Source organism: Ochlerotatus camptorhynchus, unplaced genomic scaffold (genome assembly GCF_037179485.1).
Source record: "Ochlerotatus camptorhynchus isolate MF236.1 unplaced genomic scaffold, CSIRO-AGI_Acam_v1.1 ptg000743l, whole genome shotgun sequence".
NCBI lineage: Eukaryota > Metazoa > Arthropoda > Insecta > Diptera > Culicidae > Ochlerotatus > Ochlerotatus camptorhynchus.
This window is the reverse complement of record NW_027041212.1, coordinates 339,278-915,993: the sequence shown is the minus strand read 5'-3', so window position 1 is coordinate 915,993 and position 576,716 is coordinate 339,278. Positions and strand designations below refer to the sequence as shown.

At 39.1% G+C, this 576,716-nt stretch overlaps 5 protein-coding genes and 1 pseudogene across 9 annotated transcripts in view; 3 read left to right on the top strand and 3 right to left on the bottom strand.

Annotated features, from left to right (window-relative positions):
* The first annotated feature begins 153,643 nt into the window (after nucleotides 1–153,643).
* rn (rotund) lies at nucleotides 153,644–430,460 on the top strand. 3 transcript variants are annotated; one of them, XM_065238270.1, is made up of 6 exons: nucleotides 153,644–155,277; nucleotides 313,672–314,118; nucleotides 371,186–371,272; nucleotides 373,059–373,110; nucleotides 373,293–373,525; nucleotides 429,216–430,460. In XM_065238270.1, the coding sequence occupies exons 1-6, from the start codon at nucleotides 155,140–155,142 to the stop codon at nucleotides 430,449–430,451; spliced, it is 2,193 nt and encodes a 730-aa protein (XP_065094342.1). In that variant the 5' UTR covers nucleotides 153,644–155,139; the 3' UTR covers nucleotides 430,452–430,460. The 3 variants fall into 3 exon arrangements, with proteins under 3 accessions (XP_065094342.1, XP_065094339.1, XP_065094340.1); XM_065238267.1 differs by lacking the exon at nucleotides 153,644–155,277 and adding an exon at nucleotides 306,801–307,858; XM_065238268.1 differs by lacking the exons at nucleotides 153,644–155,277; nucleotides 371,186–371,272 and adding an exon at nucleotides 306,801–307,858.
* Nucleotides 246,248–246,359, bottom strand: LOC135714867 (U4 spliceosomal RNA; annotated as a pseudogene).
* Nucleotides 430,461–448,471: 18,011 nt separating the features above from the next.
* Dtwd2 (DTW domain containing 2) lies at nucleotides 448,472–462,574 on the top strand. The gene is made up of 3 exons (XM_065238275.1): nucleotides 448,472–448,598; nucleotides 448,668–448,831; nucleotides 456,431–462,574. The coding sequence occupies exons 1-3, from the start codon at nucleotides 448,504–448,506 to the stop codon at nucleotides 456,952–456,954; spliced, it is 783 nt and encodes a 260-aa protein (XP_065094347.1). The 5' UTR covers nucleotides 448,472–448,503; the 3' UTR covers nucleotides 456,955–462,574.
* Nucleotides 462,575–467,440: 4,866 nt separating this feature from the next.
* Nucleotides 467,441–478,749, top strand: LOC135714851 (uncharacterized). The gene is made up of 3 exons (XM_065238229.1): nucleotides 467,441–467,734; nucleotides 467,795–473,546; nucleotides 475,880–478,749. Exons 2-3 carry the CDS (start codon nucleotides 468,802–468,804, stop codon nucleotides 475,938–475,940), a joined length of 4,806 nt encoding a protein of 1,601 aa, XP_065094301.1. The 5' UTR covers nucleotides 467,441–467,734; nucleotides 467,795–468,801; the 3' UTR covers nucleotides 475,941–478,749.
* A 2,688-nt stretch (nucleotides 478,750–481,437) lies between these two features.
* Nucleotides 481,438–550,151, bottom strand: Syt4 (Synaptotagmin 4). Of its 2 annotated transcripts, none has more exons than XM_065238272.1 (3): nucleotides 549,674–550,151; nucleotides 496,460–497,126; nucleotides 481,438–482,471 (listed from the first exon to the last, which is right to left on the bottom strand). In XM_065238272.1, exons 1-3 carry the CDS (start codon nucleotides 549,711–549,713, stop codon nucleotides 481,793–481,795), a joined length of 1,386 nt encoding a protein of 461 aa, XP_065094344.1. In that variant the 5' UTR covers nucleotides 549,714–550,151; the 3' UTR covers nucleotides 481,438–481,792. The 2 variants fall into 2 exon arrangements, with proteins under 2 accessions (XP_065094344.1, XP_065094345.1); XM_065238273.1 differs by having other exon boundaries at nucleotides 496,460–497,105.
* Nucleotides 550,152–566,787: 16,636 nt separating this feature from the next.
* Nucleotides 566,788–576,716, bottom strand: part of Tm2 (tropomyosin 2) — a 13,912-nt gene continuing 3,983 nt past the window's right edge. The window contains exons 2-6 of one of the 2 annotated variants that reach the window (XR_010518897.1): nucleotides 570,550–570,985; nucleotides 570,256–570,475; nucleotides 570,011–570,188; nucleotides 568,941–569,361; nucleotides 567,430–567,592 (exon numbers count right to left, since the gene is read on the bottom strand). Coding sequence is in view for 1 of the 2 variants with exons in the window: in XM_065238274.1 (XP_065094346.1) it covers nucleotides 567,510–567,592; nucleotides 570,011–570,188; nucleotides 570,256–570,475; nucleotides 570,550–570,923 (855 nt within the window). In the remaining variant the exon portion in view is untranslated. Of the gene's footprint in view, nucleotides 567,593–568,940; nucleotides 569,362–570,010; nucleotides 570,189–570,255; nucleotides 570,476–570,549; nucleotides 570,986–576,716 lie in introns of both variants that reach the window. The other variant, XM_065238274.1, reaches the window with a different exon arrangement.

Below are 576,716 nucleotides of genomic sequence, written 5' to 3'. Positions count from 1 at the left end.
ATTTCATATGTAAGATCAATATTTGAATATTGCAGCATAGTTTGGTCACCTTTTTCATTCACGCATGAGGAACGATTAGAATCAGTGCAAAAGCAATTCTTACTATTTTCTCTTCGAAAATTAGGTTGGACAAGATTTCCTCTTCCATCTTATGAAGCACGCTGCATGCTCATCAACATTCAAACATTGAAAGCGCGTCGTGAATTTGCAATGGTTTCGTTTGTGAACGATATAGTATCGCATCGAATTGACTCAGTAGAACTGTTATCAAAGCTTAATTTTTACATACCTTCTCGGCAACTGCGAACTCGAAATATATCTACTACAAATCACTATCGCACAAAATATGCCAAATTTGGTCCACTAAATCAAATTATGACTGCTTACAATAAACATAGTGAAGCTATTGATTTTATAATGACAAAAACCAGATAAAAGCAGTACTTTAATTCTCTTCGTAATTTTAACACATGACTTGTAACTTGTAAGAAATGGTGTACATCTGATTGACGACAAATAAATAAATAAATAAATAAAAGCGTTCGACAATGTCTGGCATGATGGCCTGGTGTTCAAATTGCAGCAGTACTGCTTCCAATCTTCCTAGTGAAGATCATAAACAACTATCTATCAGACAGGACGTTCCGAGTCTCTCTGAATGGCATCTCATCGGATGCTTCCAACATCGGTGCCGGGGTTCCACAAGGAAGCATTCTTGACCCCATCCTATTCAACCTGTTCACCTCCGATATGCCGGCTCTCCCTGATGGTGGATCGTTGTTTCTGTTCGCAGATGACACATCCATCGTCTACAAGGGTAGGGTCATCGGAGCTCTGACTGCCAAACTTCAGAGAGGCCTGGTCGTCCTGTCTGAATACTTCAACAGCTGGAAGATCCGTATCAACGCGGCAAAGACCCAGGTCATTATCTTTCCACACTCTAAATCTCCCAGACTTGTTCCGCCGGAAAATAACAAGATCTGCCTGAACGGCTCAGTGGTGGAATGGTCCAAAGAGGTCGTGTACCTCGGGCTAACACTAGACAGCAAGCTTCTTTTCAGGGAGCACGTTGACAAAACAAAAACCAAGTGCAACATCTTGATAAGATCGTTGTATCCACTTATCAACAGGAAGTCAACCCTGTCCCTGAAAAATAAGCTTGTTGTCTACAAACAAATCATCCTTCCTGTAATCGAGTACGGTATGCCAATATGGGAGAGTTGTGCAAAATGCCATCACCTTAAACTCCAAAGGATCCAGAACAAGATCCTTAGGATGGTCCTTAACAGTCCCCCGCGGACTAGAAATTCTGAGATCCACTTCCTGGCTGGAATTCAAATATTAGAAGAACGGAGAGTATTTATCCTGGAAAGGTTCAGAGTCACCTGTCTGAGATCAAATCATCAGATCATACGTGATCTAGCACGTTAGGTTAAGTTATACTCGTAGTTAGGTAGGTTATAGTACCCCAAAGGGGTATTCTGTAAACTATTTGAATAACGCAAATATTAAATTTAACAAAGATGAAGAGCCAGATAGGCTAATCAATTCAGTGTTCACTCGGCTGTCGACAAAAGCAGGCCACTCTCGATGTGTGCCACGCGATCGTCTGTTTTCTCGGCATTGTTCTTCATCAGCAGTTGTTTCGGTCGATGCGTCGTCGACTTTGGAAAGCAACCGTTTCGTGATGAGTGTTTGAGTGTTGACCACGGTTTGCGTCCATTGCTGCAATGGAAGCGCTCTGACCCCCGTTGGCGTAACAGCCATACAATGAAACCACTGGAAGCAGCTCCAGTTCTGATGGAGGAGGCTTTTTGGATAGCTGAAGATAAAGTGTTTATTGTGTTGTACCTTTTGAGTACCTTTTGAGTTTTAAGATGTATTGTACAGTAACCAAGATTCCTCGGCTCTGTAAAGTTAATTCGGTTGAGCCTTATCAAATAAACTAATGAACATAAAATAAAAGGCTAATCAATTAATATGATAAATAAATGTATACTACCATAATCAACAGAAATAACTATAATTTTACTACTACTACTACTACGCCTTCGCATTAGTTGCGATTCACCGGTTCAACGGTAAACAACCAGGAAACATAGCTGGTCGTGGAAAGGGTGGCAAAGGATTTGGTAAAAGAGTCGCCAAGTCATCGTGTGATAACATCCAGGGTCTGCCCTTCGTCGTCTGGCTCGACGTGGTGGTGTCAAGCTCATCTCCGGTCTGATGTACGAGGAAACCCGAAGTGTGCCGAGAAAATGTGATCCGTGATGCCGTCACTGAATACGCAGCTGCCTACACGTCATCATCATCTTCCAAAGCATGTAGTACCATCGGTCCTTTTCAGGGCCACCAGCATTTTCCAAAAGAGTTAATTTTCTGAACATATCAAAAGGGCAATCATAGTCATACTAAAGAGTACAAACAGAGAGAACCCCGCTAAAATTCCTATTCCTACACAAAACACAAGCTCCTGCTGCAGTTAACAAAAATATTTATTATATCATACCACAAAGTCCTACGTCATCATTGCGTACAACCCCATTGGGCTGTCCCTTGTAGTTTTTATTTAATTCTAGCTTATTTTACAAAAATTTCCAGGAAAAAAACTGAAAGACAAAGTCCATAAACGATTTCTTCAGGTTGTCGTCAACTTTTTTTGGAAAGCTATTCACATGTGAAGAAAGTAAAATTCACATGGATTTCATGCATTACATATGTGAAATTTTTTTTGAGTGTATCCCCTGTTTCCAAGTTTGTTTATAAGATTACATCTCTGGAGAGCATTTTGTGTGGTCGTTGGGACCGTGCGGTTCTGAATATGGCGATGAGTGTGCTAAATATTACGCAATCCCATCCTCCCTATTCGCACCCGCCCGAGGATCGGAGGCGAATGCCACTTTGACTTGTTTCGTCTACTTACTACTCTCTGACGACTGTGCTGGGGAAGCAGCATGTAGGTAATTAGTGGATTTGTTAGTTAATTCGACGCTTTTGAACAATGCTGGACATTTACCAGTTTTTCAATAGTTTCTTGTTGAAAATCAACACTCGGAAGCATTGTTTTCGATGCGTAGCCATATTTCTAATCGGTTGGTGATCAAATTATTGAAATTGGACGAGGGGCAGCTGAGTTATTAACGTTCAAAATCTTTCTTAATTTGTTACATGTTTCATTTTCGGTTTTCACAAAGTGTACCCCCATATAGAAATCAAAGACGTAGTGCTACGTCAAAATACTACAAATTTGGTACGCCTACAAATCAAAAACGGAAAGACTTAAGATAATAGATGATCGATCAATTAAAAGAACTAAATTTTCTTCACATTTGTTCCGTGCCCTAGCGGTCCTACGTCAAGCGCCCGTTCGTGCCCCTAGGCACAGACCCTTCTACTTTTTTACCATTTATTAATCCATGATGACAAATGCTCATAGATGCCACTTTCTTAATGCCTTCCAATGTTGTAGACCAACTGGATGTTGCGTTCAGGGTTGCTTCCACTCACTTGCTATAAAAAAAATTGTTTTTCGGAATTATGATATCATTAGAAGTTATAATGGTTATTATTACTTGAAGGTTAAAAGAAAAGGTCGTGAAGTAAGTATTTGACACATAAAGCCTGTCAATATTGCTTTCAGTGCGTCACAATAAGCGATTTTACGATTCGTGAGCGCTCACTCTGAGTGATTCACACGAATCATAAGATCGCTGATTGTGACGCTCTGAAAGCGAAATTGGCAGGTTTTATGAGTCAAACACACATTTTTCACCCTCTTCTTGTTACTTGCAAGTACAACATATCATTATATCATCTAATGGTTTCATTATCCCGAAAAACATTTTTTTATAGCAAGTGAGTGGAAGCAACCCTGGTTGCGTTTGTGTCGCCGAAGGTTCAGCTGAGTTTCTTCAAGCTCAGAACTCGGAGAATGATTTTCCTTAATGTGCCATTTCAGGGATCTACGCATATGCTTATAGCGCATTTGGCTCCTTGGGTATGTGCATTTAAAAAAACTCGAAATTTTCTTTAAAATCACCCTCTTCAATGTGCCAATTCGCATGGCGTTCGAGCCCCTCTATATATCCCGAAATCGGCTGACCGCAGAAAAAAAAACAAGAAGATCGGAACTATCAACTCTCACACTTAGAAGTAATTACCGACTGTGGTAATTTTTACCAAACTTTCAACAACTGGCATTTTGTTTCATTAGTTTCAAAGCTTCAAAACTAGGAAAACTACACCGCAATGGTGAGATTAGATTATTTAAACACGGCTGACAGTGCTTTGAAATTAAAATTTTGTAAATCAGCTTTTGAAATGACGGTCAAAGTTTAACTGAACGTTCAACTGTTGAAAGTTCATTAAAAAATTACCGAAGTCGGTAATAATTTCTAAGTTCTAAGTTCTTTCATCTCCTCATCTATCGTATACAAATTACCACTTTAGTCTGTTATTTGAAATTAGCATCTTCACCTAAACAATACCATGTCAAGATTTGTCGGCCATGCATCCACCGGGTCCACCTGATCCAAGCTGCATCAGCAGCAGTCATAAAATTAATGCCTTATCATTGACGTGACTTCCTTTTCACGCTGCTGCAGCAGCATCCATTTCGCTTTACGTTGTTCTACTGTTCGGTAATCACCAGTGGTGCCGACTAAAGTGCTACCGTGCTGCTTGTTGTTGAGACGAGGCAGTATTCCCCATCCGTCAAGAAGGGGAGAACGAAGCCAACAGCGATTTGTATGATGGATTTGTATGACGTTGATTTTTATTCTCCGAGCGGATTTACTCAAGCTTTCGCTAGATGCCGCAGTCGATGACGTTTACCGAGCAAATGGAATGAAATGAAATGAAATTACTTAAGTGTAAGAAGGGCCTTCGTCTGGTGAGGAGGGTTCGGCGGGATAAGCCGTGAAAAATGAGATAAGAGAGATAAATGATGGCAATCAGCGTTAGCCGGGATGTGAGTTTTGTTTCGTTTCAAAATCGTTGGCAAATATTGCCCAACGACCGGTCGCGTCGTCGGCCCTTTGATGCTGTACCGGCACGAACCAAGAATGGGTACTGGTTTCATTCATAATCCGGTGTACGTGGTTGCACTTTTATAACTCAAGCACACGTCGCTTACAAATCGAAAAAATTTTCCGAATTCCATCAGCCAACCGTCAGATGTCCAATTTGACCATTAATTAACCTCAGCTGCTGATGAGCCCCCGCGCGCAGCCACCACCTTCTGCACTACAAGGCAGCCCATCTTAATCTCACCAACAACGTAGTAAAGCAATTAGCAGCAAAGTAATCATTAGCATCCCCATGCTGCCGGTCGGATAGATTATCTGCCGCAGGGAAAGTGATGAGAGTCACAGAAGGACACGGAAGCGAAATGCAACATGGCCCTACTAAGACTGTACTGGAGGTGGTTCGAGAAGAGGTAGTCATTTATCATTGCGAAAATTCGTCGATTAGATAGGTCTTGTATTTTCCCGAATAAAGTCTTGAATAAACTTCATTTGTCAATTGTGCTTCCCTATCCTTCAAAGAAAGTATATGGATGGAAGGTCCATGAGCAAACAATGCATCTTTAAGTGGCTGTTATCTAAAATATTCGTTTCTTTGTTCGTAATACGGGTAGAGCATCTCCAAGGAATGCATTAATTGTTAAGATGTATTAGCTTCAACCATTTACACACTTAAAACTACAATGATACTTGCTAATGAACAATGGATTTCGCGATAAGTCCTAATTAACGGGTAATGTAGAAAGAACATACACGACAGTCAGCTTTGTGCAACGGTCAAGATCACTATTAATTGCGGTAGGTGTCAAATACTTGTCAACATGCATAATATTGAGAATTTCTCTGGAGGCTACGACCCAGAGAGTAAAATATGGGCGCAACTGGATTACGCACATTATATCACATCGTGCTATTGCCTTGGACATACCGACAAACAATTCTAGCTGCTGAACAGCTACAGGCAAGCATAGGCTTATGATGCTAACTTAATAGGCGTAGCTACAAAGCAAGACCATGCTGGAGGTGGCTGGGTTCGATTCCCGGTCCGGTCTAGGAATTTTTCGGGTTGGAAAATTTCTCGACTTCCCTGGGCATAGAAGTATGATTGGACTTGCCACACAATTATACCAATGCAAAAATGGTACAGGCATCGAAAGCTCTCAATTAATAACTGTGGAAGTGTCTCTAGAACACTTAGTTGAGAGCACGCAATAAGCTAATATGCGATATGCAATAAGCTTGAAATGCGAAGAAGAAGAAGATGCATCTAAAATTGTTTGTTGGCATGTAGGTATAAAACTCCTGTCCCGGAAGCTGCGTGTAGTCGGCTTTGACGTAGGTTTCGTCGTCCATTACCACGCAGTCAAACTTCGTCAGCATCGTCGTGTACAGCCTCCGGGATCGCGCTTTGGCCGTCGTATTTTGTTTATCATCGCGATTTGGAGTCACTACCTTCTTGTAAGTCGATAGTCCGGCTCGTTTTTTGGCTCGATGCACGGTTGTAGACGATACACCCAGCTTATTTGCGGCATCTCGGAGAGAGAGGTTAGGGTTTCGCTTGAAACTACCGGCAACTCTCTTTGTCGTCTCAGCGGCTTCCGGTTTTCGATTTCCCCCCGATCCAGACTTCCTGGCTGTCGACAAACGTTCCCCAAACACTTTAATTCCATTTGTAACGGTTGATTTGGCAATTTTTAGCGATTTTGCCAACTTTGCGTGCGAGTAGCTCGGATTTTCGCGATGCGCGAGCAAAATTTTGATACGCTGCTCTTCTTGCTTGGACGGCATTTTGACAACTGAAGAGTGAATTTCAAAATCAAAATAGGAGCAACATTCTACACACACACACCTTCAAAATGAGGGGTGTTCAGGTTTTTTAAATGCAAAATTGAAAGAAATACGTCAAGTTGATATTGACCAAATTTTTACCGTATCACCCTTTATACCATGAAAAAGCAGCCTGTTTGTGAGTTTTTGCCTGTTTTCAAGTAAGGAGTTATCATAAAAAACAAATCGCCAGCTCGTATTTTCTGGCGACTTTACAAATAAATAAAATCAAACAAAATTATCATGCAGAACTAGCTAGGATTTGTTTTACTTCATTTTTCCCCAAATTGCTTTTGACTGTTAAGACATCGTCTCCCGCAAAGTTTACATTTTTCCCTCTACCAACACATACATCAGGGCTAGATAGATCTCTACAGAATCTATAGAATCCACGTAATTTCAAAAAACCAAAATGCACAGCATTACGCAGAGAGGTCAGGTTTCGACCAATATCAGATAGATTTTAATTCTAAACAAGCCAAACGATTGGAAATTTATCTACCAATTTGCTAAAATGAACACTTAGTTAATTTTCAATAGGTCACTCTAGGTCTCTGAGATCAGCGCATTCCCTAACACATACTTAAAAATCGAATTCGATGCGGTCCCACTGAACGGATACGAACGGATGAGCATCATTCAATCACCGTAAGTGGTAGCAGCAGCAGCAGCAGCAGGTGTTAAAAATCCATATAGAATTTGATAATTCGTTCGCTTTGGGTGTATATTCAGTCCCCAGAAAGCCAATAAAATCAAATTTTTAAGAAAATTAGCTCCTACGAGTTCAATCTCTCGAAGTCCCTCCTTTTTTACATATTCTGATCAAACGATACTTTCCGCCCCGCCCCATTCATTTAATTTGGATGGAAATCCCGTGAGGGGTGAATTGAATACACTTTAATACCAAAATGCACAAAACTTATAAATTCATAAGTAACAAAAAATATCAAAATACATCTTTTAAAGTCGGGTAGATGAATCGAAAATACTTAAGTTGACAGTCCCTTGGATTCTCTTCATCAACTTTCTCTTTGAAATAAATACTACAAATTTGATACGCTTACAAATAAAAAATAAAAAACGGAAAGAGTTAAGATAATTGATGATTGATCAATTAAAAGAACTAAATGTTCAAATTTGTTCCGTCCACTAGCGGTCCTACGTCAAGTTTCCGTTCGTGCCCCTAGGCACAAACCCTTCTACTTTTTCTATTTCAATGTCATCTTGAAATTTTGGAAAGTCTTGGACTTTTTTGAGTCATTTTCGGCGGTTTTAGGACTATTTGGACGTTTCATGATACTTATAAAAATTTTCGTTTTCAGTTTAAGAGTTAAAAGGAGTTTCTAATGGTTAAAGTGAAGTTTTGGCGTTTTAAAATCTATTCATGGCCATTTTAATATTATACATCCATTTTGAAAATTATAGGCTGTGAGGTTGTTTTTGGTGTTTTGTCTAATGTTGCTGATTGATGACTAAAGCCACGATTTGAAACCGACCATAATCTCCACGGGAGAGAACTACAAATCAAAACTGTCTCTGTTAATCAGTCACCTACCGCTTCAAGAGAATAGCGAAAGAGTGCTCTTTACGTTTACGCCTTTATCCGTTCATTCTATGAAAAGAACAAATCCAAGCCGGTACCGAGGAAACTCGTTCACTGAGTGAGTGCCGCTCGAGTTTCAGGTGGCTTAAATCATTGAGTGACTGAGTCAATGGTTGAGCAAGATTTTACTGGTTATTCTGTACAGTTACGGAGGAGACACGACAAAGAGAGGAGAAGAGAGTTTTTTCTCTCTCTGCCTGCCGCAGTCAGCGTTCTGTTTCATTGGTGAAGCTTATTGTTGTTATTCTTACTGATGCAGATTTGCTGTCTTCACCTCGGTCTTCACCCACTGAGCAATGCTCACCTAAATTTCTGCAGCGGAGAGGCGAAACGGTTTGCAACAAATGGATGGTTTTGCGCTAACGAGGCATCTTGAGGGCAGTAAAGGAAAGATCGACACTTTCTGTTTTAATCCAAAAAATAGTGTCGCATAAAATTAGATGTACTAAATTTAATGCGTTAGCTCACGAAGTGCTTTGTTTTTAATTAGTACTGAGGCACCGCTATAATTGATTGATTCGAACATCAAAATCAAACAATAGTTGCATACTTTAGTTAACTGGTTTAAAATCCCCTTCTTGAAATTCAACCGTACATAGAACCGAGGGGGGTGACACATCTAAATCTCAAGTTTAGATGGTCAACAAATCTCACACTAGCGAATCAATCTTCGAACAATCTTCTTTCATTTGTCGCATCTACTTGCATCGCTCATCAATTTTTTGCAGGAAATCTTCAGAATCGTCATCAATCTTCTTTCTATCTACTCAGCGTGCGCGCAGCTAGCCACAGCAAAACACAATCTTTTTTGCATCGTAGATAGAGTTGTCCCACTTGCATAGAACAAAAATACCACTCCTACATTTATAAACAAGTTTTTACAAAAATGTCGAAGAACTGGCATTTCAATCACCAAAAGTTTATTCATATTTCTTTTGACGTAGGACTACGTCTGTAATTTCTATATGGGGGTACACTTTATGAAAACCGAAAATGGAACATATAACAAAATTTTAACCGTAATAACTCAGCTGCCCCTGGACCAATTTCAATCACCAATCGATCAGAAATATTCCTACACTGCTTATTTTAAGATTTTATTTTTTTTCAAAATGTCACTATTGAAAATTGCACGAATGTGCAACTGTTGCTATGATAATTAAAATTATCACCGATAGCCTGCTAAAAGCAATTTCCCTAACAAAGATTTCAAAAGTTGAATTCCTTTCGGTTTCACCGCGTGGTGAGTGGTGGTGTTTTTCAGTACACAACGGAAGGCTCCCCGCAAGCAGCTATTAAAGAGACGTTAATAAACTTATAGTACGTTCAGACTACAGAGTTATAACATGTTATAGCGCTATCTTGATGGTGGATTCTGTGTTGCAATTATTTGACAACCGTTATAACATGTTATAACTCTCCAGTCTGGACAGCGTTTTAGCCACAGCCCGCAAGCAGCTAGTTATCAAGGCTGCCCTCAACTGCTGATCGGGTTCAGTTCCAATCACCGTGTGTGTCAGTTGACCCTTTCCCAACCAGGCTTGAAATATAAGCTCTTGTAAAGGGTACCTCGGCTGCCGGGTATAGTGGTTTAAGAAGAGTTTTGGCACCATTCCAGTCCGGGAATCTTTGTGGTTTTTATGTCCGTGCTTCACCGGACGGCAATCACTTGGTGGACCGAGAGTAGACCGATTTCGCTGGGTTGATCGGGGACAGTTTCCACTAGGAGGACTGATTTCACTAGGCGGACTTCTTCGGATGCTAACGGAGTATAAAATAGACTTGTTTTAGACTTCCAAAGTCAACTGAACTGGTTCTATATATTTCTGACAAATTTATCCTGGCATCAGTGTTGCTGCAGTGTAGCACAGGCATTTTACATCGCACCGTCATTTGACGAATCGCTTGCTACACGGTAAGAAAAAAGTTGTCAACGGCCAGTTCACTTTTAACTAGTTTCTCCTTTTCTCCTTCTAATGTTGTCAAAAACGGAGGAGCAAAATCACCCAACAGGGGTAGTAAAGTGTGTATAAGTTGAGTATAAATATATGGATTCCTGCACTATAGTGCCAAGATGAGTGAAAAGAACTTACTTTTCGGTACTTTTATCTTACCGTGTACAAGCTGCAACGTTCCCAGAATAACGTTTGTTTTGTTGGTGTCAACCAATAGTTTTACACTCGCGCTCACATGGGATTTCTTCGTGGATGGTCCTTCTCCAACGTCTTCACTTTCGCAAAACCCCAAGCTTTTGACCATCACAGCGTGGTGTTACACCATTTGCCGCTTGAAGTTCCCCGCTATAAATTTTTGTTTGCTCATTATGTGCACTTGGCGTCGAGATCAGCATTGCACCAAAAAAACTGATCCTACCTCCGCCAGTGCTTCCTTCACGACACTCAACACTGGCTCTTTTGGCGTCTTACGTTTTGCCATCATCACCCGCGCACGAATACAGTTGAAGATAAAAAAACGCACTCAGACACAACAGGTAGACTCATTCTTACCCAATTTGTCTCAATCAGTACACTCTGACTCAGAACTCGAGTTAGATTCATGGTGAATCAGAACGACTTAGCTCAATGACTGAGAGAGAAAGAGTCTGGTTAGATGAACACATTCTCAGCATTTGTCTGTTCCCCTTCTTCTTCTTTCCTTTATTTAACGTAGCTCTCTGTTCCGCAATCTAGTGCCAATCACCGATGGACATCGTTTGCCATCCATTGACGGCAATCGAAAAGAACTCCACGGCAATCGAATTGTGCAGGAAGGCAGCTTCCATACCTACGTAAAATATCGCACCCATTCAAACACACATGGGTCGGGACCACGGCTTTACTTCTCTTCCGAAGGAAGACGTGACCAGAGATTTTTCTGCCTCAGAAAAATCCCGCCAACCTCGGCTGCAATTGAACCCAGACACATTGGGGTGAGAAAGCAGTCACGCTTACCACTACACCACCAGCGCACAGTGGTCCAGATCTGTAAAAACCCGGTCAAAAGTGATTATCTCACGAACGATGCATTTTAGACATGTGGTGTCTTGAGGAAAGTTTCTGAATATGAAAAGGCCCTTCTTATGACATTGAAAGATCAATGATTAATCCCCCTAGAAGTGAGATCGAAAATTTATTTTTGTCAAAGTTTCATATTTTGGATCGGTGTCTTCGGCAAAGTTTTAGAAAATATCATAACAAGAAACTTTGCTGAAGACACTAGGTGTCCATTTCTTTACCCCATTGAAATATGGAACGTTTTTTATAGAAACCCCCTTAATTTAAGTTTTTGCTCTATAACAATTTTCATTTAACTGCTACTGGTTTGAAATGTTCTACAAAATTTTTCAAAACATCAAAACACACAAAATTTCTGATCATTATAGGATACTAAATTGCATAATAGGTCAGTTATTATTGATTTTTCCGAAAAAATAATAATTTTTGGCCACTTAATTATGATTTACTACCATTCTCCACGAAATCCCACGATGAAATCAATTGCAAAATAATCGTTTAGGTGTGTTTTTATCAAAACATTCGACATTTCATGCAGAAACATGAGTTAGAGGTAACATAATGCGTAATATGCGATGTTTTTTTATGGAAAACACCTTAATATTGAGTTTTTCGTACATATAATATTCTTTGAACCTCTACTGCTTCAAAGTAGGGCCACATATTTTCAAAATATTCCACCGTACTGTATTCTCAAATAGAAGTAATTCTTTATTTTTATTGAAAAATATATGTTTTTGCAGTTTGATGGCGATTTGCTGCCGCAAAACAAAATTAAGCTTTCTTTATTTTTTCAAAGCCTAACTTCTTTTTCAGTATTGCTAATACTTTATTGTTAGCTTGGCACAATCATGGTTTGGTAAACGTACATATTAAGTAACAGATATTAATATTATATAAAAACTTGGCTAATTTCAAACAGTCTTCATTCGTGCATTATAATTTCAACAAATTTTGCACAGCATCAGGTAATGTTTGGGATAACTTGGATTTCATTGGTCTGGTCATTGACAAAAGTATATCGCCTGTAATAAACCAAGAGATATGTTATTTCTTATTTTTCCTGTTTTTAAAAGAATTTTCTTACCCGTTAAAATTAATCTTTGCAACAGATCCGTCATTGTGGCTTGGCGAGAGGTCTTCGCGTCCGATGCTCTCGAAATGACCTTACATTTTTATTCCGAGCTTCTAACGCTTCTTCCGAGTAAAGACCCATCGGAAGCTCCATCGACTCCATTATATCAGCACCATGAATTAGTATAAAGTGCACTGATGATGGCCTGTAGTACCAAGGATACTTTTTCTCAAATAAACGGGCTGTCTCCAGTGCGAATATTCTGAACTTCTCGGTATCAATTTCGCGACCACAGGCTAGAGTAGTTAAAATCACCGAGAATCGCTCCATAACTTCTCTGTCGAACCCAGTGATATCTGCCACAATGGAAATATTATCAAAAAATTTGCGAGCCGTATTGCCATCATTGGTAGTTCGGCTTCCTGGCTTGACAACATCGACGAGCAATCCCAGTTCTTCCTTTAATCGTTTCTGGATCATCTCTTTCCTTTCTTTATACAATTGCTGGTTTACGCTCCATTTTGTAGGAAACATGCAACTCTAGCTCCAGAAAGCGAATCCGTGCATGAAGAACTGCAATTCCGTATTTAAAAGTTGAAGCGTTTACTGGTCGCAATAACACTTGATCCACAGCCATTGCGGATGGAGTTGCTCCACAGGCATAGCAGGTAGCCATCGATGACGTATCCGTCAGGATGGTTCGAGCATTTCCGTCAATCATGGTCATACTGAGACCAAATCCTGGAGCTTAACTTCTGCACTTGTTTCAGATACTGTGATAGCTTCTGCTGGGGGGTACGCTTTTTTCTTGGCCTCTAGTACCACATTATATGCAGGGAAAATGTCAGCATGGTGCGCTTTTCCAACAGACCTAAGCAAATTATATTGATTTTTACTTAGATCAGCTTCAATGATCAATGAAACACCTTCCTCAGGAGTCAGTTTGACAGGCAATGAATGCATCTCTGTATTCTTGTACGCATCAAGAAAATCACTGGCTTTTTGAGGATTTTCAGCAACAAATTGAAGCAGCTTTGCTGCAGACTCATTCCCAACGGTTTTGAACTGCATGGCAGCTGCATGCAGCAACTCTGCACCACTATGCTGCTCTCTGAGTGTCTCTGTTTTCCGCCGCTTACTGCGAGCTGACGAATTCTCGAAAGCCATAGATGGCCGACCTTTATTCGCCTCCTTTTCCTTCATTTCCACAGAAGTATCCTCGATATAAAACAAAACATCCTCATCAAGCCACTTACTATACCTAGCTTCAAAAGCAGAAAATTTTCTGTGACATTTGTCCCATCGCTCATAAAGCTTGTCTATTTCAGATATATTGAATGGGTCTTAAGCTATTGGTAGTTAGTATTAATAATCAAAACATACCACAAAATGATGAAATTATGCTTCGAACATGTTGAATGATGAGATCCGTTGGATTTGTCGCACTCAATGAACAAACGCAATTCAACACATAAGAAGTGACGTGGTTTTTCTGCTCATCTCTACTAAAAGCTGATTTCTCACGGATAATTTCTAGCAGCTTCCGTCGCGTTGAAGAAAATGGCTTCATTCTATGAAAAACGTAATTAATTCACTATTCAAATGATAAGAAGGAATAAACAAACCTGCTAAATTTCGGCTTCAAGCACACGATTTGGATACTGGAATTTTAATCTCTCGAAAAACACGTGTGGACTCACAACCATGTGATTTTGAAAGACCGAAGGGTACACAAAAAAGCAACGCATGCTATGTACGTTGCACCAAAAACGTTATGCAGATTTCGTGGAGAATGGTAGTAAATCATAATTAAGTGGCCAAAAATTATTATTTTTTCGGAAAAATCAATAATAACTGACCTATTATGCAATTTAGTATCCTATAATGTTCAGAAATTTTGTGTGTTTTGATGTTTTGAAAAATTTTGTAGAACATTTTAAGCCTGTAGCAGTTGAATGAACATTGTTATAGAGCAAAAACTTAAATTAAGGGGGTTTCTATAAAAAACGTTCCAAATTTCAATAGGGTAAAGAAATGGACACCTAGTGCCTTTAGCAAAGTTTCTTGTTATGATATTTTCTAAAACTTTGCCGAAGACACCGATCCAAAATATGAAACTTTGACAAAAATAAATTTTCGATCTCACTTCTAGGGGGATTAATCATTGATCTGTCAATGTCATAAGAAGGGCCTTTTCATATTCAGAAACTTTCCTGAAGACACCACATATCTAAAATGCATCGTTCGTGAGATAATCACTTTTGACCGGGTTTTTACAGATCTGGACCACTGTGGCAGCGCCGGCTATGTTTGTTCTCCCGCTGAGTTTAGTCGGAATATTTTTGTTATTGCCTCTGTCCTATTCGTAGTGAGAGCCTGATAGGAAAATGAACATTGTGAGTTGTATATCTCAAATACTGGACTCAGCACCGAATCTGCCATACAAGTAAACCATTGAAAGCGGCTCCCGTTCTGGTAGAGGAGGCTTATTAGATAGCGGAAGATAAAATGTTTATTGTGTTGTACCTTTTGACTATAGTTTTGATATGTATTGTATAGTGAACAAGAGTACTCGGCTCTGTAAAGTTAATTTGTTTGAGCCTTATGAAATAAATTAATAATAATAATAAAATTAAAAAAACGTGTTCAAAAGTCATTTCAGCGTTTTTGAAATATGGCGTCATTTTTTTTTTTCATTTTTAAGTACAAATTGACTCTGCAAGTCTCAAAAAAAAGGCCTTAGAAAGTTGGTTTACAAATGCTTTTGTGCCGTTATCAAATGTTATGCCTGATTTTATCGTTTTTATTTGCTTTCCCAATTAGTTTTAATACTACTCACGCATTTCGAATACCCTAAGTGTTTTCTGATCATCGCACAATTAAAGTCGTTTTTTGACTGATTTGGCGATTTAGTGAAATTTTATCGTTTCATCTTTTTTGGCCTTTTCTGGGCCTGTTTTGAAATGTTTAAACCTTATCAATTCCATTCTGATTTTGGGTTGCATGCAATCGTGCAATCATTAGTGTTTTAAGTCGTGTTTTGAGTTTTAAGCTAATTTTGATTTTACGACATCTGTGTTCAATATTGGTGGGTCACGAACTTATGGAATATCTCAAACAGAGTCGTAATTGACAAAAACTTAAGAACCGCTGCTTTAATGTAAAACTAATGTTTTATAGCTATGCGTTTCAACTAATGTAAGAACGTAAGAAATAAATCAATGTGCCACATGTAAATTTAAAAATTTAAAAAGGCAAGGTAAGTATGTCTCGTTTCTGAAACCACTTATACACTTTATTAATCGGAGTGGTGGATGTACCAGCATGTGGAAGACCAACGCATTCAAACCTTTGTAGGGGTAACAGATGGGACCAGCATCATCATCATCTGCCTTCGCCATATGAAATCGTAATCTGGCAAAAATTGCACTCTGTTGGTTTTGGACAAACCCAGTTTGACTGCAATCTTTCCTCCCACACAGAAAAAAAATCTGAATTTTAACTATCGCGTAAAATCTCCCTTTGTTTAATTTTGAGCTATACTTGGCATAAACAGCAAAATCGTTTACAAATTTGCATGCAATATTGCTAATTTATGAGATATTACGCTTAAATGTACACGAAATATCGCGTAAATTTATGCCAAATCTAGCGTTAATTTTATGTGCACTATAACTCGCAGAAATTTTCATGAATTTTTCGAACGGTGCACCTTAAAGAAGCAACTTAAGTAACCTGAATTTACTTGCTTTCAATGTTTATGAACCACGAACTGAAAACATATTTTTACATGCCGTGGCGTGAATTTCAGTTACTTCATACATTTTTACTGATTCTGATTATTTTTCAAAACCTGTAATTTAACAACCTATTAGAAATAAATTTCTGTAAAAAGGTAGTAAGTCTAATGCGAATACTCAAAGACACCATGAGCTCTCTACAGTTTTTCAACATTTCCAACAAATTAATTAATTAATTAATTATGTCATTCATTCACTGCAGAAAAAAAAACTCTACGCAAGAAATCAGTATTTCTTCCATCTATATCAATCCCCACGGACAGAAATAGCATCAATACTCAAAAGTATTGACAATCATATTAATGCAAATATTGACGACGGATCATGTTCATCCAAAATAAAAAAAAGTTTGATTTTGATTTATCAACACTATCGGCACCCGAACAACTGTGTTTGGTCGACGACAACAGCGCTATCCCGACAACATGTAACGATAGCAATGTTCTCGCAGAACAACTTTCTTCTAACGCTAACGAGCCTAGGGATGATGTGTTCACCGTTTATTATCAGAACGTTGGTGGTTTAAATTCGTGTTATGACGATTACTTGACCGCCAGTTCAGATTGCTGTTATGATATTCTTGCACTAACTGAAACGTGGCTCAATCAGAACACTATTTCGAGTCAAGTTCTAGACCGTCAATATGAAGTATTCCGTTGCGATCGTGGTCCGCTTAATAGTAATAAAGTTCTAGGTGGTGGTGTCCTCCTAGCTGTTCGTCGAGGCATAAAGGTACACTTAATTGAGAACGATGCATGGACTGCGGTGGAACAATTGTGGTTAGCGATTGGACTCGTAAATCGTACTCTGTACTTGTGTGTTGTCTACTTTCTTCCTGACAACGCGTGACGAATCATTGATTGAAGTCCACACGGACGGACAAGCAACGGACTCCTCTACCCCGATGCTACACACTCGATGTTTCACAGGTGCACGACAAGGATCCTCGACAGCTACAGCACTGCTACACTCCAGCAGATTAATCATGCTGTAAGCGAGAACAACAGAAGCCTTGATGTATGTTTTGTTAGCTCCTGTGATAATGCCCCATTGACAACGTTGGCCCCAGCGCCGCTGGTGAAGTTCGTACCTCATCATCCACCGTTGCATCTCAATCAGGGCCCCATAAAGTCACTTTCAATCGAAAGTCGTCTAGTGACGATGAAGCTGTCAAGCATCACTTTCAATTGAAAGTCATTCTGTCTTCTCTTCGAGCAGATCCCCGTCAACATCAACAGAACCACTTTCGGTCGGTTTTCATGCTGTTTGTTTTTGCTTGACTCGTCTTCATTTCTTCTTTCATTGTCAAATGAACTTACTTTTGCATTGAAGCGAAGTTGTTCGATCCAAATTCGCGCAGTTTTGATGACTTTTGATTGTTAACTCGGTTCATTAAAGCGTATGCGCATAAATCTGTGCTTGTGGATGTCAAATTTATCATTGTCGGGTGGTTTGTTTACCCATCAATATGGGTATTTTTTTAATCGGAGTGACGTCTAGAGATCGAAAATTGATATGCAACGCCATTTTGAAATCCAAGATGGCGGCTTCCAGTTTAAGTCGTATTTTGAAATCGAAGATGGCGGCTTCCGATTTATGAAAAAGTGGAAATACAGTCAAATACACATCAATGTTGGTAGTTTTGTAATCGGTAAGAAGTCTACAGATCGAAAATTGATATGCGACGCAAATTCTAAATCCAAGATGGTGGCTTCCGATTTCAGAACAAGTGGGAAATGTTGTCAAATACCCATCAATACAGGTATTTTTGGAATCGCGATGGCGTCTAGAGGCCGGAAATCGGTATCCGACGCCATTTTAAAATCCAATATGGCGACTTCCTATTTCAGAAAAAAAATGGGAAATACTGATGCCGTCCCATCCGACGTCATTTTGTAATTCAAGGCGGTGGCTTCCGATTTGCGGAAAAGTGTCAAATACCCCAAAATATGGGTATTTTCAGGATAAGAATGAGACGTAGAGGCCGAAAATTGATGTCACGTCGTCTTTAAATCCTAGATGGCGACTTTGGTTCAGAAAAACTGTGAAATACTGTCAAATACCGATCAATGTGGGCCAGACATAAATGTGCAACGCCATCTTGAAATTCAAGATGGTAACTTCAAATTTCAGAAGAAGTGTCAAATAGCCTACAAATGGCATCGAATATCGACTTTCAGCATCCAGATCTTAGGATATTTGACACGTTGTCCCCATTCCGAAAATACCCATATTGTAGGATATTTGACACTTTCTGAGCCCTGATGGCCGCCATATTGGATTCCAAAGTGGTACCTGATATCGATTTTTGGCATCTACGCGTTTTCCCTGTTCTGAAAATACCCATATTGCAGGGTACTTCACACCCTATGGCCGCCATATTGGAGTCCATCATAGCATAGGATATCGATTTTCGGCAGCCAGGCGTTGTCTCCGTTCCGAAAATACCCATATCTTAGGGTATTTGACACGTTTTATGAAACTTGATGGCCACCATCTTGGATTCCAACATAGCTTCGGATATCGATTTTTGGCATCTACGCGGCATCCCCGTTCCGAAAATACCCTATTGTAGGGTAATTGACACTTATACTGAAACCCTATAGCCGCCATTTTGGATTCCAAAATAACGTCGAATATCGATTTTCAACACCTTTGTGTCGTCCCCGTTCCGAAAATACCCATATTGTGGTGTATTTGAGACTTTCTCTGACCCCGATTGCCGACATCTTGGAGTCCAGAATGGCATCGTTAATTTAATTTTCGTTTAATATAAAATAATATGTTATTTCTACATATAATCCGGATGCCATCCCTATCGGCAACCTATATTCTGCGGACACTATAGTTTGATGCCTGCGTCGTCAGGTCGTGACAAGTCGAATGAGTCCCGAATTGAAGTGAAAGTGGAAAAAACGAAGAAAGCAGTTTTCGAGTCATTCATTGCGTCAATTGAAACAAGCCTTTGCTTCAAATGAAATGGACTGAAGCACTCAACGAACGAAACAAGTGATATTCCAGTCATGTTTGAAAAGAGGAATGTTCATCGTGACTCTATAACAAGAAACACGATGACTTACACGAAAATAATATTGCTCGAAATGAAGCGATTCTGGGGAGAGTTCATTTTCTTTTCTTTGTTTCGAAAATGCAGAACCCTGATCTCAATATCGAGAGAAGAAATGTAAAGGAAGACACTGTCAATCCATCTCCTGTCATTTACAATTTCAGGAATGCAGACTATCACAGCATCATTCTTCTTCTTGAGACGCTAGATTGCACCGTTTGAAAAATTCATGTAAATTTCTGCGAGATATAGCGCACATAAAATTAACGCTAGATTGGCATAAATTTAGGCGATATTTCGTGTAAATTTAAGCAAAATATCGCCTAAATTTTCAATATTGTATGGAAGCTTGTAAACGATGTCGCTGTTTATGCCTGGTATAGCTCAAAATTAACCGAAGGGAGATTTTACGCGATATTTAAAATTCAGAAATTTTTTCTGTGTGGGAGAACATACATGACAGAACCAATGTGAACAATTAATTAATTTATCTTTATTAGGGAGGCTTTCAGCCTTGGGCTGGTTCGCCTCCAACAATGTGAACATAGCTGCACAGACATTCTGTCATATTCTCTCATATGCGATCGACCGACATGTTCCCAAGAAGACGGTAGCCGTTGGTCGTACCCCATGGCTCACTCCCGAACTCCGAAGGCTGAAAAGGCAAAACAGAGCCGCCCTAAGAAGATTTTTGAAAAACAAAAGTGTATCGCTGCGTGACCACTACATGAAGCTGAACATAATCTATAAACGCGTTAGCAAGAGATGTTATATTCGATATCAGACGGGCTTACAACGACGACTCCAATCCCACCCACAATCTTTCTGGGATTATGTCAAACAGCAACGTAACGAATGTGACCTGCCTTCTTCAATGAAGTGGAATGGGACCCTAGCCTCTGAACCACAAGCCATATGTGACGTGTTTGCCTCGAAGTTTTCTAGGATTTTCTCCAACGAATTGGTATCCGATAGACAGATATCATCAGCATCTAATAACACACAGCCATCAGGGCTAGCTTTGCCTGAAGTCACTGTCAACAATGATGCGATTATGGCAGTTGCACGTAAACTAAAAGTGTCAACGTGCTTGGGTCCCAATGAAATTCCGACGGTGTTTTTGAAGAACTGCATTGACACCTTGCTCGAGCCACTTCAAGTGATCTTCAACTTGTCGCTTTCATCCGGAGTGTTTCCGTCCTGCTGGAAACGTGCATACATGTTTCCTGTAGGGTAGGATGGTGCAAAACGCACCCTTTAAGCAAAATCGTCAATGGCTGGCGAATGGAAGCTAAAATCAAGAAGAAAGTAATGGCGTTTGGTTCATCACCATGTTTTCTACAAAGATCGAGTGATTTAGAACTACAAAAGGATGATTTTCCATGACTTTCAAGGTATTTTTTAAATTGCTTCCAAAATGATAGCGGGGCAAAACGCCTGATTCATGATGCAATATGCACCACAACATTGGGACAAGACGCACGACAACAATGGCCAAAACGCACCACAACATTGGGGTAAAATGCACCCCATGGTAAACAAACCATAACCCCTGCAAGTAGATAATGCAAAGGGATGCGGTATTTCAAATGATTATTTCTTTATGTTACATCAGAAATAAGGTCTCAAAATCTCAATAGAATGTTAAACTGTGATTCATCAAGTAAAATATCTAAAAAATATACGAAACGGAATATCCTCGTTATGTGCTGTTTCCAAACTCTTTGAGATTGTTGTGATGGACCAATTATTCTTTCATTGCAAGCAATTTTTAAGCTCAGACCAGCATGGTTTCATTCCCGGTCGTTCAACCGCGTCAAACCTTTTATGTCTCACTTCTTACGTAACCGACAGTATGCTTGAACTAGCACAAACGAATGTACTATATTTGGACTTATCCGCAGCATTCGATAAGGTCAACCATTAAATTGCTGTAGCAAAGCTTGAAAAGCTTGGAATTCATGGAACTCTTTTGGATTGGATCTAGTCCTACCTGAACGGTCGTCGCTCGCAAGTAGTCGTCGGCGAATCCACTTCAGCTTCATTTCCAATCACGTCAGGAATTCCGCAGGGAAATCATCTTGGACCACTCATCTTCCTTTTATACTTCAACGATGTCAATGCAGTGCTGGATAGACCAAGGCTTTCGTTTGCTGATGACTTCAAGCTATATTTCAAGATTCGTTCTGAGGCTGACGCTCAGTTTCTATAACAACAACTTGATGCATTCGCTCATTGGTGCCAGATGAATCGTATGACCGTAAATCCTTCAAAATGCTCAGTTATTATGTTTTCTCGACTGAAAGATCCAAAACTTCCCGATTATTCATTTTCTGGAGTACCACTGGTAAGAGTGAACGTAATCAAGGCCTTGGAAATTTTCCTCGACTCCCAGTTGACCTTCCAGCAGCACGTGTCGTTCGTAGTGAATAAAGCTTCAAAATCTCTAGGCTTTATCTTCCGGTTAACAAAAGAGTTCACGGACAATTACTGTCTAAAGGCGCTCTACTGTGCATTAGTTCGGTCGACATTGGAGTACTGTTCGACTGTTTGGAGACCTCACTACCAAAATGGAATTAAGATAATAGAATCAGTGCAACGGCGGTTTGTTCGATTCACACTTCGTCGACTACCATGGCAGGATCCATTTCGTCTCCAAAACTACGAGCACCGATGTCAGCTAATTCGTCTGGATACACTTAGTACACGAAGAGACGTTGCTAAGGCTATGCTGGCCTCTTGCTAGGTCGAGTTGATTGTCTTGAAATCCTACAATGAATCAACTTGTATGTGCGACCAAGATCTATACGGGTCAATGCGATGCTACGACCTCAAATTCACCGCACCAATTACGAAATGAACAGTGTTATTACTGGGATACAGAGAGTTTTCAACCGGGTTGCCAGTCAATTTGATTTTAACGTTTCGCGTGACTTGCTACCTGCTAGATTTCTTAATGTTTTTAGATAATTTGAAACATATGTGTAATTTTAATGTATATTAATTTAGTTCATTGCCAACAACTTATCCATCATTGGGGCCAAGAAGCCTGTTGATGAAGAAATAAATAAATAAATAAATAAAATATTGAATTGCTTTGTGTCGTAGCATCTAAGAGAAGACAATATATCATTGTAATAAGTTAAGTGTTCGTACTATTTACCATTAAACAAATGCACAACGTAGGGAAAGACATCTTGGCCAAAACAGGACCTTTCAATTAGAGTCGGATTCTTGCGATAAAATTGTACACAGCAAAAAAAATAATAATATTAATATCTCATCAAAGTGGATGCACTTCAATCGTGTCAAAAAAAATGGTCAAAATTATCATTAATACAGTACTTGAACTGACATTACGCTGCTTTTACTGCATTTGTTTATTTTTGTGGCCATACAAATAACATGAGATTTTCGACATGATTGAAGTGGATATTAAAATTTAGGTTTGCTGTGTAAACTTCATCATTTTTCAATAGTGATGGAGTATTAAGACATGCACTAAACTAAGTCAGTCAGTGAATCCAAACACATAAAGCAACCAACGATACAGACAAAACGGTTGCTACGTCTACCATGACAAACTCGCTCTGTAACATAGCTCGATCGGAGTGGTAGAAAGATAATGATATATTGCTTGCTTGCTTTGTTGCAATATGCACGGATTAGGACATACCAAGCTTGATCTGAAAAGAGAAAAGACATAATAAAAAAAAATCCCATTAACACACGTGTATCATCTTCGGCTTTACTTCGTGAAGCAGCTTGCCAACAATTTGCTCGTTTCCTTTTACCGCCCCCAGGTAGTTGTGTCGCACGGGCTGATTGTCATGAAAAAAAGGTGGGGTTGTGTACAAGACACGACCGCATGGTTGACGTAGACTACGTTGAGCTGTTTAGTGAACTTCTCGTGCATTTTTCTTGATATTGATTTAAAATACAGTAGAAGCAACCTTTTATTTCGGTACTATGTAGGGTAAATGTCGGCTTCGGCACCCATTGACTGTTTTCGGCAACCAAAATTTAAACGTTAATTTCACTATGTTTTACCATCAACACACTTCCCTGAATGTATCCAAACGATTCTTTAGTCTTTCAGCTTCAATTTGATTATATTTGTAGGACCGAGCAATCCTGTTATGCCAGATTTTTCTTCAAATAAAGCATACGTACTACAAAATGGGGCTGATTTCGAGTTGCCGATAATAGAACAGCTGGTTAACACGCAGTTCTAATGGGAAGGTTGCCGAAGAAAAAAAGGTTGACGACAATAGTCACACTCACCTGAGAAGTTTAGAGCGTTGTAAAATCGTTTTCAAACAGTTTTGAAGAATCCTGTCGATTGGAATGGATGGAGAAGCAAGCAGCAGATGAATTGAAACAAACAGACACGTCATATATGTGCGTGACGCTGTGAAAATGCTAATAGAAGTGCGGACGCTGCTTAGATTGACGAGAATACGTAAATTCCCCTATATATTTTAGAATTCATATTTTGTTAAACTTGGACCTCTTACAAATTCGAATTTATTTATAACATTTGGTTCCTAAATTGCAATCAGATATGAAAATTAAATTTCGGATTGAGGACTTAAGGGATGAGTATTTAATAAACCCTGATAAAAATGCCAATGATAACCCAAATGATTGAACTATTCCACAAATGGTTTGGATACCCCGAACACGTCGTTAAGCAAAATAACCACACAAATTGTATTAGAGCAGTGTCAGTAAACAAATTCATGCTATTTTGACGTAGGACTACGTCTGTGATGATTATATGGTGGTACACTTTGTAAAACCCGAAAATGGAACATATAACAGAATTATGAAAGATTTTGAACGTTAATAACTCAGCTGCCCCTGGACCAATTTCAATAATTTTTATCACCTTTCGATAAGAAATATTTCTACGCATCTGTTGATTTTAAGACTTAATCATTTTTCAAAATGTCACTATTGAAAGTTGCACGAATGTGCAACTGTTGCTATGATAATTAAAATTATCACCTATTGCCTGCGAAAAGCGATTTCCCTAACACAGATTTCAAAGTTGAATTCCATCCTGTCTCACCAAAGGGTGTTTATTCAATCACCGCGTGGTGAGCGGTGGTGTTCTCCAGTACACCACGAAAGGATGTCTGCAAGCAGCGAGCTACAGCCCACATGAGCATCCATAGAAGGAGGAAGAAGCCGCACCGCTATTGATCGAAATCAGTAGCTCTTCGTGAGTCGCTGTGGGCCATCTACGCCAAGTGCGTCATACTAAAGAATATGTACAAAGAGAACCCCGTTCAAATTCCTATTCCTACACAAAACACAAGCTCCTGCTGCAGTTAACAAATAAAATTGACTATATTAGACCACGTAGTCCTACTTTACCATTGCGTACAACCCCATAGGGCTGTCCCTTGTAGTGTTTTAACAATTGGTGGCCCTGAAAAGGGCCGATGGTAGTGTTGGTTTGCAGCCATTTGTGGACGGTGTTGCTATCCGGATGTGTATTCCTTTGTTGACTCTGTGTAGAAATTGGAAGAACGATATAAATAATATCAGATAATCGGGTACAATGCATGAGTTTCGAACCAATGGCGTGCGGATGACTGCTGTGTAACGACGAGGATGATGAAACGAACAAACATAACAAACAACAACGAACAAACAACAACGAACAAACGAGGGTTTAAACGAACAACGAAGGCGAAGATGGCGACGAAGCTCAAGGCGGTCCTTCCTCTTGCAAGACTATGTATGACTCTGGTTCTAAGGTTGGTTATCAGAAAACATAATTGCTGAGGATACATATATTTGCTTGCATAGTATTACAACCTTACCGCAAGGCACCTTGAGAACCGAGAGTATGGGCCGGTGGTGAGAAAAGTACGAACAATATCTTCTACAATCCGCTCGGATTTTACGTGTGAAAACCAAATCTAGGCATGTTCCACCGACAGTGGTCGCTTGAGTAGGATCGGAAGCTAAATCGAAGAGCAAATACTGCTTCATGAAATCGATGAATTCAGTGTTCTCCATCTTTGACATATCGATATTGAAGTCACCGGTAACGACAATAGGCATGCTCATTTTTATGTACAGCATGAGATTCCGTTCAAAGAATTTTTTTCTCTGTTTGTTGTTGGTGCCTAATGAAAATAAGAAAACATAAGAAAATAAAGAGAAACATTTGGACATTCTTCTGTTATTCTTTCTTTTCCTGACGATATATAAAGTACAATCAACAGCGTCAGTGTACCCATAACCTGGACCTGAACAGCACAAATGTCATCGAATTCATCCGCCAGTTGAAACTGCTCGGGGAGGCAGCTCTGTTTTGATAGATGGCCACGCCCGCTGCTCTCGTACTGGATCGCTTCGACTGGGATATGCAAGTATATTGCACCCGTTGACGGCACCTCGATATTCGTTGTGATCATATAGGGCATTCCAATGGTAAGACGCAACAAATAGGGCAAGCCACCAGCTTCAACGACGCTCATTTTGTGTTGCTTGTTTCTGGCACTTGCAAGTTGTTCGTTGCTCCTATACCCACTGAACACATCTTCAGCTGGACAGTCTACTCTTTCGGTTTCCATCAGTACTTTGTTGTCGTATTGGTTCACGTCAATGTTACGGTGGAAGAGACGTATAGCATTGGACACATTTTCCTTGCACCATTGTGTCGTACATAAGCGTCTTTATATGAGCTTTGTTTGTTCATCTGAAATTCAAATAATTGGTACTAATTCAATTATTTTTTGACGTTGGATAACGTCTTTCGGCAACATACAGGGGTACAAAATTGAAAACAGTCATTTTGGATGCGTTACGAAAAATTAAAAGATTTTGAACGATAATAACTCAATTGTCTCTCGATAGATTTACGAGATAATGGCATCAATCGATTGGAAATATTTCTAGCAATTTGCTGAATGTTTCAAAACTATTGATTTCATTCTGTAAACTATTGAAAAATTGTTAAAAGTAAACCATTGTCTAAAGATGGTGAAAATCGATTGATTTTTTTATATTCTTATACTTTCTCCAACCGAGACATCAGATGCGAGTATCTGACACCTCTGATATTTTCTGTTCTACTATACAGGGTGTTTGGTTCCGGGTTTTACATATTTTTAGGGTAGATAGGGCTCTTAAAGTTATGAAAAAATCCCCATGAAACATAGGGTCGGAAATGACTGCTAAGTGAGTTATTCAACATTTTATATTTTTTTGTATTGCCAACTTTGGTTAGCTATATTTTTTTAATCTTAATGTGGTTTTCTGATTTCAACATACCAAATGAAAGATTAAAGTCTTAGCTATCAATGTTCTTTGAAAAAGAACTCGATTAAAGTTAATTATCATACATTAAAATTGAAAAGTATGTTGAAAGTACCGAAAAAATTGGTGAAATTTCATACATTTTAGTGTTTTTAAGTTGAATATTTTCATTTCTGTTTAATTAGTTGTTCTACAAAACATTTTCCATGCAGTTCTCTAGATTTGTGCCTTTGGTAGTAACATTGTAGGCTTTATGGTTTCTTCGTAATTATTGATTTAAAACAGCCATAAAAACTTGTGACGTTTTCATAAAATGCGCTATAGTCACCCTATTCGTTCGTACGTTCGACTGTTGCAGTGGACTACGCACATGACAATTTGGTAGAATGTTATTGTAAATGTTTAGCTACATTCTTAACTTTTGATTACCGCACATCTCCTGCGCCGAAAGAAAACATAACTGCGGAGATGTTTCGCGGTATCGAATATTGCTCAGTCTCAGCAGAAAACACAACGAGAGACACCGAATCGGCGAATTCTGAGAGCGGAAGGAAGAGAAGAAGTAGGTAGTGGTAATAAGTCGATGTCCCTTTTATTTCATAGCACTCTCAGCTCAGCTGCGGTGCTGTTTTGATGGAGGAGTGTGGAGCTCCGCTGCTTCTGTATACACACTTAGATTTTTTTACAGGAGTTAGTATTTTTACTGGTTTTTGGATTACTGACTCGGTTAAAATTCAAATGACTGTTATTCGTAAAGATTGGATAAAATCAAAAAAAAAAAATATTTTTCATAATTACACGGGGTTAACAGAAGTTAGTCTCTAAATTTTCGTAACACATTTTCTCAACTTTGAATTTTTTACAGATTTTTTTAAATTTTACCGAAGAGTTCCGGAATTCAAAAATCCTGTAAAAATTATTGACTCGATAAGTGTGTGCTGATGTATGGTTGGTGAAGAGGCTAGCATGTGGAGGGTATTCTCGGGCTAGTGAATGCCACCCATCCCCACTTATAATTCAGTAATACACTATTTATTCATTTCTGTTTGATATGTTTACAAAGTTTGCAAACAGAAATGAGCATTGCAGTGTAGTTACCAATTTTCCAAGTCATAGACTTCAGATAACTGTTCAAAGTCTCAGATTTTTTATAACGGAATCATGAACAAAAAACCAATGACCACTATGACAAACGTGATTGGTCTGAAGGGATCTTTACATAGAAATTGTTTTAAGGTGATACGATCCAGAACCTCGGGCTCTGATTCCACTTCGCTTTTTCCAGGAGGCCATTATCTGCTACCGGAAAACATACAATAACAAAACAGTGATGACAATTTAGTGCCTCAAATCACAATAGTGCCCGAGATTAACTCCCTAGAAAACTCTAAGTGGCAGTGAAAGTGCCTATTATTTGTGGATACTTAACCATACCACCTTAAGAACTCAGTATGCCTTAAGAACTCAGTCACAGTAATTAATTGAAAGCTTTCTTTGCCAACCAATGTATAAATCTGTATTATTACAAGCACAGTGATACTCTATGCCCAGGGAAGTTGAGAAAATTTCCAACCTGGGAATGGAACATACTGAGTTCTTAAGGTGATACGATCCAGCGTCCACAGGCACTTTCACTGCCACTTCGAGTTTTCTAGGGAGTTAATCTCGGGCACTATTGCGATTTGAGGCACTAAATTATCATCACAGTTTTGTTATTGTATGTTTTCCGGTAGCAGATAATGGCCTCCTGGAAAAAGCGAAGTGGAATCAGAGCCCGAGGTTCTGGATCGTATCACCTTAAAACAATTTCTATGTAAAGATCCCTTCAGACCGATCGCGTTTGTCATAGTGGTATTTGGTTTTTTGTTCATGATTCCGTTATAAAAAATCTGGGACTTTGAACAGTTATCTGAAGTCTATGACTTGGAAAATTGGTAACTACACTGCAATGCTCATTTCTGTTTGCAAACTTTGTAAACATATCAAACAGAAATGAATAAATAGTGTATTACTGAATTATAAGTGGGGATGGGTGGCATTCATGGGGCCTCCCTTAGCCCGGTGGTTAAAGGCGCAGCTGCAAAGCAAGACCATGCTAGAGGTGGCTGGGTTCAATTCCCGGTCCGGTCTAGGAATTTTTCGGGTTGTAAAATTTCTCGACTTCTCTGGGCATAGAAGTATGCTTGGACTTGCCACACAATTATACCAATGCAAAAATGGTACAGGCATCGAAAGCTCTCAATTAATAACTGTGGAAGTGCATCTAGAACACTAAGTTGAGAGCACGCTATAAGCCAATATGCGATATGCAATAAGCTTGAAATGCGAAGAAGAAGAAAGAAAGAAGGGTGGCATTCACTAGCCCGAGAATACCCTCCACATGCTAGCCACTTCACCAACCATACATCAGTACACACTTATCGAGTCAGTAATTTTTACCGAGTTTTTAATTGCGGAACTCTTCGGTAAAATTTAAAAAATTCAAAGTTGAGAAAATGTGTTACGAAAATTTACAGATTAACTTCTGTTAACCCCGTGTAATGATGAAAAATATAAAAAAATCGATTTTATCCAATCTTTACGAATAACAGTCATTTGAATTTTAACCGAGTCAGTAATCCAAAAATCCAGTAAAAATACTAACTCCTGTAAAAAAAGTCTAAGTGTGCATTCAGAAGCAGCGGAGCTCCACACTCCTCCATCAAAACAGCACCGCAGCTGGGCTGCGAGTGCTATGAAATAAAAAGGACACCGACTTATTACCACTACCTACTTCTCTCCCTTCTGCTCAAAGAATTCGCTGATTCGGTGTCTCTCGTTGTGTTTTCTGCTGAGACTGAGCAATATTCGATACCGCGAAACATCTCCGCAGTTATGTTTTCTTTCGGCGCAGGAGATGTGCGGTAATCAAAAGTTAAGAATGTAGCTAAACATTTACAATAACATTCTACCAAATTTTCATGTGCGTAGTCCACTGCAACAGCCGAACGTACGAATGAATAGGGTGACTATAGCGCATTTTAAGAAAACGTCACAAGTTTTTATGGCTGTTTTAAATCAATAATTACGAAGAAACCATAAAGCCTACAAGGTTACTACCAAAGGCACAAATCTAGAGAACTGCATGGAAAATGTTTTGTAGAACAACTAAATAAACAGAAATGAAAATTTTCAACTTAAAAACACTAAAATGTATGAAATTTCACCAGTTTTTTTGGTACTTTCAACATACTTTTCAATTTTAATGTATGATAATTAACTTAATCAAGTTCTTTTTCAAAGAGCACTGATAGCTTAGACTTTAATCTTTCATTTGGTATGTTGAAATCAGAAAACCACATTAAGATTAAAAAAATATAGCTAACCAAAGTTGGCAATACAAAAAAACATAAAATGTTGAATAACTCACTTAGCAGTCATTTCCGACCCTATGTTTCATGGGGATTTTTTCATAACTTTAGGAGCCCTATCTACCCTGAAAATATGTAAAACCCGGAACCAAACACCCTGTATAAGCATCCAACAAGGTCACCCGTTCCATCATTGTCAACAACATCAGCCCAACAAAACGGCCCTTTTCAGGGCCACCAAACTTTCGCAAAAGAGTTATTAAGGAATATTCCTAAAATATAATATACACAATTAAGTACAACACATAACAGACGTTATCCAACGCCAACCCTGCGGTCGTATCTAGTATACAACCCTTCCAACTTTTTTTAAATTTATTACCTGATAATCGATCACCATTCCCAATCCTTGTCAGTACAGTGGAAAACTGTTCGTCACTCTGCCTCATCACTCTAACAAGGGGATAGATCCGAAGGGATTGCCAGATCACTGCACCATGCATGGAATTTTCAGTTGGTTTGCAAACAAATCTTGCATTTACTGGTGGAAGCTGCCGAAAGTCCCACCGAAGGCATCCCCGAGCAAAGTTAGAGATCAAATTGAAATCAGAATTTGCTGTTATGATGTAACTTACTTTGAATACTCCATTTGATCTCATTTTGGTTGACTTAACGGTTAACACATCAAAAATGAGAGCAAAATTTTACACTGTTGAAGCAAACGGAAAACTAATCCTGCTTTCAATGAAATCAATTTGATTACTGATTTTGCATTCATAATGTTTGACTGAATACGGGCCTGGTGTAAATGGTTAGCATCCAAGCTTCTCACGCTGAAAGACTTGAGCTCAAATGTCACCTCGGGTTGGTTGCGAATGACCTAAAATGTGTTAAACAAAACAATTAAACAATAATCGTTAGTTCAACGACCGATAAGCTTAACTTAAATCTTAAACAAGACGTTAACAGCAGAACTTCAAGTTAAGTTGCTTTCATTTAAAATGTCTTGACTGCATAATGAAAGCACAATATGATATCAGACTAATGTCGTGACAATTGAAATCAAAATGAGTATTCATTATGATAGGAACTGCAATCTTTAATATCGATTTGCTTTCATTTTGTTAACCGACTTTGCTCGGGTCGTCATATTCCCCTTTGATGTCTTGCAGCCGCGCGTGGATTGTGTCCAGCACATTGGCACCAATCATGCTCACTTCATCGATAATGATAGCCCGAACGTGCGTAAATGCATTCCGATACAGTTGAAGGGTTTCGAAACTTAGTTTGGAATTGTTTCGGTGTGACATGATCAAGCGGAATGCAGAATGGACCGTTATGCCACCACTCACAACGGCTGCCTTTCCAGTAGAAGCACAGGCAACGTACGCGTTGCTTTGTGCATTGTGCGCTTGACTGAATCGATTGAACGTTTCCATCCTTTTTTTTCTTCTTTGGTTTGTTTTTTCCGTCGATCTTGTTTTCCGTGCTGAGCACCAATGCTACCGACGTGCCAGGAAGGCAGCTCCCACACCTGGACCCTACCTATCGACGCATCAACTCATGAACCGGGGACCAACGGCTTTACTTCCCATCCGAAGGAAGGCGATAACAGAGATGTTATGGCTCAGAACATCCTGGCGGCGTCGACTGGGATTGAGAGGTTATCACGCTTACCACTACACCACCGGCGCCGTTAGTTTCCATCCTTAACGTGAAAGTTTTGCCGCTTCCAGTAAAGAAGATCTGCATTGGTTTCTGACTGTCATCGATACTGTGTATTGTGTGGATAGCGTGTAGTGTCAAGGCTCGCTGTTCGCGATTCGTAACTCGTACCATTTTGCAGTAATCTTATTTGCTCATGACGTTGGATCGCTGTTTAACTACCGCTGTCAATGCATGAGTCGGCAAATTCTGAATGTCATCGTCATTTGGCTCCATGTTGATCGTTCGCACACATTCGTTGTGCTTGTTTGTAGCAACATCCTGTTCCTGATCCGTATTGGTACCACACATACGCAGAAACTCATCAACCGTATGTTCTAGATTCAATTCGCAATCGTATTCTTTCCGCTTCAGCAACAGGACACTTTCATGCTCCTCATATAACTGTAAAAATTTGTTGCAATCGAGCGCGTCACACATCTCACTACGAAACGGAAGAAACAACAGAACCATCTCACGTTTATAGTCCTGGAGCTCAGTCATGGCGTAAACACACCAACGCAATACGCCTGCACTAGACCGACAATTGTAGGTGTTTGCAGATTTTTGTATTTTCGTATAGTAGGCAGCAAAATCAGCTAGGCAGACATCATCTAGTCCCTCGTGTGCTTCGTACTTATGAATAATATTGGACGTCCATATATCGACAGAATCATCCGGAAAACCCTCTTCGTCCAACTGCTGTGTACGCTTCCTTGTTTTGGTCCTCTCGTGTTTCCATATGGTGGGAATAAAATATACTTTTCTACTAGCCTCGGATATCGGCTAGCGAAGAAAGTACTAGACGGCCTCTTGTGCAGACATCTCAACTGAATTTAGCATCTTTATGCTTACTTTTTCAGCAATGACTGGTAGTTCTGACTCGGAAACTCTTCTTGCAGCTTTACTAGATCCCGGTGCAGGCTACTAATACCACGATTCGTCTTGTTCACATACTCGACGACGTAGGCAGCGCACGAAAACTCTTCGAGGATAAACTGGAGATCCATATTCGAACGAAGGACATTGGCGATGCACGGGTTGAACGGATTTGTCCATAGCTCCGTCATTGTCCGTTTCACCAGATCGGTGGGTCGATTTATCGACGCCCAGATAATCTCAAGATAGTATTCGTAGGTGCAGTTGCACTCGTTGAGAAATTGCACAAGCGTGTCGAAGGTTTTAGTTTCCAAAACATCGTGAATCTCGGTGGAACGTTTTGACGTAGGACTACGTCTGTGATTTCTATATGGGGGTACACTTTGTGAAAACCGAAAATGGAACATGTAACAAAATTATGAAAGATTTTGAACGTAAATAACTCAGCTGCCCCAGAACCAATATCAATAAATTTATCACCAATCGATCAGAAATATTTCTACGCAACTGTTAAATTTAAGACTTTATCATTTTTCAAAATTTCACTATTGTAAATTCCACGAAGGTGCAACTGTTGCTATGAAAAGTGATTTCCCTAACACAGATTTCAAAGTTGAGTTTCATCCGGTCTCACAACGAAAGGCCCCCTGCAAGCAGCGAGCTGCAGCCCACATGAGCATCCATAGAAGGAGGAAGAAGCCGCACCGCTATTGATCGGAGTCAGTAGCTCTGCGTGAGTCGCTGTGGGCCATCTATGTTAAGCACGTCATACTAAAGAGTACAAACAAAGAGAACCCTGCTCAAATTCCTATTCCTACACAAAACACAAGCTCCTGCTGAAGTTATAAAATAAGATTTATTATATAAAACTACGTAGTCCTACGTCACCATTGTGTACAACCCCATAGGGCTGTCCCTTGTAGTTTTATAAGCTGACCGCGGCGTCCATCATCAGCCGAGAGTGGCAACAATACTCTTGTTCGGTCCATGGGCCAGTAAGGTATGTTAAAACGGCAAAGTTTCTCACCCCGTTTGTAAAGGGTGATACGGTCAAAATTTGGTCAAGGGAAAACGCGTGTAAATCGGTGAAATCGTTTATTTAAAAAATCAAATTAAATTTCTTTTTCAAGTTCAATTAGTCAGCCACCTTGTCCACCTTCTTCGCCGCAGAAAGCCAGTTTGCCTTGAACTGCTGCTCGCCCTTAGCAGTTTTTTTGGTCTTCTTTAGGTTCCGCTTGACAATAGCCCAGTATTTCTCAATTGGGCGGAGCTCTGGCGTGTTGGGAGGGTTCTTGTCCTTGGGAACCACCTGCACGTTGTTGGCGGCGTACCACTCCATGGCCTTTTTACCGTAATGGCAAGATGCCAAATCCGGCCAAAACAGTACGGAACAACCGTGTTTCTTCAGGAAAGGCAGCAGACGTTTATTCAAACACTCTTTCACGTAAATTTCTTTGTTGACAGTCCCGGAAGCTATGAAAATGCTGCTTTTCAAGCCACAGGTACAGATGGCTTGCCAAACCAGATATTTCTTTGCAAACTTTGACAGTTTCATGTGCTTGAAAACATCTGCTACCTTTCCCCTTCCTTTTGCCGTATAAAACTCCTGTCCCGGAAGCTGCTTGTAGTCGGCTTTGACGTAGGTTTCGTCGTCCATTACCACGCAGTCAAACTTCGTCAGCATCGTCGTGTACAGCCTCCGGGATCGCGCTTTGGCCGTCGTATTTTGTTTATCATCGCGATTTGGAGTCACTACCTTCTTGTAAGTCGATAGTCCGGCTCGTTTTTTGGCTCGATGCACGGTTGTAGACGATACACCCAGCTTATTTGCGGCATCTCGGAGAGAGAGGTTAGGGTTTCGCTTGAAACTACCGGCAACTCTCTTTGTCGTCTCAGTGGCTTCCGGTTTTCGATTTCCCCCCGATCCAGACTTTCTGGCTGTCGACAAACGTTCCCCAAACACTTTAATTACATTTGTAACGGTTGATTTGGCAACTTTTAGCGATTTTGCCAACTTTGCGTGCGAGTAGCTCGGATTTTCGCGATGCGCGAGCAAAATTTTGATACGCTGCTCTTCTTGCTTGGACGGCATTTTGACAACTGAAGAGTGAATTCCAAAATCAAAATAGGAGCAACATTCTACACACACACACCTTCAAAATGAGGGGTGTTCAGGTTTTTTAAATGCAAAATTGAAAGAAATACGTCAAGTTGATATTGACCAAATTTTGACCGTATAACCCTTTAGCATGTAAATGTATGCTTGTTCACCTGGTTTCCGTAGCTCTCTGGCAAGTCAACTGCATCAACGGAACATAGGCTGTCGATCAGATGAGCTGTTGTGGACATATTCTCCAAGACCACCTCACTAGGATCACTATCCAGCCAAAGTAGTAGGGGAAATGTCTCTAATGTTGGCCTATGGATCTAATATTGTGCCCATCGCTAAAAATCTGCTATTTATCAATTTTATCTAGATGAACGCGTTATTGGGCCGTTACTAATGGATATTTTTGGTTGCTATTGAAAATTTAGTCGATTGCTGAATTTATGTATGGGCCCAAGTTAGGGACACTTAGGCCGACATTACCTGCATTTCCCCTATATGAGCGTGGGGACTGCCATGGTGTTGAAACTCGATACGCTTAAAGTAGTCTATCACGCGGTACTGTCCGAACGGGCTATATCTGGACGATGCAACTGCATGATTACATCCACAAGCTTGTTGAAATATACACAGCAAGTCACTGGATTCTCGTTCACGAAATTTGCTCGCTGTAGTGCCGATAACTGCTGCATGCTATCACGATGATTACTGCTGACTCCACCTGACAACTTCTGCAACGTTTGCAATAAATAAGGCCATTTCGTCTCACTGGCGCTCAAAGTGAGAAACATGGTCGATTTCCCTAATTGTCGGATCATAGCAAACAGATCACGTTTGCGCTGCTGCCAATACTGCACAGAGTTTGGAATAGATTTTAGGAACGATAAATAGTACATTGAGCTCCAGAAACTCCTTATCGTTCAACATGGCCCGAGTGATGTTAGCCGTTGCCATGCACTTGAAGGTACACTGTAGTCTCTCTGAAATGCCCAAGCGAAGTATTTTCATAGCCACGTACAACACATGTTTAGGTTTGGCAGCTCGGCGATCACGGCGCCGCAATTCACTGGTCGCCATCATAAAAGGCGTCACTCGCACTTCTGGATTGAACGTTCTCGGGTGCCCCAAATAAATGTCCGGAATGAGAGCTCCTCAGCGTGCTCATCGTATATGATAGATAATGGCACTTTGTTCTGAGCCGGAGTAATCTCCAGACACTTGTCTTCGTTCCTATCAGCAATTCAACGTCGTTATTGTTGTCAAAGATGTCAATTTCTACGATGGCATCTTCTGTACGCTATGTGTTAGCTCGAGGTTCGGAACCGATGGTACACAGTTGGTCTTCGCTGAAGGCTATACCGTGCCGGCGGTACAGTGGCGTTGTCTGCAGATACTGTAACCAGGTCTTCATGGTTTTTTTCTTTTTGACAAATCCAGATAGGTAACTGGATTTGTGGATGATATGGTTCTTTATAGAAACATTGAAAGTCCTATCATCGTCTAGCTGACTTGGAAGTTCTTTCACCATCTGTTCCACATCTACAGACATGTTTATTACCTGACCGATAATACCATAACTACCTACAATGTTGACTTAAGTTTAGTTTAATCTGAATGAATTAAACAAAATTCAAACAATATACCTGCCGCGAAACGCATTCGCCGAATTTGCATGAAAGGTAACCGTGGCGAAATCAAACGTTCAGTGATCGGATCCAGTAGTGGAAGAGGTGGATTAGATGGGAAAGGTGGATAGCTAAAACCATTAGGTACGTACAACGTTGGAACTTTTCCTTTTTTCAAGCAATTGCGGCAAGTTGAACAGACATACAAACCTCCAGCTTCAATGTTGCATTGTAATCGCGTTCATTAGTTAACGACTGAATAATGGTGACATATAGTAGTGATTAGAATCTGATGATGTTTGGAGAGTATTACCAATGGTTTTCAGATAGTAGGCAAGCATGAGTTTTGAAATAATTTATCAGTTTTGAGAAATATTTTGACAACAGCAGACACGATCCTTTAAATTCCGAAATTAAATCGGCCAAATCCGATTATTCCGCCAGGACAATTCCGATCGAGGATCGTTCTGTCCGTCACGACAGATATTATAGCCTTTCAGTACATCTCGGTTACCCATATTAGTTGAAGTACTCAGAAACTGGTTGATTTACTGGAAGCCGATGTAAGTCTTACAGTAATCTCTGCATTTAAGTGGTGAGTGGTGGGTGTATCTTCAACCAGTTGAGCTGATTTTTTGTAGATAGCTAGTTTATAGTTGAAACTTATCACATACAAAAAATCAGCGTAATTGGTTGAAAAACAGCCGAGAAACAGCTGTAGGTGGACGGTAATAATGGAAGAAATGTACAGATAGATTCTTGGCGAGGGCTGTACTTGCGCGGAAGATGGATTTGCATTGTGTGCCATCGATGCTACTAACACGTGCAAATACAGGCAGATATCTGAAAAATATGTCGATGGAAATTTTATCAGATACCTTCGGACAGAGCACACTAGGCCAAGTCACGCGATTATTGAAGGATGAGGTGGAAGTACCATCCAAGAAGGTGTTCAAAAAAACGATTGCCCTTGACAGGCAAACATTTATCAAAGCTATTTTGAAACTGGTGATCCTGCTTCATGTTCCGCTGCACTGCGTGGAATCGGAGGGATTTCAACTTTTATTGAAACCCATTGGTGATGTACTTAACATGTGCACGAATCCGGCGATTCTTTTAAACCACCTGACAGTTGCTGCTGGGAAGATTAAAGGGTAGGCTGATCTAGAGCTGCTGGAAATTGTGATTATGACAATCGGTAAGAAACTGCATCTTTTACATGTACAGTGGTGGCGTCTAAATAAGCACAATAGGCCGATTTTCATACAAACTAGCCAACTTTGGTATGTTGCAACTATGTTTTGTTATGATCGATTGAGCTGAAATTTTGACACAGAACTACAAGTATGCTGCATTTTGCGTGTACGTAATATCAAACTATTGGAAACGCTGTCAAGATCGGACATTCTTGTATTGAAGGGATGATCAAGAACCATCCTCAACACTATATTCTGAGCGACGTGGATTTTGTTCCTATGAGTCTGTGCACATGATTCGCACACCGGAGCAGCGAAGAGGATCGCAGCTGCTATAATTTGTTTGTAGACTGCCAGTTTGTTCACTCTTGAGAGGCGGGATCTGTGGCAAATCCCCAGACATCTAACCAAGGCGGAACACTTGACTACGGTTTTCTCTACAATAGGAGCTTTTCGTCAAACAACATCCCGAAATAGGTTACTTCGGCGGACCACCAAACCGATATAACGTGTGCATGTTCATGCTTACCGATGAAAGTCAGAAGGATTTTAAGCTTGCTTATACCTACCTTAAATTGGATGAAAGTGAATTACAACAGCTACATTTGGAAGGCATGTTCAAACATTGATAAACAATATAATGTTCAGTACATGCACAGCCCTTTCTATAACGACGCAGCTCAAATTCTTGAAAGAGCTCAACAAAAAATAATATGTCCATCTGTTTAGTATGAGTCCAGGAAAACATTTTTAAGCAAATTTTTGAAGAGATATGTGTATCTTTTTCCTTTATGATTACCTATTTTAAGGGACTCTGTAGAGTAACGCTGCTGTTGTAGGTAAATTTTCAGAGATGAAGCAATATTTCGAGGCTATGCGCCTATCAATGGGTCACGGTGCAAGAAAAAAACATTATTTGAGTGATCAACCTCTGGCTTACGAAAAAGGCAGTCTACGAATTCTGTCAAATTAAATAATCCTCAAAGTTTAACGTCTAAAAAGGTCAGCTTAGGTAGTAGGAAACGGAAGTTGGTATTTTATCTAAATAATTCTGACGAAGAGATTGTCAAAGTCAATGACTTAATAACCCTTATAAACGGGTACCATACACAAAGAATATCATAGATGGTGCGACCATACCGCATTTAGTTAGGATGATATCCTGAATTGGTGGTTAGGCGCTTCTTATGGTTATTGTTTAAGCGGGAAGACATATTTAAGCATCGACGGAAATCGGCATATTCCGTTATTCAAGAAGGTAAGCGAAAGTCAACACAAACAACATTATTTGATGGGCATTTTCCCAAAAGTCCACCAAAACTGAGAAAAACTGAACATAGTTCTCCTGCAGATAACTTTCTTCTAAATAACACTATTCCACTAAAGCTTAATACAACTGAATCCAAATATCCTCCAGATAATATCCACCTTGCAAGCATTTCGGATACAACAAATGTTTCAGAATATAAGGAATACGAAATCTCTGCTATTAGAGATATTTCAATGGATGGAGTAACTTTGAGAAGAGAGAATTTAATGTTTGCAAACAGAGCCATAAAAGACCCTGCATATTATTTTAATTTAAATGATTCTACTACTAGGAGAGCTAAAACCAGGAAGTTCGATCGATCTTTCAATGAAGGATTTTAAAACGTTGATGGCTACAAACTTTTTATCAGACTTTAGAACCAGCATTAAAACTAGTAATAAAGCAATTCAATAACTTGAATGTAATTGCACTTGCTACCGATGTAAATTATTCATGGATGGTGTGACTTATATAAATTTATTGAACGAATTCTTACTTATGATACTGTTATTGCACCTTTATTCAAGGATGATCACCATTATTTAGCACTAATTGACTTAAATTAAATATTGTTTGATTTCTGTGACTTCTTCTTTACAATTGAAACTAGCAAATTAAGAGGTTATTTAAATAGCTTTAAACAATATTTGCCGAACAATTGACATCTGCAGAATGGAAGATTGAGCAAATTGTAACATAGAGACAAAGTGATAACCATAGCTGTGGGGATTTCGTAGTTCATTATGCAGAACAATTTTAAAAGTCATAAGGTCAGACGCTTTAAACCCAGTTGACCAAGACGCGTTCAGATTCAGAAAAAAAAACTACAGGACAACAGGGACGAAAATGGTGTTGAAATGCATTATTGCGAATTATGACAACGATGGATTCATTACTTATGCGATGGTCGTGAAGAAATAACAAATGCTTTACCGAAGACATGTGATTACATTTGTAGAACATGCAGTTTGTTTTTTAAAGGTCACAAATTTGGTATAAAACATTCAAAATGTTGAAAAGGTTATACCATTTAACGACTATTGACAAAATAAGTAGATTATTTCGCTGTCGGTTTTTTAAGACGTTTAATATTATTTTAAATGCAAGAAAATAAGCTGTTGCGGCGCCGATGGTGTAGTGGTAAGCGTGATGACCTGTCACTCCAGCAGGCCTGGGTTCAATCCCAGTCGGCGCCGCCGGGATGGATAACATCTCTGATCACGCCAGGAAAGTTAAGCCTTTCGTCCCCGGTTCATGAGTTGATGGGTCGATAGGTAGGGTCCAGGTGTGGGTGGCGTCGGTAGCATTGGTGTTCTCAGCACGGAAAACAAGATCGACGGAAAACAAATCAAAGGAAAAAAAATGACAAAAAATTTGTTATATTAGCAAATTCTTTCACTCTTGATCGGTGAATATAATGCCGAACAATAAATTGTGGCGGATTGGCTGACTGTAGAACAGAGATGCTATAAATGACAAGCAAAGCATTAATAGGAGTATTTTGTAGAGTACTAGAGAACACCGGATGTATTTCAATTTTGAAATCTGTGTTAGGAAAAGCGCTTTTCGCAGGCAATCGGTGATAATTTTGATCACCATTGCAACAATTGGACATGTATGTAATTTTCAATAGAGATTCAATAGAATCATCAGAGAGTTCAATTTAGCAGATTTGTAGCAAAATTTCTAATCGATTGGTTTGTTGAGAATTAAAATCCATCCGCTATTGACAGAGTTATATGTGGTGAAAACCTGACCACTTTTCGTAATGCGGTCAATTTTGGTTTTTTTTAATTGCACCCCCAATATGTTGCCGAAAGACAAGGTCTCATACCTACCGTCCTTCCTCGTGCATCCAGATGGTGCGCTTAGTGCAGCAACTCTTTCAGTGGTCCTGTTAGAGCAAACACCACACTGGCAAAAATATTGTCAGTACTTAGGTGAAAGTGGATCGGTTTAGAATGACTCACTTCATCGATTTTTTACAAAATAACGCATCGCTCAATCGAAAAAAAAACTTTTCTGTGCAAAATTAAAGAACTAAAATTGCTATCTCGAGCAATTTTTACCAGGTTGATTTAATGTTTAAATTTTCTGAAAACCATTTTCTATGTTCAATTTTAGGACCACAATCATAGTGGTCGCTAAGTTTGCTCATCAATTACACAAGTATTTCGTATGAAAGGTCAAGGTTTCACTCCCATAGATCGTTTCAAAATATTGTTAGTTAAATCTTCTCCGGAGACAAAATACCTGTAAAATGCATTATGTCAATGCAAACCATTTTTGTAACGCATTTCCAAGCATTAGATTTCGTTTAATCAACTGGCTTTGCATGGATCTGTGCGTAAGCATGCTCCAGGTTGATGAACAATGTGATTTGAAACGCTCGCACAAAACAGAAAAAGCCACACGACGGAGCGATCCATGAATGAATTAGCAAGAAGAACTATCAGCCCCGTCAGCAGGATCAAGCTCGTACGTGACGTTTTGACGTAGGACTACGTCTTTGATTTCTATATGGGGGTACACTTTGTGAAAACCGAAATGGAACACGTAAAAAATTAAGAAAGATTTTGAACGTTAATAACTCAGCTGCCCCTGGTCCAATTTCAATAATTTTATCACCAATCGATCAGAAATATGGCTACGCATCGATAACAATGCTTCCGAATGTTGATTTTTTACAAGAAACTATTGAAAAATTGGTAAATGTCCAGTATTGTTCAAAAGCGTTGAATTAACTAACAAATCCACCAATTACCTACATGCATATGCTGCTTCCCCAGCACAGTCGTCAGAGAATAGTAAGTAGACGAAACAATTCGAAGTGGCATTCGCCTCAGATCCTCGGGCGCGTGCGAATAGGGAGGATGGAATTGCGTAATATTTTGCACACTCATCGCCATATTCAGAACCAAACGCAAATTCTTCGAGATAACCACCATCCGTCGTCTGGCTCGCCGTGGCGGTGTCTGACGTATCTTCGGTCTGATTTACGAGGTGTGCTGAAGGTGTTCCTGATGCTGTCACCTACACTAAACACGTGAAGCGTAAGTGGCCATGGATGTCATCTACGTTTTAAAGTGACAGAGACGCACTCTGCTTGGTTTCGGAGGTTAAATCATCACCAACTTTGGCAACAAAACGGATCTTTTCAGGGCCACCAAGCTTATTACAGTAAAGAGCAGGGATAGAATTCATCTGCCTGTTTGTCCATATTTAGAACCAACGATCACACAAAATGCTCATGTAATCAAACTGGAAGCAGGGGTACAAATTAATTGATCAACCTTGATCAACTTTGAATCGCCACGGCCGGATATTTTCAATGGAAGAAGCAAAAATCTATCATCTAATTCGACGAAGACGGCAGGAAACATTTGTGAAGCCGAGTTATTAACGAAAGAGAGTGTCGACGAAGAGATTCGATCAATGTAGATAGGACCTATTGAAAAGTAATGCGAGATTTGTTTTCCGTACTGAGCTCCAATGCTAACGACGCTAGGGAGGCAGCTCCCACATCTGGACCCTACCAATCGACCCATCAACTCAACCGGGGACCAACGGTTTTCCTTCCCGAAGGAAGGCGTGATCAGAGATGTTATGCTTTAGAACATGCCGGTGGCACCGACTGAGATGTCTGGCATATAGAATCACGTTGGAAGATTAGGCTTCGGTGCAATTTTTTAATACCTTCCACTGAATCATCAACTTTAACTACCTGTTGTTGATGAATTTGTATCGGAAGCTCTTGGAGCGTTTGTTTTTTCAAACGCTCCATGGTCAATCCTTTGCAAGGTTGAGATATTTTTGACGTAGGACTACGTCTTTCGGGAAGATGGGGGTACAATTTATGAAAAACGAAAAATGAAATTATGAAAGATTTTGAACGTTAATAACTTAGCTGCCCCTGGACCAATTTCAATTATTTTATCACCAATCGATCAGAAACATTTCTACGCATCGATAACAATGCTCTTGACTGTTGATTTTCAAATTGAAACTATTGAAAAAGTGGTATATGTCAAACATTGTCCAAAAGCGTCGAAATAACTAACAAATCCACCATTTACGTACATGCATGTGCTGCTTCCCCAACACAGTCATCAGAGAATGGTTCCTAGATGAAACAAGTCGAAGTGACATTCGCCTCCGATCTTCGAGTGTGTACGAATAGGGAGGATACAATTGCGGAACATTTTGTTGCCAATTCAGAACCACACGCCCGCAACGACCACACAAAATGCTGTTTTTTCCTAGGATTTGTTTTCCGTGCATATATTCTCACTTCCCATTGGCTATATTATATAGCCAATTGGAAGCGAGAAAATATGGTACCGGCAGAGCTGGCTGTCTATATAACAGGTTGCTATCTACGCTTTAGGCTCAGTTTCGATTCACCCGTTCAACGAGAAACAAGTGTTAAGTGCTCGGTAAAGGAGGCACCAAGCGTCATCGGAAGGTTCTAGGTGGAAATCAAGGGTACTGCCAAGCCCGCCATTCGTCGTCTGGCTCGACTTAGTTATGTCAAGCATCTCCGGCTGATCTTTGAGGAAACCCGAAATGTGCTGAAAATATGCGTGATGCGTCACCTACACTGAACACGCCAAGCGCAAAACCGGCCATGGATGTCGTCAACGGTTTCGGAGGTTAAAACTTATCACCAACGTAACAAAACGGCCCTTTTCAGGGCCACCAAGTTCATTTCAGTAAAGAGTTAGAATATAATATATATAGAGTAACCCATAATTCACCCATTCAATTGGGTTCTTTAAGGGTATTGAGGAAATGCATATTCGTAATCTGCATTAAAATCATCATTTCATCAAATTTGGTACACTGTAACTATTTTAAATAAGAACGATTACATTTGCAAAAATCACCTTATTAGCGCCCCTCGGTGTCACTTTGTATGGGAGCGAGCTGTCAGTTTCAAACAGTGAAGTTATTATTTTGCTTTAAATCTTGATTTAAAAATCGAGATGAAAGTGTGGGGGTTCGAACAAATATCGCTGTGCTCAGAAAACGGAGCTTTTTCAGATGATATATAAAAACCGATAAATTTTTCAAAATTTAAGAACCCAATTGTCACTAAATACATCAAAATGATTCAAAAATCAAATAATTTGTTCGGGAAATAAATTATGTTCATATGTCTTATCGGTGCATTAAATTTTTTTTCCGTTTCACTTTCATCAACTGAGAAATTCTCATAGTATGCATTTTCCTGCTGCGCGACATCTTCGATAACGTCCGAACCGTAAATAACTACAGATTACAGTGAGTACAAAAGGAGAGGAGCCAGTGTCGCTAATTGATAGCAAACTACTCATGATGGGAGGAGTCTGTGTACTTTATCGGCGTGTTCAAAAAGAAGGTAATCAAAATTTCATTTTTTAATTGTTTCCCTAACACAGACATCATAATCAAAGAGCATCTTGATTATTTACTGCTGTATCATTGATGCCATCCACCATGCCTAAGGTGAATCATTAATCCAACATCGTGTCATGCTCTCGACCGTATTGCAGGGCCTCCATATTGCCCAAGGCCTAACACTCCGAGGACAACATCAATCTCGGAAGGCACTTCATCAACCATCAACTGGTTATACAAAACCACCCAAAAACAATCGGCCCTTTTCAGGGCCACCACAACTTTCTACAAAAGAGTTGAGCCTATTAAATTCTCTTAATTCCAAAACAATATCCGAAGCAACAAACTAGAAAATCGAACAAAAATTTCGTAGTCCTACGTCAACAATGCGGTTGTGTCATGTACACCACCCTCCAACTTATTTTTATGATTAATTTGGTTCTGACATCAAAAGTAAGGCCAGTGGCGACTTGCGGAAGAGTGGCAACAAACAGTCTGCATGGCTTTATTGGCATATGATGCTTGCAGTAGCCATAAATTATGATCGAGCCTTTACTGTGGGATTGATTTGCCACACAGTAAATGCAGTTCCTCTCGAATCCGTTCATTTAATCTCTCAACAGAACTGAGTATATCAGTTTATCAAAAAGATCACCTCTTTGAGGCTTATTCTTTTTGATGGTGTGCGCATGTTGATCAATATAAATATTGTTTGCCCTTCCTGGCCTCCGCACGGCACTTCTTGGCTTCCACAAGGCCCTTCTTGATCTTCGCACGGCCCTTCATGGCCTCCGCTTGGCCCTTCATGGCCTCCTTATCGCCCTTTTGGGCCTCCTCGTCACCATTCCTTGCCTCCGCTTGGCCCTTTCTGGTCTCCACGCGACCCTTCATGACCTTTTTGGGCCTCCTCGTCACCCTTCATGGCCTGCTGGGCATCTTCGGCATCCTCGCCCTGTTGGTCCTTCGCGTCACTTTCCTGGGCTTCCTCGTAGCCCTTTCGATCCTCCTCACCCTGATGGCCCTTCTTGGCTTTAAGGATCTTCCCTGCTCTCCTGACGAACGTTCTCATCAGACTACTTAGACACTTTTTATTGCGTCTAAAAACATCGTCCCTGGTCGACATTCCGGCAACATCGTACGCATCGTCATCCTGAAGCACATCCGGATTATGCATCCAGTCTTTTCCGTACTTGGATGAGCTGTACAGCTGCACGCTTGCGATCTCGTCGGGCTTGACCTGATGCTTTACCATTGTGCAATTGTCATAGATATATTTTTTTTTTTCAAAGAAATGAAAAATTAATTCAAAGTGTTTTTTATGTTACTTCATACGCGAAGTTAACGATTTTCAGAGTTGGTTGGAAATGCTAACATGAAGCTTTAGTGTGATGATTTATTAGCTAGATAATGATCTTTAGAAGAGGGTAGGTGGATAGTTCCGTTAGAGTACGGCAGTATGAAAATTGAATAGAAGTTGAAAATGAGCGAAGGGCCATTAAAGCGACAGTTTACAAGATAGACGCACATTTTTGCCTAGCCCGTACGATGTACGCGGGGACTTGAAGTATGTCTCCAAGTCCACAGGCAAAAATGTGCGTCCCTCTTGTTGCTCATAAACTGACTGCGGCTGTGGAATATAACACACCATCGACTGGAAATGCTCTCCCAACGTGGGGCTTTAGGTAGTGATGAAAACGTCGCTAGAACTATTCCACAGCCGCAGTCAGTTTATGAGCAACAAGAAGGACGCACATTTTTGCCTGTGGACTTGGAGACATACTTCAAGTCCCCGCGTACATCGTACGGGCTAGGCAAAAATGTGCGTCTATCTTGTAAACTGTCGCTTTAATGGCCCTTCGCTCATTTTCAACTTCTATTCAATTTTCATACTGCCGTACTCTAACGGAACTATCCACCTACCCTCTTCTAAAGATCATTCTCTAGCTAATAAATCATCACACTAAAGCTTCATGTTAGCATTTCCAACCAACTCCGAAAAATTAATGCTATTACAAAAATGTAGAGCGTTTAGAAAAAAACTACTAGGGACAGCCTTATGGGTTTGTACGCAATGGTGACGTAGGACTACGTGGTCTTATATAATAAATGTTATTTTTTAACTGCAGCAGGAGCTGAAATTGCATACAATTTGAGCTAGAAAATCATGCCCCAACCATTTTGGGTATTTTATCATACACTTCATCTGCTGTGCCTTTCTACACTAAATTATGCGTTGTATAGAAACAACCGGTAGAATATCAGTGTCCACCCAGCTAAAGCTCCTCTCCTTTTCAGTTTTTCTCGTTAAACGCCTTCTCTCAACAAGTTGGTATATCTTAGCCTTTAACAGAAAGACGCTTAGCAGCGCCGGTAGTGTAGTGGTAAGCGTGATTGCCTCTCACTCCAGCAGGCCTGGGTCCAATCTCAGTAGGCGCCACCGGCATGTTCTAAGGCATAACATCTCTGATCACGCCTTCCTTCGTGAAGTAAAGCCGTTGGTCCCCGGTTGAGTTGATGGTTCGATTGGTAGGGTCCAGGTGTGGGAACTGCCTCCCTGGCGTCGGTAGCATTGGAGCTCAGTACGGAAAACAAATCTTGCGTTACTTTTCAATAGGTCCTATCTACATTGATCGATTCTCTTCATCAACACTCTCTTTCGTAAATAACTCGGTTATTCAAAAATTTCCTGCCGTCTTCGTCGAATTAGATGCTAGATTGTTGCTTCTTCCATCGAAAATATCCGGCCGTGGCGATTCAAAGTTGATCAAAATAATGTGTACCCTGCTTCCAGTTTGATTACATGAGCATTTTGTGTGATCGTTGGTTCTGAATATGGACAAACAGGCAGATGAATTCTATTCCTACTCTTTACTGTAATAAGCTTGGTGGCCCTGAAAAGAGCCGTTTTGTTGCCAAAGTTGGTGATGATTTAACCTCCGAAACCAAACAGAGTGCGTCGCGATGTAATCAGCGTTAGATAAGGATCCTCTTCTGATTTATTTGATTTATTTGGCTTGGAGGGGCATAAGAAGTAATAGGCCATTTTAGGCCTATCGAGCAGAGATCTTCAAATAAATCCATGATATCAGAGTTAACAAGTCAATTATGCGTTTGGTACGATACTTTAGTTAATAAGCTACCGAACGAAGTCAAGTAGAACGCGTGATATGAAGGTTTGCGCCCATTATTCCCAAAAACAAAAGAAGCGCTCCGACCGAATCCATTTTTATCTTCATCCGTTAGGCCGAAGTGAATTCACTGGCGTTTCAATTGCGTTTCAATGCGATAGGAGGAGTTTAGAATCCGTAGACCGAGTTTGGCGTCAAGAAGCAGTGTTAGACTTTTGACAATATCTCAACGATTGGTTTCTCTTTATCAAATCTTACGGTACGTACGAAAAGGTAAATAAATTTGGAAGCCATCAGTAATAATAACATTCCGTTTGGTGCTAAACTGCGTTAAATTAAAAAAGAGTAAATGCGGGTTGTGCTCAATAGCTCGGAAATGGGGTAGTTAACCCTAGTTAATCGTATTTTTTATTTCAACAAAGTGCATCAAGCAAGCTTAGATTGTTTCATATTCCGCGTAGCCAAACATGAAATTACCTTGCAATGAGTCAGCTCAAAAAACCCACTATCACCACTTTACTGTATTTGAAAATGCGAAAAAGGGTAAGAATCAGCTTTTAATTTACAAAAGGCACAAGGACCTTCTAAAGTGGATTGAAATCAAGTTTATCCCCCACTCTCGAATCCCACACGACATAGGTCAACAACTCAGCTCAGAGCACTCACACGTACCGCAACTCCTTCCAGCAAGTTAATTGATTACTCCACTTTTGCCATCGTCACCTAGGTCCCATTGCCCAAAAAACCCGGTGAACATCCTCGTCCTGCCCAACACTTGTTATTATCAATAAATTACTTCCAAATTAGATTTTCGATAATTTCCAGAGCGCACCCAAGATCCGCGTGCGGTCATCATAATTCATGCGATCCATTTTGCAAACCTGAAGCTGAAATTTGCTCGGTCATTTATGGGTTTGGGGATCCTTTTGTTTCAAGAGCAGCTGCCCGAATCGCCTCGACCCGACCGGACTGGATTGGACTGGCGATGGATGACCGGTGGCCGAGCTGCAGTCTTTCGCCCGGGATGAAAAACCACCTATCATATATCTTAATCTTGACCCGAATGAGACGGAGAAATCGGGCGACGACGACAACGGCGCGTTCGGTGTATTCTTTGTTTTTATTTATTGCTCTAGTGAATGTTGTGTGTATGGTGCGAATGTGCTTCGAATATGGGACTAATGATGATGGCTTTCTGGTGGTTGACGACATTGTTCAATTTTGCGAAAAGGATTTATCCTAGCTCTTGAACCATATCCAACAGCAAAGGGCCAGGCTTCGTGTGAAGAATATCTAAATGGGGATCAATTTCCAAATGCGGTGGTAAAAAGTGTTTGGTAGGAAGGAGCTTGTACCTTTCGTTTTAATTAAATATAATGAAATTAGCTATTCATGGTGTGTGCCCGTTTTCCGGGAACGAAGGAACATGCTTCTTTAAAAAGGATGAATGATAAGTTAACCACAGACTTGCTGTAGGTAAACGAATGACACTTTTTGTTGGTAACACTGTAAATGGAAAAGGATACCTTCTAGTAGTAGCTTAACGTGTATTTTCAGCCAGCTCGGTAGTTGCAACGTGATATAGCAAACATGTTCAGTAGGAGTGGAATTAGCTCTCTCATGACCGCAGAAATTACAATAGCCATTTTGATGTTTGATGAATCTCTAGAGCTTTGTGTACGTGAAATCTAACTATCATTGATACAAAGCTTGAATATGGGAGTCGGCACGTGATTGCTCCAAAGGCTCATTTCAAGAATGCATAGTTTCGAATCTTATTACATCAATTAGCACTGCTTAAATGCATTATCAATATATCAAACTAATATACCAAAGATAAAACTACTAGATCAGCAATAGTGCACTGAAACATTCAATCAAGCAATAGTGTTATATAAAGGTTCATTCGATTGAATTTGGCATCAATAATCTTATTCCAGTTTTCTACGCTAGTCTACTATGAAAAATTGAATCACCCCCATTTGTCTACTGTTGCTTATGCCGCGGGTACATTTGTATGATAAACTATGAGTGATCGCGAACGGGTTGGATCCCTACGTTGTGTTGTGTTACGGATAAGTACGGAGACAAATAAATGAAATAAAACAGCGTATGAGCCTTATTTGCATAATAAAACTCATGCTCATACATGGTCGCACTTGTATAATTTTTGTAAAGTTGTTGTAGGTATATACACTTAGAAAAATTCATGTACATTTAGGTGCTCTGAGACTGACATTTACGAGCGTCAATTTTGACATAAAATAGAGTCATAGCAGACACGAAGTTCAGCTCAATCAAATGTAATTTTTGTCGAGTAACGAACATTTCAGTCTCGGACCTCTGAATTTTACATAACATGTTTGTTTATGGCTCTTCCTTTATGTCAAAGATGGATTCCGTCACTTGTAAAATTATTTATTTCTAAGTGTGTAGTGCCCGTAATTATTATACAGATAATGCTCATGCTCTTAATTTACCATACAAGTTTATTCGCGGCATTACCGTTATAGTACATTATGGCAGCTTCGTAGCAAACCTTGATATCATAAAAATTAGACTTTCATAACCGAGTTGTCAATTTCTTCTGGAGCACTGAATACGAGTGCTAATTTTCCATCATTGGGAACTCCTTCGGCCAATTTTTGATTTTAAATTTCTCTTCAAAGGCATGAAGGCACTCTTTGGTAAATTAAACGTGAAATCTACATTGAACATACAATTTCGTGTTCTTCGAATTTATTCGTTATTTTCTGCAACGAAATAGATTTGCACATTTTATGAAGCTAGTTTCGTTAGAACTGTCACACTCGCTATCGCTACACCCAACCAGCGGGCCACAAGTGTTGGTTGTGGAGACCGAAAAATGTGGAATGTGTTAGTGAGGATGGGCAAAAATAACTTCATCATGGGAAGGAATAAAAATGACTAAAAAATTATAAATGGCTTCAGACCGGACTCGAATCATGAACCTGGGCTGTTTGGATATTGAATAGTAAAATATCTTGCGGAACAATCATCAAACAGAATATTACCATTGGAATTGCATTGAGCATTATTCCATGAGCGGTGTTTTGCATTAAAATCACCAATAATGAAAAATTTAGACCTATGACGGGTAAGTTTCTGAAGGTCACCCTTGAGAACATTATTTTGCTGGCCTACGCATTGGAATGGCAAGTAGGCAGCTATAAACGTAAGTTGTCCAAATTTTGTTTCAACAGAAACTCCCAAAGTTTCAAAAACTTTGGTTTCAAATGAAGAAAGAATTTTATGTTTGATTCGTCTATGAACAATGATGGCAACGCCACCACAGGGTCCATCAAGACGATCATTTTTATAAATGAAATGATTTACGACCCTCTTAACCTTATGGTCAGGTTTATGGAACGTTTCAGTTATAAAGGCAATATGCACGTTATGAACTCTCAAAAAGTTAAATAGCTCGTCTTCATTATCTTGAAGCGATCGAGCATTCCAATTTTATAATATTTAATGCTTTAAAATCCATTACTGAATTTCAAAGTCATGACAATATTGTTTGCAAAGTTTACTCCAGTTTAAATAGCATCAAACATGGAGTTAGTTTTAAGCATATCAGTAATCATGCCAATTTTAGGAGCAGTAATGCTTCAAGTCAAAATTTTCAAAATTTCCGTTAGAATTACGTTGGATAGTATTTTGATTTCTACACCTTGCAATAGCAGCATAGGTAGCTCCATTTACTCGCTGAACATTGTTAGCAGCGAGGGGAGCAGGTATAGATGAAGAATTTTAAGCAGGGGTGATATTTGTACTTACGGGTACGAATGTAGAATTTAGAACGAGATTGTAGGATCGCTTTGCGAGTCTTACATTCCCAAAAAGTGGATTTGTGGTTTTCACCACAATTTGAACATTTAAATTTCTTAGGATCTTCCTTCACAGAACAGTCGTCCTTTGCGAGAGAGGAATCACCACAATTCATGCATTTAGCTGGCATGTAGCAATTTTTAGTTCCGTGACCCCATCCCTGGCACTTACGGCACTGAGTGAGGTTTTGGAAATTTCCTCCAGTCTTCCTGAAGTGTTCCCACTTCACTCGGACATGGAGCATAAGGCTAGCTTTTTCTAAGGCCTTAAGGTTGTTTAGTTCACTAGACTTGAAGTGAACTAAATAAAAATCATTAGAAATCCCGTTGCGCGAATCGCCAGAGCGGGATTTCATTTCTATTTTTATTACTTGGACTGGCTCAACTCCAAGTAATTTTCTCAATTCATTTTTGATCTGATGGGATTCACCACTGGGCAGTCCTTTCATGACAACCTTGACACACGTTCAGTTTTGGTGTCGTTAGTAAAAATATATATGCTGCTTCACAGTAAGGAAGACATTTGAATCCGTTCAAGGTTTCAGCCAATACACGGCATTCACCCCGACGGTCAATTTGCAGTGAAAACTTGAATTTCAAAAGTTCCGTGCGAAGAGCATGGAAATCGTAAGTGGTTATCACATTAGGGGGTATATTTTCCTTCTTGGCATTAAGCCGGGAAAGTTTACTAGAATTTTTCCTGGGCCATAGATCATTCTCATCATCCGTGAGCAAATCAAATTGATTGCTCAAATTAAAGTCATCAGAAGGGGGATAAAAAGATTGCCCTTTGCTTTCGCGCTTAGGCGCCATGGCGCGGCAGTAAAACTTTTATCCAAATCGACTTCCAAGCAGATTACTATAAGAATCTGAAAGATCGAAGAGTAATTTTCCAAATCGATATCCAAGCAGCCCAAGCCACAATTTTGGTTTTATGAAGGTTCTGTACACTATGATTTGGACTTGTAGAATGATTTAAAACCTCGAAAAAACTTGCAATGCTACTTGGGAGAATTACCTCGGGTAGGGTTCAAACATGGAGCGAAGAGGAATAAGAATCGATCATAGTTAAAAATTTACAGGTATATTGAGCACTAAAAAGTGCTGTTTAAATTGGTTGCAGCAGTAACACCTCCTTGAGCAAAAAGCAAATACACTGAAAATAAAATTTCGTTTATACAACGAAATCGCTCGTTTGTTCTATGAATTTATTCGTTGTTTTCTGCAACGAAATGGATTTGTACATTGTATGAAGCTAGTTTCGTTAGAACTGCCACAATCGCTATCGCTACACCCAACCAGCGGTCCACAAGTGTTGGTTGTGGAAACAGAAAAATGTGGAGTGTGTTAGTGAGGATGGTTAAAATAACTTCATCATTGGAAGGAATAAATGACAAAAAAATAAAATTAGACTTCAGACAGGACTCGACTCATGCACCTTGGGATCGTTAGATCTGTGCTTTATCCATCGCTCTATCTGTGCTATGAGAAGAGGTAAAGCTAAAGGCAAATAAGAAGCACTCATGGAGCGGTACTTCGATTTCTCTTGCTTTTTCTGCTGCTTGCATGTATTTTTTTTTCTCTAACATAAAACCACCGCGATGATTTATTGTGGTAGCTTGCATGTATTGGTCAAACCGACAATATTTCTAAAAAAAATATCCCATCTCCAACACACAATCAGCACTTTAGGAGACAATAAGCGGAGTTGTTGGTTTGATTGTACGAAGATGTATTTGTATATTATACGAATAAGGCGTAATATTGACATTGCGCCAGATGACAGGAAAAACGAATGTTTCGTACCATTTATGAAAGATGTGTTGTATGCACGATATTCATTTTTACGAAACGGTTTTCAGAGAAATAACGAAAATACATTTTCAGTGTAGATACGCACAGCAAGAGAGCAACACGATGCGGACTCTTATTGCACGCTTTGTATCTATCTAATTATTGCACACCCATAAAACATGAATAAATGCATATTTGAACGACATTATTCAGCAAGAATAATCATTGAGTGATTATGTAAGATGATTAAACGTAAGTTTTCGTTGTGTTTACTTACGATATCAGCTATTATTGATCGATCAACCAATTAAATGCGATCAATAATCAAAGTAAAATATACTCAGAAGCAGTTTTATAAGAACCGTTGCATACCTTCAGGCGTTATCGCAATACACAATAATCCAGGTGTCCAAATGTGATCCAATTATTGACCATTAATATTTTTCTGAAATTGTGGCGCCAGTGGTATAGTGGTAAGGGTGATTACCTCTCACCCCAGCAGGCCTGAGTTCAATCCCAGTCGGCGTCGCCGGGATGTTCTGAGGTTATTTTGATAATGTTGACATAGGAAGCTCCTAAAATGGAATTTTTACAGAAATCATTGATTGACATGATTATTGATATGCTTAAATCTAACTTCATGTTTGATGCTATTCAAACGGGAGTAAAATTTGCGAACAATATAGTTATCGCTCAGCCTCTGAGACGTGTAGAGGTTTTGACGTAGGACTACGTCTTTCGGGAAGATGGGGGTACACTTTATGAAAACCGAAAAATGAAATTATGAAAGATTTTGAACGTTAATAACATAGCTGCCCCTGGACCAATTTCAAAAATTTTATCACCAATTGATCAGAAACATTTCTACGCATCGATAACATTGCTTTTGACTGTTGATTGAAACTATTGAAAAAGTGGTATATTTCAAGCATTGTCCAAAAGCTTCAAAATAACTAACAAATCCACCAATTACGTACATGCACATGCTGCTTCCCCAACACAGTCATCAGAGAATGGTTCCTAGATGAAACAAGGTCATCTGAACACGCCAAGCGCAAAATCGTCACGGCCATGGATGTCGTCTACGCTCTGAAGCGACAGGGACGCACTCTGTATGGTTTCGGAGGTTAAAACTTATCACCAACGTAACATTGGTGGCCCTGAAAAGTTAGAAGTCATTTCAGAAAAGAGTTATAATAGAATTTATATAGAGTAACCCATGATTCACCCATTTAATTTGTCACTAAATACATCAAAATGATACAAAAATCAAATAATTTGTTAGGAAATTAAATTATGTTCTGTTTGTAGTCTTATCGGTGGGTTAAATTTATTCCGTTTCACTTTCATAAACTGACATAACTCATCGTTGCATTCTCCTGCTGCGCGACATCTTCGAAATCGTCCGAACCGTTAAATAATACAGAGTACATAGAGTATAGACTTAAAGTACAGAGAGTACAAAAGGAGAGGAGCCAGTGTCGCTATTTGATAGCAAACTACTCATGATGGGAGGAGTCTGTGTACTTTACCGGCGTGTTCAAAAGGAAAGGCAATCAAAATTTCATTTGCTACATGCATGAGGCATGTAAAAAAAATGTGTTGGTGAGTTGTTTGGCGTGAATGATCCCGAAAAGTTCAGTATTTTGCTATAAGCAAATGCAAAACAAACAAATTTATTGACAGATTTGGGCAAATGATGACCGGTTTCATGCTACTGGAAGGTATGCTGGTCACAAATGCCGTGCCAAACTGATTTCCTGCGCAAGTGATATGAATAAACGCGAATAACCACGAGGTCCAGTGATTATAGCAAAGCTTGCCATTAAGAAACCATCACAGTTCAGGGCCACCATAACTTTCTACAAAAGAGTTGAGTTATGAAATTCACTTAATTCCAAAATATCCGAGACAAAAAACTAGAAAATCGAACAGAAATTTCGTAGTCCTACGTCAACAATGCGGTCGTGTCTTGTACACCACCCTCCAACGTTTTTTTTTATTATCAACTGCGCTTATCAGAGAGTCAGGTATTTTTGACTATTTTCCGTGGTGTCGTCGAGCCAAGTCACGTGCAGTTTTCCGCGATGAGGCGTGAAAACACCTTTCGAATCGATTATTCGAACCTCCCTCTGAAGCCATCGTACGAAAAAACCTATGTTTTTTGCCTACAGTTCTCGGTCTAAAGACGGAAGATGTGAAAAGACTACAGTGCCACAGAGGTGAATCATGCGCGTTCGTGAAGGTCGCTGACCTAGGTTTGGCCCAAAAAGTGGTCGATGAACACGACGAAAAGCACGAAGTGGAGTGCGGTGGTAAAAAGTATAGGCTCCGTATTACTATGGAAGATGGAAGTGTTGAAGTGTGTGTGTGGGATCTTCCCGAAGGTGTGTTTGGTTTGGCGAAGTGCTTTCGATCCGGGAGCTAATGTTTGGCGAAGGGCACGAGTACGGAAGCGTGCCGCTTGGCATCTGGTCTGCTCGCATGGTGTTAATACGATATATCGAATCGTGGGCCACCATCGACGGAGTGAAGGTATTCATTGCCTATAAGGGACAACTGCAGTCGTGCCGTCACTGTCACGAGCAGACACACACGGGTATCTCGTGTGTACAAAATAAAAACTACAATGGACGCAATGGTGACGAAGGACTACGTGGTCTTATATAATAAATCTTATTTGTTAACTGCAGTAGAAGCTTGTGTTTTGTGTAGGAATAGGAATTTGAGCGGAGTTCTCTCTGTTTCTACTCTTTGGTATACGCGCTTGACATAGATGGCCTACAGCGACTCACCAAGAGCTGCTGATTCCAATCAATAGTGGTGCGGCTTCTTCCTCATTCTATGGATGCTCATGTGGGCTGCAGCTCACTGCTTGATTGAATGAACATCGTTTGGTGAGACCGGATGGAATTCAACTTTTAAATCTGTGTTGAGGAAATCGCTTTTCACAGGCAATCAGGTGACCATTTTAATTATCATAGCAACAGTTGCACATACGTGCAATTTTCAATAGTGACATTTTGAAAAATGATAAAATCTTAATTTTAACAGATTCGTAGAAAATAATCCTATTGATTGACGTATTAAGAATTAAAATCCATCATCTCTGGATCAAAATCAAACCACTTTCATGCCGCGACCGACTTTGGTTTTAGAAATTGCACCCACATGCCTTAAAGTACACAAGTATGTTAGATTTAAACATATCTAGATAGAGCTGGAATTAGGCGTAACAGCTTTTGTAAACAATGACATCTCTCGATGATTTTTAGGAAGTCAAGGCACGCTCACGCAAATCAACATTACCGTCGGGTAGAGGAAGTCTTAGCCTACCTGCTGATCACTCGATTGATGGCCTTGACCACCACACACGGTGATTGGAACTGAATCCGATCAACAGTGGAGGCAAGCCTTGATAGCTAGCTGCTTGGGGGCTTCCCTAATAAAATTTGTATAATTGTTTTGCTAAACGGCGTGTTTGGGGTATCATCCAAACCATTTGTGGATTAATTTAATCATGTGGGTTATCATTCGGGTATGGTTTTTTATGGGTTTCATTGTGCGTTGGAGAACACCACCACTCACCAACACGGTGATTGAATAAACATCGTTTGGTGAGACCGGATGGATTTCAACTTTGAAATCTGTGTTAGGGAAATCGCGTTTCGCAGGCAATCGGTGATAATTTTAGCTATCATAGCAATAGTTGTACATTCGTGCAATTTTCAATAGTGACATTTTGGAAAATGATAAAGTCTTAACTTTAACAGATGCGTAGGAATATTTCAGATCGATTGGTGATAAAATTATTGCAATTGGTCCAGGGGCAGCTGAGTTATAAACGTTCAAAATCAATCATAATTTTGTTACATGTTCCATTTTCGGTTTTCACAAAGTGTACCCCCATATAGAAATCACAGACGTAGTCCTACATCAAAAGTTGCTAGTCTAAAAGAGCTACGCTAATGTGGCAAAGCAAACGGGACCACAGCACCACCAACCACCAACCCAAGCAACACAATTTGTCATAAACGGGTTTACATAACTTATTTATGACAAAATCAGCGGTAAACATTTACGTCTAGTCACTTATATACAACTTATTTATACCGAAAAAAAAGCGCAAGAGATAGGATCTATATATAACATATGCTTGACTTGCGCAACTGATTTATGACTTTAACGCAACCTACTGTTTTGGACATGCTGTAAATTAATTTCATCCTTCCTACAAATAGAATTTGTTTATCATCAATTTACACAACTTATTCTTCGGAGGAATTTTATCGTGCGAATAAATTGCCTAAACTGAGATTCCGTACTGCAAACATTTATGCGGATGCAAATTTATGATAAATCTTTACATTCTACTTCTAAAAAACTCATTGGCTCTTAGAAAAAGCTTGATATAATAAATTGAATTGCATAAAATATCCTGGATAAAATTCCCCAACTTCGCAAAAAAAAAAAACAAAACAAATAGAATATCAACTTTCTTTTTATATTATCTTGCTTTCTCTTTCACAAAACGTACATGTGATGTTGAAAGTACAAATTAAATGTTTTTTTTTTACTCTTTATTTGTTCCAAATTCAAAATAAATTATATTTCATTTTTAACCTAGGTGCTCCAGTTACTACAGTAACTTACCAGCCTTAATTGTAATGATTATATCTAAGTGTTTTTACATTGTTCCTGTCTTGGCAATTCAGTATTTTAAACAGGTTTTTTTTAAACCTGCATGTCAGTATAACAATTGAAATCTTAAAACTAAAAACTAAAACTAAATATTATCTAAGGATAAAGGGAATAAATCGTTGCAATTGAGGATTGCAACGATTTTTGCCGGAAATTATTAATTATTTTGTTGGACATTTATGCTAAAGTCTCAACATTCGAAATTCTATGTACTTCGGTTGTACTGTACCAGGGAGGCAACTTCAAAATCATCTTCAGAACTTTGTTCTGAATCCTTTGAAGTGCTTTTTTTTGGTAGTGCAACAACAAGACCATATTGGCACAGCGTAAAGCATGGCCGGTCTAAAAACTTGTTTAAATATTAGAAGTTTATTCGTCAGGTAAAGTTTGGATTTTCTGTTTATAAGAGGATACAAACATTTTATATATTTCTAGATAGAGCTGGAATTAGGGCGTAACAGCTTTTGTAAACAATGACTTCTCTCGATGATTTCAAGGAAGTCTTCTCCGAACAGATGGTGATGTTGATTTGACTGGACGAGCCTTGAATTACTATAAATCATCGAGAGAAGTCATTGTTTATAAAAGCTGTTACGCCCTAATTCCAGCTCTATCTAGCTTTGTTACATTTGGCTTGAATGCCCTCAATGTGGTCTTTAAAAGTTAATTTTTGGTCAAGTACTAATCCAAGATATTTCACTTGGTTTGACCAGGAAATTGGAACTCCGCTCATAGTGACTATGTGACTACTACTAGGTTTCAAAAAGGAAGCTCTAGGCTTATGTGGAAATATTATAAGTTGAGTTTTGGAAGCGTTGGGAGAAATCTTCAATTTTTGTAAATAAGAAGAGAAAATATCTAAACTTTTCTGCAGTCTGCTGCAAATAACACGAAGACTTCTTCCTTTAGCGGAAATGCCTGCGAACAAAGATTTGTGGCAACCCTGAGGCAAATCAGGGAGGTCCGAAGTAAAAATGTTATACAATATAGGCCCAAGAATGCTACCCTGAGGAACTCCTGCTCTAACAAGTAGTAGATTAGATTTGGAATTTTGATAATTTACCTGCAGAGTTCTGTCAGTTAAATAATTTTGAACTAATTTCATAATGTAAAGAAGAAAATTAAACTTTTTCAATTTAGCAATCAAACCTTCATGTCAAACACTGTCGAATGCTTTTTCTATGTCTAGAAGAGCAACTCCAGTTGAGTGGCCTTCAGATTTGTTTGAACGAATTAAATTGGTAACTCTTAAGAGTTGATGAGTAGTTGAATGCCCATGGCGAAATCCAAACTGCTCATCTGCAAAAATTGAGTTCGTATTGATGTGAAGCATCATTCTATTCAAAATTATCTTTTCAAAAAGTTAACTTATTGAAGAAAGCAAACTTATTGTACGGTAGCTAGAAGCTTCAGCTGGATTTTTATCCGGCTTCAAAATTGGAACAACTTTAGCATTTTTCCATTTATCAGGAAAGTATGCCAAATGGAAACATCTGTTAAATAATTTTACCAAGAAAGACAAGGTACTCTCTGGGAGTTTTTTGATGAGGATATAGAAAATTCCATCATCACCTGGAGCTTTCATATTTCGAAACTTTTTAGTTATAGACCTTACTTCGTCCAAATCAGTCCCCCAGGAATCATCAAAAATATTTTCCCGAGAGGAAAACTCAATAGGACTAGTGAGACCCAAACTTAAATTATGGGAACTCTCAAATTGCTTAGCAAGTTTCTGAGCTTTTTCCAAATTTGTGATCAAAATTTTACCACCTTCTTTAAGCGCTGGAATTGGTTTTTGAGTTTTTTTCAACATTTTTGTGAGTTCCCAAAAGGGTTTGGAACTCGGGTCTAATTTAGAAACATTATTTTCAAAAGTTTTGTTCCTCAGGGCAGAGAATCGTTTTTTAATTTGTTTTTGCAAATCCCGCCAGATAACTTTCATGGCAGGATCGCGTGTTCTTTGATATTGTCTCCTACGGACATTGCTTCAACTATAGAAGTAGTCAGAGATTCAAGAGCATCATTAATTTCATCTTTGGTTTGCAAAGGAATGTTTGGATCGAAGTTATATTCCATAAATGTTCGATATTGCTCCCAATCAGCGCTGTGGTAATTGAAAGTAGAGCTGTTGGGATTACAAATTATTCCTTGGGATATTTCAAAAGTTACTGGAAGAGTGGAAGGTGATCAGAACCGAAGTCAGCATGGGTAACCAATTGGCTACAAAATTGACATGAATCAGTTAAGACCAAATCAATAGTTTAGGGATTTCGTGCAGAAGAAAAGCATGTTGGGCTGTTTGGATATTGAATAGTGTAATAACCTGCCGAACAATCATCAAACAGAATATTACCATTGGAATTGCTTTGAGCATTATTCCATGAGCTGTGTTTTGCATTAAAATCACCAATCATGAAGAATTTAGACCTATGACGGGTAAGTTTCTGAAGGTCTGAATAGGCAGCTATAAACGTAAGTTGTCCAAATTTTGTTTCAACAGAAACTCTCAAAGTTTCAAAAACTTTGGTTTCAAATGAAGAAATAATTTTATGTTTTATTCGTCTATGAACAATGATGGCAACGCCACCACAGGGTCCATCAAGACGATCATTTCTATAAATTAAATAATTTGAGTCCTTCTTAACCTTATGGTCAGGTTTAAGGAACGTTTCAGTTATAACGGCAATAAAGGGTGTCCACGATGAAATTGCCACACTATGAAATTGCTCTAACTTTTTAACCGTTGGGTAGAATTTAATGAAAATTTGGGTGGATTTAGTTCATAGTGCATTATTTACATCCTGCAAGTTTTAAAGTCCTGTGATCAAAACTCGCGGAAATGGAGTCGAAAGAACAGCTCGTGCGTGATAAAATCTTGCGCATTCATCACGAGAACAAGGATTTCTCGCATCGTTCCATCGCTAAAACGTTGGGAATCGTGAATTCCACGGTGTCGCGAGTGATTAAGCGGTTCGAGGAACGGTTGACCACCGATCGGAAGCCCAGAAGTGAAGGAAAAAGTATTCCGTACAACACCAAAAATCACAACCGCGTAGTTGGGGCCTTCAACCGAAATCCGAACGCCTCCGTTAGGGATGTGGCTAAGAAGCTGCACCTAAGCCGAAGTATTGTCCAGAAGGCCAACACTAAGGCTGGGCTTCGAACGTTCAAGGTACAAAAGGCCCCTAATCGCGACGAGAAGCAGAACAAGTCCGCCAAAACCCGTTCCAGGAAGTTGTACCTCAACATGCTGACGAAAGTTGAATGCTGCATCATGGACGACGAAACATATGTGAAGGCCGACTTCAAACAGATCCCCGGCAACCTGTTTTTCACGGCCAAGGATAAGTTCAGCGTTCCGGAGCATGTCCGCACTCAGAAGATGTCCAAATTTGCGAAGAAATTCCTGGTTTGGCAAGCCATCTGCACGGGCGCGAAGCGGAGTGCACCTTTCGTGACCCAGGACACGATGAACGGACAGGTGTACATAAAAGAGTGCCTCCAGAAGCGGCTGCTTCCTCTCCTGAAGGCCCACAACGTCCCAACAATCTTCTGGCCGGATTTGGCCTCATGCCACTACTCCAAGGACGTGCTGAAGTGGTATGCGGACAATAAGGTCAATTTCGTGCCGAAAACTTTCAACCCTCCCAACACTCCGGAGCTCCGCCCCATCGAGAAGTACTGGGCGATTATGAAGCAGCACCTTCTTAAACGACCTAAGGTAGTGAAGACAGTCGAGGAACTGAAGAAAGTATAGGTTTACATGCAAAAAACGGTTGATTCACAGGTTGTGCAGAATCTTATGGCCGGGGTTAAGGCCAAGGTGCGGGCATTTGCGTATGGACTGTAAATAAAATACGAGTAAAATGGTAAAATGAAGTTTAATAGTTATATCTCAATCCCTGAAAATTTGATGGCAATCGGATGAAAACTCGAATTTTGCGAATCAATTTTGTGTGTGGCAATTTCATCGTGGACACCCTTTATGCACGTTATGAACTCTCAAAAAGTTAAATAGCTCGTCTTCATTATCTTTAAGAGATCGAGCATTCCAATTTACAATATTTAATGCTTTAAAATCCATTACTGAATTTTAAAGTCATGACAATATTATTTGCAAATTTTACTCCAGTTTGAATAGCATCAAACATGGAGTTAGATTTAAGCATATCAGAAATCATGTCAATTAATGATTTCTGTAAAAAATCCATTTTAGGGGCAGTAATGCTTCCTAAGTCAAAATTGTCAAAATTTCCGTTAGAACGTTGGTTAGTATTTTGATTTCTACCCGCTGCAATAGCAGCATAGGTAGCTCCATTAACTCGTTGAACATTGTTAGCAGCGAGGGGAGTAGGTACAGATGAGTGAGGTTTTGGAATTTCCTCCAGTCTTCCTGAAGTGTTCCCACTTCACTCGGACATGGAGCATAAGGCTAGCTTTTTCTAAGGCCATAAGGTTGTTTAGTTCACTAGACTTGAAGTGAACTAAATAAAAATCATTAGAAATCCCGTTGAGCGAATCGCCAGGACGGGATTTCATTTTCATTTTGATTACTTGGAGTGGCACAACTCCAAGTAATTTTGCCAGTTCATTTTTGATCTGATCCAGGGATTCACCACTGGGCAGTCCTTTCATGACAACCTTGACACACGTTCAGTTTTGGTGTCGTAAGTAAAAAATTTGTGCTTCTTCTCAGTAAGATACTTGAGAAGACATTTAAAGCCGTCCAAGGTTTCAGCCAATACACGGCATTCACCCCGACGTCCAAATTGGTAGTGAAAACTTAACTTTCACGAAATTCAAAAGTTCCATGCGAAGAGCAGAAGGGGGGCCAAGAAGGAATAAGAGTTGAACAAGGTAGAAATTTTTTACAGGTTGAGCTGCTTTAAATTTGTTGTAGCATTAGGTAGTAGTAGAACTTCCTTGCAAAAAGCAAATAGATCCGCACGGCAAGAGAGCACGATGCGGACTAAATGTTTTTTTTTTGTTTTTCATTTTATACATTGCTTTATTGGTCAGCCATATTGTAGTGCAGTTTGTAGTATGCATTGAGAAATTTCATATTTATTATCAAAACATGTTTATAACAAGAATATCAAGAATATTACTTGAATCGTATATTGAAGTTATAATTAGGTATGGCAACTCTCAATTGCCTATTTATAACACTTTTATAACTGATAGTTTTTGATGAAAACTTGCTAGCCTTATATACAACATGTTTTCACATGTCATTTTTGGAAACATACGTACATCTGAAATATAACTTATTAACCCAACAAACAATTGCCTATTGAAGAAACGACTTCTTGACGATTTTATTCCACTTTATGCCTAATAATACTTGTATTATTTTTAATAATAACTTCTGTTCAGGCTTTGTTCACACAAATCTGGAGAATTTATTCAACCACAACATCGAAATATTCGGTGTTGAATAAGGTATGTCGAGAAGCTTTTATTCGACTTACAAGAGTTGTAACAGAGCTTATTCGATCAAATTTTTGATTTTTCAGCGTTTATAAGACATCAAATGCTTCCTTAAACAGCGATGGTATAAAGGTGTATACAAGAAGCTTAATCCTCATGTGAAATAATGTTTAATTAGACACTATTATACATTTATTAAATGATTATTCAACTACGAAATAATTAATCCGAAAATAAGAACGGCACAGAGCAGGGGTTTGTTCTCGTTAGTGATTGTTGTGTCATTATTTCTGTCGAAACACGCCACCCACCACACAACAACAGATCTAGATAATTTATTACATACATACATACAAACACACATGTCGTTATATGGGATTCGAACCATGACCTGCCGATCACCAGCCGCTTGCCTTGCCATCTGAGCTATCCTAGAATACATCATATGGGCAGCTAAATAAGCAATAAAAGCTTGAATCTGAAAACATATCAGCACTTCCAGTCGTAACTCTAGCTAATTCAAGGAGATGTAAGAATGATTAATTTATTCATAGTTGTTTAACATTAGACCAACGTTACCTCTCCATCTCTCTAATTTCGATAAAAAGTATGCTATTCTTTTCGAAAGATCTATAAATTGATTGTCGTGAGTGAAACGAGTTATGATTACGATTTAAATTAATCAGGCGTAGAAAATAAATAAAATAAAAAAGGGTTGAGGCTGGGATTGAACTCGCGACCTTCTACTTGGAAAGCGGAAACGGTAACCACTATGCTACCTATTTCGTTTTGAAGTTAGCCTGAAGCAGTGTTGTCGAATAATGAATTCAATACGTCGTTTATAAAGCATTTACAAATCATGTGATTACAACATGGACGCATAGTGGTATAAAAGCTACTATGCTGACTGTATTCACCTTTATACAGCAATATTGTGAAGCAATGCAATGGAACCTAGTAATGCAGCTAGAAAACAATTATTAGACGTATAATAAAGCATGTTATTAAATCAATGGAAACACACTTATCCAGTATGATATTAGATCAAACTTCTGGTGTTGAATCATGAAGACAGTCATCGTTTGCATAGATTTTAATAAGTATATTAATCAAATTAGAGCAATCAGCGGAATAAAGGCGCATCATCGATCTCAATGAGGTTTTCTGAGCACATAATTTGACAACCCGTTTTATTCAGCATTGTACACTGTTATAAAGCATTTATTCAATCTATATGCTTATTTGTGACTCTGAATTGTTTATTGAGCAGCATGGAAAAATGAATCTAATACGTCGGTCATAAAGCATTTACAAAGCATTCAACGAAAACATGGACGCATAATGGTACCAGAGCTATTTTGCTGACTGTATTCACCTTTATACAGCAATATTATAAAGGAATGCAATGAAATCTAATAATGGAGCTAGAAAACATTTAGCATTTTATTAAAGCAATTGAAAACAGTCGAATTAAAGCGACAATGTATGTGCAAATTACACTTATTCAGTTTGTTATAAGATCAAACTTCTGGTTCTGAATCAGGAAGACAGACAGTTTATAAAGCTTTTAATAAGTAAATTAATCATATCAGAGCAAACGGCGGAATAAAGGTGCATCTATCGATCTCGATGAGCTTTTTTCAGCAAATAATTCGACATCCTGTTTTATTCAGCATTGTACACTGTTATACAGCATTTATTCAATGTGTATGCTTATTTGTGACTGTGAATTGTTTGTTGGGAATAACATGTTATAAATAAGTTATATCTCAGATGGATTCATGTTTCTAATAATGACATATGAAAACATGTTGTAAATAAGTCTTGCCAGTTTTCACCAAATACAATCAGTTATAAATGTGTTATAAACTGGTAATTGAGACATGCAATATCGAATTATAACTTCAAGATAACAAGTGCTTGTCAGAAAGGTTGAATACTTCACAAACAACAATACAACGAGTCTAAAACAGGATGTTTTAAAAGCAATTAATATATAACTTATTTACAACTGGATTTTTTTTAATTTTTCATGCAAGATGCTGCAAGTGTTACTTGGGAAGAGCAAAACCAGCCGGACCGAAGCCCGATGTGTCACCGTTGTTAACGTCGGACAGTTTCCCCGAACTATCACCGGCTTCGGGCCCGGGCCAGCACGAAGCTTCCGGCTCGAAAACGCACACCACCATCCAGCCAACAGAGCGGTGCCGGTGGTGTAGTGGTAAGCGTGATTACCTCTCACCCCAGCAGGCCTGGGTTCAATCCCAGTCGGCGGAAGTAAAGCCGGAAGGGAAGTAAAGCCGTTGGTCCCCGGTTCATGAGTTGATGGATCGGATAGGTAGAGTCCAGGTGTGGGAGTTGCCTTCCTGGCGTCGGTAGCATTGGTGCTCAGCACGGAAAACAAGATCGATGGAAAACAAACCAAAGAAAAAAAAAATCCAGCCAACAGCGATGGTAGTACTGTGCCAGAATGCAAGACCACAATGCACGACGAAAGCAAAACAACCAGTGTCGTCGAGAACACTCACTGAAGTGCCCGATACGAATTCGGATTCGGTGGAGCTGTTCAAAAATCCTGGTGATGTACCTCCACGCAGCAAATCAAACGGAAATGAGATGGACGAATCATCAACTTCCACGAGCAGTAGGCGAAGCCGCGGGCGACCAATCGTCAAAAAGCCCCGCAGTGATGACGAAGACGACGGGAAGGCTGAGTACAATATTTTATAATGTCTCTCAAGTGAACCCCACACGGTAAGTGTAATTGCATACCGGAAATATTGATTACATCCAACCGGTGGATGTAAGATTCGCTTACAATTATGTGGGATTCATCATCAGAGGATGTAAGTGGAGACCGCATGAACCGAGGATGCGATATACCTAGCTGCGGTCCGATGTAAGAAAATTGGAGACCGAAAAATGTGGAGTGTATTAGTGAGTGAAATTAATTATGTCGAAAAAATAGAAAAAGGTTGCCGCCGCCTGGACTCGAACCACGGACGTTGCGACTATCAGACCTGTGCTTTCTCCACTGCACTCTTCATGCTTCTGAATATGGGCAGCCTAAAAGCAAACATGAAGCGCTCATTTTCTCGCATGCTCGACTTCGTATGCTTTTCCTGCTGGAGAGATTCAAGATAAGTGTGTGCGTCGTTCTACAATGTTCTACAATGTGCGTCGTTCTACAAGCTTACTGGTATAGTCGAAAGCGTAGATGCAACACGAAATAAAAATGCTCGACTTCGTATGCTTTTTCTGCTGGAGATATTCGAGATAAGTGTGTGCGTCGTTCTACAATGTGCGTCGTTCTACAAGCTTACTGGTACAGTCGAAAGCGTAGATGGAACACGAAATAAAAAAGACAAAAAACCATTACATCGCCTGCATGGTCAAGTTCTAACATTCATTGCGATGTTCATGAACAGAGGATGATAGGAAACGGAACTAACATTCATTGTAATAGATTTTTGGTTTGCGTGTACAAATATTGACGGAAAATCCAAAAGTGGACCCTACACGTTTGCTTTTATTGACAATAATCGGGGGCGACCCCGGCGTAGTGGTTAACATCCATACCTCTCACGCCAAAGTCACGAGTTCAAACTTTACCCCCGGACAAGTCACGAATGACCAGTGAGTGTTAAAGCGACTAAACATCAAAAAAAAAAAAAAAAAATGACAATAATCGTATTTTACATCGGTATTGACAATAATTCTGTATTCACATCATCAATATTATTGTCCCCCTTCGCGTCAATATATTGATACGTGTGGGGTTCGCTTAAAAGATGAGTTTTTATGTCAATATTTCCCCTCCACGCATAGAGGGGAAAAATCAAAGGAAAAAATGATAAGTTGACGCAGCTGCGCAGCAAGAACACTAGATGTGTAAAAGTTTACCCATTTATGATTAATTACAACTACAAAAATAAGTGGTTAGTATTCATATGTAAGTAACAAATACTCATAAATGGGTAATATTTTTACTCATTTAATGGGTAGTCCCAGTCTCCCTCGAAAATGCTTACTTTGTAGTCAATATCGAATCTTTTATAATCATTATTGGGTATTTTGCGGATACCGTGTAGCAGTAGTGTAAGTTGTTATTATTATTATTGATGTTTTGCTATTTTATTTTATTTATTTATTTTTAATCTATGACTATTTCGAGGTATAATAGTACACATAAAAGTTGAAAATAGGACGCGAGAAGGTCCGCTTATTACCATACAAGCATGCATGTGCAGAACTTTAGGATAGCGTGGTATTTGGTAAAAAGTTTCTAAATAGATTAATTCCACTTTATTTTTATAAGAGATGAACTAGCCTATGGCTAAAAATCTCTTTAATAAAATAAAAAAAAAACTTTATTTTTATTTTATTTTTTATTTTAAAATAATTCTGAATAATTGATACTGCATTGTGCAATTAAATGAATTTATAAAAGAAAAAAACAGATAGAATAAATGAAACTTAGGTTCACAATTATAATAATCGCCACCGTAGGTTACATAAAATATAGAGCCCTGCAAGATGATTTTTTTTTTGTTTAAGTAAAACACTCTTTTATAATAGCAATATTTAGTAGTTTTTTTCTAACAACTAAGGATTTCAGTAATTATGTAGAACTAAAATAATAAGTAATCTAAACATTGCACTGTACGGTTCCCCTACTTCTAGCCGATGTCGTCAAGATATAAAACAGCAGTCATCCTTCGGTAACACTAAAACTTTATTCACCGATAAATCGCGTCATGTATTTTATTTACTTTTATTTAGCAATAGTTCATACAAGTTAGGCGAAAAAAATTTAAATATATATATATGAATGTAAAAAAATTGGAAGTTGTATGATTTGAAGAGAGTCAATAAATAAACTTTCTTGAAATAATAATTGTCGTTTCTATTTTATTTCAAAGTTCCAAGCTCGCACTATTCGGTGGTTTGGAATCGTTGTTCTCTCTGATGGAGCTCGAATTTCGTCGTAGGTCATTCTGCAAGTAAAAACCGTTTTTTTAATACGTTGAAGTCGGGAGACACTCGAGTGTTCACTCGGCTGTCGACAAAAGCAGGCCACTCTCGATGTGTGCTACGCGATCGTCTGTTTTATCGGCAGCAACCATTGTGTGGTCCTCCTCATTGTTCTTCATCAGTAGTTCTTTCGGTCGATGCGTCGTCGACTTTGGAAAGCAACCGTTTCGTGATGAGTGTGTGAGTGCTGACCACGTTTTGTGTCCATTGCTGCAATGGATGCGCTCTGACCCTCGTTGGCATACAACAATTTGCCATACAATGAAACTACTGGAAGCGGCTCCAGTTCTGATGGAGGAGGCTTTTTGGATAGCGGAAGATAAAGTGTTTATTGTGTTGTACCTTTTGACTATAGTTTTAAGATGTATTGTATAGTGACCAAGAATCCTCGGCTCTGTAGAGTTAATTCGGTTGAGCCTTATCAAATAAATTAATTTAAAAAAAAGTCGGGAGACACTTAACAAACTAACCATGTAGAAAAACAGAACAGAAGACTATTCGGTGATGGAAGGTGCACTTGAAATAGTGCTACAGGTTTGCTCCTATATTCACATTGATTGCGTCGCTTTACACCTGTCAAACGTACTCAATCATCCTATTCTTCGCTTTCTCACTGGATCAGATACTCGTCGGCGCAAACCATGCGGATTTCACTTCACCTCGGCTCTGGTCATGACCCTGACTGAACAGCATAACTTCGACGATCAATTGCTGGTCCGGGGTGATCATAGCGAGCGAACGAAACAGCTTCTTTAAATTATCCGGCATATATTTATATTTATAACTTGGCATTTATGAAGTCTACAAGTAGCAGACGAAATACGCGTATCGGTCAAAAGATAAGCAATTATACCGGAATTAAAATAAAATAAAACAACACACTCAAAAAAGCTCTTAATTTAAAACATGAATTATCACAATATTCCTAATACTGAGTATCAAAAGCACATGTTTTATCATTGAACAATTGATTACTGATAAGAATGTCATCATGATCGGAAAACTTCATGGTCAGTGAAGTGTGCAACAATTGGAAAATTACCCTACTTCAGTTTTTTCTTCTCAGGAAGTTAGTATTGATCTTAACAATCAAATTTATGAAGGTTTTAAAATGTTTTATCTTGGGATTTTGAGAAAAAGTGTTTTGAAGTTTACATAGCCGCTTATGAAGGCGTATAGGGGCTAGTCATTGACGATACAAAACTATTACGTTTCGAAACAAATTCAGCTGAAATTTATTCAAAAGGTGATTAAAGTTGTCAATGGTCAACACAAAAAGTTATGGATCAATTTAATGCTAGTAGATATATTGCAACAGAGGCTAAGTTGATAAAGGAAGGTCCTTCGTCAAAAACCGCAAAATATGGCACAGCCTTAAGTGATGAAACAAAATTGGTAGTCATAATTTTTTTTGAAGATGATGATATAAGCCGGGCAATGCCTGGTCAAAAAGATTATGTGTCTGTGTAGAAAGAAAGAAAACGACAAGCCATTCAAAAAAGATTACTAATGATGACTTTGAGAGAAGCTTATAAACGATTCAATGAAATTCACTGCAATGTAAAAATTGGATTCTCTTTATTTGCAAAACTCCGCCCTAAGCAATGTGAACTTTTAACCAGCTCTGGAACCCACAATGTTTGCGTATGCACAACGCATGAAATCATCAATCTAATTTTACACAATTTGAATAAACTTAACCATTTAAATGATGTAAAAACGTTCACTGACAGCCTACTTTGTGAAAACAAGACAACATATTGCTTTCTACGGTGTTGTGAAGATTGTCCAGACTCTTCCGCATTAGAAAACATTTTATTAAAACAATTAGAGGAAAAATGCATTGATCAGCTTTCATTTGAACAGTGGGTTACCACGGATAGATGTGATTTAGAAACTATTGTAAAGCCTGCAGACGAGTTTGTTTCATTTTTCTGCTTGAAATTGACAAGTTTGATACCACATGATTTCATAAAAACACAGCAATCTAATTTTTTGAAAACTACACGAAGTAATTTGCAAGAAGGTGAATTTTTAGTTACTTGCGATTTTTCCGAAAACTACAGCTTTGTGTTACAGGATGAAGTTCAATCTCATCACTGGAATGTCCAACAAGCTACCATTCATCCATTTGTTATATATTTTAAAGAAAATATGCAAGTTAAACATTTAAGTTTTATTATAATTTCTGAAGAGTTAAGGCATGACTCAGTGGCTGTTAACTTATTTATTTCTAAAATGATAAGTTTTTTACGCATTAACCAAAGTAAAAATATCAACAAGATTTATTTTATGTCCGATGGAGCCGCGTCACAGTACAAGAACCGGAAAAATTTTGCTAGCCTTTGTAAATTTAAATCAAAGTAGGGAATTGAAGCCGAATGGCATTTCTTTGCAACATCACATGGGAAAGGTCCTTGTGACGCTATTGGAGGTACAATAAAACGTATGGCTACTAGAGCAAGAACGCCAAAGAACGTGAACATCCAATGTATTTAAGAAGTGATGTAAATAAAAATAGAAAGTAAGTGTATTACAATGAAAATAAATTATGTATCATTTGTCCATAAGGTTTTCGAATAAAAGAAAAGTAAAAAAGAGCAGATAAATGTATTTTGTGGATTTAAGTTGAGATTTTAAAATAAAAAAGTAGTCGGGATTCGCTATTACAAATTGTAATAGCGAACCCCGACTACTTTTCCGATAGGGCCTGTGCAGAAAAGCGCTTATAAAATAAACATTTTAATACATTGCAAAAACGGCTTGCTTGATTGCTATGGTGTCTTCGGAAAAGTTGTGCAAAATTAAAATGCAATTCTTGAAAAAATATACACGGTTAAAAAAAATGTGTTTTTAATGAAAATGTAAAAATCGTGAAATATTCAAAAAACCATAACTTTTTTATTTTTGAGTTTACCATCACCAAACTTTGCCAGTTAATAGCAAACATTATGAGCTTCAATGAGGCTTAAAACGAAAATTCAAAATGTACTTTTTGAGAAATTAACTTTTTTAATAATAAATATAATTTTTTTCATTGATACAAACGAAATTTTTTACAGTGTATATTTTTTTACACAATTGCCAAAATAATATCTACAACTTTGCTCTAGACCCCAAATCAATCGAACAAAGTGTTTCGGCAATATATATTTTTACACTCATTAGTAGTATTTTTACACAGGCCCTTTTCAAATAGTAGTCGTAATTCAATATGAAAAACTGAGAGCACAAAATGGCGCCTTTACTAAAAAGGAACAACTGTGCAAAGTTTCAGCGTAATTGGAAATGATCGGTCAGGATCGATTTGCGAACCTTCGTGGAATGCCTCAATACTAAGTTTTAATGGTACAGAATATTCCATCTTCGTTACCGCAAGATGTCGTGGCTTTGTCATGATCTTATAATGTTTTTATTAAAAAATAATTAAACAATGGGTTTACTTTCTAAATTTACTATTATTATCAATTCAATTTGTTTCATCCATTCTTATCAATCCTTACATAAATATCTTAAGAGATTGATAAAAAAAAAACTTGGTGCTGCCAAGAAAATGAGATTACTTAATGAGCACTATTATTCGATACCACCGCTTCAAACATGCTCTCGTCGTATTTCGTATTTTCTGCTACTTTATAGCTACTCCATGTTTGGGGCTTCCCTTAGCTCAGTCGGTAAAGACACAGCGACAAAGCAGAGGTGGCTGGGTTCGATTCTCGGTTCGGTCCGGATACTCCTCACCATCCCTCTCCAAAGTTGTCCTTTCTCGCTTTCTACTCTCTATATACAATTTTTTCACACTGCCGCACTCTAACGGAACTATCAATTCTATACTTTCATCACTTCATCTATCGTATAAAATGACCACTTTAAGTCTGTTATTCGAAACTTAGCTTCTTCCACTACGTAATGAGCAGTGTCGATGGAAAAGTTAGAAAACACGGCTACCCTAAAAACTACGATGCAAGTCCATTCTGGAGTCGGCTCGGTTCAATTTCTGTCCGGTCTATTCATTTTTCGGGTTGGAAAATTTCTAGACTTCCTTGAGCATACGATAGTGCAGGCAACGGTACTGTTCAGGAACTGCTCATCGCAAAATCCAACACCATTGGGACGGAATGGCACCGTGGGATTTGTCTCGAGCCCCGTTGATAATGTTGAAATTTTCTCAGGTGGTCACGTCTTCCTTTCTGATGGGTTCGATATGTAGCGTCTAGTCGTGGAGTCCTTCCGGGGCTTTAGTGGTTGGTACTTACGTAGTGTAAAATTTATTGACGATTTTTTATTAAACTATGTATGGCTTCAACCATTAAAAATATCTTCAGATTAATGTTAGAATAGTTTCGTTAATCGTATTTTTGTTGATTAAAAAATAAAGTGTTTTTTTCCACGATAGTTGTCATGGGCACTAAATCAAAATATATTCATCGGCACAGATCAAACCCGTCCAAATTTTTAGACATATTAGAACTCTGCTCAGTCAATGCCGATACTTATCGTGTATCGTCCATCGTCGTTCTGATCCATACCAGAATCTCACACGTTGCATTCCACACCGCTCAGACAAATCATCAATATTTATAATCCTTCCGCCCGACCGTCCGTCGATTCGTCTTCAGTCAGCAGTTAGCAGACCTTCCAAATAACGTCCAAGAGATTTTTATCTTGGGATCGAAATCTTGTAAAACGCTACTGTTTTTATTATTTCTTTGCTTCCAAGTTCTTCCGAGATTGATTTTCGATTTTCGGCTGATTTTTTTTTGCTTGGCTCAATATTAGTTTTCGCTTTCGCGTCCGAAAAACATTTTCGCATCCTCGTCGTCTCCGGTTGCGGTTGCAGTTTAAGCTCATTGAATTTCAATGCATCTTGCACGTATCCACCACACTGGTCAGGCCAGACAGCGCGGGAAAATCCTCGCAGCTGAAATCACATGAATTCGCGTTTTTATTTCACCCATCGCATCGCCGCCGTGGCTAATTCATTCCACTACCACTATTGATACTGTCTGACTGTCCTTCCTAAAAACGCACTAACCCATCATCGTCGCTTCGGCTAGGCACTCCCCCGTTCATGCCGGCGTGGCCAGCAGCGGCTCCGAGTCCGAATAGTAGCTAAAATAATGATAATAATAATAATAATTCATCAAATAAATTAAACGTTCGGCTCACATAAATAAAACTGTATCATAAATTTAATTAGGATGGAATTTTTCCCAGCCTTGCCGGGAAAGATTTAGTGCACTGCCTGCCACTGCTGGGATAAAGGGACGGAGGATTAAGCGGCGAGCGATTTGTTGCCCGTCTGGACTCTGGGATGCAGCGAAGATTCGCCGGAGCGCCGACCAAGAAAAAAGCGCGAAAAGTGAACTCGTAAAATTGACGATGCCCTTTCCGATGAAAGTGGGTGGACCTGGTTTCGAAGTTACCGAATTTGTTGCGTCTCCTAACGAATAGCATCTCGTATTCCACGAAGCACTTTAAATACACCCAAGAACAAAGTCATTTAATTAGAAGGAAGAAATCCCTTTTCCGAATGGAAAACTTCATCAATGATCGACAGTGACTGGACGGAAACAAAAAACTTGGCGTAAGGAAACTTTCCCAACCCAAAAAACGAACGCCGCAAATTAGAGAAACACACATTAGCGGCGGGCGGCACTGGCTGTTGGCAAAGCAGCGGAGATGGGTGGTGAAAAACAATTAAATCCCTCAGGCAATGAACTCGCGCAATTTCGGTTCCTTGGCGCTTCGAGGAGCTCCGTAAACGCTGATGACGACGATGAAGCTACTGCTGTTTGCTCGGCTGGAAGTAGCAGCCAGAGATGAGTTAATGAAATGTTTCGGTCGTAAAAAGTCTGTCTTGCTTATCCACCTCCTTTCTTTCCTTCGAATCATGACGACGATGATGACGGTGGAGGGTGCAATTAGCGTGTAGGTTCCACCGACATGGGAGAAAGATGCGAAAAACTTACCAAGGAAAGTAGGTATGACGACGAGCCTGGAGCAGTGCATTTGCCAGCGGCAGGGTCATTTGTCTTATCCACACTGGACGTTTACTGCGGGTGATGAAATGGATTTGTGAGCTGTACGATGGGAACGTATGTTCAAGGTCAGGATTAACAAATTGATGCTGGATGGGATTGCTTGGGATTTCGAATGGTTACCATCAGTGGAATGAGATCCGGAGGCAATTATTGCTTTGGACACTTGAATTTCTATGCATACGATGATATGCAATACAGCTGAGGACCTTCGGATTTCAAATCGTTGCTGGGACTTTTTTAATATTTTCAAAATACCAACTTATTGTAGACAAATGTTGACGACCACTGTTAACAATTGATCGGCCAGCAACTTTACGATGATCTGAAGAAAGATGCGATTTTGATAAAAATCAAAAAGTCTCTTGCAGTTTGCAAACGTTTAGTGTGCTTGCTATCCACTAGGGTGGGTCATTGTTCTATAGACAAACGGAAACTTGACCACATCAAGCGAAAACTTATTATTTTTAATTCCATTTGAGATCCCAAACAAATGTGCAAAATTTGGGAACGATTGGTTATGAAACAGCTTTTCGCATTGCGTTTGAAATTAGTATCAGAAAACGTCCTATTTTTCATTTTCATTCCTATAGATCACAATTATCTGAAAGCATAGTACAAGAAAGTGCCTAACTGACATAATCTGCGTGACTGCTCTGTTGATGGCATTCCAAGTGCCTTCCTCTCGACACATTTCATCGACGACATTCGGCACGTTAAGGACGGGCATCGGCTCCGGTGTTTCATCGACGTTGCCTTACTCCGGACAGAGGGGTACTTCCTGAAGCCGTGGCCAGGAACTGCGTTTGGTGGATGTTGACTTCTCCGTGTTTCTGTTCACCCAGGTCGAAAGAACCGGTATTAGTCGATGTGTCCGTCTATCGTTCTCCGCTGTATTCCACTCCTGATGCCACCTAGCCAATGACTCCGCCCTCACAACTTTGCGTACTCTTCCGGCTTCTCTCAGCCGGTAGCACTCGTTGTACTTCGCCAGGGTGATGCCGATAGGGATCATTCCGGCGATAACTCATACTGCTTTCGACGAGATGGTTCTATACGCACTCACGACTCGCATGGCCATGAGCCGGAACGACTGCTCAGTATCCTTTGGTTATGTTTAGTTTTCAGCGCTGCAGCACAGGCTGGATACCACAGTATCAACGACGACACACTGACCAGAAGACGCCTCTTGCTACTGCTGGTACCAGAGTTGTTCGGCATGATTCTAGCTATCGTGTTGATGGCCTTCGAAGCCTTCTCACAGGCATATTCGACTGGTAGCCGGGGCCGGTGGTGTAGTGGTAAGCGTGACTGCTTTCTCACCTCAATGGGTCTGGGTTCAATCCCAGCCGAGGTCGGTGGGGTTTTTCTGAAGCATAAAAATCTCTGGTCACGTCTTCCTTCGGAAGGGAAATAAAGCCGTTGGTTCCGGCCCATGTGAATGGGTGCGATATCCTACGCAGGTGTGGAATCTTCCTTCCTGCACATTCGATTACCGTCAATGGATGGCAATCGATGACCGTCGATGATTGGCACTAGGCGGAACAGAGACCGACGTTAAATAAAGGAATGCAGATATTTGACGTGGCTGTTGAAATTTAGCCGGTCATGAATCATTACTCTCAGGTATTTCAACACTCGCTTCGAGGCTATGGCGTGCTCCCTAACGGTGATTTCTGCCCTCTGCACCGTTTTGCAGTTACTGACCACTAGCACTTCCGTTTTGTGGTGGGCTATATGCAGTTTCCTCCTTGCATTCAGTTACCAATCATGTCGATCGCCTCGATCGCCAACATTTTCACCTCTTCCAGCGTTTCGCCTGTTATCGTCAAGACGACGTCCAGTAGTATCCAGCACAGGTGGTCAGGGACCCACATTCTATGCAGTGCTTTGGCGATGGCCTCCCAGCTGTCGCTGTTGAACGCATTCTTGACGGCGATCGTTATCACGGCGCAATATCGATCTCCTCTCCGCTTCTGTTTGGACACCTTCTCGGCTCTTTCGACCACTGTCCGGAATACATCCACCGTTGATCTCCCTTTCCGGAATCCGCACTGCCTCTGTGATAATCCGTGCTCACTCTCCATGTATTTCATTAGTCTGTTTAGGATGATCATCTCCAAGAGTTTATCCAGCAGGCACATAGACCTATACGATGCTGGACCCCCGGAGATTTTCATGGTTTCGGCAGTAATACTAGTTTCTGTATCTTCCACCTGTCAGGGAAGTGACCCTCGTCCAGGCATTTCTTTCCACGTTGTGGATTTCATCCGGACCGGGAGCTTTCATCACCAGGCTTGCTTCCACTCACATGCTATAATTTTTTTTCTGAATTTTGGAATCATTAGATGTATATTGATACATTGTTCTTGTTAGATAGAGGTTGAAAGGCAAGTGTTTGAAACATAAACCTGTCAAATTCGCTTTCAGATAGTCACAATAAGCAATTTTACGACTCGCGAGCGCTCACTCTGAGTGAACGCTCGCGAATCATGAAATCGTTGATTGTGACACTCTGCCACACATACACTGAAGTCTTTTTTACACGTTTTTTTTACGCGGTTTTTTTTTACAGGGTTATTTTACACGGTTTTTTGCGATTTATACGGTACGTTTTTAACGATTTCTCGACAACGATACAACCTATCAACTTGATTCCAATCACATTATCCGTTTCAAGCTATAGGTAATCGAATGACATACTTAGAAAAAAATCACATTTTTTGGTGTAAATACAGAATTTTTTAAAATATGTCTATATGGACCATAGCATGCTATAATTACAAATGGCATCAAAATCCGATTTTTTTAAAACATTTAAGCATGTGAAAAATCAAAATCTCCCAAGTAACAATTCAGTAACCATTTAGCATCCACTCTGATTTATGATGGTTTTATAACGGCAATGAACAATTCATTTAGTTTAAATAGAGCTTTTTAAAGTGTAAAACATTCCTGCTTAGAAATTCAGCTTTTTGCTGTTTTAAAAACCTTTTATAGTCTGGCAAGAAAGTCAAAAACTGCCGTGTTTTAAAAATAAATTTAAAACAGTTATCAATCCCTCCTAAAAACTGTTCTGTAATTCAAGCATAAACGTCATTAGCAATTCTTTATTAATGTCATGATAAAATACTTTATAAACGTGTTCTATCATTATAAAAGCAACCATAAAACAATTAGGTTTTGCATTAGAGAAAAAAGCATTTATTGTTGCTTTTTAGCCGTTTTAAAAAGCATCATTAACTCCCCAATTAATTTGTTTACAAATTGAGCTTAAAAGATGGTTCCTCATAGTTAAAAAATGCCAAATTTATGACAAGGAAATCTCGAAGGATAGACGAAGTAGGATGAAAAAATAAAGTCAATTTCAGATAAATTTACTTCTTTAGAAGAACCAGCACACCACCAACGACTGACCATCTGTCAGAGAAGACAAAACTGAGCGGGCCCTCGAACTAATAAAACATTGTCTAAAGTTGAAAAACATACCAGCCTTCTCCAGATCTTGCAATCGAAATAACAACCGACAGCAAACCACTGAAACTGTTAGTTAGCGGAGATCAGCTGGTTTCCGATCCAAAGCAGCGATTTTATCGGCGAAAGACTCTTCGAAAATTTCTTTCAACCGTACATCTCTGCATCATTGGATGGTGCACTTCTGCGACCATCCGGAAGAAGGGGATCTTTCTCGGGAACGATTGCGCTTCCAGCTGTTCGAAATGTGAAATGTTGTAGAACAGTATCGCAAACTATCTGAGTAGCTGCTCCCAATCCATCGAGAGAAAACCGCCTGGAAGAATCCTGGATCTCACAGCGCAACTATCGAAAGATAAACAAACTTTGACGTTTAACTTTTGCAGGCGACTTTGCCTCCATAAATGCTGCCATAAATCTGAACGGGTTAGGATCAAGCAAAATGGCTTTAGATAAATACAATTCAGCCTGCAAGTTTTCTTCATAAAAGCCATTTTTAAACCTTATTAATTTGTTAAGGAATTCTTGAAAGCAAAACAACTTTTTCACAAATGACCCACGAAAATCAACTTTTATGCCACCGCCATGTTGCAATTAGTTTGCTTGTTTTTTACAATCTTCGATTTTAAATCAATATATCCTAAGATATAACTATATTTTGGTAAATTTAGCAATGAGCAAACATTTAAATGCGAAAGTAATAAAAAAAAATCTCGGCCAAGCTCGATTTGAAGAATATATTTTTTTTTACAATGTTAAATAATTGGTCAAATCGACGTTTAACGGTTTTATGAATGTTGTTTTATAGTTGCTTTGTAGTATTTCATAAAACTTAAAATGTTACTTGGGCCCGTAGGTGTTTTTTACACCTGAGTGTACTTTGCAGCCTCTTCTTTTAGCTTACAAGTACAAAATATCATAATAACATCTAACGGTTTCGAGAAACATTTTTTTATAGCAAGTGAGTGGTATCAACCCTGTTCTTCACCTTCAATCCTTTCACCACTGCTACGAGTTCCTCGTTGGTGACTTCGACGTTATCTCCCTCTCCGTACGGTGTAGGTGGCCAGGTCCTTGGGTCATGCTTCGGGAAAAGTTCTTCCACGACGACTTTCAGCTTCTCTGAGCACATTTCAGCGGGCATCGTTGGACCTCTAACCTTCGCCATCACGACTCGGTATGCGTCACCATAGGAGTTATCATCAGCGTCTCGACACAGCTCCTTAAAACAGTTTGGCTTGGTCTGCTTTATCTCTCGTTTGAGTACGGCTCTGGCCACTCGGAAAAGTTCTCTACGTTCCTCTCTGTCTGCTTCTGTTCTTGCTCTCTGAACACGCCTTCTGGCTCTGAGACAACTAGCGCAGAGGGTGCAAAGTGCCTCGTTCCACCAGTAAGCTGGACGCCGTATACTATTTTGCTCCAGTTTCCTCGGCATGGTCGTGTCACATGCTCTCACTAACGTTTCTGTCAACTTGTCCGCATTCAGATCCGCGGGGCCCCTGTACAGATGGAGTGCTTTAATGAAAAGATCCTTGTCGAAAGCCTTCGTCTTCCACTTCCGGTCGCAAATTCTCGTCCTCTGTACCGCCATGGTATTCTTTTGGCCGATACCATATCGGATCGCCTGATGGTCACTATGGGTATATCCTTCGCACAATCTATTATTTATGTTTGGCACCAGCGACGGACTGCAGAAAGTAACGTCGATAATGGATTTCCGGCCATCTTGCGGAAAGTGCTGCTGCCTTCGTTGGGCAGCATAACTTCAAGCCTTGACAGAACTTCTAGCAGATTGTGCCCTCTTGCATTGGAACATCTGCTTCCCCACTCCATTGCCCAAGCATTCAAGTCTCCTGCGATGACTACCGGTCTTTGTTCGATCAGCTTTTCGGTAAGTCCATTCAAAATATCATGGAACTGTTTCATCTTCCATCGTAGCAACTGCATATAAATATTCCGTTAATTTAGGCGATCGCGAAACCTTCGTATGAGCTCGCAGTCACTTCTTGAATGGAGTATATGTCCATAACTTGTATAGCAGTCATCCCAGCTCTATCTGCCACCCAGTTACCGTTATCGGGAGGGACTCGATACAGCTCCGCAATGATTGCAACGTCGCACTTTGTTTATGTTGTCGACTGCCACAACAGTTGCTGTGCAGTGCCGCAATGATTGAGGTTTATTTCGGTTATCTCAATTACTATTGACTTGTCATCGCCATTTTGTATGCTAGGCATTTAAAACCTCCAGCCGTATGATTGATTTCTTCCTCTTTTTTGCAGAGCATTCACCTCGGGAGGCCTCCCTAGTTCAGTCGGTAAAGGCACAGCTACAAAGCAAGACCATGCTGGAGGTGGCTGGGTTTAATTCCTGGTCCGGTTTAGGAATATTTCGGGTTGGAAAATTTCTCGACTTCCCTGGGCATAGAAGTATGATTGGACTTGCCACACAATTATACCAATGCAAAACAGGCATCGAAAGCTCTCAATTAATAACTGTGGAAGTGCATCTAGAACACTAAGTTGAGAACTCGCAATAAGCTAATATGCAATATGCAATAAGCAATAAGAAGAAGAAGAAGAAGAAGAAGAAGAAGAAGAAGAAGCCATTTGCAATGTGACCATTCTCTCCGTATTTCCTGAACAAATCAGATCTGTCAGGGCCATTGCAATTCCTTGCCTGGTGACCGAAACCCATGCACTTGAAGCATCGCTTAAGTTGCTTGGTAATCCGAGGAGTGGCTTTCAGCGAGGACACTGACTACCCAACCTGGACCTTACCTGTCTCCAACAGCTTATTCGCTGCAACTGTCGTAAGCCGTATCATCGCCGTTTGCATGCCGTCATTCGCCTTCCTCATCCGGATTGACATCGGGACATCTCCCAGATTGCAGTGCACACTCAACGCACTTCTCCGCTCCTCTTCTGTAGTGATCTCGTACATTCTCCTGGGATAGAGCTCTTACGCTCACTTCTTCACCAAGGGACTTGATCGAAGGTTTTCATGAGTAACCACCATGGCAGGCCTGCTTGCTAGTATACTAATCGAAATGTTTGCCGATTCCACTCATCGCAATCATTTCACTAATCATTTTCTATTGAAAGCTGATTAGCTTGTTCTTTGGTTTCGCTACTTACAAACAAGATATGAATCTGAGATAAATGATGTTAATCAATGTTCGCTATGTATGGAAAGTAAGTTAATCCAATTGACCACGAAGTAAACCGTGTTGATAACTGGAAGTTGTTAATTCGCAACGTCCCAATTTACGCTACCAAGCTGTTGCACCTATTCAAACGACCGTGAGCTATGATCGCCCTTTTAGCATCTTCCTCTCCGACATGACACCGTTCCGCTTCCATCCACGTCTTGCCTCAATCACCAAATCGGAAATCGATCAATTTCGTTAGAAAATTATGATTATCACTCATTGTCTGCTATGGTGGCGCTTCAATCAGCGCTTGCCTTATGATCCTAAACAGAAGAAAAAAGAACAACACTCCTTATAACGCCTTTGCTTCCCCTTTCTTTCTGAATGGGTTCTTTCATCCAGCCGATATCCACCTCCACCAGGCCACATTTGACCCAATGCATGAACAGCAGCAAAACCAGCTCCAACCAAGTAACGTGGTAATGAGTTTAATGAAACGCTTTTTCATTGTAAATGAAAAGCATTATCTTCTTTCACTCCGGGCCGAATTTCGCTACACATGAGCACTCAATAAAATGCTCCTCTGAAGTCAGCCAGCCAGTCAGTGGTGGTGTGGCTCATCGCAGATTTTGATGCGCTCCACCGTCATCGCTTCGAGAAGATGATGATGACCTAGAATAGCTGAGTCACATTTAGTTCATTCATCTCAGCCACACGCGAACCCTCTCGCAGCAGATTGCATCTAGCCATCAACCAGGCAGGATCTCGCAGTCTGGGCCTCACGAAATGTGTTGTGCGTATGGGGTAAGTGAGCCAATTGTTGGAGACCCTATGTATTTACTGTGAAGCATATCGTACCCTATTCACGAGGTACGGGAAACGTGACTCTTGTAATATACACACACTTCTTTCATTATGTTACATCAAGTCAAGTGGCAGTACAATACGGGAGCAACACTCATTCATTCATTAATTTATCCATCGATCGAACTTCTCTGGACTGTTTGAAGGCCGCGTTGCTACATCCGCGTTGCTACATCCGCGTCGGAGCGACGAAAAGTTTACGCTTTGACGGACGAGCGGAAATCAAATCAATTTTTAACGCATCACATCAGGCTGGGGTGTCGGCTCAATTGCTTTATGTTTCTTTGAAGTGCTTGATTCTATGTTTTGTACACAACAAGATACATATTACTGCACATCAGCGAATCATTTCTTGATGTTATTGATAGTTGTCGCTACTAGAAGTCCTGTGAATAATATTCCGATGCATCGAAGATGGTAATCCTATCAAAATAAGGTGATAACGTGCCCTTTTACTATAGGTAACTTTTACGAGAACGTGCAGGCAGTGTTGAATATTGAACGGCACGGGAGCAAAATGCAAGCTGATAAAAAATTATCTGACTCATAAAGGGTTTTTTTTTGTACCTAATTTATTTGTACAGGCTCAATCGAATTAACTTTACAGAGCCAAGTTATCATTTGCGTTATACATTATTAATTTCTTAAATCTAAAGTTAAAGGAATTTAACCGTATACTCGCGGTCGTCTCGAGGTTAGTAGAGATTTACAGTTTTATGGATGGGGAAAGGGAAAAGGAGGCTTTAAAAATGATTTACGATAGAAATATTTCATTATTCCTAATCAACTTGATATCAGCAGTGTAGTTATACTATTATAATATAGCGACGCCGGTGGTGTAGTGATAAGCGTGATAACCTCTCACCCCAAAAGGCCTGGGTTAATCCCAGTCGGCGCCGAGGCATAAAATTTCTGATCACATCTTCCTACGGGAAGTAAAGCCGTTGGCCCCGGTTCATGAGTTGATGGGTCGATAGGTAGGGTCCAGGTGTGGTAGCTGCCTTCCTGGCACGTCGGTAGCATTGGTGCTCAGCACGGAAAACAAGATCGACGGAAAAAACAAACCAAAGGAAAAAAAAAAGACAAAGCCCTTTCGCGCGGCGTCGTACAGCAAGTATCTGGAATACTGGAACGCTGGTGGCGCTGCTCAGCATCAATATATGATTTCGATACCTGAGACCTCCTACAAACGATAGTTTTACAGGCTGGGAGTTGCGCGTTGCAGATAGGTGTACATTTCGATCCTCTCACGATGGACCACCAGTGCTGCGGTACTGATCCAGTCGGCTAATCGAACAACAAACGAGGGGATGCGCCAGACGGCGCCTTGCGATCGATGTCAGTTAGATCGCAAGTACACAGAAAAAAATTCTGAATTTTAACTGCCGCGTAAAATCCCTCTTCGTTTAATTTTGAGCTATACTTGACATAAACAGCGAAATCGCTTACAAGCTTGCATACAATATTGCTAATTTATGCGATATTGCGCTTAAATATACACGAAATATCGCCTAAATTTATGCCAAATCTAACGTTAATTTTATGTGCGCTATATCTCGCAGAAATTTACATGAATTTTTCGAACGGTGTATATTTACTGACACACTGGCCGTATGTAGGAAACCGAGCGGAAACTTCTCACAAACCACGGACTGGCGGCCAAGGTATTTCATCCTCTTAGTACAGTCGGGTGGAACCGACCGAAACGACGTTTGAGCTAATGCCTTGTCCGTCTCCGTCCCATAAAACCCTGGCAAGCCATAGAATACGTTCCTTCCGTACCACCTAGTTGGGAGACTGCGGTGGGATTAGGTTCGGTTGAGTTATTCCCGTCTTACGCGATCCGGCTCTGAACATAACGCCCCATGAAGGCCTATGTCAACCCTTGCCATGGACCTCACTGCTTGAATAGGCACCCATGGGAATCAATCAGCGACTAATTCCAGTTGCACGTTTAGGATAGCGGTCTAAGGGAGACCCAATAGTCGGGATGAGGGAACATCATCAAACAAGCTCCAAAACCCAAACCCCCAGAGAACAAGTCGCCAAGGAGGCGACCGCGAATTCATTTGCACAGGGTGGTCTAACCAGATCTCCCCCACACAGTGATCCGAACAAGCGGCCGAAATCTCCACGAGACAACGGTTGAGATCGGTGGACAGCCGGAAGGGCAACCGATGGACGGGCCCGGGCTAATCAGAGCCATGAATAGCTTTGGGCCCCTCCCTAGGTTGCTGGCAACCGTGGGACAGCTCGACGCCATCATTGAGTTAACGAGCACGAAGAGCAAGCGAAGAACCTAAAGCAGGCCTTGCGACAGCTCCGCGCAACCGTGAACGAGGCCCAGGACGACCACGAGCGGCTTAGGAAGCGACTAGATGTCGCAGAGAGGGCGGAACAGAAGGAGCCGAAGTCTACCCAGACGGACGCCTTCAACTTCGCGGGCAACAACACGATGTCCAGCGAGGCCCTCCACTTTGCCGTTACGCAGGGACAGAAACACGATCGGCCCTCACCCTAGCCAGTAAAGGGCGCGGCACGCCCTAAGAGACGGAAAGTCTCTGCACAGGTGGAGTGCGTGGCGGTGGCCCATCAGTCCACTGTATCAGTGGACGTACCGCAGAAAAGGGCTGGAATAGCCAATAGAACAGTTGAGAACAGTAGCGGCTCCAAGGGCGGGAAGTGTTCGCCTCCCCGTGGTGCACCCTGGAAACGATGGACCACCAGTGCTGCGGTACTGATCCAGTCGGCTAATCGAACAACAAACGAGGGGAAGCGCCGGAAGGTGCCTTGCGATCGATGTCAGTAAGATCGCAAGTATGTAAGTTAATTTCTCATTCGGACTTTCGAAGTTTTTAAAAAGATACTAAGTACGAACTACACTGTTTGGAAGTTAAGCACAGAATGATTTAATCAGTAAAATGAAAGCTTACATTCAACCTATCGTAAATGCCCTAAAGATCTTACACAGCAATTCCGATCTAGGCCGCTGCCGCTGAGTCGTCGTCCGGGTCCGAGGTTTGGGATAGTGCTGCGTCGTCAGGTCATTGGCGTTGTTGTTAACTGATATCGATGGTGACAACCGTCGTTGCCGTCTCGTGCTGAGTCGTCAGGTGTACGTCGTTGGTTTGTTGATGTCGTTGCTACCGGCTATCGATGATGATGATGATGATGGTCGTGGATCTGCTTAGCCTAGCGATTTGATGAATTCCTCGATGGTCGCTGGCGTCTTGAGTGTTGGGTGATCGGGGTTAACCTTGTTAACTGCTCCCCCCTGAAGATTGGATCGTCCCGATCCAATTGTGGTTTGATTTATATCGTCCTCTGTTTGATCTGGGTTATTGATGGTTGTTCCTTGTACGTTGATTTGAAGGTTTACTCCGTCAGATGAAGGTTTCTTCTTGAAGCTCGAGTAAATAAAGATGCTCACTATGAGGATAAAGCAAATTGATGATAATCCTAAACTTGTAGATGTTTGGATTAAATTATGCTTTTTTATTGACTGCAACTCTTCTCTACTTTGAAGGTGCAACTTCCTGATTGTATGTAGGTCGGGATTTGAAATGAAATCCTTCTGTTTGATTATAATGCCATCTAATGGTATGATGATTGGTTTTGGTTTTGTTAAAAACTCGGTAGTACTGAAGCTTTTGCCTCCAAGTGAGATTGAGCAATTTGTGAAGTAAACCAGGAATGTTCCTGATAGAGAGCGATTTCCAAATTTACAGTCCGATGACAATAAGACTGATGTGTTCTTTACAATGATATAATTGTCTGTAATTCGTTTTGTATCTGTCATATTATGATATCTGGTGAACGAGCATGTTCCCGTTTGGCCTCGTATGAGTTTTGAGAAGCATCCGTCGTTTGAAACGTCTTCCAGGTCGTCTTCGTCGCAAAGGGTGTTTTGTCCAATTATTTTGCAGTTGCTTTTGATGAAGTATGTAGACGTCGTGCTAATTGCTGCTTTATGCCATGGTAGTTTTATGATTTTTCCATTGATGGGTAGTGGTTCCAAAATGAGGGTGTTGAATTGTTGCGATGATATTTGAGGAACTCCAATGATGAAGTAAAGCGTCGCGCACTTAAAGAGCACGTGGATATCCAGGAAATTATACGCCTGATCGGAATTTAGAATTGTTATGTTTTGTTCTTCTAATCTGTCTACTATAAATTTTAATTCTTCGGTTTCTAGAAAATTTCTTGATATTATGTTGATTTTTGCTAATTGAATGGTTTCAAAAATACTATCTAAAACATTTTGCACTTGGTCGAGATGATGTGATACCTTGAAAATCTGTCTAATGATGGTAAAGTTTTGATTTGATAATTTACTATTGAGCATAGATTGTCTAGCTGCTATGATTTCCTGTTTTATAGTTTCTTGCTGGTTATTTATTGTATTTATGATCTTATTAATTCGTTTTTCCATTTGTTTGTTAATTTTTACTTGTATGTTGTTTTGCCTGACTATTTCATCATTACCCTGTCTAAGCTCATTTATATCTCTGTTTATTTGAACCAAGTCGTTCTCGTCTAAGTTACCGGTGATCAATTTAATACCTGAACCTAAAATATTGATAGCTCCTCTTTTGTACCTCTTTCCTGGCAGAATTCTATTATAGAAATTGAGAACATTCGTATATTTATTGTATAGCAAGACGTTAACATCCTTAAAGTCGGTGAATATGTGAAGTCCGTTGATAGCTTTTAGTATGTTGTCAAGTAAGGGTTTGTACTCGTCTAGGTCGATAGAGTGGTAGACTCTGTGTCGTCCTGTCTTTATCATCATGTTTCCTGTTTGTAGAGTCAGCAGTCCCGGGTTTCTTGTTAGATCATAAATTTGGATTATCTGTGATGAAGCCATCACAAATAAAATAGGATTCAAAAGTAGTTTGTATGTCATCTGTGAAAAGAGAAGGAGAAGAGAAAAATTCCGGTTGGAAGTCATTTCCTTCGAACATTTTCCTTGTGAAGTTCACGGCCCGAGTGATCAATGAATGTCCGTCCTTTATCTTCGGCCACTAGAACGGGAAGGTATCTCTCCTTTCCTTTATTCTTGATCCCTTGAACTTTGTTGTAAATGGTTTCGTTTTCTTCGAGCATGGGCGGATCTTCTCTCTTCCTATTGTGGTACTCCAAATTTTGTTGTTTTGTTTTATTTGCTTGTACGATTATCTCGTCATACAGCTCATTTCTATTTTCCAAAATTTTATTAATATCGAAGGGCCTTTCTTCCCCGTCTTTCAAACCGTAAAAAATTTCTCTCGGTTTTAATTTTGTTGCCGAATGTACTGTATTATTGTACATTGTACAGGCGATTCTAAATATTTCCTTTTCATTGAGATCTGAGTAATTTGATTTTGTGCATCGAAAAATTTCGCCCAGGGTTGAATGAAACCTTTCGACTGTACCATTGCTTTTGCTATGGTTTGGAGGAATGAAATGAGTCTCGATATTCAGGTTTTCAAAAAGTGTTCGCATTTCAACTGACCTGAGAGCAGGTTCGTTGTCGGAGACTATTAAGTTTGGGGTACCAAATATAGCGAAGTATTTTGTGAGACCTCTTCTCACATCAATAATGTTTCTTGATTTGATAGGGATGATAGCTGCAAAACGGGAAAATTTATCTAAGAACGAAAGAAATATATTAGGTCGTTTTATTATTAAATCTAAATGCACTACATCTAATGGTTTTTTTGGTTCGGGAGTAGATCCCATTTTAATTTTGTACGGATGTCTTTCGTACTTATTTTTGTTACAAGTTCGACAAAGTCTTACGAACTGTCGTATCTTGCATTTCATCCTTGGGAAGAAGTAACGGTTTGAAATTTGCCTATTATTCTCCCATATACCACGGTGTCCACTTAAATGTGTTTGCTCCATTATTAAATTCTGATCCTCAGCGGTTTTCAGATCAATCAACAACTTTTGTGTAATGAAGACTTTGAAGGGTTTAACCCTACTAAAATAATTTTTAAATACAATTTGAATGGTCTGAATTATACTTTCTGGGCAAAAAATGCAGTTGGTCCTTTTCACGTCCATAAATTCTTTGAACATTTTGATTAAATAAGGAACGCCAAAATTTAGTTTAGTGATTGTTCTCCTGAACATACGAGGAAACACTTCTTCGATAGTTTCTTCTTCGTTTGGCCCAATCTTTAAGATAATTTGATTACTGAATTTATTCAGTGGTGATTCCGTGCAAGGAATAAATGCTGAATCATCAGTATCAGCAGAATGAACTGTTGCTCCATCTGTTTCACTCTCAAAGACCGAGGATGCAGAGGAACTTTCTTCGGCGTCATTTACATTCAGTTCTTCCTTTACCCTTGAAAGACTGTCTGCCACGACATTTTGTTTTCCCGGTCTATATTTAATTTCGTAGTCATACTCCTCTAAGCTCAGCCGCCAATGTATCAACCGGCTATTGGAGTCTTTCAAATTCAGGCTATACGTCAGAGGCTTATGGTCTGTGTATAGCGTAAATTTTCTTCCATAAAGGTATGGACGAAAATATTTACAAGCCCACACGATAGCTAACAGTTCCTTCTCAATAGCAGAGTAGTTTTCCTCTGATTTGTTGAGGGTCCTCGAAGCGAAAGCGATAGGCTTGTCACTACCTACATGTCCTTGGGACAAGACAGCGCCAATTGCATAATTTGAGGCGTCTGTTGTTAAAATAAAAGGTCGTTCTAGATCAGGATACTGAAGGATATCGCTTGAAGTAAGAATGTTCCGACATCTTTCAAACGCATCCACAAAAGCTTTGTCATGGATAATTTTCTCTCCTTTTCTCAGAGCTTGTGTCAGTGGTTTTGCTATTTTCGCAAAGTCTTTGATAAACTTGCGATAGTAGCCCAATATTCCGAGAAAGCCACGTAGTTCTTTTTCGGTTTTTGGCAATGGCCATTTCCTGATTACCTCAATTTTATCAGGGTTTGGCTTAACACCTTCGCGAGTCACAACATGCCCTAGGAAGGCGACTTCCTTATGGAGAAATTCACTTTTATCTAGTTGAATTTTCATGTTGTATTTACGAAGTGTTTCTAAAATTTTTCTTATGTTGTCTAGATGTTCTTTTAAACTAGTGGAAAACACGATTATGTCATCCATATAAACGAGGCACCTGACACCAATGTGATCTCTTAAAACGTTGTCCATCACGCGTTGAAACGTGGATGGAGCATTTTTCAGACCGAATGGCATCCTTAAAAACTCGTAGTGCCCGTTTTCGACACTAAACGCAGTTTTTTGTATGTCATTCTTGTCCACTTCGATCTGGTGGAATCCAGATGCGAGGTCAAGAGTTGAAAAATACATACATCGACCAAGCTTGTCTAAAATGTCCGTAATATTAGGGATGGGATAACGATCGTCAATAGTTTTCTCATTTAATTTACGGTAATCTATAACAAGCCGCCATTTCTTCTTCCCGGATGCATCCAATTTCTTTGGGACGATCCAGACAGGGGAAGTCCAGGGGCTGTTTGAGGGTCTAATGATTCCTTGATCCAACATTTTTGAAATCTGCTGCTGAACCTCTTGTCGATGACAAAAAGGGTAGCGGTATGACTTCGTATGGATAGGGATGTCATCTTTCGTAACAATTTTATGTTTGATTGCGTTGGTAAAAGTCAATGGTTGACTTTCCACATGAAAAATGTTTTCGTATTCCGCAATCATTTTCAAAAGACTAACCTTCTCTTCTGAATTTAAATGATCCAGTCTGAGCTGATCAAAAACCGGTGTCCTTGGTATGTGGACTTTTTCTTCTGGGTCTGCTTGATTTATCTCAAAATTATTAGGCTCGACCTCCAACGGAAGCTTTACCAACACTTTAGAAGGTTTACCTGTTATGTTTGATACCGTTACAAAGGCACGATTGTCTGAGGAACCGTGAATTCCAGAATGAACCATTACTTCTGGAGAGAGTAAAAAATCGTCTTCTAAATAAAATTCTCCATCACAACCGTTAATTGGTAAACTCACAACTTTAGTTTCGTGAGAGTTTAGCTGCACAACGGTTGAGGTGGGATATTTTCGAAACATGTTTATAGTGCCGGAGGGAAATTGAAGTATATTCCTGGACGTAAGAATATCGGCTTTTAATGAACGTAAGGTCTCATAACCGATAAGACCGTCAAAATACTCGTGGAAGTCGAAAACGTAAAATTTTTGTTTGTTTGAATTCGGTATTTTAAAAAATGGATTAAATTCTACAAATTTGTTAACAGTATGAACACCACTCACATTTCTAATCATCATTGTTTGTGTATCGCGACATTTGTTGAAATTAACGTGTTTGGTACTTATATAATTTTTATTGGCCCCTGTATCAATTAAAAATTTCAAGGGTCCTTTACTGGTTGTAATTTTAATGTACGGAAGAAAATTATTCAACCGTTCAACACCGTTTCCTCGACCAGATGAAAATTTAATTCGTCGGTTTCGTTATCAGCAATATTTGAATGACTTGATGCACTGGGCATGGAGTCTTCGTCGACCTGCTCGTTGTGGTACTGATAAGCATCCACATCATGATTTTCAGGTTCATAATATGGGCGAATAGGTTCTACATTTTCGTGATAGTTTATCGGTCTAGGCCGATTCATATAGTTAACATTTCTCGACCTTATGGATGGGTCTACCTCCATAGGTGTTGGTTTTGGTAATTGAACTGGTTTAGGAGCAAAAACATTCTGAGGTTGCGAATTCGGTGCCTTTGAAAATTGAGAATTAAAGTTTCGAGGTGGTAAGTGTGGTTGTTGTGAAAATGAACGGGGATTGTAAACGGGTGTATTTGTGAATTGAGGATAAAAGTTCCTTGGTTGGTGTTGGTTATTTATAAATTGAGGATAACTATTTCTTGGTTGCTGTTGTTGCATTATTGGGCGTTGGTTATGATTTGGATAGTGTTTAGGTTTCGGTGGAGGTGGTGGTGCGACTGGTTTAAATGAACGAGGTGTGTAATCTACCTTGCTCAAACCATGTCGATTTTGGAAATTTCTTTCTTCAATCGACGAATCAAATGCCTCTTTTAAATTTTTAGGACGGCGAGCGCGGACATTTCCGCCAATGGGCTCTTTCAGCCCGGCGAGAAATACCTGCAGAGCGTTTTCCTGGTGAGTTGTCACCCGATCTGCTCTTATGTTGGCATTCTCTGTTTCAATGTTGGTGTGATTTATGAGAAGCGACAACAAGTGTTGTACTTCTCCGAAAAAATCTTCAATTGTTCCGTTTTGCTGTAACTGGAACAATTCTCTTGTAAGCGTTACCGAATCACGCTTATCGTTATAGTAGGCTATCAAGTTAGCCTTTATCGACTTCCAATCAAGCGGTGTGCCATAAATTTCAAGCACTTGATCCGCTTCTCCAGTGATTTTTGCTCGTATGGACTGAAGCCATACGTGCTCAAATGGTGTGTCCTTTAAAGTGTCTATGAACGGTAACAAATTTTCTACTGCTCGTACAAAACAGTGCAACCTGACGGGGTTTCCGTCAAACTGCGGTAGTTCACGGATAGCCTGAGGTGTTTGCATCGCCTTTAGGACTTTTTCCGCCTTTCCAAATATTGCTTCTGTTTGAGCAATTCTGTTTGCCTCTTCTTCATCGGGAATTACGGGATCTGGGACACCAGGGATAGGAGGGTTTGGTACGGGAAAACCTGGAGGGTTTGGAGGGTTCATGATTGATTTCACTTAATAATAGCTTTCACTTAAAAAAAAATCACTTTTCACTACAAATAGTTTTCACTTTTCACTTCGTTAGATTTTTCGGATCGAATTATTTCTTTAGATTTTATGTTAGTGTTTTTCTTTCTATTTTTGTGATATAGAGAGTGTCGCTTACGGATGGTCCGGGCTCGACTCTTTTAATTAGTAGGGTTTATTGGTTGTGTTCGGGGCAAGGCTTTTATTTGTATCAAGAAAGCGCTTGTCCGTCGTTAATTGTTAATTTAAGAAAGTTAAAATTACTTACGTTTAACTATGGCTTGATGTCCGCTCAAGCTTTATTCTGAGTAGTGGAGGTTCCTTGCTGTGTTCGGATGCGAAACTGGTTCTTACTCCGCGATATTCACTCGCGAAGGCGCTTAGGCTAAAACGAAATTCCAATCGCGAACACTTAAGCAAAAACTAATCCGCACGACTGCGCCAGTTAATTTCTCATTCGGACTTTCGAAGTTTTTAAAAAGATACTAAGTACGAACTACACTGTTTGGAAGTTAAACACAGAATGATTTAATCAGTAAAATGAAAGCTTACATTCAACCTATCGTAAATGCCCTAAAGATCTTACACAGCAATTCCGATCTAGGCCGCTGCCGCTGAGTCGTCGTCCGGGTCCGAGGTTTGGGATAGTGCTGCGTCGTCAGGTCATTGGCGTTGTTGTTAACTGATATCGATGGTGACAACCGTCGTTGCCGTCTCGTGCTGAGTCGTCAGGTGTACGTCGTTGGTTTGTTGATGTCGTTGCTACCGGCTATCGATGATGATGATGATGATGGTCGTGGATCTGCTTAGCCTAGCGATTTGATGAATTCCTCGATGGTCGCTGGCGTCTTGAGTGTTGGGTGATCGGGGTTAACCTTGTTAACTTGTATACTGGCACACTGGCATTATTTAGGACACTGAGTGGAAACTTACCATACACCACGCTACGGGCTGGCACTCAAGGTATTTCATTCTCTTAGTAGAGTCGGGTGGAACCGGCCGAAACGACGTTTGAGCTAATGCCTTGTTTGTCTCCGTCCCATAAAACCCTGACAGGCCTTAGAATACGTTCCTCCCGTGCCACCCAGTTGGGGCTGCGGTGGGAATAGGTTCGGTTGAGTTATTCCCGTCCTACACGATCCGGCTCTGAACATAACGCCCCATGAAGGCCTATGTCAACCCTCGTCATGGACCTCACTGCTCGCATAGGCACCCATGGGGATCAATCAGCGACTATTCCATTTGCACGGTAGGATAGCGGTCTAAGGGGGACCCAACAGTCGGGATGATTAAACAAAATCATCAAAAAAGTCAAAAACCCCAAACCCCAGGTGAACAAGTCGCCGAGGAGGCGACCGCGAACCCGTTCGCGAAGGGAGGTCTACCCAGATCTCCCGAACACAGTGAGCCGAACAAACGGCCGAAATCCCCGCGCGATGCAGAGACAACGGCCGAGATCGGTGGACAGCCGGAGGAGCAGCCGAAGGACTGGCCCGGGCTAATCAGAACTATGAATAGCTTTGGGCCCCTCCCTAGGCTGCTGGCAATCGCGGGACAGCTCGACGCCATAATAGAGTTCACGAGCACGAAAAGCAACACCGCGAAGGACCTAAAGCAGGCCTTGTGACAGCTCCGTGCAACCGTGAACGAGGCCCAGGACGACCACGAGCGGCTCAGGAAGCGACTAGAGGTCGCAGAGAGGGCGGAACAGAAGGAACCGAAGTCTACCCAGACGGACGCCTTCAACTTCGCGGGCAACAATACGATGTCCAGCGAGGTCCTCCACTTTGCCGTTACGCAGGGACAGAAGCGAAATCGGCCCTCACCTTCGCCAGTAAAGGGCGCAGCACGCCCTAAGAGACGGAAAGTCTCTGTGCAGGTGGAGAGTGTGGCGGTTGCCCATCAGTCCACTGCATTAGTGGACGTACCGAAAAAGAGGGCTGGAATAGCCAGTAGCAAAATTGAGAAATCTAGCGGCTCCAAGGGCGGGAAGCAGGGCGGTAAGAAGGGTGCCCCCCCGAAACCCCCGGACAAAACTGCCCCCAAGAGCAGTGCTGCCCGGACCAGGAACAAGGGCGAAGCTCTCATCTTCAAGACGGAAGCGTCGAAATACGCGGAAGTCTTGAAGAAAATGAGAACGGACGAGCGCCTTGTGGAGATGGGCAGTAACGTGAGGAGCATCAGGCGCACTCGTACAGGCGAGATGCTCCTGGTGCTCAAACGTGGTGCTAAGGACCAGGGACCAACCTACCAGAAACTGGCAAAGGAGGTTGTTGGTTCTGGGGTGCAGGTGAAGTCGCTAGGCTCGACTATCACCATCCAGGTCAAGGACCTGGACGAAGTGACGGAGGCGACCGAGATAGTCACGGCGCTCCGGGAACAGTGTCAAGTCGAGGTACCGCAATCAGCGATTACCTTGAGGAAGGGACTGTTCTCCACCCAAGTGGCTACCATCAGGCTCTCTGCAGCTGAGGCCAGAAAGGCGGTAGCCGCAGGGAGGGTGCGAGTGGGCTGGTTGGTCTGCCCCGTCAGTATTCCCCGACCGGTGACGGCTTGCTTTAGGTGCTTCGGTCAGGGCCATGTGGCCCGTGACTGTAAGAACACCGACAGGAGCAAGCTTTGCAGATGGTGCGGCTCGGAGGGCCATAAGGCGCGAGGTTGCCAAAAGCCGCCGAGGTGCACTATATGCACGGAGAAGGGGAATACCCCTACCAACCACATGGCAGGTGGCCCCCGCTGCCCGGGGTCCAAGAGCAATGCTGCTAAGGCAAAGAGCAATGCTCAGATGTTCGAGGTAGCACAGTTGAACCTGAACCACTGTTCGGCTGCCCAGCAACTGCTGTGGCAATCGGCAATGGAATGGGGAGTGGATGTCGCAATCATCTCTGACCCGTACCGCGTCCCAACCGGCAACGGGAATTGGGTCACGGACGCGTCGGGGATGGTGGCGATATGCACGATGGGGAGCTTCCCCATTCAGGAGGTAGTCGTGTCCAACTCGAGCGAGGGATTCGTGATCGCCAGGGTTAATGGAGTATATCTATGTAGCTGTTATGCTCCGCCCAGGTGGTCTATCGAACAGTTCTCGCAGATGGTGGACAGACTGACTCACTGCGGTACTTGTCGGCCTAAGACCGGTGGTCATTGCGGGCGACTTTAACGCATGGGCGGTGGAGTGGGGCAGCCACCACACCAACCAGAAAGGATGCATCCTACTGGAGGCAATGGCCAAACTGGACGTTGTACTAGCCAACACCGGCTCGGTCAGTACCTTCAGAAAGAATGGTGCAGAATCCGTCATTTGCTATAATGTGCTGCTTGCAGGCTGACTTTGGTTGTGTACTGCTGCTGCTACTGCTGACATCGACAACCTGACACCAAACACACGGTGATTGAATGAGCACCGTTCAGTGAGACAGTATCGAATTCGATTTTTAAATCTGTGTTAGGTAATGCGCTATTTGCTGGCAATCGGTGATAATTTTTATCACCATTGCAACAGTTGGACATTTGTGCATTTTTCAATAGTGACCTATTTAAAATTAATAAAGTGTTCATTTTAGCAATTTGATGGATAAATTTCCAATCATTTGGCTTGTTTAGAATTAAAATCCATCTGCTATTGACAGAGTTATATGTGGTCAAAAATATGTGGTTGATTTTGGTTTTTTGAAATTGCACCCCCAATATGTTGCCGAAAGACGTAATGCTATGTCAAAATATTGATCTAGTACAAGTGAGGTGATAGTTTCTAGCGTATAATGTATTGCCGCAGCCCGGCAACATATATGGAACAAGGAGCTTGAAACGGACGCCTCTATTAGTGATCCACCTGTAAAGAACGATCTTGCGGAATCAACTTGGTCAAATTTTGCAGTGAAAATTGACAATCATGGAACGATGGTGCTCTGAGATTTCGCGAATCTCTTGCGTCACAGATAAATCTAAATTAACTGAATTTCCGAAGTCGGAGACGCATACACGATGAGGATTATGCTGCGAAGGGCCTACATCCTGTATTATGTATACCGTTTAAGCAAAACCGTCAATTGCTGGCGTATGGAAGCTAAAAAAACGCCTGATTCACAGTGCAACGCACCACAACGTTTAGGTAAAATGAACCGCATGATAGACAAATCATAACCCCTGCAAGTAGATTATGCAAAAGCATGAGGTATTTCAAATGAATATTCCTTTGATTTACGGGTTAGCGACTTTGCAGTCAATTTAATTGTTTGAACAAACACAGCTCATTTTTGTTGTACATCTTACATGCTGAAATATGTCCAGTACAGTATGAATATAACATTTGAGCTGCCAGCCTGAGTGGTTGCGGCGGTACAAGCTCATATCGTCGATAATAGACGATTGTTGTGCAGAACGCTTGCGCAAAAAGACTAGGGTGGGAAACGGATTCGAAACTCAAATGTCATTAGCCAAATACATCCATAGACCATATAGGTCCACCGTTGTATAATTGGCAATGCACCCGTGTATTAAATGGGAATTGTGGGTTCGAATCCCACCGGTGCCCTTAGATTTTTTCGCAAATCTTCTCACACACACGTCTCTTACCGATGATATGTGCTAACATCTCAGTATGTTCACACTATCTTATAAATATTCCTTTATGTTACATCAGAAATAAGATTTCAATAGAGTGTTAAACTGTGATTCATGTAGTAAAACATTTGAAAATATACGAAAAGTGAATTCGTTCCATTATTTTGCGATGCAGGGTTAACTACCCCATTTCCGGCCTATTAAGCACAACCCGGACTTAATCTTTCTTAATCTAGCGCAGTTTAGCAGCACACGGAATGTTATTATAACTGTTGTCTTCCAAATTTATTTACCTTTCGGTATGTACCAAACCAATCGTTGAGATATTGTCAAAAATCTAACATTGCTTCTTGACGCCAAACTCGGTCTACGGATTCTAAACTCGGCCTAACGCAATTGAAACGCCAATGAATTCACTTTGGCCTATCGGATGAAGATAAAAATTGATTCGGTCGGAGCGCTTCTTTTGTTTTTGGGAATAATGGGTGCAAACCTTCATATCACGCGTTCTCATTGATTTCGTTCGGTAGCTTATTAACTAAAGTATCGTACCAAACGCATAATTGACTTGTTAACTCTGAAATCATGGATTTATTTGAAGTATTCTGTTCGATAGGCCCAAAATGGACGATTAGGCCGAAGTAGTTCTCTACCCTATGCTGTTAAAAGCTTAATTTACAGTCGATGATTTTAACAACTGTGTCATGTTTTGCACAAAATACAATTTATTATTATATCAGATTTTATGATCAGGAATTATTTGTGAATCATCCAGTTGAAAACAAACATAATCCATTAACGGGAAAATGCATCTGAGGAAAAGTTTTCGTTGTTTTTCTATAAGTGGGCATTTTATCTCAGGAGTGCATTATGGGCTGTTCTCCCTTACAGTGACATAAAACGCGTTTGAGGGTTTAGCTCAAGAAGCTTCTCAAAGTTTGCAATCACCAGTGGGTTCATAATTTCACACCGGGTGAGGAGCCTAAGGGACAATTCCGAAAACTGATCAGAGAGTAGCAACATGCCTGCCAACACTTCGAGACTCATCGAATGAGTCGAATGCATGCATCAGAGGAGTGGAACTTCCATTTGTTCGAAGTATCGAACTGGTCACAGTTTTCCAAAAGGGAACACATTTTAATCTTTTGCAAATTAGAGTGTATCAGATTTTCAAAACACGTCTTAAATAAATCTGGGAATAAATAGATAAAGGTTTACTCGGAATGGATACAGGTATACTCGGATATTTTGATACTTGATTCTTGCGACTGCTTCAAATACATAAATATGGATATGAAATATAATTACTACGCAATCTTATATCAAATCAAACTGAACATTGCATTAGGTCCTATGTAAAATTGATCGATTCTCTTCGCGTGGTCACGCAACACTGCTGGATTTCTGATAAATCTCCTTGGTTTAATCAAGTTCTCGTCGAGAGGTCATTATATCATTAGGGGTTTTTTTAAAGCTCCAAAACCGACTTCTTCATTCGCTCCTATCTCAATGTCCCTATCATTAACTTCGATTTGAGTACGAGGTCCTTTCCGTGTCGGAATAAATGCTTCCAAACACTAAGTAAATATATACAAAAAAACCTATTTAAGTAAGGCTTTATATTTGTTTGTAACAAATAATTTAACTCGTGCGCATAGCTAAAGGCATGTATAATATCAAGGATTATAGGAGAAATGGCTCTAATGTTAGCCTATGGGTCTAAGATTGGACCCATCGCTAAAAATCTGCTGTTTATCAATTTTATCTAGATGAACGCGTCATTGGGACGGTACTAATGGATAATTTTGGTCACTATTGAAAATTTAGTCGATTGCTGAATTTATGTATGGGCCCAAATAAGGGGCATTTTGGCCGACATTACTTCCATTTCCCCTATCATTTTTAATTGGATGTTTTACAGGGCTTTATCCCTGTTGTGTTTTTTTTTGAGACTCATCGAGACGGAGGACAAGACAAACAAAAACTAATAAAGAGAGACAAAAGACAAAGGAATTAAATTCTTATACTAGATATTTGAAGAAACACATAAACAGACTGCATATAGCAGATATCGCGAGTTCCCAACACGTCTCTGATAGGAACATAGGGTTGTCTTCCTTGGGCCTCAAGGGTATTCAAAAGTCGCTCTCTGGCGCCGTCATTATCTGTACATTGCCGAACTGCGTGATCGATGTCATCGTAACCGTTTCCACACCGACAGATGTTATCCCTGTTGCAAATATACATTACATATATAATGGTCACTTTTGCAGTAAAATTTATTGCAGATATTAATATATATAAATATATACAACCAAAATATATGAAAAATCTTTATAAGTTAGATTTTAACAATATAAAAGGGGGTTGGTTGGCAGGTTTGTGTAACAATTTTGCACAATAACAACCGTAATGCACTAAAATCTAGGCTCTTAGTCCATAAATTCAGATACATTTAATTGTCAATACCTACCATGCTCAATATAGCACGTGAACTTACCTTAGGTTATCTTTCAGAATAATCACACATGTTAATTATGTTGCAATGTAGACGTAGTAATTAAATAAAAATGAAATGGCTGGATTGACGAAAGTACATCAAAAACTCATTGCTGTAGAACAAGTATTGTAGAAAGAATATTTCACAATGAAAAGATAAGGAAATTATCAACAATCCATAAAAAATAAAATCTGAAATATATTATCCACGGTGGCGGAGAATTTCAAATAAAAACAGGAAAAAGCATTTCCGAGTAATGAACCACGTAGTAACCAAGTAATGGTTACATAACCTTACACCGAGAGGTACGCACTAGTCTTTCAATATTACGCAGCTTGCTGACCAAATATTTAAAATCTTGCCGTTACTGCATTAATTACTTTAAATATACTCTTATTTTACCATTTCATGAAATACTTTAATTACTTACAATTTTCCTTTATTTTTTCCTTAAATTTGTTTTCCGTCAATCTTGTTTTCCGTGCTGAGCACCAATGCTACCGACGCCAGGGAGGCACATTAACCCATCAACTCATGAACCGGGAACCAACGGCTTTACTTCCCTTCCGAAGGAAGGCGTGATCAGAGATTTTATGCCTCAGAACATACCGGCGGCGCCGGCTGGGATTGAACCCAGGCCTGCTGGGGTGAGAGGTTATCACACTTACCACTACACCACCGGCGCCGCTACAATCAAAATTTCATATTTTCAATATATTTAAATTGTTTCATTACATTAATTATCGTTAATTATTTGTTAATAACTTACAATACCGCTAAAAGTATTTAAATTCAAATAGTTACTACGATGCATTTTAAATATCACACACTCATACCTGGAAGGGCGCGCCCCTTGCAATAAACGCTACCTGTGGGAAAAATTTCATAACATTCTGGGACCGTTCGCCCATTTTGTTCGATAATTAAATATGCCCTTGACTTATCTATATATATAAAAACGAATTTCTGTCTGTCTGTCTGACCCTTATAGACCCGGAAACTACTTAACCGATTGGCGTGAAAATTTGTATGCAAGGATTTTTTAGGCCGAGAAAGGTTTTTATGATGGCTCGAGACCCCTCCCCTCTCTGTAAGGGGGGCTCTCAAACAAATGAAACAGAAAAATACAGCATGCTGTTTTGAATCGGCACATAAACTCAAGCTGATATTGAATCCCGAGCAAGGCCATGCACACTCCGCTAGTAACAAATAAATCAGCATTAATTTTGAAATAAATTGATCATACACGGTCTAGAAGACTTTACCACTTTGCATTTTCTAGAATATAAAATTTATTTAATATCAGTTAGCAAAAAACAAACAATAACAGAACTGTTTCAATGTGCTTTTAATTTGTGCATATATGAAGAGGTAAGTTTTGTGCATGTAATCGCAATAGTGTCTGAGGTTTACTCCCCGGATAATAGCAGTGCAAGTCAGTCATCCTGCCATTGACTTATGGACGTTTAAAGTATTAACGTATCGTATCACATTACAATCCCTTGAAACAATATTCTTAAAAATCAATTCGCGTTGAATTATTTTCACATTACCGGGATGCAACTGTATCACTGACAGGTGAATGATCTGTTTTCAATTTGTCATTTTCTCACTGACCTCACTGAATAAATTCTTTCGAGCTTAATTTAATATGCATATATGAAGATAATAAATTCACTAGAATAAATTTAGAAACTTCTCCTCGGTATTTACAGGCAGGATTGATAAAATCAATCGAATCGAAAGATCTGAACACTCGAAATTTCTGCTACTCTCGTAAACCACTTTATCAGGGTTGCAAAACTGTAGCCAATACGATTTATATTGCGCCAACCTAGAAATATAAACTTTTGGTAGGAACAAAACGTTTGAAACTATCCGATATTACTGTTTTCCATCATCGTTAAACGATACATCGTCCTCATTAGATGACTTTTTGCAGTTTAAAACCGCACAAACTTTTTTTTTAATGCTATTTTGTTTACATCTGTTGAACCAATCAATCAGTACAATCAAGTGCACAACGGGTGCGATCAATCATTGAAATCATTATGAATTTTCTTTGGTCATAATTTCTAAACTTTCTATAGTTATAGTAACCGATTTTTACCTTCCTAAAAAGTTGTCCTTGCTCGTTTTCGACTCTCTATATACAAGTTTCATACTGCCATACTCCAACGGAAGTATCAACTCTATACTTTCATCTCCTCATCTATCGTATAAAATTACCACTTTAGTCTGTTATTTTATATAAGCATCTTCAACTGTGAAGAAATCTTGAACTTCACAGTTAGAAATAAACGTGCAATTGCGTGTAACAAAAGGATCACATGATATACAACGTTACATGAGTTTTTAAATTACAAGTGTGGACTTTCATAGTTTAAATTTACACGCTTCTGTGCTGTAAAATTCAATCATCATGTAATTTTAAAACATGTGCAGACATTTTGAGGTTATGAATAAATATTTCTTACCATGTTTGATTTTTAGGATGGTCCATTGAATCAACGTACTTTAAAAAACAAATTATAGATAGGAACAAATTTTGTTTCGAATTTATAATTAGGTGTCTTAAATCAGACATATTAAATAACAAGGCTCTTATTTTCCTTCTAGTAAAGCTCCGAAAGTGCAACCCTGTTCTAAAACGCTGGGTGACCTTTCGAACTAAGCACTGGAATAGTAACTTACATACCGTTTTAAGTTTTTAAACGCAAATATAAAATATTTAGCATTACTGTGGGAAAGTAATACAATCTTATTTAGAATCCTTGTCCAATTTTCTCATAAAAAACATTGTAAAATATTCATTGTAGCTTTATTTGTTCCGCAGATATTGACAAAAGAAAGTAGTGCTTTCTTGAAAATCACGAAAAATATAAATGGACCGAGGGGTGCTTCAATTGACGTAAAATTTTGGATTCATAAAAGTTAGACTAAAATAAACATCTCCTCCTAATTTGGTCCAAATCGGAAGAGGTCAATTTCACGTGCTTCGGTCACTTGGCAACTCCTGTGTAAAAAATGCCGAGTGCCCAACTTGCAAACCCTTTTTGACAATATGATGGCACTGGTATTGCTCAATTTACACCAAGTGTCGTTAGGGCACAGTGGAAATTTTCAGCAGAAAATTGATCGGCACTAGAATTTGTAGAAGCAATCAGGAGATGCTAGCGCCACGTAATAGCCAAGTAAACATTTATCTTTATAAAAGTTTAAACAAGTTTCTTACTGACGTTGAACGTCTATTCTCTATGATCCTATTGAATTTGAAGATCAATTTACGTCAAGAGGTTTGCCTTGTTAATTGTTTCAATTCCGCAACGGATACCCAGTTCGGTTAGCTTTATTGTGTTTAGCAAATGTGCTTTTCGACAAATCGCCAACAAGGTCTGACTCAACACAAATATAAGATTCAAACCGAAAAACTCACTTCAATCAATACAAAATAGGTACTAGAGACATGTGTCGATACCGCCGGATATAGATAGTAAAACAACGTTCCAATTTAACATCCATTTGTTCAACTCTTTCCAGTTTGAAAGCCAAAAGTGAGCCGAGCGTGTGCCGAGAGCATTTGCACTGAAAATAATTAGTACCTACTCTTCAATTGCAGTTTAAAAACAAGCTCACTGGCACACGTGCTAAACTGCGGGAGGAAAAAAACGGTTTGCCAGGCCACAAATGGTATGATTTTAACTCGATTACTCTTGAGAGCTTTCCCTAAAGCGGCAGCGAGCGTGCCCGCGATTAGAGAAGCGCCCATTATGGGAAACCATTACCAACGCTGCTGCGTTGGATTCAACCAGAGCCAATTTTCACGGTTCAATTGGATTAACGAAGCTCAATCTCCGGAAATTGGGCCTGATTGGCCGGTTCACTTTTTTCGTACCAGTGCCAGTGACGTCATTGATTTATTCTTTCCAACCTGAATTCTCTTCCCATGTTCGTTTTCTTGCTTTATGTCCAGTTGTATTTTAATTTTTCGTTGATTTCGTTTGCGATCCATATCTAATCGTAATGAACGCTTCGCCACAAGAAATACAAACTCTCATTTTCAGAGATCGTCAGCCGCGATAGTGCTTTTAATTGAATAATACTTTCCTTGTTTTGTTTAATTAAATAATTGCTTTTAATTACATTCGATTTTTTTTTTCTCCCCAGCCTTCAGCTGTTTGCCATTCTTGTGCTCTTTCGACCTCCTCCGTACACCACCAAAAGAACGAGACGAGCGAGCATGTTTAAAATTCATTCGATTCACATAAAACAAGATGCATTCAGGAACACCTTAGAACCGGTTGCTGGTTTGGTTTGGCTTGCTTCGACCGACAAAAAAGGAGCATAACAATTGTCACCACGCTTGCTTTGTTCACCGGGCTCTTCCTGCACTGGTAGTGGTGTTGGCAAGCTTTTCGCGAGCCAAGGACTCGACTTTTACAAAAAACCACCAACACGAATTCACTCAAAAGTGCTTCAAAAAAGCCTCTTGAGCTAGAATAAACAGAAAATTTCATTTGCCTTCTTCCCTTGCCTTTGATCATCTCCCGTAGCAACAACCCTTCCACAGACGATGGTGGTGTTGGTTATTGGATGCGCTCCTGCCTTTATCGGTTTCGCTCTCGCTCTCGTTTTCGTTCTCGTTTTTTCCTCCCCGGTCGAGAAGTATCAGTATCAGCAGCACGAGTCGAGAGTCGTTCGCTTGTCACTGTGTTCCGACGGTGGTGGCGGAAGGTGCAACGGCGAAGGCAAAAACCGGCCAATCGAGAGCGTTTTTGAGTCGGCGTTGGAGGCGGAGTGACGTAATTGTTCCGGCGACTGCGCACATCACCACCACCATTCGTCGACCGTCGTCGCCGGTGAAGCTCGGCTACGCATACATGGTGCTGCTGCCGAATAAAGATATATGTGCGGAAAGGTCAGGCCGGGTCGGATGGATGGATAAATGTCCATTTTTATCCGGGGGGCTAGAAGAGAGGTACGGAATTAATAATGATGTGGACTGTGTAATGAAGGCAACGAGGGATACCTGATGATTGTGGAACGGAATGGAAGCTTTGTGCGTTGAAGCGATTGGGCGGGCGGGACGTGAGAAACGTCAAATAATGTGCCCGGTCGTAGGAGAGCAGACTTTGATGTTTTCTGGGAGGAAGGTGGATTTACTGAATGGGGTTCTTCCATGGCTCTAATAGGCATGTCTTTTGATAAAGAGCTAAGTGTGAAAACTGATTCTAAAATTAAACTGCAATGCCAAATTATGGAATGCTACAAAAAATACAGAGTTACACAAAAGACCACCCCAACAAACAATTGAGAGCACTTATAAAACACCTGAGTTGATCAAATTTTGAATAATAGCTTCCAGAGTTGTATTGCCACTTGGTTAAACGCTGTTAAAAGCTTTAAAAGCTGCATGGAGCGCTTTTGAATGATTGTTTGCGTTCGGTTTAACTATATGCCTTGTAAGACTTACGACACCATTTATAGAACCTCAGTTAAACCGGTTGCCAAGAGCTGTATAGAACGTGGAATAAAAGCATTATACTCCAAAGAGACTTCTATTGTGCAAGACTATGTATTGAGTTTAACACTACCATGAAAAACAGTTTCAATGACTATCACTGCACACATTATTCAACTGCTCTAAAAGTTGCTGAAAAGCAAGTTGTACTGAAACTTATACAAGTTATCTGAGAAAATCTTATTAGAGCATTCTAGTTATGTGGTTTTATTGCTTAATATGCGTGTTATACGGGTTATTCCCTCACAATCACCCGAAGTATATTTACAGATGATATACAAGCTGAAAAAAAGTTCTGTAATCGTCATAAAACAAATCAAAGACATGATACTTTGTTCACTTTACTTGTTGTATTTGATTGACGATGATCTTTAGTTTTTGACGGTGAAAAATTTGGCTTCCCAATGCAATGGGAATAGGATTGTGCATTTATTATCGATATTCTAAGTATCTAAAATAGATTTGTGTGAATAATTATGATATATGGATAAAGTTTTGAAAAAATACAAGAAAAGTGGAACCAGGGTTACTTCCACTCACTTGCTATAAAAAATTTTGTTTCCGAATTATGAAAACATTAGATGTTATACTGATAATTAGTACTTGTAAGTTACAAGAAGAAGTCGTAAAGTATTTGTTTGACACATTAAACCTGTCAATATTGCTTTCAGTGCGTCACAATCAGCGATTTAACGATTCGTGAGCACTCACTCAGAGTAAACGCTCGCGATTCATAAGATCGTCGATTGTGACGCTCTGAAAGCGAAATTGACAGGTTTTATGAGTCAAACACATCCTTTACACCCTTTTCTTGTTACTAATAAGTACAATAATTATAATTATATCATCTAATGATCTCATAATTTTGAAAACCATTGTTTTATAGCAAGTGAGTGGAAGGCAACCCTGGAACATACCACAGAAAACTAAGGTCAACTAAAGAGAAATACATACTTATGTTTATCAAAACTATGTATGCTGCCGGTGGAAGCATAACTGTTCCATGTTACAAAACACATACATTCGAAAAAATGTGAAATCAATTTGTCTCACTTGAATAATGGAGTTGGAGGCGAACCAGCCCAAGGCTGAAAGCCTCCCTAATAAAGTTAAATTAATTAATTGAATAATGGAAGCATATTTGTCCCACTGCAGCAATTATTTGAAATGGGAAAAATCAACAAGACATTTTTTTTAGAGTTTTTTTAACAACATTTAATATTTCAACAGTATATCTCATTATAGCTTAACGCTATCAAAGGGGCTTCTATATACTCCCAGTGCATAACTGTCCCATGTGACTTTTCGGCAATTTTTTGATGCCCCTTCGAAAATTTCCGAAAAGTCACATGGGACAGTTATGCTTCCACCGGGAGTATATGGAATCCCCTAGTAGATGGGACAATTATGCTTCCTCCGGCATTATACAAATAACTAAAAAACCCTATTCTTGTTTTCGTTCGAACTATTCGAGCCTTAAAAAAATTATGTATGACTGGAACGGTTCGAACGAAACCAAGAAAAGGTGTGAAAATTTATTCAAATCAAATATACAGTAATCCATCGTAAGTCCGTACAACATCAAGGATTCGTCCTCGTTTTGCGATTTCATCAGTGGGGTAGAACTAACAGCAAGCCATGTGCTGATCTCACTAGATGTCACATCTCTGGTTACATCGATCCCGAAAAGCGTGGTCATCGCCAACATTCGTCTAAAATTACAAGAGGTGGAATGCCACACGACTATAAACCAAAGCTTGTTCGTAGAGCTACTGGAGATCTGCATGGACTCCAGCTACTTCATGTATGACGGCCAACACTACAAACAGAAGTTCGGCATAGCTATGAGGAACTCTCTCTCCTATAGTAGCGGACCTGGTTATTGGAGAGCCTATTGGACACCGTCAAGAGCAATTCGAACCCCCGTTCATCCGTAAGTACGTAAACGATTTGGTCACGGCTATCCCACCATACAAGCTACAGCATGTACTAGACACGTTTAACAACTGTGACGCTCACATCCAATGGTACTGGTACTGGTACTGGTCAGACACGAAAACCAAAAGATAACAACGGAATGGTACATAAAGCCGCGATCGGTACACGCTATTTCAAAACTACCCAAATTTGGGTAGAATTCACCCAGATCTGTCAAAACTGAACCTACCCAACAATGGGTAAACTATATTGCGAGTGAAAAGTTGACAAATTAACAACGTCGATCGGATTCATGTCGATGTTGTTCATTTGTCAATTTGTAACTCACAACACAGTTTACCTATTTTTGGGTAGGTTCAGTTCTGTCCGATCTGAGTGGATTCTACCCAAATTTGGGTAGTTTTGAAATAGCGTGTAGGTTCTTGGATTACCTATCATGCCATTCACTAAAAATGAAGCTGGAAACTTCATTGGGAGATTCAACTGCCTATCAAAGAACATGGAAGAAAGTGGAGAAAAATCGGATTATCAACGAGCAATTGGAACTCAACCATTATCCGACAAATTTCCGTCACTGGCTTACCAACAGGATGAACAATGACGTCAAACGACGAACGATGATGGAGAACAGTTGGAATATACCTACCGATCGCTGGCATATATTCTATGCTTATCACACAAGATCGAATAAACTACAATACACGGGATAGGCTGATGGAAGCCAACATCGATGTCACGGATCCACAGATAATTCTCCTTGGGCAAAAAACAGCACTATTCGAGTACAGCATTCAGCAAAACCTCCGCTTCGACCTAGAACAAGTAAAAATTATAGATCAGCACAACAAACAACACACATTACCACTGTTAGAAGTCTGCCACATAGTAAACAACCCTAATAGCATCAACAGAACACCAGGCTCTGAAGGCCTAAGTGGTATCTATGCAGACATTCTTCACTCACTTAAAAACAATACACAAAACAGATAATGAATACCATCCAATAATACCACGATCACCACAAAGAGTGGAACGGTAAAACATTGGTCGACTAAAATTTGGCGTTTTTTTTAATCGTTCGTTTAAAAACTTGAACACCCCCTCATTTTGTTGGTCTGTGGGTAAATATGCGTCAAAGCGGATTTCAAGCAGCTCCATGGTCAAGAGTTTACACGACTACCGAAAAAGGAAAGGTTCAAGAAAACCGTCGATTCACGTTCTGGTCTAAAACTCAAAATTTTCTTTGATGGACCTTTTCTCGTTCTTGTCTTCCACTGACGCTCCTTTTCAACCGTTTATAGGCTTGGTGAATGCTTCCGCCATGGTTTCGCCGTTCGGGGGGTGCAGCAGGAATGTAATACATAATCTGAAAGTAATCCAATATATGCTTGGTCTATATTTTGGAAATCATTAAGCTTACCATGTCATGCTTCTCATTTGGCAAGAGCAATTCAATGCATTTAGAATGGTTTTTCAGGAAATCTTTCGAAAAACAGGCTTGGCTCCCATTTCGCTTTAAATGATCTTCAGAAATGATTCCTGAGAGTTCTTTCTTGCTGTCTTTCCAAAGTGGTTCATGTACAGCGTTTCGCCAGATGGCTCTGCCGGTGTCCTTGCATTGCAGCAACTCCTGCAGGTCATTTGGTGTGAAAAAAGATTTGTTCGAGGTACCGGAAATACATTCTCGATTATCTGACACAATGATTTGATTGCTCGATTTCAGGACTCCAGTAGACGACATTTGAATTTTTGTTTTTGGACGTTCATCGGATCTTCAAGAAGCGATCTTGCTGCATTTATTTGATAATCCTTGATCACATCCACCTGCTGAATTTGGCATTTTTGCTCATCGCGGCTCTCTTCCAGATTCGTGTTATAAATATATAAATCTGAATTATTCTACCTGTGGTGTGATCTGACGTCTATAAATTTCGACATTCGCGAACCCCCTTTCTTCATCAATCAAGACTTTACGATGCTTATCTAACGTTTCTTATTAACATACCCCACTGATAATAACCGGACATTCTTCTGTAGCTTCTTCACTTTCGTGGAAGAAATCGGAGCTATCTGTTTTCTGTAAATCATGTTCAGTCAGGGGATCATTTGGCTTCAAAGGAGGCTCTGACTTCGGAGAAATGTCAAGAACTATTGACTGTGACGCTTCCTCCATAATATCTTGGTGATGCAGCTCGCTAATTTGTTGCACAGGTTGCACACCGCTTTCCACCAAGAACAAGCTTGGCTCTAAAGCAGGAATTTCCAAGCATTCACCATAAGTCAGTCCCTGTTGAATAAAAGAAAAACAAAATATATGGAATTACTTTTAGTCTATCTGAGGAAACGACTTTTTGTTGTTTTTTAATATTTCTGTGAAAATTATTTGATAGCGGGATGTTTACGTGTCGAATTTCAACTATATCATATACACGCTAAGATCAGATAACCCAAATGTAGGTTTATATATCCCAAAATAGATCAAATCGGATAACACAGAATATGGGTTTATGTTTATCTCAAATATGAGAAAATTCAAATCAGTTTGCAAAAAAAATATGTCATATATGAATCATATGTACTCGTATGTGGATTAAATTTTTTTCCCATATTCGTCCAAAAAAAATATCAAGAGTTGAGTTGACTCATAAATGAGTAGAACCAACCGGTGGAAACTTACGATTTTAAATTGGCCCACTGCTTGACTAGCCTATTGGTCCCAAGCAAATAAATTAACGTACCCCATTGTAGTTGAAATTCTACACAGTTCGTAAATGTAGTGTAAATTTCTGTTCAATATGATGCACATAAATGGAGCGTCACATATCATATACGTTTACATTATATATCTTGTAAAGCCCCAGCTAATTCTCGGCTTTCCCGATCAGTGGCCACCTTTTGCTTATGAAAGAAAGATGGGAAGAACACACCTTTAAGGGAGACGTTAAACTCAGACTTCCGGTTATGCCAACCGTGGCCGTCGAAACCTACAACGTTATTTCTTAGCCACTCACGAATCAATTTCATTCCACAGCTTTTCTAGCTTTCCGGCCAGAATGTTCGAAACACTCGATTGTAGCACACATTCTAGATAGAGCTGGAATTAGGGCGTAACAGCTTTTGTAAACAATGACTTCTATTCATGATTTCTAGGAATTCAAGTCTTTCTCTACCCGATGAGGTTGTTGTTTTGCGTGGGCGAGTCTTGAATTTCAAGAAATCATCAAGAGAAGTCATTGTTTACAAAAGCTGTTAGGCCCTAATTCCAGCAATGACGACATGGTAAATTCGCTCAGTGTATGTCTCATGTATGTTTATATTGGGGCTACCCCATTTGGCATAAACTCGTTTGGTATAAGGTCGTTTACGTTTCTATCCTAACATTTTTACAAAGTTTGGCAGTTTTGCGTAATTGCAATACTGATACCAAATGTGTACATATTAGTATGCATGATAGTACATTACACGGTAAAATTGTAACATGCTTAGATTAAGGTACCGAATGCAATTTTAGCAAAAAAGGAAAAAGTTGTAACTTTTCAAGTAAACCATTTATCGCACAAGTATTTCCTTGCGACATAGCTTGAAGATAAGCGATGTAAATATACCCACCAGTATTACTGTTGACGGTTCTCTTTGATCTGCGATGAATATATGATTGCCTCATGCCCTTCGATTCGCAGAATTTTTCATAGTTTCTTGTTTTCAAGATGTTACTGGAATTCGAATGTTTTTGTTTATCACAAATTAGCGCTGTAATGTATAAAGTTCTGAGTTGAGGATGGGGCAATATGCGCCGTGTGGTTTGGTAACTCCTAAATAGCCGTTGCCGGGGCCTCCCTTAGCTCAGTCGGTAAAGGCGCAGCTACAAAGCAAGACCATGCTGGAGGTGGCTGGGTTCAATTCCCGGTTCGGTCTAGGAATTTTTCGGGTTGGAAAATTTCTCGACTTCCCTGGGCATAGAAGTATGATTGGACTTGCCACACAATTATACCAATGCAAAAATGGTACAGGCATCGAAAGCTCTCAATTAATAACTGTGGAAGTGCATCTAGTTGAGAGTACGCAATAAGCTTGAAAAGCGAAGAAGAAGAAGAAAAGAAGAAGAAATAGCCTATGACATTTGAATTGATGTTATGAGATACGTAAAACAGGTGTTACAGATAGTGGGATCCTTATAAAAGTATTATAACTGCAACCTAAATTTATACTTCCCGCCATAAAATACCTACCTAAAGCACATAAATGTATGCAACCTACATTATATCTAGCAAAAGCACGGTGCAATTACTCCTGCTAGTGGCGCATATTAACCAGCGAACAACAAATCCTATTTTGAGAAGAGTTTTTGTAAAATCATTTTCTCGGTGATGAATGCATATTATCACATGATGTTTCCAGTAACATCAAGAAGATTATTCAGACTAATGAGTGCGCTGAAATAGAATGTTAATTTTTTATTAATATGTAGTGAAAATCGATTATTTCCTTAGGCGGCGCGTACTACTCGTTCTTCTCCTACTTCGCATTTCAAGCTTATTGCTTATCGCATATTAGCTTATTGCGTGCTCTAGATGGGCTTCTTCAGTTATTAATTACGAGCTTTCGATGCCTGTACCATTATTGCATTAGTATAATTGTGTGGCAAGTACAATCCTTCTCTATGCCCAGGCAGTTTGAGAAATTTACCAACCCGAAAAATTCCTAGAACGGACCGGGGATCGAACCCAGTCACCTCCAGCATGGTCTTGCTTTGTAGATGCACCTTTACCGAATGAGCTAAGGGAGGCCTCAGAGGCGCGTATTACCCCACGTTTCTGTATTAAGCACCTACCCGCTGAGATGTTACAATTTAACTCAATGTTTTGTAGGTTGCATACATGTTGGAGTGATCCGAGTATTGTGTATAGTAGTAGTATACATTTATGATGAATTTAATAAACATTTGTAAGGTTCCTCTGTTCATAACTCTTGTTTTACGCAATTCCCAATTCTACGGCTGTTAAAGTGTTACCAAACGACACGACGCATAATATCTCACGCTCCGCTCAGAATTGTATTTATCAAAAACGCTTTTTTTATGACCGAAAATCATTCTGTCTTTTCACAAAGCATGTAGCTGACAACGGAGAAAGTTGATTTGTATATCATTTGTTGGGTAGCTCATCCAATCCATCTTATAAATCTTACATCGAAATGCCCTAAAATAAACTTTAATATTTTTAATTTATTTTTGAGCAAACTGGTAATCTTTAAATTAACAAACGTATCAACACCATAAATAGGGGAAATGGCTCTAATGCTGGCCTATGGATCTAAGATTGGACCCATCGCTAAAAATCTGATATTTATCATTTGTATCTAGATGAACGCTTCATTGGGACGGTACTAATGGATATTGTTGGTCGCTATTGAAAATTTAGTCCATTGCTGAATTCATATATGGTCCCAAATAAGGGGCATTTAGGCTAAAATTACATCCATTTCCCCTACTATCTGTTGATACAGTAAAAAGTTGATCAACATGTCTGTTTTCGTTAAATATTAGGCATGTACGTATTACGCCATTTCCCTCTTACAGACCGAAAGTATGAAGAAAAATTCTTCAATCTAGTTAAGACTAATGCAGTTGTATTAGAATCGTTGAAGAATGTTACAAATGATAAACATGGTCGAAGAAACAAGTGGTGGAAATGGATGTAATGTCGGTCTATATGTCCCTAATTTGGGCCCACACACTTAGAATAGATCACAGAATTCTGTGAAAAAAATTACTGAAATTGATCTGTAAACGAAAACTTTACAGACTTTTCTGTAAAATCAAAAGTTTCATTTTTTGTGGTATTTGTACAAAATTTATAATGTCATCCGTTGAAAGTAATAATATATATGGAATATGGAAGAAATGTTGGAAACTATACAGGAGCATAACTTAAAATTCGTCAGTATGCTTAGTAAGTATGATAAATTTGCATTATTAACACTATGTTTTGTTTTAGTTGCCGATAATCTGGTTTACTCCCGCGTCAAAGTTCCCGGTTATGTGAATCGTTTTCATTGTAACATAAACGATCATTAGAAGAAAGACCACTTCCGCCCGAGAGACACTTTTTCCGAAATAAAGGTTTTACAAGTGATTCTTTATCACAAATCTTCCATTGCAATAAAAAACGTTTCGATTGCTTTATAGAAAAAAAAGTATGGTGGGTCTAAATGTACGACTGCGTTGGACACCAGTCAGAATATTATGAATTTCAGTTTTTATTACATTTGAATAAAAAAAAATGAAAGAAATAACTTCTAAGCTTACAAAAATATTGTTAAAAAAAAATACCGAATCGTTCGGTAAATTTATTTAATTTTTAACAAAAAAATCACAGCATATCTGTGAAAAAATACAGGAAAACAGTGTAAAATCACAGAACTTTTCGGTAATTTTGTCAGATAACTTTTTTGCAGCTTCACAGATTTTGTGAAATATTCTTAGTGTGCATACATTACATTCAGCAATCGACTAAATTTTCAATAGCAGATTTTACGCGATGGGCCCAATCTTAGATCCATAGGCCAATATTAGAGCCATATCCCCTATATTCGTTCTTTTGTCACCCAGCTAAAATTCATATCGAGTTTTGGGTACAACGTAAACTTCATCGTATATTTTCACAGTATCGAAATTTTTTTCTAAGGTTGTTTGGATGAATTCGTATTGACAGTTGTTGTTATTCACATCGTCGTGATTGTGCACTGCTAAATTTGTCGATTTTTTATCACACGGGCTATCGTTATTCGTTTTTTTTTCCGTTCGGTATACCTGTAATATTGTACTGGTTGTTAGTGGAAAGTGCAGTTCGTTGCAATAATCGTCTAATTAGAGCATATTTTGTGTTGTGAAAACAGTGAAAAAGTTATTCAATCGGACATATTGTAGTGTATACTGTTGTGTTATTGTCAATATCAGACTAGCATTGGGCGATCTTCAGAATCCAATTCGTCTTTGCGTATTAGAGCATCTCCACCGCTGTTTCTAAATCACTTTTAGAAACTGAGTCAGCATGACTTCCGCCTGTGACCAATGTGCTAAACCAGTTAAAGGCGATGAAGAATCGATCTCCTGCATGGCTTTTTGCGACAGGATGATTCACCTATAGTGCGGCGGCACAAAGCTGAATAAGGCTTTTTTTGAATATTGTCCACACTAGCCCGAACCTGTTTTGGATGTGTAACGAGCAGGGCGTCACAATATCAGCTTCAATCGACCAAATCGATGCGACGAAGAGACTGCTGGCTTTCTTTTTCTGTTAAAGTCGAACAGCTTCGCAGCATTCTAGAACCTCAGTCTGCGTGCACAAACAAATGTTCAATCGCTTGTCTCTCTTTCTCCCGTCGCTCCATTGGTCTTCCTTTCAAGCTTCGTCGAAACGGATGAGCGAAAGAGCGCTCGACTTTGATAGTTTTCTCTTTCATGAAACACATCAACAGAGGTTTCATGACGTATATGACGGAAAATGAAATAACACATTTAAAGCATTTCTCACGTCAAAACACTTGAAGATTACACGTCATATTTTTAATTTATCTTCCATCCATATATTTATCTAAAAAAAATGATCGAAAACGGGACATAACGCATTTTAAACAAATTGAAAGAGCGGTGATAGAGTGTTCGTGAAAGGGGATTGAAAGCCATAACAATCGACGTTAGTTACATTGAAAGCGATGAGCAAAGCAACGACGAGAAGTTCCACAGCCAGCCTTTCCTTCTAAGCGTCCTGCTTTTTTATTTTCGTTTCTTGCTGATAGTCTAGCTAGGCGTTATAGAAATGAAGTGTCGAACACGTATGTATGAGAGAAACAAAACACGAGTTCATTTTAGAGCTTCGAAATTGTAGAGCCCTGGTAACGAGTGCGCCAAGCTGATGAAATGTGCTCGGTTCAAAACTGCCGTCTCGTCGTTTGGCAGTGTGATTAATTCTATCACCGAGAGACAGGAAATCTCACACGCTGAGCTTAGGAAGGAAATGGCTAAGCAAGAACAGCAGATCGCTCAGCTATCGAAACGAATCGCATTGACAACTCCGACAAACTCCGATTTCATGCGTCAACCGCCATTAAAACGGCGCCGCGATGAAGGCTCGCTCACTAGCAAACCACTTGTTGGTGGTTCTAAAGCAGTAACAGGCGACAATGCCTTTACCGAGGTCCTTACTGTCCCTGAACCCAGCGAGCTGTTTTGGCTGTACCTTTCTCGTATTCATCCTAGCGTGAAATCTGAATCAATCGAGAAGCTGGTCAAAGGTTGTGTACAGTGTGAAGATCCGATTAAGGTTGTGCCACTAGTCAAAAAAGGATCCGACATCAGCCGTATGAGCTTCATCTCGTACAAAGTCGGAATGGATCCCAAACTACGCGAAGCTGCTCTTAGATCGGATACATGGCCGAAAGGAATTTTGTTCCGTGAATTTGAAGACGGTTCAAAAAACATGTGGTTGCCTCGTTTGAACACGCCTACCATCACGATCTCTCCTATTCCGGGACCTTCCGAGTTCTCAACTCCCATTTCCGGACTAGACCCAGTCTGCTGATTCAGAATTGGATTTTGCGTTGTGAGTTGGAGCGCTGTAGACCAGAACGCACTGCCTGTCGCATTATGGGAGACCTCGAACCACTCGATCCAGTCGCGCTAGCTGTTTCCCGCCATCAAAGCCGTTCTATTTCCTGCCATCAGAGTCGTTCTGGCCCTGCGGTCGAGTTCGGTGGTGAGGTCTCCCGAGCATCGTCGTCAGGCAAGTATGCATACATTAGTTACAGTCATTTGCCTGATCAGTTTTCGTGTTCCAGTGCAACGCTTCATGATGTTTACAAGAATAATGCTGCTACCTTTATTGCTTCTGGACCACCACCGAGACGCATCGTGGATAGCACTATGGAAGCCCCTGATTTCTCTGCCTCAGTCGCGCTTATTCCAGCCAGCGCTCTGCATAGTCGTCTCGGCCCTGAGTGTAGATGTAGGTCGGGGGTCTTCCAACCAGCTATTACTGGCAAGTATATTGACGATTCAGCTTCTCCTTTGCCTGATACCGCTTCAACTTTTAGCTGTGTTTCCGGTTCTGCGATCTCCACACTAGCCACATCATGTCCATGCATCCGTCCTGCCAACTACCAACAGGTTTATGCCGCCACCTGCTCTTCCTCGGATCCGGGACACCCTAAAACAGGCACTGAGGAAGCTTCCGAACCTCCCGACCCAGTCGCGCTTGCTGCAGACATCCGCCATCGTCATCGTCCCGGTCCTGTGGTCGGTGATGGTATCGGGGGCTTCCGGCCTGCAACCTCAGGCGAGTATGTTAGTGATTCCGAACTTTCGGTACCTGATGTCCTTTCGATTTCTAGTGCCCGTGATTGCTCTTCGAATGGTCTCCGGATTTACTACCAAAACGTGCGTGGGCTGAGGACTAAAATCGACTCGTTTTTCCTGGCTGTTGCGGATGCCGAATATGATTTGATTGTGCTGACGGAAACGTGGCTGAACGACCGAATTTACTCATCGCAACTTTTCTGGTCACTCTATTCCGTCTTTAGAACTGACCGGTCTGCCCTAAACAGTCAAAAATCGCGCGGTGGCGGAGTCCTGATTGCAGTATCTACTAGACTAGCCAGCTACGTAAGTACGTCACCCATTTCCAGTCAACTGGAACAGCTGTGGATTGTCGTAGAACTTCCACAAAGCAAGCTTAGTGTAGGCGCAATCTACCTGCCTCCCGACCGCAAAAACGACTGCACGATCATCCGTGAGCATGTGGAATCGTTAGGGTCAATTTCGTCACAATTAAGTCCCTGCTCTCCCGCTTTCGTATTTGGTGACTACAATCAAGCTGGTCTACAGTGGCGCTTTACAGACAGTGGCACACCATTAATTGATCCACTGCTTTCGCATATGCCGGTTGCTTGCTGTGCTCTTTTGGACGGTTTTAACTTTTACGGGTTCACACAAGTGAATACTTTTCCGAACCGAAATGGACGTTTGCTAGATCTTGTCCTGGCAAATGATTCCGCACTACCGGGCACTTCTGTTTCCTTGCCCGTCGAGCCACTGATTGATCTAGATGCCGATCATCCCGCTCTCGTCGTGTCATTTAGTTTACCTGCGCCGATTCTTTTTACGCCGTCATCTGAGTGCTACTTTTTGGACTTTCGCCGGGCCGATTATGTTGCATTGAACAATGCGCTTGCGGAAATTGATTGGCAATTTATCGAAACTGCCGCTAGCGTGAATGATGCAGTGGATTTTTTCAGTGCAGCACTGGAAGAAGCTATTTTCCGCATTGTCCCAGCTCGACGACCTCCGCTAAAGCCTGCATGGTCTAACCCACGCCTACGCGTGCTAAAACGTCAACGCTCTGCCGCCCTCCGAAAGTATTGTAACTCTCGCTCGCCGTACTACAATCGACTGTTCAATTTTGCGAGTCGTAGTTATCGAAATTACAATCGTTTTCTCTATAATCGACACGTGAGACGCACGGAAGCGAACCTTCGCACGAATCCGAAAAGTTTTTGGTCGTTTGTCAACTCAAAACGGAAGGAATCAGGATTGCCTTGTTCCATGTTTCTCGGGAATGACTCGGCTAATAGTGAAAGAGAAAAATGCGACTTGTTTGCTCGTCATTTCAAGCAAGTGTTCAACGATTTCTCCGCTTCGCCAACACAAGTGCTGGATGCTGCTGTTGGGATGCCACGTGATGTGTTTAGCTTCGTTATTCCGCGCATTTCAGAAGACATGGTGATAGCCGCAACACGCAGACTGAAGCTATCGTTCGCCTCCGGACCTGACGGCATTCCGTCATCAGTTCTAAAACGTTGTGTAGCCAATCTCTGCCTTCCACTTGCGAGGCTATTCAATCTCTCGGCACAGCAATGTGAGTTCCCCTGCCGCTGGAAACTTTCTTATCTGTTCCCAGTGCACAAAAAAGGAGATAAACGGAATGTCATAAATTATCGTGGAATCACCTCCCTGTGTGCCTGCTCAAAACTGTTCGAGATTATCATAAATGGTGCTCTGTTCGCACGCTGCAAAAATTATATCGATACAGAACAACACGGTTTCTACCCGAAGCGCTCCGTGTCCACGAACCTGGTGCAGTTCACTTCTAACTGTCTGCGATGCATGGATTTAGGATGGCAAGTCGATACTGCGTATATGGATCTAAAAGCTGCATTTGACACGGTGGACCATAATATCTTGCTGGCCAAGCTGGAGATACTTGGCATCTCGTCAACTGCTGTGGATTGGTTCAGATCTTACTTGGTGAATCGCTATGTACATGTCAAGATTGGCGCGTCGGAATCGGATGTTTTCTCAAACAACTCGGGAGTCCCGCAAGGCAGTAACCTAGGACCGCTACCTACTATTTTAGATGTCGCCTTGCTGATACCATTAGGATGCCGCGTTTTCTATGCAGACGATACGAAAATCTACAAAATTATTAAAAGCCTCTCGGACTGCTGGGATCTCCAGAATATGTTAGGTATTTTTGCTGACTGGTGCTCAAGAAATTTGATGAGTCTAAGCATAGAAAAATGTAACATTATTTCATATCACCGAAAAATTGAACCAATCATGTTTGACTATGTTCTCTACGGACGCTGTCTTGCTCGTGTAGAGCACATAAAGGATCTCGGCGTTACCTTGGACTGCAGACTCACTTTCAGAATCCACTACACTGACATCATCTCCAGAGCTAATCGACAATTGGGCTTTATTTTCAAAATTGCCGACGAGTTTCGTGACCCGCTATGTCTCAGGTCACTTTACTGCTCGCTTGTGCGATCCTTATTGGAGTCAAGTTCAGTTGTTTGGTGCCCTTTCCATGCTAGCTGGATCACTAGAATTGAATCCGTTCAACGCAAGTTTGTGAGATATGCTCTTCGTTTCCTCAACTGGCGTGACCCAACGAACTTGCCACCGTACGAGGAGCGTTGCCGTCTCCTGGGAATCGAGCCATTAGAGGTGAGACGGACGGTCGCTCAAGCTATGTTCGCTGGAAAGCTGCTTACAGGTGACATTGACTGCCCAACACTGCTGTCACAACTAAATATGTATGCCCCTGAGAGGTCTCTTCGTCAACGCGACTTTCTGTTTTTGGAACCACGGAGCCGGAATTATACACAACACGAGCCAATTCGAGCAATCAGCCGGCAATTCAACAACTTTTTTTATATGTTCGACTTCAATGTATCAGCTGACGTGTTTCGTCATCGGCTACTTGGCCTTTTCCGTACCGTTGACCGTAACTATTTAGTTTAAGTTTTATTCATTTAGACAGTTTTTTTTCAGTTGAATTTTTCAATAAACAATAAACAATAAACAATACTCGATATTTATGAAGATATTGAACAAACAGTGTGACTAACATTGACCTTAGGTTTTAAATCCTCTGTAATTTGATATGTCACATGATGGGTTTTAGTTGAATACTCTGGCCATTCTCGGGAGAATTTGTAGCGTGTACAGACCCTGAGCTGTCGATGTAACTTTTTTCGGTTTCCCATGTGATTTCAGATGTTGCTTTTTTTTTTTTTTTTTTTTTCTTTGGTTTGTTTTTTCCGTCGATCTTGTTTTCCGTGCTGAGCACCAATGCTACCGACGTGCCAGGAAGGCAGCTCCCACACCTGGACCCTACCTATCGACCCATCAACTCATGAACCGGGGACCAACGGCTTTACTTCCCATCCGAAGGAAGGCGTGATCAGAGATGTTATGCCTCAGAACATCCCGGCGGCGCCGACTGGGATTGAACCCAGGCCTGCTGGGGTGAGAGGTAATCACGCTTACCACTACACCACCGGCGCCGTTAGATGTTGCTTGATGTGTAAATTTTTAAGTCCATATTGTTTAGCTTGCCCGGTGGTATCCGGAATATTTCTGGAATGTGGATCTTGGCTCGATCTTGGGGGTTAGCTGCAGAGAGCTGATCACGCATTTTAAACCAGTATGCAAATTGAATTACTAAACTGTTACCTGTTAATTTTCTCATTGATTCTGATCCAAGCCGTCAAATCTTACCCCTGGTAGTATACCCCTTATTGCCGAAACGTGTATGATAATTGCCATTATGGTCCTAGGCGCTTTTTCCACCAATGAAAGATATTGTTTTCGAATTCTTATGTGTCTTAAAGTTTAACATGTACAATTTGGTACAATTTGCGAGAAATACTTCTTCTAAAATTTAAAAGCGTATTAAAGCCTTTACTTCGTCGGCGTACTAAAAATTGTAACGGCGGGGTGTCAACAATGATCACGGCGGCGGCGGCGCACAGGTCTCCTACTGACTATTGATTATTTTTTCAAGGCTACTAAGATCTGAAGATCTCAAACTGTTCAAGAATTCATGCTACATCTATCAGATATTTTCCCAAACTGGCTGGCTGATGAGGAATTATTCAAAGCACCTACAGTTGTCCGATGATTTCAATAAAATAAGTTTTATTTTTTTAAGGCCTCGGGATGATCTAGATCATCGGTGCTCATCCTCTTCTTTTCAATGGCTGTTTTTTGCATTCGTAATGCAAAAAGACATTCATACTGAGATTCACACACCACGAGCGGCCGCACATTGGTCATAACTGATCTAGATGAAGATCCCCAACTGCTTAAGGATTCAAATGACATCTCTCAGATATTCTCCCGAGATAGCAAGTTGATCAGGAATTATTGAAAATACGGCTGAAGGTTTCAGTAAATTCCTTTGAACACTTTTTCAAGACCTTATGATAATCTAGAGAAAGATCTCTTGTTCAAGAATTCAAATAAAATCTCTTAGTTATCCTCCCAAAATGGTAAAATAAATAAAGTTTTCTGGATACTTTTTCAAGACATCAGGTTAAACAAAATGAATGTTTGGAGATCTCCGACAGTGCAAGACTTCAAATTATGTCTCTCAGATATTCCTGAACATGAATGGTAGGTCAGATATTTTTCTAAGATGGCGCGTCAATCAGGAATTGTTATGATATCCAGCTGACCGAAGATTTGAATAAGGGCATTTGGATAGTTTTTCAAGTCCTTTTTCATGGTCACTTTCATCCAATGAATAACTCCCGTATGCAAGATGTTTTTTGTGGTTATGCTGCCACTTCAGTAGAGATGAAATTTTGCATTTTTTTTGTATCAAAACAATCACACCAAGATTAGTGATGTACCATTCTTTAATTACTCGATTAACAACTAATCGATTAGTTTTTGTTCGATGCCATTTTAGTTTTTCACCAATGAGAGGCCAGAACACGTTTAAAACGGTGGGTGATGATCCTCTGAAGAAGTTAATGCTTATATCGACATGATATCAACGATTTCAAGTATTTTACTTTTCGGGTAGTTCTCGATGAACAATTCAAAAAGTCCTATCTGCTTTGATCGATTCTCTTCATCGACTTTCTCTTTTGATAACCACTGCTATGCAAACATGTTTTGCGTTCTTTTTAGCACATGGTTTGATAAAGGAAGATTTTATCTTGCGTCCAAAACGTCAAATACATCAGGGAAAGGTTTCACAGCTGAGTCATTAACGAAAGAAAATCGATAAAGAGAATCGATCAATGCAGATAGGACCTGTTGAAATGTTTATCTAGAGTTACAATTACGACCCAGTGAGTTCGGAACCTAAACTGTCATTGATATTTGTTCAATAAAATCTGAACATTCTTGCAAACTGCAATATGTATGTTTTGACATTCGACGTAAGAGCAGTACCACCAATCAATATGAAACAATCGATTTGAAATTGGCTCACTACTTGACTAGCCTATTGGTCCCAAGCAAATCGATTAACGTGTCCCATTCTAGTCAAAATTCTAGTACTACACAATGTTTGTTTTGATTCGCTATGAAAGTTTGACAGATAAAATGAGGGGTTAGTGGAATTTCCTATGTTTCGAGGGGTGAATCGATTAGCTTGGGACCGAAGATAGTACCAGAGCTGAGCCAAAAAGTAAAGCTCTTTTATTCGGGACCTACTAGTCTTAGAGTTACCTCTATGGTACCACCATTTTATTCTGTGTTTTCCAGGTCACGGAATTTAATTTGAAGTCTCCTAAAATTGTGCACAACACTTGGTACCAATAATTTGGTCCCGATATCCTTAGTTTAAAACTTTTGTTCTCTATGTGAATGTCAATGTGTTTAGAAATCTATTATGGTTTCGCACAATGTTTTTTTTTTTTAGGAATTTACGATTCTTTAAGAATACTGAAATCCAATCCAATAAATAACAAACAACAAAAACCACTCCCAGTGCAATTCAAAATCAATAAATGTGCTCAAAATCTCACTGCTCCTCGGTCGGTACCGTATCACTCTAAAGGAAAAGATATTCTGCGCCCGCGCTTATTTCTTATGCCAATGGCCACCACGCATACGTATTTTCCCGTCAATTTCCCAGCACACCACACGAGTTTGTGCAGCATAAAATTTAAAATTCATACGTTTATCTTCGGTGATATCGCGCTACTCCGGGAAAGAGGCCAAAATGGCCCGCTCCGTTCTGACTGACAGCAATCGTAAGCTCCCAACGCAAACAAAAAATAAACCTTCGACAATAACAAACAACGTAAACGTTGATCTGTTGAACCATGCTGGCTTTGGGAGCTGTTTTTCCGCATGGGTCGCTCAGTTTCCTCAGATAAGCTTCGACTTTCGGTCGGGTCGGTTGGTTCTGGGAAGCAATGGATAATGCAGAAGGTGGGCGGGCTTTCTGCTCTTCGTCGATGATCATGGTCCAACTGGGAATTCAGCGAGCTGGCGAGGATTCGTCGTCGTTGTCGTCGTCCATCGTCGCAAGGTGCAGGATGAAAAAGCTGAATCAAATAAGTAAACTTGCTTTTTGTTACGCCCTCTCGGTGGGGACTTTGTTTATTTATGCTTCGGATGCGCTCGTGTATAAATTTATTAAAATAAAATAAAATGTTCTTATCGAAGGGAAAGCTTTTTGCCGCCGAGGCTCCTCTTGTACCTGGATTTACACTTTTTGTTGGGGAAATAAATTTTTCACTTCTGCATTGTTTATTTAAGCTTTGATTAACATTGATAAACTGCTTTTACCTTCGCTCGGGCGATTATTTTATGATAGATTTTGGACGCGAATTTTAGACATGTTTGTTCGGAATTGGCTTTGCGGGAATAAATCAAGCAAATTCGAGCAAAGAAGACGACAAATTCCGTGGATGAGCGAGCAAGGACGGGTGTTTTCTCACGCGGTTTCGTGGGATGCACTTTTGCTTTATCTGCGCAAAATTATGAATGTGTCTGGATTCTGGATGCTTAATGTATGTTCGTACAATGCGTTTAACACATGTCGTCATCGCTCGTTTGAAAAAGGAAATGAGAAATTCTTTCAATTTCAATCCCTACACTACATCGCATCCTACTTGAGGCTTGAGATATGTGCAATGATCATCTGCCCGAGAGATGGCAAGCATAATTTTATGCGCCTAATGAGGCGGAAGTGTAATGAATGCATACTGCACATGATGTGAGAAAATGATTTTTATCAGGCTTGAGGCAATCAATCTGTGCTGGTTGTTCATGGGGAAACGATCTGCATGGTACTGTTCTCCGCTGCTCAGGAAAAATGACCTCCTTCGGTTAAATTCTAGCCTTCGGTAATTGTGCTCGTTTTCGTTTTGAAATTTTTAAATAGCATTAAAACTTCAACTACCATTTTATGGGAATTTTATAGTGCCAACGTTGAACAGGAATGAACATTAGGAGTAAATAAATATGTTTACCCAGATATCGTATCTTTAGCAGAAGATTCTATTTTTGTGAATAAGTTGCTATTATTAAGGCCTTTATGTTCGTGGAGGTTAGCATAGCATAGCATAGCATAGCATAGCATATGCGATTGTACAAATCGTGGGTGGCTATATAATGGTCAACTAATACGTTTTGCAGAAAATATCGAGTGTTGGCGCAGAAAATATCACTTGGAATTAGTGATTTTCCCCACACGAAAATAAAATCTACAATACAAGCATCGCATTATACACCTGGCCACATCCTTACAATCGCAGGGGAAGGGAGGGAAAGTTAATCCAACATCTACTTAAGAAGGTGCAGGGAACCCATACTACCTTCATAGGTGTCACAGGAAGGAAAGAGTTGTGTTAGTGGGAGGGTGAATGATTTGGCAACTCTATTCGTCAATATAGAGCATTTGATAAATGCCTTTATGTTCGTGGAGGTTGCACATAAAATGACAAAAATGAAAATAAATCACTACATCTTTTCTGATTATATTAATAATTCTCGTTGAAACCAGGCCGCCATTGACACAGGGTCTTTTAATATTTAAATATATCCGCTTGATTGGTCAAAACTGACGAAAAAATTAGATTGCCACTTTCCTAATCTAAAATTAATAGATCCCTCGATCGCCAAGGGGCCTTTCAGTTTCCAAAAAAAAAAGTTGAATTTCTAGCAATTCTTAACATATTTAACATGTTAAATTTTTGAAATTTCATATGGAACCCTCCTTCAAACAACACGTTTATGGAGAGGGAAGATAGGGCTTTCATTTGGAATTGAAATTTTTTTTTGGGGCCATCTTGGATATTATCAGAACGTATTTTTCACTATGTTCGCAACCACTGATTTTGGTTCTGAGGTCACCATCTGAAAGCTGGGAAAAATGTTATCAGCTGCACACAAGACATTAGGTGAGCAATGACATTAACACTATGAAACAACAATTTTTCTATGACGAGGCTCACAATTTTCTACACATGACGTGCCAGCGCCAGCGTTCAGTGCGTGTGTGTTGTATATTTGTTTGCGTGGTTGTGTATTGCTGGCTAATTGTTTGCGTGTATGAATGCGTACATCACAGTGATTTTGACGTTTGGTTTTTCTCGACGGAAGTTTGTTCTGTGTTCCAGATTCACTAAGGATGTTGAAGAATCGTGTAATTCAGGTGCCCAAAAAGGCAGCTCGTGCTGAAAACCGCTTCTGTTCTAACCCTTTTGCAAAAACTAATCATACAAACTGGAGAAAAGCTTCGAACCTTACGAAAGTGACACCAAACCTCGTAGCTTATTTTGAATCGATCGGATTTGCGACCGTTCCCAATCTTGAAGGCAAAATATGTGAAAACTGTCGTTTGGAAGCGACTTGTCTGCAGCAGAATCGTCCTTGTCAGCCTATGGGGGTTGCAGACGACGAAGATGAGATGAACGTGGAGGAAGTACCGATATTTGAAAACGTTGGTGATATAGTAATTGCTTCTAAGTTTAATGACTATTTCGTCGAGAGCGTTTCACTGATCAATCAATCTATTGAACTGATCAATGAACCGGACGAAATAAAACAGCCGATTAATAGTAATTGTAGATTTAATGGTTTTCACCCAATTACATTAGATGAACTTAAAAATATTTGCTTTTCATTAGGAAAAACGGCTGGAGTAGATAATGTTAATGCTAGAGTTATTCAAGATTGCTTTCATGTCATTCGACACACTCTGCGGGACCTTATTAATCAATCATTGCAATCTGGGCACGTGCCGCATATTTGGAAAGAATCTTTAGTTGTTCCTATACAAAAAGTTGCTGGGACGATTAAAGCCGAAGAGTTTCGTCCCATCAACATGTTGCACACATTAGAGAAAATTTTGGAACTTGTTGTAAAAGGCCAGCTGTTAGAATATTTAAATAGTAACTGTTTGTTGATACCGGAACAATCGGGATACCGGAAAGGCCATTCTTGTGAAACCGCGTTAAACTTAGTGTTAGCTAAATGGAAAGAAAATTTGGAGCATAAAGATACGATTGTTGCTGTGTTTTTGGATCTAAAACGCGCTTTTGAGACAATTTCTAGGCCCTTATTGTTGAGAACAATCAAGCGCTTTGGAATTTCGGGTTCTGCATACAAATGGTTTGAAAGCTATTTATCTGACAGAACACAAAGGACTGTTTTTAATGATTTTGTATCTTGTCCCGTTGACAATGACCTTGGAGTGCCTCAGGGAAGTGTATTAGGGCCCCTTTTATTTATTATGTATATTAATGACATGCGACGAGTTTTACGGTTTTGTGATATTAATCTTTTTGCTGACGATACTGTGTTATTCATTGCAGCTAAAGATTTAGAAGAAGCCGTTTCACGCTTGAATGAAGATTTGCGTTCTCTAAGTAGATGGTTGAAGTATAAACAATTGAAATTGAATATAAGTAAAACTAAATTCATGGTAATTTCGCGGAATCGTGTAGATGATGATGTCTCTGTTGTTATTGATGATGAGACACTTGATCGCGTTCAGGAAATTAAATATCTTGGCGTGATTATTGATGACAAACTCAAGTTCAATTCTCATATTGACAATGTCATCAAGAAAATTGCCAAGAAGTATGGAATCCTATGTCGCTTGAAAAACGATTTAACTATTGGTAGTAAAATACAGTTATACAAATCAATCATCTCCCCTCATCTAGACTTTTGCCCATCCATTTTATTTTTGGCCAATGAAACACAAATATCGAGATTACAGCGTTTGCAGAATAAAGTAATGCGTTTGATTTTAAGATGTAATAGATTCACTTCCTCAACTTTTATGCTGGATGCTTTGCAATGGCTGTCAGTGAAGCAAAGAATTGTGTTTTTGACTATGGTGTTCATTTTTAAAGTAGTTAACGGTTTGCTGCCTCGATATTTGTGTGATCGGATTGAAAGAGGAAGTGATTTTCATAGATATAACACTAGAAACGCGGATGAAGTAAGAACACCACATCTTTTGAATAATGCTTCACAAAATTCATTATTTTTCAAAGGTATAAATGTTTTCAATTCGATGCCTAGACACATCAAGCGTGCAACTACACTTACAGAATTCAAGAGACGCTGCATTTCACATGTAAAAGCTGTTTATTGAGCAGTTAAATTTTTATGAATGGATAAATCATGTATCTTGACAAAGTTATCTCTAACGGATTATTTTGTATGGAGACTGTCATAAAGACATTTTAGTAATTGGTGTAGCATATACAAAAAACTACATTGTTTGCCTCGATGGTGATGATGGATTTTTAGTTTTTTGATTTTGTAGTAGTAATAGTAAAAATAGCTTTGAGTAGTCTACGATGGTTTGAGCCTCGCGCGCGGAATACAGGTATAAATGACTAATACGTGGAAATTGTGGCAAAAGCCTTGAATTAGTAAAGGGTTGGCTGGAAGTCGTTTCCTTGGATATAGTCCTGGCACTGCGGAAGCTTAAACGTGTAAATCCCAGGTCACGTGTAAATGGAAGTATTGTCGAGGACTTTACTTGGACTTTTGATAACTAGTTACACCTTTGAATGTTTTTGGTTGATGCCTATAGCATATTTAACAGGACATTTATATCTGTAATTGTAACCAGCTCGATTTTGTTTGCAAACCTGGTTCAAATGTTTATATTTAATTATCTTAAAGATAACTCGTTCAGCTCAAACCTTTGTAGGGGTAAGAGGTGGGACCATCATCATCATCATCATCATCATCATCATAGAGTAACATAGTATGGTAGACATTATATTGCGACTTGGAATGCAGAACGTCGGTATCTGAGAGCTTGAACCGGATGGCTTACGCTGAACACTGGCACTGCTTTGACGTTGATGGCACGTCATGCGTGGAAAATTGTGAACCTCGTCATAGAACAATTGTTGTTTCATAGTGTTAATGTCATTGCTCACCTAATCTGTTGTGTGCATCTGATAGCATTTTTCTCAGCTTTCAGATGGTCAGAATTAAAATCGGTAGTTGCGAAAAATACGTTTTTTTTCTGATAAAATCCAACAAAGTGTGTTTCACATCAAATTGCATCACGGAAAAAACGTTGTAGAAAATTACCCATTGGGTAATTTCTCTTGAAATTTTGGGTAGAAGTAGTTTAGAGTGTAAATATGTCAAGAATTGCTAGACATTCAACTTTTTTGAAGACTATAAAACTAAGACTAAGATAGGATGTCCCAAAAAAATGTTTTTGTGCAATACCTCTTTTATTTAATTTTTTACGTTTAAATTTTTACGTGAACATTTGTAAGAGAGAATTTTTATGTAAAAATTGTATTCTACAACTTTTTTCGACTCAATAAATTTCACATTTTTTTTCCAAAGGAAGTGCCTTGTTTCATCCTTTGATGAAAAAGTTATGACCATCTTTCTCCCAAAATAAATTTACTTTCAATACCTGATATCTTCAAGTGGAGGAAGAATGGGGATACACTTCTTGCAACACTCGAAAGGTGGATACGTTAAATATATTGAACAAAATTATATGTATATGCAAACAAAAATTAATGAACGTGATTCGGGTTTCCGCTGGTAAACGATCATAATCTGCTTTCATCCGAAATATATCACGTGACACATCAAATCACATAAAGATTCAATAGCAAGATCATTGACGGTTATATCTAGTGCACAGGACCACATGACTCACTCACCGGAAGATTCAGATTACCCTTGGAGAAGTGAAGGGGAGGACGAGGTAAGACGGCCACCCTAAGCTTAAGTAAAATTTAAAACAAACTGTATAAAATTTCTGCGAATAATTTAGTGCTAATTGATAGTTAGAGCACTTTCCTTAATTACATTGATTTTCAGAAAATTACCAATTCATTTGATGATGTTTTATCACAAATCAAAAACAGACTAAATAATGAAAGACAAAATCATGCAGAGTAAAGTTGGCCACCCCTAGGGGTAAGACGGCCACATGGAATATATCATGATCCTGGCCATATAAATATTGTACTCGAAAATAATTAAACACTTTCTTTTGTGTATAACTAATCATTGCATGTGTAAAAATTGTTGAAATTTTGAGTAAAACAAGTTTAGAGTGTAATATTTACATGTGCAAAATCTCGTCACAATCTGTCAAGTGGTTATCGAGATGGCTTCCAAGCAAGAAGTGCTTCGACAAAAAAATATGGGAGCGGTCGTGTAAAATCCAGGTCAGTCCTACAGCTGGATCGCGAAACAGTTTGGAATCAACAATTCGACCGTGTCCCGTGTGGTAAAATTGTTCAAGGAGACCCAGAAGATCCAGCAGTGAGCTGGCAGCGGAAGAAAAGCATAGACGACCGACGCCATGAACGCAAGGAAGGTGAGGGATTACTTCAAGCGCAATCCGAACCTTTCGATTCGGGACGTGGTCAAGAAGGTCAATTCTTCCGTCTGGTTCGTCCAGCAGACAATGAAGCGGGTGGGACTTCATGTTTTCAAGGTAAGAAAGGCACCTAACCGAACCGATAAACATAATACGGTGACCAAATCCCGCGCCAGGAAGCTGTACCGCGAGTGGTTGGTGCAGCCGAAATGCATCGTAATGGACGACGAGACGTACATGAAAGCGGCAAGCAGATCCCCGGCCTGGAGTTTTTCGTCGGAAAGTCCCGCCTGGATGTTTCGAAGAAGGTCGACAAATTTGCCAATAAGTACTTGGTGTGGCAGGTGATCTGCCGGTGCGGTAAATTGAGCAAGCCGTACATAACGACCGGCGCCATCAACGGCCAAATATATAAAGAAGAATGGAGGTAGCGCCTGCTTTCCTTCATCCGGTCCCACGAAGGTGATACTCTGTATTGGGCGGATCTGGCGTCGTGCCATTAAGCGAAACCGGTAATGGAGTGGTACGAAGTAAACGATGTTCTTTTTGTGCCGAAGGAGGCAAATCCGCCAAACTCGCCAGAACTTCGCCCAATAGAAAAATTGTGGGTGACTATGAAGAGCACCAATGCTACCGACGCCAGAGAGGCAGCTCCCACACCTGGACCCTAACTATCGACCCATCAACTCATGAACCGGGGACCAACGGCTTTACTTCCCGAAGGAAGTCGTGATCAGAGATGTTATGCCTCAGGACCGGTGACGCCGACTGGGATTGAACCCAGGCCTGCTAGGGTGAGAGGTAATCACGCTTACCACTACACCACCGGCACCGCTAAGATGGTGCAAGTGTTGCACAGGATTTAATGGGCAGCGTCCCTTCCGGATTTTCAGGCGGATCTCCCGGGCGGATCACGAATTCATACCGATGACAGATCAACAAATGTTTTCGAAAATGCCTGAAATATTTCAGAAACTAAATATTGTTATTTACGAATTCATCTTCAACCAACCAAAGGCGGCCGTCTCACCCCGACACATGTCAAACTGTAACAGCTTCTGCAATAACTCATAGTTTAATGAAATCTATATATTTTTTACTATAAGTACATCGAACAGATATGTGTTTTCCTTATAGTAACGTTACTTTGCATGATAAATTATATAATAACTCTAAAGCAATAAATTCCGTTGACAAAAATTAACAAATGCAGGCCACCGTTTTATCCGCAATGTTTATTTGTGTTGTTGATTTTGACGTTTCCCTTGTTATCAAACTAGAATGTGTTTTACAACACAAACTATAGCAAAGAACTCTGCATCAGTAATTTGTTTATCAAGAGTTGATTGTTTCAATAATCTAAAGGGTGGGCATCTTACCCCGTCGTCCCCTACATACTCTGTGTGAGGGTAACACCCAATCGTTGGCATTCATATATGGGCTAATATTGTACATCTTTTAATAAATTCTCATGTTAATAAATCATCAATCCTCATAAAACTCCGGATATGATGCAATGCAACGGAATTTTTAAATGTAAAAAAATCATTGAAAAATTTCATTCCGAATCTATCTGATCTAAAAAAAATGCGCAATAGAATTGACAATGCAATTTGAGAACTTTGATCACTTACTAATACCCAAATCAACCACTGGCAATTTATTTCGCGTTTTTGGATACTTACAGCTGAGCAACGGCTATACCAGTGTTTGTAAGTTCTGATAAAACCCGTTTAAGGGAAGGGCCACTTATTTGTCTAAGCACTTGCTTGGGTTGAAAAATAGAATTAATATTAATTATGAATTGGGTGATCTAGATGTTTCTGGAAAATTTAATAACTGTAACTTCAGAGTTGGTTGGAAAATGCTATACTCATATCAACATAAATGCTGCGACAACCACTGTCATCACCGGGCGATTGTGCAACCGGGCACTCACTCGACATAGCTGAATGACAGATCGTACCAGGAGTGTCAACAGTTGAAAAAAAAAGACGGTGATCAGAAGAGTTTTTCTAATAACCACCATAACTTTCAACACAAAGTGAAATACAATTGCTTGTGGAATTATTTAATACTAATATAAACCTACTTTGCCTGAAATTAGTACTAGAATAGTGCTCTGGATTAGTATCATCTCAAAATTATAAATCTAGATTCACCATTACCTAAACATAAAGAAGAAAATTAATCTAATACTGAAATGTAAGTACATTTGATGCCTATATACTGATAACCTAAATAAATTAGCAGCATGGAAGTTGTAAGTAACAGCTAGCAGAATTTTAGTGTTTGCTTCCAAATTATCACAACAATTTCTTCAAAGATTTCATCCATTTCGATAACGCGAAAGGGTATTTTCGGAATACGATGGATGAAACTAAGGATTCAACGACGGATGTTGCCCAGAATCCAGGTGAAGTAACCTCATGGCATTGCATTGTATGCGATCGTCTTGATTCGGATGATGATTTAGTGCAGTTTGTTCGTTGTGATCTGTTCGTGCACTCAACTGCGCAGGGGTGCTCGAGACGATAGCTAACCCTGATCACCGTTTTCTATGTAAACAGTGTACAGAGAAGGATGAAATGATTTTAAGCGTGTCTAGAAGATCGAGCCAACGATCCCGCAGTAGCCGAAGCTCGGCTCAGCTAGCATTAAGTTTGAAAAAGTTGGAAGAGAAAAATCGCCTCCGGATGAAGAAAACCGACAAAGAGGAAAGGTTCAGGAAGATGGTATTTGTAGCAGAGGAAAAGTTATTGAAGAAAAAGTTTGAGTTACTTCAAGCGGACCTAGATCGCGACGATGACATGGCTAGCAAGAGGAGTGGAGTTAATTGACGAATATTTCGGGAAAACAATGAGTCATGAGTTGAGAAGGAGGTCAGACTGAAGGAGCAAACAGTAATGCTGCCGCGTCGTCCAGTATTCACCCACAACAGTCTTCACCGAGCAATGATGGAGCAGCCGCTGGTCGTAACTGCCGTAGGACAGACAGAAGAACCGAATGTTTCGATACAGATTCCTTTGGAATCCACAGTAACAAGTACTCCTAAAGGGGCTTCAACAGAGGCCACATTGCGCATCTCGAAACGAAAAACTTTTTCATACAAGCGTTCGTACAAAAAGTCTTTCGTTTCGAGATTCGCAATGTGACCCCAGGATCGAACGTTCTTCCAGGTGAGCCAGATGAATCGAAGGGAAAGTGTACGTCGTTTACGTTCATACCAGTGTCATCGTCGGGGCCTGTCAAGATCAGTAACAACACGTGATATTATTAAAATGGAAAGCGAACAAGGAACTAACTACTATGAAGAGCTTTTGGAATCAAGAAATCCTTCCCCAGAGACCGTGATTTTTCATTGGGGAAGATCAAGCAAATATTGGAACCGATCTACATGGATGACCCGACATGACATGTGCTGCATACTACTTTGCAATTTGAAGTACATGTCCCCGACAATTAAAAAAAATTTTACATTATATCGAGGTTGCCTTATATTGAGGTATGACTAAATAATAAAGATTAGGCTTATTTATATTATTGTGAGACTTACATTAAATATATTTGCGATATCGCACCACCGTCAAACAAAATCAATATTAAGATTTACATAAGGATCAATTACAAAACCCAAGAAAATGAACAATGTTCAAGATTTTGGGAAATCGGATTTAACGATCTGCTGAATATATTTAACTCAGAAATATTTGCAGTACCTTGCTTACCTTACCAATCAGACTAAGGCCTTGTTGTCCTTTGCTGTCTGAAGAAGTCGTCTCCACTCTACTCGATCCATGGCCACACTTCGCCAGCCTCGATCCATCTTGCCAGCTGCGCGCCTCTTCTTGTTCTTGTTGGGTCGCTTTCTAGAACCATTTTCACTGGGTCATCATGCGGCATTCTTACGACGTGCCCAGCCCACCGTAGTCACCCAATTTTTGCAATGTGGACGATGGATGGTTCTCCCAGCAGCTGGTGCAATTCGTGGTTCATTCGCCTCCTCCACGTTCCGTCATCCATCTGCACTCCACCGTAGATGGTACGCAACACCTTCCGTTCGAAAACACCAAGGGTGTGTTGGTCCTCCACGAGCATAGTCCAGGTCTCGTGGCCGTAGAGGACCACCGATCTAATCAGCATCTTGTAGACAGTCAACTTCGTGCGTAGGCGAATTTTATTCGACAGGAGCGTCCTCCGGAGTCCAAAGTAGGCACGATTCCCTGCCATAATGCGTCTTTGAATTTCCCTCCTGGTATTATTTTCGGCGGTCACCAATGAGCCCAAATACACGAACTCATCGACCACCTTGATTGAAATCGATGAACAAATGATGTGTTGGCACGTTGTATTCGCGGCATTTCTGCAGAACCTGCCGAATCGCGAAAATTTGGTCCATGTCGCCAAATCGCGAAAATTTGGTCCGTGTCGCCCCTCCTCCCAAATCTTGGCAATTACCCAGTGCAGCGCTCTAGCCAGTGCTTCACCACCGTATTTTAATAGCTCACTTGGTAGTTGATCTACACCAGTTGCTTTGTTGTTCTTCAGCCGACCGATCTCCTCCTCAACTTCTTGAAGATCAGGGGCCTGTAGCCTGTCGTCTTCTGCGCGTGCTCCAAGGTCTGTTGCCGTGCCACCTTCGTTTTCTGCTGCTTCACCGTTGAGGTGCTCGTCATAGTACTGCTTCCACCTCTCAATCATCTCACACTCGTTCGTGAGAAGGTTACCGTCCAAGTCCTTGCACATATCGGCTTGCGGCACGTAGCCTTTTGCGCGAACTATTTAGCTTCTCGTAGAACTTCCGTGTCTCGTTTACGCGGTACAGATATTCCAACGCCTCGCGATCTCGGTCTTCCTGCTGACGTTTCTTCCTTCGAAAAACCGAGTTTTGTCTGTTCCGCGCTTGTCTGTATCGCTCCACGTTCAATCTCGTGCGGTGTTGCAGCATTCTCGCCCGTGCTGCATTCTTCTCCTCTACTAACAGTTTGCATTCGCCGTCAAACCAGTCATTTCTTCGGTCCGGGATTGCAGTACCTAGTGCCGCTGCAGCAGTACTACCTATGATGGAACCAATATCCCTCCAGCCATCTTCAAGAGAAGCTGCGCTTCCATGGGTAGTGCAACTTCCAGCTGCTGCGCGTAGTCCTGCGCAACTCCGGCGTCACGTAGTTGCTCAATGGGTCGCGGCGTTCGACTTCCACGGGCGTTATGCACCGTCGAGAGTTTTGAGCGCATGCATACTGCAACAATGTAGTGGTCCGAATCTATGTTCGCACTGCGCTACGTGCGGACGTTGATGATGTCGGAGAAGAATTTCCCGTCGATTAGAACGTGGTCGATTTGGTTTTCTGTGTGTTGGTCAGGTGATCTCCAGGTGCCTTTGTGGATATGCTTGCGGGGGAAAAAGGTACTTCGAACTACCATACCTCGAGAGGCTGCAAAGTTCACGCATCGTTGGCCGTTGTCGTTCGATACGGCCTGCAGGCTGTTTGGCTCGATTGCCGGTCTATACATTGCCATCCGTCCTACCTGAGCGTTCATGTCGCCGAAGACGATTTTGACGTCCCGTTGCGAACAGCCGTCGTACACCTGCTCCAGCTGCGCAAAGAATGCTTCTTTCTCGTCGTCGGGTCTCCCTTCGTGTGGGCAGTGCACGTTGATGATGCTGTAGTTGAAGAAACGGCCCTTAATCCTCAACTTACACATCCTCGCGTTGATCGGCTGCCAAGCTCGTTGGTGGTGCCACAGCTCTGGTAGAAAGTAGCCGCTCGATGCCCGCTTTTCCATACCTTTTGTCCCGTCCAGCAAAGTTCCTGCAGTGCTACGACTTCGAAGTTGCGTGGTTGAAGTTCGTCATAGATTAACCTATCGCAGCCTGGGAAGCCGAGCGATTTGCAGTTCCATGTTCCGAGTTTCCAATCGTAGTCCTTATTTGCAGTACGTAGGACTTAAATAAATTTTAAGATATAGGGACTTAGTAATTAATTTCTTAATTTAGTCATTTAGATCCCAGACTAAGATGAATAAGAGACTAACAATTTTTTATTAAAAAAATAAATAGCTAAGGATTTTTACACTACCTGATATTTGGAAACAAAAATAACAAAAAATCAATTACACCCAGTTTCATAAATAAAATAATGTTCACGATTCAATGGTTTTAAATAAAATTTCAAAATTAAGGACTTGAAAAATTCAACTAGCTATTGGTAGCAATTTTATTCGACTTTATATCAATTTTAAGGGCCCACCAAGAACTTATAGAAGCTTGTTGAGCACTAAGTGTTCTACTAAAGGGTGATACGGTCAAAATTTGGTCAATATCAACTTGACGTATTTCTTTCAATTTTGCATTTAAAAAACCTGAACACCCCTCATTTTGAAGGTGTGTGTGTGTAGAATGTTGCTCCTATTTTGATTTTGGAGTTCACTATTCAGTTGTCAAAATGCCGTCCAAGCAAGAAGAGCAGCGTATCAAAATTTTGCTCGCGCATCGCGAAAATCCGAGCTACTCGCACGCAAAGTTGGCAAAATCGCTAAAAGTTGCCAAATCAACCGTTACAAATGTAATTAAAGTGTTTGGGGAACGTTTGTCGACAGCCAGGAAGTCTGGATCGGGGGGAAATCGAAAACCGGAAGCCGCTGAGACGACAAAGAGAGTTGCCGGTAGTTTCAAGCGAAACCCTAACCTCTCTCTCCGAGATGCCGCAAATAAGCTGGGTGTATCGTCTACAACCGTGCATCGAGCCAAAAAACGAGCCGGACTATCGACTTACAAGAAGGTAGTGACTCCAAATCGCGATGATAAACAAAATACGACGGCCAAAGCGCGATCCCGGAGGCTGTACACGACGATGCTGACGAAGTTTGACTGCGTGGTAATGGACGACGAAACCTACGTCAAAGCCGACTACAAGCAGCTTCCGGAATAGGAGTTTTATACGGCAAAAGGAAGGGGAAAGGTAGCAGATGTTTTCAAGCACATGAAACTGTCAAAGTTCGCAAAGAAATATCTGGTTTGGCAAGCCATCTGTACCTGTGGCTTGAAAAGCAGCATTTTCATAGCTTCCGGGACTGTCAACCAAGAAATTTACGTGAAAGAGTGTTTGAATAAACGTCTGCTGCCTTTCCTGAAGAAACACGGTTGTTCCGTACTGTTTTGGCCGGATTTGGCATCTTGCCATTACGGTAAAAAGGCCATGGAGTGGTACGCCGCCAACAACGTGCAGGTGGTTCCCAAGGACAAGAACCCTCCCAACACGCCAGAGCTCCGCCCAATTGAGAAATACTGGGCTATTGTCAAGCGGAACCTAAAGAAGACCAAAAAAACTGCTAAGGGCGAGCAGCAGTTCAAGGCAAACTGGATTTCTGCGGCGAAGAAGGTGGACAAGGTGGCTGTACAAAATCTGATGGCAGGGGTCAAGCGTAAGGCCCGGCAATTCGGATTTGGAAAAGCGGAAGCCTAACTGAATATTTTTCCTGAATTTTATACTAATTGAACTTGAAAAAGAAATTTAATTTGATTTTTTAAATAAACGATTTCACCGATTTACACGCGTTTTCCCTTGACCAAATTTTGACCGTATCACCCTTTAAGCATCGTCTGGAAGACTTCCCTAGAAAAAAGGGATTATCTTTGGTATTTACTTCAAATACTCCTCCTTGAAATTCTCCTCGGAATGTCTATAAGTTTATTAAAAAAACATAATTATAATTAAATTGTTTTCAAAGATCCCATTCATCCACAGAATTTTCTAGGATGCTCCCAGAGATTTTCTAAAATGTTAATTCAGAAATCCTATTTTTTTTTTTTTTTTTTGCTTTATTAGAGAGATTTTCAGCCTTGGGCTGGTTCATCTCTTCAGAAATCCTATTAATAATTACATAATATTTTATTCTTCTAGAATCATTTTCATTTTTGCTAACCATCTTCGGAGTTCTGTTCCCTTATAATTCTACAATAACTTTGAATTAATCTTTAGGATGTTCTTAGATTTGTTTCCCCTTTTTATGAGTTTATTCAACAACCGGATTATTGCCAGCTTCTCATGGTAGTAGCAGAACGTTATAGATATTATCGTTAGAACTCACTTTGATTTCCCTGCTTAATTCTCACACTGTTCTTTTCAGAACTATTTTGGAATTTTCCTATCAATGCACCATATAAAATAATGATAAGGCTACAAACAAACTAAATAAATTTACTTTAAAGCTGAGTCTGGTTACGCCTATGTCAATTGAAGCTTTGCTTAGGTTGAAAATGTTAGACTTACTTGAGCATATCTACAATACAAAATTCATACTGTAATAGGCTTAGAATATCTTGGAATTCCTCTAGAGATGAAATGCGAGTTGGTATTGATTTCCGTAAAAACGCAATAATCCGGGTAGACAAAGTATTGCATCTACATGTTATGACACTAAATGACATAGTTTCCCTGATCCATATTCTGTAAAAAATTCTTTCCCCCACTTGAGTACAGATAAATTGCCGCCACCGAAGCCAAACATTAAAGCCACTCATGGAAAAAAATCGATGATGACTAACGAGTTTTTTTTTGTCTGGATCCATGCCAGCCCACCACGACTCAATCAATTCCAAGCAGGGCGGTCAAACGCATCGCCCGCTGTCTTCATATTGTCGGTTGCCGTCGGTTCAGAAGAGGCCTGCAAGTCTGCACCATCCATCGATCCGGTGGCAGTGCTTCCAATCCAATCCACGACCAAATCCTGGTCTTGTGACTAGGTAGTAGGTAGCAGTGTCAGGTCGGTGGCGGCGTTGTGGAGAATGGTGGTTTGCCACACACTTGTTTCCCACCACTTGCGCACTTGAGGTCGCACTTTTTGTTGCATTTTTTGACTTGTCTCCAGACGCATTTTTTTTTCGCTACCCGGTCTGTCTTTTCAGTACCCTGGATTAATTCCTGCGCTTTTATTTGCTTTCACCAGATTCGCACTCCTCGCTTCGCTGTTTGTTTCCTATACCTATCTGTGGTTTCGTTCTGGGAGATTCCTCAGACTCCACACACTACTGCCCGAAGGCGATGAATGCATATCTGTCCCGAAGGGAGGGTGAAGCCGGAGCAACGCAAAAAAAAATCAAATAGCAGTATATTCAGCTGCACATGTTCCGGAGCGGGGAGTCTGGTTTGTCGAATAATTCGCATATGTACATAAAAACGCCAACGTTTGCGCTCGGTAATGGATCTGTAATATCAAAACCTCAACGAGACGGCTCTGGACCTCCTCATTCATACAGGGAAGAAGTTCTCGCCACCACCGCCGTCGTCGTCGTCGTCGTCACCGTGCTGTGTGAGGGTAGGTCATGACCGCAACGGATTTCACAAAAATGCGAAATTGGAATGATTATATGATATAAGATGTGGCATAATTTGCATAGAATGTTGTGTTTTTTTCTTTCTGGTGCTTCCCGTGGTGGAATTTTTTGCCTCAATTAAAGTCGTGTTGGTTTTTGTACGTTTGAATGTTGGGAAAGTTTTTTTTTTACTTTTCATTTTTTGTTTGTTTTTCACCGTGAGGTTTTTGGTCTGTTGAACATGATTTTTTGACGAAATGATTGATTTATTTATATCGTTCAGGGAACAGATAGATGAATTATGACGATGCAAGGTATTGTAGAGGCAGATTTATTTTATTTTCTATTGGTACTTTCCTTAGGTGTAGTTACACAGCAAAACCATCCTGAAGGCAGTGCATAATGGCCCCAAAGTCGTATTTAGTAAGACAAACATGTTTGTACTTAAACCATTTGTTTTAGGTGTATGGAATCTTAGGGAAAGTTTTATATATTTTTTGCGCAATTTTTCGAGGCAAGTAGTTATCCTGAATTTTCTAGTTTCTAGCAACTTAGCTTCCTGCTGTATTATTTTGGATTTTTTATATCTCATTGAAATCAGGAGATTTCCCAGAAATATGGAAAAGCTCATTTCTAGTGCCTATACAAACACACTTAGAAATAACTAATTTTACATGTGACGGAATTCGTCTATGACATAAAAGATGAGACGTGACAAACATGTCATTTAATATTAAGTGCTCCGAGACTGAAAAGTTCGTTGCTCGACGAAAAGTACGTTTAATTGAGCTATATATCGCGTCTGTTATGACTAAAATTTATGTCTAAATTGACGCTCGTATATATCACTTTCAAAGCACCTCGTATATATCACTTTTTCAGTGTGTATGTACATACGTAATTACCGTGGTATAGCCATTATCTCTTGTATCTCAAAACGTTTTTAAGCGATTCTCCAAATAAAAAAAATTAAATTACTACCATGCAACACGGCTACTTTACTAAAATTTAATAATTATTCTCTGGAAGCAATGGATAGCGGAAACCATGAAGAAGTTTTTTACACAGACTGCAGCAAAGCATTAGAACGCGTCGACATACCCATGCTTCTTTTCAAATTGAAAAATATGGGGATCCAGTCCAAACTCCTCAAATGGCTTGATCGATCAAATAGTAAGATTCAAAGGAAAAAGTAGAAGGGTCTGTGCCTAGGGGCACGAACGGAAGCTTGACGTAGGACCGCTAGTGGACGGAATAAATGTGAAGAGCATTTAATTCTTTTAATTGATCAATTATCTATTATCTCAACTCTTCGTTTTTGAATTGTAGGCGTACCAAATTTGTAGTAATCTTTTTCAAAGAGAAAGTTGATTAAGAGAACCAATCAAAATCACTTGCACTCCTGCTTCCAAGTTTGGTTAAGAGATTACAACTCTGGAGAGCATTTTGTGTGGTCGTTGGGGGCTTGTGGTTCTGAATATGGACAAATAGGCACAGATAAATTCTATTCCAACTCTTTACTCTAGGGCTTGATGGCCCTGAAAAGGGCCGTTTTATTGAAGAGGACATCCATGGCCACTTACGCTTGCCGTGTTTAGTGTAGGTGACAGCATCACGGACCTCATTTTCCAGGAACACCTTCAGCACACCTCGTAGATCAGACCGATACGTTTGACACCGCCTCGGCGAGCCAGACGACGGATGGTGGTTACCTTGAAGAACTTTGCGATGACGCTTGGCACCTCCTTTACCAGCCCAGTCAATTGTTGCTTGTTGGGTGTGAAGGAGTGGACTAGCCACCACCTTCCTACTGCTGCAATTGCTGCTCACCGAAGCTGTCCGAAGCGAAAATGAGCTAATGTCCATTTTTTTTTTTTTTTTTTGCCTTTTAAATGATCTTTATTTCTTGTGATTGTGTGGTTTACATGTATGAATTTGTTAAGTGACACAGATGCGTCTTTTCAACTTTGGTACATTTGAGATTTTAATTATTATTTACAGTTCCTAGTCCTATCAGGCCTATTTTAAAGTATGACCACCTTGATGGGATTGGTTTGATTTGAATTGGAAAAAGGAGACTACTTATAACTACTATTTTCAACTACAACTAACCTACAACTACTATGTACACCTAACCTACTATATACAAATTGCTTATCAAAGCATGTTCTGATAAATTACATTTTTGTGTAAATTTAGTCTTAATTTCGTTAATTTTGGAATCTATTTTGGCAATGCCTGCCTCTTCATGTAAATTTGTTATTCTAGTGTCGAAAGGACGATCAAGAACCATCCTCAGCACTCTATTCTGAGCGACCTGAATTTTGTTCCTGTGAGTCTGTGCACATGATTCCCACACCGGAGCTGCGTAGAGGATCGCAGGTGCTACGATTTGTTTGTAGACGGCCAGTTTGTTCACCCTTGAGAGGCGGGATCTGCGGCAAATCAGCGGATACAGACTCCTAACCAAGGCGGAACACTTGACTACGGTTTTCTCCACATGCGAGCGGAATAGGAGCTTTTCGTCAAACAACATCCCGAGATAGGTTACTTCGGCGGACCACTCAACCCTTGTGCCATCCATGATTACAGTACAAGAGGGAGCCGGTTTTAGTTTGGGTGATTGCCGATGGAGGAACATGATTGTTTGTGTTTTGGAAGCATTGATTTTGATTTTCCACGTGGTGGCATAATCAGCAAAGGCGTTAAGGCATCGTTGAAGTTTGTTCGTTATTTCGCGAGGCATCCTTCCTTTGACGGCTATTGCGGTATCATCTGCGAACAGGAAAAACACGCAACCGTCTACAAGGGGAGGAATGTCGGAAGTGTAAATGCTGTAAAGCAAGGGGCCCAGCAGACTGCCTTGCGGGACTCCTGCTGGGATGGAAAACGTGTCGGAAAGACAACCATTCAACGATACCTTAAACGACCTTTGCTGGAGGTAGTTACGGGTGATTTTAACCAGATGTAATGGAAAGTTGAAGTTACAAAGCTTGTATACAAGCCCATTGTACCAGACATTATCAAACGCTTTCTCAACGTCTAACAATGCCATGGCTGTGGACTTGGATACAGCTTTGTTACTTCGGATGTTATTCATCACCCGCACTAGCTGGTGATTGGTGGAGTGCCCCTTTCTGAACCCAAACTGTTCCGGAAGGAGAATGTTATTTTCCTCGACAAACTTGAGCAAACAATTGAGAATGAGTTTCTCGAACAATTTGCTCAGCGCTGAAAGGAGGCTGATTGGTCTGTAGCTTGAAGCTAGCGTTGGGTCCTTCCCGGGTTTGCGGATAGGTATGATTTTCGCTGTTTTCCAGATACTTGGAAAGTAGTGCAGTTCCAAGCATCTGTTGAAGACAGCAGCCAGCAGAGAGTGAACCTTCATGCTGAGATTTTTCAACACTAGGTTGAATATTCCGTCAAACCCGGGGGCCTTCATGTTTTTGGTGCATTTCAGCGCTGAGCAAATCTGTTCCACTGTGATTCTATCCTCCGGAGGGATGGCACAAGGGGAGGAATCAAGGTTGAGTACGCATTGCTCAACCTGAACTTCGAGCGGACTTTGGATGTTGGAGCCAAGCAAGTGCGATTTGGCAATATGCTCACCAATCGCATTTGCTTTCTCCTGAGGGGTGATTATGAGCCGATCGTCATCATTTTCATCTTTTAGTGGCGGAATGGGTTTAGGGTGCGTCTTTAGGACCTTGGCAACTTTCCAGAATGGTCTGAAGCGGTCGTCCAGATTCTGGACAAGCCGCCCGAAACTTTCGTTCCGGAGTGAGACCATTCTGGAAGCAATCTCCTTGTTCAGATTGGCCATTTCACGTTTCCTCGCTAGATCTCCAGTCCTCTGAAACTGGCGTCTACGAACATTTCTCAGGCGAATTAAGAGTTGGGTGTGGGAATCAATGGCAATAAACTTACCCCTCACAGGAACTCGTCGGACGCACGCCTCGTCAGCCACGGTTATGGCTTGGTGGAGTACTTCCAACGCTCGGTCGATGTCCTCCACGGAGTCAAGCGGCGGGTTGTCGATGATGTGCCTTTCTACCACGCGTCCAAACTGGGCCCAGTTTACGCGATGGTAGTCCTTGCGCAGGCTTGGAGCAGCAGCTACGTTGTATCCCAGTTCAGCCACCACCGGTTGATGGTCGGAGCTGAGTTCGTTTAAGGCTACCGGCTTGGACAAGCCGGTATTTGAAAGAAACAGGTCTAGCGTCGATGGGTTGCCTGCCGGTGAGATGAATGTTGGCTCGTCCGAGAACCAAACGGAGTACAGCCCATGCTGCGAATGGTCGAACAGCAGACGACCGTTCTGGTTCTGCTGGTAGTTCCGCCATGCCTCATGACGAGCATTCAGATCTCCTCCAACAACGAAGCGGGAACCGGTACGGGTGATGGTGGACAGGTCCTTCTTAAATTTAGCCGCTAGTCCACTGCTGGCGGCACACTGTCGAGGGCAGTAGACGGCGATGAACTGGACGTATCCAGTCGACGACTCCACCTCCACACCAAGGGCCTCGATGATAGCGGTGCGGATATGGGACAGAGTGTGGTATTTTATTCCTTTCTTGACGACGACCGCAACACCACCCCCCCTGGAGCTGGTGCGATCAAGCCGGATAATGTTGTGGTCAGGCAACCAGAAGCTGTCGCCGGACTTTAGATGGGTCTCGGTTAGAAGGCCCACGTCGATGCTGTGCTTGCGGAGGAAGTCGGCAAGCTCAATCTCTTTTGCTCTTACAGAGCAAGCATTCCAGGTGACGATAGTTAGCGGTTTAGACGCCATACTGGATGATGAACTTACCGAGCACCTGGATCTGTTCGGGCTTATTGCGGCACTTACGAAGAGCACCGGACATGTTGACGAAAATTTCCATCAGTTCATCCGCTGAGAACAGATCGGGGTTGTTGTTTTGCGCTGTTGGTTGTCTCCAGAATCCAGGGGGGGATGGAGAGCTTTGGCCAGCAAAATCACCGGAAGCTTCTTGAGGAGGGGCGGGTTGCACCCGCGAATTCGCTTGCCTTTGCTGGGGAGCACGAAGAGGCGGAAAATCCTCCGTCCTGAATGCTGGGGTTTTGTCCTTCTTGCGTCCTGGTTGATTGTTGCTTGACGCCTGCTTTCGGATGCGTTTGAAGTCCTCGCGTTTGGAGCACTGTCTGTCGGAACCTTGATGTGCACCACCACAGTTAGCGCATTTTATCGCCACGGCTCCATCCGCAGGGCAGTTGGAAGTGGCGTGTTCTTGAGCGCAGTTGCTGCAGCGTGGCTTGATGTTGCAGTTGCGGGTACCGTGTCCAAAATTGAGGCACCTCATACACTGCGTTACGTCACGATGGCCGCCACGGTATGGCTCCCACCGTACGATGATGGAGCAGATTGATCGGATGGCTTGTAGCGCATTGAGCGTCACCGTCCCTTTCTGGAAGTGCACCAGGAAAAGACAATCCGGGTACGTCTTCACGTTTTCGTCTCTCCTTGTCATTCGGAAGACAGTGATTGGGGCAAGCTTGTACCGGTTGATTTCAGCTTCGACCATATTGGGGTCGAAGTTTGGTAGACCCCTGATGACTACCTTGAAGGGCTTCTCACCGGGGATGTCGTGCGTGAAGAATTCCGCCTTGGTATCCTTCAGATATTTCACGGCCACTTCGTACTCCGCTTTTGTTCGGAGCATCACCTTGGTGCCAATCCTGCCGAGCTTAAACTCAGCTGCAACGCCCAGCGATGAAAGATCGCCAATCAGCGTGTTGAGTGGGACTTGCTTCACCACCAGTGGAGGAAGCTTCATTTTTGCTGCACTCGGGGTGGCAGCAGTTCCGTTGTCGACGGCGTCGCCGAAATCACCAATGACGCTGACGTTCGTCGCGGTGGCATCGTCCCGTCCACTCGTACCATCGGACTGGCCTTGATTTTTCTTCCTCTTCTTTGACCGCTTCACCGTGGCTGAGGTGGTATTCCCTACATCGGTGGGAAGAGTAGCGTACCTATTCGAAATAGGTACACTCAAGCTACCCTCACCGCTGTTCTTCTTCTCCGTTTTCTCTCGGAGCCTGCTCCGGGAGCGCTGTCTTCCCATCACACGAAGCGACCGACACTACTGACGACGCGATTAAACTGCGAATGTTTGGAACAAACTAGAAACTTTAGAACAACTCGACAGAGCGAGCAAAGACCGAACTGTACTGCTTGACGTTCAAGCAGAGAATCATGAATGAGCTAATGTCATACAGCAGGGCTCTTTTATATCTTTTCAGGTTAAAGCAGAATGATGTGCAACCAAGTGGTATAAAAGCTACAAAGACTCCTCCCATTATGAGTAGTTTGCTATCAAGTAGTGACACTGGCTCGTTTCTTTTTGCGTACACGGCGAATGAGAACGACCCAATTTTGAGTCTAGTTCACTCATAATCGCCAAAAGTGCAGGAACTCAGCGATGAGTAAAATTTGTCTCATGGTTTCCTGTGGAAAAACTAAAAAATCTGCCAGAAAATGAGGAGATTGACGAAAATTTTATTCAGTCTCGGAGTGGTACAAATAGACGGAGTGAATCCAATCTTTACTTTTCTCAAATTTGGGATTTTTTCCCTGGAAAATCCTGGGAAAACATGAGGCAAATTTACTCATCGCTGATTTCCTGCACTTTATTTCTTATTTCTGAGATAACTAAACTCAAATTTGGGTCGTTCTCATTCTCCGTGATATCACCTTGAAAGATATCGGCGCCGGTGGTTAGCGTGATTACCTCTCACCCCAGCAGGCCTGGGTCCAATCTCAGTCGGCGCCACCGGCATGTTCTAAGGCATAACATCTCTGATCACGCCTTCCTTCGGGAAGTAAAGCCGTTGGTCCCCGGTTGAGTTGATGGGTCGATTGGTAGGGTCCAGGTGTTTGAGCTGCCTCCCTGGCGTCAGTAGCATTGGAGCTCAGTACAGAAAACAAATCTCACGTCACTTTTCAATAGGTCCTATTTACATTGATCGATTCTTTTCATCGACACTCTCTTTCGTAAATAACTCGGCTTCACAAATGTTTCCTGCCGTCTTCGTTGAATTAGATGCTAGATTGTTGCTTCTTCCATCGAAAATATCCGGCCGTGGCGATTCAAAGTTGATCAAGGTTGATCAAAATAATTTGTACCCCTGCTTCCAGTTTAATTACATGAGCATTTTGTGTGGTCGTTGGTTCTTAATATGGACAAACAGGCAGATGAATTCTATTCCTACTCTTTACTGTAATAAGCTTGGTGGCCCTGAAAAGAGCCGTTTTGTTGCCAAAGTTGGTGATGATTTAACCTCCGAAACCAAACAGAGTGCGTCTCTGTCACTTCAAAACGTAGATAACATCCATGGCAGCTTACACTTGGCGTGTTTAGTGTAGGTGACAGGATCACGGATCTCATTTTTCAGAAACACCTTCAGCACACCTCGTAAATCGATGCCAGACGATGGATGGTAGTTATCTCAAAGAATTTGCGTTTGGTTCTGAATATGGCTATGAGTGTGCAAAATATTATACAATTCCATCCTCCCTATTCGCACGCGCCCGAGGATCGGAGGCGAATGCCACTTACTACTCTCTGACGACTGTGCTGGGGAAGCAGCATATGCATGTAGGTAATTGGTGGATTTGTTAGTTAATTCGACGCTTTTGGACAATGCTGGATATTTACCAGTTTATCAATAGTTTCTTGTTAAAAATCCACATTCGGAAGCATTGTTATCGATGCGTAGCCATATATATATAGTATGTGAAAAGTTATAAACGATTACGTGAAAAAATGCGCCCTTTTCAAAAGTTACTGAAATGTGTTGAACAAAAATCACTTTCGTATTTTTCACTTTATATGAATGAAATCACGATCATTAAAATGCATTCAACAACATAAAACACCATTTAGTCTTTTTTGAAATATCACCATTTGACATTAACAGTTTTTCATCATAAACATGTATAACTAACCAATAGAAAGAGATAGTAACTTATTTACTTTAGCAAAAACATGTCGTGCCATCCGTGGTTAATGTAAAGAACATATTTTTAAGGGGTCTCCCAATGTTAACATTTTAAAACCCGTTTCAAACGAGAACAATTCGAGATAGAAAATTTGAAACTGCTGCAAAGTTTGCTACAAATGAGTTTTTCTACAACGTTGTAGAAAATTGCGCTGGTCTATCTCAAATAACTAAAAAAAAAAACAACATTTGGAACGTCTTAACCATAGGGATCACCATAATAACACTAACCTCATAAAACATTACAAAATGTGTATAAAGTCTTTCCTGAAGTCACCGTACACCGAAGACAATCGATTTAAGCACAAACATTTTTGTCTTACTAAATCCTGTGTGATTCAGAACGGGATTATAGCACAAAAGATGCATTTAGAGCATTTGAAGTATTAGAAAAAATAGTGTCTTCTACATAGTACTTCCTTATAGTTAAGTCCTCAATTTGGTGTCAATTAATACTAGAGTGGTTTTTATTATCATTGGAAAAAATATATTAATCTTTTTATTTGCAGTAACAAAAGTAAACATTATTTTTTTTACATATAATTTGTTCCAAATTCAAAATAAATTACATTTCATTTTAACCTAGGTGCTCCAGTTACTACAGTAACATACCAGCCTTAATTGTAATGATATATATCTAAGTGTTTGTACATTGTTACTGTCTTGGCAGTTCAGTTCAGTGCAGGTTTTTTTTAAACCTGCATCTCAGTATAACAATTTACATATTAAAACTATAAACTTACACTAAATATTATTTAAATACACAGGTAATTAATCATTGCAATTGAGGATTGCAACGATTTTTGCCGGAAATTATTAATTATTTTGTTGGACATTTGTTCTATAGTCTCAACATTCGACATTCTATGTACCTCGGTAGTACTGTACCAGGGAGGCGACTTCAAAATCATCTGCAGAACTTTGGTCTGAATCCATTGATGTGCTTTTTTCCTGATAGTGCAACAACTAGACCATATTGGCACAGCGTAAAGCATGGCTGGTCTAAAAACTTGTTTAAATATTAGAAATTTATTCGTCAGGCAAAGTTTGGATTCCCTGTTTATAAGAGGATACAAACATGTTATATATTTATAACATTTGGCTTGAATGCCCTCAATGTGATCTTTAAAAGTTATGTCAAGTACTAATACACTTGGTTTGACCAGGAAATTGGAACTCCGTTCATAGTGACTATGTGACTACTACTAGGTTTCAAAAACGAAGCTCTACAGGATTTCTTCAATATTTTCTGAAGAATTTGCTTGAATCATCTCAGAATAGCTTAAAATTATTTGCTCCACTCTTTGAATTCAATGTGCAATGCGCATCAAATTATTAATAATTAATGCAGTATTACCTAAGAATTTTCAGGAGATTTCTCCGGTAAATTCACTTGGAGTGCTCCACAGCATATGCTTTGTAATATCCAGAAATTTCTATGGAACTTTTCTAGGAATTCCTTGGAACTCTTCTTTGCATTCTATAAAAATTATCACCGCAACTTGATTAAAATTCCCATGTAATGTTCCTAGAAAATTTATTTCGAATCATCTTCGAAAATCAATTCTCGGGGTTACCTTAAAATGCTTATCAGTAAGAAATCCTTTTGATTTATTCTCAGTATTTTCAATGAATTTATTTAAAAAAATCCTTTGAATTTTACTCTTTCCCTTGGAACTCTATTCGCTTTGAAAATTTCCTAAGAATTTGCTTGCAATGAAGTAACAAATTCCAAATTCCGCACTCTTTTGGAATTCTTTTCTGAGTTCCCTTGAAGTTTTCCTAGATATATTTTCAGGTTTAATTGTAATCCTCCTTTTAGCATACTCCGAAGTATTATTCTAAAATTCCCTGAAACTATTATCAGAATTTCTATAGAATTCTTCTTCGAATTTCCTTATAGTCCTCCTCTGAATACCTTAGGAATTAACTTCAGGAATTCGAATGAGTTTCCATTAAAATTATTAAATTTTTAAAATCAGGACTACCTTGAAAGCAGATTACACTTGATATTTTCGTCACAGTTGCCCAAATTTTTCAAATCTGTGATCTTGGAAAATAACTACGAAATAGGTTCCTGCAAAATAAATGTTGGGATAATAAAATGCATTATGAACGTTAAAAAAATCCTTAGTTAAAGAATATAAAAATTCCCAGATCATTCCATATTTTGTTAGGAAAAAAAAGCTCTGAGGATTTCCGGTTTTCTGGTTTTGCCAGGTAGAAGACACCCTGAATTGATATAGTGGTTTTCTTCTTCTTTTTCGTGACATGAGACGGAATAGTTGTTGGCAATTTGAGTCCAAAATTGCCGCCCTGAGCATTAAATATATCCTGTTTGATATATCTCATAATTTCCCAAGGATGTGGATATTTTGGTATCATTAATTCAAGAGCAAATTTTGATTTGATAGCAGAATAAGCTATTAATATGTCATTAAATTGATGAATTTGAACAACAAACCAACAACTTGATGAGATATAATAGCAAAATGTTATATTAATTTGCTATGATGTTTGTTTTTCTTTAGATATGGCAACAACTGTCTTTGCTATTACTCAGTTATGGCACAAAGAACAGACGTCCAACCTCAGTCAAAAAATGCTGTAAAGATAAGTGGGATCATCGCTGTTACGTGGCGCTAGCATCTCCTGATTTCTTCATTAAAATTTCCACTTTCGACCAATTTGGCGCTAGTATCGATACATTTTCTGTTGAAAATTTCCACTTGGCGCTACCAGCACTTATGGTGGTAAGCTCCAACTGATATTATCCTCGGATTAAATCCCGATCAAGACTGTTCGGCTGCTTTGATGTCGACATCAGAGTTAATCAGCACGGTTCTAAGCAAACACTTTGCAGATCATCCAATAGGGACGGGATTAAAAGTTAATCCGAGTTGGAGCTTACCGTCATTAGTGTCTAGTGTAAGTTGTGCAACGCTAGCGCCGTCAGGTTGTCAAAGAGGGGTTTTCAGTGGGGAAGTCGCCGTTAGTAGCGCTTAAGTTGAATAGGAATCTTTACACTAGTTTTATAGAAATATTTTTCGAGCCTCAACGTCTGTTCTCTGTGGTTATGGTCCCATAGATGTTTTTATATGTTACCTCATAGAGGAAATTTATGTAATGTCGGCCTAAATGTCCCTAATTTGGGCCCATACATAAATTCAGCAATCGACTAAATTTTCAATAGCGACCAAAAATATCCATTAGTATCGCCCCAATGACGCGTAAAATTGATAAATAGCAGATTTTTAGCAATGGGCCCAATCTAAGATCCATAGGCCAACATTAGCGCCATTTCCCCTATATTCATCAAACCATGCTTGGCATACACAGTTTTGGTCACAAACTGCTCATTTGTTATAACCTTGCATACAGTTGACGAAACATTACTCTTTTTGAAGCAGTAGATAGAGTAGATTTTAAGCTTGTTATAGGTACGTACAAAAAAGCAGATTTTAATTCTAGTAATAAACTGTATTTGTTTTTGAGTTGTAAAAATAAAGTGAGAAATGCTCGCTGCACATCGCGGACTTTAAGTGTAAAAATGCATTGGTGTTGATTCAAATGTTAAGATTTATCTACTCTTTGCATATATATATATATATATATATATATATATAGCAAGCTATGATGCTAATCTATCAATTATAAATATGAAATATCACGTTTTGTTATTTTTATATTTATTTGATATTCTACACGGGAAAAAATCCGATTCTATTTTCATGAATGAAAAACCATGAAATCAATAAAACTTACCATAACAATGATTCATGATTTCGTTATGGAAATTCATGACACATGGAACACCGTGTTCACCGCACTACACCAAATTTTAGTTTTTATTATCAGTAAAACGGTTTGCTAGATCATGATCAGCAACACAAAAGTTTACTGAAAAACAGCAAACAATATTTTTACCGAAAAATTCAGCTAACATAAACGGTTTGCTGGACACCCAGTAAAGAGCTGTCAAACTGTTGGCGTCACAGTCGCAAGTATTCGCATTGGTGAGGAGGAGGAGGTAAACAAAACTACAAATATATAAAATTATGTTGGAATGAACAATGGTTATATTAAATTTTAATAAATTATGCATGGAAGAGACCCTGGTGATTTCGTCTTTATTATTTGTGTATTTGTATCAAAAGTCTATAACAAAAGTTGCCAGCCCCAAGTGAAAATATATTCGATTTACTGAGTTTATTCATCAAAATGCTGTCAGCTGTCAGAATTTTTTTATTGCTGAAAATCAGTGAAGAAATATTACTGAAATGTTTGCTGATTATCAGTAAAATGTTGTCCTTTTGACAAAAGTAGGAATTGCTGGAAAATTTTGCCCGAAAGTTTGCTGATCTTTCATCAAGGCTAAAATCAGCAAAATTCTGCTGAGTTTCAGTGATTAAAATTTGGTGTGTACATAGGTATCTATTAGAAATACTCAGAGGGAGAGATAGGCGGAGAAAATAAAATACAATTCGGCAGCAGGGATTTGTACCTAAATTATCTTGCAACCCTTGCTAGAAGCTAGCATTTCACATGACTTTTATTTTTGATTCGATTTACGTGCAAAATAATTATTGATTGCATCGCAACATTTTGCACATTTCTTGGTGCCATTAATTAACTGACTACGATCAATTAATCAATAGAGTTAGAATATTGCCTTTGATTCCAAAAACTAGTTGAATTTGAGAAGCACACGAAACATAAAGGAGATTGAATTTCTGTTCCATTGCAATACTAGGCTACTGCCTGAAGCCTAAACAAAATGGTGGATCATCATCATCATCGAAAAACTGAAAATAATCTTAGAACATGAGCATGAGCAAAATTGACCACCCGTGACTGCCAACACCAAAGAGCTGAAAACCTATTCAAACAAATCAAATCAACACACAAAACCAGGGTGAAAGCTGTAAGAGTGAATCATTACAGTATGATGTCCCGTTATCGAAGAGCTGGAAGAAAACTTAAATAATTTAAATCAATAGATCCAGTCTGAATGAAGACTGAAAAATGAGTATAATTATACAGAAATGACCCCATTTTGTCAGCTAGCAAAGTATGTGTATCTTAAACATCCATATTGAAGGAAGAAGATATGAAATCAACATTATTTGGAGTTACTGAAAAATAAGATGGGGCCTCCCTTAGCTCAGTCGGTAAAGGCGCAGCTACGTAGCAAGACCATGCTGGAGGTGGCTGGATTCGATTTCCGGTCCGGTCTAGGAATTTTTCGGGTTGGAAAATTTCTCGACTTCCTTGGGCATAGAGTATGATCGTACTTTTGCCACACAATTATACTAATGCGAACATGGTACAGGCATCGAAAGCTCTCAATTAATAACTGTGGAAGTGTATCTAGAACACTAAGTTGAAAGCACGCAGTAAGCTAATATGCGATTAGCAATAAGCTTGAAATGCGAGGGAGAAGAAGAAGAAAAATAAGAGTCTGATGCGCGGAGAGGCTGACAGGATGGGTCATAGCTGTAATGAGAATATTAGGAAGATTTATCATCATCAAACTATTCTTGAATTAACCTGGAAGAATGCTTGTGAATAATTGTTATACAGATAAATTAAATTGATAAACTATATAGTTCAAACAACAACTCCAGCCTGTAGAAAAGCTGAAAATAGGGAATCTTTACAATGTGGATCCTACGCTATTCCACTATTGTTGGGCTGAAAGTATTCAGTCTAGATCAATAGATTTAGCTATTTGAACCAAAGCCGGAAAAGAAAGAAAAATATACGAATCACTTCCATCGTAGTCAAGATGTACTACTTACCAAGCCATATAATACATATGTTCACTACCCTCCAGCATCGAATCGTCAAAAAAGGACCGCAACACCCACACTGAACACTGCAACACGCAAAAGTTCGCCTTTATTTTATTTTTCATATGTTTTGATTTAGAAACTAAAAGTTAAATTCATGAATTTAGTTCAGTTTTAACACGGATGATTCATGATTTCGGGAATCTTGGTTGCGTTACGCAAACGGCAAACATACTTTTGAATATAAAGACCAATAAATGATCCATAACAAATTTAAAAACGCTCCTTAAAAAACACCCAAATGATCCATAAAACCCCAGTGAAAATCCTTTAAAATGTGTGAATGATCCATAAACAATATCAATATGATCAATATTTTCAGTAAAATTTAGCAACACAATTGTAAAAATGTACCGCTAAATATCTAATGAATTAGCATTGAAATTGTAAGAATTACCCATACACATATTGCAAATGATCCATAAAACATTCAGCAATGAACCTTAAACTAATGAAAGTGATCCAAATAAAATAAAGTTTGCGCTCTTAAAAATATAGGCATGATCCATAAATTAGACATATACTGTTCATGTTTTGGACACTAACTGTTTGATTTTGTTCCATAAACCTTGAAATGATGTTCCATTGTTTTTTTGAGTGAGAAGTTCGAAGCGACGGGCAAGCGTCTAGAATTACTTCCATAAAAATCTTCTATAATTATCTTCTTAACACTCTGAACACGATGTCTGTGGTCGAATGTGTAACGGCAAACTTGTAATGCTTGAAAAATCATAGCTCAACTAATTATTGGCGAATTTCAAATCTATGGGCGCTACTTGAAACTTAAGACTTTAAAGATTCATTTGGTATGAATAGGTTTAAAATCTATTGATAAATTGCTGAGTAATGATTTACCAATTTGCTGTTACACATTTTTACGGAAGCTTTTTTTAGATACTTATTCTAAATGCTCGCCCATCGCTCCGCTCTTCTGACAAAAAAAAAAAAAAAAAAAGGAACAGAACAGTAAACCAGAATAGACACGCAGTAATGGGGCAATTTCCAAGGTTAATGGATCAAATTAAAAAAAAAGTGTCCAAAACATGAACAATATATGTCTAGTTTATGGATCGTGCCTATATTTTTAAGTGCGCAAGCTTGTTTTTCTATGGATCACTTTCATTAGTTTAAGGTTCATTGCAGAATGTTTTATGGATCATTTGCAATATGTTAATAGGTAATTCGTGCAATTTCAATGCACTTTTTTTTTTAATTTAGCGGTACATTTTTACAATTGTGTTGCTAATTTTTACATAAATTATGTATCATATTGATATTTTTTTAAAGGATCATACACACTTTTTAAGAGATTTCCTGCTGTGTTTTATGGATCATTTGGATGTTTTTTAAAGAACATTTTTTTCAATATTTTATGGATCGTCGGTGCATACTTAGGGCTGCCTTACGCAAACATAGCTCATGATATCATGAATATTATTTATGATGTATTTTCATAACATGAAAATACGCTATGTTCATGCAATCATGAGTCATTTTTCACATTTTGGATTTTTGGTTTGTTTCCGTGTACAAAATATTTCGATAACTGAATGATAGCAAGATGTTATACCGCAAGCATACCTAATTCAGCTATTCATATGTTATTGGTACTTGTTCGGGAAATTTTTACACTTTACGTTCGAAAATAAGCCAGTATGATATTTGTCGCCAGACTATGTTCAATACTTTCACACAATGATTTTAGACAGCAAATATTTAAAATTTATCGACGAACAATCATTCTCGCAGAATGAATATCCCGTCGGGAGTCCACTCGGGCATTCATCTGCTCTTCCAACGCAACGGGTGCCCATCAATGTACCACATGCCACTGCATCCGAGCGCCAACTGAAACCAATTTCGCTGAAACTGAAACCAAACTACCTAACGTCACAACTACTACAACTATCCACCGACGGATTGGGGCGGGTGTGCGTCTTGTTCAGCAGCACTTACACAGCAAGGAAAAACATGACAAAACATGGGTGAAAAAACGAGACAGCAGGTGGTTCTCCAGTTTTTCGCACAATATCCCCCCTTTCGTGGTCTGGCACACGATGATGATGACGAGCTGGTAGTCACGTGTTGTTCCATGGAGTGTGCGAGAGCGAATTTGAGCGATTGGAGAGAAAACTCTACTGCAGGCTCTCAGAAGTGCTGCTCCCTTTGGAACCTTACAACGGTCGTCATAACCGTGCTTAGAAGGAATCCCGTGGTTCTAACTCGCGAGAGAGAACTCGAAAAACAGCGAACCGATGGGGAGCATCATCGCCGGAGCGAGAGCGCAAAGCAGCTACCGAAACTTCTTTCGAAGTTTGCAACTACTCGTTATCAACAAATAACTTGATTCGCTTCGTTATTTCGAAGTGTTGTAGACGTGTTTTTTCCAGCCTGCCTGTTTGTTCTTTTTTCCGTTCGTGTTGTTTCGGTGTGGATAGAAAGAAGGCAGACCCGGACCAGCGTAGCAAGTGAAGAAGACGCGCGCTCAACGACAAGGGCGAAAAAAAAAACGAGTCAAACCGAGGCACACACTCGTGGACGGACGTTCCTCCGCAGAAGACTCGCCCGGAGATACTGGTTGCTGTTCCTTCTTGCTCGCTTGCTTCGTTCGGCGGTAGCGCGCGGTTGACCATGTGAGGAGCGAGAGCCCCAAAAGTGTAAAAACGGCAGATCATTCCCGGTTTCGGAAGCGAGGAAAAAAGGTCATCAAAGCAGTCTTTTTTGTTTTGCCAAACCAGGAGGACAAACGGCGACGACGACGGAGGTGGCGAACGCGTTGATTTTCTTGTTGCTGGTTACCGCGCCGGTTAGGTTTTTTTTTTCGGGAACGTGGAGGAATTTTTTCGACAGTCAAAAAATACTCGGTGACCGGTTCGGGGTCGGTAGAGCCTGCAAGTCCGGAATATTAGTGAATTTTTGTCGCAATTACCGATAATGAGTTATGAAGCGTAGGGATGGTTGACAGTCGGGCCTTGGAGTTAATGAGCCGTGTCTAAGGTGAAGCATACGTGAATGCAATCGTATATGTGTGTATGTGCTTTAGTGCGTGTGACAGTCGTGAAAGCATCTACGATTCTTCAGCCGGCCGTGTCCTGAAGTGAAGAGGAACAAGTGGAAAGAAACAAGTGAGTGAGAGTGCATGGAAAAAATGTAAACACCATTAGTGGACAAAAAGTGTAATGATAATTGTGTCAATCAGTTTTTATTTCTCATTGCAATCGATTTCGTGCAATAATGTTGATCGATGATTGCCCCGAGGGCGACATCCCGGTGCAATTGATGGAAAGGAGTGGTTGAAGTGTGAAGGAGACGAGTGAATTTTGTTGCGATTCATTCATAAAACGTGATTAAATTGAACGTGGTTTCCGCGGTAGGATCCGAGGCGCCACAGCACCGTGTCAGTACGGGACTTGAATTGATTCCTTGTTACTTTGAATATCTGAGATTTTATCACACCCGACCCACTCCCGGTCTGTGTGGCATGGTTTGGAATTGAAATGATAATAACAGCAAGGAAATAATAACGGAATCGCATGTTGAGTGAAATTATCGGAAGCTAGGCTAACCGAGGTGCAGTTGACGAACACATGCAAGTGCTTATGTGCTGGTGAACAGGAAACGAATCAATTTGTAGCAACTAAACGAGGGAAGAGCGACCGAGTGACAATACTCTTCGCCGATTAATCAATTGTTCTTTGGTGGCAGAATTTGTGTCGATGACATTGCAGTGTAGATACGTCATTACTCAGATAATAAGTGGTGAATTCAAAGAAATTGATATTTTACACAAAATTTGTTGAGAACCGCGATGTGCTATTGTTTTCCGTTGGTAGTGGCAGCAGTAGAAAACCCAGAGGCTAGTTGCAAGATATGTATCCGTGGTATAGAGAGGTACCGCTAAGTGTTGGACAGATTTGCAGCCCTCTGACAGCGGGAGCGGCGACGGCAACGGCGACCATCAAGACCGAAGCCGGCTACAGTGATTGTATGCTGGATTTTCATAGTAAGGTAAGTCACGTTGTAAGCTGTAGCGATATAAATGCGGATGAACGGTGAACATAGTCTTTGACACACTGGGTACATACAAAACTCTTTTTTTTTTAATCATCCTTTTTCGTTAATTTTTAGTAGGGTGCGGCTCCACTTCGGCATACTTAACCTTCCTTCCATTATTTTTCCTACAGATAAGTGAGCACATAATTTGATGCATGAATGTTGAATGTAAGACGTTGTCCTAATTGATTTTGACGCTTTTGACGGTAATGGGTCCCATATGCCGAAGTAATGCTCGACTCTATCGCGCCTTTTGCTTGATGTATTGATAAATCTTGATGTTAAGAAATCGCTTCTCATTAAGCAAAACCAATCCTTGAAAAAAGTTATATCAAAATATGTTATAAATTTATCAGGCAATGATTGATCAATGACAAAAAACCCTGTATTGTGTTTAAAATGTTTACACAAGAACTCCTCTTCACAAACTGGTGTTGCATTGTTAATAATTCTGTTATGTTTGAATGATATCTGAGTAATTTTTTTGGCATGAACGTTTTAGAAATTATTGGCATTTTCGATACCGTCAAATTTTGCATTTTTGTGAATCTTTTTATGCCGATGCGTGGTGTTTGAGAACAGGATTCAAACAATGATTTTTCAACTACTATTTTGCCTATGGAGGAAAAGATACTGTGGAAATTTCGTATTCTTGTCAGTCTACACAGCGTCCGCGATTCTATTAACATTTTCTCAGCGACACGCACACATGTTTTGTTTTTTTTTTTTTACTTTTATTTGTTACTGGGTGCTCTATACATTTCAATTAACATAACTATCCAAAGCTGTTTGAAAAAGAAATTTCTCAGGGGAGTGTGCCTAATGTCAGCAACCTGTTTTTCTTCGGCTACCTTTCCATTTGAACTGTGTGTTAACCTGTGTGTGTTCTATTATCGACAACTAGAAATCGGCCACATTTTGCAGAGTGTTTATTTAATTTAAAGAAAATCCTGGCATAACAGTTTGCTCAGTCGTAAACTGTATTAAAATTGAAGCTGATGGAATTGTAAATCGTTTAAATGAATACATTGCAAGTTTACTAAATGGAAAATACTGTGAACTTAACGATTAAAATTTAGTTACCTAAAACAGTCCATGGATGCCACTGTTTATGTGAATATTTCAAATATTTTATTGATAAAATTATGCAAAAGGTTGGTTGAATAAGTGTCATCTGCAATTTAACGAAAAAAAATTACGTCTGATAAACTAAATCAACTGTTAACCTTATATTTTTAGATGACATGAAAAATAAACAAGAAAGTCAACCCCAACTATCATGTTTCATAATGTAAACTGCCATGATACGCATAACTGTCCCATGTTTTATGTAATCCTTATGGACTGTGTGACAATTATGTGTATAACAGGAGTACACTCTTTGCTAAATATGTACATTTATACAGCCTCAAGCTGTATTCAATTGCTTTAATGATATGAAGCAACTTTTACTCAACCTGTATACAAGCAAGTCTGGTTTGCTTTCGGGATATTCCTCGATGCTTATATACAGCTGTTATTCTGCTTAGATGTGTGCACTTGAAAGGTGCTTATTCATTTTTCTTCCCGATTATCTAATAATCACTATACAGCTTTATCTTGAAGTTAAATATTGTTTACATGTTCGACATCATGTTTGTTGAACTATTTTTAATTAGAATCAAATTCGTTGAAATTAGTTAGAATTGTCACAACACAACCGGAACCAAGAACCTCATTGCACTAGTTGAAAAAAAGCAGTTTTGATATGAACGCTTGTATGAAAAAGTTTGTCAATCGAACTCGAAATGGCCAAATTGGCAAACCTCGACACTACCAACTTCACTACGTCAACCATTTGAATTAACGTGCAAGTATTTGCATAACTTTCTAAAACTAGATGGCCAGTAACGCCTGGTGGATTACCTTTTCGTGGTGCGTTACTGGAATTAAGATCTACCTCCGAAACATACTGCGAATTACTAGGGGAACAGTATTATTTTTGTAATCAAAGGAACACATCTTAGTCCTTTTTGCTTTTTATGCCTTGTTGATAATGACAAGACTCTGCTTTGTCCACCGAGGATGATCTTGAAACAAGGAAAAGATTAGCTAGGCAGTTATTTTTCATCTACGTGATTCCTAATCTTTTAATCGCTGTTCTCTAGTTTGAAGTGGTTAAGAGATTCTGATGCATGGACATCATCGGTGTTATTGCTTGATTTTGTTGCCTGGGTTGGATGGTGTTCCAACACTCCGAAAGGCATAAAGAGCGGAACCTTACAATTAGAGTTGGATCCTTGCGATAAAGGCAATAATGAAAACTGTATCAAAACCAAGTACTTCATCATATCTCAATAGTGAGGGAGTAATATAACATACACTAAACTAAGGACACGGGGTATACTACAATACATCAAATGACTGGTCGTCCGAAGGGAAAATACAAATCTAGATCGTTGAGTTGAAGTTCTACAATAGTGCACATGAAACACTTTTCTCTAAATAAGATCTATAAAACCACACACATCTAAAAATATTCCAAGTAAACAGTTCAAATGCTTCCACATAAGCAGTAATACAGCGGCGCCGGTGGTGTAGTGGTAAGCGTGATTACCTCTCACCCCAGCAGGCCTGGGTTTAATACCAGTCGGCGCCTCCGGGATGTTCTAAGGCATAACATCTCATCTCATCCGTTGGTCCCCGGTTCATAAGTTGATGGGTCGATAGGTAGGGTTCAGGTGCGGGAGCTGCCTCCCTGGCGTCGGTAGCATTGGTGCTCAGCACGGAAAACAAATCAAGGAAAAAAAAAAACAATTTATTAGTTGAGTACAGGTTCCTGTGAAATTAAACCGAAAACACGTGTTGCCAAAAACATGAAGGCACTTTACTTTCATGTTTATGGCAACATTTGTTTTTGGTTTCATTTTATTTGCTATATAACCAACGAGCACAAAATACATGACATTAGTAGCAGGGCCGGATTTGATGAGACTGCTGGTTGAACCCCCTGCCCACGAAGGCTGTGAGCAAATTAAAGTTGTATTTCTTAGTTTATCATATTTTATCTGCTAAAGCAAATAATTTTCATTTCACGTTCCATCATGAAGTTTAGTCCTGAATTTCGGATTTTATTTTAAACGTTGGTCTGTTTATATATAGGTGATCAACAAACCAATTTTTGAGTTGATTAAAAATATCTGTCAGCAAATCAGCTTTGACTAATTGCAAATAAAGGTCGTTGAGAACATCGATAACTAACTGAGTTCTATTTGTTTGCTGAACATCGAAAGTAATGTTCTTAAGAAAATCGATTTTGAAGCATAGACGTCAAAATGTAGGTATCACCCGAACAAAGTCGGATATCAAAATAATATTAAAATGATATCAAATTATGTTTTTATTTTTTTTTTCTTACGAGTCAATCAGAATGCTTGCAATTTTCTTTATGAACATCACAAAGACAATTCTGATTTCAACAGTTATATTTTACAACATTTATTGATATTAATCTACCTGCGAATTTAATTTACTAATCGATATAAGATAGATATCGATAGAACTGATTTAAATACAGGTTTGTTTTTATTTTGAATAAATGAATAACATTTTTTGATTATGAATCTTGATATCAACGGCGCCGGTGGTGTAGTGGTAAGCGTGATTATACCTCACCCAGCAGGCCTGGGTTAAATCCCAGTCGGCACCGTCGGGATGTTCTGAGGCAACAAACATCTCTGATCACGAAGTAAAGCCTTTGGTCCCCGGTCTATGACTTGATGGGTCGATAGGTAGGGTACAAGTGTGGTGCTCAGCACGGAAAACAAATCAAGCAATAGATTTCAAAATATTCAGATTACTAAATTTGATATCATGGTACCAAAATTATAACTAATTTAGTTTTAATTTTTATTTATTTTTTCCTACCATAGTTATAATAACATATTGATTACTTTTTTTTTATTATTCACGGAATTACTGATATTAAAACGCATACAAAAATTGTCCAGCTCAAACCTTTGGGTAAGAGGTGGGACCATCATTATTATCATACATAGATCTGTTATCAAGAAAACGAATTGTTATATTTTTAATATCCTTCACATACCATTTAGATCTCATTTTTGTTATGATTACTGTTAACTCTACCACACGGTAGGCAAAATATGTTATCACGAACGCTTTAGTTTTTATTTTGTTTTCATTTTCTGCTCGGGAAATGCTTCGTGGATGTTTCATATTATTTTAACTGATTTGTATGGTTTGATTGATCTTAGCAAAAAAAAACAAAGAGAAGGAACGCAGCTCTAAATCGTATAACGTATCTCGGAGACAAATTGATTACATAAACCGTAAATTTCAAAAATTCATTCTTTCATTAAAGAAAATTGACAAAATAATGGTTTTCAAATCAATAGGCTATGATGATGCTATCGTTCCGCATGATTACTTACTATATTGAGTAGTTTAGTTTAGTTTCTGAACATTTTAAATCTCAAATTGTAAAATGTAGATATTGGGTGAAATTGGTAAACTCCTCAAATGGCTTTCGAGATATTCTTTTTAAGTTTGGGTTCCCTAAATCGTCGTAGGAAATCTATTTTCAGTAGATATTATGGAAAATATTTTTACTAAATGCAGTTGTGCCTATATGTAGGCATTGTATTAATGCACTGGTAATTTCACAGAAAATCATTAATTTTCAACATTGGGAACATTTTACCATATTAAAAAAAAATAGATTGATTAACACTTAGTTCAATGACAAATTTTACATTCATTTTAAGGACAACAATCGTTCCAATCCTATGATTCGTATGTTTGAAAATTAGGCAAAAAATCAAAGAAACTCGTTAAAGCTACCATTAGAGCAGCGCTGCCCAACGTGATAGTTATAGTTAATTAAGCTAGTTGATCTAGTGACCCAGCGTATATGTAAGCACCCCATAATGAGGTATTTTCATCTGTACTGATTTGCTAGCGCTAGTGTACTAGAACTGTACTAAAAAGTAGCCATCATAATTTAAATAGGACGTCAGCATCTACCAGCATGAGATTTCAAGAACAACTGAAATTCGTGCTAGTTGGTTGAGCTGGCTCAGCTAGTGAACTAGCATAAGTGTAAACAGCCCATAAGTATTGACGAAGATACATTAGCCAGAAAAAGCATCTAGTCCCGAATTGTTCGGCATGATTTTAACAACTGCCGTTATGGCCATCACTGTCTTCTCGCAGGCATTGTCGACGTGGCTGTTGATGTTGAGCCGATCATCGATCATCGCTCCCACGTATTTCAGCACGCGCTTCGAGGCTACCCAAGTAACCAAAAGTTCCGCATTCAACACTTCCAAGTTCCATAAAGTTCAAATAAAGTTCCGACAGCACATTCAAGTTCCATAAAGTTCAAATAAAGTACCGACAGAACTTTCAAGTTCCATAAAGTTCAAATAAAGTTCCGACAGAACTTTCAAGTTCCGTAAAGTTCAAATAAAGTTCCGAGAGAACTTTCAAGTTCCATAAAGTTCAAATCAAGTTCCGACAGAACTTTCAAGTTCCATAAAGTTCAAATAAAGTTCCGACAGAACTTTCAAGTTCCATAAAGTTCAAATAAAGTTCCGAGAGAACTTTCAAGTTCCATAAAGTTCGAATCAAGTTCCGACAGAACTTTCAAGTTCCATAAAGTTCAAATAAAGTTCCGACAGGACTTTCAAGTTCCGTAAAGTTAAAATAAAGTTCTGACAGAACTTTCAAGCCACATGAAGCAATCTGCACAAATCTTTTTTTGTAACAAAATTTAATGTTCGTTAATATGCAAAAATCAGTGGCCCGAAAAAATCATAATTCTTATATTTATGCAATATTCTATCCAAAATTAAAAAAAAAATTAAAAAGTAATTTCCTGGATTCGAACCCGTGTATTCGGCATGTGATCTACGATTGCTAACCACTGCGCCACAAGTGTGATGGAATACCATGCGGGCAAACACCAATTTAAATTCATCAAGGTGTTGTGTTTCGTATTCAAGTCAGTCAGCTGGCTCAGAAAACTCCAACAATAGGCGGGACAACAGCTCACATAATATATTTCCGATGACGTAGTGGTTCGTGCTGAGACTCTCACGCAGAAGGACTGGGTTTAATTCATCCAACAGCTCCATTACCACTACTAATGCTAATAAATCAATACACATTAATACCTGCCTTTAGGAATAACTTTCATAAAAGTGCGAACTAAATATAGAATTGGTGTAGGGGACAAAAACCTTTTTTAATTTATTTTCTAAAAGTTCCGTTCAAGTTCCGCGAGAGGCTGCTTAGAATGCTCTTCAATTATGGTACCGGAACTTTCAAGTTCTTATAACGACTTAAAAATGAGGCTGCTTAGAATTCTATAGACCACGTTCAACCAAGGTGCTTAAGCCATAAATAGCCTATTATCAGAACTTTTGGTTACTTGGGCTCCCAATTCAACTACTAATGCTGATAAATCAATACACATTAATACCTGCCTTTAGAAGTAACTTTCATAAAAGTGCGAACTCTTAATATAGATTTGGTGTAGAGGACGAAAACCTTTTTTAATTTATTTTCTAAAAGTTCCGTTCAAGTTCCGCCAGAAGCTGCTTAGAATGCTCTTCAATAATGATACCGGAACTTTCAAGTTCTTAAAACGACTTAAAAATGAGGCTGCTTAGAATTCTATAGACCACCTCCAACCAAGCTGCTTAAGCCACAAATAGCCTTGTATCAGAACTTTTGGTTACTTGGGTATGGCATGCTCTCCGACGGTGATTTCTGCCCTCTACATTGCTTTGCAGTTACTGACCAATAGCACTTCCGTTTAGTGGTGGGCTATCTGCAGCTTCGCTCCTTGTATCCAGTTTTTAAGCTTCTTGTGTCTCGCCTGTTATCGTTTAAACGACGTCGTCCACAAATCCAGCGATTTTGACATTTTTGGTCAGTTTATGCAGGTTTGTAGGACGAATGGTCGAAAAGACATGCAGTCAAATTAATTCAAGTGGGACAAATGGTTAGAAGGTCAAAAGGTCGAATGTCGAAAGTTTAAAAGGTCTTATAAAAACTGTACTCGAAAAAAGTGAGTCACAAAAATGATCGCCAAAAATTCATTTTAAGACGGATTTTCTTCAAACTTTCAGGAACTAAACTACAACATTATGGTTATGTTTCTACTTTATTGCTTTATTGGATCTTCGTTCCATAACCAAATACCCCCACCTTGCCTTTGACACCACTCAAAAGGTTTTAGGCAATGGTGGGGTCGACTTCTTTTGATACTTTTACCCACTGTAGCCACTTGAGGTGTTTTTTCGAAGTCTGGCCTTCATGATGGCCCAAAACATCGCAATCGGTCGAAGTTCCGGTATGTTCTTTCGGTACAAAAACAACATTGTTGTCTCTACACCAGTCTAACACCAGTCGCGCGTAGTGGCAGGATGCCAAATCCGAGTCTCGCCTCCGTGAGACCGCAGGAAGGGTAGGAGGCCCTTCTGGAGGCACTTGTCGCGGAAGATTTGCCCATTGATGGTACCCGTCGTGATGTACGGCTGGCTTATCTTGCCGCACCCACAGATGACCTGCCAAACCAAGAACTTTTTGGTGAATGTGTCCACCTTTTTCTTCCTTACCTCCTCAGGAACAACCAACCGTGATGTGGCAACGTAAAACTCCTGCTCCGACAATTTCTTTGTGCCCGCCTTGATGTAAGTCTCGACGTCCATCACGAGACACGATAGTTGACTGTAGTTTTAAATTTTCGAAAATGACATAAATTTGACAGATGGAAAATTGTCTAAAGGGTGAATACTAAATTATTGGGACACATTCAACAGGGCATAACTTTTTTACCATTGGGTAAAAATCAACTAAATTTTGCACACTTTCTCATTGATGTGTATTGTGTACATGCTGTCAAACTCGAAGTCGTGTTTTTCGATTCAACGAAAATGGAGGTGAACCAACGCGAGTTGAGAGAACAAATTCTTTCCAAACACCTGGAATTTCCTGACCTGTCGCACCGGCAGTTGGGAAAAATGTTGAACATTCACCATTCAACCGTCTCCAGAGTGTTGAAGCGGTTCCAGGAGCGGTTGACGTTGGACCACGGCAAAAGAGCTGGAAGAGAACCGGGACCGTTGAACAAAAAGACGGAGGGAAAGGTGAAGCGGATGATTAAAGCAAATCCCAACGTCTCAAGCCGTGATTTGGCTAAAAAGATCGGCATGTCGCAGAGCTACGTCCAGAATGCAAAGAAGAGAGCTGGACTACATACATACAAGGTACAGAACTTCCCAAACCGCGATGAGCGGCAACAATTGACGGCTAAAACTCGGGCACGGAAGCTCTACGAGAAGATGCTGACAAAATATGGCTGCTGTGTGATGGACGATGAAACGTATATAAAAGCCGATTTTAAGCAAATTCCGGGGTTGGAGTTTTTCACCGGCAAATTTAAGAAGAAGAAAATGTCGAAGTTCGCCTCCAAATATCTCATTTGGCAGGCCATCTGCTCTTGCGGACTGAGGAGTGAGCCTTTCGTGACAAAGGGCACAGTAAATGGCGAGATCTACAAATCAGAGTGCCTCGAGAAGCGCCTTTTGCCGTTCTTGCAGCAGCACGACGAAGCTCCGTTATTTTGGCCAGATTTGGCATCATGCCACTATTCTAAAAGTGTCCTGGAGTGGTATGAGGCCAATTCTGTCCATTTTGTTCCAAAGGACATGAATCCGTCAAACTGTCCGGAGCTGCGCCCGATGGAGCAGTACTGGGCAATAATGAAGCGGGAACTTCGGAAGAGCAAGAAGACAGTCAAAGACGAGAAGGCCATGTTAAGAAAATGAAAAAAAAACTGAGAAACTGGTACCGGATGACACTGTAAAGACTTTGATGGAGGGCATCAAGCGAAAATGCGTTCAATTTTACACTCAAGGCTCCATCGATTAACTTTTCTTTTGATTTTTGAAGTAAATATATGTATAAAACTACCCTAAAATTTTGGTTTGATTCTAAACATTATAAGAAAATTGGCATGACATTTTCGGTGTCGCAATAATTTCGTGTTCGCCCTTTAATAAACCTGCTATTTTCCAGACTTATTTCTGAAAGACAGGGAATCAATTTTAACAAACACCTTCTCGAAAATCGGCCGATCGACAACAGAGGGATTTTCAAACACTTTAATTTATTTTCTAAGTGTCCAATTTAAGTAAAAAATTCACCCAATGGAACACAGCCCATGTTTTCTGGTCTGTGAGCCAATTGCTGAGTTAAATTTAACTCGGTGTTAAAAGTTAAATTTCTGAAGTTATATTCCATGTTCGAAAATCCCTGTGTTATCTACACACTAAGAAATAACTAATTCTACATGTGACGGAATCCATCTTTGACATAAAAGATGAGACGTAAAAAAACATGTCATGTAATATTAAGTGCTCCGAGACTTAAAAGTTCGTCGCTCGACGAAAAGTACGTTTGATTAAGCTTTATTTTGCGTCTGTTATGACTCAACTTTATGTTAAAATTAACACTCGTATATGTCACTCTCAGAGCACCTAAATTTGCATGAATTTTTCTAAGTGTGTATCCATCAACTGGTTTTCGAGCAGAACTCAACCATGGTTGTCAAAATCTAACTTCTTGTCCGTCAGAAATACACAGTTCGAAAAAGTAGTGTAAATTTCTGTTCAATATGATGCACATTAATGGAGCGTCACATATCATATACGTTTACATTATATATCGTGTAAAGTTCTGACACATTTCATGCAAAGTAGCAAGTATTGTATACAAAACCCATCTTTGTAAACAACATTGTTTGCAAGTTGCTCGGTTGCGTGAAATGAAATACAAGTCTACATGAATGAATGTTTACATCACAATTAAAATTCAGAATTTTTATCTGTGTAGTCACGTCCGATTAATTTGAAATGCATCCGATTGATATTTCACGTGTTAAAAACGAACAAAAAGAAGACAAAAAAAATCTCCGGGCGTAATTCCACTCACACAAAATTTGCGAACGATGAACCAAGGTGAAACAACAACAACAAAATCCCGAGGGTATATTTCCACGGCGTATCACCAGTGTTGGAAGTTCAAAAGGTGGTAAATCCAAGGGGTAACAACATGTAACAAATTATCAGGGCCTATGATGTTTTCTTCTCAATTCCACGGCAAAAACTTTTTTTTTTAATGTTGGGTGATGCATGATAATAGATTACACTATCAATTATTGCAACCTTGAAAAAGGATTAATTTTTAGGCCATCAAAATTCAGAAGCGATTTTCTCGATAAGGTGATTTTGGAATTCCGCCCTTTTCCCTCCGGTTCCACGAAGGTGACACTCTGTTTTGGCTGGATCTGGCATCTTGCCATTACGCGAAACCGGTGATGGAGTGGTACGAAGCCAACGATGTTGTTTTTGTGCCGAAGGAGGCAAATCCGCCAAACTCGCCAGAACTTCACCCAGAAGAAAAATTTTGGGGCTATTATGAAGAGCAAGCTCCGGAAAAACAGGGAAGGTCTTCAAAAACGACAAGGATTTAAAGAAAGAGTGGATGAAAGTGTATAAGAAAGATGGCGCAAGTGTTGTACAGGGTTTGATGGGTAGCGTCAAGATGCGGGCATTTAACCTAGAAGAGGAGGTTGAATAAACCAAGGTTGCAAAGACTCATTTCAGCTAAAACAATGTTTTTATTTTAAATATGAAATAATTAGATGCCATGATCATATTTTGAATTGGTAGGATACAAGAAGAGGTTGCAAAAAATGTGTTTGACGTATTAAACCTGTTTATTTCACTTCATGAGAGTCACAATCAGCGATTTTTCACACACTCACTCACTCACTCACTCAGCGATCAGCAAATCGCTGATTGTGACTCATAGAAAGCAAAATTTACAGGTTTTATGTTTCAAACGCATACTTTGTAACCTCTTCTTGTAAGTTACAAGTAAAACATGCCATCATACCATCTTTTGGTTTTATTATTCCGAAAAACATTATTTTAGCTGAAATGAGTATTGAGCATTTCTAGCTCAAATCGTTAAAAAAAATGTCAATTTTGTCTCGACCCCTTCTGATTTGAATGAAACATTGCTCACGTGTTCGCTGCTACTAATGGTTGCATTTTTCATTTAAATATGATTTTTTCCTCCAGAGTAACTTTTGAAAAGGGCGTATAAAAAAATTGATTATTTTTTTTTTCAAAAAATCATAACTTGAAAACTATTGCTCTGATCAAAACGGCATATGAGAAGAAGTTTTAGGTAGTTAAATTATCTTTGCGGAAAAAATACACTGAAAGAAAAAACTTCGTAAATTAGTATTTAAAAAACATAAAACGATGATTATCTCAAAACACCCCCCCTTCGATCTTTATAATTTTTTTTTTCAAGAAAATTGATGGAATACCCTTAAGTTTTGTGAAAAGTGTATGCTGGTAACTTCCTTCAAAAGAAATCTATAATTTTTTAAATTTTTGTTGATTTTTACAAGTTGATGAAAATGCATATTTTTTTGAAAAATAACAATTTATTTGGATTTTACGCATAATTTTCGATAACTTTGCATATAAAAACTTTTTTCCTAAGTCCAGCCGTTCTCAAGTTAATGCAAATTAAAAAAATATAATTATAACAATTTTCAACATTTTAGGCCATTTTCAAATGTTCGTCGAGATGTCCAGCAACGAGATTTTATTTCATGATTGTATATTAAAAAACAAACAATTCATTCTCAGATATGGTAGCTGTCAGACTTACTCGTTTCTATCTAGAGGCAGCGGAAGAGAAGCACGTTGATGTGGTCAAATGAAAGATTTGTTGAGATAAAAAACAGTATATATTTATTATTTTATTTTACAACTCATATTATTTGAATACACTGGAGTCGCTTTTTACGCGGGTGATACGTCCCGCGTAAAAAAAACCGCGTAAAAAAACCGCGTAAATTCCGGAATCCGCGTAAAAAAAACCGCGTAAATTCCGAAGTTCGCGTAAAAAAAACCGCGTAAAAAAAGACCGTGTAAGAAAAAACCGCGTAAAAAGCGATATACCGCGTCAATTCTGAAATCCGCGTAAAAAAAACCAAAATCCGCGTAAAAAAAAACCGCGTAAATTCCGGAATCCGCGTAAAAAAAACCGCGTAAATTCCGAAATCCGCGTAAAAAAAAACCGCGTAAAAAAAAACCGTGTACAAAAAAACCGCGTAAAAAGCGACTCCAGTGTACATTGAATAATTTGGGTGTATCGTTTGAATTAGAGAATATTTTTACTGCAATTTGGTTGTTTGAAACTGGAATATAGCAATGATATTTTCGAGTTCCAGGAATTGGTTTCACTTTCTTAAAAATTGGATCAAATTCCGTGTCAGCCTTTTTGTATTCTTCCGTAGAAACATAACAAAATGACATTTTTGTTTGAAGATCTTCTTTACGACTATTTGCCCAGTCGTACAGTTGTTCAGGGTTCGTTATAGGGTGCTCGTGTTGCTTAGCTAAACTTGCTCTGGTTGCCATTCTCTTAAGGGTACCGCCAATCGCATCACAATGACCTTTGCCGTGTGAAGTTGCAAAAAAATGCCATTCAATTTCTACATTATGCTTATCTTTAAATCCACAGAGGCTAGCAATTTTTTTATGTTTTTGTATTGTGAAAATACAAATACACTTTTGGACTGTTATTTGCAACTTTAAAAATTCTAATAATTTTGAGATAAACAACTGAACTACTGTTACTGTGTCATGCTTTGAAATTGATTTAGGTAGAGGTTTACAACACTTGAAATTGTTATCCATCGTAAAAAACTACTTGCTTTTTAACTTGAAACGCTAAGAGAGATGAACTGAATGGAACAGGTGAAGATCGTCCCAATATATATATATATGTAGCAGAATAATTACAATGTTGACATTATACCTATCTTCATTAGGTACAATTGATTATAGCAAACTTTTTTAAGTGTGAGTGTAAGAAGCCTCCACGGGGTGCCTTTTTATGTAGTTATGATATCGCGGGATGAGCTCTTAAGGCACAATATGGTATACGTCAGAGAAGTACCTAGAGAATTTATCTCAATTACAGGTTTAATAACATATTTGTTTACCTGTTTATGTTTTGAGCCTCTGTTATGACATACACAATTCTATAAAGGTATACAACTAATAGAGGACAGAAAAAAGGCACATGACTGGGTTTGTTGATTATTTGGGTATATTTGAGAGTATTTACTTATAAACGTGTTTCTTTTCCGCTGCGTCTAAATAGAAACGGGTAAGTCTGACAGCTACCATATTTGAGAATGAATTGTCTGTTTTTTAATATATATTCATGGAAAAACATCTCGTTGCTGGACATCACGACTAACATTTGAAAATGGCCCAAAATGTAGAAAATTATTATAATTTTTTTTTAAATTGCATTAACTTGAGAACGGCTGGACTTAGGAAAAAAGTTTCTATATGTAATGTTTTTGAAAATTATGCGTAGAATCCAAATAAATTACTATTTTACTAAAAAATATGCAATTTCACCAACTTGTAAAAACCAACAAAAATTTCAAAAATTATAAAAAAAAAATATAAGAAAGTTACCAGCATACACTCTTTACTAAATATTAGGGCATTTATTCAGTTTTCTTGAAAAAAAAAATTATAAAGATCAAAGGGGGGGTGTTTTGAGATAATCACCGTTTTACTTTTTTTAAATACTAATTTACTAAGTTTTTCTTTCAGTGTATTTTTTTCCGCAAAGATAATTTAACTACCTAAAACTTCTTCTCATATGCCATTTTGATCAGATCAATAGTTTTCAAGTTATGATGTTTTGAAAAAAAAATAATCCATTTTTTTATACGCCCTTTTCAAAAGTTACTCTGAAGGAAAAAATTATATTTAAATGAAAAATGCAACCATTAGTAGCAGCGAACACGTGAGAAATGTTTCATTCAAATCGGAAACACTCATGACCAACCGGTTTGCGTTTTGGGCTGGAAATGCTCTATTTGCAACCTTGGAATAAACCATCTTTGCAAATACATAGCTAATATGCGTTAATTTATTCCCTGAGAGTTTCAAAAATATCCGACTTTAAATGAATTTTTGGTGATCATTTTAGACTGTTTTTTTTTTTCAGAACAGCCTTTAATATCATCCGCAGTTTTTGCTTGTTGATTTTTGTGACGCCGCTATGAAACGGTTAAACTGGGTTTGATGGTGTTGCAAATACTGATGTTATGTAGGATCGATGAAGGAAACAGATATAGGTACGAATATTGTTTTTGTTATTTATTTTTTTACTTTGATTTGTTTTCCGACGATCTGTTTTCCGTACTGAGTACCAATTCTACCGACGCCAGGGAGGCAGCTTCCAATCAACCCATCAACTCATGAACCGAGAACCAACGGCTTCACTTTCCTTCCGAAAGAAGGCTGGCATTCCCCGAAGGAAGGCGGGATCAGAGATTTTATGTCTCAGGGATTAAACCCCGGGCCCATTAGGGTGAGAGGCATTCACGCTTACAACTACACCACTGGTGCCGCTATTATCTTTACGACCTTATTTTTTTATTTTACCAGTGTCAACATAATCACAACCCACATCTCACACTAATGATACATTTCAGTGGAGAAATGTAGCTTAGATTCAGCAACAATCTTTGAATAAATATTAAATTTCCCGGGAAATGGAAATTATGCCCTGATATATTAAAAACGCAAAAACATCCTAATAACGCAATAATACTTACGGCATAAATATTTATTGCAAAATATTTGAAAAACAAGTGGTCGGAAGAGTTAAAAACAAACATAAAATGGTATTAACCCGAATGGATCGCTTGACCGCTCTGTAACCAAATCGTTTCATTCCACCATTCCACTCTCTGGGACAAATTATTCGTATTGCACAAATTAGTGCATTTTGTGGTATTCTTCCCAGTCAAGGCGAGAAAATTTCCAACCCGTAAATGTCCTTAAAACGGACTGGGGGGAATCAACCCACCCCCAGTATAGTATGCAAGGCGTGGCTACGAATTTGAATGAGTCTTGCTATACGAATGAATCAGAACTGTAATTCCTGCGGTTTTGATTAAATATGATTGACACAGCAATATTTCAAGCTCACCTCAGATTCGAAACCATCACCAAGTATACTCTGGCAAACAACCAGATGGTGGTACATCCAACTCTACCTCGTTGCGATATCTTAATTATGTACTGTGACAATCTTGGACCAATTAGAACATCCGTTCGAAAGTGTCAATTTTTCCATTCGCCACAGCAGTCTCGCGACCTCAAGTTCGGGGCGGGCGTTGAGAATCGTGCTCAACCTTTGGCTCGAAGGAAGTAGCAGCAACAACAAAGGCGAACCGCGTGCATGCATATTCCGTGCTCTTTCAACTTGGCTAATGTGAGTACCCCGAGCATAATTAACCCTCATTTGCTTGTCCAAAATTACAGTTTTGCAAAGAAAAAACATAAAAAAATCATTGAAATCACCAAAACCACGAAATTTACTTTTATGCTCACATGCGCATTTTGAGCCTTCGTTGCGCTCTGGATGTGAGTTGAATGCACATCCACACATAGGACACAGAGCTGCTAGGCACTCACATGGTTGCTCGGATGGCGGAAGGCTAATTCAAAAATGATTACAATGTTTCGCAAAGTGGCTGCTGCACCCGGGGATTCACATTTTTTCTGCATTCGTTTGCAACGCTCCCTCCCTAATGAAAATCTACCCTTCGCACAATTAAGCGTACCGTAGGGTGATGGAACTTTGTGTCCGAAAATTAGTCATAATTTGATGGAGAAATATTCACGAAAGTTGATTCTTCTCTAATAAAATCCCTCACCTTTTTATTGACGAATTTCAATGGGAAATTCCACATGAATTTAATGTGACCACACATAAACAGAATCCATCAGAAGCACACATTAAATTTATGAGTCAAATGAATATTATGTGTGGTTAAACATGGCTTGTATGTGTACACATATTAAGTATGTGTCCGACACATAGATATCATTTGTTGATCACATTCCAAATATCATGTGTGATGCACATAAAAACAATCTTTGAAATTTTATCACTGATATTGGAGTTGTCAAACTGAACTAAAACCAAAATGACAGAATTCAAAGCAACTGACAAACCTCACCCTGCTTTACAGTACAAGCGTAAGGTACTGGATTCAACCGCGTGGCCCATTGATGTCATTATCATTTGGCAAGTGAAGAGCGCACGGCTCTGGAAGTGCCGTCGGTTATTTTTATTTCAGAGCCATAATTTAATTCCGCTGCTGGTGTGGTGCCTGTTCTCAGCGATCATCCTTTCGGAAGGTCATTAGAATATCCTCCTAAAATCCACCTGTATTCTTCGTCATCATCATCCTCATCATCATCAACCATCAATGGAAGCAATGGAAGGAATGATCGATCGGCGGTTCTTTCGAAATTAAGCAGGCGCGAGTGGATAATTTTATGAGTACGAGTCATAAAAGGCTTAATCAAAAGTCACGTATACGAGGAACGGGTTGTTGCAAAGTGACTACTGGTTTTGCTTTCCCGGATATGGAAAGACGATGGGCAGATCCAGAAATGTTCTGGGTAATAACATGGAAAGAGGAAAAGAAGCAAAACCAATTGTATTCGAAATTAATTAAGCGGTTTAGTTTAAGTATTTTCGTGTTCAGAGATGTAACCGATATCCTTCAATTACATTGCACGGCAGAAATGTTTTTTGAATGTTGAGAAATACCTTGATAAACTTTAATAAATTAGATATCGTGAATTGTTTCCTCTTCATTCACTCTGCCTCCCGTTTGTTCAAATGAGCCTACACCTCAGCGTTCGAAATAGCAAATGTAGGAAACATACTGAAACTGTTTAAGCATTTTCTGCTTTTTCAATTTTATTAAATCAAGCGGCGCCGATGGTGTGTGTAGCAGACCTAGGTTCAATCCCAGTCGGCGCAACCGGGATGTTCTGAGGCATAACATCTCTGATCACGCCTTCCTTCGGAAGGGAAGAAAAGCCGTTGGTCCTCGGTCCATGAGTTGATGGGTCGTTGATGGGTCGATAGGTATGGTCCAGGTGTGGGAGCTGCCTTCCGGGCGTCGGTAGCATTGGTGCTCAGAACGGAAAACAAATCAAGGGAAAAAAAATTGAATGGATGACAGTAAAATTCTTCTAATTTGTAAACTTAATTGCGGGCTGCCGTGGTGTTAACACAACACAGAAAAAAATTCTGAATTTTAACTATCGCGTAAAATCTCCCTTCGTTTAATTTTGAGCTATACTTTTGCATACAATATTCCTAAATTATACGATATTGCGCTTAAATTTACATTACAAATTTACATTTAATTTATGCCAAATCGAGCGTTAATTTTATGTGCGCTATATCTCGCAGAAATTTACATGAATTTTTCGAACGGTGCAGGACTGTGGAGCCTAATATAAATTGACCAGCTCTGACTCCATCACCGACTTTTCAAATTTGGCCGACTTGTTGGCAGTGTTTTACACCTTTTTAAACGAGACGTTTTTGTGCTATGACTCATTGAAGAACCATAAAAATTGTGAATAAAAATAAGGCACGAATCCCTTAGTTCACTCGGTAAAGGCACAGCTACAAAGTAGGACCATGCCGGAGGTTGCTGGGTTTGATTCCCGGTCCGGTCTAGGAATTTTTCGGGTTAGAAAATTTCTCGACTTCCCTGAGCATAGAGTAGGATTGTATTTGCCACACAATTATACTAATAAAACTTGAAATGTAAAGAAGAAGAAAATGAATCAAAATGGCCGAATTACAGAACAAATTCAAATGATTGCCCATAATAAACAAGGAGATAGCAAAGTCTGCTATTAGTTTATTTTCGCTATTTGGCCTGGATTTGTTCAATTGTACTTGATGATATAGAATACAAATGTTTCGCCCAATTAATCAAAAACAAGTTTTTTTTTAAGAAATCAGTTTTTATTAAATGAGTGGAAGAGAACAAATGGACGATATTTTTTAATGTGATCTTAACCAGGCTAGAGTAATCAGTATCGGAAAGCGGCTATTATTATATTATTTAATCAGTTGTCATTGTGCTATCTTTCCGTGTGGATCTGTTTGCTTTTTGCGGACGAAAAATAAATTTTAGCAGCGCTTCTCAGCGTTAAATATTACCTGCAAATGTTCTACCCTGTTTGATTTTTATTCTTCTTCGATTCGTGTTTAGACCCTACCCGAATTTCGAAAAATCTCTCTTCGATCATTCGGATTATTATATTAATCTGCGAAGTCGATTTGGAGAAACTTTCTCCTGCCTAAGCGCAAAAGAAAAGGGCAATCTCTGGATAACCCTTCTGATGAAATTAATTTGAGTAATCAATTTGATTTGCTCACCGATGATAAGAATGATCCATCATCCAGGAAAAATTCTAGTAAACTTTCCCGGCTTAGTGCCAAGAAGGAAAAGATTCCTCATATTGTGATAAACACTTCCGATTTCCATGCTTTACGCACGGAGCTTTTGAACTTCGTCAAATTCATGTTTTCACTTCAATTTGGTAGTCTGGGTGAATGGCGTGTATTGACTGAAACCTTGGGTAAATCCAAACGTCTTCTGCAGTATCTTACTCAGAAGCAATACCCTTTTTTCACTTATGCCACCAAAACTGAACGTCTGTTCAAGGTTTTCTTGAAAAGGTTGCCCAATGGTGAATTGCGGATCAGATCAAAGATGAATTGACAAAATTAATTGGGAGTTGAGCTAGTCCAAGTGATCAAAATGAAAATAAAATTCTGTCCTGGCGATTCACGCAACGGGATTTCTAATGATATTTATTTAGTTCACTGCAAGTCTAGTAAACTAAACGACATTGAACCTTTAGCCTTAGCTAGTCCGAGTAAAGTGGGAACACTTCAGGAAGGCTGGAGCAAATTTCCAAAACCGCACACAGTGCCGTAAGTGCCAGGGATGGGGTCACGCAACTAAAAATTGCTACATGAATGCTAAATACATGAATTGTGCTGAATCCTCTTGCAGCAAGGACAACTGTCTTGTTAAGGAAGATCCTAAGAAATTAATTTTTTTGGGAATGTAAGACTCGCAAAGCGATCCTACAACCTAAGAGACATGTAGAAAGTGGTCCACGTTCCTGACTAGATACTAATTCCTGTGCTGTTAACAACGGTCAGTGAGGAATAGATTCAACAATCGCACCCGTAGGTACAAACAGCTCACCAGCTTCAAATTGATGAGGATGATGATGGTCCCACCTCTTACCTCTACAAAGGTTTGAGCTGGACGAGTTATCTTTAAGATAATTAAATATAAACATTTTAACCAGGTTTGCAAATAAAATCGAGCTGGTTACAATTACAGATATAAATGTCCTGTTAAATATGCTATAGGCATCAACCAAAAACATTCAAAGGTGTAGCTAGTTATCAAGAGTCCAAGTATAGTCCTCGACAATACTTCCATTTACACGTGACCTGGGATTTACACGTTTAAGCTTCCGTAGTGCCAGGACTATATCCAAGGAAACGACTTCCAGCCAACCCTTTACTAATTCAAGGCTTTTGCCACAATTTTCACGTATTAGTCATTTATATCTGTATTCCGCGCGTGAGGCTCAAACCATTGTAGACTACTCAAAGCTATTTTTACTATTACTACTACAAAATCAAAAAACTAAAAATCCATCATCATCATCGAGGCAAACAATGTAGTTTTTTGTATATGCCACACAAATTACTAAAATGTCTTTATGACAGTCTCCATACAAAATAATCCGTTAGAGATAACTTTGTCAAGATACATGATTTATCCATTCATAAAAATTTAACTGCTCAATAAACAGCTTTTACATGTGAAATTCAGCGTCTCTTAAATTTTGTATGTGTAGTTGCACGCTTGATGTGTCTAGGCATCGAATTGAAAACATTTATACCTTTGAAAAATAATGAATTTTGTGAAGCATTATTCAAAAAATGTGGTGTTCTTACTTCATCCGCGTTTCTAGTGTTAAATCTATAAAAATCACTTCCTCTTTCAATCCGATCACACAAATATCGAGGCAGCAAACCGTTTACTACTTTAAAAATGAACATCATAGTCAAAAACACAATTCTTTGCTTCACTGACAGCCATTGCAAAGCGTCCAGCATAAAAGTTGAGGAAGTGAATCTATTACATCTTAAAATCAAACGCATTACTTTATTCTGCAAACGCTGTAATCTCGATATTCGTGTTTCATTGGCCAAAAATAAAATGGAAGGGCAAAAGTCTAGATGAGGGGAGATGATTGTTTTGTATAATTGTATTTTACTACCAATAGTTAAATCGTTTTTCAAGCGACATAGAATTCCATACTTCTTGGCAATTTTCTTGATGACATTGTCAATATGAGAATTGAACTTGAGTTTGTCATCAATAATCACGCCAAGATATTTAATTTCCTGAACGCGATCAAGTGTCTCATCATCAATAACAACAGAGACATCATCATCTACACGATTCCGCGAAATTACCATGAATTTAGTTTTACTTATATTCAATTTCAATTGTTTATACTTCAACCATCTACTTAGAGAACGCAAATCTTCATTCAAGCGTGAAACGGCTTCTTCTAAATCTTTAGCTGCAATGAATAACACAGTATCGTCAGCAAAAAGATTAATATCACAAAACCGTAAAACTCGTCGCATGTCATTAATATACATAATAAATAAAAGGGGCCCTAATACACTTCCCTGAGGCACTCCAAGGTCATTGTCAAAGGGACAAGATACAAAATCATTAAAAACAATCCTTTGTGTTCTGTCAGATGGATAGCTTTCAAGCCATTTGTATGCAGAACCCGAAATTCCAAAGCGCTTGATTGTTCTCAACAATAAGGGACTAAAAATTGTCTCAAAAGCGCGTTTTAGATCCAAAAACACAGCAACAATCGTATCTTTATGCTCCAAATTTTCTTTCCAATTAGCTAACACTAAGTTTAACGCAGTTTCACAAGAATGACCTTCCCGGTATCCCGATTGTTCCGGTATCAACAAACAGTTACTATTTAAATATTCTAACAGCTGGCCTTTTGCAACAAGTTCTAAAATTTTCTCTAATGTGTGCAACATGTTGATGGAACGAAACTCTTCGGCTTTAATCGTCCCAGCATTTTTTTTGTATAGGAACAACTAAAGATTCATTCCAAATATGTGGCACGTGCCCAGATTGCAATGATTGATTAATAAGGTCCCGCAAAGTGTGTCGAATGACATGAAAGCAATCTTGAATAACTCTAGCATTAACATTATCTACTCCAGCCGTTTTTCCTAATGAAAAGCAAATATTTTTAAGTTCATCTAATGTAATTTGGTGAAAACCATCAAATCTACAGTTACTATTAATCGGCGGTTTTATTTCGTCCCGTTCATTGATCAGTTCAATAGATTGATTGATCAGTGAAACGCTCTCGACGAAAAAGTCATTAAACTTAGAAGCAATTACTTGTTCTGACTGTTTTAATATGCCATCAAAAGTTATGGTCCACGATTTACAATTACTAGGCTTCATCAAAGATTTCAAAATTTTCCATAACTCTTTGCTGTTGTTTTGATGCTGATCAATGTTCCTCTGAATATATTCACATCGAGTTTTCTTTATCGATTGTGAATATCTATTACGCGCGACCATGCATCTATTCCAATGCTTTTCACTATTAGATCTACAAAACTTTTTGTACCATTTGTCCCTCTTAAACGTAAGAGGCGCAAAAGATCCAAATTGTACCAGTTGTTCGAGTTTTTCAAAGAAACAAACTTTTGTTCAACTAATTTATTGGTACAAGTTTTCAAAACGTTAGTAAGAACAGCTGCATCTTCATCTAAAGTTCCGATAACTAATGGAAAATCCACGCTTCTCTCAACAAGATTCGAAACAGCTTGCTTCGAATATTTCCTTCAGCACTTCAATTTTACAAAATTATCGTAATCGTTAACATGGTCTAAGATATTAATTACTAAATAGCCGGCGCCGGTGGTGTAGTGGTAAGCGTGACTGCTTTCTAACACCCCGATGGGTCTGAGCCGAGGTCGGTGGGATTTTTCTAAGGCATAAAAATCTCTGGTCACGTCTTCCTTCGGAAGGGAAGTAAAGCCGTTGGTCCCGGCCCATGTGTGTGTTGAATGGGTGCGATATCCTACGCAGGTGTGGAAGCTGCCTTCCTGCATATTTGATTGCCGTCAATGGATGGCAATCGATGTCCGTCGGTGATTGGCACTAGATTGCGGAACAGAGACCGACGTTAAATAAAGGAAAGAATTAATTACTAAAGTTTTATGATTGGTTATTTTCAAATCAGCTTGAGTAACTGAACTGACAGAATCAAAATAAGAATAAACATGGTCAATCAAAGTTCTACTGTGCCGGGAAATACGCGTATATTCACTTATTAATTGTTTTAAATTAAAAAAATCAGCTTATTGCTTCAGATGGTTCGAATTGCTAGTATCATGCCAATTAATGTTAAAATCACCCGCAAGTATATTTAATTTACTAGAATCTAAAAATGTCTCGAGCCAGTTCTCTAAAATTTCAAAACCTGCTGCTAACAATGTTCAGAAAGTCAATGGAGCTTTCTATGCTGCTATTGTATTTAGCTGGTAGAAATCAAATTCAAAATTCGAGATATTATAATAGCGTTAGCGTTAGCGTTGTTATGATATACTTCGTAGATTGGATACTAGCGACACTCACGTCTGTTCTGAAATTCTCAGTTAGACTACTTTCAGGAATAATGCTGAGGAGTAAACATTGGTTCCAATCTAAACAAGAGTAACAGAAGCATGACTGTCGCTATTTCCGGCCACGCCCATCTTTACCATAACTAGGGATAGGGAAGGAAATGTTGATGTAGTACTTACTTAACGAGAGGCCACCGACTTAGCGACACCCTCATAAGTGCTACGGAGTTGGAGGGTTGGGTAGGGTATTCAGCTAGGATTCACCTCAAGTTGGCGATGCAACCAAAAGTATGTATTGTTTATTTGTTGTTTATTTAATCTCTCGATAGCCGGCTATCGAAAGAACATATTCATTTTGTTTAGTGATAATGAATTTTAAGAGTCATGACGGAGAGCTTGGGATTAAACCCATGATTTTCTGCTCAGTAAGCAAAAACGATCCCTCCAGGGTCATCGAGCATCTCAGAACCATAACGCTTCGCGACAATACAGGACTACGTTTTCGCTTGATATGCAAATAGTTTCCGAGGTTAATGTTCAATTTCAAATATACAAATGATGGTGGCGATTTATTGTGGTGTGGAAGAGCTTGGGGTTAAATCCATGATTTTCTGGTCAGTAAGCAAAATCGATCCCTCGAGGTTCATCGAGCATCTTATAATCCACAGCGCTTTGAATAACTATTATTTACGGTAGTTACATGAAATAAATAAAATATAAACTACAAACAAAACGTGACTGCTAAAATCTCAAAAAGATATTCTCACAAATATATTTCACGCCACCAGGAATCTCAAAACCATTAGACGTTATAATGATACTCTGCACATGTTAGACACAAGAAGAGGCCAAAAAGCAAGCGTCCGACACACAAAACCCGTCAAATCCACTTGCAGTCGCAATCAACGATTCTACGAATCGCGAGCGCTCACAAATCATAAAACCGCTGACTGCGACACTATGAAAGCGAAATTGACAGGCTCTATGCGCCAAACACCCGCCCTCCAATCTCCTCCCGCATCCAACAGCACAAATCTCGATTTCAACATCTAACGAATTCAAAACTCCGAAAATCAATCATCTATAGCAAGTGAGTGGAAGCAACCCTGCATGCAACCATTCTTCATGATACACTTTTTCTGCCTATCTTTCTATTAGGCCTGTGGACATGCGTTAGCTTCGAAACTTCTAACCAAACTGGGTAAATTTTCAGATCACAAAAAAAAACTTGAAAAAAAAAACTTTCAAAGGTAATTACAAGTAAAATAAATATTGATTATTTTACGCAAAAACGAGCAAGTAATATTAAATCTCTTGTATCATATGCTATTGCAAATTGACTGTTACAAAAATAATATGCTTAAATAAAATAAAATATTAATAAAATTATATGCAAAATTTACAAGAAGATCATTACATTATTGGTGAGAAGTTTTTAATAAGCCCTCCCAGTTCCTCTGTATACATAACAAATCTGATACTATAATCAGAATTGCTCAGTCTGCATGAAGCAGCCGATTGCATCAAGGAAGTTCTATTAACAACCAAGAATTAATCGTTTGAGGTATACTGAAGCATTAAGAAGGTGATATGTGTCACTATAGGAAATCATCATCGTTGCAAATATAAAGAAATTAAACATAACCCTTTGCTTCAGTACCGTCAACCTCCATGTCCATGGGGAGGGTCAAAATTCGAGGTATTATAATTCTAACGGAAATTTAGATGATTTTGACTTAGGTGCTCCTAAAATAGATATTTTACAGAAATCATTAATCGACATGATTACTGATATGCTGAAGGCTAACTCCATGTTTGATGGTATTTAAACGTGAGTAAAATTTGCTGATATCGTAGTCTGAACTTTGAAATATAGTAATGGATTTAAAATCATTAAATATTTTGTTAAATAATTTTACTGAGAAAGACAAGGCATCTCTTAAAGATAATGAACAGGAGCTATTTATCTTTTTTTACGAGTTCATAGCGTTCCGTTATAATTGCAACGTTCCTTAAGCCTGAGCATAAGGCTAACAGAAACGGAAATTATTTCATTTATCGCAATGATCGTCTTGATGAAGCCCGTGGTGGCGTTGTCATCATTGTTCATAGACGTATCAAACATCTAATTTTTCCTTCATTTGAAACCAAAGTTTTTGAAACTTTGGGAGTTTCTGTCGAAACAAAATTTCGACCACTTACGTTTATAGCTGCCTATTTTCCATTCCAATGCGTAGGCCAGAAAAATAATTTTCTTAATGATGACCTTCAGAAACTTACCCGTCATAGGTCTAATTTCTTCATTGTTGGTGATTTTAATGCAAAACACCACTCATGAAATAATGTTCAAAGCAATATTCTGTTTGATGATTGTTCTGCAGGTTATTACACTATTCAATATCTAAACAGACCAACATGCTTTTCTTCAGCAAGAAATCCCTGACATGGTCTTAACTGATTCATGTCAACTTTGTAGCCAATTGGTTACCAATGCTGACTTCGGTTCTGATCACCTTGCAGTAACTTTTGAAATATCCCAAGAAATAATTTCTAATCCCAACAGCTCTACTTTCAATTACCGTAGAGCTGATTGGGAGCAATATCGAACATTTATGGAATATAACTTCGATCCAAACATTCCTTTGCAAACTACAGATGAAATAAATTATACTCTTGAATCTTCTACTACTTCTATAGTTGAAGCAAGAGCTGCCTCAGTACCAAAATGCAAGGTTAAATTCGAATCAATTATAATACACGATGATCTTCAGCTCTTGATCCGTCTGAAAAATGTCCGTAGGAGGCAATATCAAAGAACACGTGCAGCTGCCATAAAAGTTATCTGGCGGGATTTGCAAATACAAATTAAAATACGATTAGCTGCCCTGAGGAACAAAGCTTGAAGAAAACCTCAAAAGCCTATTCCAGCACTTAAAGAAGGCGGTCAAATTTTAATCACAAAATCGGTAAAGCTCAGAGACTTGTTGAGCCATTCGAGAGTTACAATAGTTTCAGTTTGGGTCTTACTAGTCCTATTGAGAATCAGGTTGCTCGGGATTATCTGAATATTTTCTCTCTTGAAAATATGTTTGATGATTCCTGGGGGACTGATTTGGACAAATTAAGATCTATAACTAAAACAAAATACAAATATGAAGGCTCCAGGTGGTGATGGAATTTTCTATATCCTCATCAAAAACTCCCAGAGAGTGCCTTGTCTTTCTCAGTAAAATTATTTAACAGATGTTTCCATTTGGCATACTTTTCGGAAATATGCAAAAGATGCTCCAATTTTGAAGCCGGATAAAAATCCAGCTAAACCTGCTAGCTACCTCCAATAAGTTTGCTTTTTTCAATGATTGAACTTTTTGAAAAAATAATTTTGGATGGAATAATGCTTCACATCAATACGAACTCAATTTTTGCAGATGAACAGTTTGGATTTCGCCATGTGCATACAACTACTGCCAATTTAATTCGCTCAAACAAATCTGAAGGCTGCTCAACTGGAATTGTCCTTCTATACATAGAAAAAGAATTCTGCAGTGTTTAGCATGTAGGTTTGATTGCTAAATTGAAAAAAATTTAATTTTCCACTCTATATTATGAAATTAGTTCAACATTATTTAACTGACAGAACTCTGCAGGTAAATTATCAAAATTCCAAATCTTATCGACTTCCTGTTAGAGAGAGAGTTCCTCAGGGTAGCATTCTTGGGCCTTGTATAACATTTTCACTTCGGACCTCCCTGAGTTCTCTCAATGCTTCCAAAACTCAACTTATAGTATTTCGACATAAGCCTACACACTTAGAAAAAATCACCGTTAATCCATATACCGAATTCTCAACAGCTGAACGGGTGGTAATGTTTTCAGTAATTGAGAACCTTACCGAAAAATCTGTAAACTGGATCAGCAAAATTAGCTGTCAAATTTACCGAACGATCGGTGAAGTTTACCGATGTGCATTGCTTGATTTGTAGTCGACTTTACCGGAGAACTGTAATTTTGAGGACGATATGCACATCGAAAATTACGGAGAGATCTGTAATTTTTTAATAAGGTAACTGACTCAACTGTAATTTGATTTAATATTGTTTCAAGGTGGCGGTCACTGCAACCCATGCAAAAATTTGGCTGCATTCATGATCAATGTGTTAGTGTTACAAATTGCTTCACCAATGAACAAAAACAAGTTTTTGTCGGAAGGATTCGGCGCAACACTGAAAACAAGGAAGGATTGAATGAAGATTGCAAATGCTGTTTTCAGATCGTCGCTAACGGTAATGAAATTTGGACCGACAGAAAAACAAGCAACAACTTCGGCCATCTGTAATCAGTATTTAATTGGATAACGAAAATTAATTACTTACGGAAAATATATACATGATTTGCTCATCTTGGTGTTGCATAACAGCCTCCATAATTTCACCTTTTTATTTCTCACAAACACGAACGTTTTCAAAGTCGATCGAAAATCACAATATGGTTGATTTGACGTTTACCGAGACCGTTACCGAACTCAATAATGGAACGCTCTGTTTACCGAAACTTCAGTAAAATATTTCACCGAAGTCAGTGATGAAGCTGACTTACAGACCTGCCGGTAAAAATGGTTACTGTTTTTGTTAAATTAAAATAAAATTACTGAAATTCTGTCATTTCATTTACAGTTTTCAGCAATCCTCTTAGGGGCTAACTTCGTAGACAGTTTTTTTGGGATTCTTGACCCCCTTCTCCCCGTTCGTAGACAATTTTCCATAAATTTTTTTTTTAATTTGTATGGCCCGTGGATGATTGAACCCCTAAGCTGTCTACGTAGTTTATTAAAAGCCCCTTATAAACATAAAATCCAAACTTTGCCTGAAGAATAAACTTCTTGAAGTCGCCTCACTGGTACAGTACTTCCGAGGTACATAAAATTTCGAATGATGAGACTTTAGAACAATTCTCGCGAAACATTTGAAAAGGGTCTATCCTCGTTGATCGATTCTCTTCATCGACTTTCTCTTTAGTTTACCACGGCAACATAAACGAATTTCTCGCTCAGTTTCGCAGCACAGTTCGACAGAAGATGTTGTTAGCTTGCGTCTGAAACAACACACTAAATGGGAAATTTATTTGCAGTCGGTTTATTTGCGAAAGAGAAAATCGATGAAGAGAATCGATCAACAATGATAGGCGTGTTCGTGTTCGTGTTGCGCGAAAAATGTCCAACACAATAATAAATAATTTCAGGCAAAAATCGCTTCGCTTTGCGCGTTAACATATCTGCGCAACACGAGAAAAGAGCCTATCATTGTTGATCGATTCTATTCATTGATTTTCTCTTTCGTGATTCAGTGAGTTGTTTCAGGCAGAAGCTAACATCATCTTCTGTCGAGCTGTGCTGCGAGATTAGCGAGAAATTCGTTTATGTTGTCGTGGTAAACCAAAGAGAAACTCGATGAAGAGAATCGATCAACGATGATGGGCCCTTTTCAAATGTTACGTGAGATATCAACAGTGAGCATTCATAAAGGCGTAAATGTGATGATCGCTTCTCTTCATCGATTTTCTATTTAAATTGCTACAGATAAGGGAAGAAATTTTCTGACATTTTTACAATACAGTGCTGTAACAGGCTGCATTGGCTATCAAAAGCAACAACAAGTGCACCGAAAAATGTTAATCCAAGCGAGTTATTAACAGAAAAAAAAATCGATGAAGGGAATCGATCATCGCGTTTACGCCCTTATGCATGCTCACTGTCGATATCATCTTTCTCATGCCAGCATGGGTACGGCTCAGCGTACGCCGGGCACGTTCATGTGCAGGGGCCTGGCTGGCGACCATGTTTTTGATGCTAGCGTCTGTTCTTGTCTCTCTGCTTACAACACGATTATCTCTGTCCCTTTCTACCATGTATACGTCAGGCAAACCGTGTTTAACTGAACCAAAACATCATCCTGGCATCGAATGATTATTGCCTCACTCAAGCCCTATAACTATTATCAGATGATTTGAGAGGATCTTCATTCGATTTATCATCTGTTGGAATATGAACAAATCAAATGACAATCATCCATATAATGAATGATTTTTGATCGGTTTGCGAAAACTAAAGTAGACGTAAATCAAACATAAAATCATAGGATAATCGTATTATTTTCAAGTATTTATTGCGGATTTCACACCTGATTAGATTCCTGCGCTAAAAATTAGTACACTGAATGTTTTTCATTATATCTAACATGTTTATTGCTAACGAAATACATAAAAAAACATGTCAATATTCATTCACCAATCAAAAGAGCATCACATGTTTCCGAATAGAAAATCATCCGACTGATTTTGTGATACGGTTTTCAGAAACATTGAAATTGGATGCAAATGAATGATGTTTTATTCTATAAATGGAGGGTGATTTGGTTCAGTGCAATGTCAAACGAATAGGATTGATATGGGGTTGCCAACTTCCTGTTTATATGTGCTGAAACCATGATATTATGCAGACTTCAGCTGCTACAGTTCATGATCGAAAATTGAGGTGCCTCATCGACTTTCATAGACGGGACTTCTTATGGCCATCTCTTGTGAATCGGAGCCCGGAAAACATACCAGTGACACTATCGGATAGAGGAATCTGTAATATAAACTTCGGTGAATTTTCGGATCTTCCGTTAGCAAACTCAAGTTTTGAGTGAGAATGCTTTTAGCTGTAAGTTTTATTTAATGATTAGATTAATTTTAGAAAACTTAATATATAAACTTACAAATTTTAATCCACTTCACGTGTTGAAGTTCACTGTGTCAACAAACTGTTTTTAATGTGTTGTGCTATCTGTATATAAATTTTAATTTAATATATTAAGTTTTCTAAAATTAATCTAATCATTAAATAAAACTTACAGCTAAAAGCATTCTCACTCAAAACTTGAGTTTGCTAACGGAAGATCCGAAAATTCACCGAAGTTTACATTGCCGTCAGCAACAAACTTTTAGAAATTTTATCGACCATTTGGAGGTTAGCCGGGTCCAGTATCAGCCTGTCGGGAGCGATACGATTCGCCGTTGCAAGATGTCCACTCTTAGACCAGGGTCAAAACGTTTGAGTGTCGTTAAGAGGGTCTCAGAAGAGGAGGCGACCACCGAATCTCACTGCCCCGACTGCAATCGACCTGATAATGCGGACCGATACATGGTGCAATGTGACGTATGCCAGAGGTGGTACCATTTCTCCTGCGCCAAGGTGGACGACAGCATCAAAGATCGAAGCTTTAGTTGTATCCATTGTGAGGAAGATGGTGCACAAGCGCTCTTGCCATGTCCATCACGAACAGGAAGTTCATCATCGATTCGCTTGGCGAATATTCAGCTGCAAATGCAGCAAATCGAAGAGGAGCAAAGAGCCCAGGAAAAGTTGATGAAGGAAGTACAGGAGTACGCCAAAGCATTGCGTGAGAAGGCGGTACAGCAGGAAATTGAGAGCAGAAGCAAAGCCATGCAGGAGAAGATGGAGCGGGAGTTAGATTTCATCAGAAGGAAGTATAATCTTCTGCAGAACGAGCTGAATGAAAAATGCCCCAACTTCCTCAAGGTCTCGAACCGGAGCCATCCCAAAAGGGACTACTGCAACGAAGCCAGTGGACGACAACGTTCAACCAATCATCAATCAAGCCAACACTCAAGTCTCGCAAGCACAATCTAGTTTGGATTATCCCCTCAATGTGATATCTCTGCCCACTTCACAACAGCTGGCAAATGCAAGAGCCAACCAGGGAATTACATCGGAAGTAGGAACACGTACCAATGAGCTCGAACAGAAGGTTCGAGATCTGCAGCATCAACTAGACAGTCTTCGCCTAGAGTCAGCGCTGCAGCCACCGACAGAAGTTTATCAATGTCCGACTAGTCATCAACAGTTCCGGCGGCCCCCAGCGATTGGAAACAGTGCTGCTCTACCGAACAGGTTGGGAAGTATTCCGGCGTGCGAAGGTATGTTCAAACGACCCATAGTTTCATTCCCTTCGTCTCAAATGCCTCCCGTGGATTTCGGAAATATACGCGCCCATCCCGCTCCCAATCGAGCTCCCAATGCAATACCCGTTGCGTCTGGTCCAGTCTCTTGTCCGCCTGTGTCATGCATCCCAAGTTATTCGCATCCGATTGTAACTCCTTGTGTCTCGCAAGCGTCTGGGTTGATTCCGAATGTCCCGAATTGTGGACCCACCGCTCAACAACTCGCTGCTCGCCACGTAGTCCCAAAGGAGCTCCCAATCTTCGATGGCAACCCAGCTGACTGGCCTTTATTCTACAGCAGCTACACCAACTCTAATGAAATGTGCGGATACTCTGATGCCGAGAATTTGATGCGGTTGCAGCGTTGCTTAAAGGGTAATGCGCTACATGCTGTTAGCTGTCAGCTTCTTCACCCTTCATCCGTACCGCAGATCATTTCAACATTGCAGATGCTGTATGGTCGGCCTGAGCTGGTGGTGAATAGTCTGGTTAACAAGGTTCGTTCTACACCTCCCCCAAAAGCGGATCGTTTAGAAAGTGTAATTACCTTTGGTTTGGCGGTTCAAAATTTATGCGGCCACTTACGTGCAATGGGCATGGAGAACCATTTGTCCAACCCTACTCTGCTGCAAGAGTTGGTTGGAAAGCTCCCAGCAGGAATTAAGCTGGATTGGGCACTTTATCAACGACAAATTCCTTACGCGGACCTGCGCGCTTTCAGTGACTACATGTCTACAATTGCGTCAGCTGCTAGCAACGTAACGTTCAGCACCGAGGTCATCCAGAAACAGGAGAAGTCGAAGAGCAAAGAAAAGGGCTACGTCAACGCACATGCGGAAGACATCCGAAAGAACGCAGATCAGGAGAATCGGAAGTCGGGTGAGATTAGCAAGGAGAAACAGCCGTATCAACCCAAACCGTGCTCCGTGTGTCAAAAGCTTGGTCATAATATTAGAGACTGCAATGTCTTCAAGAGTCGCAACATCGAAGAACGGTGGAAGCTGGTCCAACAGTTACATCTCTGCAGACGATGCTTGATTTCCCATGGAAAGTGGCCGTGCAAGGCGTCAGGGTGCGGTATACAAGGGTGCGAGCTTCGACACCATACTTTGCTACACCCAGGGCAACCTGAGGGCACATCTGGAACATCTGCACCTGCAACCGGAAATGTGAATGTCCATCGACAAAAGCCACGGTCTACTCTTTTCCGCATCCTACCCGTGACTTTATACGGCAAGGATTCATCAGTTGAAGTATTAGCCTTTCTAGATGACGGGTCGTCGCTCACTTTGATAGAGAAGGAAGTTGCGGACCAGCTCGGTATGGAAGGGGAACTGGAGCCACTTTGTCTACAATGGACAGGAAACGTAACGAGAATGGAGTCGGAGTCAAGGGTCATCCAACTCGGCATATCTGGGACGGATAGTAGCAAGCGTCATACTCTCGAGTGCGTACGTACGGTTGATCGTTTGGATCTTCCTCCGCAGTCTTTGCAATTCAATCAACTGGTTCAACAGTTTCCTTACCTTCGAGGTCTTCCGGTGAAAAGTTATAACGGAGCCACCCCTCGCATCCTAATTGGTTTGGAGAACACGGAGCTACTAGTAACGTTGAAGAAACGAGCAGGTAGACCTTCTGAACCAGTCGCAACGAAAACTAAACTTGGTTGGACAGTATACGGAACGGTGGAAGGCCTGAACGAACCATTTGAACACCGTCTTCTGCACATCTGTTCTGGTTCCAATGATCGGGAACTACACGACGTTGTCAAGGAGTTTTTCTCGATCGAAAACACTGGTGTAGTGGCTGCGCCAGCGGTAGAAGCAGAAGATGTCCGGCGGGCACGGGAGATCATGCAACGGACCACGGTTCGCACAGCTTCCGGAAGGTTTGAGACGGGCTTGCTGTGGCGCTATGATTATATCGAATTTCCGAACAGTAGACCGATGGCAGAGCGGCGTCTTAAGTGCCTAGTGCGAAGACTAGAGAAAACACCTGAACTCTACGAAAACGTCAGACAGCAGATTGCTTCTTACGAGTCCAAAGGATACGCTCATCGAGCATCGGCGGAAGAGTTGGCCAAATTTGACCCTCGAAGAACTTGGTATCTTCCCCTCGGAGTGGTTATTAATCCAAACAAGCCGGGAAAAATTCGAGTGGTTTGGGATGCTGCGGCGAAGGTGGATGGAGTCTCGTATAACTCTATGCTTCTGAAGGGACCGGACCTGCTCGCGTCTCTTCCTGCGGTTCTACAGCGTTTTCGTCAACGGCAGATAGCAGTAACGGGTGATATCAGAGAAATGTTTCACCAGCTCCTGATTCGCTCCGAAGATCGTCAAAGTCAGCTTTTCCTGTGGTACGACAATCCGTCTGGCGAAATCCACGTCTATGTCATGGACGTTGCGACGTTTGGGTCGACATGCTCACCGTGCTCTTCCCAATACGTCAAGAATCTGAATGCAGAAGAATGGAGGTGCGAGTTCCCGGAAGCTGTAGATGCGATTGTACATAACCACTACGTGGACGATTACCTCGACAGCAGGGATTCTGTGGAGGAAGCGACGAGTATTGCAACAGCAGTAAAAGAAGTCCATGCGAAAGCCGGATTTGAAATCCGTAATTGGCTATCGAACTCGGATGAGGTTGTGCGACGGGTCGGGGACGGCAGCGTTGCAGATCTTGCCAAGAGCTTTGCAGTAGACAAAAACAATGGTACGGAAAGAGTTCTGGGAATGTTGTGGAAGCCTTCCAGTGACGTTTTCACGTTTTCCATACGCTTCCGTGATGGGATATCCCAGATATTGAACGACAGGGTTGTTCCAACGAAGCGCGAAGTCTTGAGGGTTGTAATGAGTCTTTTTGATCCTCTTGGCTTAGTGGCCGCTTTCGTAGTACACGGAAAGTGTATCATCCAGGACATCTGGAGGTCCAATGTGAGCTGGGACGAGCAAATTCCGGAAGAGATCTTCAACCGATGGCGTCGCTGGGTGGAAGTACTGAAAGAGCTGGATCAAGTCACTATCCCTCGCTGCTACTTCCCAAACTATTCACCGAACAGCTTGGACACACTTGAATTGCATGTGTTTGTTGATGCAAGTGAGGAAGCGTACGCCTGCGTTGCTTACTTTCGCATCATCGATCGTGGTCAGGTCCGCTGTGCACTTGTATCTGCAAAATCGAAGGTCGCTCCACTAAAACCACTGTCAATTCCGCGGTTGGAACTGCAGGCAGCGGTCATAGGAAGCAGATTGGTGAAGTCAATTGAGGAAAACCACACGCTGCCGATTCGTCGTAGAGTAATCTGGAGCGATTCAAGCACGGTGTTATCGTGGATACAGTCGGACCAGCGCAAATACCGTCAGTTTGTGGCGGTCAGAATCAGCGAAATCCTAGATGTGACCAATATAGAGGAATGGCGTTGGGTGCCAACGCGCCTTAACGTAGCGGATGAAGCAACGAAGTGGGTGAAAGAACCCAGCTTCCATGCGGATTGTAGGTGGTTTGTCGGACCTGAGTTTTTGTACCAGGAGGAGTCGGCGTGGCCAAAAAGGATTCTGCCAACGAAGGACACTGCTGAGGAGATACGCCCGATACATGCCCATCATCGGAAAATTCCTGAACCTCTGATAAACTACAGCAGGTATTCCAAGTGGGAAAGATTATTGAGAGCCACAGCATTCCTTCTGCGGTGTGTGAATAACTGCAGAAGCAAAATCAACGGAGACCCTGTCGAACTCAACCCCATTTTGTCTCAACGGGAGCTGCAGAATGCCGAGGAGTTTCTTTGGCGTGCCGTGCAGATGGAGGCATATCCTGATGAAGCCATCGTGCTCGGAAGACAGCAGCAACAATCGAGTGCAGCAAGGTTGGAAAAAACAAGCCCGCTTCACAAATTATCACCCTTCGTCGATGAGACGGGAGTAATTAGACAGGAAGGGCGAATTGGTGCTGCCAACTACGCTTCCTATGACGCTAGGTTCCCAATAGTGCTTCCACGAAACCATTACGTGACTGGACTCGTTTTGGATTGGTATCACCGTAAATATGCACACTGCAACGTGGAGACTATTGTTAATGAGGTTCGCCAAAAATTCCACATCTCTAACTTGCGCACGGCAGTGCGCAAACAGATACGAAAGTGCAACTGGTGTATCGTCTACAAGGCTACCCCACGGGCTCCGAGAATGGCGCCCCTTCCAGAGTCCAGGATGTCTTCGTACGTACGTCCTTTCTCCTTTACCGGAGTGGACTATTGCGGACCTTTCTACATCCGGATCGGTCGTAGTAGTGTGAAGAGATGGGTAGCGCTCTTTGTGTGCCAAACCGTGAGAGCCATCCATTTAGAGGTCGCAAGCAGTCTGTCAACTGAATCCTGCAAAATGGCTGTGCGACGGTTCATCGCAAGAAGAGGTGCTCCGCAGCAGATCTTCAGTGATCAAGGAACCAATTTTCATGGCGCTAGGAAGGAGTTGAAACAGGAGATTGCAGGCATCAACCAGAAACTGGCTGACACCTTTACCAACTGCAACACTCAGTGGATTTTGAATCCACCAGCTGCCCCACACATGGGTGGCTCGTGGGAACGACTGGTCCGTTCGGTCAAAATAGGTTTAAACACGCTCTCTACCAGCAGGAATCCGGACGAGGAGACCTTTGGAACCGTTCTGGTCGAGGTGGAAGCCATCGTGAACTCTAGACCGCTAACGCACGTGCCACTTGATATGGAAGATCCGAAAATTCACCGAAGTTTACATTGCCGTCAGCAACAGGTGTTGTTTTTTTTTAAGTCAACGTGTTGACGACGATCCTTTACTGTACTGCCAACAGTTTCATTAAAATGTAGAATTGGGTGAGATATTTCCGATTTAATTATTGATTATTTTTCGGACTGAAATTGGGTTCCCTTAACATCAATGCATGACGGCTATAATAATATCCATGTTTATCTTATGAATAATTTTGTTTCAACCTTTCAGTCTTCAAAAAAAAAAGCACATATTACAGTTTTAACACCACCAACGTTTCCATAGAGGGGTTAGGATCATCATACTCTATTAATTGAATGATAGCTTGACTAAAGTTCAAAATTAATTTCATAATTATATAACTTATCATCAATTTAATATGTTTACTTTTAAAGTCATGAAATTGGGTTGTTAGCGAAATGCTGATGTAGCCGAAATACCTATTTAACATAGATACCAAAATTAATTAATTGGAATTAAATGGAAGGGAACCTTTTTTGCTGTTTTATATAATTATGTTTACTTTTGTTGTCTGTAAGATGGTATTTAATTTTATTACGAGTACAGAACTCCGAGATCGGGGTTTATTTTATTTATTTTATTTTGCACTTAGAGCTAGAGACTAGAGACACCATGCAGGTCATTTATAAAGTTTCTTCGACAGTATACGCTGTCGAGTGACAGCAATACGATGAAAAACCAAAACAAAGGTTCATGTTATATAATGCTAATTTGTATTATACTATACACAATTTTAGATTTTGAGCTTTGGGCACAATACCAAAAAATCAGTAGTTAATCCATCGAATTTAATAATTAAATTGTATTTTCAGCACTTCGAATGTGAAACATAAATGGAACATCTGTTTAATTAATGATTCACATTTTAAACCAAAGTCCAATCTACTAAAACTAAAAAATCTCTACCTCATGATCAAAAGACATGATATAAGCTGAAAATACTAAATTAATAAAATATTGAAAGCTCAGTTTAGCCACCCGAGTCGTAGAAATGCTGATATTATTCATGAGTTGCAGAAGTACAACAATCAAAATTGTACTATTTTTATTTTATGAATATGTTTACTATCTGTAGCCAAGCAATTATTTTTTACTAAGGTTCAATAACTTGATGACGAGGAGAGTTGACTGTACATAAAATCAAGTACTGTATTATGTGGCTCTACATTCTTATAAGTTTTGTAACATTTTAACTTATTTTAGTATTTTACATGACATTACATGTTATTTTCTAATATTAAATTGAAAAAAAAACACTGCGTCTCTTTCAGGTTTATAATCATTAATTTATAATTTATTAACGTTTTCTTATTAATATAGGGAGACTGCACCAAAGATTCAAGATAAAAATTGGAGAGTAGGCCACACCACACTTTTTGCATGCAAAATCGTTGCAATCTTCCTGTACAAGTTCGGAATTTTGCACTTATTTTTAAACATTTACCGGAATTTTAGTTCAAAATTTACCCAACGGTAGATGCATGGATTAGTGTGTAATACACCAGAACATACTTTCTTGGACTTTATAAATATAATTTCATAATTGAATAGATAAGTAATTGCTGGCTTGAGAACAGTTGTCTAGCATACCAAGTCCTTCCGGATGGCGGTCAGATAAGTTTAGATTTATCTCACTACGCAGCTTTAGTGTACATGGAAACTTCCTGTATGAGCTATCTTATTTCTCGAGAGCCAAGATGTTGTTGTCTTTGGAAAAGTTATTCAGGTGATCAAGTCTTTCCAGATGGTGGGGTGATTTAGGTTTCTACGGTATGGATTCGACGAGTATCAATGTCCGCCCTCTTGGATTTTAAAATAATCCACTAAAGCCCCAGTAAGTGAAATCCCATATGTCTGTGTCCCCTAGTAAGCGGGAATATACATTTATAACTGTAAAAAACACAATGAGAAAATTTTATTTAACATTACTTGGCTGTTCTATACTCGCTGCATGAGAAATTTCATTATGTACTAGATGTTAGTACCTATGAGTATATATTTGTTTTTATACGATACGATTTCTTCAGTTGTGCATGAGTACTTGGCTTAAAGAAAGTCTACAAGTAGTGCACAAAATTCAAGTATATCTGTTAAACGATAATCAATTATATTGGAATTAAATATAATTTACTCAACTCTCTTGAAAGGGTTTTCTTAGGAGATTCCATTAAGTGACTCAAAACAATTTAATTAATTTGGATAGAACTGTTAACTGTACACATGAAAGTGGACGAATAAAAAAATCAGGGTTGAATAAAAGGGACCGATAGATGTCAGATAAGAAGGATTTATTTGATATCTTCATTTAAACGTTAAGTATTTCAAACATCACATACTTCGTATGTGATAAGTATATTAATAAGAGACCTTTAAATTCACTTTAGGTGATTACTGTTGCAGTGTAGAATGTTCAAATGTCATTCATATTTTTCAAATTTATGAAATTAGACAAAAAATTGAAATGCTGGATAACCATACTTCATTATTATTTTGTTAAAAGTGGTGGGTTAAAACCATGACCATCCCCATTGTTTTTCTATTTGAACCCACTACCTTATTTTTGTTTTTGAAATTCTCAATGAATGCTATAACATGATTTTTGATTGATACCCCAACCCAAGCTAATATATATTGAATCAACGCATGTACACGGTAGACATTTACAGAAGTTCGGTCATTTGGCAGAATGATGTTTGGCTGAATACTTTATATTTTAATGTTTAGATTCCAGATTTCATGCTTGGTATGATTTTACAGTCCAGAATTTCAGAAATTTTCAGAATCCTTGATTTTTCATTAAACTGAAATTTTGAATGATTTTGAAGATTGGAAATTTATAAAAATGATAGAATATTAATCCAGATTATTACCACGATCAGTTTTTTGAGTCATGATTCTGGTCAGATGATTATGAATTCGTGATAAGAAAAAAAAAATAAAGAAGTTAGTTTGAAAGGATCTTTAATACATCTGTCTTAACATGAGCGTATTATGCATCCAGTAGCCTAACTCTTATCCAGGAACCGACAACTGTCGTCACAATAGACACTTCAACACGGAACAAGCCGGCTAATGAAACTCCCTGGAGAAAACATGCCGGGTACGTTGCCATGTGCAGGAATTGTATCCATTATGTGGAATCCCGAATGGCAACGGAACGGCATCGGCATGGGGCAACGATGATGGTGTGATGTTTCGCAAACTTTCTCGTTCTCATCGTAACCCGTTATGACCGACGAGAATGATAATGCTCGACCCAGGAGAAAGACAAACGCACATTCTGCATCATATTCGTATTGTGACTCAGGCGACGAGTGAGAAAAAAAACGGGATTAATAAAACCATAATTGAGCAAAATTAAAATGTTCTGCATGTTGATCATTTCTGTGTGTTATACATACATATGGAGGTGCAAGCTGAAACGCCGCCGCCGTGGGTCGCGAAATATGACATGGGATGAATGAAAAATGAACAAACGAGGTCAGGTGAAAAAATGATTGCAGTCGATTCCGTCGTCGTCGTCGGTCGTCGCCGTCATTTCATCACCATCGGCGCCGCCGCTAGTCTGGTTGTACCTACCTTATACCTACTACAAGTTGTGCATGTTGGTATTCTACACGCGGAGAATTTTTCAAAATTGACGGAGAACTATGCCAGGAGCGAAGCGGAAAATTTTCCGCCAGAACAGTTGCTGCATTGTAAGCAATAACCGTGGAAAATTGATGAGTCGAATATGTTATTCATTCCGCGGCAGAGGAAGCTACCTACTGCTCGGACACAAATGTGGTGATAATCGCCGTGAGTAATTACTGTTTACAAGTTGTGCATTGTCACTCGGCCAGTGTGTGGAATAAAGTTCTATTGAGTTTGGCTCATTCGTTCTGGTCTAGCTAGTTGATTGACAGTAGATTTAATGGTCATGATTTCAGTAACGCTCGTAACGTTTTCGAATTGTGGCTCAACTTTTTTAATCAATTCGTAAAAGCGAATATTTTAATCAAGAAACATTTTTGGCATATGATGCTTTGTTTCCGTTAAATTGGATCGATAGGAAACAAAATTCTGTATAGGAAGTCTCTAATTGAAACATTTAGCGTGGTCAAACCGCACCGTTATGCTGTTTAGCGTTTGTGCAGGGCTTGAAAAAAGTGTTAAAAATAACAATCACTGTAATGAGGAAAAAAAATAAATACAGCAGCCCGGTGCAGCCGATCAAACTTCCAAACAGTCGGCAGCAGTAACCCAGCCCTTTAGCAACAAACCGGCCGGTGAGAAAGAAGGGAAACGTCAGCCGCGGTGGAATATGCGCTTATGTAATTTATGGTGCGAGGTGTAATTGGAATAATTGACTTGATTGAATTAATAGAGCATACAGCGGAGTATTATTGTGGCCGATTGATGAAAATTCTTTTTTTTTTTTGCTGAGGCAATGCGTCGAAGCACCAACACCTGAATTGATGTGTGATGGATTGAGTTTTCACGCGCTCTGATGCCTGCAAAGAATCGTTCTGTTCCCGAGGGGTGGGAGGTAAACCACTACCAAGTCGAAGGGAACGGGAGAAGAGGTCCATTAGGTCGTTTTTCGTCGGTAATTGCCTGCTAACCGCGGGCTGTCTTTAGAGTAAACATTTTAAACCACCACCAGCTAGTGTCGGCTGGATATTAGCATAGCTTGTACAGGGCGAAAGTTTCATTAGCAAGTGGCAGCTCGCAGGTGGTCATCGCGGAGTGACGAGTTGACATAAATAGGTTGTTGTGTTCATTAGGCAATTGAGCCATTAGAGAACGACAGTGAGCTTTGTTCACGTTTCAGAATTAGCTTTCTGGTTTATTTTTAATCGTTAGCAATGATTGATACTAACCGAGAGAAATTCAATAGAGATCAACATTATTGGCACGCTTTACGATGAAATTAATAATCTTTCGGTTCTTGATTTCAATGTAACTTTGCGCATACTGCATTTTGTAGGCTTTATATTAGCTGCGAGACTTTTGAAAATTAATTTAATTCTGAACGAGATCTTTTGAATTTATTTTTTGTGATATTCTGATCATGTTTTCCTTTATTTTCTTCTTGGTTAATAAGTCCGGAGAACTTTGAGATTTGGGTGTAAGGGAGAACAGCCCATAATGCACCCCTGGGGTAAAATGCCCACTTTTAGAAAAACAGCGATAACTTTTCCTCAGATGCATTTTCCGGGTAACGGTTTGTGATTGTTTTCAACTGGAGGTTTCAAATAATTCTTGATCATAAAATCATGTATTGACCTGCTGATTCCTTAAAAAAATTACATTTTGTGCAAAACAGGACACAGTTGTTAAAATCATCGACTGTAAATTAAGCTTTTAACATCATATAGCACAAAATAAAAATAACAAATTTACGTTTCGTATATTTTTTGATATTTTACTTGATGAATCACAGTTTAACATTCTATTGAGATTTTGAGACCTTATTTCTGATGTAACATAAAAAAATAATCATTTGAAATACCTCATCCCTTTGCATTATCTACTTGCAGGGGTTATGGTTTGTTTACCATGGGGTGCATTTTACCCCAATGTTGTGGTGCGTTTTGGCCATTGTTGTCGTGCGTCTTGTCCCAATGTTGTGGTGCATATTGCATCATGAATCAGGCGTTTTGCCACGCTATCATTTTGGAAGCAATTTAGAAAATACCTTGAAAGTCATGGAAAATCATCCTTTTGTAGTTCTAAATCACTCGATCTTTGTAGAAAACATGGTAATGAACCAAACGCCATTACTTTCTTCTTGATTTTAGCTTCCATTCGCCAGCCATTGACGATTTTGCTTAAAGGGTGCGTTTTGCACCATCCTACCCTAATTGCTTCGGTAGAGATAAAATTTTTCGCTCTTTTTTATCAAAACAATCACACCAAAATAAGAGATGTCCCATTTTCTTAATTACCCGATTAACAACTAATCGCTTATTTTTTGTTCGCTGTGCTGTCATTTTTCCACCAATGACAGTGCAGCACATGTTTGAAACAATCGGTGATGATCCTTTGGAGAAGTTAATGCTTATATCGGCATTATATAACCGATTACAAATATTTTACTTTTCGGTTCGTTAATCGATTAATCGATTATTCGAAAGAAATTCGGCCATCACTAGATGAATGTGAAACGTCATTTCATATATAAGGACCGCATATAAATAATGATAAAATTTGAAAGGGACCGTGGCTAATCACAAATTACGTCCCTACGGTAACTGAAAAAACACGAGTGTTCACCGGTTGGTTAAATCTTTCTCCATTAGACCACGTTTCAAAACACATTGTAAATTTCTTAACTCATTCTTTAAACCCAACCTTTTTCCTATCAGAACATCAAGTTCATGTTCCCATCCTAAATTCGTCATCAAGTGTGAAGTGAGAAATCATCGCAACACTTGAATTCGTCCGTACTTACGAACATTTCCAATCATCCATACAAAGCAATAAACTTCGGCAAACATGCTTTTGATTATAAAAAAAAAACAATAAATGATCCATAACAAATTTAAAAACGCTCCTTAAAAAGCACGCAAATGATCCATAAAACCCCAGTGAAAATCCCTTAAAATGTGTGAATGATCCCTAAAAAATATGAATATGATCCATGTTTTCAGTAAAATTTAGCAACACAATTGTAAAAATGTAACGCTAAATATCTAATGAATGAGCATTGAAGTTGTAAGAATTACCCATACACATATTGCAAATGATCCATAAAACATTCAGCAATGAACCTTGAACTAATGAAAGTGATCCATAGAAAATCAAGTTTGCGTCCTTACAAATATAGGCATGATCCATAAATTAGAAATATACTGTTCCTGTTTTGGACACTATTTTTTTTTATTTTGTTCCATAAACCTTGAGAAGATGTTCCATTACTACGTAACTAATTAGATTTACTGACATACCCGTGTTTTTTTAGTAAGAAGTGCGAAGCGACGGGTAAGCTTAAAAAAAACTTCTACAATAATATTTTTAACACTCTGAACACGATTCTTCTGGTCCAATATGTAACGGCAAACTTGTAATGTTTGAAAAGTCATACCTCAGCTATTTACTGACGAATTTAAAATCTATGGGCATCACTCCAAACTATTTTTTTTTTAAATTTCTTCGGTATGAATAGGTTAAAAATCTATTGATAATTTGCTGAGAAAATCTATTGATAATTTGCAAATATACCCATTTTTCGTTATACATTTTACCGGTTGCATCGTGTTCGGAGTGTTAAGAAGCATCCTAGGGAAAAATTTATACGCTTCTTTTAGATGCTTATTCTAGATGCTCACCCATCGCTCCGCTCTTTTAGCAAAAAAAAAAAAAACACGGGAAGAACAGTAAACCAGAGTAGCTACGCAGTAATGGGGCAATTTTCCAAGGTTAATGGATCAAATTTAAAATACTTTGTCCAAAACATGAACAACATAGGTCTAATTTATGGATTGTGCTTATATTTTTAAGTCCGCAAGCTTGATTTTCTATGGATCAATTTCATTAGTTTAAGGTTCATTGCTGAATATTCTATGGATCATTTGCAATATGTTTATGGGTAATTCGTGCAATTACAATGCTCATTCTTTAGAAATTTAGCGGTACATTTTTACAATTGCGTTGCTAAATTTTTCTTAAATATGGATCATATTGTTATTTTTTAAGGATCATTCACACTTTTTTATGAGATTTCCTACGGTGTTTTATGGATAATTTTGATGTTTTTTAAAGAATGTTTTTCAATATTTTATGGATCGTTTTATCAATTCTAAAGAAGCATACTTAGGGCTGCCATAAACTTCAAGTGGTACAATAGCGCTTGAAGTCAAAACTGTAGAACATGCAAAAAGTATCCTATTTCCACACCGCTAACCAAGTTATGTTTTTGAGAAATGCATAGCGCAAGCGACTAGAGTAAGCCACTCGCGCTAGGGCACTCACTCTCTTTATGTTAACATTCTCTACCTTTTGTCATCCCTTCTATCCACCATTCATCTACATACTAGAACCATTTATGTACCGATCAGAATGCTAACTTCTGATTGGTTATTATTTTACCGAACACCAATCCACGTTACTCAATACATAGTTTTAAGATATTTGATGTAACTAATATAAAACTAAAAATCGATTGAATATAGGAACATTCTAGATCACTTATTTAAACCGAAAGGTTGTGAGTTTATTTCTACAGTGAAATATGCCCTTTGAAGGTTTATCCACCACATGGCGACCGTGACAGGACCCGAAAATGTCGCCCAATCAATGACCACGAAGGAGTAGAGGCGCTCATTGAAAAAACAACAAGTATGGAAACTAAAATAATACTTAGAGCAGGATCTTTCGGTACAATTACCGAAGCCATACATGTTGCGTCCAGTACAGCACAAGTTCTGAAATTCACCGAATCATCAACAATGACAATTTGTAAAAAAGAACTGATATGTCAAATTTCCAAAGAAATCGACCAAACAATTTTAACCAACAACGACAAAATAATTTCAACTATCGAAATAGACAAGGAAATTTTCAAAATAGATATAACAATCTACAGTGGAGAGAAAGAAACTTCCAGCCACAAAATCAATTTAACATACAACCAAATAATAGAAACGGACCAAGAATATTTTTTGCTCAAATGGGAAACCCTTTGGGCCCTCAGCCACAACATCCAATTGGGGACATTTCAAACACATCAAATGCAAATTCCACAACATGCCCATGTTCACCAATTACAACAGGGCCAGCATGTGCAATAGCAACCCATGATTTATTACCAAAACTAGTTGCCTCAAGGACAACCCAGGCAATGGAAAAAGTTTTCAAGCTACAAACACATTTTTCTATTTTTTTTTAAATTTGTATTTTAATTCTGCAGTACACCGTGTACGATGCTTATCGACACAGGTGCAGAAGTTTCAGTTATAAAATAATCAAAACTCAATCCAAACGAAATAGTTACACTTAACAAAAAATGTTTACTAACTGGAATAAACAATAATCCGCTACGAATCAAGTGAAAGTTTCAAACCCTATTCTACCTAGGATCAAAGGTTTACCAAAGATTCACAAACCAAGAAACGAAATGAGGGAGATTATCTCGGCTGAAGAATCCCCCACTCATAAGCTTGCCAAATAGATAATAAAGGAATGTCAAAATATGCCTAAACCCTTTTCCACTCGCTCAGTTAACAGCACACAGGAATTCGCAAGTCAGCTTCAGGCATCAGGAGAGATTCGGGAAGATGAAGTCATGGTTTCATTTGATGTCACAGCACTTTTTCCGAGTGTACCAGTAAAGGAAGCCATCAGCCTTTTAGAGGACTGGCTTCTGAAGCAACGTGAGGATTCTACTTGGAAAAACAAAGTTCGGTCACGCTTACTCGTCTTTGCATGGAGGAAAATTAATTCATTTTCAGAGGAAATTTTTTTGGGCAGTTTCGAAATTACATAACAATAGAATTGAGTCAGTCGCTGTGGTCAGGCTTATTTCGGTAGTTTCCTGGTTCAGGTAGGGTAAAAAAGTGGCCTGCTTCCTAATGAAGCCCGTTTACTTTTATGATTGAACATAAAATATATTAGAAATTACTTGTCTACTTAATAAAACATTAGTTTCGTAAATCTCTGGTCAAATTTTTGGTCATCTGTCCCTACCAAGGTCAGTTTCAAGGAAATCTGAGGGTGCCTTTCTGATTTAACTATCCTAAAGTACTAATCATTAATATATTATTAAATACTTTGGAGATATGCCGGAGAGGGTGGTACGTTATAAGAAAATATGTACAAACTTATTCATGGAGTCTATGAGCATTAATTGTGATACATTTACATGTACGTGATATGTTGAAGGTTCTCCAATTTGAAGCTAAGATCAATGTTGGAGTCATATTTGATTTAGTAGATCATTTGACCTGAGCTCCTAGATGATTAGCCAAAAACATCTTATATACATTTAAATGTAATATTTATGATTTGCATAGACTCATTGAATATGCTTGGACATCAGTCGTTCCAAAAGTTCCATGTCTGGCAAGCAATCTGCTGTTGTGGGCTGAAAAGCTAAACTTTCGTTACTTCTGGGACCATGACCCAGCAAATTTATCATGAGGAGGCCTACGGAAGAGACTACTGCCTTTTCTGGAACATCTGATGTACATGATGCGTATTGGTTATATGAATCTGCTTGGACATATTTCATTGCTACAGGTGCTGTCCCAGTGTGGATTGATTTAGTAGATCAGTTGATGGGAACTCCAGGATGATTTAACAAGTAGGTACTGAATTCTGAAATCTATGAAAGGGAAATCAAAATAGAAACGCCCCGTTTTCTTATGCAAAATGATTTTTTTTCTTCCTTGATTTGTTTTCCATCGATTTTGTTTCCCGTACTGAGTACCAATGCTACCAACACCAGGGAGGCAGCTCAAACACATTGGGGCCCTACCTATCGACCCATCAACTCGTGAACCGGGGGCCCCAGGTCCGGGGCCAACAGTTGATAAGGGATTTAAAAGGGTGTACCGCTTGAAATCCGCACACACTCAAATTGCTCTAACTTTTGATTCGTTGGTTGATTAATTGAAATTTTGCGTAGACATAGTTTAATGTGTATTGTTTACACTCTGTCAGTTGATTTTGTCAGGTGCGCAAAAGTTTTCAAAATAACGACGAAAGAACAGTGCGTGCGTGCGCGAAAAAGTTTTGCACGAGTACTTTGAGAATACGGATCTGTTGCATTCGTTCCATGGTGTCTGGTATCATAAAACGGTTCAAATAACGTATGACTGTTGATTGGAAGCAAAGTTCCGCGTGGTTGAGGCCTTTAAACGGAAACCGAACGTCTCAGTTCGAGATGTGGCTAAAAAGTTACATGTGAGCAAGACTTTCGTGCCGAATACCAAAACTCGAGCTGGGATACGTACGTTTAAGGTTCAGAAGTCCCCAAACCGTGACGAGAAACAGAATACGGTCGCAAAAAGCCGTGCCTGATGTACAACCAGAAGTTAACGAAACCACACTGCTGTGTAATGGATGACGAGACATATGTGAAGGCGGACTTCAACCAGATTCCAGGAAACCTGTATGTGACTGCCAAGGATAAGTGTGATGCTCCCTAGAACCTCCGGACACAAAAGATGTCGAAATTTGCCAAAAATCATTACCGCAAGGGGCCTCCCTTAGCTCAGTCGGTAAAGGCGCAGCTACAAAGCAAGACCATGCTGGAGGTAGCTGGGTTCAATTCCCGGTCCGGTCTAGGAATTTTTCAAGTTGTAAAATTTCTCGACTTCCCTGGGCATAGAAGTATGATTGGACTTGCCACACAATTATACCAATGCAAAAATGGTACAGGCATCGAAAGCTCTCAATTAATAACTGTGGAAGTGCATCTAGAACACTAAGTTGAGAGCACGCAATAAGCTAATATGCGATTTGCAAAAAGCTTGAAAAGCGAAGAAGAAGAAGAAGAAGTTACCGCAAGTACCATGAATGGACAGGTGTATTTGGAAGAGTGTCTCGAAATGATGTCGATTTCTTGCTGAAAGATTTAAACCCCCCAAACACTCCGGCACTTCGCCCAATAGAAAAAGACTGGGCCATTATGAAGAAACACCTTCTAAAACGACCTAAAGTGGTGAAGAATGTAGAAGAAATGAAGAAAGCATGGGTTAATATGCAAAAAAAAAACTGTCGATTCTTAGGTCATTCAGAACCTTATGGCTTGGGTTAAGGCCAAGGTTCGCGCATTCGGATATAAAGGTGAAATAAATTAAATGAATGATGCCAAAACTAACTTTAATTTTTTCTTTTTGCTTCCTGAAAATTTGGTGATAATCGGATAAAAACTCAAATTTTGAGAATGAATTTTGTGTGTGCGGATTTTACACGGTACACCCTTTAGGTGCAAACAACAGCACTGCCGGCCAGTGGGAAATGGATTGTAGACACACACACACACTTGGCCGCAACGAATCACTGAAGTTTTATTTTTAAATTGCCCCGGAAAACATATAAAATTCTCAACAGGACCGAGACCGAACTCGCCACCTCCAGCATACCCTGCATCGCAACAAGTCGTGAAACTTATTTGTTAATCGAAGGAGTCATCTCAAACATCTACCATCCCCATCCATGTTCAAGCCCACTTTTCAAACAACACTAATTCTTCAAAATTATCAGTTCCACTCCAAGCGGGGGCAGTCATTAATTCCTAACATATCATCAACACATTTACGCGCAACTTGGTTGAGAAATTTATGGTTCATCGTATGGGAACCAACGCTTCCCGGTATGCGTACGTCATCCCTTTTGGATAGAGCCGTGGTAGTGCGGTGGGTCGGAAGAAAGGGAAACAACACCAAAGAATAGTCAATGTGCCGGCAAGAATGAAGCGAAAAAAAACTTGAATGAATGATGATTTATGTGAGTTTATGCGCGAGTTTAAATGTAATTCAAATGGTTCCGGAGTTTTTTCTCCACGTGCTTGAATGGAAAGAGTCGCGTTTTTTGTCTGATTGCTTCCAGTGGTTCACTAAACTTCCGATCTGGGTGACAAATGAATTCGTAATTCTTTTGTAAAGACGCCGTCAAGATTGCTGGAGTGAGAGTAAGAAAGTTGGATTTAGATGACGTCCGATTGTGAACAGCTGGAACTGTTTTGGCTTCGCCGTGTCGATAAATCATTCAACATTTGAGGAGATGTATTAACCGTTTCATGAGCTGGAAGTAACTTAGCAATATCGATGACCTTGATCCTGAACCTAGATTCCGAGACCCGCGGTGCAGCGATCATCATCAGTCAAAAAGCATGTGTTTTGATGTACATACATATACATATCACCCAACAACACACATTGCAGACTGGGCAGAAACAATGCAACTCCTTCCCCGCCATTCGCAGCTTAAGTATATTCATGCATACGTACATACAACTCTAGTTAACCGGTAGTGGTAGTCAGCCGGCAAACAAACAAGCAGCCGTCATAACTTTTATAATTGCATTTACGTGAATATTCACATCCATCATGCAGTCGACCGACAAAACGGCACAGCTCGTAAACATCGGCGGTTGGATGCCCCAAACCCAGACGGATGAGTGAGTGGTTGACATGAGGGACCCTGGAATGCAGAGGCGCTCAGGGCGGATGAACTGACGGTCAGTCTCCCCGTATTTGCCGATGCATTGTGTAACGGAAGCTACCGTTTTGGGTTACCCATGCAAAAATTTTCCTCGATAAGCGATCCAATCTACAACCGCACCGTCGTCATTGCCATCGCCGCTATAAAACATCTTCATCCCAACAAAAGCCACGCAGTCAGTGCCCGGGAATGGTGGATTGTTGTAGGTAATCCAATTTCTCAGCCGATACGGATCAGGAGGCGATCTTCGGGACATTCTTTGAAAATGCTTTTTTCCGTGTTGACCACACAAGAACTGCCGAACAATGTTCGCGGAGATTTGTCCCTTGCGATAGGGACTTGAATGGTACAAGCATTATTATAATCGCAAGCACATTATTAGCTGATCGAAGCTCGCCGAGCACATTCCTCGCTGTCCTTTCGGTGGCTTGTTGTGGTTGCTGCTGTAGTTGCGGAACAAGAATCTGAAAGTATGAGAACAAAAAAACAACAATGTAATTCTTGTTTCACGTTGCGGCGGTAGATCCATAAACATTGCTGGTTGGCAAATTGAGAGGCAAAAAGGAAAGCTTATTTTTTATTATTTCTTGTGATGAACAAACTGAGTGCGATTGCGGAAGTCAAACAAATTTCAATGTTTTACCAAAATTAGAATTTCAATGAAGAGATGTCTTTGGCCCGTAACAAACTCAATACATGATGAAAAGTTACTCGGAGTTTTTTTTTGTCTGCGCGAGCTGGTTCAAGCTGCTTTTCTCAATAAACACTACCCTAATAAAAAAATACCATACCCGAACGATTACCCCAATTATTGAACCATTCCACACATGGTTAAGATGATACCCTGAACACGTCGTTAAGCAAAATAACCTAACAAATTTTATTAGGGTAGTTTTGCTTTGCTTAGGAGTTTTATGTAACACAATATTTAAAAAAGTAAACTTTGGATACGCACTGGTCCGTGGTAAATTTTATTAAAATCTGGTCTAGTTAAAATGTAAAATCTGGACGGGCTCTATTACTTGAATCTCAAAGAACAAAGGATTGAATCATCATTAATATTAATTATTTGAATGCTTAACATCTTTGCATAGAAAAATACGAGTAAAATCCCTTTAATATGGGCATTGGTAGTAGACTACAAAAAAGAATACTGAAAGTATAACCCATAACCACCTTCCATTGTACTCAATGTTTGACATCTGAATGCAAGTTCAAACCATTTCTTTAATTTTGACGGGTAACTGTCCATTAGTTTAAACATTATTCAATTAAGAAGCTTGCAGTTGAAAGTCATAACAGATTTGAGTCTTTGACTTTGATTTAAGTGTACATTCTAACAATGTAAGAAATCATTGTATGTTTTCAAGCAAACATCAAATACCAGAAATTTTAACTCAACTGTACAGCATTGTGGGAAGGTTATGACTTCATGATAATAAATGCCTACCGCCTATGATTGGCTGCGCGAAATCATTTCTGTTTCATACGTTCTTAAGCAAAGTTATACTGTTTTGTGTTAATTATACAGGTAAAAAATTTGAAAAACTCAGAAAATAAGCAATTTCAGCCGTCAATTGTTTGGCCACTCAGGATTTTTGGTTCGCTTGAATTGATCATTGGACGTAATCATTGACACTAAGAATAGGCAAACCTATTATCGTGCTCAGTCAACGAGCCGAGCCCTTGAGTATGGAGATCACAATAACGAGAAATCGTTCATGGATCGATTTGGTCTGTTCGTTCCAACTTAATCTTTCACAATTTAAGTAAAGAAACAATTTGCTAAATAATCGAGGTAATTTGAGCATGCAAGAGTTATAAAAGAATTCACCGATGAGTATTCATGATTAATTCGTGAAATAGCAAAATTCTGCAAAGGTACAACAATTTAAAAAATGACCTAATGTATGATGATATCCAATTTATTTTCTGGGTAATCCAAATTCTGAAAACTATACATCATATTATATTATAGTAAAATAAAAGGTAAATAACAATGATATGCTATTTAACACACCTTCTGGTTCTCCAGGATCTGCAGGACAACTATTTTCTTTAAAATAAATTTTTAGTTATAATGATATAATGAGATTTTGAATATGTGAAATAAAAGTAATTTACTAGTCATGCAATATATAAAATATAAAGGACGTAAAATAAACAAGTATTACAAAATACAAATTAGCTCGATTTTAGTTAACCTCAATACATTCAACTGATTTCAACTTTTGGTATTTTATTGGAATTGAAACAAACTTTTTATTATGCACCACGCAATATGGAATGCTTTTAAAAATATTGGTAGACTTTAATAATGAATCAATAGTCAGAAAACTCAAGGTTGTTTTGACAGTAAATCTTGCATTACAATGTTTTTGAATTTTAAAGAACGAAGAACGAATATTAATCTAAAAATGTTCCATCATCGAAGAGCTGAAAATAAACTTAACGATTTAAATCAATAAATGCAGCCTAAACGGAGGACTTGCGAACACAATAAGCTCACTCATTACTCATATTCCGAATCTGATTAAATAAGTATTTACAAGTATACAAATAAATATATCAACAAGTAATGCAATTGTCTCTTTTGGAAAGGAAAAAAATGTTAATTGCACTATAAACGTTAAACATTAGACTGATGCAAATTTTGACATTTTCGCTCCACAGTGCTCATACGGTTCCAAATCGGGTCCTGATTAGTCTCCCAAAATTTGAACTCATTTGCAAAGAAACTGACTTGGCACAAACCATTTGAAGTTTATATGGAAATTACTATGGGAAATCAAAACTTTTTGTTCATTACCTTACCTTTTTCCATATTGCACTGTTCAAAAATTCAAAAGCTATACTTATGGAAAATTTTCTCAGCTTCAACTTAGCAGAATATAGTTGTTGAGCCAAACGTCAAATAAAATAGTTATTAATTGTTTAAGAGATTGATAATCTTATGGCATGATCAAGCAACTGTTTTGTGAGCAACACTGTATCTTTCAGTGTGACATAGTAGCCATGATTTTTATGCTCTATTCCAAGCGCCAGAAACACCAATGTTGCCTGCTGAACAGTTGATTGAACATAATCGTAAGACATTAGTGGCTTGAATTATTGATAACTTTTGATGCTTACATTATATTGAAAAGTGGTTAAGCACAAAGTTGTAGCTGAGAAAAATTTCTACGAGCTCAGTTATCATTTTTTAAAGCAGAGCGATATGGTAAATTGTTAGATGGATATGAACAAAACATTTGGTTTTCCTATAGTAATTTCCATATAAACTTCAAATGGTTTGTGCCAAGTCAGTTTCTTATCGAATGAGCTCAAATTTTGGGAGACTAATCAGGACCCGATTTGGAACCGTTTGAGCCCTGTGGAGCGAAAATGTCAAAATTTGCATCAGTCTATTAAACATACATTAGAGAAAATCAAATGATGTTAAGTTGCTTCTTCCAGTTGTGTTTTGATCCTGTTTTGAAAATAAAACATAGAATATATAATAATATAATAGAACCTGGGATTTATTCAAATTTAAACTCCACGGTGGTGGTCTTTACACAAGAATAAGCCTCTACTACCGATGATATTTTAAACCTAGAGACAAAAAAGCTACGAAAAAGCGCTAATGAAGGCACTTTAATTCTACTTTTAGGCGACGTAAGACGGGAACATAATCCATAAAACTTTCACATTTTTGAGCTACCGTGCCCCTTACTTCACGCTTGACGATTTTACCAGCCTACAGATATTGCACATCGTTTAAGCTATCTCGAGTTCGGTATTGCATTTTTCATCACGTAATATAGGCTATCTTGATATCAAAACTCAAACCTATATTTTACTTCATTGCAAGACAGCCTACGTGGTATCAGCTATAGTCTGCACCAAGGTGAGTACATATAGGTTTTCTAATGTGTAAAATTTAGTGCTGGGATTCGGATTATCCGGATATTTTTATTTTTCAATATTATTAAATTTTGGCTATTAACAGATCTGCCATTCCACATCAGGTCACATGGGCACCTAAAAATCCACTTTTTCACAAATATATAGAACAGTAAAACAGAAAACTGTTAAAGGGAGAATAGTTACTATCCGCCTGATAATGATCTCAACATTTTCTCAATTTATATTATTTCAATATTGGGCATTATAAAGCATGATATTCTGTATACTGAATATCAATTTAACGATATTTCATTTGTTTGAAAGTAGTTTTATTGAAAAAAAAACTGAAGTAACCGGATAGTTGAAGTCCCAGCTCTAGTAAAATTAACGATTCAGTAATGTAATGTTGGAGGAGCGACCGAGTTTGTTTACAATTTGCTCTAGAACTGCACTTTCCCCCCGCGATCCCATCGCCCATATAATGACAAATCTGGAACGTACTATAACATCAAATATTATATTCAAAACTTAAGGACATGCATTTAACATACTAAAAATGCATGAACCGTTAAAGAATAGCTATCATCACGAGTCCTGTATCACCGCAAATATAAATTACTGAGCATCGCGTTCGTCACCTCTCGGCTTTAAAATACTAAATCAAGTATCACATAACGTCACACAAGCTTGTAATAGCATCCCGCACTCTTCTACAATGTAATGACAGAAAATTCTCTACCGACACTATTACTACGCACCTCTCATCGGTCGTCGTCGTCGCCGGTAATCTCTGCGAGAACATCTTAAAGATGTATTATACTGGAATTGAGTTGTCCGCACCTCGCGGCACTTTTGCTGGCATCGGGAGCGCAGCAAGCTGAAAAATTACATCCCCATCATCATCATTAACATCGGCCAGTCAGGCCTGGCTGCCCGAGTACTGCTTCGGAGGTTGGTCATCGCGGCATCCGAAGATTATTTAGCTTGCGGCATAGGACACCCATTAAAGGTGTATAACAGCTATAACGCAACCTAATAACTGTCATTGAGATCGTGTGCTTGCTCACAGCCGTTGGCTGATGATTTTACGATATTGATTTGGCTACCGTGTGCGCGTAACTTTAGTCGAGCAACAACTGTAATCATGAGCTATTATCAATTTGTCGTTTAAAGATATCTCAACTTCAGGGAGAACGTTAACACAGTCAAAATGTGGTCAAATTTTCTGATCGACGGATGTAGGTCACAACCGATCCAATCAAACGAGACACGTGGTGCTCTAAACCGCTCTTCCTAAATTATGCATATCCCTGATGAGATGCACTGATGATGACGATTGCGGTGATGAGACGTGTACGGAGGAATTGTTTATTTTATGCGGTTGTGGTCGTTCGCTGAAGATTGTTGTTCATCATACTTTTTGAACCGTGTCATCAAGTCTTGTTTCGTACGATCCAACGGAGACAAAATTGAAACTGTTGAGGTGCGAAAATGGGTACTTGGGCATCGTGTCTCTTTTCACTTGATTCATGTTTTGAAATTAGTTGCTCTTCCCACGTGGTGTCTGTCGATGGCATCTTTGTCTTCTGGGTTGCAAAGGTGATCGTAATAATGACAAGCTTGTTCAACGGTGTGGTAGATCAGAATGAGGTTCGCAAATTGGAAATTATGTAAATTAAATGGAGCGTACAAAGGTAGCTGCCGATCATTGTGGGCTCCGAGTGAAGCTTCCAATGTAGCATTAAGCAACCAAGGCTGATCGACATGGAATTCCAAACTCATCAGAAAGTGTTGCTTTCTTGTTTTATGTCCTAAATGTAACTTAACGCCTTCTCTAAAATTGGTGTGCTTTAAGCACTTTTACAGTTGTTTATTTATATTTGTAAAGGCCTGTTCTTGTTTGCAGTTGTACGGTTGTATGGCTCAGAGAAACGGGAATTGAACCTATCGCTTCCAGTTTTATAGGCGCGTCTTAACCAATAAAATTAAAGAGAAACGCATTCGCCGCATAATACTTAAAAATTCAAAATTTATGTTTTTTCCGGCTATTCAGTCAGTAGTTCTGCCGGATCCAAAGAGGTATTGATTGCCTGTATTTGTCAGTTCAAAGGAATTACAAACCGAAAAGATTAAAATCTTCCTGATGACTGTGGGCGGACACGGACGACACACCGAATGGGTGAGCAGACCCCAACCATTGACTCCATTGATGGTTTGATTGTCATTCGACGACCGCATTCACGGAAGAACAATCAACACACCTCAACAAGGGGCTAGAATACGCGGTTACAACCAAGCCAGACGTGGATCAGATCATCATTGACGTGGAGAGAGCGATTACCAAGACACTTCCAACATCATCACAGGACATAATCAAGGACGGACAGGAAAAAAGTCGCAGTAACGAAAAGGAAATTCGGATTGTAAATGAGCTGAAAACTAAAGCAATAAATCAGGCGTAACATTTGATAACGAAACAAAAACTTTTGTAAATAAACTTTCTAAGGCCCTTTACATGCAAACCAAAGTACACCCACGCAAACCAACAACATCATCGGATAGGGGCAACTGTCACCTTTCCGAAAGTGGTATTAGTTTGCGTGGGCGTACTTTGGTTCGCGTGTAAAGGGCCTTAGAAAGTTTGTTTACAAATGCTTTTGTGCCGTTATCAAATATAATGCCTGATGTGAAAGCAGACAAGGGCAACGCGGTCTTTGTTATGGACAAGATGGGTTACGACAATCAGATGACAACAAAGATTAACGACGGACCGTATAGGCAGCTTCGAGTGGACCCCTTACAGAGCATGGTGAAACACATGGAGAAAACACTGAAGGAGTGTAAATCAATATTAGAAGATGTTTACGGGAATCCAATCCCATTCTACCCAGGATCAAAGGTGCCCCCAAAGTCCACAAACCTGGGAATGAAATGCCGAATCAGTTCCAGAGTAAGGCATTTAGTAACACCCAGGAGTTCGCCCAGCAATTACAATCTTCAGGAGACATCTTCGAGGACGAGGTTATGGTATGTTTCGTCACCGTTCTTTTTCCCAGCGTACCGGTCAAGGAAGCGATCAACCATTTGGAGGACTGGCAATTAACACAACTAGAGGATGCATGGATAAACAAGGTTCGGTCGTACCTTAAGTAGACCCGCCTTTGTATGGAAGAGAACTACTTCTCTGTCTGAGGCAAATTCTACAAGCCGACGAAGGAGCCTCAATGGGGAAAATCTAACCCCTTCCTGTGTAAACGTTTCGTGGCAAATTGCAGACAATCTTGAAAGAGAAAACACTGTATCCAAACCAAACCAAACCAAATTTTAGATGAGATCAACAGAATTCTCAAATATAAAATTCACTTATGAGGTAGAAAAAGATGGAAAACTCGACCTCCTTGCCATCAAGGAATCGTCATCATTTTCTTCTTTTGAATACGAAGTCTACAGGAAGCCAACAAGCAACAAAAAAGATTTCCCAGAAAAAAAATTGCCGCCTTCCATCACATGATTCATCGGATGCAGACTCTTCCAATCAACGAAATAGGCACCGGTGGTGTAGTGGTAAGCTTGATTGCCTCTCACCCAAAAAGGCCTGATTTCAATCCCAGTCGGCGCCACCGGGATTTTCTGAGGCATAAATTCTCTGATCACGCCTTCCTTCGGAAGGGAAGTAAAGCCGCTGGTCTATGAAGTTGATAAGTCGATAGGTCTAGGTGTGGGAGCTGCCTCCCTGGCGTCGGTAGCATTGGTACTCAGTACGGAGAACAAGATCGACGAAAAACCAAATCAAGGAAAAACATTTTACTTGTACCACAGTTTAAAATTCGGATTACATTTATTATTCAGTGTTCAGTGTTAGAATCCACTAAAGACCTAGTTAATGTTTTACGTAAACCAGGTGTATATAAAATAAGCTGCATTCATTGTAACAAAGTATACGTAGGAAAAAAACAAGAGAACTTTAGCAATTATATTTAAAGAAAATAAAGGGGAGATTAATAAGACTAAAAAGCAAGAGGAATAAGGCCTAAAGTATGATTTCAAATCAAAGGTTGCAGAGCACATCTTGACAGAGGACATCACGATTTTACGAACCGTAATTACACCACGGAAATTGAATGTTGCCGAGAGCCTCAAGATTAACTAACAACAGAATTCAACTTTACTTAACAGGGATCAAGGAAACTGACAAACATGGCTTTTCAAGTAACTGCTTCTACAGGAGATTAGATTTATGTTTACCCAGTTTCTAAGTGAAAATGTACCTAGGTTAATACTTAATCGGTAAGTTGCAATCGTTTCTTCAATCGAGTATTAGTACAAAAGCTCTATCGTTTCTACAGTTTCTACTTCATATCTTCCCTTAACTTATGTTTGCTTTGAATACTTACACAATCGATATTCAAAAGCTTCATTTGTTCATCGATGTTGATAAATGTCCTGCTTCGATAAATCACTAAACGCAGTTAAAGCCAAAAACAAAAATACCCTCTCAGATTTGTATGAAGCATTGCATAATTGTGGTTTAAACATTCATATTTGAGCTGAGATGTTTAACAAATCATAACTCGAAAACGTCACATCCAATCGGAATGACATCTGAGACAAAGTTGTAGGAAAAAATAAAATCATTTTCAGAAAAAAAAAATGCACTGTACAAAATTTCACATAATTTTGAGTAAGACTGAATAAAAAGTTTTTAAAACTTTAATATTAAAAAAAAAACTATCAGCTTAAATATTTTTTAAAACAATTTTTCATGAAAAAAAATAATGAAAAATGATATTTTATTTGAAATGTTCAAACTGGGAACTTAAAAATTAGCTGACGTTGTTGATTTTGTAAAATTTTTGAAACTTTTTGTTAAAATATTTTTTTGTGAAATGTGTGAGGCACTCAAGATAATTATCCCGATACCTTTGTTTATTTATTTATATATTCGTCGTCAATCAAATGTATTTTTTTTTTTTGTTTATTAATTTATTTGATAAGGCTCAACCGAATTAACTTTACAGAGCCGAGGATTCTTGGTCACTATACAATACATCTTAAAACTATAGTCAAAAGGTACAACACAATAAACATCCAATCTTCCGCTATCCAAAAAGCCTCCTCCATCAGAACTGGAGCCGCTTCCAGTAGTTTCATTGTATGGCAAATTGTTGTACGCCAACGAGGGTCAGAGCGCGTCCATTGCAGCAATGGACGCAAAACGTGGTCAGCACTCACACACTCATCACGAAACGGTTGCTTTCCAAAGTCGACGACGCATCGACCGAAAGAACTGCTGATGAAGAACAATGAGGAGGACCACAAAATGGTTGCTGCCGAGAAAACAGACGATCGCGTTGCACACATCGAGAGTGGCCTGCTTTTGTCGACAGCCGAGTGAACACTGTCAATCAAATGTAGACCAGTTTAATTTACAAAGACATCACACATAACATCTATTTAACTTTTAAATCTCTGACTAACCTCAAAAAGAAAAGTTTTTTAAGAGCATTTTTGTTCATTGTCAAATCAATTGTTTCATAATATTCATTAAAACAAGACATCATTTCAACGGCGCCGGTGTTGTAGTGGTAAGCGTGATTACCTCTCACCCCAGCAGGCCTGGGTTCAATACCAGTTGGCGCCGCCGGGATGTTCTGAGGCATAACATCTCTGATCACGCCTTCCTTCTGAAGGGAAGTAAAGCCGTTGGTCCCCGGTTCATGAGTTGATGGGTCGATAGGTAGGGTCCAGGTGTGGGAGCTGCTTTCCTGGCACGTCGGTAGCATTGGTGCTCAGCACGGAAAACAAGATCGACGGAAAAAACAAACCAAAGGAAAAAAAAAAAAAAAAAAAGACATCAAAAATTGCTGAGATTCATCCATTTAATAAAAATTTAATTATTTCAGTGCATAATATAAAATGCATTTAAAATGCATCAATATTCAACAACTAAATACGACAGGGCATCATTTGCGGCAACTCGCGGGTATTGTGGATTGTCCAGGTACCCGGTTAAAGCTTCAGTTGGCTCCGGTGGCTCTTTGTTTTCCTTCTATCCCTGAAAAGATACACAGCACAAAAAATTAAAATATTACATGTAAGAGATACACTTCAATAATGTCAAAATCTCATGTAATTTTTATGGCCACGAAAATAAGCAAAAGTAGCGTAATGTCAGTTCATGCACTGTATTAATAATAATGTTGTCCTTTTTGGCAGTAATATTACACTATATTTTCAATACGATTGAAGTGCGTCCGCTTTGATGAGATATTAAAATTAATTTTTGCTGTGTAGTGTGAATAAGGGCCTCTTTGAGAAGTTTTGCTGTGCCTGTTGTGGACATAAGTACATCTTTTTCCATAAACTTTCAATTAAACTTTATCATTTTTGAAGTACTGATCTTCACACCATAAAGGGCACCATTACGGAGCATTGATTGCATCAAATTATTCACAGGTCTATTTAACCAACGCTCCCAGCTGGGTGAGCGGTATAGGATGACACATACGCACTAAATACAATCTAACCAATTTAATCACCCAGAAAAACCAAATCTACACTGACAAAATGTCTTTCAATCTTCTTCGATATACCCTCCACCAGGAACGAAGCTTCCAGCTCACGATCCCTCCAAATGACATTTGCACGTTAATGTCTAAATTTGGAATTGAGATTTCCCACTTCTGCCAACCAACCAACCATCCTTCGCATGCGTCTAGCTCGATTTTCATTCCTAGCAAGCACAGGTGTCGCTCTCGGCGCGTTATAGTGACGCCAATATTGAAGAGACAAGTCGTCGTTATTGATTGCATCTCGAACCGCAATTTCTTGATCGGGCCCGGTAGCCTTGAACTCGTGCGCGCACCCATCGACCATTATAACCATATTCGCCTAGCAGTTGATTTCCATCCACGAGGGAGGTGGAATTTGACTCGAGCTCATATTGGTGCGATTGGTCTCCGGATAGGCCCGTCTAGGCACGCATGGTACGAAACAGGACCGGTGGGGGCAGTGATTGGTATAACATCGTACATTTTAGGACTTCTCGCGCAAATACCACACCCACCCCCAACAATCCATACGTCGTGGCTACCTAATCGATGATCAGGAATAGCCATAAACGATGCACGAAGAAATACAGCAATTATTTTAATTAAAATTATTTCACCTTTTCAGTCATTGAGAGGAACTGTTGAGCCGCTTATCATTAAGGTGATAATTATCGAAGTTCCTTATTCGATTCGATTTCACGCTTCGCGTTGAGGAGAGATTCAAAATTTGTTGTTAAAGGCAGGTTTTTTTTACAGTCAAATGATAGTTTCTTGGTATTGTAAGAGAACAACTTTTTTTCCGTTTAAACAATAAAGTTTCAGCAACTATATAATCATGGCAATAGAAAACCGAATCATCTTAACACAGTTTGAACTTCAGTTCTACCGTAGTTGTTAACGCGAAACGAAATGCCCGGGGAAGGCTCGCGTCTGTTTTATTGACCATTTGGCGTTTTTATGCATCCATGAATTGCATATACATACATGCATAAAATGTTTTTGATTTTTCCTGCCCTTGTTTCCGACACTCAGCTACCGCACGCCAGGAGGGGTCTGATTTGATGCAATTCCTGGCGCATGGGAAATCATTATGCGCTCTATGCTGCTACTGCTACCAGTTGGTGCTGGATGAGGGTCTGGTGAAGGCAGTCACTACAGGTTTGCCTTCGCCACTGTCTTCCGACTTGCATCTGTTTTATGGCTCCAGACAATTTTTGGCTCCGCATGGGTTTGTCTCTCTCGCTCTGTCTTTGGTTTCCGAGCCCTGTGTGGCATAAGGAAGGGAAGTGCATTTTTCCTCGCCGCTGTTTGAAGTCGGTCGATCGTGCAAACACTACATATAGCTGACTGCGCTACTGTATTTTGTTATTATTCGGTATAATTAATGTTTCGGAACAAGTGCAGAATCAGAAAACGGTCGATTGTCTGGGGCTGGACTGGGGGGAAGGCTGGGTAGTTGTGTTGTACTAACAGGGTATGTCGCTGAATTGCATGTTTATGTAGTTTGTAAGTTAATTTTTGTTTTACATGGACCCTCGCTTGTCTTTTGCCGGTGGTGACATTCCGAAGGGATTGGTGCGGTGGATTTCAATCGATTAGGTCACCTTGCTGCTATGTCCGTGTTTTTAAAAATTGACACAACATTCACCAGCTTTACGGGAACGAAAATAAGTGGTTTAAAGCAGTTGTGCTCTAATTTAACATGGTTGTAATTTCTGGATCATTTGCCATTTCTCCACTATTCGTGTAAGTATTCGGAAGTAATTGTTGACAATACTAGTTGAAAAAAGTTTGGTTTAAGATGCTTCTATGACCAACTTAAAACAATCAAAGCATGCTTTTGAATTCCAGTTCCGACTGGTCAAATTTGGCTTAAAATTAGGAAAAAAGAAATAAGATTAATTTTTTCAATCATAACAGATTTGACGTGTCATCCGTCACTCTACTAATGGTTGTAGTACAAAAGGTGGGCAGGACAAAATGTCAAAAAGACGAAAGGTCGAAATAATTCAAGTGGGACAAAAGATCGATGTAGAATTAATTCTAGTGGGACAGCAGGTCGAACGGTCAAAAGGTTGAAGGTACCAAAGTTCATATGGTCAAAAGGTCCAATGTACAAAAAGTCGAATTTGAGTGATCAAACGGAAATGTGTATCCTGATGCATCTCCAGTTTCTCACAAAGTCAGCCCTAGCCTTCTTGATTTGTGAACCTATGCCGTTCTTGGTTCTGACATCAGACGCTATCTGACTGGAAACTTTCGACTTAACTCAGTGAGGTCTTGAATGATGTGATGAAAATCTTCGTCCGTGAAACTCAAGAAAGCCTCGTGACAAGATGTTCAGCTTGGATTGGTTTCAATAAGATTTTTAATACTCTCCAAACTGTTCTGGAGCTAAGATCTTGAAGATCAATAGAGTCTTGAACAATGTGTAAATTAGGGTGCCTAAAAAAAGTTAACCCTTCCCCCCGCGTTGCGAAGCCAATTGTTCTCTATGTCACCCTAAGGATATGGTCCGAATTTGAGCCAAGTTGATCAACATTTAGCTAGTTCTAAAGTGGGTTGACATTTGTTTGGGAAAAATCATCAAAATGTATGGCTTCAAAGTTTCGCCACAAGGCGTCATTGTCAACGTGCAGACATCATCAAGTCTGAGATTCTACGCCCAACAACGTTGTTGAAGACCGCAAGACGGTCCAAGTTGTCCCAAAAAGTTAGTAGCATTTTTTTTTAAAGTGATGTCTGACTGATGATGGCAAAGGGCCTAACACAGTAATGAACAAACCCGTTATGTATTTCAACTAAGCATGTAGCATGACAAGAAAATTGAATTGTAACTGTTGGATGTTTGGTAAGGATAGGTTACTACATGATGAGTGGGCAGAGGTAGAAAATCGTCATAGGGGGCGTAGTTGGAGGGTTGAGAGGAGAGCTAATTGAAAATAGTGTTCGTAGATGAAATTTTGCAACACAGATTATTTTATTGTCAGTATAGAAACAAAAGCTTAAATTATAAAAGAACGATATTTTTCAATACATCATTAATCAATCGGCATATTCCATAACATTTATTTGAACATCAATACTTAAAATAATTACATAAACTTAGATACATTGAAACTAAACTTCATTTTCGCTTAAATAAATCTATTCTCCCTAAGCTGTTTTTCGATTTGAATTTGGAAATAGGACACGGTTAGCGTTACCGTTAGCGTTAGCGTTGTTATGATATACTTCGTAGATTGGATACTAGCGACACTCACGACGGGAGTAAACATTGATTCGCTACTCCCTGTCGCTATTCCCGCCCACGCCCATCTTTACCACAAGGGTTGATGGATATATTATGTCACGTTCTAAGGGGGAGGGGGATGGTTTATGAAGTTGTGATAAGCAATGCATTAGGTATAGGAAAAACGTCACGATAGGGGGAGGGGGTTAAATTTTTTCACGATTTAGCGTAACATAATTAATGCATGGTCCCTAACTAGGGATAGGGAAGGAGATGTTGATGTAGTACTTACAGTCAGGAATCCTTATTGCCGGGGTAACGGGGGCGTGAATAAGGAACCGCGAATAAGGATACCCACAGCTTATGGGATTTTCACTAATGGGGGCTGTAGTGGATTATCTCATTTGTTTCAATACATAAAGCTATACTGTCTTCGACAAAGTTGCTGTACTGGGTTAGACCAACAAGCCTGTGCCATTGGATTCGGGTTAAATTGAGAACTACGCCGCTAGAGGCGCTTCACTTTTATGTTACTTATGACGGGCGCTATAATATATGGATCATATTTCCAACATAGAATATTTCGTGATCCTGGCCATATAGAAAGTTACTGTCTTCAGCAAAGTTGTTCAGGTGACAAAGTCCTTTCGGATGGTGGCCATATTAGTTCAGAACTCTCTCACTACGCAGCGCTAGTGTGCATGTGCAATTCCTATATAAACTGTATCTCGAGAGCCTGGCCATATAGAAAGTTGCTGTCTTCAGCAAAGTTGGGCAGGTGATCAAGTCCTTTTGGATGGTGGCCATATTAGTTCAGAACTCTCTCACTACGCAGCGCTAGTGTGCATGTGCAATTCCTATATAAACTGTATCTCGAGAGCCTGGTCATATAGAAAGTTGCTGTTTTCAGCAAAGTTGTGCAGATGAGCAAGTCCTTTCGAATGATGGTCATATTATTTCAGAACACGCTCACTACGCGGCGCTAGTGTGCAAGTGAATTTCCTGTATAAGCTGTATCTCGAGAACCTGGCCATATAGAAGGTTACTGTCTTGAGAAAAGTTGTTCAGGTCACTAAGTCCTTTCGGATGATGGTCATATTATTTCAGAACCCTCACACTACGCGGCGCTAGTGTGTACATGAACTTCCTTAATATGTTATGACTCCAAAGCTTGTCCATATAAGATGTTGCTGTGCAATGTGAGATCAGCAACCGGAAAAAGGATGACGTGTAGGGGCCGGAAATCGATGTCAGATGCCATTTTGGAATCCAAGATGGCGGCCATCGGTTCAAGAAAAACTGTTAAATACCGTACAATATGGATATTTTTGGAAAGGGGATGACGTGTAGAGGCCGGAAATCGTTGCCAGACGTCATTTTGGAATCCAAGATGGCGGCCATCGGGTCAAGAAAAACTGTCAAATACCCTATAATACGGGTATTTCCAGAGAGGGAACGACGTGTAGAGGCCAGAAATCGATGCCAGACGCCATTTTGGAATCCAAGATGGTGACCATCGGGTCAAGAAAAACTTTCAAATACCCTACAATATAAGTATTTCCGGATAGGGAACGACGTGAGGAGGCCGGAAATCGATGTCAGACGCTATTTTGAAATCCAAGATGGCGGCCATAGGGTCAAGAAAAACTGTCAAATACCCTATAATACGGGTATTTCCAGAGAGGGAACGACGTGTAGGGGCCGGAAATCGATGCCAGACGCCATTTTGTAATCCAAGATGGCGGCCATCGGGACAAGAAAAATTGTCAACTACTCTACAATATGAGTATTTCCGGAAAGAAAACGACGTGTAGAGGCCGAAAATCAATGCCAGATGCCATTTTGAAATTCAAGATGACGGCCATTGGTTCAATAAAAACTGTCAAATACCTAACAATATGGGTATTTCCGGACGTGTAGAGGCCGGAAACCGATGCCAGACGCCATTTTAAAAACCAAGATGGCGGCCATCGGTTTTAAGAAAAACTGTCAAATATCCTACAATGTAGGAATTTCCGAAAAGGTACGACGTGTAAAGGTCAGATATACATTCCAGCCGCTATTTTGGAATCCAATATGGCGGCAACATGTTTTCCATAAATAAGGCTTACCAAGCATATTGCGTATAATTTATTGTGTATAGCGTATCATTGAGCAAGATCGCAACGTAACGTGGAAAATTCCTCAAAACAATAAAATGCTTTGATTTGTTTTGTTTTTTCTATCGTAAGCTACAGATTTATTCCACATTTTATTTTCTCTTTCGATAACAAAGAACCAACCAGCGCTGTCATGTTTGATGCATTCTAGTCACTCTCGTTCTTCCACACCGTGAGATGGGTCTCGACTTCCCTTAGCAAATCTTGCATTTTTGCACTCCGTTCAACATTGCTGTCCAATGTGCAGAAACTTTCGACCTCGGAGAGTTGATTTAGTTTTAACTCGATTTCTGCCGCACCAGGTGGTGGATGAAAATATCAACCATATTCACTGTAGAGGGGTCCAGGAATAAATCTGTAGTTTACGATAGAAAAAAATAAAACAAAACAATTAAAAGCGTTTTATTGATTTGAGGAATTTTCCACGTTATGTTGCGATCTTGCTCAGTGATACGCTATACACAATAAATTATACGCAATATTCTTGGTAAGCCTTATATATGGAAAACATGTTTTTTTTAACTAGTTCGTTTATTTGGAAGGCTCAATCACGTTAGCTTTACGGAGCCGATAGTTCATTGTTCTTTGTTTGTAACAACATTCACTTAATTCTATGTCTAGTAGGAGTTGGGCCGAATACTCGCAGCTTACTCGAGGTAAGAGAGGTACATTGTCGAAGGATAAGATCAGGGGAGGAGCTTGGGGGTAAGGTTTCGTTGTCTCATCAGAGCGTTGTCACCAGTATGAACGGTAGTGCGGTTCTAGTTTCGTCTGGAGTTCGATCGGCTATGGTGACCATGGAAAACATGTTGCCGCCATATTGGATTTCAAAATAGCGTCTGGAATCTATATCTGGCCTCTACACGTCGTCCATTTTCGGAAATTCCCACATTGTAGTGTATTTGACAGTTTTTCTTAAACTGATGGCCGCCATCTTGGATTCCAATATGGCATCTTGCGTCGATTTCCGGCCTCCACACGTCGTTTCCTTTCCGGAAATACTCATATTGTAGAGTATTTGACTGTTTTTCTTGACCCGATGGCCACCATCTTGGATCCCAAAATGTCGTCTGGCATCGATTTCCGGCCTCTGCACGTCGTCCCCTTTCCAAAAATATCCATATTGTAGGGTATTTGACAGTTTTTCTTGAACCTATGGCCGCCATATTGGATTCCAAAATGGCATCTGACATCGATTTCCGGCCTCTACACGTCATCCCTTTTCCGGTTCCTGTTCTCACATTGCACAGCAACATCTTATATGGACAAGCTTTGGAGACATAACATATTAAGGAAGTTCATGTGAACACTAGCGCCGCGTAGTGTGAGGGTTCTGAAATAATATGACGATCATCCGAAAGGACTTAGTCATCTGAACAACTTTGCTGAAGACAGTAACCTTCTATAAGGCCAGGTGCTCGAGATACAGCTCATACAGGAAATTTACTTGCGCACTAGCGCCACGTAGTGAGCGTGTTCTGAAATAAAATGACCATCATCCGAAAGGACTTAGTGACCTAAACAACTTTTCTTAATACAGTAACCTTCTATATGGCCAGGTTCTCGAGATACAGCTTATACAGGAAATTCACTTGCACACTAGCGCTGCGTAGTGAGCGTGTTCTGAACTAATATGACCATCATCCGAAAGGACTTGCTCACCTGCACAACTTTGCTGAAAACAGCAACTTTCTATATGGCCAGGCTCTCGAGATACAGTTTATATAGGAATTGCACATGCACACTAGCGCTGCGTAGTGAGAGAGTTCTGAACTAATATGGCCACCATCCGAAAGGACTTGGTCACCTGAACAACTCTACTGAAGACAGTAACTTTCTATATGGCCAGGATCACGAAATATTCTATGTTGGAAATATGATCCATATATTATAGCGCCCGTCATAAGTAACATAAAAGTGAAGCGCCTCTAGCGGCGTAGTTCTCAATTTAACCCGAATCCAATGGCACAAGCTTGTTGGTCTAACCCAGTACAGCAACTTTGTCCAAGACAGTATAGCTTTATGTATTGAAACAAATGAGATAATCCACTACAGCCCCCATTAGTGAAAATCCCATAAGCTGTGGGTATCCTTATTCGCGGATAGCCCGGCAATAAGGATCCGGCAATAAGAGATACCGGCAATAAGGAATCCGGCAATAAGGATTCCTGACTGTACTTAATGAGAGGTCACCGACTTAGTGATACCCTGATAAGAGCTACGGAGCTGGAGGGTTGGGTAGGGTATTCTGTTAGGATTCGCCTCAAGTTGGCGATGCAACCAAATGTATATACTGTTTATGTGTTGCTCATTTAACACTCAAACATTGCAAGTTTGCCGTTACACATTTTACCGGAGGATCGTGTTCGGAGTGTTAATCTCTTGATAGCCGACTATCGAAAAACAATATTCTTTTTGTTTAGTGCCATTTAGTTTAAGAGCCATGATGGAGAGCTTGGGATTAAACCCATGATTTTCTGCTCAGTAAGCAAAAACGATCCCTCCAGGGTCATCGAGCCTCTCAGAACCATAACGTGTTGCGCTATGTTTTCGCGAACGACTGAAATACAATCTCCAAGCACTTCATGTCGAAAATCTCATGTAATTTTTATGGCCACAAAAATAAACAAATGCAATAAAAGCAGCGTAATGTCAGTTCATACACTGTATTAATGATAATGTTGTCCTTTTTGACAAGTAATATATGAAAATAATTCATGTATTTTCTACGGTCGATGATTATTTTAAAATTTATTAAAAGTACTGCCAACGACGACGATAATAGCGATTTCGAGCTTAACTTTTTCCTAGCGGCTGTTCATTAACTATGTAGACAGTATGGAGGAGGGTTGGCAATTATCCACGGCCCATACGAATTTAAAAAATTGTGTATTTACAATTGTCTACGCAGGGGGAAGAAAGGGGGGGCAAGAAACCGAAAAAATTGTCTACGCAGTTAATGAACAGCCCCCAAGAATAAAAATACCTTGGCACCTCCACTGGATCCTCATGTGCATCTAGTTCCAATTCTTTTTTCTTTGTTTTCTTTCTCTGTTGGTTTCTGTCCTCCGCGGTGAACACTCGGGTTTGGCGAAGTATTTCCTCTAACGGCGTGCCTGTGTTCGCGCCGCACCTCCTCACTTTTCTATTGTCGGATTGACAACATTGCCCAGACTACGCCACCCAGGTGTGTGTATGTTTCAGCTTGTAGTCGTTTGTAATCATATGACTCGTGGAGGCGTTAGGTAGTGGCTTGTGAGGATCGGAGGAAAGTACCACGCTCCTTCCAGGTTGTCAACTCACCATTATGTTGCCCTTGGATTTGGAAATAGGAGACGGTTATCAAAAACTACGTGCAACAAATATTGGAGGTGGTCTACATTTCTTGTTATTTTTCTGCAATAGTTTTGGATGAGGGCAAAACACCGTTCAGCGCAATAATTTGTTACTAGTAAATTTTCTATTTGTTTTTTTTTTCCTGTCTATATTCTTCGAAATGTCTTCTTGAAAAAAGGTTATAGATATTCCAGTTACTTCGAAAAATATCGCAGTATACTGCGTCAAACAGTCTTGCAGTTCAAACGTACGAAAAACATGAATTGAATTATGTTTCAGCCTGATTTCACGAGCTACACTCCCTTTTCTATTTTTCATAGCTGAAATCATAAGGTTTTTGTTGTTTGCAGTCACATTTTTGTCATCACTACGACAAGTACCCCAAATGATGTGAACACTTTTTGGCTTTTTAATATATTTTCTCCATCATCTTCAAACCGGTCACCATAATTAAGCAAGACTTTAATCAGCCGTAAATCATTGCTGGGTGCTGTATTGGCTAAAGGACCTGTATACCAAAACCAGTGCTTCAAAATCTCGATATTCAAAATTCTGGACACTCATTTCAGCTAACAGTCATTATCGCCCAGTAACGCTTGGTAGATTACCTTTTCGTTGTGCGTTACTGGCATTAAGATCTACCACCGAAGCCTGGGCCGAACTGCTTCAACCTAGGTGAACAGAATTGTTTTGTAATCAAAGGAACACATCTTAGTCCTTTTTACTTTGTATGCCTTGTTGATAGTGACATGCCTTGGCTTTGTCCACCGAGGATGATCTTGAAACAAGCAAAAAATAGTTAGGTAGTTATTTTTCCTCTACGTGATTCCTAATCGATAATTCGCTGTTCTCTAGTTTGAAGTGGTTAAGACTAGGATTCTGATGCATGGTCATTATCGGTTATTGCTTGCCGTTTCCGTTTTTGACTGCAAAAAGGGCACGCCTTTGGAGGGTGATCCAACACTCCAAAGGTTATAAAGTGCGTTACCTTACAATTAAAGTCCGATCCTTGCGATAAAGGCAAGAATTACTGTACTGAACTGTATCAAAACCGATAACTTCTTCATAAAAGTAATACGACATGCACTAAACTAAGGACACGAGGTATAGCACAATAGATCAGATAACTGGTCGCAGTGGATTTACGTCCTGAACAGAGGACAGTCATTGTCAAGCCAAACCATGTCAATTGTCAGTGTCAATGCTGTCAGTTACGAACAAGCATCTTCTTTCTGAGCTGCTTGGATAACAATAATGTGACACAGGATGCATGAAACTACACTTTTAGCTACCAGGTGCACCTTTGTCATTGGCGAAAAAATTAAAGAGATTTTGACGATGGTTTTTTTTTTGAGGATCAAATCTATCAGTGAATATGTGAAAAACAATGTTGTCAATAATGCGGGAAAGTCTGTCAATGACAATGACAAATATCAGCACAGACCAAAACATACAATAGATATGTAAAATAAAAGGACCATCGAGTAAATTCTCTTTTTTTCAGTAGCAGTAAGAGAATTTTTTTAAACAATGTATAGCTTTTTCCATCTATTTTGCTCTGATATGTACTACCGGTGAATTAAATTGCCCTTTATCAGCACTTGATTGATAATAAGAAATCCTTATATGTCAAAAATAGCTATGAATTCCTAAACATTTCAATCGCCAGAACTAACAGCTCTTTGTAGTCATCTCGTGGCTGCCTTGAACGCAGTTGCTCTTCAACGAATTGTAAAATAATCTCCACTTCATCTCCAAGCTCTTAACGGCGCCGGTGGTGTAGTGGTAAGCGTGATTACCTCTCACCCCAGTAGGCCTGGGTTCAATCCCAGTCGGCGCCGCCGGGATGTTCTGAAGCATAACATCTCTGATCACGCCTTCCTTCGGATGGGAAGTAAAGCCGGAAAACAAGATCGACGGAAAAAACAAACCAAAGGAAAAAAAAAAAAAAAAATCTCCAAGCTCGTGTATAATATTCCGGTCGATCATTAGATCCGAAAATTCTAGCTTCAGAGTAGGCCACGCGTTCAGGAACGTACTCAATAAGGACACTGAAAGGCCAGACGAGCTAAATAAGAAGTCCCATGCTGCACTCATCAACAATTCCATTCTTCTCTGCCAAGCTTTTCCTCTAGCTTGACGCAAGCTCCTCTGAAGATTCCTGTGTTACTGGCAGGTGTATCAAAACCTATTGCAGTGATCCGATCATTCAAGTTCCATTCCTGCAATAAATGCAGAACGGCCGAAGCCTGGTTTTCACCAGTTCCACTAGAGAATTTCGGAATGCCTAGAAGCTGAGTCTTGGCTATTGAATGAAACCATTGCTGCTAGTAGCAAGGACGTAGCCAGGTTTCGAGCTAGGGAGGGGCGAAAAAATATTTACTATGGCGCCGGAGATAAACCAGCGTAAGGCTGAAAATCTCCTAAATAAAGAAAATGCCATTTCACCGAAAGCCTTTGTGTTGCTGAGTTTAGAGTTACGCCTATGGCTAGCAGTGATCGACTTTTCTACCAGTTGACATGTTATGATTGAACATTTGGTTTTGACTTGATGAAGCTAAATAAATACCTGTCAAATCAGTTAGAAGTTTCCCGTCCCAATGATCAACGATAACGATTTCCTTCTTCCGTTTCCGCGACATAAATCAAAATGTGGAGTGTTTAAAGCGTTTTGTGCTCAAACTATTACAAAACTTCTCCCGCAAAAAAAACACTATGATGACGCCATGCTCGTTTGGCTGCACTAACTGACAGTTCGTTTGGTTACATTTTACTTTTCCTCCGCTTATCTATGGATTCTATAGTATCTATAACAAGAATGCTTTCTAGTAGCAACGGTAGTCAAAGTAACAATCTATCTTTTTTCTCCCGACGACCGTAGGGACGTGGTCGGCGCCGTCATTCACCTGAAAAGTAATTATTTACAAGATTTTTTACACTGAGAATGGATTGTTAATCCCAAGCCCTATTTTCATGGTTTTTTTGTGAGAATTTCGCTAGATCTGGTCAATCACGGAGTAGCAGCTGCTGAATTGTGAGGTCGTCAATGCTCATGCTCATGCTCATTTCGTGACCGCGGTACGTAGACAATCGTTAGCGAGATAGAACTCCGTCGAAACGGTAAAAAATGGTTTTTTCAGTAAAATATGACCAATGTTTGATGCAGGACATCATTTTATTTGAATAGCTTTATGCCGCCGGACATCAACAATTATCGTCGGTTATGTAATGTAATGTTATGCGAGGAGCTTGGTTGCCTAGCCCAACCGTTTTTGTTTACTGAGCAGAAGACACCAGACCCCTTCACATAACTTTATCTATTTATTAACTATATTTATTTATTGTCGTCAATCAGTTGTAGAACATTTTGTTACAATAATAATCACATACTTTGTTTTTTGATAATGCATTTAAAAAAAGACATGAAATAAAATAAGCAGTGTTTACATTCTATTTTTACGTGTTCAAATTACTTAATAAATTGATATTGTTGTTGTGTTGCTTCAATTTGGTTTTTGTCATCGTAAAGTCTATAGTTTCGCAGTGCTTGTTGTAAGTAGCCATCATTTGATTTAAGGGTTTGTACAAAAAATATTCCGATTGCGCAGTTGTCGAGAAAGTACATGAAAATTTAATTTTGATATGAGTTCTACGAGTCATTTAAATTGAGGTACCTTTTCGATTTGATAATGAACAACAAATTGTTGAGATATTGTTAAAAATCTAACATTGTTTCTTTTTTTTCGACCTACAGATTCTAAACTCGGCCTAACGCATTGAAACGCTATTGAATTCGCTTCAGCCTATCGGATGAAGATAAACATTGATTTGTTTGGAGTGCTTCTTTTGATTTTGTGAATAATAGGGTATATGTCCCTAACCTCGGCCTAATATGAAACCTTGAATTACGTTTTAAGCCGTATCTTATGTAATAATTGAGCTGCAGGCAAAATTTCCGAGTGAACATGCAAGTTTAGATATTTTTTTTTATTATTTGGATATTAATTAGGCACGACTGCAAATTGTAAAACTTACCATTTTAACATAATACCTTCAAGATTCATGGATGTAATCTCTGTACTCAAATTGGGTCTATAGGATGCAACTTCGTCCTATCGAAAATTAACCTAAATCTACAAAGATTCGGTTTGTGAAATCGCGCTTATTTTCCACTTCTTATCATTCATACATAACCACATTGTTGACAATACTTTCACTTCTCGCATAAGAATTGATGAGGAAGAAAGAGACAGTGCAGATAACATAAATCGCGATGCTTTTAGAATAAAAATCAAAATCAAATAGATCATCTCACGACCACACATATAACGAACTGTCAAGTCAAATGATAAGTAAAATTGACATATTCGCCAATTTTCTTTTCGTATCCCCACGGCCATGTGTAGACACTTTCAGCTATTTTCAACACATAGTTCTATAAAAGAAGTTATTATCTAGCATCTAATACGGCAAACACGCCAAGAAACAGTTTTGTAGCCATGTTATTAACGAAAGAGAAAGTCGACGAAGAGAATTGATCAATGGATGTACCTAATGCATTGTTCGGCTTGATAGTTTTTCGAAGGGCCTACACGGCAAATTAATCTTACTTCTATTTGAATCCCATTCACTCAAATTCGTAAAAATGTAGGTCACTTATAGGATGAGTAAATTTTTACTCAAATATGAGTAAATTTCACTCAAAAATGAGTGAAATTTATTTATATCTGATACAAATTTCACTCATTCTATGATTGGCCTACGTTTTTGCGTTAGATTAATTTGCCGTGAAGTTTGTATTGACGGCAGGATAGCTTGCACGCTATTTCTGAACAACCTAAATATGAGTAGGATATACTCATATCCGAAAAAGTAAGGCTACTTTAAATTGAAAGATGGAACTGGCAAGATGACATCGTTCGGATTCAGGTTGATGTTGTTCATTCGTCATCTTGTCAGACCCAACTTTGTTTACTCAATTATGGGTAACTCTAATTTTGATGGGCATGAGTAGATCCTACTCAAATTTGGGTTGTTTAAAAATAGTGTGAGTACCGTTTCTACCCGTCCTTCATTAAGAAGAAAATAGAAACGATCCGCTATGTTTCACGAAACTGACATTTGCTTATGGCGTTTTCCTATAGGAGTAAAAAGTAGCAGAGTCGTCGTCAACGTGAATGGTTTCACCCAAGGTTTCGTCCACTCACTTGCTATAAAAAAATGATTTTCGGAATTATGAAATCATTCGATGTTATAATAATATGTTGTACTAGTAAGTTACAAGAAGATGTTGTAACGTATGTGTTTGACTCATTAAACCTGTCAATTCCACTTCCAGAGCGTCATAATCATCGATTTTATGATTCGTGAGCGTTCACTCAGATTAAGCGCTCACGAATAGTGGTAGTGACGATCTGAATGAAAGGTTTTATGTGTCAAACACATAGGGGAAAAGGTGGCTTCGGCAATACCTTAACCTATTATCGTCAGGGGGTATACAAAGTCCTAGAGCACTCAAATTTGGCCAATAGTTGCTCTGAAACACAATGTATCCACATGCCAAAATTGAGCTCTCAAGGACTCCCCTGACGATAATAGGTTTAGGTATTGCCGAAGCCAACTTTTCCCCTGCTTTACAACTTCTTCTTGTAACATAAAATTACTAATTATAATGATTACATCTAAATATGTCATGATTCCGGAAAACAATTTTTATAGCAAGTGAGTGGAAGTAACCCTGCTTTCACCAATACCAATACAAAGTTATCAAATAAAGTTCGTAGCCTATAATTAATCGTTTTGTCAAGCTTTTGCATTCATGTTCCATCAGATGTCACTGCTGTTGTTTGCGGTGACATTTATCGGAAACTAGACACAATCTGTTTTCCTATAATTGTTCACAGAGGACACTGCAGTGCAAAACATGTCTGGTACCTCTATATATGCATTTAGATTATTATTCGAAGTCCCTCCTTTTTTACACATTCTGCACACAAAATAGCTCACCCCTCACAGAATTTCCCGCCGAATTTTATGTATGGGGCGGGGCATAAAGTATCTTTTGCGCAGAATATGTAAAAAAGGAGGGACTTCAAATGTTAAAGCAAATGCATATATAGAGGTACCAGACATGTTTTGTAGTGTCAGGTACTCTATTTTGTAATCTGTGAAAGGGAAATCACAAATCGAGTGTCAACAAAATACATGGCATGTTGAGAGATTGAGCTCGTGAGAGAGAATTTCTCTCTCAAATTTGAAATTTTTTGGCTCTCTGGGGACTGATAGTAAAGCAGGTAAAATTGTATGGGGAAAAATCATTTTTATTTAATTGTAGCTTGTTTAGCATTAATTCCCGGGAAAAAAACTGAACGACAAAGCCCCTGACTAATTTCTTTAGGTTGTCGTTCACTATTTTTGACCTGAATATGCACCGAAAGCGAATTATTGCCACTTCTCTCAATTTTTATATGGGGATTTTTATCACTTCCTACCAGCGAAACAGCGCCATCTCTGTGGAAAATGGTCGAACAAAATGATTAATTAAGAACACGTCTCAAAATGACGTCCCTAATGTTTGGCCCCGAATTATAAAGCGAAAATTGCGTTGAATCTTCTAAATGAACAATTATAGTGAAAACTGTGATGTTTATTTATTGCGCTAGCATGTTACAAAAAGGTAATTCCATACAATTTATGCAATTATCAGGTTATTTTATGGCCACCGCAGCTCTTATTATGAGAAAAACTACACCCAACCGGTGGAGAGAAAATTGGAGACTGAAAAATGTAGAGTGTATTAGTGAGGTAAATTAATTATGTCGAAAAAAATAGGAAAAAGGCTGCCGACTGGAATCGAACAACGAACGTTGCGGTTATCCGACCTGTGCTTTCTCCACTGCTCTCTCTATGCCTCTGAATAAGGATAGCCTAAAAGCAAACAAGAAGCGCTCATTTCCTCTCACACTCGACTTCGTATGCTTTTTCTGCTGGAGAGATTCGAGGCAAGTGTGTGCGTCGTTCTACCATGTTATACATAAAAATCAATGCAAATGCTTGCTTGTGCAGGTGAAAGCACAGACAGAACACGAAATAAAAAAGGCAAAAAACCATTACATCGCCTGCAAGGTCAACTTCTAACATTCGCTGCGATGTTCATATACAGAGGATGATAGGAAATGGAACTAACATTCATTGTAATAGATTTTTGGTTTGCGTGTAGTATACTTACATTTGTGACAGTCTTCGGCGACAGTGTCGTATGACAGAGCCTGGAATATAACATTTTAGTTTGGTACTGTACTATGATAGCTTGTTTTGGAAGTGTCGGAGGCAAAGGTATTCGGTTATCACAGAAAATGTGTCGACTAGTAGTGAGGTAGTAGTGAGGTATTTATTTTCGATACAGTTAAATCATATATACTTGCTCTTCTCACAAGAAGCCTCATTCAATTATGATGTTTCACATCATTCGAAGCATTATGGGACCTTTCGGAAGACACGCCTTCTCATCAATATAAACAGGTCTTAAAAGAATCCTCGTTCAATTGCACTGTTACATACCATTGGAAAATATTCTGGGACCTTTCTAAATACGTGCCTTCATACTTTATCAATTGAAATACTGATATTTGACCATGCAGCAGAAACCTGGCCCGAACCTTTTCTTGTTTCCAATCTCAAAACCAAGCCTCATAACCGTCATCAAGAAGAGCTTAGGGACAGAGTTCGATGTGATAGATCTTATACCAGTAACGCACCACGAAAAGGTTATCTACCAGCGTTACTGGTGTGCAGCGACAATATGACGTTGTTTGGTATTCTGTCGATTTTTAGTGAATCCGGTTGTGTCATCCCCATTGATCCTGAGTGTAGTAAGTGCAAAGCAGTACGCTTCTCGAATAACTTGTTAGATCATTGGACTTGCAAATTTACTTGTTATAGTTTACGACGCGACTCGGTCAGTGGCCACATTTCTACCTTGCTTAACGTGTATCAAACGGGGATGCCTTTCAGCAGAAAGAAACAATCACACATCCGAATCAAATTTTCTTCAACAACCACCCAACCACCCTACAGTAAACCACTTGACGTCGCCAATCGCATGAATTCCACTGCGTATCGGCAGAAATGGTACACAATTAATTGACACGCGTTCGGCATTGCCTATCTCGGCGGCAAGTGATCCGTTGCCGCTCGCTGGACGCACTGCTTGAATCCAGTTCAGATCAAACCAGACGCAATCAATCATCGCACATCGCATGGCGAGATAGACAGAGCAAGGGGTTCGTTGCCTCAGTCACCTCAGTCTCCGGTGTTCTGCACCACCACCAGGCTCCTATGAGTAATTAGAATTAGACCACAAATGGTCAGGAAGATGTCTGTTCGCTACCAGGCACCAATCTATGCCGTGGCGGACATTTTTGGGCAGTGGCTAATTAATTAAAATCGCAGCTGTCGCACATGTTGTCGCCCCGTTTGTTCGTTCCATTTTCCAGCGAAACCGCAACAAGGGGGCGCAGAAAAGATTTGATTTTAATTACCATCAAACACGGGGAGCCAAGTGTGAATTGATCCCCGCGCGTCCATAAATGGACAGCCATCATCGCTGGTGTCGGTTTTTTTTTTCGCTGATTGGTGCGACAAAAACGAAAAAAAAAACCATCATTCGTTCCGTCACTGCAGCACGTCTGTAGGTGCGGTGACAAAAACGGGGGGTACAAATCTCAATTATGGGGAATAATTAGAGCGCAAAAGCTCGGCCTGTCGTCGGTGGAGGTTGATTCGCTCATGGTGCATCGCGCGCGAAGTTAATTGCTCCCTGTGCTTATTTGGTCATTTCGATGCGTGCCATTCTCTGTACTGCATCCGTCTATTATGGTGTGCTCGCAAGCGTGCGGGGTGTAGGACTATGTTGGAAATTGTCCGGTCGATCTGTTGGGTGGTCTCCTCCTACTATCCGGGTGGAATTTTCCAGCTTGTCGTTCGGCAGCAGAGTGTAGGAAAAAAGAATCGTCAGTCGTGATGGAATTCTGCGCTATTTTGGTTTTGTTCAACTCTCGTGACATGTACGTGTTGGAATTTGCTTGCGGAATTATGGTTTCAGAACTGTTACTAATTAAAAGTAGCCGGGTTGGGAAAACGTTGAACAAGATTTTCTAAATTATTTGGAGCGTTTTTCTGAATGGCTTTGCAAGGTAAAACTTAATTGATGAGGACGGTTTTGAGGCAAATGGCTAGAGACATGAGATATTTTCTTTGGATGCAGAAACGTTTGACATGTACCCAGCAAAAACATAATTTTCATATAACATCAAAGTGGATGCACATAAATCGTGTCAAAAATATGGTGTAATATTACTTGCCAAAAAGGACAAAACTATCATTAATACAGTGCAAGAACTGACATTACGCTGCTCTTTCTGCATTTGTTTATTTTTGTGGTCATAAAAATTACATGAGGTTTTCGACATGATTGAAGTGCATCCTCTTGGATGTAATATTGAATTTTTCTTTGAAGTTAAGCATGACCTACTTAGTAATGGAACAACATCATTTGGGTTTATTTCATATTTGAATTAACAGATTTGAAAACGATTTTCACTCAAGTGCAAACAAACTTACATTTTAAGAAAAAATAGGGGGAATGGCTCCAATGTTGTCATATGGACCTAAGATTGGGCCCATCGCTAAAAATCTGCTATTTATCAATTTTATCTAGATGAAGGGTCATTGGGACGCTACGAATGTATATTTTTGGCACTATTAAAAATTTAGTCGATTGCTGAATTTATGTATGGGCCCAAATTAGGGGCTTTGGGCCAACATTAAATCCATTTCCCCTAAGAAACGAATTATTCGTCGCCGTTCTGAAGGAATTCTCGAACTTTTCCTTTAATACGACCCATCAAGTGGCGCAAAACGGTCTAGTCCACTGTTTTGGCGATATTATCCCACCAATGTTTCATCTGAGCTGTTGATTTGATGACTGTACCTTTGATCTTAAATTTCGTCTACATAATTGCCCAGTAGTTTTCATTGGGCCTGAACTGGGGACAATTGAGTGGATTGAGGGTTTTCGGAACAAACTGGACTTCATTGTCATTGTACCATGTTATACATCCCGGCTGTAATGACGACTCGCAAGATCCGGCTAAAATGTCACCAGACCATTATGTGACTGAATGCAGGGCAGAATTCGCTTCTGGAGACATTCGGTTTTGTAAACCTCCGAGTTCATCATTTTCTCAGTGACGAAAACCTTTGTCTTCTGGCCGCAGCTGCGAATTCCCTGCCAGATCATATATTTCCGTGCGAATTTATCCGCAAAATCAAATTTGAATCTGTCAGGGACACCTCCTCGAACCTTTTACAATTTTGGTTCTGGAAGCTGTCCGAAGTCGGCCTTTACATCAGCCATAAGTATGCACCCACCGAACTTGGTAAGCAGGTTGTCTTACAGCACGGGTTCTAGCTACGGTGTTCTGCTTGAGTGATCGATTTAGTTACTTACTGGCACGGTTGCGAATTCTGCACTGTACTACGGGCAGCATTATACTTTTAACTCAAATCGCGATCGGACATACCTGGGTTGCTTCTGATGGACCTTACGACCTTTCCATAGAGCTGCCGGATGGCAGTTCCACTCCGGTGTTTACTTTGAGGCTTCCGATTCGTCATCAAGGTTTCCATGTACGTTCTAGGAAAATCCCACACTTTAGCCAGCTTGGACGCGGACCACGATGGATTTTCCAGGTGGCTGGGCACGATTTTTTTTCTACGCTCCTTTTGCATGGACTGTCTTCAAAACAAGAGTGTTTTATGAACTGAAAAAAAGTTGCTGTTATTGTTATTGTTGTTGTCAACAAATATACGTCAAAAGTTTCCGAAAACGTCCACTATGAGCGCTGTAATAGGCAAAAGAGTTTGTTCCATTACTATGTGGGCCATGGCCAGACTCAACGAGATATTGTCCAAACTAAATGTTGGCCTCTATAGAGCCTTGATATAATGTCGGCTACATTATTGAAATAACAAAATAACTCGAGTTCTCCAAATAATTCTGATGTTCAGATCTTAGAGTTTTACAGGCTCAACAAACGTTTTGTACAATGACCCGACTTATTATTTGAATCCATCATTATATTTATGTGTTAAAAATCATCTCATTTAGATTTTCCAAATCATCAGCTCAACTCTTGAGATTCCAAATCTGTTTAATGGACGGGTTTTATGGATATAAAGTGAAAATGCAGAACCTCATGGTACAACTTCTTATCTCACTTGATGTGATAAGTTCCCACGGAGCTTCATAGATTAGTATATTAAATCTGGAAATCATTCAAGACATTGTTAAATCTGTAAAACATAAAGTTCCAAACCTCTGCATAACATGGAGATTTCAAAATATTTTGTCATTACAACTACATATTTCGCATGATAGTATGAGGCTTCACGAAGCTTTTTTGATTCTCAAAATTAGACGAGGCATTGTACAATGCCTCATTGTATCTGTAGAACGTCAAGATCTGATCACCAGGAAAGTTTGGAGAATGGAACATATATTGTTAATTTAACTGCTAATCTCACTTGATGAGGTCCCAAGGAGCTTCATGGATTAAATTAATAAATCCAGACATTATACAAGACTTTGTTGAGCCTGTAGAACATCATGACACAATCCCCAGGATATCTTGGAGACCGTAATATATGTTGTAGTTACAATAACATAACCCGCATGGTAATAAGAGGCTACACGACAGAATACTATTGGGCGTAATGACGCAAAAAAAAAATAGTTCTGAATAATTTATTCCATGCGTGTAAATTTGTATTTCTTATTACGCAAACTAGCAACTGGTAAGAAATATTGCCTACAAAGATGGACGATTGCATACAATATTTGTAATATTTCATTAAATCTCTCATAAATTTACATGATCTATAATGTAATCTTGAATGATTTTTTTTTGTTTTTGCCTTGTCGGGTATTTTCATTACTGCGACCATTTTTCTGATCTATTGTGATATATTCCCCATTCATTATCTTGAATGATATATGACGCTCCAGTTATGTAGAAATATAGAAATTTACATTACTTTTTCAAACTGTGGAATTTCTAAGGGATCAAAAATTCTATCGGGACATTGTAAACTACATTGGGACATCGTTTAATACTTTGTTGAATCTTTAAAATGACAAGATGATCTGGATAATTTGTATTACCATTATTATTATGTCTCAAGCAGCGAATCCAAACATATAAAGCAACCAACGATACAGACAAAACGGTTGGTACGACTACCATGACAAACTCACTTTGTAGCTTAGCTTGACCGGAGTGGTAGAAAGATAATGATATATTGCTTGCCTGCTTTATTGCAATATACACGGATGAGGACATAGCTTGATCAAAAAAGAAAAAAAAAAATCTCATAACACACGGATTTACTTCGTGAAGCAGCTTGCCAACAATTTGCTCGTTTCCTTCTACCGCCCCGAGTGAGCTGTGTCGCACGGGCTGATTGTCATGAAAAAAAGGAAGAAGATTATATCATTATTGCTTACCACTTCTGACATAGCGTTATCATTCCGTTCGTTGATCGCTTGTCATTTTGTCATTTGGAGATTTTTTTGATTTCTTGGTCTCAAGTATGCAGATTTGTCATTTTGATCATACTGATACAACATTTAGACCCACTATTTGATCATCAAAGTGTTCATTAATATCTCATTTTGTGTTATTTTTTAATTGAAGTATTATTGAAAACTATTACTGCAGAAACTGTATGATTATCTTTAAACAGTGATTTTTGACAGCTAATATCGTGCAGGGGATATATATATGATCATTAGACTGATGCAAAATTTTCGCTCCACAGTGCTCAAACGGCTTTAAATCAGGTCCTGATTAGCCTCCCAAAATTTAAACTCATTTGGTAAGAAACTGACTTGGCACAAATCATTCGAAGTTTATATGGAAATTACTATGGGAAAACCAAACTTTTTGTTCATTGTCTTCTACCCATTTTCCATATTGCCTTTTCGAAAAGTTCTATAATTAATCTTACGGGATTTTTTCTAAGCTACAACTTTGCGGAATATCGTTTTTCAGCCAAATGTAAAATTAAATAGTTATTAATTGTTTAAGAGATTGACAATCTTATGACATGATCAAACAGCTGTTCTGTGGACAACACTGTATTCTGCAGTGTGACATAGTAGCCATGATATTTGTGCTCTATTCTTCGCACCAGAAACACCAATGTTGCCTGATGAACAGTTGAATGAGCATAATCATAAGACATCAGTGACTTGAATCATTAATAACTTTTGTTTCGTGCATTTGATTGAAAAGTGGTTTTGAATAAAGTTGTAGCTGAGAAAATTTGCTACAATAGCTCTTATGATTTTTAAAAGCACAGTAATGTGGTGAATTGTTAGATAGATATGAACAAAAAACATAAGTTTTCCCATAGTAATTCCCATATAAACTTGAAATGGTTTGTGCCAAGTCAGTTTCTTACTAAAGTAGTTCAAATTTTGGGAGGCTAAACAGGACCCAATTTGGAACCGTTTGAGCACTGTGGAGCGAAAATTTCAAATTTTGCATCAGTCTAATGATCATGTGCTTGGAAAAAAAAATCCGTTCCCATATTCGTGAACGGCAGCCGTGAACTATAGTTCACGATCTGCGTGTAGAAGGAAATTTACACCGCGAACTATAGCTCACGGTGTAACGGTAGACATTTTCGTTAGATCATATTTTTGTTACTTGTTCTTGTTTATTTTCAAATATCCATTCTTAAATTAATCATAGTTCAATTTTCAATATTAACTGAAATGGACTGAAGTTAAGCTAAATGAAACGAATTGTAGTTTGCAACTTGTATGCAAGTCAGTTGCCTACGCGTAAAGAGGTTAGCGAAAACGTATTGCTTACGTAGCTTCTCCGAAGAGCTTCACTATTCGTGTTTCTCGTTACTCTGATAGAGAAAACCGAATGGGATAGTTATGAAAGTTGTTAGCAGTATAAGGGAACAAGATAGACAGACCGAGTTCGATTGAAGAGGGAAAGAGATACTTCATTTGATCTCTCACGATCGTGACTAACAAAATCCGTTGAACTTCCTTTTCCGGTAATGATACCTTTGGAGTTTTCTGAGGAAAATCAGTAATCGCCTCTTTCTCTTTGATCCTGACTGTGATAGAAGAAGGGCGCGATTATATAGTTTGTTCCGCGGTGTGACTGGTTAGTAGTAAGAAAACGTGAAGTGTCCTCAGATGTATTTTAATCGATTCCTAATGTTGTCCGTATAGGCTAAAGCTAGATAAGTTTGTAGTGCGGTCATTGTTGTGTGAATTTTGTGCAAGCGTTCCAGATAACTGCAAGGTAAACCCAGTCTACGAAATTTGTGTGTGCCTATAAGATGTTTAATGTGTCGTTTGCACGGTCAACGACTTTCCGCGTGTTCGTTTTCTTTAGTGCTCAACAGCTAACAAAGCGACCGCTCATCAATAGCGCTGCCTCAATTGGCCTCGCACCGCGGCTTTATTTCTAACCCTGACCACGCTCAACCCTGACCACGCTCGAGTATCAAGGCTTCCATTGCCTATTGGAAGGGAGTTGCCTGCATTACCAAGGCATTCCGGCTAACGTCCAGCAAGCCACCATCCGCTGACTGAGTTCGGCAACCCGTCAACCAGACCGGTTCACGGCACCACGTGGAAAGTACAAGCGCAGTAGGAGGACATCAGCCGTCGTCAACGACGGCATAAGCCGGGCAAAAGCCGGCAAAGCTCGCCAACGTAAGCTTTCAGAAGTATTGTAAGTAGCAAACCCACACTTGCATGCAAGACCGTTAGCACGGACACATAATGATAGCGCGCTAGGCGAATAGTCGATCGACCGCGCTAGTCAGTTAGAGGGGAACAGAAGATAGGCCGGCCAAGATCAAGTTTGTAAATATGTCAATAAAAACCATATAGACAAAACCAAACTGAACAGATTTAGAATTTCCACTGACAAAGTAAATCAGTGTTCAGTGTTAGTAAGTTTTGATTGAGAGAGTCCGAAGGTTGTTTCACGTTTCGTTCGTCATGTTTAGTATTTTTGTTGTTGAACTGGTTGTGTTACTCGTCTTCTAAAGCAAGCTCGAATTGATGGGTCAGAGGGATTGCTTACTTTTTTCGGACTCGTTTTTTTAGGATCTTGGGATTTCGGTGGGTATGCTCACTCCTTTCTTGAGTCTCTCGGGTCTGTTGGTCTTGTTCCCGACACTGTTGACGAATTTTAGAACTGGCTCATTTGGTCCGTATCTAGCCGGGCATCGTAAAACACGACAGGTGGTCCTCTTCGGAGGTGGCGCTGAAGCCATCCGTTTATTTAACCGATCGGGAACAAACTACAGCACCGTAGCTGCCTCGGGGCCGCTACAACGGCTCTCGTCCACGAATATGGGAATGGATTTTTTGCAAGTGGGATCAAATCGGTTAAAAAGCTCTCAATTATCAACTTTGAAACTGCCTAAGTTAAGGGCCGGTGTAAAATACAATCATTGGATTTATTCAGCAAGACTTATTTACTTTTAATACTTTTAGACGATTACTGACTGTTCAATTTACAGGTGATTTTAAAGGCAAATATTCCTAATCCAATTATCTTTTATTTTCAGGTTTGTGATTGGATAACTTGTTATTATTCATCTCAGTATAACATTTAGAGGTAATGTATTTTCAATGGCTCACAAAACCCTTAGTAGATGCCATCTTCCATGATTTGATTTTTCTTATCACGCTTATAATTTGCGTTTCTTAAAGCTGGCAAACTGTTAATTTTTTCATCACAAAAGTTAAGAGAAAACCTTGTTTCTATTTTTTTAAGTTTGGAAGGTTCTTCTGAAATAGGTATAACACGTAAAAGGATTGATTCCAAATGATTTCCATTCCAGTAATGTAAATTTAAATAAATTTTATATTCTTCAACCGTTCTGCACTCAATTAACCTGTGGCTCATAAATCAGCTCATTCCTTCGAGAAACAAATGTCTTCCATTCCCGACGATAAAACTATTTCCACAATTCGCTTCTACACTGTATCCGACGCGTCGGTCAACGACTCAAAACAAAAGGATAGCTAATAGTTAGTAGTAATGCTACCTTTTAACTCTCAACTTATGCTGCACCAAACACCAAGCTAGAACCTCGATTGCGATAAAGTTAATTGAATGTTGATTTGTATGTTTGAAATTTATAGTTTTGGCGCATAAAATCCTTACAGTCAAACCCAACTGAACCAAACCCAGCCTGCAACGTGACGTTCTCTGGCGACAAAAAACATGGAATGGAAATATATTTTCCATTACCTTTCTCTGCTCCCCGTACTAGTAACGTGTTTTACAAATCGGAGATCCCAGTCTTACAGCAACTACCTACGTACCAAAGTTCCACTCGGGGCCAGTCGGGTCTCGAAGATAAGCATCACCCCCCGGTCGATGTAGCAAAGCGATCGACTTGTTAGATGCATTGCTAATATCGTTTTGTTATGTAGGGTACCTTCAGAATACATATCAACCTATTCTATCGAGCATATCGGGTGGAGTCCGAGGAAAGGCCGTAAAAGTAAATAAATAAATGAATAATTCTATGCGAGGAGAGTAAGAGAAAAGCGAGTCGATTTTTCCGCTGCGCTATGGTGCTTCGAGGAGTGGATGTGGCAGAATTTAGCTGATTTAAAATGGCAAATGGAACTTTAGTTTGCAAATCAATGCGGAGAAATCTTTTCCCCCTTGTATTCTATTGCCTACGAGAGGAGGTAATTGAGTGGTACATACCACGGGATTGCAAAGGTGCGGAGATATGCTATCGTGTTGTTTTGCTACGCTTTCGTGGATTGTTGTACTGTCAATCAATCTGTTGACAGTGTTAAACTGCCGCTGCATTGTTTGTAGGGTGTTTAACATGGAGATACGTTTTGAATTTTAAGCATTGTTTACAACAAGGAAGTTTCAAAGTCATTTAACGACCAAATTGCTCCCGAAACAAAGTCCACTCCGCTGAAACATCTTCATGAGAAATATCGATTAGGCAGCTCATTTCATTGCGTCACAATACAACCACCATCGCTTCGTCTGTCTGGATCCGATCGGTGAGATGTCAACGTCATTCATTCGTCTATCTATCTTCCGCTAGAAGAGGCGTTTCTGTCCGTCGAAAGTGCTCCGATTTTGTTCCCCTCTGTATTCGTTCGTCATTACGACGACAATGATGGGAAAATTTGGGGGAGGGCATATCAGCTGACATCAGTCAGTCATTTGGCTCTCGTCTGTTGGTGTGCATCGTATACATTAGCTCGTGTAGGTGCCGTGGATAATACCACACGTGCTATCCGATGCGACTTCCTTGCCCGGGGGATGAAACAATGACGGATCATTAGCATCTCATCGTGGTAGGCAATTAATCAAAGTGCGGTTTCGCTGACTGTGCTGGAAATGTAAACAAACGGTGACAGTGCTTGACGGTTGGAACGAATGAGAAGCAGTTTAGGAAGGGATGCATAGTCAAAGTTTGCTTTATTATGTGGATAATTTGATTTTGATTGTTGGCTTTAAAACTTGAAATTAAGCGTTTTGCAAGCAATAGATGGGATTTTGGTAATGCGGATTGAGAAGTGAGAAGATCAAACGTTACGTAACCGTACGTTACGAACACAATTCACTGTTTTGGATTTTGTTTAAATAAGTTCTGGTGGCGCTCAATGGGCCTCACATAGCATAGTCTGTTGAAGTAAGGTGTTACCAAGCTGGAAGCGGTGGATTCGATTCCCAGCCCCCGGTTTAGGAAATCTATCCGGCTGAAAATTTTCTCCATTAACCTGAGCTCAGATGATTATTGTGCTTGCTTCATAATATAGTCAATTCTGTTTGTTCGTCCGTATTTTTATCTTCTTCTTCTTCTTCATCTTCGCATTTCAAGCTTATTGCTTATTGCATATTAGCTTTATGCGTGCTTTCAAACTTAGTGTTCTAGATTTACTTCAACTGTTAGGGTTGATGCATATATTATGTCACGCTCTAAGGGGGGAGGGGGAGTCTAAGATTTTTGTGACAAGCAATGAATTAGGTATAGAAAAAACGTCACGAAAGGGGTGGGGGTGTAAATTTTTCCTCGATTTAGCGTGACATAATTAATGCATGGGTCCTTATTAATCTGGACCCTACCTATCAACCCATCAACTCATGAACCGGGGACCAACGACTTTACTTCCCTTCCGAAGGAAAGCGTTATCAGAGATTTTATGCCTCAAAAAATTGCAATGGCGCCAACTGGGATTAAACCCAGCCCTTTATGGTGAGAGACAATCACGCTTACCACTACACCACCGGCGCACACTTAATTATGTACACTTAAGTCTTTTAAACACGGTTTTTTACGCGGTTTTTTACACGATTTTTCGCGATCAACACGGTACGTTTTTAACGATTTCTCGACAACGATTCAACCTATCGACTTGATTCCAATCACATTACCCGTTTCAAGCTATAGGTACTCAAATGGCATACTTTAAAAAAAATCATTATTTTTGGCGTAAATACAGAAATTTTTAAAATATGTCTATAGCATGCTTTTATTACAAATGGCATCAAAATCCGATTTTTAAAAACATTTAAGCATGTGAAAAATCAAAATCCCGTAGGTTTTTTTACACGGTACATATCCCCCGTATAAAAAAAAAGACCTGAGTTAATAGCTTATTCTGCTATCAAAGCATAATTTGCTTTTGTTATGATATTTTTCTATCATGAATCTGATCGCATAATAATAAGGATATACGATATATCGAGTAATCTCGTTTATTTCGCCTCGAAACGCGGAAATGACACTCTTATACATTGAAAATCTAAGGTTTTCAAAAAATAGTTTTAGATCAATTCTTACTTTATAATATTTGGATCTACTGCCCCATCCATGCTTCAATTCTGATTTTATCACAGTCTTGGAGTGCATTATTTGGACTTGAAGAATGCTTTAAAACCGTAATAAAACCAGCAATGTTACTTGGGCAATAATATTTGGTCTAATGGCGTTCGAAAAATTTCAAGTTTCTGCAACTCAAGCAAATTTCTGAAGCATTAATAAAAAAATATTATAAGACTTTGAGAAATTGGTGATGAAGCTTGAAAATTTTACAGCAAAAAATGGTGCTTAGTTAGGGGCTACGATGACATCATTCCGGTAATAATCCAGAAAATTTAGTCCAGTTCGGTATTCTAAGCTTCGCTTTACTTCTGACCAACAATTTACTCAGAGATTCATTTATGATGAGTAAATAATAACAACCTCCTCAGATCATCAGCAGTTACGCTGATAAACTTGTCAAGTATCAATTACGCATATATTAACCGACAAATTTCCTACATAATTCATCACAATCCTCCGCAGCATCCATTTGGAAGTGTACTAACGGTGGCCAGAGCGCCATTTAATGAAGATCGCGCTTTTCTTCTCGCCGCCCGAGGCTACCAGTCAGTGATGTGGTCGCTCTGTGGTGGGTCATAAAATTTGCATAATTTCTTCGCAATTATCACTTGAGAGGTCGTTAAATGCTGCCTGTCATCAGCTTGTCGCTGTTATGGGATGCAGGGTGGAAGACAAAAAAAATCGCTTGCCAATCATCTTCAAGGTGTGATCATCTGGTAATATACATACAAGCAAAGTTGTCATGCAGTAGATTTATGTATATCGGCAAATAAATAGTCTAATACAATTTTACGATAAACACTATCGCGTGTGTCGTTGCCTCGGTGATGATAATGGCTATGATTATCGTAAAAGCGCATTTGATTAGTCATTAGTGTGATGGTTGGGCTTGCTCTGAGCGGGGTGCTGATTAATTATCACAAATATTTATTAGCGATCGAATCACAGGGCAGTGCTACCGCCGTCTGAGTTGCCGATGCAGAGTGAATCATGACGAGCGGCTTCTGTCGATTAAAGACATGTGTCGGTTGTTACCAACGGATGTTGATAGCTGGTTAAACTTAATTGATATGGCTTGTAGTACATCGAACGGTGAATGAGCGATGAGATACTGTTCCAATCATTATCTACATCAGGATTCTCAAAAGGAAATTAGTAGTAATTACACATTGAGTTTGAAAACCAAGGTCCGATTCCCGTTACCTTTGTATTCTATGCAGTTTTACGTACAAAATTAAGTTGGAAAAATCGCTTACTGAATTGTAATATTCAAACAAGGCGTGCCCTTGACAACTTGATCTGTATAACACGGGTGCTAATGTTCCCTGCTTGTTCTAAGCCTTCTTCTGCGCGAAACGACCAATCAGCAAACGTCGATCGGCTCTCATTTGCAGTCAGTAACAAATAAACGAAATTCCAGCAATACGCGTTCGATGACGTTCTTCACCCCAGCCACAAATTGGTCAATTTAGGCCAGCAGTCCAATTGCGAGGCTTCAGTGCCATTTTGCAGCCCATTAAAATTCGCTTATTACCTTTGCCAATCATCTACCGACTCCTCTCAACTTCCACAATCTCATATCCTTTCCATCCACCAAATTAGCATTTTTTCGCAGCAAATCCGTGAAACCGAAACCAAAGCGTTAAATTAGCATAGATATCCATCATCATTACAATTATCATAATAAAGCGCAAGAAGGAAGAGAGGAAGCTAATAATCCTTGACTTGCTCCTTTGCCTTGATTCTGCTGCTGCCCTCACCGACTGACTATAAGAGCAATCGTTCGCCGTTGTTTACCGAAGGGATAACGATGCAGAGCAGAGGAAAAGATTTGGATTCAATTTTACGCATAACAATGACGCGAAATGGATACATTGACTTCCCGCCGGGGCCTAGAGTAAAGGCCAGCGTGGTTGTTGTCGTAGCTGCAGAAGGAACAAACAGTAGCAATTCCCGATCGCAAAACGTAGACCGGAGCAATTTGCATTCAAATGCGAACGGAAGTGCGGTTATCAATATTCAATAAAATAAAACTGGAAATAATGAATGGTGATGTTCTGGATGGACTCTGTACGGATGTGTGTGTCCTATTCACAGTTGAATCGAGTGCGATGATGCAATCTGAGCAGATTGAATGACAGGGATGAAGTTCTGATGGTACTTATCTGCTGTCAATTAATCTTATGTGTGAAACACTTATTAACCATCATCCTTGTTTGTCGGTAAAAATCAGATTCAAATGTATCACTACCTCATTGCAATCACGACTAATTTGTTAATATGTACTTGCATTAAATGACCCTCAGAAAGGGACCCATCCCAAGTAACTAAAAGAGTATTTTATGGTTAAACAGCTTGGTTTTAGACGATATAGGAACTTGAAAGTTCCCGTTGTTCATATAGCATTCTTAGCAGCTTCTGACAGACCTTGTGCACAATTAACTCAGAATGGCACTTTTGGATAATAAAAAATAAAATTGTTTGTCCTCTATAGTACATTCACATTTTATGCACTTAGGTACAGTGCAGTTTCTATGTTTGGCGGTTTATCACTACGCTTTCATTGACCGTAAGTTTCGGTCTTTGGACTTGGCCTTCTTCAGAGTATATAAAGTTGTACCACCTTTCTTTAAGCTAAAATCTTTACGATCCTGAACTAAAACTAGCCCCAGGAGCACATGTAGTGTAGTAGTAAGCGTGACTACCTCTCACCGCACAGGGCCTGGGTTCAATCCCAGTCGGCGCCGCCTGGATTTTCTGAGGCCCAAAATATCTGATCACGCCTGTCTTCGGAAGGGAAGTAAAGCCGTTGTTTTCCGGTCAATTAGTTGATGGGTCGATAGGTAGGGTTCAGGTGTGGGAGTTCCTGGCGTCGGTAGCATTGGTACTCAGTACGGAAAACAAGATCGACGGAAAACAGATCAATCCCCTGGATCCAAACGTTGAAACTGAAATCCAAATCAAAATGAGTAATTCTTCAAGATCACTAAACATCCCCGAAAGTCTAGACCGATTTGAAGTTTTCGGAGATTTTCTGAAGTAATTGGAACTGCCCTAAAGATTTCTGAACTGCAATAATGTTCTCTAGACCTGAATTTCTAAGTTGGCGCATTTTTCCTGAATATAATTAACTACTTGACAACCCCACATAGTTACAGAAATTTTTTAAAACATTTTTGAAATTCTTGTACTGTTCAATAATTTGTTGGGATTTCTTGAACGTTCCTGCTCTGAAGATCTCTGATCTTCATCGAAATACTTGGAACATCTCTGAAAATAATCGATCAGCTTAAAAATCATTAAATTGTACAGGGGATCCTGCTATGGTGCTTAAAATTCCGGCTTATGCGCCAGACGAAGAAGTCGTCTGCCGAGAATTGCAGATATATTTGCCCAGCTAGCAGTTTTCCTCAACCCAGCAGAATCCACCTATCATTGTTTACCTAACAACCAAACATCTGCCCAATTTCCAAAACCAAAAATCCTTAATCCGTTCAATGAAATTTCTCAATTAAGTAATCGTAGTGATTGATTAACTAGTGAATACGGTGCACGAATGAATTTATAAAAATCAAGTTTAAAAAAATCTTTTTAATAAGAGAAAACGAGTTGTAAATTTAATGTACATTTTCCAGATTCTTTCTTCTTCTACGTTGATTTTTTTTTATTACTCCGACTCACTCCGAAGCAATATTTTCTCTATAATCAATTCAATTAAATTTCACCTATTAAACTACTCTTATTTTCTTTTCAATAAAAACGCTTCCTTTAATTATCAATTTTTTCAACACGCGACTCGTGTTTTTTTTTTCATAGCTTGCAATACTAATACTAAAATAAACTCTGGAAAGAATTATAAATTAATCATATTATTATTATTTTTATATCACTTCTATAGGCATTAATCACCATACTTGATATTTGTAAATTAATCTTTCACTGCAATACTTTTAATAAAATTACGATTCAAACTTTCAGTCTACTCCAATCGCCGGTCCAAAAGGGAAAGACCAAAGATATCTCCCTTACCAACCACGAAAATTCCAGCTTCTTTATTTCAGTTTAGTCTTTGTTCCTAGATGGGTTTCCGGTTCTAACTTGATCCAAATTTCTCATCGTTATTTTTTTTTTATTATTATCAGTCATCAATTATGTTTTGGTATCCTTTCAGTATGTTTTCAACTAGCAATAATCGCACCTCGGTTGTACCTCATTGGTTACGATATCGCCACTGCGCAACGTTATCCTTTCAGTATGGATTTCATCCATTTTCATCCACCCATCAATCATCAGTCATCAAAACAACGAGCATTTATTAGACTGTTGCCTGTCGGTCAGGCGTAACCAACTTAAAAGTTCTCTGATCTTCTTTGAAGATGTCGGAACTTTGCTGTAGTTTTCGGAAATTCCCTGAGTTTTTCGCAACTTCTGTAAATTTCCTGTTATTTCCTTGAAGTTAATTGAACTGCTCTGAGGTCATCAAAATCATCCTGAGGTTCTCTTAATTCTCCTAATTTTCAGGACTTCTCTGGTCTTTCCTGAAATTTCATGAACTTCCTTAAATTTCCCAAAATCTTGCTGAAGTTTATGGTCCTGCATTCATCCAAACTTAAGTTCATGTTTTTTAAACTTTCCTGAAAGTCTGGACGTCCCTGAAATTATTATGGTAGCCATAAGATGTATAAGTTACCCGTATAATCGCATGACCTTAAGTTCTTGGAACTTCTCTAAAGTTTCCTCAATTTTCCTCATGTTTTCATGACTTCCCTGAAGCTCTCTAGATATCTCTGAAGTTCCAATAACTTCTTAAAATTTCCTCTAGTCGCTTCATAAAGTTCTCACAACTTTTGTTGACTGCTCTGAAATTCTCTTATCTTCTCACTACTATACTGATGATATTCCTGAAATTACCCTGAACTGAATAAAACTGCCCTAAAGACCTCTAAAGTTTGCGATGTTTTCTGCAGTACCGTAATTGTTTTTTTTTCTTCCTGTGCAGTTTCCATAATTTTTCTTGTTTTCCAAACTTCCTAATTTTCTCCATCATTTTTTGGAACTTCTTGAAGGTTCTCGCTATTTTTCTGAATTGAATGGAGCTGCCCTAAAGTTCTCGAAATTCACCTGAAGTTCTCGGAACTTCCCTGAACAAGAACTCTTGGAATTTCCCTGCAGTTCCCATGATTTTTCTAGTAATCATTAAACTGCCTGGATTGTCAGAATTGCCTGGAGCTAGGTAACTTCCTTTAAGAACTTTAACTAAACTGATCTTATAACATCCATGTTGTTTTAAACGATTTGGATATTTTCAGAATTTCATTTCAACTATTGGTATTTCCATGAAACCTTCAAATCTTCCTGAAGGTTCACGTAATTTTTCTGAAGTTCATAAAATTCTCTTGGAACATCTGTAAAGTCCCTGCAATTATTATGAAGTTAGTCGAACGCACCTGAAATTTTTAGAATTTTCCTAATGTTTTCACAATTTTCCGGATGTTCATGGAACATCCACGAAATTCTAAGGAATTTCTCGAAGCGTTCTGAATTTTCCTAAAGATCTTTCAACTTTCCTAAAGCTATCTGAAGTTTATTGAAGGTCTTGTAAAGCATTCTTGAAGTTGATGGAGCTGCCGGGAATTTATATGATCTACATCTAAGTTCACGCAATTTTCCTAGAGTCCATAGCACTGAACTGAATTTCTCGGAACCATACAGATCTTTAATCTTCCCCAAAAGTTGAGGATTTTCCTGTAGCTCTTGGAACTTTGCTGGATGCTTCGGATATTCACTAAAGTTCTTGGAACATCACTGAAGTGATCGCAGTTAATCTAAAGAGGTCGAAGCTCTCCTATTTTTTCATGAGCTCTCTAAATGTATCAGAACTTCTATACATTTCCTGTAATTTTCCTGAAATTAATAATACTGTCCTGAAGTTGTCCTGTGCCACGAAAACACAATTTATAGCAGGAGACCAACGAATCTTAATACATTCACATTTTAAAATATTGATAAATTTTTGGATAATAGCGTGCTAGAATCAAAATATTTTTTTTTTTGTTATTCGGTGGAATTGAACTATGGGCAAGTTGAACTTTCAGATATGTTCCGATAGCTTCAGGGCACTTCGAAAAATTTTAGGAAAATGTCTAGAATCTCAATAACGAACAAAAAGCTTCAGGGCAGTCACATTAACTTCAGGAAAATTGCAGAAACTTAACAGAAGTTACCAAAACCTAAGTTGTGTTAAAAGCTCTTAAAAGAAGTGCGTAGCTTCAAGCACTTCTGAGAACTCAGACCATAATTATCAGGAATTTTTGGGAAGTTCTGAAAACTCCAGGTTAATTTAGAGAACCTTAGAGCAATTCAATTGAATTCAAGAAACCAGTGGGAACGTTGATGATTAAAAATTACTGAGAACATTAGGGAAGTTAGAGAACTTTAAAAAAATTTCGAAAACCTTACAGATGTTGCAAAAAATTCACCGAGATTCAATAAACGTCGCGAAGCTTAGAAATGTTTAGCACATGATTGATAAATTTAGTAAAATTCCAGGAACCTCATCAGAAGAGTAGCGAGAATTTTATGAAAGATAAGAGATCTTAAGCGGAAGTTCTCCGCTCCAAAAAAAATACGTTATGATTTTACTTAAACTATTGACAAAAGATATAAAAAATCTAAAAAAAATCCCATTTTTTTTAATTTTTCAAAGAAAATTCATCATGGTGTAAAGTTGGAATAAAAAACCCACAAAACATCGACTTTTCGTTTTTGCTGAGAGTCCAATTTTTTTTTTCATGATGCGACAAAACAAATATTTTTACATGTAATTTTTTGGCAAAAATCTAAGAAAGAAACCAATTTTCTTGCATTTTTGATAATTATTCCCAATATTTTTAGAAAAATAAAAACGCATGAAATTTTGTTTTTTTTTTTTATTTTCGGACCGGTAAACTTCCCCTTAAAGAGAGTTTGTAATTTTTGTATTGTGGAAGGAAGTTCCGGGGAACGAAATAACATACCGTGCAATTTGGAACTTCAGGGATAATAAGGGAACTTGTGTTAATTTTTGAATAGCGAGCTTCAACTTCAATACGGATCTAACAGCTCCAAGGAAATTGTATCAAATTTTAAGAAGTTCTATGACTTCCAGGATATAAAAAAAACTTCAGAGATGTCAAAAAAATTTCAGAGATGTCAAAAAATCATCTGAGAAGTATGCATAACTTTAGATTTTTAGAAACTCTTGTGATCTCCTTGGAAGCTCAGAGATCTTAAATAAGATCATAAGTTCAGACTTTCAGAGATGTTTTATGATCTGTGTTTTTTTTAGGAGAGGATCCTAAGTAGTACTAAGATCTACAAGTGTTAAATTCTATAATTCAGCACACTGGCGTGCGCAGCTCTCTTCATTTCACCAAAAGGGGGCGCTTCATAGCTTTGAGAGTGTCAATAATTTTGAAGTGTTAGTGTTTACTTATTTACCATTTCCTTGAGCTTTCCAGGTTATAATTTCGAACAATTTCGAGGTTTCACTAAAACTTTTAAAAACTGTTGTTTGTTTGATACATATCGTATTGAAAAATGTAGTGCATAAATTAAGCAATTGAACGCTGAGACGAAGATCTCAGTAAAATAATACATTCACTGAATTATGTTTTGAATTCTACAAGATTTAAGATGGAGCTTAGAAACTTTCAATGCTCTAAAAATAAAAAAATAAAACAAATCGATGCATCCGATATTTGATTTATTTCAGGTTCGCGATTTTGATAGAATATCAGAAATAATCAATTCGAATATTTTTATAATTTGAAATAAAAAAAAATTACACATTCGAGAAATTTTCAAATTGTCCTACGTCCAGAGAAATTAAAACATAATAAAAACTTTCCACATCTAAGCTAGCAAGGAATGGGGTAAGGGCGAAACAAAATAGTCCTCTAGATAAACGAGCTCGTGCAGTAGGAAGGTGGTTGCATTGATTGAAAAATAATTACTTAAATTTTGGAAACATAATAAATCAATATTCAGCACTATTATTTTGAATTTTTAAACGTTACCTTACATATATATACATATAAAATAACAAAATAAAATAGGAGGGAATTAACAGTATCATTTTCTTTCTTTTTTAACTCTTTATTTGTTCCAAATTCAAAATAAATTACATTTCATTTTAACCTGGGTGCTCCAGTTACTACAGTAACTTACCAGCCTTAATTGTTATGATATATATCTAAGTGTTTTTACATTGTTCCTGCCTTGGCAATTCAGTATTTTAAACAGGTTTTTTAAACCTGCATGTCAGTATAACAATTGAAATCTTAAAACTAAAAATAAAAACTAAATCTTATCTAAGTATAAAGGGAATTAATCATTTCAGTGTTGGAAAAGTTCGCGATATTTCGCGAAGTTCACCAAGAGAAAAGTTTGCTAGTCATAGTGAGTTTTCGTGAACTTTTCCATCACTGGTTGCAATTGAGGATTGCAACGATTTTTGTCTGAAATTATTAATTATTTTGTTGGACATTTGTTCTAAAGTCTCAACATTCGAAATTCTATGTACCTCGATAGTACTGTACCAAGGAGGCAACTTCAAAATCATCTTCAGAACTTTGTTCTGCATCCTTTGAAGTGCTTTTTTCCTGGAAGTGCAACAACTAGACCATATTGGCATAGCGTAAAGCATGGCCGGTCTAAAAATTTGTTTAAATATTAGAAGTTTATTCGTCAGTATCACTTTCTTTATCCTATCGATTCGATGGTGGTGGTGTGAATTCTACTCCAACAGTTTTAGTGAGATCGACGCGCCCTTCTTAATAAACCATCCTGTAGGAAGCTTAATAAGTATTGCGAATTGCGTTATTCGATTTGTTGGATCGTATCGCTGGACTTAGATTCTTAAATTCCCGTGGATTTCGCGTAAGTGTCTCTGCTTACGGGTCCGCCCTTCTGTTTTGGCCCTTCATACAGCGATATTGTGTATTCAGATCGGTAGCTCAAATTGATCTTGCTATTAATTGAAGCTGCGTACAAGACAAGATCTAGGAAGGGATGGAAATTTAAAACAAGAATTCAAATTTCCTCAAACATCAAAAATGCATTCATTAGCATCATTAATCCAAATTGAAATAAAATCTCTTAGCGTCCCATAATGCAAACCATTGAAATTTAATGAAAAAAATCTAAACGCCTTCAATTTAAGAACCCTAGAACCCTGTCGCATCAGAATATTTCAATTACATCAAACATTACAAAAACGCCTTCCAGTTGCATTAGTATAATCAAATTATGAAGTAAAATTAAAATAAAGAATCCTAGCGCCTCAGTTGCAAATAACTATTCCCATTTCATGAAACATTCTAACGTCATCCAGAAGCATTAATGTTATCAAAGTAAAAAAATAACAAATTTAATCAAAGACCCCTGGTGCCCTCCTGTTGCTTCAGAGATATTAAAGAACACACTTCCAATTTCCTTATTTTCCAAGCGCCTTGCAGCTTGATGAGTATCATCAAAGTAAAAAAAATCAATTTATATTAAATATCACTAGTGCCCCCTGTTGTAATTTAAAAATAAAATCATCATTTTTAATTCTTCCGACAAATTTACTTTTGCATAAAAAATCTGGGTTTTAAATATCGTTTTGTGTGAAGACTGCTAATTAAAATTTTGTCAAACACTTGCTGATACATCACAAGAAAGGCGTTTATGAAACTATCATGAAGTTCCGAGTAGTTATAGAATGTTTTGAAATTTCAGATTATTTCGAAAAATTTCTGAAAAACTGGGGTTTTTTCAGAGAAGTTACATGAAAATCAGGAAAATTGTTGGAACTTAAGAGAAGTTCCAATATTTTATTGAAATTTAGGGAACTGGCAAGTCCAGAGAAGCTCAGGAGATTATATAGATTTTAAAGGAAGTTCCCTAAGCTTCAAAAAAGTATGCATCAAAAACTTCTGGAAAATTATGGGCGCTTCAGTATAGACTGGAGAATTTAGAGGCAGTTCAATTAGCTTCAGGAAAATTTTGGGAACTTCTAAAAAAAATTTGAGAATTTCAGGAAAGCCTACAGAATGTTATTGATGACTAGAGATCTTTAAAACAGTTACATTAATTTCAGGGGAGCACTGACAACTTCAAAATCGTCTAACATAAAACATCGTAGGGTTTAGATTAGTATTTTAAAGCAAACTGATAGTAGACAAGTTTTACCCGGTCCCCTTATTTTAGCTAGAGGGAACTCAATTGTATGTAAATTCGGAAATAAAAAATATAGTCGCTTAAAGATTTGAGATGATTACCATGATAAAGGGTGTCCCACATCAAATTGCATCACGGAAAAAAACGCTGTAGAAAATTACCTAGTTGACCGATCCTTTTCAAACTTTCAGACAATAGAATATAATCCATTAGTAAGCTTTTGCCATATTTATTTCATTCAACTTCAATACCATAACCGTTCGTTCACACCTTACGCTTAACTCCACTCATTAGGTTCTGTACAACATCTGGCTGCAGCTTTTTCTGTACGAAAACCCACTTTTTTCATGTCTTCCTCAGATTTAACATCCTTGGTGCCTGCTTCATAATAGCCCAGTATTTTTCGATGGGCCTTAGTTTTGGTGCGTTGGGGGTGGTTCATGTCCTTGGGTACGAAAGTGACCCCATTTGCTTCGTACCACTCAACGACAATATTTGAATAGCGGCACGAAGCTAGATCTGGCCAGAAGATCGTAGGGCCCTCGTGTTGCTTCAACAGAGGAAGCAGACGTTTACAGTCCCGGTAGTCACGAACGGCGCACTCCGTTTGCCACATGAGCGATCCGCATACCAAATCATGTATTTCTTGGCAAACTTTAAAAGTTTCTTAGAAAATTCAAACTTTAAAAGTTTCCTAGAAAATTCAAACTTGTGCTGGGCGGTGAAGAACAGTAGCCCGGAAGCTGCCGGAAGTCCGCCTTGACGTAAGTCTCATCATCCATGATGAGACAATGAGGCTTTGTCAGCATCTGGGTGTACAGTTTCCGGGCCCATGACTTTCCCATCGTATTTTGCCGTTCATCACGATTTGCAGCCTTATGCACTTTGTACGTATGCAGTCCCTTCCGGTTCTTGGCTCTCTGAACGAAAGACTTGGACAGATTCAACTTTTTGGCCACATCCCTGACCGAAGCATTGTGATCCTGATCACTAATAGAATATCCATTCTGACCGCATTTCTCTTTCCGTTCGATGCTCAGAGTTCCGTAGCAACGTTTAATCATACGACTCACCGTTGACTGCACGATTCCGAGTTGCTTTCCGATGTACCGATGAGAGAGTTGAGGATTTTCCAGGTGCTTGCGCAAAATCAATTCGCGGCGTTGCTTTTCGAGTGACGCCATTTTTTCCAACTTTCGAAAAACTGACAGCGATAAAAAACACTCTGAATACACTCTGAACTACTTCTATCAAAATTTTCTACAACGTTTACCCGATGGGTAATTTTCTACAACGTTTTTTTCGTGATGCAATTTTATGTGGAACACCCTTTAGCAATGACCAAAAATGGATTCTAGCGGGATAAATAAATAACTTCGATTTGGTGCCTTTCGCAACGTTTCTCATTATAATAAGGACCACGGATTGATAGAATCTAGACCCCGAAGAACGCCACGTTCTTACCACCACTTTTTCTCGGCTGGTTTTCAACCAGTCGATCTGATTTTATGCATGTGAGTAGTTTCAATGGAAAGCTAGCCACTCGTAGGAAGTCAGAGTTGAAAACCCGCCGATAAAAAGCGGTGGGTAGAACTGGGGTGGGTGAAGTTGAAATCTCATCCGTAAAGATGGCGCTAAAATCTCTTTTTACTCTGACATTCTGGAGACTTTAAGTCTGGAGCAAAGTTATTTAGCTCTAAAAAATAAACAACTCTTTCCAGAATACAAATACTTTTTTTTTTGATTAATGAAATCAAAAGATGTTATGATCATGTGTTTCGCTTCTAAGTTACAAGAGGAGGTTCCATTTTACAATTGCCAGATTAATCATCATTATAATAATCATATAAACAAATGAAATAGAAGCAGGCCAAAAAAAGTGCGTGTCTCCTATATAAGTTAATGTTAAATAATTTTTTGAATCAAGTTGAATGCCACCAATGCATTGAACCTGAAGGTTTTGCAAGAAAATATTGATTCTGGGGATAGTTAATTGATGTTTATACATCTTCAAGCCAGCAGGGAAACGGTCAACCATGAGTAATTTCCAATTATATCTCCATTTATTATCCTGTTTTATTATGCCGACATTCATGTATGATTATAATGTGAAACAGATACCCTCATTAACGATCTCTTTGATAAGAGAGCATTTCATTATCATTGTCACGCAATAACCATGCTTTCAGTCTTTAAAATACTTTTATTAGTTCTTCGTAGGCGGCTTATTAGCAATATTTATATTTCAATTATTTTTTTTTAATGATTTAAACTGTATGATTTTTGTAATGAACCCAAGTTCAACCAATTAGTAACGAATCATGATTATGCTTCTTACCAATATGTTCTCATCGTTTAATGAATGTTTCAGATCAAAGTCGTAGACTCCGCTTGAGCAAAAAGTCATCGACTTCATCCCTTCGTCACACTTTGGACGATTCAAAATGCTCCTTCCCGCCTCCGAAATTGTCATCACGTCCAGCCACTAAGCTACAGCTGACGAGAGACGACCGGTCGGTAGCAAAGCACTTGATGAATGGGTACCAATCCCACTACGACGCGATACGTTGATCGATCTGGCATTAATATAGACGTGCGGAATCCCTCACACATTCGGTTCCGTCGGACTAACTCGATCCGGCCAGGCGCCTAAATTGATGCATATCGCATTTCAAACCGCCCAATCTGTATTTCGTTTCGTTCGATCATTCATACGCTCATCAGCAGCAGCGTTTTGCTACCGGAATGGGATATGTATGTACATTTGTGTAGCAAAGCGTATTAAAACGAGAAAAAAGATTATCGACGATTGATTTTGCATTTCGTTCACGTTTGTGTCTTGTTTGGTGCTTTGTAACCGGGCAGATGAGAGAAACGGAACGACGACGAACGACCGACGACTCAATTGGGGAGGTCGTCGTGATGCCGTCGATCGTTCGCGTTTCGTGCGCTGATGAGGATGAGGATGGATCTCGGTTTGAATCCTGTTTCCCGGAGTTACGTGTGGGGTTCAGTCCCGTCACGCTGGAAATTGGCAATTTATTGTAATTCGTATTTAAATCGTTCGTAACGATATACAATTTGAGTACTCAATAATAACGATACCAATTGAAGTTGGGGCAGATGAGGATGCGATGGTAAAATGTGCGAGAGGACGGGTTTCGGGGTCATGTTTTGATGTGTTGTACATCTGGATCGAAAGACGCGAAAAAGATGGCAAGATCAGGTGTAATTGCCGGTGGTTGGTCAGTAAGGTGTTTCGAGAGAACATCTGAGCTGGAAACTTCCTGCGGTTGATGGAGTGGTTTTGGATTCACGAGGTGTTGGCAGGGAGTGAATTTTCTTTGTGTTTATTTTGTGGTTAGAAAGGTGATTGGGTGAGGTTATGGAAATATTTTGTATTCAAGAGATCAGTGGGGATTTTTAGACATCACACTACGAATAACTCATGTGACTGTTAATGCTCTGAGAGTGAATTATACGGGTATCACTTTTGACATAACGTTAAGTTATAATGAGCAGGAAATTAATGTTGGGTGACATATTTGTATACGTTCTACTGTTTATGTCGAAAATGAATTCCGTCTCGTGTTACAGCAATCATGCCGAAGTGCATGATTACATTACTATTTAACAAGAATTGAACTCTGGTATCGTCAGCTTCCTGCAACACTGGTACAACTCAAAATGCGAGCATATTTGTTTTGTCGATTACAAGAAAACTGAAACCAAATAATATCGCTCTATTACACCTTAATTTCAAAGGGCTTGAGTATCTTAAAAACATATCAATGAAGCCTAAAAATCTGTAAACCATAACATGGATATGATACATTTATTTTCACAGAAATATGCTTCTATTTGCGAACAATCGTATGTTGGGTTTTTAAGAAGTATTTATGTAATGATATAATCATTATCTACACATATTTAAAATTATAATTGAAATCCAACATTTCATTAGCTAATTATGGTGCACTGTTTGAAATAAATACGATGCCTTGACATCGATTCTGGCCATTGCTTATGTGGGCAAATTGTCACAAAAAACAGGGTCCATTCAATCAAAGGTCACTCATCACAGTGTTGACCGCGAACAAAAGAATGTTATCGGGAAGCAAATCCATCTAGTGTGCATGAAATGAACAGCTACTTACCGTCTTAGAAGAAGTAGCCGCTTGAAAAATTAATAATTAAATCAAAATTGGCCATAACATCGAAAGCTAAAAGGTCGAAGGAGAATGGTTGAACTAAATGAAAAGGGATAAACATGGGACATGAAATGGGCAAAACGTCAAATGAACAAATGGACGAATTTAAGTTCTAGGGACAAAAGATAGAATGGACAAAAGGTCGAATGGAGAAAACACCGAATGAAATGTGTTCAATAGCTTTTATCTGTCAAAGAACTGCTCAAGTTATGAAGAAGGAGTCAACTCTAAGAGCGAGAACTAACTATCGAGCATGTTCAGTTTTATCTGGTAAATAACTCCAATAGCATCACAGGGACCTTTGCCATGAGATGTTGCAAAGAAATGCCACTCTGCTTCCAATTTGTGCATTGATTTGAAGTTACATAGACTGGGAAAAAATTTCTGTTGTTATAATGAGCAGCTGCTCCATCTGACATAAATGTAATTTTGGAGAAATCTATTGATAGTTTCAAGAATTCTATCAGTTTTGAAAGGAATAATTGAACTGCTGTTGTATCATGGGCTCTGATATTATTATAAAACTAACGTTTTCTATTTTACCGTCCTTCATATAATAAACCACAAAAGGGTGAATTGTTGCCTGAGCGTTATTCCAATGGTAACCCTGAGCAGAGTTCTGAATAATAAATGAATAGTTCTCAGATTTGAAAAACCGGTAGCGAGACGGGATGTCCACCTTTGAAATATCGGCAGCCAGACAGGATGTCCGCTTTTGAAATGCCGACAGCGAGACGGGATGTCCGCAAAGTTGAATTTCATGGAAAATGCGAAACAAATGTCAGCAAAAAAATAAATAAAATGAAATATAGTAATAGCGAGACGGGATGTCCGCAAAAGATAGTTAGCGAAGAGGCTCAAGTTGGCTATAGCGAGACAGGATGTCCGCAAGAAAAAAAATCAAAGTTAGAATGACCAAGACTTTAAGCGAGACGGGATGTCCGCAAAAGTTAAATTATCCCATCACGTAATGGTGAGATGGAGTGTCCGCGTGCGAGACGGAATCCCGGAACGCGAGACGGAGTGTCCGCACGCGAGACGAGGTGTCCTTTGATTGAAGGAATTTGTACTTCCTACAGTCATTATTATTCATTAAAAAAACGCAATAAAATTGTAGTACCACTCAGGGTTGTAAAATAACAAACAATTAAAAATATGTTTTTGTCTAAACTAATTTCAACCACTCACCTTTTGCCAGGTTCATTAGCTCCCTGTGCATCATCATTTTCTTTCGCTTTCTACTTCAAACTGCATCATGGATAAAATCGAAAATCAAATTTACTAAGCGTCTTGAACACAAACCTGCAAATTTGATCTGGTTGTTTAAAGGTTTTCTTTCGTGTTTTCTGTTCTGTGATCACGTCCGGTTGTATTGAGGCGCTATTAACCTTTCTATGCGCACGAGTATTGACAGTGCGAAAGTGAGGATAACAATAACAAACCAACATTTTTGACTGTAGCGAAAGTAAAGATAGCAAATCTCGCCCTTGAAAATGGGATTACGCATGTGTGCGTGTTATAAATGTCAGGAAGATCAAAGGTCAAGAGTGTGTAGTGATATTCCAAGGAATGTATACATAACAAACTGCCGTAAAAAGGTCTGTGCAGTCATTGCTATCTTTAATAATGTGAAGTGGAATAACGTGAATTGTACAGTGTAAATACGTTGCGAACACATGAAATCACTTCATTTTGTTAAGTAAAATGCTCTCATTCTGAAAATAATGCATGAAAAATTAAATTATAAATCTCGACTTATTTATTTATAAGTTCATGAAAACAGATAAGAATGACGTCACCATATAAATATGAATCTACCTCTAAAGAGTATACCGTGAAATTCCATACACTTTTAAGTTAGCAGAGTTCTGAATAATAAATGAATAGTTCTCAGAGAAATCGCAAATTACAATTAATTCATCTTCTTTTAGAGAATCTTTTTTGTTCCTTAGAAATAGAGACAAATAAAGTCATGAATGATTAACTTATCAATTTTATCTACGAAGTACGTGGCAAACTCATCTGCAGGTTTCATAATGTTCTCCAAGTTACAACGATCCGTAGTTAGCCACTGTTGAAAAATTACATGTTCTGTACCACTTTCTACTAATAGTGCAGCAAGTTCATCGGCAACTTCTTCATTGGTGGCACATTTCTTGCAAGCTCGAAAATAACACTCTGTCACAGAACAGAAGGGGAAGTGCAAACGAATCGGTGAATCAAAAGGTGGTTCGTTTTTCTGCTCAACAAGCGATGTATTGTGGTAGCGTTCCACACGGTCTTTCTATGTGCACTCACACTATCATAGGATGCTGCCTATCTTAACTGCAGGCAGAAGATGCCTTCTACCGCTAGGTGCGCTAGTGTTCATTTGCGACAAGTGGAGCCACTTTCTGATCCGAAGTTCCACTCCTGTGACTCTGTCGTCCTAATAAAAAAAATACAAAGCAGTTTATACATTATTTCTTATTTGGGATACGATTCCTAAACTATTTAGCATTAATTTTACATTTTCGTGGATTGTGCACACACATACATTCTAAGTACCTTTACTATCAAGTAGCTTACAATGTTTAGGTCTCAATGTTGTAAATAAGGTGAAGCCAATTTTAATACTCGCATACGTTTCTTTAAATATTGTATATGCCTCTTTGAGAGACATCATAAGAAGTTGCTTCTGAACCCGTTCTTTTAGGCCATTTCGGAGTTCAGACACGTATCTCATTTTTAATTTTTTTTAATTTTTTTTTTTCAGTGTATAAAACAGACTTTATTTTTTTTATATTTTCTTACAAAAGCTCATTTATTTCTCAACAAATCATTTTTTGGCAACATTTTTGTAGGACTTGACATTATTGAGTTATAATTTTTTGAAGAAAATGGTGGCAAAAAAAGTTCTGCCCTTTCAAAATGTTGGTCTAGATTTTTTTTTAAGAAAATAAGTATGCAAAGTTGCTTAAGTAGACGAAATCTATACACTTACAAAGTTTCATTGACATCTGAGAGGGTGCTGCCAACCATTTATCGAGTTAGCGTGCAATTCGTCATTTTCCGTTTTTTGAAGTCTGGTCCAGACAATTTTGCCTTTATTGCATCCACCAAAGCCTCCTTAAGACTAAAATCTGTCTAGTTGGCCCACCCTGGAGAAGGATTTGAAGGGCATATTTTCGAGGCACTTCAAGATTGATTTGCTGCAAAAAGGTTATACGACGAAAGCATTGAGAACCATTTGAAATCCTTATTAAAACTACAATAAAAGCCATTTGGCATCAATAATTGTGCCATTTGTCTTTGACGCTTGCCAATAGCACAAAAAAAAAGTATCAATCAAGATAAAAAAGGGATACATAAATATCATCCGACCTTGCCAAATTAATTATTCTAAAATGAATCTGTCACAAATCCTCATAACTTTCCCCATCATTAAAGTGAAAGAATTACCAAAATTATCGAATAAGTTTTCACATTGTGGTCTATTTTAAGGTAACAAATCTAATGTGAAATGTGTTTCGGAAGATCGAAAAAAATAAGTCCGCCTTCGGAAAGCGTTGATTTTACAATTTGTTTTTAATTTAAGAAACAAAATACAGTTATTTTTTTTATATTAATCATTGCGCCCAGCTGAGATAATTTGATTATTTTAGTAATCTATATTACTGCTTAAAGTCTGGAACGCGCAAAAATTGGTCAGCTTCAAATTGGTGTATTTCTGTTAAAAATGCATAAAAACCCTGAAACGCTGCAGTTGGAAGTTGAGTGTATATACAATGGTTGCTATGATGAGTTTTCACCGTTTGCTCTCCAGTTTTCAAAATGACGTCCAAACAAGAGGAGCAGCGTGTCAAAATTTTACTCGCGCAGCAAGAAAATCCGACGTTCTCACACGCCAAGTTGGAAAAATTACTGGATGTGGCCAAATCAACCATGACAAACGTTTTAAAAGTGTTCGGAGAGCGTCTTTCGACCGCCAGAAAGCGGCGGCCAGGAAGCGGCGGCAACCGTAATCCGGACGTGGCAGCGACGACGAAGAAGGTGGCGGTGTTATATGTGTTATATGTGTCTGTTATATGCGGAATCCTAACCTCTCCAATGTTTACTGTTAACTTAGATTTAATGATAAAATTGAATTACTGCTAACACAAATTGAAATTTATAACTGTTATACACAATACACACATGGAACACCCCTACAGTTTTTGTACAGATACGCTAATACTAATAGACACTGATAAAATTGATAACACGTACACAGGAATACAACACGAAGTTAGGTTTAGGTATGATGTGAATAACAGAATCCCCAGTTAGTAGCCAACTGATATCGAGGCAATAAACATTTTTTATACACCGAACCGCCGCGTGTGCACAATAAAGCCAGTTTGTGTAAATTAATAAAGTGTGATAGTTTTTGGACAGTATTTCTGATAGTTTTCGTACATATTTTTGGAAGACTAAAAGGACGAGGAAAAAGGACACCAAGAATTAAGGACGGATACGTTTGTCAAGGATACTGGAAAAGATATTTCGGGAAAAGAAGGAAAGGGGAGTAGAAAGAACGGTGAGCAGTAACATTATTCTTGTGCGCCCTTGCGTGCTGTTTTCTGAGGTGGTTTCCAACCCACAAACCACGGAGTGGTAAACATTACGGTGCCATGACCAGGATTCGAACCTGGGTTACTACGCTGGCAAGCTCAATGTCTCCCATACTACTGTGCAGCGGGCCATGAAACGAACCGGGTTGTCGACGTTTAAGAAGGTCAAGGTGGCGAACCGAGATTACAAACAAAGCACGTCGGCAAAGCAGCGGTCCCGAAAGCTGTAAACGAATCTGCTCACAAAGTTCGACTGTGTTGTCATGGACGACGAATCTTATGTGAAGACGGATTTCAAACAGCTTCCGGGACAGGAGTTTTATACCGCATCAGGAAAAGGGAAGGTGGCTGAAATTTTCTAAACCATCAAACTATCGAAGTTCCCGAAAAATATCTCGACTTTAACCATCAATCAAGAAATCTACGTACAGGAGTGCCTGGAAAAGCGGCTGCTACCGAAGTTCGAAGTTCGCCAAGAAGTTCTTAATTTGGCAAGCGATTTGTACTTGTGGATAGCGGACCCAAGTAACATTTTAAGTTTTATGAAATACTACAAAGCAACTATAAAACAACATTCATAAAACCCTGGTCAAGGCTATTTTGTCATTAATGCATCCACCAAAACCTCAATAAGACTAGAATATGTCTAGTTGGCCCACCCTGGAGAATGTTCTGAAGGGTGTATTCTCGAAAGTCGTCAAGATTGATTTACTGCAAAAGGTTGTATGACGAACGTATTCAGAATCATTTGAAAGCTACAATAAAAGCTATTTAGCAACAATAAAAACCCTTTTCGAGCCATTTCCCCTAGCCGCATGCTGAATCCACTAGGAAAGCATCAATCAAGATAGAAAAGGATTTATGAATCCGATCTTATCAAAATAATTAAAATAGAAACTGATAGTATAAAAATATTGTTGAATATCCAAATTTATTACAATAGTTCTCATTAAGTGACCTAGTTTTAAGTGCCATATTCAATTTTATGTGAAATGTACGTGAAAACATCGAAAAAATTAAGTCCACCCTCGTAAAACGTCGATTTGACCAATTATTTAACATTGAAAAAAAAATATTCTTCAGATCGAGCTTGGCTGACATTTTTTAAATGATTTTCGCATTTAAATGTTTGCTCATTGCTAAATTTACCAAAATATAGTTATATCCAAGGCAACATAGATTGAAAATCGAAGATTGTAAAAAAATAAGCAAACTAATTGTAACATGGCGGTGGCATAAAAGTTGATTTTCATGGGTCATTTGTGAAAAAGTTGTTTTGCTTTCAAGAATTTCTTAACAAATTAATAAGGTTTTAAAATGGCTTTTATGAAGAAAACTTGCAGGCTGAATTGTATTTATCCAAAGCCATTTTGCTTGATCCTAAACCATTCAGATTAATGGCAGCATTTATGGAGGCAAAGTTGCCTGCAGAAAGTTAAACGTCAAAGTTTGTTTATCTTTCGATAGTTGCGCTGTGAGATCCAGGATTATTCCAGGCCGTTTTCTCCCGATGGATTGTGAGCAGTTACTCAGATAGTTTGCGATAATGTTTTACAACATTTCGCATTTCGAACAGCTGGAAGCGCAATCGTTCCCGAAAAAGATCCCCTTCTTCCGGATGGTTACAGAAAAGCACCATCCAATGATGCAGAGATGTACGATTGAATAAAATTTTCGCCGAATAAAATCGCTGCTTTGGATCGGAAACCAGCTGATCTCCGCTAACTAACAGTTTCAGGTGGTGTAAAATGGGAAGTAAATTTATCTGAAATTGACTTGATTTTTTCATCCTACTTCGTCTATCCTTCGAGATTTCCTTGTCATAGATTTGGCATTTAGTAACTATGAGGAACCTCAACTTTTAAGCTCAATTTGTAAACAAAGTAATTGGGGGGTTAATAATGCTTTTTAAAAAGGCTAAAAAGCAACAATAAATGCTTTTTTCTCTAATAGTTTTATAGTTGCTTTTATAATGATAGAACATGTTTATAAAGTATTTTATAATGACATTAATAAACAATTGCTAATAACGTTTATGCTTGAATTATAGAACAGTTTTAAGGAGGGATTGATAACTGTTTTAAATTTATTTTTAAAACAAGACAGTTTTTGACTTTCTTGCCAGACTATAAAAGGTTTTTAAAACAGCAAAAAGCTGAATTAATAAGCAGGAATGTTTTACACTTTTTAAATGCTATATTTAAACTAAATGGATTGTTCATTGCCGTTATAAAACCATCATAAATAAGAGTGGATGCTAAATGGTTACTGAATTGCTACTTGGGGAGTACACCTTTCGTTACCGCAAGCACCATGAATAGACAGGTGTATTTGGAAGAATGTCTCCAAAAGCGGCCTTTACCTCTCCTGAAAGCTCACGACTGTCCGGCGATCTTATGGCCGGATTTGGCATCATGCCACTACACGAAGGACGTGAGACGAATGATGTCGATTTCATGCCGAAAGATCTGAAGCCCCCAAACACTCCGGAACTGCGCCCAATAGAAAAATACTGGGCCATTATGAAGGAGCACCTTCTAAAACGACCTGAAGTGGTGAGGAATGTAGAAGAAATGAAGAAAGCATGGGTTAATATTCAAAAAAAAACTGTAGATTTTGAGGTCGTGTAGAACCTTATGGCTGGGGTTAAGGCCAAGGTTAGCGCATTCGGATATAAAGGCGAAATAAATTAAGTGAACGATGCCAAAACTAACTTTAATTGTTTTTTACTCCCTGAAAATTTTATCGAATTTAGAGAATGAATTGTGTGTTCAAACGGTACACCCTTTAATTTGGAACAGGTTTAAGCACAATCGTTCCCGAAAAGTTTTCCTTCTCCTGGATGAGGCAATGAAGTTTATTTGCGCTTGCTTGGATTTTTGCAACAGTTGACCCTTTCGCCAAATGAAGCCGCTGCTAGTTCAGAAGCCAGCCAATTCACAGCTGACTGACAGCTTCTGAAGCACCTGACGGCAGATTTTCGCAGTCCCAGTTTGGCACTGATGCAAACGCAAAATCTGCAGAAGGATGATCTGTTTTTATTCAGAACATAACACAAATAATAATTTGTGAATTCCCATCAATTTTAAGCGTCTAATTCGACGGCTTCCAGTGCTTTGTGAACCGCATTCACTTCACTCTACTAAATCGGCAGCTCTGTTGTTTTCGACCGGTTTTGTCAGAGCTGCTGGGTCTCTCATGAAATTCTGTAATTGGATTCCTATTCCCTTCCGTCGACAGTGGATCCATGTTTTTGGTTGAAGCAGTGGGGAGTTTTGTGATACACTTTATTGACATAAGAAAAGCAACAATATATGCTATTTGATCCGTTTGAAACCTAACGGTTTTATAATTGCTTTTATAATGATAAAACACCTTTATTGAGTATTTTGTCATGACATAAAATAAAAAAATACCGAGCATGTTTATGATTGATTAACTGAACAGTTTTATGAAGGATAGAGTGCTGCATTAAATTCATTTTTGAAACCAAACACTTTCTGACTAAATCGTTAAACCTTTAAAGGTTTTTTTTAAACAGCATAAAGTTGAACTACTAACCAAGAATGTTTTGGAATATTGAATGCTTTAATTAAACTAAGATTGCTTATTGCCGTTATAAAACCAAAATAAATCAGAGGGAAAGCCGAAAGGCTGTTAAACTATTACTTGGGTTGTAGTACTTCATAAAACGGAAAATGTTACTGATGCGAAAAATAAATGTTTCATTCTTTCGAAGAGATTTCAGTTTCTTAAAGATAACACACGATTTTCTGCAGATTTATGACATGCTCCATTTTCACATCCATGGCTGCTTGAAATTGCAAACGAACTTAATTTCAAATCCTACTCAATACAAGCTGATATTTGTACACACATTAAAACAAAAATACTTGAACTTATACACATTGTACCCATTGAGAATTGCATATTTGTGAAATCGGTGACAGGTATTCTGAATCATCCTGTAAGTGCGTATGTATATTACTCACTCACTTTTCTAAGCGATGGATGAACCGATTGAAGTGCAACAAGTTCCAATTTGCGTGTTTTTAGCTCTCGTAGAACCTTACTGGATAAAAAAAAACCTGATCGGCTATTTAGTACCGGAGATATGACCAAAAATGTTGACACTTTGTAAGTGAATAGTGTTACTCACTCACTTTTCTGGGCGATGGCTGAATCAACAACAAACAGTTTTGTATATATTTCCCATAAAACCCTATTGAGCATTTCTACGCCAAATAGTAAATTGGTTGGACATAACTCTCTTCGATTTTAATTGAACCTTGCACATATGTTGAATATAACAGAACAGAAGGGTAGCTTCGGATGAGAAAGTGACTTCACTTTTCATTGGCGAACACTAGCGCACCTAGCGGTAGAAGGCATATTCTGCCTGCAATTAAGATAGGCAGCTTGCTATGATAATGTGAGTGTGCATAGAAAGCTCGTGTGAAACATTACCACAACGCATCGCTTGTTGAGCAGAAAAACGTAACGTAAACGTTCACCGATTTGTTTGCACTTCCCCTTCTGTTCTGTGTTGCTACCCAAGATGACATTTTCCATAAAAACTTATTTTTTAATAACGGCTTATGGTAAAAATGGGTTTTATTTTTTCAAAAAATCGTAATTTTGGCATCCGAGAAGCAGTTGTAAGTCAGAGGTATGGAATGGGTAGTTATGCTCCATCTAAAAAAAAAAATACACTAAGATAAAAATCACTGTAAAATCTTTTATCCGTTAAATTTGTGGCACATACCTATCCGGGAAACCTCATAATGCTTTTTAAAACAACTATTCTCTAGAGTACATTCTGCTTTCTCTCGGCAAGAAAAATTACCTAATCAAATTGGAATGAATTCAATATGCACTCACGCGGCTGAAAGCAGTGTTAAGCAATAAATATAGTGAATTAGTGACTAAAATCATTTAAAAAAGTGACTAAAAAGTGACCAGAATCATTTTAAAAAGTTACCAAAATGTGACTTCAACATTATCAGAAAACTTTCAGAATAGAATCATGCAAATTAATTTGTAGCAGCTATACATTTGTAAGTATTATGCTGATTGTAAGACCATTGTTTCTGTCTTCCTTCTTACTATAAGCTATCTTTCAAACTTTTCTTTGTACAAGGCCCATCATCTTTTGCACGAGCCCTGTTCCCACTTGTTTGGCTGCCAAATTGAAATCTTTCAGGCCAATTGCAGTTCCACCCTTTATCTTCCGTATGTGCTTCAGAATTGCCCAGTATTCCTCAAATGGCCTTAGTTCCGGAGAGTATTGGCCGGATTCATCTCCTTGGGAACCACTGTGACGCCATTTTCGGTGCACCACTGTTTGGTGGAATTTGAGTAGTGGCAGCTTGACAAGTCCAGCCAGAATAGGCAATCCACCTCATGCTGCTCCAGAAAAGGCAGTATTCTTTTCCTTAGGCACTCCTCCTGGTAAATTTGTTGGTTCATGGTCCCAGTTTCGCTTTTAATCCCACAATTACAGATTGCTTGCCAGACAAGGAACTTTTGGGGTATATCAATTTCTTTTTGATTTTACATTCTTCCGGGTCACTCTTCCGGTCAACCGAGGTATGAAATTCCTGCCCAGGAATTTGATCGAAAACTGCCAGGAGTGGATAAACCGGGATTTTCGTTTTAAGCGCGCAGGATCGAATTGCAACGTGCTTGTTCCGGTGAAGCCATAATGTAAACAAATTAACTTATCCTGACAACCAATGCCTACTGTGATTCTAAACACTATTAGCTAGATAAAGAAATTTTGAAAAAAAAAATCTCAAAAAATGCCTTTATGGCAACATTTTAATGCGTCCGCATTTCAACCTTTAAGCTTATAAACTGTTTTAAGCTGGTAAGAAAATAGAATAAGACATGATAAGTCAAATATCGAGTGATCGAAATTGTTTATGCACGATACCAGGAATTCATAAAATTCTTGAACTTCAATTCACAAGATCTTTACTTAATAAAATTCCATGAGTTTTCCAGGTTTTTCCGAATGTTTTTACCATTAAATACGATAGTTTCATTAACCTATAATCTTAATTTCACGCATTTTTCAAAAATACAATCCAAATGTAAAATGGAAATATTCTAAATTTAGCTAGAAATTCTGATAGGTATTATTGACTAGTGTAAAGGAAGAATAAGATTTTAAAAAATATAACAACATCTTTAGAAAACTATTTTAATTCACTTTGCAATGCTTATTACATTATTGATAATTCTTTCTAGGAATTGCCTGAATAATTCTCCTGAAAATTTACTTGGGGCTCACCTCAGAATTTACTTAATATTATCCTGAAATTTCCATGGAATTATCTTAGGATTATTTTTTAGTTTTGCTAGGAAAACCCAAAAAATCTTCGAAATGCTGCTGGGATTCTCCTTTGAATTAACTAAAAAAAATCGGAATATCCTTAGAATACTCCTCGAAATCCACTCAGAATTTTCAAAGGATATTCTTAAGAAATCCGTTGCAATTATTCTCATTGAACATATTTTGGAATTACCGTTGAATATTGCCCCTTTCCTTGGAATTCAACTCACAACTATGAAATTCTCTCCTAGAAAATAACTTGTAGTTGTTCTTAGATTTCTCCACAAAATTTGTCAGAACCCTCTTGCAATTTTCAACCGAATTCTTTTGAGGTTCCTCCTTTCCTTCAATCATCCAGAATATACCCTCTATGAATTCTGCGAAAACTCACATAGAAATATGCTCCGGATTCCTTTTGTCCCAGAATTTTCTTTAAATTATCCTCAGAATGTTCTTAGATTTCTCTTTTGTATTATCTTAAAGTTCTCCTCAGAATGATCATGGTGTAATACTTCTTCTCGTTCAAATTTTCTCATAATTCCTTAAGAACTAACGTCAAAAGCTGTTATGAATTTTCATTAAAATTGGCACTTTTTGAGAGTTCATAACGTGCATATTGCCGTTATAACTGAAACGTTCCTTAAACCTGGCCATAAGGTTAAGAAGGACGCAAATTATTTAATTTATAGAAATGATCGTCTTGATGGACCCTGTGGTGGCGTTGCCATCATTGTTCATAGACGAATCAAACATAAAATTATTTCTTCATTTGAAACCAAAGTTTTTGAAACTTTGGGAGTTTCTGTTGAAACAAAATTTGGACAACTTACGTTTATAGCTGCCTATTTGCCATTCCAATGCGTAGGCCAGCAAAACAATTTTCTCAAGGGTGACCTTCAGAAACTTACCCGTCATAGGTCTAAATTCTTCATTATTGGTGATTTTAATGCAAAACAGCGCTCATGGAATAATGCTCAAAGTAATTCCAATGGTAATATTCTGTTTGATGATTGTTCTGCAGGTTATTACACTATTCAATATTCAAACAGCCCAACATGCTTTTCTTCTGCAAGAAATCCCTCAACTATTGATTTGGTCTTAACTGATTCATGTCAACTTTGTAGCCAATTGGTTACCCATGCTGACTTCGGTTCTGATCACCTTCCAGTAACTTTTGAAATATCCAAAGAAATAATTTGTAATCCCAACAGCTCTTTTTTCAATTGCCATAGAGCTGATTGGGAGCAATATCGAACATTTATGGAATATAACTTCGATCCAAACATTCCTTTGCAAACCAAAGATGAAATTAATTATGCTCTTGAATCTCTGACTACTTCTATAGTTGAAGCAAGAGCTGCCTCAGTACCAAAATGCGAGGTTAAATTCGATTCAATTATAATAGACGACGATCTTCAGCTCCGTAGGAGACAATATCAAAGAACACGCGATCCTGCCATGAAAGTTATCTGGCGGGATTTGCAAAAACAAATTAAAAAGCGATTCTCTGCCCTGAGGAACAAAAGTTTTGAAAATAATGTTTCGAAGTTAGACCCGAGTTCCAAACCCTTTTGAAAACTCACAAAAATTTTGAAAAAAACCTCAAAAGCCTATTCCAGCGCTTAAATAAGGTGGTAAAATTTTGATCACAAATTTGGAAAAAGCTCAGAAACTTGCTAAGCAACTCGAGAGTTCCCATAATTTCAGTTTGGGTCTTACTAGTCCTATTGAAAATCAGGTTGCTCGGAATTTTCTGAATATTTTCTCTCGGGAAAATATTTTTGATGATTCCTGGGGGATTGATTTGGACGAAGTAAGGTCTATAACTAAAAAGTTTCAAAATATGAAAGCTCCAGGTTATGATGGAATTTTCTACATCCTCATCAAAAAACTCCCAGAGAGTACCTTGTCTTTCTTGGTAAAATTATTTAACAGATGTTTCCATTTGGCATACTTTCCTGATAAATGGAAAAATGCAAAAGTTGTTCCAATTTTGAAGCCGGATAAAAATCCAGCTGAAGCTTCTAGCTACCGTCCAATAAGTTTGCTGTCTTCAATAAGTAAACTTTTTGAAAAGATAATTTTAAATAGAATGATGCTTCACATCAATACGAACTCAATTTTTGCAGATGAGTAGTTTGGATTTCGCCATGGGCATTCAACTACTCATCAACTCTTAAGAGTTACCAATTTAATTCGTTCAAACAAATCTGAAGGCCACTCAACTGGAGTTGCTCTTCTAGACATAAAAAAAGCATTCGACAGTGTTTGGCATGAAGGTTTGATTGCTAAATTGAAAAAGTTTAATTTTCCACTTTACATTATGAAATTAGTTCAGAATTATTTAACTGACAGAACTCTGCAGGTAAATTACCAAAATTCCAAATCCAATCGACTACCTGTTAGTGCAGGAGTTCCTCAGGGTAGCATTCTTGGGCCTATATTGTATAACATTTTCACTTCGCATCTCCCTGATTTGCCTCAGGGTTGCCACAAATCTTTGTTCGCTGATGACACAGGCATTTCCGCTAAAGGAAGAAGTCTTCGTGTTATTTGCAGCAGACTGCAGAAAAGTTTAGACATTTTTTCTTCTTATTTACAAAAATGGAAGATTTCTCCCAACGCTTCCAAAACTCAACTTATAATATTTCCACATAAGCCTAGAGCTTCGTTTTTGAAACCTAGTAGTAGTCACATAGTCACTATTTCCTGGTCAAACCAAGTGAAATATCTTGGATTAATACTTGACCAAAAATTAACTTTTAAAGATCACATTGAGGGCATACATCTCACTGCGTCCTAGCAAGAAGTACGGTCGACTTGTTTCGCGCTCCGTTAATTTGGAAGTTTTCTCGCTATTATCTGACGTAAATAATCAGTTTTTTCTAGCTTAGTGATTCCTGGCATAATTCCCGATAAATTTATCAAAAAGTGAGTTTTTTTTTCTGAGAAGAAAGTGTGTTTTCGGCATCATCGGAAGGAAAATTGTTTTTGCGATTGCCAATTCGCCAACCATTTTGCGCACCATCGGTGCGTGGTCACGCATACCTGTGCACACGGATCATCGTCATCGAGTGTCAGCATCTGCCTCCACATTCAAACCGCTCATCCATCTCGTGTGTTCAGCTGAGTGCCGAGCTTCATACAAGCACACACCAACGAAGACCGCCCGCACACGCGGATCGAAGATCATCAAAGCTGCGCGTCGCTCCGCTGCTGCTGTGTAAACGCTCGGTGATAGTAGTATAGGATTATCAGATAAGTTTTTGTTTCTTGTTTCTTTCTTTTGACGTAGAACTACGTCTTTGTCGACTATACTGGGGTGCAAATCAAAAAATATGTGTGGTGAAGGAGTGTTAGGTTTTGAACGCTTATAAGTTTGTCATTTATAGATGAAATTAAAATCCAAATACGCCAATCGATAGGATATTACATTACGAACCTTCTGAAATAAATATTTTTCCAATTTTTCTGTAATTAAACTTTTGAAAATGTCCAAATGATAATTTTATCACTGTTTTCATGAAATAAGCCTTTTTCCAAAACCCAGTCAATACCAATTGGTTGCACATCATTCTGCTTGAACCTGAAAAGATATAAATCAGCGCTGCTCTCCTGTCTCTGCTCATTACCGCTTCGGACGGCGTGGCACTAGGTCTTGCAGCATGCAGAACCAAGTCAGCGTTAAGCAAACCACAATTATGGTACAAACAATTAATTTTTTACATGGAGAGTCAACATTTTCAAAAAAAAAATGCTTAACAGGAGACATACACTCGATGGATTACCAACAAATGACTGTAAACAAATCTGGTACCTCTATATATGCAATTATATTAACATCCAAAGTCCATCCTTTTTTACATATTCTGCACAAAAGAAACTTTTTGCTCCAGCCCATTCATAAAAAAAACGGCGGGAAATCCTATCAGGTTCGGTTGCACATCGTTCTGCTTGAACCTGAAAAGATATAAAACAGCACTGCTGTCGTGCTTTTGCTCTAGTTAGGTAGGTTATCACTTTTTTTCAATTCAAATAAAACAAATTCCCAAAGAGGTATTCTGTAAACTAGTTGAAAAGCGCAAATTTAAAATTAGAATATCAAATTAAACTAAAATGAAGAGCCAGATAGGCTAATCAATTTATATGATAAATGAATGTACTACCATAATCAACAGAAATAAACATAATTTTACTACTACTACGTGCTTTTGCTCATTGTCGCTTCGAACGGCGTGGCACTTGGTCCTACAGCTAGCAGGACCAAGTCAGCGACTAAAGGTGGATCACGGCGTGACCACAATGAGGAATGCAATACAATGAGGAATGAGGAAAACCAATATATGTAACCCCCCTCCCCCCTTCACAACAACCTCTCTTCCCCCCCTTAACAACCCCTCCCCCCCCAACAATAACCCGAAAAAGACATGTACTTTGACGATCACTTTTTTCCAGAAAATAGATTTTAAACAAACGACAATTATTAGTACAAACAGGAGTTTTTCCCTTAATTTCTTCCCACACCGAAACTTACAAATTTGAAAAAAAAATTGCTTGAAAAACATTCGATGATATTAAGTTGGTGAATTACACACAACTGACGGTAAAACATATCAGGTACATCTATATATGCAATTATATTAACATCCAAAGTCCATCCTTTTTTACATATTCTGCATAAAAGAAACTTTTTGCTCCGCCCCATTCATAAAAAACGGCGTGAAATCCTGTCAGGTGCGGTTGCAAATCGTTCTGCTTGAACCTGCTTGAAACTATCCAAATCATCAGGTTGCGCAATGCATTCAAAACCTAGATGCCTCCCCTTGTGTCGTGCCTCCGGCGGATATGATTACAGTTCAATAGATTTGCTCAGCGCTGAAATGCACCAAGAACCTGAAAGCTCCCGGGTTTGACGGTATATTCAACTTGATCTTGAAGAGACTCAGCAGGAAAGTGCAGTCTCTTCTAACCACTATCTTCAACAGATGCTTGGAACTGCACTACTTTCCAAGCATCTGGAAAGTAGCAAAAATCATACCAATCCGCAAGCCCGGTAAGGATCCAACATTGCCTTCAAGCTACAGACCAATCAGCCTCCTTTCAACACTGAGCAAATTGTTCGAGAAACTCATTCTCAATCGTTTGCTCAAGTTTGTAAAGGAAAATAACATTCTCCTTCCGGAACAATTTGGATTCAGAAAGGGGCATTCCACCTGTTCGGAATCCAGATCCCTTGTCAACTACAACCCTGGCATCCATCTATTGCAGTTGAGTAGTACAATAGCCTGTCTGTGCAACCGCCGGGCGGATTTGTTTACGTTTGGGCTATTGTCTACAATCTAGACTGTACTATATAAACCAATGATGGGGATAAGGAATCGAGGTTTAGGTATATAAAAATTCATCTCTTCTCTGGTAGCTTAGGTCAGTAGGTACCACCAGTCTTGTAAGCGGTCACGGTAGTCAACACATTTTCTGTGATAATCGACTGCCTTTGCCTCCGACATTTGCAAAACAAGCTATCATAGTACAGTACCAAACTCAAATGTCATTTGACAGGCTCTGTCGTACGACACTGGCGCCGAAGACCGTCACGAATGTATGTATTTTAGTTTTTCTCATAATAAGAGCTGCTGATGTTGTGCTTTTGTGCATTCTGAAAATAGCAAGCAATGATGTCCTAGGAATAACATTTCTGATCAGAAATAGTTTAATTTACACCAAACTGAGGAATTTGAACAAAATCACTCATGTCATATGATAGTTATTTGAAAATTTTCTTTTTGCTCGAATGTTATTCTACCGGTTGTGTTGTGTGAGAGAGACGACGGTAGAGCATGAGAGTACGGATAAAAACAGACTGTCGCGCATGACAACGAAGCGAGTGTCGTAAAAAACGTCAACAGTTTCAACCCCTGGGTACCACATAGCAGCTAAAGTGATCTAATGAGAGTATAAAGAGAGGATGATAACGACCGATCAGTGTGTCGACCTGGCTTGGATCTATTGCGCTGCTCTGGATAGAAAGGGAAAGTTTTTAGTTACGAACAGGTCATCGGACAGACCACCGGTCATCTTCATACGTTTGCGGTAACCGCAGAAGATTCGTGTTCTTTTTGTATAATCGTGTAGTTTAATTTGATAAGGCAAATAAATGTAGTGTTTTGACTAAGTGTTTCCATCAAACGAAGAGTTTTATTGTGATGCAAAAGCGGATTATTATCCTCCTGATACACTCGCTGCATGAAGATCCCTGGCAATAAAGTTCGAGGCTGGTTGGATGATGGTGCTACCGTTCCTGCCGCTGCGTTTCTCAGTGTTGGAGCTCTGATCGAATTTTATCCACTACATATCGAAGGTGAGAAGGTTCAGGGCACAACACCACCAATCACCAGCTAGTACGGGTGATGAATAACATCCGAAGTAACAAAGCTGTATTCAAGTCCACAGCCATGGCCTTGTTAGACGTTGAGAAAGCGTTTGATAATGTCTGGCACAATGGGCTTGTATACAAGCTTTGTAACTTCAACTTTCCATTACATCTGGTCAAAATCACCCGTAACTACCTCCAGCAAAGGTCGTTTAAGGTATCGTTGAATGGTTGTCTTTCCGACACGTTTTCCATCCCAGCAGGAGTCCCGCAAGGCAGTCTGCTGGGCCCCTTGCTTTACAGCATTTACACTTCCGACATTCCTCCCCTCGATGACGGTTGCGTGTTTTTCCTGTTCGCAGATGATACCGCAATAGCCGTCAAAGGAAGGATGCCTCACGAAATAACGAACAAACTTCAACGATGCCTTAACGCCTGTGCTGATTATGCCACCACGTGGAAAATCAAAATCAATGCCTCCAAAACAGAAGCGATCATGTTCCTCCATCGCCAATCGCCCAAACTGAAACCGGTTCCATCTTGTACTATAATCATGGATGGCACAAGGGTTGAGTGATCTGCCGAAGTAACCTATCTCGGGATGTTGTTCGATGAAAAGCTCCTCTTCCATTCGCATGTAGAGAAAACAGTAGTCAAGTGTTCTGTCTTGGTTAGGTGTCTGTATCCGCTGATTTGCCACAGATCCCGCCTCTCAAGAGTGAACAAACTGGCTGTCTACAAACAAATCATAGCACCTGCGATCCTCTACGCAGCTCCGGTGTGGGAATCATGTGCACAGACTCACAGGAACAAAATTCAGGTAGCTCAGAATAGAGTGCTGAGAATGGGTCTTGATCATTCTTTCGACACTAGAATAACAAATTTACACGAAGAGGCAGGCATTACCAAAATAGATTCCAAAATTAACGAAATTAGCACTAAATTTACACAAAAATGAATTTTATCAGAACATGCTTTGATAAGCAATTTGTATATAGTAGAGTAGGTGTATATAGTAGTTGTAGCTTAGTTGTAGTTGTAAATAGTAGTTATAAGTAGTCTCCTTTTTCAAATTTAAAACCAATCCAATCCAACCAAGGTGGTCATTCTTAAAACAGGCCTGATAGGACTAGGAACTGTAATTAATAATAATTGAAATGTCAAAAGAACTAAAGTTGAAAAGACGCATCTGTGTCACTTGATAAGTAATACATGTAAACCACACAATACAAGAAATAAAGATCATTTAAAGTCAAAAAAAAGTCAAATGCTTTTGCTCATTGTCGCTGCCGACGGCGTGGCACTTGGTCCTGCAGCAATCATGACCAAGTCAGCGGCTAAAGTTGGATCACGGCGTGTCCACCACAATGAGGAATGATACTTGGAAAATTACACATGTTAAACCCCCTCTCCCCTACCAACAACTTCTTCACCCCTAACAACAACCCGAAAAATATACGATCAATCTAAGCAAAACCACAATTATTAGTAAAACAAAAATTTTTCCGTTAATTTCAACCCGCACCAAAACTTTCAAATTTAAGAAAAAAATTACTTGAAGGGCATATTTGATTTATGTTGGTGAATTACACACAGCTGACTGTAAAAAATATCTGGTACCTCTATATATGCAATTAGATTAACATCCAAAGTCCATCCTTTTTTACATATTCTGCACAAAAGATACGTTCTGCCCCACCTTATTCATAATAATAAGTTTAAAAGTCAAAAATGTGTACCAAACATCAATTTTGCGTGGTTCTACGTCATACTGCGGTCGTGTCTAGGACACAACCCTTTAATTTTTTTCCCATCAGTTAAATTTTAAGTTTGTGTTTCTGTGTTTGTATTTTTTTTTTCTCGTGTATTGTGTCCGAGTAATTTTGATTATCGTTGCAGTGGTAGAGCGTTTTTCGCTCCCACTAGTACGGCAAAATGGACATTTTGTCAGAAGACGAAATGGACGTTTTGTCGGAAGATGACACCACTTTGCCACGCGATAGCAAGAAGGGTCGAAAACGTCTGTCATCCCAGAAATCAGATGATGCCATCCCTGCTTCGTCATCTCAGTCTGGTAATGGACAGGGACAGATAAGCCCCCGATCGCGAGCCTACCCAGAAGACTCGACTGGCCCATGGGTTGTTTACTTTCAGCCCAAAAAGAAACCTTTGAATGTAATGCAAATTACTAATGATCTGACGAAGCGGTTCTCGGCCGTGACCGAAATCTCGAAGGTGAGGTACAATAAACTTCGCGTTGTCGTCTCTAACCTGAAACAAGCTAACGAGATTGCTGCCTCCCAGCTCTTTACACTCGAGTATAGAGTGTACATCCCAGCTCGTAATGTGGAGATCGAAGGTGTGGTCACCGAAGCGAGTCTGACCCCCGTGATCTTGGCGAAGCAAGCGGTTGACCGTTTCAAGAACCCCTTGCTTCCCACGGTTGAGATACTGGAAGTCCAGAAGCTGAACTCAGTATCTTTCAGCAAGGGTAAAAAGAGCTTTACCCCCACAGACTCGTTTCGGGTGACCTTTTCTGGTTCAGCCCTTCCTCACTACATCGAGTTGGGAAAACTTCGGCTACCTGTGCGTTTGTTTGTTCCTCGGGTCATGAACTGCCAAAATTGCCAACAGTTGGGACATACGGCCTCTCACTGTGGCAGCAAGGCACGCTGTTCCAAATGCGGGGAGAAGCACGAGGATGGCGCCTGCACAGTCACTGCACCAAAATGTATGTACTGTAAGGGAACTCCTCATGGTCTCTCATCGTGCCCGGCGTACAAACAACGCGGGGAGAAACTAGAACGCTCTCTTAAGGAGCGTTCCAGGCAGTCTTTTGCAGCAATGCTAAAAACAGCCACACCATCAACCAACGACAAAAATCCCTTTGCTGTTTTGTCTGATGACGAGTCTGACTCTGACTTGGTTGAGGAGGGAGTTTCTTTCAGTTTTCCGGAAGGTTCTGCACGGAAACGAAAACGCATCCGTTCGCGGAAAGTTGCAGATAAGGAACCCCAAATCAGCTTGCTCAAATCAAGGAGTGATGGAAAAAAGGAAGTTTCAACTCCTCCTGGTTTCCGCAGAACTGACTATAACCAGAATTTTCCATCTCTCCCGGGGACATCAAAAACCCCTGATGGCCCATTTTTAAGAACAGAAGCCCCTTCTTCATCCGGGTTGTTCTCATTTGATAAAATTGTGGACGATATTCTCCAGTACCTCAATATTTCTGATCCTCTCAAAAGCATTGTTCTGGCAATGCTTCCTTCTGTGAAGACCCTCTTGAAGCAATTGACATTGAAGTGGCCCCTCATTGCAGCAATCATTTCCTTCGATGGATAATTTTCCAAACGAGGTCGGGGATTTGATCACTGTTCTACAGTGGAATTGTCGAAGTCTCATTCCTAAATTAGATTCTTTTAAGTTTTTAATTCACAATAATGATTGTGATGCATTTGCTGTTTGTGAAACTTGGCTGTCTTCAGATATCGATCTTCCTTTTTATGATTTTAACATTATTCGACTGGATCGTGAGGATTCGCGTGGAGGAGGGGTACTTTTGGGGATCAAAAAGTGCCATTCCTTCTATAGAGTGAATCTTCCACAATTTCCAGGTATTGAAGTTGTTGCATGTCAGGCTATTATTAAAGGTAAGAGCCTTTGTATTGCTTCTGTTTATATTCCTCCTAGAGCCGTTGTTAATCGGAAACAACTTTCAGATATCTGTTCGGTACTTCCTGCTCCACGGTTGATTATGGGAGATTTTAATTCCCACGGTACAGGCTGGGGGGAACTGTATGACGACAACCGTTCTACTTTGATATATGACCTCTGCGACAGCTTTAATATGACAATTCTTAACAATGGAGAAGTAACACGTTTGGCTGGCCCATCCTCGAATGGAAGTAGATTAGACCTCACATTTTGCTCTAACTCATTATCGTTGGATTGCACGTGGATTGTGATCCAAGATCTCCACGGTAGTGATCACTTGCCGATCAAAGTTTCAGTTGCCAGTGGGTTCAATCCGTCGGAACCCGTTAACGTCGCGTACGATCTTACCCGTAATATCGATTGGACAAAGTTCAAGAATGTGATAGAAGATGCCCTAACGTCGGTAGAAGGGCTTCCACCGTTGGAGGAATATAACTTCCTCTCCAATCTGATCTTGGACAGCGCGCTTCAAGCTCAAACTCGGCCGGTTCCAGGAACGTCTTTCCGTAGGAAACCTCCTTCCCCTTGGTGGGATTAGCAATGCACTGAGGTTTATCGTAAAAAGTCCGACGCGTTTAAGCTTTTCCGGAAACGTGGAACACCCGTACATTTCGAAGCGTACTCGGCTCTTGAACGCGAACTCAAGAGCCTCATCAAAGCCAAGAAACGCGGATACTGGCGGCAATTCGTGGACGGATTATCGCGCGAAACGTCGATGAATACGCTTTGGAATGCGGCGCGAAGGATGCGTAACCGGTCTTCAAACAACGAGAGCGAGGAGTACTCCGATAGTTGGATTCTCAAGTTCGCGCGAAAAGTATGTCCTGATTCTGTGCCGGCACAGATGATTCCTCGCGAAACGACGAATTCGGTAGACGAGATCAGCCAGCCTTTTTCAATGCTGGAGCTCTCACTCGCGCTCCTTTCGTGTGGCAATTCGGCTCCGGGGGCTGATAGAATCAAGTTCAACTTGTTGAAGAACCTCCCAGACGTCGCTAAGAGGCGCATGTTGAACTTGTTTGGTCGGTTCCTGGAGCTTAATATTGTTCCGGATGATTGGAGGCGGGTGAGAGTTATAGCCATTAAAAAGCCTGGAAAACCCGCGTCAGATCACAATTCGTATCGTCCCATTGCAATGTTATCGTGTATTCGAAAATTGTTGAAGAAAATGATCCTTTTTCGCCTGGACAAATGGGTTGAGTTGAACCACCTACTCTCAGATACTCAATTTGGTTTCCGTAGGGGCAAGGGAACGAACGACTGTCTCGCGTTGCTTTCCACTGAAATTCAGTTGGCTTTTGCTAATAAAGAGCAAATGGCTTCTGTCTTCTTGGATATTAAGGGGGCTTTTGATTCAGTATCGGTTGAAGTCCTTTCAGACAAACTCCACGCTTGTGGCCTTTCTCCATTAATTAATAACTTTTTGTACAATTTGCTGTCAGAGAAACATATGAGCTTTTCTCATGGAAACTCTACAGCTTCACGATTTAGCTACATGGGTCTCCCCCAGGGCTCATGTTTAAGCCCCCTTCTGTATAATTTCTACGTCAGAGAAATTGACAATTGTCTAAGGGACAACTGCACGTTGAGACAACTTGCAGATGACGGAGTAGTGTCTATGACAGGAACCAGAGAGGCCGACCTGCAAGGACCCTTACAGGATACCTTAGACAATTTGTCTACTTGGGCTATCCAGCTAGGTATCGAATTCTCCACGGAGAAAACTGAGTTGGTCGTTTTTTCTAGGAAGCATAGCCCAGCACAACCAAAGCTTCAACTTTTGGGTAAACCGATCACTCATTCTATGTCCTTCAAATATCTTGGGGTCTTGTTCGATTCAAAATGCACCTGGAGATCCCACATTGTGTATCTGAAGCGGAAATGCCAACAAAGGATCAATTTTCTCCGAACAATTACCGGAACGTGGTGGGGAGCCCATCCGCAAGATCTTCTAACGTTGTACCGGACAACGATTTTATCGGTTTTAGAGTACGGTAGTTTTTGCTTCCAGTCGGCGGCTAAAACGCACATCATCAAACTGGAACGGATCCAATATCGCTGTCTTCGTATCGCGTTAGGATGCATGCACTCGACTCATACGATGAGTCTCGAAGTGTTAGCGGGCATGCTGCCACTCTCTGATCGATTTTCGGAATTATCGCTCAGGCTCCTCACCCGTTGTGAAATTATGAACCCACTGGTGATTGCAAACTTTGAGAAGCTTCTTGAGCTAAACCCTCAAACTCGTTTTATGTCATTGTACTACGTGTACATAACACAGGATGTCAGCCCTTCGCAGCATAATCCCTATCGTGTTTGCTTCTCCGACTTCGACAGTTCTGTTCATTTTGATTTATCAATGACGCAAGAGATTCGCGGAATCCCAGAGCATCATCGTTCCATGATTGCTCCGTCAATTTTCGCTGCAAAGTTTGGTCAAGTTGATTCCGCAAGATCGTTCTTCACAGATGGATCACTAATAGAGGCGTCCGCTGGTTTTGGTATTTATAACGAATTTCATAGCGCCTCTCGAATGCTTCATGCTCCTTGTTCCGTATATGTTGCGGAGCTGGCGGCAATACATTATACGCTAGAAACGATCGCCTCACTTGCACCAGATCATTATTTTATTTTTACGGATAGTCTCAGTTCTGTCGAGGCTATTCGCTCCATGAGGCCGGTAAAGCACTCCTCGTATTTTCTCATGAAAATACGAGAGATTCTAAGTGCTTTATCTTTAAGATCTTTTGTCATCACCTTTGCATGGGTCCCATCTCATTGCTCGATTCCGGGCAATGAGAAGGCGGATATTTACGATCGACAAATCGCCTACGACGAATTTTTCTTCATTTATCGTCAACAGTCCCTCGCCAGCTGGCAAAATAAATGGAGTGAAGGGAGTTTGGGACGATGGTTATATTCAATCATCCCTAAGGTGTCGAAGTATCCTTGGTTCAAGGGGTTGGATGTGGGTCGAGACTTCATTCGTATGATGTCTCGCCTCATGTCCAATCACTACTCGTTAAACGCTCACTTGTTCCGTGTTGAGCTGGGGGACAGTAATCTCTGTGAATGTGGACAAGGTTACCAGGACGCAGATCACATTATTTGGTCATGTGCTGAGCACCGTGGAGTCAGATCCGAGTTGTACGATTCCCTTCGGGCTCGAGGTAGACAACCTAATGTTCCAGTTCGGGATATTTTGGCTAGACGCGATCTGGAGTTTATGCAACTCATATATGTTTTCTTGAAGAATATTAACCATAGATTGTAAGTTTGATTAACCTTGTGTTTAGTTTGTGTTTTGTATGTGTGTGTATTTTTTTTGTAGATTTGTTTCTGTAATAATTGTATAATTACAGAGTTGGTATAACGTCGATAGGATTAAGTATATGTTTTAGAAATAGTGAAATTTTTTAATCATAAATCATATTCCAAATCTCCTTTTCCCTCTCCCGATCCAAACAATTGTCATCCACTAACCTCGAGAAGACCGCGAGTAATCGGTTCCAATCCTTTAATTTTAGATTTAAGACATTTATAATGTATAAAGAAAATGATAACTTGGCTCTGTAAAGTTTATTCGATTGAGCCTGTACAAATAAAGTAATTAAAAAAAAAAAAAAAAACATTGAGGGCATTCAACCCAAATGTAACAAATATATAAAATGTTTGTATCCTCTTATAAACAGGAAATCCAAACTTTGCCTAACGAATAAACTTCTAATATTTAAACAAGTTTTTAGACCGGTCATGCTTTACGCTGTGCCAATATGGTCTTGTTGTTGCACTTCCAGGAAAAAAGCACTTCAAAGGATTCAGAACAAAGTTCTGAAAATGATTTTGAAGTTGCCTCCCTGGTACAGTACTACCGAAGTACATAGAATTTCGAATGTTGAGACTTTAGAACAAATGTCCAACAAAATAATTAATAATTTCAGGCAAAAATCGTTGCAATCCTCAATTGCAACGATTAATTCCCTTTATACTTAGATAAGATTTAGTTTTAATTTTTAGTTTTAAGATATCAATTGTTATACTGACATGCAGGTTTAAAAAACCTGTTTAAAATACTGAATATCCAAGACAGGAACAATGTAAAAATACTTAGATATATATCATAACAATTAAGGCTGGTAAGTTACTGTAGTAACTGGAGCACCTAGGTTAAAATGAAATATACTTTATTTTGAATTTGGAACAAATAAAGAGTTAAAAAAAAATAAAAAAAAAATAAAATTGGCATTGAATCCTATTCAAGGTTGCCTTGGAATTCTACTCAGAATTACCTACAAAAAGAGAGTTCTAGGACATTGACGAAAATGATCCAAGGGTTAAATTTTTGTGGACATTGACAAGAATAAAAATTTAAACTCGACAGGTACATGAACTTGGTGAAATTTTAGAGATCTGGATTCAAATTCAACTTAAACCAATCAGTAGATTAACTATATATAAAACCAAAAGCTACTTATTTATGAAGTGTTTGATTTTAGTTACAATAAAGTTCTTATACTTATTGTAACGAAATAAATATTTGACATGAGAATTTGAAACTGTTATGGGCAACAATTTAAATTCCAACTTGAAAAATTAGTTGAAAAATGTGATAACCTACCTATCTACGAGTATACATTAACCTAACGAGCTAGATCACGTATGACCTGTTGATCTGATCTCAGACAGGTGTCTCTAAGCCTTTCCAGGATGAATACTTTCCGTTCTTCTAATGTTAGAATTCCAGCCGGGAGGTGGATCTCAGAATTTCTTGTTCTCGAGGGACTGTTTAGGATCATCCTAAGATGATGATTTAAGATGATGGCATTTGAAAGAACTCTCCCAGATTAGCATACCATACTCAATAACAGGTAGGATTTGTTGTCACTAGACAGCAAGCTTATGTATTGTTTGGTACAATACGACCAATGAAAAAGGATATTTTTTTTTTCGAAAACTAGAGAATATATTCTAAAAAGGGGGCTGACAAAATCGGGTCATTTGGTGGGTCATCGACTGTTATCAATTTACAACCCTGGTCTGGTCTACCGGTTAAGGAAACGCTGTGAGACAACGCTTCATACGTCAGTTCAACACTCCATTCCAGCATGTCATCAACGCTATCACTTCATCTCAGCTGGGCGGGGCAATTCAAACTCGTTTGTACACATAAAAAACATAAACAAATTTCATTATATGCAAACGAAGTGGGAGACAGCAGCAGAAGAAACCCCCAAAAAAGAGCCCCCGAAAAATAATGCCTTTAGCCACGCCTTCCTAATCGGGTGTATTGTAGCTCATTTTTTATCACTTCGGTTCGTGCCTCTGCTGTAGCTGCTGTGTAGGAACCTATCTATATAGTGAGGTGAAGCCTTGGGACGTGACACGACAACGGAGACATTTGGACGGGGTGGCAGCAGCACATCGTCGTCGTATCACCCGTTCCGACTGATTGTGCCCGTCGTGTTTTCTCGTCTGGTGTTGGCTATACAGAACCTACTCACCTACACACAGAAACAGGACCGAAAACATTTCGGTCGTTTCCGGATTCATTTCCGGATCTGGATTGCACAAAATGTGCACCGTACCTACTGGTCGAGTGTTTCCGGATTTCATTTTATGCATTCTTTGCTGTTGCTTGCATTGCATTGGAGGAAATGAAACCTTTGCTCAACTGTCATCCAACATCGAGTCAAGAGCAGCTTCGTGCACTCGATTGCGCAGAACGGAGGCCTCCACCTGGCCGAAGCTTATTGTCTCTCTATAGCCAACCTCTTCTTGATTGAGGATGCTGCGTTTAACCACATTGTTTGCCACCACTCATCTCGTTGCATCTCGGGAATCTGGAGTGCAATTATACGGAAAATCACATCCCAAGACCACCACTAGACAAGCAGCAGCAAACGAACTGGGCATGTGATCGATTTGTGTTCAATCTGCGGTTTAGAGGTGGCAGAGAAAGAACCGTAAATCGATCCGGCCGGAAATCGGAAGCGTCTGATTGCCAACTTCTGCTCGGATAACTGTTGCATTATTGATTCCATCCACAGACATCGTCGGCCGTCTGCTCTCGTTTTCCCGCATTGTTCCAGAGAAAACCGAAACAATTTCCCGGTAAAGCATGTTGCCTTCTAATGAGAGTCTGTGTCCGGGATTGGCTGGAATTTGCTAATTGAAATTGAACCGCTTCTGGGGAAGCGGACAGCGTTGGCACAGGATTCCTCATGGACACATGCTGCAATGGGCGAAGGGCGCTCGAAACAAGATTTGCTGTTGTTGTGTCTCGTGCTTGATGACAAATGCAGCACACACGGCAGTACGGCACTGTATATACGGGGTTTGCAGCAGACGGACACGGACACAGAGCAACAGGAAAGCAAAACAGGAAGACGTTACAAATCGAGACCAGGTTACATAAAACTGGAATAAGTGTAAACTTTTGCCCCGGGACATGTTGACGACTGGGTGCGCAGCGCTGCAGTTGAAGTGAAAATAATAACATTTGTCTGGTGAATAAATTTGCGGGAGAATGTAAGAGCATTTTGGAATTGCTGTCCCACGTTTCAAGATCTGGTTAATTTGTGGACGATTTTAGGAATCCATATGGTTCCATGGCTTGGAAATTTACGAACAATGCAGCGTCATGGGTATAATTTTATGCTTGCTAGATTTTTGGCACTCCCCCGGTTTGGTAGATAGTTGCTTAAATCTAAATGTCTTTGGCTGATGAATTGTTTATACAATCAAGATTTCTATGGTTCTATGGGCCCAACTCTTATATTAGTTATTTTGGAAAAGTTTTTGAGCTTTTAGTTTTCCGTCGTTTGATGATAAGTAGGTTCCAAAGATCCATAATCACACTGATAACGAAACTAACTCAGAGAGTGAGTCACTTTTACTCATTCGTATGGATAAATTTCTAAAAGCGTAGATCACTCAGCACCAGTGCTGTTAATTTTCATATCATTCGATTGAAGATGCACCAATACTGCCATTCAATCCACTCTGGGCAACAATTTTCTTATGCTCATCATTCTAAGAACCATCATTATCAAATGAACCTCATCGTCACTGTCATTTGAGGTGGGTAACTATATATCAATTGATATACAGCAGTGGAGTATGGAAGGAACCCAGTTTTTTTTTCCCGAACAGACATGTTGTACCGATGTCGGATTAATGTCAGGCCAATTTAAGGTATGTTTCGACCCAATGTAAGGTTGATTGTAAATTTTTGATTTATGTCGGCTCGACATCGGGTTGGGGTCTGGTAGAATCAGGTTGGTGTCGGGTTGGCTTAGCTTTTTTTGCCGGAATGTCAACCAGAGCTCCGTTTGTGTGTAGGTTACTCAATTGAATAATATTAAGCGCTTCTCAAATGAGAATAATCCTTGCCTTCTTATAATGACTAAGCAAACTGATACCACCCATTCGAATAAGGTCTCTTTGATAGCGGATTGGTGCTTTCCTTATTTTAATCAAATATATTCAATTGTTGTTGAAAATTTAGAGCACTGCTCAGCTCATGAAATACGCTTTTGAGAATTTTGGGTGCCCCAGAAAGTATAAGCACAGTTTATTATTGAAATAATACAACGTTATGTGAATGAACTCAAATTTTTACTTCATATATCTGTTCTCTATAGTATTCTCTTTCAATTGGATGAAGATAATCCGCAGTTCCTTTAATCGTATGCCAAGGACCAAACTTTTGATCTGACTCTGCCCTTAATCTTCCTTGGCGATGATTTTGGCCACAGATTCCTTGGCGATGATTTTGGTCACTTTTGCAAGTCTTTTTCAAATTATTCGATTGAATTCGCTGCCTTAAAGTATTTCCGTAGATATCCCTTGGAAAGGGCCCAAAAAGTTTCGATTGACCGGGTCTCCGGACAATTTGGAGGATTCATCTCTTTTTGCACGTCTTGCACGTTGTTTGCTTTATACCAAGCTACCGTGTCTTTCGAGTAGTGCATTGACACCAAATCGGATCAAAATAGTACTGATCCATCATGTTGACGGATCATGGGCCGCAGACGCCGATTCAAACACTCCCGAAAGTAAATTTCAGTGTTCATCGTATCCTTCGTCACAAATGGCAACTTGCCACGCTCACATATCGCTTGCCAAACCATGGCCTTCTTACGAAAATTTTCGGGAAACATTGACTTATCAGCATCGTCAACTTCCTGACCATCACGAACTGTGTAGTATTGGTCTCCCGGAAGCGTCTTGTAGTCAAATTTGACGTATGTTTAATGGTCCACGCCAATTTTGCACACAGCAGGCTATCATATAGCTTCCGAGATATCAGTTTGACGGATGCGGCTTGTTCCTGACTCCGTTTTTGGGCCCTTTCCAAGGGATATCTACGGAAATACTTTACGGCAGCGAATTCAATCGAATAATTTGAAAAAGACTTGCAAAAGTGACCAAAATCATCGCCAAGGAATCTGTGGCCAAAATCATCGCCAAGGAAGATTAAGGGCAGAGTCAGATCAAAAGTTTGGTCCTTGGCATACGATTAAAGGAACTGCGGATTATTTTCATCCAATTGAAAGAGAATACTATAGAGAACAGATATATGAAGTAAAAATTTGAGTTCATTCACATAACGTTGTATTATTTCAATAATAAACTGTGCTTATACTTTCTGGGACCCCCTATATTCTCAAAAGCGTATTTCATGAGCTTTTAACGGAGGAACTTTTACTATTGACGAAAATTTGGGTGATCTTCTGGTCCAGTTTTCGGTCCACCGATCCCGGTTTACGGCCAGATGTCGGTGTGTCCTCGAAGGTAACTTCTTCGCCAAATTTCCGGATGGCGATTTGGACTGCTCCGATACTTACTTCCTTCATTTTCACCAACTTCCTTACTGATAGGATGGGAATAGTGAACCAATTGTGCACGATCTGTTTGCGCTTTTCCGGGGAAACGCCTCGCATTTTGATGATTTTGTAAAAAAAAAATGCACTTGCGCACACAAACTTGTTAAGCAATAAGTAAACAACAATACAGATCCATGAACAGCTGATAAACTTCATCAGGGTAGAAATGGCGGCGATTTGAAAGTGTGCTTATTCTTTCTGGGACACCCTATATATCAATACGAATGAGTAAAAGTGACACACTCGCTGAGTAAGATTTGTTTTCAGTGCAGTGAAAGTTACCATCGTAAGAGAGTTTTGAATGCAATATGCTATTAAAATAAATTTTAGATTAGGGGCTGTTTATAAACTACGTTGACAGTTTGGGGGGCATTTGGCGGAAGTCTACGGTTCATGTAAATTTCCATAAATTTGTACGAACGATTACTTACGCGGGGGAAGGAGGTGGCGATAGGTTGTCACCAAAAAAGTCCGTAAGGGGCGGGCCAATGACAAGGTTTTTACAAAACAACTAGATTTTTTTAACGCCGACAGTTTAGTCTGGCAACCACAATAAATTGAATCAATATTTGAGTGCAAGGCCATCAACTTGTTGGATTACGCTCTTGACTAGATATTACAATTGATATGAAAATTAATAATTTCTGGTTAAAATTGGTGAAATTGAAAATTTATACAAAAACCTGTTTTTAAAACACTAGGAGGCAAAATGCGTCTACTGATTTCATGCCTAGGAAACATACATTTAGGCTTTATCTTTGCTCTTTCTCCATTGAATATCAATGGTTCGCGCCTGATTGTTCCACACTACAATTAGAGGAGCGCATTATACCTAACTTGGAGTAACAAATTGTAACGTAGAAAATAACTACTAAAACATGCCATTTGACCTATTGAGCCGATAGATGAAGGACGTATCTAACAAATTGCATCAATTTCATCAATTTCAAATGATTTTCTTCTAAAAACTTGTTACTTCCATTCATATAGCACGTTTAAAGTTGACCGCATGGCAGCAATTTTTCGCCATAATATGAACTAGCAGCAGAGAAAAGGGCACATTTTGCCAGATATGGTAATTTTACCCCCATTTCCCCAACTGTTCTATCGATCAAACTTTTGATCGAAACAGAGTTGTAAGCTATCACAGTAGGAGAGTTGGGGTAAAATGCTCATGCTAAACCACAAAGTGAATCTTTGTTTACGTGCAAGGCCATCTAAATGTTGCATGTTGGTCACACACCTGGAATTCCGGGAAAACCCGGAAATGTGCTGTCATTGGGAAAAAGTCGGGAAATTTTGCTCAAAGAATCGATATCTTCACTTTCACCGGTTATGAAACAGTTTCATCAAGTTTAACATTTTTGGGTGATTTGTTTGGATTCCTTTATTCGTTATCTCTTTTAATTTGCTGCATAATGTTAAAAATAAAATAAATTTATTCGTTCACGATCTCCCGATGGCAAATTTCTGTAGTAGTATTAGTCTCAAATGCAGAGATTTTTTTTATAAATCGTAAATCTTCAGTAACAAAGTACTCTATAAATTCAGCCATTTAATTCTAACCACCTAAGACCAAATTCTGGGCAGTTTATTAAAATTCAAAAAAAAATATATATATATAAGCTGAAGATAACTTGAAGCTAGTGGCAAATGTAGATGGGTATTGTTTACTTGTGTCTGATTTAGAATCAAACTTCTTCTTCTTCCTCGCATTTCAAGCTTATTCCTTTTAGTATATTAGCTTAATGCGTGCTCTCAACTTAGTATTCTAGATGCACTTCCACAATTATTAATTGAGAGCTATCGATGCCTGTACCATTTTTGCATCATTATAATTGTGGGAATCGAACCCAGCCACCTTTAGCATGGTCTTGCTTTCTAGCTGCGGCTTTAGCGACTGAGCTAAGGAAGGCACATAATTAGGTGCTGCGCAGAATTATGGCACTTTACGGATCTTTACTCCGATTTCTGCTAAAATTCCTAACGAGTTGCTTCTTACTACTTTCAGAAATTCTCCCGATTCCCTTCGTAAGATTTTTCAGTCATTCCCAGAAGTTTCTTCCGACTTCTCCTAGAAGTTTTTCTGACGTCTCCTAAATATGTCTTCTGACTACTCCTGATTTTTTTTTGATTTTTTTCCGGAATTTTCTTACATTTCTTCCAAATTTTATTATGACTTGGAGATTCTTCTGACTTGCATCGAAATATCCCTGAAGTCTTGAAATATTCCGACTTTCTTCAAAAGTGCTACTGGCTTTCTCCTGAAGTTTCTTCCAGCATCAGCTGATAGTTTTTTTTCAGACTTGCTCCGGATTGATGCTGGGATATTCTTTTGATTTCTGCGGGAAGCTCCTTCCTACTTACCCCCTACTTACTGACTTGATAGGGAAATGTGTGCCAACTTCCTCTCTAAACTTTATCTGAAAGTTTTTTTCTGACTTGCCCAAAAAACACTTTCAAGCCGCCCTTGTTAATTTATTCAGACTTTTCTTGGATGTTATCCCGACAGATTCTGTCACCTCCCTCAGGAAGTTTATTCTAAACTTCCCGAAAAAAAAATTCCGACTTCACTGGTTGTTTCCTACCTCTCCACAAAGCTTCCACTGGAAATTTCACTTTATTGACAGCTTTCTCGGGAATGGTTTCCTGACCGGATTTTAGTGAAAATGTATATTTAGCATGTCTTTTTAACTGTTTCACAGGCTCCTTCTAAACAGTTTCAAAATTGAATTGGGGCACGTGATTTTTAATTTAATTTGCAAAAAAACAAAGTTTTCCATGGTTTTTCTATAAATATATTTTATTGTTCAACTAATTTTCTCAAACACGTGTAAATAAGCATAATTAGAAATGATTTCTGAATCGTTGTCCTTTCGTAAATTGATGATTGCCAAGTGATTTACAGATACATATTTTAAATAGCACCTGTACACACAATATTACATTTTTACGTACCGGAAAAACCCCCTGAATAAAAAAAAGGTATAACAGGTGGCCACCCTGATTAGGCTATTGGCAACATATTACAATTGATATGTTTAACGAAAATTGCTAAATTCTTGTTTAAATTGGTAAAATTAAAAAGGACAGGAAAACCCTGTTTTCACAATACTGCTGGCAAAATGCGCATACTGATTTCATGCCAAAGCAGCATACATTTGGGCTTTATCTATGTTCTTCCTCTATTAATTTCAATGGTTCACGCCTGATGGTTATGCATTCCACACTACGGATCGCGGGTTGCATTAAGCCCCACTCAGAGTAACCAATAGTTTTGTTGAAAGTAGCTACTATTTTCTTCATAAACATACCAGTTAAGCTCTCGAGCCAAAGGGGGGGGGGGGGGGGTTTAATATTACCCTTAAATAAGGTTTACTAAATGGATGCTCCCTTGCATCGAAATATCCTATTTCATAGACACATTTTTACGATGTGCCTACCAATTTTTGCATCATTTTATCTTGAAGTGCACTAAATTTAATTTGGCAAAATATTTGAAATTTTCAAAAATCCATTGATAAATCGCTGCAATACCTAAATTTAAATTTACGGTCAAATTGACCCCAGGATACAGACAATGCCAGTTTTTCTTTTTGGCAATAGAGGGAATTCCATCAACAATTGTTCATCCAAATTCTCGTTTACGTTCAAACCTTATTTTTCATACTTTGTATGGAAAATACGGGTCGAATGAAAACGAAAGAATTTTTGAATATTTTTTCGCTAACGTGACGCATTTCATGCGACGACAATATATAATAGGAGACACTTCTTTGACGGAAGCATTCCAGTGAATAAAGCGAAACAATAATTTATTTCCGTCACCACCATTGAGAAGTCAACCTGCAATTCGTTATTTCCCATGCTGTCTTCCCGGTTACAAAAGAGGAAAAAAAAGGAAAACAATTTTGAATCGTTATGTCGTTACTTCAACACCAGGCGACCGAAAGCAATACCCGAGCAGCGGCAGCAACCACTTTTAGCTTGGGATAGTAAAGAAACCGATTTCCTACGTGATGAAATGTGATTCTAATCACTTTGTTCCCATCCAAGCGGGCAATTTTCCACCTGCCGCACAGCGAAAAGTACCTGTCCCGTCCGACGAGTACGCTACTTATTATTTTTATTGTATTCAAGGCAGCAGCATTAATGAAATGTGCATTATGCTTTTCAAGTAGAAAAAGGTGTGCGTTAAAAGGAGACAAAACAAAAGAAAAAGATATGTTTGCTGCTATTATTAAAGCTAATTTCCTCATTTGTTTCAAAAGTATCGTTCAGAAACGGTGTGGTTTCTAACAGTACAGTAATACCTCCATTTATGCGGTAGGTGGTACTGTCCACCCACCGCTGTTTCTCGGCTGTCCTACAACCAATTACGCTGATTTGTTGCATGTGATTAGTGTTAACCATAAACTAGTTATTTACAGAAAATCAAGTTATTGAAGGGCAGCCGATAAATAGCGGCGGATGGACGGTACAACCGGAGGGATTACTGTAGCTGCCAACTGGGAAGTAATATCAACAATCAAGCATCATGATGATGTTTGAACTACTTCAACGACATCGAGCCATGTGCTGTCACGTCACAATGCCGCATGTATCACGATAAATTTTCCTATGTAGCATGCGACACAGGTCGCGCATGTCACAGCAATGAAGTATCGCAGAGTTAAGGCATCAACCCTTGAATGCTACATGTTTGGGTTGTCTGGTAGCAGATGGTAGCACTTGAATTTATTATGGTAACATGCTATAATAAAATATCGATTGCTCACACAATGAGAGTTACTCAAACTACAGTCTAATTTTACTCAAAATTGCAAAAAAGGGGTTAATCTGTGCGTGAGTAAAATTTTCTACACTTTTGCTGAAAACTGTTTGAATATGAGGAAAATCGACCAAAATTTTACAATCTATCTCATATTCAAGAAGTTTTTCAGGGAAAATCGACGGAAATTTTACTCATTCTCTGAGTAACCACACTTTTTGTATTTTTTTTTTAATTTGGCTTTACCAACAAACAATGTGAACAGATTAAAAACTGAACAAGGAATTTACTAGCTGAAGCAGCATATGTTTGCATGCATAAGCACTTATTCTGCTTCAAATGTTTGTTGGGTTACTCTTATGAGGCATTCGTCTCTTTCAATTTTGAGTGTGGATTTACCCAGTGAATTAGTAGATTTTTGGTTGATTTTCCAGGAAAAACTTGTTGAATATGAGGTAAATCAATCGATATTTCACTCAGTTTATTAGTAAACTCCTTTATATTGCTAGACTGAGTAAAATTTTGGTTGACTTTCCTCATTCTTAAGCAGGTTTTTCCGGAAAAGTGACGAAAATTTTACTCTCTCGCTGATGATATCGCTGTTTTTGAAACGGCAATCGAATGTGCAAGGAAGACAACTTCCACCCCTGCGTAGGTTGTCGCACCCATTCAACACACATGGGCCGTGACCAACAACAGCTTTACTTCCCTTCCGAAGGAAGACGTGACCAAAGATTTTTATTCCTCAGAAAAATCCCACCGACCTCGGCTGGAATTGAACCCAGACCCATTGGGGTGAGAAAGCAGTCACGCTTACCACTACACCACCAGCGCCGGCAATTTGGAGTTGAATTCGTCTCAGTAACTGCGTTACTCTCATCGGCCATGCATAATGCAACCGCACACGGCCGATGACACCAACTCAATCGTGAGTTGAATTCGACTCAATTGTGCCAAAAGTGAATTATTCAAAAAATGAGTTGAAGTTTCCGAGATTTTCCTGAAAAAAAAAATCAAATATGAAGAAAATCTAGAGAGGTTCCACTCAGTATATTCGTATACTCCTAGACAGAGTAAAATAACCATCGATTTTCTTCATAGTCGAGAAATTTTTCCTCGAAAAGCTCACGGCGAATGAGAACAACCCAAATTTGAGTTTAGTTCACTCATAATCGCCAAAAGTGCAGGAACTCAGCGATGAGTAAATTTGCCTCATGTTTTCCCAGGTTTTTCCAGGATTTTCCAGGGAAAAAATCCCAAATTTGAGAAAAGTAAAGATTGGATTCGCTCAGTCTATTGGTACTACTCCGAACATTTTCGTCAATTTCTTCATTTTCCGGCAGATTTCTTAGGTTTTCCACAGGAAACCATGAGAAAAATATTACTCATCGTTGAGTTCCTGCACTTTTGGCGATTATGAGTGAACTAAACTCAAATTTGGGTTGTTCTCATTCGCCGTGCTCGGAGAATTTTATACAAACCACTTTTGACAAAACTGAGTCGAATTCAACTCACTGCTGAGTGGGTTTCATCGTCCGTACAGTACAGTATTACTGCTAAATTTATCCAGTAGGTAGCGTTCCTGAGGAGAAAGTCCACACAGTCAGTGCGTTGATAAATTGAATTCCCTGTTGCATGGAAGCACATAGCTCGGCGAATATGATAAAGATTAAACACGAGAAATCCCAAACGAAAACGGACTATCGCCGCAATCGCCAGGATTATTGTGCCTGGATAGCAAAACGTGCTTTCTTTGCCATTTTATTCTCCAAGATCAAATCCTTCTGATGCACGCTGTTCCTGTTTTTATTATCCGATGTTGTTTCCCGCATTTTGTTTTGCTTCTGTCGGATGAAAAATAAATCCATAAACGCTCGCTGTTATAAAGAAGAAGGCACTAACATGTTAGCGAAGGCAACGGCAGGCAATAGCATTGTCATCCCCCTCACACCCTCTCGGATGGATTGGGTCTTGGGGATGGGTGGATCGCGAGAAGGAAAATGCATGGGAAAGCTTGCTTGTTTTTTTATTATTTTTTTCCTCAGTGCATTATTACCTCCCTCTATGACCCTCCTGTCCCTTGTGTGTCCATCGATTTTTTTTTCTCCATGCATTTTTCATCTTCGTTTTATGTATGTTTGCTCCTGATATCCCACATGATGTTGTTTTTTTCAGTAGCTGGCGGTTTTATGCGATTTTTCCTGACGATTTCCTCTCCTGCTATCTCACTGTTTTTCTTGATTTCTAGCATTTCTTGCAGCGTGCTTGATTCTTATTTATAGAGGAAGAATATATAAATTTTAAAATTAACTGTTGCTATGATTAGATCAAAAATGAAAACGAAGCTCAAGCAAATCAAATGACAAATGCATCAACTTTAAGTATGTGTTGCATACATCTTCTGTGGTTTTTCTTAGTGTTTTGGAGGAAATAAACTTCAAACAAACTTTTAACGACTTCGTACATTAGGGTCCCAATGAAAGTGGTCACCGACCATGTACAACATGTTTATTGCCTCGAAAACAGTCCCTGTGCATGATCGACAATATCTTCAAAGTTTTATTTTTTTGAAACCCGAAGAATTACCCACTACCGAAACGTCGAGATCAGGTGTTATCTAAAAAAAAAGTTGTCCAAAATATACTTTCTGGGACACGGTTTTTTTCGCTAGTGGGAGGCAGGATATGGAACATTGATGAATTGGCTTCTAAAACTGTTCGCAACTATCTCCGAACTACTTGTAGGGTGAAGAACGACTTCGGCCCCTCAAAACTATTCCAAATATTGGGTAAACAATAACTTTCATGGATCATTTTCTGCAGTATAATACTTCACATCATAGGGGTTCTTTGGACATCTTTTGCATCTAATATGCGACGTTTCACTAGGATGGTTCAATTATTTTTCGTTATGGTGGTCCTTTTAAAGTTAATATCTTCAAAATGCAGTTTCCATCGAATGCATCTAAAAACACTTCTGGAAATGAATGATCGACTCAGAATTCCACTGTGTATTAGAGTAACACTGATACGTTTGTGCATTAGACTGATGCAAAATTTGAAATTTTCGCTCCACAGTGCTCAAACGGTTCCAAATTGGGCCTTGATTAGCCTCCCTAAATTTGAACTCATTTAGAGAAACTGACTTGGCAAAGCCATTTGAAGGTTATATGGGAATTACTATGGAGAAACCACAATTTCGGTTCATATCCATCTCAAAATTCACCAGTTCACTCTACTTTAAAAAATGATAGCTGAGCTTGTTGGAAAATTTCTCAGCTACAACTTTGTTGAAGACTACTTTTCGATCAAATGTAAGGAACAAAAATTATTAAGGATTCAAGTCACTGATGTCTTATCATTATGCTCAATCAACTGTTCAGCAGGCAACATTGGTTTTTATGGTGCAGAGAATAGAGGACATAACGGCGCCGGTGGTATAGTGGTAAGCGTGATTACCTCTCACCCCAGCAGGCCTGGGTTCAATACCAGTCGGCGCTGCCGGGATGTTCTGAGGCATAACATCTCTGATCAAGCCTTCCTTCACCGAAAATAGTTTTCATGTTGCTTCCATTGGAAACGCATATGATTTTCATCCATAATCAAAATTAATGGAATTCATCTGAATTTCACATAACATTTATGCGATCACATTAACTTTATATGATTTTTCATATGAATTTCATGGACCTCATAATATTCATGTGATTTTGTGGTGGGATTTGCTGCTATGTGATCACAGGAAAGCTATGTGAAAATCACATGGATTTCATCCATTAGATATGTGATAATTTTTTTGAGTGTTCGGATGGGAAGTAAAGCCGTTGGTCCCCGGTTCATGAGTTGATGGGTCGATAGGTAGGGTCCAGGTGTGGGAGCTGCCTTCCTGGCACGTCGGTAGCATTGGTGCTCAGCACGGAAAACAAGATCGACGGAAAAAACAAACCAAAAGTAAAAAAAAAAGAATAGAGGACACAAGTCATGGTAGTAGCCATGCAGAATACAGTGTTGCCCACAATACAGTTGCTTAATCTTGCCATAAGATTATCAATCTCTTAAACAATTAATAACTATTTCATTTGACGTTTGGCTGAAAAACGATTTTCTGCAAGGTGTAGCTGATAAAAATCCCCATAAGAATAGCAATAGAATTTTTTAATAGTACAACATGTAAAAGGCTAGATGACAAAGAACAAAAAAAATTGTTTTCCCATAGTAATTTCCATATAAACTTCAAATAGTTTGTGCCAAGTCAGTTTCTCACTAAATTAGTTTAAGTTTTGGGAGGCTAATCAGAGCCTAATTTGGAACCGTTTGAGCACTGTGGAGCGAAAATTTCAAATTTTACATCAGTCTATTGTGCATCCAGCACTAGAATACGTTGTGAAATGTTTCATTACGGTGGTTATTTTATTTTTAATTGGGCAAAACACGACGATTTTTCAAAGGACGTACACTACCCGTCATAAGTATGGACTCGTATAGGAAAGTATTACAACACTGCGTGCAAAAGGCGGCTAACAGTTTTCCGTAAACGTTTTCTGACTCAATAAATAGATGGCTTAAGCGTCTCCTCCGGGGAGGATCGTCCGTCGAGTCTTGTTTGCCCGGCTAGAAATCCTACCTTAGGGTGGGTTTGTTAAATCAGAACCAAAAATTTTAATTAATTATATGATTTGAGTAGTAGCTATACTGAAGATCCGCGAGATGTCGCCCCTTCAGTGGTAGGAAAATCATTTTTGCAGCATGGAGAATATCAGAAAATCCACGATTTGTGACTAAACATGCTTTTACAGAAGGAAACAAATAAACGAGTGTTTACCTTATCACCATAGTAATGTACCCGGGCATTTTTTGTGCATCTAAAACTGCCCATAAAGACGACAATGAATAAAAACTGAAAATTTTCATGTATTTCCAAATGGTTTCCTACCATTCCCATACATTCGAAGTGACTGGACCTCTGGATGTGGGTGATGTCAAAAACAACAAAACATGATTAATTGAGAACGAAACAGAAAACTCAAACGGTATGGTGGATCGAGATCCTCCACAATAAGAGGTCACCTCAATCGCGACAAGAGAATGGTTGATGCTACCGGTCGTTGTACCTACTCACGAAAAACGCCACTCACCAGTATCATCACCAGCCGGCGCCGGTGGTGTAGTGGTAAGCGTGACTGCTTTCTAACACCCCAATGGGTCTGGGTTCAATCCCAGCCGAGGTCGGTGGGATTTTTCTGAGGCATAAAAATCTCTGGTCACGTCTTCCTTCGGAAGGGAAGTAAAGCCGTTGGTCCCGGCCCATGTGTGTTGATGAATGGGTGCGATATCCTACGCAGGTGTGGAAGCTGCCTTCCTGCACATTCGATTGCCGTCAATGGATGGCAATTGATGTCCGTCGGTGATTGGCACTAGATTGCGGAACAGAGACCGACGTTAAATAAAGGAAAGAAGACAGTGATGATTATACCAAAGAAACTCACTTATTCAAAAATCCCCGCCGATCGAGACACGTGAGTGGAGAGACTGATTTCCCAGACAGTCTAACATGGCGTAAAAGAACATAAACAACACAAATGTAGAACGACGGGAAATGTGAAAACTCTCTAAACCGGCAAAGCAATCGGTTTTCTTTATATTTAATCAATCCGTATCACAAAAATACAACGTAGGGATCCCGCCCGTGCGCGATCACTAGATTTTCATATTCGTGTTTCTTGTTCTCTAGTTTTTCTACTGTGTGTGGATTTGTTCTAGTGATCGCTAGCTATTTTCGCTCATCGTGCTCTTCTTTCGTGGAGTGTGTGTGGTGTACAAAGATGAGTGTAATAGTGATTTAAATTTCACTTAAGTGAGAGTGAAATTATTCCATAAAATTAATAAATGTAAATGCATTCAAAGTGTTTTTATGTTACTTTATACGCGAAGTTAGCGATTTTCAGAGTTGGTTGGAAATGCTAACATGAAGCTTTAGTCTGATAATTTATTAGCTAGATAATGATCTTTAGAAGAGGGTAGGTGGATAGTTCCGTTAAAGTACGGCAGTATGAAAGTTGAATAGCAGTTGAAAATGAGCGAAGGGCCATTAATGCGACAGTTTTTAAAGATAGACGCACATCTTTTGCCTAACACGTACGATGTACGCGGAGACTTGAAGTATGTCTCCAAGTCTACAGGCAAAAAATGTGCGTCCCACTTTTGCTCATAAACTGACTGCGACTGTGGAATAGTTCTAGCGACGTTTTCATCACTACCTAAAGCCCCACGTTGCGAGAGCATTTCCAGTCGATGGTGTGTTATAATGCAATTCTTCTTTACCCAACTATTGTGTTGCTCCTCTCGTCATGACCAACTTGGTCATCTCAGAGAGAAGGCAGTAGGGTGGTTGTTGCGTGCTGTACCATCATCAGCATTGTTGACGGTTACTCCCGCCTTGAGTTGTTACATTCAAAGTGTTCCTACGGGTTAGGCAAACGATGTGCGTCTATCTTTAAAAACTGTCGCATTAATGGCCCTTCGCTCATTTTCAACTTCTATTCAATTTTCATACTGCCGTACTCTAACGGAACTATCCACCTACCCTCTTCTAAAGATCATTCTCTAGCTAATAAATTATCACACTAAAGCTTCATGTTAGCATTTCCAACCAACTCTGAAATGTAAATGGTAAATAGACAGACAAACAGACATAACACTCGCAAGTTTTTCATAGAACTTGCATTTAACGATTAATTTAATTGTTTTTTAGTTGGTACTACCGCCACCTGTGTGTCAATTTCCTTACGATTTACGTTTACACACGTCCGCTATCTGATCAGCATACTGCCCATCACAGTTTACTCAATAGATGGCGATAGTGTTTTAGTGGCGATGTTTTATAGCGAATAATATTCAATGTTTTATGTATGTTTGTCTGTGGTGAATATTTCCAAATAATACTTGGCAATTCTTAAATTTTAATTATATAAAAGTGATCATGCTACACATTATTTTGAATATTGCATCACTTCTCCAAAAGTTTAGCATCACATACAAATATTGAAATAGCTAAAAAAACGTGCTGAATACGAATGCGGAAGATATTCTCTTTGTTCTAGAGTACGGCTCTTTCTGCATTTTCTCGGCAAGAAAATGTCACCTAATAAAATTGGAACGAATTCAATATCGTTGTCTGCGTATTGCTCTCGGCTGTATACACTCAACGCATAACATGAGTCTCGAGGTTCTGGCAGGAGTAACAGCTCTCCAGAACCGTTTCTGGGAGCTCTCTCTCATAATACTAATCAAATGCGGAGTGACGAACACACTTATAATAGCCAATTTTGAAGAAATTCTAGGGCTGAACACACAATCTCGTGTCTGAGATATTTTACAGACGAGTATCGTCTAAATGGATCCACTGGCTTCTGTGTCTTCAATAAAAACTCTAACGCCTTGCGCAAAATTCAGGAACCTTGTTCCGTTTTTGTGCTGAGCTGGCAGCAATCAACTTCTTATTGGGGATGATTTCCAACATACCTGCAGACCATTACTTCGTCTTCTCGGATAGTCTCAGTTTGATTGAGGCTATTCGGTCGATGAAACCAAGTTGGCACTCATCTTATTTCCTTTCAAAGGTAAGAGAGCAGATGAGTGTGCTGGTCGAAAGATCATATATGATTACCTTTGTATGGGTCCCCTCACATTGCTCAATCCCAGGCAATGAGAATGCAGACTCTCTCGCAAAGGTGGGCGCGCGGGATTTCACACGATGAATTTTACCATTTAGTGCGTCAGACTACCCTTTCGAGTTGGAAAACCGATTGGGGCAATGGAAATCTTGGACGGTGGTTACGTTCAATTATTCCTAATGTTTCTTCGAGAGCGTGGTTTAAAGGTTTGGGCTTAAGTCGTGACTTCATTTGCGTGATGATTAGACTTATGTCCAACCACTTCTCGCTAGATGCGCATCTCTATAGAATAAACCTCGTGGACAGCAACTTTTGAATACCCTCGAGGCCCAAGAAAGACAACCCTATGTTCCTATCAGAGAAGTGTTGGCAACCCGAATGGAATTTGCGTCTTTGGAACGATGCCTGTACAATTTTTCCATTAGTATAATTGTGTGCCAAGTACAATCATACTCTATATGCCCAGGGAAGTCGATAAATTTTCCAACCCGAAAATTCCTAGACCGGACCAGGAATCGAACCCACCCACCTCCAGCATGACATTGCTTTGAAGCTGCGCCTTTACCGACTGAGCTAAGGGAGGCCCGTTGGTTAATGCACGGCATTACTAATCCGGTCCCAGTATAGTTGAGCTTGTAACACAATATACAAATTCATGCATTGCAATGTACTGGTTGGAATAGAAAACTTGCTCGTGTAAGATGAAAGTCAGATAAAGACCAAAGTCAGGTAGAAGAAGAAAGTGAACGGCTTAGAATTGGTCATTTCGTAAAGGAGATCCGGATCTTTTCAACGGTTGATCGGATCACTTAATCCTAGTACAATTTGGAAACCAGTGATGGCCTTCTGTATTGGCGACAAATAAATGAATGAAAATATTAATTGGCTCCATTTCAAAAGGAAGACACGGACAAACAGACATCACTCTTAGAATAAAATTATTCCAAAAACTACAAGCACAGACAAAAAGACGTAACACTTTATTGTGTATCTTCGTTCACGCATTTAGCGGTTGATTTGAATATTATCAGTTCCGCGAACTACTCGTCGCAGCGCTGGCATCTGATCACTTTGACGTTTCTATACATTCTATAGAACTTTTATGTAATATTGTTTGCGAGTTAGCGAGCAAGCTTGTTTTCCGTGAGGTGCCCGAGAGATGTCGTTACTGAGGTCCTATGTTTTGAGATACTATGTTTCCAAGAAAAACTTTTTCAAAGAGTTACGTCTGTTTGTCTGTGCTACAAGGGACAGCCCAATGGGATTGTACGCAATGATGACGTAGGACTACGTGGTATGATATAATAAATACTTTTGTTAACTGCAGCAGGAGCTTGTGTTTTGTGTAGGAATAGGAATTTAAGCTGGGTTCTCTCTGTTTATACTCTTTAGTATGACTATGATTGCCCTGAAAAGAACATGATTTTGATTTGATATTATTTTTGAGTATTATTTTGATATTTTGACTTTTGATATGAATTTTAGTTGGGACATGTTCAGAAAATTAACTCTTTTGGAAAATGTTGGTGGCCCTGAAAAGGGACGATGGCTTAAAGCCTTTGGAAGATACCTGTTACATACACAACCAGCTCTGCCGGTACCATATTATCTCGCTTCCTATTGGCTATACACAGTAATCAATGAGAAGTGAGAAAATATGGTACCGGCAGAGCTGGTTGTCTATATAACAGGTAGCTAACTGCGCGTTCGCATTAGTTGCGATTCACCCGTACAACAGCAAATAACCAGGAGGCATGACTGGTCGTGGCAAGAAAGGTCATTGGAAGGTTCTGCGTGATAACATCCAGGGCCTGCCATTCGTCGTCTGGCTCGACGTGGTGGTGTCAATCTCATCTCTGGTCTGATGTACGAGGAAACCCTAGGTGTGCTGAAGGTGTGCCGAGAAAATGTGATCCGTGATGCCGTCACTGAACACGCCAAGCGCAGACAGTCACGGCCATGGATGTCATCTACGCATCGTTATCACCAATAACCAAGTAACAAAACGGCCCTTTTCAGGGCCACCATGTTCATTTAAGAAAAGAGTTAGAGTAGAATTTTTAAAGAACTACAAAAACAGTTTTCACCATTAAGTCAATGGTATTTTTTCTCATTGATGGCGCTGTTCCATTGATAGTAAGTTAGACATTTGGAAAAGTGGATGGAACGCTTTAGATGCATATTATGGTCATAATAAGTCAAAAGAAATCATTCATTATCGTTCAGTTTTTTCCTAGAAAATTTTGTTAAATAGTATTTTCTTGCATAATATGTTAAAAGGGAGGGAATTTTTATGTATTTTTTATGCAGAATATGCAAAATGGGAGGGACTTCAAATGTTAATCCTCCATGGCATGTTGAAATATTGAGATCGTGAGAGTGAATTTTCTCTTTCAAATTTGAATGGCTCTCTGGGGATTGGTAGCGGCTAAAAAATGTATGGGAAAAAACCTTTTTTATTTCATTTTAGCTTATTTAACAAAAATTCCCGGAAAAAACTGAACGGCAAAGTCCATAAACGATTTCTTTAGGTTGTCGTCAGCTTTTTTTGAAAAACTATGTGAAATTCACATGGATTTCATGCATTACATATGTGATATATTTTTTGAGTGTATCCCCTGTTTCCAAGTTTGGTTACAAGATTACAACTCTGGAGAGCATTTTGTGTGGTCGTTGGGAGCGTGTGGTTCTGAATATGGCGATGAGTCCATCCATCCTCCCTATTCACACGCGCCCGAGGATCGGAGGCGAATACCACTTTGACTTGTCTACTTACTACTCCCTGACGACTGCTGGGGAAGCAGCATATTCAAGTACGTAATTGGTGGATTTGTTAGTTATTTCGACGCTTTTGGACAATGCTTGACATTTACTACTTTTTCAATAGTTTCTTGTTGAACATAAACAGTCAAAAGCATTGATATCGATGCGTAAGCGTAGCCCTGATCGATTGGTGATAAAATTATTAAAATTGGTTAAGGGGCAGCTGAGTTATAAACGTTCAAAATGTTTCATAATTTGGTTACATGTTCCATTTTCAGTTTTCACAAATTTTACCCCCATATAGAAATCAAAGACGTAATCCTACGTTACAATATAGTCCAGCGTATTTTGCATGCACACTAGCACTGCACTATATCATGCACACTCTCAAGCGTTGACTTGCCAACTGGAGTATCCTTCGTTCATGCCTATTTTTTCACTAGTTGCTTTTCCCTCGTTCTGTCAACACGTCACTTGTGTTGAATAAAAAGTAGATGAGTCTGTGCCTCGGGGCGCGAACGGAAGATTGACGTAGTACCACTAGTTGACGGAACAAATATGTTGATCATTTAGTTCTTAACTCTTTCCGTTTTTGAATTGGTGGCCCTGAAAAATGCTTGATGTTTTTCAAATGGTGGCCACACCAATGCAAGTCGATGCCGACTGGTGGTCTAGTCATGCTTCTTTGCGGGAAGCCTTTCCTCCGGTCAATGTGGGTGCTTTCGTCGTCTTCGCATTGGTGCGATGTGTAATGTTCCACTCATACGTCGTGCCCGACGCTTATCCGTCCGTTGCTCAAAAGCAAAAGACGAAGAGAACGATTTATCAGGCGTTTTTATCATCGCTGCTTTTCTCCTCGCTTCCTTTCATTGGTGGAATGGTGAGCGTTCAACCGAGCATTGAGCTCGCTCATTTGAGTATGCGCAATATGCCGTTTGTTTATATTTGCACTCTATCGTTACACGTCCGTGTTTGGGATTTTTCGTTACATGTATGAATTTTATTTTTTTTTAATGTGACCCCCAATAGAAATTAAAAACGTAGTCGAAACCACTAAATCGGAAGGTTTTTACGTCACGAGGAGATCGGTCGAGGCCGGTCACCCGGAAATCAACAACACATGCGCAGTGGCAAAAACCATTGAAGCGGCTATTGGCGCAGTAAGGTCAGAACCGAGGAACAAGTTGGAAAGCTGCTCCGGCTAAAATCACTCAAAAACAACAACACAAAGATCAAATGCGATCGGCACCCGACGCTCAATACGAGCAAATGCGTGATAGCGCACCCAACGATTAACAAGATGGAAGATTCCTGTGCATAAAACTAAAACCTCAGGGCATCGGAGCTACATGCAGATTTGGGCCGGATTAAATTTCTAAAAGTACAAACCATGGATTACCTCCCGATGGTAAAATCGTGCAGATCCTGCAAAGAGATCGAATGTACGGGATAACCTCGCTGCGGCAAATGCAGTGGAAGGCACCCGGACACAAACTGTGAGATCGAACCATACTGCGGCAACTGCGGAGCTGGGCACAAGCCTGGCAGCAAGCTTTGCACCTTATTAGTTCAGGAAAAGGAAACCATAAAATTACAAGTAGAAAGGAAAATATCTACACGAAAGGCCCGTAAGATTTCAATAATAATAAAAATAAAGGATACATCCCGATCCCCTCGGAGACTACTAATAATGGCTACTTCGGAGGTGATGCCAGCACCGAGGAGGAAGCCGAAGTGAACCCCGAAACTGTACCAGAACCAAAACCAGCGACAGAAGACTCCGAGCAGAAGGAGGAGGAGAAAGAGACCGACCCACTTCCAAAACTCAACAAACCCAGAAAACGAAAATCAACAAGTAAGCCACCGCAAAAACGACAGTTCCGAAGAATGACCAAGTCCGAGTCCGACGAGGACGTGGACGACTTCATCATCGAGACCGCCAAACAGTACGACAACGAAGTGGAGCCACTTTAAAGTCATATGATCACCAAATTTAACATCATTTTATAACTAACACCATCATACACCTTACTCTCATTGCCGAAAGATTCCAGACCATAACCAACCTTAGCACCCGCAGCTAATAAAACAGTGCAGAGTGCAGGAAGGGGTCGACTTCGCGGATGCCTTGGATGTTCGGGGGGATTCGAATGCGAGGACTGCACCTAAACGTGCTCTTCCCATTCGACCTCCCCGGGTACGGGTATGTCGGCCCCTTTTTCTACCAATAAAATTCCGGGATTCTTTGGAGACAAGGAACAGCCCTATGGGGTTGTACGCAATGGTGGCGTAGGACTACGTGGTCTTATATAATAAATCATATTTGCGTTTTGTGTAGGAATAGGAATTTGAGCGGGGTTCTCTCTGTTTATCGTCTTTAGTAGACGCGCTAAAGATGACATAGATGGCCCACAGCGACTCACGTAGAGCTACTGATTCCAGCTTCTTCCTCCTTCTATGGTTTCTCATGTGGGCTGTAGCTCGCTGCTTGCAGGCAGTCTTTCGTTGTGTACAGGAGAACACCACCACTCACCACACGGTGATTGAATAAATATAGTATGGTGAGATCGGATTGAATTCAATTTTGAAATCTGTGTTAGAGAAATCGCTTTTCGCAGGCAATCGGTGATAATTTACATTATCATAGCAACAGTTGCACGTTCGTTCAATTTTCAATAGTGACATTCTGAAAAATGATAACGTCTTAATTTCAACAGATGCGTAGGATTTCTTATCGCTTGGTTATAAAATTATTGAAATTCGCCCAGGGGCAGCTGAGTTATTAACGTTCAAAATCTTTCATTATTATGTTACATGTTCCATTTTCGGTTTTCACAAAGTGTACCCGTATACACAAATCACAGACGTAGTCCTACGTCAAAACAAAAAGAGATGCAAGCTAGTGATGCCAGTACGGATACGGAATTTTGAAAGAGAAATTCACACAAGCTCAGTCTGTTTTTTTAGGGATTTGTTGTGTTTGTTTAGTGTGATTTTTCTTTTGATGGAAATAAGTTTTTAAACGTGGTAATGCACCACTAAAAGCAAACTAATGTAATATGTATCATTAAATGTTTTTCATGATTATGTACTGCACATCAATTAACTGGTAAAAGTCGATACAATATTACCCTCATCAAAATGATGTGTTCACTAAATATGTGTACACTGTACAGCGTAATATTACACAACAAGTGGAATGGTTAATGTGCAGTTGTTTGGATCAATTTTTTTTTAATATTTCTGTTTTCCGTCAGATTAGTATGTGGTATGTGTCTCCAGTGGGATGCCTTTGCCCCCTTATAATTTTATAGAGCTGACATCTAGTAAATTGACCTGAAAAATAACTGACAGCACTGATAAGTTCAAAATGTAGTGGCTTGCTTAACGCTTCAGTGGCGCCACCATGTCAAATGCGAGCACATTCCCAACTAAAACATTAGTTGAATTGACTGTTAGAACGTACGAAGAATATGATTGTGAGTGTTATGTTTGTTTGGCTGATGGAAAGAGTCTAGCTATGTGAAACTAGTAGATATTTTCAACACTGTAGTGTGGGGTAAGCGGAAATGCCCTCCACGAAAGGAAACATGCAATTTTTAATCATTTGTCGTATCTCTGGTGTGTCGATGATCTGGTTCTTAAGCCTCACGCACATTGCATCTGTTGGTGATCCGTTGCGGCAAATCTGACAGTTAGCCACTCGATTTAGCTGTCACTTTGCCCTAACGGGTGCAATGTGTGTGGGTCTTTATAAAAAATTAGCTATGGGTCATACACATCCCATACTGATTCGTATGTTTGGAAAGGATCAGAATCCGATTTTCTATCTCTACGATCACCTAGCCTTAGTTACATAGGCAACGAATTACTGTTAAAAAAAACATTGTATTTGTTTGTCACTGCAAAGAGCTTTATAAACGTTATTGTAAAAATGGAAGGATTAAAAGTAAAGCTGCGTGTTTGTTACGGTCAATCGCAAGAGCTTCATAGCAAGCATTTTACTCTTGTCTTATACAGTTTAATATTCCAGACAAATATCAAACATAAATTTTTTATCATATGCACTCGTAGAATCAAAAGATTGAATTCCACAAATCCACACAAGACTGAAATTATTTGAATCCTTGACCGAATCGTTTCAACAATTCAAACAAAGCTTTCGAAGATTCCTTGGCTTGGCTTGGTTTGATGCACGGCTGTCTGCCTGGCATACATCGAAGCGAACCAAGAACCAAGAAAGTGGCCCCGCCGCGCCGAGTGGAAGGGGTCGATGGAGTATTCGGAATAAAGCGAACTATTGATTCCCGGTTTGATCTCACCCTGGCTGGTGCACGGCAATAGCAACAGCGCGCCCGCTCGCTTGCTTGCTTCATCCGTGCACATATACAACACATAAAATATGGAATGCATGTGTATGTTTGGACGCTTTGGTGGGGGCTTGGTGGGTTTTGGGACGATGAGAAGGTGGTTCTTCCGCCAAAAGAAAGAAACGTGCACAAGAAAACATGGAGAAAAGTAGCATAGGAGTAACAACAGAAGAAGCTCCTAGAGGAGCTTGGAGCAGCATAGGAGGGAAAAAAAATAACCAGCGAGACTCCACCAACAACTGACATTGGACTATACGGGGACGGGAAATGGGAAAAGTATGGGAAAAAAGCGAACCGAGGATCACCACCAAAAGGAAGCTAGCGAGTGCTCACCAGAATAAGAAACGGGACGAGAAAAAAAAATATATGTGTGTATATATAAAACTTATATTTTTCTCATTGCATTTTTCTCGTTTTGTTTGAAAGCACTATTTTGAATCGGTGGGATGGGGTTAGCAGGAAAAAGGAAGCAACTATAGAAATAAAAAATAAAAAACCGTCGACGGCGAACCAGAAGTTGTATTATGAGCGTCAAGACGTTTGGGAAGCATCGGCGAGAGTGTGCACTACATCGCCGTCGCCATCGGGAGCGAGTCGAGCAAGTCGCGCGCCGCGGACAGGACGCGATTCCGTGTGTGTTCCGGATTAGACCGTATCCTTCCGCATGTCCCGGATGTGCACCAGATAATTAATTAATCTCTCCCACGAGACCCACGAGCTGCCTTATAATGAGATGCTGATAGGAAGCGGTTTTTTTTTCGTTTTTGTTCTTCTAGTGAAACGTGGTGTACAATGTAGAAAACGGAGAGAAGAAGTAGCCAAAGAATCGCTTCCCGCAACGAAAGTTCCTCAATCTAGGCCAAGAAATGTTTGTAGAATAAGTGCAGTCAACAAAAAGTTCCTAAAAGAAGAGAAAAATAAGTTAGACAAGTGAAAGTTTTCCATTTCTCGCTACTCGCACAGTTGTATTTAAGAAATTTATTCAAGGCACCAAGTTTTGTGATAACAGAGAAGAAAAAGTTGCATGCCCCTGAATTGCGTCTATTTGCACAGCAAAGTGGTATCCGCTACCTGGGAAATCAAAAGAAGAAAGTGAAAATCTAATTACTCCTCTCGATGCATGAGCGAACGCGCGAGACGGAAAAAGGATAACACAAAGTGGTACGAAGAGAAGAGGGAGAGTTGTTTGCCCAACAAGTGAAAGTTTGTTGAGAAGTTAGTCGGAAAAACTTTACTTCTGCCTGCCTGCACTGGAATCTGGAACATCTGTTTCGGAGAGCAAGTTTTATCTACCTTTTGGATTACCGAGTGGGCGGCCTCAACGCACAATTGATGACGTCCAACATACGGATTAAGGAGGATCTCTATTCGAAGCCGACGACGCCATCAGCGGCAGACGATAGAATGGGCGCCGAGTCTTACTTTGAGTCCGGAACGATGCATCAGAAGCCTTCGTTCCTCTTCCCGGCTCAATTCTACAAGAATCTGTTTGCAGCTTCGGCTTCGCTGCTTCAGAAGGCACCAACCGTCAACTGTTCATCGCCATCCGCCGCCGACGACGAGAAGGCGGAAGATCTCTCCACCCCCGGGCCACCTCCCACCGCTTATCCTTCCTCTTCCACCTCCTCGTCGACAATCACTCCCACAGCAGTGGCACACTTTTCACGCAACTTGTTCTTTTCCGCGTCCCCTGGCTCCGGCAGCGGAGCTGGGGAGAGTGGAAAAGTTTCCCACAATCAGCAGCACCACCACCACCACCTTCATCAGCACCACTCCCAGCCCACTGCCGCCTGTCGCCCGGCAGACTCGACGGAAACAGATCACGATGACGTGAAGGACGTTGTCACCCAGGAGGTTAGCACATTTGCGTACGATTTTGGGACGTGTGGGCGAGGGCAGCGTTGAGAAATTTGAACCTCATTTGGGTTAATATGATAATTACGCTTTGGTGGGTGGCGATGGGGTTAATTGATAAGGCTTTTGTGCCGTTTGTTACTCACTTAGAAAGGTTGTTTCCAACGTATTCAATTAGTGTTTAATGTATGTTGGCGTGATTTATCTTCATATGTGCTGGTGACGGTAAGGTTGCGCCTGCCCTCAACTCAACAAGTGGTAGTTTTTTTTTTAATTGCGATCCAAAATATTACACTTGCTTTATTATGATCACTGTCAATGGAAATTATGGGCTCCACAAACGTTCTAGATACTCCGTAAGCTAAAGACTTTTTGAAGTTCTAGATATGTAGAGAAAAACATTCGGTATGGTTTTATGGAGATATCTCAAAACATATTATTAGTAATGAACCAGTCCACGGCTGAAAGTCACTTTAATGATGTAAAATAAAAACATAAAATATATTATATTATAAATTCTTGATTCACTATTGATCCGTTTTTGGCAACACGCATCTCATTTTTCAACGGCCTAATATTTAGAAATGTTTTCTTGAAATTGACAGACCTAGGGTAAATGATAGTTTCGGTAATATATTTATCCATTAGGTTAGGGGCCCTGCCCTTTGGTTCAGTGAGGGTTAGGGCGCGTTCTGCCAGGTTGGTCGAGGCAGATTTCATATGTGAGTAAATGATGAACATTGTTATGTGCAATTCACATTAAAAGGTGCGTTTCATATTTCATCACATGTAGTTCGAAAGAGCCTGATCGAAATGTGGCGCTTGCGAAGATCACTTGAAGATACGATAAGACGGAACATCGATACTTATTGTATAAAACACAAGTAAATTCTTCCAGAAATTAGTTAGGATAACATATTTAAAAATTGTTAGTGAACCAATGTAATGTTGCATTGAAATACTTTGTCACTTTAACACTCTTGGGTCCTTCTTGACATGTCCGAGAGTGAGATTTAAACTCGTGACTTTGGCGTGAGAGGTATGGATGTTAACCACTACGCCGGGGTCGCCCCGCATTGAAATACTTTAAATCGTGTTAAATTTAAATGTACCCTCATTTCACATCCGTTGAACCATTCTGAACGGCCATCTCGTTGGGGTTATATCACATCATTGCTAATAATGTATATATCTATACTTTTTCCGGTACCATGAAGTCAACAGAGCAAAAGTGAAAGAAGAGCTGCAAAATGGAGCACATGCGATACGACAATGGAGTGATGCTCGTTAAGAAAATACCCGGAGACACTGTCCATTTTCCGAATTGGTGTTACGGTTTTATAAGGCGCAACTAGGAACTCAAGATCATCATACAAAGACGGTGAAATATCGTAGAACACATAAGAAATAACATGGGAGACTTTCGGGAGACTAGTAGCGACTAGCAGTGATGCAAAGAAGGACAACGAGTCCACAAATAGGCACGAAAATTGGACAGACGGGTGAAGAAACAGTGAAATTTGGTGAGATCGTTTTAAATTTTAAATTTTTATTATTGCTCATACATACAAAACAATGCTGGGATTGAGGTCATTAAGCTTGATCAAATCAAACAGTGAGGAGCGCCCACTGCTATCGGACTTAGTTTCCGTACTACAATTAGTACCGAGTGGTAGACATTTAGCATGTGTCGCGACCGGCTGGACAATCGAACCCAGGCAGATCTGCCATATTCTTTGGTTTGGATGATCCGGCCGCAGGTTCCTCGAAAATCTTTACTAACAGGCGAGAGCGATGTCACTCGCTTACTCGACTTATTGTCGGATGCCGCTACGGAAAACTTCTACTGGATCGTTGCCGACAAGTGAGAGCGATGCCACTCGCTTACTCGACTTATTGTCGGATGCCGCTACGAAAAACAGCCAACTTCTACCCTGGTCAGCTTCTACTCGATCGTTGCCGACAAGCGAGAGCGATGCCACTCGCTTACTCGACTTATTGTCGGATGCCGCTACGGAAAACTTCTACTGGATCGTTGCCGACAAGTGAGAGCGATGCCACTCGCTTACTCGACTTATTGTCGGATAGGTGCTGGTGCTGTTGTTGTTGTTACACTGCCGCTGGTTACTACTGCTGCTGGTTAATACTGCTGCTGGTTACTGCTGCTGGTTACTGCTGCTGGTTACTGCTGCTGCTGTTGTGGTTTGTACCGCATCTGCCGAAAAAGTCCGAGAGCGAAGTTTGTGCTCTCTTATTTATACCCAAGATCGTTTCATTTCCCCTTTTCTTCTGACCAATGAGTATCATGATGACGGTTTAGTAAGAAGGGAGATTTATTGACGCTTGCCTTTTTTTTTTTTTTTGATACATATGTATATATTGTTATTCTTATTATTATTATTATTATTATTATTTTATTTATTTTTTAAATTATTATTTCAATCCTGTCTCTACAGCATGCATCAGACATGCATAGTTATCCATTACGTCAGGGGGTAAAACAAGTCGATCAGCTTTCAATTTTGGCCAATTGATTTCCTGAATCATGATGAACAGTACGGGACAGGCATAGTATATAACAAAACGATTTTATCCGTTTTAAAAGTGTTGAATGAGCTGTAACTTTTCCGGATGTCCATGAAAAATATCCAGTGGACTATACTGAAATCTTCGATTAGCTGGCCATCTTATAATAATTTGCTGATAATTTGCCTTCTTGGAAGAATAGCTGTAGATCTATAGAGTAATACTTGATCAACCTGAAATCTTGGCAATTATTCAGAGGATTTTATTGATATCTTATTAAAAATTCGCAAATATCAACGTAATTCTCTAAAATTCTACGAAGTTTCCTCAAATTAAATGTTAAGATCGCAGTGTTCCAGAAACCATTCGAATTTCATAAACAAGGATCAATCAAGTCAAAACCTTTCATCAACATCAACTAGCAGCAGCATTAGTCTCCTTGGAAGAGTTGTCACAAGCATCATGTTCGTAGTCAGAAAATTTAACGAAATACACTGAGTAGCATAGCAATAAACCAACCGACGCCGGTGGTGTAGTGGTAAGCGTGATTGCCTCTCACCCCAGCAGGCCTGGGTTCAATCCCAGTCGACGCCGCCGGGATGCTCTGAGGCAACAAACATTTCTGATCACGCCTTCCTTCGGAACGGAAGTAAAGCCGTGGGAGCTGCCTCCCTGGCGTCGGTAGCATTGGTGCTCAATAAGGAACAAGATCGACGAAAAACATATCAAGGAAAAAAACGACGAAATCGAGGTGGTCGATGGGTTCGTGTATTTTGGCTCACTGGTGACCGCCGAAAATAATACCAGTAGAGAAATCCAAAGACCCATTATGGCAGGAAATCATGCCTACTTTGGACTCCGGAGGATGGAGTGATCGAATAAACGCTGATTATACCGATGGTCATCTACGGCCCTTACAATACTCGTGTAGGACAAACGCGCCCATGGTGTTTTCGATCGGAAGGTGTTGCGTACCAGTGGAGGTGCAGATAGATGACGGAACGTGGAGGAGGCGAATGAACCACCAGCTGCTGGGAGAACCATCCATCGTCCAAACTGCTAAAATTGGGCATCTACGGTGGGCTCGGCATGTCGTAAGAATGCCGAACGACGACCCAGTGAAAATGGTTCTCGAAAGCGACCCAACATGAACAAGAAGAAGAGGCGAGCAGCGGGTAGGACCAAATAGAAGGCTATCTTCGCAGACTACGAGGCTGGCGAAGTGTGGCCATGAATCGAGTAGAGTGAATCTACTGACGACTTCTTCGGACAGCAGAGGACATGAAAGCCTTTGCCTGATTGGCAAGGTAAGCCAAATCCTCTAGATAGTCAGTTAGCTCTCCTTTACGATTTCTCCCTAACTCGATGGAAATTTAGGATACTTGGACCACTCTCCCCATTCAAATGTACCTCCCTAACTCGCAGATCTTAACATAATGCGATCAAATTGTGCACAGCTGTGGGGAACATGGGGTTTTTTAAAGTTTACCCACAATGTGGGTGGCTTCAAAGCATCATATGGCTGGCACATGGAGTGTTCATGGATCCACTCAAAGCTGTGGGTGGCTTCAAAGCATAGGTTAGTGGATAGAGTGTTCATGAATCCACTGAAAATTATGGCTGGCTTTAGGCATTGTTGGAGAAAGTGAGTTGTTTTTTTAAACCTTCTGTTGGGTTACTGGACCTTTTCCAACACCGTTTAGCGGGGTAATTAAGTTGCACTGCCCTTTCTGAGATGGGACATTCTTGGGCGCCTTTATGAGAGCAGGTGTAGGTGCTCGTTTGGAGTTCCTTCCAAACACAGCACATTCGTCATCCACACACAACATAGCACATTTATTTTCCACATAAAATTCTAACAAACAATTCACTTGTTTACAATAAGTCTATTACATCACATACTATCACATTAAAATCCATGGTGTCTTTACTCCAACCATCCTCCTAAAGAGTCAGATCAGAATGTTTATTCCTATATATGATTATCGATCCCTCATTGCAAGACGATCACCGCAGAGACGTCATTCATCGCTACCTAATAATCTCCTATCTGTTATTGGTTCCGCGGTAGTGTCCATACGAGACGAGAGATGGTCCGATTCTACGTGGTGAGAGTTGGGGAGAGTTTCTGTACAAACGACAGTTGCGTAGCTAGAGTAGGGTGAGGTTATTTCCGAAACCTCCTTATAATCGAGTCCGACCTGTATTCAAGAAAAAAAAGTTGCTTACATTTAAATCATCGTCAACGTTTCGTTCCACGGGTTGGGATCTTCATCAGCTCCCACACCTGGCCCTACCTATCGACCCATTAACTCATGAACCGGGGACCAACGCGTTGCAACGGCTTTACAAAGGCTCGATCAACATCCCGGCCTCGCCGACTGGGATAGAACCCAGGCCTGCTGGGGTGATAGGTAATCACGCCTACCACTACACCACCGGCGTCGCTAATTAGTGAATTACAAGCTCTAAATTTACCATGACAGTACTGATCGATCGTATGCTGTGCAAATTGAAAACATTGAAACTTTATTCCTCATAAATTGCGTCATAGGGGAAATGACTCTAATGTTGGCCTATGGATCTAAGATTGAGCCCATTGCTTAAAAATCAGCTATTTATCAATTTTATCTAGCTGAATGCGTCATTGCCCAAGTAACAATTTCGGTTTTATGAGGGTTCTGTAGACCATGATTTACACTTATAAAATATGATTTAAAACCACAATAAAACTTGCAATGTTACTTGGGTGGGACGGTACTAATGGATATTTTTGGTCGCTATTGAAAATTTAGTTGATTGCTGAATTTAGGTATGGGCCCAAATTAAGGGCATTTAGGCCGACATTACATTCATTTCCCCTACATAAGAATATACTTCTAGAACATCGAAGCAAATTGTGATTTAGTAAGCGTAATGGTATCTGGTGAAACATGCTCTTAATGTCCGTCATAAACCAGAACTTACTTGTGCCTTCCAATGGTTATCTTTTTTCGCCTCATATATCGACATGTCCCAAAAATGTTTCATGCACAGAAAAAAATCTTAACTGTACTGGTGATGTAAACATCCATGCACGTAAACTTCCTTTTCACGTAAACCAGCAACTTGCAAGAAATGGTGCTTACAAAAATGCTCGGTTGAAGTATATTATGAAATCCTGTACGATATATGACGCTCCATTTATGTGCATCATAGTAACAGAAATTTACACTACTTTTTCGAAATGTGTGGAACTTCACTGTAGCATCCCTTATTCTAATGCGTTCTCGCCTTCCACCCCACAGAAAACACCATCCTCGTTCCCCTGGCTCTCGGACGCCACCAACAACAACGATTACTCCAAAGCCAACAATAACCACCACAGCCATCCGCACCATCACCACCATCACCACAATATCTGTCGCCACCCGGAGGACTCCAAATCGGCTCTGAGCTCACCCCGGATAGGAAGCAGTCATCACGGCAGTTCCAACGGAGGACCAACCTCCGGCCATCACCCATCTTCGGCAGCAGCCACTGCGGAGGGAGCAACTCCCGACTCCAGCAGCACAACGGCGACCGCGGCGATACCCAACTTTAACCAGATGCCCGTTCCGGGATCTGTCCAGGGCCAGAATCCCACCCAGGGACTGGTGCACTGGATGAGTGCGGTGATGGCCGAGCATATGACGTCCAATTCCCACCATGATCCTACAGTTGGGATGCACTACATGTGGAATGGTCCCGTGGAGGTAAGTCATTTAGCACTGCTTTATACATTTTCAAATATGTTTTCTAAATAGTTCAAGGACAGGCCCATGTCCAAAAACAGTCTCCAGATCTCCTTGGATTTTCCTCCGGGAAAACTCATTCTTGGAAGCTTGAGCAAAAAGATTCGCTCAGCGAAGCAAATTGCACGGTTCGACGATTTGTCACAAGAAAAATGTTGAAATATGACCGAACGAACGCAAGATATGTACAAGGTTTGGAGAATTGAAATTGCAGATGCACTGACAAGGGAGGGCGTTAGAGACGGAAGGTCATAGCTACAACCATCTATCACTTTCGTCCCATCCCCAACGAGAGCTCTGCCTTCGATGAATTTCCTTGGAGAGTAGGAAAAAGAAGAAGAAGAAGAAGAAAATACAACCAACAAAGCTTTGCTCCCGCTTTCGGATATTGCATCCACATAAAAACCAGGACATAAAAAGCAAAATACATAAAAGCAAAACTGGCTGGTTGCAGTTCGGAACGCGAGCACAAAAAAAAAGCATTCGCAAAAGAAACATTTCTTATCCACATGAAACCATGCTAGATTGGAAAAAACATACTGGGATGAGGGTGGGTGAGGTAAATCCCACATAAGGAAGTGAGTTTTCCTTCGAATCTCGAGGAAGGGAGGATGGCATCGGAAAAATATCTTCCTTATTCTTCACATTTTCCTCACTGAAACACACACACATACACTCACAAGCACCAGCACATTTTAGGCAGCGAGCGACGTCGTCGTCGTCGTCGTCGTCGTTGTGCTCTTTGTGCTGCTACCCCCATTCCGCCAGCCAGCAGCACCGTTATCCTTGGTCATAGAAAACAAAACAGAAGCATAAAAATAAGAGTGTGTGGAAAAGTCTCAACGGGCCGGCGAGTGAGTCGGGTCAGGATCGCTTTTTTCTGTGTTTGCTTCTTCTGTGATGTGTTTTTTTCATTCCGCTGCTGCTGTGTTCCCCTTGTCTGTCTCCACCGTCTGGATGAGTCAGACATGTGTGGGTGTGAGGGGGAAAATCCTTGGGGATGAGGAATTGAAACATTTTCTTTGCCGAGTGCAGCTCAGCGGTTTTCAAAGTGGAGGGGAATCCTTCGCAGATATTCGCACGCGATTGACTGTTTGCGAAATCAATTTTAGCCTCAAACAGGGGATCGGAGCCTGGAGTTTGAAAGTTTCATGAAATGCATTCTGATTTGATGAGTAAATTAACTTGCATGGTTTGGTGTACGTGTGCATTGGACGGGATTAGAGTTGAAGGCTTGAATGTACAGTTCTGTGTTTAATTCATACGTAATACAGCCTCTTGCTCAAAACAAAGCAAGGGGAACACACTTATGGCACTAGTGGTGCGCGTCCGAATGCAAGTACACCGGAGTCGCTTTTTACGCGGGGGATACGTGCCGCGTAAAAAAACTACCGTGATTTTGATTTTTCACATGCTTAAATATTTTTTATAAATCGGATTTTGATGCCATTCGTAATTTTAGCATGCTATGGTCCATATAGACATATTTTAAAAATTTCTGTATTTACACCAAAAATTGTGATTTTTTTTTAAGTGTGCCATTTGATTACCTATAGTTTGAAACGGATAATGTGATTGGAATCAAGTTGATAGGTTGTATCATTGTCGAGAAATCGTTAAAAACGTACCGCGTAAATTGCAACTCAAAAAAACCGCGTAAAAAAGACTTCAGTGTACAGTACTTGTTCGTTAACTGGGCTAAAAACGCAGTCAGCGAATTACACTCGCTAAATGGACTGGCTTGTCAAACGTCAAAAAACTTTGAGGGGAATTAAACAAAAACCAACAATGGATTGTTTGATCGACGATAAAATAATTTCACGTAGGGGAAAAGTTGGCTTTGGCAATACCTTAACCTATTATCGTCAGGGGGTAAACAAAGTCCTAGAGCACTCAAATTTGGCCAATAGTTGCTCTGAAACACAATGTATCCACATGCCAAAATTGAGCTCTCAAGGACGTTGTTTACCCCTTGACGATAATAGGTTAAGGTATTGCCGAAGCCAACTTTTCCCCTACATTGAATTGAAACAGTGTAAAGTTAGTTATTGTTATTTTCACAGCATTTAAACTTGCGAATTTAAAAAGGTCGCTTTGGCTAAAAACGCCTTTAAGAATTGATTTCAGTGTGAAAAGAAAATAATTTCATATTTATTCATATTAACACTTAACATTCCATTCGAATGCCCCTCACCAATTATTGCAACGAAATGTCAAAAGACTGTGAAGACTCCACATTGTAGTCGAAATACGTATCTGTCATAGATACCAAAATTAATTAAGTGGAATTACATGGAAGATAACCTTTTTTTGCTGTTTTATTAAATTTAACCCGTGATGTTATATTAAAGGGTGATACGGTCAAAATTTGGTCAAGGGAAAACGCGTGTAAATCAGTGAAATCGTTTATTTAAAAAATCAAATTAAATTTCTTTTTCAAGTTCAATTAGTATAAAATTCAGGAAAAATATTCAGTTAGGCTTCCGCTTTTCCAAATCCGAATTGCCGGGCCTTACGCTTGACCCCTGCCATCAGATTTTGTACAGCCACCTTGTCCACCTTCTTCGCCGCAGAAAGCCAGTTTGCCTTGAACTGCTGCTCGCCCTTAGCAGTTTTTTGGTCTTCTTTAGGTTCCGCTTGACAATAGCCCAGTATTTCTCAATTGGGCGGAGCTCTGGCGTGTTGGGAGGGTTCTTGTCCTTGGGAACCACCTGCACGTTGTTGGCGGCGTACCACTCCATGGCCTTTTTACCGTAATGGCAAGATGCCAAATCCGGCCAAAACAGTACGGAACAACCGTGTTTCTTCAGGAAAGGCAGCAGACGTTTATTCAAACACTCTTTCACGTAAATTTCTTGGTTGACAGTCCCGGAAGCTATGAAAATGCTGCTTTTCAAGCCACAGGTACAGATGGCTTGCCAAACCAGATATTTCTTTGCGAACTTTGACAGTTTCATGTGCTTGAAAACATCTGCTACCTTTCCCCTTCCTTTTGCCATATAAAACTCCTGTCCCGGAAGCTGCTTGTAGTCGGCTATGACGTAGGTTTCGTCGTCCATTACCACGCAGTCAAACTTCGTCAGCATCGTCGTGTACAGCCTCCGGGATCGCGCTTTGGCCGTCGTATTTTGTTTATCATCGCGATTTGGAGTCACTACCTTCTTGTAAGTCGATAGTCCGGCTCGTTTTTTGGCTCGATGCACGGTTGTAGACGATACACCCAGCTTATTTGCGGCATCTCGGAGAGAGAGGTTAGGGTTTCGCTTGAAACTACCGGCAACTCTTTTTGTCGTCTCAGCGGCTTCCGGTTTTCGATTTCCCCCCGATCCAGACTTCCTGGCTGTCGACAAACGTTCCCCAAACACTTTAATTACATTTGTAACGGTTGATTTGGCAACTTTTAGCGATTTTGCCAACTTTGCGTGCGAGTAGCTCGGATTTTCGCGATGCGCGAGCAAAATTTTGATACGCTGCTCTTCTTGCTTGGACGGCATTTTGACAACTGAAGAGTGAATTCCAAAATCAAAATAGGAGCAACATTCTACACACACACACCTTCAAAATGAGGGGTGTTCAGGTTTTTTAAATGCAAAATTGAAAGAAATACGTCAAGTTGATATTGACCAAATTTTGACCGTATCACCCTTTAAGTAAGCAAAAACGGTCGCTCTAAGGCCTCAGAGCCCCTCATATAACATCACACCACTTATGATCGAGTTTTTGTAATGTTTTGTTCAAACCCGGTATCGACAACAACAACGAGCTTCTCACAACACACGATGAGCATGTGACTATATATTCTCAATATGAAGGGGCCTGGGATTGATCTCTATTTTTTACTCAGTAAACAAAAACGGCTGTCTAGGGTAGCTGATTCCCTCATTTCACAACACAACACTCATGATCGAGTTTACCACAATAGATCAAATAACTGGTCGCAATGGATTTTTGTAGCGGAGCAATAACAATGATCGAGTTGATTATATCAAGCGCTACTAATTAAATCGACGTATCTGAATTTGTAAACAATCACTTTAATCGACGATTTGTGGCAACGGCTAGCTCACTCACAGAAACTAATAACTTCAGCTAGTAGGGAAAGATTCCCCTACCTGATGATGGTGTTTGTTTGCGTAGGTGAGTTAGCAGTTAAGACAAATCGTCGATTGAAGTGATTGTTTACAAAAACAGATACGTCAATTTGAATAGTTACGCTTGATATAACCATTCAAACCACAAACGGTGCCTGTTACACCAGAATAAGCCACTGAGTTTTAGTATAAGCTTTTCTTCTATGAATTTATTTATTTATTATATATTATATATATTATATATATTATATTATTATTATATATATTATATAGTTGCACTAAATGTAGTCACAATTTGAGATAACAAGATAAAAAACGTGGAGAAAAAGAAAAACGTTCTTAAAAATTATTGCAATCAATTTTTCCATACTCAACTAATTAAATTGAAATCTAGAGCCAAGTCTGCTTCCTCGACTGTGATCGCAGCACATAATTTGTCTTCCAAAAAACAAATTACGTTTCAGTATAATTAAAAATCAAACCCATCACACCTACCCTGAACTGAACTGAACAGTAGATCACGCATGATCGAGCTTCAACCCGCCGAATAGCAGAAGCGAATCCATTTCTATATATTTTAGAATATTTTTTCAATTGGTATGAACTCACCAAACCAATCCAATATAGATTTCCAATTATGCGGATTCATACACTATGAATTCAAGCTACGCCACCTCTGCCACCTGGACCAACGACAGAAATGGATAAAATTCTATCAATTGTAATTCTTTCGACACCTCTCGAAATTAACCGGTTCTAAACTCCAATAAATTCTATCAACCATGTTCAAACACGGTGGGACCAGAACTCATAAACCCAAAAAAATGGCTCGGAATCCATCCTATTTATTTCAAAAATGTTATGTTGCATTATCATTTTAATTGTTTCATAATCATTTTAACTAACTTCAATCAACCAAGTGACATGCCATAACATTGCACATTCGATCGTGATCACACCATCACATAATGTTCTGTCCAGTTAGAATCCGGAATCACTTATTGTGTTGCAGTGGCACGGAAAGTGACCGCTGCAAGAATTATTGTACAGCGGTTTGTTTACCTAGGCGCCCATTTTCTGTGGTATACATTTCACGGGTGTTTCGTGCAGTGAGTCAAAAATTATTCCAGATGGAAGCCGAGAGGAGAGAAAAAATTCTGCACATCCACGTTGATAATCCAACGTGGTCCGCAATAAAAATCGCAAAAACGTTGAAAATCGCCAAATTAACCGTGTATGATGTGCTCAAACGCTTCAGGGAGCGAAAGAGCGTGGATCGAGTGCCTCAAGGTAAACGTCGTAGTGGAACATATGACAGCAAGCAAAACCACAAGGTGTTGAGAACCGTCCGAGCAAAACCTGGCCTATCAGATAATGAAATCGCACAAAAATACGCTGCTGCTCGCAATACCGTTCGAAGAATTCGTTTACGAGCAGGATATCGTTCTTATCGAGCCAGCAAGCAACCAAACAGAACGTTGAAGCAAAGTTTCGTCACCTAAACTCGAGCTCGGAAATTTTACCAGCAGGTTTTGACGAAGTACCAAGGATGCCTGCTCATCGACGATGAAACCTACGTCAAAATGGATTTCGGACAGCTTCCTGGCCAAAAATTGGCAATAATGAAGCGGAAGCTTAAGAAAAGTGGAAAAACGGCTCGGGACGCGATTCAGATAACCAAAATGTGGAACAAATGTGCCAAGGAAGTTGACTCCGGAGGAGTGCAGCGTTTGATGGGAGGAATAAAGAAGAAACCTTTGTTTTGATGTATTAACCTTATTTGTACGTCAATCCGTTACCGAGATACAGATGATTTTACTATTCCGAATTCTAAATGGACATAGCTTTAAAGTCGGGCAAGAGTACGCACTTAGTTTTAAAATTCATGTATCTTTTTTACCGTAACATCAAATTTTAGTTTATAACCGTGAGTCAATTCTTCGATTAATTGCTTATGGATTGCTATTCGAAAAATCATGTAATTTTACTTAAATTTTTAAAGCAGTAAAAGCATAGAGGTAACTCTTAGACTAGAAGGTCCCGAAATAATGTGCTCAACTTTTAGGCTCAGCTCTGGTACTCTCTTCGGTCCCAAGCTAATCGATTCACCCCTCGAAACATAGAAAATTCCACTAACCCCTCATTTTATCTGTCAAACTTTCATAGCGAATCAAAACAAACATTGCATAGTACTAGAATTTCGACTAGAATGGGATACGTTAATCGTTTGCTTGGGATCAATAGGCTAGTCAAGTAGTGAGCCAATTTAAAATCGTTAGTTTCGTATTGATTGTTTTTTTTTAACTCTTTGTTTGTTCCAAATTCAAAATAAATTACATTTCATTTTTAACCTAGGTGCTCCAGTTACTGCAGTAACGTACCAGCCTTAATTGTTATGATATATATCTAAGTGTTTTTACATTGTTCATGTCTTGGCAATTAAGTATTTTAAACAGGTTTTTTAACCTGCATGTCAGTATAACAATTGATATCTTAAAACTAAAAACTAAAACTAAATCTTATCTAAGTATAAAGGGAATTAATCGTTGCAATTGAGGATTGCAACGATTTTTGCCTAAAATTATTCATTATTTTGTTGGACATTTGTTCTAAAGTCTCAACATTCGAAATTCTATGTACCTCGGTAGTACTGTACCAGGGAGGCAACTTCAAAATCATTTTCAGAACTTTTTTCTGAATCCTTTGAAGTGCTTTTTTCCTGGTAACAACAAGACCATATTGGCACTGCGTAAAGCATGGCCGATCTAAAAACTTGTTTAAATATTAGAAGTTTATTCGTCAGGTAAAGTTTGGATTTCCTGTTTAAAAGAGGAAACAAACATTTTATATATTTGTTCCATTTGGCTTGAATGCCCTCAATGTGATCTTTAAAAGTTAATTTTTGGTCAAGTATTAATCCAACATATTTCACTTGGTTTGACCAGGAAATTGAAACTCCGTTCATAGTGACTATGTGACTACTACTAGGTTTCAAAAACGATGCTCTAGGCTTGTATGGAAATATTATAAGTTGAGTTTTGGAAGCGTTGGGAGAAATCTTCCATTTTTGTAAATAAGAAGAGAAAATATCTAAACTTTTCTGCAGTCTGCTGCAAATAACACGAAGACTTCTTCCTTTAGCGGAAATGCCTGTGTCATCAGCGAACAAAGATTTGTGGCAACCCTGAGGCAAATCAGGGAGGTCCGAAGTGAAAATGTTATACAATATAGGCCCGAGAATGCTACCCTGAGGAACTCCTGCACTAACAGGTAGTCGATTAGATTTGGAATTTTGATGATTTACCTGTAGAGTTCTGTCAGTTAAATAATTTTGAACTAATTTCATAATATAAAGTCGAAAATTAAACTTTTTCAATTTAGCAATCAAACCTTCATGCCAAACACTGTCGAATGCTTTTTCTATGTCTAGAAGAGCAACTCCAGTTGAGTGGCCTTCCGATTTGTTTGAACGAATTAAATTGGTAACTCTTAAGAGTTGATGAGTAGTTGAATGCCCATGGCGAAATCCAAACTGCTCATCTGCAAAAATTGAGTTCGTATTGATGTGAAGCATCATTCTATTCAAAATTATCTTTTCAAAAAGTTTACTTATTGAAGAAAGCAAACTTATTGGGCGGTAGCTAGAAGCTTCAGCTGGATTTTTATCCGGCTTCAAAATTGGAACAACTTTTGCATTTTTCCATTTATCAGGAAAGTATGCCAAAAGGAAACATCTGTTAAATAATTTTACCAAGAAAGACAAGGTACTCTCTGGGAGTTTTTTGATGAGGATATAGAAAATTCCATCATCACCTGGAGCTTTCATATTTTGAAATTTTTTAGTTATAGACCTTACTTCGTCCAAATCAGTCCCCCAGGAATCATCAAAAATATTTTCCCGAGAGAAAATATTCAGAAAATCCCGAGCAACCTGATTCTCAATAGGACTAGTAAGACCCAAACTGAAATTATGGGAACTCTCGAATTGCTTAGCAAGTTTCTGAGCTTTTTCCAAATTTGTGATCAAAATTTTACCACCTTGTTTAAGCGCTGAAATAGGCTTTTGAGGTTTTTTCAAAAATTTTGTGAGTTTACAAAAGGGTTTGGAACTCGGGTCTAATTTAAAAATATTATTTTCAAAATTTTTGTTCCTCATGGCAGATAATCGTTTTTTAATTTGTTTTTGCAAATCCCGCCAGATAACCTTCATGGCAGGATCGCGTGTTCTTTGATAATGTCTCCTTCGGACATTTTTAAGACGGATCAAGAGCTGAAGATCGTCGTCTATTATAATTGAATCGAATTTAACCTCGCATTTTGGCTCTTGCTTCAACTATAGAAATAGTCAGAGATTCAAGAGCATAATTAATTTCATCTTTGGTTTGCAAAGGAATGTTTGGATCGAAGTTATATTCCATAAATGTTCGATATTTGAAATTAGAGCTGTTGGGATTAGAAATTATTTCTTGGGATATTTCAAAAGTTACTGGAAGGTGATCAGAACCGAAGTCAGCATGGGTAACCAGTTGGCTACAAAGTTGACATGAATCAGTTAAGACCAAATCAATAGTGGAGGGATTTCTTGCAGAAGAAAAGCATGTTGGGCTATTTGGATATTGAATAGTGTAATAACCTGCAGAACAATCATCAAACAGAATATTACCATTGGAATTGCTTTGAGCATTGTTCCATGAGCGGTGTTTTGCATTAAAATCACCAATAATGAAGAATTTAGACCTATGACGGGTAAGTTTCTGGAGGTCACCCTTGAGAAATTCTTTTTCTGGCCTACGCATTGGAATGGCAAATAGGCAGCTATAAACGTAAGTTGTCCAAATTTTGTTTCAACAGAAACTCCCAAAGTTTCAAAAACGTTGGTTTCAAATGAAGAAAGAATTTTATGTTTGATTCGTCTATGAATAATGATGGCAACGCCACCACAGGGTCCATCAAGACGATCATTTCTATAAATCAAGTAATTTGCGTCCTTCTTAACCTTATGGTCAGGTTTAATGAACGTTTCAGTTATAACGGCAATATGCACGTTATGAACTCTCAAAAAGTTAAATAGCTCGTTAAGAGATCGAGCATTCCAATTTACAATATTTAATGCTTTAAAATCCATTACTGAATTTTAAAGTCATGACAATATTATTTGCAAATTTTACTCCAGTTTGAATAGCATCAAACATGGAGTTAGATTTAAGCATATCAGAAATCATGTCAATTAATGATTTCTGTAAAAATTCCATTTTAGGGGCAGTAATGCTTCCTAAGTCAAAATTGTCAAAATTTCCGTTAGAATTACTTTGGTTAATATTTTGATTTCTACCCGTTGCAATAGCAGCATAGGTAGCTCCATTAACTCGCTGAACATTGTTAGCAGCGAGGGGAGTAGGTACAGATGAAACATTTGAAGCAGGGGTGATATTTGTACCTACGGGTACGAATGTAGAATTTGTTCCTCGCTGACCGTTGTTAACAGGAATTTGTACCTGGTTGGGAACGTGGAGCGTTTCTTACCTGTCGGTTAGAACGAGATTGTAAGTCTTACATTCCCAAAAATTGGATTTGTGGTTTTCACCACAATTTGAACATTTAAATTTCTTAGGATCTTCCTTCACAGGACATTCGTCCTTTGCGTGAGAGGAATCACCACAATTCATGCATTTAGCTGGCATGTAGCAATTTTTAGTTCCGTGACCCCATCCCTGGCACTTACGGCACTGAGTGAGGTTTTGGAAATTTCCTCCAGTCTTCCTGAAGTGTTCCCACTTCACTCGGACATGGAGCATAAGGCTAGCTTTTTCTAAGGCCTTAAAGTTGTTTAGTTCACTAGACTTGAAGTGAACTAAATAAAAATCATTAGAAATCCCGTTGCGCGAATCGCCAGGACGGGATTTCATTTTCATTTTGATTACTTGGAGTGGCACAACTCCAAGTAATTTTGCCAGTTCATCTTTGATCTGATCCAGGGATTCACCACTGAGCAGTCCTTTCATGACAACCTTGAACACACGTTCAGTTTTGGTGTCGTAAGTAAAAAATTTGTGCTTCTTCTCAGTAAGATACTTGAGAAGACATTTAAATCCGTCCAAGGTTTCAGCCAATACATGGCATTTACCCTGACGTCCAATTTGTAGTGAAAACTTAACTTTCACGAAATTCAAAAGTTCCATGCGAAGAGCATGGAAATCGGAAGTGGTTATCACAATAGGGGGAATCTTTTCCTTCTTGGCATTAAGCCGGGAAAGTTTACTAGAATTTTTCTTGGATGATGGATCATTCTGATCATCCGTGAGCAAATCAAATTGATTACTCAAATTAATTTCTTCAGAAGGGGGGTCAAGAGTTTGCCCCTTTCTTTTGCGTTTAGGCGCCATGGCGGCAGTAAATTTTTATCCAAATCGACTTCCAAGCAGATTACTATAAGAATCTGAAGGGTCGAAGAGGAATTTTCCAAATCGATATCCAAGAAGGATTACCTCGGGTAGGGTCCAAACAAGGATCGAAGAGGAATAAGAGGAGTTGAACAAGGTAGAAATTTTACAGGTTGAGCACTGAAAAGTGCTGTTTAAATTTGTTGTAGCTTTAGGTAGTAGTAACACTTCCTTCAGCAAAAAGCAAATAGATCCGCACGGCAAGAGAGCACGATGCGGACTGACGTATTGATTGTTGGTAAAAGGGTTCTGACTGCGTAGTTTTGCCCAACTGAGGGAGCAATAGCGCGCATTTCGTTAAATGTTTCACAATTGTCTATTTGAATCGAATGAATGCTTTCTAAATCAATAACAAATCAAAATTGAACCTTAGTTATATATATATATATTTACGCGAATATATGACCTGTTTTTTTTTGTTCAAGTGCTGAAAGTTAGCTATATTTAGTGGTAAAAATTATCATAAAATCATACAAATCTGATGTAATAAATATATTCGTTACTATTATTGCACAAAATCCTACTAATTAAAGATTAAAAACAGGTTCTATCCACATTTTTCAAAATCGAAACTATATGCCCACCATTTGTACTTTTGCCCCACTCGAAGTCAATAATGATAATAATGTCTTCCGTCTTTTCTATATCGTTTGCTGATACATATCATAAAATACCTCTCAAATAGATCAATCATAATACTGGAATACTTAAGTTATAATTTTCATCAATGATATCATAATACCGCTTCCAAAACATTTTAATTTTATATCAAAATGCAAAAATCGAAGAAATTACTGGTGGATTATTCAAAATACACAATATTTTTCTAGCAAGCTTATATTAAGTAGAGACTTCATTCTTCTTCTTCGCTTTTCAAGCTTATTACTTACTGCATATTAGCTTATTGCGTGCTCTCAACATAGTGTTCTAGATGCACTTCCACAGTCATTAATTGAGAGCTTTCGATGCCTGGTACCAACGGCGCCGGTGGTGTAGTGGTAAGCGTGATTACCTCTCACCCCAGCAGGCCTGGGTTCAATCCCAGCCGGCGCCGCCGGGATGTTCTGAGGCATAACATCTCTGATCACGCCTTCCTTCGGATGGGAAGTAAAGCCGTTGGTCTCCGGTTCATGAGTTGATGGGTCGATAGGTAGGGTCCAGGTGTGGGAGCTGCCTTCCTGGCACGTCGGTAGCATTGGTGCTCAGCACGAAAAACAAGATCGACGGAAAAAACAAACCAAAGGAAAAAAAAAAAAAGATGCCTGGTACCATTTTTGCATTAGTATAATTGTGTGGCAAGTACAATCATACTCTATGCCCAGGAAGTCGAGAAATTTTCCAACCCGAAAATCCTAGACCGGACCGGGCATCGAGCTCAGCCACCTCCAGCATGGTCTTGCTTTGTAGCTTCACCTTTACTGACTGAGCTAAGGAAGGCTTCAATCCTACTCATAATCATTGGTTCATTATTTCGTGTACCTGACTCGAACCAGTGCGTACTTTTTGCCCCGCTCTACTCTACACATCGCTTGAAAAACCGACTTACGATTCGAGGCCTGGAGTGCAGAGTGTCATATACCAATCGTCTCAGCTGGAAAAGATCGGAAAATGCACAAGACCACATTGGTCACATCCGAACATGTTCCGGGAACCCCCGAGAAGTGGCCAGTATCTGACTAGAACTAATATTCATCACGCGACACCCCAAATCAAATCAGAATTAAAAAAAAAAAAACCGCAAAGACAGCCAAATCGAGTGCCCATGGCCACTATGTACGAGCACCCAATATTCCAGTATTGACCTCACATAGGCAATATATAGTGTTTTAATTGTGTATGGGTCCTGAAAGTTGTAGCAAAAGCGCTTGATAAAGCCTAGCATGTTATTTGCCCTGTGAATAATTGTGTTGTAATGGTCTATGAAAGTTAGTTTAGAGTCTAAGATAATTCCGAAATCCCTAACTCTTTCACATTTTTCTACATTTTGATTTCCTAGTGCAATTGAAATATTTGAAGTTGTTCTTTTCCTGCTAAATGATATTAAGTTACATTAAGTAGACTTTTTTTGCACCATATGTAGAATATGTGTATTTCATTCCGGAATATATTGATGTCTTCTTCATTTCTTATTTCCAAAAAGAGCTTCATGTCGTGGGCATAAATAAGCAATTTAAGTTTTTTTGAGAATGAAAGAAATGTCGTTTACGTATAGAATAAAAAGAAGAGGTCCCAAATGAGAGCCTTGGGAGACGCCTGAAAGGACTTGAATTGGACTCGATTTCTTTCCGTTGAATTTAATTATTTGTTGGCGGTTAGTTAAATATGATTCAAGCCCTTTTTAGGAGCCCTGACTCAATTCCAATTTTTTGCAATTTAAAAAGTAGCATTGCAAGGTCAAATGCCTTGCTAAAGTCTGTATAGAGAGCTTCTACGTGGTTTCCATTATCCATTGCTTTCAATGAATAGTCTATAAATTCAAGTAAATTTGTCGAGGTCGAGCGACCCTTGAAAAAGCCGTGTTGCATGTCAGTAATTCTATTTTTGATTTGGAGAAATAATTTTTCGTTGACAATTGCCTCGAAAAGTTTAGGAATGCAAGAGATAATGGATATACCACGATAATTACGTACGTCAGATTTTTGGCCAGATTTAAAGATAGGCACTAGGAATGAGCTTTTCCAAGTTTTTGGGAAGGTTCCAGATTCCAGGGACATATTAAAAATCCAAAACAATGGAGCAGTGAGTTTTATGCTAGGCATTTAATAAATACTGGAGGAATTCCGTAAGGTCCAGGAGCTTTTGAGGCGTCTAAATTTTTTAAAGACTGCAAAATATCCTGCACTTGAAGTTGATTGAGGCCAATGTCTCTTGAAAATTCTGGAAAAATGCAAAATAATCTCGGTCGCGATCTTCTTCAGAAAATGTCATATAGATTTCTTGAAAAAATTTTGCAAAGAGATTGCAATTTTTTTTCCGAGCTATCACCGACATTTTCGTCGAGTTGCATTATTGAAGGAAAATTGTCAGATTTTAATTTGGTTTTTACGTAATTAAAGATGTTCTTTGGACAGGACTTTATTTCATGTTCTGTTTCTGCATTATATTCTTCAAATCCAATACTGATAGCTAAATTCAGTTGATCGCATATATCCAAATAAATTAATAAATTATTACTACAATTGTGTTTTTTTTTATAAATTTTATGTGCTTTTTGCTTCCGATTTTTCTAGTTTTTTATTTGTCTGTTATACCAGACTGGATTTTGTGTGTTTCTGTTACGTCTTTTTTTCTTCAAAGGAATTTCTTCCGAAATTATTTCTGTTAAAATTTTGTAGAACACGTATATACCAATTTCAACATTTCCTACATTCCTTAAAATTAATTGCCAATTGACACTGTTTAATTTAAATTTTATTTTTTCGTAATCTGCTAATTTGTATTCAAAGACATCTTCGAATTCGCAGTCGTTGGGTCTTTGGTTTTCATGCACAAATAAAGAATATTCAATTGCTGTGTGAAACGCTTCATTTTTCCACAGTGGATAATAAATATTCGTTAGTAAAAAGTCCAAATAGCAATTTTGTTGGTTTTTGATGTGGTTAATTTGTTTCAGTCTTAAATTAGCAGTTTTGTCAAAAATGAACTGCAATGTTTCATTATCCCCAACGACTGGGAGTAAGATACATTCATTTTCAGAGTCCAGAATGAAGTCAGCATGGCGTTGATTAAAGTCTCCATAGATGTGTACTTTAACCTCAGGAGGAAGCTCAGATAGAATTTGTTCAGCACTTTGGAAGAAGGCTTCATTAGTGCTTTTATGAGCGTGATCTGGTGGAAAAGGGTTAGGGTTGTCCTGAATGTAAATTGTGATAAATATTGTGCATTTAGGCTTAAAAATGTAGTCACAGGTCAAAAGATTAAACTCGTCATCAGGTTCCTCCAATCAGCTGTAAAGTATACAAATGCTAATGATTAGATTTGCTCAAAAGATTACTTAACTTCTAATATGCTGACAAAACAGTAAAAGTTCTGATAAATTCCACCAGTTGAACAAAACTCTTTAAGGTCATCACCACCAGCCATCGCAAATAATGAATTCATCTAACTCATCTTCAACCGACCCAACTTCCGGTGGCTAAAAAAAATCAAATCACTCTACTGTGTATCAGACCAGGCACTGAAATACGTGAACGCATTACACTCAATTGATTACGCTTCGTGTTACTCGCATCCTGACGGTATCTACTTTGGCACATCTCGTTTTCCATCTGGATTCCCGTGCATTTTGTGTGTTACCAGTAAAAAAAAACATGCGGCCCCAAAACTGTGATCACGTCAACCGTTGTCTGATGGTGTGCTAGCAGTTCTTCTAGTTTGGCATAAACCAAAGCATTCCGGAAATGAAGCTTTCGTTTGTTCCTGATGCAGCATAACCCCTAGCGCCTGACCCCGAGATATTGCATTCCGTGTAAACTACCAGGTCCACTCACGCATCCTGCTGATACTGCACCTAGTGTCAACGACGGCTGCGGCGGCAACGTGGGACACAATCCGATTATGGAAAACTCGAGCCGAGAGCGCGTCCGCAAAATATAGTGAAGGATAAAGCACACGATGCGAATGGAATTCTCACTAAACACAATCCGCTACACCATGGGATGACCACCGCACATTTCACCACAGACCAGCATGTGTAACCGTGGCCGCTGAAACAGATAAAAGCTACCACTCTCACAAAAAAATACATTCGTTGAATGCAGTTTGAATCAAAAAAAAAAAAAAAAAAACGACTAGAAAAATGCGGTGGCTCATGGGCCGTGAGGTGTAGTGTGCACCACCATGCATCTCCATCTAGCAGCTCCGATCTCAAACACAAACCCATTCTGCAATCGTGCCAATAAAAGGGGCGACTGCTGAATGATGGTTCTATCCGTGATGATGATGGCCATTGAGTGAGAGACTAGAGAGCGAAAAAATGCATCTCACTACCATGGTTGTGGGGAAGGTGGAAAAAAATCACCACCCACCCACAACGTTTCCGGTTGCTCCTTGTCGATGGGAAACAAGGAGGGAAAAATCATCCAGAAAAGAAAAAAAACGATCAACAAGAAACACTAGCGCCATACAGTCGTATTGGTGACATATTCAACAGCTCTGTTGTTGCTGTTTGGGGTGGGAATTATGGCGCTTTGCTACACAAACGAAGTGTTGCATACAACTGGGTGCGAATGGCGAGGGGGCCACCAATTGTTAGGTTAATTGATCGATGTGCCAGTGATATTTAAGTTTGAAATGGAATTAAGATTTAAGGAGATGATTATACAAACACAGCACAGCACCCTTATGAATGGATGCAAAATCTTGAAATTAAATTGATGTAAATGCATAACATTCATTCAATTTAAGTCCAATCCTCAGGAAACACAGCAAAAAAATAATTTTGATTTCACATCAAAGTGGATGCACTACAATCATGTCGAAAATTTCATGTAATTTTTAAGACCACATAAATAAACAAATGCAGTAAAAGCAGCGTAATGTGAGTTCATACATTGTATTAATGATAATTTTGTCCTTTTTAGCAAGTAATATTACACCATATTTTCGACATGATTGTAGTGCATCCACTTTGACGTGATATCAAAATTATTTTTATGCTGTGAACATGATCAGAAATATATATTCCAGAACCCTCCAGATTATCCTCTCCAAATTCCATGAAAGTTCGCATAATTGCATTAGCGGTAATGAACCAAGTTTGTGCGGGAATTCGGCCATTTTGGCTTTACTGATCACTTGTCGTTTCCTTTGCATAAATTACATAAATACTGCGTGAAAAACATTCAAATAATTTAATTACAGTTGATGATCATCGAATATGTTCAAATTAAAATGTCCGATATAGCAAAAGATACCATTTCTGCTAAGGTTTCAACATAAACATAAGTTAGAACATATGAAAAATGTTTGTTTTAATATTTAATTTTTAAACAGTTTTCGTTATGATTTTTTGATAAAAAATATGTTATTTTTCCACAGTGTGTTTCTTCTTCCAGAAAAAGCAATCCTGTTTCCTACAACTTTATCTCAGACGTCATTTCGTTTAAATGAGCCGTTTTTGCGCTATGATTTATTGAAAGACAACGAATACAATTAATAATGAAAATTAAGAAGAAAGTTTAAATGGCCGAATTTCACCACAAACTTTATTGCCCCTAGTGAACAATCAGACGAAGTTTCATTGAATTCTGAGATGTAAAATCTGAACTTCTTTTTTTTCGCTATTTGCCGGGGATTTGCTCCAGTTTATGCTCCTTGAGTACAGATTTCGTTTTTGTTTTAGGAAAAAGTACTAATTATCTTCAAAAGTTATCCTAACTCTAAATCAAAAATTCAAAAGTGCGAATTCCACGAATAACAAATGTTTAAAGATATTTTTATATAAATCTCAAGTGTACGTTGAGAGGCAGAGGGTTGAGACAGGCCCAACAAGTCGTCCAGAAACGACTTCTTTGCAAAACAAATGTCAATCGGACCATAGGCTGAATGGTATGGAAAGTCTTGTTTATGTAATTTCAATTTCAGTAAATATAGGGTAGAGAACTACTTTGGCCTAATCGCCCATTTTGGGCCTATCGAGCAGAAAACTTCAAATAAATCCTTGATTTCAGAGTTAACATGTCAATTATACGTTTGGTACGATGCTTTAGGAAGTAAGCAACCGAACGAAGTCAATGAGTTTCAATGCGTTAGGCCGAGTTTAGAATCCGTAGGCCGAGTTTGGCGTCAAGAAACTGTGTTAGAATTTTGACAATATCTCAACAATTTGTTTCTCTTTATCAAATCGTACGGTACATACGGAAAGGTAAATACATTTGGAAGCCATCAGTAATAATAACATTCCGTTTGGTGCTAAACTGCGCTAGATTAAGAAAGACTAAGTGCGGGTTGTGCTTAATAGGCCAGAAATGGGGTAGTTAACCCTACTAGTTAAAGTTTCCACGGAGATGTTTAAAAAAAAATACAACTGATCTTGTCTACGACTAAAATCATTTTATTTGCTTCAATTTGAATTTAACTTTGAAGTACAAAAGAGCATATTGGGGAAATGGCTCTAATGTTGGCCTATGGATCTAAGATTGGGCCCATCGCTAAAAATCTCAATTTTATGTAGATGAACGGGGCATTTAGGTCGACATTACATCCATTTCCACTATTCCTGAAAAATGCTTATGTCTAATTATTATCTTATATACTGACTACTTCTGCTACCATGCGGTGCCGGGTTACTTAGATGTTGTCGTTACTATACGGTGATCCTCATCGTCACTGTAACCGTTGAATTTTTCATATTCCTTTGTTGATAAGGTGCATGCTATCATGTTCGCCGGGTTGTCGATGAGCTATAGCACGTTGCTGATGTTGTTGTTGCTATCGACGTACCCATTCGTAGCAGGGGATGTAAGAGGTGTATTTGCATATGAGGGATTCATCATCGCAGGATGTCAGTGGAGACCGCATGAACGGAGGATGAGATATACCGAACTGTGATCCAATGCAAAAAGATGGAGAAAGAAAAATGTGGAGTGTATTAGTGAGTGAAGTAAACCATGTAAAAAAAAAGAACGATGGTAACCTACTGGGACTCGAACCACAAGCTTGCGATTATCAGACTTGTGCTTTCTTCGCTGCTCTCTCCTTGCTTCGGAATAAGGATCGGATAAAAACGAATAAGAAGCGCTCATTTCCTCTCATACTCTATTTCGTATGCTTTTTGTGCTGAACGGGAATTGGAGAAAATCGTGGCAAGCAGGGTTACTTCCACTCAATTGCTATAAAAAATTGTTTTTATGCGTTGTTTTAAAATGTTATTCATAGAACGCATGGCAAATACTTGCTTAAATACTTGAAAGCGTAGACAGAACACGAAATAAAAAAAGTTAAAAAAAAATCAAATTTAAAATTGTTTTGGTTTGCGTGTGACTTTGACATTTTTCAATAAATTGTTGCACGAAAACGTCACTTTTGATCGAAATGACGTCTGAGACAAAATTGTTTAGAAAAGTCAAGTTTTTCTGGGAAAAATATACACGGTAATATTTTTTAGTAATTTTGAGTAAAAATTCAAATTCGAATTAATCAAAATTAGTTATAAGCTCACCTTATTTGCTTGTTTACACTGTACCGGAACCTGGAATCGAACTCGAGACGACCGCATGGCGAACCATGATATTGCCAACTTTGCTACGCCAACACTTTGAACTGACGTAAACAACAAATTTTCATGCGCTTCTACAACAAGATCGTTGAGTAGAGGCTTTATAATAATGCACATGACTCACTTTTCTCGACTAGTTAATTCAGCTTTGTAAAGAAGCAGAGTGCAAGCTGTCAAACTGCACAAGTCTAAAAATAAACCTAGTTGACTGTAGAATAGCTTCCAAGGTAGCACTAACACAGTTTATAAGTTGAGTACAGGTTGTTTAGTTGTTGAAAAAGCACTTTTGGTGTTTATGTTATTCAGCAAGAGTGTTTGGCTGTGTAAAAGCCATCAAATAAGTAATATATTCGCTTTATTAGCTTTGTTTTTAAGCTGAAAGTTGAAAGTTGATTAATATTTGCATAGAAGTTACATTAGCGATTATTAGGTGGTGTTATTCAGTGCGACTGATAAATTCAATAATGGTTGTGAAAAAGTTGAGTAAACGCTCTCCAAAACTATTTTGCTAGCTTCTGCTTGTAGCTGTATCTTCAGCTTTGTTTCAGCTACTTTACAGCACAATGCTGGAAATGTTGGCTTATAAAGCTGAAAATTTTAGTTAGGAGGTCTCGTTGTACGCAAAGAGCCTCTGTGAAAAAACGTTAGATTTCAGACCCTCCAAACGAGGAAGTTGAACAACGTGAAAAACAATTGGGTTTAGATTTGGCAGATTTGAACACCTTATAACACCTTCTGCAAATCAACAGCTAACACTACTCTTCTTGGAACAATTCATCACCATCTTCACGGTAAGCGGTGCGGGAAGAAACTTGTGTACCGCAAGTGTTCTGCATAACGGTCACATCTTGAACAAGTGGTTTCTTGGTCCGTTGAATTCGAATGAATCGTCTGCTTTCCATGTAGGGTAGCTGTTACGCCGATTTTGCAGTTTTCGTGCCCTAGTTTCACAAGCAAAATATTCATCTGTCTCAACACTTGGCAATATAAGACATAGCTGACATCCAAATATTCTGTTTTCATAAACTCGCCGTGTGTCATGGTAAGCGTGATTACCTCTCACCCCAGCAGGCCTGGGTTCAATCCCAGTCGGCGCCGCCGGGATGTTCTGAGTCATAACCAGAGCTGGTAAATATCACATCCGTCTTGTGACAATGAGAAAACAGGTCCTATTTAGAGACGAAACTACCTATCATTAGCTTTCTTGTCATTTTCCAATGATCAAGCACTCATGAGAATGATTCTTATAAGGTTTTGACATCAACATTTCTAGCTGATTTAGAGTAATTTAAGCAATTAATCGTATGTAATCGGTAGAGTGAATATATTATTAAGGTTTCCTCGGTACAAGTAACTGTTATAGCAATAAATGAGCTAGTAATTACGATGATCACAACACTCTCACGTTCTGTCATGACAAAAAATTCGATGAGATTTTTAAGAAAATCTCTATCAACATTTTCTCATCCGATGATAGTGATAGAAGTATCTCTGTAAATATCGCGTGAGATCTTTCATTGAAAATGACATTTGCCAGCCCTGGTCATAACATCTCTAATCACGCCTTCCTTCGGCAGAAAAATTAAAGCTGATGGTCCCCGTTTCATGAGTTGAGCGCATTGAATGGCTTGCTCGTTTTTGTGTGTTGTGAAGTTATTGGTATTGGAGGTTGGGAGTTTTTGCACAAAAATTTTCATTAACTTTTCAAATATTGATGATAGCAAGTTGTTGTCTTCTGGAATTACGCCATAAATAAAAAAAAAAAAAAAACAAAAAATGTAAAGATAAGGCTCGAACATCAGAAAAATTTCGATATCTCTATCTCTGAGACCTGGGACCTCCCTTAGCTCAGTTGGTAAAGGCACAGTACAAAGCAAGACCATGCTGGAGGTGCCTGGGTTCGATTCCCGGTCCGGTCTAGGAATTTTTCGGGTTGGAAAATTTCTCCACTCCCTGGGCATAGAGTATGATTGTACTTGCCACACAATTATACCAATGCAAAAATGGTACAGGCATCGAAAGCTCTCAATTAATAACTGTGGGAGTGCACGCAATAAGCTTAATATGCCATACGCAATAAGCTTGAAATGTGAGGTAGAAGTAGTAGAAGATCTCTGAGCTAGAAAGAAGATTTTCAGCAAAGTTATTCACAGCGATGCCTCCTATAACTTTGGTACAACAATTAATTAATTTATCTTTATTAGGGAGGCTTTCAGCCTTGGGCTGGTTCGCCTCCACTTTGGTACAACAATGTTTTTCTCGATCTTATCTAGTTCAAACAATAGATTTTGTACATCACTTTTAGGGGGATTAATTGTTCAATTTCTTATACCATAAGAAGGAGTCTTGCATATTGAGTAGCGTTTTTAAAGGCACCCAACTACTACAATCAACCATTTCAGAGTTATTTGAAAAACGCGTGTTTTGATATCCTTGGCACCACTGTGATGCGGGTACGAGTACGGGTTGGGTTTTGGGCAAAAATACCCGTACCCAACCATCTCTACTGAACAGGCTATTTATTCCGGGTTGATTACAATTACTGAAAAAACCCAACTTAAATAGTTCTGATATTGTTTAAATGTTTTGATTGTGGTTTCGGTAACAAATTTAAAATGGCTACCTCGCTGCGCCGCCGAGGCAAAAATGGTTTCCACGCCGCCACTGCCGATGAAAGGACCGGCGCACAGGTCTAGTCACATGTTAGTTGGGTATAAAATTAAAAATAATGAATTTTCGTTTAATTGCTTGGGTGATATATGAGGAGCAGAAAGTGCCAATAATTACTGCAACAATAAAACTCAAATAAAACTGTTAATCATTGTTGCTTTTTATTTACGGGGCCTACAAGTTTTGAGGCGAATATTACATTTCCAAATGAGTTCGCTTTGAGAATCGTTTGAGAACAGTTTTGTGTTTTTGCTCCGCTGCGTGCTTTTTTTATTTTTATTTTTAGCTCAGGCTGCTTTGTGCTGGCGTGTAGTTTTTCGGTGCTCGCATTTGAATAGTCTTTTATCCCCGGCGCGATAATTTGATTTGGAATGGTTTGTGCTGATGTTTTTTCCCTGTTGCTTAGGTGCCTCGTGTGCTCTCGCTTCTCTTTGTTGCCGGTGTGACTCGACCGCGCTGATAAGTCGTTAGGTTTTTGCGATGTGAATTGCTTTTGTGTACAGATTGATTTGAAAAAGAAAAGTGATACTTAGTTATTTTGTGGTTGGAATCACTGGAGGAGGAATTGTTTTAAAATGACTAGAAGAAAACATGCATGGAAGGATCGGCAATGCGCTTCCGGATATATTGGTTTGGTGAGTACGTTCCAGTTGAACATTGTTATCATTCATTTCTCGATTGCATTTTTGAGGGAACGTGTCTGCTTTTGTGGGCAGCGCGTTTGATAGTCGGTTTGATGTGGCTGGTGGCTCGCCCTCGCTTTCTGGCACCACTATCAGGTAGAAGAAAAGTTCCCCTATCTGATTGTGGTGTTGGCATGTGTGGGCGGGATGCCGGTTGCGCTAGATTGGGGTCGGATGCGTTGTTTGCGGGAGTGGATGCGTCTCTTCGACGGAGTAATCGAGATTTATTTTCATCGTTTCCCATTTGCCAGAGAGATGACCTCGATCGCGTGAGGCTTGTTTCTCGGTTTTTACGGTTAGGTGCCTACGAATAATGCATAATGATTTTTTTTTCATGTTGAAGCATGATTCGTTAAGAAAATGAATGTCGCGATCGAACATGCAAGCTTGGCACTTGATCGATTGGTTTTTGATGTGTTGTTAGGTGTGTCCTTACCACAATCATGAGACCGCAGATGAATACTGATGGTACCGGTGAAATATGAAGGAAAAAACAGTCGATTTAAAACGCAATAGAGTTCGGTCGAGATAGCTTGAAAGATGTGCAATATTTACTAACTAAATGCTGAAAGTCTCTATAATAAAGCAAAAAAAAAATGTGCAATATTTGTACGCTGGTATAATCGTCGCGTCAGTCGTAGTTCACTTTGAGAAGATAAGGGCACGGTAGCTCGAAAAGAAAAATAAAATGTGAGTTTTATGGATTCTGTTCCCGTCTTGCGTAAGGACCCAATCGAAACAACGGACGTTGCTTAAAAATAGAATTTAATGAAGGCATAAGTGCTTTTTCGTAGCTTTTTTATCTCCAGGTTTAAAAGTTCATCGGTCGTAGAGGTTTATTCTTGTGTAAAAGGCACCACCGTCGAGTTTGAGTTCGAATAAATCCCAGGTCCTATCATATTAAGAAGACTTATAGTAACATTGCTTGATTATCGTGTGTTTTGTAAAACTTAACATCGTCATCAACGTCACCATCGGGGCCTGTTTTGAATGGTTACCATAGCAACCCGATCGTAGCTTTTATGATGTAATATGAGGGGCTTGGTGGCCTTAGAATGACCATTTTTGCTTACTGAGTAGAACATCATGAGTTTATCACAAGCCCCTCCACATTCAAGAATCGTTAATTGCTTTATTTGTAGATGTGAATACATTGGAATAACAACAAATCGATCATTGTTGTGCTGTAATAAAACAATCGTGGTATCGTGGTTAAAAAGTTACAGCTGTTTATGTGTGGCATTTATTTCATGTTCATAATATTCATAACAGCGTTTTCATCATTGAGTAATATTTGTACGTAGTTACTACTAATAATATGCCATAAAATTCAAAGGGTTTATCAGTATCTACTCTCCTACTTTCATTTTGAATTTGATTCTATTTACGATGAGCTTCAAATGCTGATGAGCTACTTGATTACTTACATGACATGCATTCGGTGAAAACAGCAGCATGTGACAATTAAAAGGGATCATACTCATTGGATGAAAAAATATTCATCAAACAACATTTAAGGTTCTTGTTATATATCTACCCACTCTATTATCCATGATATTCCAGAAACATTTAAAGGACCTCGTAGAAGTGATATAAAAGCAGACTAAAAGTAAATAAGTAAGCACAACTGTAAGTCGTGATTCAATAAGTTTAAAAAGTCCATTAATGGTTGCTTTACAGAACTTTTATTAAAACTTCAAAGTTACAGCATTAGATGGTTGCATTTCTCCAGTCCGAATGAAATCTCGAACCTTCCTCTTGATGGAGCCCACCAGTGCCTGCACAGTGGAAACGGACACGGAATCAGCGCATTTCTTCTATTTTGCCCGTATGTTTTGGATGTCCTTGACTGCCCCATCCACTTCGTCGAAGTCACTGCTTTGAAATTGCCCAGTATTTTTCGATTGGTCGAAATTCCGGGCAATTCGGAGGATTCATTAGCTTGGGGACAAAATCGATCCTATTGGCAGCATACCACTCCAGATCCACCTTGGAGTAGTGGAAGCCGGCCATATCGGGCCAAAAGACGACCTGGTTACGTAAATTGTGACATGGCAGTGGATACCTGCTGTTTTTTGGTACCTATTGATTAGTATATAACTCGTAGATAAAAGATGAAAGAGATAAACTAGCCTAAGGCTAAAAATCTCTAAAATAAAGATTAAGAAAAAAAGGAAAAAATATGGATTTTTCAGTGGCACTTGAGTGCTTGGCACTGATGAAGTCTACAAGTAGTAGACGAAATACGCGTATCTGTCAAAATATAAGCAATTATAACGAATCATCGATGTAAACTTGGAATGTCACCGTCGAGGATATGACGAATGGTTCCGTTTTCAGGCCACAACTACAATTCGCTTCCCAAATCATGGCCTTCTTCGCGAACTTGTCGTCAAACGCGAATTTGAATCTTCCCGGCACATTCCCACATCCAGTCGCGATGTAAAACTTTAGACCGGGAAGCTTTTTAAAATCGAGTTTGACGTATGTTTCGGCATCGATCATAGTGCAGCCCTTGTGTTTTGCCCTCGCACGCTTTTTGGCCACGGAATTCTGCTTAATGTGCCAGTTCTAATGTTTACTGGCTTTGTACGACTTGTATCCTTCCCTGGCAAGGATGTTCCGCACCGTTTGAAAGTTGGAGTTATATCTTCGGGCCACATCTCGGATCGAAAGACCGGGGTTGGTTTTAACGCACCTCAACACCTTGCTGCGCAGCTGACGATCTCTGGTTTCAGTTTTTCCGTAGGTCCGCTGATTCCTTTTCACACTCAGAGTTTCCTTGTAGGTTTTGAGCACTCGACAAACTGTTGTTTTCGGCATCTTCAGCACTTTAGCCAGCTTGGAACCGGACCACTCCGAATTTTCCAGATGTTTGTGCACACATTTTCTTCTTCTTTCGAGTTCCATTTGATGTTATTTCTAAATGCGATCGACTACTTTGATGAAACTTGCAACAGTTGTCCTCTAAAGAAGTGTAAACAAACCACTGTCAAAGGTTTTAGATTCCGAACACTAGAGGCGTGCTAGCGGCGCGTGAGGGGCGTTCCAATTTACTTTTAGTCAGACTTTATAAAATTTGCCGAGTTTGAATTTAAGTTATACAGACATATGTACCAATTAGAGCTGGGTGTGAAGCACTTTTGTACCTCTAATAATTTTCGAATACGTAAAAAGCAATTACCAATCACCAGCCCCCTCAATTCGTCTATCCAATTGGTTGCTATGCTGGTATTGTACCGAGGATGATTTTAAGGGAAAATGCAGTTCATATATATTACCTTCCGGGTTTATGTAACATTCGATCGAATGTCTTCCGGGTTTATGTGACATTGTGACATGTATGCGAATGTTATAGAACCTAATATTTTGAACTTATTTCACCGTACGAACAGATTTTATAATGTGGTTTGGGAGGTATGATAAATAATTCTGTTATTTATATGTTAGCTAAAGTTTTGAACAAGGTATGTTTCCACAAATGCACCGTGGCTAGAAAGTCATCTCGTGATGGTTTTATACATAAATATAATTTCTGACAAGCATTTACTCTACAAATGCATTGCAAGAACTGCCGTTACTTTTATTGTATGAAAAATGCAGAGCATGTAAGAAAGCGATCCTTACATTCGATGTTTATGCTATTTGTGCTGCGTCTAGAGACCATCGTTGCAGCAGCAACTACGCATGGACCATCAACCTTTAAGTATGTATTAAGTAAAGTTGTATGTATTGAGTGAATATAATGGCAATAATTAGGAAAGCAGAGATGAAACAGCCTACGGCAGGAAATCTCTTAAGTTATGAAAATCAACCAACCAATCAACAATTAGGAATCAAGTAATATAATCTATCACACTTCAATTTAAAAAAAAAAATTATGATCCCGGCAATTTAATAAAATATTATAATTTAATAGTAAGCAATTCATCCTGTCTCAAATATGGGTAATTCATCAATGATAAATCATGTTTGTTTAGACTGCACTTTTATTGCGCTTTAGCAGACCGCATTGACTGTCGAGTTCATAACATAAAAATGCCCATTGTTGTACATACTTCAAACACAAGCTAAATAATTCATATTCCATCGAAAATTTTCATCATAATGGTTTTATCTTGAAAATTGAATTCAAATACACCAGCCAATTCGCGACGGCAAAAAAAAACGAAACCCCAAAAATGCTCGCCTGGAAAAAATCTCTAACACTCACACAACCGCGCACATTAACCCGACACCACCCAGAAGCACCAGTCTACAAACCGGAAAAAATACATCCCATCCAACCCGAAGTGCAAGGAAAAAATCGCTTCCACCGAAAGGAAAATAAAAAAGTAAACACACTTTTTAAAAAGCAGCCAGAGAAAAAATCTCCCGCGTTATATACTGATTTTTTCCGACGAGCAACTCTCTGTCTCTTCTCTCATTCTCTTGCTCGCAGTGGCTGCCTGCTTACCCCATTCCATAGCACCACTCGCAGTTTTGGAGTTAGTAGTTGGCCGCCTGCTGAAATCGGGAAAAAATCGTCCACCCCTACAACGGCTGGTAGGTGGCGGGTGGCAGAAGCATGCCTCGCTACTATAGTACATAGAGCTTTGATGATGGTTGCATCTAGACGAAAACCACACTTCCCGCCACACCACATCGGCATCAGCAGCTGGATCGAGTGAGATCGAGATACCACTGCTGTCGCCACGCGCCGTGGTGCACCGAAGCGGGATGGCACGAAAAAAAAATAGCATTTTTTACCTCCAGCCTCCCTCCGCTCCAACACCCATTCCACGGTTCCAGTTTTCACTTTATTTTTTTTTTCGCGGAGGCTTAAAAACTGACCCATCCCACCGGGACCGTCACGTCGTGGAAGTGAAAATTTTTCTTCGTTTTTTTGTGTGCTTCAAACGAGATTCGTACCCCTTTTTCCGCGCGTCCGGCCACAATCAGATTTGGCCACCCTCCATAGTTCATCAGTTTGCGCTCAAATTGGACAATGATGTAGCTGGGATGGATCATTCGGTGCTGTCACAGAGCCTGCCTACAACTCTGGGACGAACTTGTCGATTGGGGGTGGATAGGCACCTCTGAGTAGAGAAGTGACAACATCCCCGCTCGCGTGTACGGAAACGGGGCTTTGACGGTAGTGGTGGTGTCGGTGGCCAACTCAGTGCTAGAGTAATAGTTGCACTAGTGTTTGTAGTTGCCGTTCCTATGCATCAAACGAGCTGTGGGCATCAAAGGGAAGAGGAGATGTTCGACAAAAATCGGATTTTTTCTTCTCCCCTTTCACTGTCACATTGCGTGTTGGTGTAGGAAGGATGCGTAGCGATCCGATCTTTTTCTATTTTTTTTTTCTTTTTTAGTAACCGGACCGGGTGAAACTATAGTGTGGGTTGGATGAAAATCTGTTTTGTAAAAATTATAAAATGTAAGAGCATTGGCTTCGTCAAACAGAGGTGACGAAAAAAAGAGACTGGTGCTCTGAAATGGATCCCTGGAAATGCGCTGGGTCGGTTTATTATTCATTAGCGTGAAATTTGTGCCTAATTAGTGGAAATTTTTGATACAACTAAAATACGGAATTGGATGAGCAACTTTTGAAATAACACTAGGTTGTCAACTGATACCAATTAATTTAACTTCCTTTGTTGAATACTGTTGACGAGAATGTTGTGCGTCAAACTAAATGAAAACTCTCAGTTACATATGTTTAATTTATAACCAGTTTTGAATGTCGTAGCTAGACTAAAACTTCAGTGTCATAATCAATTATTTGATTTTAATTGATCAAAACTGATTTCATAGATGACGATGAACGAGTGATAAAAATTATAATTTTGGATAATCATTAGTATTTTTTCAATTCATTTATTTCGTTTGCTTAACTGAGCCAATATTTGATTGTTTGTAGTTTAACACGTATAACTTAATACTGCGTCTAGTAGGGGTGGACCTATTACTCGCTTTTTACTCGAGGTTAGAAAGGATAGCATTTTTGAGGGAATTCTCAACAGAGGAGCAAGGAAATAGGGTATCATTGTCTCATCAGAGAGTTGTCGCCAGAACTAAAGCGTTGATGGTGGGCAACGAGACGAGAGGACAAGACAAAGGCAAACTAATAAGAGAACAAAAGCAAAAAGAAATTCAGTTCTTATACTAGACATTTGCATATAGCAGAGTTCGCGACTTCCCGAATGTATTCTATAATTATTATTTCGAGTATAAATATTTCATGAATGTTTATTTTAAGTATCGTATCTTAAGTCGAAGATAAGTTCAATTAGAAATTCATATAGGGTAGACGTACCACTTACCAGTTATACGTTCCCATTATGGTATGTTCCAATTATGACCTATGGAATTCCATAGGCCATAATTGGACATAATAGGAACGTATAGCCATAACTGGTACGTCTCCCAAGTAGCATTTCTTGTTTTATTGCACTCTACTAGTGATTTTTGAGATCAATTTTATAAAACCGTCAATAAAATTAATAGCTCCAGCACAACCTTTTGATAACCGCTTTAAGATCGTCTTCCAGCTTAGTGTACCACTCTTGATAAGTTATATAAAGCATGTTTGAGAATCACAATAAAGCTGTCTTAAAACCTTTTGTAAGAAAGCCCCATACTCTACAAAAGGTTCGCATAGCCTGTTTAAAGTAATATTGTATTCAAACAGTTTTATTACGCTTTAATGAAAATCAGTTATAAATCCAATTTAATTTTTATTGCTTCAAAGCCACCGCCATAAATTAGCTTGTTGTTGTTCTTTTCTGCTGAAACTTTTTTTTCCATATGGAAATCTTTAGCTGTAAAAATAGGTTTGAGTTTGATCACCATGCAATCAATTTTGTTTCATGGCGACATTTGTGAAAATCTTAAAGAAAATATATATATATATTTAGAAGTTCCAAAACATATGTGCTTGAAATTTCGTGTATATTGGGATAATATGAGCGTTAAATAAATGCGCCTCCAAAATAATTCAAGTTAACAAAAAAGATTGTTTAAGAAATCAAATGAATTTGATGGAATCATCTTAATTTTACAGAAAATAGATCTCAATAAATAAATTCATACCAATACACACTGGAAATCATTTCAGATCTCTAATTAATCTATTATTTTATTGAAATTTCTTGGATTTTCTTCCAAGGCTAATGGTATTTTCATAATGACAATATGGTGACAGAGAATTTGACAGCAGGCAATAAAACACCAAGTGCAATTTCTTAAGATGTCCAATGCTTACATTGGATAAAAGCAGAACAGAAAAGCATAATGCATGATTTTATTTCGAGCACTGTTTACAAGAGCAATTCATTTTTTTTTTTATTTGAGGGCAAATGTTTATTCCTATTCTACGGGTGCAACCGATGATTTTTACGAACATTTGGAAAAATTTTGAATGGTACATTAATCTTTATGAAAAATTATGCGTGATTTCAACTTTTTTGTCCTAGAACTGTCACAATTCCATGTATTTCGACCAAGATTCGACAATGTCACCCCATGTATATTGGAGCGAGAACGGATGAATTATAGAGATAGCTGACATTTTTGGTGTAGCAATGTGTCCATTCGAAGTGAAGATGGTACAGAACTGTGAGGAGGCACACTCTTTAAAGCTTCCTTTGTGACATCAGGAGAAAATGCACACGGCGAATGAGAACGACTCAAATTTGAGTTTAGTTCACTCATAATCGCCAAAAGTGCAGGAACGCAGCGATGAGTTAAATTTGTCTCATGGTTTCCTGTGGAAAACCTAAAAAATCTACCGGAAAATGAGGAAATTGACGAAAATTTTATTCAGTCTCGGAGTAGTACCAATAGACTGAGTGAATCCAATCTTAACTTTTCTCAAATTCGGAAATTATTCCCTGGAAAATCCTGGAAAAACCTGGGAAAACATGAGGCAAATTTTAATCATCGCTGAGTTCCTGCACTTTTGGCGATTATGAGTGAACAAAACTCAAATTTGAGTCGTTCTCATTCGCCGTGCAGCGGCATTTTTTTTCTTGGTTGGAGTTATTCGCGAAGGTTTGCGGCTGACTGTAGCAAATAAACGGGTTCATGCTAACAATTTTGTTGGTTTTCTTTGCGCTCCGCTTGGAAGTACCGGAAAGTTTTGATTCTTTTCTATGTTGTAAAAACAAACCGCCCATGTACACTTCAGAAAAGTTGTAACTGAATGCTTATAATTGTTTTATAAAAACTGTTTCATGACCAACTAGTTTTATTGCGCTTACTTGTATAGCAATATAAGGATTTATTTTTGGGTTTTAAGGGCAATTCATATTGTTTTTTTTTTATACTTCAAGGCAATCATAAAACCTTTCATAAAATAAAATAGCTTAAGCATCAGTTGGTTTTTTATAAGCTTTATAGGGATTTTGTAGATAGCTATAAGAATGTTCCATGACTTGCATTGTATATGACCGTCATAAAGCTGTAGGTAATTGTAAAACCTTTATAAATTTTGAATATAGCCAAGCAGCTCTAGATTTGTTACATGGGCTACCCTACCTTACGTATTAATATTTATGACATTTCTTGTAGTTCTGATTGGGTAAACCCCGTTGGACATAAATACGTAAGGAATTTTGGCGACTAGCATACAAACCGTAAGCATAATGGACATGAAACCTATTTGGCTTGTTTTGTTTTAATTAAAATATACGTTTCAAAATTCTAAACAAGTTTCGAGAAATTAGGTTTTTTTTTTACGTAGGACTTTGTCTGTGATTTCTATATGGGGATAAACTTTGTGAAAACCAAAAATGGAACATGTAACGAAATTATCAAAGATTTTGAACGTTAATAACTCAGCTGCCCCTTAACCAATTTCAATAATTTTATCACCAAACAATCAGAAACTGTTGATTTTCAACAAGAAACGATTCAGTTGATTGGACGTTGTATCACCAGACAATACTTTCGAGCATCTTTTGTACGACGCGCGTGTGTTTTTTTCGCCATGCGGGCTTTAAGAGCAAATTGTGTCGTGTTAGACAGTCAAACAGTCAACAAACAACAATCAAACGCAGCCAACGGTAAGCAGTGGCCCTCTCTTTCCAAACCAACACCTATTGCAGAGCAACAGCACAACAATAAAACTGAAACAAAACGCCAAAGATCGATCGACTCGGACACTACAAAAATGTAACGAAAAAAATGAGCGCAAACGACTCCACCGAAAGTGATAGCAGCTTGATCCCTGTGAGTATCCCTATACGCAGCGCCCATATAGGATTCCAGATGTTTCACACATTGAAGATCCAGAAGAACGGTGTGCATTGATCGAGGAGAACAAGAGGAGGATTGATGCCGCCTATTTAGAGCAGCTAATGCACAAGAAAAAGAAAAAAGTGCTTCCTAATTAAAATAAATTGTCTATTTGTTCATAGCATTCGGCTCCGTTGAGTCTTATTGACATTTGAGCCTAATAAAAAAACACGTTAAAAAACAAGAAACGATTGAAAAAGTGGTAAATGTCAAGCATTGTCAAAAAGCGTCAAAATTACTAACAAATCCACCAATTACGTACATGCATATTCTGCTTCCCCAACACAGTCATCAGAGAATCGTTTCTAGGCGAAACATGCCGATGTAGCATTGCTGCTTCTCCGACACTGTCATCAGAGAGTCGATAGTAGGCGAAACAAGTCGAAGTGGCTTTCGCCTCCGATCTTTGGGCGCGAACGAATAGGGAGGCAATTGCGTAACATTTTGCACACTCATCGCCATATTCAGAATCACACGCCCCCAATGGCCACACAAAATGCTCTCCAGAGTTGTAATCTTGTAACCAAACTTAAAAGCAGGGGTACAAGTGATTTTGATCGTTTCTCTTCATCGACTTTCTGTTTCGTTAATAACTCGACGGCAAACACATTAATTGATACGTTTGTTGCTCTGGATGATAGGAGAGCACAGCAAAAATAGTGCGAAATAGGTTAATGAAGCCATGGTCATTAAAAGAGGAAATCCATGAAGAGAATTAACTTTCACGAGAAAAAACTAAAATATATCAAATGTTCTAAGAACAATGCTCAAAAAACTTAAAAATAAGTTGGGAAAACTATAAACATCATACTTTACATGAACAAATCAGATTTTTTTTTGGATCATCGATCTTTATGCTAGTTCTAATAACATCATAAAAATTGCGGGAACCTTCTGGAAGCTCTGAAACTGACATCTAAATTTCAAGAATTTCATGGAAGTTCCGAAAACTTCAGAGTAGTTATGAGAACTTCAAAAACGATTAGAAGTACAGGAATGTTTTAAAAGAAAGCTTACTGCCCAACATTTTCTTGCGCGTTTTGAGTTTTCTAAAAATATTGTATAGTTTTTTTTCTTCTTCAATTAAAAAAAGGGGTAAGATTAAATGAAATGTGGCAAAAAATGGCAAACATACAATTGCATATAGAAACTTTATTAAGCAAACATACTTTGTAGGTAAATAGAATAATTATTGTATGATCCATACCAAATTTGCTTCTTTAAAACATCCCATAAAAACCCCGGCGAAAATCCCTAAAAGTGTGAATGATCATAAAAAATATAAATATGATAAATATTTTATCTTAAATTTAGCTGCACAGTTATAAAAATGATCCGCTAAATTTCTAAATAATGAGCATTGAAATTGTATGAAATACCCATAAATATATTGCAAATGACCCATAAAACGTTCAACAATGAACCTTAAACTAACGATATTTATCCACAAAAAATCAAGTTTTCGCACTAAAAAATACAGGAATGATCAATAAACTAGACATATATTTTACATGTTTTAGACAATATTTTTTTTAATATTGAACCATAAACCTTGAAAAATTGCTTCATTACAGCAAAGCTACTCAGATTTATTGTCCTGCAAGCGTCTAGAATAAGCTTCCAAAATAAGTTCCCAAAAAATCTTCGAACAGAAACCTTTAAAAGAAACTTTTAAAAGAGACTTCCAAAAGAGTTATCAATAAAAGCTTCCAAAAGTAGCTTTCAATAGAATCGTGCAAAAGGAGCTTCAAAAAGATGCTTTCATAAGAAACCTTTTAATAAACTTTTAAAATAAACTTTTTAAGAAGCTTCCAAAGAAGCTTTCAATAGAAGCTTCCTAAAAAAGCTTCGAAAATAACCTCTGGATGCTTCTGTTTGAAGCTTTTTTTATAAGCTTCATAAAAAGCTCTTTTAGAAGCATCTTTTAAAAGTTTCTTCTAAATTTTTTCGTTTAGAAGCATATTTTAGAAGTTTAAAAAAAAAGTTTCTTTTGGAAGTTTCTTTTAGAAGCTTTGTTTAGAAGCTTATTTTGGAAACTTCTATTGAAAACTTCAATTGGAAGCTTCATTTTGAAGCTTCATTTAAAAGCTCCTTTTAAAAGCTTCTTTATGGGTTTATTCATGAAGCTTATTTAGAAGCTTATTCTTGAAACTTATTCAAGAACTGTATCCTTGATGATTGTTCTAGAAGCTTATTCCAGGAACTTATTCTAGAAGCTTATTCTAGGAACATATTCTAGAAGCTCATTCTAGAAACATATGCCAGAAGCTTATTCTAGATGTTTTTTTCTATAAGTTTATTCTAGAAGATTATTCTAGAAGTTTATTCTAGATGCTTCTTCTAGAAGCTTATTCTACAATCTTACCCTTCAATCATATTCTAGAAACTTGTTCTATAAGCTTATTCTAGAAGCTTATTCCTTTAGCTCATTCTAGAAGCAAATTCTAGAAGCTGATTCTAGAAGCTTATTCTAAAAGCTTATCCTAGAAGCTTATTCAAGAAGCTTATTCTAGAAGCTTATTCTAGAAAAAATTCTAGAAGCATATTCTAAAAGCTTATTATAATGAGAGATGAACTAGCCTACGGCCTAAAAATCTCTATGATAAAGTATTTAAAAGAAGTTTATTCTAGAAGCTTATTCTAGGAACTTATTCTAGAAGCTTATTCAAGAATCTTATTCTAGAATTTATTCTAGAAGCTTATTCTAGAGGCTTATTTTTTTCCGAGAGTTGACCAACTGCAGTCTTAATAGGCTAGCATCTCGGTTGGGCTCTCTATGCGATATACAATACTAACAGACGACTCGAGCTATGGTGCTCACTAGGTCACTGCAGCTTTTAGGCTCGTATTGTGATCAACTGTGTATTAGATTACGACCATATATATGTGATAAATCATGTAAATGTAAATGGAATACAGTAATGTCCCGATTTTGTCAGTCCCCTTTGTTGAAAATGTTTTCCTATGTTCTACAAAACCCATGCCCTTTTTCAGTAATCTTCTTGAATCTATTGCACCAAAGTATACTTTGAATATCCCTCTTAACGAATGATGAATGAGAAAAATTTAGATTTATGATTTTGTGAAATTATTGAAAATAAAAAGTCTGAAGCGCGGAGGGGCTGACAAAATGGGGTCATTACTGTATTTAAAATAAATAAATTCATTCTTACCTTTTTATGGTTGTTTGATTATTAATTGCTATTATTACCTGCTTAGAGTTGGCTCCTTTAAAATACTGTGTAGAATTTACCTCATTATTTCTCAGCTCTATCGATTTGCGTTCATGCGTGGTTTTTGTGATAGAACCACGCTCAGCATATTATCCTGTAGTACGACTTGGGCAGGAACCATGCAAGTAACTCATCTCTCGTCAAAATGATGGGATATAGAAAACGAATAAAAGAACAGAGAGGAAGGTATTAGTATTGTTTACATTAGCCCCCCCCCCCCCCACACACACACACACACAACGAAAAAGAAACATAGATGTACAGACAAACAGAAATAACACATTTAATATTTCTCCCTACACAACATAGTCACTAAAACACTACCGCCATCTGTTGAGTATCATGTGATGGATAGTACGCTGAACAGATGGCGCTAGTGTGCAGACATCAAACGCAAGGAAACCGACCGTGCGCGCCTCAGTTGGCAGAACCACCAACCAAAAACACTCAAATTGACCGTCAAATGCGTATTCGATGAACAACCTGCAAGGGTTATGTCTGTTCGTCTGTGATAGATGGGTTATTAGGAAAGTACAACTACATTATAACTATTAGTGCAATGGATAAACGTTAGTTTCGGGGTCATGTTAGTGTTAGAGTTTTGTTAGTATTGACCCGTATTCAGCCCTGTCGGCCCCTCGAACACTAATCGCAGGCAGTTGTTGTTAGGACATGCGACACTGTCACTGCTACTATTTTAGAGGTATGACCCTTCAAGCTTCGAAGTGCAAAAAAAATGTTAGAACTTTCTTGTAAATTAACTTTACACTCATAGTTTGCTTAGAATTACAAAAGCGAATTTAAAATTACTACTTTATTTTATACTTATATTAAAATTATGATAAAACTACAATTTACGGCTCCGTGAAATTAACTCGCATGAACCTTTCAAATCAATGAACTGGAGAAAAACTACAACTTTAACAAATTGCAAAAAAAAATCATAGCGACACTTGACTAATCATCATCAAGCCCCTCATCCTTGGACAGGGTTTATTTTAGAGGCTTATTCTAGAAGCTTATTCTAGGAACTTATTTTAGAAGCTTATTCTAGAAGCCTATTCTAGAAGATTATTCTAGAAACTTATTCTAGAAACTTATTCTAGAAGCTTATTCTTGAAATTTATTCTAGAACCTTATTTTTGAAGCTTATTCTTGAAGCTTATTCTAGAAGTTTATTCTAGAAACTTATTCTAGAAGCTTGCCCGTTGCTCCATTCTTCTGACTTTAAAACAAAAAAACACGGGCAGGACAGTAAATCTAAGGTAGCCACGCAGTAAATGAGCAATTTTCCAAGCTTTATGGATCAAAATTAATAAAATAGTGTCCATATCATGAAAAATTTATATTAAATTTATGGATGACACCTAAATTTTCAAGAGTGAAAACTTAATTTTCTATGGATTATCTTCGTTAGTGTATAGTTCATTGTTGAAAGTTTTATGGATCAATTGAAATATGTACGGGAAATGCATGTTGATCGCGCATGGATAGGACCCAATTTGTACGTTGTATGATAGATGTGATAAATAATGATATACGATCGATTCACTGACCGTCCTACCATGGCGGAGGTAAAAGTACTACAGACGTTTATTAACTGTAACATAACAAGAACAGTACATAACAAGCAATGACAATGATACGGGGAAAACATCTATGGGTAGATACAGTAGCTATTCCATGTTAAGGGTAGAGGCAGTAGAAGTCGCCTGCATGAACAGATGTAATGTTGGCCTAAATGCCCCTAATATGGGCCCATACATAAATTCAGAAATCGACTTAATTTTCAATAGCGACCAAAAATATCCATAAGTACCGTCCCAATGACGCGTTCACGTAGATAAAATTGATAAATAGCAGATTTTAAGCGATGGGCCCAATTTAGATCCATAGGACAACATTAGAGCCATTTCCCCTACATGGGTAATTTGACAAATAAAAAATGCTCATTCTTTATACAATCACCGAAACATTTTTTACAATTGAGGAGGTTAGAAGGAAAGACGTGTAAGTGACTTTGATCGATTCTCTTCATCGACTTTCTCTTTCGTTAATAATTCAGCTGCCAACACATTCCTTGATTCGTGTGCCATTCTGAATGCTAGATGAGAACCTCCTTTATCAAACTATGTGGCAGAAATAGCTCAGAATCTATTAATAGAACTGTGGCTGTCAAAAGAGAAAGTCTATTAAGAGAATCGATCAAAGTCACTTCACAAAGAAAACTTCAGGCAAATCCAGAGAAAATCAGGGAACTTTCGATATTTTAAGGGATGTTCCATGACCTTCCATGAAGATTCGGGACAGTTCAATTAACTTTAGGTAACATGAAAGATTGTTTAAAAAGTTCTGAGAAAATCAGATATTTTTTATTCAAGTTCGAAGATCTTTAGGGCAGTACCAATAGCTTCAAATAATTGAAACATTTGAATAGTCAGGACATTTCAAGATCTTGAAGAGTTAGTAATTTTGATTGAGGTTTTCAGTGTTGAAGAAAAAATGCTGGTCACAATTTTTCCATAACCAACGTTTTGACCCAGAGAACCTGTAATCGAGTTAGAGCTATAACCATTCAACCCCAAAGACGGTAACTGTCCCATAAAACATTACAAGCAAGCAATGTAAGCATTAGTAGACAGCATGAGGAATCCAGTGCATCAGTACTTTAAAGATCATTATCAAGTCCTTACGGTCACCTGGAAGTTGAATTGTAATTCGATTCCCGTTCTTACAAAAACAAACGAAAATACCTCTGCATCTTCACGGTTGTTACACGAAGGGCATTATTTTAAATGTGAAATATTAATTAGATTTGAATTCATTTTGGGAAGTAATGCGATCTCTAAAAGCATGGTAAGCGATGATTTGACGCTATCAACCCAGTAGTTGGCCGGAGATAAAACCCGTGATTTTCTGCTCAGTAAGCAAAATCGGTTGCCACTAGACAACCGAGCCGTTCCACCAAAACAAATCACTGTGACCGACGATCAATCCTGAAGACATAAAGCTTCGAAAAAGCAGTTCTTTTTTCACGCGATTTTTTTTCGTCTCTATTTTTGGTCTTTATCAGTATGTATGCACTTTTGTGCGCATAAAGTAATTTGGTCCATCTTATATAGCTTGGTTGGATCGTATATGGCTGGGCTTATCTGAAAATATTCGAACCAAAATGTTGACTGAAACTTACCAATTTGATCAAAGATCGATGTACAATGGTGTGGATATACACACCATGCCGTGGAGGTGAATCAGCCTCAGGCTCCTAATAAAGAAAACTTAACTTATACACTTTGCATTCAAATTGCTCGAACTCATATAAAATGAATGCATTCTGCATTACGCAAACAGGCCCCCAATCGTGCATGGATCCCGGAACCATACGAAAATCCCCAACAAACCATGATCATTGGTTACACCCATTCGGCATATCAATTATTTGGTAACAGGGCAGCTGCCTACAATTTCAGAATTCGATACATAAAGTCAGTAGTCTTTGCTATAGTCTGACAATAGATTCCCGAAAACGAACCAATTTTCTGTCAAACTAGCTCCTGATTAATCGCTTTGAAGTTAACGTATACCGTAAACCCTGAGCATAAGTATTCACAATAGGGAATTTATGTTCATGTGCTTTGACAGTCGTCTGTGTCGGTCAGATTGGATTTGCTTCTACATGATCATTTCCTCGGCATAAAAAGAACAGATTTCAAACAAAAAGAAGCCTGTTGACAAATTTTAATCTTAGGGAAGCTCCATTCATTATGTCATGCAAATTTGGCCCGTTTTCAACCCCCCCTCCCCCCTTTGTCACATTTTTTGTATGGACCTTAATCTTTTTTGTATGACTCTTCACAGTTTCCAAACCCCCAACCTCCCCCTCCCCCTAAAAGTGTGACATAATTAATGAACAGTCCCTTAGGCTATACTAGTCATGTCTTGAAAATATCCCACTAGCCTTTCAAACTTCATACAGAAATTTCGTTTAAATCCACACGCTTAGTTTATTTTACTGGAGTCAATAATTATTTACTGTGTTTTGGAAATGCTGAGGAAGTCGGTAAAAATTCAAATGACCATTATCCGTAAGGAATCAATAAAATCATATTTTCTATCACTAAATGGGGTTAACAGAACTAAGTATGTACAAGTTCGGAATAAATTTTCACAGATTTTCTAAATTTTACCGAACTGTTCCGCAATTCATAAAACTAGTCAAACTTTACTGATTGAATAAGTGTGCAATGTAAGGTAGAGTTTATTACATCCTACATATGTATGTTTCATACAACAAATTAAATGGCAGTTCTTGCAATGGACTGCAGCGTACAAGCAAGTGTTTTGCAGAATGCATATTTACGTATAAAACCTTCACGAGAGTATTCTCTAGACGCAATGCATTTGGGGAATCAAACTTTGTTCGAAAAATAAGCTGACATAAAAATAACAAAATTATTTTCAAAACCTTAAGGAGACCACATTACATAATATGTTCATGTTGCGAAGCATTGCAATCTTGCATTTCCCGGTTGGGAGTAGTTAAATTTTCTTTGTAGAGGTTCTCCAACCAAGCTGAGGTTACCTGTTGTACATCGATTATTCAACATCATCCTCAAGCATAGTTTTTAGCTCAGAACGCTCACCAACACAGAAGCCAATGCCTGCCCTCATAAATCTGAAAATATTTTTTTTCCATAAAAAAATGAATGGCAGCAACCTCGCCTGCTGAAGTATATGTTTTCTCTTCTGCTGTATCCAGTGAGTTTATCTTTTCAACCGAAGCAAGTTTTTACCATTCGCTGAACAGAGCTAATCACTGTACCCAAATTGAACATAACAGTCTCCTTCTGATAGAATTGAAAATCTCCTTCTGATAGAATCCAAAACAAGGTGCTCTCCATACATGATAGACTTACATATAGGCACTGTCAAATTTGGTACATTCCATATGCACGTAGAGTCACGAACCGTTGCCCACGCAAACTGTTCCATGTCAGATTTTTGTACCAAGCAATAACAAGGGAGGCCCTCTCCGTATGCTCGCTATCATTGAAGGATTATTTTTCACTTGCCCACGCTTATGCCGCTATCCACGGGTAATCGCTTCGAGAGGGCAGCAGGTTAGGATGAGAAACATCGCGAAAAATCTACCCTTCTAGAATTAGCCATGGTCCTCTTCGGGGAGGAATCGAAGTTGGGTTGGTATCTACTACTCGTTCCCATGTATGTAAAAAAATCCATGCTAATTAAAGATGACGAGGAATAAAAGCGGCAGGCGCTTTAAGCTGGGTTTAGATTAGGCAAGTCAAATGATCAACTCAGTTGAATTCAATTGGCTTGAAAAGTTGAGGCTGGTTCAACTTTTTTCAATTCAAGCGAGTTGACCAAGCCAGTTGAATGGCATGGTTTACACGTTCAATTTTCTTTCAAGTCAGTTGAATTCAACTGACTTGATCAATTGACTTGCCCTGTCTAAACCCAGCTTTAGACGGAAAAGCAACTGGAAAAAGTAAGGGAGTTGCATTGATGGCAGAAAGCAGATGCAAAACTTAGGTTGCCTCCCAGTAAAAATCAGAAGCACACATAAATAGTGTTCCTCATGAATTTTTAAGTATTAAGAAATTAAAAACTATTTCTCGGCTCCGTAGAGTTCTTTAACCGTTGTTACAAACCTATTTTTTTTTAAATTGCACAATTTGATCGAGCCTGCAGGTACATTTAAACTATAGTGGTAAAACCCACTGGGCAGACGACACGGCCATGCTTAACGGCCGATTGCTGAATAAGACGTGCATGGCTGCAGCAAAATAGAAGTCACGGAGTAATGGACTGAAGGATCCTGCGATGCTCATCGAACGGACATCGTTGACTTTTAAACAGGCGTGCGTGTAGACCAGAAGTGAATAGCTAGTGAAATAAAATTAATACCTAGGGAATTTAGTGCACGTAGTGAATTGTAGTGCCCTGTTGAACATAGGTTTCACCAATTCAGGACCTATTTCGTACGTTTTTCAAACTGCTTTCTGGCTGGCGAGTCTCGAACCGCCATTGCACGCTACGGTAGAAATGACTTTCTAGTCACGGATATCTAATTGTCAAGGCCCTCATCGCTAATGAGAGATTCCCTTCTCGTTTCGACAAAGGGTGGCCTTGCCGTCGTTGACCGGCTTAGTCTGAAGGAAGTGCCTGTGCATCGAGATCAGTTTCACAATCCGTCATACCAGCCCACCACTAAAACCGCTAAAGTCAGACCGCCATCGTTGTAGGTAGATCAGTCGGCCTTTGATTTGACTTTGACAAGGTCGGCCTTTGATTGTCCGTGACAACTGACGTGCTACATTTCTCGCTTTTCACTGACGAAACGACACGACGTGCGTTGCTTTGCTTCCTCAATACACTTCGACAGACAGTCCGGCAAATTTTTTGTTACAGGTTGAGATTGTCGCAGTGTTTTTCCTCATCGTTTCGGTTGTCGTTTTGCTGTGCTTACTGCTCGGTAAGAAAAAATAACCCAAAAGTAAGTTGGTTGGTTGTCTTTATTAAGGAGATTTTCAGCCAGACGCTGGTTCATCTCCGCTTAAGTAAGTTCTTTTCACTCATCTCGGCACTATAGTCCAGGAGCCCAAAACTAGGTCAAGCGGGCCAAAGTAGTTTTCATTTACTTGTGTGCAATTCGTATGGAATTTTCCACAAGCTTTCTACCCAAAAGTAAGTTATTTTTACCCAAAAGTAGGTAAACATGATTATACTCAACGATTAGTTCCCACACTTTACTTTACCCCTGTTGGATGGTTTTGCTCTTCCGTTTTTGACAACATTAGAAGGAGAAAAGGAGACAAACTAGTCAATAGTAAGTAAATGTGAACTGACCTGGGTACTTTTTTCTTACCGTGTGGATACCTAACGACGAAAACAGTGGTTCCGGGTATCCTTTTTCGTCAAAGGAAGAGGTTTAAAAGTTTTGCGGTCATAGCGAAGGAGTGTTGCAATACCATCGGCTATGAATATTATTGTGTCATTGATCCCGACAGTGGCTGTGCATATTTCCAAATTCTAGGAATTTTATGCGACGCTGCCGGACGAAACATTTAACGGCTGCGGGAGGAAGACGACTCTTTTTTAATGGAAACCCTGCCAAAAAGTCGCGATTCATTACTAAGCATCTCGTTGCTGCCGACAATTTAACATAGAGTTAACTACCCCATTTCCGGTCTATTAAGTACAACCCGCACGTAGTATTTCTTAATCCAGCGCAGTTTTGCACCAAACGGAATGTTATTATAACTGATGGCTTCCAAATTTATTTACGTACGGATACCATAAGATTTGATAAAGAGAAACCAATCGGTGAGATATTGTCAAAAGTCTAACACTGCTTCTTGACGCCAAATTCGGCCTACGGATTCTAAACTCGGCCTAACGTATTGCAACGCCATTGAAACGCCAATGAATTCACTTCGGCCTATCGGATGAAGATAAAAATTGATTCGGTCGGAGCGCTTCTTTTGTTTTTGGGAATAATGGGTGCAAACCTTCATATCCGCGTTCTCATTGACTTCGTTCGGTAGCTTATTAACTAAAGTATTGTAACCCGCCAGCCCGTCAAGCTTTCCGTTCGTTAGATGGGTGGCTTAAGCGCCACTCCTAGAAGGAGACCACCCAGCAGATTGTAGGTTTGCCCGGCCTAAGACCATCCAAGGGATTGGGTCAATATGTCCCGAATACGGGAAGAAAGCTGACTGGCTGATTAAAATTACCGTTGTCCAGAAACTCTTCAAAACACTAACAATTACGTGTGCACAAGACCGACAATTCGTCCGAACCAAACATCTCGTTAGGGGATGTTCTCATCACAGGCCCAGCCTGAAAGTCCAAACGAACCAATCCGGAAAGATTGGAGAGTTGCCGGCACAATAAATGTCAGATTCCGGGCTGACTTCCCCAGTAAATTGACTCTACGAAACTACAGGAAACGAACACGAAACGACATGAAAATCCTTCATAAGAAGTTAACTCGGCAGTTCATCAATGGTACGCTACCCAAAAAACCATGGCTTTAGGGGGTTAACTGTATTTATTACGGAACATGACAATTGTCACCGTACTAGCAAAGCTCAACTACAAAGTTAAGAGAAAAGCTCCCATCCTATTTATTCGGTACGGATTGTATTTCACCTGCTCCTTACATGTCTGTTTTCCTAGGTCTTTGTTCTTTCCTTTCCCTCTATCATACCATCTATCCTACTCCCTAGCGTGTGCACTATTCATTCTACTCCCATACGTGTGTTCGGTGCGAGTTTCCTCCGTACGATTCCTGCTCTCCTGGTGTTTCTCGGCTTCACGTTTAACCCATTCAATTTTATGCGCTGACGGATGGCTTCGGGTCACCCATTCTATGAGACGGTTATGTTTCGCAAAGCTTTCGTTTGTCTCATGCGCATGGACGTTCACAACGAAAAATATACATGCATGTACTCACTCGAAAACCTAGGAATTACATCGGTGCTATGGGTGAGGAGACGGCGGCGGTACCGAAGCTGCGTATTGCACTACTTCGGCCCAGAAACTATCGCGGATGCGATCGACTGATGCTGGAAATGTCTCACTCACCGGAAACGCGGGCTTACGCTTGAACGCTCGATCGTCCGAACACTGGAACACGTGCAACGTATGCTGTTCTGTTGTTCGATGACTACAGATGGGACGAGTATTGGCCTGCCTGTCCAGGGCGCGCAAATTGGCGATAGCGACCCTCTTCCGGCCACGTGTGCCCCGGGAATCCTCCGAAACCGATAGGTGGGGTCAAAAGCGGTCTCTGACAATAGGGTGGTGTGACGGCAAATGGCCTCCGCTGCCACGAACCTGTTGGATTATACCCGCACGCACACGCTAATAAGTTGACCTGGTCTAACGGTCGATAAACGCTCACTTTACCTTGTACTTTCTTCGAGACACACACTTTGCCGCCTACTAACTAGCTTGCTAGGGTTTTACACTAAGCTAACACTACTGGGAAAGAATTGAAATTAACAATCTAATAAAGAAAGTTCATGACGCAAACTACCTTTTTAATCACACCACGACACGAGACAAAACACCGACCACTCTTGCCTCTTCCACAGATCGATTCGAAGTGGACGATCAAAGCTGAGGAATTCCTCAGATAGCCGCTAGATTGTGACCTTTGCCCGGGAAGTCGCGAACTTGGACGACACCCAATTTCACGACCACCAAACTCTCGCAATTGTGCACCCGATTATTAGTGCCTTGCAGCATCTCTTCCAACGGACTATTCAGAGTCCAGTCATCTCTCTCCCCGAAATTCGGTAGGAGTGCGCAAAGCCGAACGGAAAAAGGTCATTGCATTTTCAATGGAAATCTGGCGGGTCGATGTCCACCTTATGACGCTGTAACTTCGTAGCGTTGGCAAGCTCGACAGGCTTTATAATATTTGAATTTGCGCTTCAATCTGAACGTAGGGAACTCATTACTTTTTTTTGTATGACAAGTGTAACTCTACGTAGGTGAACAAATTTATGGATTTATTTGAAAAACGAAAGTTAATGCAATATAATTATATGTGGAAAATTGTATAAATATGAATTCTGTGCAAATAAATAATTAAATAAATAAATGCAAAAGCGTACTTGTTACAGTATTGTACCAAACGCATAATGATTGACTTGTTAACTCGGAAATCATGGATTTATTTGAAGTTGTCTGCTCGATAGGCCCAAAATGCTTGTTGGAATATGTGAATATCAAAATGTATAGGGAAACTGGCTCTAATGTTGGGCCCATCGCTAAAAATCTGCTATTTATCAATTGTATCTAGATGAACGCGTCATTGGGACGGTACTAATGGATATTTTTCGTCACTATTGAAAATTTAGTCCATTGTTGAATTTATGTATGGGCCCAAATTAGGGACACTTAGGTCGACATTACATCCATTTCCCCTAAATTGAAAATTCACATTTCGAAAGTAGCAAGCAAACTCTGAGCAATAATCGCAGCCGATGTGAATCACAAGCTAGTATCCTTGCTAGGTTCTACATCACGGCATGGATTCCACGTTCTCAGAATCAATACTCAGTATGAAGTCAACGAGGAATATTCTAATAAAACATACCGTAATCCTAATAATAAAAAATGATTGCTAAAAGATAATCTTCCGCACTATTCTTTAAAAAAGTCTGGCAATATCCGTATGTCAAGGATCGAAAGACTATCGTTTACTACGTCAAAGCAACATATTTGGCAAATCTTGTCATGTTATATATTGCTAATTGCATCTGAAACTGGACTGTCCCAAAAATGCAAAAAGTGTGATAGAACTGCACATTTCCGTCAAATCGGTTTGATGTCTTGGGAGCACTTATTGCTTGCATCATAAAGAATAAGTACACCGAAGACACCAAGACGATTAGATGTAAACTTGCAATTTTATCACACTTTTTAATAAGTGAAAACGCGCTTATAAGTTCAATTTGGTGTGAAATGCGCAATAATACTTTTTATATTATTTGTTCATGTGGGAACTCTCTATAATATTATTATCCTTTTATTCTAATCACCAAAGTGTTCCGATTGCCAATTGGTTATTCATATCCGATGGAAATCGATTGCCAGGGAGGTGTCTTTCTGATCTCCAATTAAAATACATTTAACATAAAAATAAGTATCATGATGGTTTTTTAGAAAACCATTCAGATCAATCTCGTAGGTACTTTAATTCTTCGTTGTATTTTTTTTTCTGGATTCCATAACAACATTTCAATCCAAACAATGCATAAGGGCCTATCTACATTGATCGATTATCTTCATCGCCCTTCTCTTTCGTCAATAACTTGGCTCCAGGCTGTGTTTGTCGTATGAATTGCTAGATATTAGCTTCATTCAAGAAACTGTTCGTCGAAAATAGCCCGAAATGATTGTACAGGGCCGTGGTGATCGAAAAAGAAAATCATGAAGAGAAAGGATCAATGTAGTTAGGACCTTATGCATTGTTAGGGTTGATTTCAAACCTGACGGTTAACCTTGTTCGAAGTGTCCTGTACGAAAACCGTAGGATATTTCGTGTCTTGACGATCATGTTGACATGACTATAAACATGCGTCAATACAAAATGACATACTGTTTATCAGCAGTGAATGAAGCCTTGTGAAACAGTTTTTGTTTTGTTGCACGTCAGGCTACTACGAATTGATGCTGTAACGATAACTATTTTCAAGATACGCGTCAAGATACGTGCCAGAATAAACAACACTCCACACTACCCACTCCCAAGTATATCGAGGAATTTTTGGACAACATAGTGGTTAAATTGATTCGCTTCGTGATTTAATTCATTTGAAAGCTTGAGTGCCCTTTTTTACGCGTAGCCCCTTCGGCTTGCCCGGTAGTGTGACGACTCTGAGACACAATTCACGGAGTCTCGTGCTGCTGAGTTATTATCGTTGTCGTCTAATGTTCTATTTCAGTTCGTTGGACATATGAGATGGAAAAAAAAACTTTAACTCAGACGTAATTTCGGTTTTAAGTTATGTTTTCACCATTTTATTTTTTGACGTACGATTACGTCTTTCGACAATATATTGGGAGCGCAAATTTCTAAAACCAAAATCGACCGGGTTATGAAAGTGGTCAGATTTTGACACCATATACCTCGGTCAATAGCGGATGGATTTTAATTCTAAACAAACCAATCGATTGTAAACTTTTCTTTGAATCTGTTAAAATCAACACTTTATCAATTTTCAATAGATCACTGTTGAAAATTACACAAATGTCCAACTGTTGCAATGTTGATCAAAATTATCATCGATTGCCTGCAAAAAGCGCTCTCCCTAACACAGATCACACAATTGAATTCCATCTGGTCTCGCCAAATGGTGCTTATTCAATCTCCGTCTGTAGTGGTGTCCGGTCAGTCCTCATCAGCAGCAGCAGCAGCAGTGCTTTCGGCGCGTGGCGTTCAACATCGTTCAGTACACAACGAAAGGCTGCCCGCCAACAGTGAGCTGCAATCCACATGAGCACATCACCAACGAAAGAGGAAGAAGCCGCACCGCTACTGATCGGATTCAGTAGTTCTTCGTGAGTCGTGGTGGGCCATCTATACCAATCGCGTCACCCTCGTTCCAAACAACATACAGCTCGCCAACCTCATCTGTGATGAGCACCCTAATAGCTCAGCATTACTCAACCATCACGAAAAAACGGTTCTTTTCAGAACCAGCATAAATTATTGTTGTTTAAGAGTTGATTTTCATTGAACGTTCGCTCGCCTTGCTACCAGCCACATCACCCCCAAAGCTCTTTGATGATGTACCCAGCAACCAAACGTTTGTGGTCAAATGCGTGTCAATTAACCAGAAACACTTCGAATTAAGGTAGGGTTTTCTCCAGGACGCTAGAAAAATGCAAAAAAATCGCGAATCGTGATCGTGAATATCTCACGATTGGAAAATTTTAACAAGAAATTCCTCCTATCGATTTTTCAATATCTATTGCATAAATCAAAAATTCCGTGCGTTTTGTGCACGAAAATACGTAATTTTGGCGTATTCCGTGATGGAAAAAAGTGGTTTTCCTAACACTGTCGCCGAATATTGATACTGAGCACGTAATCCTAAGTCAAATCTACGGTCGTTTCTTGGATACAACCCCTGACTTTTTTTTTGCGTTATTCAAAATGGCCTAATTTTAGCTGATTGGCCTTAACAAACAATTTTGCAAAATTTTAAACAAATCCGAGATAGTAAAACTGCTTAGTTGCTCCTTGGGGACTGATCAGATCAAAACTATTAGTGTACTTGTTTTCCATCTTTAATGTACAACCTCACTATAATTCAATCTATTTATATATCAATAACGGCGCCAGCCACTTCCTCACGGTCTATTTGGGGAGAGAATGATTAGTTCGAAGACCGTTGTTACTAGAGACCGAATGATCTTGCATTTCCACGACTGTCACGAGAAGTATAGTAACTGTTGTGTTAGTATGGTGGGTGATTTTTAGAGCAGGATTCACTGTAGTAAGTGGATGCAATTGGTTAAAGCAGTTTTCTGTTTTTTGTTTAAGTATCAATCATAAGGCATAGGACAAAAATGTGAGAAACGGGAACGGGGCCTGCCATTGAACTCCCGAATATCTTCTCAGTAAACAGAAACGGTAACCATTGAGCCACCAAGCCCACGGTGTCTCTGGAAGAAACACTTATTAAACAAAATCAGTATCGCACACATCATCAAACACCCACCAAACGAAAGCTTAGAGTAGTCTCTTTTAAATGAGTCTAGTATGGCATTGTTTTATAGGGGGTCTAGAACAATTATTATTTTTATCGTGTTTATCAGTGTAAATCCCGTCCAAACATCAACTCTATCGACCATTGAAGCCCAAACAATTTGTGGTGAAATAACTTCCGATAGAGCATTTTGAACCTCGAACAAAAGAAGGGCATTTAAGATTTCGTTTCGTGGGTGTTTCAGCGATAATGTTTTTTTTTTTATAATGTTATAACATTATAGGGGAAATGGATGTAATGTCGGCCTAAGTGTCCCTAATTTGGGCCCATACATAAATTCAACAATAGACTAAATTTTCAATAGTGACGAAAAATATCCATTAGTACCGTCCCAATGACGCGTTCATCTAGATTAAATTGATAAATTGCAGAATTTTAGCAAAGGGCCCAATCTTAGATCCCAAGACCAACATTAGGGTAATTTCCCCTATGTTCAATTAATACTAAAGAATTTAATTACTAGCAATTGCTGCTTTTCTGTTTGGTTCAACTGATTAATATAAACATATAATTGTCAGCACTTTTGACGCGAGAAACAAAAAAATATTGCATAAAGCAAACCAGCTCCAAACATTCCCTTGATTGATAACATAGAATTAATTTCACCCGAATGAAGAGAAACATCAACCCGTCAAAATTTGTACAGACACTGCTTATAGCATAGTTTGAGCGCGGGTGATGACAACGAGCAAAAAAAAATCTAATTAAAAATGTTCAGTTTAAAATTCGTTCAAGCAAATATTTTCCTTCTCGTATCTCGTTACTTTGCTTTGATTCAATTTTTTCGCCGGCATACAGTTCCGACACGAAAATGTCTACCCTAGCCCCCTCCCGGTTGGCGCACTCTAGCGCCAGAAGCCCCATTCACGCGATGCTTTTCCTCTGTGCATATAGACATCATCATCGTCATCGTCATCATCGGTCGTCATCTGCAGAGGTGGTGGACAGTCGCTTTTACCCTGGTGCCTGTTTCGCACTTTGGACATCATTTATGGCTTGGACCCATCCACTTCGAAACGGACACATGCACAAGTCCACTTTTCGTATGCTTTCTTTTTTAAATTTGTATCACTCAACCCAACCCGAGCGTGTTCTTTGCGAGTCCTCTCATTCACTGATTGCTGTTTTGTAGGGTAACTAGGACTTGTATCGGTTACCATTAAAACATTATTCTCTACAAACTTCTTCCATTTCCAAACGTGCCTTGTTAATGGTTTCTAATTATCACATAGAATTTAAAATACATGCACCATTCATGATTCTCCTAATTCACGCTACAAACCCCTTCATCCTCCACCTCCTTGATTTGACAATGATTTCAAAACCGTACACAGTAACGCTCATTGCCAACACTCCAAAATCGTAGTCGAAAGTGAGCCGTTGTAGTCCTGGCCACGCCACGCTATTTTGCTGCTCCGAAATCACCACCCACTCATTTGCCTCCACCCACAGGGTTGCATCCAGCAGCCTCTTCGGAAACACCCAATAACAGGGAACCGTTGTGCACGGCAACCCTGTAGTGTGTGCGTTTCTCGCTAGGAACTTTCCTTTCCATCTTCATTTTCACCCCGACCTGGACATAGGACGCTTGGGCCAACTGGCAAGACGAAGAAAAAAAAAATTCAATTAAAAAATAACTTTGATATAAAAATTTCCTACCCCTAAGCTAATTTTTTTTTTAGTATTTTAAATATTCCTTTTTTCATTCCGTCTATTCAACCCCAGCCCTGTTCGTAGGATAACTTCTTTTTTCCTCGCTAAAGCGTGAACCTCTCCAGCATTTTTCAATTAACGCTCGGACTCTCTCTCTCTCTCTCTCTCTCTCTCTCTCTGCTTCTCCCCCTTTCGTTTCGAATTTACCTCGCCAACCATAGAAAAGCAGAGCATTCCTACCTACAACTCGTGGCCACGGTCCAAGTGTTTGACCGGAGTGGGCGAAAGGGAAGAGTGCAGATTTTTTTTTTTCGCGGAAAGCACGAGTTATGATTTTCTGGTTGTGTCTTTCCCCCTAAGCTCAGTTTCGTCCGTCAGCGTGATTCACTGAGTTCTGTTTCTTTCAGAGAAAAATTTAATAATTATTTGATTAATGTTTATGAGTTTTTTTTCTGCATTGTGCGAAAGTGTAGTGAATCGGCGGGAAGGTTAAGGATAGTGCTAGGAGGCCAATTTTGGCTTATTGTAGAGGCAGTGGATGTCTAAGTATGATCAAATGGCGTATAATCTCGTTCTCGATCACCCTAGGCATAGTAGAATGATGAAAATTTTGTAATATGCGCTCCACAGTGCTCAAACGGTTCCAAATTGGGTCCTGATTAGCCTTCCAAAATTTGAACTGAGTTGGCACAAACCATTTGAAATTTATATGGAAATTACGATGAGAAATTCATTTTTTTTTTTGTCCATATCTATGTAATCATTCACCATATCGAACTTTTGATTCAAGTCACTGATACCGTATGATTATGCTCAATAATCTGTTCAGCAGGACACATTGCTGTTTCTAACGCCCAGAATAGTGCACAACAATCATGGCTACTAGGGGAAATGGCTCTAATGTTGGCCCATGGATCTAAGATTGGACCCATCGCTGAAAATCGGCTATTTATCAATTTTATCTAGATGACCGCCTCATTGGGCCGGTACTAGTGGATATGTTTGGTCGCTATTGAAAATTTAGTCGATTGCTGAATTTATGTATGGGCCCAAATTAGGGGAATTTAGACCGACATTACATACATTTCCCATATGTCACACTGCATAATACCATAGAGGTAACTCTAAGACCAGAAGGTCCCGAAGAAACGAGCTCAACTTTTTGGCTCAGCTCTGGTACTATCTTCGGTCCCAAGCTAATCGATTCACCCCTCGAAACATAGGAAAATCAACTAACCCCTCATTTTATCTGTCAAACTTTCATAGCGAATCAAAACAAAAATAGTGTAGTACTGGAATTTATACTAGAATGGGGTACGTTAATCGATTTGCATGGGACCAATAGGCTAGTCAAGTAGTGAGCCAATTTGAAATCGTTACATTCGTATTGATTGTTGATAATACTGTGTTGTCCACAAAACAGCTGCTTGATCATACCATTAGATTATCAGTCTCTTAAACAATTAATAACTATTTAAATTGAATTTTGACTGATAGGGTTAACTGATCCATTCCCGGCCTATTAAACACAACCTGCACTTAATCTTTCTTAATCTAGCGTAGTTTAGCACCAAACGGAATGTTATTATTACAGATACATAGCTTCCAAATTTATTTACCTTTCCATATGTACCGTTAGTTCTGATAAAGGGTCACGAAATATTCGTTTATTGTTGAAAATACAAAACTGCCTCTGGTGGCTCAACTTGGCCTACGGGTTTTCTTGGGCCTATTATCCATTTAAACTCCATTGGGATTCTCTTTGGCCTATCGAACGGAAAGAAAGGTGAATTTGCGTGCGCTTTTTGTACACTTCAAGTGCGTCTTTTGTTTTCGAGATTTTATTTTGCGTTCTTCAAACTTCGTTTTGCAGTTATTGAATAGAAGCATCGTACCAAACGTTTGTTTGACACGTTCTCGCCGAATTCATATCTCGTTTTCGTTTTTGTGGTGTAGCTACACCGATGCTACACTGCCGTACACCGAAATATTTCAGGGTGTAGATATACGATGCACCTTTGTTTACAAACAAATGAAGTTGGCTATCAAAGACTCGCGCTTATTTCTGCTTACACTACACCAGTGCTACACCGCAAAAACGAGAACGACAAAAGATACATTTGATATTTTGTGCTTGATAGGCCGGGAATGGGTGATTAGGCCGAAGTATATTTTCCCCTAATCGATCTTCTGCAAAGTTGTAGCTGAGAAACTTTCTCATCATAATAGTTATAGAACTTTTTAACAGAGCAACATTGAAAAAAAAACTAGAAGTAAATGAACAAAAAGTTTGGTTTTCCCATAGTAATTTCCATAGAAACATCAACTGGTTTGTGCCAAGTCAGTTTCGTACCGACCCGATTTGGAATCGCTTGACTACCGTGAGATGCCAAAGTGACAAAGTGACGTTAACGCCACCAAGGTAAATTTTCACTTTTCACCATATTCGAGTTCTGCATCCTAAATGACACCCAAAAACACTTCAAACTTGAAGTAATGAAATTGGGTTGTTAGCGGAATGCTTAAATAAAACAGCAAAAAAAGGTTATCTTCCATTTAATTCCACTTAATTCATTTTGGTATTTATGACAGATACGTATTTCGACTACAATGTGCAGTCTTCATCAGTGCCATTCCCACTAAAGAACTTATTAAAATCTAACCCCCTTAAGTACTCATCCCCAAGGTATAAAAGTCAAGATCATAGGTATAAAAATGAAACTACAATGTGTTGAATCGGAAGCTACCTAACTAATAAAAACCAAAGATTTGAGTAAGCTAAAGGAGAAAAATCTATTCAACTCCCTAATTTCATTACTTCATTATGATGGCTACCAAGCCTTTGGGATTTTCCTTATTAGAGAGTTAACTAACCTTATTAAAAGCTTTTTTTAAACATCAAGGATCATATTTTTATCTTTGTTTGGATCATATTGAACCGATCCGAATTTTGCAAATTTTCGTAATCATTACGAGGATAATCAACAATATGTGTTTTCTGGACAATTCTCTAAATGGATTTACGTCACATTGTCATCAGGCGAAAATTTAAAATTTTGCATCAAGGCATACCGTATAATTGTGCTTCGCACATAATATGCAGATGCATGCAATGTGGCATGAATAAACGGTGGAAGTGCTCCAAGGAAACTAAGTTGGGTCAAATACCAGGATGTTTTTTTTATCTTTATTCAGGACTTTGACTATATGTTTAGTATTACTTTTGCGTGAAGTCAACGATTTACATAGTTGAAGATGCTGATTTCAAATAACAGGCTAAAGTGATAATTTGTATACGATAGATAAGGAGATGAACGTATAGAATTGATAGTTCCGTTTAGAGTACGGCAGTGTGAAAATTGCATATAGAAAACTGAAACCGATGAACTTTCCGTTCAACCTTTGGCTACAGCAAATATTACTTTCATTTTATGTCTGGCATCATTCATATAGGTCAGGGGGGGAGCAAATACAATTTAAATATCATGCGACGATAAAGCAAATGTTTAAACAACTTATTTTATAATTAAATAATAATAATAAAAAAAAAATTAGTTTTGAGATAAAGCACAGAGTAAGTGACGATTCTGAATCTGCTTTTGTTTTTGTTTTTTCTATATTTTGTAAGTTATTAAGTGGGGGGAAGGGGACATCAATTATATATAAAAGTTGAATCAGCCATATTATTGTTTGCTCAAGACCTCCAAATGAAAATTATCTGTAGTACATAGTGGTATCCAAATAAAGCGAACAGAATATTCTTTTTAATCGTGAAGATTTTGGAATACCGGTTTTTAGTGTTTAAATTAATTGATCGTGGAATCCGAAAGGAATTCAATAATGAGCTTCTGTACAATTAAATATTCATAATACTTCATATAAATGTTCCAATATAATGTTTGTAACTTTTTATTGGTTCCAAATTTAAAATAAGTAACATTTTATTTTAACCTAAGTGCTCCAGTTTATACAAGTAACTTACCAGCCTTAATTGTTATGATACCTATGTGTTTTTCTTCAGATTTTCTATTCCTGCATGTCAGTATAACAATTGACATCATAAATTCAATAACTAATAAATCTTATCTAAGTATAAAGGTAATTAATCGTTGCAATTGAGGATTGCATCGATTTTTGCCTGAAATTATTAATTATTTAGTTGGACATTTGTTCTAAAGTCTCAACATTCGAAATTATATGTACCTCGGTAGCAGGGAGGCAACTTCAAAATTATCTTCAGAACTTTGTTGAAGTGCTTTTTTCCTGGTAGTGCAACAACTAGACCATATTGACACAGTGTAAAGCAAGGCTGGTCTAAAAAAATGTTTAAATATTAGAAATGTATTCTTCAAGTCAAGTACTAATCCAAGATATTTCACTTGACTTGACCAAGAAATTGGAACTTCCTTCACTACTAGGTTTCAAAAAGGAAGCTCTAGGCTTACGGGAAATATTATACGTACAATTTTAGGAGCGTGGGGGGGAAATCTTCCATTTTTGTAAATAAGAAGAGAAAATATCTAAACTTTCCTGCAGTCTGCTGCAAATAACACGAAGACTTCTTCCTTTAACGGCAAAACCTGTGTGATCGGTGAACAAAGATTTGTGCCAGCCCTGAGACAAATCAGGAATGTCCGAAGTGAAAATGTTATACAATATAGGCCCAATAATGCTACCCTGAAGAACTCCAACTTTAACAGGTAGTCTTTTAGATTTGTTCTGTCAGTTAAATAATGTTTAGAGGTGTGTCAGTTAAATAATGTTTAACTAATTTCATAATAAAGAGTGGTAAATTAAACAATTTCAATTTGGCAATCAAATCTTCATGTCAAACACTGCCGAATGCTTTTCTATGTCTAGAAGAGCAATTACAGTTGAACAGCCTTCAGCTTTGTTTAAACGAATCAAATTGGAAAGTTTTAAGAGTTGATGAGTATTTGATTGCCCATGGCAAAATCCAAACTGCTCATCGATTCGACAAAACCCCCAAAGTTTCAAAAATTTTGTTTCTAACGAAGAAAGAATGTGATGTTTGATTCGTCTATGAACAACGATGGCAACAGGCTCCATCAAGCCGATCTTTTCGATAAATTAAATAATTTGCATCCCTTTTAACCTTATGGTCAGGTTTAAGGAACGTTTCAGTTATAACGGCAATATGTTCGTTATGAATTCTCAAAAAGTTAAATAGCTCGTCTTCATTATCTTTAAGAGATCGAACATTCGAATTCAAAATGTTTAATGACGATATTGAACAGCATCAAACATTGAGTTAGTTTTAAGCATTTCAGTATGATTACTGATTTGATGATAATGATTTCCATAAAAATTCCCTTTTATACCATTTTTTCCATTCCATTTTATTCCATGTGGATTGTACTCACAGCGGCGCCGGTGGTGTAGTGGTAAGCGTGATTACCTTTCACCCCAGCAGACAGGAGTTCAATCCCAGTTAGCGCCACCGGGATGTTCTGAGGCATAACATCTCATTCCCTTCGGAAGGGAAGTAAAGCCGTTGGTCCCCGATTCATGAGTTGATGGGTCGATAGGTAGGGTCCAGGTGTGGGAGCTGCCTCCATGGCATCGGTAGCATTGGTGGTTCAGCACAGAAAACAAGATCGACGGAAAACAAATCAAGGAAAAAAAATACTGTACTCATCCAACATTAACAAAATGCATATATACATAGCATCATGCCACGCATGCCACTCATATTTTCATTTTCATTTTTGCTTGGCTGGTACTTTCATAACCAATCCCGATTATTCACTCCGATCAGCCAAAGACCAAGCTCAAGCATGGTCCAAGACCAAGCATGGTCGAATGCGTTTTCAGTATCTATTATTTTACACCACATGATGCGAGCAAAGCCGTTTCTCATCGCAAAAACCGAACAATAGATCAGCACGGTCGAGCTCAGACGGGGTAACAAAGGGAAATACGAGAGCACACCAAGCCACATTGCATCCGAAACTCTCACATCTTAACATCTGCAATAACTTTTCAATCAAATTAAATTATTGCGCACGAGATATAAAACAAATAAAATGCGAGCACCGATCCAGGGAGACAAACAGCCGCTTCGCTCGACTGCTCACACATCACTATCTGTGGTATGTGTGCGGATGTGAAGGGAAGATAATCTAATTACTAAATAGATTAAAACAATGTATATCAATCATTTAAAAAAGCAAAAAGCTTTTTCTTTAATACTATTAATTTTTTTAATGACCAGTGCCGAAAGTATGGGTATTTTCACTTGTAAGTACCGGTATTTCAGTCCCGGAAAATCACCCGGTATTACCGGTATTTATGCAACTAACTTTTTTTTCTCTGTTCGGGACCTAACACTACTGCAACTAACTAACTATATCTAATGGCCATCCATTATTAAGAACCTAACGACTCGTTCGAGAGCTAGAAGATAAGCTCCTCAAAGCTATCACTTGCTCAATGTTTTTTTTTTTTCCTCTGTTACTCAATGTTACTCAGATGTTTCTTAGGAAATATACACAAAACGTGCTTAAAATTATGTAGATTATGTTTTGGGAACTACACAGCAAAAAAGTTGTTGAATATTACATCGAAACTGCTGCAACCAGGTCAATCCATCGGTTTTGTAATATCACATTGTACGATGTACATCGATTTTGCGAACAAAATAACATCCATTGATGTAATATTGTATCTGCATTTTGCTATTACATCATTATTTCATACATCAGCTTGAATTACGTTGATCGATATTACATTTTTTTTTTTGCTGTGTACTCATAAATTCATGGAACTTCACTCAAAATCCGTAAAAATTCATCTAGGAATCCCCTGAAACAGTCTTTAACGATCGCTTATAATTTTTGTTTGGTTGTATGCATATAAAACAAAATGTCGTAAGATTTAACTATCGACAGCTATTACTGAAATCAACAAAATCTTTCTTTTTGTTTTGTTTTATTTTTAAATATATTTTACTGTTTGTATTAAACTGGGATTTTTTGGGCTGCCACGCAAATCCGGGAAATTAAAACCTTAAATCCAGCGGCAATACAGCATACTTGCTTAAATGACTCTAACATTTCCAAATTTGTCATTTTGTAACTTTTCTTACAGATGTTTTTCTTTACGTTCCGCAAAAACAATCTTAATTAACAATCACAACACGATGCTTGAGACCCTTAATCCTCCACACATTGCACTAATATCGAATCTCATCTGAATATTCTATTTTCTCTTTCATTTCCCGCTGCTCCAACTTTGATCTGACGCACCGATGGAAATCCGACGTTGCCATTGCCGATGGTAATTGCATCTCTACTTGGACACAAACCGGGCACTTCAAACGAAAACCGAAATCTCCTTCTTCTCGATCTTCGTTTCGGCACGCATGGCCGCCAATTGCGAACACGACGATGGCTGAATCCGATGCGTGTCCGGTGCTTCATCAGCAATGTGGCCAGCACACCAAGGACATGGACTCGTACAGCGGCTGGCCGGCCCCCAGAAACCACATGTCCATGAAGCAAGGATATGAGGTACCTCTTTTGATCCAACTCCGGTCTTTATGTGTTGTTGTTGTTGTTGTTGTCATACCTACACGGTACCCGCAAAATACTCTATAGAGACTATAAAGTACTCAATATTGACTATTAAGTATGCCCTTTCGAAGGAAAATGGGACTACCCATTAAATGAGTTAATAATTTACCCATTTATGAGTAACTGTTGATTACAAATTAATAAATTTTACTCATTTCTGTAGTTAAAAAATACTCATTTAGAGGTAAAATTTTACTCATATAATGGGCAGTCCCGTCCGAGGTCCCGTCTTCCAAAAAATGCATACTTTATAGTCATTATTGACTATTTTTCAGTTACCGTGTAGGACCTACACCGATGGTCGTGCGTTCAAATCACATTTTGCTACTCAGTTTTTCCGTTGCTTTTTGCTGCTGTCGTTTTTCAGTTCTTGTTCAAATCCCACACAAAAGAAACACACTTCCGACGGAGAAGAAAAGCTTTTCCTGCTTCTCGCACTCTTGCGTTTTGTGAAATCCTAATAAAAATCGTCATAGATTCATTTGGATTATGGTTCGAGGGTGGTCCTGTTGGCTCAATCAACCATCTACGACTGGATTGATCCAATCAGGATCTACCCCAAGTCGAGAAACATTCCCCACAATCCCACAGTTTCTCGTGTTTTGATTGATGTTGTGTGTACTTTCTGCTTGGCTGTATATTTTTCCGTAGCCAAACTGCATTTTTTTTTTTGTTGTGTTCCTGTTGCTATGTTGCGTTCGTTCCTTTCTTTGGTTCTGTGCAGAAAAATGCAAGCCACAAGCCAAGTAGTAGCAGGTACAGCGATTTCCGTTCATTTGCCGAATCTTTCGGAATTGTGCTGCCGGGCATTACCGAGTGCGATTTTTATTAGACGCTCACATCATCATCGTCATCGCTCCACTGCCATAGGAAGGTTTCACTGCTGCAGCTCTCCCGCTAGGAGGAGAAAAGAATCCTTTCGGGAGGTGCTGATGCCGCCTTTGCCGTGAAAGCTCAGTCTGAACAACAAAAGAGTGGAAAACGCTTTCCACCTCATCCATTCTGTGTTGATTTCATTTTGTTTCTACCCGGGTACGTACTCTTACCTTTTCTAGCTCTTCTGAGTGCTTTTGTTTCGAGGCGATCTTTTGTTTCCCGATGCCTTCGAAAAATTAATTTTCTATTAGCTGAAGGAGATGAAATGCTGTTGGTTTTCAAAAACTCTCTGCTGAGAGTTTTACTTTGAATTTTCAAAACTTTTGCAAGAAGAAATTAGGCCAATGATATCATGATTTTCTGCTAAATTATTTATTAGAACTTAATAAAATATATCTTAACATTATTAGGAGTGAGTTTGCGTGAAACATGCAACATGAAAAATAAAAACTATATTTATTTGTTTTTATTGTTTTTCCGAACGAATTGCATCCCCACCGATTTTCCCTTTTCTCAAGGGACTATCGCTCTCCAACCACCCACCACATTTCCCCAGCTCAACTGGGATTGGACCGCACAATGAACGTTGATGGCATACACTTTTAACTATTGCTTCTCCAGTTTTTCTTTGTGCTTTTTTTTCGCATCCGTATTTGTTCCTTTTGCTCGCATCCAATTCTCATTCATCAATTAAAACATTTGTAGGTTTTTTGTGTGTGTCGCTCTTGATGCTTCGTCTACCGCTTCACCCCGTTGGACTCTGCGTGAAGCAATTAATCTGATTATTTTCTACCCATTCTCAACACGTTTCATTTTGTTTTTTTCTTCTCTCTATCATCCCAAACAGGCGAAAATGAATGCGGTCGATCATCACCATCATCACAACAACCTGCAGAAAGGTAAACCACCCGCTCGTTTTCTCTCCTTCTCTTTCATACGAACCGTACAAATGTTTGTGCGAACTTTTTTTTTTAATTCTACCATTTCACGCCTTTGCAATAATTGAAATTTCAAATTTTAATTTTCCAATTTTGCGCTTCTTCTACCCCATCGGTACACGTGTGGCACCAATCATGAACAGGTCACATGATTGACGACGGCCGGCTGCTGGATCATCATGGAATGCAATCGGCTCAGATGAGCCAAATCTACGGAGCCCGAGGGGCGTCGAGTAACAGCTCTCCCGGTGGACATCACGTGCATCCAAACTCGGCGGGTCTGCTCGTCGTGCCACAGCCCATCAATGCGACCAAGATAGGAGCAGCCCTGCCCAACGGGACCGGCCGGAAGTACCAGTGCAAAATGTGTCCACAGGTAGGTGTCCGAAGCGTGGAATTAATTGTCTTTAACAGGCGGAAAATTGACCATGGGATCACGGGGTTAATTATTTAGTCATAAGGTGAGCAAGAAATGTTCTTTTTAATGCATTTTGATTGGGCGGATCGGATGCATAATTAATGGCTAAGCGGAAGACGAGCTGGACGTGTTTTAAGCTAATTAATGGACCTGCTGCGTAGTGCAAAGGATGGCTTAGAGTTGTTCACTTCGAAGAAGGTTCCGTAAAAAATGGCGGTGAATAATTACTGACTGCACTGGTCATGTACTAATTGATAGGGATTGTTACGTTTATCCTGTAGCAAAGGCAATCTGAATCTTCCTTTTCTGGATTGAGGTTCACGTTTCTTTAAATAATCTTATTCGGCACTCTGAAAATTTTCTACAAAGGATTTGTTCTAAACCGTTTTCGGTTGCTCTGCAATCCTATCTTTTCTTTAAGAAGTTGCATAATATTGCTTAAAGGTTAATTTTACATCTTTTTCAAAAGTTGTTGGATCATACTTTTACATAATTAGTTGCATGGTTCAAGCAAAATTGTGGTAGCTAGGAATTAAAATGCAAAAAAATAGGTTTTCCCATACTAATTTCGATAAAGATTTCAAACGCAATGCGGACAGCCGGGCTACAACCAATGGTCCCAAATTTTGTACAGTGGACCCCAAACGGAACCAACCCTAGTAGGTGTTACTCGTTAGGGAAATGGTCTACGGGGTCATTAAACTGCTCATTCCTTCCTACACATCACAAGCACAAGAACACGGTCGTCTCTCTCTGTTCTCTCGATAGTCATAGCAAACGTAATTGGTTGACTGTGGCCTAAAAGTCGTATAATTAGTTTACTAATTATAAGTTACTATTACAAACAAATTTTTCATCAATTCAGAATCAAAGGGTGTAAAAATAATTTAAATTCATCAATAAATGACCAAGATATAAACGTTTAAAACCTAACACTAGTATCCTTGGTTCAAAAGTTTGGAGGTGGGTCGGGACTTCATTCGTGTGATGTCCAATCACTATTCGTTAAACACTCACTTGTTCCGTGTTGGGCTGGGGGACAGCAATCTCTGTTAATGTGGACAAGGTAACCAGGACGCAGATCACATTATTTGGTCTTGTGCTGAGCATCGTTGAGTCAGATTGGAGTTGTATGATTCCCTTCGGACTCGAGTAAGACTACCTAATGTTCCAGTTCGGGATGTTTTGGCTGGACGCGATCTGGAGTTTATGAAACTCATATATCAAGAGCCACATGTGAAAAGGGCTTACAAGCTTTTTGTCGCCCACGCAAAGCACCAACATCATCGGGAAGGGGAAAGTTTCCCCTACCCGCTGATGTTGATAGTTTGCGCAGGTGTCATATGGGTGGCGAGAAAAGGGCATAAGAAGGTTTGTTTACAAAAAGCTTGTATGCCCTTTTCACATGTTGTTCTTGATATGTTTTCTTGAAGAATATTAACCTTAGATTGTAAGCTTGATTAACCTTGTGCTTAGTTTGTATTTTGGTTGCGTGTTTTTTGTTTAATGTTTGTTGTGTAATAATAGTATAATTACCACTGCTGATATCAAGCTAAATAGGAATAAGTCCATGTTTTAGGAATAATGAAATATTTGTATCGTAAAACATATTTCAAAACTCCTTCTCCCTCTCCCCATCCATACAATTGTAATCCACTAACCTCGAGAAGACCGCAAGTAATTGGTTTAAATCCTTTAATTTTAGATTTAAGACATTAATAATGCATAACGCAAATGATAACTTGGCTCTGTAATTAAAAAAAAAACCCTAAAACTATTTCGTTACACATTTTTTTGATATGCACCCCAGTATCGTCCGCAAAGACGAAATCCCACGTTAAAAATAAAAATAAATGATTCGAACTTCTCCGATTTGTATGGTTGTGTGTTATGGGCGATCATTTACATTTATACAAAAATTCGGCCATTTTGGATCGTAATGGCATCTTTTGATAAGTTTGCTGCCCATTAGACTGATGCAAAATTTGACTTTTTTGCTCCACAGTGCTTAAATGGTTTCAAATCGGGTCTTGATTAGCCTTTCAAAGTTATAACTCATTTGGTTAGAAACAGACTTCGCACAAGCCATTTGAAGTTGACATGTAAATTACTATGGGAGATCTCAACTTTTTGTTCATTGCCTTCTAGTCTTTTTCCATATTGAGCTGCGAAACAGTTCGATAGCCATTCTTATAGAAAATTTTTCAGCTACATCTTTGCTGAAGATTGTTTCTATGTAAAACGAGACAGGTAAAAGTTATTAATTATTTTAGAGATTGGTAAACTTATGACATGATCCAGCAGCTGCTCTGTAAGCAACACTGTATTCGCAGTGTGACATAGTAGCCATGATTTTTGTGTCCTATTCAACGCCCCAGAAACACCAATGTTGCCTGCTGAGCAGTTGATTGAGCATGATCATAAGACATCAGCGCATTGAACCATTGATAACTTTCGATTCTTGCCTTTAATTAAAAAGTGGTCTTGAGCAAAGTTGTAGCTGGGACAATTTCCTACAAGCTTAATTAAAAACTTTTAAAGCAGACCGATATGGTGAATTATTAGATAGACATGAACAAAAATCTTGGTTTTACCATAGTAATTCCCATACAAACTTCAAATGGTTTGTGCCATCTCAGTTTCTCACCAAATGGGTTAAAATTTTGAGAGGTTAGTCAGGATCCGATTTGGAATCGTTTAACTATTGAGGCATTCCGCGAAGGTTCGCAAATCGATCCTGACCGATCATTTCCAATTGCGCTGAAACTTTGCACAGTTGTTCCTTTTTAGTAAAGGCGCCATTTTGTGCTCTCAGTTTTTCATATTGAATTACGACTACTTTTTGAAAAGGGCCTGTGTAAAAATAGTACTAATGAGTTTAAAAATATATATTGCCGAAACGCTTTGTTCGATTGATTTGGGGTCTAGAGCAAAGTTGTAGATATTATTTTGGCAATTGTGTAAAAAATATACACTGTAAAAAATTTCGTTTGTATCAATGAAAAAAATATATTTATTATTAAAAAAGTAAATTTCTCAAAAAGTACATTTTCGTTTTAAGCCTCATTGAAGCTCATAATGTTTGCTACTAACTGGCAAAGTTTGGTGATGGTAAACTCAAAAACAAAAAAGTTATGGTTTTTTGAATATTTCACGATTTTTACATTTTCATTAAAAACACATTTTTTTTTTTTTTTTTTTTTTTATATTAATTTATTTGTACAGGCTCAATCGAATAAACTTTACAGAGCCGAGTTATCATTTTCATTATACATGATTATTGTCTTAAATCTAGAGTTAAAGGAATTGAACCGATTACTCGCGGTCGTCTCGAGGTTAGTGGAGATTTACAATTTTTTGGGTGGGGAAAGGGAGAAGGAGGTTTGAAATATGATTTATTATACATATATTTAATTAATCCTAAAACATGAACTTATTTCTATTCATCTTGAAAACAAACATTAAAAAAAAAACTACACGCACAATACACAAACTAAACACAAGGTTAATCAAACTTACAATCTAAGGTTAGTATTCTTAAAGTAAACATATATGAGTTTCATAAACTCCAGATCACGTCTAGCCAAAATATCCCGAACTGGAACATTAGGTTGTCTACCTCGAGCCCGAAGGGAATCATACAACTCGGATCTGACTCCACGGTGCTCAGCACATGACCAAATAATGTGATCTGCGTCCTGGTAACCTTGTCCACATTCACAGAGATTACTGTCCCCCAGCTCAACACGGAACAAGTGAGCGTTTAACGAATAGTGATTGGACATGAGGCGAGACATCAGACGAATGAAGTCTCGACCCACATCCAACCCCTTGAACCAAGGACTCTTCGACACCTTAGGGATGATCGAATATAGCCATCGTCCCAAACTCCCTTCACTCCACTTATTCTGCCAGCTGACGAGTGACTGTTGACGATAAATGAAGAAAAATTCATCGTAGGCGATTTGTCGATCGTAAATATCGCCTTGCATAGCGCCCACCTTAGCAAGTGAGTCCGCCTTCTCATTGCCCGGAATCGAGCAATGAGATGGGACCCATGCAAAGGTGATGACAAAAGATCTTAAAGATAAAGCACTCAGAAGCTCTCGTATTTTCATGAGAAAATACGAGGAGTGCTTTACCGGCCTCATAGAGCGAATAGCCTCGACAGAACTGAGACTATCCGTAAAAATAAAATAATGATCTGGTGCAAGTGAGGCGATCGTTTCTAGCGTATAATATATTGCCGCCAGTTCAGCAACATATACGGAACAAGGAGCATGAAGCATTCGAGAGGCGCTATGAAATTCGTTAAAAATACCAAAACCAGCGGACGACTCTATTAGTGATCCATCTGTGAAGAACGATCTTGCGGAATCAACTTGGCCAAACTTTGCAGCGTAAATTGACGGAACAATCATGGAACGATGATGTTCTGGGATCCCACGAATCTCCCGCGTCATAGATAAATCAAAACTAACTGAATTGCCGAAGTCGGAGAAGCATACACGATGGGGATTATGCTGTGAAGGGCTGACATCCTGAGTTATGTACACGTAGTACAATGACATAAAACGAGTTTGAGGGTTTAGCTCAAGAAGCTTCTCAAAGTTTTCGATTACCAGTGGGTTCATAACTTCACAACGGGTGAGGAGCCTGAGGGATAATTCCGAAAACCGATCCGATAGTGGCAACATGCCCGCCAACACTTCGAGACTCATCGTATGAGTCGAGTGCATGCATCCTAACGCGATACGAAGACAACGATACTGGATACGTTCCAGTTTGATGATGTGAGTTTTAGCCGCCGACTGGAAGCAAAAACTACCGTACTCCAAAACCGATAAAATCGTTGTCCGGTACAACGTTAGAAGATCTTGCGGATGAGCTCCCCACCACGTTCCGGTAATTGTTCGGAGAAAATTGATCCTTTGTTGGCATTTTCGTCTCAGATACTCAATGTGGGATCTCCAGGTGCATTTGGAATCGAACCAGACCCCAAGATATTTGAAAGACATGGACTGAGTGATCGGCTTACCCAAAAGTTGAAGCTTCGGTTGTGCTGGGCTATGCTTCCTAGAAAAAACGACCAACTCAGTTTTCTCCGAGGAGAATTCGATACCTAGCTCGATAGCCCAAGTAGACAAATTATCTAAGGTATCCTGTAAGGGTCCTTGCAGGTCGACCTCTTTGAGCCCTGTCATTGACACTACTCCGTCATCTGCAAGTTGTCTCAACGTGCAGTTGTCACTTAGACAATTGTCAATTTCTCTGACGTAGAAATTATACAAAAGGGGGCTTAAACATGAGCCCTGGGGGAGACCCATGTAACTAAATCGAGAAGCTGTAGAGTTTCCATGAGAAAAGCTCATATGTTTCTCTGACAGCAAATTGTACAAAAAGTTATTAATTAATGGGGAAAGGCCACAAGCGTGGAGTTTGTCTGAAAGGACTTCAACCGATACTGAATCAAAAGCCCCCTTAATATCCAAGAACACAGAAGCCATTTGCTCTTTTTTAGCAAAAGCCAACTGGATTTCTGTGGAAAGCAACGCGAGACAGTCGTTCGTTCCCTTACCCCTACGGAAACCAAATTGAGTATCTGAGAGTAGGTGGTTCGTCTCAACCCATTTGTCGAGGCGAAAAAGGATCATTTTCTCCAACAATTTTCGAATGCACGATAACATCGCGATGGGACGATACGAGTTATGATCTGACGCGGGTTTTCCAGGCTTTTTAATGGCTATAACTCTCACTCGCCTCCAATCATCTGGAACAATATTGAACTCCAGGAACTGACAAAACAAGTTCAACATGCGCCTCTTAGCGACGTCTGGGAGGTTCTTCAACAAGTCAAACTTGATCCTATCAGCCCCCGGAGCCGAATTGCGACACGAAAGGAGCGCGAGTGAGAGCTCCAGCATTGAAAAAGGCTGGCTGATCTCGTCTACCGAATTCGTCGTTTCGCGAGGAATCATCTGTGCCGGCACGGAATCAGGACATACTTTTCGCGCGAACTTGAGAATCCACCGATCCGAGTACTCCTCGCTCTCGTTGTTTGAAGACCGGTTACGCATCCTTCGCGCCGTGTTCCAAAGCGTATTCATCGACGTTTCGCGCGATAAACCGTCCACGAATTGCCGCCAGTATCCGCGTTTCTTGGCTTTGATGAGGCTCTTGAGTTCGTGTTCAAGAGTCGAGTACGCTTCGAAATACTCGGGTGTTCCGCGTTTCCGGAAAAGCTTAAACGCGTCGGACTTTTTACGATAAACCTCAGTGCATTGCTGGTCCCACCAAGGGGTAGGAGGTTTCCTACGAAAAGACGTTCCTGGAACCGGCCGAGTTTGAGCTCGAAGCGCGCTGTCCAAGATCAGATTGGAGAGGAAGTTATATTCCTCCAACGGTGGAAGCTCTTCTACCGACGACACGGCTTCATCTATCGCGGTCTTGAACGTTGTCCAATCGATATTACGGGTGAGGTCGTACGCGACGTTAACGGATTCCGACGGATTGAACCCACTGGCAATCGAAATTTTGATCGGCAAGTGATCACTACCGTGGGGATCCTGGATCACATTCCACGTGCAATCCAACGATAATGAATTAGAGCAAAGTGTGAGGTCTAATCTACTTCCATTTGAGGATGGACCAGCCAGACGTGTTACTTCTCCATTGTTAAGAATTGTCATATTGAAGTTATCACAGAGGTCATATATCAAAGTAGAACGGTTGTCATCATACAGTTCCCCCCAGCCTGTACCGTGGGAATTAAAATCTCCCATAATCAACCGTGGAGTAGGAAGAACTGAACAGATATCTGAAAGTTGTTTTTGACTAATCGAAACTCGGGGAGGAATATACACAGAAGCAATACAAAGGCTCTTGCCTTTAACAAAAGCCTGACATGCGACAACTTCAATACCTGGAAATTGTGGAAGATTCACTCTATAGAAGGAATGGCACTTTTTGATCCCCAAAAGTACTCCTCCTCCACGCGAATCCTCACGATCCAGTCGAATAATGTTAAAATCATGAAAAGGAAGATCGATATCTGAAGAGAGCCAAGTTTCACACAGAGCAAATGCATCACAATCATTATTGTGAACCAAAAACTTAAACGATTCTATCTTAGGAATAAGACTTCGACAATTCCACTGTAGAACAGTGATCAAATCCCCGACCTCGTTTGGAAAATTATCCATCGAAGGAGATGATTGCTGCAAGGAGGGGCCACTTCAATGTCAACTGCTTCAAGAGGGTTTTCACAGTAGGAAGCATTGCCAGAACAATGCTTTTCAGAGGATCAGAAATATCGAGGTAATTGAGGATACTGTCCACAATGTTATCAAATGAGAACAACCCAGATGAAGAAGGGGCTTGTGTTCTGAAAATTGGGGCATCGGGGGTTTTGGATGTCCCCGGGAGAGGTGGAAAATCCTGGGTATAATCAGTTCTGCGGAATCCAGGAGGAGTAGAAGTCTCCTTTTTTCCACCACTCCTTGATTTGGGCAAGCTGATTTGGGGTTCTTGATCTGCAACTTTCCGCGAACGGATGCGTTTTCGTTTCCGGGCAGAACCTTCCGGAAAACTGAAAGAAACTCCCTCCTCAGCCAAGTCAGAGCCAGACTCGTCATCTGACAAAAGAGCGAAGGGATTTGTTTCGTTGGTCGATGGCTTGGCTGTCTTAAGCATTTCTGCAAAAGACCGCCTGGAACGTTCTTTAAGGGAGCGCTCTAGTTTTTCCCCGCGTTGTTTATACACCGGACACGACGAGAGACCATGAGGAGGAGATCCTTTGCAGTACACGCATTTTGGTGCCGTGACTGTGCAGGCGCCATCCTCGTGCTTCTCCCCGCATTTGGAACAGCGTGCCTTGCTGCCACAGTGAGAGGCCGTATGTCCCAACTGTTTGCAGTTTTGGCAGATCATGACCCGAGGAACAAACAAGCGCACAGGTAGCCGAAGTTTTCCCAACTCGATGTACTGAGGAAGGGCTGAACCAGAAAAGGTCACGCGAAACGAGTCTGTGGGGGTAAAACTCTTTTTACCCTCGCTGACAGATACTGAGCCCAGTTTTTGGACATCCAGTATCTTCACCGGGGGGAGCAAGGGGTTCTTGAAACGGCCAACCGCCTGCTTCTCCAAGATCTCGGGGGTCAGACTCGCTTCGGTGACCACACCTTCGATCTCCACATCACGAGCTGGTATGTAAACCCTGTACTCAATCGTAAAGAGCTGGGAGGCAGCAATCTCGTTAGCCTGCTTCAGGTTAGAAACGACAACACGAAGTTTATTATGCCTAACCTTCGTGATTTCGGTCACGGCCGAGTATCGCTTCGTCAGATCAGTGGAAATTTGCATCAAGTTCAAAGGTTTGTTTTTGGGCTGAAAGTAGACAACCCATGGCCCAGTCGAGTCATCCGGATAGGCTCGCGATCGGGGGCTTTTCTGAGACGAACCATGAATGACAGGACGTTTTCGTCTTTTCTTGCCATCGAGTGGCAAACTGGTGTCATCTTCCGACAAAATGTCCATATCGTCTTCTGACGAGACGTCCATTTTGCCGTACTAGTGGGAGCGGTAAACGCTCTACCACTGAAACGATGCTTAAAACCACACAGACACAATAAACAGAAAAAAAAAACTACAAACACAGAAACACAAAATTAAATTTAACTGATGGGCGAGAGAAAGAAACAGAAAAAAAAAACTTATCTACACAGCAGCAGCGGAGCGACGCGCAGCGTGGGTGACCTTCGATGCGCGTGTGCGGGCGATCTTTGTAGTGGTGTGCTTGTATTAGGCTCGGCACTCAGCTGGACACACGATGATGGATGACCGGTATAAATGCGGAGGCAGATGCTGACACTCGATGACGATGATCTGTGTGCAGGTATGCGTGATCACGCACCGATGGCAAAATGGTTGGCGAATTGGCAATCGCAAAAACAATTTTCCTTCCGATGATGCCGAAAACACACTTTCTTCTCAGAAAAAAAACTCACTTTCAGATAATTGTTTAGCCGGGTACTATGCCAGTAATCACTAAGCGAGAAAAAACTGATAATTTAAACCAACCGAATACCGAGAAAACTTCCGAAATACCGGAGCGCGAAACAAGTCGACTGTACTTCTTGCTAGGTCGCAGTGGGATGACATTTTTTTTTAACCGTGTATATTTTTTCAAGAATTGCATTTTAATTTTGCACAACTTTTCCGAAGACACCATAGCAATCAAGCAAGCCGTTTTTGCAATGTATTAAAATGTTTATTTTATAAGCGCTTTTCTACATAGGCCCTATCGGAAAAGTAGTCGGGGTTCGCTATTACAATTTGTAATAGCGAATCCCGACTACTTTTTTATTTTAAAATCTCAACTTAAATCCACAAAATACATTTATCTGCTCTTTTTTACTTTTCTTTTATTCGAAAACCTTATGGACAAATGATACATAATTTATTTTCATTGTAATACACGTACTTTCTATTTTTATTTACATCACTTCTTAAATACATCGAATATTTTGGCATCATTATCATTACAGTTTGAGTATCGTTTGGATTTAATTTTATTTTCTGATACAGGAATGAAAGAATGAAACTTTTGAGTTCCTTGAATTATTTTTTGCATTATTATATTGCTCGTTGAGGTGTGAAGCCATACATTCGTATTCCTCTGTTGTGGCAAAACTAAATGATAATTTTGTTAATTCTTCTTCTTTTCGATTATTTGCCCAATTATAAAGCTCTCTTGCATTTTTTTATTGGATGTTCACGTTCTTTGGCGTTCTTGCTCTAGTAGCCATACGTTTTATTGTACCTCCAATAGCGTCACAAGGACCTTTCCCATGTGATGTTGCAAAGAAATGCCATTCGGCTTCAATTCCATACTTTGATTTAAATTTACAAAGGCTAGCAAAATTTTTCCGGTTCTTGTACTGTGACGCGGCTCCATCGGACATAAAATAAATCTTGTTGATATTTTTACTTTGGTTAATGCGTAAAATTTTTTAGAAATAAATAAGTTAACAGCCACTGAGTCATGCCTTAACTCTTCAGAAATTATAATAAAACTTAAATGTTTAACTTGCATATTTTCTCTAAAATATATAACAAATGGATGAATGGTAGCTTGTTGGACATTCCAGTGATGAGATTGAACTTCATCCTGTAACACAAAGCTGTAGTTTTCGGAAAAATCGCAAGTAACTAAAAATTCACCTTCTTGCAAATTACTTCGTGTAGTTTTCAAAAAATTAGATTGCTGTGTTTTTATGAAATCATGTGGTATCAAACTTGTCAATTTCAAGCAGAAAAATGAAACAAACTCGTCTGCAGGCTTTACAATAGTTTCTAAATCACACGATACCTTTTCATGGTATCAGATGTAATGAATCCTAACTTTTCAATAGGGCCTGTGTAGAAAAACACTAATGAAATAAACATATATATATTGCAAAAACGGCTTGCTTGATTGCATTGGTGTCTTCGAGAAAGTTGTGCAAAATTAAAATGCAATTCTTGAAAAAATATACACGGTTGAAAAACATGTGTTTTTAATGTAAATGTAAAAATCGTGAAATTTTCAAAAAATCATAACTTTTTTGTTTTTGAGTTAACCATCACCAAACTTTGCAAACTTTGTACTTTTTGAGAAATTAATTTTTTTAATGAGAAATATATTTTTTTTTTATTGAAACAAACGATTTTTTTTACAGTGTATATTTTTAACATTATTGCCAAAATAATATCTACAACTTTGCTCAATACACCAAATTAATCGAACAAAGCGTTTCAGCAATATACATTTTTTAACTCATTAGTACTATTTTTACACAGGCCCTGTTAGAAAAGTAGTCGTGATTCAATTTGATGAACTGATAACACAAATTGGCATCTTTACTAAAAAAGAACAACTGTGCAAATTTTCATCAAAATCGGAGCCGACAAATTAAAAAAAAAAATAAAAAATTCGTCAATCTGTAGAGAATTGCTCTATTGTGGAGCGAAAATTTCAAATTTTGCATCACTCTACTGCCCATGCGTAGACCGAACGTTTGCTTATAAAATTTCCCTCGAAAAGTGAAAAGTGGTTCATGCATACCTCAGCCACAAGCGATAAACCTCCCAACCGTTCCAGATGTCGACGCAGGCTACTTAAAACATCGGTGATTGGTATGCTGTGCTGCAACATCAAACGATACCAATATCTCACCTCGTCTCAAATTGAACCTTTCTAGCTGCTCAACCAGATCTACCAAATTTTTAACGCTTTTTGAAATGGGTCTCATTCCAGCCGGATATTTGTGGATCTTCGGTAGACAGTATAGCGATGTCACCATCGGATTGAGGACGTTGAACTTTCTGACCAATTCATCTTGTCCCATCAGACGCGCTACATTGTGCCGTGCAAAACTTGCATTCTCGATCTCGATGCATTGAGATGTTCTTTAGACTTGTCATTCTTGAATTTGCATTCTTCGTACGGGCCGGAGCTAATTATATCACAAACACGTGAGTCATAGTCCTCCCTGTCCACCATGGCGTTTCCCTTATCCGCTCGAGAGTAGATCACGTCACGGGTTTTCAATAGCCGAATCGTACACCAAGTATCGAAATTGGGGCGTTCTGTTTGGTTTCCCTAATAAAAAATAACCATAAACGAACGATAACCCAAATCATCGAACCATTCTACAAATGGTTTGGATGATACCCAGAACACGTCGTTAAGCAAATTAACCATACAATTTTTATTAGGGTTTGTTTACTGACCGTTCGCAAAATACATTGCTTGACATTGTGACGGGTTGCCGATTTGTAGGCATGTTGGTCATATTCAATGGCACTTTCAATATTGTTCACAATGTCGGAAAGGGGAGCACACTGGGGGGCAAGGCAAAATTTAATCCTTTGTTGAGCAGATCGAGCTCTGCCTGAGTGAATTGCGTAGATGAGAGATTTACTACAAAATTATCGATGGTTTGCGGTGTGCACTCGAGAGAGCGTAATTTTCGGCGGTGTCGCTGTTTCGTTTTGTACACACGTTTTTCAATATTGCTATTTAAACTACACAGGGATATTTGCCAGCACTTTTTCTTCTCTTCTACACATTTAAGCACAATACACTTGGTTGAACTATGATACCCGCATTCTTTCAGCAACTGCTTATGAAGTGGGTAATTGCTTATGCTTACACTTGATTTCTTCAACGAGCCAGATCTTCTTAGCGCTATTGGTTGCTTTTTCACTCGCTTCACAAGAGATGAACTAGCCTAAGGCTAAAAATCTCTCGCTTCACTATTGATGGATGGTTTTATGTTGATAACATTTGAAATAAGGCCTTTCCTTTTACAGCGGGTATGAAATTGGATATGTAGCTGTAACATTCTCTTCTTTGTAATCAATCGGCCATAAAGGCGAAAGCACTTTGAGGTTGTAGCTTGCATTTCACTTATTTTTTTTTATGTTTTGTGCTAACGTAAGAACTACACGACACTCACAAGACGCAACGCGAGACAAGACACAACACTTATCGTTCTTACAACGTTAAAATAAAGTAAAATTTACCTTTCTGTCGACCGGTTTCGGGGGTGATGTTGCCTATCTACGGGACAATGTCCGACTGATTACTCAGGATGTTCATACGTTGTTCTGTACACTTCCAATAAGAAGAGAAAAGAAGCTACTTCATTCTCAGATTTGTCAGCTTGAAAAGGCAGGATATAATGGGGGGGGGGGGGTCATCTTTATTCATCAATGGTTCAGCAGTATTGGTGATAAATGATGATTCCCATGCTTTTAGATGTGAAGCTTTTCTGACGATTTTGATGATTTTTGCACCTTTCCAGTCAATATTATGGTCTAAGCTAATTGTGTGTTCCGCAACGACTAATTTATTGAATTTTTTGTTGTCTACAGCATGTTTATGTACTTTTAGGCGGACTTTTACTTTGCGGCGCGTTTGTCCGATATAGACCGAAGGACAGTCCTAGCTGGGAATTTGATAAATTCCAGACTGTTCATACGGTGGAACCTTACCCTTCAAGTCACGCAAAGTGTTGTCACTCTAGTGTTCTACCTGAAGTCCTTGTCGCTTGAGTGTGGATTTGATTGGATTTGTGATTTTGGGATAGAACGGCAGACTGATTCTTTTTACTTCTTCTCCCACCGGTTCTAGTGTGATTATATTTTGTCGGTGCTTCTTTCGTTTGTGTTTTCAGAGAATTTTGTTAACGAACTCCTAAAAAATAAGTGAAGATATGCTTTTTGAGATATTTCAGTTTGTGACACTTTCTTGGAACATGTACTCAAAATTACCAAAAAAAAGTACCATGTATATTTTTTCCCAGAAAAACTTTTTTTTTTCTCTTCAACTTTGTCTAAGTTTTTGTGTTATAATTTAATGAAAAATGACAAATGAAACGATCCAAAATGACCGAATTTTTGTAAAAATTTGAATGATTGCCCATAACACAAAATTTTGCAAAGTTTTATGCAAATCGGATAAGGTCAAAATTTTCCGATTGGCGTGGAACTGCTCACATACAAATGAACTATATCATTAAGTGAAGGAATGTTTCCTCTACCACTTGGCAAGGTTCGTTTGCAGAAGTGAACTTTTGTTTTAGAGAAATCGGTAGGTGAAGTCAATGTTTGTAAAAGCAGTTTCTCCCAAATGAAATGTTGGCATCGAACTGCTGATAAAGTTGTAATCAATCAAGGGGAGAAGGCTGGTGGTAGTATATATGTAAGCATTTAAACCGCAATTAATCGTTATCGTTTTAGAATTATGTTAATTGCTCGATGTCAGATATGTTGAAAGGTCTCAATATTTAATTATTTTTTTAGATTAACAGAAATATGATCATGTTTTGAATACCAGGAATACTACTGGGTTGAATGTTCATAGTCTAACTTTTAGAACGTGAGAAATTTACATTGGAAGCTGCTTTAGAAATCTTTATCTTGAAACATATGTTTCCAGAGTGTCTCATTCTTCGGGTTTCAGCAGGGTGGTTTTTCTGTATTTTCGGTGCTGGTAGTATTTATTATTTAAAATCAAATTTAAAAAGTCATAAACATTCAAATTTGATTTAAAGTGAGTGAGAGTGATTAATAAAGTAAAATATTCGAGCATTTTGCTGGCTCTAAGCTTAATCACTTATACCAATAGTAAAATTTCTCAAGTAACATTCCAAGTTTTATCGAGGTTTTAAAGCTTTCTATAACTCTAAATCACGGTCTGAAGTACCCTCATATATCCAAAATTGACACTTGCACAAGCACTGATACACATAGCACTCATACACACCATTATGTCCTACTCACCATCATCTCAATATCCTCCCATTAAAATTATTTATCAGATGCCAAATCAATGGATATTCAACCAACGTCATTGGAGATAACCATCATACATATCGGTAGGAAATAGCGCTGAAAGACATCATTTTGTAAATTTCCTGCAGGAAATTGAACCTCCCGGTGACAAAGGCCCATCTCCACCTCATTAGTCACGAGACTTAGATTTCACGTTCCACGTTCCTCCGTTCAAATGAAGCAATCCAACTCTCGCATAGACAGACATCCATACAACTCGCACAGAGTAGAGATAAAAAAAAACTCATTATCAACTAATTACAAACACTCAATCAACCTTAATGGAAGGAAGTGAAAAATTTGCTCGTCCTGGTGACTGCCAGCTCACTGCTGCCGGAATAAGAGTGTTTCTTCGAAATTAGGATTTGAACTTTTCCTCTTTTTTAATCACCATCCAAACAAAAAAAAAACGAACCCAAATGCAACCGAAATCAAATGGCAAAGTCAACCAGAAAGAGAAAGGGTGTGAAAACTGGGCTCTCATCATCCACTGTACCTACCTCTATTCTGTTTTCTCTTCCGGGCAGCATCCGAGTTGGATCGGGCAAGTGTGTTTCTCAACTTGATGGAACTGCGTCCACTTCACTTAGGTGTGGACATCATCGGCGGTGCCAGCGGCAGTTTCCTTCACTCGCTTTAGTCGGGTCAAGCGGGGTTTTGTATTAAAAATAATTAAAACTTGTAAATTTAGTTACAGTAGAGACTGCCTCTATGCTTGAGTGGCGGACAACAGAAGTAGTTGAACACGGTGTAAAGCTGAAAATTGAGCGGATTTTTTTCTCGCTGATACTTTCCCACTACTTAAAATGGGTCGTTTTAAGGTTTTAGGTTCAAAGTGGGAGCCTGTTAGCTGGTAATGTTGGAAGGAGAAACAAAATTTGAAAGCAAACTTTTTTTCCATACTCTGACAAACTTGTTCACTTTGGGTTGTTGAACCAACTGGGAACGAGTTGAAACAGAAAAATTCTGAAAGTGGATAAAAAATCATTAAAACATTTTTAAATTGAATTTGGTGTCCTTTGACGGGAGTACGCAGTTTAGTATCACAGGCTTTAGGAAAATAATTGAAAATGGAGGAATCAAATTAATACAAAGCTATGGAGCTAAGTTACTGATTTTGTCATGAAATATTTCATTCTCAAATCTGTGTAGCAACGGAACAAACCATTTGTCCAAAATTTAGCGATTTATGAGAATTTAAAATAAACGAGGCATTATCATATACATATCATAGCGGTGCCGGTGATGTTGATGAGTTGATGGGTCGATAGGTAGGGTCCAGGTGTGAGAGCTGCTTTCCCGGCGTTGGTAGCATTGGTGCTCAGCACGGAAAACAAGATCGACGGAAAACATATCAAAGGAAAAAAAAATATATACATATCATATACATGATGAGAAAACTTCGTAAAAATTTAATGTTTTCTGCAAAATTATAATTTTTCACTGCCCACATACGTTGCTTAGTTCGAGATTTTTACAGGCCTGTCATGATGGTTTCTCATAATTACTGCTTAAGTAACCAGCTTCCAAAACTTCGAACTTCTGGCAGTTTTGAGAAATTTCGAGCAGTTTCATTAATATCAGGGAAATCGTGGGTACTTCAGGGAAGTTCCGAGAACTTAAGGGAACATTTTGAACGTCCAAAAAGTAAGGCATTTTCGTTAATTTGTTTAAGCAATAAAACACTCAGGGAGGAAAATATGTTATAACCCATTTACTAGTCATCTATCGAACTATAATTTGTATTTTTTTGAACTCGATTGGCGTCTCCCCGTGGCCGGTGCGGAAGTCGGAAAACGGCGTGGGAAAATACTCCTTTCCATGTGATCCTGGAACATAAATCGAACAAAAATCCTGATTAGTAATGAAATTTGCGTTAGAATTACGTTTTCCGATTTTTTTTTTTAAATTAATTTTTTCAAAAGTTGTGGCCTTAGGAAAAAAAAGTCAATTTTTTCACCCTAAAAATGCTTACAAAATCGTGGATTAAAAATCCATTTTTGACAAAATCGAAAATGTGGATACGTATTTCTAAGCAGAATTTAATTTTGAACAAGAAAACCTAGGCGATATCCAAATTTGATGATAAAAATGCTCTCTCAGCGTACCAGTACATGTTTTAGGAAATCGCTTCGTAAAGCGGTAAGGAATATTCTGGCGGACTTGGAGCCTTTTTTATATTAAAGTATACATCCCAAAGAACATTTTAAGCCAAAAAAATGCATTTTTTTGAAAAATCAAAGTGTACTCCCCCCCTAAAGGGTAGTTCCATTAAATTCAGTCCTCAGGTAACTGTTGCGTACATAAGAAAGAAATTTCAAACTTCAAAGAAGTATATTGTCGTGGAGTGTTCGGCTGTAACATTCAATTTAATAAGTTCCGGTTTTGCAGTCTTACGATCCATAATTAAAACGAAGTTTTTCAATTTGTGCTAACGTTTGCTGGTAATTTTCGATCGTAAGACTGCAAAACCGAAACTTGTTCATGGAAATGCTGAAAATGAATTGAAGTTATGAGAATTTTAGGGTAGTTTCATTAGTTTCAAGGCATAATCAAAATAGTATCAAGAGTTTTAAAGAAGTTCCTAGGAGTGAAAGTAAATTCCGAGGATTTCTACGAAGTTCCATGAACAGCCTCAGGGATCAAAAGGGATGTTCCAAGAACTTTTTTAAAATATTGAGCACGCTAGGGAAGCTTCGAGATCGTCAAGACGGTTCCATAAGCTTCAGCGAAACTTCAGTAACTTTTTAGATGTTCTAAGACATTCAGGGATATCAGGGAACACAAGAAAACTTTAGAGATATCCATTCCCATTAAATTCAGGAAAGTCCAGACTTTCGGGGCAGTTAAAAAATCTGTAAAGGTATAGTTTCTATAAATTCAGGGCAGCTTCATGAACTTCAAGAACATTTCGAGAAACTTCAAGATGTTCCTTAACGAGATGAAAAATTGAATGAACTTCAAGATGTTCCTTAACGAGATTGAAGCCTACGGCTAAAAATCTCAAAAATAAAGTCTTAAAAAAAGATGTTCCGGGAATTTCAGGAAAGTTCAGAGAGCTCCTGAGAAGGTTAGAAAACTTCATATTTTGAGAACTTTACAGAAGATCAAAGATTTTCAGGAAAGTTCCACTTATTTCAGGGCAATACCATAAACTTCAGAAGAATTAGGATCCGAGATCTTCAGGGTAGCCCAGGTAACTTTTGAGAAGTTTAGAGGTTTTTAGGCAGTTTCATTATTTTCAGGAATGATCGTAAAACTTCAGAGCAGTTCCATGAAATAATTGTAGGAGCTTTCAAGAAGCTCAGAGAAATTGTGGAAAATTTCGAGATTTTCAGGAATGTTTCGAAGATCTCAGTAAAGAACAAAAGAGAACTTCATACAAGTCCAGACAACATCAAGGAAGTCAGAGATTTAATGGGGAATTCCATGAGCTTTAAGGAAGTTTCGAAAACTTCAGGAAAATTATAGTAAGAACTTCAGGGCAGTTCAATTCACTTAAAGCAGTTCCACGTCAAATGACAAATCGGAAAAAAAACTCGACCTTTTCCTCTTCTTAATTATTTTTAATTCCTTTATTTAACATCGGCCTCTGTTCCGCAATCGAGTGCCAATCACCGACCATCCATTGGCAGCAATCAAATAGGGGCCAACGGCTTTGCTTCTCTTCCGAAGGAACCGAAGGAAGACGTGATCAGAGATTTTTATGCCTCAGACAAATCCCACCGACCTCGGCTGGGATTGAACCCAGACACATTTGGATGAAACAGTTACGTTTACCACTACACCACCAGTGAACGCTCGACCTTCTATGATTTGCATGAAACTTTGCATAATTGTTTGTTTTGAGAAATTATTCACATTTTTCTTAAAATCAGGCAATTTTGGATCTCGTAAAATTTTTAAAATGACCTTTTAGAATTTTTTCAAAAAATTGAGGCACAAAAATGGCACTTCGGATTTGAATGATGCCATTTTCAAAATTTAACAAGTTCTAAAATGGCTAAATTTTAGCAAATTTATGAATCATCACTCATAACAACCAATTACGCAAAGTTTCATCGGAGGAGGTCTATTCAAAAATCCAATTTTGTTTTCGCTATTTTGCGTGAAACTGCTCTTAAGGAAAATTGAAAGGACTTTTAAAAAGTTCTGAATAAATCTAGAAACATTAGTAATCAAGAAAAAGTGTTGATAACAATTTTATCATCGTTAACATTTTGATCCAGCAATTGGGATCTTCATAAAGGCTAGGTAAGCATTTCCGCTGATCGAAAGACGGTTCTACTTGATAGACCCTGAAGAACACCAAGTTCAAAGACCAAAAAGTCGGACATAAAACATCGTAATGCATTAAGACAGCTACTCAGATGAAGTATAATAAACTAAATGAACTAAACTAAATAGGGGAAGTGTGCCAATTATGGCACTAGTGCTCCTTTAATTGAACATACCATCTCAAATCTCAAATTTGTCATTAAAATAAAATTTCATCAACAGGAAGTTAGTCTCAGTACTGTTCTGTATGCCAACGTTGAAAAATGTATAAAAACATAATTTAATTATGATATGGCCAAATAAGGAAATACTAGTGCCATAACTGGCACACTTACCCTAAGTAGCAATTTGATCCACCGTTAAACCCAAAAGTAATTGTTTGACAAATTAGTATTTTTAAGTGTTATTTCGAGATGGTTACAGACAAGTTTTACCCGTACCCTAATTTTAATTTGTACATATTCCTAAATTAAAATTAGGGGTGATTCTAAAATAGGGGCGCATGAACTTAAGGGAGGGGGAACAAATGGAAAATTAGTGCGTACCCTTCTCTAAATGTACCATGACAGTACTGGATGTTTATAATTTTAATTAAGTTACTCCAGATTTACCATAATAATTATGATCGATTGGTAGATTGAATATTTAAACAAATCGTCAGGAATAATTCGATCATTTTTTTAATTTTTTTCATCATATTTTCAAAGTCATAGAATGATGATCTGTTCCAGGCTAAATAGCAAAACATAATGATTTTTTTGACTCGGCCTTCTCCGATTCTGCATAATTGTTTATTATGGTCAATTATTCACATTTTTGCAAAAAATTCGACCATTTTGGATCTTGCTGATTTTTCATTAAATAGTAACTCGAAAACAAAATGACATCAGGCAAACAATTATTGGAAAAAATAAATAAAGTGGTATTGGTTTTTCATTACTTTTGTGTATTACAACAGAATTAATTAATTATTTGCTTGATATGTCGAAGTGAGGGGCTAGACAGACATAAAATCTCGTTATCATATTTAAAAATACCATTGTTCAATTTAAAAAGAAATACAAAAAATCTTTTGAAACATTGAAAACCATAGACATATGAAAATTGTCAAAAATCGTCGAAAAAGAACTTTTGGTTTAATATTTAAACTTCTGATTATGAGCCTTTTTTGTTATGCTATATGCTATATGCTAAATCAAAATGGTATGTTGTTCATCTACGGTTTTTGTCTATTTTCAATTGATCATGGTTTTTCAATATTTAAAAAAAAAATACATTTTTATCAGCTTTAAAAAAACCCAAAATGTATTAAGGACATTTTAAGATAGTTAAATATTGAACACTTTTTAATATTTTACTCAAAAATACTTTTAAAAAAAATACCGTGTATATTTTCCGCGGAGACCATTAATTTTTTTCATATAAGACGTCCTTTCGAAGTGAAGTTTTCGTGCTACAATTTATTGAAAAATGTCAAATATGCCATTTTGATAACAATTACAAGATCCAAATATTTCCGATTTTAGCAAATTTGCGAGGTCGAGTCTGGTCGATTTCATTTGGCGTGGAAATGTTTAAATAGTAATTCAGCCATAAATAAAAGACCTCCAAGGTGAAGAAAAGAACGGTGAGACTATTTATTGAACAACGCTTTTGCAAAAAGATTCTCCATGGTTCCCTTTTATCAAGCACACATTTACCAGAAACTTTCCACCCACTTCGATTAGGAAATAAAAAAAAAGGAAATCACTCACGAGACAATAGAAAATCAACGAATAATAGAACGATTAATTTCCCTTTGAACCCTTTGTTGGAGCATTCCAATTTTTTTTCTTCTTCCCGTTAACTTTCCACCATTCAACGTTTCGGACAGCGCGAGGGTGAAACCTGCGAGAAGGTCGCACCGTTAGATGAAAATTTCGCCGACTTTAACCTTCCTCGCCACCACGTTGCTGCTGACGGTGATGACGATGACTGGAACTGGACTCGTTTCCAAGGGGACGCCAGCATGCGGTTAGACTTTTCCACATCCCCTACCCCTCCCCTCGCACACCCGTGACTCTTCACTGACCGAGCGATTGCATTTATGCGTGTGGTCGTGCCCAGCTGGTTTACTTTTTTCTCGATTTTTAGAAAAACTTTCCGGAACTCACCCCGTTCGCACACACATAGCCGCGCGATTTCCGGCCCGTTTTGATTATGTATTTTTTTCCTGCCCATGTACCTACCACCATCACCCAGCCGATGATTTTTATTTCTTATTTTGCATGCATCCAACTTCGCTCTCGGTGTATTTTCGCTCTCCTGAGTCGGGATTTATTCCCTGCCAAACATGTCGTTGGCGTCGTCCAGGCATTCCCTAACATCCAAAGCCAGGGATTTTTTTTTTTCGTTAGTCTCTTCTCAACAAACACACAAACGCATCGAATCGTTTCTCTATTTGCGCCACCCTCCTACCGGCCCCGCATCAACCTAGTGCGAGAGCGTGAGAAGCTGAAAGGGTAGCAATCGAATGCAGCACTTCGATCAATTTGTGGTAGGCCAAAATCCACCCTCCTTCTCCTTTTTATCTCATCCTAGAGAATGGGTATAACGCATTCGCGATTCTCTTTCTTCCAGGCATCTCCGTAGATCACATTTATTGCACGGAGATGCATCGTAATTCTAGCAAACCAGAAGCACGCACATACCAATACGGTGCACAGACTGGTGGATCACTGTCGAGTGAGATAATCACGTTAGGTGCCGTTCGAGAGATAACGTATTTTTTTCTGCTGAGACGAACGATTTTACGGCTGCTTGGTGCTTGGGCAGCTGGACCGCTATTGGCAGAAGTGCAGGATTTTGATTACACAGCGATACTAAGGTATCTGCATTAATTGAATGAGATATTCGAAATTGCCTTTGTGGCTCAGATTAGCTTTTGACTATTGCTCATGCCTTGCCATAATAGTTACTTGACAACACGACACTAAAGTTTTTAAACTAAAACCCGAATTTATCCACCTATGGTGTGATCAGACCCTTCTTACTTATTCAAGTTTATTTATTTTATTGTCATTATCAGTGACCAAGCCCCCCACCCCCGTGTCATCCAGTGACGCTACGCCACTGCCTGGGGGTACCCGGAATATATCCGGGTGTAGTCTATTTGGTGAGGCTACCAATCACCTTATCATCGTATTTTAATGTGATTTAATGGGTTTTAATTCAATTCATATTCAAGCAACTTCCCCGGGATACCCGGAACATGTCCAAGTGTGTCCAATGTGGTCTGGAACTCTTAACACGACTTGCATTGATCTTATTTTTGAATTCTGTAGTAATTTGAAGTGTCGCATGATGGTTTTGATACGTTTTCCGTTAAATCCAGCGTGAAGGCCCATATTCACCGGATCTTATTCCGGCCATATCTCCGGAACCGGTTCACCGATTCCAAAACCGTTCAATAGCGTTCAATGGGACCTATCATTTGGCGCCGAGTTTGTCCAAATCGGTTGAGCGGTTGCTGAGAAACGTGAGCGCATTCATTTCGTTACATACACACACACATACACACATACACACATACACACACACACAGACATGTTCCGATCTCGTCGAGCTGAGTCGAATGGTATATGACACTCGGCCCTCCGGGCCTCGGATCGATAGTCGGTTTTTCAAGTGATATCTATACCCTTCTTTGTAAGAAGGGTAAAAATACACAACGATGTGTAGTCCAACTCAATGTTTATTGTGTTTGCAAGCTGTCCTGTGATCGTAAAATAATAACAGGATAGTCGCAATTTTTCTCAAGAGGTGACAGATATGTTAGGGCGAAATTCATAAAATATACGCTTATCGAGAGCTGGCTGAAGCAATGCTATTTCGAAATTATTGGTGTGACAAAAATCCTATATAAGGGTGAAATTGCATATATGCACTTAGATTTTTTTTTACAGGAGTCAGTATTTTTTACTGGATTTTTGAATTACTGAAAAACTCGGTTAAAATTCAAATGACCGTTATTCGTAAAGATTCGATTAAATCGACAAATTTTATTTTTTCATCATTAACCGGGGTTAACAGAAGTAAGTCTGTAGATTTTCGTAACACATTTTCGCATCTTTGAATTTTTCACAGATTTTTTAAATTTTACCGAACAGTTCCGCAGTTCAAAAACTCGGTAAAAATTACTGACTGGATAAGTGTGTAGATAAGAGAAACTGATGAGGACGGAGTATTAGAATTCAAAATTATCAACGATATGGCAATGGTCCTCTGTCAGGATGAAATTTCTAAAATGAGAATGTCAGAATCTCCAAGCATAAGAATCTCTAAATTATCAATGAGATGATAATCATATTCTGTAGAAACTTCATTCCAAAAATTTGCATATCGGGAACTTTATTAGGACGAACCGTTAGAATTTCAAAAATAACAAAGATTTGACAATGGTCCTCCGCAAGGGTGACATTCCTAAAATAATAATGTCAAGAACATCATGAGGGCGATGCATTAGAATTTTAAGATCTCCGGTTAAATATTCCAAATATTCGCATATCGCGAATTACGAACTTCGAAGGATCAGAATTACAAAATTATTAAAATGAGAATGTCGAGAACTTCATGAATAACCATATTTAAAAATTATCAATGAGATGTTATTATGTTAGTCCTATGAACTTTCAACCCAATAGGTTTTTGTTTTTTATGCTGCCCATGGTTCGAGGCTTTAATTTTTAAGGGGTTAGGCAACTGTAGCGGGTTCAAAAATATGGATTTTTGTTAGTCTTAAATGATAGTTTAAAGTCTAAAGCCCGTATTCTTTAGACTTTAAACTATCAATTGGTTTTATACCCGGGAACACTTTTTTTTGCATTATTTTGCGCGCTCCCGGCATACAATTTATCTTTAATCGCGTTTTTCTCGAAACCATGTTTTTCAAGTCGGGTGGTAACGAAAGTCATATTTCATCATCTTTTCTAATTGATAAATCGACTTGATTTTTATGTAGCTTGTTCTACATACTTTTTTGATGTGGATATTGATGTTCTGAAGCACTCTACTGCAATCGATACTCAGCACGAACATCGGCTGCAGGAATCTACGCTAGCTTGACAAAGGTTGAAGTCTAATCAGCGCGCATCTATGTTCATATGTAGGATATGTTGTTGATTTATTGCTTTATGCAAACATTCAATTAATTAAATTTTTCCCTTGAATTCATCGTGTTTTTTTACGATTAAACGTAAAAGATGTTGCACTTACTTGTTGGTATAGCAGTAACCATCATCATGAGCAAAACGATACTAGAAAGGAGCAAACTTATAGCGAAGCACACTTTTGGAATGTTTCAAATACTGGACACTCTTAAATTGACAAAAATCTAAGTTCAAGAACTTTTGCATTCAAAGTGTTTTTTTGTTATTTCATGCGTGAAGTTTACGGTTTTCATAGTTGGATGGAAATGATATCGAACATAAAGCTTTAGTGTGATAACTTATTAGCTAGAGAAAGGTCTGAAGAGGGTAGGCTGATATTTTCGCTAGAGTAAGCTAGTATAAATATTGAATAGAAGTTAAAAATTAGCGAAGGGCCATTAATGCGACAGTACTAGTCAAAAACATACTCCTTTACCTAATCCACAGCTGCAGACAGTATACGAGCAAGTCAAAAACGCACTTTTTGACTGTATATTTGAAGAAATACTTCAAATCTCCTCATCCATTAATGAGTTAGATAAAGGAGAGTGTTTCTTGAAAACTAACTCTTCCGATAATGTCAAACCTCTAGATTACATGGTTTTCGAGATACAGTTGATTTTGTCTACCCCCAATTTTGTCAGCCTGTAGATTTCACTAAATTGTTCAGAGTTGAAACATGAATTCTTAAACTTTTTGATCTGAATGATTTTTATTATTTCCCTTTGCTAAAATGTGAATGGCTGAAATCAACAATTGACGATTTTACGTGCCTATTATTTCACATATCAATTTAACGCACAGGTCTTTCAACTAATTTATCTTTTAATTTTTAATAAATTTACATTCATTTAATTTGAATGATTTCACAGTTTCTACTCCCTGTTTCCCTACAAGGAATTATTAATCTTGAATTTCTATTTGCTGGAAACATCATTTTTACCACGGAAACCTATGATTTCTTTGCTTTTATAATAAGAAGCATTGCTTCATTGCCAACAACATTTATTTTTAGAATTTTAAAAAAGAGCATTGCAAAGGTATTTTAAAAACTGCATTGCACATAAAAGTTTCGATTGATTTTCAATTTTTAAAAGATTTTTTCATCACAAATTCTCGAATTCAACGAAGATAAATATCATCGTCAATTGAAAGAAGCTATGCTTCAGCCCATTCATTTATTCTATCAAAGATTCTTACAGCTTTATCAGATGTTGGTAGAACTAGGTACTATGATCTCATATACTCATAAAATAAATCATATGATCTCAAAATTGCTGCTTACATGTCCATTGAAATCTACATAATCATTCACATAGCATTTTTTACGTTATGGTAGATTCTGATAAAAATCATTTATTTTGTAATTTGAAAAATATTATGTGCATTCCCAATAAAAGTGCAAAAAAATTTCAGTGTGAAACGCTTTGAAATATTTTTGGAATCGGTCAACTGGTTCCGGAGATATGGCCGGATCATGTTAAGCCGTGATACTCAATCCAACCTGAAACGAATGAAAACCATCATGTGACGCATAATCAAATGACATGAGAATCCAAAAACCACCCAAGTAACAATTTTGGTTTTATGAGGGTTCTATAGACCATGATTTAGACTTGTAGCATGCTTTAAAATCTCGATAAAACTTGCAATGTTACTTGGGTAGGCACGTTATTTCACCTTTTTGGTTGTGTACAGCTGAACAATCGCTATATACCAATGTTAGTCAGTTCTGATGAGGCCTGTATATAGCCAAAAAGGTGAAATAACTGGCCTATGGTTACTTGGGCAGTTAACACACAGTTGATCACACTAGTCACATCTAGAAATATTCCGGACAAGTGGTCAGTTTATGCCCAGGGTCAAAATCCAACATGCGATACCTTAAATCACATGAGAACTAGGGTGTCCCAAAATTGCACTATGTCTGGAAATCTGGGGGCTCACCCTCCAAATGATAGCTAAGGATGTTACAAACAAACTTTTGTATGGCGCAACTCTGGAAAATGTTGTTTAGAGGTCGCCCTGACGAGATTTTGAAAAAAGTCCATTTTTCATAGCTATTATGCAATAAATATTTTTAGTTCTTTAAATTTCAGTGAAACCTCACCCTTTTATATTTTTCGCAGATTTCCAAGGGTCAAAACTATAAGAGAAAAAATTGCTACGGCATGTTCTGTGTCCAATTTATAAGTTACAATTTTTGAAATTCTCTAAAATGATGTTTTTCTTTTTGGGACATTAGTGCATTCAATCATCAAAAGTGGGTATCAAACATATCGCTATTATGCAGCAAAAAGATGGGAAATTTTATGGGTAAAAACTTTGCTAAAGACACTCTAACCTTATTTTGAGCCGTTAAAAAGTTATTCGTGATTTACTGTGGAAAGAAAAGTCCAGAATTTCAATACTTGCAGTATGTCCACCAGTAAATCAAACTATCATTGAAATCGTTCAATAAAAATCACCTACTTTGTTGCAAATCACTTGGTAACAATTGTCTCGAAATTTCTAGAATTCATTTGGAGAGCGAGTTCCTAGATTTCCAGACATAGTGCAATTTTGGGACACTCTAATGAGAATTCATCGATTACCTCACATCATACGAGCACTTTGGAATTTTTATTAGTAAGAAGGGTCAGATCTCAACATTGGCGGATTGATTCAAGTTAATAATTAATTACTTAATTAATTATTCATTTATTTCCTAGCCGATATCTTTCTGACATGTTAAATCAACTACTTTCAGGGCAAAACGGCAACTTGCACTTATGACATAGTTGCTTGGATTTTTTGGCATAACCTTCGCGCCAAGCACACCAATGCGGAATGGGAATTTTTTCCGGAAAAAGGTATTTAATTCAATATCTCAAAACTCCGCTGGATATGATGGGATATTTATACATCAAAAGTAAACTTTTTTGCTAGGTTGTTGTGCACGGCACGAATCAATTTTGGGTAGTTTGGGGCAAACATAAGGAATTTTACCTTATTTTTTAGTGCCTAAAATTGTTTTACCGTCGATTAAAAACTGAAATGTCGATCAATTCATTTTTTTTTTTTTTTCGTTGATTTGTTTTCCGTCGGGGACCAACGGCTTTACTTCCCTTCTGAAGGATTGGGATTAAACTCAGGTATTTTGGGGTGAGAGGCAATCACGCTTACCACTACAACACTGGCGTCGCTCAATCGATTTTACTAAATCCAGTTTCATTACAAAAATAAAATTGTTCTTCATAATCGTATGTATCAAATTAAAAATAATATTATAATAATTAAATCATAAATATTAGCCATTTAATGATAAAATAGGGGTCTTCGAGGACAAAACTTACCGTGTTTTTACCAAAACTTAACCTCTTTTATTTGATTCTTCGGGGGTTTCCCATTCCCAGGCCTGCTGGGGTGAGAGGTAATCACGCTTACCACTACACCACCGGCGCCGCTATGTTACGTTAAATGTATATAGTAGAAATTTTAGGTCGGAACTCCCTGGAACTTTTAATCCATAACCAATTTATTGAAATACAAGTTCTTTTTAGAACTGATATTATGTTTTTATACAGTCAAATCTTCCTTATTCGATCTCAATCTAACTCGATATTCTCCCTAACTCGATAGAAAGACAGGCTACTTTAACCACATTTATAAAATTTACCTCAAAAGCTCGATGTTCTTCTTAGCTCTCTCCCTTAAATATCGAGTTACGGAGAGTTGACTGTGTAACCTTTGCACACCCAAGTTTTTTCGCCCGATAAGATATATTTATTATGACATTTCTTAACCTATTTTGAACAAACAGCATTTAAGTTTTAGATTTTGCAAAGATTGCCTAGGAAATCCCATGAGTTCAGCACGGCTTCTTAAAACTACTCTGACTCCAAACTTATTTATATTGTATAAGTTATGTGGAAAAAAAAAACACACTATTCCGTTAAAAAAATTAAAAACATGGAACAATTTCTGACCGATTTGAAGCTATTTCGTAAAAATCGATCAAAAAATGACGTCATTTCAAAGCAATTTAAAGTTTTCAGAGTTAAAAGTTTGGGGAGGCAAAGGTTAACACCGAGGATGTTTTTAAACGTTTGTTGGACCTTATGTACCTCACTAAAACTCAAAATTATAATGCATTGTCATACCTTATGCGTTTTCTTCATCGCTATTTACTAGTACATACAAAAATTAAATCAGTTCTTAAATGAAATTGAATTTTACAAAATTTTCCACTAAATTTTACAAACGAGCACAGCAGAGTTGTCCCATTAAATAGTTGGATTGGCCGGGCAGGTATTGTATTTAAATTAAGCCTGAATTCATAGAAATTCAAAGGGGGTGATTTATACCTTCCTACTCTACTTCGAAAGAAAAAGTAGAAGAGTCTGTGCCTAGGGGCACGAACGGAAGCTTGACGTAGGACCGCTAGTGGACGGAACAAATGTGAACATTTAGTTCTTTTAATTGATCAATCATCAATTATCGTAACTCTTTCCGTTTTTTATTTATAAGCGTATCAAATTTGTAGTATTTATTTCTTTAAGTTTTGTGCATTTTGGTATTAAAGTGTATTCAATTCAACCCTCACAGAATTTGTGCAGAATATGTAAAAAAGAGGGACTTCGAGAGATTGAACTCGTGAGAGCTAATTTGCTCACAAATTTGATTTTATTGGTTTTCTGGGGACTGAATACCCAAAGCGAATTATTCCCACTTCTCTCAAATTCTATATGGATTTTTAACACTTCCTACCAGCGTGTTCTAGAAAATGGTCGGACGATGATTAATCTCACCAATACATTCGGGCCTACAATCCCACACCACACCAGGTTGAGCCTTGATAGCTAGCTGCTTGCGGGAACTGATGACCTTGACCAATGTCCAAATAATACTCTTTAACAATTTTTTGGTGACCCTGATACTCTTTAACAAATTTTTGGTGGCCCGTTTTGTAGTGATGGTTGAGTAATTCTGAGCTGGGTGTTCAACACGGATGAGGCTATCGAGCTGTATGTCGTTTGGAGCGAGGGTGACACGCTTGGAATAGATGACCAACCCGCAGCGACTCACGAAGAGCTACTGATTCCTATCCATAGCATAGCGGTGCAGCTTCTTCCTCCTTTGATGGTTGCTTATGTGGGCTCTGCAGCTCGCTGCTTGCAGGCAGCCTTTCATTGTTAAGGGAGAACAATTTTCAACGCCACACGCCGAAAGCACTGCTACTGCTGCTACTGCTGCTGCTAATTTCGACGACCGAACACCACCACACAGTGGTGTGGCTGTTGGGAGCGTGTGGTTTTGAGTATGGCGATGAATGTGCAAAATATTACGCAATTCCATCCTCCCTATTCGCACGCGCCCGAGGATCGAAGGCGAATGCCACTTCGACTTGTTTCGTCTACTTACTACTCTCTGACGACTGTGCTGGGGAAGCAGCATATGCATGTAGGTAATTGGTGGATTTGTTAGTTGATTCGACGCTTTTGCACAATGCTGGAAATTTACCAGTTTTTCAATAGTTTCTTGTTGAAAATCAACATTCGAAAGCATTGTTACCGATGCGTAGCCGTATTTCTGATCGATTGGTGATAAAATTATTGAATTTTTACCAGGGGCAGCTGAATTATTAACGTTCAAAATCTTTTTTAATTTGTTACATGTTGCATTTTTGGTTTTCACAAAGTGTACCCCCATATAGAAATCAAAGACGTAGTCCTACGTCAAAAAATTATAACAGAACAATTTTATGTTGTGGATGTAATGGAAAATGTTTGTGAAATATTGTTTATCCGATTTCGTCAAGGACATCAAATATTCCATTATATATGCTTTGTATTATAAACAAAAGCTATGTAACGTTTGAACATAGCCCCCTAAATGCGTAAAGTAATTTATGGATGACCCCTTTCGACCAACCATCTTTCTCAATTTCCAAATTTTTACAATCACATCCGCTCATCAGCGTACCGTCGATTCCTCCACCAAAGCCGTCGTTGTTTGTAGCAACGCAGGCAAATTCTTTTTTGATTTTTATTTTCTCGAGGAGAAAAGAGTATCCAACGCTGCCACCCTTTCTCTTTGGATTTTTTTTCTCACCCCCAAGCTGCTATTTATTCATCCAGAATATGCGTCCAGTCCAAAGTTCTCATCCCCCATTCCGATTCAACCGAAATCAGTAACCCTTTCCAAAGCGCAGCGGCATCACGCTCGCTTTCTGCTTTCTCTCTCGCTTCTTCGAGCAGAGATCAGAAAAAAAGCAGAAGAAGCTCGTTTCCCACTCCCTGACCAGTACCACCCCACCCCTCAAACTAGCAACCTTCACCGCGTGTTCGCGTCCTCCTCTCACGGTGGCTGGCTTTGTGGAGTCCTAGGTATTGTGTGTTGGTGCAGTCAGGATCCGAAAATAAAAAAATTGCAAGTGTGCGTGCGGGGAAATTTTTTCCTCTGACTTTTTTTCCGTTTTCTTTTTATCAACGCCACCTTCTATCGAAACCCACCCCACTTCGGGGGAAATGCGCTCTCTCTCTCACTCTCACTTACCATGCTCTCTAGCATTTTTTCCTGCGCTTTGGCTGGATGCATCTCATCGGCCGGCGGCGGTGTTTCGTTTTATTCTCTCATGTCTCGGACGCGTGTTGTACATGATGCTGCTGGGCACTTTTAGAGCTAGGGGTTGGGAAACGGGCAGGGGGAGGTGAGATGATTTAAATTTTGACCGACTCCTTGCTGGAATTTTGTGACGGAGGATCACGGTGGTGGGGCTGGGTGGAAAAACGACTAATAAAAAGTGGAAAAAATTCATCTGTGTAGGTGGGACGTGCTCTTCGCCCGCCCGTCCGTCAGTCAACCGATGTTGTTGGAACCCTTTCACCCTTTCCTGGTCCGTTGACAACCGTAGGGCATATTCCATCTGATTGTGGCTCTTGGACGATGATGATAACTACACAAGCTAGATCAGGGGTGAAGCTTGGTGATTAATTGCACTTTATTATATATATATATTATGAAAATAGAGTCAAACATTAGGTATGGTTTCGCAGGATTTTCTATGGAACGCTGGCTCCATCATTTCCTAATAAAACTAGGGTAAGGCGTACTTTTCATACACCTATTATTAAAACAGTTTTCCAAACAATAGCTTAACAGGTCATCTAGTAATTATTGGTGAAAAACCTTTGAAATAGATTTTAAAAACGCATAAATAAACGGTGTTGGTCATATTATCCCGTAGCGCGTAATACGCCACCTTGCCATATTCAAACTAAATAGTTCGATAAACGAAAATCATTGGTCCTTGAATGAAATTGCAGCGATCCCCCAGTATTACAGCCCTTCACAGTACATAGGAGAATGGGCTGAGAGGAATTAAAAAGTTCAAAAAAAAAAAAAGTTTCGAACTCCACCATCCTTGGGAGTGGGTCCATTGCGGCGGACGGGGTGCTTCGGAGTGCGGCCTCTCTACGACTGTTGCTGCTGCAGCATTGACTGTTTGCTTCACTCCTCGATGATGGGCGATGGGTGGTGGCAATGATTCTATGCTCGGCTCTCCCCTACCGCCCACTCATTCACCCACTCTCCAAGCGGCTGGCATACTCTCACACACACAGAGACCCCGAGCCTGAGAGGTGCGAGGGGGGTAGCATTTTTAGACAGCATCCTTTTTTATATTCACTCATTTCGTCGTGTCGTGTTCTTCCTCCTGCCGCTTATTTTTTCCAGCAGGGCCGAAGCACGAGCGCACGAAAAAAGTGCACACTTTTTTCCTTCTCCTCCCCCTTACTTCTGCAGGCTGGATGGCTGGCTGGCTGGCCTTGCTGTGTGTTGTAGAACCTAGTCGATTCAAACACTCAATTTTTTCGCACAAAAAATCAGTCGAGTTTTTACATTCTAATGAGTAACAACACATAAAATTTTACGCGCGCGCTTACTCTGCTCCGGCCTGGTCTGGTTAGATGAAGCATTTTTTGGACAACTCTGCCTGTCTGTCTGTCTGTCTGCCGGACTTCTAACTCTGGTGATAAATTCTTGGAGGACCCCGGTCGAGTCGCCAGCTATTAATTGGTCGTTCTTCATTTCCCCAATTGCACTTGTCCGAGTGTCATTGCGAGTCACTTTTTGTCCGGCAGAGGACGCCGACGTCGGAGCGTCGGCGGTTGGAGGTGACGCTTTCCCGTCGGTCAATTTTTTTCCCTACGCGGCCGCGGCGGTGTACTTTCAATTTAGGCTAGTTTTTTATTTCAATTGTAGATTTGAAGTTTCGCGCGCGCGAGACTGTTTTTTTTTATTGTCGATTCCGGAACTGTGCAATTCTTCAACCGTTCTAGTTTCGCTCCAGGTTTGCTCTAGTGAACTCAATGTGACAGTTGATTTCCCACGCGACGCCAATCCAAAGCTGGTCGGGTGTGTTGTTTTTGCCACCGTTTGCTTTTTTTTTTTGTGACCAAGATCTCAACTGTTGAGCGAAGAATGGATGATGATAAAAACCCGTCTGGAACTGACGACGAGGGAAAATCGAAGTGATGGAATGATAACAAAAATAGAGAGCGGAAAATTCATTGCATCGAGAGCAAAAAAAAACAGGATATAGTAAAAACCGGCAGTATCGATGAAATGGAAACAAAAACTGTGAATCGGTGGAAAATGGAATTGAAAGTTGAACAACAGCACAAAAAAGCGAGATCGCGCGCGGATCTTTGAATTCCAACGGCGAACCTTGGTCAGCTGGGAAATCGCAGTGTGTGTATATGTGTCTCTGATTTTTTTCACTCCATCGTGTTTTTATTGCACCCATCCGCCGACTGGTGGTTGGACAAGAAGTGAAAGCGAAGAAGAAAAAATACGAGCGGTTGCAATTGAAATACATATATTTTTTATACGTTTTTCATCTTATACATATTTTCCCGACCCACCGCACATTTGTTTATGCTGCTCGAGTTTCTTGTGTTAAGCTTTTTCGTTCCTTCTTCTGGTGTATATGTGTGTGCTGATATTTCTTTATATCCTTGAGGTTTATCTCAAGGCTTTCTAGTTTTCCACATCCATGCCGTTTACCGCGAGTGACCTATCTTCCACGACCGCCGGCAGTGCTATCACGACGAGTGTTTTGGTATTTTCGGTTATTGCTTCTGAAGTGCTGTGACACGAAAAACTGGAAATGCAATTTAATATAAATCACTTAACAACAGATGCCGAAAGTAATTTGGTCACAAAACCTTGTGAATGTTGGTTCAAATTTTGAGAAAACAAGGATACAGGATTAGGCATTTAGTATAGTTTTCAACGCAGTTTTCATTATCAAAGCCACATTTTGTCATCCTCAGTTGAACTTATGAGACTAGCATGAGTATTTGAGTATGTACATTGTGTAACAAGCACAATGATACCCAATGCTCAGGGAGTTGTATAGAAAATGTTCATCTCGAAACTATGCGTACTTAAGTACAGATACATATGTATATAATTCAAGATAATTTGAAGAAGATAATACGGTTTCTGCTAGTTTGGTAAATTTTAAGAAAGGGAATGGGTGTTCGCACTAATTAAGAAGGAATATGCGTCACTTGAGTCAAAATAAATTGGTATAATTCCTACTTAAGTTACTTATTTACCTTTTTCAACGTCCAACTTATATACGACTAATGTAATGTTTATTCATCACTGTTACGTCTTTACTGGAACCTCTTCAGGGTGGCCAGCGAAAAAGGAAAACCGGGAAATAACCGGAAATTTAAAAAGAAGCCGGAAAACCGAGACAAAGCCGGGAATTTGACGGGAAAAATGAATAAACCTTTACATATTGCAACAAAAATTGAAAGTTGAATAACAGCTTGAGTTTGATCAAGCAAACATATGTTTCTTCAGCTCAAAAATGGTTTATTCAGCTCTTAATCACCTTAAACCTTTGAAATTATTTGACCTTTCGCAAAACTGTCCTCACAGAAATACTTTGGAATTCTCCTTCAGAATACCTTGGAATTCTGTGCTGAATTTCTTGAAACTTTCTTAAGAATGTAATTTAAATTCTTCAGCATTTTTCTTTATTTACAGCATAGCACGATTCCTTTGGCATTTTTCTCAGATCTTGCTTAAAGTTCTCTTGTGAATCTTCCTCGGTATTCCTTGGAAATTATTTTCAGAAAACCCTTTAAATTCTGTTTTTATTTCCTTTTAAATTCTCCTCACAATCCGCATACAATTCTTTCAGAATCAACTAGGAACTCTCCTTGAAGTTCTCCTCACAACTCCCTTGTAATTCTTCTAAGAGTTGGCCAGGACTTAATCCTAGAATTAGTTTGGGATTCTTGTCAGAGCTCCGTCGAATTTTTGTTTTTTGAGTTCTTCTCAGAATTTTGAATTTTCAAAATTCTATAAAAAGTTCTTCAAATTAACCCTGAACATTTTTCCAAGCGAACAAAATTTTCCAAAGACTTAATTTTTGCAAATCTGGTATCTCGAAAAAAAAATTCTAAATCAGGGATCTAGAAACATATTCAAAATCCCACATTTTGAGTATTTTTCTCAGATTCATTTAGTTGGAAAAAATCCAATCCTGTTTTATCTTCTTAATCTAGGATAGATTTTCATAAGTCACAAATTTCTAAAAAAAATGGCATATTCTGACTCTAAAAACATGTCAAAGTCTCAAAATCTTAGAAATTAAATTTGTTGTTAAGATTACATTTGTTTTTAAGATTTATATTCGTACAGATCACGATACTTTACAAAAATGTCAGGCGCCGTATCGAGCTCATGATTTTTAAAACAATTTCTTAATTTTATCGCTCCATCTAAAATTCGGTATAATGACCCATTCAGCCCGATAGCGTTCGGCTACGTGACCTTAAATAATTCATATACTTTGTAAATTCTGGCGTTTTACAATCATATGAGGACTCGAGTCTAAAAAAAAGTATTCAAATTGATTCTAAGTACCTTGAAAATAACGTGATATTGCCATCATTATTTTTTACTATGTATAAAAAACCGAGAATATTTTGAGATTTTACCCGGGAAAACCAGGAATTTCAAAATTAAAATTCACTGGTCACCCTGTCTCTTAGTGTCCATTAAGGACTTCAACAGTTGTTAATAGAAAGCATTCTAAACCTGCACCATTTTTGCATTCGTATACTGTGTGGCAAGCATAATGGTATTCTATACCTAGGGAAGTAAGATAAAATTCCAACGAGTGCTGGAACTATCTGGATAAAAATATCCGGATATTTGGGAACGGATATCCCGATAGTATCCAAAATCCGTATCAATGGGGTAAAACTTTCGTATATCTGGATATCCGGTTTTTAATATTTTTGGATTGTGTAATAAATAATGATCGAATCCTAAAAAAAACATTTATAACATTGAATTACTATTTATTTATGCTAAACGTGAACCTGGGTTTATGTTGTGTTTACATTTGTGCTTTTTGCTAGCGCTAGTGTACTAGCACTGTTCAAAAAAGTAGCCAGCATAATATAAACAGGGTGCAACATCTACCAGCATGAACTTTCAGAATCAACTGAAATGCATGCTAGTTCGTTGGTTGAGCTGGCTGAGCAAGTGAACTAGCATAAGTGTGAACATCCCATTAAAGTCGAAAATTCTCATGTTACAACTGAATCACACTCACACACTTTGCAACTAATTAAACTAGCCAAATGATTTTCATTGCAATTTAAGCAACACCGGGAAAAAATAATGTAATTTACTGTTTTTACTTCAATTCACAAGCTATTTATTACCAAACATCACGGCTAGTCACAACCCTAATAAACAAATACCATAAACGAAATGTATCCCGGATGGGTAAACTATCTCACAAATGGTTTGGATGATACCCTGAACACGTCGTTAAGGTCTCTTTTATGGTTATTTTTATTAGGGAAGGTACTTTTATTTCTTTTTATCTGCCACAGATCTATTTCAAGTGGGAAATTAGAGCGGAGAAATTCCTCAGATAGTAGTTAAACATGATCTCTGAAAAGGCGCGAAATTGAACGAAGCCTAATTTCACGAACGCCATTGAAAAGCGCAGAGCCGAACGGATTAGGTCAATAGACTTCTCCGCCACCGTTAGTATTAGTGAGAGGTTTCACTAATTATGCGCTTTACTGGTTATAAATAAAAGAAGAAAAAAAACAGCCCAGTGGCAGGCGCGTAGGCAACATCTTATACCGTGACAGCGGGCCCAGTACAGCAAAATAAACAATTTGAGCCCGGGACATGCTGCCTACTGTCAAACGCTGCTGTTGATATATATAAGAAAAAATACTCAAAATTGAGTTTTCTTCTTTAACTTAATTTTACCTAGCCCCACGGAAGCCACGTGATGAGTGAAAGGAACTCAATTTTGGGTACTTTTTTCTTACCGTGCCTTGCCACTGGCCTGGAAAAAACCACTGCCAAGCCGAATACTTTGACAGATGATTTCATGGTTGAAAAAATAAACAAATCGATTTTACACAGCTGGGTGGCATCCCTATCTTGTTTGCCTTGCCTTGAAAAGAGCTAACACCGCGAATTGTGGGCCCCACTGACAGCTTATAATTTGTAAACAAGTAGAAGATTCAAGCCAGAATTTCAAAAAAGGCGTGACTGATATTATGGATATTCTTAATATGTTTGCTTACATTTTGTGAAATATAAACTTAGGACTCATAAAATATTATTTTCTGATTTTCTACCACGAAGTCAACCATTTATATGGCATAAAAGGGAAAATAATTTCAGTTGATAAAAATAAGACAATTCAGTCACGCCATTTTTGCAGTTCACACTGGAATTGTGACGTTTCAGATGTTGGTTACAATAACATGGCGGCATGTCATCCAGCTGATTTTACACGGTTTCACTTCAAGTGTTATTATTAGTGACAACTTGCGGCGAGAAGTCAATGAATTTTGAATGGATCACTACATGCTGTCTGCTCTGATCTAACCACTACTGACAGCATGGCTCCTTCTTCCTATGGGCAAAAAAGTTAACCGGCAAAAGAATGGAGATTTGGAAGCGAACACATAAAACAACCTTGCACCTATACGCATTTTTTCAGAGCGGCATTTATTTCATTAAAATCAACATTTTTAGGTTTTCTGCATACAAAATAAGTCGCCAGAAATTTTTACCAAGTTTTTTTTTATTATTTGTTTTCCGTCGATCTTGTTTTCTGTGCTGAGCACCAATGCTACCGACGCCAGGGAGGCAGCTCCCACACCTGCACAGATAAAAATTCTGAATTTTAATTGTGATGTAAACATTCATTCACGTAGACTTGTATTTCATCTCACGCAACCGAGCAACTTGCAAATAATGTTGTTTGCAAAGATGGGCTTTTGTATTTGCTACATTGCATGAAATGTCTCAGAACTTTACACGATTTATAATGTAAACATAGATGAGATGTGACGCTCCTTTTATGTGCATCATATTGAACACAAATTTACACACCGGTGCCAGTAAATCAATAAATAACTAAATAAATAAATAATTAAAAAATGGACAGCGTACTTGTTACAAGTTCTGCCAGTTAAATAATGTTGAACTTATTTCATAATATAGAGCAGAAAAATTAAACTTTTTCAATTTGGCAATCAAACCTGTCAAATACTTTTTATGTGTCTAGAAGAGCAACTCCAGTTGAGCAGCCTTCAGTTATTTTTGAACGAATTAAATTGGTACACAGATAAAAATTCTGAATTTTAATAGTGATGTAAACATTCACTCACGTAAGCTTGTATTTCATTTCACGCAATCGAGCAACTTGTAAACAATGTTTTTTACAACAATTTGCTTTTGTATACAATTTTTGCTATATTGCATGAAATGTCTCAGAACTTTACATGATATATAATGTAAACTTATATGATATGTGACGCTCCTTTTATGTGCATCATACTGAACAGAAATTTACACTACTTTTTCGAACTGTGTAGCTCTAAAGAGTTGATGAGTAGTTGAATGTCCAAAGCGAAATCCAAACTGCTCATCTGTAAAAATTGAGTTCGTATTGATGTGAAGCATAATTTTATTCAAAATAATATTTTCAAAAAGTTTGCTTATTGAAGTAATCAAAATTATTGGAGTGTTGCTAGAGGCTAGATTTTTTCCGGCTTTAAAATTTTAACAATTTTTACATTTTTTTTTATTTATCAGGAGAGTATGCCAAATGGAAACATCTGTTGAATAATTTTGCCAAGAAAGGACAGGAATTTTTAGTTGAGGATACAAAAAATTCCACCATCACCTGGATCTTTCAAATTTTAAAACTTTTTAGTTATAGATCTTATTTTGTCTCCCAGGAATCATCAAAAATACTTTCCCGAGAGAAAATTTAATAAAATGGGAATTCCGTTTAAGTTTTATGGGCATCTAAGCAAGTTTAAATCTGAGCAGAATTTCAAGACAATTTAGCAGTAAATTTTATGGGTGAATTCAATCTAATATTAAAAATAATTATAAAGCTTCAGTAAATTCCAAGGAAGCGGCGCCGGTGGTGTAGTGGTAAGCGTGATTACCTCTCACCCCAGCAGGCCTGGGTTCAATCCCAGTCGGCGCCGCCGGGATGTTTCGGAAGGGAAGTAAAGCCGTTGGTCCCCGGTTCATGAGTTGATGGGTCGATAGGTAGGGTCCAGGTGTGGGAGTTGCCTTCCTGGCGTCGGTAGCATTGGTGCTCAGCACGGAAAACAAGATCGACGGAAAACAAATCCAAGGAAAAAAAAAATAAATTCCAAGGATCAATCCGAAGGGACTCATAGGATGAATTCCATGAATTTCTTAATTGTTGTATAGAATTTTTCAAGTGACTCCCTGAGAGAAGCTCAAGCTTGTAGTTTGATCAAATTTATTTTAGAGGAATTCTGAAACTAATTCTGTTAAGGGAAATGATTCTATTGGAAGTTCTTGAGAACATTCCAAAGAAATGTTGCAAAAAAAACAGAGCGAATTTTCAAGTTAGTTAAAACATAGATACATTTTTAAATTTGTTTAGTAATGACCCATTTATCCTTTTGATCCCTTTGCTTTAATCGTATTCGGATGTATGCATAATTTAAATGTAATATCACACAACCCGTAAAAAAAAATCGGGTAAAAAACCGAGAAATTTAATCGTGATTTCCTGGTCACCATGCCGATAAGTAAACGATTGATCTAAGCAATTGTGTAAGAACTTGAAATAGCAACTGATCAAATCTATAGGATCTTGAGAATTTTCACTAACAAATGTTTGTTTGCTATAACACAAATATCTCCGGCTGCAAAGAAGCTATATCAATTATTTGAACGCCAAATTAAAGGTGAGAAAATTTACATTTTGCAGGTGGTCGAAAGACAATTTTCTTACTTTTAATTTGACATTAAATAATTGATATAACTTCATTACAGCCGGAGATATTTGTGTTTTAGTAAAAAAAAAATTTTATAAGTGAAATTTAATTTTTTAGCTGTATCTAGAAAACAATCCTACTGAGATTTTTCTGATAACACTTTTGGATTCAAAGCACGATTTTACATGGGAAATTACCATCAGCGTACAAAGTTCAAATATGCTGAAAACTAGTGCAATCAATGGTTCACGCCTGATAGCTATGCTACAATCACACTACAATCCTGGGAGCACATTATGCCCCACTTGAAGTAACAAATTGTAACGTTGAAAATAACTTCTATTTTTCGAATAAACAAGCCATTCGACCTATTGACCCGAAAGATGAACGATGTATCTAACAGATTGCATCAATCAAATCTTTTATTTTGTCAATATTCAGAGATACCAACTGTTTCAAGAAATTACTTTTTTAGCATAGTTTTGTGCCAAAATTGTTATTAATTTCAAATGACTTTGTACTAAAAGTTTGTTGCTTCCATTTATATAGTACGTTTTAACGTATTAACTAGCAGCAGAGATAGAAGAGAGGCGCCGTTTGCGCGCTATGGGCATTTTACCTAAGTGAACCGGGTCTTAAGCTGCTCCGCTACATATCGACTACATATTCCTCAACCACCTCTACCTCATCCTCGGTTTCTAGACCGTTGCTTATCAAAAAAGCACCTTCAGGCACCACACCAGCGCACGTTCTGTTGCTCATTTGCTTCCCGTTGTTCTGCTGCTTGCACAGTTCAAAAAAACACATGTAAATTTACGCTAAATCTAGCACACATAAAATTAACGTGCCCTTAGCATAATTTTACACGTGTTCAGAAAATTACACAAATTGAAATAACGAAGATTGGTTGGTCATGAAACTAGTAATCAACCAAAACGCACAAGAAAAATGGCAGACTAATTTTTCTGCTTCCAGACATGTACTCTGAACACAGAAAAAAATTCTGAATTTTAGCTATCGCGTAAAATCTCCCCTCGTTTAATTTTGAGCTACAGTCGGCATAAACAACGAAATCGTTTATAAGCTTGCACACAATATTGCTAACTTAAGCGTTATTGCGCTTAAATTTACACGAAATATGTCGTTAATTTTAAATCTCGCAGAAATTTACATGAATTTTTCAAACGGTGAACACGTTCAGAAAGTTTAAGCGAAAGTCGTGTAAATTTACAGGAGATGCCGCAGAGAATTACTTGCGCAGCTTAAAATCCAAAAATAAGTAGTAGAATTTTACGCGATGTCGTGTAATTTGCAATGATTAGTGAGATACACTTCATGTGCGCGATATATTGCATAAAATTACGCTCGAACTTAAATTACGCGAGCTTATGTTAAAATTAATTATTTTTTACTGTGTGGTGTTGCTTTCTGGTTCCTTCCGGATCTTCCGTTTCGGAAAGGAATTTATCCGATGGCCCTCCGTCTTACCCTTATTTCTTCAGATTAAGGAAATGCAGCGATGAGAGAAGCTCTTTTTTCACGTCCATGAATACACCTCGCAAATCTGTATACATGTCGGGCCCACTCCACTGGGGATTTCTCCCGGATGACACGCTTCACTTTCCCGTATTTCACCAGCAACGTTAGATTATTTGCTGGTTCCGGAGGAAAATCGTACGCTCGTACGTATTGAACATTGTCCCCCACAATCCGCACATCCGCACCTCATCTACTTTTTCATTAGGATAATTGAAAATTAATTGCTCGCTATTACGCATTTCTGATTTTTGAGTTAAACTTGATGAAGATCACTAAATTAACAATCTCGTCCATGGTAGGCTTTGCACTTCCATTTGGATAGGAAAAACAAAGAGTACACTTTATTTAGACCATTGTTGTCGAAATGTTTGCTTCCAACAGCGACGACGAAGGCACCGACCGAGCTGCAGGCATTGAACGAAGTACACCAAAAGAAGTTAACAACTGCCACAACAACACACCGTACAAATCAGCTGGATATCAACATTTCAAGCGAGTAAATTTCGTTTGTAAACAATGACATCAATCGTCAATTTCATCAAATTCGCAGCTTCAAAAAATCTTATTTTGATTTTTTTGGACGAAATTTTGGGGCTCTGAGAAGGTCGTGTTGTTCCCCGTTATGACAGGTGGGGGGGGGGGGGTTCGTGAATTTAGGATTTTTATATTTCTCGTGACCGACATCTTTTTTCAGTACTTTGAAGAAACAAGGACGCGATAAAGTTATCTTTTTTAGAGATAAACTTGCGAAAACAATTGATTTTTAGCTTAGAAAACATGAGGAGGCCGGCTAGTTACAGATCGAGTATGCAATCTACGAATTATTCCGTCGGTTTCAATCCCTAGAGACGCAATTCTGCATTCAAACCCTGCGTCTGGATTTACTTTTTACCAGGCTTTCGAAGCATCGAACAGAACCTGTTTCATCAAAATTGGTCAAGAATTAACAACCATATCAACTTTTTCATACTAACTACACCCAACCGGGAAATGTAAGATTATATTACAGATTTGCATGAAAATATGCAGAATTTGCTATGTTGTGCGACTTGAACAGATTCTGTAATGTGGTCGCCGGAAGATTTTTTAAATAATTTTGCAATTTTTATGTTAGCCTATTTTTCGAACAAAGTTTGTTTAACCAAATGCATTGTGTCCTGAAAATCATCTCTAGAACGTTTCATATTTTGCCATTTCATTTGTTGTATAAATCATATGCAGAGGATGCAATAAATCCAACCTTACACTGGATGTAAGAGAAATTTCTCTCTCCATTTTCTCTAAGAATGTGTTTGCATATCAAAACACAAAAGTAAAAAAAATGAAAAATAAACAAACAAATATGTTTATATTTAACTTCAAATTTTATTATCCCAACAAAACTTAGAACTGTTTATACTCTGATATTTTTACGCAACAAAAAAACTTTAACCTTGTTCTCTCATTTCTGATGAATGGGCAGCAATCCATTGGTGGTGAAACACTGCCTTAGAAGCTTCTTAAAGGAGCTTGAGGGATTTTAAATTTTAAATACAACGTGTCCCAATTTAACGTTTTTCAAAGGTTTTTTTTTTGTTTTGTTTTTTGCAGCGTTCCAATGATCAATGGATCAATTTTTGCAAAGCTCAAAATTTTGGGCCATAAATTGAAGTAGGGGTAGGATTTGCAAATAGTGTGCTTGTTTTCAGATTCAAGAAAATATTTAACTCCTAGACATAGAAATCTTTTCAAGATACTAAAATTAATCAAACAAACTCTTTTATATTTTGCAATTCTTTTGAAGACTGAGGCTTGCAAACATATTTGAAATAGTAAAGAAGTTGCGAAGTGATAATGAGGAATATTGAAAATATGACTTAAGCGGTTTGAAATCTTAATTATTTTAACGTAAAGGCATTTATCGCATTGAAGATTGAGAGTTTACTCAAATTTTGAACCAGCATTCCATTTAACCATCGGCTGTTTCTCCCAGAGCACACAAGTAAGAAGAATCACAATCATAGTTGAGAGTAATTACCAAAAGCACAGAAGAAATCAAACTACGATAGTGTGTGCATACACAAACAGTGCTTCACCATATCAAACTGGAGGGACGCATCGTCGAGTATTCCCGCCCCGGCGGGGGATTGGACTATCACAACTCGCCGTTGATCGGTGAAATCGCCGCCGCAGGAGACTACTCCCAGTTCCATCGGTCGATTGATCAACTCCGGTCACTGAATGAACGCGGAATCCTAGCGGCCGCCGGAAACACCCAGCTAACCGTCACCTTCACACCACTGCAAACTAACGGTAATGCTTCAATATTGGACTACAACCAGCAACATCAGCAGCAACAGCAGCAGCAGCATCAACAGCAGCAAATTCAAGCCCATCACCATCAGCATCACCAACATCATCACAATCAAAACCAGAAAACATATCACCAGAACTCTACTGGAAATGCAAACAACAGCACTACCAGCCCTCCAACCGGCAATGGCACTAGCAACAACAACAACACCACCACCCACAACGGCCACGAGCGAATCGAATTTCCACACAAATCTAGTGTCAACAACAGCAATAACAATAATAGCATTTCCGTCGACACCGGTGCCATCATCGGCAATGGGAATAATTTAATTGACGACCGTGTCAATAACAATCACCTCGCCAATAGTACCAACAACAACAACGTTAACAGTAGCACCAACAATCACAGGACGGGAAGTAGTGCTAACAATAGCAGCAGCACCAACAACGGAAACGGTACTGACCTAGAGCTGAAACATTTCATCGTCGAAAAGAAGGAGCTGAAATCGTCCCCATCGTCACCGTCATCCGGCGGAGTGCTCCATCATCAGCAGCAGCAGCTAAATCTGGGACACACTGGGGCCAATGGCTTGAACTCAAATGGAGCGGCACTCATTTCCAACTGTGTAGAGACCAAGGATACTAAGGTGAGATTGGAATGATCTAAATTGTACTTGTATTTGCAGCGTAGGGAGTCATGACATTTTGTTTGCAAAGCATCTGTTAAAGTCGTTTAAATATGGACTGGTTCGGTAGTTCAAAGCGTCGGGTACCTTCGCTGCTAGCAGAAGGCCATGAGTTCAGTCGCTGACCTATTCATTTGACAAATTGGTTATCTTTCTGTTCATAAACCACGTAGACACATTAAGGCGGATGTGAACGGTCCATATGAATTTCCCAAATTTTGTATGGCAATTGTCTACGTGGGGCGAGGGGTGGGTCTAAAACCTTTCAAAAACGATCTACATAGTTTATGGACAGCCCCTAGTTTTTAGACGTGCCCAAAGGGCCATTCATAAATTACTACTTAGTATTTTAAGGGAAGAGGGAGCTTTGTAGAAGTGTTAACCAGCCATGAAATTAGGTGAAAGCCACGAAAAAAAAATATATTTAAACGGTGCCATGTTTACTAAAAATTACACTCAGAAAATTTTTCATTTAGAATTTACATGAAAACATATATAGATATTTTCCATCTAGTTCTTCACGTAATTTTTACGTTTTTCATATGTAGATCGGTTCTAAAGTTTTAATTTCAATCCACATAAAACTGTAAAGTAAATTTCACTTTATTTTCATGTAACATCTAAGTGAAAATTACTCAAAGGGAAAAGATCTTTCCCCAATCCACTAGAAAGCAATATAGATTTTATAGTACTTTCTAAGTGAATTTTATTACACTTTCGCTAAAATTTTAGTAAATTTCTTCGAAGGCATCCAGACTGTTGTTGGGCGTTCTAAAATGATTTTTAGAAATAATAAAAATAACTGGATAGATATTTGTTTATTTATTGTATTGTTCAGGTTAATGCATATGGTTTCTTATATTTATTTACACGTTTAAGCTATTTTTTACTCAAACAAAAAACTTACTGTGCAATGCAACTGCCAGCTGCACTTCCTCTGCCAATTTTTCGGGTGAAATGGTAAGGAAATCAAACTCGCCGATTCCTCGTTCTACAAAAATATATGATTAGTATGATGACGAAAACAAAACAACTTACTTTTCAGAAAATTCAACAAATCCAATAGAATTTGCAAATCTAGCAACCGGTCGTCAGCAATTTACCGTTCGGACGCCATATTAGGTTTTGTTTATGCCATCACCACTCAGAAATTTTCACACTATAAAACTATCTTACATTAAATTCACTTGAAATTTATATTTCATCTAAGTTTCAAAGCTTATCACATTGCTTTTAATATGATTTGTAATGAATTTTATTAACGTCATGTACTTTTCAGGTAAGTTATAATATCTGAAGGATACGTGTTTTGACGTAGAACTACGTCTTTGTCGACTATACTGGGGTGCAAGTCAAACAATATGTGTGGTGAAGGAGTGTTAGGTTTTGAACGCTTGTAACTTTGTCATTTATAGATGAAATTCAAATCCAAATACGCCAATCGATAGGATACTACATTACGAACCTGTTGAAATAAATATTTTTCCAATTTTTCTGTAATTAAATTTTTGAAAATGTACAAATGATAATTTTATCACTGATTTCATGAAATAAGCCTTTTTCCCAAACCCAGTCATCATAAACGAATACCACTTGGTTGCACATCATTCTGCTTGAACCTGAAAAGATATAAAACAGCGCTGCTGTCATGCTTTTGCTCATTGTCGCTTCGGACGGCGTGGCGCTTGGTCCTGCAGTAAGCAGGACCAAATCAGCCACTTAAGGTGGATCACGGCGTGACCACAATGAGGAAAAGCAAAAATGTAAACCCTCCGCCCTTCACAACAATCTCTCGCCCCCCCCCTCAACAACCTCTCACCCCTTTAACAACCTCTCCTACCCCCCCCCCCACCATCAAACCTCTCCTACCCTTCTTTCCACCATCAAATCCTTCATACCCCCCCCTAAAATACCTCTCCTAACCCCCCCCCCTCCCCAACAAAAAATAACCCGAAAGCGAGACAGACTTTGACGATCCCTTTTTTCCGGGAAATAAATTTTAAACATACCACAATCATTAGTAAAACCAAGTTTTACCAAATTTGAACAAAAAATTGCTTTGAAGCCATGTTTGTTGACATTCAGTTGGTGAATTACACACAACTGACGGTAAAACATATCTGGTGCCTCTACATATGCAATTATATTAACATCCAAAGTCCATCCTATTTTACATATTCTTCACAAAAGAAACTTTCTGCTCCGCCCCATTCATAAAAAACTGCGGGAAATCCTATCAGGTTCTGAACCGGAAAAGATATAAAAGAGCGCTGCTGTCATGCTTTTGCTCATTTTCGCTTCGGACGGCGTGGCATTTGGTCCTGCAGTAAGCAGGACCAAATCAGCGGTTAAAGGTGGATCACGGCGTGACCACAATAATGATGTAAACCCCCTCCCCCTTTCACAACAACCTCTCCCCCTCCCCCTTCACAACAATCTCTCCCTCTCCCCCCTTCACAACAATCTCTTCCCCTCCCCCCTTCACAACAATCTCTCCCCTCCCTCAACAACCTCTCCTAACCCCCCACCACCACTCATCAACAACCTTTCCTAACCCCTCCCCCACTCATCAACAACCTTTCCTAAACCCCCCCCCCACCCCTCAACAACCATTCCTAACACCCCCCCCCCACCCCTCAAATACCGCTCCTAACAAATCAATATCTATGTGTCGGCCACATACTTAAAATATGTACATTTAAAAACCATGCGTGACCACACATACTATTCATTTGCGTGTAAATTTCATGTGTACTTCTGAGTGGATTCTGTTTATGTGCGGTCAAATGAAAATCATGTGGAATTTCACATGGATATTTGTAAAGAAAATGTGTAAATTGTTTTGAGTCAACCATAACCGAAACATTGAAATACTTGAAAATTTTAAGATAAAGTATAATAGTCAAAAATGCATGAAAAACATCAATTTTGTGTGGTTCTACGTCATACTGCGGTCGTGTCTAGGACACAACCCTTTACTTTTTTTTCCAGTGAAATTTATGTCACAAATTTTTTGAGTGTACCACATTACGTAGTGCTCGTGTAACATTATAAAAGGGCCAATCAACTTTTATAAACAACTTGTAAGGCCCTTTTCATGCGAACTGAAGAACGCCCACGCAAACCAAGAGCACTAACGGGAAGGGAAGGTTCACCCTATCTGATGGTGGTGTTGGTTTGCGTGGGCGTTCTTCGGTTCGCGCAAAAAGGGCTTAAAAGGTTTTGTGTACAAAACTTGATAGGCATTTTTTAATGTTACGTCAGCATTATTCATGCGTTCATTTTTAATAAACAGGGCAACACTGTTGTGTCCATTTTTTGCAATAGATGAACAAAAGATCACCCGTGCACAGGTCAAATCAAATATGATGATTACTCTTGAGGCGGGGGGAGGGAGGACTACACTGAACGGAAACATCCGCAATACTTCGAATGAGTATTGCATTGCGTGAACCCTTTAACAATATGCTTTAGAATTTCAGATGATTGCTTTATGGTTGAATTTTGACATCAGCTGATGAGTATTCATATGACTTTCAACCAAATAAAGGATGATATTTATTTGAAAATTAGCTGTAAAACATACATCAATCAAAGGGCAACAATTTAGGAATAGGATGACTCGCAAATGCTTTAAATTGGATTTATAATTCGATTGTTTACATTTCCATATTGAACAGCCATTCATGGATATGGGTACAAAAATCGTTTGTTGGTAGAGGAAACTTCCTCCACCACGAAATAGACAAATTTCGGTTTCCACGCTTTACCAATGTTCGTACTACCTCTGATAGTGATGACTATGTTTCCACCTCATTTGTCAGCTCGGATCAGCAAATGACGTTCAATATAATTATTTACATCATCGTTTTGAATGATTTGCGTTATGGGGATGAACCAATACCATATGCATGACGTTCAGCTGTTGAGATTTCGGAATTTATTTACAGAAATCTTTGAACTAATCGTAGTTTCAATCTGGCACCAATTTTGTTACACCTTTTGCATTCTTCCATTTATCAGAAAAGTATGTCAAATGGAAACATCTGTTAAATAATTTTACCAAGAAAGTCAATGTACCCTCTGGGAATTTCTTGATGAGGATATAGAAAATTCTATCCTCACCTTAAATACATTTGCTGGTCCGACGACCCCAGAATTTGACCTGCACAACAATGTTGCGCCAACTAACTCGATCCCTGGCGTCCCAAACTTCTTAAGTCGGAAAGAATGCGGCTACGCTAGTCTTACGCTAGTCTTACGCTCCAATCGCTAGTCTATACCGATTGTTCCGGTCCGTATTTACATTGTTTGCTTCCTGCACTTTTTGAGTCTTACGGTTGGCTTGTAGTGCCTGCACCAACACCCTGTTTTCCCGAAGGACCATCCTGCACAGCCCTGTTTAGAGCTCAAGCTGGCCCGAGAGAAATTTTACCACTTTCTTTAAGCGCTTGAATAGGCTTTTGAGAGGTTTTCCAAATTTTTGTGAGCTTCCAAAAGGGTTTGGAACTCGGGTCTAATTTCGAAACATTATTTTCAAAAGTTTTGTTCCTCAGGACAGAGAATCGATTTTTAATTTGTTTTTCAAATCCCGCTAGATAACTTTCATGGCAGAATCGCGTGTTCTTTGATTCTGCCACCTACGGACATTTTTTTTCAGACGGCTCAAGAGCTGAAGATCGTCGTCTATTAATGTACGAAGTCAGCAATCAAACCTTCATGTCAAACACTGGCGAAATCCAATCTGCTCATCTGCAAAAATTGAGTTCGTATTGATTTGAAGTATCATTCTATTTAAAATTATCTTTTCAAAAAGTTTACTTATTGAAGAAAGCAAACTTATTAGACGGTAGCTAGAAGCTTCAACTGGATTTTTTTCCTGGCTTCAAAATTGGAACAACTTTTGAATTTTTCCATTTATCAGGTAAGTATGGAAACATCTGTTAAATAATGGAAATGGAAACATCTTTTAAATAATTTTACCAAGAAAGACAAGGTACTCTCTGGGAGTTTTTTGATGAGGATATAGAAAATTCCATCATCACCTGGAGCTTTCATATTATGAAACTTTCCAGTTATAGACCTTACTTCGTCCAAATTAGTCCCCCAGGTATCATCAAAAATATTTTCCCGAGAGAAAATATTCAGATAATCACGAGCAACCTGATTCTCAATAGGACTAGTAAGACCCAAACTGAAATTATGGGAACTCTCGAATTGCTTAGCAAGTTTCTGAGCTTTTTCCAAATTTGTTATCAAAATTTTACCAATTCTTTAAGCGCTGGAATTGGCTTTTGAGGTTTTTTCAAAATTTTTGTGAGTTTCCAAAAGGGTTTGGAACTCGGGTCTAATTTAGAAACATTATTTTCAAAAGTTTTGTTCCTCAGGGCAGAGAATCGCTTTTTAATTTGTTTTTTGCAAATCCCACCAGATAACTTTCATGGCAGGATCGCGTGTTCTTTGATATTGTCTCCTACGGACATTTTTAAGACGGATCAAGAGCTGAAGATCGTCGTCTATTATAATTGGTTTGCAAAGGAATGTTTGGATCGAAGTTATATTCCATAAATGTTCGATATTGCTCCCAATCAGCTCTATGGTAATTGAAAGTAGAGCTGTTGGGATTACAAATTATTTTTTAGGATATTTCAAAAGTTACTGGAAGGTGATCAGAACCGAAGTCAGCATAGGTAACCAATTGGCTACAAAGTTAACATGAATCAGTTAAGACCAAATCAATAGTTGAGGGATTTCTTGCTGAAGAAAAGCATGTTGGGCTGTTTGGCTTGTCTCCTCTGATTTTAGCTTCCCTTCGCTCCAAAATCTTCTACCAGGTTCCATCCGTTGTCCACTCTTTTCTCCTAATGCACAGCTCACCCAGGTTGTTCTCACTCATTTCAATAAAGACATTCTTGGTGGCTTTCTACACTGCCACCTACCGAAACATTCGCTGCTCGGTCGGGTCTTAAGTTTATCGACGAAAGACCTTTTCACTGCTGAATCTTCAAGTCGGCGTTTGTTGCGTCACTGTCAGAGTCTCTCGTAGGGCCCGATTAAGTTACTTTCAATCGAAAATCGTCAAGCTCAAATTTTCATTTTTTTTTTCTTTTTTCTTTGGTTTGTTTTCTGTCGATCTTGTTTCCCGTGCTGAGCACCAATGCTACCGACGCCAGTGAGGCAGCTCCCACACCTGGACCCTACCTATCGACCCATCAACTCATGAACCGGGGACCAACGGCTTTACTTCCCTTCAGAAGGAAGGCGTGATCAGAGATGTTATGCCTCAGAACATCCCGGCGCCGCCGACTGGGATTGAACCCAGGCCTGCTGGGGTGAGAAGTAATCACGCTTACCACTACACCACCGGCGCCGCTGAAAATTTTCAATTAATCATTTTGTTCGACTATTTTCCACAGAGATGGCGCTGTTCCACTGGTAGGAAGTGATAAAAATCCCCATATAGAAATTGAGAGAAGTGGGAATAATTCGCTTTCGGTGCATATTCAGGTCAAAAAAAGTGAACGACAACCTAAAGAAATTTGTCAGGGGCTTTCTCGTTCAGTTTTTTCCCGGAAATTAATGCTAAACAAGCTACAATTAAAAAAAATGATTTTTCCGCATACAATTTTACCTGCTTTACTACCAGTCCCCAGAGAGCCAAAAAAATTCAAATTTGAGAGAGAAATTTTCTCTTACGAGCTCAATCTCTCAACATGCCATGTATTTTGTTGGCACTCGATTTGTGATTTCCCTTTCACAGATTACAAAATAGAGTACCTGACACTACAAAACATGTCTGGTACCTCTATATATGCATTTGCTTTAACATTTGAAGTCCCTCCTTTTTTACATATTCTGCGCAAAAGATACTTTATGCCCCGCCCCATATATAAAATTCGGCGGGAATTTCTGGGAGGGGTGAGCTAATTTGTGTGCAGCATGTGTAAAAAAGAAGGGACTTCGTATAATAATCTAAATGCATATATAGAGGTACCAGACATGTTTTGCACTGCAGTGTCCTCTGTGAACAATTATAGGAAAACAGATTGTGTCTAGTTTCCGATAGATGTCAACGCAAACAACAGCTGTGACATCTGATGGAACATGAATGCAGAAGCTTGACAAAATGATCAATTGAAAGTAATTCCGTCTTCTCTTCGAGAAGATCCCCTTCATCATCAACAGAATCACTTTTGATCAGTTTTCATGCTGTTTGTTTAGGCTTGACTCATATACATTTCGTCTTTCGCTGTCAAATGAACTTACTTTCGCATTGAAGCGAAGCTGTTTGCCCATAATTCGCACAGTTTTTCTTGCTTTTGTTGAACCGAGTTATTTAGCGCATGCGCATGCGTGTATGCCAAATTTGTCATTTTCGGGTGGTTTGTTTTGGCTCAAATAAAAAAAAGTGTGACAAAATAGTGTCAGGTTTTGAACGCTTGGTGTTTTGCGTTCAGGCCGCTACCGATGATGAAGTTCCCGCACCTTCGGATGAGTTTTATGATGTCTTTCCGGAGGGCCACTGACGACACGTCCTTGTTGTTGGTTTGCTTGGGGCAGTAGGCCGCGATGGAGGTAATTGGGCCAAGTGCTGTGCTCACCTCCACTCCGATGGCTTCGATTGTTTTCAGCTGGAAGTTTGGTAGCAGCTGACAACTGATGTTCCGTCTTGCAGCGATGGCCACTTCACACCCCCGGAGCAGGTGCGGTCACGTCTGACGAGCCGGAAGTCGGGAAGGAATACGTTCAGTTCAGGATTCAAGTGCGTCTCGGTGATGATAGCAATGTCGATCTCCTTGGTGTTGAGGTAATCGAGTAGCTCTCTTTGCTTGTTCGACAGCAAGAAGGCGTTCCAGTTTGCTAGTTTTATAGGCCGTCGATTCATTGGGTGGAGTGGCTCTGGTTTCAATCTGAGCCTCACCAGTTCATCTTTTACTGCAGCCGCTTCGTACGACGGCCCCGTATAACAATTTTCAATGGTTTCACCGAAAGCAAATCGTGGGTGTAAAACTCCACCGTATTGTTCTTCAGTAGGTCACCGACCGACTTCTACTGCTGTAGGCTGGAGCAAATGATCTTTGTTCCTACGCTACAGATCTTGAATCGCGGAAACAATTTGAGTTTTGCCAGCTCATCCCTAAGCTTGTCGACGTCCTTCATCGGGGTAAACAGCGGGGTAATCCGCTCCTTTTTGGCAATTTCAGTGACGTCACCACCGCCATTTTTAACTCCGAGCACCGATAATTGGTTGCTTTGTAGCAGCCGATTAGCTGCGTCATCCGAAGCAGCGCTGGCTTCCTTTTGGGCCTTTTTACTAGGGCCCTCCGATGCAGGAGTAGTAGAACGCTTGCATACCATGCTTTGTTTAGTGGCAAGTGCATTTAGACTTGCCAATGTGCCTGTCGATGACGGCACTTCCACAACGTGAACGTAACAATAACATGAATTAGAAGAAACTCGATAGCGGAGCGAGCGAGCGAACGAACGAACTATACTGCTAGACGGTCTAGCAACCAATGACCATGAGCGGAGGAACGACAGCAGAGGTCTTATACATACATTTGTACATTTTTCAACGATTTTAGTTGAGAAAATTGGAAAAGCATTCATTGAAGCAGATTGTGAGATTTATTTCCTATCGAATTGTGTATTTTTATTTTATTTTCATCTATAAATGACAAAGTTATAAGCGTTCAAAACCTTACACCTTTTCGTGACGGTCGCAATTTAAGATTTTCGATTTACCCCCAGTACCTTCCCGTAAGACGTAATCTACGTAAAAAAAGAACCAATGAGTTGGACGGGTCAGAGAGCTGCCATCCTAAACAACTCCCTGTGGATGATTCGAATCCGGAGCTGAGCTGCACCATCATCATCATCATGCATTTCGCTTTTCCAAATAACTGAATCTTCCGTTCCAGTACAGAATGATGGGAGGAGAGGTGAGAACAAATATGCAGGAGGAATATCAGCAGCAGATGTAAATGTATTGGATAATACCAGTAGCGCATCTTGGTTTACGCGGTCCAATGCGAAAGTTCCGCTGGTGACGGATTGAATGGTATATGGGGTGTTTACAACTGTGCGAAGAAGAGCAGCTCAGGAGCGGATCGCACATTTCTAGCTACTAGGGGATCATATGCCATGCGCACATGGCATCTCACTCAAAGCAGGATGTGAATAAGTTTAGTATTACCACCAGCCTCTGACACAATCAGTTGCTTGTCGATATGGCATGGCCGTTTCGTAACAAGCCTTGGCTTTATGTCCGGAGTCCTCCCTTCTTTTGTAGCCCTTCGCCAACTTCCCGTGTGGGGTTGTCGGAAATGTCAATCAAAATTAGTAATTTCCAGAATGGCTGTGTGTGTATGCTGAAGTATCCACTTTCGTTGTCGATATTCCAGATCGATTTATCACCATCCGTAATAAACTGTTTAAAGGAAATGTGTTTGATCATAAAATAGAAATACATATTAACACTTACCGGTATTTTATCATAAAGTTGTAGCTCTAACCTCATTAATGGGTAATATCTTTCACCGACGCTTAATAATGTTTGAATCGCAAAAAATATTAACTAAGCGAGGGATAAAACAACATTATATCCAATGCAAACTGGTTTTTGTTTTTATTTACATTATCTGATAACATAGAGCTGCCAGATTGATACGGTGTCGAAAGCAAACATTAACTTGCAAGGTAACTACTTTGTTGTTAAAATGTATTTTAACCTTAAAACGAAGGAAGTCATCTTGCCGCAACGGTGCATGTATCAAGACATCTTCTATCAGTTAAATTGTGAAATTCCAAGGAGATGTCACATGCAAACTATCGTTGCGTTGCTATTTTTCCCTAATAAAAAATATCATAAACGAATGATAACTCAAATGATTGAACTATTCCACAAATGGTTTGGATGATACCCGGAACATGTCGTTAAGTAAAATAACCATAAGAGTTTTATTATGGTGACAAGTAGCACAAAACAGAGGTGGAAGTTTTAACGAATCGTTGTATCAAGCGATGCTGGTGGATGCACTTCACATGGGTTTTCTATGGGCACGCAAATAATCAAAACATGCTACCCATGTAAACTGCACGTAAAGCTTGCCTTCTACCGCTAGACTCATTTAAGATTATAACCGAACTTGAGTCATGGCGACTTTTCCAAGAAGATTTCTTTTTCAAAGTAGGTACTCATCTTCTGAGTGCCGGAGTCGGGTCGGAGTCAGAAGCAGTTGTTCCAGAGATTATCTAAAAAATTACGCCTATACCCTACGAAAATTCCCGTTGGATTCCGGCCCAAAACAAAAAGAAAGCATTTTACACTGCATTTTCAAACTTTGCCGTTCTGCAGAAGTGCAATGAATGAGCTCTAGGGCTTCGTCTATCCTATTGCAGCTAGTGTGCGCGCCATCAGTCTTTGCGCTAGAGAGCATAATGACGATGATGAAAAAAGAGTTTACCGAGTGGAAGCAATTTTCACTCCGCCCAAAACGGCATGTTCTCAGCATCGTCGCCGCCCGAAGCAGAAAGAGTTGCGAAAGTTCGTTTGTTTGAATTATAATTTCACCGAGTGATGAGTGCGCACGGTGGTGGCAAGTTTCCATCACTTCTTTCTCCGCGAGTTGTTGAACCAATGTTTTTGATGGAAGGATTAATTGCTACGGGGTGGCGTGGAAGGCACTGACACTGGGTGCAACTGGAGTTTGATTGAGTGGGGTGCTATGCTTCGGGAGGGGAACTTTTCAAAAATTCCGATGGGAACTTGAATGATAGTGTCAGACAGGTACCAGCCGAAAATATCTTGATAATTTTGGATTTATCATAGATAAATTATACTGATTTTCGATTGATGATTATCTGCGGATAGACTATTATTTTAAACTTATGTTGAAACAAATTATTTGAGATTTTGCCTGAATTCATTTGGCACAATCAACTACAATGTAAAATCATTAAATAATCGGGAAAGAAAACTTCACATCTTTGAGTCTTTAATCAATTGTCGATTTCAGCCAAAATCAAGACCTTTTACATCTTGACGTTACATCGCTTTTTGCCTGTTCTTTGACTGGTTATGAACTGTAATTGAAAAAAAAAATAATAAAAATAACCTCTAAAATATTAGTTCCGATAATAATTGATAAAGAATTTTTGATTTGAGTAGCTCAAAGCATTTTGATGAGTAGTTGAGTAATGCAAAGCGTTGTAAGACCACGTACCATGGTCACTCACCAAATGATTTTGAGCCACTCATAATCATAAACTCTCGATTACTTTTTCGATGGGACGTATCAGCTTTTGTAAACAATGCATTTGATCGTCATTTGGCGTAACTGGTAGCTCGCCCACGCATACTAACACCCCTATCAGATAGGGTAAAATTTCCCCTATCTGATAGTAGTGTTAGTATGCCTGGGTGAGATACTAGTTACGCCAAATGGACGATCGAATGCATTATTTACAAAAGCTTATACGTCCCTTTGAAAAAGTAGGCGAAAACTCTCGATCAATTCTTATATAACATTTATCGCAGTTTCCAAAACTGCAATAATATTTCTCGATAACTGTTTAAATGGGACGAATCCGCTTTACAAACAAAGATTCAAACGTCAATTTGTCGAAACTCTTAGCAGTCACACACAATGTAGCAACACCATCTAGTTGGGCAAATATTACCCTTTCTGATTATGGTGTGAGTTTGCGTTCGAGTGCTAAAATTTTCGACAAATTGACTGTTGAATCTTTTTTTAGCATTTAAAAAGTAATTGTAAGTTATTTTCATTCAGTAACAGAACAAAAACTCTTTACAAACAGGCAAAAAACGTTGATACATGTGTCTTTTACATATTCTTCTGAAATTCTACTGGAACGTGTTATAACTTTTTTCCAATAATAACAAAAAACAATGTTCCTACCGATGTCATCTAACTCATTCCATTTCTTCCTATGCTCGTTCCAGATTTTTACATCGAAAGCAGATCTCCAGTTGCACACGCAGATTCACATGCGCGAGGCAAAACCCTACAAATGTTCCCAATGCAATAAGGCATTCGCCAACTCGAGCTATCTTTCACAGCACACTCGGATACACCTGGGCATCAAGCCGTACCGGTGCGAGATTTGCCAGCGAAAATTTACCCAACTGTCCCACCTGCAGCAGCACATCCGGACCCATACCGGTGATAAACCGTACAAGTGTCGACATCAGGGTTGTATGAAAGCATTTTCGCAACTATCGAACCTACAATCGCACTCCCGCTGCCACCAAACGGACAAACCGTTCAAGTGTAACTCGTGCTACAAATGTTTCTCCGACGAACCCTCGCTGCTGGAGCATATCCCCAAGCACAAGGAATCGAAACATCTGAAAACCCACATTTGCCAGTACTGCGGCAAATCGTACACCCAGGAAACCTACCTTTCCAAGCACATGCAGAAACACTCGGAGCGAACAGACAAGCGACCACCGATCGGAGCACGTAGCAGTAGTAGCACGTTGAATCTCAATACCAATACGACCGTCCCTCCTGCTATAACCGGGGGCGAGAATCCATACTGGCCTAAGGTAAGCCCCGATTCGGCAGCCAACATGACGGATGTTATGCAGCAACAGCAACAACATCAACCACCACCGACGAATCAGCAGCCTCCGCACCAACCCCAGCAATCAAATCAGCAGAGCCATCATGATTTCAACCTGAATCCGCAGAACAATGCTCCCAATCAGACTCCGAATGGACTCAACAATGTTCCAGGAGACCTGCACCATCATCGCGATGAGAACGTTGAAGATCTTGCTGTGAGCGCCCGTCAAGGTGCACCGAATATGAACGGTCCCAACGGGAACATCCCGATTCCACCTTCTTCGACGCCGATGTCCGCTGCCGGGTACGATTCCAGTAGCATAGCGAAGGTGGCATCCAATTCGGCCTTCACACCGATCAACTCGATGCCACCACATTTGAACACCCTGCAGCATCACCACCATCAGCTGGCACAGCGACCATATCTGTACGATGCGATCAGCTTCCAGAACCAGAAAGCGATCAATCAGAGCCCATCGAATTCGTTCCCGAATCAGCTGATTTCGCTGCACCAGATTCGGAACTACGCGCATCAACCCGGCGGAGGACTGATGGCCGGGGAACATTTGCTCGGGGTGACCGTTGGGGCGGGTGGTAAAGATAAGGGGTAAGAGGGGACGGGAGGGTGGTATGGTTTTTGAATCGGGTGATGATTGTTGGCAGGGTGGAATGGACTTTCCGGTGGCTATAGAGTTCCCAAACAGGTACGAAGAACAACTGGAATTTTTTGAAGTAGGATAAATGATAGCTGCGGCACCTATTGACTGTTTTCGGCAACCATAATTCAAACGATAGTTTCGCTGTATATTCGCACCAAAACACACCGCTGAATGTATTTAAACGATTCCTTAAGTGCACCCCACACGACAGAAGTTTCCTCAATGTTTCCATCAATATTTATGTTTCCATCAATATTGCTTACTACAATATTTTCGGGGGTTCATCAATACAGGATCGCTCCTCTCTAACATTGATGTATCCGATGGAATATTCTGAGTCAAATCACAACCACCTTGACAAAAGTTGCCAAGAAACAGGCACCATCTGCTGCTGCTGTAGTCAAACAGAAGAGGAAAATGAGGCGAAATAATGAAAAATTAAATACAACTTTTCTGATTTTTGTCAATATGTTCATCGATATTTTCGTCGTCAATATTTGCATCAATATGATTGTCAATAATTTTGAGAATTGACAATATTTTTGCCCGTGTGGTGCTTGCTTCAGTCTTTCAGCTTCAACCTGATTTTATTATTACAGCTGATCAAACCTGTTATGCCAGGTTTTTCTTCAAATGAAACACCCGCACTACAAAATACGGCTGTTGTCGACTTGCCGATAATAGAACAGCTGGATAACAACGCAGGTTGTCGATAATAGTCGCACTCACCTGAGAGATTTGGAGCGTTGTGAAAACGTTTTCAAACCGTTTTGGACAATTTTCGGCCAACAAATAAAAAGGGTCTATCGAGTAAACAATACTTTGTAAACCCTTTCCTCGCAAACTGTAGGCTGCCCACGCAAACCAACAGCATCATCAGATAGGGGAAACTTTCCCCTACACGACGATGGCATTGATTTGCGTGGGCGGCCTTTGGTTTGCGAAGAAAGGGCTTACAAGTTTTGTTTACAAAAGCTGATAGACTATTTTCAATTGTTGGTCGAGAATTCTGTCGATTGGAATAGATAGAACAGCAAATGTAAACAAATAAACACGTCATATGTGTGCGTGAAGCTGAGAAATTACTAAAAGAACTGCGCTACTTAGAGTTATGAGAATACGTAAGTTCTTCTAATCAGTGGAAATCTATTATAATATATGGATAATTTCATAAAGTGCATCAAAAGATGTTAACACTCCGAACACGGTGGGTAAAAAACTTTACGCGGAAAACGAAGTCTCCAAAAAAACGTGTAACGGCAAGTTTCCCGAGCAAAGTGTGAGCCACTCAGGTTGCTGTCGTTTTGGTCGTTTTAACGGTTAAAATATCAAAATTCAGAGCAAAAAAATGTTCCTGTGACATCACATTGAAAACTATTTCTGCTATCAGTGAGAGCAAACTGAAAACTCAATTTGATATCAATTTTTCCTGTTGATAACAAAACAAGTAATAAATTTGATGTTAGGCTAAGGCAATGAAAACAAACCCGCAACAACATATTTTTGTAGAGCAAATGTACAGCAAAATGAAAACGAAATTTATCAATTGCATAAACTGAAATCAAATTAGGATTTCAGTTTGATGTTGATATCAAAACTTGATTTCAATTTGCTGTCATTTTGATGCTGGACTTTGCTCGGGTTGCAATGACATAGCTCTTGATGAATTAAAAAAAATGTTGTAGTGTTAAATACCCCATTTCCGGCCTAATAAGCACAACCCGCACTTAGTCTTTCTTAATATAGCGCAGTTTAGCACCAAACGGAATGTTATTATCACTGATGGCTTCGAAATTTATTTACTTTTCCGTACGTACCGTAAGATTTGATAAAGAGAAACCAATCGTTGAGATATTGTCAAAAGTCAACACTACTTCTTGACGCCAAACTCGGCCTAACGTATTGAAACGCCATTGAAACGCCAATGAATTCACTTCGGCCTGTCGGATGAAGATAAAAATTGATTCAGTCGGAGCGCTTGTTTTGTTTTTGGGAATAATGGGTGCAAACTTTCATACCACGCGTTCTCACTGACTTCGTTCGGTAGCTGATTAACTAAAGTATCGTACCAAACGGATAATTGACTTGTTAACTCTGAAATCATGGATTTATTTGAAGTTTTCTCCTCAATAGGCCTAAAATGGGTGATCAGGCCGAAGTAGTTCTCTACCATACCACTAGAATTCCTAGGGTTTGTAGATTATTTACATTGCAAATAGATTGAAAATAGTGTCTTTTACTTTTTGTTAAAACGAAAAGAGTCGTTTTTTATGGAGTGTTTATGGATTTTGCAAGTGGCTTAAGATCTATAATGGTAATGCGCACAAATGTTCATAATTAGCCAGAATACAGTCATGGTTTCCATATACAAACCCTGGAGACAACGAAATGGTCCTCCGGAAGATCCAAAATATCCGTAAAAGTGTTCGAAACTTGGAACTGTGATATAAAAATGAATTTGGGGTCGTGACAAAAACATGTAACTAGATGACCATGTGACCGTCCTCCAAAAGATCCGAAACATCCATAAAAGTGGTCAATCCATGAAACTGATCCTAGAACTCCGCGGTTTAAAAAAATACTTGGAACTGTGACATAAGAATGAATTTGGGACCGTGACATGAACATGGCCTCGGATGGCCATGGAACCGTTCTCCTAAAGATCCGGAACATCTGTAAAAGTGGGCATTTCATGAAACTAATCGTAGAGCTCCATTGTTTTTTTCAAAAACACTCAGAACTGTGATATAAGAAAGAATTTAGGGTCATGGCATAAACATGGTTCCGTATGGCCAAGGGACCGTTCACCGGAAGATACGGAGCAACCATAATTTATTTTTTTCAAACTCTTGGAACAGTGATATAAGAAAAAAATGGAGTCGTGACATAAACATGGACCCGTATGGCATCTCGGGGCATCCTCTGGGAGATCCGAAACATCCGTAAAAGTGTCAAATTATGCTTCCCATTTTTTTCAAAAGCATTAGGAACTACTGTGATATGAGCATGAATTTGGGGTCATAACATAATCATGAACTCGGATGACCGTCTTCCGGAAGATCTGGAACATCCGTAAAAGTGGTCAGTTTTTTAAACTGATCCTAGAGCTTCGTGGCTTATTAGAAAAAAATTGAAGCTACGACAACTACTTGCTGGTAAATAAATTATAAAATAGTTGTTTTAAAGTATTTGTTGTTTTTATATAGTACTATTTGTTGTTTCTATGGAGTTTTTGTGTTTGTTACTATTTTAACGGGAAAAAACTGGCACGAACATCAATCGTAAGGTAAAAATTTTTACATCCTCTGAAAATTTTCTAACAAGAATCGTAACGCCAGTTTTTTTTTCAGAATGAATACAGTAATGACCCGATTATTCCAGACCCTTTTTTGAAAATCTTTTCTAATATTTTACGAAGCCCATGCGGTTTTTCAGTAGTCTTATTGTACCAAAGTATAACTTAAACGTCCATCGTAGATTAGTTTTCCGTCGATTTTGTATTCCGTAGTGAGTACCCATGCTACATATCGACCCATCAACTCATGAACCGGGGACCAACGGCTTTATTTCCCTTAGGAAGGCGTGATCATAGATTTCATGCCTCAGAAAATCCAGCTTGTAGATGGATGAGACAGATTTGGAATTACTGTTATTTGAAATTTTTTAAAGTTAAAAGTTTGATGACAAAATCGGGCCTATACTTTATTTTCAAATTAATTCATCACGTTATAATTTTCTTGCTGCGATGCATGTGGAAAAACATTTTTTTTTTTTTCATAAATTGTAGCTATACAAAATTTAAAAAAATATTTCAAAAATCTTCCGGCGACCTCATCATGTGATGAAATATTGCAAATTCTGTGTAAGTTTAAAGCACATCTGTAGTAGAACCTTACATTTATCGGTTGGGTGATATGGTTTAAATGACAGAAGAACTCTAGTATCAGTTTCATGGAATGAGCACTCTTACGGATGAGCCAAACCGTTTTCAAAGCCATTTGGATCCATGATTATGTGATGACTTCAAATTCATTCTTATATCACAGTTCCAAGCGTTTTCAAAAAAAAACCACGGGGTTCTAGGATCAGTATTGTGGATTGATTAGTTTTTGGGATTTTCCGGATCTTCCGAAGAACGATTCCATGGCCATCCGGATCTATTTTTATGTAATGACCCCACATTAATTCTTAAATCACAGTTCCAAGTTTCGGATCTTTTCGAGGACGGTCCTGTGGCCATCCAGATCCATGTTTATGACATAACCCCAAATTAATTATGATACCCATCACAGTTATAGATGTTTAAGAAAAAACACGGAGATCTAGAATCAGTTTCGTGGATTGATCACTTTTCGGATGTTCCGGATCTTTCAGAGGATAGTCACATGGCCAACCAGGTCCATGTTTATGTCACGACCCTCAATTCTTTCTTTCATCACAGTTCCTAATGTTTAAAAAAATTAATGATGTTCCGGATCTTCCGGACGACCCTTCCGTTGTCTTCAGTGTCCATAATATAGTATATAGGAACCATGACTGTATTCTAGCTAATTATGAACATTTGTGCTCATTAATCAAAATTATAGATTTTAAGCCACTTGTAGGGGGCGACCCCGGCGTAGAGGTTAGCATCCATACCTCTCACGCCAAAGTCACGAGTTTAAATTTCACGCCCATACAGGTCACGAATGACCCAAGAGCGTTAAAATGACTAGAATAATAAAAAAGCCCATAAAAACGTGTAACGACTCTTTTCGGTTTACACAAAGTAGACGATCTATTTTTACGAAAAGAGCAAAACAACCCTGAATTGAGTTCTATTCACCCAACTCGACAGTGTTCCGTGCGCCAAGTTAAAATTGAGCAAGTTGTGTAAACTCAATTTTGAGTAGTTTGCCGTTACACGTCTTTTGGAGTGATAATAAAATTACCAGATACCTAGTTTTATGACTGAGATATTTGAAATTTTTGTGACATAGGAATTCTGAAGGGATTTTGAAACCATTCCTATACCAACTGCAGTGGAAATATGCAAAAAAAAAAATTGAAATTACTATCGAGTTGATTTTTTTTTATTTATCCTTGGGTATCTTGTTTGGTTAAATTCTCAGAGAATTACAGAAACTCAAATTTTTTTAAAAAGAATCCTAGCTCAGTAAATTTAACAGTGGAACTGTCAGAATTTCGATTAAGACTTTAAACAGCAGTAAAAGATATTTTCGTTTCTACACACTTAGAAAAAATCATGTAAATTTAGGTGCTCTGAGAGTGACATATACGAGCGTCAGTTTTGACAAAAATTTGAATCATAACAGACGCGAAATCTAGCTCAATCAAACGTACTTTTTGTCCAGCAACGAACTTTTCAATTTCGGAGCTTAATATTACATGACATGTTTGTTTACGTTTCATCTTTTATGTCAAACACGGATTCCGTCACGTGTGAAACTAGTTATTTCTAAGTGTGTATCTTTGGCAAGAACCATCCAAACTTTATCCGATTCTAGAAATTCATCCACCGACCAACAATCAACACATAGCACAAAAATCCTGTAAATTTGTTATGCGACACTTGCGAAGAGAGGCCCCATGAGGCGTAAATGTTCCTTAGGTTTTACTATAGCCATCCAGCTGAAGCTAAACAAAAAAAAGAAGAAATCCAATCCGATGGCAACACTGTAATAGCTGTAAATAATCACAAAATAAGAAGAAAACTCATAAAATCATGAAAAAACGTGAGGCTAAGCGTGACAACCGAACGAAACAAGGCGTATTATTTTAGTACGTTGAATTTTAATTTGTGTAATCTCTGTGCTACAGCATTTACTAAGTGTACAATTTTATTACAATCAGCGTGTAAATTCGATCTTTAGTTGCAATCTCTGCTCAATAGGTAATGTGTAATATTGTAAGTGGAACAACTAAATATGTAATTAACCGTCCAACCAGCAGGAAATGAATCAATTGTTTTCAGTAGTATATACCTTTAGTTACTGTAACTTTGCATACTTTAACCGGGCGTCTCTAAAACGTCCAACTGTGCAGTTTATGATTGAGAAAGCAAATTGAGAAACCATGGATTCCAACTATGACTGTAATTTTAAATATAACTAACCTAGTACCAGTGACGTGAAATGCATTCAAATTAAATCAATCATTTTATCGAATCTGTATCTGTTTTTGTAAAATAAAAGCAAATTAAAAGACACATGTATTTTCTAAAAACTGTGATAAATTAAAGAAAATATTTCATAAAACAGCAGAAATCGAACCGGAACGGTACATAGGCACTGTTTTAGTTCAAGTTTATCCCTATAGGACCCTGCGTTGATTCAGTTGAATAGCATTTGTTAGTTAGAAAAGATAAGTAGTTTTTTTTTTTGTTAAAACAGTTCCACGAACTTGATTTCCTTAATTGTTTATCGCACACCGATCGATTCAGTTCAGAGGCAATACACAAACAGATGATTGTGAAGGAAAAAGGGAAGAACCCACTTACTTAGCAAACCGTACTACGCCGAAAGAAAGGCGAATAAATCACACAATTTAGAACAAATTGAATCTTAACTATTATGTCGTAAACTTAAATGTATGAAATGAGAAGTTGTAATTTACAATAAAAAAGATACTGGATAATTTTTAAACTACAGACAGTAGCGAACGAAAGTGAAATCGACGGTAAAAGACACTCTAATCTAAGCTGCAATTATATTTATATGATAAGGACTGTAGACGAGCGGACGAACGAACGACAGTTATACGGAAGCTAAAAAATAAATCAAACAAGATTTTGATCCTAAAGAAAAACAACCAGAACCTAATTCAATCTTAAAAATTTAGTAAAAAAAAAAGTAAACTGAAAAGAAAACCTACAGAAATATCTCTTTCTAGTACTCTCTGATGTGCATGTGAAGGCGAAAGTGATTTGAGAAAAGACAAAAAAATATTGCATATTTTATAATTTACACCCACTTGCAATTGTAAATCATGATCCACTGTGAACCTATTTCGATCAAATCAAAGGATTAAAATAAAATCTTATAAATGTATGTAAAAATATGGGACCAGCTGCTTTTTTTTTTTTGTTACATATATCCGAAATGTAAAAAAGGTTTAGAATTAGTTGATGATTGTATGCATTTTGTTTATTTTTTCTGGTCCAATATACAGACGGTATAGGTATAAACACAGACTGGCGAAGACGATTCCAAGCGGATCCAAACGCACAAACTAATAGTGAGTGGCAAATTTTGTAATCACGTCGAATATCGTCACAGATTCTTTTTTCTTGTGTTGGAGACATAATACCACCGAGAAGATTTCTTTGATCTATTGTGGTGAATCCTATTTTATTGATGGTAAGCCACTATTGTTTGAGTAACTACCACTATTGTTGTAGACAATTATCCCAACCAGGTAATCAGGTAATACATTCCTTATGAAATATATTACCCGATGGGGAGCAGCAGCCCAGACTTCCCAAGGTCCCATAAGACCCTTATCAAGATATCGGCATCGATTATGAAATAGTGCACCACAGTCACCCAACCATTATTTAGAGCTTTCTCTCTTTATGCTACAAAAGCGACATTTGTATTCATGCAGTTTACCAATGAGTTTCAGGTCAAATTTACAAGGACGATTTCCTGTTATCAAACCAGTGTATGTACTCAAATTATATTTTGAAAGATTAAGTATCTTTTGTGTATGAACAGCGCTTGGCTTTATAAAACGTTTATAAACGGCCGAGCATTTAAGGTATTCTTCCAGTTGTACTGTACCCTTGTTTTCCCAGTTCTTAAGCTCCATTTTGAGAGCACAGGAAGATAGCATGCATGAGCATGATTGACCACCCACGGTTGCTACTCTGTTATTGCCAGACCAGCTGTAATTACACACTCAATGTGTAAAAACTGGTGATCTCAAACTAGGCAATACCAGCAACAATCAATACGAAACTAACGATTTTAAATTGGCTCACTACTTGACTAGCCTTGACTAGCCATGGTCCCAAGCAAATCGATTAACGTACCCCATTCTAGTCAAAAGTCTAGTACTACACTCTGTTTGTTTTGATTCGCTATGAAAGTTTGGCAGATAAAATGAGGGGTTCATGGATTTTCCTATTTTTCGAGGGATGAATCGATTAGCTTGGGACCGAAGATAGTACCAGAGCTGAGCCAAAAAGTTGAGCACGTTACTTTGGGACCTACTAGTCTTAGAGTTACCTCTATGATACCAGCGCCGGCCGCGCCCGAACACAGGTCAAGAAAGTAAGGGGTAGGAATGTGTTGACGTGACACTCGCTTTGATGGAAGCCGATAACACCTCTGCACTTCCACGAGGAATCACTGGGATATTGGGTTGGATTTGAATCAGAGTTCGTTTTGGTAAACTGATGTCCTAACAATCATATGACGCGAAGGAGCTTGGGATTGAACCCACGGTCTTCTGTTCAGTAATCATAAACGTTTGCCACTAGGCAGACGAGCTCCTTTTTAATCATTGAGTTGCTGTTATATTACCATGTAGCCATGTTAACAAATAAAACGATTGACGAATCTTGAATGGGATGGGATGGGATGGGAATGTGATTGAGATTAGACTCATGGTGTTCTGCTCAGTAATCAAAAACGGTTGCTCTAAGGCCAGCGAGCCGCTCATATCACATTATACCGTTACTCAAGTTGTTATAACTATTCAAAGCCGGCACCGACGACAAAGAAAAGTTTTATAAAAATCACGATAAACAAGCTATCTTACCATATATTTTAAATATGAAAGGGCCTGGGACCGCGTTTTTCTGCTCAGTAAGCAAGACACTGCAACCGACGATCTTTCAAATCCTAAAACTAAAAGCTACGAAAGAGTACTTAGGCCTTCACTAAGTTCCACTTTCACGCGACGTTCAATGTTTCGATTTGCTCTTTACGCATGGTTCAGGCAATCATAACAAGCTATGACCGACGTAACGATTGTTTAAACCCTGGTTAAACAAGCTATTCAAATGAAACTACGTTCTCGAATTTCACTTGGTATGTAATGAACAACATAAATACGCGATTATTCATATAGTTTCAACGGTTGATGGCTAATTTTAAATATACTAACGGTACTGCCTACGGCGACTACGACGGCGATACGACAGCGACACGACGGCGAATACGACGGCGTCTACGACAACAACAACACCGAATTTGTAACACTTACGATTTGTCTAGGATATAACACCTTTGCCCGGAACCTCCACTTGAGCTTCATGTCTGCTATCTGAAACTGTTTGCAAAAATATCTAATAATAATTACTTTGGTGTAATACTTCCTGCATTGCCATGTTCATCTGGGAGGAGGTTCGCGTCTAGCGCTTTCCCCAGGAACCGTTCACGGCTACCAACTATCACCCGTCCAGTCTTGGGCCTATCCAGCGAGGCATCCTTGAGCTTGCTCACAATCTCCGACACTGGCGAGAGACCAGCAAATGAGCATTTTTGCAAGCCGTAAACTCGCTGATTCATGGCAACGTCATCGCCATCGAATCACTACCAAAACTCACGGCGGACACATTGTCAGCACTTCCCCAGCTAATTTACCAACTTGCTCACAATCTCCGACACTGGCGAGAGACCAGCAAATGAGCATTTTTGCAAGCCGTAAACTCGCTGATTCATGGCAACGTCATCGCCATCGAATCACTACCAAAACTCACGGCGGACACATTGTCAGCACTTCCCCAGCTAATTTACCAACCGGACCGTGTTCAAATTCGCACACGGTGACGAGAATCTCTATTGAACTACACGCCGAAAGCGTGACATCCGAACACGGTGAACCGGCCTCCCGGTAGGCAATAAAAATAACAAGCACACTTACACACCGTTGGTTACAAAGCAAACCCGTTGTCTTCGAACGGAAAAAAAAAGAAAAGGAGCTCGGTGAGCAATTTTGTGCCGTCGCCGGTGGTGTAGTAGTAAGCGTGACTGCTTTTCTCACCCCAATGGGTCTAGGTTCAATCCCAACCGAGGTCGGTGGGATTTTTCTGAGGTATAAAAATCTCTGGCCACGTCTTCCTTCGCAAGGGAAGTAAAGCCGTTGGTCCCGGCCCATGTGTGTTGAATGGGTGCGATATCCTACGCAGGTGTGGAAGCTGCCTGCCTGCACATTCGATTGCCATCAATGGATGGCAACCGATGTCCGTCGGTGATTGGCACTAGATTGCGGAACAGAGATCGACGTTAAATAAAGGAAAGAAGAAGAATAAGAAGAAGAATAAGAAGAAGAAGAAGAAGAGCAATTTTGTGATACGGAATTTCCACTGAAAATCAACCGGGTATGCATGAACTTCACCACACCCAACTGCGAAACATGTTCAGAAGCACTTTTGATAAACTTTCGGTATCAATTTCGGAAAAAAAAACACTTATTTTTTTGCAAAAAAAGTTGCGAGCGAACCAGCATTAACACCGACCTTATCGAGCTCTTTTGTTGAGATGGTATACATCAGGCAATTTCCTCTGTGTTATTTTTGACAGTGCATATGTTTGAGAGAGAGAGAGAAAGGTGAGCTTTCGCTCAAGAGCAGAGAGCTCGGCAACAAGCAGCGCGTCAAGAGAGCTTTTGGTTGATGGTAGGATTTGAAGAGATATCAATCACTAGTTTAACATGTTGCTTGGCAGTTAGGACGAAGAGAAGAAACATTGTTAAATCATTCTGTATTGGAAAAGCTGATCAATAAATATTGGTGAAAAGTATTGAATCTATTTTGTTCAATAGTGTTTATATCACTAGGTTGTGGTGAGTGTGCTCGGCGTGAGTTTTCACGAGAGTTCTGTTCCCTTTGCTTTCCTCGGTCGAGGATTCGGCGTTGTGTTTGTAAGTTGTTTGAAGTCTGACAGGGAATTCCTCAAGACTGTTCGATTCTCCATTTTGCTCATTTCAATATCTTTCACGCACCTTACAGCGCGTAAATAAACTGAAATTAAAAATTATCACTCGCGATGCCACAAATTTTTGGTCCAGGAGAAAAAAAATCAATCCACGCAGATAGCGACATCTCTTCTGATGCTTGCTCAGATGCTTGCAATCATGATGGATCACGTTTTCTTTCTCGATTCTAAAACTTCCCGGAAAGCGAGAAAATCACCAATCACACGTATAGCCGTCCGGGAGGCAGAGTGCCAGCGCTAATGCGGCAAATGCAGCCGAAAATTATGAAAGCGAACGCACACACAAAACAGAGAACAAACTTAAAACACAACCGTATCCAAAGGGGTTCGAAACTGCACCCATTTTGAGAGCACAAGAAGATAGTGGACGACCCTTGTTTCCAATGGATCAGCTTTTTCATTTCCTTTGATTCCACAACCAGGAACCCAATGTAGGTTAACCGTACACAGCAAAAAACTAAATATTAATATTACATCCAAGAGCATGCACTTCAATCATGTCGAAAATCTCATGTAATTTTTATGGCCACAAAAAATGCAGTAAAAGTAGCGTAATGTCAGTTCATGCACTGTATTAATGATATTTTGTCCCTTTTGGCAAGTAATATTGCACCATATTTTCGATACGATTGAAGTGCATCCACTTTGATGTGATATTGAAACTAATTTTTACTCTAGGGGGCGACCCCGGCGTAGTGGTTAACATCCATACCTCTCACACCAAAGTCACGAGTTCAAATCTCACCCCCAGACAAGTCACGAATGACCCAAGAGTGTTAAAGTGACTATAACAAAAAAAATTGCTGTGTATTACGACATGATAGTTACTGTAATAGTTAAATACATTCCAAAACCAGTATTGACGTATAAGTGTTAGTTTTTAAAGCATTCAGGGCCACTTGACTATCTGAGCAAATGCATATATTTGCATTTTTATAATTCCTTTTAAGCTAATTACTATACATTCTAAGATGGCATATATTTCAGCTTGCATACAGTGGGCCATTTTCCCTTTCGACACGGAAAAGTTAACCTCAGGGTCGATTATTCCAGCACCCACCATATTATCACAAACGAAGTGACAGACGGAGCGGCTCGAAAACTTTGGTGACGAACCTGCTATTGCAATATTTTAATTGATTTCTTCGCCAGTTAGTCGTCTGTCAATTCGTTTGTGATATTTTATTTGTTATCCAGTCCTACTGTATATTATCGGCTCCGTAAAGCTAACACGATTGAGCCTTACAAATAAACGAACTAGATAAAAACAAAGTCCTACTGCATCCAAATCAAAGCGTTTTACATCAGGAAGGCCAAAATAATGGTTGAAATAATTTCGCTTTAGCATACAATCTTCGTTCATCAATGTTTTTTTTTAAACTCTTTTAGAATACTCAAGTGTCCAAAAAGATCTCCATCGAAGAACTTCTGAACCGTTTGAGCCTCAGAGAACTTTTCACTGTATCCAATTGAATAAATTGGTGTAGATGAAGGAGATTGAGTAAACAATCTAAGGCTTTAGATGGAGTCCCAACAAACAATCGTTTATTGAAGAGACGACTTCTTGACGATTTTATTCAACTGCATGCTAATAATACTTGCATTATTTTTAATAATAACTTCTGTCCAGGCTTTGTTCACACAAATCTGGAGAATTTATTCAACCACCACACATTGAACTATTGGTGCTGTATAAGGTATGTCGAGAAGCTGTTATTCGACTTATATGAGTTGTAACAGAGTTTATTCGATAACATTTTTGATTGTCAATTAATGTGCAAATTACACTTATTCAGTTTGTTATTAGATCATACTTCTGGCGTTCAATTGGAAAGACAGTCAACGTTTATACAGCTTTTAATAAGAAAATTAATCAGTTCAGAGCAAACAGTGGAATAAATGTGCATCTATCGATAATACCACCGACAAACCGACATGAATGACCATTAGCCTGATGCAAAATTTGAAATTTTCGCTCCACAGTGCTCAAACGGTTCCAAATTGGGTCCTGTTTAGCCTCCCAAAATTTGAACTACTTTAGTAAGAAACTGACTTGGCACAAACCATTTCAAGTTTATATGGGAATTACTATGGGAAAACTTATGTTTTTGTTCATATCTATCTAACAATTCACCACATCACTGTGCTTTTAAAAATGATAGGAGCTATTGTAGCAAATTTTCTCAGCTACAACTTTATTCAAAACCACTTTTCAATCAAATGCACGAAACAAAAGTTATTAATGATTCAAGTCACTGATGTGCTATTATGCTCATTCAACTGTTCAGCAGGCAACATTGGTGTTTCTGGTGCGAAGAATAGAGCACAAATATCATGGCTACTATGTCACACTGCAGAATACAGTGTTGTCCACAGAACAGCTGTTTGATCATGTCATAAGATTGTCAATCTCTTAAACAATTAATAACTATTTAATTTTACATTTGGCTGAAAAACGATATTCCGCAAAGTTGTAGCTTAGAAAAAATCTCGTAAGATTAGTTATAGAACTTTTCGAAAAGGCAATATGGAAAATGGGTAGAAGACAATGAACAAAAAGTTTGGTTTTTCCATAGTAATTTCCATATAAACTTCGAATGATTTGTGTCAAGTCAGTTTCTTACCAAATGAGTTTAAATTTTGGGAGGCTAATCAGGACCTGATTTAAAGCCGTTTGAGCACTGTGGAGCGAAAATTTCAAATTTTGCATCAGTCTAATGACCATACAAAGTATCATCAAGTTTATGATCAAAGCACAAAACTGACATCTGCCACCGTGTTCGCGAAAAATGTGTATCCTAGCCACGAACACGCATACACAATGTATGAGTTGGTTCGTGTCTAATCTATTCCGGGCAAATTATTTTTATCTAGATAACAAATTTCTATGGTTTTGACAGATGGGATCGCTGCACATTTGAATACGCCGTTATGGATTCTCGATCAAGAGTTAAGTTTAAGTTTCATGTCGGTTTGTCGGTGGTAATACCATAGAGGTAACTCTAAGACTTGAAGGTCCCGAAATAACGTGCTCAACTTTTTGGCTCAGCTCTGGTACCACAAACGAAGTGACAGACGACTAACTGGCGAAGAAATCAATTAAAATAATGTGGTTCACTGTAATAGAATTTTCTTGGAAGCTTGTGCCATCATCCACCAGATGGGTTAGTTTTTTTGTTTTGATTTGAACAAAGTTGATTTTGTGTACAATGATTCTTTGACAGTGTGCAAAGAGTGTATAATTTTGTCATTTTTTTTTATGCATTTCAGTTTTAAGTAGAGTGAAAGAGATAGAACCAAAACATTCTAATACATTTGGTGAAAATGCTAGTACAATCCAGTAGTAGTGTTGCCATGTGGTACTATCCAGTAGTAGTGGTATTGCCATGTGGTACACTGAAAAATTGCAATAGCAGGTTAGTCACCAAAGTTTTCGAGCCGCTCCGTCTGTCACTTTGTTTGTGCTGGTACTCTCTTCGGTCCCAAGCTAATCGATTCACCCCTCGAAACATAGGAAAATCCACTAACCCCTCATTTATCTGTCAAACTTTCATAGCGAATCAAAACAAACATTGTGTAGTACTAGAATTTCGACTAGAATGGGGAACGTTAATCGATTTGCTTGGAACCAATAGGCTAGTCAAGTAGTGAGCCAATTTAAAAGCGATAGTTTCGTATTGATTGTTAACGATTTTAAATTGGCTCACTACTTGACTAGCCTATTGGTTCCAAGCAAATCGATTAACGTTCCCCATTCTAGTCGAAATTCTAGTACTACACTTTTTAAATTTTATTCGCTATGAAAGTTTGACAGATAAAATGAGGTGTTTGTGGATTTTCCTATGTATCGAGCTTCGATGCATCGATTAGCTTGGGATCGAAGATAGTACCAGAGCTGAGCCAAAAAGTTGAGCACGTTTCGTCGGGACCTTCTGGTCTTAGAGTCACCTCAATGGTATGCTCGAGATTCTCCTTGAAGTGCGCCCTAATAAACAAATACCATAAACGAACTGTATCCCGGATGGGTAAACTATCCCACAAATGGTTTGGATGATACCCCGAACATGTCGTTAAGCTCGCTTTTATGGTTAATTTTATTAGGGCGTGCTTCACGAGTCAGTTAATTCCGAAGTCATCGGCCACCACACGAGTGATCAGATAATCCAGGATGATTCCCAGTACATCCCATGTACTCCTTTTGTTTCTTCAGATGTGTGACCGTTGTATTTGTGGGGTGTCTGACTACCTTTGATAGATTTCGTCTCGGAACGAAAATGCGTTCCCGTGAATATGGAGAAACGCGTATCCAGCCTTTTCGAAGTATATTGCTCGATCAGATTTACGAAGTTCTGCTACTCTTGCCTCCGTCCTCCGTAGTGGATGTAGCGTTGGTTCAAAAAGCATTGCCAAGTAATATTTCTAAAATCTGAAACACAAAATATGATGAAGCAGAGTTTCATAATTCAACTTACTTTACCATTGACTCACCATAAAAATCTAAAACTGGTAACTTTTTAATCATAGCAAGGGGTATATGCAGCTTAATCGAATGAAGCTTAAATTTTACACTATGATAGATGAGTAATATTTTCGAGTGTACATGGTTGGTCAGCTTCGTTGCATGTTATTTTCCAAATACCCGTTAGTTTATATCTGGGGGGGGGGACGTACTGTCAAATCAGCCTACTGATCATACTTGTATGAAACTGGTTCCAAACGTAAACAAACGCTATAGGTTTCTTATGGCTTGTTTACGTTTGGAACCAGTTATGCGAGGTACACGGTAAGAAAAAAGTACCCAAAATTGAGTTCCTTTCACTCATCACGTGGCTTCCGTGGGGCTAGGTAAAATTAAGTTAAAGAAGAAAACTCAATTTTGAGTAATCCTGATCGTTGACCAAGTTGACAAAAAAATAATAAAACGGAGCAGACTGGAACCGAACCATGGACGTTGAGATTACGGGGCCCGTGTGTTGACCACTCGTCTATCAACGCTTGTAAAACTGAAATGGTTAAAGACGCATAAGAGCAACCTCAATGAAAATAAACTTATATTTGAGTTCATTTATTATTACTCAATAGTTGAGTAAATTTTAACCAACGCCGCTTTTCTGATTCACTCAACGGCAGACCTCAAATGATAGAACTCAACGTTGAGTTTTTTTAAACTTAATTTTGAGTATTTTTTTTCTTGCCGTGTAGGCGACGATTATTCGTATTTGACAGCCAGCTCCACCCCTTGGTTTAAATAGCTAAAATGACAATTAAACGGTGCTCATTTAGAATTTGTTTAATTGGTACCCCTACACAGGTGCCCAATGACGTTACGTACAATGACGTTACGTACCTGTGCAGCGGTACCAGTTAAACAAATTCTAAATGAGCGCCGTGTAATTACCATTTTCTCTATTCAAACTAACGGGGTTCTACGTTGGTTCTATGGTATGTGGATAGAAATGAACAAATAAATTAAAATCAATCATTCACACCCATTTCTTGCCACTCATCGTCCAACGGAGCGATGTCAATTAGATTTTTCCAAGTTCCATTGCCATTAAATTACTGACTGCTAGCAGTACGGCCAAACTAAGAACAAAGTGCCTACTGTAAAAAAAATCCAATTAAAATACACCGGTTTTCATTGTCATTGTAACCATAATATTAATTGTCAAAACATTGGACATTTCTATCGATTATACCATAAAATCACAACGAAATTCATGGTTCACAACAACGAAAATCATGGCACAGACAAAATCATGGTATTTGAGAAATTTACAGTAAAAAAAGGGGGTTCTTAAGCATCTTAACAATAAAAAAAAAACTGATTTTTCTCGAACAAATTTGATCTCATTACATTAATTTTCATTGTTTGAGCATTGTATCGGTTAAAATCGAAATTTATTTTTTCTCCCGTGCAATCATTTAACAATAAATTTTTATGTACTCGAAATCAAACAGTGGAAATCATTGTAATTTCGTTGTTTTATTATATATATTTTTTCGGGCTCTTCGTAATCTAACTAAACGCAAGCGTTTGTCAATTCTACCATGCGAAGTGGATTTTTCTGACCTGTCCTAGTTTTTATCACAGCTTATGCAGTACACGTTAAATTTCCCAAATTTGGGTAGAATCCACCCAGATCGGTCGATACTGAACCTACCCAAAAATGGGGAAACTATTTTGGGAGTAACAAGTTGACACGGCGAATGAGAACGTTCCAAATTTGAGTTTAGTTCACTCATAATCACCAAAAGTGTACACGGCGAATGCCAAATTTGAGTTTAGTTCTCTCATAATCGCCAAAAGTGCAGGAACTCAGCAATGAGTAAATTTGCCTCATTTTTTCCCAGGTATTTCCAGGATTTTCCAGGGAAAAATTCCCGAATTTGGGAAAAGTAAAGATTGGATTCACTCAGTCTATTGGTATTACTCCGAGACTGAATAAAATTTTCGTCAATTTCCTGATTTTCCGGCAGATTTTTTAGGTTTTCCACAGGAAACCATGAGACAAATTTTACTCATCGCTGAGTTCCTGAACTAAACTCAAATTTGGGTCGTTCTCATTCGCCGTGTTCGTTTTCAGTGAACTCATAAATTCAGTGCCAACATTTCAAAGGGGCGTAATTGCTTTTGTAAACAATGACTTTAGCCGTCAATTTCTCGCGAATGAAATCTTACCTCTCCAAAATGACAATGCTAACTGGTAGAGGAAACATTCCTCTACCTGCTGGTGTGATTATTTTTCATGAGTGTGCTTTTATTCGCGAGAAATCGACGGCTAAAGCCATTGTTTACAAATGCAATTACGCCCCTTTGAAATGTTGGCACTGAATTTATAGCACCACGTTTTACCGAAGACTCAAACCAAAGAACCCTGGTAAAAATATGGCAAACATCATAAGACGTCACTGAAACGTCAGGACAAAAAGAGATTAATGGCACAAAATGCATCTGAAAAAATGTAAACAACAACAAACACCCGAATGAAGTGATATGATTGAATTTTACCGTACTCAAACGTGTTTCGTTACTCTAGATCTTTAATTAATTAGTGAACATGAACGATCTCTATGCCGAAAGTGATGTTTGGGCGGACCTGGCCAACATTCCGGCTGATCCTCCCAAAATGCGTGAGATTTGCTGTAATTGCAAGTGAGTTAATCCGATACAGAGGGCTATCTTACGAATATTGATCTCAATAAAAATTAAAACAAATTTCAGACGGCCAGTGCCGGTTTGCTGGTGCTCAGCACTGCCCCCGAAACCACTCGTTCCCAAGAGTCGGGTGATTTTGCTACAGCACCCGGCCGAAGAGAAGCGAGCTCTCCGTACGGCACCGATGCTATCGGTGGGGTTGGCGCTCGGAAAGTGTCTTATTTATAAAGGTAATCAGAGTGTAATATGTTATCGCAGAAATGATGGGGCCTCAGATAGCCTAGTCAGTAAAGGCACGGTATTACCAAGGAGAGGAAAAACTTTTCGAATTCTTTGGGCATCGCCTATCGTTGTGTCACATTATAGGGGAAATGGCTCCAATGTTAATGACTTCCGTCGATGATTTCTAGGAATTCAAGGCACGTTCACGCAGACCAACCTAACCATCGGATAGGGGAAGTCTTTCCCTACCCGATGAGGATGTTGGTTTGCGTGGGCGAGCCTTAAATTTCTAGAAATCATCAAGAGAAGTCATAGTTTACAAAAGCTATTAGGCCCTAATTCCAGCTCTATCTAGATTTATCAATTTTATCTAGATGAACGCGTCATTGGGAAAGTACACTCAAAAAATTCCACACGCCATCATCATGTATCTCACACTTAATTTTGCGCTTATTGTGAAACATATCCATTTCATGTGTGAATCTTGTGCTATGAACCATGCCTGAACACTATGGATTTGAATTGTGACACACTTGGATTCTATGTGCCTCATATGGTGATATCAATAGCTTTGCACACCATAGTTCAATATTCTACTTTATCGACTTCTACTTTACCGACTCTAAAAATGAATCGACAAATATATAAACAAACTGCCAGAGGCCAGAGCTTTCACATATCTTTTTAATGGGTCTGATTTTGGATTCGATCATGAACTTTTGGGGTGTGCTGCTGCCAGAGTCTTCGTTCGATCTCACTGTGCCACGGTTGTTCTCATATATGAGGCGGGTTGATAGGAAAAAGTCACAACTCTTGTTTTCGATGTTTACCTTTCTGAGCAAGCAATTCACATCGTATTGAAATGCAAAACACTTTAAATCCATCTGTTTTGAACAGTAGCGTGATTCAATGTGCAATACACTTGAATAGATAGTGAAAAAATTTCAACATTTCAAAGTTTGAAACACTATAAATTAACGTATAACACATTGAACCAAGGTGAAATACACTTAAAGTAAATGTGATTCTGCATTTAAAAAATCAAGTGTTTAAACACTTCGATCAAACGTGTGAAATTTTTTGAGTGTACTAATGGATATTTTTGGTCGCTATTGAAAATTTAGTCCATTGCTGAATTTATGTATGGGTCCAAATTAGGGGCATTTAGGCCGACATTACATCCATTTTCTCCACATACATACATTTTTTTTATTCACACTTCTTATGTTTTTGTATATTTCAGACCAAATTACATGGAAGATAACCCTTTTTTTGCTGTTTTTTTGAAGCATTCCACTAACAACCCAATTTCATTACTTCATTTTCAATATTGTTTACTTTTATTATTGGTCTGATATATGGAAAAACATAATCAGTGTGAATAAGAAAAAGATGTATTTATTAATAATGAGTAGCATACATTTCATAAATCGCTAAAAGATAATAAGTTAACGGGAATATTAATCAAAAAATTTCTGCCTTTGTCTCTTTTGCATGTCCGACCGAATATTTTGGTCTTATTTCTGGGGTTCAAATGATGATTTAAAAATGTATTATTGGAATGAAGAATATTGTATGAACTATTACCTAGCGACACAGCCAAAACATAACTATAATTTTTCAAATCAGTGTCATGTCGAAAGTATAAGTGAATAGTTATAGTTTTTGGTCATAACCAAGGAATCAAAAATATCTCCAAATGACAAAATGACAAGCGATCAACGAACGGAATGATAACGCTATGTCAGAAGTGGAAAGCAATAATGATATAATCTTCTTCCTTTTTTTCATGACAAGCAGCCTGTGCGACACAGCTCACTCAGGGCGGTAGAAGGAAACGAGCAAATTGTTGGCAAGCTGCTTCACGAAGTAAAGCCGAAGATGATACACGTGTGTTATGGGAATTTTTTTGTATGTCTTTTCTCGATTCAGAAGCTATGTCCTCATCCATGTATGTTGCAACAAAGCAGGCAAGCAATATATCATTATCCTTCTACCGCTCCGATCAAGTTGTTTTACAGTGCGAGTTTGTCATGGTAGTCGACGCAACCGTTTTGTTTGTATCGTAGGTTGCTTTATGTGTTTGAGAGAACAGACATCCAAGTCAAATTCCTAAAGTGTGTAAGAAATTTAACTGCTCTATTGAATAGACATTTGAAACTAGCGATAAAGTGGTGGCGCTAGTGTTGCTGCCCATCGCAGACGTCATCTTAACATAAATGTCAAAATTGTTGTGAGCAAAACATTTGTTTAAAACCGATCAAAACATTGGCCGCAAGTGCGAGTTTTATTGGTGCGCAAATAAACAAGGTGTTACCAAGCGAAAATCTTTTCACAACTGTCCTAAGGATGCTGAATTGCCCGAACTACAGGAGGTATTCTTCTAACATGGAGTCCAAGCGCTTGCAACGAAAAAGTTATGTTCCGACCACTTCTCCCCGGAGGCTTTTCGAATTCCTGGAAGAACGAATGCAGGGTAAGCAATGTTCAAATCTTACCACATTGACCACACAACTCGATTGATTTCCGTTGTTTTGTCTTGTTTGTTTCGAACTGATTTGATAGCAGGGCTTTGACAACGTTGCAGATGTTCGGTACGCAGCAAACTTAAGCGATATGACAGCCATATCCATCCCCTGTTTGACAGTTCATTTGAATACACGGTCAATAAGGTCAACCCAAATTTTAGTTCAGTTTACTCATTAATCGCACAAAGTGATAACTCGAGTCGCAACATTCCGTATGGCGGCGCAAGTGTTTCTAACGTATTATAATTTGAATTCTTACACATCATTTTTCGAAAAATTTGTTTAAGCTTGGATGTCTGTTCTCTGTGGTTTGGATTCGCTGCTCATAACATATGACTTATACATTTCAATAGAATTTAATTTGGTTACTATATGTGCCTTCATGAATGCAATGTGAGTGCTAAATAATGTAAGATAATGATAAGAATAAGTCAACTCTTATAAACTAAATAATTGATTTCCTTTGAGTGTAAGCTAAGAGACTGAACGTTTACCTATAATCTATCACTAAAGTGCGAAACCACTACTACATCGCGGCGCGAAAGGCAAAGTGATACAAATTCACACCTGGTAGCAGGTGATAACCTCCACGAAGCTGAAGCCGTTGTTGTGGTGCTGATTTGTACAAAAACTATTGTTTCGTTAACTGGGCATTATTTTGCCACGGCGCATGGCAAGGGACCGAACAATGGATTTCTGGGGACCGCAAAAAAACAAAAAAAAAAATAAAACTCAAATCTCATGCGTGAGTTTATTTGCATATGAGTTTTACCTCGCAAAATTGAACTGTGCAAAATTCACCGATGAGTTTTCAGGCTAAAAAAAACATTGCTTTATATTTTGGCGTTATTCATTGTTATTACTCTTGTCCAGCGAATCCAAACACATACAGCAACTAACGATCAGTGTTCGGAAAATCATTATCAAATCTCATTCATTTAGCCTGTCTGCAAGAATAAACTCGCGTAGGAATGTGGCAAACAAAATTCACGCTTGAGATTCTCATGCATATTCACGCACTCACACTCACAACGCCGAAAAATCATTCCAACTTTAAACTCATACAAACCACTCAAGCGTCAATTGATATAATGCCTGTGCATGTTGTGTTAGTTTTCCAACCCCTAATGCACAAACAATAGTAATAATAATGAATAACGCCAAATTATAAAGCAATTAATGTTTGAACCTGAAGACTCATCGGTGATTTTTGCGACGTTGAATTTTGCAAGGTAAAACTCATAGGCGCATAAACTCAAGCATGAGATTTGAGTTTTTCCGAACTACCATGACAAACTCGATCTGTAGTATCCCAACTAACAATTTTAGCTGCAGATTAGCTTATACAGCAAAAAATTTGCTTATACAGCTAGTTTTTACCTGTATAAGCTAGTCTGCAGCTAAAATTGTTTGTTAGGATAGCTCGATCGGAGTGGTAGAAGGATAATTATATATTGCTTGCCTGCTTTGTTGCAATATACACGGATGAGGACATAGCTTGATCTGAATCGATAAAAGACATAACAAAAAAATCCCCATACGTGTATCACCTTTGGTTTTACTTCGTGAAGCAGCTTGCCAAAAATTTGCTCGTTTCCTTCTACTGTCCCGAGTGAGCTGTGTCGCACGGGCTGCTTGTCATGAAAAAAGGAAGAAGATTAGGTATATCATTATTGCTTTCCACTTCTGACATAGCGTTATCATTCGGTTCGTTGATCGCTTGTCATTTTGTCATTTGGAGATATTTTTGATTCCTTGCATCAGTGGATAAAAATCTAACACAACATGCATGAGCATGCTATCATTTGACGTTTGAGCGGTTTTTATGAGTTTTAGGCGTTGTGAGTGTGAGTACGTGGAAATGCATGATAATCTCAAGCGTGAGATTTGTTTGCCAGATTCGCACGTCTCTCAGAGAGGTTCAATAAATGAGATTTAAGAATGATTTTCCGAACCCCGGGGAGCATTGACGAGATTGGCGACGAGAGCTTCCAGGGCGCAACTAATGAAACACCGGAGGAACTTTATAGTTGGGAATTGAAAAATTGCAACCTGAACGTAAAATGTGTGCCTTCTGAACAATGTTTAGAAGAGAACAATTGAGTTGTGCCAAATCATCTCGGGATACAATTCACGTGAAATTTACCAAAAATCACATTTCCCGATCCCCGGGAATGTGTTCCAATTTCCCGGGAAATAAATTTAGAAAGAATGTTGGGTGAAATTGTCAAGAAATTTTTCAGAGGAGCCAAAATGAACTTCTACGGAGAATATATGGATTAACTGAAGATCTTCTCTGGTAAATCTGAAAGAACGTTCCAGAACAATTCGGAAGAAGTTTCCAATGGAAGCATGAAAAAATTCCCAGGGTAGGAAAGGAAAAACTATCGGGGAAATTAGGAGACATTTATGTGCGAAGCCAAACAAACTAATAGTACGTTCAGACTACAGAGTTATAACATGTTATAGCGCTATCTTGATGGTGGTTTCTGTGTTGCAATTATTGATAACCGTTATAACATGTTATAACTGCTCAGTCTGGACAGCGTTTAAAATCGGAAGAAACTTCTGGGGATGTCGAAAAAACTTCTGGGCAAGTTTAATCGGTTTAATATTTAGAAACTTGTAATAAAATCTTCATGAAACTTGCTGAAGAAGTTCGATGAACCTTCCAGTGCAAGTCAAAAAGAGTTATCGTTGAAGCCACTCGGAAAAAAATCCGTTCCCGAAAACGGGAACGGACCGTGAACTAAAAATCACGGCCAGCTATCCAGAACAAAATTTTCTAAAATTTAAACCGTGAACTATGGTTCACGAATATGGGAATTCTTTTTTTCCCGTGCAGAAGAACTTCTGTATTCGGTACTTTATAAATCATTCTACAGAAGTCAAAAAGTTTAAATACTTCAACCACCGACAAACCGACATGACACTTAATTCTGACTTATGCCCGAAAATCGTAAACGGTCGATTTAAATGTGCAGTGATCCGAACTGTCAAAAGCATAGGATTTTTTTTATCTAGATAAAAATAATGTGTCCAGAATAGATCAGACACGAACCAATTCAAAACTTTTGCATGCAAATTCATGGCTTAGCTGAATGTTTCCCGCGAATACGGAGCAAGATGTCAGCAGTGTGCTTTGGTCAGAAATTTTATTGTTTTTGCAAATGGTCATTCATGTCGATTTGTCCGTGCTTCAACTTTATACTTTTCTGGTCTCTTAACTTAAAATATTTTTTTCTTTTACGTTCTTTGTAAGAAGGGTATATAAAGTTGGGCGAACATATCATGCACTTCTTTATTTCGCACAATCGTTAACAAATCGTTAATTCGACCGTGAGTATGCATGAGGGCCTTACTGTGATGATCGATTCTCTGCATCGATTTTCTCTTCAAATTGCTACAGCTAAGAGAAGCAATTTTCTGAAATTTGTCCAATACAGTGCTTCAACTAGTTGTATTGGTTGTCAAAAGCAACTGCAAACGCACCGAGAAATCTCGCGTCATTTTTCAATAGGTCCTATCCAGTGTTGTAAGCGGTCACCGTAGTCGACGTATTTTTTGTCATAATTGACTGCCTTTGCTTCCGACCTTTACTAAACAAGCTATCAAAGTACAGTACCAAACTAAAATGTAATATGACACTCTCTGTCATTGTGTGATTTCTGAAAATATATGCTATAGCAATCAAGGATGATTTAGTGATAATATTTCTGATCAGAAATGAGGAGGTTAGAAGGAAAGGGGTGTAAATGACTTTGATCGATTCTCTTCATCGAGTTTCTCTTTCGTTAATAATTTAGTTGCAAACATATTCCTTGATTCGAGTACCATTTTGGATGCTAGATGAGAACCTCCTTTATCAAACTATGTGGCAGAAATAGCGCAAAATCTGTTTATAAAGCTGTGGCTATCAAAAGAGAAAGTTGATGAAAAGAATCGATCAAAGTCACTTACACTCCTTTCCTTCTAACCCCCTCAAATGGTTTAATTTACAAAAAAAAAGAAGAATTAGAACGAAATCGATGATTGATTATCTTCATCGATTTTCTCCTTTTTTGCTACAGCTAAGGAAAGCAATTTTCTGAAATATGTCCAATATAGTGCTGTAGCAGGTTGTATTGGCTATCAGAAGCAAGCAACAGAAAACGCACCGAAAAATGTTAATCCAAGCGAGTTATTAACAAAAGAGTCACCGGAAGAGAATCGATCATCGCATGTAGGCTCTTATGCATGCTCACTGTCGAATTGTCGTATTATGATAATTATTTGATTTTTTTTTTTAATATTATTCTACCGTCTGTGTTGTGCGAGAGAGTCGACGGTAGAGCATGAGTGCACGAATACAGACTGTCGTGCACGACAACGAAGCGAGTGTAGTAAAAAGCGTCAACCGTTTCAACCCCTGGTACTATCTACATTGATCGATTCTCTTAGGCTGTGAACCATTTGCCGAGTTAAATTTAACTCGTGGTTAAAAGTGACATTTCGAAAGTTATTTTCTATGTTCGAAAATCCCCGTGCTGTCGATCGACCGGTTTTCGACCCAAGGTTGTCAAAATTTAACTTCTTGTCTGTCAAAAGTAACCATGCTCGGATAGCAGGGTTAATCGATAACTTTCCATCTGTCAAATTTTAACCAAAAGTTAAAATAATCCACCAAATGGTTCAGAGCCTTAATCGACTTTCACTTAGGATCGCCACGGCCGTGTTAAGATATTTCCAGGTATTTTCGGCACACAGATCTGTGGAAGAAGTAACAATCCAGCATCTAATATGACAAAAATGACAGGAAACTTTTTGATAACCGAGTTATTTACGAACGAGAGAATCGATGAAGAGAATCGATTGGTCTATTTGAAAAGTGACGCCGAGTTATTAACAAAAGAGAAAATTAACGAAGAGAATCGATCATTAGGCCCTTATGATCGCTCACTGTCAAATTGCTCAATTTAATTTTCAAAAATTAAATTCAACGATCTGATTTCAAGGAAACTGCAAGAATTCATTAAACTTTAGCCATTCCCTCAATCATAGAAATGATCTTTCCTGTACTTGTATCTTCAATCTCCTCAGGAAAAAAGTTCCCAAAATTTGACTCGGAGCTGGAAGCTATTCTCTCGGCCAAGAATTCGGTCCTGCTCTACCCGAGCGTTAATTCGATTCCCATCGAACAGTTGGACCTATCCGAGGGACCCTACAACCTTATTCTGCTCGATGGAACGTGGCCCCAGGCGAAAGCCATTTACACCAGTTCATCTATTCTGCACGGTATGCGCCAGGTGAAGCTCATCAGCTCCGGTAACAGTAGCTACATCATCCGAACCCAACCAACCGACGGTTGCCTTAGCACCCTGGAAACTGCTATCGAAGCCCTGAGCATTCTTGAGCAGGACAACTGCTATCGGCAGCAGCTGCTCCAACCTCTTCATGCTCTGTGTCAGTTCCAGCTGGAAAAGGGTGCCGTTACACATCAGTCCAAGGAGTTTCTCATAAAACACAATCAATATCCGAAACTTATTGGCAGGCGGTTGAATAAATTGCTTAGGAACGCTGACCATCTCAAGGACCATCGGGACGAATCGGAAGAGAAGCAATGAGCTCTGCGGTTGTGTTTTTATCAGTTTTTATTGATAATTACCTCTTTTATATATGAGTAATTCATATAACATAAAATAGAGAGAATAATTTTCCTTGTTTTTATCGATATATACATTCATGCTACGCTTTCTTTTTGCTGTAAATAAATCTATTATAGAAAATAAACTGGCGGGTTTTGTTCTTCTTTGCTATTCTCTCCAATCAGCAACAGATTTGATGTTTTTGATTTTTTGTTTTTCCTTTTTCAGCTTTTCTCCAGAAATAAAAAGTAACTTAAGCAGTCTATACAGACAAGTAAACAGGCATCTAACATGTGTTCGCTCCTATTGGGTTATAGATTTAGATAAATAGTCTAACTCATTCTACGTTGTCAGTTAAAGAGTGTTTAGTCAAACATAAACACAGACCGATCGAAACCAAACTGAAAGTGCTGTGAACAAATGAAGCTTATTCTACCATTTTAGCTGCTTGTGTTGTTGTAGTTTACCATTATTTTTTTCTTCTATGTATATATGCTTAAAAAGTTACAAGTTTTCTACGGGAGTACGTTCATTCAAAAATGTAGGTTTCGTTATTTGTTTTCTGCATTTTTTTTTCTTTAGGTAGGCTTACGGAAGCCTTCTTTTTTCAAGCCGAAGGTGTAAGTTCATCTAATTTCTTGCATATAGTTCTTTGTTTTAAATCTTTGTTGAGTATATGAGATGTTTTGGTTGTTATTTTCTGTCCCAATAAAAGTTTGCCTCACATTAAATATCGATCTTCTGTTCTAACCGATCCGATCGCTTCTTAAATTTTATCTGGCATCGACATATTCCTATCCTACGTTAAACTGGCTCATGTCGTGAAAAAAAATGCAATAGAAAAATAATATACACTTCTCAGCTCAATGCAAATCGGTGCGGTCCATTCGATGGTACATTTGGAACTGGTTATCGACTAATTTATGATACTGGATTCTGAAAAATGCTTTGAAATAACCAAGGTTAGCTATCAACAGAACTTATAAAGCTACGAATACTGATTTCTGAAAAGATCTTCAAAAACGGACGCTTAAATTAAAAAAAATCCACGATGTCCTTAAGAAATGTTATGAACCTGTGAGATTTGAATTCCAAAGAACGTTTCATACATCTCTTACTCTCGGATAAATCAGAAATAACGATTCTCTAGCTAGTTTGCGCAAACCGATAGCAAACTGTTCAAGTCGTTCCGCTTTCGCTCTCTCGTCTGGGTTTTAACAATGTTTGGGACCCAAAGTTTTATACCCCGTTCACACATGATTAAATGATAGGTCACACACCATGTTTCGCCGGAACTAATGTCATTTAGAGTATCTTTTTATCAAGTCCAGTCTTGAGAAAATATCAAAAAATCAAATCTCACCAATACCCAAGATCACGCTTGATTTTCGTAGACAATAATCATCAAGCATGTAACTGCGGATGATATTACATCCGAACGCGACCTGAAACCACTGTCACTGCGCTGGCAGCAGTATCTTCGTCCGATGCCAGGTGAAGAGTAAAGAGTGATAGCAAATTATACTATCTGTTTCTAAGAAAAAAAAATGTGCAACGGAATCATTTTTGTGCCGAAGCGCAACTCTCAGCTTCAGTTTTACATGTTGTGAATAGCCTATCAATATTGAAGAAGCTTGAAAAATCAATAACAAACATGATATTTTGTTCCAATATCACGCGTGATATTGAGAACGTACGAGAGCGAAAAAAACATATCAGTTGGAGTATATATAAGATTAGCAACTAACAGGTGTATCACCATGTAAAGTTGTTTATTATTTTCCTCGAATACTAACGTCTAGCTTACCTCAAAATGCATATAATTCCATCTGCCAAAATGAGTTTGACAGTGATTTGTTATGTATTACTCGCGGGTTATCACTACATCAGTGCATCAACACAATCGGATATGATTATCTCAATTACGTAATATAGGCAGAAGTGTGAACGGAGTATTAGAAAGTTATGAAAGCTTTGGCGAAAGTTTCAATTAAGATGGCTTCTTCTTCTTCTTCTTCTTCTTCTTCTTCTTCGCATTTCAAGCTTATCACTTATTGCGTGCTCTCAACTTAGTGTTCTAGATGCACTTCCACAGTTATTAATTGAGTGTTTTCGATGCCTGTACCATTTTTGCATTAGTATAATTGCAAGTACAATCATACACTATGCCCAGGGAAGCCGAACCGGGAATCAAACCTAGTCCTAGGTATTGCATTGTAGCTGCACCTTTACCGACTGAGCTAAGGGATGCTACAGAGTAAGGTGGGCATTTTGAGGTCTACGCCGCCTGTGCAAAATGAAACTCATTGTTTTGGTACTTGTCTGGAAGGACTTTTAGAACCTGACTTTCCCCAAAAAATCACAAAAATTGGGGATGTTTTCGAAGAATTATAGGCAAAAATGTGTTTCTGGATGATAAATTATAGCAGTTGCACCAAATTTGGGCGCGTACAACAAGAAAAATTAAATAGTGAAAGAGTAATTTCATTTCAGGGCATAATAGCGTTTTTTTTTGAAGATTAGTTTAGGAGCATAGAACTTTTGGTAAGTCATCAGTAATTGCCTATAGTGGGAAAACAGTTCGAGTCGTGTCCCAAAACCATGTAATCATTCACAAATGTATAAAACGCAAAAGCCTCAATAAAATTTGCAACCTAATTGTATTTAATTGTTGAAACCACTATTTTCAAGTAAATTTCGATTCCATTATGTCCTTCACACCATTATGGGACATTTAAAGATTTGTATTGGCAAAACTTCTCAAAAACTGCCATTAAGTTTGTGAACTTTTGTCCCATTAGTGAATCGAATTTATGCCCCACCGTGGGGCAAAAGTTCGTTTTGCACACTACTACGAAAAAAATCGTTATAACTACGAATGAACTGAAAATTCATCAAAGATTTGTAAAAATAAGTTGTGAACCTTGGATCATGTGTATGGAATTAACTTGATTAGAAATGCTTGGAGTTTAACGATACTTTAATTTTTCAACTGAGGTCGAACTTTTGCCCTACATCGACTACAAGAAGGAAAATGAGATATGACTCCGTACGGCATTCATTTCTCTTTAAGATACTAGAGATGCACAACATTGATCCTTTGGTTGTTGGGTTCCTGAAATGTGCAATGGGTTCATCAATCACAAAGCTCCAGATCAGCGATGGGAAAACCGTGTTACGCTCGATACCGCTTCGATTCATTCAGCCCACTCTGATGGTTCTGTCTGTCATTGAATCCCGTCGGTAGGACACTTTCAATGTAAGGGCCAGGGTTTCAAGGTAAGGTAAGGGAACGCAGAACATGAAGGAGTTACCCGTACTTTCTACGTCGACGATCTCAAGGTCTATTAACACAGTGTGGAATGACTAAGTAGGCACACTGAGTCTACTGAGCAGTTTGTGCTGCTGACAGAGACTACAGCGTGATGCACCTCGCATAAGAGAACTACAGCCAAAACTGCAGTCTAATCACAGTGGAGGAAAGCATTGTAACATGGAACCAGAAGGCAGAGCACGGAGCCCACCCCCATCAACTCGAACAACTGAACATTGATATCATTTCATCCACCACAACTGCCCACAACTCTCCAAAATCAGCCGATTTTATATATTTTATAATTTGTAAATCATCATATTCATTGCTCCATCCAGAATTCGTGTTTTTTATAATCATTTTCACGTAGACTACATCTTACGAAAAGATACAAGGTTCTTTGTAAATTATAGATGAAATTAAAATCCATATACACCAATCGATAGGAAATAACTCTACAAACCTAATGAAATACATATATGCTATCTAGCTAATGCCACGGATACACTTGTTCAACAAATTATGACTATGACCATTCCACACATTTCTCGGTACGCTAAAAAAAGTCCACATGTCTGACCAAAGTGTTTAAGCATTTCATTTTTTCATTTTATGTACATTCACATTTATTTAAAGTGTATTTCACCTTGGTTTAATGTGTTATACACGTTGATTTCGAACGATTCGGAGGTCCGAAAATTAATGGATATTTTTCAGATGAAAAAAGTAAAGAAAAAATAAGATTTCGCGCCACTTTAAATCATGTCCAATTGAACCCAAATTATGTATAGGGTTTTTTTTTTCGAGGCAATGAACATTTCTAAATAGAGCTGGAATTAGGGCGTAACTGCTTTGGGCTACATGAGGGACAGATTGATGACTTCACCTCCATTACTTGATGTTGATCCTTTGAATGTAATGCAACCCTTACACACTGCAACCTGGTTGTAAACTTGGTTCTTCGACTGGTTGTCGAATCTCCTTTCAATCAATTCGCTAACCGAGCAAAAATTTGGCAATTCCATCACACACAATCCAATCTGCTTTTCGATCTGTACGTACGTTGGCCAACCAATTTAAAATAAACGCGATGTTTGTGCGACTTCTCCCTTACACACTGCAACAAGGTTGGTAGACTTAGACTCCGCCCTCAATAAATCAAAACGTTTTGATTTTACTTCAACCGATTGACCAACTGCCAATTTTGTCATGCAACCCTCCAACACGATACAATCGAGCATCAACCTAACCTGATTGTCAACCAGATTTCAGTATGTATGGCGCCCATAGCGTCGATTGGTATAGAGTTGGAGCATCTTTTTCTTTTGATGAAGCTCCAAAAGCAGCAGGGTCGGTGGTCTTCAGATCGTCCTGTATGTTTGCTAGGTTCTCACAGTAACGCAAATTCACGTTGACTTTTAACTCCGCCTCTATTTGTTTCACATGATGTGTATGTTTTGCTAGGTTCGGTTGGGAAAATATATCTTGCATACTTTACGAAGTACGTTCTTTTGATGTTCAAGATTTGAATTCCACCACGGGTATCGTTTAGTAATTACTGTAGAGTGTAGAGTGGGGAGTATTGATGGAGAGAAGAGCAAGAATTGTGTCATAGAAAAGAGACACAGCATCGGCCTGAAACATAGTGTTTCAATCCATACGGCCGAGATCCCGATCAAGAGTAACATAATCGGATCGTTTGAAGTCAAGCTGACAGTCAGATTGTATCGTAGTTGACACCAAAGAAACGGGTGTTAAGACGTAAAACGAATGGCTTGTGATGGCGACGATCAACATGTAAAATTGAATGTAATATTGTCAGTGCCTTTCACGAAAGCCGAGTCAAGAATTCTACCGTTAACATTGGCAAGAGCGCAAATGTGTCACAATCCAGAAGCGAACAGGCTTTCGGTTAGAGTGATTTCATGTTCGTACAATGCTTCAACAGGATGAAATCTGTCAATTTCTTCGTCGAATGTCCACGAGAGGTGAGGTAGGTTGTAATCTTAGTAACAATTCTCAATTTTTTTTTTCATAAGGGCCAATGTAGCAAGCGAAAACAATGACTTCTTTCGTGAATTTCTTGAGAATAAAAACTCGCTCAAGTAAGAGAGTCTCCCTTTCCGATATAATTGGTGTCTTACATGGATAGCCTTGGAATCACGAGAAATTTACGAAAAAAGCCATGGTTTATTTGCGACATTGACCGTTTTCAACGCTCACTATCGAATTAAATCGCTAATCTGCGCCGTACCCAGTATTAGATAAACAACTGAAACACGCCAGGAAGAACCCTGCGCTTTGGTCAGAGAGCGTATAGGGCGTCGTTGTGCCAATTTGGTCGTGGCACATTTCGAGTATGAGAGAGTGATTGCAGTTTGCTCAAAAGTGCCTGAATAAAATGCAAGTATTTTCGATGATTACCCGTAGTTGTTACAGTGAAGATATACACCCATATTCTCGTTTATGTCTGGACGTGTTTGCCATACAGAAACATTTTTATTTGATTTTGTGTGGTGGATGGGTTTCGGGCGTGGACAGGCATATGGGTGATAATATTAAGTTTACGTTAGGATAACGTTGAAACATAGAGAAATGTATCGCTTCAGTTTAAGAAGCACTTCACTTCGCAACCGATGAACCATTCTGACGGCCCACATTACCGTGCAGGCGCCGTGTGTTGGCAGGGTCCAATATTGGACAGTTTGACGTTTATAAAGTACCATCAGTTAAAACTGTATTTTTGAACTTTATCTCTATACATTCTTAGATGTTTCTTAGTAGATTATCATGTTGGTGTAAGCTGATTCAAAGAGTAAATGGTATTAACATTGAGCTGTCCATAGTTGGGCGTTGTTGAACTTCTGGTACTTGCACAACATTTCATGTGAATACCAAAGTAACCATATAATCACAAAATAGCTTTAGGTGTGGGTTCAGAGTGGTACAATGTCACTGAGATATGGTTAGTTGGGTATTCAGATGAAACTATTACTTTAAAAAACTAATCCTGGTTGTATCTCTTTTTCGTTTTTTCGTTTGCATGTAACACTGTTTGATATTACTAACCGCACCGAGCCTTCATTCCGGGTGGTGAGCGAACCTGAAGAAGAAGAAGAAGACCATAAACCCCTTCTCGGAACGAGTGTTTTGTTAGTGGACCTGGTCTACGATTCAAGATTGGACTCTGTGATGATAAGTATCACATAACAGGTAAAGTAGGCAGCATCATCTTTATCGAAATGTAAGTATTATTGACAATAATAATATATGCAAATTTATATGATAGGTACCTGGATCAACGTTGTTTAAACATGCGCATTCAATCGTGACGGCATCTAATTCTGCATTTTAAACCTACCCAACCCTTTTCCTTTCTACAATCCCTGAGCCGCTGGTTCACCATAAGTGTACCTCGCAGAACTTTTTTAACCCCCATGGGTAAAGATGCTGTGTTGCTCACTCCTCTCCCCTTCCCTGGTGTATTATGGATGGTGTGAATATTCACATCGGTGACATGGCCCCTGACCCCCTTGTACATCATAAAATGAAAATGAAAATGAAACAACTGAAACACGCCAGGAAGAAAAAGTAGCATCGCTGTTAGGTCGAATATACACAGCGCAGGCGAAGACAGATCGATGAGTAGATGAAGCTTGATGCAGACAGCAATTTGTTTGAATGTCTCACAATCCAAGGAAACACTGATTCACATATTGTTATTTTTAACAATTAGTTCCGAGTTGAGCACATCATCACAAACCCACGTTTCCATGATCTGAGGAAATCTCAGAAAATCGCTGAATTGCCATCTGTGCACTCACGAACACCTTAAATTCAAGCGCCTACTTTCACGAGAGTCCATATTTGTAATGTATGAACGAAACATGCAAGAACAATTTAGTTCCCTCTAATATACACTGAGGTATAGGTATAGGTTGATTGTAATCAACTCTCCATAAAACTTAAAAAAATACTGCAATAGTCATTCATACAATCGAATCAATTCGTGTAGTTAGCTATCGATTTTTGAGACGAAAAAGAACTATCGTAAACTCTATGTGAATCCAGAATGTAACCTTGGTAAGTCAAACTCTCAACCCGACAAGGATGTTTTACGTGTAACACTTCAAATCACATGCCAACTGGTGAGAATTTTCCTAACGTTGTTGGAACTTCTTTACAGTTCCCTAATTTTTCCAGATGCTCAAAGATCCCGTAATTTTCCTGAAATTCTCGGAACTTCCCCAAACTTCACGTAACTTCTGTATATATTTTTAAGCTTATGTGAATTTCTAGAGATTTTTGGATAATTTGTAGATTTCCCTGAATTTCTTTCAAATTCCCTGAAGTTCTCTAGACTTCTCAGAAATTCTCTGGACTTTCGGAAATTCCCAAAATTATCCTGAGTTTAATAGAACTATCTTGAAAGTTTTTGATCTTCTCTGAAAGATGCTAACGAAATTTCCCATAAAATCTCCAAAAAATTTTGAACATCTTTGAATTTTCCAGAAATTTCTAAAAAAAAATACTAGATGATCTCGTAACTTTTCATAAGATGCCGCTATTTTACTAATATTCATGAATCTGTTGTTATTTTCTGGAATTCTCTGAACTTATCTCTAGTTCCCGTAATTTTACTAGAATTGAAGTTCTCTGGACTTCTGTTAAGTTTCCTAATAGTTTCTGAAGCGTTCTTAACTTCTTTTGAGTTCTTTGGACTTCCATGAAACTTTCAGGGCTAGTGATACACACCAAATACCCTAATAAACAAACATGATAAACGAACGGTAACCCGGATCGTAGAACTATCCCACAAATGATTCGGATGATACCCCGAACACGTCGTTAAGCTCTTGTTCTTTTTATTAGGGTAGTGTTATTCGGCGTTTACACCATAATTTTAACTGATATTCGTCCATTTCTCACCTAACAAGTGGCCGGCTAGGTGCTTGAGTGGAATTTTGTGACTGCACAGCTCGATATTCGGCCCAAGTATTCGGCCGAATACTATGGTGACCGAATATCCGGGGCATCACTAATCAGGACTTCTTTGGGATTATTTGTTCTAAAATTCTTAATTCAAATAATGGTTGTGGTTCTAAGATTGCCACTGAAGTTCTAGAAATGTTATTAAAATTCATGGTACTTCCCTAAATGGAACACATTTTTCTAGTTCGTTAAACTGTCCTGAATGAAAAACTTTCCAGTAAAAAATCGAAGCTTTCCTGAAGTTATTGTAAGTACCCTAAAGATCTGAACTCTCTTCTTTCAACAAAATCTTTTAACTTCCCATAACTTCGTTGGGCTTCCCTGAAGTTTTTGGATCTTTTCTAATGCCCTGGCAAACATCCTGGAATTTATGGAACTTTCCCGAAGATCATGCAATTTTCCAGTTTTCGAAACATTTCTGAAATTATCAAGATTTTGTATAGTTCCTCGGATCTCCTTGCAAGTTCTAGAAATTAATGTAACTGTTTTAAAGTTATCTGATCTTCCCAAAAGTACACTAAACTTCTCTAAGTATAATAACATTGCTCTTTATTTCTCTACTCGGAAGGTCTCGGAACTTCTTAAAAGTTTGTGCAGTTGTTTGAAACTAATGGAACTACCTTGAAGTTCTCTGGTCTTTACCGAAGTCTTGCATTTTTTGCTAAGTTTTCGAAAGTGCTCTGAAGTTTTCAAAACTTTACACTTTGCTAAAGTTTTCGAAAATTTGTTGAGGATTGTTGCAGATGCAACGTAAAATATCGCAATTCATTATGCATTTTCAAGTTCCCACGATAGGTCACCGCCCTCGTACGGGAAATAAGCGAAAGCAAGAAATTTGTCTAAGAGAGGTGCAAGAAGCACAAAGTCAAGACCAAACCTACCCTAACTCACGCCTCGTAAACGAGAAGTAAACATGCCACACCGCCAGATCTGGCTGACGCATATAGAATCAGTACGCATTTACTTTCCACTTTCTTCGCTCCACGGTGAACCATATGCAGCCCTGCAATGCGTGCAGCGCTGCGGTGTATTAGACGCTCGATGCCAAGGCAGTCCGCGTGCTATGTGAATGGAATGGTAATGAATCGGTCGCATGGAGCTCGGTGCGCCCGGCAATGCGAGCCTGGCGCAAAGGTAATAAAATCTGGTTCCCTAAAAAGATGCGTAACAACGCCAAGATAAACGAATTATCGTAATAGAACCAGTCTTGGGAAGGATAGTTGAAGCATTAATAGAAAGCAATGAAATCGTCCCAAGGGACAATCTTGCGTTCGGCATCCTTCCAAAAACACAAAGGGCAATAAAACCGAGCTAGCGACGGTTCCACCGCAGAGAGCAAAATCAATGGAAAAATGCACTTAGGCCTAGATAGGCAGCGATGCATGCGTACGCATCCAAGCTATAGGCTAGATCTGGGGAGCGGGCCAATGTAAACAGGAAGCCTGGTGCGGATTGATTTAAAGTAATTTACATGCACCAGCGAGGCGCGAGAACTTGGGTCATAAAAGTTAAAAATGAAAACGTTCCCCTACTAGGATGCGTGACCAAGGGAAATCTAGAATTAGGAAGAAAGTGCGTCTAGAACCCCTGTGCGGGAAGATAGACGCACATGCGTACGTGGGCACCGACGCCCAAAACTTAGGTCTAAGGGACGCTATAAAAGCGTTTTGATACAACCAAAATATATTCAGTTTTCACTATCCTATCCAAGTGTACGGACTTGTCGCCAGGTCCACCCTTACTCCTACATATCACCTCAATAACACTCTTCGCCTCCAGCCTATCAAACTCTCTCGCGGTAATCCGTTTCCAATAAGAGTTTCCTCGGAATCGACGCTACTGCCCCCATCTGAGCTGGGCAAGTACCGGCCGAGCACCTTTATTGGTCGGAACCCGTTTCAGAGTTTGGGCACTCCCCGACTAGGCTGATCAGGTTTACCGCTGGTGTATCTGTTGGAATCGCGCTACTGCCCCCATCTGAGCTGGGCAGCTACCGTCCAACCATATCCCAACCGTAGAGCACTCAGCCAAGTCCTAAGGAATCCTGTTCGAAAGTAGGCGAATCTCGCTTCAAGTGGTATCGGTTCCTGCTGTTGGAACGACGAGCTCGAAGCCAGTCGAAACCTACCAATTCGATTAGGATCCACCGTGAGGCATTCGAACCCCTTCCTCCGGTCTGGTCTGTGAATAACCGCACGCCGAAAGTTCGCCGCGTGATCCTTCGCGGATTGCGAGTTCCTCTCGAAAAATAATAATAAAGGACGAAGCCCCTTCGGCTTCGTCTGATGAACGTGACACGCGCGTCGCGAACATATGGTGGCTCCAGAGAGGAGCAATAGTGCTATAAGAACTCACAGTGTAGGTGTTCCGACACCGGAAGAAAGTCTAATAGTAAAGTGAAAGCCTACGGGCTTAAGTGAAATAAGGAGACTCTAGCACCGGCAGGGTCATCAGGTAAGTAATTATTCTTTTCCTAATTAATAAGTAACAAATCAATAACACCCTGCCAATTAGGACCCAACTAATCAAGTGCTAAAGTGAAGTGTTTAAGATAAAGTGTGAATTGAATCAGTCTCCGGACTATAAGGGGCCTAAAAACCCAAACATAACAGCAGTCTCCGGACTATAAGGGGCCTAAAAACCCAAAAACACAATTCGTTTAGGAACGTCCACGGTGTTAATCCGGGATAGGTTCCAGTAAGACGGGGTTCCGCACGGAAGGTACGCGAACGCCCAAGGAAGAAACGTCTGCAACGGCGTAAGCCGGGAGTTTCGAAACAGTGCCTACATAAGTAGGCCGGGCCCGACAGTAGGTAGGGCAACCTTCGTAAGGAAGGCTGGTGGGGATATTTATCAGTCCCAAGAAGTTCGGGAGGTATTTGTCAGAACCCACAGGAATACGGGAGATAATTATCGGAATTTATATAGGAAAAATTCGAGAATAATTATCAGGGACCCACCGTGAAAGTCGGGAGTCCACATAGGAGGGACTCACAGGAAGGATTCCGAACAAAAGGTTCGTGAATGCCATAGTAAAACATCTGCGGTGTAATCCGAGATAGTTTTAGCGGATTTCCAGCTCCTGAGTTGGAAATCCTGCACAGGTCTGCGGTTTAATCCGGGGCAAGAGGAAGTCAATAGTGACTATTCGGGACAAGTTCCCAAGGGTTCCAGCTCCTGAGCAGGAAATAAACAAAATACACCTCGTTAGAGAACACGATCACGAGGAAAATTAAACAGGCAATTAGCCTACGAAGTTCTAAGGGGAAGGAGAATAAAAACGGGTCAACGAACCCATCGATTCCCTGTAAGAAATCCGCCAGGCGGGTCATAAACCCGAAACGTTTATTGCATAACGAGTCAACGTACTCGTTAAAAGAGAAACGGAAAATAAGAAAAACAGGCTCACTTGAGCAACAGAAGGGTGCACGTAAAACCGATATAAAATCTCTAGTGAGATAGAAAGAAAGGGTGTAAGAAAGAAAAGTCATTAAAAAGAAAGAAACACAAACAAAATAGCAATGAATTTTGTAGACAATGTGCTCGGCCATTGTCGCCTATGCACTCGTAAGGACGAGGTGCAAGATATGGTCGCTTGTGACCAATGTGATAGGTGGTTCCACTATGGATGCGTGGAACTCACCTGTCTACCTGATAAAAAAGAACCTTGGTCGTGTGCGAAATGCCGCATGGATGAAAGTATTAAGAAGGCGCAAGCCGACGAACTTATTCAGATGAAGAATAAATTAGCAAATATAGCTTTAGAGCTGGAGGCACGTGCAAAGGCACAGAAATCCTCCGAGATTCACGCGACGTCTATGGAGACGGAGCTAGCGCACTACAAACGTGAGCTTGAATCTAAACATAAGGAAGAAAAGGACAAGCGAGACGTATTGCTGGACATCGCTCAGGCGATCCAGCTGAATAAAGTCAAGCTTGAAAACGAACTCGTAAGAAAAGAGACAGCTGCGGACGACGATTCCGTAGCTATGTATTTAAAACGGCAAGAAATGGGTCTGCCCCAGTTCTCTGGGAACGCTCGAGAGTGGCCAGCATTTAAGAAAATGTTCGAGGCCACGACCGAGCAGGGGAAATATACCAGTTTGGAAAATTTGATACGGCTGCAAAAGGCACTAGGGGGCCCAGCGGCTAAGGCGGTACAGTCCATGATGCTTGATCAAGCAAACGTACCGCAAATAATGGAACGACTCGAAAAACAATTTGGACAGTCAAAACGGGTCTATAAGGAGCTGCGAGACGATCTCGAGCGTATTAGAACAGGAGGCCACTTAGCGATAGTCGAGATATCGAATGGTCTAGAAAATTTGATAGCGCATTTAACCGCCTCCAATCAGATGGCGTACTCAAATGATCCTCGCTTAGTTGAGGAACTGGTAAGCAAGATGTCTTGCGACACCCAGATAAAATGGTTGGAGGTAGTAGAATCTAATGCCAAACAAGGCAATTCAGTACCCTCCCTTAAAGATTTGGCTAAATGGCTAAAGCCTAAGGCCGACATTCATCGTGAGCTCTATAATTCTAATAGAGCTCCGATCGAAAAAAGGAATAGAGTCAATGTGCACTCAGAAAACAACGTACGTTGTTATATGTGTAACGGAACACATAGACTAAGAGAGTGCCAAAAATTTGGAAAAATGTCTGTACAAAACAGACGACAGGAAATACTTAAATTGCGAGTATGTCCATTGTGTCTGTTCAGACACAAAGGAAACTGTAATTTTCAAAGAAACTGTGGCATAAATGGATGCAACGAGCACCATCATAGGCTACTACATATCCCAAGGGATATTCATAATCAAGGTAGCAGACCGGAAAGAAGACAGATAACAGCCTCCGGCGAGCCAACCGAACCACGACCCGAAACTTCAAACTTACACGAGGAGCAAAGGGCACAAGTGTTTTACCAGATCATTCCGGTAACACTTAAAAATAAGAATTGCGAGGTGGAAACCTACGCCTTCCTAGACCCAGGATCCTCCTTAACTTTAATAGATGAAGGGGTTGCTGAGGAACTTGAGTTAGAAGGAGTACGTGATCCACTCAAAATAAAATGGACCCAGAATGTGTCTAGGGAAGAGAAAACTAGCAGGAGGGTCAAATTAAAAATTAAAGGCAATTCCGATAATGAATTCACGTTGACAAACGTCAGAACCGCAAGTAATCTTCACTTACCGGTTCAAACCGTGAACTACGATAATTTGGCAGACAAATATCCGTTCTTGGCCAATTTACCAATAAAGAATTATAAGAATGCACAGCCAAAATTACTTATTGGGCTAAATCATAGCCATTTATTATATCCGTTAGAAAGACGAGCGATGGGAGTGAATGAACCCATCGCAATCAAAACTAAGCTTGGCTGGTTGATATTTGGTAATATCAAACATACCGCACAAGCAGAACATTTAATGGTCATTCAGGAAGATGACAAAATGAATGATCTAATGCAACGATATTTTTCAGTGGAGGACTTTGGAGTCAAAATTCCAGAAAAACTTCCTGAGACTAAGAATGAAATTAGAGCCAAGGAGATAATAAATAAGACCCTAAAATATACAGGGGAAAAATACGAAGTCGGGTTACTCTGGAAAGAGGATGATACGCATCTACCAGAGAGTTACATACAAGTTTATAAGAGGCTCCAAAATTTGGAAGCGAAATTGAAAAAAGATCCAGAACTGAAGAACTGGACAAACAACACGATTGCGGATTATGTAACCAAGGGCTACGCGCGCAAATTAACACCAAAGGAAAAGGAGGAATGGGCTGGAGAGATATTTTATCTCCCAACCTTTATCGTGGTAAATAAAAATAAAACACCTCCTAAGCCACGCTTGGTGTTCGATGCGGCCGCAAAGTCTTGGGGCATTTCTCTAAATGACGCGTTGTTAGCGGGTCCCGACGCTACAACCTCTTTGTTTGGCGTCACCACTAATTTCCGGGAAGGGGCTATCGCATCCGCTGGAGATGTGCAGGAAATGTTTAGTCAGGTGGGAATTAGTCTAGAGGACCAGAAGAAGCAATGCTTCTTATATCGTGATTGTGACGACAGCCGAGAGCCTGACGTGTACGTCATGCAGGTTATGATCTTCGGATCTACCAGCTCTCCAGCCTGCGCGCAAGCTGTTAAGAACTACAACGCCAGTCTATACGCCGAAACAAAACCCAAGGCGGTAAAGGCAATAATAAAACAGCATTACGTTGATGATTATATTGATAGTTTCGACACGCCTCAAGAGGCAACGCAAACGATCAAAGACGTTATGGAAATTCACGACAAGGCGAAATTCTTTATCAGAAATTTCGTTTCTAATAGTAAAGAAGTGCTAGCTTCACTTCCGAAGAATAGGGTCCAAGTGGACAAGATTAAAACCTTCGAGGATAAGGAGTCCGAAGGTGAAAAGGTTCTTGGGATGTACTGGGATACAAGTAAAGATTGTATTCAGTACCAACTTAAATTTAATCGGCTACCAGTAGATGTACGCCATGAAATTAGAAAGCCGACTAAACGAGAGGTATTATCCTTCGTTATGAGCGTTTATGACCCAATGGGATTAATCGCTAATCTTACCATACATGGTAGGATACTTATCCAAGAGCTGCATAAGGAAACGTCGGATTGGGACGCAGAAATTTCAGAGCGCTCTTACAATCAATGGAAACAATTTTTAGAAATAATAAAACAAGCAGCAAATGTGAAGATACCTAGATGGATGTTAGCTCCAAAGGTACAAAAATTTGAACTACATACTTTCGTCGACGCGTCAGAATACGCGTACGCAGCGGCCACCTATGTCAGAGGATTAGGTAGCCACGGTCAGACTGTTAGTATTCGTCTGTTAGCTGCTAAATCAAGAGTAGCACCAATTAAGAAACTATCAATTCCGAGGTTGGAATTGCTAGCAGCAGTTTTAGGCACAAGGCTCACCAAAACGTTGAAGAAGGAGCTGCGCAAGAAGCCTTCCAAAATTACGTATTGGTCAGACTCGCAAACGGTGCTGTCTTGGATTCATTCTGACCACCGAAAGTATAAAGAATTTGTAGCACACCGCATAGGAGAAATCTTAGAAGAAACAAAAATTGAGCAGTGGCGTTATGTACCCACGGACGAAAATCCAGCAGACGAAGGAACCAAGCTAGCCAAGGGAAAACCTAAATGGTTAGCAGGTCCAACATTCATTTGGAAAGAAGAATGTATGTGGCCAAAATCAAGGTTTATGCGAGAAACGACCGAAGAAATAAAGGAGTCGGTAATGTTTCACCAAGAAGTCGAATCAGACTTTAAATTTATCCGCGAGTATCGTTACTCTAATTGGGAGAAGTTACTCAAGGAAGTCTGCATTTTGAAGAAGTTTGTCGATTGGATAAAAGACAAAAGAAACTTCGATAAAAATATAAGCGAAGACGACATGCAAATAGCCGAATATGCTATTGTCCGCAAGGCACAGTGGGAAGGTTTCACCGACGAAATGCATGACATTACAAAGCACGGTGAAATCACTAAATCAGGAAGGTTAAGATGTCTAACCCCACGAATCAACGATCATGAGGTTATGGTAGTCCAATCACGTTTGGCAAACACAGACATTGTACCGCTATCAACACGGGAACCAATGATCTTACCCACCAAACACCCAATTACCAGACTGATCATGAAATTTTATCATGAAGAAAATCTGCACCACGGTGATCAAACTATTTTAGCCGCGGCAAAAGAAAAATATTGGATAATAGATCCAAGAAGAGTTCATAACACAGTCAAGGCAAATTGTCAGCACTGTAAGAATGAGAAGGTCTCACCTAGCGAACCGCTCATGTCATGCCTACCCGATTGTAGGCTGGATATATACAACCCCGCGTTTACACACACGGGAGTAGATTATTTTGGGCCAATAGAAGTACAAGTAAAACGGTCAATAGAAAAGAGGTGGGGCGTTATATTTACGTGCCTAACCTCAAGAGCCGTTTACTTAGACTTGGCTGAAAAATTAGACACAGACGCATTTATAGTCTGCTTGAGGAACTTTCAAGTCAGACGAGGCCCGGTCAAGCATCTGTACAGCGATAATGGTACGAACTTTATCGGAGCCGAAAAGGAAATGCAGACAGCCGTTCAGGAAATTGAAAGGGAAATGGGAGAAGGAAAGGCCGCAGAAATGCGCATTAAATGGCACTTTAACCCTCCAGCCGCACCACATTTCGGCGGAGCTTGGGAGCGGTTAATTAGAAACATAAAGATATGCCTGTACGAAATGGCTAAAGCACGCCAACACCATATGCCAACAGAAAACGAATTAAGGTCGGCTTTAATACAAGCCGAAGGCATATTGAATAGACGACCAATAACCCATGTATCGCTAGACAAAGCAGATGACGAACCTCTTACTCCTTCTCATTTCTTAGGAGCACACCCAAAGAACCCTCCTGCACCAACCGCACTAACAACAGACAGTTTAAGTAGAGCACACTACAAGCGTATTATTCATTACGCAAAATATTTCTGGGATAGGTGGCGAAAAGAATATCTCCCCACCATAATCAAAAGAAATAAGTGGACCAAGAAAGTCGAGCCAATCAAGGTCGACGACATTGTGGTCATAACGGACAAAGGAACTCTACCCGGCAATTGGCTCAAAGGGAGAGTTGTGAAAGTTCACACAAGTTCCGACGGACAAGTTAGGTCGGCAGAAGTTAAAACGATACAAGGAAATTACGTAAGACCTGCCACGAAAATAGCAGTGCTTGACGTAAAGAGCGCAGCGACGACTAAGGACGAAACAACTACGACACACATAAACCTTCACCAAGAAGCACCAAAGGTATGTACAAAGAATCGAAGGGAAACTAAACCAGCCCTTCAAGATAAGGGCAAAGGGCAGAAGGCACCACCAATTAAACGTAAAAGAAAGGTGGTAAATCAACCAGTGGAAATCCACCGTATAAACCACCATCGGGAGTACGAGGACGGCGATATAGGTCCAGTCTCCGCAAATAGAAAAAGAAAGGTGGAGGGCGAGTTACCAAGCGCTAATTTGACAATGGATCAACGCGCAGGAAAGAACTTTAATTCTTGGGGAAAACGATGTAAAGTAGACATCGATAAGGTTAAAGAACTAAGAGACAGAATGAACTCGAAACAAAAACCTAGAAATGTAACGAACAAAACTAAAATCCATGTTCCATGGTATATGACCATAATAATGGTATTATTTTTTGTAACGGCAGCGTTAGGGCAATACCCAACCGGGCTTATCGCGTATGACTGCGCGAGCCCAGAAGTGAATATGACAAGTTATTCACTATTGGACGTAACGTCTTGTATCCCTTCTACAAAGAATCTTTCAATATCTGAAGTACCTATTCAAGTACTTCAAAGAAGCTCTAAGGGAAGCACAATGGTATATCAGTGCAAAATGATCATTAAGAGATCAATAAGGCACTGCGGAATGCACTCGCACACCTCGGACTATGAGCGCGGATACTCTTACATAGTAAAGGAGTTTACACCCGACGAGTGTAGACGCACTCAACTCACGGGAGCTATTCCCTTAACATTGAGCGCGGGACTCCTCGAACTTAAGAGAAACCACACGACTAGAGGAGAAACCTTAGTCGTAGGTAGCGTATGGGCTAGTTCTTGCAGCGGTGGCGTGTATAAAACACCGGAGTATACTTGGATCAATGCGTTAGTATACTTTGAATATGAAATCGCATTGTATAACTACATGGCAACAATCGATAACGAGAATGATCAAATTATGCTCCGACACGGACTAGTATGTCCATATTCACATGGAAAGTGCCTAGACTCAGAAGATGGATACTCCACTTGGGACGTGAGCCTAAACCAACGGTGTGAAGACACCGATTTCGAAGTTATATATGAAGGAAAGGTTAACAAGACAATAAATATAGAAGGAAATAAACCAAATCCACATGCCGTTTATACCTCCATTTCCGATTCGCATTTGTTTTCAATTCGCACCAAAGATACAGCGAAGATATGCAGATACAAGGGTTATAGCACAGACCACCCGAGAATATTCATATTGGAAGAAGCGGAGTTCAAGTCTCCATTTGCTAGAAGACCATCAAGTGCAAAAAATCATGACATTTTCACATACTTCAATTCTAAAATAACTCTAGTTGAGAATTACGTCGGTCAGAAGCTCGACGACGTATACAATACAGTAATGACTGAAATGTGTAAATTAGACAAGGCACTTTTGGAAACAAAACTTACACTTGCCCGCATAAACCCAACAGAATTCGTTAATAGCATAATGAAAAGAACGGGTTTTTCCGCGGTAGTAGCCGGAGAAGTGCTACACGTATTGGAATGCAAGCCGGTCTACGTGCAACCGTTTGCATCAGAAAGGTGCTATCAAGAACTTCCAGTGAAGTTCGGAAATGTCACAATGTTTCTAACCCCAGTCACACGTACACTACAAATGCGAGGAACGGAAATTGAATGTACACCGTTGTTACCAGCCAAATTCCAATTTGGAGGCAGATGGTACACATTTGATGGGAAGATAAGAGAAACTACATTCCCACAAAAACTGGCCACGGACATAGTGACCAAATGGACTTACACACCTCTTCCAAATTTAATGGAAAGCGGAATTTACGACGCTGATAGTTTGAAAAAGATGCGAACCATGATATACGATCAGGGTGACCGTCGCATAGCCACAAACGTGGTACATAAGATATTAACTGGACAAAATCCCAGCAAGCAGGGATTTCATTTCGAAGCCCTAATGTCAGAAAAGTTAATTGACAACATGATAAACAAGTATTGGGAAAAACTTGTGTCATTGTCATCTTGGTTGGGTAATATAACATCTACAGCCATCGGGCTGTATATCATTGGCAGAATAATCAAGTTTCTTGTAGATACCTTGATGCACGGACGCATATTGTATGACATCTATGGATTCGGATGGCAGCTAATCGCATCGCTGTGGGACTCCATGACAACCTTCCTCACGCATAGGAACACTCTGAAGAACATCAAGAAGTCAACGACCAGAACATATGATGTAACGACGCCTGAAGATGGGACCAATCCTTCAGAAAACACACCACTATCCGATGAAGAACCACAGACGGTGGCTCGCGCCCACCCTCCTGCGCACCCCTATGTAGCGCTCACGATGCCCCGATAGAAGATACCCGCCTAAGAAGTCAGCCAATACGCATATGATAACAAGACGACTGGGTATCAGCCAGTCCGCCAGAAACCAACATTCACATCCAGTAGTGAATGCCGACAACAACGAGATGACGAATCAACTAGACAACATTGCACCAGAATCGGCATTTCAAAACCGAGCCGATTCAACATGAAAGAAAATCAAGCCAAGCCAAGGGTGAGATCACCCTCGAATTCACAAGTAGTAGCAGACAGCAACATTGACGAAAAGTGCATGCGCGACGCTCGGCTGCACCACCCGAAGATGGACACCTGAAATAACATTAAATTAATAAGTACATAATTAGCATAAAATGAAAAGAGGTATATTGATGGGATTTATATCTATTAAAGACAAGAAAATAAATTATAGTTTTTCCTTAACAACTAGAAATATCAAACAAACTAACATCCCACCACCTCAAGAAGAGAAGACATTATTTGACAAATATGTAATCATCATTTATACAACGAATCATTATATATAAACTAAGAAGAAATTATAGAAGAATTATCAAGACATGATATAAACATAAAAACAAAACAGATATATATCAAGCATACAAATACGTAGAAGTACAAAGGCATATAAATCAACTCAATTAGAGTTACGAAAATTATATATCATGATCAGTAAAAGCAGTACGAAAGTACGGAAAATTATAAACATATTAGAAAAATTAATGACTACATACAAGATCAAACACTGAAATGTAAAACATGGAATTTAAACACTCGGAGCAATGTAACATCCCAATAATGAAAAATTGCAATATTAACATATGATTTAGATTAGTAAATCTAGTAAGAATTACGAGGCCCGGGATGTTGCAGATGCAACGTAAAATATCGCAATTCATTATGCATTTTCAAGTTCCCACGATAGGTCACCGCCCTCGTACGGGAAATAAGCGAAAGCAAGAAATTTGTCTAAGAGAGGTGCAAGAAGCACAAAGTCAAGACCAAACCTACCCTAACTCACGCCTCGTAAACGAGAAGTAAACATGCCACACCGCCAGATCTGGCTGACGCATATAGAATCAGTACGCATTTACTTTCCACTTTCTTCGCTCCACGGTGAACCATATGCAGCCCTGCAATGCGTGCAGCGCTGCGGTGTATTAGACGCTCGATGCCAAGGCAGTCCGCGTGCTATGTGAATGGAATGGTAATGAATCGGTCGCATGGAGCTCGGTGCGCCCGGCAATGCGAGCCTGGCGCAAAGGTAATAAAATCTGGTTCCCTAAAAAGATGCGTAACAACGCCAAGATAAACGAATTATCGTAATAGAACCAGTCTTGGGAAGGATAGTTGAAGCATTAATAGAAAGCAATGAAATCGTCCCAAGGGACAATCTTGCGTTCGGCATCCTTCCAAAAACACAAAGGGCAATAAAACCGAGCTAGCGACGGTTCCACCGCAGAGAGCAAAATCAATGGAAAAATGCACTTAGGCCTAGATAGGCAGCGATGCATGCGTACGCATCCAAGCTATAGGCTAGATCTGGGGAGCGGGCCAATGTAAACAGGAAGCCTGGTGCGGATTGATTTAAAGTAATTTACATGCACCAGCGAGGCGCGAGAACTTGGGTCATAAAAGTTAAAAATGAAAACGTTCCCCTACTAGGATGCGTGACCAAGGGAAATCTAGAATTAGGAAGAAAGTGCGTCTAGAACCCCTGTGCGGGAAGATAGACGCACATGCGTACGTGGGCACCGACGCCCAAAACTTAGGTCTAAGGGACGCTATAAAAGCGTTTTGATACAACCAAAATATATTCAGTTTTCACTATCCTATCCAAGTGTACGGACTTGTCGCCAGGTCCACCCTTACTCCTACATATCACCTCAATAACACTCTTCGCCTCCAGCCTATCAAACTCTCTCGCGGTAATCCGTTTCCAATAAGAGTTTCCTCGGAATCGACGCTACTGCCCCCATCTGAGCTGGGCAAGTACCGGCCGAGCACCTTTATTGGTCGGAACCCGTTTCAGAGTTTGGGCACTCCCCGACTAGGCTGATCAGGTTTACCGCTGGTGTATCTGTTGGAATCGCGCTACTGCCCCCATCTGAGCTGGGCAGCTACCGTCCAACCATATCCCAACCGTAGAGCACTCAGCCAAGTCCTAAGGAATCCTGTTCGAAAGTAGGCGAATCTCGCTTCAAGTGGTATCGGTTCCTGCTGTTGGAACGACGAGCTCGAAGCCAGTCGAAACCTACCAATTCGATTAGGATCCACCGTGAGGCATTCGAACCCCTTCCTCCGGTCTGGTCTGTGAATAACCGCACGCCGAAAGTTCGCCGCGTGATCCTTCGCGGATTGCGAGTTCCTCTCGAAAAATAATAATAAAGGACGAAGCCCCTTCGGCTTCGTCTGATGAACGTGACACGCGCGTCGCGAACAAGGATCTTGGAACTAATTTAAAGTACCTGCAATTCTGTTGAAGTTAATGGAACTGCCCTGAGGTTTTATATAACCTCTGATATTCTTAGAGCAATTTTCCTGCCCAGAAATTATTGTCCTACAAATCTTAGCACTTTCCATTAGTTTCCTGGTCGTTTGTTAAATTATTGATATATTGCTGAAGTTTTCTAAAATTCGTTAAACAGCTCCAAAAGTCTGCACTTTCCTTAAATTATCGAAACAATTGTGAAGTTATCGAAACGGCCCTAAAGATCTGTAAGCATCTTGACTTCTATGAAGGTGTCTAGACTTCCTTTAAATTCTCTAATTTTCAGAACTTTTTGAAAGTTAATGAAACCGCCTTGAATTTTTCGAAACTTCACTGAACTTCCTGAAGTATTGCAGAAGTTTTCTGAACTTCCTCCAATGTTCCAGTGGTCTGCTGATGAAACTTCTCAGAATTTCCTTTCAATCCTGGTAACTTCTGTTTGGTTCCTACTATTTTCGTGAGTTAATGGGTCTGCTCTTATTTTTTCACAATCGTCAATTCTCCTGACGATGTTCTTGAAACTTTCCTGATTTTTTTGAAATTCTCCAAACTTCTCTGAAAATTTCGAAACTTTTTGAAGGATTCCACTGTTTTCCTAAAATGAGTGAAACTGTTCGAAACTTTTCAAAATTTACCTGATACTCATGGAACATTCTGCTTACAAATTGTACGTAACTTCCGTAAAGATCTCTGAGCTTTTCTGATTATTTCAGGACTTATCTGAATTTCTAGGAACTTGTATTAAGTACCTGTAATTTTCTTGAAGGTATTGTAACTGCCCCTACGACTTGTCCTAAGTATCATGGTATGGTTGGACGTTTTTTAGTAGAAAGGATATCAAAGTTACAATTTTTCCAAGTGGGTGGGACCTGAGATTGAAGTCATGACCTTCTACTCGCTGCATGAGCATTTATGAATAAAGTCGTAAAATGATTCAGGTTGAAGACATTATATTTGTGGAGCTGGTTACCACCATGACAGGTCTGATCTTGATATAAATTCCTTATTGATTTGGGAAATCTTCGGTGTAAGTTGATTATTTACACATCGTGAAGTGCATTATCGCTTTTGTCACTGATCATGGGCGCAACAAACAAAGATAATCCTTCATCTGAGTTCGAAATTTCGTTTATTAGAGTGTTATCGTTCAAAAACATTGAAACGCTTTTTTGGAATTACTGGTAAGGATCATTGCATATTTTACTCAAAATATCGAGAAATAAAATTACTGGTTTTCAACCGTACAGAAATGAAAGTGACCCACATAGCGATGCAATGTTTCTAAGTCAATTTTAAACTGTTGTATTATGTCGTTTTCGTTTTTGTCTTAAACCGCCGTGTACCGAAAAAAATCAGGGTGTAGCTATCGGTTGTACCTCTGTTCACAGATGAATGATGTTGAGCTGTCAATGACTCGAGTTTATTGCTGCTTACACTACTATTATGTAACACCGGTGTAGTGTAGCAAACACGTAAATGACATTAGAGTATTGTAAACTGTAATAATTGAGTTTTTTGTAACTATACGTATTGCTCTTCAGTTTAGTTACCTCAAATACAATAAAATACGTCTTCGCAATTCATCATTTGAAATATTTGAGTGCAGTCCAGTATTTATTCAGTATTCGTATCTTTACAAGTGGTTATGAACTTGAACTGATTACTTAACGCTTCTTACGCTGTGCCAAAGTAAAAAAAACATGATAATCCCAATATAATCTATTTAAAAACAACTTCGCAAGAAAAACCACCATTTACAGCCAATCTTCGCAAAACAAAGCATCTTCGATACCATGAGCTTTCGTTCTATCATGCATCACCGCTTCAGATTCAGATCCCATGTCCTGTCAAATTACTGTGATTTACTTGGTATAAGTCCTCCCTTTATAATTGTTATGTTAAATTTTATCTGTTTATCTGGCTTCTTCTTCTAATTATCTACTGTAAGCTTGATTTGTGTTTCTGCACCTTTTTTATTCGCTTACAATCAAGCAAATTTGTGATTCTTTCTGAATTTGAGTTTCCTTAATCATAGATTCATGTAGCAGCTGGTATCTTACTATAACTATTATACATCTATGCATTGAGTGTCAGTATTATTCGTTTCCAGTACATTTTTTCCATCTTGTCTTTGTGTATTTGTGTGAAATGTGTCCCACGTGTGTTACTCAGTCCCGTCATTCAAGAAACTGCATGCAACTGTTACAGTGTCTACCTTTAATCAAATGTATCTACACCTCGGTGACATGCCTTTGGTTTTCGCCTGTTTTCGACAATAAAGAATCTTTTTATTTTCGCTTTGGTAGGCTGGCACATAACTTGAATTCGTTAATTTTTTCTCGCTTTTGAAGGTCTTTTGTGTATATATTGATGATGTGTATCTTAATTGTTCATCTATTGAAGCAAATGCTTTGCTGTGGGGGGTATGACTTGCAGAACAGTTCGATCTCTATACATGGCGATAACATGTTTCGGCTCAAAGGTGCGTTTATGTTTATTTTTTTTTTTAATCTGATTTGAAGTTTGTGTTTTTCTGATGTGATGACTATATAGTCGTTTTAATAGTTCATTCAGCTGTTTTTTTTTTTTTCATGTCGTCTTTTTTCTTATCAACTAATAACAAACTATAGAAGCCAGCTTTAGCCAGTTTTAGCTCTATAACAGTCAGATTTTAATTTGTATTTTGTCATCACTGGTCGAAACAATATAATATTGAAGCAACTCCATTTCACTCCCGTGGAATAAATTTGAAAAATCAAAGAAGATTAAATCATATAAAACATAACCGTCCCAAATTGCATGGGAGTTTGTACAACTTCAACTAAAACCGTTCTTACCATGTTTACTCCCTAAGCTTGTGCCAGTCTGCAATCTGCCTACGAGGTGAGTTGCACACCTCCTTCCAGTGATTTAGTGCCGATCCGGTACTCCTTGGTCCACCCAATTCCAGGCGACCGATAACCTCATTTTTCGTAACCCGATCCCAGTCCAGCAGCATCAGTTCCAGCGAAACTCCATCCAATGCAGCTCCGGCTCCTTCCGTTGACGGGATGTCGAATGCAAAGCTCTCGTTGAACACCGGACTCAGCGTTCGCTTCTTGACATGGGTCTTCTTCTTGGCGATTCGCTGTCCATTGTACAGTAGATAAATCTTGACGTACGGATCGGCCAATCCCGTAACATCCATTCGAGGCAAATTGCGAGCTTTTAGTAGAACCACTGTCAATCGGGCAGCAGCCGGTTGCCAACAGAGTGAAATTAACAGTTCCCCTCGACCTTGAGCACGGATCTTCAGGCTTCGCGGTTGTATCTCGCGGCTCAGGGCGACCTGTTGGTTCTCGATCTGCTGCAAGTCGATTCCACTTAGCGGACAAACCACCTCTCCGATGACGTCATCCCGGCTGTATCGATCGAAACTCAGTACAACAAAGTGTAGTGACATACCGGCCAGTTCGCTCAGGGTTAATCCGTAGAAGGTGAAATCCTCGTCGTACACCGGGTTGCGTGTATTACGAACCACCCTGCAAGAAACGAGAAAACGAAACACAAATCAGAAAACTTTTTTAATTTGTGACGGATGAAGATTTCAATGAATAGCACGCCTCCACAGTCGTAAACATCAATGAATTTCAAATCAATTGTGAATGGATTCTTGGGCCGAGTGGGATATTCCTGTGGAAATGGTTCTTTCAGCCATAACATTTGATGCCCACGCTGTGATGTTTTTCAACCGATCATTAAGTAAATTTAAAGTAAACACGCTAAGCGACAGATTGTAAAATCTTGGTGAGCAAATTTCAGACGGTTCATGTCAAGAAAAGTCCCAGTCTCGCAGGCAGGGTTGGCATGCTCATTTGTTTATACAAATTGATCTGTTGTTAATAACTTTTCAGTCAGATGATGAACCTTGGCTTAACTTTAAGCAATTGGTACAATAAGAATAGAATTCACTGTACACACGAATAGAGTAGTTAAATCACTATTCACACTAATTAGTTTTTTTCAGTGAAAGTCCAAAATGAGCTGCGATTATTTCTCTCTTCATTTTTGTGACGCAAAAATGTGAAACAGCTCCTAAATACGAATCTACTGTGTTTGACAAACCTCCCTTAGCTCAGTCGGTAAAGGCACAGCTACAAAACAAAACCATGCTGGAGGTGGCTGGGTTCGATTCCCGGTCCGGTCTAGGAATTTTTCGGGTTGGAAAATTTCTCGACTTCCCTGGGCATAGAGTATGATTGTACTTGCCACACAATTATATTAATGCAAAAATGGTACAGGCATCGAAAGCTCTCAATTAATAACTGTGGAAGTGCATCTAGAACACTAAGTTGAGAGCACGCAATAAACTAATATACCATACGCAATAAACTTGAAAAGCGAGGAGGAGGATGAAGAAGAAGTGTTTGACAAACCTATAGGAATACTAAACTCTTTTCTAGTAGATACTTCAAGAAAAACCATGCTGGTAGCAGAGTTATTAACAAACGAGCAATTTGTGTGATAAATGGAGCAAGCCAACCCTGCTCGCAGGTGCACAATTTATTTTTAGATTGTCATTTCTCCAGATGAGATTATTTTCGTTTGACTTCCAAGAATGGATGTACGTGGGATAAGGAACAGTGTCTATCATGTCGGTGCGGTTTGGAAGCTTTTCTGCGGAATGCTTTACGAATAGCAACGTAATGAAGGATACACTTGATCCGACGATGAAAAGGTGGTGTGGGAAAATTTCAGAAGATGGAATGTGGCATTAGATAGATGGGATAAGATTCCATTTCGGTAGAACATCTTACTTACTTGTTAGCATGTCTGTTGGAAATGCTACACCTCAAAATGCGCTTTTTAGCTATGTCGCAAATACATTTTTTTGTTCTTCACAAATTGAACTTACCCTCAAGCCTTTGAGCACAACCACAGTTGCTAATTGACATTATTGTAAGCATGAATTATTTTCAAAATGAAAAACTCTTGATAAATTTGCTCTTTTGCTAAATTCCTTTGTGTGTGTATAGATAGACCAGTGCACTGTGCATTATGGTCCGAAACGACCATTTAATGGGAATAAATTCTATACAGGAAAAGCTGGAAAAAGGACGTAACTACTTTGATCGATTCACTTCATCGACTTTCTCTTTTGATAACCACGGCTATGCAAACAGTTTTCGGGCTAATTTTGCCACATAGCAAAGGATGTTTTTATCTATCGTCCAAATCGTCAAATACAACAGGGAATGATTTTTGCAGCTGAGTTATTAACGAAAGAGACAGTCGATTAAGAGAATCGATCAAAGCAGATAGGCCCTTTTTCTTGCTCTGTATAGAATTATTCACTCCGATTCTTAGTGAGTGCCTTCGTAGTTCTACGAAGCTTCTAAGCTGATTATAATTAAATGGGCCATCTTTTCATATAAGTGATGATAATACCCCGTTCACATTACAGCCTATATCTCGTAATATAGGCTGTCTTGCAATGAGTACATAGGATTTCCAGTGAAAACTAGATGTATGAGTGCTCATTGCAAGACAGCGTATATCACGTGATATACGCTGTAATGTGAACGGGGTATAAGAGTGGTCCTCATTTTAACTTAAAATCAGGTATCTGACTTTTTTGTTTTAAGTTATAGGTGGTGACATTCTACATCAAAGCTGTGGAAACAATTATTTCAAGTAACTGAAGACTTCATTTTCCCAGGTCTTCATTTGACCATACTAGACCTCTTTATTTGTTCCAAATTCAAAATAAATTACATTTCATTTTAACCTAGGTGCTCCAACTACTACAGTAACTTACCAGCCTTAATTTTTATTTTATATATCTAATTGTTTTTACATTGTTCCTGTCTTGGCAATTCAATATTTTAAACAGGTTTTTTAAACCTGCATGTCAGTATAACAATTGATTTCTTAAAACTAAAAACTAAAACTAAATCTTATCTAAGTATAAAGGGAAAAAATCGTTGCAATTGAGGATTGCAACGATATTAGCCTCAAATTATTAATTATTTTGTTGGACATTTGTTCTAAAGTCTCAACATTCGAAATTCTATGTACTTCGGTAGTACTGTACCAGGGAGGCCCTCAATGTGATCTTTAAAAGTTAATTTTTGGTCAAGTATTAATCCAAGATATTTCACTTGGTTTGACCAGGAAATTGGAACTCCGTGCATAGTGACTATGTGACTACTACTAGATTTCAAAAACGAAGCTCTAGGCTTATGTGGAAATATTATAAGTTGAGTTTTGGAAGTGTTGGGAGAAATCTTCCATTTTTGTTAATAAGAAGAGAAAATATCTAAACTTTTCTGAAGTCTGCTGCAAATAACACGAAGACTTCTTCCTTTAGCGGAAATGCCTGTGTCATCAGCGAACAAAGATTTGTGGCAACCCTGAGGCAAATCAGGGAGGTCCGAAGTGAAAATGTTATACAATATAGGCCCAAGAATGCTACCCTGAGGAACTCCTGACCTAACAGGTAGTCGATAAGATTTGGAATTTTGATGATTTACCTGCAGAGTTCTGTCAGTTAAATAATTTTGAACTCATTTCATAATGTAAAGTGGAAAATTAAACTTTTTCAATTTAGCAATCAAACCTTCATGTCGAATGCTTTTTCTATGTCTAGAAGAGCAACTCCAGTTGAGTGGCCTTCAGATTTATTTGAACGAATTAAATTGGTAACTCTTAAGAGTTGATGAGTAGTTTAATGCCCATGGCGAAATCCAAACTGCTCATCTGCAAAAATTGAGTTCGTATTGATGTGAAGCATCATTCTATTCAAAATTATCTTTTCAAAAAGTTTACTTATTGAAGAAAGCAAACTTATTGGGCGGTTGCTAGAAGCTACAGCTGGATTTTTATCCAGCTGTAAAATTGGAACAACTTTTGCATTTTTCCATTTATCAGGACAATATGCCAAATGGAAACATCTGTTAAATAATTTTACCAATAAAGACAAGGTACTCTCTGGGAGTTTTTTGATGAGGATATAGAAAATTCCATCATCACCTGGAGCTTTCATATTTTGAAACTTTTTAGTTATAGACCTTACTTCGTCCAAATCAGTGGGGGACTGGAATCATCAAAAATATTTTCCCGAAAGAAAATATTCAGAAAATCCCGAGCAACCTGATTCTCAATAGGACTAGTAAGACCCAAACTGAAATTATGGGAACTCTCGAATTGCTTAGCAAGTTTCTGAGCTTTTTCCAAATTTGTGATCAAAATTTTACCAATTCTTTAAGCGCTGGAATTGGCTTTAAAGGTTTTTTCAAAATTTTTGTGAGTTTCCAAAAGGGAACTCGGGTCTAATTTAGAAACATTATTTTCAAAAGTTTTGTTCCTCAGGGCAGATAATCGCTTTTTAATTTGTTTTTGCAAATCCCGCCAGATAACTTTCATGGCAGGATCGCGTGTTCTTTGATATTGTCTCCTACGGACATTTTTAAGTCGTCTATTATAATAGAATCGAATTTAACCTCGCATTTTGGTACTGAGGCAGCTCTTGCTTCAACTATAGAAATAGTCAGAGATTCAAGAGCATAATCAATTTCTTTTTTGGTTTGCAAAGGAATGTTTGGATCGAAGTTATATTCCATAAATGTTCGATATTGCTCCCAATCAGCTCTATGGTAATTGAAAGTAGAGCTGTTGGGATTACAAATTATTTCTTGGGATATTTCAAAAGTTAATGGAAGGTGATCAGAACCGAAGTCAGCATGGGTAACCAATTGGCTACAAAGTTGACATGAATCAGTTAAGACCAAATCAATAGTGGAGGGATTTCTTGCAGAAGAAAAGCATGTTGGGCTGTTTGGATATTGAATAGTGTAATAACCTGCAGAACAATCATCAAACAGAATATTACCATTGGAATTGCTATGAGCATTATTCCATGAGCGGTGTTTTGCATTAAAATCACCAATAATAAAGAATTTAGACCTATGACGGGTAAGTTTCTGAAGGTCACCCTTGAGAAAATTCTTTTGCTGGCCTAAGCATTGGAATGGCAAATAGGCAGCTATAAACGTAAGTTGTCCAAATTTTGTTTCAACAGAAACACCCAAAGTTTCAAAAACTTTGGTTTCAAATGAAGAAAGAATTTTATGTTTGATTCGTCTATGAATAATGATGGCAACGCCACCACAGGGTCCATCAAGACGATCATTTCTATAAATCAAGTAATTTGCGTCCTTCTTAACCTTATGGTCAGGTTTAAGGAACGTTTCAGTTATAACGGCAATATGCACGTTATGAACTCTCAAAAAATTAAATAGCTCGTCTTCATTATCTTTAAGAGATCGAGCATTCCAATTTAAAATGTTTAATGCTTTAAAATCCATTACTGAATTTTAAAGTCATGACAATATTATTTGCAAATTTTACCCCAGTTTGAATTGCATCAAACATGGAGTTTTTAAGCATATCAGAAATCATGTCAATTAATGATTTCTGTAAAAATTCCATTTTAGGGGCAGTAATGCTTCCTAAGTCAAAATTGTCAAAATTTCCGTTAGAATTACGTTGGTTAGTATTTTGATTTCTACCTGATGCAATAGCAGCTCGCTGAACATTGTTAGCAGCGAGGGGAGTAGGTATAGATGAACAATTTGAAGCAGGGGTGATATTTGTACCTACGGGTACTAATGTAGAATTTGTTCCTCGTTGACCGTTGTTAACAGCAGAGGAATTTGTACCTGTTCGGAAACGTGGAGCGTTTCCTACCGCTTAGAACGAGATTGTAGGATCGCTTTGCGAGTCTTACATTCCCAAAAATTGGATTTGTGATTTTCACCACAAATTGAACATTTAAATTTCTTAGGATCTCCTTCCACAGGACAGTCGTCCTTAGCGTAAGAGAAAAATCACCACAATTCATGCATTTAGCTGGCATGTAGCAATTTTTAGTTCCGTGACCCCATCCCTGGCACTTACGGCACTGAGTGAGGTTTTGGAAATTTCCTCCAGTCTTTCTGAAGTGTTCCCACTTCACTCGGACATGGAGCATAAGGCTAGCTTTTTCTAAGGCCTTAAGGTTGTTTAGTTCAGAAGACTTGAAGTAAACTAAATAAAAATCATTAGAAATCCCGTCCTGGCGATTCGCGCAACGGGATTTCTAATGATTTTTATTTAGTTTATTTTTCATTTTGATTACTTGGAGTGGCACAACTCCAAGTAATTTTGCCAGTTAATCATTGATCTGATCCAGGGATTCACCATTGGACAGTCCTTTCATGACAACCTTGAACAAACGTTCAGTTTTGGTGTCGTAAGTAAAAAATGTGTGCTTCTTCTCAGTAAGATACTTGAGAAGACATTTAAATCCGTCCAAGGTTTCAGCCAATACACGGCATTCACCCCGACGTCCAATTTGTAGTGAAAACTTAATTTTCGCGAAATTAAAAAGTTCCATGCGAAGAGCATGGAAATCGGAAGTGGTTATCACAATAGGAGGAATCTTTTTCTTCTTGGCATTAAGCCGGGAAAGTTTACTAGAATTTTTTTTGGATGATGATCCATTCTCACCATCCGTGAGCAAATCAAATTGATTACTCAAATTAATTTCATCAGAAGGGGGGTCAAGAGTTTGCCCCTTTCTTTTGCGTTTAGGTGCCATGGCAGCAGTAAATTTTTATCCAAATCGACTTCCAAGCAGATTACTATAAGAATAATAAGAAAGAAATTTTAAACTAAACAAACATACAGTCTTCAAATGTTATTATCTCAGATACGTAGTTGGATAGATAATTTTATTTTTGATACGGATTTTGAAAGTTCGCACATAACGCAACATTTGAGGTTAGCACTTTTAATATTTTTTTTTTCAATAGAGTAAACAACTTTTAAAAATACCTGGACAGCAGCGCTCTTTTCTATCTTTTCAGGAAAGCAAAATGATGTGCATCCAAGTGGTACTCGATTATGACGACGCCGGTGGGCAACAAAGACTCCTCCCATCACGAGTAGTTTGCTATCAAGTAGCGACACTGGCTCCTTTCCTTTTACGCAGTTTGCCAATGTCAACACCTGGAAAGTTAGCGGCGCCGGTGGTGTAGTGGTAAGCGTGGATACCTCTCACCCCAGCAGGCCTGGGTTCAATCTCAGTTGGCATGTTCTGAGGCATAACATCTCTGATCGCGCCTTCCTTCTGAAGGGAAGTAAAACCGTTGGTCCCCGGTACATGAATTGATTGATCGATAGGTAGCGTCCAGGTGTGGGAGCTGCCTCCCTGACGTCGGTAGCATTGGTGCTCAGCCAGGGGTGGGATGTGGCTGTCAAATACGAACAATCGATGCCTACCCCGTATAACTGGTTCCAAACGTAAACAAGCCATAAGAAACCTACATGGTTTGTTTACGTTTGGAACCGATTAAAAGTTGATGAAGAAAATCGATCAAAATCATTTGCACCCCTGCTTTCAAATTTGGTTAGAAGAGCATTTTGTGCGGTCGTTGGGGGCGTGTGGTGCTGAATATGGACAAACAGGCAGATAAATTCTATTCCTACTCTTTACTGTAATAAGCTTGGTGGCCCTGAGAAGGGCCGTTTTGATGCCAAAGTTGGCGATGATTTAACCTCCGAAACCGTACAGAGTGCGTCTGTCGCTTCAAAGCGTAGACGACACATCCAAGGCCGCTTACGCTTGGCGTGTTCAGTATAGGTGGCAGCACCACGGATCTCATTTTCCAAGAACACCTTCAGCACACCTCGTAGACCAGACAGGAGACACGTTTGCTGCTTTTGCTGCTTCTGCTGTCTGCTCACCACGGCGTCCGAAGCGAAAATGAGTTGAGGCTTCACTTACTTAAAATGATCTTTATTTCTTGTGTTTGTGTGGTTTACATTTATGAATTTTTCAAGTGACACAGATGCGTCTTTTCAACTTTAGTTCATTTGAGATTTTAATTATTATTTACAGTTACTAGTCCTATCAGGCCTATTTTTAAAGTATGACCACCTTGGTGGGATTGGTTTGATTTGAATTGGAAAAAAGGAGACTACTTATAACTACTATTTACAACTACAACTAACCTACAACTACTATATACACCTAACCTACTATATACAAATTGCTTATCAAAGCATGTTCTGATAAATTACATTTTTCTGCAAATTTAGTCTTAATTTCGTTAATTCTTGAATCTATTTTGGCAACTCCTGCCTCTTCGTGTAAATTTGTTATTCTAGTGTCGAAAGGACGATCAAGAACCATCCTCAGCACTCTATTATGTGCGACCTGAATTTTGTTCCTGTGAGTCTGTGCACATGATTCCCACACCGGAGCTGCGTAGAGGATCGCAGGTGCTATGATTTGTTTGTAGACGGCCAGTTTGTTCACCCTTGAGAGGCGGGATCTGCGGCAAATCAGCGGATACAGAGACCTAACCAAGGTAGAACACTTGACTACAGTTTTCTCTACATGCGAACAGAAGAGTAGCTTTTCATCGATCAACATCCCGAGATAGGTTACTTCGGCAGACCACTCAACCCTTGTGCCATCCATGATTACAGTACAAGATGGTGCCGGTTTCAGTATGGGCGATTGCCGATGGAGGAACATGATCGCTTGTGTTTTGGAGGGATTGATTTTGATTTTCCACGTGGTGGCATAATCAGCAAAGGCGTTAAGGTATCGTTGAAGTTTGTTCGTTATTTCGCGAGGCATCCTTCCTTTGACGGCTATTGCGGTATCATCTGCGAACAGGAAAAACACGCAACCGTCACCGAGAGGAGGAATGTCGGAAGTGTAAATGCTGTAAAGCAAGGGGCCCAGCAGACTGCCTTGCGGGACTCCTGCTGGGATGGAAAACGTGTCTGAAAGACAACCATTCAACGATACCTTAAACGACCTTTGCTGGAGGTAGCTACGGATGATTCTAACCAGATGTAATGGAAAGTTGAAGTTACAGAGCTTGTATACAAGCCCATAGTGCCAGACATTATCAAACGCTTTCTCAACGTCTAACAAGGCCATGGCTGTGGACTTGGATACAGTTTTGTTACTTCGGATGTTATTCATCACCCGCACTAGCTGGTGATTGGTGGAGTGCCCCTTTCTGTTCCCTTTCTGAACTGTTCCGGAAGGAGAATGTTATTTTCCTCGACAAACTTGAGCAAACGATTGATAATGAGTTTCTCGAACAATTTGCTCAGCGCTGAAAGGAGGCTGATTGGTCTGTAGCTTGAAGGCAATGTTGGATCCTTATCGGGCTTGCGGATTGGTATGATTTTTGCTACTTTCCAGATGCTTGGAAAGTAGTGCAGTTCCAAGCATCTGTTGAAGATAGTGGTTAGAAGAGACTGCACTTTCATGCTGAGTCTCTTCAAGATCAAGTTGAATATACCGTCAAACCCGGGAGCTTTCATGTTCTTGGTGCATTTCAGCGCTGAGCAAATCTGTTGTACTGTAATCATATCCGCCGGAGGCACGGCACAAGGGAAGGCATCTAGGTTTTGAACGCATAGCGCAACCTGATCATCGAGCAGACTTTGGATAGTCGAGCCAAGAAAATGCGATGAAGCGACATGCTTGCCGATCGCATTTGCTTTCTCCTGTGGGGTGATTAAAAGCCGATCGTCATCATTTTCGACTCTGTGAGGTGGAACGGGTTTGGGATGAGTTTTCAGGACCTTGGCTACCTTCCAGAATGGTCTGGAGCGGTCGTCCAGATTCTGGACAACACGCCCGAAACTTTCATTTCGGAGTGAGTCCATTCTGGAAGCAATCTGCCTGTTCAGATCGGCCATTTCACGTTTTTTGCCCAGGTCTCAAGTCCTCTGAAACTGGCGTCTACGCACATTTCTCAATCGAATCAATAATTGGGTGTGGGAGTCAATAGCACCCCTCACAGGAACTCGTCGAACGCATGTCTCGTCAGCCTCGGATATGGCCTGTTGGAGTCCTTCCAACGCCCGGTCGATGTCATCTACGGTGTCGAGCAGTGGATTTTCATCGATGTTGCTGTCCACCATTCGACCGTACTGCACCCAGTTGACATGGTGGTAGTCTTTACGCAGGCAGCTTCTAGCAGGAACCACGTTGACACCTACTTCAGTCACCACCGGTTGGTGGTCGGAGCTGAGATCGTTGTGCGCCTCCGGCTTGGATAGTCCGATGTTCGACGGGAAGAAGTCCAGCGTGGAGGGATTTCCCGTCGGAGAGATGAAAGTTGGTTCGTCCGGAAATTGCACAGTGTACAGTCCATGTTGTGCGTGGTCGAACAGTAGACATCCGTTCCGGTTCCGCTGGTAGTTCCGCCATGCTTCATGGCGGGCGTTCAGGTCGCCCCCAACGATGAATCGGGAGCTAGTACGAGTGATGGCGGTCAGGTCGTTCTTGAATTGGATGTCTAGGCCGTTGCTTGTGGTACACTGACGTGGGCAGTAAACTGCTATAAACCGGACGTTTCCAGTTGGTGTTTCCACCTCCACACTAATGGCTTCGATGATAGAAGTGCGGATGTGGGGCAGAGTGCAAAACTTGATTCCCTTTCTGACGATGACCGCTACACCACCCCCCCCTGGAGCTGGTGCGATCAAGCCGGATAATGTTGTGGTCAGGCAACCAGAAGCTGTCACCGGACTTTAGGTAGGTTTCCGTTAGAAGACCCACGTCGATGCTATGCTTGCGGAGGAAGTCGGCAAGCTCAATCTGTTTAGCTCTTACTGAGCAAGCGTTCCAGGTAGCGATGGTTAGTGGTTTAGACACCATATTGGATGATGAACTTACCGAGCACTTGGATCTGTTCGGGCTTATTGCGGCACTTACGTAGAGCACCGGTCATGTTGATAAAAATCTCCATAAGTTCATCTGCTGAGAACAGATCGGGATTATTTGTTTGAGCTGTTGGTTGCCTCCAGAATTCAGGGGGGGATGGAGAGCTTTGTCCAGCAGAAGATCCAGACGTTTCTTGAGGGGGCGTGGATCGTACCCTGGGATTTGCTTGTCCATGAAGAGGCGGAAAGTCCTCCGTCCTGAAAGCCGGGGCCTTATCCTTCCTTCGTGCTGGTTGATTGTTGGTGGACGCTTGATTTCGGATGCGCTTGAAATCCTCGCGTTCAGGGCACTGCTTGTTGGATCCTTGGTGAGCACCACCACAGTTGGCGTATTTGGACGCCACAGCTTCATCCGCAGCACATTCGGAGGTGGCATGGTCTTGAGCGCAATTTCCGCAGCGTGGCTTAATGTTGCAGTTGCAGGTACCGTGTCCGAAGTTCAGACACCGTTGGCACTGAGTCACATAGCGATGACCGCCACGGTATGGCTCCCAGCGAACGATGATGGAATTGATGGATCGGATGGCTTTCAGTGCGTTGAGCGTCACCGTTCTCTTCTGGAAGTGTACCAGGAAAAGGCTATCCGGATACGCCTTCACATTCTCGTCTCTTCTTGTCATTCGGTATACGGCACTTGGGGCCAGCTTGTACCTGTCCCTGATTTCATGTTCGATAAACTTCGGGTCGAAATTTGGTAGGCCCCTGATGACGACCTTGAACGGTTTTTCACCGGGGATGTCGTGGGTGAAGAATTCCACCTTGGAAGTCCTCAGGTGGGCGATGACCAAGTCATACTCCGCTTTGGTACGAAGCACCACCTTGGTGCCGACTCTGCCCAATTTGAATTCGGCTTTGACGCCCTGCGACGCCAGATCCGCGATGAGCTCGTTGAGATGGGCATTTTTCACCACTAGCGGAGGAAGCTTCACTCTTGCCGCGCTCATGTCAGCAGCATTTTCTTTATCGGCAGTGTCACCGAAATCTCCGTTCGTCGCAGAGGCATCGTCTCGACCAATCGTGCCATCAGACTGGCCTCGGTTCTTCTTCTTTTTCTTGCTGCGTTTTTCCAACACAGCCGGCTGGATATTCCCATCCATGGGGAGAACAGCAAACCTGTTGGATGTAGGTACACCCGAACTTCCTTCACCGGGGTTCTTGTCCTTCACCGGGCTTCGTGAGCGATGCTTCCCCATATCGGGGCACGCACACACACAAAAAACACCGCGAAAGAGAGAGAGCGCGAACACTTCACCACGAACTTTTCGTCAAACATCGAAAACCCTATGACCATCAGAAAAGGGAGTCTCTGGTAGCCTTATTCACTGTTTTGGTTTGAATCTACGTTCCGTTTCGCCTCGTTCCATTCGTTTTTCTCCATTCCATCTGTTAAATGTAGTTTAAGCAATCATTTGTACAGCGTTGTCAGTTTACCGGGAGTCCAAAATTATCGGTGGCGGCGGCGGCGTGTGAAAAAATGCCGGTGGCGGCCGTGCGGCAAATAGACTTTAGAATTTTATAAGGCTGGACTTATTTTATAAGGCTGGACTTATGAACGCGACTTATGAGAGATTTTTGTCTAACATAAGGTAGCACTTATACGCCTTTAGCCATTAGATTTTCCCAAGCGTTGACAGACCATGCCAAATGCCCAGACACAGGACTCGTAATCTCAATGAACATGGTTCGGTTCCAGTATGCTCCGTTTAATTATTTTTTTGTTGAAATTATTTTTCATAAGGCAAATCTATGAAATTCATATCGATTTCTTGTGGCAAAAATTCATAAGTGTTCTTATGGCATTCTTACGTTATTTTTCCTCGGTGAATGTTTTCACGTAGCATTGACGTGAACATTATTTTGAGTGTACCCACTTCCAGTCCTGCTTATGTGGTTTCTCAAATAACTGATTCAAATGAGCATGAGCATAATACCATAGAGTTACCTCTATGATAATAACCCGTACAGACTATGACTTATATCATGTAATATACACAAAACAAAATTCAATATGACATCCAAGAGAGCCACAAAAATAAACAAATGCAGTAAATGCAGCGTAATGTCAGTTCATGCACTGTATTAATGATAATTTTGTCCTTTTTGGCAAGTAATATTACACCATATTTTTGACACGATTGAAGTGCATCCACTTTGATGTGATATAAAAATTAATTTTTTGCTGTGTAGGCTGTCTTGCAATGAACATTACATCTAGCTTTCACTGGAAATCCTATGTATGAGTGCTCATTGCAAAACAGCCTATATTGCATGATATAAGCCATAGTCTGCACGGGGTTTAAGCATCAAATGTAAGAGTTGATTTCTTACATCCTCTGCATCTTTTCTTACAACTAATGGTAGTTCTTACAATGGACTATAGGTTATAAGAAAGATTTTCCAGAATGAATATTATTGCATAAAATAATATTAGCTAACATCAACATTATTTTCAACACCTTTCTACAACATTATACACCGTTCGAAAAATTCATGTAAATTTCTGCGACATATAGCGCACATAAAATTAACGCTAGATTTGACATAAATTTACGCGATATTTCGTGTAAATTTAAGCGCAATATCGCATAAATTAGCAATATTGTATGCAAGCTTGTAAACGATTTCGCTGTTTATGCCAAGTATAGCTCAAAATTAAACGAAGGGAGATTTTACGCGATAGTTAAAATTCAGTATTTTTTTCTGTGTAGAATCTGTAAAGAGCAGTGAAAAATTACAAATCGTGTATATTTTTGATGCAAATCTGTAATAGAATATTTCATTTATCGGTTGAGTGTCAGCCGGCACCGGTGGTGTAGTGGTAAGCGAGACTGCTTCTCACCCCAATGGGCCTGGGTTCAATCCCAGCCGAGGTCGGTGGGATTTTTCTGAGGCATAAAAATCTCTGGTCACGTCTTCCTTCGGAAGGGAAGTAAAGCCGTTGGTTCCGGCCCATGTATGTTTGATGAATGGGTGCGATTTCCTACGCAGGGTGGAAGCTGCCTTCTTGCACATTCGATTGCCGTCAATGGATGGCAATCGATGTCCGTCGATGATTGGCACTAGATTGCGGAACAGAGACCGACGTTAAATAAAGGAAAGAAGAAGATTTATCGGTTGAGTGTTTCGACATCCCTGAACCACAAAAATCGTCTTCTAAAATTTAAGTAAGTGTAATCGTGTGCAAAAATAGATACTATTTTTAAACAATGCTCTTCTCCTCTAAGAAATTTGGCTTCCAACTTTATCAAAATATGTTTTTTTTTTTGCTTTTTGATGTACCTATTTAGCGGCACTATTTCTTCACCACAGTCGATAAGAACGGCAATGTTATTCCTTAGTGCTCCACTTCCACTCAGATGGAAAGAAGGATAATATCCCTTGACACTTTGCTACGTGTGTTCATTTCTTCTTCTCGAGGGTGGCACGAAATTCCACTTCAACGATGTTTTCCGCTTTCCTTTACTTCCATGGTAAAAAAAATGAGCACAGCCCTTAGAAAGTCGTTTCAATTTATCAGAGCGAAAGTCATCCCCGACAACAAACTATTTTTAGGGATGTGAAACCACCTAACGGGTCGGAAAATTATCAGCGCTTCACGTAACGTGAGCCCGGATGAAACAACCTTCAAAGTTTAAGTTTAAAATGAGGGGGTGGGTTTTAAATTAATTAAAGCTGTGCTGCTGCCATGGGCGATGACATTTTGATTGAGATAATTGTTTTGGTCACTTACCTGGTTTTGACCTTGTGTTGCTTATCCGGTAGCAGTTGCAATTTGACGTAAGGGTCGGTGGCAGACTGTTTCACGTTGCCGTTTCCATTACACAATGGCCCAGCCGGGAGAGCTGTTAGGTCTGTCGTTGTCGATCCGTGGTTCTTTCCCGGTAGGCCACGGCAACGAACGACCGAAACCACCAACGCACTGCGGTCGGCCAAATATCGAAGCTTGAACACAATGGCTCCCAACTTCCCGTATTCCGTCTCGTTGTCATTTCCATCCAAAGCATCTACATCGGGAGATTTGGGTTCAAGTTGGACCTTTTTTGGAGTCAGCTCGTTCTCTTCACTGTACTTGGTGGTAGTCGTAGTTATGGTTGCGGTTGTGTTTGTCGGTATACAACTCTGTTCCGTAGGAGACTGCGCCGGTAGGTGCCCACCGGGAGGTGGTTTGATGCCTGTTGGGGACGGGGATTTTTTTAGATATTGCGGAGGTTGACCACTAGGTGAACGAACGGCCCGAGGAGGTCGTGGTGGTTGAAAAGGTAACGACGACACTTCGTGGCCAGCCTTCTTCTTTTGGCGTCGAATTCGTCTGGCACAGAAACAAGCGGTCACTGCTAGGATGGCTGCCGCTGTTAGACCCAAAACTGCTGGCACCACTGAAATTAAAACGACATAATCTACATAAATACGAACGATTGTTTACCGTTGGGTTAGTGGATCTTATCTTTGCATACATTAAGGCGACACGGAGGGCCGTTTTGATGGGTGGGGTAAATGTCGTTTTGCAACTCTTTGAGATAAACGAGAGAATGTTGCTGAAGCTGAACCTTTGTACAGAGGCGTTTTATTGTCATTTGGCATGGAACGAAACGGTGCATTAGAAGAATGCTGAACCTGATAGGAGGTACAAAAGAGCAAGTATCTGCCAACGTCATCGCTGTTGCTGGCACAAGGATGTAGGAGATACCTACATTTTGTTGGGGGCATATGGAAGATATAATGTGTCTTGTTTCTACTTTTGTCCAAGGCAGTTTGCACCGACTTTGTTGCAAGCAATAAATGAAACAAATGGGTGCTCTCTTTTCACGAGACTTGTTACGATGTATCATAAAGATGCTTCACGTTACTATGAGATTTGAAGCTGGGTCACTACGATACAGTAATTTTCGTCCAAAATAGAATTAAATGCAATAACGTATAATACTAAGCTTATGTCCTGTTGGGTCCTGTCGAGAACAGCATAAAAGCTAATATAGCATTTTCAAGACCTATTATTTCGCAAAGTAGCACATGTTCCATCACTCTTAAAACAGAAAAGCTGATTACCTACGAGAGGTGGAGTAACTGTCTCGTCATATAGTTGGAACGCTCGCGTGAATTTGTCTTATCAATATATTTCAGATATAAAACATATTAAATCTTCTACTTAGCTTAGTCAAATTCAAATCTCTCCCTCTTTTCCATAATCACCAGCTACTTTCGTTGAGAAAAGTCATTAAATCTGGCAAGTACGTTTAAGTTCCAGCACTTCTGAAGCCCTGCAATTCAGATTACCGAAGTCGGTAGAATGAGCCTATGGAAATAGTTTCTGTGCTCATTGACCATAATAAGTCACTATTGTTGTTTGTAGTGACATCTGTTGGGAATTACACATAAACTGCTTTCCGTTAGTTGCTAACTGATGAAAGTGCGGTGAGCAATTCTAGTAGTCCCTTTCACAGACTGCAAAATATAGTACTTGACACTGCAAAACATGTCTGGTTCGTTTAAATGATCTTTATTTTAGTTTAACTTGGACGATTACCATATAAATTTTTACTAAGTGATTTAATTGCTTTCTTCATCTTTAGGTATGGGCAAAATTCAAAATTTGTTTTACAGAATTAGTCCTAGACTTAGTACACGGTCGACCACCTTGGTGGGATTGGTTTGTTTTGTTTTTAGAATTTGAAGAGAAACTACTTAATACTACTATTTACAGCTTAAAACTAACCTACTCTACTATATACACTTAACCTACTATGTACAAATTGCTTATTAAAGCATGTTCAGAAAGATTGCATTTTTGAATAAATTTGGTTGTCATATCATCAATTTTGGAATGTACTTTGGGAATTTCTGCCTCTTGATGGAGGTCTGTTATTCTTGTGTCGAATGGACGATCTAGGATCATCCTCAACACTCTATTCTGTGCAACCTGGATTTTGTTCCTGTGGGTCTGAGCGCACGATTCCCACACCGGGGCGGCATAGAAGATCGCGGGGGCTATGATCTGTTTGTAAACAGCCAGTTTGTTTTGCCTTGAGAGGCGGGATCTGCGGCAAATGAGCGGATACAAACACCTAACCAAGGCGGAGCACTTAACTAGGGTTTTCTCTATGTGCGAGCGGAACAGGAGCTTCTCATCGAACAACATCCCGAGATAAGTAACATCAGTGGACCACTCGACCCTTGTACCATCCATTATTACGGTACAGGAGGGAGACGGTTTAAGTTTTAATGATTGTCTGTGAAGGAACATGATCGCTTGGGTTTTCGAGGCGTTGATTTTGATTTTCCACGTGGTGGCATAATCAGTAAAGGTGTCAAGGCATCGTTGGAGCTTGTTCGTAATTTCACGAGGCATCCTACCCTTGACAGCTATCGCGGTGTCATCTGCAAACAGAAAGAACACGCAACCGTCTCCTAGAGGAGGGATGTCCGACGTGTAGATGCTGTAAAGCAGTGGTCCCAGCAGACTCCCTTGCGGAACACCTGCTGGGATCGGAAATTGTCCCGAAAGGGAACTATTCAACGACACCCTGAACGACCTTTGCTGGAGATAGTTACGGGTGATTTTCACAAGGTATGGTGGAAAGTTAGAGTTACAAAGCTTGTATATAAGTCCGTCGTGCCAGACATTGTCAAACGCCTTTTCGACGTCTAACAAGGCCATGGCTGTGGACTTGGATACAGCTTTGTTACTTCGGATGTTATTCATCACCCGCACTAGCTGATGATTGGTGGAATGCCCCTTGCGGAACCCGAACTGTTCCGGAAGAAGAATGTCATGTTCCTCCACAAACTTGTTTAGTCGGCTGAGGATCAATTTTTCGAACAGCTTGCTCAGCGCTGAGAGCAGGCTAATCGGTCTGTAGCTTGACGGTAGTGAAGGGTCTTTCCCAGGTTTGCGGATCGGGATGATTTTTGCCACCTTCCAGATGCTTGGAAAGTAGTGCAGCTCCAAGCATCTGTTGAAGGTGGCAGCTAGCAGCGAGTGCACCCTCGGGCTGAGATTTTTCAACGCTAGGTTGAATATTCCGTCAAACCCGGGAGCCTTCATGTTCTTACTGTATTTCAGCGCTGAGCAAATTTGTTCCTCTGTAATCCGTTCTTCTGGAGGGACGGCACAAGGGGAGGCATCTAACGTCAGGACGCACTGCGCAACCTGGTTCTCGAGTGGACTTGGGATTTTAGAGCCAAGCAAATGCGACTGGGCAATGTGCTCCCCAATTGCATTGGCCTTCTCTTCGTTGGTGATAAGCCGTTCGTCATTGACTCTAAGTGGTGGAATGGGCTTGGGGTGAGACTTCAGCACCTTGGCAACCTTCCAGGATGGTCTGGAACGGTCGTCCAGGTTCTGAACGAGCCGCCCGAAACTCTCGTTCCGGATTGAGACCATTCTGGAAGCGATCTGCCGATTCAGATCGACCATTTCGTATTTACGCTGCAGATCCCCAGTCCGCTGAAACTGGCGTCTACGAACATTTCTGAGCCGAATCAAGAGTTTGGTGTGGGAATCAATTGCTTGAAACTTACCCCTCACAGGAACTCGTCGAACGCACTCTTCGTCAGCCACGGATATGGCTTGATGGAGACCCTCCAGGGCCCGGTCGATGTCATCCACTGTGTCGAGCGGTGGGTTGTCGTCGATGTGGCGGTCGACCACGCGTCGAAACTGAACCCAGTTGACTCGATGGTAGTCCTTCCGCTGGCACGGTGCAGGGGCCACGTTGTAGCCCAGCTCGGTCAGCACCGGTTGGTGGTCCGAACTCAGGTCGTTGACGGCAACCGGCTTGGCTAATCTGGTGTTTGCCAAGAACAGGTCCAGCGTCGATGGGTTGCCCGTCGGTGATGTGAAGGTTGGTTCGTCCGGAAACCAGACGGAATAGAGACCATGCTGGGAATGGTCGAATAGCAGGCGGCCGTTCTGGTTCTGCTGGTAGTTCCGCCAGGCCTCGTGCCGGGCGTTCAGGTCCCCTCCGATTACAAAGCGGGCATTGGTGTGGGTTATGATGGCAAGGTCGTTCTTGAACTGCTGTGCTGTACCATTGCTAACGGTACATTGCCGGGGGCAGTAGGCGGCGATGAACCGGACGTTTCCGGTCGATGTTTCCACCTCTATGCCAACGGCCTCGATGATGGAAGTGCGGTAGTGGGGTAGGGTGCAGTACTTGATGCCTTTCTTGATGATGACCGCGACACCGCCCCCCCTGGAGCTGGTGCGATCAAGCCGGACAATGCTGTGGTCGGGCAGCCAGAAGCTGTCACCGGTCTTGAGGTGAGTCTCGGTGAGAAGGCCCACGTCGATGTCGTGCTTGCGGAGGAAGTCTGCAAGCTCAATGTTTTTCGCCCCTACGGAGCGAGCGTTCCAGTTGGCGATCTTTATGGGTTCACGGTCCATAATTAGCGACGAAGGAGATGATAGCTTGGAGCTGTTGTGTTCTTGTTGCGCAGGTGCGCTTGATGATGATGGCCTGGGCCAACAGTGTGACGATCTCATCCGTTGACAGCGGAGAATCGTCTGTAGCTTCACCGGTTGTACCGGCCAATCCCGGAGCAGGGGGATCCGTCGATGGGCCGGAGGCTTGACTGGGTACTGCAGCGGCAGCCGACTGGGCAGCAGCCAACTGTTGGTTGAGCGGGAGCGGCGCCAACACTGGAATTGGCCGTGGTTGGACCGGTGATAACGGAGGAAAGTTCTGCGCGTTGTTTTCCGGGACCTTCTTGCGACCGGGCTGGTTGTTGGACGAGGCCTTCTTCCGGATCTCGGCGTATTCGGCCCGCTTCGGACAGGCCTTACTCGTGGCCTTGTGGGCAGCACCGCAGTTGGCGCATGTGGGAGCGGCTTCCTCGATGCTGTCGCAGTCGTCGATCTTGTGGTTTTTGCCGCATTTGATGCAGCGGCTGGCCATGCGGCAGTTCCTGGTGCCGTGCCCGAACAATAGGCAGTTCGAGCACTGAGTGACGCCACGGTGGGTTGGCTTATACCGCTCCCACTTCACTACGATGTGGAACAGTGTGCGTGTCGTATGGAGATCCTTCACGGTTGTGGAGTTCTTCTGCAGATGGACCAAGTAGAGCTGGTCACGATACTTGATGGCCTTGCTGCGGGTCATCTAACATGTCTGGTACCTCTATATATGCATTTAGATCAACATCCGAAGTCCATCATTTTTTGCATACTTGGAACAAAAAATGATTTGTAAGCCCCGCCCTAACAGGATTCCTCGCCGTTTTAATGAATGGAACGGGCGAGTATACAAAAAAGGAAGGACTTCGACTGTTAATCTAAGGGTACCAACAACTTTTTCAGTGCCAGGTACTCTATTCTGAAGTCTGTGAGAGAGAAATCACGAATCGCGTGTCATCAAAGTACATGAAATGTAGAGAAATGCTCGTGAGAGAGATAGTATTGAGTGAGAGACAACGTGGCTTACCCTCTTGGTAGTACCCTGACGATCAGGACAAGTGTTTAAAATTTGACTAGTTATTTTTCCTTGATTTGTTTTCCGTCGATCTTGTTTTCCGTGCTGAGCACCAATGCTACCGGCGCCAGGGAGACACTACCTATCGACCCATCAACTCATGAACCGGGGACCAACGGCTATACTTCCCTTCTGAAGGAAGGCGTGATCAGAAATGTTATGCCTCAGAACATCCCGGCGGCGCCGACTGGGATTGAGCCCAGGCCTGCTGGGGTGAGAGGCAATCACGCTTACCACTGCACCACCGGCGCCGCTAAATTTGACTAGTTGGCATCAGGGATCGGGTGCTACTCAATTTTTTGCGAGTAAAACACACTGTTGCGAGACGGCACTTTTATTTCCAAAGAGACGTGAAAGAGCATTTTAAACCGTGCAGCACATTTCATTCTTCTTGTGTTGGAGAGTTGCCGCTCCAACGGTGTTAAGTCTCTTTCTATCTATCTCTGTCTCTCTTTGTTTCTCCGACAGTGTATTTTCTCTATAAAGCTGGGTTTAGACAGGGCAAGTCAATTGATCAAGTCAGTTGAATTCAATTGGCTTGAAAAATTGAGCCTGGTTGAACTTTTTTCAATTCAAGTGAGTTGATGAAGTCAGTTGAATGGCATGGTTTACACGTTCAATTCGCGTTCAAGTCAGTTGAATTCAACTGACTTGATCAATTGACTTTCCCTGTCTAAACCAAGCTTAACTGTAGTGTTGTAGGATATCAGTGCTGTTAATTTTCATATCATTCGATTGAAGATGAACCAATACAACTATTTAATAGATTCTGTGAAAAAGAACTCTCTCGTGCCCATCATTTGAAGAGCCCCTTTCTCATTCGTCATTGTCAATTGAGTCACTCACTTTCATTTGATATTCGACAGTGGAGTATGGAAGAAATCCAGCAAAATGGTCCCGAACAGACATGTCGACCCGATGTCGGATCAACTTGACATGCGACTCTGGCTTATTGTATTCTATTTATTTGAAAATTGAGTGAGAACGATTATCAAGTTATGCTTCAGTAGACCAGATGTTATCAGCTTTCGACGAATCTCTCTCTGAAGTTATAAATCATCATGTACCTCGAAAGAGACAAGCACTGATTTCTGCTTTCAACAAACCATGCACAGTTACATGCACTTCGAAACAATCTACCTAAACTGCGCAACAGGCTTTTCTATTCTAAAAATTAGTTCGATAAAGCTAGACTCCGTGAGCTTGAGTTGAAGTACAAAGCCGCTTTTTCTGCAACACACGAAAAATATTTGTGTAGGATACAGACAACCATCAAGGAAAATCCTTCGCGCTTCTGAGATTTCATCAAGAAATTCAAAGGCGACTTCGTCATCCCTGACTCGGTCAACTTCGATGGAACCACTTTTCGCTCAAGCTCGGAGACAGCTAATCTCTTTGCTAATTTCTTTGAGAGCGTATTTAGCAAAGCATCACCTGTTCAACGTCAAGCAGGCTTCGAGCAGATTCCATCTCGTAACATTAATCTACCATGCATACAGTTTTCTCCAGACGAAGATCTCGATTCAACGAAAGGACCCGGAACGGATAGCCTCCCAAGTAGCATTTCTTGTTTTATTGCACTCTTTTAGTGGTTTTTGAGATCAATTTTATAAAACCGTCAATAAAATTAATAGCTCCAGCACAACCTTTTGATAACCGCTATGAGATCGTCTTCCAGCTTAGTGGACCACTCTTGATATGGTTTATAAAGCATGTTTGAGAATCACAATAAAGCTGTCTTAAAACCTTTTGTAAGAAAGCCCCATACTCTACAAAAGGTTCTCATAACCTCTTTAAGAGTAATATTGTATCCAAGCAGTTTTATTACGCTTTGGTGAAAATCAGTTATAAATCTAATGTAATTTTTATTGCATCAAAGAAACCGCCATAAATTAGCTTGTTGTTGTTCTGTTCTGCTGAAACTTTTTTTCCATATGGTAATCTTTAGCTGTAAAAATAGGCTGAACTCGGTTACATATAGTCCGACAACAACCGAGCTCATGCATACCACTTTTTTTTATAATTTTTACTCCATCAAGAACGCAACGGCAGATCTCTGCCGACATTTACCAAGAATAATTTTTTTGTAAACAAGTCATTATATAGCGATCCTAACCAAACGAAAACTTCTACGGAATGACGTCAAAGAAAAGTAAACTGAAACACATACATTTTTTTTCGGTCCGCATTTTTCCACTTGTACGCCATCGCAATATAAACCTCCTCCTGTGTGTATCGTTATTTGCTGTGGGATGTTCCTCCAACAGCCCATCATAGAATTTTATTGCACCAAAACTGGCCACCCAAAATAAAGAACAAAACTCTCGACAGCATCTGCAGCTACGTCGGGATAAACACTTGACAGGTACACCTTAAGACTGCCTACCTTTCCACTGTAAGCTTTGGCACGTGGATCAGAAATGCCCTCCCATGAGCGAGGTGGACGAAAATAAAATAAAATATGTGGAGAGAATTAATTGGGCGAAATCATTTTCCAAGTGAACTGATCCTGACGGCAGACACTGCTGGCAAGAAACGGAAGTCACATTTTTGCAAAGATGGGTCCCAAGTGGCTTTTTTTTCTGTGAAGAAAGGCTCGAGACAATAGTGCCCTCGTTGACTGATGGATATTTATTTCACAAATTTTAGGACCAATCCTTTTATCATTACAGCCATATTGCTATCTTCCGTAGGAAGTGAACATCAAATCAAATTCATCCAATTAGACCGTGCCAACAAATGGAGAAAATCAATCCTTTGCCTACACCCGGAAATCATCCCCCATCGTTAGTGTTCGCTCTCCTGTAGGTGTAGGCACTAATGATGCGACAATTATAGAAGTGCTGCGTAGGAAGCATCATAATTCAAACATGAAGGTTGTACCCCCAAGGATAATGTAATGCAAAATAAGGCAAATTACTTCTAGTAAGAATAATGTCTTCCTTACTTTTGTTTTCCGTACTGAGTACCAATGCTACCGACGCCAGGGAGACAGCTTCCACACTTGGACCCTACCAATCGACCCATCAACTCATGAACCGGGGACCAACGGCTTTACTTCCCTTCCAAAGTAAGGCGTGATCAGAGATTTTATGCCTCAGAAAATCCCGGCGGCACCGACTGGGATTGAACCAAGGCCTTTTGGGGTGAGAAGCAATCACGCTTACCACTGCACCACCAGCGCCGCTAAAAACAATGTCAAATGGTGTCGGTAATCGGTAAGAGCAGAATCAGAGGGAATGTGCTTAAATTATGGAGTTAGAACTCAATAAACGTCACCACATTTTAGGAACACCCTAAGTCAATTCAGAATAAAATCCTCTAACATGAGAACGATAAGAAATAGAACTTCATTTTCCAAGCTGCTGGTGCAATCCGTGGTTTTTGACGTAGAACTTCCTCGAAAAATATGTGTGGTGAAGTAGTGTTAGGTTTTGAACGCTTGTAACTTTGTCAGTTATAGATGAAATTAAAATCCAAATACGCCAATCGATAGGATATTACATTACAAACCTGCTGAAATAAATATTTTTTCTAATTTTTCTGTAATAAACTTTTGAAAAATGTACAAGTTATATTTTTATGAAAACAGTGAAATAAGCGTTTTTTCAAAACCCAGTCATCATAATCGAGTACCACTTGGTTGCACATCGTTCTGAAAAGATATAAAACAGCAGTCGCGCTTCTGCTCATTACCGCTTCGGACGGCGTGGCACTTGGTCCTGCAGTAAGCAGGAGCAAATCTATCGTTAAAAGAGACTTGGGTCCCATTCAACTAAGGGGCTGTTCATTAACTACGTGGGGGGAGGGGGCAAAAATCCTAAAAAAAATGTCTACGTAGTTAATGAACAGCCCCTAATACGAAACGCGGAATAGTTATTTATGCAAAACACCCCCCCCCCCTCCCCTATAACGATAACCTGAAATAACATGGACTTTAACGATCACTTTTTTTCCGGGAAATAATTGTTAAGCAAACTACAATGTAGTAAAAAAAAGTTTAATTCCGTTAATTTTTTTATCCAACTACTGCCTCTTAAAATAATCGCTCACAATATTTTGATGTTATTCTGTGGGTGATTTATCACCAACTGACTGTAAAACATATCTGGTACCTCTATATATGCAATTAGATAATCATCCGAAGTCCATCGATTTTTACATATTCTGCACAAAAAAGACTTTCTGCCCCGCCCCATTCATAAAAAAAAACGGTGGGAAATCCCGTCAGGGGCGGGGCTTAGAAAGTATTTTTTGTGCAGAATATGCAAAGAAGGAGAGGCGTCGGATGTTAACTCAAATGCATATACCGTGCATCATAGAGAAAGAAGCTCTATCTACTGTTTCCAATTGGGTTCTTTAAGGGTATTGAGGTAAAGGCATATTCGTAATCTACATTAAACATGGAACCGAAATCCGAAATTTGATCAAAATTGGAGCACTGGAACTATTTTAAGTGAGTGCGATTACATTAGAAAATATCACCATCTTAGCGTCCCACAGTGGGACTTTGTATACGAGCGAGCTGTCAATTTGTTAGTTTAGTGTCAAACAGTGGAGTTAATTTTACTTTGAACTTTGATTTAAAAATCGAGATGAAAGTCTACGGTTTCGAAAAAAATATCGTTGTGCTCAAAAAACGAAGCTCTTTCAGATGATGTCTAAAAATCGACACACTTTTTTAAAATTAAAGAACCCAATTAGCGCAATTACTCAGGAATGCTTGTGGGATTACGAGCCCGCGTTTCAATAAAATCCTATTTTGAGAACATTGTAAATTTTTTAGTATAATTTAAATACATTATCTTACCGTGGTCTGATTATGCTAACATGAGTTGTCGCGAGTTTTGAACCATAACCGAAACATTGAAATACTTTAAAAATTTAAGATAAAGTATAATAATCAAAAATGCATGACATACATCAATTCTGCGTAGTCCTACATCATACTGCGGTCGTGTTTACCCAACTAACAATTGTCACAATGTAAACGCTTTACTCATTTCATTTATACAGTCTCAAGCTGTATTCAAACGTTATAAGATATGAGAAAACCTTTACTCAACCTCTATGCAAGCAAATTTGGCGAACTTAGTCAGCTACTTATGGCTGTTGGAACAGTCGGGAGAAGCACTTATTGTATATCCATTAACGCTTCTATACAGCTGTTATCCTGCTGTTTAGTTGTGTGTGAACTTGAAAGGCGCTTATTCAACCTTTTCCCGGTTGTCCAATAATCACTACACAGCTTTCTCTTGAAGCCGGGTTAAATACTGTTTACGGTTTTTTTTATGAAGGAATTCATTGAGTTTATTTTGCTGTGAATCAAATTAATCGAAATTATTTACAAATCATCACCAAATTATTTACCCTGCACCGGAACCTGGAATCGAACTCGAGACGACCTCATTGGCAAACATTGACACTATCAACTGTGCTACGCCAACACTTTGAACTTATGTAAACAAATCAACATTCCCTTCTACAACAAAATCGCTGAGTAGAGGCTTTATAATAGTGCACATGAATCACTTTTCTCGACTAGTTATAAAAGAGCAGAGTAAAAGCTGTAAAACTGCACACGTCTAAAAATAAACCTAGTTAACTGTGAAAATGCTTCCGAAGTTGCTCTAACACAGTTTATAAGCTGAGTACAGGTTGTTTAGTTGTTGAAAAAGCACTTTTGATGTTTATGTTATTCAGCAAGAGTTGATGGTTGTGTAGAAGCCATAAAATGAGTAATATATTGACTTTGTTAGCTTTGTTTTGCAGCTACAAGTTGAAAGTTGATTAGTGTGTGTATAGAAGTGACATTAGCGTTTATTGGCTGATGTTATTCAGTGCGACTGACAAATTGAATAATGATTGTGAGAAAGTTGAGTAAACGCTCTCCAAAACTATTTTGCTAGCTTTTGCTTGTAGCTGTATCTGCAGCTTCTTTTCAGCTACTTTACAGCACAACGCTGGAAAAGTTGGCTTACAAAGCTGAAAATGTTAGTTGGGTAGGACACAATTCCCAACTAACATTTTCAGCTTTGTAAGCCAACTTTTTCAGCGTTGTGCTGTAAAGTAGCTGAAAAGAAGCTGCAGATTCAGCTACAAGCAAAAGCTAGCAAAATAGTTTTGCAGAGCGTTTACTCAACTTTCTCACAACCATTATTCAATTTGTCAGTCGCACTGAATAACATCAGCCAATAAACGCTAATGTCACTTCTATACACACACTACTCAACTTTCAACTTGTAGCTGCAAAACAAAGCTAACAAAGTGAATATATTACTCATTTGATGACTTCTACACAACCAACCACTCTTGCTGAATAACATAAACATCAAAAGTGCTTTTTCAAGAACTAAACAACCTGTACTCAGCTTATAAACTGTGTTAGAGCAACTTCGGAAGCATTTTCACAGTCAACTAGGTTTATTTTTAGACGTGTGCAGTTTTACAGCTTTTACTCTGTTCTTTTATAACTAGTCGAGAAAAGTGATTCATGTGTACTATTATAAAGCCTCTACTCAGCGATTTTGTTGTAGAAGGGAATGTTGATTTGTTTACATAAGTTCAAAGTGTTGGCGTAGCACAGTTGATAGTGTCAATGTTTGCCAATGAGGTCGTCTCGAGTTCGATTCCAGGTTCCGGTGCAGGGTAAATAATTAAGTGATGATTTGTAACTAATTTCGATTAATTTGATTTACAGCAAAATAAACTCAATAAATTCCTTCATAAAAAATCGTAAACAGTATTTAACCCGGCTTCAAGAGAAAGCTGTGTAGTGATTATTGGATAACCGGGAAAAGGTTGAATAAGTGCCTTTCAAGTTCACACACAACTAAACAGCAGAATAACAGCTGTATAGAAGCGTTAATGGATATGCATGCAATAAGAGCTTCTCCCGACCGTTCCAACAGCCATAAGTAGCTGACTAAGTTCGCCAGATTTGCTTATATAGAGGTTGAGTAAAGGTTTCCTCATATCGTATAACGTTTGAATACAGCTTGAGACTGTATAAATGAAATGAGTAAAGCGTTTACATTGTGAAAATTGTTAGTTGGGAACCCTTTAAAATTTTTTCCTCTTTTCGGGACCTAACACCACTGCGACCAGTAATTTGATCTATTGTAGTATATCCCGTGTCCTTAGTTTAGTGCATGTCGAGATGGGAAATGACAAACAAATTTTTTTTTTTGGTGAATTTGGACGGTTTTTGACCTGTTTTATATGACCGGAAGGTGAACGCTGGTCACAAATGCCGTGCCAAACAGATTTCCTACGCAATTAATCAATCTTTGATGTGAATTTCGCTAATAAACACGAGGAGCATTTCTTATAGCAAACTTGCCATAGCAAAATGGGCATGGTTCATTTTAGTAAACAAACTAAAACTTCTTCCGACTGTGTCACCTCTCTTACTCGCCTAGAGTGCATGTCGTATTACTCCATCAGTATTAAGAAATGATAAAGTATTCGATTTTTTTACAGTTGTCATTCTTGCATTTATCGCAAGGATCCGACTCTAATTGAAAGGTTCCGCTATTTATACCCTTCGGAGTGTTGAAATACCCTCCAAAGGCGCGCCCCTCTGTCAGTCAAAATGGGATTCCTTAGCAACAAAATTAAGGAATGACACCGATAATGACCATGCATCAGAATCCTAGTCTTAACCACTTCAAACTAGAGATCAACGAATAGAAGATTAGGAATCACACAGATGAAGACTAACTAACTCATTTTTTTTTCCTTGTTTCAAAATCATCCTCGGTGGGCAAAGCCGAGTCTTGTCACTATCAACAACTAAGATACTAAGATATGTTCTTTGGATTACTGAAAAATCTTGTTTCCCTTGTTTGAAGTAGTCAGGACTAGGAATCGGTGGTTGATCTTACATCCCGTAACGTACCACGAAAAGGTGATCTACCCACGTTACGGGGCCAATCCGTGGTTAATCCACCTTCTTCACGTTCTCTTTTCTATATGCACTTCACTGTACATGGTACGCAACACATGCCGTTCGAAAACACCAACGTTCTCCACGTCCAGATCTCGCCGTCTTGTAGCTTGTCAATTTCGTGCGACGGTGAATTTCCACCAGAGTCCAAAGAATCCGCGATTCGCTTCCACAGTGCGTAAAGACTGGAACGCGCAAAAATTGGTCGACAAATAATCGTTACTTTCAGTCAATCTTCTTATTTTTCTTTTGGTAGTTCAAATCATATGTTTAAAGGAAAAAATGTTCGTTTATTCTTTTGGGTTGCCAAATCCGAACTGCCGTGCCTTCCGCTTAACCCCTCCATTAAATTTTGCACAGTGGTCTCATGCACAGATAAAAATTCTGAATTTAAATTGTGATGTAAACATTCATTCACGTAGACTTGTATTTCATTTCACGCAACCGAGCAACTTGCAAACAATGTTGTTTACAAAGATGGGTTTTGTATACAATATTTGCTACATTGCATGAAATGTGTCAGAACTTTACATGATATATAACGTAAACGTATATGACATGTGACGCTCCATTTATGTGCATCATATTGAACAGAAATTTACAATACTTTTTCAAACTGTGTGGACCTTATTCGCCGCCGAACGCCAGTTAGATTTAAACTGCTGCTCGATTTCCATGGATTTATTAGTTTTTTTTGACGTAGGACTACGTCTTTGATTTCTATATGGGGGTACACTCTGTGAAAACCGAAAATGGAACATGTAACAAATTAAGAAAGATTTTGAACGTTAATAGCTCAGCTGCCCCTGGAGCAATTTCAATAATTTTATCACCAAACGATCAGAAATATGGCTACGCATCGATAAAAATGCTTCCGAATGTTGATTTTCAACAAGAAACTATTGAAAAAGTGGTAAATGTCCAGCATTGTCCAAAAGCGTCGAATTAACTAACAAATCCACCAATTACGTATATGCATATGCTGCTTCCCCAGCACAGTCGTCAGAGAGTAGTAAGTAGACGAAACATGTCGATGTAGCATTACGACGAGGTTTGGTAGTTCAGTGGTTACCGTTTCTGCTTACTGATCAATCCTGGCCTGTCCCCTTCCGTGCAATTTTTCACTTTGCCTTATTCTATCCCCACTAGATTTAAATAAAAAAACAAATTCTGCTTTAACCGACCGACGATCACGTCCCGCGAAATCCAAACTGCGGTCCATCTGCTGCTGCCGGGTGAGTTGGCCAAGCACGCTGTCTCTGAAGGAACCAAGGCCGTCACTTAGTACACCAGTTTAAAGTAGATTTCGATTTGCAACGTGAAAGAGGTTTTGATGATATTGAACTTTTAAATGTTCGAGAGGAGCGTTAGCAAAGTTCGCAATAAGAAATCAGTTGATTTGCCTTATGAAAATAATGTTGACAAAAAGAATAAGAGGTTGTATCCATTACACTACACGACTGTACGGTTTTGACGTCTGTGATTCCTATATGGAGGTACAGTTTGTGAAAACCGAAAATGGAACATAAAATAATTGGACAGTGAGCATGCATAAGGGCGAGCGAATACGCGCTGATCGATTCTCTTCATCGATTTTCACTTTGCATTGCTACAGCTAAGCGAAACAATTTTCTAGAATTTGTTCAATGCAGAGTAGTAACAGGCTGTATTGGCTATCAAAAGCAACAGCAAACGCACCGAGAAACGTTAAATCTAGCGAGTTATTAACAAAGGAGAAAATCGACGAAGAGAATCGATCATCGCGTATACATAGGCCCTTATGCATGCTCAATGTCGAATTGTGACACGCTTGGCGTGGATGGCGAACAGACCGACCAGATAGGTCTCGCTGAATTCCTGTAGAGCCATTAACGGCCAAGCTCTGGAAGCGCAGATCGGTCTTGAAGTCCTGGGCGATTTCACGTACCAGACGCTTGAAAGGCAACTTGCAGTCAGCAGCTCGGTCGATTTCTGGTAACGACGGATCTCACGCAGAGCGACAGTTCCTGGCCGGTAGCGATGGGACTTCTTCACTCCTCCGGTGGCCATCTGTTTGAGAGGAGCCTTTCCTCCGGTGGACTTACGAGCGATCTGCTTGATGCGGACATTATACGATGTGGATACGTTGAACGCAATATGTTGAATAAAAATTTTAATTACCCAGCACAATCATGGGCATAAGCTCCAAGCAATATTTCATCAGATTCCAGACAAATCTGTACGATAGTAAATATGTAGAGCAGAAAATGAAAATATAAAAATGAGGTAAGGAAAATAATTAAAATATGGTGGCTGAATAAAGATACACATTACCATTTATTATATAAGACCACGCCCAACTAACAATTTTAGCTGCAGGTAAGCTTATACAGCCAAAATTTGCCTTATGCAGCTAATTTTTGCTTGTACAAGCTGGTCGGCAGCTAAAATTGTTTGTTGGGCGTAGTCCTACGTCACCATTGCGTACAACCCCATAGGGCTGTCCCTTGTAGTTTTTTTTTAGATTCCGTTTGACCAAGGCCCAATACCGTTCGATATGGCGGAATTCTGGGCTGTTGGGAGGGTAGTGGTCTTTGGGTACCACAACCCCGTTGTTCACATCGTACCACTCGATTGCATTTTTCCCATAGTGGAAGCTCGCCAAGTCCGGCCAGAACAGCACAGGTCTATTATGTTGCTTTAGGAATGGTAGCAGCCACTTTTCCAGGCTCTCCTGGACGTAAATCTCTTAATTGATGGTTCCCGTAGTATTGTAAATGGCCTGCCAGATGAGATATTTTGACGTAGGATTACGTCTTGCGGCAACATATTAGGGGTGCAATTTCAAAAAAACCAAAATCGACCGCGTTACGAAAAGTGGTCAGGTTTTGACCACTTATAACTCTGTCAATAGCGGATGAATATTAATTCCAATCGATTGGAAATTTTTTTTATGAATCTGCTAAAATGAACACTTTATTAATTTTCAATAGGTCACTATTGAAAATTACACAAATGTTCAACCGTTACAATGATGATCATAATTATCACCGATTGTCTAAAAAAGCACTTTCCCTAACACAAATTTCAAAATCAAATTCCATCCGGTCTAACTGAACGGTGCTTATTCAATCACCGTGTCCGGTCGGTCGTCATCAGCAGCAGTGCTTTCGGCGCGTGGCATTGTAGATTGTTCTCAAGTACACGACGAAAGGCTGCCCGCAAGCAGTGAGCTGCAGCCCACATGAGCGCCCATTTACCGAAGAAGAAGGAAAAAGCCGCACCGCTACTGATCGGAATCCATAGCTCTTCGTGAGTCGCTGTGGGCCATCTATGCCAAGCGCGTCACCCTGGTTCCAAACAACATACGGCTCACCACCCTCATCTGTGTTGAACACTCTAATAGCTCCAGCGTTACTCAACCATCACGATAAAACGGTAAATTTCAGGACCACCATCAATTTCTTAAAGAGTATTTTCTGAACATTTGTCAAGGTCATCAATCGGTTGTCAGTTCCCATATGTTTATATCTAACATACCATGTATTTTTTTAAGGCAACATTGGGGGTGCAATTTCAAAAACCAAAGTCGGTCGGCTAAAGACAACTTTACTTTATCTAATGGTTGGAATGCTGGAGAAGGGCATTCAAGACAAGGTAGAACGTGGTAGAACATTTGACTATATTCCTTTGAAACTAAGATGTACATTGTTTGCAACGTATTAATTAGTCAAGAACATCAATTGAGGACTACTACGCAATCGGCCTTCACCAAACGAACCAGGTGCAACGCATGAGCACCGCTATCAACGCATGAACACCGCTATAATATCACCAAGAACATCGAGGAAATAATTCCACAGTATTGTTCTAAACTGGCTTCCAATCTTTCAACTTGTATCCAAGACATATCGTCCAGGATTGGCTACACAGAGCACCTCAAAAACAGAACTCTCAAATTGCTTCCGAATTTGAAACTCAATGAACTTTGTCAGTGATAACGATTTAAGAAATCAATTTAATATTTACTATACTTTTGCTGTGACATCAAATCTACCTTTCGTAATACTAAGTGAAATCTACGGTCGTGTCTTGGATACAACCCCTTACTTTTGACGTAGACTACGTCTTACGGGAAAGGTACTGGGGGTAAATCGAAAATCTAAAATTGCGACCGTCACGAAAAGGTGTTATTTTTTGAACGCTATAAGCTTTGTAATTTATAAATGAAATTGAAATCCGAATACACCAATTTATAGGAAATACCTTTCGTAAGCTGTTGCAATAACTTTTTTTCAATTTTTCATAAACAAAACTGTTTTAAAAATGGACAAATAAAAAGTGATAATTTCTGATTCCCATTCTTTTCACTTGGCAACAGAGGACTTCTACAACAACTTCAAATGACTTCTAGCGAGCGAAAAAAAATGCGGCTGTAGTAAATCATTATATCAGTGATTTTGTCAAATTATCATTACAAAAAATAGTAGAAATTCTCATTACTGATCATTACTGAACGTATCCCATGACAATTTAATGCTCAGTGCGTGTTTATCCTCATTTCTTCGATTATATTTTATATTTTATTGCAATACCTTTCGTGGACCTTTCATAGCATCGTAATGTTTGTTTACTTTGCCCGATAGGTAGCCGGTTTGACGGTCCAATAGGTAGACTTGGCTTCACTCTTGGCGTGACTCATTATACACCGACTCTAGGTTGGACATTTATGCGAAATTTCGGTATTGATAGTCAATATTTCGCGATCAGAACATTTTAGCTTGAAATCCCTCCATTTAATTCTCGGTACATCTTTAATCTATTGATTGAATTAAAAAAATCTTAATATGGTTTTTAAAGATTTCGTGCGTTTTGTGAACGCACATTCATTATTTTGCATAAGAAAACGGGAACGGGGTGTTTCTGTGGTGATAAAAAGGATATTTAAATGTGATAAATTATCAGACGGTACTTCTATTTGTGCTTTTAGATTAGCTATGAAAGTCCCTCCTACTTGGAAAATTATGCTATAGAACGGTTTATACAACCCCAGTTTTTTTTTGCATAATTCTTCAAGTGCAATGCTTATATCTTAGCATAAATAGAGGTACCGTCGAGTTTTTTTCAGTGCTAGGTTCTGAAATTCGACAGTGAGCGTTTAAAAGGGCCTACTTGTAATGTTCGATTCTCTTCATCGATTTTCTGTTTACAGCTAAGCGAAACAATTCAAGCTGAACTGCTGAACATTGCATTAGGTCTAACACCGACAAGATTCTCTTCGTCGACTTTCTCCTTGAATCCACTCGGCCCAGGTATTTTCAGCACACATATCGATAAAAGAAGTTTTTATCTAGCATCTAAAACGACAAACACAACAAGAAACGATTCTGTGCTCAAGTTATTAAGGCTGTGTTCCATTTGGTGATAAACCTGCTATTCCAGCAGACTTATTTCTGACAGAAAAGGAATCAATTTGACAGACGCTTTCTCGAAAATCGGCCGATCAACAAGAGGGATTTTCAAACATCTTGATTTATTTTCGAAGTGTCAAATCTAAGTGAAAATTTTCCAAATGGAACACAGCCTTAGTATTTTTTTTTTATTTGTTTAATCGGTAGATAAAAAATGTACCGAGAACTTATTGGAGGGATTCATGGCTAATTGATATCATCTCGATCAACTATGAAAAGTTGCATAACATTGATGCAAAATTGTGCACTCCGTTTTTGTGTGTGTATTTATTTTTAGCGTTTTGAAGTTGAATCGCTGAAGATCAATCTCATTACCATAGAAAAATTTCAAGAGTACAGATATCAGCTCTCACAAAACTTATAACAAAGAAACTGGAACTTCACGTTTGTTGCAGTCCAGTACACAAGGAGTTTCAATTTCATGAGTGATGTCACAACCGTCCAAGATTTATGTCCTAGAAATCTTGAAGTGATAGGGAATATCAGCCATCATGACGGTCATTGTTGGACGCTTCAATGAATCACCTGACGAAAGCCATACTCATATCTGATTGTAATTTAGGAACCAAATGAAATAGAATATGTTTTCGCATTTTTATGAGGTCCTGGATTTAACCAAGTTTTACTAAGTAGGAAATCCAAAATATGTACATAGGACCGAAATCATAGGTTACTTCTACTGCATTTTAAATCAATATCTAGAAAAAATGCACGAAAATTTCACTACACAGCTTAACGTAGTCTACGTCAACCCTGCGGTCATGTCTTGTACACAACCCCACAATATTTTTTTCAGAAACTTCGATAGTTTGATGGTTTTGAAAATTTCAGCCACCTTCCCTCTTCCTGATGCGGTATAAAACTCCTGTCCGGAAGCTGCTTGAAATCCGCCTTCACATAAGTTTCATGTTTCGGATTCTCTTGTTGGGCGAGCAAAATTTTGACACGCTGCTTCTCTTGCTTGGATGTCATTTTGAAAACTGGAGAGCAAACGGTGAAAACTCATCATAGCAACCATTGTACATACACTCAACTTTTAAATGCAGCATTTCAGGTTTTTTTATGCATTTTTAACAGAAATGCACCAATTTGAAGTTGACCATTTTTTGCGTGTTCCTGACTTTATTTGAATGTCTCTGCTGGTTTCATTATCGGCAGTCACCAGTGAGCCCTAATACACGAAATCATTGACCACTTCGATTTTCTCATCGCCAAACTGAACTCGGGGTGGGCAGCTAACACCTCAGCTAACACTCTCGGAAGCAAAACGAGTACTACACAGTAAAAAATTAATTTTAATATCACATCAAAGTGGATGCACGTCAATCGTGTAGAAAATATGATGTAGTATTACTTGACAAAATTATCATCAATACAGTGCATGAACTGACATTACGCTGCTTTCACTGCATTTTTGTTTGTGGCCATTAAAATTACATGAGATTTTCGACATGAATGAAGTGCATCCTCTTGGATGTAATATTGAAATTTATGTTTTGCTGTGTACGATATTTGAAGAATACTGCTGAACTAAAATTGCATCTGCATAGCAAAATATTACGAATTTTAACTTGAACGGAATTTAAAACATAGCAGAAAAACTGCACGCGTAATTTAATATCTAGTGTAATTTTACGCAATAAATCACGCAAATAATGAGAAAAATGAAAATCTTCGCAAAATACATCATATGATGTAAAATTCCACTATTTTTATCTGAATACTACGCTGCGCAAGTTATTTTCTGCGACATCACCTTTAAATATACACGACTTATTCTGTGTGTATTCTGTGTGCATCTGTCAGTAAGTAAAGAAAAAACTGTTATTTTCGGTGCGTTTTTGATTTTAGTTCGTCAGAAGATGTCAGAAGTGTTTTTTTGAATTTTCGAAGGTAAGATTGATAGAAATGAGAGGCAAACAAAATCATGTTTCGTATTTGTAGTGAGGTGAACCTGACAAACCACCCATAATGTCTGCTTTTAATTCTGCTGCTTCGATGGTGGATCGGAAAAGTTCTTGACTAGAAGTTCACCTTACTTAGATGACGAAGATGCGCACGGATGACAACAATCATTATTGCGTGAACTGTGACGCCATTTATCCCTGTGCCTTGTGAAATCTGCACCGAGTCAAATCAGTGAACCTGGAGCTATAGACACCGGAGTTGTGAGTTATTGTCCGCCACACACTTAGAAATAACTATTTTTACACGTGACGGAATCCATCTTTGACATAAAAGATGAGACGTAAACAAACATGTCGTGTAATATTAAGTGCTCCGAAACTGAAAAATACGTTGCTCGACAAAAAGTACGTTTGATTGAGCTATATTTGGCGTCTGTTATGACTGAAATTTATGTCAAAATTGACGCTCGTATATGTCACTCTCAGAGCACCTAGATTTACATTAATTTTCTAAGTGTGGCATATAAGCTTTGTTAATGCTTGTTGATTTAAATTTACACGAGCATGTTGGTTTTATCGTTGAAAATTTGATGTGTTTCGATAAGTTTTTTTACATTGCGTGATGAATAATACACTGCAAGAGAATATTAATCAAATAAACGTTTAATGTTATGAGTTTTTTCATGATGTTTTAATATGCATGATTTTTAATATAAAATTAAATTAAAACATACACGATTAGAAATACCTAATCTCACATGTGACGGAATCCATCTTTGACATAAAGGATGAGACGTAGACAAACATGTCATACAAATTAAGTGCTCCGAGACTGAAAAATTCTTTACTAGACGAAAAGTACGTTTGATTGAGCTGACATTCGCGTCTATTATAACTCAATTTTATGTCAGAATTGACGCTCGTATATGTCAGCCTCAGAGCAACTAAATTTACATGGATTTTTCTAAGTTTAAACTACACACATGTAGTAATTATAAAATGTCATGTAAAATTCCTTATTTTTTGCTGTGTATGAGTGACCTACACACTTAAAAATAACTAATTTACACGGGACGGAATCCATCTTTGACATAAAGGATGAGACGTAAATAATCATTTCAAGTTAAAATTAAGAGCTCTGAGGCTAAAAAAATCGTTACTCGTCGAAAAGTTCGGTTGATTAAGCTGAATTTCGCGTCTGCTATTACTAAATTGTATGTCAAGTTTGACGCTCAAGTGTATACGTTTTTGCGAATTTGGGTGAACGGAACTCTAATATGAGTCAGTTATACCAACAATCAATACGAAACTAACGATTTCAAATTGGCTCACTACTTGACTAGCCTATTGGTCCCAAGCAAACGATTAACGTACCCCATTCTAGTCGAAATTCTAGTACCACGCAACGTTTGTTTTGATCCGCTATGAAAGTTTGACAGATAAAATGAGGGGTTATTGGTTTTTCCTATGTTTCGAGGGGTGAATCAATTAGCTTGGGACCGAAGAGAGTACCAGAGTTGAGCCAAAAAGTTGAGCACGTTATTTCGGGACCTTCTAGTCTTAGAGTTACCTCTATGGTTATACCGTCACCTACACGGCGAATGAGAACGACCCAAATTTGAGTTTAGTTCACTCATAATCACCAAAAGTGCAGGAACTCAGCGATTAGTAAATTTGTCTCATGGTTTCCTGTGGAAAACCTAAAAAATCTGCTGGAAAATGAGGAAATTGAAGAAAGTTTTATTCAGTCTCGGAGTAGTACCAATAGACTGAGTGAATCCAATCTTTACTTTTCTCTATACACAAATTTTACTCATCGTTGAGTTCCTGCACTTTTGGCGATTATGAGTGACCTAAACTCAAATTTGGAACGTTCTCATTCGCCGTGTAGAGTGCTGTCTCTAAAATGTTTAGAGAGTGAAGGGAGTCTGATGATATACATGTCACAGGCATGACCGAGGTAATCCTATTAAAACAAAAATGTCAATTACTAGTCGTTGCACAAACATTGCCCTGTTACCTCATGCCGTCACTTCAAAAATGGAAGAACAAAATCGCTGGTGGTGACATTTGAATGTTAGCGTCTCGACGTCTCGGCCGAAAAATATACCAAAAAAAGTGTCGGAAATAAACAAATTTATGTCTTTTGGCTTCCGAGGATACCACCTAAAGCGTGTGGGATTTCTTTGGGTATGATGGAAGGAAAGTACCAACATTGACTCATATTCGTTGCGTTTATCGCTTCAACATTTCCATTTCTATGTGGATGAAGCCAAAAGGCTATTAAAGGAAGAAAATTAGATTATATTTACCGAAATGATATTGCTAAGTTTCACGATCCACCGCCCGTTATGGTAAATTCAATTTTCAAGACAATGATGATTTATGAAGGGGAACCGATTAACCGAAACCGTAATACGTCAAAAAGCACACCATACACCATACGAAGCGGTGGTTTCAAATCTCTAGTCGAGGATCTTATCGGTTTGGATTTTTTTTTTAATTTTTCTGAATTAATAACTGCGGAAGTTTTCAAACATCACGTAGTTGTATATTGTTCTGCTACATATTACAGAAAGCGTCACAACTAAGATAGTCAGAAATTCACAGTGCACGTTTTAAATATTTCGATAAAAAGGTACATCAATTTTTCACACGGTTCGTCAAATTGACTCAAAATTGAGTCGAATCGACTCATAATTGCAAAAAGTGGAGTCACTCAGTTTGTGAGTAAACTAAAAAGTAAAAGAGCCCGAGTTTACTATACTCACCTTTGTTAACATTTCGTTTACTCATGCGGTGAGCCAGAGTTACTCAATGTCATAAAGAAAATAAATAATGTGTGTCAATTTTCTCTATTATTGACAAGTGAGTAGAAGTGAGACACACACTGAATTAATCAGGCTGTCCATGCATATACCTGGATTCGACATAAAACGATAAAGTAATAGTTGGTATTGGCAACCCATCGATCCATGGAATTTTACTGGACCAATCAAATGGAGATATCGTGAGCTGTAGCTTTGACTAACCTTTCTGTTCGGGCTCGTCATGGATACAGCAAGATTTACAGAAAATTACCGAGTCATACGCGTAACTTATTTCTACAGAAAATTGCATGTATAGTATCAAAGTATATCAATTAAGTGCAAATGGGTTGCTATCAAAAGAAAGAAACTCAATGCGTTCCCGACTAACTTACTAACTGATTCCATATAAAATCATTAGTCATGCAGGCTTTTGCTTCTACTAACATCCTTTGGATAAAATGCAACTCCCTCTGGGGTCACGTTTCCTCCAGGTAAGGCACGTTAATTTCTGAGGCAAATAGAGGAGTGCCGACAGATGCTGTGAACGAAAATCATCTTTTTTCCGCAGACAGCGTACGTAGGCGCCACGAAGATGCGATGACACTCGGAGGAGCGTGACTCGTAGTCATCTGTCGTCATTGCCTCCTCCTTGGAATACATTTATTCATGCAAGGAAGATACATTTCATGAACACGCGTGCAACGGATGCTTCATTGGGACTTCTCACGTCATCCACGTGCCCAGATGTAGGAATCGAACATATCCCACCTACAGCTGTTACTCAGCATCAGCGTTTGCCATCGATTGAGATGCCTTATTGATTTGATTTCAATTACAAATGTAAACGTATGCATCAGCCATCAGGATGTGCGAAAAATACTCTTTCTATATATAGACAACATTTTGCGGTAACGAAACCAATGAATACATGTACGACCACCGAATTTATTGACGTCCACCCACGTTTGAAACATGGCGAGGAAGTAAAAGGAAATTCGGAATGTTTTAGCTAAGAGGGTTTCGGGGGGGAAATAGACGGAGAAAGCGAAGACATGTGTTTGGGATAGATGGAGAATAACAAATGTCAGTACGAATAAAAACCGATACAAATTGCACACGCAATTGGTACAGTCCCTTCCTACCTTGATAACTCAATAAAAATAGCTTTCCCGAAAGAACCGATGACAACAAGGTGTGTGCGTGTGTTTTTTTTTGGGAAAATAAGATTAACCTTTTAGGATTATTTTCTTTCGTGCCGGGTCACATAACGAAATGCTGGGTCCTCATATGGCTTAGCGGGAAGGATCGTTCACCTTTAGACAATGGCTCGATATGAAGAACAGAGACAGTGTTTGAAATGGGTGCTGACAAAATCGGATCATAACTGCATTGCAGTAATACTTTGCGACTTCCAAAAAATGCTCATGTTCATTTTAACAGAAATGTTCGGGATGCACCGGGTCAACCCTGATTACTGTTTGTCATGTTAATTTGAACTTCTGTGCAAATTTTCAGCAAATTTTATGTTTTTAATGTAATTATACATATGATTAAGATCAAATTAACAACGCATTAAAAATACAGTTAAAATTCGATATTGTAAGTCACTCTACCACCTTGTGTCTGTGCTTATTGTGTTTCATGTGTGTTGTCGGGAGGCTACAAATGGTGAGTCGACAATCAGGAAGGAGTGTTGTCCCAACAGCTATGGTCCTCCCCAGTTCCTACCTCACGCTTCCACGGATCAGCCGATGACAAAGACCGCCAACAAAAGATGCTGGTAGCGTACCCTGGACAATGTCACCACGATAAAAATATGGATCCAGATCGTGGTGATAGCAAAGTGAGGAGGTACGACCCTCGAGCATCTGTTCACCATGGAAGTGCGGCTCAAATAGCGTCTGTCTCGGAGAGAGTGGCTGAATAAGAAATGCTTTATCACGTTCGCTACACCTAAGGTGGCAGCCCAACCAACATGATGTAGGTATCGCGACCCCGGTAAGGTAGCATGCCGAAACCTCACCTTTACTCAGAGAAAAGAAGAAAGAGAAAACAACGAGTAACATTTTCGGCAACCGACCCGTCAACGAAATAAGGACAATGAATAGAAACTTGGTTCTTGGCATGTCAGAACCTTAAATTAACCTGGACGAGTGGGCCTTTTGGCTCGTGAACTGCAAAAAGTTAATGTGAGCGTAGCTGCTATTCAGGAAGTACGGTGGTCTAGATCTGGAGAAAGTGAACTCCGGGCGGAGGATCCCATCACCAACACTTCCTTCAAATATCATATCTATCACAGCGGTGGCGATAGGGCAGAACATGGAGTAGGGTTCATAGTGATCGGGAAGCAGATAAAGCGTGTTATGCAGTGGAGACCGGTAAGCGACCGCATCTGTGTATTAAGGATTTGTCCCGTATCTACAGCCTGATCAACATCTATGCGCCAACTAACGATAAATCCTATGACGTGAAGGACGCGTTTTATGACAGTCTCGATAAAACTTATGATGTGTTCTTAAAACACGAGGTGAAGATTGTAATCAGAGATGCAAATGCGCAGGTCGGGAGGGAAGATTTCTTTCCAATCATTGGAACAGCCTTCATACAGTAACCAATGATAACGACCTGAAATTAATAAAGTTCGATGCTGCTAGAGGTATGGCCATCAGTAGCACCTACTTTGCACGCAATAATATCCGAAAGCACACCTGAAGAAATCCAAATGGCGAAGCTTGCACTCAGATCGATCACATGTTGGTGGATGGCCGGCACTTCTCAGATGTCATCGATGAAAGAAGTTTCAGGGAGATCATTTTCTTGTTTTCTGCCAAATTCGAACGCGTCTGTCGACCGTTACGAATTCAACAAACCGGAGATCGATGCGTTTGAATATCCATCGCTTGTCAGCAGAAGGTGTTGCTGCAGAGTATCGCCAGAAGCTTGATGAGTGGATTAGCGAAATCAACGTGAACGAGGACCTCAATGATCTGTGGAACACAATCCACGGAGTGGTGAACACAACAATCTCGTTCTGTTTAACAGATTGAGACCGCTTGAGAAGTCCTTCGTCGGGGAATACCAGGCTGGTTTTCGTGAAGGTCGATCAACACGACCCTGCGTCAAATTCTTGATAAATTTCGGAAGTACAACTTGCAGACTCACCATCTGTTTATTGATTTCAAAGCAGCGTATGATTCAGTGAAGAGAAATGAGCTTTGACAGATTATGCTAGAACATGGCTTCCCAGCGAAACCGATTAGAACGATTCACGCAACGCTAGATGGATCGAAATCAAGTGTGCGGGTTTCAGATGACATTTCAACCTCATTTGTGACCTTAGATGGATTGAAGCAGGACGATGCACTTTCAAACTTACTATTCAACATTGCTCGCGAAGGAGCGATTAGGAGAGCTGGTGTGCAGTGGAACGGTACCATCATCACACGATCGCACATGCTCCTTGCCTTTGAGGACGACATCGATATCATCGGAATTGACCGTAGAGCAGTAGAAGAGGCCTTTACTGCCCATTATCGTATATCAGTCCCACTGTTGCTTGATTTCCTATCCATATGGGACTGTTATGCGATTATGGGTAGTTTATGCCTTTTAAGAGGAAGACGGCGAGGATTGGGCTCACGATAAGTTCTACTGAAACGAAGTACATGGTAGCCAGTAGACAACGTGGCAGCAATATTGGTTTGGGTAGTGAAGTGGTGTTAGATGGTGAACAATTTGAGGTAGTGGAAGAATTCGTGTATCTTGTAACTCTAGTGACATGCGATAATGATGTTACCCGCGAGTTGAAGAGACGTATTGCAGCTGCAAACAGGGCCTTTTATACGAATTACGTAACCAGCTGAAGTCCCGTAGCTTGCAAACGAAAACGAAATTTGCTTGGTATAAGATGCTGATACTTCCGGTAGCCCTCTACGGCAATGAATCGTGGACGTTAAAGGAGATTGACCGGAGCGTAAGCTGCTGCGAACAATACTCGGCGGTAAACAAGAAAATGGCATCTGGCGGCGTCGCATGAATCAGCAAGGCGATTCGTAGCCCATCAAGTATCAAGTAAGTAAGTGTGTTGTTGGGTGTCGGAAGGTATTTCTGAGTGTTTCTTCGTGTCGACCGAGCTGTCAAAACATCAACCAATAAATAAATTTATTGGCAACCATATCATCGACCATTGACCTTTTTGACGTTTATACCACGCACACTTGAGTAATCTCATTTTCAAGTGCAAAATTTGTTATCCTCACTTTCACTACAGCCAAAAATGTTGGTTTGTTTTGTTATCTATTTATTTATTTATTTATTTATTTCATCAACCGATGTAGACTAGTACAAATACATATACAAATTTGTTTTTCTTAAGAATATTAAAAAATATATTGTCAGCTATTATATTTTTACTTCCTACGAGTTATGATTCCGTATGGAGTTAAAATATTGTTTTAGTTTATGCCGAGACATTGAAAAGTCAATGGTTTCGCAGTATTGATTGTAAGACGCCATCATGCGATTTAATGGCCCAAATTTTGCATAATTTGTGCGATGATGGGTTACGGCAAATAAATTTCGATTTCTGAGTTGTCGAGTAGGTACATAAAAATTTAATTTTGATAAAAGTTCTGCTGAGTTAATGCGCTGCGAAACGATATCGTTTACAAACGAAACCATTGCATATTCACGACGCTCTTTTAATGTTTGTATGTTTATAAGCATGCAGCGTGCTTCATATGATGGAAGAGGAAATGATGTCCAACCTAATTTACGAAGGGCATATAATAGAAATTGCTTTTGTACTGATTCTAATCTTTCTTCGTGCGTGATTGAAAATGGAGACCATACAATGCTGCAATATTCCAGTATTGACCTCACATAGGCAATATATAGTGTTTTAATTGTGTATGGGTCCTGAAAGTTATAGCAAAAGCGCTTGATAAAGCCTAGCATGTTATTTGCCCTGTGAATAATTGTATTGTAATGGTCTATGAAAGTTAGTTTGGAGTCTAAGATAATCCCTAAATCCCTGACTCTTTCACATTTTTCTACATTCTGATTTCCTAATGCAATTGAAATGTTTGATGGTGTTCTTTTTCTGCTAAATGATATTAAGTTGCATTTTTTTACATTCAGTTCTAATAGGCTTTTTTTACACCATGTGTAGAATATGTGTATTTCACTCTGGAATGTATTGATGTCTTCATCATTTTTTATTTCCAAAAAGAGCTTCATGTCGTCGGCATAGATTAGCAATTTTATTTTTTTGAGAATGAAGGAAATGTCGTTTACGTACAGAATAAAAAGAAGAGGTCCCAGATGAGAGCCTTGCGGGACTCCTGAGGTGACTTGAATTGGGGTCGATTTCTTTCCGTTGAATTTAATTATTTGTTGGCGGTTAGTTAAATATGATTCAAGCCATTTCAGGAGTCCTGGCTCAATTCCAATTTTTTTCAATTTGAAAAGAAGCATTGGTATGTCAATTCGGTCAAATGCCTTGCTAAAGTCTGTATAGAGAGCTTCTACGTGGTTTCCATTATCCATTGCATTTAATGAATAGTCTATAAATTCAAGTAAATTTGTCGAGGTCGAACGTCCTTTAAAGAAGCCGTGTTGCATGTCAGTAATTCTATTTTTGGTTTGAAGAAATAATTTTTCATTTACAATTGCCTCGAAAAGCTTTGGAATGCAAGAGATAATGGCTATTCCACGATAATTACGTACGTCAGATTTTCGGCCAGATTTAAAAATAGGTACTAAAAATGAGCTTTTCCATATTTTTGGGAAGGTTCCGGATTCCAGTGACATATTAAAAAGCCAAAACAATGGAGCAGTGAGTTCCATTGCTAGACTTTTTAAAAATACTGGAGGAATTCCGTCAGGTCCAGGACCTTTTGAGGCGTCTAAATTCTTTAAAGCCTGCAAAATATCCTGCACTTGAAGTTGATTGACGCCAATGTCCCTTGAAAATTCTGGATGAAATGCAAAATAATCGCGGTCGCGATCTTCATCGGAAAATGTCGTATAGATTTCTTGAAAAAAAATTGCAAAAAGCTTACAATTTTTTTCCGAGCTATCCCCGACACGTTCGTCAAGATGCATTATTGATGGAAAATTGTCAGATTTTAATTTGGTTTTTACGTAATTAAAGAAGTTCTTTGGGCAGGACTTTATTTCAAGTTCAGTTTTTGAATTAAATTCTTCAAATGCATTACTGATGGCTAAATCTAGTTGATCGCATAAGTCCAAATAGATAGCCAAATTTTCACTATTATTGTGTTTTTTGTAATGTTTATGTGCTTTCTGTTTTCGATTTTTTAAGTTTTTTATTTGTCTGTTATACCAGACTGGATTTTTTGTGCTTCTGTAGCGTCTTTTTTTCTTCAAAGGTATTTGTTCCAAAATTATTCCTGATAAAATTTGGTAGAAGATGTCTACAGCAGTTTCGACATTTCCTTCATTCCTTAGAATTATTTGCCAATTGACGCTGTTTAATTTATGTTTGATTTTTTCGTAGTCTGCTAATTTGTATTCAAAGACTTCCTCGTATTCGCAGTCGTTGGGTCTTTGGTATTCGTGTACAAATAAAGAATATTCAATTGCTGTGTGAAACGCTTCGTTTTTCCACAATGGGTTTAATGATTCGGTCACACAGAAATCTTCATAAATATTCGTTAGTAAAAAGTCCAAATAGCAATTTTGTTGATTTTTGATGTGGTTAATTTGGTTCAGTCCTAAATTAGCAGTTTTGTCAAAAATGAACTGCAATGTTTCATTATCCCCAACGACTGGGAGTAAGATACATTCATTTTCAGAGTCCAGAATGAAGTCAGCATGGCGTTGATTAAAGTCTCCATAGATGTGAACTTTAACCTCAGGAGGAAGCTCAGATAGAATTTGTTCAGCACTTTGGAAGAAGGCTTCATAAGTGCTTTTATGAGCATGGTCTGGTGGAAAATACACTGAGGCGAACACGTGCGTTTCACCGGCAATGTGTGATTTCACCCAAATATGCTCAAATTCTGTAAATTTTGGTGTAAAGATAATTTCTGAGTTAAAATTGGCCGAAAGAGCTATAAGGACTCCACCGCCTGACTTCTTCTGAGTTGCATGAAAATTTCTGTCGTCTCTGAATACATTAAAAGCATTTCCAAAGATTTCTTCACTTTTCACGCTTTCGTCCCAGCTTGTTTCAGTTGCCAGAATGACCGAGAAGGATGAGCATAATAAATTTTGATAGATTTCCTTCATTTTAGCTGGGCTTTTCATGCGATTGAAATTTTGACAGTAAATCAAAATTTCAGTCGCATTCTGTTTATGTGAAGAGATTTTTGGAAGTACGTTATCAAACAACCATCATATTTGCAGTGGTGCCAGAATTTATTAAAACATTTGCTTATCATGGATGTTTGTGGGTGTTTGAAGTGTGTTTCTGTGGGTTTTAGCACAATGTGGCAGAGTGACTTATCCCCTGGCATGAGCTTAAATGACCGTTCATTTTAAAGTTTCTACTCCGTGATTGACAAAAACCAGCAACACTGTTCATAGATCTAAATAAATGAGGCTTGGGATAAGCAAACAATTTTTTATACAATGTACATAAGGATCATTAATATATATCTTCTATAAACTACGCTGGATTGATAGTTTGACATTCGATGCTACTAGAATATGTCACCTTTGACACGATCACGAGTACTACGCCGGGCCCGGTATGGGAAAACATGTAAAACACAGTTTTCTTCACTAAAATAAGTACAGACATAGAATGGCTTCAGCACACAGGTAGCATATCAAATGACAGAAACAAGATGAAAAGATGAAAAACAACATTGCCCTTTATTTCAGAATGATTTTACAATACTGAACGATATGTTTGAACTATGATTCAGTGAGCCAATAACATTTGTTTTGTATGAGAAAGAACCAATGATGCCTGAACTTCTACGACCGAACTGTTGTTGTTGGTGTTCGTCGCTTCTCATTGACTGGCAAATACGTGCTGCTAATCACGGATTTATGATTAGGGTGCTTCATTTTGAATGAAAAAGTTATGAATCTCTGATAGGCCACTGTCCAGTTCGATTCATTATTCAAAAATATGAGCCTGTGCAAAAATAGTAAAGATTGATGCAGGGTTTAGAGGTCGCGTAAATGATTTGAAGTTTGTATGGAGGTTTCGGTGAATTGGAATGGAAAATAATGTATTTTCACTTCCATTGCTCTAACTTTGGTTGTAGTATGTGGTTGTCACGACAATAATCAACCAGCTTGTTGTTGTTGTGATAAAATTGGTGCTTCTCTTCTGCACATATTCATCTGTCAACTTACTTTATTTTGTATGTTTTAGGCATTTCTATCTTGCTTGATATGCTGTAAAATTGATCGTCACAACAAAATACTGTTTGGTCATTGCCATAGCAACAACATATTAAATGTTTCTAACATTTGGACATGTGGAAGCAAATTTAGAGCGATATAAGTGATTTTTGAAATTACTCTATAGTAATTCACATACAAATTGCAAATAATTGAACCTTTGCACAGGTTCATATTTTGGGATAATTATACGAAATGGATGGTAGTCTATCATAAACTCATCACTTTTTTCAAAATGAAGCTCCCTAATGTTCATGGACCGATGACCGTTATGAAATTCCACACCGTGTTTACAGTGCACTCGTGAGGGATGGGGCTATATGTTTCTGATGCTGCCATAGTGACACCATGATTGCAAAGTCAGCTTAAAATTAAGCTTTCCTATATAGAGAAACCAATCATGCATTTTTCAAGTAGGAGGATTCCCGGATGGGGGTAACGAATGAACCTTAGTAACAACGCAAACAGGGGCGTGACTTTTCAAAAAGAAAAGGTCAACTCTTAATAATGTGCCTTCGGCTCCAGCATATGGCCGTTTGTTCGTGGAGGAAGGCATTCAAGCGCAGCTGAGTAGTGTGTTCATGAACGTGACATTTTACTAAACGGTGTTGTATGGCTTTTCTTTAAAAAAAAATAGTTCAAAAACCAATGCTAGGAATGAATTTTCAATTTGTAAGGAGCATCTGCTGATTACATTAAGCCAAAATCACTATTACTATTAATTATTATTCCGCTCGATAAAAGCTAAGATTTCAATCCGAGTGCAAACACTGCCTAGGAAACATCTAGCTTCAGAAATTCGTAAAGATTCTGATAACCCTAATGACAGCCCATTCTCCAAATCATCCATGGGTTAGAGAGCTCCACAGAACTGTTTATAGCTGCAGCAATCTCGGTTCTGAACTCGTTAAAAACATTCTTTTACCAGCAGCTGTGGAAGCATCCTGCTGCATAGACTAACAAAACTTGCCAGTCTCAAAATCTGGTGATTTACGGCATCCATAAACGCAAACATTATGGTCCTCTGAAGAAATTTATGCTATGTAACTTTTGTCTTCTGTGTACAAATTTGCACCTGTAGAGTTGTTTTCTGCGTCGAAAACAGGAGAACTATTGGACTATTGAGAAGCATAATAAACTTGCTGATCCCAACGATCGGTATCGGTTGTAATAAGGCTAACTTCATCCTTCAATTTACGTGGCGCCAAATGACTCATTTCCTCATCCTTTATTCATAAAGCAAAACGGTGAAAACATGCCCCGGGATGGCTCCAGTGAGTCCAGCTAAAACATACAATTCCGCTTTCACCTAACTCAGTTTCCATTTTAGCAAACCACCTCAACTCACGCAATACCAAATGGTGATATATATATGGCAGCAGGTCAGTGGAGAATACGTTTTTTCAATTGACTTTTCCGACCTATACTGTGCCTATCCGTCTGTAGTTGTAGCGTCACGTCGGCTGTCAAGGAGCGGTGGGTAATTTTGTGGAGCCACTGTGACTCGACAACTCACCGCACCGGTCGGCGACTGGCTGGGTAGAATTGTTTACTCACGCTACTCACTTCCGCGTTTGGCGGCGACGAGGAAAATGAATTAAGGGGTTTTCCGATGAATCATATCGAGCGACAGCGACAAAATGTGACAGACACTAACAAACCCACTTAACAAAAATATGTGATTGATTGAGGTGTTTTCCTACGGAACGTGAATCTAATATCAATAACAGTGACAAAGTTATCCAAAAAAATCAATAAATTATGTAGAATTCTAAGCTATCGGCACTAACTAATGTCTCTATATTAATCCTATGTGAATGAAACTATTCAATGGCATGCACAATTAACGTGCCATTGTCCAATTGCACACGTTTTATGTTGTGGGTGGATTAAGTAGACCCAACCACAAATAGGTCCTCGTGCCAGTCATAATAATATTTTCAACCATTGTTGTTTTCACGTTCGCTTCGCATAATTGGGTTCATTTATGATGGGGTGGTTGATTTTTTGCTTCCATTGTGATGTCGGCAAACATGGACCTAGGTAGGTATAATGCGGTCGGAGAACGGTAATCGTTCCGAGGTTGAATATAGGTTCATTGCTTTATTTGCATTCTCAGGGTTTTTGTTTCAGTTCAAAGGTTAATCTCATTTGTTGTTACGCTGATTATGGATCTTTGAAATATAATAGAAGTTTTTAGATCATGCTCCGTGGAATATTGATGTTCAGTTTTAGTACTTTTCATGTTTAGTTAAGGTTACATCATTGGGTCCAATAAGCAGCGCCTGGGTTCAATCCCAGTCGGAGCCGCCGGGATGTTCTGAGGCATAACATCTCTGATCACGCCTCCAAAGTAAAGCCATTGGTCCCCGGTTCCTGAGTTGATGGGTAGATAGGTAGGATCCAGGTGTGGGAGCTGCCTCCCTGGCGTCGATAGCATAGGTGCGGAAAACAAAATCGACGGAAAACCAATCGAGGGAAAAAAATTGGGACCAATAACGCCTGTTGATGTTTAGTCATAAATAAATAAATAAATACATTGTGCTTTCTATATTTTCATCGAAACTTGAAAAAAATAATCAGAATTTTAACTGTTGCGTAAAATCTCCTCTCGTTTAATTTTGAGCTATACTTCGCATTAAAACGACATTGCTTACAAGCTTACACACAACATTGCTGATTTATGCGATATTTCTCTAAAATTTACTTGTAACATCTTGTAAATTTACGCTTAACCTAGCTTATATATCGCAGAAATACACATGAATTTATCATACGGTGGAAAGTAGTTAAGATTACCTACCTGATTTGCAATGATAGAATCTAGCATAAAAGTTGGATTAAGAAATTCAGCATATTGATCATTAGGGTGAATCAACTTTTCAGTATCCAGATACCTACTACTCATTCGATTTGTACTGAGGCTTCCGACAACATTACCAAATTTGAACGAAATTGATTTTGATTTGGATTTTTGGGAGAATTATAAAGTTAGTGTAGGAAAATGTATGCTTGTAGTTTCGTTTGAATCGGTTCACGTGTATTGCCGTAATGAAGCCCAGTCCAATACGAAGTGCGGTAATTAAGCTTTATAAACCAGGAATTCGTCCGGCACGTATTGCAAAAACATTACAAATGCCTTCGCAATGCCTTAATCAGATTCTAGACGGTCTATCCGAAAAATGGCGGAATCATTGAAAAACGACCCGAAGTCAGTACGAACTATTCTACGCTAGGATTTAAGATAACATTCTTACAAATTTTCGAAAAACCATTACCTAAATGACAGGATGAAAAGGAATCGGTACCAAAAATCCAAGATTTTATTGAAAGATTTCGGCAATGGACGGCATTGCACGATTTTATTCACCGATGAGAAGATTTTCACTGTTGAGCAATACCACAACCACCAAAACGATCGCCAGCTATTGCCAAAGGGTTATTCTAACCGTACGAGTTTTGCCAGATCACATCATTCAGCTTCGGTGATGGTTTGGGCGGGAATTACGGCTTCCGGTAAAACTCCCTTAATAGTTATCGAAAAAGGCGTCAAAATCAACCAAATAGTCTACCAGCAGCTACTGACGAACACAGTTGCACCTTGGGCACGTACGCACTTCGGTAACAACGTTTGGACATTTCAACAGGATTGGGCCCCATCGCATGGAGCGAAAAAGACGCTGGAGCTTTGTAGCAAACTTTTTCCTAGATATTTGACAAAAGATTAATGACCTTCAAACTCTCCTGATTTAAATCCAATGGACTATTTCGTCTCGTCTATTCTTGAGTCCAGAGCCTGTAATAAGTCACACATATCTTTAGATCATCTGAAAGCAAGTTTGACAAAAGTCTGGGATGCAATATCTGTGGAGGAACCAACGTCCATCGTCGATAATTTCCCTAAGAGGTTGAAGGCGTGTTTACGAGTCAAAGGAGCACATTTTGAGAAATAGTTATGAATATCATAAACTATGTTGGTGTACCTACATTTTCCATAAATATGTTGTAATTCAATACACAAGCAATGAAGTTACGACTAAATCATTAAACACGGATAATTATTCCTCACCCTGTAACTTAATAGGTCAGAAACAAAAGTGCTGTGAGGTCAGCCGAGTAGAGCGAAACTAGTACTCGGTCGAAAATGCGAAAAATAGGGTTTTCTCGGTATTATATGACGTATGCATAATGCGGGATATTATTCCAATGGAATAGCTTCATGCCGGCGGTTTGTTATAATGTAAAGGGATCGGTTGTATAATCCCAACGTTTTCGTACTGAGCAGAAGACCGTAGGTTTCATCCATTTATGGTTTTGCCATCCATTTATTTTGGAACGTGTACCAGAAATTGAAGCATTGCCGTAAATTCATAAAGCTAATCTTCCGGAAAGTTCTTAAAAATTACCAAGTTATGAACTGACGCTTCGAGGTTGGTTAAAAACCACTTGTAGTTGTGATATTAGATTTAATTTGAAATTGTGATATGAATATATAATAAAAAGAACATCCAGATCAACATTAAAAGTGGTAATTGTATTTATTTTTTTAACATTTTTAGAATAGAATGCAGTAGAGTTGTGACTTGAATATAGGCTCTAGTGTTCGTACTACATGCATGCTGTGATGCAAAATATCATGACACTCACTCGACACTCATCAACGCATCAACCGACTATCGCTGACAGAACGTTTTGTCACGCAGTGAGAGGTAGTGTCATGGTAAACAACAATCACCTGTAATGGTCGCTGCTGACAAGCAAAACGTAACACTCGCTGCTGATGATGTAAAGCACAACGACGACAGTAACAACTTCTGCAGTGCGATGACGAAAAAAAAACGAAACGACAGAAGAAAATGAAAATAATGCCTACGCATTCCAAGTTCGTCTCAGTAAGCGCGACTGTGTGAGTTACAAACAAAGCTGGCAAAATTAAACGTAAACTGTTGGGCACACTCACCAACACACTCACATAAGCAAGCAAAGCAGCAACTGCGTCAAAACGAGCACAGTTTAGTGTCATGATTGTTGAGAATGACCAAATCGGTAATGGATCAACACCGAAGACGACATTCACCAGCTTTTTACTTCTTTCGTCAACTTGATGGATGGTCATGTAGAATACTTCGACAAGCACATTGATATGAATGAATTAAGCATTACTACCATCAGCTGTTTGACGATCGTGATTATGGTAGGTCGCAACTCTGTATGAAGTTTCAAATTCCTTCTTTTTCCTCAATTTCAAGAGTTAAAACATCGTTTCTTTCTAAGATCACTTTCGATGGGAACATTTGATATTCACTAGAATTTTTAAACTTCTGGTTTCGAGGAAAATTCTGAAAATCACAGATTTAAAATATTGTTTGAGGTTTTGCAACTATAGAATTTTGAACTGAGATTTACATGTATGTTTTTTTTATCTCAGGCATAGAACAAATTTAAAGATCCAAGGCCAACATTTCCCAATCCTGTCCCGTTCTGAGAAAACATTAAAAAAACAGAGACACTGAAGAAGTCTGCACATTGCAGACGAAATAAGCGTATCTGTCAAGGATAAGCAAATAAGGTAGTGGAATTAAATGGAAATTACTAATCCTTCTCTCTCTCATTATACTGGTATTGCTCTAAGACGCCCACATTCATCAGGATTAAAAAATCCCAGACTTAGGGATATGCTGACGAACTGAAATTTTTTTTTGAATCTGAATGGGATTTAAAATTTAAATAATTCTAATTTCAAAAATTGCGTATTCCTCACAGGCTATGAAAAACTGCTCGGAATTATTTTCACAGTTAAACACGTACTTAAAATGATTAATTGATTTTGCTACCATTTCATCAATTCTCAACATATTTTGATGAAATATGCTTCATTCGATCAGAAATCTATTTTAGTTTTTGTGTAAGTATTAAGCGTAATACTTAATTAGATATTTTATGAATTTAACAATGTCGTGGGGTGGAGTAAGTGCTCAAAAGCACATTTTTAAATCATTCAAAATAGAAGCAAAAATTTTCCTCAACCTTTACACGCAAAAAAATAGAACGGATTTCTGATCGATTAAAATATGTTATATCGAAATCCGTTGTGAATTGATGAAGTGATGGCAAAATCAGTTTTATTTTAAACAAAAAGGGTCGGGGACGTAAGTGTTAAGACTGAAGAGCTTTTGGGATGGGTTGAGTAATTACCTTTTAATTCCGTTAAAATTGCCTTTCTTTCAACAGATACGAGTATTCCGTTCACTAAATGTAGACTTCCTGACTGACAAGTACTCAAGCACCACTACATACACCGTTCGAAAAATTCATGTTAATATCTACGAGATATAGTGCACATAACATTTACGCTAGATTTGGCATAAGTTTACGCGATATTTCGTGTAAGCGCAATATCAAATAAATTAGCAATAGTTATTGTATACAAGCTTGTAAACGATTTCGCTGTTTATGCCAAGAATAGTTCAAAATTAAACGAAGGGAGGTTTTACGTAATAGTTTAAAATTTAGATTTTTTTTTTTCTGTGTTGATTCTATGCCTTAGAAGTTCAATATAGTTTAAGGCTGTATCAAAAGTATGTTCCTAATTTTTTGTGGGTTTTTTAGTTTTCTAGTCAATATTTTTTCAATGGAGCGGATTTAGCACCCTGTCACGCATAGCATAACATAAACCAGGTTGCACAATGTCGTAGGTGGTATGAGCTCCAAACTGTTGTTAAGGAGGAGACCCACCTTCATCCGTTGCTGTTAGATAGTAATTTGTGGTTAGAGGATTTAGCACTCTGTCACGCAAGACCAATAATCATGACGTGGATTTTGCACGTTGAACTCTGCACGTGGACCAAAGTGAATGCGCAACAAAAAATTAATTTTAATATCAAATCAAAGTGGCTGCACTTCAATCGTGTCGAAAATATGGTGTAATATTGCTTACCAAAAAGGACAAAAATATCATTATTGCAGTGCATTAACTGACATAATGCTGCTTTTACTACATTTGTTTATTGTTGTGGCCATAAAAATTACATGAGATTTTCGACATGATTGAAGTGCATCCTGTTGGATGTAATATCAAAATTTATTTTTTGCTGTGCGCAATTTTCTTATTATTTTCTTCATACAATCATAGTCGGAGTCGGTACTTCGGAGTCGGCGCTCAAAAATGCGCCAGACTCCGACTCTGGGAGAGATAAAATGATAAAATCGACTCTCATAAAGCGAAAATTGCAGGTACAAACATCATCTTATGATTCCAAAATTCCATCAATCCTTTTTTATGCGAATTGAATGGAAGTAACCCTCCCAGCGGAGTCTATAGCAGGTGTCAATTGCATTTTAACATCAAAACATGCCGTTCGACAGCTCTTGCTGCATTGTTATCTAAAAATAGGCTTTCTATATAGACTTGAAACGGATCATTGAACACGTTGGCTGCTCTCGAAGCTACCGGGATGCTTCTCTTCTCCAATTCTGATGAGGATAATGGGGAGGAAAAGGAGAAGTCCTGGATAACTTCAAAGGAAGAGCAGAGTTTAGCAGCTTTGCATACATTGGTGTATCAATCAGCTAACTATCTCGGGTGGATAAGAACTCGGTATCCAAACTATGGCAAGCTACGAAAATAGATACCAGTATGCAGGGCTGGCATGCTCAATTAAATTGCTCATTTGGTGATCAAAATGACGTCTGAGGTAAAGTTATCATAAAAAAAATAGTCTTTCTGGGAAAAATAAACATGATATTTGTTTAGTAATTTTGAGTAGAAATTCCAAAAAAGTTTTAAGAACCTAAATTTCTCAAAAAGTTTATATCATTTTTTTTAATAAAAAGCTATTATTTTAAACTATGTACTCTTGAAAATTGACAAAAATCGTAAATATTTTCTCAAGATAGAAGTATGATAAGAAATCTTCTGTGGATTAAAGTTCTCCAGATTGTTTTCTGGATCATTTCTCAAGATTTCCTGGTTGGTAAGGATTTATTGTGATGATCTCCAATTGTTCAATAGATCAAATAATGTATCTGGGATATTTCTGCAAAATAGCTGGATTGTCAGAAATTATTCCAAAGCCTTCAATTTTTCTTAGACCAACGTAAAGTACTTTGAATGTGTTGGCAAGGCATACCACATATTATTATAAAGATCTATTTCATAAGTCAATTATTCAAACCATGTTTCTCAGAAAATTTCTCAGAAAGAAATAAAATTTGATAACGGCACGTGGGCGTACTTTGGTTCGCGTGTAAAGGGCCTTAGAAAGTTTGTTTACAAATGCTGTTGTGCTGTCATCAAATGTTATGCCTGATTTGTCGTAGTCAGTAAGCGTTCATATCTGTGTATGCGGTTTTGTTATGTTTTTTCTTGCATGATGGCAGATGTTTTTTACTATGATTACTATTTTTTAATAAAGAGGGTTTATATTTTAGTTTAATGTATTTGTTTCTGTGCGAAATAAAACCTACATCAAATTCCATAAATATTGTGCGGCAAACTGTTCCGATCCCTTTCTTTCCTCTATACAATTTTACTCTTTTTTTTAATACCTCACCTTCACTAAGTATTAAGTTTGTTAGAGTGTGGTGCATATGATCAAACTTGAAAAAAATCATATATCTACCTTATAAAAACATTCTTTTGATTTAAAGTGACTAGCTATTTTCTTGGACAATGTGGGACTAAACAAAAAATGTTTTTAATGTTCTAGTAGTGCACCAATTAAAATTAAAAACCACGTTTTGAATGCGGAATGCCTAATAATGCCGGATAGGTAAGGTAATCCAGAGACCGATCACTTTACTTTAATTACTGTACACACTATTTTTTAGCTCGTCTTTCTAAGCATCGGTCAAATTCCCCTTTCTACCCCATACGTGGGGAATTCTGGAAAATAAGAATTAAAAGAAAATATTAACATATTTCAATTTAATATTTCACGTGACCTTTGCTCTCGGCAACTGCATGCGGCTCTCTCAGTGCCTTACAATATGAGCTGATTTTTCAAATAATGACTGAATAACCAACGTCGTTTTCGCTCTAGACCGGTGGTCTCTAGCGAACCCCACACGTATCAATATATTGACGCGAAGGGGAATTATTGACAATAATATTGATGATGTGAACCGATGTATTGACGTCAATATAGAATGTATTGACAATACAATTATTGTCAATAAAAGCAATCGTGTAGGGTCCACTTCTGATTCCATTTCAAGCTGAACATTGCATTAGGTCCTAAGTAACATTGATCGATTCTCTTCATCGACTTTTTCTTTCGTAAATAACTTGAGCACATAACCGTTTCTTGATAGGGTTGACTATTAGATGCTAATTAAAAGCTTTTTTTTATCGATATGTGAGCTGAAAATAAGTGGGAATATCTTTACATGGGCGTGGGGATGCAAAGAGAAGGTCGACGAAAAGAATCTGTCAATGTTACTTAGGACCTAATGCAATGTTCAGCTTGATTTCTCATGCAAATCTCGTCTGGACCAAGGGGGGGGAGGTGGCTGTCAAATACGAATAATCGTCGCCTACCTCGCATAACTGGTTAACAAGCCATAAGAAACCTACAGCTTCAGCGAGCGTGCTCTTGCTCTGGTAAAAAAGCCGAGTGTAGGCAAGTGCAAATCTTCGGGATTTCTCATTTGCCGAAGTGTATACGATGTATTGCACTCTCGCACTCACGTACAATCGGTGCGCTTGAACGTCTGGTGTAGAGTAAGCCGACCTAAGGTGGGCGCACCATTTTGTTGGATGCGGTGCACGTAGTAGATACACTTTTCTCTTCACTCACACCGAGGAGAGAACCAAGCATGCTAAGAGATTTCTTTCAGAAAGCAGGTTCATCAGGATTTTTTTTTCGCAAACTACCTTTGGTTTTTTTTTTCAAAAGTCCTCTGATATTATGGCAGGCAAGACTTCATGTTGATCAGACAATATTCTGATAAACTATATTGTTCAATCACTTAGATCAAGATTCAAAATATTCTCTAAAGATAAAAAAAATTATCCAAAATTATTTGAGAGAACTTTAATTGATCAAATATTGCCATATAGTAATTTAGGAATTCAGATTGGTAACATATTATTCTGAAGATCAACATATATCCAGTTATTCAAATCATGTATCGCAGATATTATGTCAAGAAAGTGGGTTGATCAGGGATAGTTCCAAACACTTTCAGTTGATCGAAGGTCTCTATAATGTAGCAAGGTCTAGAAAGCTGCAGATCTCCAAGTATTGAAAATTTCAAGTTTTTTTTTTTTTTTTTTTTTTTTCTTTATTTAAGAGATTTTTAGCCTTAGGCTAGTTCATCTCTAGAAAATTTCAAGTGTCGTCTCTCAGATATTCTTCCAATATGATAGTCTGATTAGGAAGCAAGGTTTCAGTAAAGTCCATAGGGAAATTTTTCAATACTTCATGATGAACTAGTACTTTCTGACGATCTTCAATTCTGATCAATGATTTTAGAAAAGACTATTGGATATGTTTTCAACATTTCGTAGAATTTCTTGAAGTTCGAAAAACATTTTCGATTACCTTAGAACTTCCCCGAAGTACTCTGAAGTACCTAGAATTAGAAGTAAAGATATGAAACTTTTTTGAAGTTAATAAAACTTTTATGAAGTTAACCAAACTTTTCTAAAGTTGACAACTCTTTTCTGAAGTTAACAATTTTTTTCTGAAGTTCGTTGAACTTCCCAGAAGTTTATTTAAACTATTTATTTGTTCCAAATTCAAAATAAATAACATTTTATTTCAACCTAGGTGCTCCAGTTACTACAGTAACTTACCAGCCTTAATTGTTATGATATATATCTAAGTGTTTTTAACATTGTTCCTGCCTTGGCAATTCAGTATTTTAAACAGTTTTTTTTTAACGTGTCAGTATAAAAATTTACATCTCAAAACTAAAAAATAAACACTAAATGTTACCTAAGTATAAAGGGAATTAATCATTGTAATTCAGTATTGCAACGATTTTTGCCTGAAATTAATAATTATTTTGTTAAACATTTGTTCTAAAATCTCAACATTCGAAATTCTATGTACCTCAGTACCACTGTAGCAGGGAGGCAACTTCAAAATCATCTTCAAAACTTTATTCTTAATCCTTTGAAGTGCTTTTTTCCTGGTAGTGCAACAACAAGACCATATTGGCACAGCGTAAAGCATGGCCGGTTGGTCCCCGGTTCATGAGTAAGCTATCACTTAATAACTGTGGAAATTCATAAAAAGATCACTTAGTTTGGCTGTGTAAGAGTATCAATCTTTGGAAAAGAAGATATCTTAAAAATCATTTTCAAATCCGAAAAAAAAGCTGGATTCCTCATCATAGATAGGTTGCTTTATTCGTTATGGCTATACGTTCCAATTCAAGCATATCGGAATTCCATAACTGGAACACTTGAGTGCATCAGTTTTTAAATAAAATTTATCTGCAAATTCTCAGGTCAAAATACTTGTATTTAGATAGATATGAGCATTTACCGTTAATGCACGGAAACCACGCAAATCAGAAAAGTAATTTAACATCGATGTGCTCAATTCCATCTAATTTAAATACAGTAATGACCCGATAATGACAACCCCATTTTTGAACCTCTTTTCTAATGTTCTACTAAACCAATGCGCTTTTTTAGTGCTCTTATTGTACCAAAGTATACCTTAAACATCCATCTTGAACATGAATGCGAAAGATTTGGAATAACTATTTTTTTAAAGTTTGATGTCCGGAGGGCTACATTCACTCCCCAAATGTTAAACTTTTCCATTCGTGACAAATAAAAGTACACCATATTTCCAACGTGATCGATGTGTGATGGAAATTTTAATTTTTTGCTGTGTGGAAAATATTGCTGACACAAAAGGATTTAAGTTACTATGGGACATTTTTAAATTTCGCTAAAATCGCTCTTACTTTCATTGTCGTAGCCCAAATGCTGTCAATACTAAATTACCCGCTGCTATGATCAATTAAGTAGCAAATGGTGGTGCCTATGAGGGGTGACAGACCCATTTTCTATATCGTTTACAGCTGATAAACCCTGTAGAAATCTGTGAAACTGTTGTAAATAAGACATCACCATTTGAGAGTGCTGATAGAAGTCCCATCTAGTTCAAGATTTTAAATTATTCAGCAATTCTTGCTGAAATTATCTGCATACAGCAAAATGAGAAACTAACCACCACAGCACGCTTTATGCAACTCGACGAGTTGCGACTGCATGGCGTCATACAAGCTGTCACTGCCCTCGCCCTTCACAACGTGCTTTGCATCTCCATCCTTTATTGATTCACGATCCATTTTGAGCTTGTATTTTATTGTCTTGCTTTTCTTTTATCTTGTTTTTCAGCAATCTATTAAAAGCAGCACATAGTGGCAAAATTCTAACGACGTATGGAAACTAGCCAACCCCCACGCGGCGGCTAACTTTATGCATGACTGCCACCTTCGTTGTCAACAAAATAGAACCCAAAACAAATCTCAGCACATAAAACCAATGCTTCGCTCGGAGTTTTCCATTCATTTGGAACCGAAACCAAGGCATCAGCAGGGAGGCCAATCCCTGCGTCACCAACAGCCACAGCGCACACATTTACATGCCATCCACCACTTCCCCGTAGCAAACGTGCTGTGGCTAACCTTTGTGATGTGAAAATATTGCGTATGGATTGGAGCAGTTCAGCCTCCAAATAAATTTCGCCCGAGACCCTGGAGAATCGGCTGACCCCATAAACGTTCAAGGGCAGAGTTGCAATGATTGTGTATGTGTTCTCGGGTACGCTTGCTCATTATTATTAGTTAGCCTGAATCATAAAAAAATCTCTGCGTGTACTCACAAGGAGACACCTACACCCATGATAAGACGATGTCGGCGAATTGCTAGTGTAAAAATATGCTATAGTAATTATTCATGGACTCTTGATCGCTGGAAAAACATTTTTTTTTCCTTGATTTGTTTTCTGTTGATCTTACTTTCCGTGCTGAGCACCCAATTCTACTGACGTCAGGAAGGCAGCTCCCACAACAGGACCCTACCTACATGCTTGGCATGCACAGTTGTACACACCAACTGTTCATTTGGTAATAACTTTTCACTCAGATGTTGAAATTTATTTTTCTTTAAAGTAATTGATAGATTAGGCTCATAGTTTACTATAGATATGCGAAGATTAGGTAAAGCTTAACATTTGAATCAACACTTATCAATTTTACACTCAAATTCCGAGATGTGTAGTGAGCATTTCTCACCTCATTTTTACAACGCAAAAACAAATACAGTTTACTACTAGCATTAAAATCTACTTTTTTTTACATATCTATAACAAGCTTACACTTTATTCTATCTACTGCTTCAAAAAGAACTATGTTCCGAAAACTGCGTGCAAAGTTATTAGCAAATGAGCAGTTCGTAACCAAAACTGTGTATGCCAAGCATGCCTACCTATCGACCCATCAACTCATGAACCGGGGACCAACGGCTTTACTTCCCGTGATCAGAGATGAACATCCCGGCGGCGCCGACTGGGATTGCACCCAGGCCTGCTGAGGTGAGAGTTAATCACGCTTACCACTACACCACCGGTGCCGCTAAACTGGAAAAACATTTGAAAATCAAAATTTGAATGAGAAATGTCTACCATGACAATATAACATGCAACCCAAGCAACATTTTTTACTTTATTATAACATTTAAGTCCTTATAAATCTCACCATAACCATGATAAAACCAAAATTACCAATGTAATTTACTTGGGGAGCCAAATAAATTAATTTGATGGGTGATCAGTAACGGCAAGCAACAAATGTAAAATTGTTTAAAAATTGGTTCATAACCTAGCTTGATCCGAATGGTGGTGGAATAACATAACAAAAATTTACCCATTGATGTCAATGTACATCCCACCACATTGCAAACAAACTTTCAAACAATGTTATCTTTATCTTTCCACCGTTCAGACGCATACATTCCATTTCATTCGATTCCATTTTCATTAATAAAAAATCATTAAATGAAAAACTTACCATCCCATGAAATCATAACAATTATTCATGATTTCGGGAGTCTTGGGTGCGTTACGCTAACATAGCTCATGATATCATGAATATTATTCATGGTGTATTTTCATAACATGAAAATACGCTATGTTTATGAAATCATTAGTCATTGTTCTGATTTCGGAGATTGTATATGTTCCCGTGTAGATTTTAGTTTCTAATAGGGTAGAGAACTACTTCGGCCTAATCGCCCATTATGGGCAGAAAACATCAAATAAATCCTTGATTTCGGCGTTAGCAAGTTAACTATGCATTTGGTGCGATACTTTAGTAGTACTAACGAACGAAGTCAATATGAACGCGTGATATGAATGTTTGTAGGGTAGAGAACTATTTCGGCCTAACCGCCCATTTTGGGCCTATCGTGCAGAAAACACAAAATAATTCCATGATTTCTGAGTTAACAAGTCAATTATGAGTTTGGTACGATACTTTAGTTTATAAGCTACCGAACGAAGTCAATGAGAACCCGTGATATGAAGGTTTGCACCCATAATTCACAAAAACAAAAGAAGCGCTCCGACCGAGTCAATTTTTATCTTCATCCGATAGGCCGAAGTGAATTCATTTGCTTTCCAATGGCGTTTCAAGGCGTTAGGCCGAGTTTAGAATCTGTAGGCCGAGTTTGGCGTCAAGAAGCAGTGTTAGACTTTTGACAATATCTCAACGATTGGTTCCTCTTTATCAAATCTTACGGTACGTACAGAAAGGTAAATAAATTTGGAAGCCATCAGTAATAATAACATTCCGTTTGGTGCTAAACTGCGCTAGATTAAGAAAGACTAAGTGCGGGTTGTGCTTAATAGGCCGAAAATGGGGTAGTTAACCCTACCCATTATTCTTAAAAACAAAAGCAGCGCTCCGACCGAATCAAATTTTATGTTCATCCGATAGGCCGAAGTGAATTCAAGTGAAGTGAGTTTCAATTCGTTTGGAAGAATTTAGAATCTGTAGGCCGAGTTTGAGGTCAAGCAGTGTTAGATTTTTAACGATATTTTAACAATTTGTTATCCTTTATAAAATCTTACGGTACGTATGGAAAGTTAGAAGACATTTGCAGTAAAAACATTCCATTTTGGTAAAAAGAAACGCTCGAAAAATATAGATAAAATTAGATCTAAGCCCTACTTGCTTATTATTTGATAATGTGTATTTGAATTTTTTTTTTGTATTGTTCAAATACGCGTTGTATCTTCCAAGAATTGCTGTCTTACACAAAGTGGTGTGTTTTTAATCTGAAGAAATAACAATCTCAAACATAGTTTGCCATGAAAAAATCTATTTAAAATGCCTCATATCTCAATAAAGATGACAAGTTAGTAAATTGGTATTTTTAACACAGTTTATGGAAACGATCAGTGCTACAACGTTGTAAAACATTTCAATGTCGTTAATCGTCATACTAAATACTTAAAAAAAATAGTCATGAACTAAGGAAATTAATGCATGGACGGCCCCTTCATCAGATGTGAATTTATTATACTTAACCCTTTTCTAATGATGCCATTTTGATTAAACTTATAGTTATTTTTTCCATGTAATTTATGGCTTTTGACTTTAGGTGCCGTCAGGCTTATTATTTGCTCCCGGTTGCGAATGAATTAGAAAAGTAGTTTAAGGCAAATAAAAAAAAGTTACCACCGAGATTTTAACCAAAGATACTGGGATCCAAAGGCGTCGTCCTTAGTTTTAAAGAGGTAAGTCGAAGCAAAGCGAAGAAGAACACATGGTATTGAAAACTGAGTGAAGTTGGAATTTTAATTTACTCTTTTTCTGCTCTTAGGTGGCTCCATCCCCGTCATAATCATTAAAACAATTTTTTTTACAGCAACATGTGATTTCAATATTTACCTAGTAGTAACCGGGTGCTGGCAGTTTGTTTTTCAAAACGACCTAATAAATTACAACCCTAATGCCGCAGATACACTTGTATAATATGCTATGAGCATTATTTGTATAATAATAAATGAGCATATCCATGGTCACACTTGTATAGTTTTGGGATGTGCTCATAGTTTATTATACAAATAATGCTCATGATCGGGTGCACGACGTTAGGCATACGGTCGTTAGGCATACGGACGTTAGGCATACGTACTTTAGGCATACGGACGTTAGGCATAATGTACGATAGGCATAATGGACGTTGGGCATAAAGGACGTTAGGCATAATGGACGTTAGGCATAATCTACCGAATGAATTCCAGAAGGATGATAATGGAGACCGTCTATTGATTGTTGACTTCGGTGACAATAATGAAAGAGCCTTAATTTTTGGAACTCATGAACGACGTCTTGGACAGGCAAAGTATTGGGTTACAGATGGTACGTTTGCCACAGTTCCTTGTTTGTTTCGACAACTCGTCACTGTTCATGGAAGTATCGCTCCCTCACATCAGCAGACGGTTCCGCTAGTTTTCATTCTGATGACAACAAAATCAGAATCGTTGTATCGAAAAGTATGGCAGGAAATCCTGGAAGCAGCAGGTATGTTTTTTGTTATTGAATGAAAAACCACAGAATTAACCATTCTTGATTTCATGAGCTGTTCTTTGGCATCATATTTTATTCAACCTTGGCTGTTTTTTTTTTGTTATTGAATGAAAAATCACAGAATTCACCATTCTTTATTTCATGAGCTGTTCTTTGAGGAAAACCTTTTCTTCTTTGACTTTTGCAATATGTGTGTAAGAATATATTACAACAAATGTGTGATTTTTTTTATTTCTAGATGCGATTGATTTCAAGATATAGTTCAAAACTAAGCTGAGTTTTCATTGTAAGATTACTTAACCACTATCGCTACTAATCATGGATCTAAGTAAATATGTAGATACGTCACTTATGATATGATAAATAATGGATTCCAAACTGTGCTTATTAAATAAACTATGTTTGTTTAACTTGTATCATTTTTTATTCAACGCAAAGCCTAATTTAAGCATTGTTTACAGGTTTACATGTTAAGCAGGTTTATAGAGTTGCACAGCAGCAAGGTATTTTATGCCTAACGTCCATTATGCCTAACGTATATTATGCCTAACGTCCATTATGCCTAATGACTTTATACCTAACGTCCATTATGCCTAACGTCCGTATGCCTAACGTATTTATGCCTAATGGGGTACACTCCTCATGATCATAGTTTGTCATACACTTGTGGCCGCATACGTATCCGTGGCATACGTTCTTATCTTTTAGCTATTTCGGAGATGAACCAGCGTCTGACTGAAAATCTCCTTAACGAAGATAACCTAACCTTACCAAACTTATTGTTGCATAACTTTCAATCTTGTTCTTAGCAGAATCTTCTAAATAAAAATGTTTGAAAATCCAAGAATAAGATTGCCTGCACAGGTATGGGCCTTCCTTAACTCAGTCGGTAAAGGCGCAGCTACAAAGTAAGACCATGCTGGAGGTGGCATGGCTCTAATCCCAATCCGGTCTAGGAGTTTTTCGGGTTGGAAAATTTCTCGGGCATAAGAGTTGGATTGTACTTGCCACTCAATTATACTAATTCAAAAATGTGGTCAGGCATCGATTTATAACTGTGCATCTAGAACACTAAGCTGAGAGCACGCAATAGGTAAGCTAATATGCGATAAGCAATACGCTTGAAATGCGAAGAAGAAAGGGCTTATTATTTATTCTGTTTCAATCATTTAAAGTACCGAGAAGTCACCATATTTGTCACCATCTCAACTAGAAACACTCAATAATTTTCGTTTGATTTCCATTAATATTTTTGAAATCTACTACTGCAAATATTAATTCCCATGCTCAATAGCGTAGAAAAAATTTCAAATTTATTTCATCAAAATCAAAATACGATCAAAAATAGACAACTTTTGTTATCAATACCAAATCTTGTGTGGATACCGGTTTTAAAAAAAGGAGAAGGGTCTGTGCCTAGGGACACGAACGGAAGCTTGACGTAGGACCGCTAGTGGACGGAACAAATATGTTGATCGTTTAGTTCTTAACTCTTTCCGTTTTTGAATTGGTGGCCCTGAAAAGGGCCGGTTTTTTTTTCAAATGGTGGCCACGCCAGTTCAAGTCTATGCCGACCGGATGAAGGCGGCCTAGTCATGCTGCCTATTGCGGGAAGCCTTTCCTCTGGTCGATGTGGGTGCTTTCGTCGTCGGCCGTCTCCGTATTGGTGCGTGCTGTTCTACTCATAAGTCGTGTCCGATGCTTATCCGTCCGCTGCTCGAAAGCAAATGACGAATAAAACGATTTGGCAAGCGTTTTTATTATCGCTGCTTTTCTCCTCCCTTCCTTTCATTGGTGAAATGATGAGCGATCAACCGAGCATTGAGCTCGCTCATGTAAGCATGCACAATGTGTCGATTGTTCGATTTGCGCTTTATCGTTTCGTCCGTGTTTGGGATTTTTCGTTACATGTCTGAATTTAATTTTAATATTTTTAATGTGACACCCCCAGTATAGAAATTAAAGACGTAGTCCTACGTCAAAAAATCATCGACACAATTGAAACAACATTATTACACATTTTCTAAAAAATTAATTTAATAACAAAATTTTAAGAAAGTCTGTTTAAATATGGAAAAAATAATTGTATGGCAGGCTCTGTACCTATTACAAGAAGGCCGTGACAAAGAGAGAAGTGGGGGTTTATTTTCCCACAATTTCACTTGACATAGCTAATGGATCCCCTGATTAGGTGTACTTTCGATTTTGATTTTATATGATTTAAATGTATCTTCTCTTCAAGCAAAATTTTTTTTTGGTTTCATTCAGAAATTATATAGGATCAGAACTTGAATCATGGAAAAATACCCGTGTGCACAATCAAATCCAACGGTCTTTCTCAAAACAGCAACCAGAGAATGATTTCAAAAATGCAGAAAAGGATCTGAATTCACTCAGATACACAACTAATGAGTATTTTTGTAACAAACTATGTGAGAAATATGATATTTCCCTAACAATAGCTGTTATTATTTGGATACAAGGCAGAGGAATTTTTGCTCGAAATTCAGTTATTTTAACTCCATCCGGGATCTAAATGTAAAAAACCGTTGTTAAAAAAAAATCTGAGGTACATATTAACACAAGATACAATAAGTTTGTTATTTACTTCTGGTCGGGACATCATTAGGAAACGCCTCAAATATGGTGTTTGCACAGAAAGTGTAATTTTTATATCAAACTAGTACACTTTTAAGGTCTCATAAATGTTGCTATTCTTGAGTGTTATGACTAAATTATCTTTTTTCTTTTTCGCATTTCAAGCTTAATGCTTACCGCATATTAGCTTATTGCGTGCTCTCAACTTACAGGGTGATTCAGAATAACTGTCACCGAATTCACAAATATGCAATTCTCAATGGATAAAATGGGTACATGTTCAAGTATTTTTTGTTTTAAAGTGTTTACAAATATCGGTTTGTATTGATACAGTATGTAGTAGGTTTTGAAATTTCATTCGTTTGCGATTTCGTGAAAATGGAGCATGTCATTACCCAAGCAAAACACATGTTCTATAACTGTTTATATAACCTTTGTAAAACTGGTTTTGGTTGTATAGCAGTTTACTCAACATAATTCGATGAAATCTGTATAAAATCGTGTGTTGTCTTTTTAAAACTGAAATCTCTTCGAAAGAATGGAACATTTATTGTTCGCATCATTATACAGACATTAAGAAACCATGCTTGGAAAATCCGTTCAATATCAGAGCTTAGACGCATCACCAGGACTAAAAAAGTGCTGGAGCTAAAGCGTGCGTGCCCGCTGTGGTTATTTTTCGTGACAAATGTGGCTGGTAGTTTTAACGTAAAGTGACAAATGTGGCTGGTAATGTTAAGGTGGAATATACTGATATCAAAAATTCATGCAAGTGTTCAATCGTTATAAATTTTTTTTAAAGTGACAGTTATTCCGAATCACCCTGTAGTGTTCTAGATGCACTTCTATAGTTATTAATTGACAACTTTCGATGTGTGTACCATTTTTGCATTAGTATAATTGTGTGGCAAGTACAACCCGAAAAAATTTCTATACCGGACCAGGAATCGAACCCAGCCACCTCCTTGCTTTGTGGCTGCGCCTTTACCAACTGAGCTAAGGGAGGTCCCAATGGCTTAACTATGGAGCATCTATAATTATCCAAAAACTAGACTTATCGTTTATATTCCAAGAATGTCTGACTGTACGCCATTGAAACGAAAAAACAAACCACCTACGCAAAACATCTCATTAGCATTAGCAACAATGGGCATCTTTTAGGAAACATTAGTTCGAAATCACCAACCAAAACGCAAACAAATCGACATAATTACATCGTCAAATGCAATTCAAAGCCTATGAATCAAACCAGCTTAACAGGTACCTACTTCCGTTGAAATCAGCAACCAAATCCGTCCTTTTCCGGGAGCTGTCAATGAGCGGAGATGGCACGTTCACGATGCTTTGGTCAGAAGCTTAGCAGCAGACTTTTCTTTTCGAGAAAATACAAACACTGCCTGTTATCTGAAGTAAGAGCGAACAGGAGACAGATAGAGAGAGAGAAAGGGAGAGTGTGTTCCAACACTACGAGAAGAGTGCAGGAATAATCGCCTGCAGGGTGGGTGGTAACCAACCATCCTGCCTACCAACGAACGGTGGGTGGTCGAAACATTCAATGTAGGTACCGCCAGCATCGACCCGTACATATTTTATGTAACCACTCTTTCAACGAGAGCTGAAATGATTGAATGATTGACGGGAACCCCGTGGCGATGCTGTTTTTTTCTCCCTAGACGACATGACCCGCGGTCAATCCTACCTAGATTGTTAGCGCTCCTATCGCCGCCAGATGTCAATTTCAGATAACATTTTTACGGCGCCTTAATGTACACAAAGAATGATCAATAGCATCGCCAATCAGCTTAAATATGCCTTATTTTACCAGTTTCCAGTGTGTTCATATCCGGGCCGTGGTCGCCCATCTTGCTGATTTCCTCGAGAAAAAGCACTCAATCGAATGGGATTATTTCCTTCTTGTTGATCACTCAATGGTAATTCCAGCTGGCAAGAGGATTATCACGGCACTTTGCTTGACTTCGTTCGATGGAGCTTGCACTATTTTCCACACTGATTCAGCAAATCAATAACTTTTTCCTGTAGTCGTAATTAACTATTCTACTCACAGTACCCTCCAGGGACTTTTCCTCGTTTGTTATTGGATCAACTATTTTCCCCACCACAAATTCCACACGTTTTGCGTATCACAATGCCCCACAGAACTAAACGAATTTTTTCACTTGGAAATTCGCTCAAAACGCGTTCCGTTCAATCTGAAAAGCTGAGTTTTCTTCACTTTCACATCAACCGAGTAAGGAATAGAATATTACTCCCGACCGACAGTACAGCAAACTGGTCATTGATACCGCTCGGTACAGAGTGAAGATGCCTCCTTTTCATCATATTCCAGATGCTTTTGCCTCCTCCGGAAAGCTTTTGCTCACTCTCTTTCTCTCTCTCTCTCGCTCTCATTAGCCACCAAGTATGACGACAATCGATAAAGACGAAGAACGCAAGCGCCACCCAACTCCCACTAATAGTGTAACGAACAATAGCCAGTGCTGGTAATCAAGCGAGAGAACGAGCTTTTCCAGACGAAATGTCAAACGAAACTCGCGGAGCACTGCGCCCGACTGTTTTCAATTGTAACGCTGGGCTTGTGGTAGGTAGAAGTGCACTGATTGTGTGTTTTTTTTATGATGGATCCCATTCAAAATAAGCTTTGGCAGCTGGTAGGTGTAGCAGTGGTAGTGATACTTACATTACAAAAACAAATGCGACGGGGTGGTCCTACGCAAGGATGCTGACAGAAAAGCCGGCCCGGATGCCGCAAATGGGAAAGTACAAGAAAACGTTTTGTGACGTTACAAAAAATACTTGAAAGTTTTTAGATATCTCGAACACAGAACCAACCATTAATAAATTCCGAACTTGAACAAATTCTGGTTCATAAAAACTTGTTGTTGCTGAACTGAAAAAAACAAAAATTTACTATTCTGAACCACTCCATAATTTTGGGGATGTCGAGAACAACCTCGTACAAGTTATTTGATTGGTGGACAGGGTTACTTCCACTCACTTGTTATAAAAAAATATTTTTCGGAATAATGAAATCATGAGATGGTATAATGATAATTAGTACTTGTAAGTTACAAGAAGAGGTCGTGAAGTATGTGTTTGACACATAAAATCTGTCAGTATTGCTTTCAGAGGGTCACAATCAACGATTTTACGATTCGTGAGCGCTCACTATGAGTGAACGCTCACGAATCTTAAGATCGCTGATTGTGACGCTCTGAAAGCAAAATTTACAGGTTTTATGAGTCAAACATATACTTTACACCCACTTCTTGTTACTTAAAAGTACAACATATCATTATATCATCTAATGATTGCATAATTCGGAAAAATATTTTTTTATAGCAAGTGAGTGGAAGCAACCCTGTTGGTGGATACTAAATTTATGAACTTTAATAAAAAACATAAACTCTGAACTCATGGCAGTTACAAGTGCTACAGAACTACACTAGACGGCTTAACTGTAACTATTGTTTCAAATGTTTGAGACTATTTACAACTCTTAAATTGCAAAGAATGGCAATAAGGAAAATTATTTGTTTTTGTAGGGACTGAAAAGCCATATCAACGCACATCAATTTTCCAGTCAAACAGTGTAAATTCGATTGGCTCACGGCCAATGAGACCAATTCAGTAACTGAGTTGAGTTCGACTCAAAAGTGCAAAAAGTGGGGATACTCAGTGAGTGAGTTAAAGTTTCCTAGATTTTCCAGGAAAAACTTCTTAAATATAAGAAAAATCGAGGGTTATTTCACTCAGTCTATTAGTATACTCCTAGAAAGAGTAAAGTTTTCGTCGATTTTCCACTTATTCAAGTAGTTTCCTGGAAAAGCAAAGGAACTCTGAAATCATGGACTTATTTGAAGTTTTCAGCTCGATAGGCCCAAAATGGGCGATTAGGCCGAAGTAGTGCTCTACCCTACTTCAATCTTCATTGTTATTATAAATCTGCCAGCAACGTTTACCGCAAGGTGACTACATATAGGTGTTCTAATGTGTCAAATTCATGATTCAGCCATGTTGGATTTTTGTATGGGGCACCGACCGAGTTTGTTTACAATTTGCTCTAAAACCGCACTTTTTCCCCCCGCGACCTCCTCGCCTATATAGTGACAAAGCTGTATCACCATTTATATACCCACCTTGGTTTACCGAACGTATCCAATACCAAGACTCGGTCAATATGGTAATTGACTGAAGCGTCAATACTCTCAACACAATGGTCTAGGACTTGTAAAGCGCCCATTACATATGTCAATATATTGACAAACATCGTATTGTCAATTTTCCTTACAATATAATCAATCTATAAATATTGACAACATTAATGACAATTCACTTAAGTGTTGGTTACACAGGTCAATATATTGACAATAAATTGACATACTGACAATATTATTGAAAAGGTAATATTGATGACGATGGTTTTATCACGAGTATTGTTGAAAACTGATTTTCATTCCACTTTCTCAATATTCTTCTCCTACCCAAGAGGAGGGAGAACGTACGTCATTTAGACCGACTGACTCACAATGTACCTTCACGCATGCAGTGTTGCCATTTTGTTCAAATCTTCGTATGTGATATAAAATGGATATCAAACTAAATAAAAAAAGTATCCTTTTACAGTCACCAATCACTACCCAGGCTTTGTCTATATGGATGTTCATTTGCTACAAAATCACAAGCATAATCACTTTAAAATAAAACAAATACTGTCTGCGTTTCACATGCCTACACGTAACGCAAATTAAATAATATATGCAAGTTTTTCCTTTAGGAATGTTCACCAAAACACCAGCATAATAGTTTATGTATGGGAAACTCCATACCATGAACGTGGTTTATTGAACACGAGTGGTAATTCCGCGCAGTCGACAATCGATTTGATTCAATTCCATTAATTTGTTATCATGTTGTCCTGTGTATTTTCTGTGTCCTGTCAAAAAGTTACAACATTTGATGTTGGCGTTGACAGAACCGTCGAGAAATCGACAAATATTGACAGTTTCTTATTGGCACTTTCAGTAGAATGAAAGGATAGCCAACCTGTGTATTGCGAACTCTGTCGGTTTAATTTTTCAAGCGAGCAAAAAAAAAATTATGAAAATCTTTCGAAGATTCAAATTGTTTTGCCGAAACAGCTCACGAAATCGTATATACATGCTGTCAAATGAATTCTTGGCTCCTCCTTCTCTGCTCCACAAATAACGAATACATGGTGTTGGGAGTGCACCTGCCCACAAAGCTCACATGACTCTTATAAAGTTTGATTAAATTCTTATTTCAGCAATTCGTAACCCAGTTTTGGCATTATTATTAATATAAAATAAAAAAAAAACTTATTCGAGCATCACGTTAGATGATTTACATTATCCGCCTACTAAGGTCGATGTTTCGACAGTTTCATAATTATAATTCTTAATTTGATTTCAGTAGGTGGCAATACCTTTACTTGTGGTTCAAGCAGTAACTACCCACATGATTTATGAGCTCTTTTTAATGTTTGGTTCCCGTTTGACAGTTTGACTCGGCTCCCAGATGACAAGCATTTTGAGTTAGTTCGTAGTACTCAGGTACCAACTAGAAATACTCAGAGGGTGAGATAGGCGGAGAAAACAAAATTCAATTCGGAAGCAGAGATTTGTTCCTAAATTATTTTGCAACCCTTGCTAGAAGCTAGCATTTCAAATGAGTTTTATTTTTGATTCGAGTTACGTGCAAAATAATAATTGATTGCATCGCAATATTTCGCACATTTCTTGGTGCCATTCATTAACCAACGAAGATCAATTAATCAATAGAGTTAGAATATTGTTTTTGGTTCCAAAAACTAGTTAAATTTGAGAAGCACACAAAACATAAAGGGGATTGAATTTCTGTTCGTTTGCAATACTAGAAAGAATAAGAAATCCTCGGAAAAATTCTAATGGGAATGTTCGATTGGCTCAGATTTTGACAGTTCATTTGGCTCAAAACATTCTCTCCGCCCATCTCTCCCTCTGAGTATTTCTAGTGCCAACCAATCCAACAATTTTGAAATTTATTGCGAAATTGTATGGACCTATTTAAAATCATTCAATGATAATGTGTCGATTTTATTGATTTCTTACGAGTAATGGTAATTTGAAATTTAGTTCAAAAAACGGGTAAAATTTTACCGACTTAGGTTATCCGAATTCAGTGTGTAGTTAGTATTTTCTATAGGTTCAGCAACGACGTTTCTCTTTTGACCCACTGATCCACGTTTCTTGTGTGGGGAAATTGAGACAAGTAATATTGACTTTAATACATTGAGGTTAAAAGGCTTCAAACGTATTGCCATTGATGTTGTCAATATTCGTAAATTGATGATATTGATAGAAATGACTGTTTTTTTGTCAATATATTCTGAGTATTGACAAAGTGAAATGAAAATCAGCTTTTCGTCAATACTTGTCATCAATCATCATCATCAATATCACCTTTTCAATAATATTGTCAGTATGTCAATTTATTGTCAATATATTGACATGTGTAATGGGCGCTTAACACCTACGAATTTGTGCAACTTGCTTATTGCGAATGCAAACAGCGAGTTATGACAAGCGCCGACGGATTTTCGAACATTCTTATTTATTTTCGAAGTGTCAATTTCAAGTGAAAATTTGTGAAATCTAATACAGTTTAATGCTTTGTTCAAACTACAGAGTTATAACATGTTATAGCGCAATATTCGACAATTGAAGAGAGACCAGAGTTTATAGTGCAATATTGATGTTGCAATTATTTGTTATATCGATTGTCAAATAAATGCAACACAGAATCCGCCATCAATAACCATGTTATAATTCTGTAGTCTGAACGTACTATAAATGACAGTTCGAATATAACATTTTAACATTCTTATGTTATCGACACTATCGATCAAACGATTCTCCAAAAATGTGTCATGGTTCCTTACATTTATTTTCGATCTCGACGTTGTAAAATAATCTTTATTTTTATTAAAATCCAAGCAATGTTTCCGCCCATCAGGAATTATTTGGTGGAAAATGTCACCTTTGTCACCTGTTGAGTACGCCCAAGTAACAATCTAAATGCTTGGAAGATTTATTCTTATTTTATCATTGTTTATCATAGCATCCCTTCCAGCCTGTGGTTGTATTACGGTTTTGTGTGCTTGTCATACAATCAGGCCGTCAAGTCGTCTATAAAACTGTTTTATGACTACTAAATTAAAACTCAGACTTCATAGTTTTAACGGTAGCTGTAAGGTGGTCCTGCATCACTACTTATAACTGAAGAATAAAACCAAAACAAAACATACAATTATGTTTTATGGTACACTTTTTATGACCGATATAAAACTTGAAGCAGTCTTAGACCTTCATTAAAGCTTCATTACAACTATCATCTTTATCAGAGGCCTAAGATTCACAGATAAGAAATATACTGCTACAACAAAAAATACTCTGAAATTTTTTGTCATTATAAAAAACAAATCTATTCAGATATATGAAATGAAAACCCCTTCAGTGCTTCTGAACACGATGAAGATGAGACGATCGACAATATGAAACTCCTGGAGGAACTACAGTTATACAATCCCTACATAAGGCACAATGCGGTGAAGGAGCTCTTAAAAATATTGAACAAGCGACTTTCCGATACACTTCCGAAAGATCCACGAACCCTTCTTAAAGCAACGCCGACAGTTTCACTAAATCCGTTTGGAGATGGCCAGTATTGACATCACGGCTTTAAACCTTGTATTGAAAAAGCTTTTAGTGGATCCAATAAGCATTTCTTACATCTTGATTAGAAGCGAAAATAGGAGTATCGCTTGGAATGTTGACTTTTTGACAGGTGGTCATGGTTTTTGTTTTGTTTTGATTCGCTGTACCGAATAAAACCAGCAAGCTAGTTATATAGCTTAAATATAACTTAACGCTCTCAATTTGGACTACGAAATGCTAAGATACAACCATTAGGTTTATGTTATGCTATAGAATTCCAATCTAGGAGAATATGTTATATTGAGGTATTTTTAAGGAGTAGCAAGTTATAACGAAAAAAAATGTCGCCGTATGAACAAATTTCACACATTATGAATAATTACGCTTTAATTGATAGGCAATAAAACACTTTCATACATCTATGTATAATTAAATAATATGTGACTGGTTATTGCTCAACAGTAGTAACAGTTTTGTACTAAATAGATAATCTTTGAATGACTCTTTAATGCATGGTGCTAATGCAGACAAATTAAAAATATCCCTATATTTTAGTATTCATATGGCGCACTAAATTTATGCTCCTATTTGGTATAATAATCACCATAAATATTGCACGGCATGCTGTGAAGCATATACAGATTGGTTTAAAATTATAATAAAGTCGTCTTATTTTCAATGTACAATAATATCAGCCATTATTACCAACTGACAAGGATCATGATTTTACATCAAACATCGAAAGAGCAAAACCACAATAAAATATTTCTCAATATTAACTATCATCCAAAAACCCCAACTTAAAACCTTCAAAGTTGTCAAAATGTTTTGCGTATCATGTTTTATCAACTTCTTCAGGAGCGATTTATGCGGTTGTAATATAGTTTTATGGTAGTCATTAGAAGGCTGTTAAAACTTTCTGACCTGGAGGAGGTTTTATGTTTTCATTTTTAACAATCACGTCTAGAGTGTGATAAAACTGACATAAATCCTATGCTCCTAAAGTAGTTCGCATATCAAGTTTTAATGACTGCATTAAAACTGGGCCAATTGGCCATGACATGGCTGTATTGCGGTTCTCAGGAGATTGTTAAAGCAATGTGGTCGTCAGTGAAGGTTTTATAATTTGGTTATATCAACTGCTATATAACTTAAATAAAACAAAAATTGTTGCTTGGGCGGTGCTGATGATGATATAGACCCATCATACAGTTTACGTACTGTTTTGAGCATGATCGGCATTAATAATCAACTTTTAAATGTCTGGATTTCGGTGCTTTCCGTTTATTATTTACATATGATTTACGTAGCAGTCGACAAAATATTATCGAAAAAAAATCCATTCAAATGCATAAAAGAACAAATCACCTGCTCACATCTTGTTATCAAGGCTTTACTCTGAGGCACCATTACCTACACCGAGTTATTGTAATCATACGTCATGAATGTTTTCTACTTCCTCCACAGACGTTTGCTATGGATGTGCATTGGCAATAAAAAAAATTCGAATACGGAAAAGGCATGAAGTCGTATCGTATAATTTATGGCCAACGTGACGAATAATAATATAGTTGCTGCTGGTCCGACTACAGATGAACTTTCCTAAAGGACCGTTTTACGACCTCTACAGGAGAGGTAACTTTTCAACCGAACCAGCACAATACAGCCAACTTGAGAGGATTCCTTTCGTAGGCAATCGTTCACCGTTTGAAAAACTTGCTGAATACAGTATTGGATAAACTTCTACCACCCAGTAGGACAACCTATGAAAAACTTGATACGCAACGAAGCTTTCCACCAGTGAGGTATGAAAACATTTTAATATTAGCTACTTTAGCTGGCAGAGAACGGAAAAAAAAATAAGAATAGAAAGTCCTAAATTAGAACATAAATAAGTACTTCAATCACAGGAAACGTTAATACAACACATTGTGCAATATTTCATTGATAGAAATACATTTGGGTAGAATATTTTCTTCGTTTCGAGACGTTTGTTAAGGAGTATCAAGAAATGCGTTCATTTATGGTGAGGAATAGGAAACCTGTTAGACACATTTTTTCTTTAAATGAAATATACGCACTACAAATTGTGGCTGATTTCGAGTTTCCGATAATAGAATAGCTGACGGATTTCACGCCAACTCGTCTTCGGAGTTGGCAGCACCCTCTCAGAACCTTATGAAACTTTGTGGGTGTGGAGACTTAGCAATTTTAAGCAACTTTGAGTACTTATTTTTTTCAAAATTTATCTCGCCTAACATTTGATAAGGGTCAAAGTTTTTTGTCGATTTTTTTTTCAAATCGATATAGCTTAAAAATGACAAGCTCTACAAAATAGTGATGTATGGCGAACTTTTAGCAAATAATCTGAAATTTTATAAAAAAATTTAAATAAATTAAAAAATTGGTTTCTACACTCTAAAAAAATCTATTTAAAAATTAAAAGTCATTTTCCCAAAAATGGTACCCCTCAGATTTGCTTGATATTTTTTCTCATGAAAGGCAATATAATTACCTAACTTTTCTTCATACATCGCAAAGTGGGCGCTTTTAAGGAAAAAAAGTTGTTCGAACAACAACTTTTTCATGTTAATTTTTTTTTAGCGTGTTTCACTCAAAGTCGAATAGTAATACGCGCACAACCTTATTAAAATCCGTTGAAACTTAATGAGCATAAAGATTTTGACCTTTTGATAATCTGGGCGTGCTTAAAACAAAAATCTAGCCTAACATTTGAAAGGGCCTAATACAGAGGATTTTCCTGCATTTCGAATGGTGTTTTAATAAATGAAAACTCTAGTGTTTTTGTTTAGTGCATAATTTATTTTCCTATAATTCTCCATACATAATTTGAGTTTTTCATTGATTATTAGTATATCGGAAACAGAGTGAAATTTTTCGGAGTTTCCTTTGAATGTGAAAATCGCTTAGTAGAAATTATGTTTTGAGAAATAGGTACAAAACAATGAAATTTTTGTGTACCAGGTATAGTTTTTACATGACTGAACAGCTCCTTGAGTTCATCGGACATCTTTGTGTATTGATCATTTGATATGAAGCAGAAGTTCAATTTTGTTATGCTTGTATCTGTTTGTTTAACTGCCCAGTCATACAGTTCTTGTGGAGTTGTGATTGTGTTTCCATAATCTCGAGCAAGACTTGCTCTCTTTGCCATTCGTTTGAGAGTTCCTCCAATTGCGTCACATGGGCCTTTCCCATGAGACGTTGCGAAGAAGTGCCATTCTGCTTCCAATCCATACTTGGACTTGAAGTTGCACAAACTGGCAAAATTCTTTTTATTTTTGTAATGAGCCGCTGCTCCATCTGACATGAAAGTAATTTTTGTGAAACTAATAGATTGTTTAATGAAATCTAACAATTTTGATATAAATAATTGAACTGCTATTGTATCATGGGTCAATACTTCTGAAATAATAATAAAGCTTAAATTTTCCAACTTGTTTTCTTTTATGTAGTAAATTTTGAAAGGATGTATCGTAGCTTGATTATTGTTCCAATGATACCCCTGTGCTGAGTTTTGAATAATAAATGAATAATTTTCAGAAAAGTCGCAAATCACTAAAATTTTACCGTTTTGAAGAGAATTTTTTTTATTACTTAGGTAAGATGATTGCTCTTTATGAATAAAATCATGGGTTATGAGCTTTTCAACTTTTTCCGTCAAATATTGAACAAACTCATCTGCAGGTTTAATAATAGTTTCCAAATTACAACGGTCGGTAGTCAACCACTGTTGAAATAAAACTTCTTCCATATCATCTGCTTCTAATACTGATGTAAGTTCCCTCACGATACTATCTGTGGAAATGCATTCTTCACATGTACGATAAAAACAATCTATGGTTCTAATAGGACTACTGCAAAGTATTTTGTCTGCAATTTCTTTATATGAATCAAATTTTACACTATTAATAATCAATTTAACATTTTCATGTATAGTACAGACACATACATTATGTGTACCTGTACTATCCAACAGTATGCAATGCTTTGGTCGGAGCTGAGTGAACGAAGTAAATCCGATTTTAACACTTTTGTATTTCTCTTCAAAAATCATAAAAGCCTCTTTAAGAGACATCATCAATAAACGTTTCTGAACATGCTCTTTATATCCATTTCGATATTCAGAAACATAATCATTACTTCCTGGCATAGGCCTACTAATATCATCACTGTCAAAGAAATTTAAAACAATTTGTTTTTCAGTATCATTAAATCCATGACCACTTCTTACTTTCTTACTACAAAGAATACCTTGTTCTCTGACAAGCCTTTTCATCTGTTTCACTGTATGATGGGGTGCATTAAACTCATTAACTATTTGATTCACTAACCATGATTTAGGGAGCACTGATAACACTTTTAATTTGTCATTTGTACTCGTAGAAGGCAAATTAAATTTCTCCTTTAACTGCATGATCATTTCGTCAAAATCATTTGATTTGTTGACATCGTCTGAATCCATCCCAAATATATTTTTACGCACTGCCTTTGTGATCTCTGCAGATTTTTGAACACGATAATTCATACTTCTCATACTTCTCGATGAAATTGGTGATAACTGTAAGGTTGAAGCTATACAATTGAATTGTTCCACATTATATGGACCTTGGATCTGATACGCTGATGGGATTGATTCTAGCGATGGATCTGTATCTGTAAAATTAAAGAAAAGAAAAAAAAATATTACCACACATTAATATATAACGCTGTTAAGGTGATAGTACCATGAACGGGGGTGGTTTTGATAATAGGGGTAACTTTGGTAATGCAGCTAAGCCAAAAATTTATGACTTAAGGCACATCGTACGCAATATTTTGGATAGGAAACCGATGTTCCCTTCCAAAATAATGAATACGAAGAGCATTAAGTCATAACTTTTTGGATTAGCTGCATTATCAAAGTTACCTCCATTATCAAAGACATCCCCGTTTACGGTACATCGAAGCCGCATCTTAATTTTCCCCATGTTTGTGGAGCACGAGCTGCATAAACCGCATATCGTACAGTCGTGAAAATTTGATAGATTGTTCACCGAGGTTGGCCTACCAATCGATCAAATTTGTACGATAAGCGGTTCATCCAGCTCGTGCTCTAAAAAAATGTTGAAAATGAAGTTGTATCTTCGATGTACAATCCTTAAACCACACAGTTGAAACAGTTAAAGTTATTATTATTTACCTAGTGTATCATCAAATTCCTGATGTTCTGATTGCTGATGACTTGTTGATGGTTGCGGCTCTTCAAACTTCCGAGCATGGCTTGATTCTTTTCCATCCGATCGCCTCTTTTTCGGGAGAGGTGTCCTATTGTGCACTAAAATTCCACGACACGATTCACAAATACGCATTGTTACATCCAATTGATGATCAAAGCCCCATGAATGTATTTTCTCTATGAGACTTGATGATAAATTACGTAAATTATTGCGGCTGCAATTGGGATTGTTTATGTTGGCACTACATTGCACCCTTTTAATAATCAATTCAGCAGATTTTTCCATTGTTGTATATATAAACACTTTTTCGTTTCAACAACTATGCAGCACTACACTTTCAACAACTATGCACTACAGCAACTATGAGCATTGTTGTGATATCACCAAACTTAAATATTAGATTATGTCGGTAGAAACAGACTGCGGTGCTTTAAGTTTATACCTTATATCTCTCATGTGACTACCTGGGTTGTTATATAACTGCTATATAGCAGGTAACTTAACGATTATTTTAGGCATGCCTTAAATAATCGTTAAGTTACCTGCGCTATTATATGTATTCACTTGAGAGATGAGGTATAAACATATATATGCATATTGCTTACTAATGGACACACCTAATACATAAAAATAAATGAATGATTATTTTTCTAATTAAATTAATCACAAATACATGAATTGAAATCTTTTCATGAATAAAACATACTAAGTGATTTTTACTTAGTTTACCTGTTGATTTGGAACAATTTGAGGGTGGTTTTATAGAAGTTGGATAGAGTGTATGCATATATTATAATACAATCCATCACAGGAAAGTGCAAACCATGCTGAGATGGCTGTTCCTCATTAGAACGTTTTGTTCTGAACTCTTATTGGACGATTTGCAGGTAACTTCTCTGTACCCTTTTCAAATGTTAGGCTAGATTTCGCCCAGATTATCGAAAAGTATACCCATAAAGTTTAATCGAATTTTAATAAGGTTGTGCGCGTATTACTATTCGACTTTGAGTGAAACACGCTAAAAAAAAATTAACATGAAAAAGTTGTTGTTCGAACAACTTTTTTTCCTTAAAAGCGCCCACTTTGCGATGTATGAAGAAAAGTTAGGTAATTATATCAAAGATGAATACTAAGATGAAACTGTCGGAAGAAAAACTTTCTATTTTAGTGTCTTCTTTCACGGTCCCTTTCATCCAAGGAGAACCCCCCGTATTCAAGGTAATTTTGTGGTTTTGCTGCCCCCTCGGAAGAGATGAAATTTTGCGCTCATTTTTATCAAAACAATCACACCAAAATCAGAGATGTCCCATTTTTTAATTACTCGATTGACAACTAATCGATTATTTTTTTGTTCGCTGTGCTGCCATTTTTCCACCAATGAGAGTGCAGCACATGTTTGAAACGATCGGTGATGATCCTGTGGAGATGTTAATGCTTATATCGGCAAGATCTAACCGATTATAAATAGTTTACTTTTCGGTTCGTTAATCGATTAAACGATTATTCGAATGAAAATCGGACATCACTAGATGAATGTGAAACGTCATTTCAAATATAAGGCCGTTCATAAATAATGATACAATTTGAAAGGGACCGGGGCTAATCACAAATTACGTCTCCATGGTAACTGAAATAAACACGAGTGTTCACCGGTTGATTATATTGCCTTTCATGAAAAAAAATATCAAGCAAATCTGAGGGGTACCATTTTTGGGAAAATGACTTTTAATTTTTAAATATATTTTTTTAGAGTGTAGAAACCGATTTTTTATTTTATTTAAATTTTTTTATAAAATTTCAGATTATTTGCTAAAAGTTCGCCATACATCACTTTTTTGTAGGGCTTGTCATTTTTAAGCTATATCGATTTGAAAAAAAAAAATCGACAAAAAACTTTGACCCTTATCAAATGTTAGGCGAGATAAATTTTGAAAAAAATAAGTACGCAAAGTTGCTTAAAATTGCTAAGTCTCCACACCCACAAAGTTCCATAAGGTTCTGAGAGGGTGCTGCCAACCACTGGATGAGTTGGCGTGAAATCCGTCAGCTGCTAAACACGCAGTTCAAATGGAAGGGGTGCTGTAGAAAAAGAGGTTGCCGACAATAGTCACTTCTTCTTCTTTCCTTTCTTTAACGTCGGTCTCTGTTCCGCAATTTAGTGCCAATCACCGACGGACATTGATTGCCATCCATTGACGGCAATCAAATGTGCAGGAAGGCGTCCACACCTGCGTAGGATATCGCACACATGGGCCGGGACCAACGGCTTTACTTCCCTTTCCAAGAAAGACATGACCAGAGATTTTTATGCCTCAGAAAAATCCCACCGACCTCGGCTGGGATTGGGCCCATACCCATTGGGGTAAGAAAACAGTCACGCTTACCACTACACCACCGGCGCCGGCGACAATAGGTACAAAACATGGAATGGTTCAAACAAAAATTACTCATACATTTTGGATTTGATAAAGATTCACAACTTGTTGAGCTATTGTGAAAAATATTGCATTACCTTTTGATTCCAATTCCGCAATACGAGTTTCAATTCTGTCCAAACACCAATCGAAATGACATTTGATTCACTGCGGCATACGGATGAGAACAGAAATAAATGGATTCGCTACGAGCGATTCCTTTGTTTTTGAGAAGAATGGATGAAAATATGTTTTTCTTATCGCTACTGTTTAGTAGCTATTGAACAAACTGATCGTACCAATCGTATTATTTATCCGTACACGTCGGAACCATTAATATACACTCAAGTCTTTTTACACGGTTTTGTTACGTGGTTTTTTACACGTTTTTTTTTTTTACACTCAACGGCGTTAGTCGCATTTTACACGGTGCGTTTTTAACGATTTCTATATAACGATAAAACCTATCGAATAGATTCGAATCAAAGCATCCGTTTCAAGGCAAAGGATTTGCCGATGAGAACTCAATCTTTTAAAATTTATACACATTCCTTGAGGTCCGAACTACAGAGCAACATTTGTCACGGTTTGCTAGATGTCCCATTTTTTCATGAACTTGTCTCTACAAATTTCTTGTACGATATTCTCCCTATTGATGATCACTCCGCTAATGGTAGGCAACTCCCTTCTCACTGCATCAACGATCAATTTTGAGATACACTGCACATGAATCCATCTACCAGTCTCAGCCGTGCAGATTCCTGCTAGTATTGGCCATGAGCCTGAATGTTCTGTTCAGCATCACTCGATTCCACTTGGTTTCCAGCGCTGCAACCCAGGCTGAACCTCCGTACATAAGTATCGGTGAAGAAGACGCCTCTTGCTACGACTTGGCCCAGAGTTGTTCGGCATGATTCTAGACACTGCCGTGGTGGCCTTTGTGCCTATAGTTTCAATCCTTGCATCCAGTTCTCAACAAAAGGCAAGACAGTTCCTAACCATGGGCAATTTCAGAGTTGCTTTTGAGGCACCTTGAGCAACTCACATTGCTCAGTGAGCAAGATCACTGCCATTTGCTTTCTCAATTTTCACATAACAGCAACATATGGAGGTGCGAAGCCAAAAATCAAATCAACAATAACAAATGGGGGGCTTTCGGCCTGCAACTCCAGGCGAGTATGATTGTGATTCTGAACTTGTGGTATCCTTATTTCCTTCGGTTTCCAGCTCCCAGGATCGCTCCTCAAATGGCCTTCGGATTTATTATCAAAACGTGCGTGGGATGAAGTTGTTGGCTCGTGTTTCTTGGCTGTTGCGTAGGCTGATTTCGGATAACTTTATTCCGTTTTCAGAACTAACCGATCTCCCCTGTCTCAACGAGACTAACAGGCTACCTAAGTACCTCGCCCATTTCCAGTCTACTGAAACAGCTCTGGATTGTCGTGGAATTTCCTCAAAACATCCTCATTATATGCGCTGTCTGTTTATACATCCCGACTCAAAAAACGACTGCACGACTGACATCATCGTGAGCATGTGAGTCCCCGCTCTCATGTTCTCCTATTTGGCAACTACAACCAAGTTGGTTTGCAGTGGTGCTTCACCGACAACGGCACACCATGCATTGACCCACTGCTATCAATATGCCGGTTGTTTGGTGTACTGTATTGGACGGATATAACTTACACAGGTTTACTCTATTAAACACTTTTCCCAACAGAAACGGTCATTCACTAGATCTTGTCCTGGCAAATGATTCCGCATTACCGGGCATTTCTACTTCTTTCGTCTGGTCACTGATCGGTCTATATGCTGACAACCCAACAAACATTGCATGTTGAATAAGAGCTTATTCAGGCAAAAATAAGCTTCTTCAGCTAAAAAATGGCTTATTCAGCTTTTGATCAACTTAAATTGTTTGTTGGGAATCCCGCTCTCGTTGTGTCATTCAGGTTACCTACTCCGATTTTTTATACATTGATTGGCAATTTATCGAATCGACCGCTAGTGTCAATGATGATGGATTTTTTCATTACTGTGCTGGAAGATGCTATTTTTCGCATTATCCCAGTACAACGACCCCCGAAAAAGCCTCCGTGGTCGAACCAACACCTTCGCGCGTTAAAGCGTCAACGCTCAGCCGCCCTCCGAAAGTACAGCAACTCTCGTTCACCGTACTACAAACGGCTGTTCAATTTCGCAAGTCATCGCAAGCTATCGAAAATATAATCATCATGTGAGACGCACGGGAGCGAATCTTCGCACGAACCTGAAAAGTTTTTGGTCATTTGGTAAACTCCAAACGGAAGGAATCCGGGTTGCCAAATTGAATTTCCAAAACAGTAACAACAGCAGCAACCAATCGGCACAGAGAAGCAGATGAAAATCCACGCCAATGCACTGGTAACAAAGGCCCCCTTTATAAGCTTTCCCAGCATCGTTCGAGCCGTTTTCTGGATAAATTCTGTAATTCACATCGTTTCAATAGCCGATCTGATGAATTCTCGCGTCACTTTTCAAATAGACCACTCTACATTGATCGATTCTCTATATCGACTCGCTCTTCCGTAAATAACTCCGCTTCAAAAACGTTTCATGTCGTCTTTGTCGTATTAGATGCTAGATTTTTGCTGCTTCCGGAAATATCTTAACACGGCCGTGGCGATCCAAAAAGAAATTCGATGAAGAGAATCGATCAATCTAGATAGGACCTTTTGAAAAGTGAAACAAGCTTAACGAGCCTAAGGCCACGGACAGGGTAGACGCAACACGCTTCGCGACGCGATGCGACTCACGCAAGGAATAATAATAATTAATAAGATTATTTTGAATTGGTCGCGTCGCGTCGCGAATTGCGTCTACCCTGGCCGTACCCTAATATGTGAAAGCGGTAAAGGGAGTAAGCCGAAAATCGATGAACGTCAATTAAATTTTGAGGTACATTTAGATACTCTGCAAAAAAGCAACTCAGAGTAAAGCTGATTCACCCCTTATAGGAAAGAGACATTTCTAGATAAACATTTCAAAAGGTCCTATCTGCATTGATCGATTCTCTTCATCGACTTTCTCTTTCGTTAATAATTCAGCTGCAAAACCTTTCCCTTTTGTACGTGACGTTTTGAATGCTAGATAAGAACCTCCTTCATGAAACTATGTGGTAAAATTAGCGTGAAATCTGTTTGCTTAGCAGTGGTTATCAAAAGAGAAAGTCGATGAAGAGAATCGTTCAAAGCAGATAGGACCAATTGAAATGTTCATCGAGATTTTATCGCATAAATTATCAATCACAGGCAATCTTATTGACGCACTCCGCAGATCGTCCACTCACAGGAGAAAGAACCCCACTCCGGCTACCTTAGCTATTAATTAAACGTTTATTATACAAAATAAATCAAAACTTAGCATTACAATAAATAGGTTTTCGATTTCTTCTAATAAAAATAGAGAAATAGAGAATTCTAGTACAACTCGGCTCTCGCATGCACCGAAGACACACGAACCGAATCAGAGCAGAGATTTACCATCGAGCGTAGATGTTTGGGAGTTTAGTTTTAACATTTTTTTTTTATTAAAAGATAGAAATAATACATGACTTCCGTTATGAGTTTCGACGATTGGCTGTGGTGTTCCAGCACGTTACTCAACACCAACACTTTTCTGGATTTTTGCTTGATTGTTTCCGTTTCTGGCTCCGTCAGTTGTATATATTTTCCTAGACAAATCTTCCAACAGTAGGGTGCTAAAACTTATGTTTGTTACAATATAACCTATACTAAATGGTTCTCAATTTTACCTTTCGCTTTTGACCATGAATTTTTGGTTCTGGCTACAACAACAACAATACGGTTCTGTTTAATCTTAATTAGAAAGAATGATGATCTCTTACTCACTAATCAAATGATCTAGTAAATTATCTCCTAATATTTGCCTATGATAAAACATGAATTTCTAAGCTGCTTGCTTTTTTAACAAAAAAATAAAATATGATCGGATGTTCTGATGTCGGTTAATTTCAGAAGAGGAGTTTCGGAGCGTTAGTTTCATTTTCTCTCTGTTGTTCTTCGTTCGCTGCTACCTACGATAACTTAAGGTGGTGGTGGTGCAATCGTTTAGTGCATTTGAAAACACTGACTTGCTTCTAACTTGCTCACAGTGGGACCACGAGGAAAAGTTCTAAATCAAACCGTTGGATGTAAGTGTAAGTATTTCAAATATATGATACAAGTAGTTGTTTATATAGATTAAGCAGTACGTAGAAACGTTTATGTCTCCTAGTAGCCGGCCAGCTCGGCGAAGGTGGAATCCATCTCGTCGGCCAGGGACTTGTATCTGTCCTTGTTGACGCCCAATTCGTCTGTAGGGGGAAATTGTGGAAATAAGGGAAAATATCTGCGTTAGGGATTTACTCTCGGTACAAGGTGTATTCTAAAACATAATAACGGAAAAACAAGAATGGTGTCAGCTCTTTTAACACCATTCGATCAAAAAAAAATCAAAATTCCTGAAAATGATCGATTTACAGAAATGTAAAAACCGATGAACGAATATTGTCCTGTAAAATTGATATTAGTCATTGTGGAATTAAAAAAAAACAAAAATAAAACTATAAGCATTACCCAAAGCAAAACTAAGTGAGACAAAAAGCAATACGGGTGAGGTTAAAAGCAAAAACTACGGGGTGAATATCCACAAATGGCCGTTGATTGCTGAGTAGAAACTACTGAAATGATTTGGTTGAGAAGACGAAGACAATTTTGACTAAAATGTTCTGAAATGATGTCAATGAATTCCATTCAGAAAATTTCAGTCAAATCAAAAGTCTAGATCAAAATATGTAGAAAACACCAAATATATATAGACGGCAACCGTAGAAATGGGGTACATAGTGAAAGAATGGAATGTATTGTCGAACCGTTTTCCATCGAATCGGGGCCTGCGTTCAGCAAAGCTTGTCATATGAAGTTTATCAGAAGATTGTGTCAGTGAACTATGCATGCAAAAGTAATGATAAGTCGAATCTGCATCCGGAACCGTGATTCTTGTTAACAATTAAACTATCAAATTGTTTTACAAATAGTAACTTCCATTAAATCTTTAAGGTCGGATTTCATTACACAATCTTGAAACCTACAATACCCAACATATAAACGCAGATTATTGTATAGGTTAGGCTTATTTATAAAAATCTATATCACACCCACCACATGAAAGCTTAATTTAACCGCTTTCATAATAGGCTAAAAAAATTGTGAAAAAAAATACCTTACATTCATTATTATTGCTTATTACTTATTGAATTTGACTGCCAACAAAAATTAATAGCTGTTTATCAATACATAAATGTATGATGTATTGATAACCTTTAGGTTTGAGACACTTTTGTTTATAGATCGATTTTTATTTGAAGATTTTCAGGCTACATGTTCAAAGACCGATTATTCTGCAAAAATACAATAACTCAAGTTCGATCCTTCAAAAAAATCTTTTTTTAGAACGCCAACTTTAAAGTATTCTTCTAACAAAACAGAAAACATCAGATGACATGCACGATAATGTACGCTTACAGACACAAAAAAAATCATGATACCACATGTACAAAAGGAGTTCCTGTTGCTGTTACTTTGTACAACGATTGGACCAGAAACATTTGAAAAACGAAACAAAAAACGAAAAACTTTTTTAAAAAATCCAATAGACGGTACCTATTAAACAGAACCATAATCACTTTCTCTCCAAAAATCATTACAACATCTGATTCTCAGTGGATCACATTTTCAAGCTAAAAAAATGGGACCAGATATACACTCGGTTGTGACTGTTTATATCGGTCCCACTGAGTGAAAGTTGCCACATTTGGATGGCAACGGACATTTAGACAGACAGAGAGAGAAAGGAATGGATCGAACCGAAGCGCTTCTCCTTGGATTTGAGCTGTCTCTTTATGGTGGTATAGAATAGGCAAGCTGTGGTGATGGTTGTAGTAGTAATAGCAGCAGTAGTAGTAGTGGTAGCTAGCAATAGTAGTAGCTGTTTTGAGAAATTAGTATCCGGTAAGTTCGGCGAAGGTGGAATCCAGGTCGTCGCAGATTGCTTTGTACTTCTCCTTCTCGTTCATCAATTTGTCTGGAAGTAGAATTGGTAGAAGAAGGATGACGGTTTTATAAAATGCCCTCAATCGATTGCGGATGACACTGTTGATGAGCTGGTGACCGAAATATCCTAATCAGTTGGATGTAGATCATTGTGTGTGGAACCTTGTGATGATTGAGGACGACGGCTAATCTTCTTTAATGTTGATACCTTTGAATTTGTTTGATCACCACGTGATACTAAGTGAAAATATCTACCACAATCTGGTACTGAGAATCCACATTAGGGTCATATGTACAGTTGAAGATCTATATGCCGTAAAACCTGTAATTTCGTGTCGTTGAACCAATGGTTCCCTATTGAAGTACTGTGCGAAACACAAATTAACTTAATTCGATTAGCCTATCCAAAGCCTATCCAAGGATTAGAAGGCGTGTGGGAAAAATCGTATTAATTCTAGCAAGACATAAAGCTACAGCTATCACAACTCGTGATTGTATTATACTTGGAGGCACAATGTGAAAAAAGTGAGTGCTACAACAGCCAGTGTTATTATCTGTGTAATGGTTATAAGTGGTGCAACTTCCGAGGACTTCCCAAGCCACGCGAACAACTACCCTGTACGGTAGCCGTTGCTTTGCAGGTGGCTTCAAGCCCTCGTATCTCGATTCCCTCAACGTACCTTCTAGTCTGTCGACTTCCTTCTGGAGCTTCTTGACGTTCTTCTCGGCGTTCTCGGCACGAGTTTCGGCCTCCTTCAGCTTGATGGTGAGGGACTTCAGCTGGCGCTTGAATTCCTCGACTCTCTGGTTGGCCTTGTCTTCCGAGACCTCCAGAGACTTGAGCGAGTTACCGACAACCTATCCGGAAGTAGATTTGATTAGTAAATACTTTCTGAGTAAGACTCCGATGAATATAACACCGTACCTTCAACTCTTCTTCCAACTCCATGATCTTGGCCTCACCGGACTTGACACGATCTTCAGCGACTTCCAGCTCATCTTCAACGAAGGCCAGCTTGCGGGACACTTCATCAGATTTGCCGTCAGCATCTTCAGCGAGCATACGGGCTTCCTTCAGCTGGTTGCTCAGCTGATCCATACGTTCTTCATCCTGCTGGGAACGGTTCTCCAATACCTTGCACATACTGTAAGGGAAATTTTTTGAAATGAGTTTCTTTCAAACACGTTACCATAAATAAGACATTGGAGTCATTCTAACCGGTTGTTCTCATCAGCGGACTGGGTGGCTTCCAGCAGCTTGGACAGAGCAGCGCCCGAGCGTTCCTCAGACTTTTCCAGATCCTCTTCAACCTGTTGGACCTTGCGGGTCAGAGAAGCAACGTTGGCCTCGGTGGAGGTCAGGTTCTTCTCCTTCTCCTCGAGGTCCTTGTTGGCCTGCTCCAGGGTGTTCTTGAACTTTTCGTGATCCTCGGTGACCTGGGTCAGACGCTTGGTCAGCTCAGCGACCTCCTCCATGATCTTGTCGGCACGGAGGTTGGCCTCCTTGGCCTGGTTCTCGCAGGTATCGGCTTTGTCGGCGGCATTATCCTTCTCCAGCTTCATCGCCTGCATCTTCTTCTTAATCGCGTCCATGGTGGATGGATTTGTCTGTTACTCCGGCCTTCCAAGAAAAAGAACAAACACTACGGTGGTTGCTGGAAAGAGAAAAAAGAAAATGGGACGTTTAGTACGGCCGGTAAGGATTGTGTATTGGGCTGAGTATATTGATACAAAAATTTACGATTTTCTGCTGGTTTTATTACGATTCAGTTGGAAGTATCTTTCCTGTGAAACAATACGCTTTAACACCATTTTACGATTATTACTAAGGTTGAGAACCGGGTCCTTGAAAATGAGAGCCGTAGATATTATAAATGATGAGTAAATGGCGATGATTTAAGTAGCATCAAAATAGATGTATACTGGAGTTGCTTTTACGCGGTTTTTACACGGTTTTTTACGCGGTTTTACTTACGCGAATTTCGTCATTTACGCGGATTTCGGAATTTACGCGGTTTTTTCCGCGGATTTCGGAATTTAAGCGGTTTTTTTACGCGGATTTCGAGATTTACGTGGATTATCGTTATGCACTGGAGTCGTTGCTAGCGCGGTTTTTTTACACGGTTTTTTACGCGTTTTTTTACGCGGATTTCAGAAATTTCGGAATTCACGCGGTTTTTTTACGCGGCACGTATCACCCGCGTAAAAAGCGACTCCAGTGTACTCGCGGAGTCCTGATTTCAATATTGTGTATGCTTATGCTTGAAACTATGACCAATTTACTTACATTAATAGTTGATTCACAAGCATTCACATTTTTCAAAAATATATTTTATATAATTCACTGTAGAGAACATTGGTGTCATCAAAAATATTTGGTGTTTTCAGAAAAGTTGCTTTTTTAGATGTTATCTAAAACTATCTATAACATGTTGGATTGATCATATATTAATAAAATTATAAGTAACTAAAAAACCAATTTTAAGGTGGTCCTAGGAAAAACCAGTGAACTCTTTACAACGTGATATTGAAGGGATGATCATCGAGTTATATTAAGAATAACAATCCCATACAATATCTATCATAGTATCCATGAAGGCAATTTTTACTATAGTTCTATAACTCAATATCGAACTAGTGGACATCGAGTAGTGGAGAGTTGATTGTATATCTCCTTAGGGTTAAGATGTAGAAATGTTGCCTTGAGCAAAATTTCTTAAAATTAATAGCTCTACAACTTTGTTTAAGGCATAATCCGATTATAAAAAAAATCGGTATGTTAGAATTTGGTTGTGTAATACTAGCTTAATCAAAATTCTGGTGACTATTTCAAAAGATGCAGAGCTACATTTCAAGATACTTCTTAATATCCCTAGAAATAATTTGTAATCCCAACAGCTCTACTTTCAATTACCATCGAGCTGATTGGGAGCAATATCGAACATTTTGATGAAATTAATTATGCTCTTGAATCTCTGACTACTTCTATAGTTGAAGCAAGAACTGCCTCAGTACCAAAATGCGAGGTTAAATTCGATTCAATTATAATAGACGACGATCTTCAGCTCTTGATCCGTCTTAAAAATGTCCGTAGGAGACAATATCAAAGAACACGCAATCCTGCCATGAAAGTTATCTGGCGGGATTTGCAAAAACAAATTAAAAAGCGATTCTCTGCCCTGAGGAACAAAACTTTTGAAAATAATGAAACTAAATCAGACCAGAGTTCCAAACCCTTTTGGAAACTCACAAAATTTTTGAAAAAATCTCAAAAGCCTATTCCAGCGCTCCCAGAAGGTGGTAAAATTTTGATCACAAATTTAAAAAAAAGCTCAGAAACAGTTTGGGTCTTACTAGTCCTATTGAGAATCAGGTTGCTCGGGATTATCTGAATATTTTCTCTCGGGAAAATATTTTTGATGATTCCTGGGGGACTGATTTGGACGAAGTAAGGTCTATAACTAAAAAGTTTCATAATCTGAAAGCTGCAGGTGATGATGAAATTTTCTATATCCTCATCAAAAAACTTCCAGAGAGTACCTTGTCTTTCTTGGTAAAATTATTCAACAGATGTTTCCATTTGGCATACTTTCCTGATAAATGGAAAAATGCTAGAGTTGTTCCAATTTTGAAGCTAGATAAAAATCCAGCTGAAGCTTCCAGCTACCGTCCAATAAGTTTGCTTTCTTCAAAAAGTAAACTTTTTGAAAAGATAATTTTAAATAGAATGATGCTTCACATGAATACGAACTCAATTTTTGCAGATGAGCAGTTTGGATTTCGTCATGGGCATTCAACTACTCATCAACTCTTAAGAGTTACCAATTTAATTCGTTCAAACAAATCTGAAGGCTGCTCAACTGGAGTTGCTCTTCTAGACATAGAAAAAGCATTCGACAGTGTTTGACATGAAGGTTTGATTGCTAAATTGAAAAAGTTTAATTTTCCACTTTATATTATGAAATCAGCTCATAATTATTGACAGAACTCTGCAGGTAAATTATCAAAATTCCAAATCCGAACGACTACCTTTTAGAGCAGGAGTTCCTCAGGGTAGCATTCTTGGGCCTATATTGTATAATATTTTCACGTCGGACCTCCCTGATTTGCCTCAGGGTTGCCACAAATCTTTGTTCGCTGATGACACAGGCATTTCCGCTTATATTATATTTATTAATTTTATGCAGCCTTCGTTTTGGCTGGATCTATTAGTTTAAATTATTTCATTAAATTGAATTCAGCTTTTCAATGATGGATCATCTTACGATTCATAATATAATGATTCATTTCATGCAAATTCAAGAATATTTTTTTTTTTTTTTTTTTTTTTTTTTTCTTTGGTTTGTTTTCCGTCGATCTTGTTTTCCGTGCTGAGCACCAATGCTACCGACGCCAGGAAGGCAGCTCCCACACCTGGACCCTACCTATCGACCCATCAACTTATGAACTGGGGACCAACGGCTTTACTTCCCTTCCGAAGGAAGACGTGATCAGAGATGTTATGCCTCAGAACATCCCGGCGGCGCCGACTGGGATTGAACCCAGGCCTGCTGGAGTGAGAGGTAATCACGCTTACCACTACACCACCGGCACCGCTAAGAATATTTTATGATGTCACTGATTTATTTAAAATTTATTTTAATTATCAGAAAAATAAAAGCACATTGTATGAAAAACAATAATCACAACACTTATCAAAGCGAATTCTGATCATACAAACATAAACCTCTATCCAAATTTCCCATCCGTGATCTTACGCTCTAGCATTCCCTTCTCATTCCAACACACTGGCATCAACTTGACAGCTCCAGAGTAACGCCAATGTACCCCGATAAACTTGGTTCTCTGGTTCTGTCAAATCAAATGCATACAAGAGTAAATTTGCAATTGAATATATTTTGATCAACTATTTTAATGGGAAGATTTTCGGCAACATATTCAACGGTTCAATTAAAAAAAAAAAAAATCGACCGGGCTACGAAAAGTGGTCTGGTTTTGACCACTTATAACTCTGTCAACAGCGAATGGATTTGAATTCTAAACATGCAAATCGATTATAAATTTTCTACGAATCTGCTAAAATGAAAACATTATCAATTTTCAATAGATCACTATTGAAAATTACACAAATGTCCAACTGTTGCAGTGGTGATCAAAATTATCACCGATTGCCTGCAAAAAGCGTTTGCCCTGAAACAGATTTCAAAATCGAATTCCATCCGATCTCGCTTAACGGTGCTTATTCAATCACTGTATGTTGTGGTGTTCGATTGGTCGTCATCATCAGCAGCAGTGTTCTCCTGTATTCTCCAGTACACAACGAAGGGCTGCCCTAAAGCAACGAGCTGCAGCCCACATGAGCGTCCATTCACCGAAGATGGAGGAAGAAGCCGCACCGCTACTGATCGGATTCAGTAGATATTCGTGAGTCGATGTGGGCCATCTATGCCAAGTGCGTCACCCTCATTTCAAACAACGTACAGCTCGCTAGCCTCATCTGTGTTGAATACCCTAATAGCTCAGCATTACTCAACCATCACGACAAAATGGTTCTTTTCGAGACAACCATAAATTATTGTTGTTTAAGTGTGAAACTCTTGCTTGCCCTGCTGCCAACAACATCACCCCCAAAGCTGTTTGAGAATGTACCCAGCAACCAAACTTTTGTGGTCAAATGCGTAACAGCATTGAAGTGGTACATACAAATCCTCGTAATGACCGACATGAGCTTGTCAATTAACGAGAAACACTTCGAATTACGCTAGAAAAAACCAAAAAAATCTCGAATATCTCGCGATTGGAAAATATTTAGCGAGAAATTCCTCCAATCAATTTTCGCTTTGTTTATTATCTATTGAATAAACCAAATATTCAAAAAATGTGTAATTTTTTCATCAGAAAACGAGGCGTTTCCGTGATCGGAAAAAAAAAGTGGTCTGCCTTAGGCCTCCCTTAGCTCAGTCGGTAAAGGCACAGCTACAAAGCATGACCATGCTGGAGGTGGCTGGGTTCAATTCCCGGTCCGGTCTAGGAATTTTTCGGGTTGCAAAATGTCTCGACTTCCCTGTACCATTTTTGTATTGGTATAAGTGTGTGGCAAGTCCAATCATACTTCTATGATTGGACTTGCCACACAATTATACCAATGCATAAATGGTACAGGGAAGTCGAGATATTTTGCAACCCGAAAAATTCCTAGACCGGACCGGGAATTGAACCCAGCTCTCAATTAATAACTGTGGATGTGCATCTAGAACACTAAGTTGAGAACACGCAATAAGCTACTATGCGATATGCAATAAGCTTGAAAAGCGAAGAAGAAGAAGAAGAAGAAGAAGAAGGATACATCTACAATGTGTGAATGGGTACGTGAAACTAATAGCGAATTCGTTTATTATTCAGTTCCAACCTGGATCGGGTATCAAGATTGGGTCTGCCTATTTTATGATAAACGTCTGTTTGATCGTTTTTTTTTAAACCCTACCTCAGGTTGAGGTTTGCAATGACGAAAAGTTCGGTTTGGCACTGAGTTGGAACTGGTTCCAACCCCTATAATAAACGCTTATCTAGCTAAAAGCTGATCTGGCTAGATGGCCAGCGCCGTTATTCATTCCTATATTTAAATTTACCGAAAGCTGCACAGCAAAAAAATAATTTTGATATCACGTCAAAGTGGATGCACTACAATCATGTCGAAAATATGGTGTAATATTACTTGCTAAAAAGGACAAAATTATCATTAATACAATGCATGAACTGACATTACGCTGCTTTTATTGCATTTGTTTATTTATGTGGTCATAAAAATTACATGAAATTTTCGACATGATTGTAGTGCATCCACTTTGATGTGATATCAAAATTATTTTTTTGCTGTGTGTACAGTGAGAATTAACGACTGCTCCTAGCCAGTCATTTAGTTGATTCATTGTGAAATTTCACTGGTATGGATCAATCACGCAGTAACAACTATTGATATGTGCAGTCAGTCTAAGCTAAGGTAATCTAAAAACCACCAAAAATCTGTAGAATTGAATGCGATTGAGAGATGTCACATCCAAGGCTGGCAAATGTCGTTTTCAATGTATTATTCAACGAGATTTTTGCATATATGATGTTTCTGTTACTGTCATTGGATGAAATGACGGTAACAAGGATTTTCGTCAAAATATCCTTCATTTCTTTGTCATGACAGAGCGCGTGATGTGAAAATAGCAACAACAAGCTCATTTGTTTCTATCTTCTTCGTATTTTTTCATTTGGTTTCTAATATGGTGGAACTCCTGAATAAATACAAATATATTCACTCAATCGATTATACACGCCCGTCAGTAACTCAGAGCCTGAGTTACACACTAAGATTATTTCACCGAAATCTGTGAAATT

Coding starts and splice junctions, on each gene's coding strand:
- rn (XM_065238267.1), top strand. CDS start 307,337: ATGACGTCCAACATACGGATTAAGGAGGATCTCTATTCGAAGCCGACG. Junction 314,119..371,185: donor TGTGGAATGGTCCCGTGGAG/GTAAGTCATTTA, acceptor GTGCTTCATCAG/CAATGTGGCCAGCACACCAA. Junction 371,273..373,058: donor CCATGAAGCAAGGATATGAG/GTACCTCTTTTG, acceptor CATCCCAAACAG/GCGAAAATGAATGCGGTCGA.
- Dtwd2 (XM_065238275.1), top strand. CDS start 448,504: ATGAACGATCTCTATGCCGAAAGTGATGTTTGGGCGGACCTGGCCAAC. Junction 448,599..448,667: donor GAGATTTGCTGTAATTGCAA/GTGAGTTAATCC, acceptor AACAAATTTCAG/ACGGCCAGTGCCGGTTTGCT. Junction 448,832..456,430: donor AAAGTGTCTTATTTATAAAG/GTAATCAGAGTG, acceptor CAATCTCCTCAG/GAAAAAAGTTCCCAAAATTT.
- LOC135714851 (XM_065238229.1), top strand. CDS start 468,802: ATGAATTTTGTAGACAATGTGCTCGGCCATTGTCGCCTATGCACTCGT. Junction 473,547..475,879: donor AGAAACATAAAGATATGCCT/GTACGAAATGGC, acceptor CCACGGACATAG/TGACCAAATGGACTTACACA.
- Syt4 (XM_065238272.1), bottom strand. CDS start 549,713: ATGGGCGACCACGGCCCGGATATGAACACACTGGAAACTG. Junction 497,127..549,673: donor TATGAACACACTGGAAACTG/GTAAAATAAGGC, acceptor GTATTTATGTAG/ATTATGTCGTTTTAATTTCA. Junction 482,472..496,459: donor CAACACAAGGTCAAAACCAG/GTAAGTGACCAA, acceptor CGTTTCTTGCAG/GGTGGTTCGTAATACACGCA.